Source organism: Lissotriton vulgaris, unplaced genomic scaffold (assembly GCF_964263255.1).
Source record: "Lissotriton vulgaris unplaced genomic scaffold, aLisVul1.2 SCAFFOLD_2085, whole genome shotgun sequence".
Lineage (NCBI taxonomy): Eukaryota > Metazoa > Chordata > Amphibia > Caudata > Salamandridae > Lissotriton > Lissotriton vulgaris.
This window is the reverse complement of record NW_028254639.1, coordinates 1-453928: the sequence shown is the minus strand read 5'-3', so window position 1 is coordinate 453928 and position 453928 is coordinate 1. Positions and strand designations below refer to the sequence as shown.

The window sequence follows — 453928 nt, the reverse complement described above, 5'->3', positions numbered from 1 at the left end:
AACCAGCAAGATAGTTCCTGTTTTAAGAGATAGTTCCTGTTCTTGACTCTAAGCTGAGAGATAAACCCCCCGGATGAGGAAGGGCCTTCAACTGAAATGAGCACATTTCGACACATTGCATGCACTCTCACGAGACACAAGACACGCCCATACCGTGACACATCTTGTTGGAAATTACTGCTTGTCACTTCCTTGTTTTTGCCTACTGACTGAATCTGTATAAATATTCTGCTGTGTGAATAAAGCATCAGACCACTCCTGAACCCGCTTGGTGAAGGAGCTCTCCCTTAACTCGAGTTATTGAATAAATCCCCCTTTACTCGAATACCACGGACTCCTCTCTTTACTTAATTTAAAGTATTTACTAATATAGAAATTCTAAGATAAGGTAATATTAATTATTTACCACAATCTGTCTGCCTGATTTATAGGCTCGAATGGCAGCTTAGATTGGGATTTTTCCGTCTTTCTCATGATGATGTCCTTTAAGCTCCCAATACTGTGCAGAGCGCACCACCAGCCTCAGAGAGCGGCAATCTCCTCACCAAGGGGAGATACCAACTATTACAAGGGCCTTCGAGCCACCCCAGCGCAATGAGTGTTCCAATATGGGGCTTAGTGTGCCTGGTTAGCGCACAGCACTGTCCCGGCCACGCAGGATCAACATCAATATGCGTAGAAGGCCCAGAGAGGGCCGGGGGCAGCAAAGAAATGGCTGCATCCGAGGAGAGGCGTCCACAGCCAGGCCAGTACCTCTCGAGCTCACTGGGGGTGGGACAAGCCCCCACAGATCCCACCGTAGGCCCAACGGGGCTTAAATCTCAAGCCAGCCAAGCCTCGTCAGTGCCTGGTAACCAGGGCCAGACTGGGAACCGAAACCGGCCTTAGAAAAGTGCTCAGCTGGCCCCTGGGGGGGCGTGGGGGGGGGAGGTTAGGGGTACAAATAAGCTCTTTGCCGGCCAATTTTGTTACAGGGCCGATTTTATGCTGCAAAAACGGCCGTGTAACAAAAACGGCCCCCACCCTTGCAGTGCATTGGGGGATTGCCCGGTGCCCGCAACGGCCAGTCCGGCCCTGCTGGTAACTGACCTTAGAGGTGAAGGCTGCAGGGAACTAGAGCAGGAGCGTCTGCTAAGCAAGTGTCCCACAGGAGCGCTCCAACAGGATGCAGTCTAAGAGCTCCAACAGGATGCAGGTCAGGGTTGGGCAGGCTCAACGGGGCCCAGGTCATGAGCCAAGCCAGGCGTGCCCATTAAGTCGTCTGTGCCCTTCAGCTAGCAACGGCAGGCCCCAAGTCTCCACCCAGCACTGTTTGGTCCCTCTTCGGCTCCGATCAGGGGACTGTCCAAGCAGCCAGCACAGCACCACAGGATCTTTGCAATCGCAGCCCTTATGCCTGCCAAGCACCCAGCGCCACAGGCCTCCTGGGTCCAATTCTCCGGGAACAACAGATGGGGGAGGGCACCGGGAGACAGCAGCCAGGCGAACACGGTATTTAAATGTCTGAAAACAGTAGAAATTTTGAGAATTATGTGCCGGGACGGCAGAGAGAGTTTAATATGCGGTCATCTTGCAGTCAGGCAAGCTCCGCCCCCAGAATGATTTACTTGGAGGACTCAATCCGGTTGGCCCCTCTCTAATTACGGTTTAAGATTTAGCAAACCTCAGAGGTCGGCCTCACAAACACAATCCTAAAAGATTGTATGACCTTGGAAAACATGGTAAATATCATCTTGTCTACGTCACATGGCTTCTGCAAGTTGGGTGGTACAAGAGTACTTCAACAACCCAGATACAACTGGGGATACAGCAAAAGCTTGGATTAGGCTCCTTTTTCTGAACAGCCTCAGCATGACCATCAGACAAAGGCTCTTCAACTGTATTCAATTGTCCCCTAAATATGAATTGAAATTGTATCTAACTTATCCAGAAAATTCTCAGTACAAACCGTATTTGACCGGTTTACGTCTTGAATTGTTACACTTTCTCTTAGCCTTTCCTCAACAGGGAGAGTGGTTCGCAAACCTCCCGAATTGCCCTTGTGATAATCGCTCACAACAAAGAACAATTCACTATGTTTTTTTGTTTTTAGATCAGTCTTGGCGTCTATGCTTTTCAGCCCCAGTTGTACGTACTTAATTTGTACAAGAAGGGTATGCCATATGTACAGCAAATAGCTTCCGCAGCAGTCTTTATTAGATGGTCATTAATTACGAGAAAAAGATATTCTCAAATAGACGATTGCTTAGCGTTTGTTGTATCACATATATTTGCATTACATAGAACAGATTGCTGATTAACTACGCAAAGTCATTTTTAATCGCGGTTTGTAACTGTTAAATGTATTGTGTACTTGAAGTATTTTGGGATGTACTTTTATTGCATTCTTGGCGAATAAAGTTATTTTGACTGACACTTTATTTTAAAATCGTGTCCATCAAATCATTCTTAAAAACCAAAAATGATACAATGGTCTAGTGAAATCTATATGCGCATTGTAGAAAATGTGCATGATAATATTTGTGCAAATTGTGGACAGCCAACCCTCCCTCTTCCACACTTCTACATAAAGTGCTCAGTGCCAGTCTGGGGGTTGAGTCTCAACAAATGAAGGAGAAATACATGGATTCTGTTCCCTAAAAATGTTGAATTTGAAATGCAGGATATAGCCAAAAAGAAGAAACGGAACAAAGGGAGGACCGCCATATTTATCAATGCCACTATTCTAACAAAGTGAGCGGTAACGGTTTCCATCTTGCTTGCAACCTTTTTACTTTAAGTAGCAGCGGTTTATAATTTAATTCATGTAGTTCTTCAACATATCTGTAAATATCACCCATATATATTGTTTCGGTGAGCAGAATGTGATTAACGAACTGGCAGGCGTCACAGAGTCAACCATTGTATCTCTTGTATCACATCAGTAGGGTCATCAAAAGGGCGCGGCTGGTGGACGCCAGGCTTCTGATTTGATGGTAAGTGGTACTAAAAACAAGGACGTACATTAAGATAGCTTATATTTCCCTTTGTCTAATGTAAAAAAGTTGTCTTGTCCCTCGATCCAGATTATTTGTCGGTGGAGTTTCGCTTTCCTTGTTATAGCCAAACCGTGTTACAGGAATCACTGCTCTCTGCAGCGCTGGGATGCCCCCCGGGTAGCCATGCGCTATATAAGAGCATATACAAACAATCTCCCTAACCATGGAATAAACTTCTGACTGCGCCAGCTAACAGTTACAGTTTAGCAGGAATCATGAGTTTCAGAGCTGCCAAGAAGCCCGGACACAGAGTCTAGAAAAAAAGCTAAACTCTGACCTAAGAAGTTTTAAATATGAAGGGGAGAATGTATTTATTTATTTATTTTAAAGGTTTTATATAGCGCTGGCTAGACCTGGAGGTATAAGAGCGCTTTACATGAGCATCCGATCATAGTTCCAGGTTACATCGTTACAAAGTTTACACAGTTATTAGAGCATGGCAACATGGTTACTTGTAGGGTCTAGATAAAGAATAAGCACAAATAGGTAGGGGGAAAAGCAGGCAACGGGAAAGATTCAGTGGAGGGGGGAAGGAGCTGGGGAAGTAGACAGGTAGTGAAGGCGGGAAAGAGGAGGGTAGGGTGAAGGACATTGCATGGAAAGAGGAGGGGAAGGGCGACGGGGACACAAACCGGTAGACGAGACAAAGCAATGTCCAAAGTCCAGTAAGCTGTGATCCCAGGGGAAGTGGTATCACTTCCCTATCTCTGTTGCGAGAGGCTCGCTATATGCAGTGGACTCTCTCAGAGGGGTCTCTGAGACTCCAAGGCCTACTTACTGGATCCTTCCCCAAATAGGGGAGAGGGAGTGCTTTTGCAAGGGGTGCCATACCATACCTCAGCTGTGAGTGGCTCCCTTGGCGCAGTGGACTCTCTCAGCGGGTTTGCTGAGACTCCAAAGTATAAATATGTTATCTTTCCCCAACAAGAGGAGAAGGAGTGCTTAGTCAAAGGGCACAAAGGACAGGGGGCTAGGCGGACTAGCAGGCAAGGTGAGAGATTCAGGGGAGAGTGGATAGGAGCTAGGAGCTAGGGAGGTAGACAAAGGGAGAAAGAGTACTAAATGGGAACAAATTTAATTAATGAGTTATTATATAGCGCTGGCTAGACCCGATGGAATTAGAGCGCTTTACATGACAATAATGTGAATGGAGCAGGAAAGGTAAGGGGATAGGGTAAAGGGGTAGGAAGAAGACAGGACATAGAGACGAGGGAAAATCTGCCCAAGGTCCGGCTGGGTAGGTGACGGCAGGGAGGGGGAGTCCACAACCCATCTTCTCTTTAGCTTTATGGTAGCTCCATCGGGCATCAGCCAAATAGCTAGGTCTCCACGGTCTGGGGTAAGTTCCGCAGGTTCCAAGTCCTGATGTGTAAGCAGGTTAGGGGATAGGTTCAAGGTCTGGTCAATGTCCAATTGTTGTCCCAGGGAAGTAAAACAATGTGTAGGGGACCACTATGGAAGCCATCTTGGGATCAGGCAGGGGACTGTACTGTACACTGGTACACTGGTGGCCCTCCTAAGGTTAGGCATCAGGAAGTTAAAGTCAATATCCAGGACAGCGGCCGCTAGAAAATAACAAATCCAGTATGCAGACACCATCACACGCACAGACATGCACAAGCACACACCAATGTGAGCACACACTCTCATACGCGCACTGACGCACACAGACAAGCACATAGCCAGAAACATCCAAGAACACAAGCACACATAAAATCCCATGCTCTAATACAAAAACACCCAAATACATGCAAATGCAAACACCATCACATGCACAGACATGCACAAGCACACACAAATGCGCTCATTCTGATATACATGCAGACACGCACAAACGCACATACATACATCGTCTGGCTCACATCACATCCCTGTCACGTGACTGGTATTGGAAGAGGATGCGGATTGGCCTCTGGCTTCAGAACTGCATTTCTGAGTCAAGGTGAGCAGAGAGGACCTGCCCTGCCAGTGAATGTGTTGGAATGGTGACAGCAATTATTGTATTGTGGAAAGGAAAAAAGGACTCATTGTGCAGATTGTGAACAATGACTTAAAAAGAAAGACTGTGCATCCTCGTGAGCACCCGCTCTTATCTTATCTTAGGGCATTCTTGTATAGCGCACTGACACCGAGAGGCAATAAGGGCTTGAGTATCCCCCCCGGAAGAGGTATCGGCTCTTTCCACCATAAATCTGTCAGACAATTCTTCTGGGCCAAACCAGCGGTGGAACGTGCCTTGCAGGTATCAATCACAATTGCTCTACTTCTCTCATTCTGGCGCTCCCGTCATCTTTCCATTACTTCACTGCCATTATTTCTCACAGCATTCTGCATCGTCATGTGCTATCTCTAGTATAGCCTTATAGCCACTCGCTGAGGGCTATAACAGTTGTTAAAGGCCTCGATCCTGATTTATAGGCATGAGTCACAGGCAAGGGCTTACAACAAGGGAGAGGGTCTTTAACAACCAGTGTAGCCTGAGGCAGAAGGGCTATAAAATTCCATCTGCTGGCAGTTTAAATTTAAACTGAGAAACAGAAAGGCACATATTGGAATGTTGGTGCAGAAGGCGTATACTAGCCACTGTTAGCCCTGAGCCCCTCTACTGTCTTCAGCGGAGCTGCCAACAATCCAATCTTCTAAATATATTTATTTATATATTCTTACTGCGCCTTTATTTTCCAGTTAGTAGCCAGCAGTCTAGAATCCATATTTTTGCAGGTTGATATTTGTAACTCAATATCTTGACATACACCCGCCTGTGTCTTCCCGGTTCTAATGCTGTTGTGTGCGCTAGGGATGGGCACTCATTTTAATCCACTATTGTCAATATTTGTTGCTTGTCAGGCTTCAGTAGCACAATATCCAACTTCTAGAGATTCTGTGGAGTCAGTTAATCCTTATATTGGTTCATACGGTGATATGTATGCTTCCATTTCAGACACTGAGCGTGCATACGCTGTCAGTGGGTATTTGTCTAGCACTGATCACAGGGCTATTTTCCCTTTAGGTTTGTCCATGTCCCATACTGCAGGTGCTGCAAGGCTCAGGATGTGTGATTCTCATGTCCTATTTGTGACTCGTGGGAGCCAGTCATTTGCATTGGAGTTTGGAAGATTCCTGCCATGTCCATTAGACAACTGGAGGAGACAAAGAGACAAACAGAACACACAATAACAAAATGGGTGCTGTGATTTACCCCTGGTCGAATAAACACAAACTTACTCAGTACTTGTAATCTTGGGTAAGCAACTGCTCCACTATTTCACAAAAAATGTCAGGACATTTATCATATCCGTATTTATTTAAATGAATCGGGAGTGATCTTACCACAATTACCAAGATGGAACAATCGATTATGAATTGATTACACAAACCCATAGAAAAAACGAATGCAACACATAATGCATGACAATTTAGAACACCATATCACAAGTACAGGGGGAAAAGCAGGTTTAAAAAGAAAACATGCAACTATCATAATATTGGAACTATTTTAATAGCAAAGGTAAACAAACGTGAAAAGATGGTCATCTAATTTCCATTGTCAGACACTAAAGTTGAGGCACAGAGAAAGCAAATCATAGGAGTAAAATCAGCAAAAAAGTAAAGAAAGCAAAGACTTTCCAGGCACCTGGCGAAGTTGGCAGCTGGGAGACAGCTGGTTAGTGCAGATCATGAACGTTCACGGGGACTCCACTCTGACATATAAGGAAAAGACATGATACAACAACAGGATATGGACAAAACAGCACATATGTTGGGGGTGTTGCCAACCCAGAGTACAAAGTCTCAGTTGTAAAACAGATTTTTTTATTTTTATTTAGCTTCTGTCAAAGAGCAACAATGTTGTTCTCAGCACCTGTACCTGAGGGGCATCAGCACGTTGCAGCTTCAACACCATACAGGACACAAATACAAAGCAGCAACTCTGCTGCTGAAGAAGAAACAAACAAAGCAGTCCCTGCCAAGGCAATGCAATCAATGGGTTTGTGCTCTTCGTACGAGAAGGATGTAGCAATCAATGGTGTCACCAGATGGCAGGGTAGTGGGAACTGCTTTGAGGACACTAAAGGACATCAAAGAGAGTAGGAAGCAGGAGTAAAATCTGACCTTCCTGCCTGCTGTTCATGGGACATGAGATCTTGCTTGTCCTAGGAGGACTGAACGATCAACAGTGATGCACCGGAAATAGACAGGAGAGGAAAGCAAGCTGGAGAGCAGTCAAAGCAGAATAGGTTCAGAGCTCTCCAGCTAGTCATACTTCAAGCATTCGGTACAGCTGTTCAGCATCCTCCATGGTTCCAACCTCTTATATATATCATCATTAATAACTTTAATTTCTCAGGAGTTAAGCTGCTGCCTCCCCTTTCTACAATCTACACGCTAATCAAACATGTATTTTATTATCAGCGACAGCACATTAGTAAACAACCGACAGTGCAGTGTCCACATTGAAAAATAAGGTTTAATTTGAACAACAAAGCAGGAAGAATATCTTTTTTTAATTACTTTTCCAAAAGCTAGGATGCATTCTTCTGTCCATGTATCACTTCATGAAAAAAAGGTATGTTGGAAACTAACCGTTTACTTAAAGGATGGCAGGAATACATGCACTCAAGGTACAATGAAAACACATTTAGTTGAAGAACCTGTCAGGGATATAGGAAATCGTATAGCAGATAATTAAGTCGCAGGCTCCTTGAATTAAGATTGAGGTTTTTTTGTTGGACGTCCTTATATCTTTGGTTTTGTTTTTGCAGCCTAAACGTACTTCTGCAGTGTTGTGCTACTGCTGCAGTGAATATCACAACTGTCGTGGCTCCCCATTTGCAATACACGTTTATGGCTATACGTCAATAGCTTGTGTTTAATAGCATTAGGTACAAGTCCAGATCTTCTTTTCTTGTTTCATTACAGTTCCTTCAGATAAAGCAGCTAAATGCAGTTTAAATGTATTTATTCACTGCAGGGCTGAGATCTTCTTTCCTATTTCCTCATGTGTGGTCTCTGTGGTTGCGATCGCCTGTGTTTCTATAGTGGATCGTTTTCATTGGTCATGCTAGCGAATGTTATTCTGCTATATGTAGTTGAATACTCGAAGGTATCCTTTCTTTTTGGACTATGTTGTAATCTCTATTTTCTCCTCAAGTGATTATGGTTGTTGGGTACATTCGCATAATAGTATATTTTGAGAACTGGTAAATCTAAGCTCCTTCTAGATTTACTGAGTTCGTTTTATGAGAAAATAAATATTTTTAGACAATATTAAAATACAACCAGAGAAAAGGGAGACAAAACAAACAGAAACTAGAATTTTTACAAAATCAGGACTTACGACTAATCTCTGAAATAAAATAAAATTGTGAAGTGGGTCACATAAACTAACCTAGACAAACACATTGGTGTGATCCAAAACAAACATTGCCTGGCCTTGGTTCTACATGACTTCATTGCAAGGTCATTCAAACCATATTTTTGTAAATTTCAATGTATGAAATTTCCTTTAAAAGTGCATTTAATATTGCCTGGTGAATTTCACAGTTGTCACATCCTTCTCATTCAAAATTATATAAAATCATCATCTACACTGTCCCTTTCTAGTTTGAATTTAAAATTATGCTCTTTGCCAAAAACTTGCTGGCTTTAAATATAATTATATGGAAAGTATATTATATCTGTTTAAGGCTTCTAATCATCTTCACAGTTACTTTTTATGTATTTTATCCATGTTTCCAAATCATGCCTTCCACTATCAATAACTCAAAAATCTCACAGTATGCCTCATAAAACATAAAACCATTTTCTACACATTCTTTTACCTGCTAATTTACATTTTTGTGCGTATTGAGACATTACCTGTGTAAACGATGATTTTATAATTTTTGTAAAGTTCATAAATGGTTTTGGTTTTGATAAGTTAAATTCAAAGAATATATTTAGATGACCTGTGTACTATGAATTCTCTATGAACAGTTGAACTTTTGTGAGGAATGTGAGTGTTCATCCATCTTGAGAGAGACGGCTCCTTGTTTCAGTTTGGGAAATGATAAATCAAAGAACATGCCTGAGACTGACAAGTATCTCTAACTGACAAGGGTGGGGTGCATTTTCATGTTATTATGCCATCTTTTAGACTGATTAGAACACAGGAGGAAAAGCGACTCATGAAATAAAGAAAATATTTAATGGGTCCCTCTGAACTATTGATTACCGCATCATAAAGACAGCTCAAAGCTACTCTTTTGTGCTTTACCGTTGTCAAAGCCACCATGATTATGTAACTTTGAAGGATCAAAGAAAGTGGTTGTTTTTATCTCAATTAAGCTGCAAGAAGAGGCAAATTATACTGCATTATGTGGCTCATCCTCTTGTGGTATTATTTTGACCTAGAAATATTTTGGGGATGAAATATGCAAATTATCTTCCAAATAATACGATAAGGCCAATAAATCCATCATTATGTGGTAAATGCTGTAACCACTAAATCACAGAATCCCACTGGTGTTGACTATTCGTCAACTGTCTTATCAAAAATCTATTCATGAAACATGAACATAACTTAAATAATCTACCTGTAAGCAGTGCCCGCTGTTAGCTGCACCTTGAATAAGACAGCTCCAACAAGCTCTCCCTGCCACAGACAAGATATGGTTTTGCACAGGGAAAAGGTAGCTTTCTTTTCTATATTCTTACATAGTTGAGTATTATTCTCTCAGGTTTCTGGTGATAGTTATGAGCCACTTGGTCTGTGGCCCAATGGTCTATGATGGCAGGAGATCGCATCAATGGTAATACTGGACCACATTACATGGATATCTGTTATGTCTCACCTCTACATTTATGTCACTAGTGTGGCATATTTATATATATATCTATACTACTATTATAAAGAGAGAACTTGCACCTTTTGGCCAGGTAAACTCGGGAACCACAGCGTCAATCTACACACCCGATACATCTATGAAAATGTCAGGGTGTGTAGATGGACATAGGCTAAATAAATTTAAAAAAAAAGTAAATTACAAAAATTAAGTTTGTAAACAAAGTAGTCCCCTGAAAGTAGCGCCGGCTGGGACCTAGCGCTGGCCGCGACGCGACGTGCATGATGACGATGAAGGAGGAGCGGCGGTGCAGTGACGAGCGGCTGTGCAGTGAGGAGCAGCGGCACAGGTAAGGAAAGGGAAAGTGAGACTGTGTGATGCAGGGGGAGGCAAGAAGGAGGCAGCAGTAAATGAAAAAGTTGGAGCGCGAGTGAGTCGGGGCAGGAGGGGGGCGCGAGTGAGTCGGGTCGGGAGAGGGGCGCGAGTGAGTCGGGGCGGGAGGGAGTCGGTGCGGGAGAGGGTCGGGGCGGGAGCGGGTGTACTGCCCCAGCCCCTTTCTGCCCCAGGCAACGCTGGGGCGGGCTGCTAGTATATATATATATTCACTGAAAATAAACATAGGTTTCACACCAGTTATAGTTAGGTGGAAATTTTACTCGCATAAAACCATTGAAAAATTCCCACGTTATAGTTAGTTGGACTCACTATAACTTGCGCGTGCAATGCACTGCTGATGATGTCACATATTACATCACTCATGACATGGTCAGTGACATCACTCATGACATCACTGATGACATGTGAGTAAAATTTCCACCTAACTATAACTGGTGTGAAACCTATGGTTTTTTCAGTGAATATATATATATATATATATATATATATATATATATATATATATATATATATATATATATATATAAAATTTCTATGGCAAAATGAAACCCCTCATTTTGTTCCTTTTCAAATTAAATGTTTTAAGTGTTACCACTTTATTCCAATCAAGATGACTTCAGGTGTGCCATACTTTTGTCATAAGTAAGACGGTTAGCTTTCTAGTTGTTCTTTAGAACACTCTGGGACATTCTGTCATTGGGCTATAGTTGGGCTACATCTGGCTGATATTTGGGCTACATTTGGGCTCTTTTGTCTCTGGTGGCCATCTTGGGAGACTGCATATCAGAATTTTTTTAATGAAATATAAGAGGATTTGAGAAGTCACTCAAAATGTGCCCTAATTTTTCTTTCTTCAGCACTAATCATAATTTCTATGGCAAAATGAACCCCCTCATTTTGTTCCTTTGCAAATTAAATGTTTTAAGTGTTAACACTTTATTCCAATCAAGATGACTTCAGGTGTGCCATACTTTTGTCATAAGTAAGACTGTTAGCGCTCTAGTTGTTCTTTAGAACACTCTGGGACATTCTGTCATTGGGCTATAGTTGGGCTACATCTGGCTGATATTTGGGCTACATTTGTTTTTTGTTGTCTCTGGTGGCCATCTTTGGGCTACATTGGGCTACATTGGGCTGCATTGGGCTACATTTGGGCTCTAACATATATATAGCCCAATGTAGCCCAATATATATTTTTTCAAAGTTAATTTTCGTAAAAACCACTGGAGCATATATCTTGAGACATAGCAAAGGCACATCGGGGTACCAGTCCCTACAATTTTGCCAAGTTTGGTGGAAATCCATTCAGCCGTTCGGGCTAAAAGTGAGGTCGACCGCCCTATGGAAATTAACATGGGGGAAACACGTTTTGGGACCCCCCTTTTATCTCGACCCCCGCTTGATAAATCCCCCCCAAACTTTCAGGGAAGGACCGTTGCGCCGCGAGGCAAATTTGAGGACATTTTCAGGCAGATTCCTCAACCGGCTCTAAAGTTATTCACAATAAAATGTTGAGATTTTGCATTGAAAATAATCCTAACCATAACTACCTACTGGCGACCGCCAGTGTAATGTAATGTAATGTAATGTATAGGCATTTATATAGCGCACTACTTACCCGTAGGGTCCCAAGGCGCTTCGACCGCTGCGAAACCCTTCCTGGCTTCCCTGAGAGATGGTCCCTTAATGGGTATCTCCAGGGTGAGACCAGGCATCCCCGGCGGTCTGGTGGGGCCGTTAGTGAGGATGAGGCAAGCTAATGCCCAGAGTTGCCGAGTGTGATCGCTGATCAGAGTGGGCACCGAGGCGAGAGAATTATCGAGTCCGCTGACCCTGGTCCAGAAACCTGCCGCGCCGGGAATCGAACCCTGGTCCCGGGCCGTCCTCTGCTCTCGGTCTGCCGCCTCTAACCAGTGAGCCACACTACCTCACCAGTAGGTAATACATATATATATATACGGTTTTCCGCGTCCCAATGCCAGCCTCTCGCCTTCTCGCAGCGCTGCAAGGATACCTCGGACACGGACTAGTATATATATATATATATATTTATATATATATATATTAAAGATTATACAATATTCACTTAGTAGTTACAATTGAACTGAATGTACCAGTAAAAATGCATTTTTAATTTGCTCACAAAACCTTATGAAAATCTGCAAACAAATTGGCACTTTACTAGCAAAACCTGGTAAGTTTTAGAATTCCAATCATCACAAAAATGTCAAGGTAGGGTGGGGTTGGGGGGTCAGAATGTTGTAGTTATAGGAGGGGAATGATTATCCTGCCCGGCTCTTGGCTTTTCATCTCACAGTTGTGGTATCTCCCCACATGCAACAATTGTAATATACACCAAATCGCACTCTCTTTTCACATTTATCAGATAAACAAATGTGGAAATATAGAAGATGCAACCTATTTGTTCACAAAACTATAAATAATAAAGCATAAATCTGAACAAGAGGGCTAAAACATAATTATTCACAAATACAGACGCAAATGTTAAAAAATAAATACTGGAAAATACTGGAAAACCAGGAACCCAATCATAACGTTTTTTTGGAGTCTCTAGAACTTTATATAACCGTTAACTTTGTTTTTTTCACTTGTTAAAATGATTTACTGCATTCTCCTGCCATGTACCCAGGGGGATAGGGCAGATGGCATCAGTCCTGATGGGAGCATCTAGTTTAAGTTTGGGTCAAAACGTCAACGACACATCCGGAGTTGTAATTTGATGAACTGAACGTGGATTTCCATGCATTATCAAATGATATTACAGCCTCAGCTGTATCAGGGATGAGAAGTTCACTTGTAAATACATGCACCAGTATGAGCACTAGGTTTGTAACACCGTGATCTGAGAATAGAATCATATTCATTACATTACGTGCCAATTCAACTATTTGTATGAAATGAATGAATAGAAACAAATTGATCCACATCAGCGTAAGATTTATGTGATTAGCAGTCATTTTGAATGAATCCCATGTGACCTTTCTCACATAGGAGCATAAAGATTATACATGTAGATTGACTGACTGCTTTCTAAACCGGAGTCAAATCTGTTTAGTGGAGCAGACTCTGCAAAAGGCAGCTGGTTAGATGTACATAGCTAAAAAATGAGAGCACTGCAGCATAAGCTTTAAAAACATAAGGAAAAGAAATATGATCAACAAACAGGGTAATAAACATGGAACCAGCTGCCATGTTAGAAGTTGCCGAAACATTAATATGGTCTATGATCAAAACTGACATGCAGAAAAAAGAACCACAGTGAAGCTGTCCAACCCAAGTGGCTCATGTTCCATAATCACCTATTCGGTACTGAGGAACTAGCCATCCATCACATAAAAAAAGCAATAGTTTCCAGTTATGCCATGATCCGGCACGGTACCCAGAAGAGAGAACATAAACAAGCATTGGCATAGCCAATAGGTCTCGCCTTTGGGACCTTATAGGTGTTTAGTTATCCAGCGCAATATCCTTGGTGCAACAACATCAACTGTTGCATGGCTAAACACTTATAAGGTCCCAAAGGCGCGACCTATTAGCTATGCCAATGCTTGTTATTATTCAGAGTTCATACATTACAACCCTTCTAGTATAGCACAGTGAGTTATCAATTATGAACCAGCATAATCTAAATGTAATCTGTAAGTCACAGGTTTACAACCTTATTGTTTTATTCTCAATCTGTTTGTTACTCTGTGGTTCAAAAAAGGGTTCCTGTGGGTGGTAATAAAGTCTTATTAGTACAGTCTGCCTGGCTACTGTGTAATGTTTTAAACTTGTCTTTGTGTTTCTCCAGACTATGTACTCTTTATATATAATGCCTACCAGTAAGAATGATATGTGAGTCCTGCACCCTGTAACCCTTACTGTCTTGTATGACAATTCCTGTGCCTTGATTTACACACTTGTATGATATATTGTCTCTGTATAATGTTTGTGATGAAAACACTCTAACACTATTCATTGAGACAGACAAGCGATTACACGTTGTGCGCCTTTATTTCCACTACTGCACTTGGGTCTACTAGGTGTTAGGCTCCAGATAGCTCCCAACCAGGAGGATACCCTAACAAAAGAATGGCTGATGGCCCTTTAAATCAGGCCTTTGTTTTGGGCCAGGTTGGAAGTGAAATAAGAAAGACCCTTCACCGTCTGCTGGTTGCTGCTTTGAACAGAAAGAAGATAGCATGCAATTGCAGCTCAATGTGTCCTGGTGCCTGCAGATTACACCGGGAAAAAAGTTGGACACCAGTTCGGCTCAATAATAGCTGATGGACAGGGATCAAAATGGATCCCCATCATTTCTCCATTTGTTAGGACTGCGGCCACCAATTTGGGTCAAAAAGAAAACAGAATAGCACTATTTATTTATTTATTTATGGGTTTATATCGCGCTTGAATCCACTCCCGAAGGAGTATCTCTGCGCCCCAAAAAAAACGCCAGTAACAGACAGAAAAGGGTGGGGGGGGGGGGGGTAGCCAATCATAAAAGAAAGAGGTTCCTAGTGGAAAAATTCAAAGCCGTGTCAAATTTGAAATAAGAAAGTTTTCAGCCTTTTTCTAAAGGTCTGATGGTCCGGACACTGCCTCAGCAAACGTGGAAGCTTGTTCCATAATACAGGCCCAACCACTGATAGGGCTTTGCCTCCTTGCCTTGCCTTTCTAATCCTAGGAACTCGCAGGAGCAGCTGATCGCTCGACCTAAGGGTACGGGCAGGAACATACGGGGTAAATTTCTCTGCTAGGTAACACTAACAAACTAACATTTCTGCAGCTGTCAAAGTCGCATTATTCTGAGCTACGTTTGTTACATGTGTCCTAGTTACTTCAAGCGTGAACCTAGAGGTACTCTAGTTGCATCCCATGGTTGGCACTCATCATTCGTTGTCATTCCTTGCAATAAGAAAACGACTTTCATTCAATGTTTCAAAATTAGTCATTTATTGTGTCTCTTAGTTCAAGAATTCCATATTTGAAAACTCAGTTCAATTTCATTGCAGATCATGGTAATCGTTTATACAAACTCAAACATTGTCATTTATGTGGGTCCAATGCATTTCGGGCATTGATGACAAGCCCTTCGTCAGGGAATTGACACTACAAATAACAGTAAAAGCATGGGTTAATCTGGGGCCAAAAAATGTGTGCAAAAAACAATACAAAACAAACTCGACATTAATTCATATGGGTTAATAATTGTCAGGATAGTACATGTAAAAAAAGTGCAGTAAATGATATCCGTGTGAATAGCAATTGGGATAAACAACGTGAGATTCAGGGTAAGTGGAAGAAAACGGGTTGTATTCATTAGCGTATATACCTATGGTTAACACGGGTATCGATTCGCTTAAGTAAATGACTGTAAGGTTTAAAGTTGAACTTACATGTCTGTAGGTTGATCAGAATCACGTGATCTAAGGGAAGACAAAGTGAACAAAAAGAGCCGTCAGCGCCTCTGGGCGTGCGGACCTCGGTAACGCTCGCGTCTGCTAGAAGTGGAGTTGTAACCACTCACCTGAACAAAATCTGAAACGGGATTAATCGACCGGTGATCGTCTGCTCGGAAAACGCCGGTGACAGCAAGGATTTACCGCGTCAATTTTATTCGAAAAGTCGCGATCACGTGGTAGGTCACGTGTAATCGATGTGGAAAACAGACTGGGGAAGTGCTAATGGAAAATGTAAACAATACGAAGGGAGTCTTTGGAAAAAAGACTCGGGTTTAGAATAGTGATGGTATGGCGAGCCATAAGAGTATAATAAGAAACCGGGGGTGAACAATTAGGTTAAATAAAAATGAGTCATGGTGAGAAGTGGTGTTGATGTTAGGAATATCACGGTGGTGATATATAGGGTCTGAAAATGTATTGGAGTTGGAGGGGGGTATAGGTGGGGGCGTGTTGAGTGTCCATGGTGTAATGAACATACACATTAACAATCAATTCGATAATCAGAGCAAAATACTTCACAGGTAGCATGCAAATTCAATTCTTTCATTCAATCCTGTTGGATTCTGGGTGGATAGTTTCTGGATCCAATAATTTTCCCTTCTTAATAGGAATTTGTTATTGTCTCTCCCTTCTTGTTTGGTTATGGTCTCAAGGACAATGAATTTGATTTGAGAAATGTTGTGGGATTTCTCAACAAAGTGGGCTGATAGTGCTGATTTGGAGTTTTTCAATCGAATGTTAGATTTATGTTCCGTAAGTCGGACTTTGATGCGTCTTTCGGTTTTCCCGATATACATTTTCCCACATGGGCACTTGATCCCATAGATTAGGTTAGCAGTATCACAGGTTGCATTCACTTTGAGTTTGATGGTGTAACCTTGGCTTGGGTGGTTGACGGTATTTCCTTTAATTATATTATTGCAATTGCCGCAATTTAGGCAAGGTTTAGTACCAGTGTAGGTGATGTTGTCTTCTGGTTTCTGTTGAAGGATTTCTCCCAAGTTTTTAGCCCTAGTGTATGCAAATATAGGTGGTTGGATAAATGCATTTTTAAAGTCTGGTTCCATATTGAGTATAGCCCAATGTTTCATTATGGTTTGCTTGTATTTTTTGCTGCTCGTAGAGTATTTTGAAACCACTACTATACGTGTTTGTTCTGTTTTCGTGGTTGGTGTTAAAAGTTTGGTTCTGTCCTGTTTGTCAATTCTCAATTTGGTTTCCTCAATTAGGGTCTTGGGGTACCCTCTCTTTGTGAATTTTTGTGACATTTCCGTTAGTCTCTGTTTAAGTGTTGTTGTATCTGAAGTGATCCTTTTCACTCTTGCCATTTGTGAATACAAGCAAACCATAATGAAACATTGGGCTATACTCAATATGGAACCAGACTTTAAAAATGCATTTATCCAACCACCTATATTTGCATACACTAGGGCTAAAAACTTGGGAGAAATCCTTCAACAGAAACCAGAAGACAACATCACCTACACTGGTACTAAACCTTGCCTAAATTGCGGCAATTGCAATAATATAATTAAAGGAAATACCGTCAACCACCCAAGCCAAGGTTACACCATCAAACTCAAAGTGAATGCAACCTGTGATACTGCTAACCTAATCTATGGGATCAAGTGCCCATGTGGGAAAATGTATATCGGGAAAACCGAAAGACGCATCAAAGTCCGACTTACGGAACATAAATCTAACATTCGATTGAAAAACTCCAAATCAGCACTATCAGCCCACTTTGTTGAGAAATCCCACAACATTTCTCAAATCAAATTCATTGTCCTTGAGACCATAACCAAACAAGAAGGGAGAGACAATAACAAATTCCTATTAAGAAGGGAAAATTATTGGATCCAGAAACTATCCACCCAGAATCCAACAGGATTGAATGAAAGAATTGAATTTGCATGCTACCTGTGAAGTATTTTGCTCTGATTATCGAATTGATTGTTAATGTGTATGTTCATTACACCATGGACACTCAACACGCCCCCACCTATACCCCCCTCCAACTCCAATACATTTTCAGACCCTATATATCACCACCGTGATATTCCTAACATCAACACCACTTCTCACCATGACTCATTTTTATTTAACCTAATTGTTCACCCCCGGTTTCTTATTATACTCTTATGGCTCGCCATACCATCACTATTCTAAACCCGAGTCTTTTTTCCAAAGACTCCCTTCGTATTGTTTACATTTTCCATTAGCACTTCCCCAGTCTGTTTTCCACATCGATTACACGTGACCTACCACGTGATCGCGACTTTTCGAATAAAATTGACGCGGTAAATCCTTGCTGTCACCGGCGTTTTCCGAGCAGACGATCACCGGTCGATTAATCCCGTTTCAGATTTTGTTCAGGTGAGTGGTTACAACTCCACTTGTAGCAGACGCGAGCGTTACCGAGGTCCGCACGCCCAGAGGCGCTGACGGCTCTTTTTGTTCACTTTGTCTTCCCTTAGATCACGTGATTCTGATCAACCTACAGACATGTAAGTTCAACTTTAAACCTTACAGTCATTTACTTAAGCGAATCGATACCCGTGTTAACCATAGGTATATACGCTAATGAATACAACCCGTTTTCTTCCACTTACCCTGAATCTCACGTTGTTTATCCCAATTGCTATTCACACGGATATCATTTACTGCACTTTTTTTACATGTACTATCCTGACAATTATTAACCCATATGAATTAATGTCGAGTTTGTTTTGTATTGTTTTTTGCACACATTTTTTGGCCCCAGATTAACCCATGCTTTTACTGTTATTTGTAGTGTCAATTCCCTGACGAAGGGCTTGTCATCAATGCCCGAAATGCATTGGACCCACATAAATGACAATGTTTGAGTTTGTATAAACGATTACCATGATCTGCAATGAAATTGAACTGAGTTTTCAAATATGGAATTCTTGAACTAAGAGACACAATAAATGACTAATTTTGAAACATTGAATGAAAGTCGTTTTCTTATTGCAAGGAATGACAACGAATGATGAGTGCCAACCATGGGATGCAACTAGAGTACCTCTAGGTTCCCGTTTGTAAACATTTCAACCGGCGCCGTTGGACCCTCGACGCCTCCAGGCTGAGCACCACTAAAAATCATCAACTGCCTAACTGTATGATCAACTTGACAAAAAAGTAGCAGTGCATCTACCACAGTATAATACTAGTTACTTCAAGGACAGAAAACCACATATTAAAGAGCAATGAAAAACTTGTATATAAAACAGTATTTTAAATGTCCGAAAAGAAAGTGCAGAAAACTGTGCATTACAAACACACAAAAAGCCAATATACAAACTATGCATTTATAACATACTAGCAGCCCGTCCCGACCTTGTCTGGGAGCATTCAGGCTTCCCCTACCCCCGCCTGCCCCGACATTGCCCAGCAGCCCGTGCCCCCGCCCGCCCCGTCTCCCGCCTACCCCGACCCCCGGTTGCCCCAGTGTAAGGTGCGTTCACCCAGTCGATCCCCGTCCCCCACCTGGCCCGACACCCGCCTGCTAAGACATTGTCCCCGGAAGCTTACCTGATCTGCCGCTCATTAGTTTACCGCTCCTCGCCTCTCTGCTCCTCACCGCGGCCCGACACCCGCCTTCCCCGACATTGTCCCCGGAGGCTTACCTGATCGGCCGCTCCTCAGTTTACCGCTCCTCGCCTCTCTGCTCCTCACCGCCTGTCCGCCGCCGCTCCTCCCCACGCCATGTCCGCCTCTCCACTGCTCCCACCGCCGCTGGCCTCACGTCACCGCTCCTCCCGCCCGTGCCATGTCCGCCGCTCCTCGGACGCCTCTCCTCCCGGTGGTGACGTGAGCACGCACGTCGTGGCCAGCGCTACTTTGGGGGGGGGACTACTTTTTTTTTAAATATAAATATTGTAAATAACGTTTTATTTTGACATTTATATAGCCTATAACCATCTACACACCCTGACGATTTCAACAATGTATCGGGTGTGTAGATTGGCGCAGTAGTTCCCGAGTTTACCCGCCTCAAAGCCTGAAAGTTCTTACTTTATTATAGTAGTATAGATGTGAAAGAGGATTTAATTTATATTTAAAAAATTGTATCAGGTGACTATAAATCTGCCTGTACCATAGCATGTACCCAAAGTGTCTCCAAAATCAACTGCAGAGATAGGTAAAGTGGAGCAGAGAAAAGCCCTAAAAGGAGATGTAGAAGCTTGTGATGCAGTGTATGGGCAACAATCTTTTCAAAAGGTAATTTTTACGTGGAGCCAGCAGTTCAACCACAGTTGCCGGCAGTGAAAGTGAGGGCGCATTTCATTGAATCACCACACATGGCCATGCATAATGAGCACTGGAGGAGAGACATTTCCACCCATACAGTCGGGTGAGAGATTAGGGCTCAGAGAATCCTTTTTACAAATGCTTAGTTGTAGAACTCAACCTGACATTTCTCTATTAAACTGTCAATTTTGTCTTGTGGAAATGATCGTCATCACCTGTAATTGCCACTGCACGCATCCTCCTACCTCGTGTTTATTTTTTCTTTTTTTCTTCTTTTTACATGAAACACTCCAGTTACTACACGCTCAAACACAGCCGTTTTGGATAAACAGCTTAAGGAAAATCAGAAGTAAATGCAATTTGTAAATAAAACACAAGGCCTGATAAAATGATGAAATAAACACTTCTTTAGAAATGAAAGCATTAAGCTAGAGGAAACGTATGAATATATATAGCTTTAATCTTGAGACATAAAAACACTTTTGGTACAGAACAAACGTGGCGCTCGGTAAAAATATAATACATTGTTTTCAGTGTAACACCTACCTACCTACCTCGCTTTGCACAGATAAACTTGAGGTGCCACCCAAACACAAAAGAGTTTACCCGGCTCTCACAACGAGACACACATGATACATCTCAGAAATACCCGCTGCTCTGCAGAGAATGCATTATCACGACAATCTGTCACAAGGAAAGGAGGTATCGACCCAGCGTGAAGCCAGCAAAGTGGAAGCTGATCAAACAGAAACATATCCCACATACCCCTCATCAAGCCCTAGTGCCAGGTGGCAAGAGCAGAAACGAACACACACAAACTTTCTCCATTGCAAAGCCTGTGCTGAAATCTGACAGTATGCTCAGAAAGCAAATTCAGCAGTGTGCAAAAAACTCACTGTACAAGTGACACGATACATGATAAAATATAGTGTTGGGCAAAAACGCAAGAAATATAAAAATGTGTACCAGCCAATAATGCATGAATCTCTTTGATCTTGAGCTGTAATGGCATGAGTCAATACATTAATCACTTGTGACAGCTTGTGAATTAAACAGTACATGGGCAACAATCTTTTAAACACAAGCTGCACACTTCTGCCAAAGTGGGGGAAGCACTTCACACGTTTGTGCCACAAGTGAAGTGCCTAACACATGCTGAATATAAAGGGACATTAAGCGCTAGCCAATAAAACAAGTCACTGCGAACACGCTGTGTAGCCAATGAATTAGATGTCGCCCACAAGGCTGTAGTCAGCAGCCTGTGACGATCCTGAGAGGAGACAAGCGCGGCTGCGAAAGCGCCGTTGAGCAAAGCCAGAAGGGGCGGGGGAGCAGATTCCTTTGAAGTGTTTGAAGTTTAATGCCGGCTGCAAGCAAACCAGAATGAGTGCAGAGAGAGGCTCACTGGCTGCCAAATGGTGTGCGATGTGCACAAGCCTGCACACATGCACTGTAGGAAATCCGCCTGGAAAATCCTTTGGGAGCATTTCTGAGAGCCCCTACTTAATATCTCGCCAAAGCATTCCTAGCGCAATGGCTTAGACGAGACCTAAAAAGCCAGGCTGCCATTAATTCATTTAGAATGTTTTAAGGATTACTTCAAAGGTTGTCATGATTTAGTTCTACTTTCTGACCTGTTTTCAAAGGATTGAAGTTGTTTTTTGTCTTATTTTTCTCAGGAGGGTTTGCTATTTGTATTGTTTTATTTGGATGAGCAAAATTGATTTCTGGGATATCTGTTGAATTTCAATTGCCAATTTTAAATGCCTCATTTAGCTTCGGAATTAGTCCTTGTTTTCTTCACAATTGAAGGTTTTGCAAATGGCTCCTTGACGGATCTCAACGTTCTTGCCCATTACAGTGTTCCTGCTACTCACTGCTCAAATGCCTGGTGTTGCATATAGGGGTCTACGTTTTATCAATTCTTTTTTACATGACATCATTGCTATTGCTGTATAAACTAGGAGGAGAGTCAGGAAGGGGTCCTTTGTTTTTCTATTTTATGGTGGCTTTGTTTGCCAATGGCCTAATCTGTTTGATATGCCACAATTTGCCTGCATTGTGTTCTGGACTATTAAATCATAAACACTGTCTCATCTTCATCATCCTACTTTCAATGCACAGTCAATAGCATTCTGGCTTTTGTATCTTTGGACTCTTATTTTGAGACACTGTCAATCAATATTTATGATTTTCCAATGCCAGCAGGACAATAATTCAATATGAAGATTCATCAATATCAGAACCAAGCATGTGGCCAGAATTGGTTTGGGGCTGTTACGGTGGATCTGGTGTGACAGGGTGTTGCAATGCTGAGCTCTGGTAAAGGTCTTCTACAACCACTCACCTCATGTGACAGTACCCAGCTCAGTCTTGCAAGTGGATGAAAAAGTAAGCATTTCTGTCCACACTTGTCCTCGGGTGTCTAGAAAGACCTGTTTTTAGAATGAAGGCTTTCCAACACTCTGAGCATTGATAAGGCTTCTCATCTGTGTGTACGATTTGGTGAATTGTAGGTCTTCCTCTAACTGCCCACAATCTGAGCAGTGATACGTTTTATCACATGTGTCTATTCTTTGGTGACAATTAACATTTCCTTTCTGAAAGAAACTTTTTCCACATTATGTGCACTGATGAAGAGTCTCTCCTCTATGAGTTCTAAGGTGTCTAGCTAGGATATGTGGGAGACTGAAGCCTGCCCCACATTCAGAGCACCGATAGGGTTTCTCACCCGTATGCATTCTCTTATGCTTAGTAAGGCTTCTTCTGTCACAGAAGCTAGTCCCACAATCAGTGCACCGAAAAGATTTCTCACCAGTATGTAATCTTTGCTGAATAGTAAGATCACCTTTTTTATTAAAACTTTTACCACATTGATTGCATTGATAAGGTTTCTCACCTGTATGTTTTCTCTTGTGCTTAGTAAGGCTTCTTTTGTCACAGAAGCTAGTTCCACAATCAGTGCACTTATAAAGTTTCTCATCTGTGTGTAATCTCTGGTGAACAGTAAGACTTGTTTTCCGACTGAACCTTTTCCCGCATTCAGTGCATTGATATGGTTTCACTCCTGTGTGCACCCTCTGGTGAGTTGTAAGATTTCCTTCATCACTGAACTTTTTACCACATTCTATGCACTCATAAGGAGTCTCTCTTGTATGAGTTCTAATGTGTCTAGCTAGGATATGTGGGTGACTGAAGTGTGTCCCACATTCACTGCACTGATAAGGTTTCTCAACTGTATGAGTTCTCTGGTGCTTAGTAAGGAATATGCTACCTACCAGTATGCATCTGTTCTTGGCATAGAGGGCTGCAGAGTGGTACATTATGAATAGATCGCCATCTGGTGTTGGGCTCGGATGATTGCACTTTGTTTTTCTCTTGGAGAGTCTTTTGTATCTTGGTGACTCCTCCTTTGGTTGGTAGTGCGCATGGGCATCGGCTCCATCCTTAGATTGTTTTGCCATAGTTGGGTTAGATGGAGTAGTATGATAGAATACAGATAGGAATGCCCATGTAAGTGTATCTAAATAAGATAATGTTGGAACAGACACAGGTTTCCGGGGAAGCTGGGAGGGCATGTACCACTCTGCAGCCCTCTATGCCAAGAACAGATGCATACTGGTAAGTAGCATATTCCGTTTGAGGCATATGGGCTGCAGATGGTAAATTATGAATAGACTATACAGCAGTTCTCTCCCTAGCGGTGGTCACCCGTGTCTGTTGCAACTGTTTGAAATAAAGTTTTTAATACAGCTTGTCCCACTCTAGCTTGTTGTGTTGTGTGCACATCTACACAATAGTGCTTTGTGAAGGTGTGCGGTGTAACCCAGGTAGCTGCTTTGCATAGGTCATCTAGTGGAATGTTTCCTAAGAATGCCATAGATGCTCCTAGTTTACGTGTAGAGTGAGCTCTAGGAGGAACAGTTAATGTTCTCTTTGCTTTTAAGTAGCATATTTGAATACATTTTACAATCCATCTGGCAATGCCCGCTTTAGAGATGGGATTGTGGTGCAATGAAAAGGTTTCTCACCAGTGTGTACTCTCTGGTGAGTCGTAAGATTTCCTTTTACAGTAAACCTTTTACCACATTCAGTGCACTGATAAGGTTTCTCACCTGTATGTATTCTCTGGTGATTAGTAAGGCTTCCTCTGTCGCTGAAGGCAGCCCCACATTCTGTGCACTGATAAGGTTTCTCACCTGTATGTCTTCTCTGGTGTTTATTAAGGTTCCCTCTGTCACCGAAGGTAGCCTCACATTCAGTGCACTGATAAGGTTTCTCACCTGTATGTATTCTCTGGTGAGTAGTAAGGTTTCCTCTGTCACTGAAGACAGCCCCACATTCTGTGCACCGATAGGGTTTCTCACCTGTATGTCTTCTTTGGTGCTTAGTAAGGCTTCCTTTGTCACAGAAGCTAGTCCCACATTCACTGCACTGATAAGGTTTCTCACCTGTATGTCTTCTCTGGTGCTTAGTAAGGCTTCCTTTGTCACAGAAGCTAGTCCCACATTCACTGCACTGATAAGGTTTCTCACCTGTATGTATTCTCTGGTGCTTAGTAAGGCTTCCTTTGTCACAGAAGCTAGTCCCACATTCACTGCACTGATAAGGTTTCTCACCTGTATGAGTTCTCTGGTGCTTAGTAAGGCTTCCTTTGTCACAGAAGCTAGTCCTACATTCAGTGCAATGAAAAGGTTTCTCACCAGTGTGTACTCTCTGGTGAGTCGTAAGATTTCCTTTTACAGTAAATCTTTTACCACATTCAGTGCACTGATAAGGTTTCTCACCTGTATGTATTCTCTGGTGATTAGTAAGGCTTCCTCTGTTGCTGAAGGCAGCCCCACATTCTGTGCACTGATAAGGTTTCTCACCTGTATGTCTTCTCTGGTGTTTATTAAGGTTCCCTCTGACACCGAAGGAAGCCTCACATTCAGTGCACTGATAAGGTTTCTCACCTGTATGTATTCTCTGGTGAGTAGTAAGGTTTCCTCTGTCACTGAAGACAGCCCCACATTCTGTGCACTGATAAGGTTTCTCACCTGTATGTCTTCTCTGGTGCTTAGTAAGGCTTCCTTTGTCACAGAAGCTAGTCCCAAATTTACTGCACTGATAAGGTTTCTCACCTGTATGTATTCTCTGGTGCTTAGTAAGGCCTCCTTTGTCACAGAAGCTAGCTCCACATTCAGTGCACTGATAAGGTTTCTCACCTGTATGTCTTCTCTGGTGTTTATTAAGGTCCCTTCTGTCACAGAAGGTAGCCTCACATTCAGTGCACTGATAAGGTTTCTCGCCAGTATGTACTCTCTGGTGAACAGTAAGATTACTTTTTCTAATAAAACTTTTGCCACATTCAGTGCACTGATAAGGGTTCTCACCTGTGTGTGTTCTCTGGTGACGAATAAGACTATCTTTATAACCAAAATGAACCCCACACTCAGTGCATTGATAAGGTTTCTCGCCTGTGTGTATTATCTGGTGAACAATAAGACTTGCTTTTGCCCTGAACTGTTTCCCACATTCTAAGCACTGACAAGGTTTACCCACTGTATGTGATCGATCGTGTGTAATAAGATATTCTTTCTTACTGAACTGTTTACCACATTCAATGCATTTAAAGGGGTTCTCGCCTGTGTGTGCTCTTTTGTGAATTGTAAGATTATCTTGTTTATTGAAAACTTTCTCACATTCTGAGCACTGATAACGTTTTATGTCCGAGTGCGATTTCTGGAGAAGAGTAAGACTTCTTTTCACTTTGAACCTTTTCCCACGTTCGGAATATAGATAAGGTTTCTCACCAGTTTGGACTGTCTGGTGGATAGGTTTCTTATCTGTATCAGTCCCTTGGTAGATGGTAAGAGATTGCATGCTGTCCCACATTCAGTACATTAATCAGGTTTCCCATCTGTATGTCTTCTATTATGCTTTGCAGGATTTTTTCCTCTTGCAAGGTACTGGTAACTGATGAGAGTTTTCTTTTGAGAGTGCTCTCTGGTGAATGGCACGGCTTTCAGATGAAACCCCTCACCTAATCTGTGCATTAAAAATGTTCATGCTCTGTTTCTAACTGAAGATCGGCAATGTTTCGCACCTGTACATTTTTCTGTTTGAAAGAAGTATTTTCCACATTCAGTGCACTGATAAAGTTTCTTGCCAGTTTGGAATGTGTTCTCAGGTATTTAGTATCAAGTCCTTCATTGATGAAGCTCTTCTTACAGTTGCAGCATTGGTAGGATAGTCAGTGTGAGTTCACAGATGCCTGTCACACTTTCACTTTCTTTGAAGCTATTTTCACATTAAGTGGATTGATAGCGTTTTTCAGGAATACGGCTTCTTTTGTTGACAAAAATTCATTCTCACTGAGTGAAGCTTTTCAATATTTTTTTTATTTAAACTCATCTTAGATTTGATATAACTTTGCGAGATATTTGTCAATAATCTTTTCTACTTGATCCATGCTTTTACAATTATCTCTGGTTTTCTTTTGTCTGTCTGGTATGCAAGATGCGGTACTTTATTGATCATGTGTCACAGAGAACTGATAATGTCCCATTTTCCATTAATTCATCGGTCGGCAGTACTATCCAATTAAACTCAACAGAATTTCAGTTGCTGTGTTTCACGCATTCATTACCTATTAAAATAAACAGAAAGTAACATTATTAGCTTTTGTCATGTTCCCACAGCAAAATATACAAGACAAAAGCTACTTCTCAGTAATTTTGCAGAAAGAATCGCCTTTCCCATGTTTTAGCTAGTATGCCTTTACATTCCTATAACGGTGGAATAACTGCATCCCTGGCGAAGGGAAGAGATGATAGTGTACTTCTACACCATCAGACAACTATCTTTGAAAAGTAATAAAGAACAAGCATTGGCAAATCCAATATGTCTTGCATATGCAGAAGCTATTGACTTTGGTAATGTGTTTTAGCCATGTTGAACCAAAACAAATGTTTTTCCTCTGGACTTGTTGTTAAACTCGAATATTTCACTAAGTGGATACTTAATAATCAACCTAAGAACAACAGATATAACTAGGATATCAAAAGCAACCAATTATGCTCCAAACACAGTATTTAGAATCTCATATTTTATAAAAAAATACACGTAAAATACTATTGACATTTGGAAATATAATTCATCATTCATTGGACTAGATACATAACATAATGTGTATTTGTAAAGCGCATGTTCACCCGTAGGTATCTTGGTGCTGATAACAGATGTTTATTACTACCCAATTCAATGGTACTTATGTTATCGACTTCAGATGGACGAATGGCTGAGAGGGCCCACCGGGATTTGAACTTGTAATTACGGGGTCAAACACAGGCCCCTGCAGCTGATGCATTTGTCCACAGAGCCACCAGACCCGGCTACAATATCTAAAACGTTTAGTCCAAATATTATATAATATACAATCAAAGTACTAAAAAAGACTATTGCATCAACGTAGCATTTCAGTGACTTCTTGAACTTTATCCCACTGTCTTCAGGACCAATAACTGAATTAAAACTAGGATAAACCATAAAATATCTATAAAAATAGTTGTTGAACAGACATCTAAACACATACGGCTTGGCACACAATGTTGTTCTTACTATGATCCTTTTATATATACCACATATTAAGACAAAAAAGGCATATTTACCAACAATTATAGCGCAAACTAGACCAGTGACATCAGGTATCTGAGCGCTTTACATGAGCACCAGTTTCGTTACAGATGGACACATTCATTTTTGTTAGGCACAGGGTATTAAGTGATTTGCCCAGAATCACAGGATGTTGAGCTTCGTTGCCGAGACTCGAACCCAGTTCCCCAGCTCAAGCATCAACAGACATGTTTCTATATTATTCATTGCCATGCTTAATTTAGTAAATATAGAAATAATATTCTCAGCGTATATTATCACCAAGAGTGTCTAAAAACTAATCATCAGGGGCTTCCTCAGTTGCCTTCCTTTACATTTCAACATATTATAAAATTATTCTTACCTATTAATATTTCCCATATCATATCATGTATATTGAAGGTGCTGTGCTTTTATTGTCCTTTACCCATAATTGTATGAACAGTCTGTTTCTTCCCGAATTATTTAAAAAACTGTAGCAATACAAGACTTTTCTCATGCTTTTATTATGACAATAATATGTTATTATTAATCTAGACATGTCACTCAAGGTCTTCCCTAGTATTTAAGACTTTGTTATTTTAAAACATGCAGCTCAAATTTCACATGGGTAAACACGTTTTAGCAAGTCTACTTTTGTATTTGTATTTTGTATTTGTATTTTTGATTTGTAGAGCGCCTTATCACCCAGGGGTCTCTAAGCACTTTTGCTTTCCTGCCCTGAGCAAGACTCCCACTATGATAATGCAGATCTCAGCAGTCAATTCATTGCTACTTAAAGTTTTGTTTTCAGTTACCTGCACAATATAAAAATCTATTTTATAACGTAACTTATATTTCATAAAAGCATTTTTTAACGTACCGTAAAAGCACCATAAATTTTCCTATTTATAGCTCATCACTAAAAATCTCAGCTGTCTATTCGACGCGATTCACAGAGCTTATTATATTTTCTGGTTTAAGAAACGACAAAATATCTTGCAGGTTGACAATACAACACTTCCCTATGTTTCTAAAGCACATGCAGGCATGTTTAGTTTAATACTAGATTACAAGCCATCTATTTGGATATCATTTTTGACTAATTAGAGTTCCCCCTCATTTAAGTCAGGGTCTAAAAGGAACATAAACCACCCTTCCCTTTTTTTAAAACAAAGACCTGGGACATATTACTATCATTGATTCATACAGAAAGATGGTTTCCCACTGCTTCCTTATCTATCCAATCCGTCCCCTTAGCTTATCTTTTTAGCATTCCTGTTCTTGTGACTGTGGTCTCCCATTGGTCCTTTATCTATCCTATCTATACCCTTATCTTTTAGTCTAAGAATAATGTTAACACAACTTAGATCTGCTCGGCAGTCATACAAAAAACAAATTTTTTCGTGAAAAGGCGTCTTTTTACCACAGCCAACTAGATCTGGCGAAAAACAGACCAAGAGAACTCTTCAATATTGTTAAAAGCCAAAAGTAACTGCACTCCCTCGCAAGAAATCGAAGCCACCTTCTTCACTAATAAAGTTTCTAAAATTGATCAATCCTTCATACAAGCAACCCTCCTTCACTATTAACATGCCCCCCTTCAACCACCCTTGACCACTCAGAAAGAGATCTTAACAAGGACAATCAGACCTGCGTCCGACTTTGAGCTAATGTCGGTAAACAAGGTCTTCAATATAATTTCTAATCTAAAACCTTCCTCCCACACTATGGACCCCCTCCCATCCACAATTATAAAAGAACTCAACCACACCATTTCCCCTTTCTGGAAAAAAGTCATCAACGCCTCTCTCACCTCAGGCTGTGTCCCAGACTCCCTTCAACAAGGACAAATCACACCTATTCTCAAGAAACCCGGGGCTGACCCTAATGATCTTAACAACCTCAGACCTATCTCCAACCTCCCATTCCTTGCAAAAACATTGGAGAAATGTGTTCTCCACTAACTCAATAAACACATTGATGAGTTCACCCTCCTCGACGCCTTTCAATCTGAATTCAGAAAAGGCTGCAGCACGGAAACAGCTATGCTCAACGTCTCCAATGACATTCACAAGGCCTTAGATAAACGTGATGCCTGCCTACTTATCCTTATTGACCTATCTGCCGCATTCGACACAGTAAACCACCCAGCTCTTCTGGAGACCCTGTCGAAGTGTTCCGGCATCAAGGGCACAGTACTCTCCCTGTCCCTCTTCAATCTCTTCATGCAGCCCCTCACAATCATCTTGAAAAAAGCCGGAGTGAATTGCCACCTTTACGCGGATGACACCCAAATCTATTTCAGAATCAAGTCTCCCAGCGCCATCCAACAATACCAATCAATACCACTCTAACGGAGATCCAAACTTGGTTCAACGTTAACCACTTAAAGCTCAACCCAGATAAAACTGAACTAATCCTATTCTCTCCAAAAAGCAACCATCGTCCAATCCAAGAGTGGCTCAAGAATCTGGTTGCCCTAAACTGTCCCCTCACCCTATCGGACTTAGTTAAATCTCTGGGCATCACCCTTGACAAGAACTTATCAATGGAGGCCCACATCATTAACTCTACAAAAAGTGCTCTTTTCTCTCTAAAACACCTCAAGAAATTGAAACCTTTTCTTCCCCATGATGACCTGAAGACTGTTGTCCAATTCCTAGTTCTCTCTACAATCGACTACGGCAACACCATCCTTACAGGGACTCCAAAATCTCACCTAGCCCCTCTAAGGGCAGTGCTGAACATGTCCGCTCGACTCGTATGTGGAGTAAAAAGATTTGAACACATCACTCCAGCTCTCAACTCCCTCAATTAGCTTCCCATGGAAGGGAGGTGTATCTACAAGATGGCCTGCATCACAAACAAAACCCTTCACTCTAATGCCCCCAACTACCTAAACAACAAACTGGTAAGAGCAGGTCAATCCAAAACGCTGAGAAGCTCCAACCCACTCCTTCTTATTCCTCCGAAACTGAAAAAGAAAACCACCCAATACCGATCGTTTTCTGGCAACGCTCCCAAGATGTGGAACGCTCTCCCAGGAGTCCTCAGATGCAACCCCTCCTTCTCCTGTTTCAAAAGGGACCTGAAACTCCATCTCCTAAATAAATACTTTCCTGACCAACGTCAACTAACCTCGACTTCATTATCCGAGTTGACTCCTCTCTCCCTTGACATTCAAGGATAGTTGGCGACCGGACTATGTTAATCACCTTTTTCTTTTTATTGTTCTCTCCCCCTCCGCTGCACTGCATATTTATTTCCCATGCTGTATTTTTTATCTTTGGTTTGCTTCCTTACTGCCGGCCTACTATGTAATGCAATGTCCTTCTGTTTTTCACAGTGTGTATGTAAAGCGCTCTGATACCTACGGGTCAAGCTAGCCCTATATAACACTTTAAAAATAAAATAAATAAATGAAATAAAATGCTCAATCAGATGCATAATAAAACTTTCTCTGGTGCCATACTTGGACAGGTAGACACCTGTTGTGAAAAGTGTTTCAGATTTACACATCCCAGTCAACACTCTTCGTTTGAGATTTCGCAGCAGCACCCGGCAGCAGAGGGAAAGCGGCTAAGCACCCGGGAGCGCCCAGCCCCAGAGGACAGAGCCGCCTGCAGGGGAAGGGCAGCACGGTCACTGCGCTAACGAGCCTGAATGGATGACAAATGTGAAAATAGGTGTTTTAGATGGAGCTCGAGAAGACTACATTGAAACAAAGTGGCAAAAGACACAATGGAAAAACGTTTGCAGTTTAGTGCCCCCTTGAAAATGACGGCAATATTGCCCTTCCTTTTAGGTAGCTGCCTTCAGTTAAGATAGAATGCCCCTCACAACGGAATAGCAAGATTCCAAAATGCATAATAGGGGAAGATTAGTTGTGTCAAGAAGACTGGCAACGTTGCTTTGAAGAGGTTTGGAAGAGCGGACATCGTTAAGCATGCATTTGAAATGTATTCATGGTAATACATGCATATCACCAGGGTTCAAGAGTGTGCTCCCCTTAATGTTTCAGCTCACAGCTGGTAAAATACTGGCCTGGCAGTGACCTAGTGTCTTGGCAGCCTGGCACTTATGTGCGCACACCTCCGCATGTGACACACACCCCTCTCTAGGGTTTTGGGCTACCAAAAAGTAGAGGTTATTGACACGAAGGTGTCAACAACATAATGCACTGGGGCAGATGTGAGGCATTATCACCACCCCGTTGTCAGAGCGGCGGGGTGGGGCACCATGGCCAAGAGATCCATGGGATACGGCACCGGCCATAAAAACCCCTGCAGTGCCGGACCACAGTGCCACGGGGTCTGTGCGAGCACAGGCGGCACAGGGGGCACAGGTAAGGAACAAAGGCCAGCTTGCTTAGCCCGTGTACCTGTGATACAAAAGAAATGGAAAATGAGAGAACAAATCTCCTCTACGATCTTGTACCACCAACGGTGGCACTGTGAGCTATCTGGTCTCAGGACCAACATATCCTGCAGGGTGCAAAGAATCAATCTGGCACCATCCCAAAGTTTATGTTGTCCACAAAAGGCACAGTTCCTACTTATTAGTGGAAACTAGACAACATGCCACCGCCAAAGTTGATTGGGTTTTTACTTTGTATGGATCTATTGAGTAGTTCAATCATGCCTTCTCGGTGACCCCTACATACCTCATAAACTGAGGATGTCGCGGTGGTAGGGAATGACCTTCTCAGCCGAGTAGGTACATCCTATGTATTGGCTGTTGGTAGTTCAAGCTTGAGAGGATCTAATGTCCACCGTGAAAGGAAAAGTCTGTACTTCATTTTTTTTATATACATGGCACAAAACATCACTGAGAACTGCAGTTATGCAGTTACTCCAAAACGACTACAAAATGTTCTCACACTAGATGTTGGAAATCTTACCTTAGTGGTAAAGGCACACAAAGCATATAGGGCAGATGTGTTTTATTCTTGGGTTACATTTCCGGTTGCAGATGCTGTAACATGAGTATTTCACACATACACAAATACCAGATGAATATTCTTCATATGAGACAATAGAAGTTCCTCGCACTTACCAAGAACATATAATTAGTTTAAAGGCGCCCTCCCCTACACCTTATAAAACGTGAGACTTGGCGCACTCAGCAATGAGGGGACGATATGGCCAGTCCTATCTGGATATATACTGCATCCTGGTATCAACAATATACCCGCTACTCAGATTCTGGGATTAAACAGTAATCTAGTGACAATAAACGGATGCCTTACACAGTTCATGGTGTGAACATTAACATTTACTCCTGCGCGAGCTGTTCAAGCTGCACCACAGCTATTCTTTATATCAGGCTTTAGTCCACAAACAGCGAATGCAGGTATGGGTAAGGATCCCATCAAGTGGGAAGAAATTCCATTTTGGATTGCACAGAAAATGAATCAGCTTGAAGCATTATTTACCCATTCAGGCCTGCAGGAGAAACAGAGAATATTAACAATTTGCTTGCTGATCGGTATGGCATCCCAAGTGGAGAACTGTGAAACTTGGGGTACAGTCTTTTTGAGAGTATATACCAGAACACATGGCATGCCATCTCTGGCTGTTCTGCCTGAAGTGCTGAAACAGATCCAGAATGAGTATGGGGCAGCATCTGCCCTAGACCTGGGGATGGAGCTGATGGGCAACTGTGCTGCAGTATCCGCCATAATGCTGAATAACATTAAAGGAGAAGCAGCAGCATCAGTTATACGCCAACGCCACAGCAAGAGCTCAAATTATCTAAAATTAACTAAGAAACCTATGCTACGCTGGGGAGAGATAATTTGGGAGCCGGACCTGGGAAATCACAGTTGAAGAGTAATTCTGAAAAGGATAACTCTAAGCACCAGATGCTTCGACAAAGAAGTAGGACAATAAGAAAAGCAAGGATAAAACAAAATCACGGGGTGGGTCTCCTACACAGGAATACACTGAAAAAAATTATAACTTGTGAACCGTGAATGTTAGACCACCTGACATGTACCGGGATACTGATACATGTTCATCTTGTTCGTTCCAGTATTCAACCGATAAAACATTTGGAGAGGAGGACAGGCAGAGTGCATATCGGAAGAGGACATGAAAGTAAAGAAGGACTTACAACCCTCGTCTGACTACATTATTAAGCAATAATAAAAACCTAAAACATCAAAACCTCATTTCAAAAAGAAGAAGGTAGCCAGACTTAATATCAGTCATGTCCAGGATATTGAGGACTATGCTTCTGAATGGGGAATGGGCATTGACAATGCTACCCAGCACGCCAGAACCCGATACGAAGAGAGAAAACATGGCGGGCGGCTAGTTGCAGGCTGCGGGTGCTGTTCGTGACGAGCGGCGTGTAAGAGGCTGTGTAAGAGTACCGTATGGCGTTTTGAGGCAGGCGAGAGGTTCGAATGCTGAATTCTCCTGCATATCCCTCGTATCCGGAACGAATGCGGTGCGATCTCCCTGGCAGTCAGTAACCAGCCAGCTGCCGCGGGCGGCGTATGGTGCATCGCAGGTGTACCTGTTCGAGGCTTGGCGTCGCGGGAGGAGGCGGACCTGGAGCTGGAGCCGGCAGCACAAGCCAAGCTAAGTTGGGACAGAGCGGCATTGGGGCTCGGTAAGAGCCGCCGGGCGGCAGCTAGAGTCCATTTTCGAGGAAGAGGCCTGGGAAGTGACAGGCAGGACGGAACAAACGATCAATCATCTCCATCAATAGCGCTAAAAGCACACCTTCCTTAAGGTTGCGGTAAGAAGCAATCCCAAAATATTTCTGCTTCTGGAGTTAGGGCGCATCAGCTCCGCAGTAAAGCAGTTGTGGGGGACTGTGCGAGGGGGTAACATGGGTTTGGAAATTGGGGCACCAAGAGAATCAAGAGGGATCTCTAGGTACGAGTTAAGGAGTGCAGGTAGAGACTCACAAAAGGCTTTATTTAATCAGATTGGTGCCCCCAAAAACAAAGAGGTGTCTGAGATTAAGGCTAAGGGTAGGCTCATTGTTAAGACAAGCAATAACAGCAATAATAGTAAAATCAGCAAGAATTTGGGAAAGAGGGCTCTACTAGAGCAAAGGAGTAAGGTAACCCCCTCACTCAAGTAATTTTTTAAGGTTTTACCAAAGACTTTGATTTTGAAGGGGGAAACTATTACCAACTCAGCGGGCCCATTGACATCTCCAAAAATTAGACAGGATAACCTAGACGGGGGATCCACTCTGTTTGTTGCTGGGGGAGGCACCCGATATAGTCCCAGTTGATTGGTCTATTCATCTAAGTCCAAACCCCTTTCACGTTTTATCATTGGAGATGGAGGATGTTGTTGAAGTTCCAAAGGGTCAGGATGAGGCGAACTTAACTGTATTGCAGCAGGTTTTGCCCCTGGAAGTAAGTGGTCTTGGGCCTAGTACTGTCCCTTTAGGGAGACCAAGCACACGGGATGCAGAGGGAATGGAGTCAGATCAGGCGATCCAGCTGATAGCTGGACTGAGGAGGTTTGAGACGTGCTGGCACGACCAAACCCACAGCAGTGCTGTGGGTTTGGTCGTGACAGCACGTCTCGTACCTCCTCAGTCCAGATTCAGTCTACGCAGGGACAGGCAGCCCTACGATACCCACAAGCACGCCATAGTAGAATAAACACCAATGACAAGATTACTTAGTAATTAAAAGAGGAAAACCTAGGTGTGCTAGTGATTAACCTAGACAATATAAGATCTAGCTGATAGCGACAGAAGTGGAGCAAGAGGGCAGTGATGGGTCTGTTATTTCTTTGCTCAAAAAATTCAATTCGGACATGCATAAAAGATTTGAGATCTCGGAGTTAAACCAGGAAAGTATTAGGGCAGCTTGTGGTTTGTTAGAGAAAAAGATGGATGAGTTAGTTAGCCGCACAGTCGCATTAGAGGTGGACATTAAGGATCTCAGACAGGAAGTGATGGACAATCAAAAAGGAATTAGAGACAGTCAAGATTAAAGAGAGGAAATATGAGGAAAGGGTAGAAAGGTTGGAAAACATGCAGAGAAGGAATAATTTGAAAATCTTGAAGCTTCCGGGGGGTAAAGAAGGAACAGATATAAAGAAATATGTGGTGCACCTATTAAAGACAGAGTTACAGTTGGAGGAGACAGAGGAGGAGATAGCTAGGGATATTCAGCGAGTGCATCGTGATCCCTTCAGGCTGAACCCGAATCGGGCCAAACCTAGGAGAATTTTGAATACTTTTATGTCATATATTCTAAAAGAAAAGATCCTAGCTAGTGCCCTTAAGAAAAAAACTATTGAAGTTGATGGTGTAAAGGTGGAGGTTAGGTCTGATCTATCGCCTCTGACAGCTAACAGACAATGGGAGCTTGGCAAAAGGATTGAGCCGTTGAGGAAGACGGGGGCTTCGGTTCAATTGAAATTCCCGGCGATGCTAAAAGTTATGTGGAATATTAAAATGCACTCTTTTCGTTTTGTTGGGGAGATTGATAATTTTTTGGAACAGTGTCAACCAGGGGATATATAATCAGGTAATGCTTTTGCTCCTATATTTTGGATAAAAGAATCCATACATGTACATCAATTATTTGTTTAAGGTGTAAGGTTCTCTAACAATTCCGCCCGTCTAGAAGCACCCATAGGGCTTATAGCCATGGGTAATTCGGATGGGTTTTCCAGGGAGGGGGGGGGGTGGAGTTTAGGTTGTTTTCTGGGTGGGGGTGGAGAGTGGGGCAGGGTTAGGAAAATGTGGAAAATTCCTCCAGAGCTTTTTTCTTGTCAGTGGAAGGATGGGTATGAGAAAGTCGATTTCTATGTCTGGAATGAGTGGGGGTAGGTCTCGAGAGTTGAGAATACTATCTTGGAACATAAATGGAATGCGTGTGAAAAGAAGAAGGGATTTGATTTTAAATTACCTGAAGGATTCTAAGGCCCAGATAATAATATTACAAGAGACTCATTCAACAGGGGAGGAGAGTAAGAAGGTGTTTTTGACCCAGAGGTGGCAGGCTCATGCCATTTATTCGCCCCAGACAAATGTGACGAAAGGGCTTGCGGTCTTGATTAAGCATGGTTTAAATATTTCGGTTGAAGGGAAAGTGGCCAGTGTAGGAGGTAGATGGCTGATTGTTGAGTTAAAGGTTTGTGGGCAGGTTCTTAATCTGGTGGGTTACTATGGTCCGAATCAGGACGACATAGAACCTCTAGATGATGTGGCTAGAGAATTATGAAACTGGATCATAGATTAGATCGTTCTGAAGGAAGTAGAACAGCGGTCAATCTTAAAATGTCTAATAGAGTTAGGTTACTGATCTCCCAGTTTGGTCTATGTGGTATCTGGAGACATAGGTTTAGTCAGCAGCTAGGATTTACTTTTCACAATAGAAAATATAATCACAAGTCCCGAATTGATTATTGTTTGCTTGATAGGGGGTTGGTTGACTCTGTAGTTCAGGTAGGTCATGTTGGAGCCCATTTGTCTGATCACTCAGCTATAATACCCCATTTGACAATAGATTTTGAAAAAACCAGCCTAATCCTATGCTAATAAACAATCAATTGTTAGCCAGAGATCGGAATAAATCCATCATTATTTATTTCTTTTTCAAGAAGATTTTTTGAGAAAAACAACAACCACAATACACAACTTTATGTATATATATGACAGACAGTGAAGGGAAAATAATTTTTTAGGGGCGTAAGGACAGATACTCTAAACAATAGACAATGAAAGTATATATATTTTCATCCTCACTCAGACATCATACGTGAACCAAACATTCTCACACTCCTTTCTACTCACAGTATACCAAACATAGCACAATAGACAACATAGAAGGGAAAAAGAGAGGTCAGTGAATTAATCCATACACTATTTACAAAAGCATAAAAGGGAAACTGTTTTCAAAGAATACTTAATATCAACCTGTTAAGAATTGCAAATATATACAATTTTTGACAACAAGCCAGACAGATAAGGTTGAATTGCAAATATATACAATTTTTGACAACATGGTAAATAGTATATGGATTAATTCACTGACCTCTCTTTTTCCCTTCTATGTTGTCTATTGTGCTATATGTTTGGTATACTGTGAGTAGAAAGGAGTGTGAGAATGTTTGGTTCACGTATGATGTCTGAGTGAGGATGAAAATATATATACTTTCATTGTCTATTGTTTAGAGTATCTGTCCTTACCCCCCCTAAAAAATTCTTTTCCCTTCACTGTCTGTCATATATATACATAAAGTTGTGTATTGTGGTTGTTGTTTTTCTCAAAAAATCTTCTTGAAAAACGAAATAAATAATGATGGATGTATTCCGATCTCTGGCTAATAATTGATTGTTTATTAGCATAGGATTAGGCTGGTTATTTCAAAATCAGACTCAGTATTGGCACCTCTTTGTTAATTTGAATATTAGACTCTGCCTTACTGTTGGTGAGTCAAAGCCCTTGTTCGTTGTCTTGACCATTTGACAATAGGGGATGGCACTTCGAGATCAGTTTGGAGTAGATAGCATAATACTCTCTGATCGTGATGCTGTGGAGATTCTGAAGGAATGAGACTAAATTATTTTTTTAAAGAACCAGGGATCAGCCAGGATAGAGATTGTTTGAGACACTTACAAAACGTTTTTACGGGGGAGATTGGGTGCTTTGGCAGCAAAAAAAAGGAGACTCTACTATGGAAGGATTACAGCCCTTGAGAAGAGGATATGTAACTTAGAGGCGGGTATGGCAAAAATTAGTAGTAGCAATTGCAATGAGAAGCCCCTTCGAGATATTGCGGAATTAAAGACAGAATTAGTGGGAATACTGAGGGAGAGAGTTAAGGAGAAGTGGGAGTCGAGCCAGCTGGCCCATTTTGTCATGCCTGCTTACGCTCCGCCATGTACCGCCGAGAAGAATTCAGAGAAACAGCCGCCGATCCAAAATACGGGGTTGGCAGTGGTTGGCAAACATAGGCGGACATCTGTGGGACGCATGCGCAAAGAATCGCGCAAGCGCAGTTCGTTTTTTTAGAACACTTAGGCCCGCCTCAAGCTCATGGAAACGCTTTGCAATTAGCTAGCGTTTGGGCATTCGTTCCGGGTCACAGTGTGGGTCGTCCGAGGAGCTAGTGGAGGGAGCCCGTGTTTCTATCGTATTCCGCGTTTCCTGTAGTGGCCGTTTTGTGAGTACTTGTATCGAAGTGTTTCGTGTATATTTCCTAGTGTTCTCTCATTTACTCGTATCCTTTATTCAGCAAGTGAGTTTCTTATCACCTGCTAAGGGTTCATTCCGCCTTACGCCTTATTGTTTCCTGTGGAGTTCTCATAGAGCTCGTGTTGCGTGTTTAGCTTATTTCATCCTTGTGAATTTGAACAAGGAATTAGTAACGGTTGGTTACTGGTGAAACTACGTTTTTTGTTTGAAGTTACATGCCCCACTGTTATAGGTGAGTCCTATACCGATGGACGTAAGACAGTTCCCCTTGAAGTGTTGTTAATACTTATGGTGTCTTTCAACTTACAGACAGTAGGCATACCTGGCTTTACTACGCCTTCCAGCCTCTACGTTTTCTACCCTTCCAGCCCTTATATTTTCTAGATACCTGCATATACTCCACATTCTGAAGGTATATCATTAGTTCACAGACCAGTCCTTTTGGGATTAGTGTGGGGAGGGGTTTGTATTCACTGCTTTCTGTTTTCTCTTACTGCAGTACCAGACGGAAGAAGATTGTCCTAACTCTGTCTTGGGTGAGTACTGTGGAGCGCTGTATCTTCCCCCTCTACCCTTGTTTTGTTCCCCTGTTTTCCCCCTGGTTACCTCTTGGGTGTTGGCGTTATATCCTGACTCCCGAGGATGATAGGGGTGAAGCAGGGTACTTAGCATCGAGATACCAGGACACTCCTGAGACAATAAGGTGCATGCATGACAGACTTGCAAAGCCTAATTGATTTGTCTCCCGAGTGCCATGGATCTCACCCTGCAGGACGTGGCCAGTATGGTGGGAAACCTCCAGAGAGAAACCCAAGCCCTTTCCGATAGAGTAGAGGCTTTACGTATACAGAGAGAAGAAGGACCTAGTTCTAGCACCAATGCACAAGTAGTGCAAGTAGTATCACCACATACCATTCCCTTGGCTCCCCCAGAACGTTTTTTTGGAGATCCCACTAAATGTGCCGCCTTCCTTACACAATGTCAGTTGCATTTTCTGTGCAAGGCCCCTTGTTTTCCAAATGACCAAGCTAAGGTAGCTTTTGTACTTTTATATCTAGGAGGTTCAGCTGCCAATTGGACCATTCCCTTGATAGAGAAAGATGATCCCCTTTTGTTGGATTATGACGCCTTTAGACGTGAATTGCGTAAGATTTTTGATAAACACTCGTTCACGCATGCTGCAGACACGGAATTACTAAACCTAAAACAGGGATCTAAAGACCTTACTACATACATCTCCACTTTTAACAGATTAGTGGTAGAAGCCGATTGGCCTACAGAAAAACGCAGTGCCCTTTTTTACAAAGGACTGCGTGACGAGTTAAAAGATGCTTTGGCTCACGTGGTGGATCCCCCTGCTACGTGTCCCAAACTAATAGACCTGGTGGTAAAACTGGATCATAGGTTGGGAGAGAGGCGAAAAGACAGAGTTCGATATGAGTACCCTAGAATAGGGTCCAGAGACAAGAAATCTGAACCTGAAGCGAAACTAGAGGACCCTGAACTAATGTAAATAGGCAGTATTAAGGGTCCCCTAAGTGAGCCCGAGAAGCAAAGGAGACGTGATAATCGATTGTGTCTATATTGCGGCAAAGCGGGGCATTTCTTACGGGAATGCCCGGTAAAACCAAGACAGTTCCGCAAGTCGGAAAACTAGCTGACCCGAGGATAACAGAGACCGCTCCATCGGGTCCTTCGAGTCATATGGTCTCTTCTTTAATGGCAGAAGAAGGGCACTTCTTTGTTCCTTCGAAATTGAGCTGGCTTGACAACTCCATAGTACAACCTATCATGATAGACTCTAAAGCCTCAGGGGAACTTTATGGATAGACAATGGGCTGCTGCCCATTTCATTCCTGAAGTACAAAAAAAGATTACCGAGGACGTGTATACCATCGATGGTAGTCCTTTGAAATCAGGCCCAATCACTCATTCCACCATCCTTTTAGAACTATATGTAGCCATCTCCCATTGGGAAACTCTCGCTTTTGATTTAATTGAGTCCCCTCAGTTCCACGTGGTGTTAGGACTCCCTTGGTTGTGGCTACATAATCCCTTAATTGATTGGCAACTAACTCACATTCAGTTTAGAGATGAGTGCAGGAATCATAAAAAAGAAACCTGTATCAAAAACCACATTACCTTGGTTTCTGCACATAAATCTCCTAGGCAGAAAGCCATCACACTAGTCTCCCCGTCTCCAGAAGAAGGATATACGGTGGAGCAGCCTGACACAGTCATACCCTCTGAGTATCGGGAGTTCAGTTCAGTCTTTAACAAAGAACAAGCTACCATCCTGCCTCCCCATAGAGTATACGATTGCCGTATAGATTTGCAGCCGGGAGCACGTATACCTACAAGCAGAGTGTACTCTCTAACAGAAAAGGAAAATCAGTATCTAAGAGAATATCTTGATACCATGTTGGAGTTAGGATACATTCGTCAATCCAGATCCCCTGCTTCTTCGGCTCTCTTTTTTATTCCTAAACGGGAGGGAGGCTTACGATGTTGTATAGATTATAGGTCTCTGAATACCATCACGATCAAGAATAGATACCCTTTGACACTCATCTCCTCTTTGTTAGATCAGATCAAAGACGCTGAATGGTTCACGAAATTAGATCTCCGTGGAGCATACCATCTTGTTCGCGTCAAAGATGGAGATGAGTGGAAAAAAGGCATTCTGTACCAAATTCGGGCTGTATGAATATTTAGTAATGCCCTTTGGGCTTTATAATGCTCATTCAGCCTTTCAGTATTTCATCAATGAGGTGCTTAAGGAGTATCTTGACAAAAGCGTCATTGCTTATATTGATGACGTACTTATCTACTCCAAGACCCTGAAAGACCACATTGTACATGTCTTATGTAAATTGCAGAAGAACCATTTATTTTGTAAATTGGATAAATGTTTTTTCCATAGGCATCAGGTTGCCTTCTTGGGGTATATTGTGTCAGCCCAAAGGCTACGGATGGACCCCCAAAAGATCAAGGCAATGTTACAGTGGCCATCCCCTAAAAACGTTAAAGAAGTACAACAGTTTATAGGGTTTTCAAACTTCTATAGGCGCTTCATCCATCGCTTTCAGAGGTTGTTGCTCCTATCACCCGTCTGTTACGCAAGGGTACCCTCTTTTTGTGGTCTGAGGAAGCCAATACTGCATTTAACACTCTAAAGGATGCTTTCACTCAAACCCCTATTATGAAACATCCCGATCCTGGTAGCCCTTATGTAGTAGAGGTCGATGCCTCGCAAGTGGCAGTGGGGGGGATTCTGTCTCAAGCTGATGTGGATACAGGGGAGCTGCATCCAGTTGCCTATTGCTCGCACAAACTCACGCCTGCTGAAGTCAATTATGCAGTAGGAGAAAAGGAACTTCTTGCTATAAAAAAAGTCTTGGAAGAATGGCGACAATATTTATTGGGCACACATCACACTGTCACTGTTCTGACTGACCATCGCAACCTACAATACTTAAAAACTGCCAGAGCGTTGTCCATGAGACAATTGAGATGGACGCAATTCTTTAACGAATACGACTTTGTTATTCATTTTCGGGCAGGTAAACAGAACGGGAAGGCGGATGCTCTATCTCGTTTGGGGTTCGAGCCACTCCCCCCAGAAGACACCCCTCCCTGTATTATTGGTCCCCAAAAGATCATAGGGATGCTCAATACTGAAGAGGACTTTTTGTTGCAAGTAAAGAACGCTCAGCATAACCCTTCCTTACGACCACTGTTAGAGCAACAGTCATCCTTTGTTAAGGCTGGTTTGCATTATGTTCAGGGCGGGTTGTTTATCCCCACATTGCCCCTTCAGAACCAGGTTTTGGAATGGTGTCATTCACATGGTATCGCAGGGCATCCTGGATATAAGAGGATGCTAGAATTGGTGAGGAGGTATTGTTGGTAGCCTCATCTAGCCAGTGATTTGCAGCAGTATGTAAAAACATGTCATACATGTGCTCAAGGAAATACATCTCATGAAGGGTTGGTAGGTTTATTGCATCTGTGATATTGCCCCACGGGTCGTAAGTCCCTTACTCACCCCGCCAGGACTGCCGCCCCTCTCTCTATTACAGGACCCAATCTGGAGAGACAACGGACCGGAAGTTCATCCCTGTGACCCCGGAAGTCCCGCCTCTTCGCCGACGTCAGGATACAGAAAAGACGGAAGTGGAGGTTCAGAAGCGGTCGGAGTATCGTGGCAGGAGATTTCGACTGGAGCGGCGGAAGTGGAGGACGGGAGCGGAGAAACAGAAGAGTGGTCCGAAGACTGGTGGTGTCCCCCGGAGGTGGCTGAAGAGCGGCCGTAACTCGAAGGAGAGTTACGGCGGAGCGCGTGAGTACCAGCTACCTTCTTTATAGCACGCTAGGTGCTCTGTGTAAATACTTCGGCCCCTGTATAATTACTCCCTCTATCCTAGGCACGTCATTAGCCCAGCACCGTATATATATTGTATAGCACCTCGCACTGTATAAAGGCTTCCCCTACACGAACCCCTTTTAGAACACCCTCTGTACTCTGCCTTTCCTCGTCCTCCCCACCCTTCCCTCACTGTCCTTTCTCTTCTCCACACCCTGGTGAAGGTTACGGTACATGACCTCAAGCCCCAGTGGGACTAACCGCTCCTTCTCCTTGTTTCTCATGTTGCCCTCCGAGGATTCACCCTGAACACCGAAGACGTCTGCACCCAAGACCGGACCCTATCGAACCCCAACAACACCCGGAGGCGGACGACGACTACACACCCTTTTTGGAGCCCTGTATTTGTTTTCCTTGTTTCTTTACGAACTACCTTGTGTGCAATAAAAGACCACTATTGCCCACTATATCCGGCCTCCTTGCCTGCTTTTCCAGTCCGCCGACCGCCCACGATCACATCTGGTGTCAGAAGTGGGATTGCCTGGAAGCATGGAGGCCGTGATGAAGAGGATGGCCGAATCCCAGGAACAGTTGGGGAAATTAATGGAGTGGTTCCTGAAGACCGCAGAAGACGACCGAGGCCAGCTCCACGATGTACTCAAAGGGCAGGGAGACACGCACGAACAAGTTATGGGGAAATTGACCGACGCCCTGGGACAACCGAGACCAATGGCCTCCCTACCCTCCGTAGTTCTCCAGAAATATGTGCCGGGGGAGGACCCAGACTACTTCTTTACGAATTTCGAGAGACTAGCACAGGCCGCTTCCTGGCCTGTCGACCGTTGGGGCCAATACCTGGGGCCCTTGTTGACCGGTGACTTGCAGGCTGCGTACCAACAGGCTAATATACAGGGCAACACCCCTTATGCGGACATCAAAAAGTGTATCCTTGAACGGCTGGGCATAGATGATGAGACTTACCGAGTAAAGTTACGCCAGGCCAAAGAAGGGCCACAAGAAACCCCCAGAGCCCTTTCCTTTAGGATCAAGGATTTAGCCAATCGATGGCTCAGACCCGATGCCTCCACCAAAGAAGACATCCTCGAGAAAGTGTACCTGGAGCAGTGCCTGGCTTCATTACATCCAGGTACTCAAAGGTGGGTTCGACAACACGCCCGTCTTACACTGGAAGCCGCAGTGGAAATAGCGAACGCCTACAGTCGAGCTCAAGAAGTACAGCGTGGCAAGGAGGAACACCCACAGAAAACACACCCTTCTACAGGCATCCGACCCCACCGACCACCTCTACCGAGAAGATCAGAACCAACCCCTCTCCTACCCATCCCCGTACTACATCGACCTACCAACCCTGGACCCCAATGTTATAGTTGTGGGGGTTTCGGACACATTGCTCGGGTATGTCCCCACAAAGAGGAGCCCATGGAGGTAGGCCTTGTCCGGAACTATCTCTGTTCTGTTCCAGGTACTGCACCACCACGGTTCCGTTGTCCGGTGAACATTGACGGACAAAAAGTCATGGCTCTAGCAGATACCGGGTGCCGCCAGAGCGTCCTCAGACCACAAGATATGACCTCCCCTGTCGGCCCCCCATCCGGCATGGTCGCCATTCAATGCGTCCAAGGAGACACGAAAAGATATCCAACCACTCAAGTACATGTTCAACACCCCAAGGACCGAGGAACCACCCTCACAGTGAGGCTTGTACCAGCTCTTCCAGAACAGGCCATTCTAGGGAGCGATTATTCCGGACTGCCTAGACTTCTACAGGATACAACCGATTCCCTGACCCGATGGTGGGAAGAAGCACCATTCCCTCAGGGTCTGTCTTCCCCAGCGATGGAGCCTAAACCCCACAAGTCCAAAACACAGAAAAAGAAAGAAAAGAGAGAGTACACCTGCGTCTTCCCTGTGATCCCGGAGGAGCACCCCTGGCAGACCGACAGAGAATTCAGGGCAGCACAACAAGAAGATCCTCTCCTGCAGGAGGCGTGGGGAGGAGCATTAGACAACGAGGATCCCCTTAAAGTAGATCCCTACTTTAAAAAAAAAAAATGGATTGTTATACCGTAAGGGAGGGGCACAACAAACACCCCAACTTCTGATCCCTTGCCCCTTCCGCGACAAAGTCCTGTTCCTTGCCCACAGTCACCTCCTGGGGGGTCATTTTGGCGACGAAAAAAACAGTCAAGCGATCCTAGAAAAGTTCTACTGGCCTGGTGTTTTCCAACACATCAAGACTTACTGCCAGGAGTGTCCCGTGTGCCAAAAGCATAGTAGATATCGACCCCCTAAAGTACCCCTTCAGCCTCTTCCTGACATAGATGTCCCATTCAGCAGAGTAGGGATGGACATTATCGGGCCCCTCTTACCGTCCCGAAGCGGCTGTCGTTATGCCCTAGTCATCGTGGACTATGCCACGCGCTTCCCTGAAGCCCTGCCATTGCGTCAACCCACTACCCAGAACATCACCAAAGCCCTCATCTCAGTGTTCTCCAGAGTGGGGTTTCCCCGGGAAATCCTGACAGATCAGGGCACCCCTTTTGTCTCAGCCCTCATGAAGCAGGTCTGCTCCCAACTAGGGATAAAACAGATTAGAACATCGGCGTACCATCCGCAAACCGATGGGTTGGTCGAGAGATACAAGGCCACATTGAAACAAACCCTCAAGAAACTGCTAGGATTAGAAGAAAGAAGGTGGGAAGATATGTTACCACTTGCCTTATTCGCCATTCGCTGTAAGACACAGAGCAGCACCGGTTATTCACCCTATAAACTACTGTATGGTCGACCCCCTCGTACCCTTTTAGACATAGCTCAAGAAGTATGGGAAGCAGAACCAGACCATACCCGTCCCCTTCCGGAATATATAGAGAACCTAAAAACCCACCTCTCTGTGATAAGGGACATCGTCCGACAAAACTTGGAGTGCACAAACCATTCAAAAAGGGCAATACGACAAAGGCACAAAAACATGGGCCTTTGCCGTGGGTGATCTGGTTCTTCTAATGATGTTGTCATCAGATCAAAAGCTCCTAGGACAGTGGCTGGGTCCCTATTCCATCCTTCGACAGGTGACCCCTGTCACATACGAATTAGACTTAGATCCCACACGAGGCACCAAACAGATATATCATGTGAATCACTTGAAAAAGTGGGAGGGCCCTCGTCCCGTCCTCTCCGGCTCTCAGGATCCTGTTTTCCTCTCCTTTGCCCCCTGTGTAGATACTGACTTACCTGTGCAGCTACGTCTAGAGCTCACGAAAGTCCTATATCCATTACGACAGGTGTTTTCATCTTTCCCCGGTCGTACCACCATCACAGAACACACCATACAAACGGAACCTGGGAAGGTGGTCCGACAAAGACCGTATCGGGTCCCTGAAGCCCGTAGGGCGGTTATTCAGAGAGAAACAGACCAAATGTTAAAAATGGGTATCATAGAACCCTCGGTGAGCGACTGGAACTCCCCGATAGTCCTTGTACCTAAACCTGACGGGTCTGTCAGGTTCTGCATTGACTTCTGCGAGGTCAACAAGATTTCCACTTTTGACACATATCCGTTGCCTCGCGTCGACGAAATGGTCGAACGAATAGGGAAGGCCCAGTTCATCTCTACGCTAGACCTCTGTAAGGGGTACTGGCAGATACCCCTCAGAGACGAGGACAGAAAGAAGACTGCATTTTCCACCCCAGAGAGTTTGTATCAGTTCATTGTTCTGCCTTTTGGCCTTCACGGCGCACCCGCTACATTCCAACGAGCAATGAACCACATCTTAAGACCCCACGCCCTGTATGCAGGTGCATATTTGGACGATATCATTATTTATAGTGATAGTTGGGCACAACACCTCGAACACCTCCACAAAGTCATCACCTCCCTAGGGTCTTATGGGTTCATGATAAATCCTGCGAAAACCACCCTAGCAGCCCAAACTGTAAAATATCTGGGATACTTTCTGGGGGAGGTGAGGTTCCGTGACGATTTGAACCCGTGTTTTCAACATTGTCGTAAACTCATAATTTTGGTACCAATGAACCGCAAATGGTCCATTTAGTATATCCTGGTGTTTTCGCTATGCCACGAGCAAGAGCACTCTTGTTATAGCCATATTACTGATTCACCCATGGCATCCATTTTAGATTATGGCATCCATCTTGTATTCTTGCCCTCACATAGTCAATGGACACACAGTGACCTCTGATCAATTAATTTCACTTAAGGACACGTAGGCTTTAGCCGGCGATTCACCTTGCTGGTGACACGTGCACCTTAGGACAGAAACGCTGTGGCCGCATGAATCGGCAGAAACTGCCTCCTCTGCCTGAGGCCAGTCCTGCTATACTGGTTCTCGTGTTCGTTGGCCTGATCATGATTAGGCGGCCGAAGTTGGTAGCCTTGCCCATTTACGACCCACAAACATCTCTTATCCTGTTTTTCTATCTTCTGCACCTGGCTCTACTCCTTTCCTTCTGGGCCTTTATTAGGGGGAGGTAATGAAATTTACGATGAGGCGGTCCGGCTCTTGAATGAAGAGATGACATGGGATTATGATGGAACAGTGAGAACCTCTCCTTCGTAATGTTTTGACATCAGATATTGTTGACGATTCCTGTGTAAACGCCAAATATTTATTGTTTAGGACATAAAGGTTAAGAAACGTACTAGTATGTGAAGAATGTTCCCCCCAGCTAAATAATTGTTGCCCCCAGCTAAATAATTTGTATTTAAGGAGCAACCCACTTAGTACAAATCGAACAGGCTCCTAGAATCTGCCCGTGTGTAGTTTCTGTGACTTCTGTGTCCCTGCAGTAATAAACCTTTGGTCTTTGACGCCACCATCGAGAAGCCCGTGTTTCTGTTTATTTGTGCACCAAGACAGGTAGAACTCAGGGGTCTTCGGGTGTTATCCCGGACACCTCTGGACCTTAAGAAAAGTCCAGAACTCCAATTGGCGCCCAACGTGGGGCGACGTCATTCGGTACCGGTCCAAAAGCCTGAAGAGTTCGAGAAGCTTCGTGTGAAGATTCCAGAGGGAGGCGCCCCACTTCATCGATCCCGGCATATCGCAAAAGTGGCCCGACGTTCTCTTCCACGAGGGTTCCCGTTCGGACGGCTGCAGTGGTCCGCTGCCTTGACTGTCGCCCTGTCTTGGACCCGAGGTGCAGACCTTAGTACGGCGAAACGTGACAGGTTTCTCCTTGGTGACGTATTCAGTGCCTCAGTTAAGTATTAAGTGGTTGCTAGTGGTTGCTAGTTATTTGGTTGCTTCGTAAAGGTTTGCTCCTGGTTTGGATAATCCTTTTAGTTCCTTGGTTTGGTTTGGTTCCGTAAGATTATCACTGGTTGTTCTGGTTACGATAATCTTTTGGTTTAGTTTGGGTATCGATACATTTGTTCGTTTTGGTAGGCCTAAGTTCTTAGTTCAAGTGTGCACCTTTGTTTGTGTTTGTTTTGTGTTCCGGTTTATAAAATGGTAAGTCGGAAAAGCTGTATGTTTTCATGTTTTGGTTGCAACAGGGATTCCCGGTTGGAGGACTCGTGTCTGGTTCCTCCGATTGGAAATCCCCTTTTGATCTGTACTGCAAGCACGGTGTAGGTCCTATATCTTATAATGAGGTATGGATCCGTTACACAGAGAAAGATGGTGTCCTTAGTTGGCCACTACATGGTAGTTTTGAACCCGAAGTTCTTGATAATTTAGAAATGAAGTTGTTTAAGAAAAAAGCCGGGCCGGCAATGTTTGATTCTTTCCGTTGTTGGCGAAAAGAATCCAAACAGAGAGAGACTAAAAAGTTGAAGAAAGAGCAAAAGGAGCAAGAGTTGACTCTAGAACAGTCTGCCAAGCAGCTTCAACTCAATGAATCTGACAAAGCGATAGAGGTAGCCAATAGAGAGCGTAACTTAGCGATAGACAAATGCTACCCTGCTTTGCCATCGAGTACAGCTAAGATAGTAGAGGACCCTGAAAAGGATCCCCTGTTGTCTTACTTGTTAAGGTCACCTCCACCGTATGCACAGGGTGCTACAGCTCCACCCTTGCCAAATGTTCAGTTACCGGTTGCTGGACAACCTGGTATACCTGCTCCTGCTCCCCTGAATCAAGCTCCTGTACTTCCGGTGGTTAACAATATTCCTCCGGCATCCCCCTCTTCCAGGGTTGCCAGCTCCTCTGCCTGTGCCTTTACCACTGATACCTGTTGTTTCACAAGCTACTTTGCCTGCTACATCTACTGTTGCTGTTTCTTCCGTTCCGACTACTACTCTACTCCAAACTTCTGCAAGCTACGTGACTCCGCTTTCTGTTCGTCGGAGAATCACTGACTCTGTCTCTAATATTCTATCTCCCTTTTACAAAACTTTGATTAGGAGTCCTGCCTCTGAATCTGTTCAGAGACGTAGTCAGCTTCCCAGTAGTGAAGAACGAGGAATACTAGATTCCACTGCTCTTAGGTGGATTTCGAAAGTGGGGAAGTATAATGTACAAGATGTATTAGATACATTCATGCAATGGAATGAACCGACACAGCGCTATGTGTTTGATGTTATGTGTTCCCTTTTGCGTGAAGAGTGGGGGGAGAACGATTCTGAACAAGTTCTGGACGAATTAATTCATGTCCAACAAAAATTTGCTGCAGGTATGATAGTTGGTCAGGAGATAAAAGAAGCAATGGAACTGCTTTTAGATTTTAGAGTTGATCCTTCCCTTCGTTCACCAAGGGAATTAGAGAAACGTAGCACGAAACAAGGTCGTCAATATCCTATGAGAGAAATTCCGCCAATATGGCGCAAAGCTTTGCAAGCTGATGCGGTCCGTGATATTGCAGCCGCTCCGGCCCAATTCCAGAGAGTGTGGATACACATTCCGTGGAAACGAGCTTTAGTGTTAGCAGTAAAACAGGCCTTGCCAGATCCGCGTAAGAATCCCGCTGGATATTACAAGGAATTGGCTCAGACGGTTGAAGCTTGCGTAATGAATTTAGCGGACATTGATATGTTATTTGGCAATGTAGTACCACAACCAATTTGGGCTAAAATTCGTAAAGAATATCATCCAGTTGCCTTAGGTGGTGATTGGGCAGCTATAATAGCGGCAGATGGTCAACAAATTGGTGGTTCTAAACCTGAACCTCTGATTGCTGATTTGCCCGGTAGAATAATCGATTTAATGAAAACTCTGATGCCAGCATTGCACGTTAACTGGGACAAGTTGTCCGCATGCAGGCAGAAGAAGGACGAAAGTGTCTCCGACTTTTTCACCAGATTCGAAGAAACTTTCGTAGATCACAGTGGTCAGAATATGAGCACGGAAGGAGGCCAGAGATTATTTATTGATACATTTGTGCACAATCTGTTACCAGAGCTCAGTAATAAATTAAAGGATTCTGAAAGTGCGTGGGCTGTCTACACGAATGCGCAAATACTTGCAACTGCTCAGTACTATGAAAATAGGGATAAAGAAGAGAAAGAAAAGTCAGAAAAGAAAACGAAAGATTTAAAAACTAAAGTTCTTTTGCAGCAAGCATATCCGCCTCGCACGAATCAGGCAAACATACAGCAAGGGCCATATCAGAGGACCGACTATGGTTCTCAGAGACCGCAATACCAATGCAATCAGTGTGCTTATTGCAAAAAGGAAGGTCATTACAAGAATGAATGTCCAGTACTTGCGCAAAATAATGCCTCTGCAGCTCAAAGAGGTCGTGGTAGTTCTACGCAAAATTCTAGAGGTCGAGGACGAGGTGCTATGCCTCCACAAACGAATGATCGCCCTTCTAATTATTTTGATCAACGAAATGGACAATCTGCACAACCAACTAGATCTCAACAGTACCACGTTGAGGATTACTGTGAAGTTAGTGAGGAATTTCAGCAAAATGAGTACTAGGACAGCCATGGACAAAGAGAGGGAGTAGTATCAGTTCCAGTAGATCAGAGTGGGCCTTATGTCGCAGTAGCCACATCAGGTGTAGTCGAACCGTTTCTGTTGGATACTGGTGCAGCAAAAAGTTCTATCATACATGCGAAACTCCCTGGCGCACCTTTGTCTGGCTTAACAAATGTTTCAGTAGGGTTTTCAGGCACCCCTGTTCACAATCCCGTATCTGGTCCTTTGTCTATTTCTGTTGGGACTCGTCAATTGAAAGCACCCCTGATTTTGACGACTGGTTGTAATGAAAATCTGCTTGGTTTAGACTTGTTAAAACGCCTATATGCAACTTTATACTGTTCTCCGTCAGGAGTACAGCTTACATTGGGTAAGAGAATCATCTCCCGATGTATTTATCAATGGATGCGCTCCCACTGGAGCTGCGTTCTCTCCCTGATACTCTTTGGGCGACTGGTCCTAACGATGTAGGTCTTTTGGAAATTCCACCATATGTAGTAACTTTGAAAGCAAATGTCAAATTTCCACGAATCCCACAATACAAGATCTCTAGTGAAGGTGAACGTGCGCTTTTATTGATAGTGCAAGATTTGATCAAGAAAGACGTAATAGAGGAAACTAGAGGAAATGTCTGTAATAGCCCTGTACTGCCAATTCTAAAACGCACTGATCCTTCAAAACCTCCAGTCTATAGATTTGTAATTGACCTTAGAGAGGTTAATAAAATTGTGATCCCACAGTTTCCTGTGGTTCCAGACATTACTGCATTGTTAACGTTGATTCCTGCTACAGCCACATGGTTCTCAGTGATCGACTTGAAAAATGCCTTTTTCAGCATTCCGATAGCCGAAGAAAGCAGAGATATTTTCGGCTTCTCCCTAGGAGGCCGAAGCTTCAGGTTTAAACGTGCTCGACAAGGCTATTGTGAAAGCCCATCCATTTACAGCCAAGCATTAAAAAGTCAGTTAGATTCTTTTGTACTTCCTTCTGGTTCTGCTTTAGTGCAATATGTCGATGATCTTCTCGTGGCTGCCGATGACAAGGAAACTTGCAAAGCAGCTACAATTTCACTATTGCATCATTTGTTTGATTTAAATCACAAGGTGTCACCTTCCAAAATGCAATATTGTTGTCAAGAAGTGACCTACCTAGGTCATCTCTTGTCAAAGGAGGGAAGAAGGTTGACCCCAGAGAGAATAAAAGCAATTACGCAGATGAATGTTCCTAGCACACAGAGAGAAGTGCGTGCGTTTTTAGGTATTACCTCATACTGCAGGCAATGGATCCCAAATTTTTCTCTTTTGGCAAAACCATTGGTGGCCTTGACTGGAAAAGGTGTTCCGAGTCCGGTGCCATGGTCTGCTGAATGTCAGCAAAGTTTCTCTGAGTTACGAAATGCACTGTGTTCAGCTCCTGTGTTGGGTACACCCGACTACAGTAAGCCATTTACACTCTATGTTCACGAGAGGGAAGGTTGCGCGTTGAGTGTCTTGACGCAACGTTTTGGTGATAAACAACGCCCTTGTGCGTATTTTTCATCAACATTAGATCCGGTAGCTAGAGCGTTGCCAAGTTGCTTGAGAGCTACAGCAGCAGCTGCAGCGTCCATTCGACAATCTGCTGGTTTGGTCATGAACAACATGCTAGTGGTCATGGTTCCACATGCCGTGGATACGCTCATGAACCGAACAAAGACGCAGCACCTTACCAGTGCTAGATTATCAGGCTATGAGCTGACACTGCTAGCAAGTCACATTCAGATCAAAAGATGCAATGTATTGAATCCAGCAACATTGTTGCCGACTAGTCAGGAGTCGAGTGATTCTGAACCGCATGACTGTTGTTTTAGAACCGAGGAGGAGACAAAATGACGAATTGATCTTAAAGACACTCCATTATCAGATCCAGATGGCACGTTGTATGTTGACGGGTCTTGTTTTAAATTGGAGAATGGTGATGTAACAGCTGCCTATGCAGTAACTATTTACAACAAGGGGTGGTGAGGGACAGAGTCTCTGAATTAAACAGAATACTCTCACCCAGTCAAGAGATCAGGGCTAGATCCAACACCGTTTTTTAGCTCACTGCACCATCCCAGTTTCAGAACCTGGCTGTATGCAAATTAGTCTGTTCCTGTCCCAGTGCATGATGGGAACAGGGCAAACCAAACTACAAAAGCCAATTCTTACACTGGGAAGGAAACAAGCTACCGGGGACCGGTTTCTGGCATTTCAGCCTCTTCGGCCCGGCTTGCTTGAATCCTGATGGTGCAATGAGCAAGGGACTCACATCTGAGCATACCCTTCCACGCTTAGGGTGGACAAAAATATTTACAACAAGGGGTGGTGAGGGACAGAGTCTCTGAATTAAACAGAATACTCTCACCCAGTCAAGAGATCAGGGCTAGATCCAACACCGTTTTTTAGCTCACTGCACCATCCCAGTTTCAGAACCTGGCTGTATGCAAATTAGTCTGTTCCTGTCCCAGTGCATGATGGGAACAGGGCAAACCAAACTACAAAAGCCAATTCTTACACTGGGAAGGAAACAAGCTACCGGGGACCGGTTTCTGGCATTTCAGCCTCTTCGGCTCGGCTTGCTTGAATCCTGATGGTGCAATGAGCAAGGGACTCACATCTGAGCATACCCTTCCACGCTTAGGGTGGACAAAAATATTTACAACAAGGGGTGGTGAGGGACAGAGTCTCTGAATTAAACAGAATACTCTCACCCAGTCAAGAGATCAGGGCTAGATCCAACACCGTTTTTTAGCTCACTGCACCATCCCAGTTTCAGAACCTGGCTGTATGCAAATTAGTCTGTTCCTGTCCCAGTGCATGATGGGAACAGGGCAAACCAAACTACAAAAGCCAATTCTTACACTGGGAAGGAAACAAGCTACCGGGGACCGGTTTCTGGCATTTCAGCCTCTTCGGCCCGGCTTGCTTGAATCCTGATGGTGCAATGAGCAAGGGACTCACATCTGAGCATACCCTTCCACGCTTAGGGTGGACAAAAATATTTACAACAAGGGGTGGTGAGGGACAGAGTCTCTGAATTAAACAGAATACTCTCACCCAGTCAAGAGATCAGGGCTAGATCCAACACCGTTTTTTAGCTCACTGCACCATCCCAGTTTCAGAACCTGGCTGTATGCAAATTAGTCTGTTCCTGTCCCAGTGCATGATGGGAACAGGGCAAACCAAACTACAAAAGCCAATTCTTACACTGGGAAGGAAACAAGCTACCGGGGACCGGTTTCTGGCATTTCAGCCTCTTCGGCCCGGCTTGCTTGAATCCTGATGGTGCAATGAGCAAGGGACTCACATCTGAGCATACCCTTCCACGCTTAGGGTGGACAAAAATATTTACAACAAGGGGTGGTGAGGGACAGAGTCTCTGAATTAAACAGAATACTCTCACCCAGTCAAGAGATCAGGGCTAGATCCAACACCGTTTTTTAGCTCACTGCACCATCCCAGTTTCAGAACCTGGCTGTATGCAAATTAGTCTGTTCCTGTCCCAGTGCATGATGGGAACAGGGCAAACCAAACTACAAAAGCCAATTCTTACACTGGGAAGGAAACAAGCTACCGGGGACCGGTTTCTGGCATTTCAGCCTCTTCGGCCCGGCTTGCTTGAATCCTGATGGTGCAATGAGCAAGGGACTCACATCTGAGCATACCCTTCCACGCTTAGGGTGGACAAAAATATTTACAACAAGGGGTGGTGAGGGACAGAGTCTCTGAATTAAACAGAATACTCTCACCCAGTCAAGAGATCAGGGCTAGATCCAACACCGTTTTTTAGCTCACTGCACCATCCCAGTTTCAGAACCTGGCTGTATGCAAATTAGTCTGTTCCTGTCCCAGTGCATGATGGGAACAGGGCAAACCAAACTACAAAAGCCAATTCTTACACTGGGAAGGAAACAAGCTACCGGGGACCGGTTTCTGGCATTTCAGCCTCTTCGGCCCGGCTTGCTTGAATCCTGAAGGTGCAATGAGCAAGGGACTCACATCTGAGCATACCCTTCCACGCTTAGGGTGGACAAAAATATTTACAACAAGGGGTGGTGAGGGACAGAGTCTCTGAATTAAACAGAATACTCTCACCCAGTCAAGAGATCAGGGCTAGATCCAACACCGTTTTTTAGCTCACTGCACCATCCCAGTTTCAGAACCTGGCTGTATGCAAATTAGTCTGTTCCTGTCCCAGTGCATGATGAGAACAGGGCAAACCAAACTACAAAAGCCAATTCTTACACTGGGAAGGAAACAAGCTACCGGGGACCGGTTTCTGGCATTTCAGCCTCTTCGGCCCGGCTTGCTTGAATCCTGATGGTGCAATGAGCAAGGGACTCACATCTGAGCATACCCTTCCACGCTTAGGGTGGACAAAAATATTTACAACAAGGGGTGGTGAGGGACAGAGTCTCTGAATTAAACAGAATACTCTCACCCAGTCAAGAGATCAGGGCTAGATCCAACACCGTTTTTTAGCTCACTGCACCATCCCAGTTTCAGAACCTGGCTGTATGCAAATTAGTCTGTTCCTGTCCCAGTGCATGATGGGAACAGGGCAAACCAAACTACAAAAGCCAATTCTTACACTGGGAAGGAAACAAGCTACCGGGGACCGGTTTCTGGCATTTCAGCCTCTTCGGCCCGGCTTGCTTGAATCCTGATGGTGCAATGAGCAAGGGACTCACATCTGAGCATACCCTTCCACGCTTAGGGTGGACAAAAATATTTACAACAAGGGGTGGTGAGGGACAGAGTCTCTGAATTAAACAGAATACTCTCACCCAGTCAAGAGATCAGGGCTAGATCCAACACCGTTTTTTAGCTCACTGCACCATCCCAGTTTCAGAACCTGGCTGTATGCAAATTAGTCTGTTCCTGTCCCAGTGCATGATGGGAACAGGGCAAACCAAACTACAAAAGCCAATTCTTACACTGGGAAGGAAACAAGCTACCGGGGACCGGTTTCTGGCATTTCAGCCTCTTCGGCCCGGCTTGCTTGAATCCTGATGGTGCAATGAGCAAGGGACTCACATCTGAGCATACCCTTCCACGCTTAGGGTGGACAAAAATATTTACAACAAGGGGTGGTGAGGGACAGAGTCTCTGAATTAAACAGAATACTCTCACCCAGTCAAGAGATCAGGGCTAGATCCAACACCGTTTTTTAGCTCACTGCACCATCCCAGTTTCAGAACCTGGCTGTATGCAAATTAGTCTGTTCCTGTCCCAGTGCATGATGGGAACAGGGCAAACCAAACTACAAAAGCCAATTCTTACACTGGGAAGGAAACAAGCTACCGGGGACCGGTTTCTGGCATTTCAGCCTCTTCGGCCCGGCTTGCTTGAATCCTGATGGTGCAATGAGCAAGGGACTCACATCTGAGCATACCCTTCCACGCTTAGGGTGGACAAAAATATTTACAACAAGGGGTGGTGAGGGACAGAGTCTCTGAATTAAACAGAATACTCTCACCCAGTCAAGAGATCAGGGCTAGATCCAACACCGTTTTTTAGCTCACTGCACCATCCCAGTTTCAGAACCTGGCTGTATGCAAATTAGTCTGTTCCTGTCCCAGTGCATGATGGGAACAGGGCAAACCAAACTACAAAAGCCAATTCTTACACTGGGAAGGAAACAAGCTACCGGGGACCGGTTTCTGGCATTTCAGCCTCTTCGGCCCGGCTTGCTTGAATCCTGATGGTGCAATGAGCAAGGGACTCACATCTGAGCATACCCTTCCACGCTTAGGGTGGACAAAAATATTTACAACAAGGGGTGGTGAGGGACAGAGTCTCTGAATTAAACAGAATACTCTCACCCAGTCAAGAGATCAGGGCTAGATCCAACACCGTTTTTTAGCTCACTGCACCATCCCAGTTTCAGAACCTGGCTGTATGCAAATTAGTCTGTTCCTGTCCCAGTGCATGATGGGAACAGGGCAAACCAAACTACAAAAGCCAATTCTTACACTGGGAAGGAAACAAGCTACCGGGGACCGGTTTCTGGCATTTCAGCCTCTTCGGCCCGGCTTGCTTGAATCCTGATGGTGCAATGAGCAAGGGACTCACATCTGAGCATACCCTTCCACGCTTAGGGTGGACAAAAATATTTACAACAAGGGGTGGTGAGGGACAGAGTCTCTGAATTAAACAGAATACTCTCACCCAGTCAAGAGATCAGGGCTAGATCCAACACCGTTTTTTAGCTCACTGCACCATCCCAGTTTCAGAACCTGGCTGTATGCAAATTAGTCTGTTCCTGTCCCAGTGCATGATGGGAACAGGGCAAACCAAACTACAAAAGCCAATTCTTACACTGGGAAGGAAACAAGCTACCGGGGACCGGTTTCTGGCATTTCAGCCTCTTCGGCCCGGCTTGCTTGAATCCTGATGGTGCAATGAGCAAGGGACTCACATCTGAGCATACCCTTCCACGCTTAGGGTGGACAAAAATATTTACAACAAGGGGTGGTGAGGGACAGAGTCTCTGAATTAAACAGAATACTCTCACCCAGTCAAGAGATCAGGGCTAGATCCAACACCGTTTTTTAGCTCACTGCACCATCCCAGTTTCAGAACCTGGCTGTATGCAAATTAGTCTGTTCCTGTCCCAGTGCATGATGGGAACAGGGCAAACCAAACTACAAAAGCCAATTCTTACACTGGGAAGGAAACAAGCTACCGGGGACCGGTTTCTGGCATTTCAGCCTCTTCGGCCCGGCTTGCTTGAATCCTGATGGTGCAATGAGCAAGGGACTCACATCTGAGCATACCCTTCCACGCTTAGGGTGGACAAAAATATTTACAACAAGGGGTGGTGAGGGACAGAGTCTCTGAATTAAACAGAATACTCTCACCCAGTCAAGAGATCAGGGCTAGATCCAACACCGTTTTTTAGCTCACTGCACCATCCCAGTTTCAGAACCTGGCTGTATGCAAATTAGTCTGTTCCTGTCCCAGTGCATGATGGGAACAGGGCAAACCAAACTACAAAAGCCAATTCTTACACTGGGAAGGAAACAAGCTACCGGGGACCGGTTTCTGGCATTTCAGCCTCTTCGGCTCGGCTTGCTTGAATCCTGATGGTGCAATGAGCAAGGGACTCACATCTGAGCATACCCTTCCACGCTTAGGGTGGACAAAAATATTTACAACAAGGGGTGGTGAGGGACAGAGTCTCTGAATTAAACAGAATACTCTCACCCAGTCAAGAGATCAGGGCTAGATCCAACACCGTTTTTTAGCTCACTGCACCATCCCAGTTTCAGAACCTGGCTGTATGCAAATTAGTCTGTTCCTGTCCCAGTGCATGATGGGAACAGGGCAAACCAAACTACAAAAGCCAATTCTTACACTGGGAAGGAAACAAGCTACCGGGGACCGGTTTCTGGCATTTCAGCCTCTTCGGCCCGGCTTGCTTGAATCCTGATGGTGCAATGAGCAAGGGACTCACATCTGAGCATACCCTTCCACGCTTAGGGTGGACAAAAATATTTACAACAAGGGGTGGTGAGGGACAGAGTCTCTGAATTAAACAGAATACTCTCACCCAGTCAAGAGATCAGGGCTAGATCCAACACCGTTTTTTAGCTCACTGCACCATCCCAGTTTCAGAACCTGGCTGTATGCAAATTAGTCTGTTCCTGTCCCAGTGCATGATGGGAACAGGGCAAACCAAACTACAAAAGCCAATTCTTACACTGGGAAGGAAACAAGCTACCGGGGACCGGTTTCTGGCATTTCAGCCTCTTCGGCCCGGCTTGCTTGAATCCTGATGGTGCAATGAGCAAGGGACTCACATCTGAGCATACCCTTCCACGCTTAGGGTGGACAAAAATATTTACAACAAGGGGTGGTGAGGGACAGAGTCTCTGAATTAAACAGAATACTCTCACCCAGTCAAGAGATCAGGGCTAGATCCAACACCGTTTTTTAGCTCACTGCACCATCCCAGTTTCAGAACCTGGCTGTATGCAAATTAGTCTGTTCCTGTCCCAGTGCATGATGGGAACAGGGCAAACCAAACTACAAAAGCCAATTCTTACACTGGGAAGGAAACAAGCTACCGGGGACCGGTTTCTGGCATTTCAGCCTCTTCGGCCCGGCTTGCTTGAATCCTGATGGTGCAATGAGCAAGGGACTCACATCTGAGCATACCCTTCCACGCTTAGGGTGGACAAAAATATTTACAACAAGGGGTGGTGAGGGACAGAGTATCTGAATTAAACAGAATACTCTCACCCAGTCAAGAGATCAGGGCTAGATCCAACACCGTTTTTTAGCTCACTGCACCATCCCAGTTTCAGAACCTGGCTGTATGCAAATTAGTCTGTTCCTGTCCCAGTGCATGATGGGAACAGGGCAAACCAAACTACAAAAGCCAATTCTTACACTGGGAAGGAAACAAGCTACCGGGGACCGGTTTCTGGCATTTCAGCCTCTTCGGCCCGGCTTGCTTGAATCCTGATGGTGCAATGAGCAAGGGACTCACATCTGAGCATACCCTTCCACGCTTAGGGTGGACAAAAATATTTACAACAAGGGGTGGTGAGGGACAGAGTCTCTGAATTAAACAGAATACTCTCACCCAGTCAAGAGATCAGGGCTAGATCCAACACCGTTTTTTAGCTCACTGCACCATCCCAGTTTCAGAACCTGGCTGTATGCAAATTAGTCTGTTCCTGTCCCAGTGCATGATGGGAACAGGGCAAACCAAACTACAAAAGCCAATTCTTACACTGGGAAGGAAACAAGCTACCGGGGACCGGTTTCTGGCATTTCAGCCTCTTCGGCCCGGCTTGCTTGAATCCTGATGGTGCAATGAGCAAGGGACTCACATCTGAGCATACCCTTCCACGCTTAGGGTGGACAAAAATATTTACAACAAGGGGTGGTGAGGGACAGAGTCTCTGAATTAAACAGAATACTCTCACCCAGTCAAGAGATCAGGGCTAGATCCAACACCGTTTTTTAGCTCACTGCACCATCCCAGTTTCAGAACCTGGCTGTATGCAAATTAGTCTGTTCCTGTCCCAGTGCATGATGGGAACAGGGCAAACCAAACTACAAAAGCCAATTCTTACACTGGGAAGGAAACAAGCTACCCCCTTTTGTAAATCGATTTTGGCCACTATAGGTGTGGCAGGGTATACTCAGACATGAGTCCCTTTCTCACTGCTCCATCAGGATTCAAGCAAGCCGGGCCGAAGACGGCTGAAATGCCAGAAACCGGTCCCCGGTAGCTTGTCTCCTTTCTGGTAAAGAATTGGCTTGGTAGTTTAGTCTGCCCTGTTCCCATGATGCACTGGGCCAGGGACAGACTGATTTGCATATAGCCAGGTTCTGAGCTGGGATGGGGCAGTGAGATAAAGAACGGTGATGGATCAAGCCCTGATCTTTGGACTGGGTAAGAGTGGTCTGCTCAATTCAGACACTCTGTTCATCACCACCCCCTTTTGTAAATCGATTTTGGCCACTATAGGTGTGGCAGGGTATACTCAGACATGAGTCCCTTTCTCACTGCTCCATCAGGATTCAAGCAAGCCGGGCCGAAGAGGCTGAAATGCCAGAAACCGGTCCCCGGTAGCTTGTCTCCTTTCTGGTAAAGAATTGGCTTGGTAGTTTAGTCTGCCCTGTTCCCATGATGCACTGGGCCAGGGACAGACTGATTTGCATATAGCCAGGTTCTGAGCTGGGATGGGGCAGTGAGATAAAGAACGGTGATGGATCAAGCCCTGATCTTTGGACTGGGTAAGAGTGGTCTGCTCAATTCAGACACTCTGTTCATCACCACCCCCTTTTGTAAATCGATTTTGGCCACTATAGGTGTGGCAGGGTATACTCAGACATGAGTCCCTTTCTCACTGCTCCATCAGGATTCAAGCAAGCCGGGCCGAAGAGGCTGAAATGCCAGAAACCGGTCCCCGGTAGCTTGTCTCCTTTCTGGTAAAGAATTGGCTTGGTAGTTTAGTCTGCCCTGTTCCCATGATGCACTGGGCCAGGGACAGACTGATTTGCATATAGCCAGGTTCTGAGCTGGGATGGGGCAGTGAGATAAAGAACAGTGATGGATCAAGCCCTGATCTTTGGACTGGGTAAGAGTGGTCTGCTCAATTCAGACACTCTGTTCATCACCACCCCCTTTTGTAAAGCCTATGCAGTAACGACCTTGAGTACGATTGTGGAGACTGCAAGAGTGAATCAGAATTCTGCCCAAGCTGCAGAATTAATTGCATTGACTAGAGCGTGTGTTTTAGCTAAGGGAAAGAGAGTGAATGTGTTCACAGATAGTCAGTACGCGTTCGGCGTAGCCCATAGTTTTGGCCGATTGTGGAAGGAAAGAGGTTTTATTACGTCCCATGGGACTAAGATCCAGCATGGTCAGCTAGTCAATAACTTGTTGGAATCTCTAACCTTACCAATGGAAGTTGCGATTGTAAAGTGCAGTGCCCATCGAGCAATCACGGATGATGTTGGTCGTGGAAATGCTTTTGCTGATGAGACAGCTAAACAGACAGCTAGGAATACGATGAGTGGGATGTATGTTGCAACGTCTGCAAGATGGATTACTGAATCAGGAATGTGTGAAGACACAGTGGAAAGTGTGAAAGCGATTCAGGAAGAAGCGAATGAAGAGGAAAAACTTGCATGGAAAGAGAAAACGGGTAAATTGGACTCGAGTGGATGTTGGATTGATTTGTCGGAACAGCAGCGTTGGATGTTGCCTGATGTGTATGTACTTGCGGTGGTAACGATGGCGCATGGAGCAGCGCACATCAGTTCTAAAGGGATTTGTAAGATGTTGGCTCCAGTCTGGAAAAATGATGGAATTGGTAAGTGTGCAGAAAGAGTGGTGAAAAATTGCATGATATGCCTGATGCATAATCCTGGCAAGGGAATCCCCACACCTGCTGGTCACTTCGCTCCTCCTTCTTGCCCCTTCGAAGTGATTCAGTTAGATTTCATTCACATGGACCGATGTAACAACCTTAAATACGTCCTAGTGGTAGTCTATGCTTTTTCTAGGTGGATCGAAGCATATCCACTCAAAGATAATACTGCCTTGTCCACTGCCAAAATCCTTCTAAAGGAATACTTCCCTAGGTATGGAATGCCACGGATTGTATGGTCAGATAACGGGAGTGAATTCGTAGGGAAAGTTATGCAGAGTGTGTGTGCGGGCTTAAGTATTAGGCAAAAGTTCCATAGTGCGAATCACCCCCAGTCAGCAGGTTTAGTTGAAGGCTACAATGGCACCCTCAAGCTGAAATTGGCCAAGATACAAGCCTCCACGGGCTTGTCCTGGTCAGACGCATTACCTTTGGCCTTGTTATCCACAAGAGCGACTGTGCATTCTCGAGTAGGGCTTAGCCCCTATGAGATTGTGTTCGGTCGACCGGCTAATGTTTGGGGGGTACCAAGACCTAGGGAATTTAAACAACTGGAATACCCAATGCTAATTGATTACCTTTTTGACTTCACTGCTAAATTGAGTCTCATTCACCAACAGGTTTTCGATGCATTACCAAAGCCTCCGGAAAGTCCAGGTCATCAGCTGAAACCCGGCGACTACGTCGTCATCAGGAATTTTGGACGGACCAGAAATCTTCAACCCAAGTTTGTTGGCCCGTTCCAAGTACTGTTGGCAACAAGGACTGCTGTACGTGTGGCTGGAAGAAAAAACTGGGTCCACGCGACACATACTAAGCGTGTACCCCTTCCACTCCCTTATGATAACTGGGTGAGGAAAGGAATTGGTGCCTCTGACACCGAACCGGTTCCTAAATATGTTCCTTTCAGTGATGCAGAACTGATAACTGATTCACCAAACTCTGACTCCCCTTCTGAAGCTGCTCCTTTGATCCCTGAACAGAACACTGCATCAAATGAACATTTGTCCTCTGCGAACTCGAACATTGTTACTCCTGCTGAAACCAGACTATTTCCGGATCAAACTACTCCAGGAAAACTGAGATACAATCTACGTTCTCATTCTAAGGACTAATAAAGCAGGAAACTGCCTATTTTTTTCTTCATATTTTGACCTAATACATTGCCTCCAGCCAGGAAGTTTGCTAATATTGTGTATTTCTCTATGTATATTTGGTTGTTTTAATTACCTTGCCGTCTGGGTAGCCGTAGGGTCGTGGCTTTGTGCCTAGTTGAATCTGCGGGGGCCAGACACAAGGTCGGTCTTTCTGTTAGTTCTGGGAACTCCCAGGGCTGATAGAGGCATTTTCAACTACGTACATATCATCAGTGGTCGCGAGCGGTTGTAGAAGATGGAGCTTCCTGGGCTGCACCGAGAGAATGTAATTTATGTTCGCAGAAATAGACTGTACAAGATTCTTCATAACAAATGCTTTCTGATGCAATGTGCAATTACGTTTTTGATTGTTTTAATAACGTTGGTGGGTGGAATCGTCTTTGGTATACATTTAATTTTTGCACCGATAACAACTACAGTACCTCCCCTAGATCTTGTTTCATCTACTGTTGCTTCTTTTCATTCCTTTCATCCATTCCCTGAACATGAGCAAGCTCGACGCTCAGAATTCATAAATAACACTTTTGTACAGCTCTTGCATCAACACCAATTGGTAGTTAACACAACAGACTGCTGGATATGTGGATTGATACCACACACTATGGATAAAGGCATTCCCTATCTGGTCTTGCCTTTTATCTATAATGGATCAGGTCGGGCCTTCCAAACTGTATTTGTCTATGCTCTGGAGACCTATCCCCCGCGTTCTCCACGTTCCGCTAAGCATAACTCCGTTAATAAAGCCTTGATAAAGGGAATAACTGACATGATTAAAGACGTCAATAACTCCCCATCTGTCCCTAGAGATGAACTACGAGTTTATCGGAGTTGGAATTCTACGGAGTATAACATTAGTTTGGGTGAAAGTAAGCGTAAGAGCTCCACTCCAGTCTGGGTCGTACCTCACCGAGGTCAATTCTGCTTGCAAGGTAATGGGAGAAATCCAAGAGCTCGGCTAGAGAAGAGTGACTGTGTTGAGACTTACGTGTATCCGTCTAACTCTTCCCCTGCCTTCTTAACTGCTAAGGGTACCTACTTCATTTGTCAGGATAGGGCATATACATGGCTGCCCGCTGACTTTTCAGGTACATGCTATATTGCTCGACTGCTGCCTCCGACATACACTGCTTCCCCAGATTATCACAAGACCAGAGTAGCAAGAGGTGTTTTCAGCAAAGATACCGCTGGTCAGGAAGCCGGAGACTTTTTCAAAGGTTTCCTTCCGTTTTGGGGGCCTATGGCCAATAGTAGAAATCTACAACAGCTAACACGGGTAGTTGAATCTACTATTACAGAAACTGCTGGTGCCCTTAGTAATTTAACAGCTGAGCTCCAGGCGGATCGACTCATGACGTTACAGAACCGTATGGTTCTTGACGTAATACTTGCAGATCGAAGTGGGGTATGCAGAATGATCCAATCGAGATGCTGTGTTTTTATCCCCAATAATGCTCCAACAGTATACGAAGCGATCTCCAAGCTACACAAGATTTCCGACTCTATTCACGTAGACAAGGGAAATTGGTCCTTAACGGAATGGCTTTGGACTCTACTATCAGCGTGGGGATGGAAGGTTCTGATGGTCGTTGGTATTATCTTAGTATTCCTATTCTCGTGCTGCCTTATTATCCAATGTGGTCCTGCTCTGTGTAGCCTCTGTGCTGCAACCTGTTTTTGAAAAACGCCTGTGTTTGGAGACAAGGTACGAGAAAGGATGATGATGCAACAACATATCACTGACCTAATGAACATCGAGATAGACTCTGACATAGACTGAGTAATTGCCTATGTAAGGGCAAAAGGAGGGTCTGAGGTTCCGTGACGATTTGAACCCGTGTTTTCAACATTGTCGTAAACTCATAATTTTGGTACCAATGAACCGCAAATGATCCATTTAGTATATCCTGGTGTTTTCGCTATGCCACGAGCAAGAGCACTCTTGTTATAGCCATATTACTGATTCACCCATGGCATCCATTTTAGATTATGGCATCCGTCTTGTATTCTTGCCCTCACATAGTCAATGGACACACAGTGACCTCTGATCAATTCATTTCACTTAAGGACACGTAGGCTTTAGCCGGCGATTCACCTTGCTGGTGACACGTGCACCGTAGGACAGAAACGCTGTGGCCGCATGAATCGGCAGAAACTGCCTCCTCTGCCTGAGGCCAGTCCTGCTATACTGGTTCTCGTGTTCGTTGGCCTGATCATGATTAGGCGGCCGAAGTTGGTAGCCTTGCCCATTTACGACCCACAAACATCTCTTATCCTGTTTTTCTATCTTCTGCACCTGGCTCTACTCCTTTCCTTCTGGGCCTTTATTAGGGGGAGGTAACGAAATTTACGATGAGGCGGTCTGGCTCTTGAATGAAGAGATGACATGGGATTATGATGGAACAGTGAGAACCTCTCCTTCGTAATGTTTTGACATCAGATATTGTTGACGATTCCTGTGTAAACGCCAAATATTTATTGTTTAGGACATAAAGGTTAAGAAACGTACTAGTATGTGGAGAATGTTCCCCCCAGCTAAATAATTGTTGCCCCCAGCTAAATAATTTGTATTTAAGGAGCAACCCACTTAGTACAAATCGAACAGGCTCCTAGAATCTGCCCGTGTGTAGTTTCTGTGACTTCTGTGTCCCTGCAGTAATAAACCTTTGGTCTTTGACGCCACCATCGAGAAGCCCGTGTTTCTGTTTATTTGTGCACCAAGACAGGTGGAACTCAGGGGTCTTCGGGTGTTATCCCTGACACCTCTGGACCTTAAGAAAAGTCCAGAACTCCAGAGGGCCTGATAAGACCCCAGAAATGCAAAACCGGAGCCATCCAGTCCCTCCCGTTCCCCCAGACCAGGAAAGACCTTTGTGCGTTTTTAGGCCTCTTAGGTTATTACCGGAGGTTCGTTCCCAACTTCTCACAGAGAGCAGCCCCCCTCACTGACCTTTTAAAAAAATCTACCAAAGCTGAAACAGCCTTACGAAACCCGACGCCATTGTTATGGCGTGCCTTCACCGACCTAAAAAGCGCCCTGACCTCCAGTCCCGTGTTGGTAAGTCCCGACTACTCAAGTCATTTCTGCTCCAGACGGACGCTTCGGAACATGGATTGGGGGCAGTGCTTTCACAAAAAGACCACTTAGGGAACGATAAACCCATCCTCTACCTCAGCAGGAAACTATTCCCACGAGAAAAAAACTATGCCGTGGTGGAAAAAGAGGCCCTTGCGATCAAATGGGCTGTTGAGAGCCTCCGATATTACCTGGAGGGACGGGACTTTACCATCTTTACCGACCACGCTCCTCTGGAGTGGATGGCCCGGAACAAAGGACACAATGACCGGGTCCTCCGCTGGTTTCTGTCACTACAACCCTACCATTTCAAGACAGTACATCGGAAAGGCGTAGACCAGGGTAATGCTGATTACCTTTCCCGCTACCCCATGGCCCCAACCCTTATTTATTTATTTATTTATTTGAAATTTTTATTGCGCATACGAATACCCTGGGGTGTCTCGGCGCATGAGGAGCTAATAGAGATCAGTCCTCAATTTGCTGGTTGTAAGACATGAGTTACTGGTTAAACAACCACGTTTTTAGGAGCCTGCGAAAAGTCATCAGGTTAGGGGCTGTTTTAATCGCCAGCGGCAAAAGATTCCAAAGTTTTGGAGTAGCCACCAGAAAGCGCCCGTCTCCCCAGGTGGCAGTTCTGGTGCGTGGTACTGAAAGGAGACAGGTATTAGCAGATCTAAGTTGCCTTTTGGGGGTATACAACTGAAACGCTTCTGTGAGGAACCTGGGTCCGACGCCATGCACTGCCTTATAGGCAATACAGAGGGCCTTAAATTTAATTCGGCTCTCTACTCTCAGCCAGTGGAGGTGACGTATGGCGGGAGTGGTAGGCTGGCGGCGGGGGATGTCAAGAAGAATCCTTGCAGCCGCATTCTGAATAGACTGTAGCTTCATTAAAACACACTTCTGGGTGTTCAAGAAGAGGGCATTCCCGTAGTCTATTTTTGAGAACACTAAAGTGGAAATCAAAGTCTTCCCAGCTGAAATAGGGAGATAAGGCAGTAACTTCTTGATCTTTTTTAAGATAAAAAATGCTGATGGCACGACCTTGTTGACGTGAAGGCCAAAAGATAGTTTACTGTCAAAAATGACTCCCAAATTTCTGGCCTTTTCTACCGGGACAGGAGGAGGGTCCAGCTGTGCAGGCCACCAGATAGTAGACCATTCAGGGGAAAGCCTGCCGAAGGTCATGATCTCGGTCTTGTCCGAGTTAAGCCTCAGACAATTAGAAGCCATCCAAGTACTGACCGCGAGCATGGCTTTTTGGAAGTTGGCTGCCACTGCTGGGCCGTCTCTATGGATTGCCAGAACCAGCTGGGTATCATCTGCGTAAGATGTTAACCGTACCCCATGGGCCTTTATTACCCTCGCTAAGTCCGCCACTTAGATGTTAAATAACGTGGGGCTTAGCGAGGAGCCCTGTGGCACTCCACAAGGGAGTGCAGAGATAGGAGAGTAGAAATCACCCAGCCTCACTGTCTGGGTACGGTTTTCCAGGAAAGATGAAATAAGGTCCCTGGCCATGCCGTTTATCCCCAGGGCTGTGACACGGTCGACCAGAATAACATGGTCGACCGTGACAAAGGCTGCAGACAAATCCAAAAGGATCAGGACGGCCGCACCTCCCTGGTCCATAATAGCTCTAATCTCGTCTGAGGCCTTTATTAAGGCGGTCTCCGTTCCATGCCCTTTCCTAAAACCAAACTGCGTTTCATCGAGAAGTTGGTGAGTATCGATGAACTCTGAGAGTTGCTTATTCATCAGAGATTCGCATATTTTGGCAGGAAATGGGAGACACGCGATGGGTCTATAGCTGGCCACAGCTGTAGGATCCAAGGAGGGTTTTTTCAGAAGTGGTTTAATCACCGCCTTCTTCCAAGACCTAGGATATTGACCGGTCTGGAATGCAGTATTGCAGATTTCCATAAGTGGCCGTGAGATCACTTCTGTAAGGTTTGCCATCACAGATGGAGGACAAGGGTCCAAGGGGGAACCAGACTTAATGGTAGAGATGAGTCTGCTAATATGGTCTTGCGTAGTGGAAGCAAAACAGGGAAGGCGATCAGGATCATGATCAGAGGTTACTTCTTCCTCAGTGCAAACTCTAAGTCTGGTTCTTGTGTCCCCTTCGAAGGATGAGTATATGTCTGCCACCTTGGTAGTAAAATAGGTGGATAGATGATTACAAAAAGTCTGAGAGGGTTCAACCCCGGGGCCCGTGGAAGGAATGGACGAAGTGGTGACAACAGAAAACAGCTCTCTAGAAGAGTTTTTGGCATTCTCTATTTGGGCCGAGAAAAAGACTGATTTTCGAGCGATGATCGCTTTTTTGTATATTATAAGGGCATCTTTATAGGTTTGCTTGGCTATGGGGCAGTAAAGTGTCCTCCAACGCCTTTCCAGGCTCCGGCAATATTGCCGATGGAGTCTGAGATCTTCGGTATACCAGGCCGCCGACGGAGACGTTCTATTGGGTCTCATGAACTTCTCCGGGGCTACTTGATCAGCGGCATTCCGAATCCAATCTTGGAAATCGGAAGCTAGTAATTCAGGATTGCTTCCTCCCTTGGGGCAAGAAGAAGCCAAGAGATCTAGCATCTGAGGGATATCCGCATTCTTCCAGGCACGAGTTCCAATCCTGGTTCGCGGCCTGGGGGGGAGGGGGTTTGTAGTCCGGATATGTATCCCAAAGAGAATAGCTCTATGATTTGACCACGTGATGGGGAAAGTATCCAATACCAAAATATCGGGATTATTGGTGAACAGACCATCTAGTGTATGTCCTGCCTGGTGAGTGATTCCCTTGACCAATTGATGAAGTCCCAAAGTTGAGAAGTCGGCAATAAGTTGACTGGTTTCATAATTATCCTGCTCTTCCAAGTGGAAGTTAAAATCTCCCAATATAGTATATTCAGCAGAACTTATAATATGGTCGGCGAAGTCCGAAAGAGTGGAGAGAAAAGGGGTTCGGGAGCCGGGAGGTCGATATAACAAAATTCCTTTAAGGGCTTGTTTCTGGTTAAGGTTGATAGCAAAAATAGCGGCTTCACAATTGACGGAGTTTATGGGCTCGAAGGTGGTACGATATTTGTTCTTATAAATAATGGCGAGTCCGCCACCTCTTCCTATAGGTCTATCATGTCTAGCTACACTATAGCCTTCTGGGGTGGCAATACAGAAATCCGGTCCTGATCCGGCATCTCCCCAGGTTTCAGTGGCAAAAAGTAAATCCAGGTCATGGGTGAGGATAAACTCGCAGATCTGGAGGCTGTGGCATGGAAGGGAGCGCGTGTTAATAAGCGCTGCTCGACAGCCATGGAAAGAAGTATTGTCGAAATCATGAGACAAGGTGTTATTGAGGGCTAAATGATCTGACAGATGAGGTTGTGGAAGTTGGTAGCTACAGCCAGGACAAGAAGGGGGGGTAACGCCCACAGCAGTGGTAAGAGGTACAATATAGCAACCTTGATGTACAATACCTGAATTCAACAGTTGTAAATGCTGGGAGGAATAGCACAGACGAGGACCAGGGGGGGTGGCCCTAAGCAGAGTCCGGTCGCGGACGGGCGCAGACGGGCTTTACTTTGGCGCGGCTTCGGCGCGCGCCCGCTGGGCCAGCCCGCTGCGCCGTCTGGACATAGTACTGAATTTATAGGGCGTGAGGAGGGTGGGAGGCCGGCGCGACTAGAGCGCAGCCCCAGCCCACACCAAAGATGGCGCCCGCCGCCGCCTACCGCGAAAACAAAGCGGCTAGGCGAGGCAGGGAGAAGAGGTTTGTAGCGTGAGGAGGGTGTTAGTGTGCCTGGTCTGAATTCCCCTTTAAAATAGTAGAGTTAAAAGCCCCCAAGAAAAGTCAAGCACATAATTTTAAAAATGCTTAAAAATAATAATCACGAACACAATAGTGCAGCAGTATTTCACGAGTGATCGCAGTTAGCTCGCAGCCCTAGTACTCCCAACTAGGGAGAGCTCTGAAAGGCCTTACAAGAAGGAAAGCTAGGGGAAGGGAATGTGATATTGCCCCACGGGTCGTAAGTCCCTTACTCACCCCGCCAGGACTGCCGCCCCTCTCTCTATTACAGGACCCAATCCGGAGAGACAACGGACCGGAAGTTCATCCCTGTGACCCCCTGAAGTCCCGCCTCTTCGCCGACGTCAGGATACAGAAAAGACGGAAGTGGAGGTTCAGAAGCGGTTGGAGTATTGTGGCAGGAGATTTCGACTGGAGCGGCGGAAGTGGAGGACGGGAGCGGAGAAAACGAAAAGAGTGGTCCGAAGACTGGTGGTGTCTCCCGGAGGTGGCTGAAGAGCGGCCGTAACTCGAAGGAGAGTTACGGCAGAGCGCGTGAGTACCAGCTACCTTCTTTATAGCACGCTAGGTGCTCTGTGTAAATACTTCGGCCCCTGTATAATTACTCCCTCTATCCTAGGCACGTCATTAGCACCTCGCACTGTATAAAGGCTTCCCCTACACGAACCCCTTTTAGAACACCCTCTGTACTCTGCCTTTCCTCGTCCTCCCCACCCTTCCCTCACTGTCCTTTCTCTTCTCCACACCCTGGTGAAGGTTACGGTACATGACCTCAAGCCCCAGTGGGACTAACGGCTCCTTCTCCTTGTTTCTCTTGTTGCCCTCTGAGGATTCACCCTGAATACCGAAGACGTCTGCACCCAAGACCGGACCCTATCGAACCCCTACAACACCCGGAGGCGGACGACGACTACACACCCTTTTTGGAGCCCTGTATTTGTTTTCCCTGTTTCTTTACGAACTACCTTGTGTGCAATAAAAGACCACTATTGCCCACTATATCCGGCCTCCTTGCCTGCTTTTCCAGTCCGCCGACCGCCCACGATCCCAGCATCCTATTCCCACTCCTCCGGCGCCGTGGCATACAGTATCCATGGACTTTATAGTGGAGTTACCTTGTACGAAGGGGGGGAATACTACGCTACTTGTTGTGGTGGATTTGTTTACCAAAACTGGTCATTTCATCCCTTTGAAGAGCCTTCCTACTTCTACCATGTTGGCAAAGGTCTTTTTACTCAACATAGTTCGACTACATGGACTGCCATCTGTTTTGATCACGGATAGAGGAACTCAATTTGTATCACGTTTCTGGAGACAATTATGTAAGACACTACAGGTTGAAGTCAGTCTCTTGTCCAGTCATCACCCTCAAACGGACAGACAAACCGAAAGGGTGAACCAGAGTTTTGAGCAGTTCCTTAGGTGCCAGTTCATAAAAGACCAAAGGGAATGGGATGAGTTGGTTTGGTTGGCAGAACTGTCCTACAATAACAGCCATCACTTTTCCACCTTGTTCACACCCTTTTATGGATCCTATGGTTACCATCCCAAAATCCTGCCTTTCTCGCCACTAAAACCCTGTGACACTCCTGCTGTACAAGACCTAGTCAACCACCTTCAAACAGTGCATTCTAGCATTCAAGACAATCTTGACTGAGCCAAATCTGACTATAAAAGTAAGGCAGACGCCCAGAGGCGTTCAGAACCTGCCTATCAGAAAGACGACAAAGTATGGCTGTCCACAAAATATTTGGCCTTAAAGGGATCTTGCAAGTTCAAGCCCAAATATGTTGGTCCTTTTCTTATTGCACAAGTTATCAATCCTGTGGCTATGAAGTTGACTTTAACACCATCCATGAAAATACATCCCGTATTTCATGTATCATTACTGAAACCTGTTGTGCCTGGTACTCGTCTTCCCACAGTCCCTATTCCCACATTGATAGATGATAGTGAGGAATACGAGGTTGGGGCTATCATTGATTCCAGACGTGTGCGACGTCGCCTTCAGTATCTCATACATTGGAAAGGGTATGGTATTGAAGAGCGCTCGCGGGAACCAGCTGGCCAGGTACATGCTCCTCGTTTAGTGAGAGCGTTCCATAGACGTTACCCTCACAAGCCCAAACCAGTGGAGGGTGTTGGGGGGGGGGGGGGTGTTCTGTCATGCCTGCTTATGCTCCGCCATGTACCACTGAGAAGAATTCAGAGAAACAGCCGCCGATCCAAAATACGGGGTTGGCAGTGGTTGGCAAACATAGGCGGACATCTGTGGGACGCATGCGCAAAGAATCGCGCAAGCGCAGTTCGTTTTCCTAGAACACTTAGGCCCGCCTCAAGCTCACAGAAAACGCTTCGCAATTAGCTAGCGTTTGGGCATTCGTTCCGGGTCACGGTGTGGGTCGTCCGTGGAGCTAGTGGAGGGAGCCTGTGTTTCTATCGTATTCCGCGTTTCCTGTAGTGGCCGTTTTGTGAGTACTTGTATCGAAGTGTTTCGTGTATATTTCCTAGTGTTCTCTCATTTACTCGTATACTTTATTGAGCAAGTGAGTTTCTTATAACCTGCTAAGGGTTCATTCCGCCTTACGCCTTGTTGTTTCCTGTGGAGTTCTCATAGAGCTCGTGTTGCGTGTTTAGCTTATTTCATCCTTGTGAATTTGAACAAGGAATTAGTAACGGTTGGTTACTGGTGAAACTACGTTTTTTGTTTGAAGTTACATGCCTCACTGTTATAGGTGAGTCCTATACCAATGGACGTAAGACAGTTCCCCTTGAAGTGTTGTTAATACTTATGGTGTCTTTCAACTTACAGACAGTAGGCATACCTGGCTTTACTACGCCTTCCAGCCTCTACGTTTTCTACCCTTCCAGCCCTTATATTTTCCAGATACCTGCATATACTCCACATTCTAAAGGTATATCATTAGTTCACAGACCAGTCCTTTTGGGATTAGTGTGGGGAGGGCTTTGTATTCACTGCTTTCTGTTTTCTCTTACTGCAGTACCAGACGGAAGAAGATTGTCCTAACTCGTTCTTGGGTGAGGACTGTGGAGCGCTGTATCTTCCCCCTCTACCCTTGTTTTGTTCCCCTGTTTTCCCCCTGGTTACCTCTTGGGTGTTGGCGTTATATCCTGACTCCCGAGGGTGATAGGGGTGAAGCAGGGTACTTAGTATCGAGAAACCAGGACACTCCTGAGACAATAAGGTGCGTGCATGACACATTTCGAATACGGGGAGGGATGCAGTAAGCTGTTAGCGTGGAAAACGAAGAGCGATCAGGTTAGAAATTTGATTAAAGAGGTTAAGTCTGAGGAGATGGGTCGGATGATCACAGATAATAAAGGGATAGCTGTTGCATTTTATGACTATTTTGGGAAAGTCTATAAGGAGGACCAAGTAGTCGAAGAAAAGGCTGTGCAAAGTTGGGTGACATTGTTAGACCCTATATCAGATGAGCTTAACGAGGTTTTGAATTAGGAGATTACGGAGCTCGAGGTTGAGAAGGAAGAGAGGTAAGGCTCCCGGGCCGGATGGTGTCCCTCCTGAAGTTTACAAAGTACTGGCCAGGATAATATCACCAATTATCTGTCAGCTATTTAATGGGATATTTTTGGGTGATGCGTCCCTGCCTCCTTGTTGGAATGAGGCTAACATCTTATTAATATTAAAGCCAGGAAAGTCCCCCAAGTCTGTGGAATCATACAGACCTATCTCATTGCTCAATACCGACTATACGTTTTTTGCTAAAATAATGGCAGATAGGCTGAATGCTGTTATCCCACAAATAGTTCATGAAGGTCAGAAAGGGGTTATTAGGGGAAGATATCTGAAAGAGTTAACCTTCTCCCTCATTGGTGCTATAGATATGGCGCCTGCTTACAATCTCCCTTTGGCGGTTATCGCGTTAGATGCCGCCAAGGCGTTTGACCGTGTAAATTGGGTCTATCTGCATGCATTAGTAAAACACCTTAATTTGGGAGTATATTTCAGTAAAGCTTTATCAGCAATATATCAAGCCTCTACCTCTAGGGTATTGGTTAATGGGACACTAACTCAGCCAGTGTTGATCATGCGAGGCACTAAACAAGGGTGTCCGCTGTCACCGCTTTTATTCGATATATATACAGAGCCTCTAGCGCGCAAGATAAGGTCCGATGAGGATATTACACCCTTTGAGTTTGAAGGCTAGTCCAGAAAGATTGGATTATATGCAGATGATATAATCATATATACTCCTAATTTACAAAAATCTATGACCTCTCTTCTAGACTTTACTAAAAAGTTCGGGTCTGTTTCAGGATATGACATCAATAAAGACAAAACAGAAATTATGGCCTGGAATATGAACACTGAGACCACTACATGTAAAAATGAGATGAGGTATCTCGGAGTAAGGATTACACAGAATATTGCAGACCTTACCAAGGTTAATTTTATTAATATCAAAAAGGAGATAAGTGCCAGCTTACGAGGGTGGTCGCATTTGCCACTCACAATATTTGGTCGGACAAACTTGGTTAAAATGATGCTGCTGCCCAAGCAAACCTTTTTATTTGAAACAAACCCCCTGATGTTTAAGAGGAATTGGTTGGTAAGAATACAAAGTGAGATTAGTACAGTTTTGTGGGCATCAAAAGTACCGCGCCTATCCTGGAAGAAGCTTAGGAGAAGACTTGTTAAAGGAGGCTTAGCGGTTCCAGACTTACAATACTATTCATGGGCTTTTTTATTGAAAAACAACAGGATGCTGTTGGATATTCTGACAAATACGGTGATTGGGAAAATGTTTGAAGCCATGCTGAGGAAACAAAATTGTGTTGAAAAAGGTTTTATGTAAGCCTGGGCGTAGTTCGCGTAGCCGCACTCCGCGAGCTACGCGAAGATGCACTTGCACTCCGCGAACTACGCATAGCTCCGCGAGCATGCGTAGTAGCTTGCTTGACCCGTTCGCAAGCCTTTTTTCATCTTCGGGAGCGCCGTGGAACTCTGGAACCTGCTCGACACCACATCTCCAGACGTCACCTTGCTCACGGAAACATGGATGAACGCCTCCTCAGCACCCGACATCGCCGTCGCCATCCCGGACGGATACAAGATCACCCGGAGAGACCGCGTCGACGAGCCAGGAGGAGGCATCGCCATCGTCCACAAGAACACCATCCGCATCACGACCAACTCAGACGACTCCCTCACAGCCGCTTAACATCTTCACTTCCAGATACACATCGACCCCAAGACCACACTCAGAGGCACCCTCATCTACAGACCCCCAGGACCTCGCACACAATTCAGCGAAGACATCGCAGACTTCATCAGCCCGCACGCCCTCGCCTCCGCTGACTACATCCTCCTAGGGGACCTCAACTTCCACCTGGAGAACAACAACGACAACACCACCACCACCCTGCTGGAGAAGTGTGGCTCAGGGGTTAGAGGCGGCAGACCCGGAAGCTGAGATCCGCTCTGGACCAGGGTTCAATTCCCCGCCTCGGCGGGTCTTGGGCTAAAAATTCCATGGTCTCGATAATTCTCGCTCCGGTGCCTTCTCGACTCACGGGTTCACGCTCTGCGACTCTGGGCAATAGCTTGCTTAATCTCCACAACGGCCCCTCGCGGCGGGATGCCTGGCTTTCACCTTGTGGATACCCTCCCGGGGCCTCTCACAGGGGAATACCAGGACGGGTTCCCTAGGCAAGCGCCAGGATGCCCTTTGTGGTGACAGGTCGCACTATATAAGTATACCTACATTTACATTTACATTACAACCTCGCCAACCTCGGACTCATGCAACTGGTGAACACCCCCACACACTACGCCGGACACACGCTTGACCCAGTCTTCTCCTCCAGCAAGTACATCTCCTTCAGCCACTCCACCGGGCTCCACTGGACAGACCACAGCTGCGTCCACTTCAGCTTCAGAAAGACCACGACTCACCACCACCCGCAACAGGTTCCCCGCAGGAACTGGAACAAGATCACCACCGACCAGCTCACCACTTCACTGAGCCAGAACCCGCCCGCCAGCTCAACGGACCCCAACCAAGCAGCCAACAACCTCACACAGTGGATCACCAATTGCGCTCGCCCAACCAGCCTCGACCACTCGCAGTCCGGCTTCCGCACCAACCACAGCACCGAGACCGCCCTCATCGCAGCCAATGACAACATCCGAGCCCTGCTCGACAACTGGGAAACAGCGGCCCTCATCCTCCTGGACCTCTCCGCAGCATTCAATACAGTCTGCCACCGCACCCTAGTGCAGCGCCTCAGCAACATCGGAATCCAAGAGAAGGCACTGGAGTGGATCATCTCGTTCCTCACCGGAAGAACCCAGAGAGTCCGCCTCCCCCCGTACAGATCCAAGGCCACCAAAGTCATATGCGGCGTTCCACAAGGATTCTACACTCCCACCCGCCAGCTACAATCGACCTGCCACGCCCTCGCCACCGTGCCACGCATCCGAAGATCCACCATGGGAGGAAGATCCTTCTCCTACCTGGCAGCCAAGACTTGGAACTCCCTCCCCATCCACCTCCGCCTGACCCAAGACCACCTCTGCTTCAGGAAGCAACTCAAGACATGGCTGTTCGAGCAGTAGCGGACCCCCCTCCCCCAAGTGCCTTGAGACCCTCTGGGTGAGTAGCGCGCTATACAAATATCCTGATTGATTGATTGATTGATTGCCTGCATGCTCGGGATGTGTAGCGCGCGAAGTTACCCATGAGGTTTGTCCCGCCCGCTCGTGTCCCCTTATTTCCGGTCACTACTAACGTGTTCGCGAGTTATTCTGTGCCAGATTGCAGTTCCTGCGTGTTCGGCAACTCGATCTTACCGACAAGCATCCTCGCGCACGCGAAAATGCTATTGAGCGCGCGAGAACTACGCTACGCAGCAGTTTGCGGAGTATTCAACAACTTCGCGTTCTCCGCGGAGCGCGGAGTTGCCGAAACTCCGCAAACTCCGCGAACGGAGCGTAGTTCTTCGCCCAGGGCTAGTTTTATGTATAAATTCGCTGGTCCGATTTTTTTTTAAAAAGGTCAGATTAAAGGTTTTAAGAGACATAGCAGAGACTTGGTTTAGAATTAGGAGACTTTTGAAGATTCCTTACTATAGCCAAATGGCTATTATTTGGGACTCGCCGGGATCTCTACTTTGGTCCAGGGATTTGTTGGTTCAACCATTAAAGGAGATGGGACCGCAGAGGTGGAAGGACTGATTTACTGATGGAAAGCTAATTTGCTGGGGTCATTGTGAGGAGGTATGGGGGCGTTGTTTCTCCAGATTTAAGTATTTACAGATTAGGGGGGCGGAGCTAGCCTGCAGAGAAGATGGCCACTTAAGCCGTCGGCGCCTCCGCCGGACTAACTATCCTGAAGAATATCCTGTATAGCCAGTGCCTGACCTGAGTCAAAACGCCGATAAGCTGTGTCGGAAAGTTAGGAGCACACCATTTGAGATCCTTGCCCGAGACTGACGAAGGGAAGAGCTGCTGAAAGCCGGAATGCGCTTCAGGCCGGGATCGACATCTACGCAGCTCCCCAGGCTCTACGTGAAGATACAGGCATACCCTGCAATATTCCACGGTTGAAGCTGCATGGGAATTCCCGTGTGCTGAAGCCGATGCTCCGAAGCTGAGAGGAGGGCGACCGGAACCTTTGGTGAGGAGTAGCGGGCAGGGAAGCCGAGCCGAGTGTGCTGCGCCGGCCCGGTGGTCTGAGACGGGCGCGACGCCTTAATTGAACCCCCTGCTTCAGCTGGGCCTGCAGGCCTCCCGTACGCGGAGGCACCGGCGGGAAGGGACCGCGGTGCCGTTGCGGCCTAACTGCCTTATCAGCAAGCGTGGGACCCTGCAGCTTGCCAGGCGCTCAGGACTGGGGGGGAAACATAGTGCCTGAATAAATCGGCAATGCGCTGGAGCAAAGTGAGAAGTGAACAAGCTCGACTTTGATGAAGGGCAGCTGCCATGGGCACTACGCAGGGAGAGTTGTGATGCCTCAAAGCATTGTTGAGACAACATCGCCCCACTAAAGCGCCAAGGCTTGATCTGGGCCAAGGCTTGATCTTACAACATGTGGAACGACACTGACCGGGTATTTGATTTGGGCAGTATCACGGCGACATACCACCTTGTTGAGGCCCTGGTGTCTCCCTTATGTGGTGCAGTAGAAGTAGCGCCATTTTACAGGACACCATACTGCAACATACTGTGCCATTTGGAAGACAGAACCATCAGCGAGCTGCGAGGGAGGCCACTGCGACGCACGAGTGACGCCACAAGGGCTTGTTTCTTTGTTCCTCCCCCCCTGCCGTGTTACACCTGCAGAACGGATTCGCTCTCCTGGAGGGTATCATATTAGTGTGCTGAGTAGATCCTGGAGATTGGAAACCACGAGCGGCACCGCAACGGAGGGGGGGCCTGGCTGGGGGGTGAGCAGATTGCTTGGACGGTGCTCCTCTCCCTTACTCTGGGAAGCGTCTACCTGGAGGGGCATACCGCACCAGTGTGCGGCCGAGAAAATTGAGACGGGCATGTGCCTTGTGGCCCTACACCCTCATTGATCAGGCAGAACAGGAGGTGAGCGCTATCTGGCTTGAGTAACTCACCCGTTGTAGGCCAGATACTGGCGTATGCCCTAACATCGGCGATCCATTGGGCCGGAAGGGCGTGCTACGGGATCTGCACGCATATTGACAATCCGCCGCCTTTAGACCAGAACTGAGGCCGGCGTTGGCCGCGCGCACACTGCCTCCCCTTATTTTGTGTTACTAAGATCATAAGTGTACTTGGTGTGCTGGTCTGACTGGCGCCGGAGTAATTGGCGTCGTCATGGGCCGCCCGGATCGTACTCAGCCTAAGCTGTTTGATAGTAACAAAAAATCCAAAACCGCGGAACCCCCGCCAGGTGAAACGACTGAAGGAGCTGGGAATTCGGGGGCAGATGCCGAAGCTGAACCAGATATTCGCTGCATTTTAATGGCCATGGAGAAGAACTTGCAGGGCGGAATCGCCTCCCTAGGAACTAAAATGGATGCCCTCACGTATCGCATGGATCGGATGGCGGAGCGGCTGGACAAGCATGCCTAGCGCCTCGACATGTCGGAACGCAGAATAGGAGAGGTAGAGGAGGCGCAGACGACTCTGGACTCGGAATATAAACAGCTGGGTATGGCGATCCAGCTTTTGCAACATAAAGCCAAAAATTTGGAGGCGCGTTTGCGCAGATGCAACATACGCATCACAGGCCTTCCGGAAAACACCCAAACGGGCAACATGGAACTGTTTGTGGAATCACTGCTTACAAAATTGTTTGGAGGCACCGCCTTTTCAGTAATGTTTGTTATAGAACGCGCACATCGCACACTTGGCCCGAGACCAAAACCCGGAGCTCTACCACGACCAATTGTGGCCAAGTTATTTAATTACAGAGATCGCGATACTGCATTGCGACTGGCCCGTGAGAAGCAACCGTTAAACTACGAGGGCAGCACGCTGTCCTTGTTCCCGGACTTCACTACTAAAGTACAGGAAGCGAGACGCCAGTTCGTTCCCATGAAACGACAACTACGGGACCTTGGGGTTGATTATGCGATGCTGTACCCTGCCAAATTGAGGGTTAATAGACAGGGCAGATCCACTATCTTTACAGACCCGAGGGCGCTTCAGAAGGCCATGAAGGATTGGCGCAGGGAAACCCTTAACGCAGCTAACGACGGAGGACTTGAAGGAGCTTGTGGGGGATCCATGGAAGAACAGGACTCAAAATGGGCTATACGACTATGTAATGTATTTGTACTCCAGCAATTTGCACAGGGGGGAGAGACTGTTCCTATCTGCAGATAGAGCTGAACAAACTATGAACGGTGGTCAGTGCAGGGATTGTTATTACATCATATTGCCATAAAAAACTGTTTGAATTTTCTTAGAGGGCACTGGCTATTACTCACTTTTTCAGGGAAAAAGCATCAATACTCAGCGGTGTGCACAGTAGTAAAAGGGCATATGCATGATGAAGAAGTCTGTCCTGAGAAAACCTATACACAGTCACTAGGTGACTGCACAGAGCATCCGGCAGAATTGAAGGCTCTAGTACTAGTACTATAGAATACGGATGCTGGATTCCCCGCACTTATAGTGTGTAACTCGTATTATTGTTTGCAGTCATATAATGAATACTTGCATTTTTGGAGCCAGAATGGATTCAGGGACTGCTTGCCTTGGGTTCGTGTCATTCACACACTGAGCCATAACCGTGTTGGTGTTCATGTTGCAGGGATTTCCATAGCTGGTGCAGCCGCTAAAGTGACAATTTGAACTGCCACGGTTGCTGCAATCACTCATTTTAATATGAGGATAGGAAGAGACATCATGGTGGCCGTCAATGCTGCTCCCAATGAAACACACCTGCTGAAAGGCTTTCCACTAGAGTACTTCTACAAGTTAGATGCACAAATTACACCTTATGCTCAGATTTTGGAGTGGGGTATAGAGTAATACCAAACATTGTTTGCAGAAAGGGGTAACTTCTAGCTGCACATTTGGGTCTGGCCTCTGCATATGCAGGAGTGGCTGCTACAATTTCATTATTGCAGCAACGCTATTGGAGGGCATGTCTTTACAAACAAACCAAGGACTTTGTCCTCAGATGTGACATCTGCCACCATATGAAGGGCCCCACAGTGGCGTGTCCACCACAGACGACACTATCATTAGATGGGTCTTACAGCTATATCTTGGTGGCAGTAGTTTCCTGCTTTTAATTCCTGTGGGTATGGCCACAACGATCAGCTGATGCCCTAACTGTTATAAAAGATCTGCGAGTCTTTATCAGGACATAAGCAGTTGGCACATTACATTCCGAGCAAGGTCCGGCGTTTAGTTCTCGGGCTTACAAAGAGGCCATGAGAAGTTTGGATGTGACCCTGCAGTTCTTGTCTCCATACCACACCGAGGCAAATGCGGTAGTGGAGACGAAAAACAGTGACTTAAAGCAGTCTTTTACAACAAAGGTCCTAGGCTCAGGTCCATCTCCTGTATGAGGCCCAGAGGGCTTTGAATAACAGGCCAAGTAAATCCCTGGGTGGTCGGACTCCATATCAAATCCTGTTTGGGGTTAAGATGTGGGTCCTAGACTTCGACAATGCCAGCAGAGTGGCAGCGGAAACAGCATTTGACATCAATGAAAATGTGGCTGTTTTACAGGAACTGAATGACTTCCAGGAATAACACAGTAATGTCCAGGTAAAACGCACCGCAACTGGAGAAGTGAAGGTAGTTCCAGCAAGGCCTGGATGGATCCCGGAGGTTGGGGATCTGGTCAGGGAAACTATTGTAGACAATAAAGAGTTTGGGCCTCCTACAGAGCACCTGTGCCTGTATGAGAACTGTACTTCTTCTGTCAAGACAAAAGGTTAGCCTCCATTGATCTGATTAAACCACACTATGTGGTTCCCAGGGTGGCTACCAGTCTTCTCTCGCTACTGTACAGGAGGTTCAGATGGAAGCTTTAATAATGAATGAAGCTTGTTCTCTCCAGCAAGAGATAACAATAAACACCAATGAAGTATGTCTTCTACTAGTTGCAAAAACGACGATAACTCTACAGTCAACAAGTACAGAAACACAGATTTCAATTCGGAATCCTGAAGAGAACAAGGTCCACGTCAACATACCACAGATCAAGTCTTCATCAAGTTCAACACAACTACTACTTCATCGACTTCAATGACTTCTCCTCTGACACCTCGGAGCAACCTCCACCTCCACCCCACCCACCATTTGAACTGAAAGCGCGTGTTTTCTATCTTTGGCTGGCCATAGTTACATCTTTGGATCACAATTGCATCACTTTTCCTGATTCTTTGGATTGGTTTTGTGACAATGTTCTTTCTCCTTCTTAAAGGACTCTTTGTCCCAGAACGCTCTGCAGATTAAATGCTAGACTTGATTCTGAAACCACACACATCACACCGTGAGAAAAGAGACCTTTCCTTCATGAATAAGGTATAATTTTATGTGTATAGACCCACTGAACTTTTGCAAATTACAAATTTTTTTAAAATGTCATTAAAGTACCCCAATCACTGTTTCTGAGAATTGGGGCATTGATACAGTGTATGAAATGCTAGAAGATATAGAGCATTCAACTGTGTTTTCTTGTGATTTATTTATTTATTTTTTGCAGAGTTTTATATAGCGCGAACTTGACCCGAACCGAATAGAGTATCAGAGCGCTTTACATAGCACCAGTTACGTTACATAAGGACACACATTCATTTTTGTTAGGCACGGGGAGATTAAGTGATTTGCCCAGAGTCACAGGATGTTTGGTGTCGTTTACGAGACTCGAACCCAGATCCCCAGGTCCGAGGACGAGCACCCTAGCCGCTAGGCCAACTCTGTGAGAAGTTGGCCCGATATGCAACGTTCGCTATTCTAGCGACCGCTATGTATCGTTCCAACGACCCTTATGGTGTTTGGTTGTAAGTCAACCTATAGACCAGCTATCCTAGTAGCGTGGATACGAGCAGTCTAAGGCTAAAGACTCGAGAGGGCGCGTTAAGCCAGCTGTTTACCACACATGTACCCCTCGAACACCAAGTGAAAGGACACCACACAAGTGTTATGAAAATAAACAGGATATTTATTAAGAATCACAACAGCCCTGTACTCTTTCTGAGGACAGGGTACTAAGCACAAACCAAATCTCTTAGGAAAATACTTCAAGTGCACAATTAAAACAAGTGTCCGAGGTCACGGAAAGTTTAAGGTCTCGGGCGGACCCGATAAGGCAAGTCGGAAGCGAGGGACTCGGGACCCTAGAGTAAGGAGGCTATGCAGGCACCGAAATGCCGAGTTACCTAGCCACGCGGGCTGCGGCTGCACAAGTCTTACAGGCGTCGGGGTCTTCGCTGACGAGCCAGGAGCCGGAAGAAAGGAGTTGCTGGCCGGCGACCAGTGCTGAATAGTTCGTAGAGATCCAAGCCTGGATCGGAGATTGATGAAACCTGAAAGCAGAGGGGACCAAGTTCGTACTACTAGCCAGTAGTCAGAGGGTACCAGGAAGGCACCGGTTGGCCGTCACCTCGACCAGGTGAGTGGGCGACGCTAGGCTCTGCAGTCTCACGGACCAGGAGGCGTTGTCGGCGACCACGGTGGAGGTGCGAGCTGTCCCACGAAGGATGATGCTGTCGGCGTCGCTGGGCCCAGGATGGGGCAACAAGCCTTGGCAAATCTCGGGGCCACGGGATGGGCCTAAGATGGCGTCTTGAGTGGACCAGGAGGGTCCGGGGTGCTTCTCCCAAGGATGGAAGCAAGGGCCAGTCTGGAGCAACCAGACTAGCAGTGATGATTCTCGGATGTCGTCACAGAAGGGCACAAGCCAGCGGCTAGTGACCAGACAACGCGCTGAGCAGCGAGCAGAAGGGCCCCACGCAGATCGTGGAGATGCTGGGAGACTGCACTTCGGTGCGGGAGCGGCTCAGGGTCGGGGCTTCTCGGACCCCAGAGCACTCACCAGGGAATTGCTTCGATGGTCGTGCTGGTTTAAGAGCGTGCAGGTTCTGATGATGGCCGGTCCCTCGAGGTCTCGTCGCACCCACAGATCACAGCTGAGCTGATGACGTGGGTAGAGGTCAGAGGTGCCAGGGAAGCCGGTTCTCGTCGAGCTGGGCCGTCGGATCCTTGAGGAAGGACTTGCAGCAAACCGCAGAGTTCTTAGTTGGTGCCCGCTGATGCAGGGTGACTACTCCTTAGTCACAAGGGAGAAATCTTGAGAAGAGTCTTGAAGTCCTTTCGTAGAAAGTATTCTTGATTCAAAGATGATCTAATTTGGAAGGGTCCCCGCTCCGGCCTTTATTCTAAAGAAAGGGGTGGGTACATGACTAGGTCCTGCCCTAAGGGTGGGACCAGGAAGGGGGGTAGTTACGCCCCTCTCCCCTGCCGGGCTTTCCCCAGGCCAGGGCTGTCGCCCCTGGAACTGGTTCTAACCGGCAGATGCGTAGTGAGCACCGGGGTGCCACTCCGCAGTCACCTTCTCGCCAAAGCCCTACCTACCCAGAATACACAAACCCTGTCTGGGACGGTGCGAACAGCGCCCTCGACAGGAAACCCTTTGTCCAAGTGCTCCTCGCTGGAAGGACTCCCAGCAGCAGGAGGTCAGACTTGTGTCTGTGGTGGCAGCATCCATTTTGTGGAGCTGAGGCTTCAGTTAACTTTAACCGGGGTTCACAGTTATGTACATGTCGTGTCCCTCTAGAAGGGCGGAATGCTAACCTCGTCGCCAGGGTTGGTGAGAGGGCAGCATCCCGATTCGTATGACACCTTACTCGACATGCCTTGATAACGCGATACCGGAGTTACCGATATGGTACGCGTTATCATGGAACAGCTATTGGGCCTAGATCCCGCAAGCTGCAGCCGGGCTCGGCTCGGGCCTGAACCTAACTCACATGAGCCCACGCACTCTGCCTTCAGGATTGATAAGGCCTGCCATAGGAGTGACTGATAGGGACTCGGGTGTCCAGTGTATGGTTAGATATAGGGCTACTATACCTAAAGCGAAGGGTGGTTACACGTCTTCGCCCCAGCTGTCGTGCAGCCAGTTGTGTCAAATTTGAGAGGCCAGCCAGGGGTGGCATAATACATGCTGCAGCTCCTGGCGGCCCTGGGTACACCTATGCCCTGCGTTACGGGGTCTGATAAGGTGGCCCAGTACCAATTGGTAAATGCACCTAGGGTACATATCGTAATTTAGAAAGAGAACAGCCAGGCTGTGGGTCTGATTAGCAGGCCCACAGCCAGAGAAAGTCGTAAACCAGTGAAACAAAAGCAAAAAATCTGGGTGATCATAGGATTGCAGACCCTACTCTCCTACATGACCCCCCCCCAAACGTCGGAACAATAAGCTAACCTTGACCAGGTGAGTCTTCTTGTTCTAAGTGGAAATATCTGGAGAGCCCATCGGCATTGCCATGATCAGTACCAGGTCTATGTTCCACTGTAAAGTCCATCCCCTGTAGGGAAATGGACCACCTTAGCAGTTTGGGGTTTTCACCCTTCATCTGATTTAGCCACAAGAGGGGCTTATGGTCGGTCTGAATCTTGAAGTGAGTGCCAAACAAGTATGGCCTCAGCTTCTTCAGGGCCCAAACCACAGCAAAGGCCTCCCTCTCAATAGCTGACCAATTCTTCTCTCTAGGGGTCAGCCTTCTACTTATAAAAGCAATGGGCTGGTCTTGACCATCAAAATTCAGTTGAGAAAGAACAGCTCCCACACCCAACTCAGAAGCATCTGTTTGGACAATGAATGGTTTGGAGTAGTCCGGACTCTTGAGGATAGGCGCCGTGCACATGGCCTGCTTTAGGTCATCGAATGCTTTTTGACAGCTCGCTGTCCACTGAACCTTTTTTGGCATTTTCTTGCTTGTCAGTTCGTTTAATGGTGTCACGATGGAACCATAGTTCCTGACAAACTTCCGGTAGTATCCAGTCAGGCCCAAGAAAGCTCGAACCTGAGTCTGGGTGGTTGGAGGAGCCCAGTCCCTGATTGACTGTATCTTGCTCTCCAGTGGCTGAACCTGGCCTCCACCTACAAGGTGGCCCAGGTATACAACCTGTGTCTGCCCTATCTGGCACTTGGTGGCCTTGATAGTGAGACCTGCGGCTTGCAGTGCCTCTAACGTCTTCCGCAGGTGGACCAGGTGATCCTCCCAGGTGGAGCTAAAGACAGCGATATCGTCAAGATACGCCGCGCAGAAGTCATCCAGCCCAGTAAGGACTTGATTCACCAACCGTTGGAAGGTGGCAGGTGCATTTTTCAGACCAAAGGGCATCACCACGAACTGATAATGCCCACCAGGGGTTGAAAATGCGTTTTTAGGCTTGGCGTCCTCAGCTAACCTGATTTGCCAATACCCAGCTGTCAGGTCAAACGTACTTAAGTAGTTGGCCGAAGCCAATCTATCGATAAGCTCGTCTGCCCTTGGTATTGGGTGGGCGTCAGTCTTGGTGACTGCATTGAGACCCCTGTAGTCTACGCAAAACCTCATCTCTCTCTTACCACCCTGGGTGTGAGGTTTCGGCACTAGAACTACGGGACTAGCCCAAGGGCTATCCGAGGGCTCAATGACTCCCAGCTCCAACATTTTCTGCACTTCACTCTTGATGCAGTCTCTAACGTGATCAGGCTGCCGGTAGATTTTACTCTTCACGGGCAAGCTGTCCCCAGTGTCAACCTCATGGGTACACCAATCGGTCTGACTGGGTGTTAGAGAAAACATATGTCTGAAAGACTGAAGAACCTGTTTACAGTCTCTCTGTTGATGTTCGGAGAGGCTGCCACAAAAGACAACACCATCTACCGATCCATCGTCAGGATTCTGAGTGAGCAGGTCGGGGAGAGGGTCACTCTCCTCCTCCTGTCCCTCATCTAGGGCCATGAGCAAACTCATGTCCTTCCTGTCGACATATGCCTTGAGCCTGTTGACATGAAGCACCCTGTGGGGGCTCCGGGGAGTTCCCAGGTCGACCAGGTAGGTGACCTCTCCCTTTTTCTCCAGGATGGTGTAGGGCCCGGACCATTTGTCCTTGAGTGCTGCTGGGGCCACTGGCTCCAACACCCACACCTTCTGTCCGGGCTGGTAAACAGTCAAGACAGCCTTTTGGTCATGCCAAGCTTTTTGGAGTTCTTGGCTGGCCTTAAGGTTTTCAGATGCCTTTTCCATGTACTCAGCCATCCGCGAGCGGAGGCCGAGCACATAGTCCACTATGTTGGTTGCAGGCTTTTTGAGAGGTCTCTCCCATCCTTCCTTCACCAAACACAGTACATGTCGTGTCCCTCTAGAAGGGCGGAATGCTAACCTCGTCGCCAGGGTTGGTGAGAGGGCAGCATCCCGATTCGTATGACACCTTACTCGACATGCCTTGATAACGCGATACCGGAGTTACCGATATGGTACGCGTTATCATGGAACAGCTATTGGGCCTAGATCCCGCAAGCTGCAGCCGGGCTCAGCTCGGGCCTGAACCTAACTCACACGAGCCCACGCACTCTGCCTTCAGGATTGATAAGGCCTGCCATAGGAGTGACTGATAGGGACTCGGGTGTCCAGTGTATGGTTAGATATAGGGCTACTATACCTAAAGCGAAGGGTGGTTACACGTCTTCGCCCCAGCTGTCGTGCAGCCAGTTGTGTCAAATTTGAGAGGCCAGCCAGGGGTGGCATAATACATGCTGCAGCTCCTGGCGGCCCTGGGTACACCTATGCCCTGCGTTACGGGGTCTGATAAGGTGGCTCAGTACCAATTGGTAAATGCACCTAGGGTACATATCGTAATTTAGAAAGAGAACAGCCAGGCTGTGGGTCTGATTAGCAGGCCCACAGCCAGAGAAAGTCGTAAACCAGTGAAACAAAAGCAAAAAATCTGGGTGATCATAGGATTGCAGACCCTACTCTCCTACATGACCCCCCCCCCAAACGTCGGAACAATAAGCTAACCTTGACCAGGTGAGTCTTCTTGTTCTAAGTGGAAATATCTGGAGAGCCCATCGGCATTGCCATGATCAGTACCAGGTCTATGTTCCACTGTAAAGTCCATCCCCTGTAGGGAAATGGACCACCTTAGCAGTTTGGGGTTTTCACCCTTCATCTGATTTAGCCACAAGAGGGGCTTATGGTCGGTCTGAATCTTGAAGTGAGTGCCAAACAAGTATGGCCTCAGCTTCTTCAGGGCCCAAACCACAGCAAAGGCCTCCCTCTCAATAGCTGACCAATTCTTCTCTCTAGGGGTCAGCCTTCTACTTATAAAAGCAATGGGCTGGTCTTGACCATCAAAATTCAGTTGAGAAAGAACAGCTCCCACACCCAACTCAGAAGCATCTGTTTGGACAATGAATGGTTTGGAGTAGTCCGGACTCTTGAGGATAGGCGCCGTGCACATGGCCTGCTTTAGGTCATCGAATGCTTTTTGACAGCTCGCTGTCCACTGAACCTTTTTTGGCATTTTCTTGCTTGTCAGTTCGTTTAATGGTGTCACGATGGAACCATAGTTCCTGACAAACTTCCGGTAGTATCCAGTCAGGCCCAAGAAAGCTCGAACCTGAGTCTGGGTGGTTGGAGGAGCCCAGTCCCTGATTGACTGTATCTTGCTCTCCAGTGGCTGAACCTGGCCTCCACCTACAAGGTGGCCCAGGTATACAACCTGTGTCTGCCCTATCTGGCACTTGGTGGCCTTGATAGTGAGACCTGCGGCTTGCAGTGCCTCTAACGTCTTCCGCAGGTGGACCAGGTGATCCTCCCAGGTGGAGCTAAAGACAGCGATATCGTCAAGATACGCCGCGCAGAAGTCATCCAGCCCAGTAAGGACTTGATTCACCAACCGTTGGAAGGTGGCAGGTGCATTTTTCAGACCAAAGGGCATCACCACGAACTGATAATGCCCACCAGGGGTTGAAAATGCGTTTTTAGGCTTGGCGTCCTCAGCTAACCTGATTTGCCAATACCCAGCTGTCAGGTCAAACGTACTTAAGTAGTTGGCCGAAGCCAATCTATCGATAAGCTCGTCTGCCCTTGGTATTGGGTGGGCGTCAGTCTTGGTGACTGCATTGAGACCCCTGTAGTCTACGCAAAACCTCATCTCTCTCTTACCACCCTGGGTGTGAGGTTTCGGCACTAGAACTACGGGACTAGCCCAAGGGCTATCCGAGGGCTCAATGACTCCCAGCTCCAACATTTTCTGCACTTCACTCTTGATGCAGTCTCTAACGTGATCAGGCTGCCGGTAGATTTTACTCTTCACGGGCAAGCTGTCCCCAGTGTCAACCTCATGGGTACACCAATCGGTCTGACTGGGTGTTAGAGAAAACATATGTCTGAAAGACTGAAGAACCTGTTTACAGTCTCTCTGTTGATGTTCGGAGAGGCTGCCACAAAAGACAACACCATCTACCGATCCATCGTCAGGATTCTGAGTGAGCAGGTCGGGGAGAGGGTCACTCTCCTCCTCCTGTCCCTCATCTAGGGCCATGAGCAAACTCATGTCCTTCCTGTCGACATATGCCTTGAGCCTGTTGACATGAAGCACCCTGTGGGGGCTCCGGGGAGTTCCCAGGTCGACCAGGTAGGTGACCTCTCCCTTTTTCTCCAGGATGGTGTAGGGCCCGGACCATTTGTCCTTGAGTGCTGCTGGGGCCACTGGCTCCAACACCCACACCTTCTGTCCGGGCTGGTAAACAGTCAAGACAGCCTTTTGGTCATGCCAAGCTTTTTGGAGTTCTTGGCTGGCCTTAAGGTTTTCAGATGCCTTTTCCATGTACTCAGCCATCCGCGAGCGGAGGCCGAGCACATAGTCCACTATGTTGGTTGCAGGCTTTTTGAGAGGTCTCTCCCATCCTTCCTTCACCAAACACAGGGGTCCTCTTACAGGATGCCCGTACAAAAGTTCAAAAGGGCTGTAGCCAACCCCCTTCTGTGGGACTTCTCTGTAGGCGAACAAGAGGCAGGGGATCAGGACGTCCCATCTACGCCGAAGCTTTTCAGGTAGTCCATGAATCATCCCTTTAAGGGTCCTGTTGAATCTCTCAACAAGCCCATTGCATTGTGGATGATAGGGTGTAGTGAACTTGTAGTTGACACCACATTCCTTCCACATAGCAGTTAAGTAGCTCGACATAAAGTTTGCACCTCTGTCGGAGACGACCTCCTTAGGGAAGCCCACTCTGGAGAATACTCCAACTAGGGCTCTTGCCACAACAGGTGCGGTAGTGGTCCTAAGGGGAATAGCTTCAGGATACCTGGTGGCATGATCCACTACCACCAGTATAAACTTGTGCCCTGATGCTGTAGGTGGTTCCATGGGACCGACGATGTCGATCCCCACCCGTTCAAAGGGTACCCCCACCACAGGCAGTGGTATAAGGGGGGCCTTCGTCGTGCCACCTGACTTACCACTGTCTTGGCAAGTGACACAGGAGCGGCAAAACTCCTTGGTATCTTCGTTCATGTGTGGCCAGTGAAAGTGCGAGACAAGCCTGTCCCACGTTTTCGTCTGGCCCAAGTGACCTGCTAAGGGAATCTCGTGGGCCAAGGTAAGTAGGAAACCACGCTGAGACAAGGGTACAACCAGCCTCCTGGTCATGCCAGGCTTGGGGTCTCTTGACTCAGTGTACAGGAGTCCATCTTCCCAGTATACCTTGTGGGTACCTGTGGCGTTCCCAGCAGCCTCAGCAGCAGCCTGCTGTCTGAGGGGTTCAAGAGAAGGGCAGTCTAACTGGTCCTTCCCCAGGTCTTCCCTTGAGGGTCCCCCTGAACCCAAGAATTCAACTTGATCAAGTTCGAATTCCCTAGGCTCAGTTTCCCGCAATTCCTGTAGGTCAGCCTCCTCTGAGACTTGATCCTCGACCTGGGGCAAGGGGGAAGGCGCAGCCTTAACCCTACCGCTCTTTTTCTTGGGAGGTGTCTGGTCCGCTGTTCCAGGATCCAGCACCTGTTCAGTGGGGCATTTCCTGACCTGTGACCTGGTCACAGCGAACACATGTGCTGGCAAACCTAACATTTCCATGTGAGTCCGGTGCTCCACTTCTGACCATTGTGACGACTCCAAATCATTGCCCAACAAACAATCCACTGGGAGGTCTGGACTAACTACAACCTTCTTTTGGCCAGTCACCCCTCCCCAGGAGAAAGCTACAATTGCCATACTGTGATTGGTAGTGACATTGCTTGCATTGGTCACCAGGAATTCTGTACCTGGCATGATCTGTCCAGGGTCCACAAAGTTAGGCGTCACCATGGTGACGCTGGCACAAGTGTCCCTATAGGCCTGAGCCATCTTTCCATTTATGAAAGGCGTCTGTCGGTATTTGCCCAAAGAATTGGGGCTTACGTCAGGGGATACGTCTGCGTCCCCTGTACTGACAAGGACAGCCTGAGTGAGTGTGCCAACTAGGTTGTCACGCCCCTCAGAACCCAGGGTTAACCCTACTAAACCCTTGGGAGGCGCACTACCACTGCTGACTGTACTAGGGGGCACAGGTGCCTTAGGGGCTGCAGTGGCAGGAGTCTGCCCTCCTCCTTTCTTGGTGCACTCACTAAACCAGTGAGATTTACTTTTACAGTACTGGCACCATCTTTTGGATTGGCCTTCTTTCTTCTTTTGGGGAGCCTGACCCCCACCCTCTTTGGGTTGTTGGGGACCTGTCGAAGACTTCTGGTCATTTTGTTCCCCCTTAGAATCTTTACCCTTCTGGTCTGCTTTCTTCTGACCACCTTGATTCTGGCCCTGGTTCTGTTTAACTCTCGTACGAACCCATCTGTCTGCCTTCTTTCCCAATTCTTGGGGAGAGGTCAGATCCGAGTCGACAAGATGCTGATGCAGCAACTGGTTCTGACAATTGTTTAAAATTTGTTCTCTCATCATCAAATTATACAATCCTTTGTAATCAGTAACCTTACTGCCCAGTAACCAGCCCTCAAAAGCCTTAGTGGCACAATCGACAAAATCAGACCAATCTTGAGACTGCGTTTTCTGGGTATCCCTGAACAGCACCCTGTACTGCTCAGTGGTTAGGCCGAACCCTTCAACGAGTGTATTTTTCAAGACTTGGTAATCGTTCGCATCCTCTACCCTTGTGGTGAGGAGCTTGTCTCTTCCTTTTCCTTCAAAGGAGAGCCACAAGATAGCTGCCCACTGACTCTGGGGAACGCCCTGCACAGTGCAGGCCCTCTCCAAAGCAGTAATCCATTTGTGGATGTCGTCCCCTTGTTTAAAGGGGGGCACTATCTTCCCAAGGTGTTTCGTATCGAAACTCTTTTCCCTATTGCTAGGTACATTGCTGCCACCAGTGGGGACTACCCCACTTAACTGTTGCTCTCTTGCAAAGGCAAGCCTCTCTTTGGCCAGGGCAAGTTCTTCCCTTTCGATCCTTAGATTAGCTGCCCTTTCCTTAGCTTCGTACACTCTCCTCTGAGGGGACGTCATCCCTCTCTGAGACGAGTTGTGAGAGCCATTGGTTTGAAGGGATCTGCCAGAGCCTCTCGACAGAGATCTGGCTCGTCCATTCCCAATGTTAAGCTGACCTGATAGTGGCCCCAGGGGTCCCCCAGTACCGCTATCATGTTTGCTTAAGTTGGACCTGCTTAGTCTGACGACTTCTACCTGTCCCTTATCTGCCTCATCCCCAGAGAGATCCTCATCCTCATCTTCCTCCCCATCTTCGTTCTCAGTTGCGAGGTGGATGAGGTCAGGATCGTCTCGGGTTCCCTCGAGGGGAGGCATGTCTCCTTCTGGATTAGAATGGCTAAGAAGCTTCTCAGCCTTTCTGGCATCATAAGTCTCGAGGAGACCAATCAGAAAGGAGGTGGTGGGGTTAGCCCCTTGCTTAATCTTCCTAGAGGTACATACTTGTCGTAACTCATGGAAGTTAAGCGCAGTATATCTTGAAGGGATGACCTGTGGAGGGTCAACTGACACAAGGGGAGACTCAGAGTTTCCTCCTTTGTCCGACATACTGCTTCTAGTGTGGCGTAAGTGATGCACCTACCTACACTATGTGTTTCCCTACTGTTCCCTTGCTAAGAGTTGCAGCCAAGGTGTGCTAAGCCTTGAGGAGCTACAACAGCTGGTTCAGTAGAACTCAGAGTATTCTAAGCTTTAGTTATATGTACTAACAGTACTTATGCGATCTTTCAACAAGATATTCTTAGGATACGTGTGGTAAAACAACAGCAAGCTCAAATCCCAACCGCTGCTCACCAATGTGAGAAGTTGGCCCGATATGCAACGTTCGCTATTCTAGCGACCGCTATGTATCGTTCCAACGACCCTTATGGTGTTTGGTTGTAAGTCAACCTATAGACCAGCTATCCTAGTAGCGTGGATACGAGCAGTCTAAGGCTAAAGACTCGAGAGGGCGTGTTAAGCCAGCTGTTTACCACACATGTACCCCTCGAACACCAAGTGAAAGGACACCACACAAGTGTTATGAAAATAAACAGGATATTTATTAAGAATCACAACAGCCCTGTACTCTTTATGAGGACAGGGTACTAAGCACAAACCAAATCTCTTAGGAAAATACTTCAAGTGCACAATTAAAACAAGTGTCCGAGGACACGGAAAGTTTAAGGTCTCGGGCGGACCCGATAAGGCAAGTCGGAAGCGAGGGACTCGGGACCCTAGAGTAAGGAGGCTATGCAGGCACCGAAATGCCGAGTTACCTAGCCACGCGGGCTGCGGCTGCACAAGTCTTACAGGCGTCGGGGTCTTCGCTGACGAGCCAGGAGCCGGAAGAAAGGAGTTGCTGGCCGGCGACCAGTGCTGAATAGTTCGTAGAGATCCAAGCCTGGATCGGAGATTGATGAAACCTGAAAGCAGAGGGGACCAAGTTCGTACTACTAGCCAGTAGTCAGAGGGTACCAGGAAGGCACCGGTTGGCCGTCACCTCGACCAGGTGAGTGGGCGACGCTAGGCTCTGCAGTCTCACGGACCAGGAGGCGTTGTCGGCGACCACGGTGGAGGTGCGAGCTGTCCCACGAAGGATGATGCTGTCGGCGTCGCTGGGCCCAGGATGGGGCAACAAGCCTTGGCAAATCTCGGGGCCACGGGATGGGCCTAAGATGGCGTCTTGAGTGGACCAGGAGGGTCCGGGGTGCTTCTCGCAAGGATGGAAGCAAGGGCCAGTCTGGAGCAACCAGACTAGCAGTGATGATTCTCGGATGTCGTCACAGAAGGGCACAAGCCAGCGGCTAGTGACCAGACAACGCGCTGAGCAGCGAGCAGAAGGGCCCCACGCAGATCGTGGAGATGCTGGGAGACTGCACTTCGGTGCGGGAGCGGCTCAGGGTCGGGGCTTCTCGGACCCCAGAGCACTCACCAGGGAATTGCTTCGATGGTCGTGCTGGTTTAAGAGCGTGCAGGTTCTGATGATGGCCGGTCCCTCGAGGTCTCGTCGCACCCACAGATCACAGCTGAGCTGATGACGTGGGTAGAGGTCAGAGGTGCCAGGGAAGCCGGTTCTCGTCGAGCTGGGCCGTCGGATCCTTGAGGAAGGACTTGCAGCAAACCGCAGAGTTCTTAGTTGGTGCCCGCTGATGCAGGGTGACTACTCCTTAGTCACAAGGGAGAAATCTTGAGAAGAGTCTTGAAGTCCTTTCGTAGAAAGTATTCTTGATTCAAAGATGATCTAATTTGGAAGGGTCCCCGCTCCGGCCTTTATTCTAAAGAAAGGGGTGGGTACATGACTAGGTCCTGCCCTAAGGGTGGGACCAGGAAGGGGGGTAGTTACGCCCCTCTCCCCTGCCGGGCTTTCCCCAGGCCAGGGCTGTCGCCCCTGGAACTGGTTCTAACCGGCAGATGCGTAGTGAGCACCGGGGTGCCACTCCGCAGTCACCTTCTCGCCAAAGCCCTACCTACCCAGAATACACAAACCCTGTCTGGGACGGTGCGAACAGCGCCCTCGACAGGAAACCCTTTGTCCAAGTGCTCCTCGCTGGAAGGACTCCCAGCAGCAGGAGGTCAGACTTGTGTCTGTGGTGGCAGCATCCATTTTGTGGAGCTGAGGCTTCAGTTAACTTTAACCGGGGTTCACAGTTATGTACATGTCGTGTCCCTCTAGAAGGGCGGAATGCTAACCTCGTCGCCAGGGTTGGTGAGAGGGCAGCATCCCGATTCGTATGACACCTTACTCGACATGCCTTGATAACGCGATACCGGAGTTACCGATATGGTACGCGTTATCATGGAACAGCTATTGGGCCTAGATCCCGCAAGCTGCAGCCGGGCTCGGCTCGGGCCTGAACCTAACTCACACGAGCCCACGCACTCTGCCTTCAGGATTGATAAGGCCTGCCATAGGAGTGACTGATAGGGACTCGGGTGTCCAGTGTATGGTTAGATATAGGGCTACTATACCTAAAGCGAAGGGTGGTTACACGTCTTCGCCCCAGCTGTCGTGCAGCCAGTTGTGTCAAATTTGAGAGGCCAGCCAGGGGTGGCATAATACATGCTGCAGCTCCTGGCGGCCCTGGGTACACCTATGCCCTGCGTTACGGGGTCTGATAAGGTGGCCCAGTACCAATTGGTAAATGCACCTAGGGTACATATCGTAATTTAGAAAGAGAACAGCCAGGCTGTGGGTCTGATTAGCAGGCCCACAGCCAGAGAAAGTCGTAAACCAGTGAAACAAAAGCAAAAAATCTGGGTGATCATAGGATTGCAGACCCTACTCTCCTACAAACTCCTCTCCTGATAACTGATGAGTTATATTATTTATTTATTTTGAAGTTTTGTTTAGCTCTAGCTGGACCCGAGGGGTTCCTTGTAGATATTGAAAAGTTGGGGGGAGAGTACTGACCCTTGTGTAACACCTCTGTTGACGGGAAGGGGGTCGGATTCAAAGTTTTTAATTTTAATTCTTTGCGAGCGGTTGTGTAGAAAGGAGGAGAACCAGTTTAGGACCGTCATTTTAATACCTGCTCTTTCCTGGAGGACTTTGAGGAGCAAGGTGTGATCAACTGTATCGAAAGCGGCCAATAAGTCTAGGAGAATGAGAAGGCAGCATTGGTCTGAGTCAAGTGACTTGTGTAGATCATCTATGACATTAAGGATTGCGCTTTCGGTGCTGCAACCCTTTCTGAATCCCGATTGGTGTGGGTCTAGTAGCTTGATGTTCTCAGAGTGTTGGGTTAGCTGTGGAAGAACACATCTTTCCAGAATTTTAGATAAAAGTGGTAGGTTCAATACGGGCGTTAAGTTGTTCATATCCCCAGTGTCTAGCCCTTGTTTTTAGGTCTCGACTATTCTATCCCACAGGGATAAATAGGCGAGTATATAGTAGGCAAAACAAACTCTTGACCAAGTGCGGATTTAGTACAGTTCATGTGAACACAATCACGCGCATTGTCACCAGCTGCCACAACCACGCGCATTTTTTTAGGAGTTTTCATTGGCTCCTACACACTTTGTGCGCGCGGCATTCAACTGCCCATGCATCCCACCCCCTCTCTCTCCAGCGCGCGCCATTCTCTCTCTGTTGCCACCCAACCCCTCCTCCCTATGTTCTTCGTTCGAGTTACAGGCAGCCCACCCCCTCCCTCTCCATATGTGCGCTCTAATCGTCTTTTTTGCGCGTTTTCACTGGCTCATTGCTGTCCACGCATTGAGAATTTCCAACTTACTATGAGGCATGCTTATTTACTGACAAATATACTTTAGTTTTACTTTGTGCGCGCGAGCCGCGCTCTCTCTCTCTTGCCACACGCATTCAACTGCCCATGCATCCCACCCCCTCCCTCTCCAGCGTGCGCCTCGCTCTCCGTTTGTTGACAAACGCAAACAGGCATCCCACCCCATCTCTCTCCAGCGCGCGCCATTCTCTCTCTGTTGCCACCCAACCCCTCCTCCCTATGCTCTTCGTTCGAGTTGCAGGAAGCCCACCCCCTTCCTCTCCATATGTTCGCTCTAGTCGTCTTTTATCTTTTTGGCGCGTTTTCACTGGCTCTTCGCTGTCCACGCAAGCCTTTATCATGCGTTTTGTTGTATTTATTTCATTTCAACTCTCAAGTTGCAGGCAGCCCACACCCTCCCTCTCTATATGGTCGCTTGGGCCCATTTTCTGCTGCTGGCTATTTTCTTCACACGCATTGTTTAGTTTCAACGTACTTTTATGCAGGGCGATTTAATCTATAATACATATTATTGTGCATTTAAGCGACACAATTCGTTTCTACTTCAGAGTCACCACCACGCAATTCAGGTACACCACCACATCAGTCAGGCATACCAACACATCACTCAGGGACACCACCACATCACTTAGGGACACACCCACGCCACTCAGGGACACAACCACGCCACTCAAGGACACAACAATGCCACTCAGGGAAACCACAGCGCCACGCAATTCAGGGACACCAGCACATCAGTCAGGGATACCAACACATCACTCAGGGAAACAACATCAGTCAGGGACACGACAACATCACTCAGTGACACACCATCACTCAGGGACACCAACACATCACTAAGGAATGCCACCACATCACTTAGGGACACACGCACGCCACTCAGGGGCACATCCACGCCACTCAAGGACACAACCACGCCACTCAGGGACACCACCAGGCCAGAAAATTCAGGGACACCAGCACATCAGTCAGGGATACCAACACATCACTCAGGGACACAACATCTCGCAGGGACACCACCATATCATTCAGGGATACCAACACATCACTCAGGGACACAAACCCATTCCTCTAGCCGCCATCACATCACTTACGGATACCACCATATCACTTAGGGACACAACCACGCCACTCAGGGGCACATCCACGCCACTCAAGGACACAACCACGCCACTCAGGGACACCACCAGGCCAGAAAATTCAGGGACACCAGCACATCAGTCAGGGATACCAACACATCACTCAGGGACACAACATCTCGCAGGGACACCACCATATCATTCAGGGATACCAACACATCACTCAGGGACACAAACCCATTCCTCTAGCCGCCATCACATCACTTACGGATACCACCATATCACTTAGGGACACAACCACGCCACTCAAGGACACAACCACACCACTCACGGACACCACCACGCCACTGAGGCACACCAGCACATCACTCAGGAACACCTCAACATCACGCAGGGACACAACATCACTCAAGGACACCACATCAGTCAGGGACACCACAACAACACTCACGGATACCAACACAACACTCAGGGACACAACAACATATTGTCTGCTACACACTTTGTGCGCGCACGCCGTGCTATCTGTCTATTGCCACACGCATTCCACTTCCCAGGCTTCACATCCCCTCCCTCTCCAGCATGCGCCTCGCTCTCCGTTTGTTGACGAATGCTAATAGGCAAACCACCCCCTCTCTCTCTCCAGCGCGTGCCATTCTCTCTCTGTTGCCACCCAACCCTTCCTACCTATGTTCTTCGTTCGAGTTGCAGGCAGCCCACCCCCTCCCTCTCCATATGTTCGCTCTAGTCGTCTTTTATGTTTTTGGCGCATTTTCACTGGATCTTCGCTGTCCACGCATTGAGAATTCCCAACTTAGTTCGATGCAGGCTTATTTACTGACAAATATACTTTAGTTTCTCTGTAGTTTAACGCTATGCAAGCATTCAGCATGCGTTATGATCAATTTAGTTAATTTCAACTCTCAACTTGCAGGCAGCCCACACCCTCCCTCTCCATATGGTCGCTCGAGTCCATTTTCACCTTCTTAACGCGCGCTCATTGGCTATTTCCTGCACACGCATTGTTTAGTTTCGAAGAACTTTTATGCAGGGATCTTTACTCTAAAATACATATGTTTGTGCATTTAAACGCCAGAATTCATTTCAACTTCAGGGTCACCAACACGGAATTCAGGTACACTAACACATCAGTCATGGATACCAACACATCACTCCGGGACACAACATCACTCCGGGACAACACCATATCATTCAGGGATACTAACACATCACTCAGGGACACAACCACATCCCTCAGGGGCAACATCGCATCACTCAGGGGAACCACCACGCCAATGAGTCACACCGTCACATCACTCAGGGACACCACCACATCACTCACGGATACCACCACATCAATCAGGGACACAACCACAACACTCATGGACACCACCACATCACTTAGGGACACAACCACGCCACTCAGGGACACAACCATGCCACTCAAGGACGCCTTCACTCTATCTATCACCCTCACTCTATCTATCTATTTATCTATCTGCTTTACTGCCCTCACTCTATCTATCGCCCTCACTCTATCTATCGCCCTCACTCTATCTATTGCCCTCACTCTATCGCCCTCACTCTATCGCCATCTATCTATCGCCCTCTATCTATCCTCACTCTATCGCCCTCACTCTATCACCCTCACTCTAGCTATCGCCCTCTATCTATCTATCTATCTATCTATCTATCTATCTATCTATCTATCTATCGGACTCACTCTATCTATCGCCCTCAATCTATCTATCGCCCTCCCTCTATCTATCGCCCTCACTCTATCTATCTGTCTATCTAGTGAAGTAGTGTGGCTCACTGGTTAGAGGCGGCAGACCCGAGAGCAGAGGACGGCCCGGGACCAGGGTTCGATTCCCGGCGCGGCAGGTTTCTGGACCAGGGTCAGCGGACTCGATAATTCTCTCGCCTCGGTGCCCACTCTGATCAGCGATCACACTCGGCAACTCTGGGCATTAGCTTGCCTCATCTTCACTAACGGCCCCACCAGACCGCCGGGGATGCCTGGTCTCACCCTGGAGATACCCATTAAGGGACCATCTCTCAGGGAAGCCAGGAAGGGTTTCGCAGCGGTCGAAGCGCCTTGGGACCCTACGGGTAAGTAGTGCGCTATATAAATGCCTATACATTTACATTTACATTACATACATACATATCTATCTCCCTCCCTCTATCTATCGCCCTCACTCTATCTATCTATCTATCTATCTATCTATCTATCTATCTATCTATCTATCGCTGTCCCCGAGTGATGTGGTGTCCCTGCGTGATGTTGTGGTGTTCCTGAGTGATGTGTTGGTGTGCCTCAGTGACGTGGTGGTGTCCACTCTATCTTTCGCCCTCTATCTATCTATCGCACCACCACAGCATCAATCAGGGGCACCACAGCATCACTCGGGGGCACCACAACATCACTATGTGCTACCACAGCATCACTTGTCGCCACCACAACATCTCTCCGCGCAACTACAGCATCAATCAGTGCAACCATTCAACAACAACTAGTTCAAATATGTTCTCTCAATGTGTCAAGCTTTATTACAAATGTCACAAAAAGACGTTAATATTTCACTTCTATTCTTGGATTTTCGTCACTATAAAATACACTGAACATAATCTTCACAAAAGGTATTTACAACAGTTTAAGCTATTGCCATTATAAATTACAATAACTTTTATTTAAGTATTAATTATTTAAGAAAATTAAAAACCATTGTTATTTGTAATATCAATACATCTAAGTCATGTAAATACAAAACATGTTGCATTACAAATGCTATGAGTATCACATTTGCAAAAGTTAAAAGTATTGGCATTGTAAATGACAAAACTATTAATTTCGCTACTTTCAAAACCAACACATAAATATAAAATGTGTCATTTACAAGACCAATAGCTCAAACTTTCCTACTGCGAGACCTATTGCATTGCAAATGCTTGTTTTAGTAGCGGCGTGACTTGGCCTACTTTGAGGCAGTCTGAAATGATTCCCGAGCCCAGTGAGCTATTAATGATCTTGCACCAAATTGGGGCTAAGATGAGCTTCAGGTCTTTAGCCAGGCTCGTGGGAAGCTGATCTAGGGAGTGGGATGAAGGTTTAGCGTTGGCGATAAGGTTGACTATCCCTGCTTCCTGGATGGGGATGAAGGAGGACGAATGATTAGGTGGATTCACGGGGGCGCTGGCCTTAATTGCCGGCGTCTTGATCTCCGTGGGAGGGGAGGGATTAGTGCTGAGAGAGAGATCGATCTTGGCGATTTTTCGTTGAAAAAGATGGCAAATTTGTTGCATTGTTCTTTGGATGCCACTATGTCGGATGCCGTTAGATTGGATGTTTGGCTCCTAATGATATTAAAGAGTTCTTGGGGGTGGGGGGGGGGGTTTGCGTTGTCTAATGCGGAGCAGAAGAAAGTTGACTTTTTATCCTTGATGTGCTTATTGTAGTTTTAAGATGGTATAGGATGGTACAGCTAACTATGATGAGATTTTTTGTTTTCAACATCAGTCATCATTTTCTACACAAATGTAGTATTCCTCGTGAGTTTTTTAACTTTACCCAATGGCAATATTATCCTAAACCACCACGGGTTCGTTCAAAAGCATTTTCACAGAAGTTTGATTATTTTCTGGGTATGACATCTCTGACCCTGCCTCTTTCTATTGTAGGCTTGCACCGTCCCCTACCAAGAAAAATATGTTAACAGACACTAAACTGGTTAACTATGCTTCTTTCCTTTCCTAGCTCTCTGTACAAGGGTTTGACTTTTGGAGGGACACAATAGATATGAAGTCTATCTGGGGGACTAAAGATTGGCAGGTTCAGGAAACGGAGGCTTTATTTAGAGCCTGCCTAATACCACAACAAATGATTTTCCTGCACAAAACTGTGCAACAAACGTGTCTTGGCCCGCCAAAATAAAAGATCTGAACACACCACCGGTTCTTACTCTTGCATGGTTTGAGAATTGGCAACAATTAACATCATACAATGAGGACACCATAGATACCATGATGCGTAAGAGTAAGCATAACTCATCAGACCCCAATCGGAAGGGATAGTTAGTCTGACCATTAGACAAAAACAGATGTCAGGCTCGATTCCTGGCTAACAGCAAGAAATTTACAACAAAATATGTATGGCATATGATGTATGCAGGCTGAACATTCGGGCTGATGACAGCTTACAGTGTTGGGAAAGGGAAACATCCACAAATACGTGGCCAAAGCCACGAGTTCCGGAATACCGCAAGCTGAACCACGCTTGCCCGAACAACGCATTTGCCTAAGCCACGCATATGCGTGGTTAAGGCAAATGCGCTCTAGTGTTCGGGATGGGGACTAGAAACAGGAGCTGTGGAACGGGAAGCGGAAATGGACAGTGTGTCTCCTGGAGCATTGCAACATCGACACAATGCCTCTTCAGATATGCAACAACTTTACAGATCTTTATGTCGTCATTTAGCTCCCTTACATATTACAAATCAGACCTTCTTGTCCCCTCTAGGGTCCGTCGTCGGGCTTGTCATATTGTTCCTGAACCATAACTAAGGTGTGCATGCATATTAAAATAAATCTAGCTGTCAGCACTGGGTCCCTGACAATGTGTATGCCTGTCCTACAGTTCAAATAACCCCATTCGCCTTCCCCCGCTATGCACTCCACAACTGTGCATAGGCAAATTTTTAACACCCCACCCCCTGCATGACACACTCTTACCAAGAATAAGAGATCGTGATCCCAAGACGAAACAAAACCCAACAACAACAACAACATTTCTTAACACACCCCTTGTGGAACATACTACGGGCTGATGTCGCCTGGCTAATGGTGCTCCCTCTCCCGGCATAGTAGGCAATGGGAACAACAACATTTCTACCGTGATGAATACAAATACTTGCGACATGCTGAGAGACAGTGGAGAAAGGACTGGCTCCATAGTAATAAAGACAGTTACCACAGCTCGGTAAGACGCTACAAATCGGCCCTAAATCTAGCCAAGGCCGCATTCTATGATAATAGAATAAACAAGCATTTGCAATGCAATAGGTCTCGCAGTAATTAAGTTTGAGCTTTTGGCATTGCTAAATATTGCAACACTAATTGCAACAAAAGTCAATAAATAGTAGGCAAAAAAAATGTGTATTTAGTTTTGTAGCAATGGTGGCATGCTGCACTTTAGATGAATATGTTTAAAAGTAAAGTGTTTGGGAAAGGAAAACAAACGTCCGGGTTCGTTGGACAGTTTGGATGATGTCTTGTTTTAGTATAGGACTAACGGGTATCACCTTAAACACCCTGGGGTCATTTATCAATGCTAGAGGGGCATGTTTTCCATGAAGAAGGCAAAAGTTACACACTTGTTGTGAGACGAAGAACATACATACATATATTTCCTAATGGTAGGAAGATTGTGTCTATGTTATATAGTAGAGTGAGGAGTCCTTTTTTTTAAATTTGGACTTTTGGTGCTTTGCTAATTCCAATTCCGAAAAACGCCGTGCGGTGATCACAAAGACGGGCTGCCAGGAAGGAAGGAGCAGGGAGGCCGACTGCATTGATATTGATATCAGCCAAACGGAAGAAGATAATTCACGCAACAGTTATCGTGTGTGATACATACCGTTACCCAATTGAGAGAGGGCTCTGGCTTTGCAATCAACACCCCGACTCCCACGGGAGAACAGAGCTAGAAGGTTCATTACATAGAACGGTGGCTCCTCCTGGCAGCTAAAGATACGGCAAACATAGAGCCTTATTAAGGCATAAAAGGAGAGTATTAAACCTCTTACTATATATATCTTGATAAACTGATCTGGAAGTAGAGGAAATTTAATGAACCCATGACTTCGGAGACAGAGCAACTTTGCGAATATTCAATTAGCAAAGCACCAAAAGTCCAAATTTCAAAAAAGGACTCCTCATAGAACCAAGAAGTTCCATCCAGGTGGATAATAAATTCATTTGGATCAACAAGAATCAGTCCTGATGAAGGCATACTAGAAAAAGCCGAAACGCTGCATCGACCTTTTGATTCTGTGACCTTTTTATTGTATTTTAATAACATTGTGATGATCATGTTCATTGTGTAATGGTTTTAATGTATTCTTTTATATATTGTATTGTGTAATAAAACCTGTATTTTGTTACCAAACCAAAGTAGTGATATGTTCTGAATCAGAAAAAAACGTTTATTTTAATTAATTTGTTTAATAATTTGTTTAATAAATTTTCCATTTTGTTGCAAGTAAATGCATAAGATTGACCACAGATAACTGAATCAACTCTTTTGGGTCCTGTCATTTCCCCGTGATCACTCTACTATATAACATAGGCACAATCTTCCTACCATTAGGAAATATATGTATGTATGTTCTTCGTCTCACAACAAGTGTGTAACTTTTGCCTTCTTCATGGAAAACATGCCCCTCTAGCATTGATAAATGACCCCAGGGTGTTTAAGGTGATACCCGTTAGTCCTATACTAAAACAAGACATCATCCAAACTGTCCAACGAACCCGGACGTTTGTTTTCCTTTCCCAAATACTTTCCCCACCGTCCTCTACAAAGTTAGAGTGGGGTCCTCCTATTTGTTTATACATAAAAGTAAAGTGTGCCATACTGCGATTGCTGCAATAGTTAATTGTGGATGCGTTAACAATTGATGTGTGCACTGATGGCTAGTGGTGTGTGTGCCTGTAGAAATTGTGCACTGATGGCTGGTGGCGTGTGCCTGGTGGAAGTGTGCACTGCTGGCTAGTGGTGTGTCTGCCTGGTGCAAGCGTGCACTGACAGCTGGTGGTGTGTGTGACTGGTGAAAGTGTGCACTGACAGCTGGTGGTGTGTGTGCGCCTGGTGAAAGCATGCACTGATGGCTGGTGGTGTATGTGTGCCTGGTGAAAGCGTGCACTGACGGCTGGTGGTGTGTGGATGACTGGTGAAAGTGTGCACTGACGTCTGGTGGTGTGTGCCTGGTGGAAGCATGCACTGATGGCTGGTGGTGTTTGTGCCTGGTGAAAGCGTGCACTGACGGCTGGTGGTGTTTGTGCCCGGTGAAAGCGTACACTGATGACTGATGGTGTTTGTGTCTGGTGAAAGTGTGCACTGATGGTGTGTGTGTGTTTGTGTGTGTTTGTGTGTGGGAGTGTGTGTGTGTGGTTGTGTGTGTGTGGGTGTGGTTGTGTGTGTGGGTGTGTGTGTGTGGTTGTGTGTGTGTGGGTGTGGTTGTGTAGGTGTGGTTGTGTGTGTGTGTGTGTTTATGTGTGTGTGTGTGGGTGTGGTTGTGCATGTGGTTGTGTGTGTGTGGTTGTGTATGTGTGGGTGTGTATGTGTGGTTGTGTATGTGTGGTTGTGTGTGTGTGGTTGTGCGTGTGGTTGTGTGTGTGTGGTTGTGTGTGTGTGGTTGTGTGTGTGTGGTTGTGTGTGTGTGGTGTGTGTGTGTGGTGTGTGTGGTGTTGTGTGTGGTGTTGTGTGTGTGGTTGTATGTATGGTTGTGTGTGTGGTTGTGTTTGTGACGTGTGCTGTCAAAATACAGAACAAAAAACGTCCAAGACGGCCAGGATTTCAGAAGGGAAGTTAGTACCTGGCTCCGCCCTAACAAAGGATGCGTCAGCTCACCTACTAAAAAAGCTAATTATTTTGCTAACTAGGAAAGCATGGACATATTACTGAGGACCGTTCTTACATAAGAAACCGAACCTTTCCTGCTTGAGAATGGTAGCCCTAATAACAGGCACAGTTACTTCCCACCCTACTTCATCCTCTCCAGGCATAAACGAGCTCCACAATCCCAGCGGCATGAGAAGTACATTACACTATTATTTGTATTTTAATGTATTTATATCGAAGCTGCCTAGTCTAGTCAATTGGTATATAAATATTCATGCATGGTATACATAGTTAAAAAAGAAGCGAATAACTAAATCCAATACGCTTAGCATGTCACGTATGTACTTTATACTACATATCACACACATCAAAACACTGCATTCATACACTGCTCTCCTAGACCCCACTCTTGCAACTAGGCGCAGAAGTTAATATAAATATCATGCGTTTTACCCCGCATTATTCTTTGTGCTTTTAGTCGCTGAAGAGCAGTGACGGATGTCCCACTCTGGCCGTCACCTACCACTACACCAAAACTCTTACCTCTTTGGCTAAAACGCAACTCGGCACTGTTCGAACCAACGACTTCCCGCGAGATTGCATACTATACCTTCTTTATGCACTGTCGCTATCACACTTACCCACAGCTTCCAGTATTCGCTCAAGATAATATCCATTCTACACAGCACAGCTATTGCCTGTAGTGGTCTATAACATTGCTACAAACACCGCTTGTACCATGACAAAGTACACATAAACTACCAAACGGCGAGAAATACTAGGACAAGACTAACTATGCTCGCCGGGCAAAGGGCATGTTACATGTTCAAAACAAGGACAAGCATCTTGATAATGCTCCCTAAATACCACTCAGACACTAAAAGCACATTACACAACACCAACAATCAGACATGTAACAGTACACAAATCCTGGAACATTTTCATCCCGAGATGAGTAAGACTCGGTGTTAATGGAATTCCCAAAAACAGAAACTACAGTCGCCTACACCACATCGAAAGCCAAGTGAGCTACGAGGCAGTTTACGCACCAACCATGTGCTATACAAATGTCAACAGCATACTACAACAGTGCATGACATGGTGACATGGCTCAAGTCCAAACCCAGCAACACCAAAGGTAGCACCATGGAGATAGAGCACTCACAGAATCCCCCTAAAACCAACAGCTTAATTGACATTACAAGACTTTAGTGAGTTAGTGCAACAGAAACTGATGCATAAGACAGTTAACCTTTATAAATATACATTACGGCCTCAGTTTGATCAACAGACAAAGAAAACATTTCACCTCAGTAATAGGTAGGCAGTTCCTATTGATTTCTATTCACAAAGATTTATGCTACAGCAGCATAAATGTTAGGATGAAAGCACAGTAACATGCTTAGCGATGGGTGATATTTATTGCCAGCTCTAGGAATCTGGTTGTTCTAGACATCAGGACTGCGACAGGTCAGAGCATAAAAGTTATTTTGTAAGTCACTAAACTCTACAATTGCTCATAGTTCCCAAAATAAAAAGCAGATGTCTAAATTAAAATTGCGAAGACGAATAAAGAAGCCCGGCAGAGGAATGGAAACATCAGTGCACATGGCAACATCTGAATGTAAAGGAAATGAATAAAATACCAGCTCAGTAGAAAACTGGTCGAGAGCCTGAACGCATTAAAAGATGGTATATATGCAATGAATGTGACACTATCCAAATATACCATGTTTCATCTTAAATAATATACATTCATTTGCTGTCAGTAACTCTAGATAGACTTTAAAATACTATTGAGGTCTCGAGGCTGGTACCCAAGAGAGAGAAATGCTTGCCATAGTGAACACCTATTTCATGACCTGCAGCACTACACTATCACACCCTCGAACTTTGATCCTCTGCAACATGCACAAACTTCCTTATAAGAAGTGCAACAGAATCCACAGGTCTACATTTTAAGAGCTTAACCCCTCGTCATGAGGCACGGTTGAGCTGTGCTGATGACGAGCTCAGCTCGTCATGAAACGATGGGAATAAAGGATCTGCAGCACAGGAGGGGAATTGCTGCAGCAGCGATGTAGTTAAATATGGAGAGTTCGGCTGTAAACATTCATGGACAGAATCCGGCTCCACTCAGTAAGGAAAGGTCATACTTTACAAAACGTGTTGTGGAAAATATGTCTAACACACCAAATTCCCTGCTGCTGATGGGGTAGAGTCCACATGTGCGCGAGGCTGAGACTATTCTTGGAGAAAAAAAAGGTGGCAGGCCTGCAGCCCATTTTTTGTGACTTCTATTAGCTACATTAAAATACAAGTTCCGCTTTTGTTATCTGATTTCACGTGGGCTACGCTGGCAAAATGCAATTGAAAGGGGCGAGAGCCCGAGCAGCCAGAGCGCAGCCAACACAGTTTACATTTTAAAGATGTTAAAGCAGAAAGAACTCTGAACAATCCTGCATCATCGTAGAGGGAAATCAAAATATAAACAATGCTGGAGCGGCTCGGACTTTCTTCTGGAGACCGAGTAGTATGCTTCATGAGACAGAAATATTAAGTTATGGTAGAGCCAAAGCACACTCCGACCTTTCTACATGTTGTAGATGGCTTTGTTTTCTCAATGGCGCAACTGTGCCACTGGGACACAATCCGCTTCTAGCAGGAATTAAAAGGAGAGGAAAAAGACGTGCCCTTAGGAAGTAAATAATACCTTCTCTATGAGAAAGTCTGTTTCCATTAAACACCGACACACAAATAACCAAGAAATATCTTAAAAGGTTGGCTTCAAAAACAGATTACCAATGCAGCGTTTCAACTTCGCCCTTACTCTGCTAGTAAAAACTTCTCGGCGACTGTTCAGCTGGATTTTCAAAAAGCACCAACAGTGAATATTCCAATTAGAATGTAGAACCATTGAGAGAAGCTGAACGATGCTGTGATCGGGTAGGGTTGCTACTTCCGTTCAGTCCATCAGCATGCCCAGATTACGAACTGTAAATTTGGAGGTTTTTCTGTGGAATCTGGCAATTCTGCCCGTAGTGAACGTCCCCTGCCTGACGTACATGCCCTGTTATACTTCCGCAGTCCCTTCTTTAGCTCATGCCGGCCTGCGGGAGCCGTCAGTGTGCGGAGGCGCGGTGAGCCCGAGTCGGAGCTTGCAACCCTCTCGTTCCTTTCACCCGTGTCCGGGTGAAGCAGCCTAGGGTCCGCCGAGGGCACAGAGGTGAGTGTGGGGGCCGGGACGGCAGTGGGGACAATCGGCCAGGTCCTGGAGCTGGGCTCGGGGGGGCATGGGGCTGCACAAGTCCGGAGTGCCGGGGAGGGGTTGGTGCCTGTGTCTGTGCGTGTGTCTGTGTGTGGGAGGGGGAGGGGGGGATGTCTCTCCGTGCATGTGTGTGTGCTTGTGTATGTGTGTGCGCATGCGTGCGGGGGGGGGGGTGTGCCTGTGTATGTATGCGCTTCCCAGGAGACAGACACGGCGAGCGCGTGGCCTGCGCCGATCGCATTTTGAGAGAAGCGCGCGGCCGGCACTGTCTCCTGGGAAGCAGTGTCAGTAACAATAGATCTCGGCGAGTACAGTGCTTACGCACTGTATCGCTACGAGACCTAAAAATGCCACTAATTCTGCAAAAGAATCTTACCTGATAGTCAAAGAACTACTTAATATTCCTATGGCATCCGCTGCTTACCCCCCTCCCCCGGATAGAAGTAAGGACCTAGCCACCTATTTCGACTCAAAAATTTCGCGGATACGGGACTCCCTCCCTACTATCAGCCCTCATAATCACGCTGATATAGAGGCCTGCACTAACAGCCCGCGGCTGCCCTCCTTCAGAGCAGTCTCCCTCACTGAGGTCACCTCCACGCTGGCCAAAATGAAAAGCGGATCTCCCCTTGACCCGGCCCCGGCTAGACTTTTAAAAACTGTGTCTCCCAGCATAGCCCCCATCATCAGGGATCTCATTAACACCTCTCTCTCCCAAGGCACAGTGCCTCCCAACTGGAAGAACGCTGTTGTCAAGGCCCTGTTGAAAAAGCCCCAACTGAACCCGGACGACATGGCCAACTACAGACCCATATCGCTCCTTCCTTGTATCAGCAAGATGGCTGAGAAATTAGTTAATGTGCAACTTTCCCAATTCCTTGAGACTAACAAAATCCTGCGTCAATCTCAAACAGGATTCCGGCCCGGCCAGGGCACGGACACTGCCCTCCTCTCCGTCATCGAGGAGGCAAGGTGCATCCTGGATTCAGGAGGATCAGTGGCAGTGATCCTCCTGGATCTCAGTGCCGCCTTTGATACGGTGGATCACCGTGTCCTTCTCCATCGCCTGGCCAGGGCAGGAATTGTGGGAACTGCTCATGCATGGATTGACTCCTTCTTATCTGGTCGCTCATTTCAGGTGTGGGACGGCAACTCACGCTCAGACCCACTCCCACTCACATGTGGAGTTCCTCAGGGGTCGTCGCTTAGTCCCACCCTGTTTAATGTTTACATGGCCCCCCTTGAAGATGTTGTTACCCCTTATGGGATAAAAATAGTAAACTATGCAGACGACACCCAACTTGTCGTCTCTCTTTCTCACCTGGATAAACACCCAGACAGCCTGCTCAACTGTCTCCAGGATATTCACACCTGGATGTGCGAATCCTCCCTGAAGCAAAAACCGAAATCATGCTTCTGGGCAACAAATGGTCCTCCATCCCTCCATCAGTTTGGCCGGACGCCTTTGGTGATATCCCCATACCAAAAAAAGAAATCAAAACACTAGGAGTCTGGCTGGAACCTGACCTCTCCATGAAGACCCAGGCAGCCAAAACCGCTGGAACATGCTTTGGCCTCCTGCGGTCAATTCGCAAAATTCTCCCTCTCCTTCCCCCCCTATCCAGGAAACTACTGGTTCAAGGGCTCATCTTAGCCCGGCTTGACTATAGCAACGCCGTCTACCTCGGCGCACCGGAATTCACCCTGGCCAAACTCCAACGGACACAAAACGCTGCGGCGAGGCTCATTTTGAACCTCCCTCCCAGAGCCTCTGCCAAACCGGCCCTCAAGGCTCTGCACTGGCTTCCGGTTCGCCAGCGAGTAGAGTTTAAAGCCTTGTGCACCACCCATAAACTCATCAACGGTGTTGGCCCAGCCGCCTTGAAAGACATGGTCATCCCCTACAAAGCCGCCAGAATCCTTCGCTCTGACGGCGAACATCTGGCCATAGTTCCAAAATTTAAGAAGGCCCGCACCGGTGGCCGTCGCTTCTCGGTCAAAGCCTCCGCAGGATGGAACGCACTTCCTCGCAATTTGCGTCTGGAACCCTGTCACGCCCTCTTCCGAAAAAAACTAAAAACCTTCCTGTTTCCCAAATAGTTCCCCCGGTCTTCCTCTCCTGGATCTCACAAGTCTACAGCGCAGGGATGCCTACGGGTCACCAGGCGCTCTATAAATCATAAAATAAATAAATAAATAAAACATGCATCTCCCCACAGGGCGGACCCCACCACAACTGTACACCACTCTTCGCATGTCGCCCACGCAGAACGAAGTCAGATCCAGGGATATCGACTGATTGAACAATGAGTTGTAACATAGGTTACTTAATCATAATCAGACCGTAGTGGTGAAGAATGCAGTACAAGCTGTTACAAACCATCCCCATGCCAGATAGTCTAAACAGTGCAAAGGAAATTTAAGACCAGATGAGTCGATCCCGCTCAGTAAGTCTGGCCTGGTACACCCCCCAGGAAATACCAAGGAGACCCAAGTCCTCCCGAGTCGCCACATCCTCCCCTGTATCCGCATGTGGACCTGCAAGACTCTTCCTTGATTTTGCAACATATCTACGCTTAAGGAAATGCAGGACTTGCGCAGAGTCTGTGAATACACAAGTCTTTGCGTCAGCATGAACTCTCAACTTAGCAGGCTAATCATCATATTGTACTCGAACTGCAAATTTCAGTATCCACATTGTGCATATTTACTGCTGTTAAAGCCTCTTTACTAAGATTTCTTTCTTTTTTCACCTCCTTGTCTATAAATCCACGCATCTATTGGCCTAGCAGTTATGGCAGATAGTATTTAGAATTACTCAAAGCAACTGATTTTCTGTTTTTATCCACATTAAAAAAATTTATGTTTTCTGTCTGTATTTATCTGTAAAAATCAGTAAAAGCGGAAAACAGGGAGCCTTATCTATAGTTAAAGAGCCTCGCTATAATTGGGCGTGGTGGCGCTCCAGGCACCGGTTGAGGAGCCAGCAAACGGTGCACCCTCTCTACTACAAATATATTGGAAAAACAGTCTCTTTCCAGTAGTGGTGTTAACAACTGTTCCACAGAGAGCTCCTTATTGGGGATGTTGATGGACTCCGCGATTTCAACAATACGTATATTGTTCAGCCTTGAGCGAGCTTTCAGGTCCTCAGCTTAAGCCTGCAGGGACCTAAGTTGCTTCTCCACAGTGTGGGAGAGTGATGCCGAGTTCAAGGTGTCTTTGGCGTCAGAGACCCTTCTTTCAACCATATCTAAGAGCTCAGTATGCCTATATAGGTGCTCATTTATCCAGTCCATGCAAAAGAAAGGGAATACATTTTCCCATCTATTTTGTTCAAAGCAGTGCCCACTGTTAGCTGCACCTTGAAGAAAACAGCTCCAACAAGCTCTCCCTGCCACAGACAAGATATGGTTTTGTACTGGGAAAATGTAGCTTTCTTTTCTATATTCTTACATAGTTGAGTATTAGTCTCTCAGGTTTCTGGTGATATTTATGAGCCACTTGGTCTGTGGCCCCATGGTCTATGATGGCAGGAGAACGCATCAATGGTAATTGTGGAGAAGTGTGGCTCAATGGTTAGAGCAGGCAGACCTCGATGCAGAGCTCTGCCCAGGGACCAGGGTTCGATTCCTGCCCCAGCGGGTCTCGGGCTCATTAATTCCCCTGACCAGATATTCTTGCCTCAGTGCCTATTGTGATCATGGGTCCCACGCTGCAACTCTGGGCAATAGCTTGCTTAGTCTCCACAACGGCCCCCACAACGCGAGGGATGCCTGGTCTGCACCATGGGGGTGCCCAGGAGTGGACACTTCACAGGGAAAGCCAGGAAGGGTTCCCTTGCGGTATTCGTACAAGCGCCCGGAAACCCACTGCGGGTAGCTGTGCGCTAAACAAGTACAAAAACATTTACATTTACATTACATGGATATCTGTTATGTCTCATCTCTACATTTATTTTACTACTGTGGCATATATATATATATATATATGTATATATATATATATATATATATATATATATATATATATATATATATATATATATATATATATATACACAGGGCTCGACAAATCCACTCGCCCGCTCGCATTTGCGAGGGAGAATGGATCAGGACGAGCTATTTTTAGGTCCTACTCGCCCTTTCTGGCGAGTAGGAAGTCAAACTAGCTTTTGTCCTCTGTCTTTGAAAACAGAGCAAAAGTGACAAGATAACATGATTTAAAGGCACTTTTATTGCTCCTAAAGGGAATGCGCAATAAAGATGCCTTTAAATCTTGTTATCTTGTCACTTTTGCTCCGTTTTCAGAGACGGAGGTCAAGTGGGTTGAAGTCAGGTCGAGGGGATTTTCCATGGTACTAGACCTGCAGGACTAGTACCATTTTTCGGATTTGTCGAGCCCTGATATATATATATATATATATATATATATGCGTGTGTGTGTGTGTCGCAAAAACACCTCGGACACGGACAATCCAGTTAATGCAATTTTAGTTAATTGTTGCAGATATATGCCGCATGACGTTTCGGCTCCGTGGAGCCTTGCTCACATGACATGATATATATTAAAGATTATAAAATATTGACTTAGTAGTTACAATTGAACTGAATGTACCAGTAAAACGGCATTTTTAATTTGCTTACAAAAGCGGTCACCTTTTCAAACATCTGCAAACAAATTGGCACTTTACTAGCAAAACCTGGTAAGTTTTAGAATTCCAATCACCACACAGGTAAAAATGTCAAGGTAAGGGGAGGGGGTCGGAATGTTGTAGTCCACATTATAGGAGGGGATGATCATCCTGCCCGGCTCTGGGCTTCTCCTCTCACAGTTGTGGTATCTCCCCACATGCAACAATTGTAATATACACCAAATCACACTTTTTATTTGCAAAAAGCACCGCATAACCTCTTTTGTGTGGCAGTCTATGCTATAATTCATGTCTTCCAGCCCAATAGCTATGCAGAATTACAGCGGCCCGAGTCTAAAAACAGGATGAGCTTTCCCTCAACGACTCCATACCTCAACATTTGTTTGAGTTATGATGCTAACCTTTTCATTTGGGTTCAATGTCTTATTATATTTGGCTTTGTAATGTGGAAAAATCAAGAAAATATCAGAGGGTCTAAATTCACATTTATCAGTAAAGCAAATGTGGAAATATAGAAGATGTGACCTATTCACAAAACTATAAATAATTACGCATAAATCTGAACAAGATGGCTAAAACATAAATATTCATTAATACAGACGCAAATATTAAAAAAGAAATACTGGAAAACCAGGAACCCAATCATAACTTTTTTTGGAGTCTCTAGAACTTTATATAACCGTTAACTTTGTTTTTTTCACTTGTTAAAATGATTTACTGCATTCTCCTGCCATGTGCCCAGGGAGATAGGGCAGATGACATCAGTCCTGATGAGAGCATCTAGTTTAAGTTGGGTTCAAAACGTCAACAACACATCCTGAGCTGTAATTTGATGAACTGAACGTGGATTTCCATGCATTATCAAATGATATTACAGCCTCAGCTGTATCAGGGATGAGAAGTTCACTTGTAAATACATGCACCAGTATGAGCACTAGGTTTGTAACACCGTGATCTGAGAATAGAATCATATTCATTACATTACGTGCCAATTCAACTATTTGTATGAAATGAATAGAAACAAATTGATCCACATCAGCGTAAGATTTATGTGATTAGCAGTCATTTTGAATGAATCCCATGTGACCTTTCTCACATAGGAGCATAAAGATTATACATGTACATTGGCTGACTGCTCTCTAAACCGGAGTCAAATCTGTTTAGTGGAGCAGAATCTGCAAAAGGCAGCTGGTTAGATGTACATAGCTAAAAAATCAGAGCACTGCAGCATAAGCTTTAAAAACATAAGGAAAAGAAATATGATCAACAAACAGGGTAATAAAAATGGAACCAGCTGCCATGTTAGAAGTTGTCGAAATGTTAAAAAGTGGTCTGTGATGAAAACTGACATGCAGAACAAAGAACCACAGTGAAGCTGTCCAACCCAAGTGGCTTATGTTTCATAATCACCTATTTGGTACTGAGGGACTAGCCATCCATCACATAAAAAAGCAATCGTTTCCAGTTCTGCCAAAATGTGGGGCGGTACCCAGAAGAGAGAACATAAAAAAGCCAGGTTGCCATTAATTCATGGAGAATGTTTTAAGGATTACTTCAAAGGTGGTCATGATTTAGTTCTACTTTGTGACCTATTTTCAAAGGATTGAAGTTGTTTTTTGTCTTATTTTTCTCAGGAGGGTTTGCTATTTGTATTGTTTTATTTGGATGAGCAATGTCAAAAAATCGTGATTCCCTTGGAGTTAAATTAATCCACAGTCACACTCACTTATTCATGCTTCACACTATATCCATACTCAGTGCTACGATAAAGGGAATCCCATAGTTATCAATACAAGCACAGTACAATCTTGAAAAGACCCAAATATTACCAAGGATATAAATGTATTATCAATTAAAAACATAAAAATGTCATCAGTACATTTTATACATCTGAACAATTAATAAAAAGCCTAACACTAAAGTCTTTGGATTAAAAAACATATACAGTATACACGACAAGAGACTAAAACCAGTGAAATTATACTAAATCATCAAAAACGTTAATTCGTTGGAATCTGTTATAACTCTGTCAGAGTCACAATGATAAATACTGACAAAGTCGTTCCTCGAATCTAACTCAAATAATTATTTGGATGAGCAACACTGATTTCTGGGATATCTGTTGAATTTCAATTGCCAATTTTAAATGCCTCATTTAGCTTCAGAATTACAGTCCTTGCTTTCTTCACAATTGAAGGTTTTGCAAATGGCCCCTTGACGGATCTCAAAGTTCTTGCCCATTACAGTGTTCCAGATGCTCACTGTTCAAATCCCTGGTGTTGCATATAGGGGTCTACGTTTTATCAATTCTTTTTTACATGACATCATTGCTATTGCTGTATAAACTAGGAGGAGAGTCAGGAAGGGGTCTATTTTATGGTGGCTTTGTTTGCCAATGGCCTATTCTGTTTGATATGCCACAATTTGCCTGCATTGTGTTCTGGACTATTAAATCATAAACACTGTCTCATCTTCATCATCCTACTTTCAACGCACAGTCAATAGCTTTCTGGCTTTTGTATCTTTGGACTCTTATTTTGAGACACTGTCAATCAATATTTATGATTTTCCAATGCCAGCAGGACAATAATTCAATATGAAGATTCATCAATATCAGAACCAAGCATGTGGCCAGATTTGGTTTTGGGGCTGTTACGGTGGATCTGGTGTGACAGGGTGTTGCAATTCTGAGCTCTAGTAAAGGTCTTCTACAGCCACTCACCTCATGTGACAGTACCCAGCTCAGTCTTGCAGGTGGATGAATAAGTAAGCATTTCTGTCCACACTTGTCCTCGGGTGTCTAGATAGACCTGTTTTTAGAATGAAGGCTTTCCAACACTCTGAGCATTGATAAGGCTTCTCATCTGTGTGTACGATTTGGTGAATTGTAGGTCTTCCTTTAACTGCCCACAATCTGAGCAGTGATACGTTTCATCACATGTATGTATTCTTTGGTGACAATTAATATTTCCTTTCTGAAAGAAACTTTTTCCACATTATGTGCACTGATAAAGAGTCTCTCCTCTATGAGTTCTAAGGTGTCTAGCTAGGATATGTGGGCGACTGAAGCCTACCCCACATTCAGAGCACTGATAGGGTTTCTCACCTGTATGTGTTCTCTTGTGCTTAGTAAGGCTTCTTCTGTCACAGAAGCTAGTCCCACAATCAGTGCACTTATAAGGTTTCTCACCAGTATGTAATCTTTGGTGAATAGTAAGAGCGCTTTTCATAGTAAACCTTTTACCACAGTCAGTGCACTGATAAGGTTTCTCACCCGTATGTACTCTTTGGTGAATAGTAAGAGCGTCTTTTTTATTAAAACTTTTACCACATTCAGTGCACTGATAAGGTTTCTCATTTGTGTGTATTCTCTGGTGAACAGTAAGACTTGCTTTGAAACTGAACCTTTTTCCACATTCAGTGCACTGATAAGGTTTCTCACCTGTGTGTAATCTCTGGTGAACAGTAAGACTTCCTTTCAAACTGAACCTTTTCCCGCATTCAGTGCATTGATATGGTTTCACTCCTGTGTGCACCCTCTGGTGAGTTGTAAGATTTCCTTCATCACTGAACTTTTTCCCACATTCTATGCACTCATAAGGAGTCTCTCTTGTATGAGTTCTAATGTGTCTAGCTAGGATATGTGGGCGACTAAAGTGTGTCCCACATTCACTGCACTGATAAGGTTTCTCACCTGTATGAGTTCTCTGGTGCTTAGTAAGGCTTCCTTTGTCACAGAAGCTAGTCCCACATTCAGTGCAATGAAAAGGTTTCTCACCAGTGTGTATTCTCTGGTGAGTCGTAAGATTTCCTTTTACAATAAACCTTTTACCACATTCAGTGCACTGATAAGGTTTCTCACCTGTATGTATTCTCTGGTGATTAGTAAGGCTTCCTCTGTCGCTGAAGGCAGCCCCACATTCTGTGCACTGATAAGGTTTCTCACCTGTATGTCTTCTCTGGTGTTTATTAAGGTTCCCTCTGTCACAGAAGGTAGCCTCACATTCAGTGCACTGATAAGGTTTCTCGCCAGTGTGTACTCTCTGGTGAATAGCAAGAGTTCCTTTCCAATTAAACCTTTTACCGCATTCAGTGCATTTATAAGGTTTCTCGCATGTGTGTACTCTCTGATGAATAGTAAGTTTTCTTTTCACAGAGAACCTTTTTCCACATTCAATGCACTGAAAAGGTTTCTCTTCTGTATGACTTATTTGGTGCCGAATGAAACATCCTTTATCACTAAAACTAATCCCACATTCAGTGCACTGATGCGGTTTCACGCCTGTGTGCACTCTCTGATGAGTTGTAAAATTTGCTTCACTATTGAATCTTTTTCCACATTCACTGCATTGGTAAGGTTTCTCACCTGTATGGGTTCTATGGTGGACAGTAAGAGTTTGTATGCAGATGAAGCTTGCCCCACATTCAACACATTCATGGGGCTTTTCACCTGTATGTCTTTTCTGATGAGTATCAAGACTGCTTTTCTTGATAAAGGCAGCATCACACTCAGTGCACTGATATGGTTTCACTCCTGTGTGCACTCGCTGATGAATCATAAGACTTGTTTTATGAATGAACATTTTGTTACATTCTGAGCACTGATATGGTTTGTCACCTGAGTGTGTTTTCTGATGAATATTAAGGCTATCTTTTCGACAGAACCTTTTCCCACATTCAGTGCACTGATGAGGTTTAACCCCTGTATGTGTCCGATGGTGCATAATAAGAGCGACTTTCTGACAGAACCTTTTACCACATTCAAAGCACTGAAAGGGTTTTTCGCCAGTGTGTGCTCTCTCGTGATTAGTAAGATGGGCTCTCCTACTGAACCGTTTGCCACATTGTGGGCATTGAAAACATGTTTCATCTGAATGTAATCTTCGGTGAATACTAAGACTTCTTTTCCCTTTGTACCTTTTCCCACATTCTGAACATAGATAAGGTTTCTCAACAGTGTGTGCTATCTGGTGGAGAGACATATGTGATTTCTTACTGAATCTTTCCCCACTTTTGCTGAATTGATAAGGTTTCTAACCTGTATGTTTTCTAAGACAATTTGTAAAATGTCCTTACTCTAATGGTGCTCACACTCTGATGAGGTTTTTCACCTGAGAGCCCTCTCCTGTGATTGGTACAACTTTCAGATGAACCTTCTTCCATGTTCTGACCATCGTTAATGTTCTCGTCTATACATATTCTTCTCTCTCTCTCACTGAAATTCATTCAGATCTTTCACCTGTATGGTTTCTTGTTTGACTGAGTCATTTCCAATGTTCAGCGCACTGATAAAGATTGCCACCAACTCGTAATGTATGTACTCTGGTCTATAGTATCAAGTCCTTCCTTGCTGAAGCTTTTCTTACACTTGGAGCATTGATATGGTTGCCAGTGTGAGTTTGCAGATGCTGGTTACACCTTCACTTTCCTTGAAACTATTTTCATATTCAATACATTGATACGTTTTCTCTGGAGTACAGCATCTTCGATTGACAGAAAGTCTTTTTGTGTGACTGAAGCTTTCCAACAAAGTTTATTTAAATTAACCTTGTTTTAGATTTGAAATATGTTTGTGATATTGGGAATAACAATCTTTTCTTTTTGAACCATGGTTTAATAGTTTTCTTTTATTTTCCTCCGAGTGTCTGATGTGTTAAAAGTATTGACTATGTGACACAGAGAATTGATTATGTCCCATTTGTCAATACTATATCGCTCTGGAGTGCAAGACACACAATGACTAACTGAATTTCAGTTTTCAAGTTCCAGGGATTATCACCTATTGAAATAAGCAGAGAGTACCATTATTAGCTTTCGTCGTGTTCCCACAACAAAATATACAAGATTGAGAGAGTGAGAAAGAGAGAGAGAGAGAGAGTTGAAGGGGAGAGATGATGACGTACGTGTGCACCACCAGAGAACCATCATTTAAAAGTAATAAAGCAAAAGTGATGCCCTGCTATTAGTTTCTGTCAGGTATATTTCTGATAATGATAACATGTGAGTGTAGATACCAGGAGCATTAGTGGATAATACATATATAACACATAAAAAATAGGCAAATGACTGTGTGACATCAAAAGACACTGACCATAAGCGATGTTGAGGTTGAGGCAGAAAGTAATTGCTGGGAGATTCCGACGGCCAAAATTTCTTCATCAACAAAGATAAATAGGGTCTGAAAATACACTATTTACAGCAGAAGAACTTAGGGCCAGATGTACAACCTGCAAAATAACGCATCGCAAATTGCGAGTCATTTGCGACTCGCAATTTGCGAGGCACTCTTTAGCATGTACAACCGTGTGTTTAACGCTGTTTGCAATTCACAATGGGATTGCAAATTGCGAGGCTTATGAATATGAATGAGCCTCACGCAATTTGCAAGCCCATTGGGAATGAAAGGCCCTCCCAGGGATGGTGGCCTCCTGGGCTCAGCAGACCACCATGTCTGTGACAGTTTTTTTAATAAAGCAGTTTTTTATTATTAAATGCAGCCCGTTTTCCTTAAAGGAAACCGGGATGCATTTAAAAAAGAAAAATGAAACTTTTCAGTTTCATTTTTTTAAGGGCACGCAGTGGTCTCTGGGACCACTTCCTGCTCTTAAAAAATATTTTCCAACATACTCACAAAGGGGAAGGGGTCCACCGGGGACCTTTTTCCTTTTGCGAGTGGTTTAACACCTACTTGAAGTGTGTTGTGGCCTGGTGCAGGAAGGAAGCTGTCAACTCACTACAAGGTTAGCAGTGTAGTCGTTCACTTCCTGTACCATGCCTGTACTCGGCAGGTTGGGGTGAACATCTTGGTCAAATAGTATTTATACCTTGCTCAAGCAACCAATGCTGCTTTGTCTCTGCCAAAGACCCGAGAAGTCATATTTTGTCTTCAGAGCATCCACACTATTTAGTGGACCCCTGCTTGTCGGCTGCAATATCGAGTCACAGTCATGCCAGTCGGGCGCTCGTCTCCTCGCCCCAGGCTCTCTTGTGAGGCTCCTGCTCTGTGAGTACACGGGCTAGAGATAAGTTTCTGCATTTGCTATTTCTTTGATTTTATTGGTACGCACTGGAGTATGTGCTTAACGGTGCGTGATACATGTTTGAGGAGCGTGTTGTGTGTAACAAAAAATTTTTTCCTGGTAGGCACACAGTGGAGTGTGTCAAGAACTCTTAGCAGTAACACCGCACCCTTGGAGTGCTCTTTTGTTGCAGCCTTGGTTTCCTTTTTATCAACACGCAGTGGAAGTGTGTTGATTATGCAAAGCAGCTGCTGTCTCGCACTTGGAGTGCATTTCTTTTGACAGCATGCGCGTGAAAAGCAATCTTGGAATCCATCACGCATTAAGGAGCGTGCTTGAGGTTAATTTTGGTTTTCTTTTTAGGAGCATCAATCTGGGATTATGTTATAATGTGCGTGTTGTGCTCACCTTTCTTTATTTATCAATGCTGGATAAACAAATGAATTTTCCAAGGCAATTTTTATGATTGAATCAATATCACACTATTGGTGAGCAACAGACAACGCAAGGCGCTCAGAGAAAATCTTGTTGAATCCTGGACCAAGTGTTTACCTATCCAGACAAGGTTATTATCCTTACTTTACCCATCTCCTTTTCTGCTATGCTAGGATGAGTGTGATTGTGTATGATGTATTATAGAACCACTATCCCACTTTAAGCATTTCAGGGCCCTTTTCCTGGATAGTTTGAAAACCTTTTGGAACAGCTCTTTCACCCTACAGCCAACACTTCATTCATGCACTTCTCTCTTCATTTTTAGGTAGTTATTCTGTACCAAGGGTAGGTCGGGCACACAGGATATCACATGCTTCCCTGCTTTACTGATTCTGTTCTTTTACGTTTCAAGGTATAACCACGTATTCCTAAGAAGAGTAAATACATACCAAACCACCAGGATCTCCTTCCCCATATCCCAGCCTTCTTTCTTGTCTTGTTACAACACATATGCAAGTGGGAGGAAAGGAACAGTGAAGCCAGGTTTATATCTTCTATGCAAGGCCACACTGCGGGCAGAAGGTAAGGACCGCGGTGGTCTGACAGAAGACGAAGCAATGAAAAATCCAGATATCACACTGCAGGACACTGCTGCCATGTTGACATGTATCAAGGCAGAAAACCAAAGCCTAACACAAGATGTAACTGCACTGCAATCTCAATTAAAATCTAGACCCACAGGAGCTTGAGGCCCAGATTCAGCAGTTAGGGCCAAAGAAAAAGACATATTTAAATGATGATATGATGATATTAAGGCACCTCTGTTCAATCCTAGTGGTACGGCTTTCCTGTTTAGCAGAACCAGCTCCCAGAGCCAAAGTACTCCAACTCAAACACAGGTTATTATCCCTCATCCTATTACCCTGGCTGCGCCCGAATGTTTCTACGGCGATAGCAGTAAAATCTGTATTTTTTTAACCAATGACTCATACACTTTATGGCACGAGCAAAGGCTTTTCCAGACAACGCATCCAAGTTAGGATTTATCCTTTCATACCCGGGGGGAGGGGTCGATAACCCTAGTGGAACATGATCATCCCATCTTGTATGATTTCATAGCAATTAAGGACACTATGCAACCGATGTTTGCCTGTTATACCTTTGTACAGGCCGCAGATAAAGAGCTCTTAAACCTTAAACAGGGTTCCTCATACATGTTTCCTTACGTTACCACATTAAATCGGTTAGTGATCGTAGCTAAATGGCCACAGACCAAGAAAATCTCGGTGCTCTATTGTAATTTATGTGAAGAACTGAAAGACCTGATAGCAGAGTTGGTGGACCCATCCGAAGACATAGGAACAGACATAGGCCTAGTACTCAAATTGAATTTCTGACTGAAGGAACGGAAATCTGAGAAAGGCACAAACTTCTTAGGATACATAACAAACCAGGAAGTGACACGTATTAAGAGTCCAGACACTCTCGAACCTATGCAGATAGGGGGATAGAGGGCCCTTATCTAAAAATGAAAAAGATAAAAGATGAAAACAGACCCTATGTTTGTCCTGTAGTAGGAACGGGCACTTCATTGAAGGGTGTCCAGTGACACCTATAGTTAATGTGTAAGCACCGTGAAACAACCAAGCTCAATAGGTGTTGAGGTTGGCCTTCTGGGTTTGTCATCCAAACAAACCTCCAGAACACTATTCTGCATTTTTCACCTCTAAGTCGGTAGGGCAGTCATGTTAGTCACTGTGTCAGGTCAGATCTGGCAAGTCAACACACTCATTGATTCAGGAGTAACAGGGAATTTCCTTAAAACTTATTAACTGTAAGCATTGAATGAATGAATGAATTTAGATTTCTAGAGCGCACATAGCTGCCCTGAGGCGTCCAAGCGCTAAGCATACCAACTGAGGTTCAAGTTAGGAAAAGGAAGTGTCAGCTCCACTATTTATGTAGTGAACAAGAGCGTTTTCAGCTGTTTACGGAAGGAGAGGATGTCGGGATTAGATCTTAGATGCTGAGGAAGGGCGTTCCACCTCTTGGCTACATTGTAAGAGAAGGAGCGGCCTCCGGACCTTGATTTCTTTATTTGCGGCACAATGGCTAGATTTGCAGTGGTGGAGCGCAGCTGTCTGGTGGGGAGATAGGGTGTGATGAGAGGGAGATTAATTGCTGGGCCTAGAGACCAGAAGGTCTGGTGTGCAATGCAGAGTGATTTGAAGTTTACTCTTTCCTTTACGGGAAGCCATTGCAGTTTCCTCAGTCCGGACTTTACTGAGGATCTGCGGGGAATTTGTAAAAGCGTTCTGGCTGCGCAGTTCTGTATTAGTTGCAGTTTGCGTAAGGTGAAGTCAGGAGCTCCGAGATACAATGCATTTCCATAGTCCAGCCGTGATTGGATCAGGCCCAGAACCACGTTTTTTCTTGCTTCAAAGGGGAGTAGAGGTAAGATCTTCCTGATGACTCTCAGGATGCCGAAACAGATGGCAGAAAGTTTTATTGCCTGTTGATCGAAAAACAGGGACCTGTCGAGCCAGACACCGGGGCTCTTAATGGCGTCTTTGGGAACAGGGGCAGGACCTAAACTGGAAGGCCAGAGAGTGTCTATGGCAGATGGTGCAGTGTGACCCAGGAGCATGAGCTCGGTCTTGTCTCCATTAAGTTTGAGACAAGACTTGGTCATCCAGCTCTTGACCCTCTCCATGCAACCAGCAAGATCTACACTCGCCGAAAGTCCCCCTGCCTGTGCCAAGGAGACCACCAGCTGAGTATCGTCCGCGTAGGTAACGATCTTAATACCATACGGACGGACGATCTCAGCCAGTGGCCTCATGTAGACGTTAAATAGCGTTGGGCTTAATGATGATCCCTGCGGGACTCCGCATCCCCAGAGGCTTGTTAGAGGAGGTGACATTGCCCTCATGCACCTGGAAAGATCTGTCACTCAGGTAGGACCTGAACCACTCCAGAGCTCTGTCAGATATTCCGGTGTCCAGGAGACGCTGCAGGAGGATACCGTGGTTAACGGTATCGAATGCCGCGCTCAGATCGAGGAGGATGATTGCCACCGATCCTCCCCGATTTAAGATTCTCCTGGAGTCCTCTGTGACTGCCAGCAGTGCCGTCTCGGTCCCATGCTTGGGGCGGAAGCCAGTCTGGGAGGGATCGAGCAGTTGGTTTTGCTCGAGAAAAGTTGTTAGTAAGCTGTTTATATATTTCTCCAAGATTTTGGCTGCCCAAGGCAACAAGGAGATCGGGCAGAAGTTGTTGAGGTTCTTGGTGTCCAGGTTAGGTTTTTTGACAAGAGCCCTCACCATAGCCTGCTTCCACGCTACTGGTACTGTGCTGGTAGAGATCGAGGTGTTGAGTACTCCGAGCAGTGTGGGAAGAATGGTTTGAATAGCAGAGACTAGAACATATGGGGGTGCTGGGTCTCTAGGGGAGCCTGACTTCACTTGGTGCATGAGGGAGGTAAGGTGATCCACCTCCAACTGGGGAAATTCCGACAACACCGGAGGGCGGTTGGATGTATTTTCTTGAGGGGGGTATGAAGATGCTTTAGTCAAAGCAGTCTGTTCTGTGGATGGAAAGGAAGAGTAAATGAGATTAATTTTCTGGGAAAAGAAGTTGGCCCGATCTTCACAACGGAGCTGAGGGTTCTCAATTATAAGAGGGGGTGTGGGGAGGGTGGTAAGGCTTTTTACTATTTTGTAGATCTCTTTCGAGCTGGAGCTGGCCTCTGCGATCTGGTTTGAAGAGTATAGGGATTGCGCACTTTTTATGTCTTTTTTGTATGTCCTGATGGCCTCTCTATAGATAGTTTTGTCTGCTTCCGCATATGCCAGTCGCCATTTACGTTCCAGTCTCTTACAAAAACGCTTTTTCTCCCGTAGTTCATTGGAGTACCAGGGAGCTGAGATTCTGGATCTTTTAAAAACCGTTTTCTTCAGGGGGAGCGTGGCGTTTAGAGAGTTCTGTATCCATTCATTAAATGTTTCATTGGCCTGTGAAGGAGTCTGACCGACTAGGGGAGTTGATTTTTGTAATTCCTGGGTCCACTGGGCCAGCGGGATTTTGGACCAATTTCGGGTTTCTTGGACTATAGGTGTGAGGGGTGTAGATTTCTCAGTTGTCCAAAGCAGCGGGACTAAAGCATGGTCTGTCCAAGGAAGGGCTATAGGGGAACAAGCCTTCAAATGTGGACAGTTGCTGAAAACTGGATCCAGCAAGTGACCTTTCGTGTGCGTAGGAGATGAGACCAGCTGAAGCAGCTGCAAAGCGGATAAGTCCCCGATTAGTTTATTGGCGATGGAGTTATTGGGGTCATCAAAGTGTATATTGAGATCACCCAATAGCGTGAAGTTAGAGGGCGATAGGGCCAAATCAGCGACTAGGGGGGGGCGGAGATTCATAGAACTGTTTGGGTGTGCCTGGTGGGCGATATATAAGTGTTCCGGAGAAACTTATATTGGGGGAAAATTCCAGGGTAAAAGACATGCTTTCACATTCCGGGAAGGGATTGGGGGTACAGCGACAGGTGAAACAGTCTCTGAAGATGATGGCTAAGCCACCCCCTCTTTCACTTTCCCGGTCCTGTCTTACAATTTGGTATTCCTGCCCCAGGATTTGAACCAACTCAGGATCGGAGTGAGGGGTATAACTACAGTAGCACAAAAAAAGCCAGAAACAGGAAAGGCAGTGGATAGGAAGGATCTTACTTCAAAGGTGATATGCTAACAAACAGAACCTGTGGTTATGTTTTGTACGAATGGTCATCGAGGACACACCATGTTTGATGTGATCGATGATCCATGATTCAGGCTCACCCTAGGCCCCCGGTGGCCAGCTACCCACAACCCACGTATCGATTGGGTAACTAGGTTGACCACTCCAAACTCCAGTTACTGCATATTGTCGTGTGCCCACACCCAGAATAAAACCCATGACTGGTCTATTCAGGCCCATGCATTTCCTCTGACTGCATGTGGTACTCAAAGAATATGCAGACATGAAGGAAGTCTTCAACAAAAAGGGCGCCTACACCCTGCCACCTCATTGCAGTTACGACTGTTAGATAGACCTGGTTCCTAGTGCCAACCTACACTGTAGCAGGATCTACTCCCTAACTGGAAAGGAGAATAACCATCTACGCACTTATTTGGATGAATACCTGGAAAATGGGGTTATCCGCATTTCCAAATCCCCAGTCTCTTTTTCGTATCCAAAAAGGAGGGCAATCTACACATGTGTATTAATTAACTACAGTGCAGTGAATGACTTATGGCAAAAAATCATTATCCATTGCCCTTGATTACCAGCCTTTTTCATCAAGTTAAACATGCTCCCATATACATAAAACTGGATTTAAGTGGGGCTTACCAACTTGTCAGAGAGGGTAACAAATGGAAGGCAGAATTCTGAACCAAATATGGCCTTCATGCCTTTCAGACTCTGTAATGCCCCCACTGACTTTCAGTGTTTCATAGACGATGTATTAAGGGAAAACATCTGCTGTATCATTTATATCTATGACATTTTGATCTTTTCTAAAAACATGCCAGAACACATACTATAGGTTTGGGCCATCCTACACCACCTACAAAACTATAACCTACATGTTAAACTAGAAAAAAGTGTTTTTCATACAACAGAGGTGGAATTTCTGGGCTACATCTTAAGTCCCAAAGGGATTAGAATGGACACTAAAAAGGTTGGGGCCATACTGCAATGGCCATTCCCAACCTCTGTCAAGCAAGTCCAAAGCTTTTTGGGGTTTGCCAATTTCTACAGTCACTTCATAGCCAGCTTTTCGAAAACGATAACCGCCATCACTCATTTACTGCGCAAAAACACAAAGTTCATCTAGAGGGCAGAGGTCGAACACTCATTCCTGACCAGTACAAATTCACCTCAGCCCCCATACTGGCACACCCAACCCTGAACCATCTTTCTTTGTAGAAGCTGATGCTTTACAAAACGTCCTGGGGGTGTATTATAGCAACAAAATACTGATACAGGTCAGCTACACCCGTTGCTTACTTTTCACACAAGTTACCCCCAGCAGAATGTAACAACACCCTAGCCTATTGAGAATTGCTACATTTAAGGCTGCCTTTAATGAATGGCAGCATTATTTAATGGATGCCAAACATACGTTACAATCTATAAACCACAGGAACATATCAATTTGCTCAGTGAGCGTGACCCCTAGATAATCGAATACATGAACTCTCTCCAAAGGGGTCCCGTTAAGCGTAGGGTTAGTTCTGGTGGATGTACAGGGATTAAAAACTATATACTTGGTTTTACCCATGTTAATCTCATAGCGCCTCTGTTTCCAGAAGAACGTGAACTGATCCAGAAGCTTCTGTAGCCCCTTGGGTGTATTTGAGATCAGGACTGTGTGGTTTCAAACAGACAGTCGCAATCCTGTCATGAGGTAATCTTAGGCGCATTGGTCTTGCACCTCTCTGTATAGGTTACCAAGTCATTCATGAATAGTGTTGGGTGAGCACGCAGCTTTGTCGAACTCCCCGACGGATTAGAACGGGGTCTGTCAACTTGCTGTGGGACCCACATCAAACCTGAGCAAAATTGGTGATATGCAGCCTAATAATGACATCCAAAAGGCACTTTAGAACCCAAATATCCACCAACACCTTCCACAGGGACTCCCTTATTACTAAATCCTCTCTGATGTTTTGTTCAGAGACCAACCCACCCAACCCTCCTCACAAACAAGAAATCATTATATTCTTTGATCTTGAAATTTGGGTCTACCAATGGCAGCCTTTGTTTTAAGCTGCAGAGTGGGTTCCTTTCAAATATGGTACACCAGTCATAATGGCTACATAAGGACAGCATCTGGAGAGGGGGGGGGGGGGTTAAAACTAGACTGATTGGGGAAGGTCTGAGCCTGAGATTCAATTCCTTGTCCATGTAATCCATCCCAGTACCTGTTCTTCCTGATATACCTCCACCTCCTTCCCGCGATATCAAAATACCCACAACTGGTATTGTCCAAATGAGGCTTAGTAGTTATAGTGAAGGACAAGATGGAACCCAATAGGTTTGTGGATGGCCATTATCAGTGTAGTATATACTATTATTCCAAGTTGAATTAGACATACCTCGATAAATGCTGTAAGTATCAGGTATATTGCTCTTGTTCATAAGTACAGGCACAGAAGCCAATAACTTTGACTTACCCTCGATATAGAGGGTATAGTTCGACTGCGAGGTCAGAGAACACTTGAACTTCGCAACGCAATTGTACTGATGAACAAGAGCAATATACCGGATACAGCATTTATTGAGGTATGTCTATAATTCAATTTAATTTTCTCTTCTCTTTCTCCTTTCCCACCTCCATGCTTCTTCTCTCTTCTCTATTTATATTTCCATGCTCTTCTGCACTTTTACATGAATTGATATTTTGTCATATAGTTTAGACATATTTTTGTCACTTGGTCTGCTGTGACTGCTTTCAAATTAGGTTATCAGAACAGTTAGTCAGGTGCCAAAACACTTTTGGGCGTTCATTAAAATAAAAATCGTCCGTTTGTGCCTGTTTTATATGGTATGTTTTATATTGTAAATTTAAACGCGAGTCTTGTCACGTGGATTTTTTAATGTATATTTTCTGTGTATTTATTTATTTTATTTATTTAAACTTGTAAGGCGCACAGCTACCCGCAATGGGTTTCCCGGCGCCAAGGGAAAGACTGAAGAAGAAAAACTACAAGACATAGAGGGACGGCTGTTCAAAGAAAACAGTGCTTACTTGAAAAAAAAAACTATTGCTGAAAAAGCCAAGTTTTTAGTCCCTTACGGAACTTAACAAAGTTAGTTTCCAACTTCAGACTCACAGGCAAGGTGTTCCACGTTTTAGTGGCCAGTGTATGTTATATATGTCATTCTATGTTGGAAATTTTGTTGAACAAATATAACAAAATTCCTATGTATAAATATTATGTCCTTTTTTTAAATTCTGGTTGAGTTTTTCCAGTGTTTTCAAGTGATTTCAATACCTTAAAAAAACAGTTGTTATCAGCGGTTACATATTTTCGCGCCACTAAAAACAGAAAAGGTGTTTTTCCGGTATTTATAGAACGTTTTTGCTTTTATTATTGCTTTCTTTCTGCACTGATGGAACATGGTATATAGACAGTATATACATATAGTGTATATGAGGTCCAAATAGATTTTTGCAAATTAAACTTATTGTAGTACACCATACAATACTTCAGTGATTCTTTGGTCATGTGCGCTCGCTCTTTCCTTCCCATGTAAGCTTCTGTGAAAAGGCCCTCTCAACAATGGCACTTGAGACGGGAAACGCCAAAACAGCCAGTACACAATTTGTTAACTCTGGCCACTAACAAAGCTTTCCATTCCAATGCTGGCGCACTTTGAGACTGCAATTGTCAGGGCAGGTTCTGCAACATTTGCATTGAGCTGGGTGCTTATGCCCTCAGAGTAATTGAAGCGGTCAAAAATGAAGCAGCACTTCTGAAACTACGGAGGAAATTCCCCTTTACTGAAGGGATCTAGAAGTTGTACAGAGTAGCACAGTGACGTTTCATGGACTTCAAATGCCATTGGTGAAGGGACATTTCTATGCATCATTGCAAGCCATTTCTAATACACTGTAAAATAAACGTTCCTGAATTGCTCTTCAACATTGCTTTGCTTACCAAGTGGCAAGCACTCTAACATGGAACATGTTGCAGTGCCAAAGTCACTAAAGTTGTCGCACAGCCTACTCTCAAGTAGTACAAGGAGTACACCAATCATGCTGAACAGTTGGTAAACAAAGGTGTTTTCAGACTCTAGTTTTTGTATTATGCCCACTACAGCAGTTATGTTTTCCTGTAAAAATATAATAATGCAGTAAAGTGCACTTTTTTCACATCACCATCTTTATGCGTCCAAAGATCCTCACATGTCTTGCCTTTGGCATCATCACTCAGCAGAAATTCTGTAAACGGTTGCCACATGGACACTATAGCATTCATAGCCCTTTGGACTGAGAACCATCAGATAAGGGACACAGTTGGGATGACTTTCTTTGACACCACACAAAGCACAAAATGAGAAATATTTGCATTATAGTTCCTGTGCATAAGAAAACAGTGCACCAGAATGGACTAAAACGTCAATAGCATCCCTCATTAACTCTGAAGATTGTAAAGATGCTTTCAGCGTACCATCTAAAAAGCGACAAGGATCTCCTACATTGAATCACTTCAGCTTGGGAATCAATTTTGACAGGTCATCACACAACATTTTCATATACGTAGCTTAATCACTGTAAATACAAACTTTCTTGAGCATGTAAAGAACCTTTTTTGCTGGGCATTCAATGCGACACTGCGTTCCATGTTTTCCAAAAGTCTGGTGTCATGTTTTCACCACTATCCCAGATGCTTTGTGATAGCACTCTTTATACATATACTTGTCATGATACCTTGCATTGAATGTTTAAAGCCTCAGGTGATGGCAATTCACCTACTATCAATACTGACCCACTAGAAACTGTGGGCTGATGTATTAAGGGTTTTTACCCATTCTCTGTGGGTAAATGCGATGACATATTAACCCGTTCCGTGCTTATGATGGAACCACGCAGTCATGAGCCACGACCGGCGTGTGCTCATGACGGCTTGCTTCCGTCATGCGGCTGCCCCTCCGCCCACGTGACATTCATTCCCCGCCTGTGCGAGTGAATAAATGAGCAGGTGGGGCCGTGACGGAACCACGCCATCATGAGCACAGGCCGCCCGTGACTCATGACGGCGTGGTTCCGTCACGAGCACAGCGGCGCCGCGCTCACCCAACACCCCCGGCAAAATTTGCGCCATGGCAAAATTTGAGTCGCGGCAAAGGGGTTAAGAAAGATTCTTAGGAAACCAGCCATTTTAGCTATCAGTGAAAAGATAAAACACAGCCAAAATATCAAATATTATTTTGATTTTTCCTAAAAATAATTAAACGATTAAATAATTAAACGAGACCGAAAAAAACCCCTGCATCTTTAGACCAAAGACCACAAAACTGAAAAAAAGCAAAAGGAAGAAACAATATTTTTGTGGCATCCCTAAACAAAACTCAAGCAGAATAATGTTAGCCATTCTTTCTTACTGATAGATTGTATAACAAAGTTACATTGTAGTGGCCCCTTCAGGAAGAAAAAGAATGACTCTTTCACTCTCTTTTTCCTTTCTTCGAATGGCATTTAGTTTGTGGTTGTCCAGGTGTTTTTTCAGTGTTTATATTTTTTCACTGTTGAGGGCTATTTCTCTTTCAGTGGTGTTTTATTAGTTATTATAGGTTTAAACCTAAAACCCCACAGCCTATGTATTATACACCATATATTGTATATGCTTTTACAGCTCTGATTATGTCCTATAAAAGTAGGACGAAACGTGTTGGCTGCATCAATCAATCAATCAATTAATCATTTGTAGAGCGCGATACTCACCCGTGGGGGTCTCAAGGCGCAGGGGGGAGCAGCTTCTGATCGAACAGCCAGTTCTTGAGGAGTCTCCTGAAGGAAAGCAGGTCCTGGGTCTGTCGTAGGTGGATGGGGAGGGTGTTTCATGTCTTGGTGGCGAGGTGGGAGAAGGATCTGCCACTGGTGGTTGTTCTGTGCATGTGCGGAACGGTGGCGAGGGCGAGGTCAGCGGAGCAGAGATGGCAGTTGTGGGTGTAGAAGGTGAGGGGCTTGTTGAGGTATGCTGGTCCAGCGTCTTGGAGTGCTTTGGGAGCGTGGTTGAGGAGCTTGAAGGTGATCCTCTTGTTGACATGGAGCCAATGCTGGTCCCTCCTGTGGGCAGTGATGCGGCTGTGGCGGGAATGTTGAGTATGAGGTGTGCAGAGGCGTTCTGTATGCATTGGAGTCTCGTCTGTAGTTTGGCCGTGGTTCCCGCATAGAGGGCGTTGCCGTATTCTAGCCTGCTGGTGACGAGTGCCTGGGTGACCTTTCTTCTGGTTCCGGTGGCGATCTATCGGTAGATCTTTTGAAGCATGCGGAGGGTGTTAAAGCAGGAGGAAGAGGCGGCATGGACTTGTTAGGTCATTGACCGAGACGAGTCCAGGATGAACCCCGGGTTCGTGCGTGGTCGGTGGGTGTCAGCGCCGTTCCCAGCGAGGCCGGCCACCAGGAGTCGTCCCAGGCAGAGTGGGTGGAGCTGAGGAGGAGGACCTCTGTCTTGTCCGAGTTTAGTTTTAATCCATTCGGCGATGGCCGTCATCCCATCGTTTAAAGTTGGTTTTGGCGCCAGCGGGATTCTTGGTGAGGGAGAGGATCAGCTGAGTGTCGTCGGCGTATAAGACTATGTTGAGGTCGTGCGATCGGACGATGCTGGCGAGCGGTGTTATGTAGAGGTTAAAGATGGTCGGGCTGAGAGATGATGCTTGGGGTACGCTGCAGGTGATCTTGGTGGCTTTGGATAGGAATGTAGGGAGGCGTACTCTCTGGGTTCTGTCAGTGAGGAAGAAGGTGATCCATGGCACTTTTTTACCAAAATAAGAAGAATAAAGAAACGTAATAATAATAACATTGGATGGACCAAATTATTCTTTGGATCTTGAGTTTGGGGGTGCCATCCACAGTTGTGATAAAATGTACCTTGGTCATGAAGACTGCTCTTTAGAAACAGCAGGAGCACACCCTTCGAGTATAATATGTCAAACGTTGGACTTTTCTGGGGGTATCAGTGTGGGGAATTCTTGTTTCTCTCCTAGGGGATGTGTGTCACACACACACACTTTGTGTGCATTCCATGCAATAGGTTTCCGCACTATGCACAGTAATGTTAGTGTATCATATCAGAGTTCAGGAACTTGACTTTTGACTGTATTAAAATTCGGACTTTTGTACACTTCAAGGATGTGGCTTATAGGCTGTAACTAGAAGGAAGTAATTGCACATATGTCTGTAAAAATGTACGTTTGTAGTAATGTATGTCTTAGTCTATGTAATTGTTATTGATGAATTTAGGCTCATTTTTTAAAACTATATGTGTGTGTATTTTTCCAATAGCCCTGAAGAAGTGTCTATGGAGACGAAACGCATTGGCTATGAGGCTATGATACATGGAATGTTAAAGAGAAAATCTGCTTGTGAAAAATAAAGAGAAAAACCTCATCAAGAAACATACATTTTGGATCTGGACGTTTCTTTATGCGTTACTATTCTTGAACTCTGATATGATACGCTAACATTACTGTGCATAGTGCTGAAACTTATTGCATTGGATATTGTTGTAGGATTTGTTCCTATTTTTTGGGGAGTATAGAGGGGAGTACTCCCTGGTTTCGTGCACTATCTAATACTTAGACACATCATTAATTTGTTGTGTGCAGATTTAATCAGCCTCTACCCTCAGGTCTTTGGTCTTTATTGTATACTAGCAGCCAGTCCCAACGTTGTCCAGGTATGAAATAGAATGTGTGTAATGTGTGCATTTGGAAAGGGCAATTTATTTTAAAATCTCACGGTAGACAACATTTTTTATTACATTAGAATAGGGCCCTGGTTGATGTTAGCAGGCGCGTGTAATTGGTGTAGTGATCCGCCGCCTGAGCCCTGCTACAGCCCTGGTTGATGTTTGCAGGCGCATGTAATGTCGTTGAATGAGAGAGTTATCAGCCGCGGGTAAATCCGTTTAATGAGAGAGTTGAGTGACAGCGAGTAGGAGAGGCTGCAGTAATTGTCCCCGCAGACACGCTCATTTGCGTGTTCTCCCGCTTGAGGACCAGATGCAGGCCTGTTGATGTTAGCAGGCGCGTGTTCCCCCGCTTGAGGCCTAGCTGCAGCCCTGGTTGATGTTATCAGGCGCGTGTAATAGTGTACTGATCCGCCGCCTGAGCCCGGCTAGATCCCTGCTTGATGGTAGCAGGCGCGTGTAATTTCGTTGAATGAGAGAGTTTAGTAACAGCGCGTAGGAGAGGCTGCAGTAACGTTACTTACCAGGCCTCCAGGTGAACGCATTTGTCACGCCCCCAGCACACAGCCACAGCAGACAATCTTCTGATTAATGTAAGACCCACATGGCATGAAGGGCGGATTATAGCACACGCCCCCAGCGTTTCTCATGCCGCCAGCGTGCCCCTTGATGCGGCGCAATTGCGTTCACATGGCATGAAGCCGGACACACGCCCCCAGTGTTTCTCACGCCCCCAGCGTGCCCCTTGATGCTGCGCAGCAACGTAATTGGCGCTTGTATGTACGACTCACATGGCATGAAGGGCGGACACACGACCCCAGCATTTGTCACGCCCCCAGCACACGCCCACAGCCCACGTAGTGATGGCCGTACCACACGCCCCCAGCGTTAGTCATGCCCCCAGCCCACGCCCACAGCACAACCCAGACACACCCACAAGGGACTACTTTGCTTGCACGGTTCTTTTTCCTTTTAAATGTATAGAGGAGTTGGCCTAAGGGCTGAGACGCTCGACCTCGGACCTGGGGATCTGGGTTCGAGTCTTGGTAACAACGCCAAACATCCTGTGATTCTGGGCAAATCACTCAATCTCCCCGTGCCTAACAAAAATGAATGTGTGTCCTCATGTAACGTAACTGGTGCTATGTAAAGCGCTCTGATACCTAATTCAGTTCGGGTCAAGTTATCGCTATATAAAACTCTGCAAAAAAATAAAATGGTGGCCGTCTGCATAGCCTATGTCCTTCTGCTGCAACTGCCCTTTCCAACGCTGTATTGGGTGTTGTGATTGGTGCTGTGGTTACTGAGATTACCCGCCTCAACGGTTTGGGCTCTCTCTTTGTAATATTAGTATGGATATGAATGGGCTGCTAGCACTGACATTTGAGGTCAAAATATTTTAATTATGGATTATGATGGCAAATGTGAGGAGTCATTAGATTATTTGTTTAATGATAAACCGTCATAACAAAAAAAAAGCTGAATTAGGTAAATGGTGGGATGGGGCCACCCTCAAGAAAAATATTGAGAACAGACGTATCCCGAGAGGATTGAGGATCCTTATCTTTCAGAATTTTGAGGATCTAATCCAGATCTTCTAAAATATTGAGAAGAAGGACTATATGAGGCGTCATATAAAATGATGGGGACACTAATTTCCAATGCAGAGAGAAACGTCTCCAAGATTAAGGAGGAATTTAGGATCTTAGAAAAAGAGATCAATGAAAGTAACCTCAAAGAAGTAATACAAAAAAAATCGAAATCCTGAAGAAGGAGCTGAATAGTTTTCAACTGTATCTCAAAGAGAAAAAGCAAAGAAAAATACAGAGAGATGAAGAAGATTACAGAAGGGGACGTATTTTCACATAGGCGAGAAAATACGATGACCTGGTTCTGCAACCCCAACTTACTGAAGAAAAAAAGAATGAGAAACCTATTAGCACTTCATCAAGCAGCACCTCACTCTCTTCTTTGGAGAGTGATCCAGATGAAGGGACTAGCAATACACCTGCCCTGGACCCTCCCTCGTTCTTTTTACAGGAGGTACGAAGGTACCAACTGAGGAATCATATGAAAATATCAAACGCAGGCGGAGGGGTGGAAAGAAAGACCAGGTCAGGCACAAAGGCCAGGGAGCAGAATGAGGGCAACAAGAAGTAGATGACGGTATAATAGGAGAAACTGTTTGTTGTGAACCATCAACTGATTGTAATGTATTGTCAATTGTTAATTTGTCCTCAAGAGAGTTATCACCTCAAGAAGACCTTGTTCTGAGTAATGGGCTCAATCACTGCCCTCCAAGTAAATGTGGTTTTGTAAATTTGCACACAGATTTATTCAAATGTATTCGCAAGGTGAAAATAAAGAAATTTTTCGAAGATCATCCTGCTGTTCAATGTGCTCCCTCATCTGTCACTAATAGTAATTATGTGCCATCTATAGCGGACATACACAATACACATCTGCTCTCCTCATTATATGATGAGGAGAAAATAGGGGATATCATGCAGGTAGCTAGCCATTTGGGTATTTCACAAGATTACACAACTGACAGTGGAGTACGCTGTAGATCTAAATTTATGCAGCCTCAAATGAAAGATTCAGCCATAGGTGACTTTTATAAGAAGGTGACAAATGATCTCTTTGACTTAGAGGACTTGCATCACAAGAGGAGGGGTTGTATACACAATAACCTTAGTAAAGCTGAGTGTAAGATGTTACAATCTCTAAAAGATGATGAAAATCTGGTCATCAAAGAGGCCGATAAAGGCGGGAATATCGTTCTCATGAATCGAAGTGACTATCTGCATGAGACCGATAGGCAATTAAAAGATGCTCAATGTTATGACAAACTTATGGCAAATCCTACGTCTCAGATAGAGGAAAACATTAACTCTAAATTATGGGACTGGCATGAACCAAACTTATTGTCGGATCAGGAATATAAATTACTACGGGCCCACCACTCCCGGTTACCGCGTATTTACAGCTTAACGACAATGAGAAAGGGAGCCCTTTTCCACCTAGGCGCCCCATTATTTCTGGGAATGGTGTACCGACTGAACATATGGCTCAATGCATTGGTAATTTTCTTCAACCTATTGTGCAGAATCGGCAGTCATATCTTAGAGACAGTTCTGATATTTTGTGTAAAGTTGAGGATTTTAAATGGGACCATGATAATTTACTTTTTGTAACCATGGGTGTGGAAACCCTTTATACCTGTATTCACATTTAACAAGGGATGAGGGCTTTGAAACATTTTCTTTTCAAACAGGGGGTGCAACATTTGGAACATACGGACATATTATTAACCATGGCAGAAATGATTTTAACACACCATGCATTTCTGCATAACACCGAATGGTTTTTACAACAACGGGGTACTGCCATGGGCTCCGGATTTGCTCCATCATATGCTAACCTCTTTATGGGGTTGTGCCGGAATGAGGAGGTGATAGGGATTTGATTCTCAGGCAACGGGAAGCATCATGGATATGCCGTCTCAGGTCCGTTAAATTCGGGCTCAATACTAATGACGAGATGCATCATTTCTTGTGACATATCTAAGGATTATGTACATATGCATGTGCTCAATGATAAAATGATTCTTTTTAGGATTAGTAATTCTATTGGGATTCATGGGAAACTCACACAGCTTAAGAGATCTGTGCTGGAATGTGAAACTGGCAGAAGAGTGGTCTGTGCCTCCTGAGCTTTTGTAATTAATTAATTGATAAATCGAAAAGTGTTTGATTTTTAACTGCACCAACTCTTTATTAGTGTGGATTTTAATGTGCAATGCTGACTTTGACTGTAGAAAAACAATTTTTCCAACATATTTTGTAAATATAAAACACAGTCCTCATGAGATTATGAATGTCACAACATGACCGCTATGTTCAAATGCAAGTATATTTTGTGGCTCTGATCATATGTAAGTAGGAGTCACAATGCAGTTTACTCATGGTAAGAATCTTTAGAACTGTCCTAGCTCGGATGCTTAGGTCAAGGAAAATGTCTTTGCACTGTGAATAGTACTGATTGGGTTGTTTATCCGTGTTAGTAATATCGTAAATGGTCATAATGAGACCATTTACTTTAAAACAGAAAAACATCGGGAGCGCTTTCACTAAATGCTGTATTTTAATTTTAGGCAATGTTGTTGACACATATAGTTGAATAGACCATTAAATAAGGACTGGTCGCGGTGCACAGTGGCAAAAGGACCACACTTTGCACACTCCGTAGAGGGGTGGGAAACAGACAAAGTGACAAAAAGGCACAATTTGGTGCACACAATGAACTTGATCGAGTTAGGCAGTAGTGGGGAACCTAACCCAACTTTTAAGGGCAGAGGCTGCCACTCATACATAGATTTCATCATGGTTTCTCCCACACTTAGAAACTGGATCAGCAGTATGGCAATTGAAATTAGTATTTTTAGTGATCATAACCCTTTGGTTATGGAACTAAAATGTCTAAACTGCAAGAAACCATCGAGCAGAGTAGATGCAACAGAAAAGGTGGTAGATCAGGGGAGGAGGCTTAGGTGGGCCAAGATAGACAGAGATAAATTCTATAGGAGTCTCGTAACAGCAGGGCTAAATGCTATACACGTATGCCTTGATCAAAACAACAAGGGAGTGATGGTGGTCAGCGCATTTGAAGAAGTAGCACGTCTTGTTGACGGCCTATTAAAGACCTCTAAAAGAAGCAAAACAGTCACCACATCTCGTTGGTTTGACCAAGATTGTATCAAGGCACATAAAGATCTTAAATATAGTCTAAAACAGTGCCCTGGGGACAATTCCAGAATAGCCCATTGCAGATCGAAATATAAAAAGGCCCTGAAATCCCGTAAAGAAAGCCTTCAAATACAAGCCTGGGAGGACTTAAGGGAGGCGGCAGAAAGAGGAGATATGTCTGGGTTCTGGAAAGTCATAAATAAACCGTGCTTCCAGGACCCAAGCGCACCACAAATACTGAATACCATCTTACCAGAACAATGGCATACCTACTTCCAGAATTTGTATAACCTCACAGGGAAAATAACTCATGATGAAGGGCAGAGGTCAAAATTGACTGCACGGCTAGATTTCTCTATGGCAGAAGTGGAATTGGCTATCTTAGGGTTAACTAAAATTAAGCACCCGGACATGACGGTATACCCCCTGATCTTTATCCGAGTAATATGGAGCTGTGGGCTCCCATTCTCACGAGGGTCTTGAACGAGACAGTTGTGGCAGGGCTGCCCCGCTCTTGGTCCTCGGCGTCCATTGTACCAATCTATAAAAAAGGGAATCGGGATGACCCCCAATGTAATCGCCCCATATCTTTAATTGACGTGACGGCGAAGGTGTTGGGCCGTGCCATTTTAAATCGTCTACAAGATTGGGCAGAGGATAACCAAATACTTACAGATATCTAATACGGGTTCAGGGAAGGAAGATCAACCACCGATCAGTGTCTGAACTTATACCTCTTGACGGCTAAGTACACTATTGCCAGTAAGGGGGCTATCCACCTGGGGTTTATGGACCTTTCCACGGCCTTTGACCGCGTAAATAGAGAAAAATTATGGGCATTGATGATAAGCCTGGGGGTGGAACAAGAGCTAGTTGACACCCTGAAGGCCCTACATTGGAATACATCAGCAACGGTCCGCTATAACCAAGACGGAAGGAAGACAGAACCATTCCTATGTACGAGCGGAGTGCGGCAGGGCTACATCTTAGCGCCATTCTTATTTTCCCTATATATCAATAATCTGGACAAGGAACTATCCAAACTGAGCGTGGATTCCCCTCAAATAGGCCATCGTCCAGTGCCCGTCCTGCTTTACGCGGACGATGCGGTGTTGTTAGCTCGAACACCGCTGGGGCTCCAGAAGCTGATCGATGGATTTGTCAACTTCATGCCACACTTGACCTGTCAGCTAACCTGGAAAAATCCTATGTTATGCCAGTTGGGGCAAGACCAAAAAGGAAATTTGTATATAGGATAGGCTCCCACAAAATAGATCAGGTCCAGTCTTTTTCCTACTGAGGCGTTTTATTTGATGAGCAATTAGACTTTAAATCCCTGTTTGAAAAACATGCAGCAAAATTGGTGGCGTCATCAGGGGCCATAATGGGTTACGGGAGAAGACTGGGCAGATGGTCGCCGGAGCAAGTATTTAACTTGTACAGGTCAATATGCTGCGCTAAAGCAGCCTATGAGGCAGAAGTGTGGGGTTTCACAAATAAGCATATGCACCAGATTCAGGTGGAGGAAAATACGTTTTTTAAAAGGATACTGAAAGTGCCACAGAGTACTCCATCTTATATTTTACATGAAGAAATGGGAGAGCCCTACATTGAAGACCGAATAAAGATCAGGCCGCTCCTGGCTTGGTTCAAAATCTGGACCAACCCAGAGGCTGGCCTCAGCAGGCAAATCATTAAAGACTGTCTGAATCGTGACAGAAGGGGCCATATCCCCTGGATAAAGTATGTAAAGGATTCCTTGGAGGCAATCAGCTGCAAAATCTTTTTCACAGCACCCGAAACCCTAAATGCCCAGATCAAGACGTTGGTCAAAAAACTGTTTGGTGAATGGACATCTACGAGTAGGGCTGTCACTGAAAAGCGTAAACCTACAGTTCTGTCCTACAGCTTATTGAAAAAGGAACATGGAATGGAACCATATCTAGCTGTGATGTACAATGCACAGGACAGATTTTATATGACCCGTTTTAGACTTAATATGCTACATCACCTACTCTCTGTCCCCTCTGGATTTACTCTATCACTGGAGTTGAAGGGTACCTGCGGCTGCGACAGTAGGTCTCCGCAGGATACTCTTCAGTTTGTACTGTTATGCTCATTTTACTCAGCCCCCAGACGTCAGTTTTTAGTGGGGATTCTTAAAAAATCTAAATTTAGACAGTCAAAAGCAGCTCTACTGTTTTTGCAGGAAGCCTCAGATGCTCACACATTGTTTTGTATAATAAGTTTTATCAAGGTGGCTATGAGGTTAAGGAACACAAGAGAAGTAAATGATTGTAATGTCCTGTAACTAGAGACTGATATCAGAACATTTTTTTACATGAATTTAATGCCCCTCATCTTCTCTTATTCATTTTAATGTGGTTTTTAAATGTTTTTTAAATGTATTTTTTATGTATGTACTTTTATGGTATCTTTTTAAGTGCCGAATAAAGATATTTGATTTGATTTTAATAGTGATGTTTATCATGTGCAGGAGGTATAACATGGCTCCCAAAGGAACAGTAAACAGTTCCAATATGACCGCCATGTTTACTTGTGGACTAAGACCATGTGCACAGACTGATACGAGTCACATGGCAATCCATTTCCGGCTCGGTTTCGCAGAAAACTTAATGGTAACTACATAAGCGGGCGGTTATTATGCCGCTGCCGGTAAGCTGTAATGAGATATATTAATATGTCACATGTGTCTATTGGTTTAGGATTATTGAATTTGGCTCGACCAAAGTTTGAAATGTTATTTTAGCTAGAACTTCATAAATAAGTGATGTGGCTGATGTAGCTACATATTATGGTTTTCTATATATATATAGATAATGAAGTGGCGTAATTCACGATATATGGACATGTATTTACAGATAATATGGAGGGAACGTGTTTTTAAAGATAGCCGCTACGGTTACCAAACTTCGTGTTTTTCAGGCACTTGGTAAACAAACACACTTATGGTTGTTCGTTCTCAATTACAAATCACACTGCGAATAAAATCGCGCTACGAATGGGACAGAGTGTTTAAATTCATTTGGTTAGGCACTTATTTTAATTATACAGAGGCAGAGTTATATGGCTTCTTGCAAACTTATGGGCCACAGTGCATTACCGTTTTAAAATGAACTGTGTTAGCCAGTTTATCCACAATGGTTTACATCTTTACCAAGATGCCAACTGTTGTAGTATAAACATTTGTATGAAATTGGTGTATCAAGACCAAATTTCTATCAACCTGTACAGTAGTATCGTTGTACTGCTTTACTGAATGATTTCCAGATTCATGGATAGTAGGCACGTATGCATGTACAGTCACTAGTGATACTGAGACTGCTGCAATCAACAGTCGGATGACATCTGTGCATTCTGCCTGGTTTTTATTCTGAAGTTTTCTGCAGTATTCAAGCATGACTATACTGAACAAAACTAGATTTATGGACAATAAATATCATTGCACACACAGCTATTAACTGAGTTTGCAATTAAAAGTCTGCTGAGTTTAAAAGTTGTTTAACTGTTGATGTTTTAACTACTGGAAAGCATAGCGCACCGCATCTAGTATTGACTTCCCTGGGTTTCTGCTTTTCACTATGGAAGTCATTTTTCAAGATCATGATGGGGAATAGAGTGTCATATACATATGACTTCTTTGCATTAGAGATAGGATCTAAACTCTAAATAGAGTTAGACATGGTATAGGCAGATTAAATAGTTCTGTGAATGTACTTCTTTATATATAAAAAATGAAAATGACAAAAGAAAAACTGAAGATGTATGTTATATATACATACATTTCATCAAACATAAAAGGATGGGTTATTTCTTTTATATCTTTTATGTCTACTATTTCAGAGCATTTGACACCTATAGATATCCCATGACCAGTGGTCTGAAACCTCACGATCACTTAAGGAATACATTGTATGCCATACGTTGAAGGTATGGGTTGTTTATTATTGTCAAAAGAACAATTGTATGGAGCCTCCTTTTTATTGTTATGATATACTTCATTCCTGTTATTGTTTTTAACAAATATCGTTAGTTATCCAATTCGCTGATCATGATTATATGAATATGCTCATGGATAAATATGGACTTTTGACTGTATTCAAATTCAGATTTTTGTACACTTAATGGATGTGTCTTATAGGCTGTAGCTAGAAGGAAGTTATTGCACATATGTCTGTAAAAATGTAAGTTTGTAGTAATGTATGTCTTAGTCTAGGTAATGGATATTGATGAGTTAAGGCAAATTTTTTAAAACTATATTTATGTGTATTTTTCCAATAGCCCTGAAGAAGTGTCTATGGAGACGAAACGTGTTTGCTATGAGGCTATGATATATGGAACGTTATAGAGAAAATCTGCTTGTGAAAAATAAAGAGAAAAACCTCATCAAGAAACATACATTTTGGATCTGGATGTTTCTTTATGCGTTACTGTTCTTGAACTCTGATATGATACGCTAATATTAATATGCATAGTGCTGAAACTTATTGCATTGGATATTGTTGTAGGATTTGTTTAGGCCCGTTCATAAACCCATGTTTAAGCACGGGTCGAAATTACAAGTTGAGTGTTATTTATGAATCCTATAATTATTGGATGTGTTAAAGGCCTCAGCCTTTGTTCGTTTTCGGCAGGTCAAACCTGCTAAATGTATCAGGAGGAAACCATACAGTAATTACCGTAACATGCAGATTTTGGTGCATTAAATAACAAAATCCAATTGTTATTCCCAAGAAATTCTTAGTAGACGCTAATAATGTACCACTTAATGCGGCCTTAAATTGCATACGTGCTCAAGATGGCCACCAGTTCTCGTGAGATTTCAAACAAGTTAACAATGTCTTCCCTCATTTCCTGCTGGTTTCAATGTGTGAGCTGAAGGCACTTTAAGGGACCTTTTAAAAACTGAATGTTGTCATGAAACCGGGGTGCTTCGGGGGTCATTTTAGTTTTATAGAAGGGTGATCCACTATGAGAGCATCAATGTCATAGTTTGTAGCCTCTGGTGAAGTGGTGGGCTTGGAGGCCAGACACTGAGCTGTAAGTGAATGACAAGCCCTAATCAGGGTGAAACCGGTCTTAGGTTGCTTCTGTTTCAGTTCAGGTTGGACACGGCCTGGCAGTTTGGGCATGACTGTGCCTACTGGAGCAGGGTTAAACGTGATTTGCATATACTGGGTCCAAATTAAGGGGACGTAGGGGGATCAAAACGATGAACTTGGATGTGGCCCGAGCGGTCGTCAGTATGAGAATAACTCAGGGATTCCATCCATCACCTTGTCGTTGTTGCAGTTGATGCTCTGGTGTGTGACGGTATGGCCAGATGAGAGTCAAATGCTCTTTGTGCTATTGGAACCAAGCTTTACCTGACTTATGAGCCTTAATTAGGGCGAAACCAGCCTTGGGTTGTTTGTGTTCCAGTTCAGGGAGAGCCCAGCATGGCAGGTTGGGCTAGACTATTCCTACTGGAGCAGGGTCACGAATGATGTGCATATGGCTAGGTGCAAAACTGACGAAGGTGGAAAATGATGGACAGGAATGCGGTCCAGAATGATTGCCAATCGCTGAGATTAATTCAAGCGTTCCACCCCTCACCTTGTTGTTGTTTCAAGAAATTTTTGAGTGGACAGGAACCAGGAAAACAACCAAACCTTATCTCCCAGTTTAAAGTTCGGATCTGGTCTTCTTAATTTATAGATATTCATAGTGGTCTTTGAATCTTGCAAATTTTGGGCAGTCACTTGTCTCAGAATCCAGCTTCTCTCTGCATAGTCAGCAGCAGCAGGCACAAGAGGAACAAGGATGGTAACCTCGGATACAGTAAAAAGGAGAAACCTTGGTATCAGAGTAAATCGTTATTATAAGAGACCTCTGTTAAAGGTAAGTACGTATACCATCAATTTGTTTTTAGAGCATTACAATAACACCTCAGATACTGTCCAACATTCTGGCTGACTCTCTCGGTCTCTCCATTGGATTGTGGATCGCAACCTGAGGACAGAGCTTGATGGATTCCTCTGGAAGAGGAAAGTGAACACCAAACTTTTGAAATGCATTGAGAGCGTTTGTCTGAAGTTACGGTATGAAGGAGCCTGTGAAGGCGTAACATGTAAGCCAAAGATCTCCTTGCCATCAAGCTGGCAGACAGAAGTTTCCAAAACTAGGAAAAATGAGCCATCACAAAAAACAGGCATACAGTAACCATATTTGAAAACAATTAGAGAGAGAGGGCAAGAGACACTCTCAGTCCCCCGGGTTAAATGTATCAAACAAAAAGAGAGCGTCATGCGCAAAAATATCTATGTATGAACACTGAGGCAAAGACTGTAAAAAAAATTCCCTTCTAAGAACACACTGGAAATCTTTTAGGGATTTTTTGGAAGCCCTCACTCACCAACCTGGTTGGTAACATGCTTCATCATCGGGCCCACCAGGAGAAGCCGAATGCCTGATTTAAAAATGTCTGAAACTGTACCAAACAAAAAATGTATTCACTGGTCAGTTAGACATGGTTAAAAGATATGTGTGGGAGAACTACCATAAATTATGATGAAGTTTCCACTTATAGTGGGGTCGACATGTTTCTGCCCGTTTAAGTGTATGACTTACTGGGCATTCTTCAGGACCGTGTTGCGTGTACCTCGGCAGTATGGGCGCGCTAAGGCCCACCCTGACCAGAGGACGTGAAAGTTAAAATAGAGATATTAGTGTAAAAATAAGTGCAAAAAACAAACCACAAGTTGTGGGAATTACCTCAGTTATGAGGAACCTGTGTAGTTTGTAGTTTAAAAGATCCACGCCCCATAGGTCTCGGGAGGGGGTGGAGGCGACAATGGCACACCGCCCGCAACGCCTGGCACCCAGCTTCTCCTTAACGAGGTCTGGTTGCAGGAGAAGCTAGGTGCCGAGCGGGTGCCAGGCGTTGCGGGCGGTGTGCCAGCAGTACAGAGCCTTGGCACCGCACACCATGGTACACATTATTGTAAAGAAAAAGGAATAAACTAAGTGTGGGAACTTGTATGTTTACATAGTGGTGACCGTACAGAGCGTTGCAGGCACCACCCTAACTCCCCGATAGAATCACTGCCAAGGTCATTTAGCAGAGTTTACACTCTCCATGGGTAAAGCCCAGCTGGTTCTGTGCATAAACTCCAAGAACCACCAGTAGTTACTGAAAACGAGCAACACCTACAGCCCCAGATATGCGTGGTTCATGAGGGTCGTCACTCTGTGACATAAGCAGACAAGGACACAGAATGAAGATGTTGTAAAAAAGTAAACATCCTTTTGAGCAGCTTTTTGCAGAATGGAGTGCACACTGGATAGAGTACTGCCCACTGAAGGTCCAGCTGCCCGCATGTGTCTGTAGCCTCATTAAAACAACGACGTGGGAGCTCTATCGTCTCAACTGGGATAAAAAGTGGAGAAGATGTAGGGGGTGTTTCATGACGTCTGTTTCACCCCTCAAATTGCCTAAAAAAACAACTTATTACGCTATAAATGGTCTGCAATGGAGAGTCTTTCCTCCCTGTTGATTTAGTGAACACATTGGGCACCAGGGATAAAGGAGTTAAAGGATTACCATCACAAAAGGCTGATGAATTTTTAAGGTGTTTCATAAGAAGCGTAAAATGTGGAATTTCTATATGACACTTAGGAAGATGACAGGTGAACTAGGTGGCAATCAGAAGAGAGCACCAAGCAGTGACTGAGGGGCAGAGAGTGGGAGAAGGTGAAGGTGAACCTAAGGTCTCTTGTGGCTCCCTCTGAGCCACAAAGATGAAACACCTATCCATAGATGAGCCAAGAGTAATCTGCGACACCAGAACCACTCATTCCAACCTTGTTTACTATTGATCCTATACGTTTTATTGTGAGCTCTTTAAGAGCAGTGCAGGGCCTGCGTCTTCAAAAGCCCCAGACAGCTATTTCTTCTACTTCTACTCTCCACTCTCTGGTAGTTGACACAGCACAGGAACCATCTTGAGCAATCTTGTCATTGAAGCTCTAAGGGGCTCTTATGATGGCGAAGGGACGGCCACCGCCGGCCCGGCGGCGGCTGTAAATGTAAATGTACATGTATTTATATAGCGCAAATCACCGACCCGGTATCTAAGCGCTTGCTTAGGGAACCCATCCTGGTATTCCCCTGTGAGATAACCCCGGCAGGGTATCCACAAGGTGAAAGCCAGGCATCCCACCGCGAGGGGCCGTTGTGGAGATTAAGCAAGCTAATGCCCAGAGTCGCAGAGTGTGAACCCGTGAATCGAGTAGGCACCGGAGCGAGAATTGTTGAGTCTGTGGACATTTTAGGACTCAAGACCCTGCTGAGCCGGGAATTGAACCCTGATCCCGGGGTGACCTCTGCTTCCAGGTCTGCCTCCTCTAACCAGTGAGCTGTCCCTCTCCCATCTGGCTCCCATTTCCCCCCACCATATTAGGATGGCGGGGGGGAATTGTGCCACAAGCGGTGTGGGCGCCCACCATGCTTCCACTACAGGCAATCGTTGCGATTGCCTGGCAGAGCGGATCTGACCGGGGATATGTTGGTAGCAGGCACCGCCCGTCCGATCACAATTCTGGCGTCAGCCAGCCTTTTCATGGCGGATGAACTGTCATGGAAAGGCTGGCGGAGTCTGGATTTGGAGGGCCCCTCGGGGGGGGGCAGTTGTGTACTGGAGGGTACCCATGGTTGCCCCCTACATTTCCCTGCACAAGGTGGCTGTCACATTGTGCAGGGAAATGCACAACATGGCCATTTAACATTGCTGGGGGGTGCTGCAGCCAGTAGCACCCCCGCAATGTTAAAATGCCAGAAGAGACTGCTGCGGTGGCGGTTGCATCATAATTAGGGGTGCAGGACCGACGCATGACAGGCAGGCGGTCCCGATCCCGCTACGATGGCGGGCGGACTTCATAATCAGAGGAAGCTGGAAGGGAGACAATGACCGCAGAAAGGATGTTGATCACTTTTTTGGGGGATGATCATGATACCTTCATCTCTTGCAAGTACTTAAAACTTTTAATTCCATTCCAGATAAAAGGTTGCAGCGGCAGAGAAGCGGTTCAAGGAAAAGAAAGAAGCTTAGGTGGCATTTGATCAAGAGAGCGCACAGAAAAGAATCCAGGCCTTTTGCAAGGTCTTGCTACCTAAGCAAGTTCAAGGCTAGCAAAATAGGCACCAATCGTAGGGGTTTAGGAATTGGCCTAGAGGAAGGGGTCCTAGTTAATCAGGATAACAGCTTTGTGCACCTGTAATTCTTTTAAATGTATTAAATTCCCATGAACTTCAATCCCTGTTTTGTCATTGTTGTTCATAATTGTATAGTTGGGCTTCCCTCACAAAATAATTGTGAAACAATCCAATTTAGTGGATCAGATATGTCCCACTCTCTCACTGGACACTGAGCACCTGTTGCTAGTGTCTTAATGTAATAATGCAGTTACTGAAGGGGTTTGAAAAGTTTCCAAGCTCTACAACAGATTTGTCAAGCTCCCCAAATGTTGTAGTGTAGTTCCTATTTTCCCTATAGGCCCTGCGCATTGGAATAACACAAACAGCAGTGTAGACGTAGGACTGCGGTCTTCTAGGTCTCTACTGACTATGTTAGACTTAATTTAGGTTTGCGCCAGCTAGCTCAGAGGTCACTGGAAACTTTCTTGACTGAATAGGAAGTGATCAGCTTTCCTGGCTCAGACAAGAAGGGATTCAGCTTCCGACAACCGCATAAACATGACAACTTTGCTCCTCAGAATAAGTGTCAATCTCTAGAGTCGTGTGAAACAATAGACAGCTATTTCACTCAGTCAGTTGTGCAGATTTACTTTCACCAGAGTGCAGAGAATGGAGAGACGGGCGTTTTTCAATAAAATATATTATTTATTGAGCAGTCTTCCTTCTCATGCAAGAGAAATGAATTGCCACAATTGCAAGACTTGTTATTATGAAAAGTGCGTACAGTAAAAGGAGTATAACGAAATAATACTGTAAAAGCATTGATATGGTTTCTTAGCCATAACATAGTTAACAGGAGTAAAATATATACATTCATATATACATTGGCTAACGACCTCAACTGGTGCTTTTACCTACGCCTACCCCGGTGTACCTGACCTAAGCCTAATACATGGGAGGGAGTAAGTAGGTAGCAATTTAAGTTAAGTTGGTTTTGCCAAGAGTTTGTTTCAAGAATTCTCTCTAAGGGTTTAGTCAGCACCGTACCTCTGGAATAGAATGCAGGAGGTCTGGTATCTCCCTCTTAGGGCCCGATCCCAGACACCCGCAAGGGTAGGCTGGTAACGCCGGAGCTGGATTTTCTCAGCAGGAGAAAAGACAGCGTCTTTCTCAGCGCGTCAAGGAGGAGGGGCTGCGTCCGTGGGCTTCTCGCATCTACTGGGCTCTCTGCAAGGGGACAGCTGTTCTGCTCCAGTATTCACCACCGTGCGTTTGCTTAAGGCAACGTTGGTATATTTATACCTGAAAGGTGCCGAGTTTGACGTAAGTTTTTGGACATAAGACGTCAATAAAGATGTCACTAAGAACTGGTCGTTCTTACAGTGCTCGCAGGAGTTCTATTACTAATCAAAACAAAGCAAGCGGGGCTTTCCCAGATTGCTGGGGGTTTGGTATGTCGAAAGAACTCGGTGTGCTATCTAGGAATCTAAGGAAGTGGCTTCTGCTGTGTCATGGACTGTCATGGACTGCAGAGGCGAGTTACTGAAATATGGCTCTGATTGTTATGCCATTATAGGGATATGTATTGATTATAGCCGTATAGGGGTATGAGGTCACAATATTGATCGGGGTCCTAGATAAAACACCTCAATGTACAAAGACATCGGATACACATCGTGCCAGAGAGGCTCTGTAGAGAATGCCCTTGATAGCCCAGAACAAGAACTCTCTCGTGCCTGAATACAAAAAGGCTTAGAAACCAGATGGTACCGAAGGAACTCGCGTTCAACGTGGAATGACCTGACAGAATGACGCCCCATCCCACGACACCTACATTACCTTACCCCTAGAACAAGCTTGCCATGGCAGAGGGCTGTGAAGTGCTCCATCTCTCGCTTTCATAAAAGCTCACTCTTATACTCAACCTCTCTGGGTCTGTTCTTTAGTTTACATATGCACAAAATTTCTAATATACTATTTCATTTCCTTCTTTGTACGTAAAGAGGCTGAATGTCTAATGAGCTTGAGAACAGCATTGTCACAGCTTCCTGGTCTAGCTTTAGGGCTCAACTGACTCTATTGAGGTCCACATTATCAAATGAACCAGCCCTTAACATGACTAGGACAGTGTACAGCGGGCCAGGACTGCAGCAGTTACCAAGCACTGTCCATAGATGTCAAATGAGCCATGTTAATCCCATCTTGAAGGCATATTGTTTAAAACACAAACAACTTTGCCTCTGCACCTCATAAAAAATGTATCTTGAAAAAGGCATTAGTATGGAAAATTAAGACTTGACTCACGTTTCAATAAGAATAAACTCTCAATGCTTGGAACATTTGGCATCCAGGGCAGCCTCCAATATAAGCCAGGAAGTTCAGTTTCAATATTTATGTCTGAAAAACACATTATTTCCAAAAAGCGCAGATTTTAAAAATGAGTTATAACAGTTAAGTCATAAAATGTTTAATAAAAACACAAATAGGTTAAAAAAATTACATCAATGTAAAGCATTAAATACATAAAGTCCACTAACATAATATACATTTCTTATTGAAAATGGCCTCATCAAAGGAAAGAAGACTCATTTTATCTAACGTCAAGTGTCCCTATAGGGCTATTACGCTATCTGCCCACAGACACGTTCTACACATATTCTCCTTGCTCTCCATATGAAGTGTGCTCCACAAAATGACATTCTAATATTTTCTGCCCTTCTGCAAATCTGAAGTCTTTTCTCATGGAATCTATTTCATACTCCTTAACATTGTCGCAAGTCAACAATTTCTTTTTACGCATGTGAAAAGAAAAACACATTTAACTTCAATACCATGGAAATCGAGTTTGAGCTTGTCAGCCCCAACTACTTGTAAAATTTGCTAGAAGGCTAGCTGTATCCTAGCTATACGTACCTGGAATATTAAAAGATACTCCCCAGAATAGAAACAGCACTTACGATCTAATCAGACTTAAAGCTACATATGAGGGACCGGGTATTTACTAGAAGATTGTAATCAGAGCAGCACGATTTATTGTAAATTGAATCAATGTTCGACCCTAGGATGCAATATGATTTATCGCAATCAATCAATTCCCTTAAGGCTCCTTGTTAAACGCGTGCGGCTTAATTGGTTCACATTCTTAACTAAGAAACAGCAGAGGAGAACATGGGGCGATCACTCGATCCACGCAGTCTAAAACCAACACTTCCCATAAAAGTTCCACACGGGTGGATTTTGGTGAGCTGGAGATCTTATGCAAAGAAAAGAAAATAAGTGGGACAATCACAGCTCTTACGGTTCAGCGGCAGGTCAGCTCCACAGAGTTGGCAAGCGCAGGATTTTGTTCTAAATGTCTACGGAGGGAATCAGAGGGATGCCATGGGCATGACACCTATTTCATATTACAAGCTGAGAAGGCCAAAGATGGGCCTTTTTCCGTCATTGCCATACAGAGTTGTCTGCTTGTAAAACACATGAGGAGTTTGGGGACTAGTATTGCAGAGACAATCCACATTCATTTTTATATCAATACATGTTTTTATTTTTAGATAGTACATTTTGCAATGGTGCTCAAAATGCACCTACGCGTATAGTGTCACAAGGACAAATCTAATGGTGCTCAACATGCACCTACGCGTATAGTGTCACAAGGACAAATCTCTATGCCCACAGGGACCATGGTCAGGATACGATATACAAACATTGTGTACTGTGGAACTCTTTGAAACCTCTTGGAATCCTCTTTGTATAAATCAGAAGAAACGCACATCAGATGTATTATTGAAGCGTCCCAATGAAAGGTTCTCCTTTGGGTTGCAAAAGCAGCCAATGACACTGGAAAGGTTCCTGTTGTGATGGTGTCTTCTCCTCCAATACAGATGCAAAGAACTGTGAGCCTTTAGAAAAAGTGCAGACGACGCGGGGCTTAAGTGTGTGTATAAACATTAAAATATATACAAAAAGGCAACATAAATCTTCCCCATAAAGTCTGTTGGAGAATGCATCTCTTTCCTAGGGGGCACTATCTCAATAGCCATATAAAATCACATGATCCAATCTGGAATCCTGGTATCTGACTCAATGCACATAGACACTACCGTCAATCTATCCTATAGTAGTACATCTATGTAGACCCAACGAGGAGCAAGGTAAAACCCCCCATGTGAGCGAGGGACGGCTGAGATATAACTGCATGCGATGAGTGAGCATGTGTCGTGAGCATATAATGTATGATGAGGTAACCAGTCGAAAGCATTGATGGGGCAAGCAGTGGTGCCTATGTATTCAGCCATTGTTATATTGGGAGTACCATTGTACTCACTGTTGCGAAGGACGCAGGGAATGCCCAAATGTGCGTGAAGTGCAATCATGCAACCCACACCCAATTATATTGCTTGTTGCAGTTTACACACAACTAAGGCCCATCTGGAATGGAATTCCACGCTAGGCCTTTTTCTTTTCTTGCCCTACAGTGTTGTCTTCATGCAAAACACACAAGGAGTTTGGGGACTGGTATTGCAGAGACAATCCACAATACTTTCTTTCTCTTCAATACAAGTTTTTATTTTTAGGTAATACATCTCGCAATGGTGCCCAACGTGCACCCATAACATTACAAAATCAGAGGGAATGTACCACAGAGTCAGTACAATAGTTTACAGGGCATACAGCATCCAATCCATGAACACTAAATTTCTAAACATGATTATCGACTCTGCTGTGGTGTGCAATATCAGGTGGCATCCCCCGTCAATGGGAATCTAGCTTCCCTACCCGGCATCCCCAGTGCATAATCACTCAACCAGCTGCCCCATACCTTATAGAATTTACAGAGACAGCCTCTGCTTTTAAAGGTAACGTTCTTTGCAGCCACATATATGTCCATTCTTTGCCTCCATTCCAGTAGGGTAGGGGACTCCTGTGTGCCCCACAGCCTGGCCACATCCGCTTTAGCCAGTACCAAACCCAGGTTACTGAATATAAGTTTGGCCTGTGGGGCATCAACATCATTGTGGACACCCAGAGAAAATATCTTGTGTCAAGGAGACAGTAATGCCCATCATGGGGAGTCCCCACTTTATCTTGGTCCAGAAGGTTTGAATTACTGGACAACTCAGCATCATGTGCAGAATCGACCCGCTTTCCCTATTTCACCGCATACAGACCGGGAAAGCCGCCCTCTCCATCATAAACAGCATCTGATCTATAATCAGCCCTATGAAAGATCAAAAACTGTATTAACTAAATCTGGATGATTTTATCGCCACATCAGTGGGGCGCATCAACACCCAATCACAATCTATGTTGTCCATTTCTCCCACGTCTCTTTCCCAGTTATCGCGTAACCTACCCAGGTCTTGTATGGGAGTGCAATCGCCCAGTTCCTCTATAAGCAATCGTCCAACTAGGGAAGCATACTCCGGGATCACCATCTCTCCCAGTCACTCTGCTTGCCAGGTGTCATAGTTGCCATTTTTCATGAGCTTTGTAGGATTTAATTGGAAATCCCTCTGTAGGGAGGAGAAGGGCATAAGATCTCGATTCTCCAGTAGGTCTATCACTTTGGAAATCCCAATAGTGTCCTCAAACCCCTACAGCCTTCCCACTTTGCAGGCCACCCTCCCACCCAAAGGGATGTCTCTTTAGTAATTTTACAAGTCCAGCCTATAGTCTTTCCCCATGACACTAGCACTACCTGAGTCGTCAGCAGCATCTGGTGGGCCCCTTTCTCACCATACAGATAGTGCAGATGTATACAGGCCTGTAGCTGCTACCTTTCCAGCCTAAATGTGGAGTGGTTTGGGGGCAAAAATCCATTTGTTAAGGGTTATCAAGTGTGCCCCCCAATAGTATGCCTCAATATCTGGGAGGGCTATCCCTCCATTCTCTGGGTTGCGTTGCATTGCCTTCAGAACTATTCTGGGATTCTCTTTGCTCCAGAGCAGGGACCTCGCCATCTATTTTAGTAAACATGTCTTTTGGAATATGATAACATGTTCTGGAGGACATAGAGCAACTTAAGAAGCGTAATCATTTTTTTAAATGTCTGCCCGTCCCAAGAGAGTGAAAGGCAGCCCACGCCACCTCTCAGTGTCCTCTTGGAAAGTATGCACCACCTTCTCCAGGTTCGTGCTTAGACAGCTTCCTACTAGGCGCCATTCAGAGTCTCAAGTATCAAAACCCCTTCTTTGCTACAGTCTATCACTGCAGGAGCAATGTCGGGCTCACTATTCCACTTGGCTGATAGAGCAGAAACTTGTCCCAGTTTTTCCGGTAGCCGGAGTGGTCACTGTACTCCTCAATGATGCAGCAAACGGTGGGGGTGTCCTCTTGGGGTGGATGATATATAGAAGGATGTCATCCGTAGAGTGAGAGGTTTCTTTTCATTGGTGGCTGTAAGCCTGAAACCTCTCACCCCATTGTGGACTCGCACCATACATGCCAGGGACTCTACTGTGAGGGCAAACAGGGGGGGGGGCAGAGGGAACCCCTGTTGTGTCCTCGGCTTCATGGGAAACTTCACTGACAGTGACCTTCACTGCCGCGATCGGGACAGATACTGTATACAAACGTGGAAACCCAATATACCCTTGTAGGCTTGGGCGGTCGGTGATCAGGATAAAGAGTAGCTACAAGGGATTTTGTTTTGAATCTTACTCGACTATTTTTTAAATTCTTGGTTCTTTCAATAGAACCAAATGTATCCTCAGGATAACTGGACAAATTTGTTAAACACTTTCATGAAAAGATAGTACATTCATTATTGACAAGTTTAAAAAGTAAAAAGGCACACAGCAAGGAAGGGTATTATGTTAAAAAGAAATGTTTATATAGATGTAATGTAATGATGATACTTGTAAAGCGCACTGTTACCCCATCTCGGGGTGTCCTGGCGCTGAAGACCGCTGGGGAACCCGTCCTGGCTTTCCCTGTGAGATGGTCCTTTCTGGATATCTCCAAGGTGAAACCAGGCATCCCCGGCGTCTGTGGGGGGCCGTTGTAGAGATGAGGCAAGCTTAATGCCCAGAGTTGCCGAGTGTGATCTCTGGTTAGAGTAGGCACCGAGGTGAGAATTATCGAGTCCGTTGACCCTGGTTCACAACCCTGCCGCGTCCGGAATTGAAACCTGGTCCCGGGCCGTTCTCTGCTTCCGGGTCTGCCGCCTCTAATCAGTGAGCCACACCACTCCACAATGTAAATCACAGAAGAAAATTAAATGGGGATACAGGTTGAACAAAACTATACAGAAACCATTATGAATAGCAACAAATACACATTGAATTGACAATTCATAACAGTAAAATCAACTCCAATAAATAGATAAGGAAACCAAATTCACAAATATATCTTGGTGTCCTATGGCAAAAATGCCTGGGGAGATGATATTTATGTCGACGTTTCGGTCTTTTGGGCTGTCGTCAACAAGACCATCATCAGGACTAGTTTTTTTGAAAAAAAACCCTGTGCAAAGAATAACATACAATTCAATGCAATTCATTGATGTGGTAACAAAAGACAAGTACATCCACAAAAGCCAAAGCATTAACCAGTATTAATCATGGTAAATGTTGTATGCTAAACTTCCTTAAACATACCACATTTACCATGATTAATAATTCAGATGCGACTGGCTTAAAACAATAATAAACATAAATACAATTGTAAATAATAATATGCGATAGTTTGAGTATCTTACATCAATCTTTTTGAGAATGTATTATTTTAGTTTAGTTATCCATCAATAGGATGTGACGCACACAGCATTTTAGTTAGGGTATAAAATGTATCTTTTGTGGATGTACTTGTCTTTTGTTACCACATCAATGAATTGCATTCAATTGTATGTTATTCTATGCACAGGGTTTTTTTTTCAAAAAAACTAGTCCTGATGATGGTCTTGTTGACGACAGCCCAAAAGACCGAAACATCGACATAAATATCATCTCCCCAGGCATTTTTGCCATAGAAAACACCAAGATATATTTGTGAATTTGGTCTCCTTATCTATTTATTGGAGTTGATTTTACTGTTATGAATTGTCAATTCAATGTGTATTTGTTGCTATTCATAATGGTTTCTGTATAGTTTTTTTCAACCTGTATCCCCATTTAATTTTCTTCTGTGATTTACATCTATATAAACATTTCTTTTTAACATAATACCCTTCCTTGCTGTGTGCCTTTTTACTTTTTAAACTTGTCAATAATGAATGTACTATCTTTTCATAAAAGTGTTTAACAAATTTGTCCAGTTATCCTGAGGATACATTTGGTTCTATTGAAAGAACCAAGAATTTAAAAAATAGTCAAGTAAGATTCAAAACAAAATCCCTTGTAGCTACTCTTTATCGGGGACAGATACAGCAATGACACCCTTTCCTATAGCGAGGACCAAACCCAAACCTCTGCAAAGTTAGTTCAAGGAAAAGCCAGTGGACCGCGTCAAACGTCTTTTCCACATCAAGTGCAAGAAAGGCATGAGGGCTGATCAGCCTTCACCTCCGCAAGCCAATGTGGATCTACCCAGCATAAAGCTAAACTGGTCTCTGTGGGTCAGGGGAGTAATGATGGGAAGAAGCCTGGTACCAAGTATGATCATGAACATTTTAACTTGTGTTGAGTATACAGGTCGGACGTCAAGATTTGCACCAGTCCCTGGGTTTACCTTGTTTGGGCATCACAGTGACAGTGACATGCCGAAAACCTGGCAGCAGTGCCCCTCCATCTCCAGTGTGGCAGTGCCCCAGCACATCACTTATAGAATTCCACCGGGACATCGTTGGGCCCCCGGGACTTACCCACTCTCTGCTTTGGTATGGCTGCCTGGACCTCCTGCAACATGAGATCCCCCGCCAGTGCCTCACGGGCCTCCGCATTTAATACTGAGGTAACTTCGGCATCTAAGTAATGTGTGATGTGAGTTTTGTCGCGTAATGGTCGACGCACTGCTGAGGTCTCTCGAGCTTCAATTTTAGGACCGGACATGTCCCGTAGCGGTGACAGGACCTGTAGGCGGTCATTGTGGGGAAACGCGACCAATTGACGTGTGGCTCACCCCGGCTGATGGTTGCAGTAATGCAGTATGGACGCAACCAGATGGTTTGATGTGAACCTCCCATGAAGGATTGATTTGGAACCCCAGTAGCCATGACGAAGTTGCCCGAATTGTCTTTTGGCGACGAAACAAGTTGGCTCTTAAGAATTGATCATGGTTTGAAGGGAACCATTTTTAATTTGGGAAGCTAGCAGCACTAAATAAAATTATCCCAAGCTAGTTAGTTTTACCAGTTTTTAGATGTGAGGATTATCTGTCCAAATCCTCACGGGGTCCAAAGGGCATGCATGGCAATATCATGTATAGATATTGCATTCACATTTAGGTTTCTATAGTGATTTTGATTTCATGGGTTTGAGATTTCGTTAATAACACAAACACACATTACTTTTCTTTCCCCTCAGAGAGAAAGTAACTGATGATGATAAGTGGACCTACTGACGAGTACCAGCCGGCGGTCCCCTTGGTGGTGTTACTGTGAGGTGCTTTCTCTCTGCTCCACACAGTTTCATTTATATTTGGGTGGCTCTATGAGGGTATAGTGTTTTAATTAGGATACACCACAGCACAGCGACTTAGATAAGTCTGGGAGGTAGTTGTAAAAGATTTAGGTGACCCCTCTAGTGTTGGGCACATAGATTTTGGTGTAACTATTGATGATCAGGCCTTTATTGGTTTATAATGCGTAATGGTCGAGCCCTGTAAAACCCCTCATAGTACCGAGCAAATTCCTCTGCAACATGTTCATCTGTAGTGTGCAGGGGTGGGGAATTTTTATCGCCCGACACCCTGGACATGAGGATTCCTGTTGTGGACAAGAAGTTTTATCGTCTAGTTAGTCCTCCGGACAAGTAGACATTCTCTTCAACCCATGTGCATCTAATATAATCACAAACCAGTTATTATCCGATAGGAATCTGAAATCTTAGTGAATGCGCCTTTTTTTAGGTAATTATGGTTACCAAGCTAAGCATGGCTGCAGCCGTGAGAAAGTTTGTGCTCACTGTCAATCCGAGAGGCAGAGACCTAACACTACAAGGATGCCAGTTAGCGATGCCGGCTGTTCCGTCGTTTTAATCTCCTCATCGGAATGATCTCCCCTTCGTATCTGCGCATGTGCATTTGCAAAAAATAAACATTTGACATGTTTTTATGAGCTCCCCAGCAAATCCAAAAAATACCGTCATTGCTCACTGTATTTGTGAGGCCCGTGTTAGAACACCGGCTCCCATATTAGTTATGCTTCTGGGTGCTAAAAGTTGCTGCATGTGCGCTCTTAGTTAAACAATAAAGATATGCCACTAGTGGTGCTGGGCGGATTCCCCTGCAGTGGTAGATGCCTTTGTGATCGGGGTCAGGGACGGTGCATGTCGTACATTACAATTCCTTGAGAGTGTACAGGAATGCTGTGTATGCAAATTCTCGGAAAGAGAAAGAAGTCAGAGGAGCCCTGCGAGCTGAAGTTGAAGCGAAGGAAGCTGAACAAGGAGGATGTGGTGCCACTGGACGCCCTTACATAAAGGGTTACGGATAGAAGATGTACTTGTTTGATAAACATATACACAGATTTCTCACTCCTTAAAAGCCCCTGAAGTCAGCTGTGTGTGAAATAACACCAGAGAGCCTTAAAACCAGTAATGCAGGAAGTATTTGATGCACGTGTAGAGTTCTGAAGTCCCCGATTCAAGGAACTGCTGGGACATTCCTATATTCACTGTGCAGAAAGAAACATGCTGCCATTTGAAGGCATTTGTGATACCATGTTCCACAGGAAAGCCGTTCCTGTCCAGGGGAATAGATCGTCTCACATGCGTAGGCTCTGATGACCAAAAATAACGGGCTAGTTGGAAATATATGGCGGAGATAAGAGAGATGGGAGAACTGCTGCCGTACAAAGTCTAGGCCAAAAAACAGGAGAATAGAATAAGGAGCACAAGAGGCCCCTCATTCTTCACCTGCCCACCGCAGGCACCACGATGAGCCGAGAGTAAGCACCGCACATGTAACTTTTAATTATTCGAAATCCTCACCGTGGCGTCGACCATACATGCTAACAATCTGAAATTACAAAGAGGGTGATTTAAAATCAATGAAAAAAGATCGTGCAACTGTATTTTATTCATAGACCTTCATTGAAGCAGATGTATTATTTTCAGGTGGCAGACCGCCAAATCCTGTCTGAATAGGGTCTGTTGGCATCTATGGCTCCAACAGTTTTCAGGAGTATCCAGCTTGGCTTATACGGAGCAGCAGGTGATGTGTGGGAGGATGAGGGCCTCCAACTCAGGCAGCTAGAGATTAACAGTGTCAAGGTTGATAAATATGAAATGCTGGAGCTCCCAGGAGGCACTTACCGAAAGCGCAAAAAACTAAACTAGTGGGAACAAAATCCCAACCAAGAGGCAGGCAGCAAGCAACGGAGTGCAACACTGGGTGTGTTTCAAAATGCTCAATGCTTCTTTTACTACATTGTCTTAAAGGCATATGTTTCCCAATGGAGGTGGTACTTGTAGGAAGGTACATCCTGACTATGGTTGCCCCCAACTTTTTGCCCTGTGTTTTAGCTGGTTTTGGACATAGTCGACCTGGGACCCTGCCAATCAGGACCCCAGGCCTACTGCTCTCTCTTTAAAATGGATTCCATGTACCCTAGGTACATTTCCAATTGGTACTGGGCCACCTTATCAGACCCTGTAACTCAGGGCATAGGTGTACCCAGGGCTGCCAGGGGCTGCAGCATGTATTATGCCACCCCTGGCTGGCCTCCTAAATTTGACACAACTGGCTGCATGACAGCTGGGGCAAAGTCGTGTAATCACCCTTTGCTGTAGGTGTAGTATACCTATACCTAACCCTAAAATGGACACACAGATTCCTATCAGTCACTCCTATGGCAGGCCTTGACAATCCTGAAGGCAGAGTGCTTGGAATCGTGTGAGATGGTGCTCTGGCATGAGCTGAGCCTGTCTGCAGCTTGCGGAACCAAGTCCTAATAGCTGTTCCATGATATCGCATACCATATACTCTTAAGTGCATTATAATCCTCGCGGTTAAATGCTATCTTTGGTATTGCTTTATCAAAACATGTCGAGTAAGGTGTCATACGAATTGGAATACTAACCCCTCGCCAATTCTGGCGACGGGGTTAGCATTCCACCCTTCTAGAGGGACACGACATGTATGTAACTGTGAACCCCGGTTAAAGTTAACTGAAGCCTCAGCTCCACAAAATGGATGCTGCCACCACAGACACGAGTCTGACCCCCTGCAGCTGGGAGTCCTCCCAGTGAGGGGAGCCTGGACAAAGGGTTTCCTGTCAGGGGCGGTGCTAGCACCGTCCCAGACATGGTTTTGTGTATCCTGGGTAGGCAGGGCTTTTCAGGAAGGTGACTGCTGAGTGGCACCCCGGTGCTCACTACGCATAGGCCAGTCAGAACCAGTTCCAGGGGCACACCAGCCCCTGGCCTGGGGAAGTCCGGCAGGGGAGAGGGGTGTAACCACCCCTCTCCTGGTCCCACCCATAGGCAGGACCTAGTCACCGGGTCAGCCCCCTTTTTTAGTATAAAGATAGGAGCGGGCCCCCTGTTCAAATTAGATCATCTTTGGAATCAAGATACCACTTTCTTCGAAAGGACTTCACGATTTCTTCTTCAAGATTCTCCCTTGTGGCTAAGGAGTAGTCACCCTGCATCAAGCGGGCACCATCCTAAAGAACACTGCGGTCTGCTGCAAGTCCTTCATCACGAATCCGACGACCCAGCTCGACGAGACCCGGCTTCCCTGGCACCTCTGACCTCTACTCACCTCTACAGCCAAGCTGAGAACCGTGAGTGCGACGAGACCTCGAGGGACCGACGATCGCCAAGACTGCACGACATCTTTACTGCAAGCCCACCGTGTCCTCCACTGGTGAGTGCTTTGGGGTCCGAGAAGCCCCGACCCTGCGCAGCTCCAGCACCCAAGGTCAGCCTCCCTGCATCTCCACGATCTGCGTGGGGCCCTTCTGCTGTTTGCTGTGCACCGTGTTGTTTGGCTACTAGCCGGCTGGCTTGTGGCCTTCTGAACGACGCCCGACGACATCTCTGCTGCTGGTCTGGTTGCTCCAGGCTGGCCCTTGCTTCCTTCTTCGAGAGAGGCACCCCGGACCCTCCTGGTCCACTCCAGACGCCATTTTAGGTCCACCGCGTGGGCTTGAATTTGCCAAGGCTTTGTTGCCCAATCCTGGGTCCAGCGACGCCGACAGCTTCTATCTTCGTGGGACAGCTCGATCCTCCATCCTGGTCGCCGACAACGCCTCCTGGTCCGTGAGATCTTCGAGCTCCAGCGTCACCCACTCACCTTGTCGAGGTGGCTACCATCCGGTGCCCTCCTGGTGCCCACTGACTACTGGCTAGTAGTCTCGAACTTGGTCCCCTCTGCTTTCAGGTGTCATCTATCTTCAAGATCCAGGCTTGGATCCAACTGAACTTTCTTCACTGGTCACCGGCCAGCATCTTTTCTTCCGGCTCCTGGTCCGTCTACGAGGATTCCCGACGTCTTTTCAGACCTATGCAGCTGCAGCCCCTGGGCTAGGTAACTTCGGCATTTCGGTGCCCCAGCATAGCCTCACTATCCAAGGGTCAGAATCTACTTTCGTTTTCTCCCTACCAGGTCGGGTTCGCCCGAGAACACTAACTTTCTACTTCCTAGCTACCATAGACTTTTGTCCGCATCTCGCGTGAGAGTGCACACACTGCACCCGAGTCCCCTAGGCCTCCTAGAAGTAATCTAACGATTCCCTAGTCAAGTCCTAGCGATTCCAAAAGCTATTAGTACTGTACTTACCTGCTAGGAATTTCGCATTCCACTTTCAGAGTATATGGTTTTCCGTGCCCCTCGGGCATTTGTATATACTGTGCTAACTTAAGTATTTTTGTAAGAGTTTTGGTTTGTGCTTAGTACCCTGTCCTCATAAAGAGTACAGGGCTGTTGTGATACTTAATAAATAACTGTTTATTTTCATAACACTTGTGTGGTGTCCTTTCACTTGGTGTTCAAGGGGTATATGTGTGGTAAACAGCTGGCTTAACACGCCCTCTCGAGTCTTTAGCCTTAGACTGCTCGTATCCACGCTACTAGGATAGCTGGTCTATAAGGTTGACTTACAACCAATCATCAATAAGGGTTGCTGGACTGATACATAGTGTTCACTAGAATAGTGAGCACTGCATATCAGGCCACCTTCTCACAGTACTGACCTTTCTTCACTGGGAGCTCGCTGTTGGTGGCAAGTGCACCCTCTGTGTCCCCTAAGGTGCCAATTCCTCCTCCTCCCTGTCTTCCCCAGTTTCCTAACTTCACTGTATTCTGCTCCTGTTCAAGTAACTTAACTGATCAGCTGCTACAATTTGTGTTTCACCATGCGTGGCTCGCTTACCCTGAGCTCGAGCCTAGACTCATGGGGATTATCAGGCTCCCCGGGCGACACACTAGTAGTCTGACCCGCTCTGCGCGCTCTCCCCCACTTTCCTGGTATTTGAATCCTTTTCTCTAAATACCTCCTCCGTTTAATGCCACAACATAATCATAAATGCCGCCTCAAGCTGTTCTCTAGTGCCCACATATCTGCTTTGAATCTTTCCGTTGCTTGTGCCCAGCCTGTCTCTTCCTCCCACCACACTCCCTGAACTTTCAGCACTACATTCTACAGTGCTATATCCCAGTCGTTCACAAGTTCTCCCCTATTAGCCAGTACTTGTTGTTGATATTATAGTGCTTCACACTTCACTCGTGTTCTTTTCAAGCACTATAAAAACAGACCGTACCACTACTTAATCGGATGCTAATCAGCGACCTTAGAAGGCTGAATGACGGAGGCTGGCCTGCCAGGGTTTTAGTAATATTCTCTTCCAGCTTGAACCCAAAACTAAGAGAACATTTAAAGTGCCATCATCCCTCTTTCTGTTCGAGTATAATCCTGGGTGGAAGCTACCTAGATCCAAACACCTAAATACCACAGTAATGGGGAAACAAAGGCACACAGCTTCTTATCACTTATGTAAAAAAATGCTAAGATTTGGAGGCTGGTTTTTGATTTTCTGTAGCTCCTACATGTAACACATATGCATGCACTGTAAAAATGTCAGCTGTATAAGTACGTATGGGTATTTATTGGAATACCAAATTAAATAGCATCTCCTAACTTTTTTAATTTAATACTTTCATAGCGCTACATATCCCAATGTAAGGTGTCCGAGCGCACACCCATTATACACTGACTATTAATCATACAAGTGTGTAGTGTCATAAACAGTCTTTACTGGTAGGGATTATATGTCACGATTGTATGGCTGGTAGAAATTGAAAGTTGGGGTTTAAAATATAACAGTGCCTGGGATGGTCTATTAATAATGTTCAAAAAAACTTTTTAGTAGCCTTATATTAACAGATTGAGAACAAATAACGTTCTAAACCCATGTCTTGCAGTTTACAGGCAGGTGCTTGATGCCAGTTTATAGCTCACTGAATATTTCAATAATTTGCAGCTTGGGGGTCTGTTCTGTCCACCTCAATCCAGCTTTGTCCCCTTGAGGTCTGCCTCAGAGCCATCTGTGAGTCTCATAACATTCCCTTCATTGATTCGGGTATTATGCTATTGAAATATCCACTCTCAGAGCTGTATTGTCCAGGCTTCTCAATTTTGACTCTTCCTCTGTTTCTGTGGAGGCAGTTGGCAGGGCTGATGGAAGGCAGGAAGCAAAGTGAGCTGGTTAAGGTAAAAGGGTTGCTCAGAGCACTTAGATGAGATCGCTGAGGGGGGTAAAGAAGGCTGAGCAGCCTGTGATATGGGGAAGCAAGGTGGCAACAGTAGACAAGAGAGGGATTTGGAAGGGATGAACCCTATGGTGAAACTGGAGAGGGAATAAAACCTCTTCTGAGAGGGGAGGAGAACCTGTAGTGAAATATGCAAGGGGTACAGAGCCTGTGATGAGGGAGTGGAGAGAAGGTCATGGGATGGGTAGTGAGAGGGATATCCATTTATTTATTTATTTATTTATAGGTTTGTACCGCGCTAGGAATCGACTCCCAGAGGAGTATCTCTGCGCCTGTGACCTAGAGAGCGCTTTCTGCAAGTCCAGAGGAGATGTTTTATGATTGAAACAAGAAGGTCTTAAGTTGTTTCCTAAAACTCAGGTGTTCTGTACATTTCCTAAGTGCCAGAGGTAATCCATTCCACAAGGTCGGCCCAGCTACGGATAGAGCCCTGCCACCCTGCCTTACTTTTTTAACAGCTGACACTGTTAGAAGCAGCTGGTTACTGGATCTGAGAGATCGCATCGGAATGTACGGTACAAATTTATCTGCCCAATGTGATGGCCCTAATTCATTTAAACTCTTGTGGATAAGGCAACAGATTTTAAATATCACCCTTTTCCGAATGGGGAGCCAGTGTAATTTAGTCAGGAGTGGTTTAGAAGGCGTTCTTGGAGGGGCATTTAGAACCAGCCTTGCTACTGTGTTCTCCACAACCTGCACAACCTGGAGTTTAGCTTTGACTCCCTCGTTGGCTGACAGCAGGAGCCCATTACAATAGTCTAGTAGAGTAAGTATCAGGGCCTGCACTAAAGTTTTTCTTGTGACATCCGGTAGTAAGGGAAAAACTTTACGTAGGAGGCCGATCACATGAAAACAAGTGCCCACCACTGAGTTGGCATATTGTTTCATGGAGAGATCTCGATCCAGGCGCACCCCCAAGTTTTTCACGACCAGTTTGGGTTCAGGTACGGGCCCAAGATCCTGCGGCCACCAATCTGGGGTCCATAAGATCTTGGCTTCTCCAAGCAACAGGACCTCAGTCTTCCCCACATTGCATTGAAGGCAGTTTGATGACATCCATTTGGCTACTGCCTTCATGCCATTGGAGAAAGAGGCCTTCATTTCGTTCGTGAGATGCTTGAAAGGATATAGTAGCTGGGTATCATCCGCGTAAGATACGGGGATGAAACCAAACTCTCGCAGGATGTTTGCCAGGGGGGCCACATAGATGTTAAAAAGAGTCGGGCTCAAACATGAGCCCTGTGGCACCCCCTTGGTAATTTCCATTTCAGCTGAATGAAATGTACCCATGCTGACCGTCTGGGTCCGGTTGGATAGAAAGCTTTTTAGCCGTGCTAAAGCCGTGTTCTTCAGCCTAATGTCAGCAGATCGTTCGAGTAGGATACTGTGAGAAACAGTATCGAACGCTGCTGACAGATCTAGTAGCACTAGAACAACAGAAAAGCCTCTATCTTGATATCTATGAAGATCATCTGTTACTGATAGTAACGCAGTCTCCGTGCCATGTTTGGGCCTGAAGCCAAACTGGAAGTTGGCAAGCAGTTGGCCTGCTCCAGAAAATTAGATAGGTGCCTATTTACGTGCTTTTTAGCTAATTTTCCCATGAAAGGGAGTAGAGATATCGGTCTTAGATTACACAGATCTGTCCATGGGATGGTAGAATTTTTCCTGATCGGTCTAAATCGATGCTCTCTTCCATTCTCTAGGCACCTGACCATTTGTCAGTGAGAGGTTCACAATTCTCTGGATGCCTGGGCCCAGTGTATTCCCAACAATTGGCATTATTCTTGCTGGAATTATGTCCAATGGGCTTCCACTTTTAATTTGATTAATGTAGCCATCTACCTCATCTATTATTTCATTTATTTATTTAAAGATTTGTAGAGCGCCTGGTGACCCGGAGGCATCCCCGCGCTATAAACTTGTAAGGTTTGCTGAGAGGGGAGAGGGGGAAGAGATTGGAGGGAAAGTGCTAAGGAAGCTTGAGGGGGAGTTAGTTGGGATGTGTGGCATTTCCACTGTGGTCGATAGATTAGCATTGGTAATATTATTATAGATCTTGTCGATCTTGCTAGTGAAAAACTGTGCTACTTCGTCACATAATTGCTGTGACGTCAGTTCAGGACTTTCACAGGCTGCTGGCTTAATAAAAGACTGTAGGACTTGGTACAGCACTCTAGGGGCATTTCCTGCAGATGATAGGAGGGACGCAATGTGAGTCTTGCGTGCCAATCGAATAGCTTTATGGTAAATGGAAAGGGCCGACCAATAAAGATGCCTGTCATCTTCTTTGTGAGATGTTCTCCATACTTTTTCCAATTTCCTTGCTGCCCGTTTTAAAGAATGTAAATGCTCCGAAAACCACACTTCCTGCTTCTGAGCTGGGCGAGTTTTAATTGGTCCATTCCAATGTATAGAGTGTGAAGGTATATTTGTAGTAAGGGAAAGGTGTAATTTAACAGTAAGTGTGTGAAGCCCTTGTTGTGAGCAAAGAGAACAGGCGGATTATGAACCCTACGATGAAGATGTGGAATTGGTATGGGCCCTATGGCTAGTTAGTGGAAAGGCAAATGATTACTGCTGATAGCAAGAAAACAGTGTGGTAGGGAATACTTTATATAAGAGAGTTTGCAAGGGTAAAGAGGCAGAGATGGTCAAGTATTATTTGGGTTTTATAGTTGACTAGTAATAAGTCCTTGCTAGTATGTATAGCTTTTAGTTTTATAGAGTATGTGGGACTAGTGGATTTCTTTACAGGGCTAGATTATTCTATCCCTTTGTCCCTTGGACAAGTACAGTTTATCAAAAATTCCACACCCCTGAGTGTGGGATGCCCCTGTCTGGTCTATAATACAGCATACGCACCTGACCTCCATTTCCCTCCTGCTCACCAATGCTAAATGCTAACCAGCTTTGTCCCCAGTTTCATAGCGGTGTTACAATGCAGCTTCTTCGTCCCTTCTTGCGCCAGGTCTTGATAATCTGTTTTCAGGATTAAGACTTGTCTGAGGGTTTGGGTATCTGCTCCCGCCCCGGTGCATTCTCTAACTGCAGGAGCCTTGTCTCTAGGCTGTCAAGTTCCACCACCCCCCCCCCCACCTCTTTTTCTGCATGATTGCGTTCTGGTCCCTGTCTCATAGGACCACTTTATAGGCTTCCCACAGAACTATCTTAAAAAGTACAGACCCTATGTTCACCTTGAAGTAGAGTCTGTGGCACTTGAAAGTACCATTGCCACCTTGAAGTAGAGTCTGTGGCACTTTAAAGTACCATTGCCACCTCAAGCTCTCGCAGGTCTCAGGCACTCAGTTTCCACCTAGCCCCCCTCTTCCGTCTCCTATGGCTGATCGCTTCCAACAGGGGAGAGTGGTCAGATAACCCTCTCACCATACATTCCACCCACTCAACAGCGTCGACCTCCCCTCCCGGTCAAATATATAGTTTAGCCTCGAGAAGACTCTACAGACCCTGGAGAAGTACGAGTAGGGTCTCACCTCCGGATGTGTACATCGCAACAAATTTGACAGACCAATCGGGCAGCAAATCTAGCCAGAGGTGTGACCTGGTATGTGGTAGCAGGGGTGTCCTCGTGATCTAGGCCTGCATCCATTACAACATTAAAATCCCCACCCACCAAGTGTAGAGAGGAGTCCGCTTCCAGGAGTATTTCCTATCTAGGTTAGTGCGTGCATGCGGTGCATATACACTCAGTATGGTCATTACTGTCTGTCCCCACTATCCCTGTACCCCCACATATCTGCGATTGGGGTCTATTCATGTTTTTGCCGCATGGAATGGTTTTTTTTTCTTCTTTATAAGGATAACTACCCTGGATGCTGTCATGCAGCCGGCGTGATGTATGCTACCCAGGAAACAGCAGTGTGTCTCCCGGAGGAGGACTACATCTGGTCGCAGTCTTTATATGTATTGAGCAACCAGGCCCAGTTTGACCTCGTTACCCAGGTCGTAGATGTTATACATCAAAACAATGAGTCCTGAATCACCTAAAAGTCTTGGATGTGCCAAATATCCTGTGTTGAACTATTTACATGGATGCCTCTTGTTTACAGTGTGTAGGAACATGTGTATTGGTCTCCCTCATCTATAACTGGTATGAACATACCCCCCCACCTTCAACTCCACCACAATCCCCCTGGCCCCATGAGCAATAAACTACACAAAACTGAATCACTTCTGCGAGGAGAATGAGCGATCTGTAGTCTGTGGCCCACAACAACCCACCCCAATAAACTTAAACGTAACCCCCTAAAACAACTTGCGTCAATCTAAACAACAACCTGTCTCAGGACGGTGGTCTTGAAGTGGGAAAGGAAAGTTTGCACTCAGATCCACTCCTAAAGGGCTGGGGTGGATCTGGAAAAAAGTCCCTGGAACCTTCTCACCAGCTCCGGCTTACAGTACCTTCTTGAAAGTATATTTCCCTGAATGTCAGGGCTTACTCTGCCAGGTTGGTGGGAGGAGAGTCTGGCTCCTGCTTCAGGATGTTGATCGCTAATGCCATAGGATTCAGCTCATCCAAGCCTGTCGACTCCTTCTCCCCAAGGTGTGTGGAGAAGTGCCACCCTGGTGTGTATCTCTCTGTGTACTTTTTGGTGTTCCAATGTGTCCCTCATCAGTATCGGTGCGTGCTCCTGGTCACTCAGCCCATTCAGTGGATTATCCCACAACACCAAGTGTCTCAGAGCGGTCTTATCTGTGGATGTCCGCTGCTCCTTTGGTTAGGCTCCCTCCCGTTAGCTGGAGAGCAGGCCTGATCATCCACCTCTGTGCCTGACAGCTGGTGGCCTTCCTCTAGCCAAGCCTAGACCTCCTCCGGGGAGTGAAAAAAACTGGGATTTTACTTGATAGAGGACATTGAGTTTTGCTGGGAATTAAAGCATATATTGCTGCTGGAACGCTCGTAGCTTGTGTTTAACTGAGTCCAAGGTGCAGCACTGTTTCCGGACATCACATGTGTAGTCCAGGAATACAGGGGTTTTCGAGTTTTCATGGCGGGCCTCCCTACGCAGCTGGACCTCTCGTAGGATCATGTTGTGGTCTTCGAAATTCAACAACCTGGCAATAACGGGCCGGGAAATCTGTACCTTCCACCTAGTGCTCAGTGTGCACGCTCTATGATTAAGCAGGGTGAGAACTTTTCCGGTGGAAGGGTCACCTTCAGCCAGTTGCTCAGGAAGTCTCCCATGTCTGTGCCCTTGATCCCATTCGAAAACCCCACAAAACGAAGGTTGTTGCACCATGGGAGATTCTTTGCATCCTCCAGTCGCCAGATCACATCCCTGGCAGCAGAACAGATCCCAGCCATATCTTTCTGAAGCCCCTGGAAAGCGTCCTCTACCCCAGAGGTCCTAGACACCGTCGCCGACACCCTCTCTGCTAATTTTCATAGGTCCTGCCACAGAGGTCACACCTCCAAGTGCACCTCACTGAGCCTTCCCTCTAGGGTCTCTCGGGAGGACTGGACAGCTGCAAGCAGGGCAGCATTGTCTGGCATAGCCGACCTTTTAGTGTCAGTCTCGGTCCACCTCAGTGTATTGGTTAATTTTACCCTGTTGGGGTGGCCAGGGATCCTGGTCTACGGCCAATGCCAGGCTCCCGCACCAGGATAAGAGGAAAACAGTAGACCCTGTCCAGGCTAGGAGGGGAGGAGGGAAACGTCTGGCAATAACCTGAGCTCAGGGCTCCCAAACCATGCGGGCTTCTCCAACACTGGGCTACTATTTGGTCTCCCTCTGCTGCACCAGCACTGCTCACTCGGGTGGCACGAGTATTCCCTGGCATGGGAAGGCAGCACCACCCTGCCAACCTCCAGCCTAGATGGGCAATGTACTCTCTGGCGCCATCTCAGTGTCCACCTGCCCATCTGGATACCCGGCCCCCAGGTCTCTCAGCTGGCCCCTACGAGTTCTAGGACGCCTGCACTCATTCTACAGATGTTATGTTATGTTAAATATTCTTTTATAGCGCTCGAATCACCCGGGGGCATATCGGCGCTTGACGAGAAATATTCCTGAGATTGAAAGAGGACCGAAGGAATTAGAAAAGAAAGGCTTTTAGCTGTTTTCTAAATGTACTATAATTCTCAATTTTGCGAAGGGGATCTGGTAGCTCATTCCAGGATCTTGGCGCTCGAAACAAGAATGCTTTCCCTCCAGAGCAACATATCCTTATACGTGGTACTTGTAGGAGACCGCGGGTCCCAGACCTCAAGTTCCTGTTAGGTACGTGTTTGATAACTCTCTTTTGGAGGTATTTAGGACCTCTTCCATTGAGTGCTGTGTAGGTAAGGCAACCAACAAAGAAAAATGCCAATACTGAAAATTGATTTCAATCATTCGTTATAAGTATGCAAAGATTGTCCAACAGTGCAACTTTAGGCTTATCAATTGCCTTTATTACTGTATCAAAAAACAATTTTAAATTGATATGTACAAATCAGATCAGGGAAAAACAATTTTTTGAAAAACACAATGACAAACAAATCACATCACATTATATTCCTATAAACAATCCCTCAATTTCACTGAACTTTTTCATACATTCTACACTCACACAACTTTCATACAAACATAAAAAGTCCTATAGGCCACCGAGACTTTATCCTATACAGTGGCTCTAACTCACACCAAAAAAACAAAATCAGCCACACGGCCTTGGCCTCTTGCCCCTGGAAACGGGCTACCCCTCTGCTCATCTCCTGGCTCCACTGGAAACATGCCATTCTCACTGGTGCTGTCTGAAACCGGGTGGCACTAGTCTCGCCCTGGAAGGGGGTGGGAAATAGAGGCAAGTCGGACTGATCAAATCTCCACACCAGCTCCTCGCAGCCAGTCAGCCATGGATGGGACACTTGCTCAATAGGCCACCATATTAAAGGAGGTTGCATGCACCTCCCAGACTACCATGGATTTCAATACCTCTCATCTGGTATCGCAAGGCATGCACTGTTCTTTCACCCAACAGCAGGGGCATCGATGGTGCTGAGGAAGGCAGGGTAACAACAGTATTTCAATTGGGTCGTCGGAGCCCACAGAAGTTGCTGTTACTCAGCCATCTTCCTGGTCACTACCTAGGGTGATCCACATTACTTGGTCTCAAATATGGTAACGTTATCATCTTGTCATTAACAAAATAATGAAGACAACTGGGGAAAAAGACAATTCCTATCATTACTTTTACTTCACATCTTCTAGGTGACTACTGCTCTGTTATCCGTCTAGAGGTTTAAAATACATGCGGTAAGGTCCTACTACCTAGGCGCCCAGCTGCCCTTAACCACATGCGTGCGGCGGCTTTTTTCGCGCTGTGCGGCTTTTTTCAAAAAGCCACGTTACATGACGAGCTGAGCTCGTCATGAGCATGCGAGCGGCACAACTCATGACGAGCTCAGCTCGTCATGAGCACGGAAGGGGTTAAGTACCTCTCCTGTTTTGCAGCCTTACGGAAACATTTTAAAAGTATTGCTTGGTTGCATTGATACACGTATACCAAACTTTAAAAATCTATATACACGAGGTACCTGTCTATATTTTGAGAGCTGTTAATCTGATGTTTGGTTGAACTTCCAAAATATACTTAAAGCTATAAATTGATTTACTGCATCTATGTCTCCTATGTATTGTCACGTAGAGACACTCCACATAGTCAACAGTTTTTAGGTTGAGCCTGAGTCCGCGTGCATGCACTGCTCTGCAAGACTTGTTGTAGTGGAGTATGAGAGAGAAGCCCCGCCCACACCCCCGCCCAGATTTGTTATTGGCTTGTATCATTGTCCTTCGTAAATGCTGGCTTCTGATTCCTTAGTAGGCTTGTTAGTACCTCCTTAGCACAGCCTTGTCTTCAAATGTAATCGCTCATGGCGACTGGCCCTTTTACTACAGTTGTCTCCGGGAATGTGTTCTTAAGTTTGTGAGCACTCTTTTTTTAAATTGGTTTTTCTTCATGCAGGCACAACGTGCACTGCTTCAGCTGGTCTTGTTTTGTTCGTGAGATCCAGGAAACGAGTCAAAAATAACATAACTGCTTTTCCGCCCCTGCCCCGCCTCGTCAGTTCAGCAGCTGGGAACCGGATGTTGTTCGCTCGTCTCTTGGGAGTGCCCCGGCCTTGTAATGCAGTCCAAAATACCCCGAGCACGGTTTACCATTGTGCTTTAGTCTCCATTCCTTTCCACGTAGACCAAGCTGCAATCACGCATTTTCTCCTTCCACACACTAGCGATTTCAAAGTCTTTACATCCTCGCTCTCGCCTGTTTAGCTTCACTTCATGTGTGTGTGAGGGCCCTGCATGTGTGTGTGAGGGCCTTGCATGTGTGTGTGAGGGCCCTGCATGTGTGTGTGAGGGCCCTGCATGTGTGTGTGAGGGCCCTGCATGTGTGTGTGAGGGCCCTGCATGTGTGTGTGAGGGCCCTGCATGTGTGTATGAGGGCCCTGCATGTGTGTATGAGGGCCCTGCATGTGTGTGTGAGGGCCCTGCTTGTGTGTGTGAGGGCCCTGCTTGTGTGTGTGAGGGCCCTGCTTGTGTGTATGAGGGCCCTGCATGTGTGTATGAGGGCCCTGCACGTGTGTATGAGGGCCCTGCACATGTGTATGAGGGCCCTGCATGTGTGTGGCCCTGCATGTGTGTGTGAGGGCCCTGCATGTGTGTATGAGGGCCCTGCACATGTGTATGAGGGCCCTGCATGTGTGTGGCCCTGCATGTGTGTGTGAGGGCCCTGCACATGTGTATGAGGGCCCTGCATGTGTGTGGCCCTGCATGTGTGTATGAGGGCCCTGCAGGTGTGTGGGGGGTCTGGATTCGAATGCAGGAGTGGGACATGGCTTCCAAGGCCCAGGACACTCTCTATACCCCCGCCGGACTCACCGCCCCCTCCTGGGACACCTGTCTCCGGGCAGCGACGTTGGATCTCTCCGGGATCCGACAGGAGGAGGGTCACCGCCGGGGATCCACTGGAGGCCTCAGGAAAGTATCAAGGCGCCTCAGACAGCTAGTGCGCATGCGCAAGAACAAGACATTCTCTGAGCGCCCCCATGTAATATGGAACGTAGTGCGCACCCGCACACGTAAAACACTACTCACTAGAGGCAGGAGAGAGAGGCCACCAGTTTTACAAACGTACTGCGCATGAGCACAGGATGAGGTCCGATTGGATTCTAGCGGAGGGCAGAGGCCATGACCCGGGCCAGAGAGCAGTATTTCTTCAAGGCGCATGCATAATTAATGCGTTGTACAGCGAAAGGGCGCAGTGCGGCCGCGTCCCTCCTCGCTGCGCATGCGCTGTCGCGGGGCGCGTCTCCTCGCTGCGCATGCGCCTTGGCGGGGGCGCGTGTGTCCCCGGATCCTCGCTGCGCATGCGCGGTCGCTGACAGACCTCTGCTGCGGATCCCGGATGGCGCTGTCCCTGCGAGGGCTCTCCTGCGGGCTCTACACCTGCGTCCGGCCCGAGGCCCGCAGGTACGGAGCCGGGGGCGGCCTGCGCTGGCAAGGCCGCGAGGGGCCGGCGGCGGGTGTCCCGGATACCCAGTGGGCACCGGTGAAGGAGCGCCCCTCCCCCCGCGGCACCTGCTGAGGCCTGCTCCTCACCTGTCACAGGGGGGGGGCGGGAGGAACCCACCATTCACCATCCACCCCCACCCCCTCAAAGGCACCGAGGGGAGTCTCTCCAGGGAGCTCTGGGGCCTTAACCTGCCGGAGCCGTTGATGGGACTGTGGCCCCCAGGGGCACCTCTGAGGGGGCTGCCTGCCTCACCCCTGGCGGTGCTGTCGCACACCGGTGCGAGGGCGCCTTGACAGTAAATAAAAAATTTAGGAGCATATGTATGAACGAGTCCTTGTGCGACTCCTTAATAGTGATTTTTAGCGAATTTCTATGAACCCCTTGGCTGCGGCAGTAATTCTGCCGCGGGGCTAAGGGGGGGGGGGCAGCGCGGCGCCGCAATGCTCGTGACGGAACCATTTCATCACGAGCCTCAGTGGTGCTGTGCTTGTGACAAAATGGTTCTGTCCCAGCCCCGCCCGCTCTATAGAACGCGCTGCGCAGGCGCAAAATCAGCACCACGCAGGCGCCAAATCAGCGCCGCACAGGCGCGGCGGCCGGGTCGTGACAGAACCATTCCGTCACCAGCACAGCCCCACCGTGGCTCGTGATGGAATGGTTCCGTCACGAGCATGCAAGGGGTTAAGGAATCGCATAATGCTATGTATGTAGGAATCACAATAATAATTACAATTCCTTAATATTCCCTAATTGGGAATCGCAATAAAGGACTACCTCCCCATTCATTCCTAGGCCCATAGGAATGAATGGGAAGACGGTCTCAATTAATTAGCAATTAGAGAATCGCAAATTGAGAATGCAATTTCAACGGTGCCAGGGTGTCAAAAGGACATGCTGTTGCACCCCTGAAATGTGCATGTGTGCACATTTGGCACACATATATGCCCTGTGTGCCACATGGCACTTTAAAAAATGCTAAAAAGTGCTTTTTTCTTAGAAATCGCAAATTACCACCAACTTGCAGTTGGTGATAATTTGCGATTTCTTAAGGCCAAATAGCACTTTTTCTGTGCTTCATACATTGCATTTAAGGAATCGCAATTTGTGATTCCTTAAATGCAATGGCTAAAAAGAGAATCGCAAATTTTGCAATTCTCTAATTTGCAATGGCCTTTTGGGATGATACATCCCAAAAGGCCTTTTCCCATTTGCAAACGGGCCGATTTGCAAAATCAACCCGTTTGCGACCAGGAAAAGGGCTTGATACATATGCCCCAATATCATTTGGACAATGTTATTATTTTCAATCAATCAATCAATCAATCAGTGACACTTATAAAGCGCGCTACATACCCGTAGGGTCTCAAGGCGCTGGGGAGGGGGGGTGCCGCTACTGCTCGAACAGCCAGGTCTTCAGCTTCTTCCTGAAGGAGAGGTGGTCTTGGGTCAGGCGCAGGTCGGACGGGAGGGAGTTCCAGGTCTTGGCGGCCAGGTAGGAGAAGGACCTTCCTCCTGTAGTCGCTCTTCGGATGCGGGGGACGGCGGCGAGGGCGTGGTTGGCTGATCGGAGGTGGCGTTTGGGCGCGTAGAAGTTGACTCGGCTGTTGAGGTAGCTCGGGCCTTGGTCGTGTAGGGCTTTGTGTGCGTGGGTGAGGAGGCGGAAGGTTATTCTCTTGTTGATGGGGAGCCAGTGAAGGTCTCTCAGATGTCCGGAGATGTGGCTGGATCGTGGGATGTCGAGGATGAGTCTGGCTGAGGCGTTTTGGATCCGCTGGAGTCTCTTCTGGAGCTTGGCGGTGGTCCCGGCGTAGAGGGCGTTGCCGTAGTCCAGTCGGCTGGTGACGAGGGCCTGGGTGACGGTCTTCCTGGTCTCTGAGGGGATCCACCAGAAGATCTTCCGTAGCATGCGTAGGATGTTGAAGCACGCCGAGGAGACGCTGTTGACTTGCCTGGTCATGGAGAGGGAGGAGTCCAGGATGAAGCCCAGGTTTCGTGCATGGTCTGTCGGTTTGGGTGCGGTGCCCAGGGCGGGAGGCCACCAGGAGTCGTCCCAGGCGGAGGGTGAAGAGCCCAGGATGAGGACCTCCGTCTTGTCCGAGTTTAGTTTCAGGCGGCTGGTCGTCATCCACTCGGCTACCTCTTTCATCCCTTCGTGCAGGTTGGCTCTGGCGGCGGCGGGGTTGTTGGTCAGGGAGAGGATCAGCTGGGTGTCGTCGGCGTAGGAGATGATGCTGAGGTGGTGTTTGCGTACGATGGCCGCGAGGGGGCTCATGTAGACGTTGAAGAGGGTGGGGCTCAGTGATGATCCTTGGGGGACGCCGCAGATGACTTCAGAGGCCTCTGACTTGTACGGTGGTAGGCGGACTCGCTGTGTTCTTCCGTCGAGGAAGGAGATGATCCATTCCAGCGCCTTGTCCTGGATACCGATGTTGCTGAGGCGCCGTGTTAGGGTGCGGTGGCAGACCGTGTCGAATGCCGCGGAGAGGTCTAGGAGGATGAGGGCCGCTGTTTCTCCATTGTCCATCAGGGCTCGGATGTCATCGGTGGCGGCGATGAGGGCGGTCTCGGTGCTGTGTTTGGCTCGGAAGCCGGACTGTGAGGGGTCGAGGGATCCGTTCGTCTCGAGGAAGGCGGCCATCTGCTTGTTGACGGTCTTCTCGATGACTTTGGCTGGAAACGGGAGGAGCGAGATGGGGCGGTAATTCTTGAGGTCGGTGGGGTCTGCTGTTGGTTTCTTGAGTAGAGCGCTGAGTTCGGCGTGTTTCCAGCTTTCGGGGAAGATGGCGGTGTCGAAGGATGTGTTGATGATGTCTCGCAGGTGGGGTGCGATGACAGCGTCGGCCTTGTTGAAGACGTGGTGAGGGCAGGGGTCGGTTGGTGATCCGGAGTGGATGGAGTTCATCGTGCGGATGGTGTCTTCTGTGCTGATCGGGGTCCAGGCGTGGAGGGTGGTGGTGGGGGGGGGTGGCAGGTCGGTCGTGGTGTGCGTTGGTTGGTTGTTGAAACTGCTGTGTATGTCCGTGATCTTGTTGTGGAAGTATGAGGCGAGGGAGTTGCAGAGGTCTTGCGATGGGGTGATGTCGTTGTTTCCTGCGCTGGGGTTGGAAAGCTCTTTCACGATGTTGAAGAGTTCCTTGCTGTTGTGTGCGTTGTTGTCCAACCGGTCCTTGAATGCTGTTCTCTTGGCGGCGCGGATCAGCTGGTGGTGTTTCCGGGTGGCCAGTTTGTAGGAGGTCCTGTTGTCCGGTGTCGGGTTCCTTTTCCAGACTTTCTCGAGGGCTCGGCAGTTCTTCTTGGAGCTCTTGAGTTCGTCGGTGAACCATGGGGCCTTCTTGCTGCCGGGTCTGCTGGGCGGGGTCCTCAGCGGGGCGAGTTCGTCTGCGCAGTTGCTGATCCACTTCGTGATGTTATCGGCGGCCTGGCTGGGGTTCGCTGAGCTGGCAGGAGGGTGTTGGCTCAGGGAGGTGGCGAGCTGGTCTGCTGTGATCTTGTTCCAGCTTCTGCGGGCGGTGTGTTGCTGGTGTTGGTGGGTCGTTGTTCTCTTGAAGGTGAAGTGGACGCAGCTGTGGTCCGTCCATTGAAGCTCTGTGGCGTGGCTGAAGTTGATGTCTGTGCTGGATGAGAAGACGGCGTCGAGTGTGTGTCCGGCGAGGTGGGTGGGGGTGGACACCAGTTGCTTGAGTCCCAGGTTGGCGAGGTTGTCGAGCAGGGTGCTGGTGTTGTGGTCGTTGTTGTTCTCCAGGTGGAAGTTCAGGTCCCCCAGGAGGATGTAGTCAGCGGAGGGGAGGGCATGCGGGCTGACGAAGTCGGCGATGTCCTCGCTGAATTGCGTGCGTGGTCCAGGGGGTCGGTAGATCAGGGTGCCTCTGAGGGTGGTGTTCGGGTTGGTGTGGATCTGGAAATGCAGGTGTTCGGCGCTGGTCAGGGTGTTGTCGGTGCTGGTCGTGACACGGATGGTGTTCCTGTGGATGATGGCGATGCCTCCTCCCATCTGGTTGGCGTTGCGGTCCCTCCGGACGATCTTGTAGCCCTCTGGGATAGCGATGGCGATGTCGGGAGCTGAAGAGGCGTTCATCCAGGTCTCCGTGAGGAAGGCAACGTCAGGGGCTGTGGCGTCTAGGAGGTTCCAGAGTTCGATGGCGTGTCTGTGGACGGAGCGGGTGTTGAGCAGGATGCACTTGAGGTGGGTACTGCTGGCGTTCGACTTGGCGGGTGCTGGTGCGGGGCTGGTCCGGATGCAGGAGAACTTGCAGGCGTGGCAGCTGAAAGGTCCGTGGGTGCGTCTTGGAGTGGCTTGGTGGCATTCTGGGAGTCGGCCGGTGTTGAGTGCGGTGAGGGTGGCGGCGGAGTACGTCAGGCGGGTAGGTCGAGGTCTTCGAGGTCCAGGGGTCCTGGCGCTGGGCGCGGTCCGGTCGCGGACGGGCGCAGACAGGCTTACCTTTGGCGCGCCTTCGGCGCACAATCGGCGCGCCCGCTGCGCGTGACCGCTGCGCGTTCGCACGGTCGCCATTTAAGGCCAAGTGCGCGGGTGGGCGGGGCAGCTGGGAGGCGGGAGCGGGGAGGGTTACAGAAGAAAAAGGGGCGGGGACAAGCGGCGGTGGCGGGAAGGGAGGGCGGGGGGCGGCGCGGTAGGCGGACAACAAGGAAGGAGAGCGCACACGTTACAATACAAACAGGCAAAAATTAGCGACAAAAACGGGCAAAAACAGAGTAAAACACAGATCGGCAATACAAGCACAAATGCTTGACAAAACCAGGGAAAAAGCGGAAAAAGCACTCGCAGCGGCGGCAGCCGGCAAACGAGGCACAAACGAGGCAGCAGTGAGGCAGAGGGCAGGCAAGGGGCACACGCAGCAGCTGGTGGCCGTGCGGCGCGGGGGTGTCCCACAAGTGGGTCACACTCACCTGCGTCGCACGGTCGCCATTTAAGGCCAAGTGCGCGGGTGGGCGGGGCAGCTGGGAGGCGGGAGCGGGGAGGGTTACAGAAGAAAAAGGGGCGGGGACAAGCGGCGGTGGCGGGAAGGGAGGGCGGGGGGCGGCGCGGTAGGCGGACAACAAGGAAGGAGAGCGCACACGTTACAATACAAACAGGCAAAAATTAGCGACAAAAACGGGCAAAAACAGAGTAAAACACAGATCGGCAATACAAGCACAAATGCTTGACAAAACCAGGGAAAAAGCGGAAAAAGCACTCGCAGCGGCGGCAGCCGGCAAACGAGGCACAAACGAGGCAGCAGTGAGGCAGAGGGCAGGCAAGGGGCACACGCAGCAGCTGGTGGCCGTGCGGCGCGGGGGTGTCCCACAAGTGGGTCACACTCACCTGCGTCGCACGGTCGCCATTTAAGGCCAAGTGCGCGGGTGGGCGGGGCAGCTGGGAGGCGGGAGCGGGGAGGGTTACAGAAGAAAAAGGGGCGGGGACAAGCGGCGGTGGCGGGAAGGGAGGGCGGGGGGCGGCGCGGTAGGCGGACAACAAGGAAGGAGAGCGCACACGTTACAATACAAACAGGCAAAAATTAGCGACAAAAACGGGCAAAAACAGAGTAAAACACAGATCGGCAATACAAGCACAAATGCTTGACAAAACCAGGGAATAAGCGGAAAAAGCACTCGCAGCGGCGGCAGCCGGCAAACGAGGCACAAACGAGGCAGCAGTGAGGCAGAGGGCAGGCAAGGGGCACACGCAGCAGCTGGTGGCCGTGCGGCGCGGGGGTGTCCCACAAGTGGGTCACACTCACCTGCGTCGCACGGTCGCCATTTAAGGCCAAGTGTTAGTATGTTAGTGTATTGTGTAAAGGATTGCTGTTAATGAACATTGTAACAGATCATATCAATCCATTTTTACTAGCTCTTTTGCATTTTGAATCTGCTGACTATATGTGGCTTAATCTTCCTTCACTTGGACAAGTGAGTGTGAATAGTGAGGAATTAGACTTGAATGTAATATATGGATTGATTGAGGTCTGGATTGATAGCCTTGTCCAAAGGATGTTGTCTTTTATTTAATGTACATTGCCCTACTCCTTTGGTCTAAAGGGGCCCCTCTTTTCCTCCTAGCAGAGGGGACTGTGCCATAAACCTTGTTTTCAGTGTTACAGGAATGAAATCTGTATTTGTTTTATATTCTTCTACTTCCTTGACACAGTTATGTTTCTAAATTCTAGATCCAAAGATGTTATGATGAAAAGTAGCAACAATATGCCTAACCAGGACTCCCATAATGTAAGTAATGAAATAAATGTTCTTTTTCTATATTTATTTATATCAGGAGTGCGATTTTGGAGCATGGTGGCAGTGTTGCCATCTTTCCCAATTTTAAAAGCATAGTCCTGCTGTTTTTCAGTGAGTGACGTTTTGTTCTCCTTGTCCTCACATTCCTTGAACTCCACTCATTCAGTTCAACTTAAATTGTCCTGGTTCCTTATCTCCTCCCCAAACTGGCCTTAAATAGCGTTTGAAAGACAGCACTCGTATGCTGCCTGCTGCTTCTGGTGGTTTCTCCCTGGGTGTTCGAGATGACTTAACAGGTGCGAGGTGGGCCGAGGTTTGTGGACACCAGTGTGTGTGGCCAGGAGACAGAGGTAGGGCAGTGCAGTCACTAAAGAAATGTTGAGCAGATAAGCAGGCCTTACTAATAAGGATTCCCAGGGATGTTTTAGAAACCTTCATAGCAGAGAGGGCTTTGATTCTGCTCAGAGTTGTATGATCAGGAGTTGATTCCCTCACTCTTCCACACCTGAGGTCTATCCGAGATAATCCAAAACCAATCCAGAGATATAGCAAGATAAGACAGAAGGGGAAAGCATGCGCAGGAAAGTGTACAAGTATCCGCAAGTTAAAGTTACAAAAAGCGTAGGTGCCCAAGGTCAACATACAACGAATGCCCTACGTTGTAAAATGAAGAACAAGTCCACATATAATACACTTTAATAATTGTTAACCTGAGCAAAACACACATAAAGTAGAAGCACATATGAGAATACAGGTTTCCGTGATTTCTTCTTGTTTATTCCAGATTCAACATATCTTTAGTATTCAGTCTTCATAGTGTCTATTTGTCCAAGTCACAAGATTGCCAACACGTGTTTCGTCTGTTTGGCGGTCAGCCACAGACTTCATCAGGGCATTAGCAACGATATCCTAAAATCAGTACACTGCAACAGGATGTAACATGCGTCTCCTCGGAATTGTTAAACCGAAACCAATACAGTTTATTGTGTCTAATTAGGCAGCGATGGGACCCTGTTTAGATATTCGCAAGTTACTTTATTAGTAATTAGGTTGTAGAGTAGATTGTAGTGCATAGCGTGCCGCTTCAATAAATTTTTTCTAGCCAACGTGTCAAGAATGTTCAATTCTTTCAAAGACAAGGAGGCGAGAATTATACTTCTCTTTCTTTACTGAAGAAAACATCAGCCAATAAAACATTGAACCATATAACCCATCAGGCATAGCTTGCCTTCTCTCCACCAATCAACATGCACCCTACTGGGTATATAACGTTATTTCACCAAAGTCCATACTCTTTCTTTGCCAAACAGTCCAATACCATGAACGTCAGTCTCCATAACTTTTGGTCTTCCAACTGGTCTCCTTCACCAGGTCCACCAACCGAATCTTCTCATCTTTTCCAAAACCAGGTTTCTTGTTCTTCAAGACCCTCCAGGTCGTCTTGCTCTGTGTACCTGAAAAAACCTGAAACCATAATATCTCATGTCTACCACACCATAATCAACATTGGGAGGGAATCTAAAACATTTCATAATAACCTGTAGATATATACAGTTGACATTCAACACATCACCCATAATTCAATAGTCCAACATATCCATTTCCAGGGTGGTATAATCCTTGCACCCGGGGCCTTAATAGAATTGAAAATTTTTGACATGTTAGCTAGAATTTTTTTTATTCTATGTCAGGAAACTGAGGCTTCTGATTGTGCTAGTTTAAAGTTTTGCAATTACATTAGATGCTACATCCACAAGTGGTATGATAAAATGTCTTACATTTTGAATCAGAAGACCAATCTGCCGTAGTTTAAATGTCCTCCAAATGAGAACCAGTTATGAAGGCCTTAGAAGCCATAGCTTCTCTCACAGAAGGAGCCCCAAATATGGAGACGTCAATACCAGCTTCATTCAATAACTATTTGACCCATCTGGCCAAAGTAGCAGAAGAGACTGGGTGGAAAGGTTTCCGTAAGGAAATCAACAATTGGCCTGCCACATAATTTCTAAATTCCCAGCGCTTACGGATTTTATCGTGGCGCTTTTCCCATTTTTAAAACACACTTTGCTGTGTCACGGACTTCGCAGAATTTTCACTCTGCTCCGCTGATAATTATTTTACACCCTTTCTCACGCACCCTGGGCGGTTCTCGGCCGATTTAAGGGCTGAGGCTCCCGGGCGGCGCAAATCGGCAGCGGCCATATTTGGTTGGGCACTCTTGGTTCGGCGCTCTAGTCGCCAGTATTGAAACAACTGGTCATCACTCCACGCAGCGGACGAGATCAGCGGTCGCGCCGCATTCGCGCCGGAGTCCAGCCCGTCTGCGCCCATCAGCGACAAGGAGGCGCCAGGGGCCAGGCATGCTGCCTCAGGTGAACCCTTATATTCTTCATCTGCCCCGCGAGCTCTTAAACCCCCTAAGCTGCCCTGTCAGCACTCTTTCACTCCTGAAACTCTTGTAAACGCCCTTGTATGCGGTTATAATGATACAGCTATCATGCATAAATCCCCGGATACGGCTAATTGTTACCCTCCTTCCACGAGGGTACCTCCGTCGCCTACCGCTGCCTAAGCAGGTCTCCTTTTGAATTCCCGCTCATTGGTCAAAAGTAACATCTCCTTTAGGGATCTCACAGAGAAAGCCCACATGGGCTTTCATCACTGAAACATGGGCCACGGATTCGTCCGAACCGGACCTGTTCAATGCTATTCCCGAGGGGTACTCGCTGGCCAGGATGGATAGAGTGGGTCGTGTGGGAGGAGGCTTGGGGATATTGTACCACAGCTCTATAAAATGCCAGACTGTCCCTCTGTCCTCCCCGTCCGAACGCCTTCAGGCAATGCATTTTACTCTCAATCCCTCCCCCACGATCTCCTTTACTAGAATACTGGTCTACAGACCCCCTGGTCCTAGGTCTGCATTCAGTTTAGAACTCCTTAAGATCTTAGAGCCCTATATTGATGGGCCCAGTTCAACCATCTTAAGGGATTTTAATTTCCATCTGGAAAATCACAATTCCCCTGACACTGCCCATCTGTTGGACTCCTTATCTTCCTACGGCCTGCCGTTGCTAGTGACTGGGCCTACCCATTCAGCTGGGCATACCCTGGATGGAATATTCAGCAACGATTCCCGCCTCCTAACGGGTACCCCCTTCCCCCTGTCGTGGTCGGACCACCTTGTTGTTCCCTTTTGATTTTTCCTTCTCTTCTCCTACCGGCCTTCCGCCTGATCACACCAAGTGGGTTTTGAGAAGGAACTTTGGGGAGATCACCAACTACTCCCTCACTCCTTATTTGGCCACACTCAAACCCCGATCTACCGGGGATGTTCACACCGCGGCTCTTGACCTCTTCAATACCTTGACGGAGGCTGTCCACTCGCTTGCCCCAGCCCGGCAACACTATTCTGCCAGGAAACGGCCTTCAGCCCCCTGGTATTCTGAATCCCTTAGGACTCTCAGACAAGGATGTAGGAGGCAGGAAAGGCGCTGGAGGACACATCTGGACCCCATAGAGAAGGATAAACATAAAACCCTTCTCAAAGGCTATAAAGCTGCTGTACTCATAGAAAAACAGGCCCACTACTCCAAACTTACGTCCTCGCTCAAATCTCCTAGTGATCTGTTTAAGATAGTGGATAACCTTTCCCTTATTCAGACACCTGACCCCATAACAGCCTCCCAGGCTCTGTGTGACCAGATCTCCACATTCTTCCATGAGAAGATCTCGGACATCTACACAGACCTGGAAATCCTTAATTCCAGTTCCCTACTTGCCGCCTCTCCGACTTTTATTTCGGAAGCCCAAGTTCCTGCCCCTTCCCATTCCCTTTCCCAGTTCCCTCCCATCACCTCAACACACCTCAGCACGCTGCTGGATAAGCTTAAGTCCGGGTCACCGTTAGACCCATGTCCCTTAAAGGTCCTTAAAGATTGCAGACAGACTATTTTGCCCCCTTTGATGGAGGTTATGAATCTGGCCATTTCAGAGGGGATTTATCCCCTCCACTGGAAACTGGCCACTGTCAAGCCTCTATTGAAAAAACCTACCCTGGACCCTGGGATATTAAATAACTTTCGTCCCATTTCCCTTCTCCCTGCCCCTGCTAAACTCCTGGAGGCCCATCTTAACCTCCATCTGAGTGCTTTCCTTGACAGCACCAACTCCCTCGACCCTTCACAGCACGGTTTCCGTATGACTCACAGCACTGAGTCGGCACTTACAGTGGTTGTCGATAGCATCCGTTCCAAGGTCGACACCGGTCAGACCACCTTACTGGTGCTACTTGACCTTACGACGGCTTTCGACACCCTGTCCCCTACCCTTCTAGTTAGCCGACTCAGTGAGCTGGGAGTCAAGGGTTCTGCACTCAGCCTCCTTACATCCCTCCTCGACCAACGGAAGCAAAGGGTTAAGCTAGGCGAGTATATGTCACCCACTAAGGCTGTGAAGTGTGGGGTCGCTCAGGGCTCCTCACTGAGCCCGACGCTTTTTAACGTCTATGTCGCTCCACTCGCCAGGCTTATAGGATCCTTTGGGCTAGAAGTTCTTTCCTACGCCGACGACACGCATATTATGGCCTCCATTTCTCAATCTGTGAGCATAACTGAACTTAGATTGCAAAGGAAGAGGTGCAAGAAACTTGAGCGTATCTGGAGGAAGGACTGGGCTGACCACAGTAAAGTGGCCTATCGTGCTGCGATTAGAGCCTATACAGGCTCTCTCAAAGACACCAAGACCACATTTTTTGAAAAGAGAATTAGAATGTCCTCCAATTCCTCCAGAGAAACTTTCCAGATTGTTAAAGAGCTATTGAAGGTTCCTGACCCCCCCCTTACCCCGGACATCTCAGGGACCAAATGCAATCAGCTTGCGGACTTTTTCGATTCTAAGATTCAAAACATCCTAAAAACTCTGCCGCCACCTGAGGGCATCGTTGATTTCGGTGGCAGGCTCCACGTGCCTAGCTCGCAGCTGGATGCCTTTGCCCCAGTCTCTGGAGAAGAGTTCCAAAAAACCCTGGCAGCTATGAAAAGCGGCTCTCCCTGTGATCCCACACCTTTGTACATCCTTAAACAGGTTACTTCCACCATCTCCTCCCTTGCCACCGACCTAATTAATGCCTCTCTTTGCCAAGGCATTGTTCCTTCAAGCTGGAAGGGGGCAATTGTAAAAGCCCTACTAAAAAAGCCTCAGCTCGACCCTTCGGATTTGGCCAACGTTAGGCCTATATTACTGCTACCGTCACTGCAACTGTCCTTTTTTCTGGAATCTAATGAGTTATTACAGAGTTCGTAGACAGGCTTTTGACCAGGTCAGGGAACAGAGACTGCTCTTATATCAGTCATCGAAGAGGCAAGGCGCATCTTGGATTCGGGAGGATCAGCGGTAGTGATCCTCCTGGATCTAAGTGCAGCCTTTGATAGGTTAACCACCGTATCCTAATTCAGCGCCTATTTAACATCGGAGTTTCAGCCTCTGCCCTGGCTTGGTTAACATCCTTCCTTAACAATCGGACTTTCCAAGTTTGGGAAGGCGGTCCAACTTGATCCCTCTCCAGTGTAGTGTGCCGCAGGGCTCCTCATTGAGCCCTACGCTGTTTAACGTGTACATGTCCCCACTGGAGGAGGTGGTAGCCCCATTCGGGATAAAAATAGTTAGCTATGCAGACGACACACAACTTGTCGTCTCACTTACTCAACAGGTCCAGTGTTTCGAAAACCTTCATTCCTGTTTGGCTGAAATACATGCCTGGATGAGCAAGTCCTCTCTCAAATTAAATGGATCTAAATCCGAGCTTATGTTTCTCGGGCACAAACTGACATCACCACCTGATGCCATCTGGCCTGCCTGTATGGGAGCTCTCCCTCCTCCAAAAAATGAAATCAAAAGCTTACGGGTATGGATTGATCAGGACCTCTCTTTTAGATTTCAAGACAAGAAAACTGCTGGCATCTGTTTCGGCTTACTCTGTTCCGCTCAGAAGATTCTTCCCCTTCTTCCTGCCCTCTCAAAAAAACTCCTAATTCAAGGGTTGATCCTGTCAAGGTTGGACTACAGTAACGCCCTGTATTTGGGCACCCCGGAAGCGACAATCAACAAATTACAATATATTCAGAACTCCGCAGCCAGGCTGCTCACAGGTACTCTGGCAAGGTCCTCAGCGAAACCGGCCCTCAGAATTCTTCACTGGCTGCCTATTCGTGAGAGATAAAGTTTAAGTCCCTGTGCATTGCTCATAAATCTTTACAAGGCAAGGGGCCTCCCATCCTGAAGAACCTAGTGTCCCCTTACAAAGCCAACAGGCCCCTTCGCTCTGACCACGAGTGTCTGGCCATAATCCACTGAGTGAAGAGGGCGCGCACAGGAGGTCGGCGATTTTTCGTCAACGCAGCGACTCTGTGGAATTCTTTACCGCTGAAGATTCGAGCTGAACGCATTTGCGGTTTCGGAAACTCCTGAAGACCTTCCTTTTTCCCCAGGGTCCCTAACTCAGCCTTTGTCCTTAGTAATCTTGGCTCAACAGCGCTGGGACGCCCCCAGGTAACCATGCGCTTTATAAATCTGCATCATATCATATCATTTTACCTTCTAAATGTGTATGGTGGGCGTCTGCATAGCCTATGTCATTCTGCTGCAACTGCCCTTTCCAACGCTGTATTGGGTGTTGTGATTGGTGCTGTGGTTCCTGAGATTACCCGCCTCAAAGGTTTGGGCTCTCTCTTTATTATATTAGTATAGATTATATTAGTATAGATTTGGTAACAAAAGATAACACAACACACATTTCAGCATCATCATTAGCCGCGAGGAGACCGGAAGATAGGAGGACCCAGCCCCACCACTTCCCTGGATTACTCATGTTTGGTGAACAGTAGAACTCCAACAGTGCTCCAATTAATATAAATGAGAAACATTCCACAATAAAGTAGGGTTGATCTGTGTTGAGGAAAAGCTCGAAGGCTGGGCGGATTAGGGTGTTTTTTTGTGGTTTTTTTTTAAACCCAGGCTAGAGGAGACTCATATTTTGCTCAGACATGTGTGGTGATTGGGTTGGTGGGCAGTGAGAAGGTGGCTGTTTGGAGATGAGTCAGCAGGAATGAATCTAGACCACCAGCTTTTAGCGTTTTGGGAAAACTAAAAGGCTAAGTAGGAGATATCTGCTCCACAAAACCTTCCTAGAACTAATACAACAGGCTTGTTTGTTTCATCATTTTGAAAATCTAGAAACTATAAATAAACAAGTAAGATCCAGCTATGGCGCAGGTGTGACCTAAACCTGGCTTTCAATGCATTATTTTGGGTGTTTTGTGCTATTGCCTTTTTTTGGAATGAAGTGCGTGGTTTTATAACTTTATTTCAATTCCAGGACAGGGAACTGCTGGCAAAAGGAATTTAAACGAAAATCACTTTTATGTAATTTCTTAATATACTAAACTAATGGCTCTTTGATTTGCAAGCAGGATACTAAGTGCTTGTGGGAATGGTACTTCTGTAAACACCTCGAGGAAGGCAGAGGGTCTGCCCAAAGCAGGGTGGGCTGGAGGGCATAAGGATGCTATGAGTTTGTGTGCGACTATCCCGGAATTGGATCAGCAAAACTGTATCTGAATAAGCAACTGGCTGAGCAGCGGTGCAATGAGCCGGGAGACTGAGGAAGTGGAGGAGATATGGATAGTTGTCTATTTAATATTAACATAATACTTCATTGTATTTTATCAGTATGTTATAAATGGCAATGTTTGTAGTAAGTATATACAATTCATTGTTTTTTAAAAACTTGAAATAAAACGGCTACAAGAAAAATAAGGAGCCTATGCTTGCAGGAGTCAGTGGTTTCTCCTACACTTTATACTTTGTGGCTATTTTAAAGTTTGTAATTTCATGAGTGAGTTAGTCTTGGGCTGGGTCCTTTGGTTTGTGGCCGGTGATCACCATTAGGCGCCACATAATGGATGCACTCAGGTGCAGGAATCTGTCCAACCACAAGGCAAGAGCACCCACCACACGTGTAATGTGTAGAACTTCCCTTCTCTTTGGGAATATTCTCATATCGTCAGATTCTACCATTCGTTACACAACATTGTCTCCATTTTGGAGTACTAGAATGAAGTTTAAGGGTAAGACATTAACAGGTATTGTTACAATCTCTCCTCCAAGGTACCAGCGACATTCCAGGATGTCACTGCCTGTTTCACCGACGAGGAGAGGAGGCTCTTGCAGCGCTGGCAGAAGGAGCTGTACCATAATGTGATGACGGAAATCCAGCAAGCCTTGCACTCGCTGGGTAATGGCACGTAGAGTTTAATATCAAAACTTTATTGATCGCACGTTTGTTTTTCCCCGGATACGATTCTAAATACTGTGTTTTAAATTAGATCATTCTCTTTGTATTTTTCTATCATGTAAACCCTTTGTCTACAAGTGCACAATATGTAAGTAAATCCGAAAAGAAATTGAATTCTAGATTACACTTTGTGGTGGTGCAACCCTTTCTGAGGTGCAAGAACATACACTGTACCTAGAGTGAAGAATAGTTATCAACTCTGGTGCCTACAAATTATGGAGGCGAGCGATGTGTGAGAAGCTTCGACTATAGGTCCATCACATGATTGAGGCAAGCGATGTGTGTGAAGCATCGACTATAGGTCTGTGTGAGAAGTTGGCCTGATATGTAGTGTTTCCAATTCTGGAACCACTGGGTATCAGTCCAAACAAACCCCAAAGATGTCAGGTTGTAAGTCAACCTTGTTAGACAAGCTATCCTAGTGGTAGCATGGACTAAGCAGCCTTAAAGGCTTAACTTAAGAGGTCGTGTTAAGCGAGCTGTTTTACCACATACAATCCTGTAATCAAATGAAAGGACACCACACAAGTATATATTATAAAAATATATGTATTTATTTCTAAATTACTCCCCAGTACTCTTTATGAGGAAAGGGGCACAAGCGTTAAATCAAAAGCACAGTATAACATACAAAGTTGCACAATTTTGGATAAGGGCCGGTGGCCACTTAAACCATATACTAAAAAAGTGGTATAAGAGATACCAATCGAACAGTGGTTAGGCCTAGGGCCTAGAGATTCGCTGGGAGCAGTCAGGACTAGCAATGCTGAAGTCGGGAGTAGCCCACAGGAGACGGGTGCAGCACGGAAAGTGCGGCTCGCACCAATGCAATGTCAATGGTGCGTAAAAGTTACATAAAGTGAGTTAAATGGTACTTCCGCTGAACCTAGAGGAACAAAACTCAAGACACAGACCCTAGAGGTGTGTACCAGTGTGGGAACACCGGCGTTGCAATGTTACCTCACCCACAGGCCGTGGGTGCACAGGGTCGAAGTGGCGTCGGGTTTTGACACGCAGGCTCTTGGTGCTTGGAGCTGTTGCAGCTGCAGGCGAGGTGAAGCAGAAGTGTCCGGTGCGATCCAAGGGTGGATCGAAGTAGAAAAGTACCTGAAAGCAGAGGGGACAGAGTCTGGGTCACTCAGCAGTGACCAGGGTGGAACCAGGACGGAACCAGGCAATGTCGGGCGCAATCAGGTGGTTGTCGATAGGCTTCTCTCCGCTGTCACGTGGGCTCTGGGGCATCTGCGACGTCCAGGAGCGGGTCACGATCTGTCCCACGAAGGCTCTCGCCGTCAGCACCGTCGGCTTCAAGATTGCAGCAAACAGCACTTGGCAAAAGCAATCCACGCGGAACCGGGAGATTGCTTATCACTCGAACCAGGAGGGTCAGAGTGGGGGCTCCTTTTTACAGGAGCTGGTGCAGATCTGGAGCAACCAGAAAAGCAAGTCGTATTTCAGTTTTCGTCGGCACAGGGGCCACAAGCCAGCTGGCAAGTGACCGGGCCAACGCGTCGAGCCGCCACAAGCAGAAGGGCCCCACGCAGCACTCGTCGAGTGTGGAGGGGGTAGCTTTGGTGCAAGTGTAGCTCGGGGTGGGGGCTTCTCAAACCCCGGTGCACAGCTTCGAGGATCACTCGTGGGCTGCACGGTCAGCGTCTCGTGGCCTTTTCAAGATGGCGTGCCCCACGCTTCCGGTCGCCTCCACTGGTCTCAGCTCTGCAGGGACTGTGGATCGGGCAGGGAGAAGGCAGGCAAGCTTGATCTCGTCGATCTCTGTCGCTCGAGTTCCGGCGGGAACTGCAACAAAGCAAGGGTCGAGGGCTGGATGTTGCCTGTTTGCACAGGGTGGTCACTCCTTGACCACAAGGGAGATTCTTCAGTCTTCTGCGTTGAGTAGAAAGTCGAAGGGTCCAGAATTCGTTTCTTATGTTTCTTCAGGATGATCTGCGTTGCATTGGCACTGCTCCCACTCTTATTCGAATCTGGTGGGCTGGACATCCTGCTAGGTCCCCTCCTATGGGTGGGACCCAGGAACGGGGTGGTTACACCCCTATCCTTTGATCCAGGCCGCGCTGGGACTGGGGCTGGGATGCCCCAGAACCGGTTTGGCCGGATTATGCAAGGGGCAGCCTTGTGCTCCCCAGGCAGTGTCTGGTTTCTTTGAAACCTCCCTACTCCAATCCACTATCTCCTGTCTGGGGTGGTTTATCACCGCCCTGCGACAGGAAACCCTTTGTCCAGGCCACCATATGCTGAGTTTCGGTCAGCAGCAGGAGGCCAGACCCGTGTCTGTGGCAGGGGCATCCATTTTGTGGATCTGAGGCTCATTTTAAATCAACCGCGTTTCAGTAAAGTAACATGTCTTATCCCTCTAGAAGGGTGGAATGCTACCCCCGTCGCCAGAACTGGCGAGGGGGTAGTATTCCAATTCGTATGACACCTTACACGACATGTTTTGATAAAGCCAAACCAAAGTTGCTATATAACCGCGAGGATTATAAGGCGCTTAAGAGTATATGGTATGGCATTATCCCGGATCAGCTTAGGGAGTTGTTCCAGACAGCTGCAGACAGGCTCAGCTCATGCCAGAGCTCCATCTCACATAAAACCACGCACTCTGCCTCCAGGATTGATGAGGCCTTCCATAGGAGTGGCTTACAGGCTATATATGTGTCCAGATATAGGTTTAGATATAGGTATACTATATCTAAGCAAGGGGTGATTACACCCACTTGCCCCAGCTGAGTGATCAGCCAGTTGTGTCAATTTAAGAGCCAGCCAGGGGTGGCAAAAGCTATGCTTCAGCCCCTGGTAGGCCTTGGTGGCACCTATGCCCTGAGCACCTATAGTGCATAGTACAGGGGCTGACAAGGAGTCCATTTCCAATTGTGGTATGTACCTATAGCACATGTATTATAAATTTAGAGAGAGAACAGCAGGCTGGGGGTCTGATTAGCAGGCCCACAGCCTCAGTAAGTCGAAAACCAGTGAAGCAAAAAGCAAAAATTGGGGTGACCATAGGATAGCAGACCCTACTCTCCTACATAACCCCCCCCCCACCAAACGCAGGGACATTAAACTTAACCTTGACCAGATAAGTCTTCATGTTCTAAGTGGAAGTACCTGGAGAGACCATCTGCATTACCATGGTCAGTCCCTGGGCGGTGCTCCACTGTTAAGTCCATCCCCTGTAGGGAAATTGACCACCTGAGCAGTTTGGGATTTTCACCCTTCATCTGATTTAGCCACAAGAGGGGCTTATGGTCTGTCTGAATTAGGAAGTGAGTACCAAACAAGTATGGCCTCAACTTCTTCAGGGCCCAAACCACAGCAAAGGCCTCCCTCTCAATAGCTGACCAACGTTTCTCCCTGGGGGTCAGCCTTCTGCTAATAAAAGCAATGGGCTGGTCTTGACCATCTTGATTAAGTTGTGAAAGCACAGCTCCCACCCCCAACTCAGAAGCATCTGTCTGTACAATGAACTGTTTGGAGTAGTCAGGACTCTTCAGGATAGGTGCAGAGCACATGGCCTTCTTCAGGTCATCAAATGCCTTTTGACAGCTAACTGTCCACTGAACCTTTTTGGGCATCTTCTTGGATGTCAAGTCATTCAATGGTGTCACAATGGACCCATAGTTCTTTACAAATTTTCTGTAATACCCAGTCAGGCCCAAGAAGGCTCTGACTTGTGTCTGGGTAGTTGGAGGAGCCCAGTCCTGTATGGTCTGGATCTTGCTCTCCAGTGGTTGAACTTGACCCCCACCTACTAGGTGGCCCAAGTACACAACCTTGCTCTGCCCTATCTGGCACTTAGTAGCCTTGATAGTCAGGCCTGCCTTTTGCAGGGCCTCCAGAACCTTCTTCAGGTGGATCAGGTGATCCTCCCAGGTGGAGCTAAAGACAGCAATATCATCTAGATATGCTGCACAAAAGTCATCCAACCCAGCAAGGACTTGATTCACCAACCTTTGGAAGGTGGCAGGTGCATTCTTCAAACCAAAGGGCATTACCACAAATTGATAATGTCCACTAGGGGTAGAGAATGCTGTTTTGGCTTTTGACTCTTCAGCTAGTCTGATTTGCCAGTAGCCAGCTGTCAAATCAAATGTGCTCAGAAACTTGGCAGAAGCCAATTTATCAATGAGCTCATCTGCTCTTGGAATGGGATGAGCATCTGTCCTAGTGACAGCATTGAGACCTCTGTAGTCCACACAAAACCTCATTTCTCTCTTCCCATCTTTGGTATGAGGTTTTGGCACAAGGACCACTGGGCTAGCCCATGGGCTCTCTGATGGCTCAATCACTCCAAGCTCCAACATCTTTTGCACCTGAGCCTTTATACAATCCCTGACATGGTCAGGTTGCCTGTAGATCTTATTCTTCACAGGCAGACTGTCACCAGTGTCCACCTCATGGGTGCACCAATTAGTCTGGCTGGGTGTGAGAGAAAACATATGTCTGTGGGCTTGCAACACCTGTCTGCAGTCCACCTGTTGCTGCTCAGTGAGGCTGCCTGCCAAGGCTACTCCATCAACTGAACCATCATCAGGGTTCTGGGAAAGCAGGTCTGGGAGAGGGTCACTCTCTTCCTCCTGTTCCCCATCTGTGGCCATGAGGAGACTCATGTCCTCCCTGTCAACAAATGCTTTCAATCTGTTTACATGGAGCACCCTGTGGGGGCTCCTAGGGGTACCAAAGTCAACCAAGTAGGTGACTTCTCCCTTCTTTTCAATGATAGGGTAGGGTCCAGTCCATTGGTCCTGGAGCGCTGCTGGCCCCACTGGGTCCAACACCCACACCTTCTGCCCTGGCTGGTACTCAACCAGAACAGCCTTTTGGTCATGCCAAGCTTTCTGTAATTCTTGACTTGCCTCCAGGTTTTTGGATGCTCTCTCCATGTATTCAGCCATCCTGGAGCGGAGACCAAGTACATAGTCCACAATGTCTAGTTTAGGCTTTTTGAGAGGTAACTCCCATCCTTCCTTCACCAAACTCAATGGACCCCTTACAGGGTGGCCAAACAAAAGTTCAAAAGGGCTGTAGCCAACCCCCTTCTGTGGGACCTCTCTGTAAGCAAAGAGCAAGCAGGGTAAAAGGATGTCCCATTTCCGCCTAAGCTTTTCTGGTAAACCTTTTATCATTCCCTTTAGGGTCTTGTTGAACCTTTCCACAAGCCCATTGCACTGTGGATGGTAGGGTGTGGTAAACTTATAGTTCACTCCACACTCTTTCCACATTGCTTTTAAGTATCCAGACATAAAGTTGGTACCTCTGTCTGAAAGAACCTCCTTTGGAAAGCCCACTCTTGAGAAAACTGCAATGAGGGCTTTTGCCACCACAGGAGCTGTGGTGGTCCTCAGGGGAATTGCCTCTGGGTACCTGGTGGCATGATCCACTACCACCAGTATAAATCTGTGCCCAGATGCTGTTGGAGGATCCATGGGACCCACAATGTCTATTCCAACTCTTTCAAAGGGTACCCCCACCACAGGTAGTGGTATCAGGGGGGCCTTTGTTGTGCCACCTGACTTACCACTGGCTTGGCAAGTGACACAGGAGCGACAAAACTCCTTGACATTTTCTGACATATGAGGCCAGTGAAAGTGTGGAACAAGCCTGTCCCAAGTCTTATTCTGGCCTAGGTGTCCTGCAAGGGGAATATCATGGGCCAAGGTAAGAAGGAAACACCTAAACTTCAAAGGTATGACCAACCTCCTGGTTGTGCCAGGCTTGGGGTCTCTAGCCTCTGAATAAAGGAGTCCTTCATCCCAATACACTTTATGGGTACCTTGAGCATTCCCTGCAGCCTCAGCAGCAGCTTGCTGTCTGAGGGGTTCAAGGGAAGGGCAATCTAATTGAGCCTGCCCCAGGTCTGCCCTTGAGGGTCCCCCTGTCCCCAGAAACTCAACCTGTTCAGGTTCAAGCTCATCTGAGACAGTCTCCTCTTGGACTGCAGAATCAGTTTCCTGTGAAACTTGATCCTCAACCTGGGGCAAGTGGGAAGGCACAGCCTTAACCCTCTTGCTCCTTCTCTTGGGTTGTGGTTGGTCTATTGTTTCAAGATCCACCACTGGTTCAGGAAGGCACTTCTTAGCCTGAGACCTTGTCACTGCAAGGACATGAGCTGAAATCCCTAGCATTTCTGCATGAGTCCTGTACTCCACTTCTGACCAAACTGAGCTTTCAAGATCATTGCCTAACAGACCGTCTACTGGGAGGTCTGCACTCACAACAACTTTCTTTAGGCCATCTACCCCTCCCCAGGAGAAGTTCACAACAGCCACACTATGGGAAGTAGTGGAGTTGCTTGCATTGGTCACTAGGTAACTTTCACCTAGTACAATCTGACCAGGGTCCACAAAGTCAGGTGTCACCATAGTGACACTGGCACAAGTGTCCCTGTAGGCCTGAGCCAGTTTCTCATTGATTAAGGGAGTCTGCCTATATTTGCCCAGGTTACTGGGGCTTACTGCAGTGGGCAAAGGTAAGTCCACATCATATAGGAGAACTGCCTGTGTGGGGATTCTGACTAGGCCAGATTCCACCTCAGTACCCAGGGTCAACCCGACTAAACCCTTGGGCTGTGTACCACCACTGCTAACTGTACTAGGGGGTGCAGGTGCTTTAGGAGCTGCAGTGGTGGGGACTGGATTTTTCTTAGTGCATTCACTGCCCCAGTGTGAAACTGATTTGCAGGTATTACACCAAGGTTTCTTTGGGCCATCATTCTTCTTTTTCTTGTTTCCATTTTGGGAACCCCCCTCCTTATTGCTAGTTTGGGGGCCTGAAGACTTCTGGTCCTTTTCTTTATCTTTCTGATTCCCACCCTTCTGGTCTGTTTTCTTCTGGTCACCTTGGTTCTGGTTTTTCTGCTTAATCCTTGTTCTGACCCATTTGTCTGCCTTCTTTCCCAGTTCTTGGGGAGAGGTCAAATCAGAGTCGACAAGGTATTGATGCAACAGCTGGTTCTGACAGTTATTAAGGATCTGCTCTCTCATCATAAGATTGTACAATCCTGTATAGTCTGAAACTTTACTTCCCTGCAGCCAACCCTCCAGAGCCTTAGTGGCACAATCTACAAAATCAGTCCAGTCCTGAGTCTGTGCTTTTTGGGTGTCTCTGAACAACAACCTGTATTGCTCAGTGGTTAGGCCAAACCCTTCAATAAGAGCACTCTTCAGAACAGAGTAGTTTTTGGCATCCTCAGGTCTAACAGTGAGGAGCCTGTCCCTCCCTTTCTCAGAAAAGGAGTACCATAAAATTGCTGCCCACTGATCCTCAGGGACCTGCTGTACCATGCAGGCCCTCTCAAGAGCAGTCATCCATTTGTGGATATCATCCCCTTCCTTGTAGGGGGGCACAATTTTTGTCAGGTTTCTATTGTCATAGGCCCTGTCTTTTTCTTTAGGAACTTTGCTGCCACCAGTGGCCTCTAAGCCACACAATTTTCTTTCTCTTGCTAAAGCAAGTTTAGCTTGAGCCAAGGCTACCTCTTCCATCTCTATCTGGATTTGGACAGCCCTCATTCTGGCCCTATGCTCTTTCCTCTGGGAGGGAGTCATCCCTCTTTGAGATTCTCTTGAGGCACTAGAAAGATGAGAATCCCCTGATTGAGATCTCACCCTCCTGTTACCTGGGAGAATTTGGTTATGAGACCTGGGGAGGTGCTGGCCCTCTCCATTCCCATGTAGGTCTAGGTTGGCCTGGTTAAGCCTGGCAACCTGTACCTGGTTTCTCCTCTGATCCTGATCTTCAGGCTCTTCTAAATCTGAGCCTTCCTCTTCCTCTTCCTCTTCCTCCTCCTCTTCTTCTGGAAGATTCTCATTCTCAGGGGAGTGTATCCCTTCACCTGATTCTAAGGGAGCCTGACTCACCTTATCTAGGTCATCCTTTTCTAGGAGAGCTATTAGGGAAGGAATGGTAGGGCCTCTGCCCTTTTTTAGCCCCCTGGCTGTGCACAAGGCACTCAGGTCTTTGTGGCTAAGGTTGTCATATCTGGATGTTGTCCCTATAGGATCAACTATTACAGGAGCAGAGCCTGAGGCTCTATCTGTATCAGACATGACTGCTAGTGAGGTGTAAGTGATGCACTTACCTACACTGAGTGTTTTCCTACTGTACCTTGCTAGTGAGTTGTAGTCAGGGTGTGCTAATCCCTTTAATCTACAACTACTAAGTTCAGTAGAACTTAATATGCTAAGCTTTTGATTTATATGTACCTAGAGGTACTTGATGTGATCTTTCAATTTGATGTAAAGATTGCAATGGCAAAACAAACAGCAAGCTCAAATCCGCACCGCTGCACACCAATGTGAGAAGTTGGCCTGGCATGTGGTGTTTCCAATTCTGGAACCACTGGGTATCAGTCCAAACAAACCCCAAAGATGTCAGGTTGTAAGTCAACCTTGTTAGACAAGCTATCCTAGTGGTAGCATGGACTAAGCAGCCTTAAAGGCTTAACTTAAGAGGTCGTGTTAAGCGAGCTGTTTTACCACATACAATCCTGTAATCAAATGAAAGGACACCACACAAGTATATATTATAAAAATATATGTATTTATTTCTAAATTACTCCCCAGTACTCTTTATGAGGAAAGGGGCACAAGCGTTAAATCAAAAGCACAGTATAACATACAAAGTTGCACAATTTTGGATAAGGGCCGGTGGCCACTTAAACCATATACTAAAAAAGTGGTATAAGAGATACCAATCGAACAGTGGTTAGGCCTAGGGCCTAGAGATTCGCTGGGAGCAGTCAGGACTAACAATGCTGAAGTCGGGAGTAGCCCACAGGAGACGGGTGCAGCACGGAAAGTGCGGCTCGCACCAATGCAATGTCAATGGTGCGTAAAAGTTACATAAAGTGAGTTAAATGATACTTCCGCTGAACCTAGAGGAACAAAACTCAAGACACAGACCCTAGAGGTGTGTACCAGTGTGGAAACACCGGCGTTGCAATGTTACCTCACCCACAGGCCGTGGGTGCACAGGGTCGAAGTGGCGTCGGGTTTTGACACGCAGGCTCTTGGTGCTTGGAGCTGTTGCAGCTGCGGGCGAGGTGAAGCAGAAGTGTCCGGTGCGATCCAAGGGTGGATCGAAGTAGAAAAGTACCTGAAAGCAGAGGGGACAGAGTCTGGGTCACTCAGCAGTGACCAGGGTGGAACCAGGACGGAACCAGGCAATGTCGGGCGCAATCAGGTGGTTGTCGATAGGCTTCTCTCCGCTGTCACGTGGGCTCTGGGGCATCTGCGACGTCCAGGAGCGGGTCACGATCTGTCCCACGAAGGCTCTCGCCGTCAGCACCGTCGGCTTCAAGATTGCAGCAAACAGCACTTGGCAAAAGCAATCCACGCGGAACCGGGAGATTGCTTATCACTCGAACCAGGAGGGTCAGAGTGGGGGCTCCTTTTTACAGGAGCTGGTGCAGATCTGGAGCAACCAGAAAAGCAAGTCGTATTTCAGTTTTCGTCGGCACAGGGGCCACAAGCCAGCTGGCAAGTGACCGGGCCAACGCGTCGAGCCGCCACAAGCAGAAGGGCCCCACGCAGCACTCGTCGAGTGTGGAGGGGGTAGCTTTGGTGCAAGTGTAGCTCGGGGTGGGGGCTTCTCAAACCCCGGTGCACAGCTTCGAGGATCACTCATGGGCTGCACGGTCAGCGTCTCGTGGCCTTTTCAAGATGGCGTGCCCCACGCTTCCGGTCGCCTCCACTGGTCTCAGCTCTGCAGGGACTGTGGATCGGGCAGGGAGAAGGCAGGCAAGCTTGATCTCGTCGATCTCTGTCGCTCGAGTTCCGGCGGGAACTGCAACAAAGCAAGGGTCGAGGGCTGGATGTTGCCTGTTTGCACAGGGTGGTCACTCCTTGACCACAAGGGAGATTCTTCAGTCTTCTGCGTTGAGTAGAAAGTCGAAGGGTCCAGAATTCGTTTCTTATGTTTCTTCAGGATGATCTGCGTTGCATTGGCACTGCTCCCACTCTTATTCGAATCTGGTGGGCTGGACATCCTGCTAGGTCCCCTCCTATGGGTGGGACCCAGGAACGGGGTGGTTACACCCCTATCCTTTGATCCAGGCCGCGCTGGGACTGGGGCTGGGAGGCCCCAGAACCGGTTTGGCCGGATTATGCAAGGGGCAGCCTTGTGCTCCCCAGGCAGTGTCTGGTTTCTTTGAAACCTCCCTACTCCAATCCACTATCTCCTGTCTGGGGTGGTTTATCACCGCCCTGCGACAGGAAACCCTTTGTCCAGGCCACCATATGCTGAGTTTCGGTCAGCAGCAGGAGGCCAGACCCGTGTCTGTGGCAGGGGCATCCATTTTGTGGATCTGAGGCTCATTTTAAATCAACCGCGTTTCAGTAAAGTAACATGTCTTATCCCTCTAGAAGGGTGGAATGCTACCCCCGTCGCCAGAACTGGCGAGGGGGTGGTATTCCAATTCGTATGACACCTTACACGACATGTTTTGATAAAGCCAAACCAAAGTTGCTATATAACCGCGAGGATTATAAGGCGCTTAAGAGTATATGGTATGGCATTATCCCGGATCAGCTTAGGGAGTTGTTCCCGACAGCTGCAGACAGGCTCAGCTCATGCCAGAGCTCCATCTCACATAAAACCACGCACTCTGCCTCCAGGATTGATGAGGCCTTCCATAGGAGTGGCTTACAGGCTATATATGTGTCCAGATATAGGTTTAGATATAGGTATACTATATCTAAGCAAGGGGTGATTACACCCACTTGCCCCAGCTGAGTGATCAGCCAGTTGTGTCAATTTAAGAGCCAGCCAGGGGTGGCAAAAGCTATGCTTCAGCCCCTGGTAGGCCTTGGTGGCACCTATGCCCTGAGCACCTATAGTGCATAGTACAGGGGCTGACAAGGAGTCCATTTCCAATTGTGGTATGTACCTATAGCACATGTATTATAAATTTAGAGAGAGAACAGCAGGCTGGGGGTCTGATTAGCAGGCCCACAGCCTCAGTAAGTCGAAAACCAGTGAAGCAAAAAGCAAAAATTGGGGTGACCATAGGATAGCAGACCCTACTCTCCTACAGTCTGTCACATGATGGAGGTGAGCAATGCATGTGAAGCATTAACTATAGGTCCCTCACATGATGGAGGTGAGCAATGCGTGTGAAGCATTAACTATAGGTCCATCACATGATGGAGGTGAGGATATGTGTGAAGCATCGACTATAGGTCCATCACATGAGGGAGGTGACCGATGTGTGTCTGTCTGTGTGAAGCATCGACTATGGGTCCATCACATGATGGAGGGGATTGATGTGTGTGAAGCATCGACTAGAGGTCCGTCACACAATGGAGGCAAGCAATGTGTGTGAAGCATCGACTAGAGGTCCATCACATGATGGAGGCGAGCGATGTGTGTGAAGCATCGACTATAGGTCCATCACATGAGGGAGGTGATTGATGTGTGTGAAGCGTCGACTATAGGTCCATCACACGATGGAGGTGAGCGATGTGTGTGAAGCATTGACTATAGGTCCATCACATGATGGAGGCGAGCGATGTGTGTGAAGCATCGACTATAGGTCCATCACATGATGGAGGCGAGCGATGTGTGTGAAGCGTCGACTATAGGTCCATCACATGAGGGAGGCGAGCGATGTGTGTGAAGCGTCGACTATAGGTCCATCACATGATGGAGGCGAGCGATGTGTGTGAAGCGTCGACTATAGGTCCATCACATGAGGGAGGCGAGCGATGTGTGTGAAGCGTCGACTATAGGTACATCACATGATGGAGGGGATTGATGTGTGTGAAGCATCGACTATAGGTCCATCACATGATGGAGTTTATTGTTGTGCTTGAAGCATCGATTATAGGTCCATGGAGGTGATTGATGTGTGTAAAGCATTGACTAGAGGTCCGTCACACGATGGAGGCAAGCAATGTGTGTGAAGCATCGACTATATGTGGTCCGGTGATGGAGGTGAGCGATGCGTGTGAAGCATCGACTATAGGTCCATCACATGATGGAGGTGAGCTATGCGTGTGAAGTATCGACAATAGGTCCATCACATGATGGAGGTGAGCTATGCGTGTGAAGCATTAACTATAGGTCCATCACATGATGGAGGTGAGGATGTGTGTGAAGCATCAACTATATGTCGTCACATGATGGAGGTGATCGATGTGTGTGAAGCATCGACAATAGGTCCATCACATGATGGAGGTGAGCTATGCGTGTGAAGTATCGACAATAGGTCCCTCACATGATGGAGGTGAGCGATGCGTGTGAAGCATTAACTATAGGTCCATCACATGATGGAGGTGAGGATGTGTGTGAAGCATCAACTATATGTCGTCACATGATGGAGGTGAGCGATGTGTGTGAAGCATCGACTATAGGTCCCTCACATGATGGAGGTGAGCAATGCGTGTGAAGCATTAACTATAGGTCCATCACATGATAGAGATGAGGATATGTGTGAAGCATCAACTATAGGTCCATCACATGATGGAGGTGATTGATGTGTGTGAAGCATCAACTATAGGTCCATCACATGAGGGAGGTGAGCGATGTGTGTGAAGCATCGACATTAGGTCCATCACATGAGGGAGGTGATCGATGTGTGTGAAGCATCGACTATGGGTCCATCACATGATGGAGGGGATTCATGTGTGTGAAGCATCGACTAGAGGCCCGTCACACGAAGGAGGCAAGCAATGTGTGTGAACCATCGACTATATATGGTCTTGTGATGGAGGTGAGCGATGCGTGTGAAGCATCAACAATTGGTCCATCACATGAGGGAGATGAGCAATGTGTCTGAAGCATCGACTATAGGTCCATCACATGATGGAGGCGAGCGATGTGTGTGAAGCGTCGACTATAGGTCCATCACATGATGGAGGGGATTGATGTGTGTGAAGCATCGACTATAGGTCCATCACATGAGGGAGGTGACCGATGTGTGTGTGTGTCTGTGTAAAGCATCGACTATAAGTAATTCACATGATGGAGGTGAGTGTTAGTGATGTGTGTGAAGCTTCGACTATAGGTCCATCACATGAGGGAGGCGAGCGATGTGTGTGAAGCGTCGACTATAGGTACATCACATGATGGAGGGGATTGATGTGTGTGAAGCTTCGACTATAGGTCCATCACATGAGGGAGGCGAGCGATGTGTGTGAAGCGTCGACTATAGGTACATCACATGAGGGAGGTGACCGATGTGTGTGTGCCTGTGTGAAGCATCGACTATAGGTCCATCACATGATGGAGTTTATTGTTGTGCTTGAAGCATCGATTATAGGTCCATCATATGATGGAGGTGATTGATGTGTTAAAGCATTGACTAGAGGTCTGTCACACGATGGAGGCAAGCAATGTGTGTGAAGCATCAACTATATGCGGTCCGGTGATGGAGGTGAGCGATGCGTGTGAAGCATCGACTATAGGTCCATCACATGATGGAGGTGAGCTATGCGTGTGAAGTATCGACAATAGGTCCATCACATGATGGAGGTGAGCTATGCGTGTGAAGCATCGACTATAGGTCCATCACATGATGGAGGTGAGGATGTGTGTGAAGCATCAACTATAGGTCCATCACATGATGGAGGTGAGGATGTGTGTGAAGCATCGTCAATAGGTCCATCACATGATGGAGTTTATTGTTGTGCTTGAAGCATCGATTATAGGTCCATGGAGGTGATTGATGTGTGTAAAGCATTGACTAGAGGTCCGTCACACGATGGAGGCAAGCAATGTGTGTGAAGCATCGACAATAGGTCCATCACATGATGGAGGTGAGGATGTGTGTGAAGCATCAACTATATGTCGTCACATGATGGAGGTGATCGATGTGTGTGAAACATCGACAATAGGTCCATCACATGATGGAGGTGAGCTATGCGTGTGAAGTATCGACAATAGGTCCCTCACATGATGGAGGTGAGCGATGCGTGTGAAGCATTAACTATAGGTCCATCACATGATGGAGGTGAGGATGTGTGTGAAGCATCAACTATATATCGTCACATGATGGAGGTGAGCGATGTGTGTGAAGCATCGACTATAGGTCCCTCACATGATGGAGGTGAGGGATGCGTGTGAAGCATTAACTATAGGTCCATCACATGATGGAGATGAGGATATGTGTGAAGCATCAACTATAGGCCCATCACATGATGGAGGTGATTGATGTGTGTAAAGCATCGACTATAGGTCCATCACATGAGGGAGGTGAGCGATGTGTGTGAAGCATCGACATTAGGTCCATCACATGAGGGAGGTGACCGATGTGTTTGTGTGTCTGTGTGAAGCATCGACTATAGGTCCATCACATAATGGAGGTGATCGATGTGTGTGAAGCATCGACTATGGGTCCATCACATGATGGAGGGGATTCATGTGTGTGAAGCATCGACTAGAGGTCCGTCACACGAAGGAGGCAAGCAATGTGTGTGAACCATCGACTATATATGGTCTTGTGATGGAGGTGAGCGATGCGTGTGAAGCATCAACAATTGGTCCATCACATGAGGGAGATGAGCAATGTGTCTGAAGCATCGACTATAGGTCCATCACATGATGGAGGCGAGCGATGTGTGTGAAGCGTCGACTATAGGTCCATCACATGATGGAGGGGATTGATGTGTGTGAAGCATCGACTATAGGTCCATCACATGAGGGAGGTGACCGATGTGTGTGTGTCTGTGTAAAGCATCGACTATAAGTAATTCACATGATGGAGGTGAGTGATAGTGATGTGTGTGAAGCTTCGACTATAGCTCAGTCACATGATGGAGGTGAGCGATGCATGTGAAGCATTAACTATAGGTCCATCACATGATGGAGGTGAGGATGTGTGAAGCATCAACTATATGTCGTCACATGATGGAGGTGAGCGATGTGTGTGTGAAGCATCGACTATAGGTCCCTCACATGATGGAGGTGAGTGATGTGTGTGAAGCTTCGACTATAGCTCAGTCACATGATGAAGGTGACCAGTGTGTGTGTGTGTGTGTGTGTATGTGTGTGAAGCATTGATTATAGGTCAGTCACATGATGGAGGTGAGCGATGCGTGTGAAGCATTAACTATTAGTCCATCACATGATGGAGGTGAGCGATGCGTGTGAAGCATTAACTATAGGTCCATCACATGACGGAGGTGAGGATGTGTGTGAAGCATCAACTATATGTCGTCACATGATGGAGGTGAGCGATGTGTGTGAAGCATCGACTATAGGTCCATCACATGAGGGAGATAAGCAATATGTTACACGCGCACTCCTGAGGCGGAAGCCGGGAGGTTTTTAAATTGTTTATTTTGTAAAATTGTTTCTGTTAAATTGCTGATCTTAACTACTCACCACGCGCTAGCAAAGCGCCAGGGCACTCACATAGAGCACAGCGAGTAGCGGATCTTTCGCTCGCTCGCAGACCACCTATTTCCTCTGAAAACGCCAAAGCCGGCGAGAACTGAGGCCACGCCCCCTGTAGGCCACACCCCCCTTTCCCCTATATTATGTGCTGCCAACGGAAGCGCAGCGGACGAGCTCAGCGGGAGCGCCGTTTGCGCGCCGAAGGCGCGCCTGGGGCAAGCCCGTCTGCGCCCGTCCGCGGCAGTCCGGGGCCTGGGGCCAGAACCCCTGGTCAAACTTATTCCTATTCCTCCTTTGACGTGCTGCAACTTAGACCTCCTGATAGCCCGGGACCAGCCCTACCTGCGTACGTACTTAAGCGCGCTGCCACATATGGCATTCTGAACCCTAAATACGCGGCTAATAAACCCACGTACCCCAATCCCTTATCTTCTCCTCCCTCACCCGACCCTGAGATTACTCTCAAATGTTACTATTTAAATACTAGATCCATGGTCAAACATCACACGGACATATTTCTCCTGCTTCAGGCCGAGCAACCCGACCTCTTACTCCTCACAGAGACTTGGCTCAATGCAGACTCCTTACCGTATATTTTGGCAGCAGTTCCTTCTGACTATTATATTCTTAATGTTAACAGACCTGCCGACAAAAGGGGTGGGGGTGTTGCAGCAATTATTCACAATACACATAAATGTTCTCTTTTACCGTCTTTTGATCTCATAGGATCTGAGAATATGACCTTTAAAATGGACACCAACAGCGGATCACTACTTATGATCCTCATTTACCGTCCCCCTCAAAATATGCCCACCTTTGCGGCATCCTTAGCAGAACATCTTGCTCCTTTAATAATTAATCACAAAGAAATTGTGCTGCTGGGCGATTTCAATCTCTGGCTGAACTCTACTGAGTTGGATACTCAGGCCGCTGCGTTGAAAGAGTCCCTATTAGATATGAATCTGACCCAACAAATACATCTACCCACCCATGAAAAAGGGCATAGCCTTGACCAAATTTGGTCACAGAACATTCCTCTGGCTATTAATTCCATCACCCCTTGCATCTGGTCGGATCACTTCCTGATTCACTTTACTATCACCACTGCAAAAAATCAAAAACAGCCTTTTCAGAAAGGAGGGAAAGTCAGAATATGGAAAAACGTTGACATCTCCGCCTTTATTGACACTCTTACTTTATCCCTCCCCTCATTAGATCAGAATATTGATGGGAATGAAGAAGCCTTTTCCAACTGGCTACTTCAGGCCGCCGATGTGCATGCTCCTTGCTCTAACTTTCCCCGCTCCCGCCCCAATGACGCTCACAGGTGGTTTACACCCCACCTCGAAGCCTTAAAACTTGAAGTTCGTCAAAAGGAGCGGAAGTGGCGAACAGCATACTCTGAGTTAGACAAAGCCAATTACTGTAGGGCCCGAAAGGATTATCAGAAAATCATCCAAAAACATAAAACTGATTATTTCTCGGCAAAAATCCTTAATTCCCGCAATAAATCAAAAGAACTGTTTAACATCGTGGAAAGTCGCAGTGACAGGACTTCTCAACCTGTGGCCCCTACCCAGGATCTCTGCAACTCCTTGAATTCTTTTTTCTTTAACAAAATTTGTACTATAAAACAAAGTATCCTTATCACTCCGTCCCCCTCCCTTCTGGCTGACACTTATTACAACCCCTCTATCATGGAATCTTTTCCCCTTATTGATGGTGCCATCTTATCTAAACTCTTTGCCAGGGTTAAATCAGGCTCACCTGATGATATCTGCCCCCCACACATTTTGAGAGAGGTGGGATCTACCATTCCTGAGGGCATTCTTTCCATGCTGAACGGATCCCTCTCACAGGGTAAAGTCCCTGACAACCTTAAAAAAGCTCTCCTCATTCCCTTGCTAAAAAAAGTCGGAGCTGACCCGCTGGACCCTCTCAACTATAGGCCTATATCACTGCTGCCTTACTGTGCCAAACTTTTGGAGGCTCACGTCTGTGACAGTATCTCCAAATTTGTTGAAGAATCAGAGTATCTTGCACCCAATCAGGCGGGTTTCCGCCCTTGTCACTCTACTGAGGCGGTCATCCTCGCGGTGCAGAATACCCTGAGGCGGAACGCTGATAGGGGGATCCACCAGGCTCTGGTACTATTGGACCTTTCGGCGGCGTTCGACGCGGTTGACTATGCCATCTTGGTCAACCGTGTCGAGCAAGCAGGTCTTAGGGGCCCTGCACTGAGCTGGATTCGCTCTTTTATCACTGGCCGCACTCAATCTGTCAGATTGGGTTCTTTCACAGCTCCCACTATACCTACCACCTGTGGAGTACCTCAGGGCTCGTCATTATCACCTTTGCTTTTTAATTTATACCTACGCCCTCTTCTGTATTCTCTCAGGGAAGCAAATGTTACCATCTTCAATTATGCAGATGATTTGCAGCTCATCTTCCCTTTAAACACCAAGGACTCAGTGGAAGATTTTCAAAACACCATGTCTCACATCCTGAGTTGGATGAGCTGCAATCATTTGAAACTTAACCCTGGCAAGACTGAACTTGGCTTGCCTGGACAGAGTGTACTTAGCTGGAACCCTAGCTTCTGGCCATCTAGCATGGGAGTCCCTCCGTCCAAGTCATCTTCAGTTAAGAGCTTGGGGATTTTTATCAGTGAGGATCTCTCCCTGAAAAGACAGGTAGGCGCAGTTGTGTCATCCTGTTTCTTTCAACTGAAGAAAATTAAGAAAATTGCCTGCTTTTTCTCCTCGGCTGCCCTTACCCAGATTGTCATTTCTCTGGTCCTGTCCAGACTAGACTTTTCCAATAGCCTCTACCTCGGGCTTCCAGCTGGAGAGTTAAAACGCCTCCAGCTGGTTCAAAACCAGGCTGCGAGACTTATTCTGAATCTATCCAAAAGGCAGTCTGTCAGATCAGGGCTGAAACAGCTACACTGGCTGCCCGTTGAGCAGCGAGTAGCCTTCAAAACTGGGTGCATTCTATTTAAATCCTTGCATGACTCTGGCCCTCAGTTTATCAGAGATCTATTTAATAGATATAACCCTTCCCGTAATCTTCGATCCGCTCATAAATCCCTTCTGAGCATTCCCTCTTATAAGAGGAAGCGTCTCGGAGGCTGCTGCTTTGACCACCTTGCAGCCACCTTCTGGAACTCCCTTCCTCCTCAATTAAAACTGAGCGACAACATCCTGAGTTTCAGACGCTCCCTTAAAACCTGGCTCTTTTCCCAGGCGTATTGTTGAGCTGTCCCATTTCTGCCTCTAACCGGTGTGCTGTGTCTCCTCTATAGCGCCATGAAGCCCCTGGGCGTGCGTGCGCTTAATAAATTTATATTAACATTAACAATATGTGTGAAGCATCGACTATAGGTCCCTCACATGATGGAGGTGAGGATATGTGTGAAGCATCAACTGTATGTGGTCACATGATCGAGGTGATCGATGTGTGTGAAGTATCGACTATAGGTCCATCACATGATGGAGGCAAGTGATGTGTGTGAAGCATCAACAATCGGTCCATCACATGATGAAGGTGATCGATGTGTGTGAAGCATCGACTATATGTGGTCACATGATGGAGGTGAGCGATGTGTGTGAAGCATCGACTAGAGGTCCGTCACATGATGGGGGTGAGCGATGTGTGTGAAGCATCGACATTAGGTCCATCACATGATGGAGGTGAGGATACGTGTGAAGCATCGACTATAGGTCCATCACATGATGGGGGGGATTGATGTGTGTGAAGCATCGACTATAGGTCCATCACATGATGGAGGGGATTGATGTGTTTGAAGCATCGACTATGGGTCCATCACATGATGGAGGGAATTGATGTGTGTGAAGCATCGACTATAGGTCCATCACATGATGGAGGCGAGCGATGTTTGTGATGCATCGACAATAGGTCAATCACATGATTAAGGTGATCGATGTGTGTGAAGCATCGACTATATGTGGTCTCATGATGGGGATGAGTGATGGGTGTGAAGCATCGACTAGAGGTCCGTCACATGATGGGGGTTATCGATGTGTGTGAAGCAACGACTATAGGTTCATCACATGATGGAGGAGAGCGATGTGTGTGAAGCATCGACAATAGGTCCATCACATGATGGAGGTGATCGATGTGTGTGAAGCAACAACTATAGGTCCCTCACATGATGGAGGTGAGCGATGCGTGTGAAGCATTAACTATAGGTCCATCACATGATGAAGGTGAGGATATGTGTGAAGCATCTACTATAGGTCCATCACATGATGGAGGTGAGGATGTGTGTGAAGCATCAACTATATGGCGTCACATGATGCAGGTGAGCGATGTGTGTGAAGCATCGACTATAGGTCCATCACATGAGGGAGATGAGCAATATGTGCGAAGCATCGGCTATAGGTCCCTCACATGATGGAGGTGAGCGATGCGTGTGAAGCATTAACTATAGGTCCATCACATGATGGAGGTGAGGATGTGTGTGAAGCAGAAACTATATGTGGTCACATGATGGAGGTGATCCATGTGTGTGAAGTATCGACTATAGTGTAGGAAGGTGGATACCTGACTATGGTTGCCCCCAACTTTTTGCCTGGTGTTTTGCTGGTTTTCCGACTTAGTTGACCTGGGGCCCTGCCAATCAGGACCCCAGGCCTACTGCTCTCTCACTAAAATGGATTCCATGTACCTTAGGTACATTTCCAATTGGTACTGGGCCACCTTGTCAGACCCTGTAACTCAGGGCATAGGTGTACCCAGGGCCTACCAGGGGCTGAAGCATGTATTATGCCACCCCTGGATGGCCATCTAAATCTGACACAACTGGCTGCACGACAGCTGGGGCAAGGTGGTGTAATCACCCTTTGCTTTAGATATAGTATACCTATATCTAACCCTAAAAATGGACACACAGATTCCTATCAGCCACTCCTATGGCAGGCCTTGACAATCCTGAAGGCAGAGTGCTTGGAATCGTTTGAGATGGTGCTCTGGCATGAGCTGAGCCCGTTTGCAGCTTGCGGAACCAAGTCCTAATAGCTGTTCCATGATAACGCATACCATATACTCTTCAGTGCATTATAATCCTCGCGGTTAAATGCTATCTTTGGTATCGCTTTATCAAAACATGTCGAGTAAGGTGTCATACGAATTGGAATACTAACCCCTCGCCAATTCTGGCGACGGGGTTAGCATTCCACCCTTCTAGAGGGACACGACATGTATGTAACTGTGAACCCCGGTTAAAGTTAACTGAAGCCTCAGCTCCACAAAATGGATGCTGCCACCACAGACACGAGTCTGACCTCCTGCTGCTGGGAGTCCTTCCAGCGAGGAGAGCTTGGACAAAGGGTTTCCTGTCAGGGGCGGTGCTAGAACCATCCCAGACAGGGTTTTGTGTATCCTGGGTAGGCAGGGCTTTACAGGAAGGTGACTGCAAGTGGCACCCCGGTGCTCACTACGCATCTGCCGGCTAGAACCAGTTCCAGGGGCACACCAGCCCCTGGCCTGGGGAAAGTCCGGCATGGGAGAGGGGTGTAACCACCCCCTTCCTGGTCCCACCCCTAGGGCAGGACCTAGTCGCGTACCCAGCCCTTTCTTTAGGATAAAGGCAGGAGCGGGGACCCTTCCAGATTAGATCATCTTTGAATCAAGAAACTACTTTCTACGAAAGGAACTCTCGACTTCTTCTCAAGATTTCTCCCTTGTGGCTAAGGAGTAGTCACCCTGCATCCGCAGGCACCATCTAAGAACTCTGCGGTTTGCTGCACGTCCTTCCTCAGGAATCCGACCGACCAGCCCGACGAGACCCGGCTTCCCTGGCACCTCTGACCTATACAGCTAAGCTGAGAACCGTAGGTGCGACGAGACCTCGAGGGACCGGCCATCATCAGAACTGCACGACTTCTATCCAGCACGACCGCCGAGGGATCCTCTGGTGAGTGCTTTGGGGTCCGAGAAGCCCCGACCCTGAGCAGCTCCAGCACCGAAGTCCAGCCTCCCAGCATCCACGAGATCTGCGTGGGGCCCTTCTGCTTTTTGCTGCTCACTGCGTTTTTTGGCTACTAGCCCGCTGGCTTGTGGCCTTCCTAACGACGCCCGACGACATCACCGCTGCTGGTCTGGTTGCTCCAGACTGGCCCTTGCTCCCTTCCAAAAGAGGAGCACCCCGGACCCTCCTGGTCCACTCCAGACGCCATTTTGAGTCCACCGCGTGGGCTTGAATTTGCCAAGACTTGTTGCCCCAATCCTGGGTCCAGCGACGTCGACAGCATCAACCATCGTGGGACAGCTCGCACCTCCATCCGGGTCGCCGACAACGCCTCCTGGTCCGTGAGACTGCAGAGCACAGCGTCGCCCACTCACCTGGTCGAGGTGACTACCATCCGGTGCCCTCCTGGTGCCCTCTGATCACTGGCTAGTGGTCACGAACTTGGTCCCCTCTGCTTTCAGGTGTCATCCATCTTCGATCCAGGCTTGGATCACTTCGAACTATCTTCACTGGTCGCCTGCCAGCAACTTCTTTCTTCAGGCTCCTGGTTCGACAACGAGGATTCCCGACGTCTTTTCAGACCTATGCAGCTGCAGCCCCAGGGCTAGGTAACTTCGGCATTTCGGTGCCCCAGCATAGCCTCACTATCCAAGGGTCCAGATCCACTGTTGTTTTCAACCTACCTTATCGGGTTCGCCCGAGAACACTAACTTTGCTTTTACTAGCTCCCATAGACTTTGTCCCGCATCCCGCGTGAGAGTACACACTCTGCACCCGAGTCCCCTAGGCCTCCTACTAGTAATCTGAATGTTCAGTAACGTAGTCCTAGCGATTCCAAAGCCTATTAGTACAGTACTTACCTGCTAGTAATTTCACATTCCACTTTTAGAGTATATGGTTTTTCGTGCCCCTCGGGCATTTGTGTAAATTGTGCAACTTAAAGTATTTTCGTAAGAGTTTTGTTGTGTGCTTAGTACCCTGTCCTCATAAAGAGTACAGGGCTGTTGTGATCTAAATAAATACACTGTTTATTTTCATAACACTTGTGTGGTGTCCTTTCACTTGGTGTTCAAGGGGTATATGTGATGGTATAACAGCTGGCTTAACACGCCCTCTAGAGTTTAGCCCGAAGACTGCTCGTATCCACGCTACTAGGATAGCTGGTCTATAAGGTTGACTTACAACCAATCACCATAAGGGTTGTTTGGACTGATACAAAGTGCTCACTAGAATAGTGAACATTATATATCAGGCCAACTTCTCACATATAGGTCCATCACATGATGGAGGCGAGAGATGTGTGAAGCATCGACTATAGGTCCATCACATGATGGAGGCGAGCGATGTGTGTGAAGCATCGACAATAGGTCCATCACATGATGAAGGTGATCGATGTGTGTGAAGCATCGACTAGAGGTCCATCACATGATGGAGGTGAGGATGTGTGTGAAGCAGAAACTATATGTGGCCACATGATGTGGATGAGTGATGGGTGTGAAGCATCGACTAGAGGTCCGTCACATGATGGGGGTGAGCGATGCGTGTGAAGCATTAACTATAGGTACATCACATGATGGAGGTGATTGATATGTGTGAAGCATCGACTATAGGTCCATCACATGATGGAGGTGATTGATGTGTGTGAAGCATCGACTATAGGTCCATCACATGAGGGAGGTGACCGATGTGTGTCTGTCTGTGTGAAGCATCGACTATAGGTCCATCACATGATGGAGGTGATTGATGTGTGTGAAGCATCGACTATGGGTCCATCACATGATGGAGGGGATTGATGTGTGTGAAGCATCGACTATAGGTCCATCACATGATGGAGGCGAGCGATGTTTGTGTAGCATCGACAATAGGTCCATCACATGATGAAGGTGATCGATGTGTGTGAAGCATCGACTATATGTGGTCACATGATGTGGATGAGTGATGGGTGTGAAGCATCGACTAGAGGTCCGTCACATGATGGGGGTGAGCGATGTGTGTGAAGCATCGACTATAGTTCCATCACATAATGGAGGTGATTGATGTGTGTGAAGCATCGACTATAGGTCCATCACATGATGGAGGAGAGCGATGTGTGTGAAGCATCGACAATAGGTCCATCACATGATGTAGTGAGCAATGTGTGTGAAGCATCGACTATATGTGGTCACATGATGTAGATGAGTGATGTGTGTAAAGCATCGACAATAGGTCCATCACAAGATGGAGGGGAGCTATGCGTGTGAAGCATTAACTATAGGTCCATCACATGATGGAGGTGGGGATGTGTGTGAAGCATCGACTGTAGGCCCTTCACATGATGGAGGTGATTGATGTGTGTGAAGCATCGACTATAGGTCCATCACATGTGGGAGGTGACCGATGTGTGTCTGTCTGTGTGAAGCATCGACTATAGGTCCATCACATGATGGAGGTGATTGATGTGTGTGAAGCATCGACTATGGGTCCATCACATGATGGAGGGGATTGATGTGTGTGAAGCATCGACTATAGGTCCATCACATGATGGAGGCGAGCGATGTTTGTGTAGCATCGACAATAGGTCCATCACATGATGAAGGTGATCGATGTGTGTGAAGCATCGACTATATGTGGTCACATGATGTGGATGAGTGATGGGTGTGAAGCATCGACTAGAGGTCCGTCACATGATGGGGGTGAGCGATGTGTGTGAAGCATCGACTATAGTTCCATCACATAATGGAGGTGATTGATGTGTGTGAAGCATCGACTATAGGTCCATCACATGATGGAGGAGAGCGATGTGTGTGAAGCATCGACAATAGGTCCATCACATGATGTAGTGAGCATTGTGTGTGAAGCATCGACTATATGTGGTCACATGATGTAGATGAGTGATGTGTGTAAAGAATCGACAATAGGTCCATCACAAGATGGAGGGGAGCTATGCGTGTGAAGCATTAACTATAGGTCCATCACATGATGGAGGTGGGGATGTGTGTGAAGCATCGACTGTAGGCCCTTCACATGATGGGGGTGAGGATGTGTGTGAAGCATCAACTGTAGGTCCTTCACATGATGGAGGTGAGGATGTGTGTGAAGCATCAACAATTGGTCCATCACATGAGGGAGATATCGACTATAGATCCATCACATGAGGGAGGCGAGTGATGTGTGTGAAGTATCGACTATAGATCCATCACATGAGGGAGGTGATCGATGTGTGTCTGTCTGTGTGGAGCATTGACTATAAGTAATTCACATGATGGAGGAGAGCAATGTGTGTGAAGTATCGACAATAGGTCCATCACTTGAGGGAGGTGATCGGTGTGTGTTGGTCTGTGTGAAGCATCGACTAGAAGTAATTCACATGATGGAGGCGAGCGATGTTTGTGAAGCATCAACTATATGTGGTCACATGATGGAGGTGCGTGATGTGTGTAAAGCATCGACTCTAGGTCCATCACATGAGGGAGATGAGCAATGTGTGTGACGCATCGACTATACGTTCATCACATGATGGAGGTGAGGATATGTGTGAAGAATTGACTATAGGTCCATCACATGAGGGAGGTGAGGATGTGTGTGAAGCATCAACTATAGGTGGTCACATGATGGGGATGAGTGATGGGTGTGAAGCATCGACTAGAGGTCCATCACATGATGGAGGTGATCGATGTGTGTGAAGCAACGACTATAGGTCTATTGCATGATGGAGGAGAGAGATGTGTGTGAAGCATCAACTATATATGGTCACGTGATGTAGATGAGTGATGTGTGTGAAGCATCGACTTTAGGTCCTTCACATCATGGGGGTGAGGATGTGTGTGAAGCATCAACTGTAGGTCCTTCACATGTTGGAGGTGAGGATGTGTATGAAGCATAAACAATTGGTCCATCACATGAGGGAGGTGAGCAATGTGTGTGAAGCATCGACTAGATCCATCACATGAGGGAGGCGAGTGATGTGTGTGAAGCATTGACTATAGGTCCATCACATGAGGGAGATGAGCAATGTGTGTGAAGCATCGACTATAGGTCCATCACATGAGGGAGGCGAGTGATGTGTGTGTGTCTGTGTGAAGCATCGACTATAAGTAATTCACATGATGGAGGTGAGTGATGTGTGTGAAGCTTTGACTATAGCTCAGTCACTTGATGAAGGCGACCAATGTGTGTGTGTGTGTGTGAAGCATCGACTGTCGGTCCGTCACATGATGGAGGTGATCAATGTGTGTGAAGCATCAACTATATGTGGTCACATGATGGAGGTGATCGATGTGTGTGAAGCATCGACTATAGGTCCATCACATGAGGGAGAAGAGCAATGTGTGTGAAGCATCGACTATAGGTCCATCACATGAGGGAGGCGAGTGATGTGTGTGAAGCTTCGACTATAGCTCAGTCACTTGATGAAGGTGACCAATGTGTGTGTGTGTGTGTGTGAGGCATTGATTATAGGTCTGTCACACGATGGAGGCAAGCAATGTGTGTGAAGCATCGACTATAGGGCCGTCTCACGATGGAGGCAAGCAATGTGTGTGAAGCATCGACTATATGTGGTCACATATTGGAGGTGAGCGATGCGTGTGAAGTATTAACTATAGGTCCCTCACATGACATGATGGAGGTGAGCAATACGTGTGAAGCATTAACTATAGGTCTATCACATGATGGAGGTGAGGATGTGTGTGAAGCATCGACTATAAGTCCATCACATGATGGAGGCGAGAGATGTGTGTGAAGCATCGACTATAGGTCCATCATATGATGGAGGCGAGAGATGTGTGTGAAGCATCGACAATAGGTCCATCACATGATGGAGGCAAGTGACGTGTGTGAAGCATCGACTATAGGTCCTTCACATGATGAAGGTGATCGATGTGTGTGAAGCATCGTCTATATGTGGTCACATGATGGAGGTGAGCGATGCGTGTGAATCATTAACTATAGGCCCATCACATGATGGAGGTGAGGATGTGTGTGAAGCATCAACTATATGTGGTCACATGATGGAGGTGATCGATGTGTGTGAAGCATCGACTATAGGTCCGTCACATGATGGGGGTGAGTGATGTGTGTGAAGCATCGACAATAGGTCCATCACGTGATGGAGGTGATCGATGTGTGTGAAGCATCGATTATAGGTCCATCACATGATGGTGGTGAGCGATGTGTGTGAAGCATTAACTAGAGGTCCGTCACACGATGGAGGTTTCAGGACCTCACAAGTCTTACCTGGTACACTTGTGGAGTAATCTCGCAGAGACGACGTGAACAACCTCACCGTCACCTGCATTTGCCTAGTAAGAGAATGTATACTGAACAGGACAAGGATGGGATCAGGGAAGGAATCCTAAAAATGGAGATATCTACGTGAAGACATGGTGGGTGCTCCTATCGATTTTAGGGAACTGTCCCTGGATCACCAGCTAAATAATGGACCATATGATTAGTGTGTTAGCCCTTCCTATCCCCAGGATCACACATGCAGCATACACACAAAGGGAGTCATCATGAATATATAGTCACCTGGAAGATGTGAGAGTCAGCAGGATAGAGAGGGCTTCAGTGCGCTCCTGCCCGAAAGGAAAAGTACATGCGACAACGTACTCCTGTGCATGTCGCAAAGACAATAAATAAAAGCACTCCTGCGCTAATGTGTGGGGAAAGAAATGAAAAGCGCTTCTGCAATTATAGGGCATAAGTGGCACCGTGCTTCAGCAGGTGTTGCCACAAAGGGGAAGGCAAAGCAAGACCGCTCTCCAGCGCGTGTTGCTGCAAAAGAAGGTAAGGCACACCAGCGGCAATAAAGATATGCAGCAAGTAAGTCACACCAGCGGCAATGAAACATGTGGCACTGCACTCCAGTGCGTGTCACAGCAAGGAAAATAAGGCGCACCAGTACCAACAATAAGGAGCGGCACCGCAATCCAGCAGCAGCAATGTCCTACAACGAACACAGTAGAGTCTGACGCAGAGTCACCATGGCGGGCTTCAAGCCAAGGAACTTCTCCCTACATCCTGCCATGCCCTGACATTGCCTATGTTTGTTGGTGCCATGAGAGGCTGCAGCGTAACATACATTTCTTTTCCCTTTAAACACAGGCCCTGTGATCGCCACACATGTGTTTTCGTTAAGAACGAAGGAGAAGGAAGGTCTTAACCCCTTCGGAGACGGCGATGACTCCGAGACAAGATATGGCGACGACCAATCCCCAGGTGTGTAGAGCGCGTTGGGTGTACTTACTTACCTATTAATATATTTACTAGCAGCCCGAACCGACGTTGTCGGGGTATGAATTGCTGCTGGCCAGTAGTATATTGTTTTGTAGGATTTCGTTTTGATATCATTTCTTATCTGTGACAGGCCTGTGAAACGCTCCGATTCACAGTGCACTGCTGATTCAGTTAAGAGTGCGCGTTCAGTAGTGTGTGAACTCGAGTTTCCCTACTTTATTTTTCCTTGCAATATTATATAGCACGAACTCGACAACATGGCATGAGCACAATTTACATTACAGAAGAACACATTCATTTGTGGTAGGCACGGGGAGACAAAGCGATTTGCCTGGAATCACAGGATGTTGAGCTGATGCCGAGATTCCCAGCTCCCCAGCTCTAAAGTTCGCAATTCTAGAACTTGTGGCGGGAGGTGTGTCTAAAAGTGTATGTCGGTGCTGACCACCAATGAGAGAGACCTGTGCATTTTTCAAATGGGTGGTGAAAAAATATGAGTATGTTGCTGGAGATGTGGGCCGTTGTGCCACCAATGTCCTTACCGGGGGAGGGTAAACACCCATTATTCTGCAACTTTCTTTTGGCATACCATCACTCCACATATTTTCATTACAAAAGTACCATGACTCCGCAATGCCATTATAACGCATGTCATTACATTTCATAGGCTTTTACCACGCATACATTTACAACGAAATTCGTTGTAAATGCATGAATGGTAAAAGCATGTTTTTAAAAAAATGTTTGGATAAGGTAAGTATGGGTATAGGCCTATAGGGGTATATATTTTGGGGTACTGAGGTATATGTTTTGGGGTGTTTGGTTATTTTAAGGGTTCAGATATAGTTTTGGATTATGGGGTACAGGGGTAGTTTTAGGGTTTAGGGATAGGTATGGGTTTTGGGGTACAGGGCTATTTTTATGTTTCAGGGGTAGGTTTGGGTTTTGGAGTACAGGGGTATTTTAAGGTTTCAGGGCTAGGTTTGGGTTTTGGGCTACAGGAGTATTTTTAGGGTTCAGGGCTAGGTTTGGGTTTTGGGGTACAGGGGTATTTTAGGATTCAGGGGTAGGTTTTGGTTTCGGGTTCAGGGTTATTTTTAGGGTTCAAGGCTAGGTTTGGGTTTTGAGGTACAGGGGTATTTTTAGGGTTCAGGGGTAGGTTTGGGTTTGGGGGTACAGGGGTATTTTTAGGGTTTAGGGCTAGGTTTGGGTATACCCTGTACCCCAACACCCAAACCTATCCCTAAACCCTAAAAATACCCTTGTACCCCAAAACCCAAACCGACCCCTGAACCCTATAAATACCCCTGTACCCCAAAACCCAAACCTAGCCCTGAATATGTTAAGGGGGGGAGCGACCAGCCGAAGGACCAGGCCCACAGAGGGATGCTTTCTTGATCCAAGTGTGAATCACTAGAAATGTAGACTGACTTTACAAGAGTAACTCACAAATATTTGTAGCTTGAATTTGAAAAGGTCACCATGGTTTACAGGTTCTCTTCCTGGATTGCTTACTCCTGGCACCGGCCTGAAGTCAAACGATAGAGTTACTGATTACCTTCCTTATAGGAGAAATAGGCTCCCTGTGTGGTCACTTGTTTGTTTATATTTAGGCCTGAATGCCAGTACCTATTGCAGGTTCTAGTTTTGAATTCAAGCCTTGTGAGAAGTTGTCTGTGCAAGCCAGTGCAAGGGATTGAAGCGCTATGCGTGAGAGTCTGCATTCAACTGATTAAAGTGGTGTGGGAGAGCCTATGCATTCAGCTGACTGAAGCGCTTTTGTGTGAGAACTTGTGCATTCAACCGACTGAAGCGTTGTGCATGAGAGTGTGCATTAAACTGATTGAGCAAAGTGCGAGAGCCTGTGTATTCAAGTGATTGAAGAGCTGTGTGAGAACCTGTGTATTCAACCGATTGAAGCGCTGTGCGAGAGCCTGTGTATTCAACTGAACGAAGCACTGAGTGAGAGCCTGTACATTCAACCGACTGAAGCGCTGTGTGAGAGCCTGTGTATTCAACCGACTAAAGAGCTGTGTGAGAGCCTGTACATTCAACCGACTGAAGAGCTGTGTGAGAGCCTCTGCATTCAACCGATTGATGCGCTGTGTGTGAGAGCCTGTACATTCAACCGACTGAAGAGCTGTGTGAGAGCCTGTACATTCAACCGATTGAAGCGCTGTGTGAGAGCCCGTACATTCAACTGATTGAAGAGCCGTGTGAGAGCCTGTACATTCAACCGATTGAAGAGCTGTGTGAGAGCCTACACATTCAACCGACTGAAGAGCTGTGTGAGAGCCTGTGCATTCAACCGATTGAAGAGCTGTGTGAGAGCCTGTTCATTCAACCGATTGAAGAGCTGTGTGAGAGCCTGTGCATTCAACCGATTGAAGAGCCGTGTGAGAGCCTACACATTCAACCGACTGAAGAGCTGTGTGAGAGCCTGTGCATTCAACCGATTGAAGAGCCGTGTGAGAGCCTGTACATTCAACCGATTGAAGAGCTGTGTGAGAGCCTACACATTCAACCGACTGAAGAGCTGTGTGTGAGAGCCTGTACATTCAACTGACTGAAGAGCTGTGTGAGAGCCTACACATTAAACCGACTGAAGCGCTGTGTGAGAGCCCGTACATTCAACTGATTGAAGAGCCGTGTGAGAGCCTGTACATTCAACCGACTGAAGAGCTGTGTGAGAGCCTACACATTAAACCGACTGAAGCGCTGTGTGAGAGCCCGTACATTCAACTGATTGAAGAGCCGTGTGAGAGCCTGTACATTCAACCGATTGAAGAGCTGTGTGAGAGCCTGTACATTCAACCGACTGAAGAGCTGTGTGAGAGCCTACACATTAAACCGACTGAAGCGCTGTGTGAGAGCCCGTACATTCAACCGACTGAAGCGCTGTGTGAGAGCCTGTACATTCAACCGATTGAAGAGCTGTGTGAGAGCCTACACATTCAACCGACTGAAGAGCTGTGTGAGAGCCTGTGCATTCAACCGATTGAAGAGCTGTGCGTTGAGCCTGTACATTCAAGTGACTGAAGCGCTGTGTGAGAGCCTGTACATTCAACTGATTGAAGAGCTGTGTGATAGCCTGTACATTCAACTGATTGAAGAGCTGTGTGAGAGCCAATACATTCAACCGACTGAAGAGCTGTGTGCGAGAGCCAATACATTCAACCGACTGAAGAGCTGTGTGCGAGAGCCTGTCCATTCAACTGATTGAAGAGCAGTGTGAGAGCCTACACATTCAACCGACTGAAGAGCAGTGTGAGAGCCTACACATTCAACCGATTGAAGAGCTGTGTGAGAGCCTGTACATTCAAGTGATTGAAGCGCTGTGTGTGATAGCCTGTCCATTCAACTGATTGAAGCGCTGTGTGAGAGCCCGTACATTCAACCAATTGAAGCGCTGTGTGAGAGCCTACACATTCAACCGACTGAAGAGCTGTGTGAGAGCCTGTACATTCAAGTGACTGAAGCGCTGTGTGTGAGAGCCTGTACATTCAACCGATTGAAGCGCTGTGTGAGAGCCTGTACATTCAAGTGACTGAAGCGCTGTGTGTGAGAGCCTGTACATTCAACCGATTGAAGCGCTGTGTGAGAGCCTGTACATTCAACTGATTGACGAGCTGTATGAGAGCCTGTACATTCAAGTGACTGAAGCGCTGTGTGTGAGAGCCTGTACATTCAACCGATTGAAGCGCTGTGTGTGAGAGCCTGTCCATTCAACCGACTGAAGAGCTGTGTGTGAGAGCCTGTCCATTCAACCGACTGAAGAGCTGTGTGTGAGAGCCTGTACATTCAACCAATTGAAGCGCTGTGTGAGAGCCTACACATTCAACCGACTGAAGAGCTGTGTGAGAGCCTGTACATTCAACCGACTGAAGAGCTGTGTGTGAGAGCCTGTACATTCAAGTGACTGAAGCGCTGTGTGAGAGCCTGTACATTCAACCGACTGAAGAGCTGTGTGAGAGCCTGTACATTCAAGTGACTGAAGCGCTGTGTGTGAGAGCCTGTCCATTCAACCGACTGAAGAGCTGTGTGTGAGAGCCTGTACATTCAACCGACTGAAGAGCTGTGTGAGAGCCTGTACATTCAAGTGACTGAAGCGCTGTGTGTGAGAGCCTGTACATTCAACCGATTGAAGCGCTGTGTGTGAGAGCCTGTCCATTCAACCGACTGAAGAGCTGTGTGTGAGAGCCTGTACATTCAACCGACTGAAGAGCTGTGTGAGAGCCTGTACATTCAAGTGACTGAAGCGCTGTGTGAGAACCTGTCCATTCAACCGACTGAAGAGCTGTGTGAGAGCCTCTGCATTCAAGTGACTGAAGCGCTGTGTGAGAGCCTATCCATTCAACCGACTGAAGAGCTGTGTGTGAGAGCCTGTACATTCAAGTGACTGAAGCGCTGTGTGTGAGAGCCTGTACATTCAAGTGACTGAAGCGCTGTGTGTGAGAGCCTGTACATTCAACCGATTGAAGCGCTGTGTGTGAGAGCCTGTCCATTCAACCGACTGAAGAGCTGTGTGTGAGAGCCTGTACATTCAACCGACTGAAGAGCTGTGTGTGAGAGCCTGTCCATTCAACCGACTGAAGAGCTGTGTGTGAGAGCCTGTACATTCAACCGACTGAAGAGCTGTGTGTGAGAGCCTGTACATTCAACCGACTGAAGAGCTGTGTGTGAGAGCCTGTACATTCAACCGACTGAAGAGCTGTGTGTGAGAGCCTGTGTATTCAACCGACTAAAGAGCTGTGTGAGAGCCTCTGCATTCAACCGATTGATGCGCTGTGTGTGAGAGCCTGTACATTCAACCGACTGAAGAGCTGTGTGTGAGAGCCTGTGTATTCAACTGACTGAAGAGCTGTGTGAGAGCCTGTGCATTCAACCGATTGAAGAGCTGTGTGAGAGCCTGTACATTCAACCGACTGAAGAGCTGTGTGAGAGCCTACACATTAAACCGACTGAAGCGCTGTGTGAGAGCCCGTACATTCAACTGATTGAAGAGCCGTGTGAGAGCCTGTACATTCAACCGATTGAAGAGCTGTGTGAGAGCCTACACATTCAACCGACTGAAGAGCTGTGTGAGAGCCTGTGCATTCAACCGATTGAAGAGCTGTGCGTTGAGCCTGTACATTCAAGTGACTGAAGAGCTGTGTGAGAGCCTGTACATTCAACCAATTGAAGCGCTGTGTGAGAGCCTACACATTCAACCGACTGAAGAGCTGTGTGAGAGCCTGTACATTCAAGTGACTGAAGCGCTGTGTGTGAGAGCCTGTACATTCAACCGATTGAAGCGCTGTGTGTGAGAGCCTGTCCATTCAACCGACTAAAGAGCTGTGTGTGAGAGCCTGTCCATTCAACCGACTGAAGAGCTGTGTGTGAGAGCCTGTCCATTCAACCGACTGAAGAGCTGTGTGTGAGAGCCTGTACATTCAACCGACTGAAGAGCTGTGTGTGAGAGCCTGTACATTCAACCGACTGAAGAGCTGTGTGAGAGCCTGTACATTCAAGTGACTGAAGAGCTGTGTGTGAGAGCCTGTACATTCAAGTGACTGAAGAGCCGTGTGAGAGCCTGTACATTTACCCGATTGAAGAGCTGTGTGAGAGCCTGTACATTCAACCGACTGAAGCGCTGTGTGAGAGCCTGTACATTTAACTGACTGAAGAGCTGTGTGAGAGCCTGTACATTTAACCGACTGAAGAGCTGTGTGAGAGCCTACACATTCAACCGACTGAAGAGCTGTGTGAGAGCCTGTGCATTCAACCGATTGAAGAGCTGTGCGTTGAGCCTGTACATTCAAGTGACTGAAGAGCTGTGTGAGAGCCTGTACATTCAACCAATTGAAGCGCTGTGTGAGACCCTACACATTCAACCGACTGAAGAGCTGTGTGAGAGCCTGTACATTCAAGTGATTGAAGCGCTGTGTGAGAGCCTGTACATTCAACTGATTGACGAGCTGTGTGAGAGCCTGTACATTCAAGTGACTGAAGCGCTGTGTGTGAGAGCCTGTACATTCAACCGATTGAAGCGCTGTGTGTGAGAGCCTGTCCATTCAACCGATTGAAGCGCTGTGTGTGAGAGCCTGTCCATTCAACCGACTGAAGAGCTGTGTGTGAGAGCCTGTACATTCAACCGACTGAAGAGCTGTGTGTGAGAGCCTGTACATTCAACCGACTGAAGAGCTGTGTGAGAGCCTGTACATTCAACCGACTGAAGAGCTGTGTGAGAGCCTGTACATTCAAGTGACTGAAGCGCTGTGTGTGAGAGCCTGTACATTCAACCGATTGAAGCGCTGTGTGTGAGAGCCTGTCCATTCAACCGACTGAAGAGCTGTGTGTGAGAGCCTGTACATTCAACCGACTGAAGAGCTGTGTGTGAGAGCCTGTACATTCAACCGACTGAAGAGCTGTGTGAGAGCCTGTACATTCAACCGATTGAAGCGCTGTGTGAGAGCCTGTACATTCAAGTGATTGAAGCGCTGTGTGTGAGAGCCTGTACATTCAACCAATTGAAGCGCTGTGTGAGAGCCTGTGCATTCAACCGATTGAAGAGCTGTGCGTTGAGCCTGTACATTCAACTGACTGAAGAGCCGTGTGAGGGCCTGTACATTCAACCGATTGAAGAGCTGTGTGAGAGCCTGTACATTCAAGTGATTGAAGCGCTGTGTGTGAGAGCCTGTACATTCAACTGACTGAAGAGCCGTGTGAGGGCCTGTACATTCAACCGATTGAAGCGCTGTGTGAGAGCCTGTACATTCAAGTGATTGAAGCGCTGTGTGTGAGAGCCTGTACATTCAACCAATTGAAGCGCTGTGTGAGAGCCTGTGCATTCAACCGATTGAAGAGCTGTGCGTTGAGCCTGTACATTCAACTGACTGAAGAGCCGTGTGAGGGCCTGTACATTCAAGTGACTGAAGCGCTGTGTGTGAGAGCCTGTACATTCAACCGATTGAAGAGCTGTGTGAGAGCCTGTCCATTCAACTGATTGACGAGCTGTGTGAGAGCCTGTACATTCAACCGATTGAAGCGCTGTGTGTGAGAGCCTGTCCATTCAACCGACTGAAGAGCTGTGTGTGAGAGCCTGTACATTCAACCGACTGAAGAGCTGTGTGTGAGAGCCTGTACATTCAACCGACTGAAGAGCTGTGTGAGAGCCTGTACATTCAACCGATTGAAGCGCTGTGTGAGAGCCTGTACATTCAACCGATTGAAGCGCTGTGTGTGAGAGCCTGTACATTCAACCGATTGAAGAGCTGTGTGAGAGCCTGTCCATTCAACTGATTGACGAGCTGTGTGAGAGCCTGTACATTCAACCGATTGAAGCGCTGTGTGTGAGAGCCTGTCCATTCAACCGACTGAAGAGCTGTGTGTGAGAGCCTGTACATTCAACCGACTGAAGAGCTGTGTGTGAGAGCCTGTACATTCAACCGACTGAAGAGCTGTGTGAGAGCCTGTCCATTCAACTGATTGACGAGCTGTGTGAGAGCCTGTACATTCAACCGATTGAAGCGCTGTGTGAGAGCCTGTACATTCAAGTGATTGAAGCGCTGTGTGTGAGAGCCTGTGCATTCAACCGATTGAAGAGCTGTGTGTGAGAGCCTGTACATTCAAGTGACTGAAGCGCTGTGTGTGAGAGCCTGTACATTCAACCGATTGAAGAGCTGTGTGAGAGCCTGTCCATTCAACTGATTGAAGCGCTGTGTGTGAGAGCCTGTGCATTCAACCGATTGAAGAGCTGTGTGTGAGAGCCTGTACATTCAAGTGACTGAAGCGCTGTGTGTGAGAGCCTGTACATTCAACCGATTGAAGCGCTGTGTGAGAGCCTGTACATTCAAGTGATTGAAGCGCTGTGTGTGAGAGCCTGTGCATTCAACCGATTGAAGAGCTGTGTGTGAGAGCCTGTACATTCAAGTGACTGAAGCGCTGTGTGTGAGAGCCTGTACATTCAACCGATTGAAGAGCTGTGTGAGAGCCTGTCCATTCAACTGATTGACAAGCTGTGTGAGAGCCTGTACATTCAACCGATTGAAGCGCTGTGTGTGAGAGCCTGTCCATTCAACCGACTGAAGAGCTGTGTGTGAGAGCCTGTACATTCAACCGACTGAAGAGCTGTGTGAGAGCCTGTACATTCAAGTGATTGAAGCGCTGTGTGTGAGAGCCTGTACATTCAACTGATTAAAGAGCTGTGTGAGAGCCTGTACATTCAACCAATTGAAGCGCTGTGTGAGAGCCTGTGCATTTAACCGATTGAAGAGCTGTGTGAGAGCCTGTGCATTCAACCGATTGAAGAGCTGTGCGTTGAGCCTGTACATTCAACTGACTGAAGAGCTGTGTGAGAGCCTGTACATTTACCCGATTGAAGTGCTGTGTGTGAGAGCCTGTACATTTAACTGACTGAAGAGCTGTGTGAGAGCCTGTGCATTCAACCGATTGAAGAGCTGTGTGAGAGCCTGTACATTCAAGTGACTGAAGAGCTGTGTGAGAGCCTGTACATTCAAGTGACTGAAGCGCTGTGTGAGAGCCCGTACATTCAACCGATTGAAGAGATGTGGGAGAGCCTACACATTAAACCGACTGAAGAGCTGTGTGAAAGCCTGTCCATTCAACTGATTGAAGAGCAGTGTGCGAGCCTGTACATTCAACCAATTGAAGCGCTGTGTGAGAGCCTACACATTCAACCGACTGAAGAGCTGTGTGAGAGCCTGTACATTCAACCGATTGAAGCGCTGTATGAGAGCCTGTACATTCAACTGATTGACGAGCTGTGTGAGAGCCTGTACATTCAAGTGACTGAAGCGCTGTGTGTGAGAGCCTGTACATTCAACCGATTGAAGCGCTGTGTGTGAGAGCCTGTCCATTCAACCGACTGAAGAGCTGTGTGTGAGAGCCTGTACATTCAACCGACTGAAGAGCTGTGTGTGAGAGCCTGTACATTCAACCGACTGAAGAGCTGTGCGTTGAGCCTGTACATTCAACTGACTGAAGAGCTGTGTGAGAGCCTGTACATTCAACCGACTTAAGAGCTGTGTGTGAGAGCCTGTACATTCAACCGATTGAAGAGCCGTGTGAGAGCCTGTACATTCAACCGATTGAAGAGCCGTGTGAGAGCCTGTACATTTAACTGACTGAAGAGCTGTGTGAGAGCCTGTGTATTCAACCGATTGAAGAGCTGTGTGAGAGCCTGTACATTCAACCGACTGAAGAGCTGTGTGAGAGCCTACACATTCAACCGATTGAAGAGCTGTGCGTTGAGCCTGTACATTCAAGTGACTGAAGAGCTGTGTGAGAGCCTGTACATTCAAGTGACTGAAGAGCTGTGTGAGAGCCTGTCCATTCAACTGATTAAAGAGCTGTGTGAGAGCCTGTACATTCAACCAATTGAAGCGCTGTGTGAGAGCCTGTGCATTTAACCGATTGAAGAGCTGTGTGAGAGCCTGTACATTCAACCGACTGAAGAGCTGTGTGAGAGCCTGTACATTCAACCGACTGAAGAGCTGTGCGTTGAGCCTGTACATTCAACTGACTGAAGAGCTGTGTGAGAGCCTGTGCATTCAACTGACTGAAGAGCCGTGTGAGAGCCTTTACATTCAACTGACTGAAGAGCCGTGTGAGAGCCTGTACATTCAACTGATTGAAGAGTTGTGTGAGAGCCTGTGCATTCAACCGATTGAAGAGCTGTGCGAGAGCCTGTACATTCAACTGACTGAAGAGCCGTGTGAGAGCCTGTACATTCAACTGATTAAAGAGTTGTGTGAGGGCCGACACATTCAACTGATTGAAGAGTTGTGTGAGAGCCTGTGCATTCAACCGATTGAAGAGCTGTGCGAGAGCCTGTACATTCAACTGACTGAAGAGCCGTGTGAGAGCCTGTACATTCAACTGATTGAAGAGTTGTGTGAGAGCCTGTGCATTCAACCGATTGAAGAGCTGTGCGAGAGCCTGTACATTCAACTGACTGAAGAGCCGTGTGAGAGCCTGTACATTAAACCGATTGAAGCGCTGTGTGAGAGCCTCTGCATTCAACCGATTGAAGAGCTGTGTGAGAGCCTGTCCATTCAACCGATTGAAGAGCTGTGTAAGAGCCTGTACATTCAACCGATTGAAGCTCTGTGTGTGAGAGTCTGTGTATACCGATTGAAGAGCAGCGTGAGGGCCTGTACATTAAACCGATTGAAGCGCTGTGTGAGAGCCTCTGCATTCAACCGATTGAAGAGCTGTGTGAGAGCCTGTCCATTCAACCGATTGAAGAGCTGTGTAAGAGCCTGTACATTCAACCGATTGAAGCTCTGTGTGTGAGAGTCTGTGTATACCGATTGAAGAGCAGCGTGAGGGCCTGTACATTAAACCGATTGAAGCGCTGTGTGAGAGCCTCTGCATTCAACCGATTGAAGAGCTGTGTGAGAGCCTGTCCATTCAACCGATTGAAGAGCTGTGTAAGAGCCTGTACATTCAACCGATTGAAGCTCTGTGTGTGAGAGTCTGTGTATACCGATTGAAGAGCAGCGTGAGGGCCTGTACATTAAACCGATTGAAGCGCTGTGTGAGAGCCTCTGCATTCAACCGATTGAAAAGCTGTGTGAGAGCCTGTACATTCAACCGATTGAAGAGCTGTGTAAGAGCCTGTACATTCAACCGATTGAAGCTCTGTGTGTGAGAGTCTGTGTATACCGATTGAAAAGCTGTGTGAGAGCCTGTACATTCAACTGATTGAAGAGTTGTGTGAGGGCCTGTACATTCAACCGACTGAAGCGCTGTGTGAGAGCCCGTACATTCAACTGATTGAAGAGCCGTGTGAGAGCCTGTACATTCAAGTGATTGAAGCGCTGTGTGTGAGAGCCTGTACATTCAAGTGATTGAAGAGCCGTGTGAGAGCCTGTACATTCAACCGACTGAAGAGCTGTGTGAAAGCCCGTACATTCAACTGATTGAAGAGCAGTGTGAGAGCCTGTACATTCAACCGATTGAAGAGCTGTGTGAGAGCCTACACATTAAACCGACTGAAGAGCTGTGTGAGAGCCTGTGCATTCAACCGATTGAAGAGCTGTGCGAGAGCCTGTACATTCAACTGACTGAAGAGCCGTGTGAGAGCCTGTGCATTCAACCGATTGAAGAGCTGTGCGAGAGCCTGTACATTCAACTGACTGAAGAGCCGTGTGAGAGCCTGTACATTCAACCGATTGAAGAGCTGTGTGAGAGCCTACACATTAAACCGACTGAAGCGCTGTGTGAGAGCCCGTACATTCAACTGATTGAAGAGCCGTGTGAGAGCCTGTACATTCAACCGATTGAAGAGCTGTGTGAGAGCCTACACATTAAACCGACTGAAGAGCTGTGTGAGAGCCTGTACATTCAACTGATTGAAGAGCCGTGTGAGAGCCTGTACATTCAACCGATTGAAGAGCTGTGTGAGAGCCTGTACATTCAACTGATTGAAGAGCTGTGTGAGAGCCTGTACATTCAAGTGACTGAAGCGCTGTGTGTGAGAGCCTGTACATTCAACCGATTGAAGCGCTGTGTGTGAGGGCCTGTACATTCAACCAATTGAAGCGCTGTGTGAGAGCCTGTGCATTCAACCGACTGAAGAGCTGTGTGAGAGCCTGTACATTCAAGTGACTGAAGCGCTGTGTGTGAGAGCCTGTACATTCAACCGATTGAAGCGCTGTGTGTGAGAGCCTGTCCATTCAACCGACTGAAGAGCTGTGTGTGAGAGCCTGTACATTCAACCGATTGACGCGCTGTGTGAGAGCCTGTCCATTCAAGTGACTGAAGCGCTATGTGAGAGCCTGTACATTCAACCGACTGAAGAGCTGTGTGAGAGCCTGTACATTCAAGTGACTGAAGCGCTGTGTGTGAGAGCCTGTACATTCAACCGAATGAAGCGCTGTGTGTGAGAGCCTGTCCATTCAACCGACTGAAGAGCTGTGTGTGAGAGCCTGTACATTCAACCGACTGCAGAGCTGTGTGTGAGAGCCTGTCCATTCAACCGACTGAAGAGCTGTGTGTGAGAGCCTGTACATTCAACCGACTGAAGAGCTGTGTGTGAGAGCCTGTACATTCAACCGACTGAAGAGCTGTGTGAGAGCCTGTACATTCAACCGATTGAAGAGCCGTGTGAGAGCCTGTACATTCAACCGATTGAAGAGCCGTGTGAGAGCCTGTACATTTAACTGACTGAAGAGCTGTGTGAGAGCCTGTGCATTCAACCGATTGAAGAGCTTTGTGAGAGCCTGTACATTCAACCGACTGAAGAGCCATGTGAGGGCCTGTACATTCAAGTGACTGAAGCGCTGTGTGTGAGAGCCTGTACATTCAACCGATTGAAGCGCTGTGTGAGAGCCTTTCCATTCAACCGACTGAAGAGCTGTGTGTGAGAGCCTGTACATTCAACCGACTGAAGAGCTGTGTGTGAGAGCCTGTACATTCAACCGACTGAAGAGCTGTGTGTGAGAGCCTGTACATTCAACCGATTGAAGAGCTGTGTGAGAGCCTGTACATTCAAGTGACTGAAGCGCTGTGTGAGAGCCTGTCCATTCAACTGACTGAAGAGCCGTGTGAGAGCCTGTACATTCAAGTGACTGAAGCGCTGTGTGTGAGAGCCTGTACATTCAACTGATTAAAGAGCTGTGTGAGAGCCTGCACATTCAACCAATTGAAGAGCTGTGTGAGAGCCTGTACATTCAACTGATTGACGAGGTGTGTGAGAGCCTGTGCATTTAACCGATTGAAGAGCTGTGTGAGAGCCTGTACATTCAACCGACTGAAGAGCTGTGTGAGAGCCTGTGCATTCAACTGACTGAAGAGCTGTGTGAGAGCCTGTACATTCAACTGACTGAAGAGCCGTGTGAGAGCCTGTACATTCAACTGATTGAAGAGTTGTGTGAGAGCCTGTGCATTCAACCGATTGAAGAGCTGTGCGAGAGCCTGTACATTCAACTGACTGAAGAGCCGTGTGAGAGCCTGTACATTCAACTGATTAAAGAGTTGTGTGAGGGCCTGTACATTAAACGGATTGAAGCGCTGTGTGAGAGCCTCTGCATTCAACCGATTGAAGAGCTGTGTGAGAGCCTGTCCATTCAACCGATTGAAGAGCTGTGTAAGAGCCTGTACATTCAACCGATTGAAGAGCTGTGTGAGAGCCTGTGCATTCAACTGACTGAAGAGCCGTGTGAGAGCCTGTACATTCAACTGACTGAAGAGCCGTGTGAGAGCCTGTACATTCAACTGATTGAAGAGTTGTGTGAGAGCCTGTGCATTCAACCGATTGAAGAGCTGTGCGAGAGCCTGTACATTCAACTGACTGAAGAGCCGTGTGAGAGCCTGTACATTCAACTGATTAAAGAGTTGTGTGAGGGCCTGTACATTAAACCGATTGAAGCGCTGTGTGAGAGCCTCTGCATTCAACCGATTGAAGAGCTGTGTGAGAGCCTGTCCATTCAACCGATTGAAGAGCTGTGTAAGAGCCTGTACATTCAACCGATTGAAGCTCTGTGTGTGAGAGTCTGTGTATACCGATTGAAGAGCAGCGTGAGGGCCTGTACATTAAACCGATTGAAGAGCTGTGTGAGAGCCTGTCCATTCAACCGATTGAAGAGCTGTGTAAGAGCCTGTACATTCAACTGATTGAAGAGCCGTGTGAGAGCCTGTACATTCAACCGATTGAAGAGCTGTGTGAGAGCCCGTACATTCAACTGATTGAAGAGCCGTGTGAGAGCCTGTACATTCAACCGATTGAAGAGCTGTGTGAGAGCCTACACATTAAACCGACTGAAGAGCTGTGTGAGAGCCTGTACATTCAACTGATTGAAGAGCCGTGTGAGAGCCTGTACATTCAACCGATTGAAGAGCTGTGTGAGAGCCTGTACATTCAACTGATTGAAGAGCTGTGTGAGAGCCTGTACATTCAACCGATTGAAGAGCTGTGTGAGAGCCTCTGCATTCAACTGACTGAAGCTCTGTGTGTGAGAGTCTGTGTATACCGATTGAAGAGCAGCGTGAGAGCCTGTGTGGTCAACTGATTGAAGCACTTTGTGTGAGAGCAGTGTATTTAACTGACTCAAGCACTATATATACTGATTGAAGAGCTGTGTGTGAGAGCCTGTACCGTCAGTTGTTTGAAGCACTGACGGTACAGGGGAGTGATGTTGTCTGTCTGAGGTGGAGTGGGAAGGAGTTCCAGGCTCTGGCTGCGAGGAAGGAGAAGGAGTGGCGTCCTGATCTGGTCTGTCTGGTGTGGGGAAAACAGCGTAGGAAAGCTGGGCTGACGTAGGGTCCTTTGGGGTGTGTGGAATTTGAGTTGGCTGCTCAGGTGTGCTGGTCCGGTGCCTTGTGTGCGTGGGTGAGAATCTTGCCTCTGTACATGAATTGTGGTAGTCACGGATCTGCGTTTGGTCCCCTTCGTGGTGCGAAGTTTTCTTACGGAGGCCACAGACTATGATGCTCTCTTGGATGTGTCTTGTCTACATCTTGGTAATGAGACTGTGGAGAAAAAAAGCTGCCACCTTTGTTGGGTCTCAGTATAGAAGAGGTGGAGAACGAGTACCATTGTCGGTATATTGAGTCCGCAGACTCAAGAAATAGCCCATGGACTATTGACACACTGAAGTGTTAAAGTACATGTTGTCTTCATTAGAAATGTCCACTTAGGTATGGTCTGCGACCTCAATTTTGGGGGAGGCAGGTTTTTTGAATGAGTTGATTCCATGTCTCCAGTGTGAGACACAATCCCAGCATGCCTGGTGACAGGACAGGACTTCCTCTGCAGGACACAGGCTTCTGCCTGGGGCTCTAGACTCACCTGCTCTATGAATGGGTGGCATTTTGCCCTTCCAATTGGCTGACATCTAAGGATCTTTCCTCGATGGTAAACATTGTCTTTTCCTTGGCAAGAGGCAGCACAGACCCCATGTCATGCAGAGCAGGACATCTAAGCATGGGAAACCATTCCACACTTCTCCTTGTAAGATCTGTGGTGCGATGGGGTGAAGGCTAGATCTGAGGACCCTCCTCTGCGACTCCAAAGAAGGTGGAGCAAGAGGTGGAGAAGCATTTGGATGTGTCTCCCACATGCAGCTGCTGGAGAGAGGGCGCAGGATGCACAGAGTGACCCCAAACTCACCGGGGCAAAAGGGACACGACTCCTTCAGGATGTCGTTTGTGGGGAGGTACCTGAAGTCCAACCACCAAAGATGGAGCTTCAGGTTCCAGCAGGAGAGAGTCTGCGCTGAAGAAGGGAAGGACATACGCCTCTGAAGAGGTGGAGCACAGCAGTAAAATGAGCCACAGTGCAGATATTGGCTCTATAAAGCTTGGAGAGCAAGACAAACCTACTCATTCATGTACGGAGTGAGGAGAGAGACTGGTCACAAATATAGAGGCATTATTAAAACAAATCCATACTAAACATTGTTGATAAGTTGCCATGTCCACTACAGTTAGATGAAAAAAGCAGTAAGCAATCCAGAAAAAGAGTTCCGCCCTCACCCGGCCTACAAAAACTATTTTTGTTTTTGTTTTTCAGAAATGCAAACAGAAATCAGACAAGGAGTTTGACTGCATTGCTCCGTAGGCCCTGCACAGCTTCCTCTGGAAGTTTAATGCTGGTCATGGCCCCCAGGGCCAAAATGTAAATAAAAGTGTTGGGAGTTTGCTACAATCCCACAGGACTGTCACAGGAGCCAGGGTGACCCCGCCTCCCTTTTTAATCCCACAGAAGTCCAGCGGGACTGAACAACCAGTAGGTAAAATTCAAGTCGGGTGAGTGTTCCTTGGGGCAGGCGAGGCTCTGCAGCCAACCACTTGACGTGCATGGTGGAGGGTAGGGTACCCATGAGGGGTGGGAGACCCTGCAGCCAACCACACACCGTGCACAGTTGCCCGGTGCGGGACAGGGATTTGGATGCACGCCCTGCAGCCAACCACATCATGTGCGCGGTGCATGGCAGGGTGCCCATGAGGGTCAGTAGACCGCGCAACTAACCCTACACCATGCACAGCTGCCCAGTGGGAGGCGGGAGGTCTTTACGCAGGCTCTGCAGCCAACCACATGACATGCACAGTGGAGGGCACGGTGTCCATGAGGGTCGGGGGATCCTGCACCCAACCCCATACCATCCACAGCTGCCCGTTCGGGGACGAGGGGCTTGGATGCACGCCCTGCAGCCAACCACATGACATGCAAGGTAGAGGGTAGGGTGCCAATGAGGGGCACTAGACCGTGCAGCCAACCCCACACCATGCACAGTTGCCCTTGACAGGGGCCTTGGATGCACGTCCGGCAGCCAACCACATCACGTGCACGGTGCCCATGAGGGGCACTAGACCATGAGCTAACCCCACACAGTGCACAGCGGCCCGTTGGGGGACGGGGGAGCTTGGACGCAGGACCTGCAGCCAACCACATCACATGCATGGTGGAGGATGGGGTGCCCATGAGGGGCGAGGACCCTGCAGCCAACCACACACCGTGCACAGCTGCCTGTTGGGGGCTTGGACCCAGTCCTGCAGCCAACCGCACGCGGTGCAAGGCCTTTATTTTTATGTAAACATTTGCTTGCTTTAGAGGGACCTGTGAAGAGGTCCCCTTTAGGTGAACATGCCCCCAAAACCCCATTCTCATGTTCCTGCACCTCTGTCTCCCATTCAGTTTGAGGTTAGTAAGTACAAGTAAAGTTAAAAATGATGTGTCCTGCTTGTGCAGAGTACTACAAGGTGTTTTACAGTAAGTGTAAATCTGCAGATGCCAGCAAAAACTATAACAAGACTGATATGTTTTCACTGATTCAGGAGATGGGGCGGCACCTTGGATATCGGCCATTATTAAAGTAGAGGACGAGGCCCCCCCGGAAGCCTCTCAGGACCCCAAAGGCAAATGCAGCATTCAACATCCAACAGGTGAGGCCATGTGTTCTTCTTTCAGTGGGACTGTGCCAGGAACAGAATAGGGCCTAGATAGCTGCAGAGGAGGAACAGTGCCCCGGTACATTATGAATATGCTGTGTCCAAACTCTAAAGTCCCAGCCTGTGCCTTTCTCCTCACTGTACCTGATCCTATCTATAGTCCCACTGTCTTTGCCAGTCTTCTTTCTTGCCTAGAGGTCTGTGTCTCCTCGCTGTGTCTGGGACCAGTGCTAGTTCCCCTGTCTTTGCCTGTCTTCTTTCGAGGTCTGTGTCTTCTCACTGTACCTGATCCTAACTCTAGCCCCCCTGTCTTTGCCGGTCTACTTTCTTGCCTTGAAGTCTGTGTGTCATCGCTGCGTCTGGGTCCAGCGCTAGTCCCCCTGTCTTTGCCTGTCTTCTTTCTTGCCTAGAGGTCTGTGTCTCCTCGCTGTGCCCGGTCTTACCACTATTGTTCCTGTGTGTTTTTTTCACTGTGCCTTTCTCCAAACCATAGTTTCCTGCTCTTTGTCTTTCTCCTCAGTGTGCCTGGTCCAACCCCATAGTTTCCGGTATCTTTCTCATCACTGTTCTGGTTTAATCCGTAGTATTTCTGTGTCTTTCTCTTCATTGTGCCTATACTAGCCACTTGTGTTCCTCTGCCTCTGTTTTTTTCTCCTCACTATACCAGGTCCATATCTAATCTTCCTGTCTTTGTCTCGTCACTGTGCCTAGTCCCCCTGTTTTCATCTGTCTTCTCACATGTCTCCTCACTGTGCCTGGCCCAACCAACAGTGTCCCTGTCTGTGTCTTTCTCCTCACTGTGCCTGGTCCAACCCCTGTTGTTCCCCTGTCTTTCTCTCACTGTGCCTTGTCCAAACACTGATGTTTCCCTGTCTTTCTCTCATTGTACCTTGTCCAACCTCTGTTGTTTCTCTGTTTTTTTCTCATTGTGCCTGGTCCAAGCACATAGTGTGCCTTGTCCAACCCTCCTGTTCATGTGTCTTTCACCTCCCACTGCCTGGTCCAATCCCTCCTGTTCGTGTGTCTTTCATCTCCCTCTGCCTGGTCCAATGCCTCCTGTTCCTGTGTCTTTCACCTCCCTGTTCCTGGTACAACCCTCCTGTTCCTAGTTCATGCTGATAACGAGGAAGGGTAAGCCTTTCAAATCTTGTAGAGTGTAGGGCAACTTGTCACATTGGTGGTCTTCTTGAGTCATATCTAAAGATAGAAGTGTTATTTTAATTCACATTTAGTGACAAACCCTGTGCTCACCCCCACCCCCAGAAACCAACTAGAAAGTATTTCCTTACTCATACAATGATGTATTATTTTGTGTCCTAACAGAAATTACTTGATTTAGCTACTGACAGGGAATCATGGCGGGTGAGAGATGAAGTTAAATTAGCATAGCACTGTTTCTTTTTGGAATTAAACATTTTGTCACCTTAACAGGTTTTCCTGCTGTCATTTCTGAGCCAACAAGTTCTTGGGACCATGCTGATGGAGACGAAAGAGAGCCCAGCCCCTGTGCCAGCTCAGGTAAAAGTATTCCTGTATTGTGGCATGAAAGCAGCAGCAGTTCTAGAGTTGGCCGTGGAAAGGTATTCCTGCAGAGACTGCAGCGAATCTACATTATTGCTGTTTGTTACCCACGCTTCTTGGGGTCATTTGTTTGTTTGCTCGCAGCTACATCACTCACAGCTACAGTATTTTTAACTTCTGCTCACAGCTACAGTGTTTTTAACTTTTGTCTTTTTATGACGCTTTGTCTTTTAATATTTAGTGTGCTCTTACCGCTTGGGGGCTGACTTCTGTATTTCTTGTGGGAGCTTCCCCGGTCCGTCACGGTTAGTACCATTTGTGCGGAGGGTAGTACCTCTTTAGTTTCACTGTTAGGCTCCCTTCCCGTGCAACTACTTCCGGTGGTGCGCGATCTAATGGCTGATTATTTCCCTATTTAAGGCCACGCTGGATCGACTGCGCAGCGGGCGTGCCGACGGCGCGTCAAAAGCAAGCCCGCCTGCGCCCGTCCGCGCCAAAACGACGCCAGCCACTCTGCCAGTTTTGTGGAAATTGCCTATTCTTACTCTCGTGACAACCTCCTGGCGATTAGATCTTCAATGGGTACGGTTTGTCCTCTCTTTCCTGTTACCCCTATGGGTCTTTTTTGTTGTAGGACTTGTGGCTATAATTTTGAAGCTATCTTGCGATGACTGCCCACACAAGTGCAGGGCTCAGGACAAAGTATTAAAATGCTTAGCCTTAACTGTCGATCTCTGGTCAAACACTACTTAGATGTGTTTGACCTACTTCAAGATTATTCCCCGGAAGTCCTTTTCTTGACAGAAACCTGGATGTCAGCCGACACGCTGGCTGAACCGGGTCTGGTGCTTCCCTCAGACTACAGCATTTGCACCATAAATCGAGAGTCAAGGGGGGAGGGGTGGCAGTTGTTTATAAAACTCATCTCTCTTATTCACTGATCAAGGAAGATGTGGCGGGCTGTGAATGTGGCTGTTTTGGGATTACTTTTAACCCTAATTTCACTTTGTCGGGGCTAATAGTCTATCGTCCCCCGGGTCCCTCCAAGGAGGGAAGGACTGCGTTGGCAGATTTAGTAGGTACCTTGGTTGTGAGATATGCCAACTTTCTGGTCATTGGTGATTTACATCTTCACCTTGACAATCCACACGATCCTAAGCCGGCTAACTTCACCACGGACCTTGCAGCCTGCCAACTGCTTCAACTGGTCTCTGGTCCTGCTCACTCTGCAGGCCATTTGTTGGACCCTGTTTTCTCTAACCTCCCGGGTCTTTCTGTTTCAACCCCCACTCCTTTAGATTGGACAGATCATTACCTGATCACCATGGAGCTTTTAGGGGTGTCATCCTGTAGGCCATCAGTATTGTACTCTTTGCCGTCCATGGCATAAACTGAATTTTGACCAGCTCTGCACCTGCCTTTCATCAAGCTTGCCTTGCTGACCAGACGAGCCTGATCCGGCCAGTGACACCTTTACCAAATGACTCAAACTCCCGTTGGATGGTATGGTTCCGGCCAAGTGGTCGAAGGGGCGAAGTACCAAGTCTAATCCTTGGTACAATGGCACCCTTTCTTCCATGCGTAAAGCATGTCAACGACTGGAACGGGAGTGGAGGCGTGATTTTGATATTATCTTGAAAGGCAATTATCACTCTGCTATAAAGAAATATCACAGGGCTGTTCAGACAGCACGGGCCTCTTACTTCTCGGAGGAGATTAGAAACAGTCAGAACTCCACCAAGTAGGTCTTTTCCATCATTACCACAAAATCCAGGGGCACCCAAGACACCTATAGTTAAAGTCTAGTGAGCAATGCGAGGACCTAGCCACTTTTTTAATAAATAAAGTGGAGAACATCTATAAAACCTTCCCTTCGGCGGTCTTAGCTAGCGACTGTGAGGATCTATCTCCTTCTGCTGAGGCATTAGTCACTTTCCCTCCTATTACTGAAGAAGGACTTGCCATACTGTGCAGGAAGATTAAATCGAGCTCTCCCACCGATCCCATAAAGCCGGAACATCTGAGGAGAATACTGCCTGTTCTTCTTCCACCGCTGGGCCAGGTCATCAACCTGTCTCTGGCCAGGGCCATTGTCCCCAGGACTTGGAAGCAGGCCATTGTCAGACCGCTCCTAAAGAAGCCCACGCTTGACCCGACCAAGTTGGAGAATTTTCGTCCCATCTCTCTGTTACCTTGGATGTCTAAAATCACAGAGGCACATGTTAATACGATTATCTCTAACTATCTGGAGGAAAATCAGATCTTGGATTCCTCTCGTGTGGCTTCCGTCGCAACCTCAGCACTGAATTAGCCCTCTTAGCCGTATCTGAGAGCTGCTCTGGATGAGGGGCAGTCCTCGGCACTGATTCTATTGGATCTCAGTGCTGCTTTCGATACGGTCTCGCATCAGATCCTGATTCAAAGGCTGAAGGAGGCTGGCATTGCGGGCGCTGCTCTGACCTGGCTTTCCTCTTTTCTCTCAGACAGGTTTTTCCAAGTTTCGTCTCCCCCTTTTTCTTCTAGGATGTATCCCATCAAACAGGGGGTCCCCCAGGGATCTGCCCTAAGCCCTACACTTTTCAACTTGTATGTTCTGCTGCTGGCCTTGCTAGCCTAAAAGAGAGGGCTGCGATCCTGTCATATGCTGATGACACCTAGCTTGTAGTCGCCCTCTCCAATCACTGTCAGGACGATGCAGCCAAGTTCCAAAGTGGCTTAGCAGCTGTAGCAGAGTGGCTGACTGCCAGCTGTCTACAGCTTAATGCCAGCAAGATCGAGGCCTTGCTGGTTGGAAAGGATCATGAGCTATGGAGCTGGCACTGATGGCCCTCCTCCCTGGGACCCGCTCCTATCCCAAAACAAGCATTTACAATGCAATAGGTCTCGCAGCATTCAAGTTCGAGTTATTGGCATTGTGTATGACAATGCGTTGCATAACATTTTTAGCAAACTTTGAATTGGTGAGCAGTGAGAGTGTGTGCAAGAGTTTGCTGTTCGTGAAAGCAATGTGGTAGAGAGTGCAGGAATTTGGGTGACCTGAGCAATGTGGTGATGCACCTCAGGCACGGGGCTGACGCAGTTATTATTCACACAGCTCTGATGATGCACCTCACGCACGGGCTCACAGCTGTTATTATTAACACAGCTCTGATGATGCATCTCAGGCACGGGCTCACTGCTGTTATTATACACACAGCTCTGATGATGCACCTCACGCACGGGGCTGACGCAGTTATTATTCACACAGCTCTGATGATGCACCTCAGGCACGGGCTCACAGCTGTTACTATTCACAGAGCTCTGATGATGCACCTCACGCACGGGCTCACAGTTGTTATTCCCACAGCTCTGATGATGCACCTCACGCACGGGGCTGACGCAGTTATTATTCACACAGCTCTGATGATTCACCTCAGGCACGGGCTCACAGCTGTTATTATTCACACAGCTCTGATGATGCGCCTCAGGCACGGGGCTGACAGTTATTATTCACAAAGCTCTGATGATGCACCTCATGCACGGGGCTGACGCAGTTATGAGTCCCACAGCTCTGATGATGCACCTCAGACACAGGCTCACAGCTGTTATTATTCACACAGCTCTGATGATGCATCTCAGGCACGGGCTCACTGCTGTTATTATACACACAGCTCTGATGATGCACCTCACGCACGGGGCTGACGCAGTTATTATTCACACAGCTCTGATGATGCACCTCAGGCATGGGCTCACAGCTGTTACTATTCACAGAGCTCTGATGATGCACCTCACGCACGGGCTCACAGTTGTTATTCCCACAGCTCTGATGATGCACCTCACGCACGGGGCTGACGCAGTTATTATTCACACAGCTCTGATGATTCACCTCAGGCACGGGCTCACAGCTGTTATTATTCACAGAGCTCTGATGATGCACCTGAGGCTCACAGCTGTTATTATTCACACAGCTCTGATGATGCGCCTCAGGCACGGGGCTGACAGTTATTATTCACAAAGCTCTGATGATGCACCTCATGCACGGGGCTGACGCAGTTATGAGTCCCACAGCTCTGATGATGCACCTCAGACACGGGCTCACAGCTGTTATTATTCACACAGCTCTGATGATGCGCCTCAGGCACGGGGCTGACAGTTATTATTCACAAAGCTCTGATGATGCACCTCATGCACGGGGCTGACGCAGTTATGAGTCCCACAGCTCTGATGATGCACCTCAGACACGGGTTCACAGCTATTATTATTCACACAGCTCTGATGATGCACCTCAGGCACGGGGCTGACACAGTTATTATTCACACAGCTCTGATGATGCACCTCAGGCACAGGCTCACAGCTGTTATTATTCACACAGCTCTGATGATGCACCTAAGGCACGGGGCTGACGCAGTTATTATTCACACAACTCTGATGATGCACCTCAGGCACGGGGCTGACGCATTTAAAAGATAGAGTAAAAATAGCTCTCTAAGTGCAGTCGTTTTCACAGTATGACTGATGCATTAGTCATAGCAGCTTTGTATTACAAATCGCATTAAAACTGCCTTTTTTTGCACCTGGAGGACACAGACCCTTTAAATAGTTACTGCATGCCATCACTACGGAGGTCAGGTTTACCACGAGAGGCTTGCTTTTCCAGAGAGCCGTTATCCTCCATACCTAATTATAGGAAGGTAAACACAGCTATGTACCGTGTACACGACTGCTGGCTATGAACATGTATGCGCTGCGCAAGAGAGACATTATCCTAAAGCAATTAAAGTAGGTCCCACGAACGTGCTTGTTGAATTGAATTGAATTGGAAATTTATAAAGCGCGGTGGCTACCCAGGGGCGTCCCAGCGCTATAAAAAGAGCGAGTTGGGCTGGAGAGGCTGAAGTAAGAGAAGCTAAGTGAAAAGTTAGATTGGAATTTTGCTGAAGAGCCAAGTTTTTAACAGCTTACGGAAGGTGAGAAGGTTAGGTTCTGATCTGATAGGGAGGGGAAGGGAGTTCCAAATCTTAGCCAGGTTGTAAGAAAGCAAGCGGCCTCCACACCTGGCCTTCCTAATGCATAGAACTGAGGCGAGGTGGGAGGTCGCAGATCTGAGTGGGCGAGAGGGTAGATAGGCTTTCACCAAGGAGGAGTTAATGGGGTGCCTGTACCCCAGTAGGATCGGTGTGCGATGCACATGCTCTTAAATTCAATTCTGGATCTCACCGGGAGCCAGTGAAGGTCCCTCAGTCTGGCTCTGACTGAAGTTCGGCGGGGGATATCCAGAAGGATTCTTGCCGCGCAGTTTTGAATGACCTGGAGTATATTAAGTGTAGATTGTGGGACCCCCAGATATAGGACATTTCCACAGTCGAGACAGGGAAGGATCAAGCCTTGAACCATAATCCGTCTTGAATGGAACGGAAGGAGGGGGAGAATTTTGCGGAGAAGTCTCATCAGCCCGAAGCAGGTGGCAGCAAGCATGGTGGCTTGATAGTTGAAGGTTAGAGTGTGGTCGAGCCAGATGCCTAAGCTCTTGATTTGCTCCTTGGGTTGCGGGGGGCTTCCTAAGCAGGGAGGCCAGATGGAATTGATGGATTTCGAGATGTTATTTCCAAGGAGCATTATCTCTGTTTTGTCCCCGTTAAGTTTGAGACAAGAGCTAGACATCCAAGCAGAGACGGCTTCAAGGCAAGTGTGTAATCTGTGATGAGAGTTCAGGGGGGGGTCCAGTGCTACCACTAGCTGCATGTCGTCCGCGTAGGTGACAATTTTCACCCCGAATGGGTGGACGACATCAGCTAGGGGGCGTAGGTAGACATTAAAAAGGGTAGGGCTCAGGGAAGAGCCCTGAGGCCCTCCACAAATGAGGGGTTTGCTGGCTGATGCGAAGTCCCTTTCAAAGACTTGGAAGGATCTATTTGTAAGGAAAGATCTCAACCAATTGAGTGCTGTACCTGACACTCCTATTTTGTTAAGCTGGTGAAGTAGGATGTTATGATTGCCAGTGTCGAAGGCGGCACTTAGGTCGAGTAGGACGATGGCTGTGGACCCGCCATCGTCCAAGATCCTCCGTGCCTCCTCCGTCACTGCAATAAGTGCAGTCTCCGTACCGTGACGGGCCTGAAGCCGGTCTGAGAGAGGTCTAGTATGTTGTTGACTTCTAGGAAGTCAGTGAGAATGGTGTTTACATGCTTCTCAAGAAGTTTTCTGAGCCATGGCAGAAGGGAGATAGGTCTGTAGTTAGCGGGGTTGGATTGATCCAGATTGGGCTTTTTTAATAAAGCTTTAACCATTGCCCTTTTCCATGGAGGTGGAACAGTACCAGTCTGGAGGGAAGAGTTGAGCAGATCTTGTATGGTGGGCGAGATCAGATGAGTTATCTGGGTGAGAGTACTGGGAGGAGCTGGGTCGGTGGGTGATCCAGATTTAACCTGGCTCATGAGTTTTTCCAGTTTGGTAAGTTCTAGTGGGGGAAAGCTATTGAGAACGTAGGAGGGAGTCATCGTGTGGTCTATGTTGACGGAGTCTGTAGTCAGGGTGACTGTGGGGGGAAAAGAAGAGTTGAGGGTTTCCATCTTTTGGTGGAAAAACTCAGCTATTTCCTCGCAGTGGGTCTGGGTGTTATTGTGATGCTTTGGGGCTTCAGGAAGTTGCAAAAGGGATTTTGCTATCTGATAGATCTACCTAGGTTTGGAAGCTGCCTTTTCAATCTTAAGTTCAAAGTATTTAGCCTGAGCTAGATGGATATTTGCTTTGTAGGTTTTGATTGCCGTTCAATAGCTTGTTTTGTCTGCTGGGAGGTAACTGAGGCGCCATTTCCTCTCAAGTCGTTTACAGACGCGTTTGGCCTCACGTAGATCACTCGTATACCACGGGGCGTAGGATTGCCCCTTTTAGGATGGACAGTTTTTAGTGGGAGTACTGTGTCTAGGGAACTGCTAATCCAGTTGTTATAATTCTCATTCTCTAGAGTGGGAGCGGAGGTGTTAATAGGTTTGGTGCCTTGAAAGAGATCCTGCCACTCAGTTAAAGGGAGTTTAGACCATTTACGGGAACGCTGAGTTGTCGGGGGTTTGGGGGGGAGGTGAAGGGGCAGGGTCCAGGTGAGTGGGATGAGGAAATGGTCAGACCAAGGAAGGGGGGAGGGATTTCCAACATGAAGGTTTTTGCAGTTGCTGAAAACCGGGTCTAAAAGGTGTCCTCTTTGGTGGGTGGGACCAGTAACGCGTTGGTGTAATTTGAGGGCCGTTAGGCTAGAGGAAAGTTCTCTGGCTATAGAGTCATTTGGGTCATCTAGGTGGATATTGAGATCGCCTAGGATGGTAAAGTTGGCCGAGCTGACTGCAAGATTTGCCGCTATTGAGGCGAGGTCTGAAAGAAACTGTCCTTGTGGTCCTGGTGGACGATATATAAGTATACCCGAAAATGTATATGTGGGGCTGAATTCTATAAAAAACGGAAGGCATTCACAGTCCGGAAAGTTTATAGGGGTGCTAGTGACAACGTAATCTGATTTGTGGATTACTGCCAGGCCACCGCCAATACCTTTTTTACGGTCTAGGCGAAGTAGTTGATAGCCGGGTGGAAGCGCTTGTACCAAATCAGGGTCAGAGTGTTCTTGAAGCCACGTTTCTGTGGCGAAAAGAACATCTGGGCTCCTTTCCTCCAACAATAAGGCGATTTCCGTGGAGTGTTTGGGGAGTGAGCGACAGTTGAGCAGTAACATCAAAATTGATGTGGTTTTCTTTGTACTGTGGGTGAAATGAAATCCACATTGATTACAAGCAGGGTGCTGGATAGAGGGGTCCCACGTGTGTAGACAGGGTGAACTAACTGTCTGGTTTAATTGGTGTAGGAGCTGTGGGTGGTAGGTGATGGGCTGGCCTGTTGGATAAGCAGGGGGGGGTGGCCCCTGGCCCCAGTCGGTCGCGGACGGGCGCAGACGGGCTTGCCTTAGGCGCGCCTTTGGCGCGCAAACGTCGCGCCCGCTGCGCTCGCCCGCTGCGCTCGCCCGCTGCGCGACCGGAATATGCACATGATTTATACTACACCGGGCTTTGGGCAGAGGGGGCGTGGCCTAAAAAGGGGGCGTGGCCTCTGCTCGTGGCGAGAGGGCGCAAAGGGGTGTTGTTGATTAGCGTGCTGCGTTAGCGCTGGCTCCGCTGCGCCTGACAGCTAGTTTCCCCAAGTAAGTGATTTAAAACACAAGTATTCTGTGACAGTCCTATTCTTAAAAACACAAGTAATCTGTGACAATAATTTTTAAAATAAGTGCCTCGCTCCCGGCTTCCGCCTCAGGAGCACAACTCTCAGCTTTTGCTCTGCGCCCTAATTCGGCGTCTATAAGGAGGAGTCGGCGGGGACGTGGCCTCTGCTCGTGGCGAGAGGGCGCGAAGGGGTGTTGTTGATTAGCGTGCTGCGTTAGCGCTGGCTCCGCTACGGCTGACAGCTAGTTTCCCCAAGTAAGTGATTTAAAACACAAGTATTCTGTGACAGTCCAATTCTTAAAAACACAAGTAATCTGTGCCAATAATTAGAATTTACAGATTAAACTCCAGTTCTAGTTAATCATGCAGTCCAGGATCCTGAGCTGGGCCATGCCTGCCGATAGCGCAGTGAGCTTCCCTGTGACTCAGCTACCCTGTACCCGCGCGCAGCCCAGGAGCCTTGGAACATCTACGCAGTGACGAGTGCGAGAATAGGAGACAGGAGATGGCCACAGCGAGCGCGTTCGCGTGCACGTGGCCCGCTCCGATTCGGTTCTTGGATATGCGCGCGGCCAGGTCTTGTCTCCTAGAAAGCTGAGTCGCTCTGAATAGGTCTCTGGCGAGACCGCGCTTTCGCGCGGTTAACGCCACGAGACCTAAAAAGGTGGCGAAAAACTTGGGTGTTTAGGTTGACTCAGCATTGAGCTTTCAAACCCAAACTAAGAGGGTGGCAGCGACCTGTCTTGGCATTCTACGTTGCCTTAGACCCATGCTGTTTTTTTTAATCCCTCTATTCGGCAGACCATCGTGCAAGCATCTGTCCTTTCTAGACTGGATTATGCCAATGTGCTCTACCTTAGGGTCAATAAGACCGAGTTCTCAAGACTTCAGAGGGTCCAGAATGTTGCCGTAAGAACGCTTCTTGCCATACCTAGTCGTTGCTCCACGTCTAGTACTATTCGGCGGCTACATTGGCTACCAGTGGAGAGACGGGTGGAGTTTAAATCTCTTTGCTTTGCATTTAAGATCTTGAAATCTCCCTCCTCTGGCATAATATCTGGCCTGCTTTAGTTCTACACTCCTCAGTGTCATCTGCGCCCTGCTGGTAAACACCTGGTTTCTATACCAAGCGTGCAGAGGGCCCGTGCAGGTGGTCGCTCGTTTCGCGCACCGGCTTCCAAAGCTCTGGAATGACCTTCTGACTCGTATCAGGAGCATGGATAATTATTTGACCTTCCGGAAGGCGATAAAAACCCATTTTTTCTCGCAGTAAGCTTTCCTTTTCTACTCTTTTGTCGTCCCTGCCCCCTTGTTTCTCTTATCTGTGTGGGATTATCTTGCAGTATTTGTGTTATTGTTGCTCTGCGCCAGGACGCCCCGTTGCTGTGGCAGCTGTGCGCTTCACAAACTGTCTTAACATAACATAACTGCAACCCCCACTTCAGACCAGGTAAAGGTATCCATGGAAGGGCCGGCTGCCAGGGTCTCAGGGAGCCAAAGGCATTTCTTCATTGTTTAATCGAATACACAGCAGGCCCCAGCGTCAGAGCAGCACACAGAGTGTCAGAAGTGTAACTGGGATGAGACGGCAGCATCAGTATCGGATTAGGAAAAGGTGTCCCAGTATTGACATGGAAGAAAGAAGAGCCGAGCTCTCAGCTCATGGAAAGGTATTCTGGTATTTTTGACTTGGAGGAGAGGGAGAAGGCAATCTCACGAGATACCAGATAAGGATCTTGTGTTATTGTCAAATGCTTGAAGCTTCAGACCCTGTTAAGTTGACATAAAAATCTCTGCACAAAATGGTTGTACATTTACATTTTGTCTTAAGTAAAACTTCTATTATGACGCAAGGCTTGCACACGAAGGATCCGAAAATAGAAAAGCCTAGCTACACAGATTTCAGCATATTGTATTGTGAAATGCTTTTGATACATGTTAAGTAAAAGTACCAACATAATACATTGCATTACAGTGGAAAGTCCCCAAAGCTGCCTACTAAGACACATGGTCAGCAAATGTTTATTTCGGACCATAGATGGTAAGGCGTAGCTTAGGGAGTTGCGAATTGGTCAAAAGACCCGTGCTTACCCATGCTTATTTGTGTTGTGTATATTAAAACTATTACTAGAGGAAGCAAGCAAAAAAGGATGGATTAACAACAAGGTGAGAGAAAATTCTTGACCACCTAGGACCCCAGCGATTTCACACGGTCCCAAACTTACACAAAGGACAGGCCGCAGCTCCACGGAAACCCATTGTCTGGGGGATCGGCTCGGTCCTGGAACCACTGTCACAATTTGTTGACCGGGGGAAAGAGCCTGAGAGGAGCCTGAGAGGGTCCAACAGGATCTCCAAGAATGCTGGCCTATTAATCTCAATATCACTCTGGAAGAGGTAACAAGGGCCATAAATGCCAGCAAGAGTGGTAAGGCACCAGCCCCCGATGGAGTGCCAATTGACCTATTTAAATCCTCCCTGCAGTTCTGGTCCCCGATATTAACGCGGGTCCTATAAGCATGTTGTGCAAACGGGTTTATAGTTGCATGGTCTGAATCCATAATTGTTCCGATCTTCAAAAAGGGTGATCGGGAAAATCTTGCTTGCAACCGCCCAATATCTTTATTAGATTCCCTTATGAAGGTGGCGGAAAGGATTGTTTTAGACAGAATGCAAACATGGGCAGAGGAAAATAATGTCCTAAGCGATGTACAGTATGGTTTTAGATCTGGATTAGGCGTTACCGAGCAGGCTCTTAACCTTAGTTTTTTAATCGGAAAGTACCCACAGGCTAAACCATAGAAATTTTATGTGGCATTCGTTGATTTAGCAGCTGCTTTCGACTGTGTCATACACAGTAAATTGTGGGATATTTTAAGTGACCTTAATGTTGACCCTATAATAATCCAGTTTTTGAGACCATTATATTCTGGCGCCACATCCAAAGTCCGATTTGGGACAAATGGAGAATGCACAGCATCATTCAGTGTGGAGAGGGAAGTGAGGCAAGGGTGCGTTTTGGCACCATTCCTGTTCACCCTTTACACCAATGCGCTGGAACAAGAATTGGTGTCCAACGCTAGGGACCCGCCATACGTACATAAGCGCCCAATAGTCTCCCTTCTCTATGCTGATGATGCTGTGCTTATGTAACGTACCCAGATTGGTCTACAGCGGGCTCTTACTTTCTATACTGGTTTTATGGAGTCCCTGGGGCTAAAAATGAATACAAAGAAACGTTGTATAATGACCTGTGGGAGAGGTAAACAAAAATGTAGAAGTTTCCAAGCTGGGGGCAGTAGGGTAGAACTGATAAAATAATTTACATACCTGGGTGTTTTATTCAATTCTACTGGGACCTGAACACAATCAATCAAAACCAGTCTCCTGTCCATGAAGTCCACTCTAGCATTGACACATAAAAAAAAAACTGGGAAAAGGCCGCCAGAAATCCTCTTAAAGATTTACAATGCCAAATGTGTGAGTACTGCTATTTTTGGGGCAGGTATATGCGGACCCCATGATTGTACACCAATTCATCAAGTTGAAAATGGTTTATTTAAAATTCATATTGGCAGCTCCAGCGAGTGTATCAGTTTTTAATTGCCATAGCGAGTTGGGTGTCCCATACATTTGAGATATAATTAAGGCACAACCTGTGCTGTTTTGGCACAGAATCTGGACCGCTATGAGCACAGGGCTAAATAAGGAAATTTTAACTGATGGTATGAGTTCAGACCATGCAAATAAGATTACGTGGTTAAGATTTGTGAAACATTTCATGCAAGATATAGGGCATCCTGAGTATTTCTCACGACCAGAAACGATGAACACAATAAACCGGAGGGAGTTTAAAAAAGTTTGCATGAATGTTTTGGAGGAAAACAGGCTTGTCCTGGAAATGAATAAACCTACAGTGGTCCAGCACCTAATGATCACAATAGCCTATAACCCATATTCAACCATATCTATTGTGCTGCATTGGGGGTATGATGGATATGTATTAACCCGTTCCAGACTTGGGTCGTTTCACCGTTTGGTAAGCTACCCTGACATGAACAACTGGTCAAGGGATTTAGGCCTGTGTCCATGTGACAATGTCTCTTCACAAACTATGATCCATGTAATCCTATTTTGTACATTTTATACAAATGAAAGATGTTGATGGATTAAACTCTTACTAAAAGAGGGGGGCTGGAGACAATGTTGTCCGGCTACTGTATCTTCAGATGTTGGATAGTTATCATTGTATTGCAACAATGACGGGTTTCCCGAAAAGTGTATTAAGAGCGAGGAAAACTATAAATGCCTAGAAGCTATGGGGACACACACAAATAGTTCATATACTGTGATGAACTGTATTGGCGTTGATGCCATTTGTTAAAACTATTTCATAAATTGGGAACATTTGTAGTAAATTGAATGCTTTTATGAATTTGTAAATATGAATATGCTTTCAGAATTGTAATGAGATGATTGTATTGCCTGCTTTTATGATTTTATACGCCTAAAATCGAATAAAGCTTGCTTTGACTTTGATTGGTACCTGAGGCCTCTAGTCACCAGGGCCAAATCCTATCTCAAGGATACCACACATCTCTTAACGATCCTCAGAGACATGACGTTTGACCCACAGAATGAGATACTAATATGCCTGGATGTGAAAGCACTCTACCCCAGCATCTCTCAGGAAGACATTCCAAAAGCAATTCAAGTGCTTTTGAAAACCCAAGAATGGGACTGGAAGGCCCCAATAGATTCACGGAACTGGCCAGACTAGCTCTCACTGAGAACTGCTGCATTTATTAAGACAAACACCAACTGCAACGCCAATGAGTTGGTTTGAGGACCACAACATCTGGGCGAACCACCCTTATGCAAACCGGATACGTCTGTGGATCAGATACGTCGACGACATCTTAGTGATTTGGCAACTGAATAACACCACTATTTACTCCTTCAATGAATGGATTAACAACAGAAATCCCTTCCTGAAGTTCACAATGACACACAACAACAGGCAGGTGTCTTTTTTAATGTGAATATCACTGCTGAGGAGGGAAGACTTTGCACTTCACTATACACAAGATCCACTGACTGCAACAGTCTTCTTCACTTTGAGAGTGACACCCCAGAGCTCTCAGAGAAATCTACTAGGAGGACAATGTATGTGCATTAAACGCAACTGCTCAAAAATAGAAGACTATAAAAAAGAGGCAGAAAACTTGACAAAAAAACTTCAAGACCGGACGTATCCTACACAAATAGTGAACAAACCTAAGAAAGGAGTATGCAACATTCCCATAGAGAGTCTCCTCGACAAAACCAGCAAATCTGAAACCCAGAAGTTAATGTGTCACAACATGCAACTCTGGGTCAAACCTAATTAAGAAAACAATCAACAAGCATTGGTGGTTACTCACATCCAACCAACTAGAGTTTGAAAAACCCTTTATTTTTTTTAAACCGCAGGATTCGAGAGAGACTGGTACACAGCAATACCACCAGCACAACAACGGACAGACAAGCTTCCCCAATGGGACCTTCCCTGGTAATCGGTCATTTCCCGTGTGGAGACCGCACAGTGTGCCCCCTTACAACACACACAACAAGCATCGATCTGGGACTCGGACCCCCGGGGGAACAAAGAACCCACAGAAATTGCAACAGCATGACTGTTGTGTTCATAATCACCTGCCCATGTGACCTCAAGTACATCGGCATGACCACCAGAAAAATCAAAAAACCAGGATCAGGGAACACAGAAGTACTATCCACTGTAAGATAACTATGACCAAACTCACGACCCATTTCTTCACTTACATCACAATGTGTCAGGTTCGGGTTCATTTGTTCATAGTTAGTCAAGTACTTTCATTTAATTCTAGGGTCAGTAGTTTGCACCGAGCACAAGGCTAGATCTACTCTTGGTTAGCTTAGGTATCACTCATTCGTTACAGGCGGAATTCAACATGGCCGCCAGGTCAGGTCGATTAGCGTTCTAGTTGTTGCAGGCAGCGCGCTCTTCCTCAGCTGTGTTCGTGGCTCTAATCGAGTTGAGCTACGCACTTCAACTGACAAATTTGTTGGAAACGGTCGCATTCCTTGCCCGTGTTCCAAATCTCGAGCGCTTTTCGAGTTTGTACTTCCGAATTTTGGTTGTGAGTATAACGAAGTCAGGGCATTCCTCTGCCGCTTAGCGGTAAGTTTATTTAGAGACTTTTGTGGAGAAGATTTGAGTTCCTGTAAAAGTTATCGGAAAAAAGATATCGAATTTGGCTGAACCTTCTTTCAAATTCAGTGAAGACATTTAGAACTGAAGAAAGGATTGAAAGAGACATTTGAGTTAGAGGTATAGCAATTGATATGAAGCAATATTGAACTGTACATTAAGCTCAAAGATACGAAACTACCAAGATATATCAGAAGTTTTCCTGAGGAGTCTGTCCATTCTTCATGTATGTGTGATTATATATATATATATAATATACTTACCATCTTTAGTGAAGACGTCCTCGTATCAACTTCAGCAGTTCCATTGGTTTTCCCAGAGGAAATGAGGAAAAGATAAGAAGGTACCTAGAATTCCATTAGGGCTGGCTAAAGACACAAGCTCACTCAGCAAAGGTTCCTTTTTGAACATACAGTAATTGTTTGTATATCTCTTTGTAGAAGTACCAAACCTTGGTGATAGCGTCAATACAAGACTATCCATACTAGAGAAACAGTTAGCCACTCTGCACACACAGGTATATATAAATATTTTAGAATAAGGTTTTGGAAAAGTTTAGACTGTGGAATTGTTTTCTTGAGCATAATTGTTTCCCTTCCAGAAATAGCTCAGTGAAGAAAGAAAAAGACGTAGCCAAGAGAAAAAAGAAGCAGACGTGGTGTGTTTCTCTCTCTTTCCAAATCCCCTTTCTCCCCTCTTGGATGCACGAGTCCTTGTGGCTTAGGTATCTTGGTAGGGGGTTAGAGGAATAGCATCGGTTCCAGCGGAAATACAGAATTCTGATATCAGGTACTCGACAGATTGAAGTGCCCACAATATCAAGAATTCCGCTCGAACAAGATGGCTGAGGGATTAGAATTAACGACCCTTGCAGTGGTGTTAGATGGGATTCAATCGCAGTTATGTGAAGCTTTGTCCGATAATAAGACACTCAGAGAAGAAGTAAGGAGGTCAAGTCAGGAGACTCAGTTTCTTAGGAAGAGGTTAGATGAATTATCAGTGGCTAGTTCAGTGGGTAATAAGGAAGCTAAGTCTCAATCCTTTTCACCTGCTCCTTCCACTTCAGAGATGACCACTCAGGTTATTCATGCAATGTCCCCAACTATTCCATTAGCAGCCCCGTAGAGGTTCAGCGGAGATCCACAAAAGACTCAGACTTTCCTCACACAATGTTCCTTACATTTCCTTTTTAAGCCTGTAATTTTTAAAGAGGATCAAGCCAAGGTGGCCTTTTTGTTGTCCTACCTGAGTGGAGATGCGGCCGCCTAGTCGTTACCAGTTGTAAATAATAATGAACCGATACTATATGATTTTAGAGAGTTTAAGAAGGAATTTTTAAGAATTTTTGATCGAAGAACTATATCTCAGATTACAGACAATGAATTGTTGGATCTACGAAAGGGCAACCGGGATTTGGTGGCATACCTTGCTCAATTCAACAAGCTTGTCGTGAAGACCAACTGGCCAGAAGCAAAAAGAGCGGCAATTTGTTATTGAGGCCTTAAGGATGAACTTAAGGATGGCCTGGCTCAAGTTCCAAAGCGACCCACTGAGTTATCTGAATTAATTGATTTGGTCTTACAAATTGATCAGCGGTTGAATGAGAGAAGATGTGAACGAAGAAAGGACTTTAAGTCCTACCCTCCACGGTATGATCGATTCAAGTCGGAAGGTTCTATAACCAAAGAGACGCCACCTGATGAAGAACCTATGCAGATCAGCTCGGTGAGAGGTCCGTTAACCAAGGAAGAGCGCGAGCGAAGGCGAAATGGCAAACTGTGTATGTATTGTGGAGATTCGGGTCATTTTTTGAAGGACTGTTCCAAGAAGTCAAGACAACAGATGCAGGTAAAAGATCGGCTCCACCAGTAAAGGGAGTTGCCCTGGTGGGAGCAGAAGAAGAGCCAACTCCAAATCTACAGTCTGTGACTAACACATTACAATCTGCGGCACCGCATTTGATAGTTAACGGAGTTATCGAATTTGGTTCCACTCATTTTGACGGGATTTCCATAATGATTGATTCAGGAGCCACTGGCAATTTTTGTGACATTGGTTTTTCAAGGTCTCTGGGAATCAAGTTCATCAGGAAGGAAAAGCCTGAAACAGTGAGAGCAGTTGATGGAACCAACTTGTCTTCTGGTCCAATAGTTCATGATACCGAAACAATAAGACTGACTGGTCCTGGAGAACATGTTAGCAATTTGATATTCAGCCTCATCGACGCTCCTCAATTTCAATTCATTTTAGGGCTACCCTGCCTCACGGAACATAATCCACTCATCGATTGGTCCAAAAGAACAATAAGGATGAATTCGGATTATTGCAAGAATCATTGTCACCATGTTCAGACAGAGTTAGAACCTGTTTCTTCTTCTTTATTTTTAGCCAGTCAAGCGAAGTCAATTTGTGTTTTGGCGATACAAGAAGTTCCTGAAGAATATGCAGATTTGGCTGCGGTGTTTGATGAGAAGGAAGCAAACAAACTTCCTCCACATCATGACTACGATTGCAAGATTGAACTGGAGCCAGGGGCCTCGCTTCCTTGTAGTCGTATTTATGCTCTTTTGAAAAAGGAAAATGAACAGGTGGAACGATATGTGGCCTCTTGTGAACAATGTTTCAAGGGGAAGTCCAACCACAAGCGTTCCTACTACAGTTAATCCTTTTTTAGAACAGGGCCAAGCCCAAAAGGGAGACCCAGGAGAGGAAAGAGTAAAAGAAAAAGAGAAGGAGCATCCGAACACGAGAAGCACGACGATACCAAAGAAAGACAAAGAAAAAAAGAAAATTCAAACATAGACCAACTAGTCATTAACATCAGCAACTATAAACTGAGCACCTACGAAACGAATCTGTTACAAAGAGGAACATCATTTGTACCAACGACCAACACGGATTCCTTAGAATTGGAAGTTCGTTTTTTCAAACTCATGCGAAAACTAAGACTTCGTCACTTTTTCGACAATGTACTTCCTCAACAAGAAAAAGAACCAACAGACCAACTACTAGGATTGAGAACCACCAGTACTTTTCAAGCACCAGTTAGCCACAAAGCTTTAGATATATTTGAAAAGATGGTAAAACAGGATCTTTCTCGTTTAAAGTTTGGGACCTACACCAAAAAAAACATCACCCAAAAAGACCTTGATACTCTCAAAAAATTACCATCCAAACCGGAAATTTTGTGCACTAAAGCAGACAAGGGAGGTGCTTTAGTAATTATGAATAGCTTCATGTATGAGGAAAAAGTTTGGAAACACATCAGAGATACCAATACATATATGAAGGTAAAGGAGAATCCCACCATGGAATATTCAAAAGTTTTGAGAACCATCATTGAAAAAGCCTATGAAAGGGGAACTATCAACACAAAAACAAGAATTTTTTTGACTAAGCCTAATCCAAAAAGTCCGGTATTGTATATGATACCCAAAATCCACAAAAACCTAATGGATCCACCATTGCGACCAATTGTCGCCACGCGTGGAAGTCTCCACGAACCCATCGGCCAACTACTTGACAAGTACCTTCAACCCACAGTTAAGGCTATGAAAACATACATAAAAGAAGGTACCGATTTTCTTTGAAACTTGAGAAACTAACCATTGAACCTGAAGAAACACTAATCATGTGCACAGCAGATGTTTGCTCCCTGTACACATCTATACCTCACACTCTTGGAACAGAAGCAGTAAAAAAAGCATTACTGAACACTGATTTAGAACATGACCTGCAGATATTCCTGATGGAATTAATGACATTTACCTTATATCACAGTTACTTTCGATACAAAGACTCTTGGTATCAACAATTGACAGGAACTGCTATGGGCAATTCGGCGGCGGCGGTATACGCTAATATATTCATGCGGGACTATGAGGAGACTAACATACTTTCGAAAACTGAATGGAGAGATAATACCAAACTCATAGTACGATACATAGATGACATATTCATCGTTTGGAAATCATCGGAAGAGCGTCTACAGTCTGCTCTATGTAAATTTAACGACGTAGACAGTCGGATCCAACTAACTTGGGACATTTCAAATACAAGTGTTACCTTGCTAGATGTAAAGATAACAATCACAGAAAAGGGATTTGAAACGAACATCTATAGGAAAAATACTGACAAAAACAATATGTTACACTTCACTAGTTTTCATCAGCCCAGCTTAAAGAAACATCTTCCATACTCGCAGATGGCGAGAGTCAAAAGAATTACTTCGGACAAATCCAAAGTCAGCGCAAGTTTGGATGAAATGGCAATCAAATTTTTAAATGGAGGATATCCCAAAAACATCGTTGAGAACTCAAGAAAAGAAGTGGAAAAAATTGAACGAAGCGAATTGCTAAAATCAACCACTAAGAAAGAGGAAACAAGGATTGTATCTGTATCAACATTTTCTACATTGAGTCAAAAGTGTTGAAAAATCATCACAAAACACTGGAATATACTCCAGCTAGAACCAGATTTTCATAAATCCTTTGAAAATATACCTCTATTTGCCTACACTAGAGCTCGCAATCTGGGAGAAATATTGAAACATAAAACATTAGATCAAAAAACATACAAAGGCACAAAAGCATGTTTAAAGTGTGGAAATTGCAACAGTATCATCAAAGGTAACAAAATAAATCACCCCATGAAAGGATATGAGATAAAAATCAGGGTCAACGCAACATGTGACACGGCAAACGTGATCTATGCCTTGAAATGCCCATGTGGTAAACTATATATAGGAAAAACTGAGAGACGCATAAAAACAAGACTAACAGAGCACAAATCTAACATCCGCATGAAGAACACCAAATCAACGGTAGCTACCCATTTCATGGAAGAACAACATAACATTTCCCAATTGAAGTACATGATATTGGAAACAGTTGAGAAAATAGAAGGGAGAGACAATACAAAATATATGCTACAACGAGAGAACTTTTGGATACATAAATTATCAACCCAGAGTCCCAATGGTCTCAATGAACGCATGGAACTATCATGTTATCTGTAAATTTGAAATGTTTTCCTTGACCTGCCGGAAGGAGGTTCTTGCTCTTTATTTAAATCTGTTTGTTTTAATTTTCGTTTGACACCATAAGCAAATGTTTGATAACATTTTCCCACTTAGTTACACCATCACAGTACCAGTCATCACATGACATTAGGATAGCACTCCGCTAACGTCACGGTTTAATATGTTATTTTGATTTCTACAGCCGGGGTTCGAACCCGAGCTTTTCTTTTAGACTCGTTTTTTATTATCCGTTTATTTAATAACGCGCACTAATTTAAACAATATAATGGGACGACCTACAACAGTTTCTGTGGTAAAACACAAAACACATTATAATTGGAATTTTTGATACATAGTAACTTTTCTAGCTCTACGTAACACGTGACCAGAATTATGGAAACGCCTGGTGAGTTTAAGCTCTCATATAAATAATCATGGCTAACGTTTGAACGCCATAGACACGGCGGACTGCCCCGTAAAGTGAAGATATCAGTATCGGAACTCACTTCATACAGGTTGGTGCCAAGCCGATTCTCTTTGAGATAGTATACTAAGCAGAAGTTAGCACCGGCAATTGAAATTAAGAGCACTCTGGTTATCTCATTTTCTCTGTTAACAGTGTTGGAACTAAAGTCAAACTAGGCAAAACGCGACACGTAAGTGAATCTCGCATGGGTGTAAGAAAACATTCTTTCACGGGTTTATAAGGTGACACAGATGAGGCTTGAAAATGTTAAATAAACTACACCGTTCACTCGTTTTTTGTGAAATTTAAACTTTTCACTTAGGCACTAAGCTCATTATAATATCACACAACCCACATCCTCATGACATTTGCTCATTATTTTGTATCCATTTTTTTAGTAGTGTTTATTCCCTGATGAAGGGCGTTTTTGCCTGATGAAGGGCGTTTTTGAGTTACGCCCGAAATACATTGGAATTGAAAATAACATTGTCGCTTGTATGAACTGATAATCAATCATGAAATAATACAAAGAAATGTGAAAAAGCAACATTGAAAAAATACACATGAAATAAAGAAAGAAATAATTTTCAAAAGAAAAGTGTGTTTGGAATCCTCATTTCCAATTGAGGAAAACAGTGTGCCCATAGGGATGCCTTTAATGCTCCATTAAAGACACATGTTTGCTTGTTCAAGTTTAGCGCCCTGGGACGTTGGTCGCTACCTATGTAGCACCTTTAATTTGTAAAAATCGTTTGGAAAATATTACGCTGTGCACTGGCCTCGAATATTCAAGGGGAAGTCTGTCAGAATGGCACCCCAAGGCTTACTTCATCCTTTACCACCAGCTCCTTATCCTTGGCATACTGTGTCAATGGATTTCATTGTTGAGTTACCCTCCAGCCAAGGTTATTCTGTAATTTGGGTGGTCGTGGATCATTTTACCAAGATGAGTCATTTTGTTCCGCTAAAATCTCTTCTTAATGCTACACAATTAGCTTCATTATTCACACAACATATAGTACGCATGCATGGAGTTCCAAAGGTGGTCATCTCTGATCGGGGTCCCCAATTTGTTTCTCGTTTTTGGAGGCCCTTTTTAAAAAGATTGGATATTGACTCTCGTTTGTCCTCCAGTTTTCACCCCGAGACTGACGGCCAAACGGAAAGAGTGAATCAGGAATTAGAACAGTTTCTGCGGCTCTTCTTGATGGATAATGAAGGAGAGTGGCCAGACATAATTTGGGCAGCGGAGTTTGCCTACAATAATGCCTTGCATTCAAGTACTGGTTACACACCTTTTTATTTGAATGCCGGTTGACATCCAAATACCTATGTAGGCAGACCGGAGAGGGATGGGCCTAAGCATTAACAATTCTAAGTCCTACGTTATGAAAATAGGACAGGGTTCACGGAAAACTAATTCTTTCTGCATAAATGGGGAAAAAATCCCTACCACCAATACCTTTTCATACCTTGGAGTCCTTTTAGACCACAAATTATCCTGGGGTCCCGCAGTCATCAAAAAGAAGGGTGAGGCAACACGTGTTAATGCGGCCATTCTTGGCTTTGCGAAAAAAATTGGAAATTGCCCAACGGCCGCCCTGCTCAAACTATACCAGGCAAAAAGTGTTGCAGTCGCCTGCTATGGAAGTGAGCTCTGGGGCTACTGTAAGATAAGGGACCTAGAGGTCGCAGAAAATAATGTTTTAAAAAAGATACTGAGGCTACCAAGGGGTACTGGGAATTTTTCGGTACATGAGGAGCTGGGTGTCCCCTATTTAAGTGACAGAATAGCAGTGAACCCGGTACTGTGCTGGTTGAACTGCTGGCTTAACAAAGATATACCCCTCACCCAAGCTTTATTAAAAGAAGCCTTAACACTTGATGGTAGGTTTAAAGTTCCGTGGTTGAAGTATATAAAGGACTGTCTGTCGGCAATTGGCCGGTCTGATTTGTTTTTTGCTCCCAACTTGATCACAAAACTCGATGTTATCTTTGCAAAAAATGCTATGTTAACACTAAGATGCTCAGACAGAGAAGAGGTTGAGCTACAGAAGGACAGTGTTAGGAAACACCTACTTCTCAAAACCTGTCCACAAATGGAACCTTATTTGTCATGGCACATGACTGGCTATGAACGCTTTCTGTTAACAAGGTTCCGCTTTGACCTATCCCATCTTTTATTGGCGGTTCCAAGTGGGGCTCATTGGGGCGAGGTGTTGCCAGCTTGCGGCTGCGACGGGAAGTCTCCGCAAGATCTGGCACACTTTTTATTTATTTGCCCTTATTACACTTTACCACGGAAACTATATCTTAAACCGTGCCTCAAAAAACTGAATTTCGCACAAATCAAACCTGCACTTTATTATCTCCAATTGCTGAATTGTGATTGCACTTTATTTGTCTGTAACTTTTTAAAATCAGCCATCACCTTCAGGAAAAGTATGGATGGATAACTATGCTGATAATGCCTTGGGCACTTTTTAACTTTTATAATGAAATTATTTATGTATTTATTGTATTTTTAATAATGCTCATGCTCACGTTGCCCGCTGCTTTTTCTTTTTTTCCTTATACTGTTTATTGGATCCCTTACTTGTCAAATGAATTATCCGGATTGTTTTTAATTGTTTGTTGATGAGATGTACTTTTATGATTGTAATGTCTACAATCGAATAAAGTTATTTGAACTTGAACTTGGAGAGGGATGTACCAGCAGTAGAGGAAGTTTTTCAAAATCTCAAGAAGGTTTATAAACTGGCCACAGATAATGTGATCAAGGCTAAGGCATCTTTTAAGAAACAGGCAGATAAGAGGAGGCGTCCCAGTCCCGTTTATGATTCAGGAGAAAAGGTTTGGTTGTCCACACAAAATTTAAGAATGAAAGGAAATCGGACATTTTTACCAAAATACATTGGCCCCTTTTTGGTGGAAAAGATGGTAAATCCATTTAGTGTTCAACTTCAACTCTCTAAGACTTGGAAGGTGCATCCAGTGTTTCATGTTTCCTTGGTTCGGAGAAACCCCCCAAATTTGCGAAAGATAGGGGTTCCTAAGCCAGTGGTTATTCAGTCAGAAGAGGAATTTGAACTGAAGAGAATAATTGATTCTAAGTTCAGGAATGGGAAGCTTTACTATCTAATAGATTGGAAAGGTTTTGGTCCCGAAGATAGAACTTGGGAACCAAAGACAAATGTAACAGCCCCCAGATTAAAGAGGGAATTTCATAAGAGACATCCAGACAAGCCAAGTGAGATGTAAGGAGGAGTTTTGGAGGGGGGTACTGTCAGGTCCGGGTTCATTTGTTCATAGTTAGTCAAGTACTTTCATTTAATTCTAGGGTCAGTAGTTTGCACCAAGCACAAGGCTAGATCTACTCTTGGTTAGCTTAGGTATCACTCATTCGTTACAGGCGGAATTCAACATGGCCGCCAGGTCAGGTCGATTAGCGTTCTAGTTGTTGCAGGCAGCGCGCTCTTCCTCAGCGGTGTTCGTGGCTCTAATCGAGTTGAGCTACGCACTTCAACTGACGAATTTGTTGGAAACGGTCGCATTCCTTGCCCGTGTTCCAAATCTCGAGTGCTTTTCGAGTTTGTACTTCAGAATTTAGGTTGTGAGTATAACGAAGTCAGCGCATTCCTCTGCCGCTCAGCGGTAAGTTTATTTAGAGCAGGGGTCTCCAACCTTTTCTGTAGTGAGAGCTAATTCTGCTCAAGGAAAGTCCTGCCGAGCTGCTAGCATTGTAATTGTAATTGTAGTCACACTTATTGAGCGCAGCTGTCACCCAAAGGGTATCCTGGCGCTTCGACCAAAACATTACCTACAGATGTTTAACACTACACTGCTCTCGGGAAGAAGTGACTTTTGAGATCCTTTTTAAAAGACATAAGGTCCTGTTTGCACCTTAGGGACATTGGTAAGGAGTTCCATAGTTTGGCGGCCGCAAAACTGAAAGAGCGACCGCCCATCTTCACCCTTTTTATCCACGGAATTGTCACCAGAAACGCTGAGGAAGATCTCAAAGGCCTAGCGGTAGAGTACCAGGAAAATATATCTTGCAACATCACTGGCCCCAGCCCATGCAGAGCTCTGAAGACCAAACAGGAAGATTTATAACAGATCCGAAAGCGCAAGAGAAGAAGAGGCAGACCGCGGTCGTGAAAGGGCCAACTTGGCTGCCATATTCTGCACCCGTTGCAGCTTTGAGACCAGAGTGTTAGGGGCCCCCAGAAGCAGTGCGTTGCAGTAGTCTAATCTACTGAGGATGACACTACGCACTGCTTCCGTCCTTGCCGCGCGGGGAAATAACGGAAGAATTTTCCGTAGCATGCGAAGTAATAGCATGCAAGTCGCCGTGGTTTTATTGACGAAGGCATCCAGCTGGAGGTTTGGCCCTAACAGGACGCCTAGGTTGCGAGCGAATTCTGCCGCCGCTACCGCGCCTAGAATAGAAGAAGGCCAAAACCCCTCGGGTAAAGGACGGGGCAGTCGGTCCAGTGAGCAATGGAGAAATTCGGTCTTTGCTCCATTGAACTGGAGCGAATTCTGACGCAACCAGTCCGCCGTTGCAGTCATGCAACGATGAAAGGATTCCATGGAAACCGCTTCCCTGCCCTCAAAAGAAAAAATAAGTTGAGTGTCATCAGCATAATTGATAACAGAAATGCCAAATTACTTAATCAAACTTATTAGAGGGCGAAGATATAAATTAAAAAGAATCGAACTGATTGCGGAACCCTGCGGCACGCCCTGATTTACATCTTTTATGGCTGATCGAAAAGGCGGCAGGGCCACAGATTGCTGCCTGTTGCAGAGGTATGAGGCCAGCCAGTCCAGGGCCAGGCCGGTCACCCCGGTTTCCCGGAGCCTGCCCAATAACACTGCATGGTCAACCGTGTCGAACGTGGCCGACATGTCGAGCAGCTCCAAAAATGCTGCTCCTCCCATGTCGACACGCGATCGCAGGCCGTCCAGAACGGCCACCAAGGCAGACTCCGTTCCGTGGGCCGGCCTGAAACCAAACTGGTCCACGTCCAAAAGATTGTTAATTTCAAGAAAGCTGGACAGGGCCCTAGTGACCAATTTCTCGATGATTTTTATCGAGAAACGCAAGAGTGAAATGGGCCTATAGTTGGCCGGACATAACGGGTCCAAGGTAGCCTTCTTTAGCAGAGGAGTGACCACTGCCAGTTTCCAGCTATCAGGGACCGTGGCCGTGGCAAGAGACTGGCAGCAGATGGAATGGAGCGGCAGGAAAAGCTCCCCCTTGAACAGCTTCCAAAACTTGTGTGGCAAAGGGTCTAAAGGGGAACCAGATGAGACGCTGTTAGCCAGTACGCAAAAGCATATTTTATCACTGTAAAATGCTGATGATATGTATTAACATTTATTTATTTTATTTATTCAAAGTTTTATATAGCGCGAACAGGATCCTTACAGATATCAGAGCGCTTCACAAAGACAGGGAAGGGGCAATAGGAGTAAACAGAGATAATGGGAACAGCATAATAGTCAGTGTCATGGTAATAACATGGATGATAAAAACAAACATAAAACCAATCCATAAATGATCAGGTAAATAACATGGTAACATGGTAATAACATGGTAATAACATGGTAATAACAAGGTAAGTAACATGGTAATAACAAGGATGATAAAAACAAACATAAAACCAATCCATATATGATAAGGTAAGGGAGTAGTATAGAGCAGCACAGGTCATTGATCCGACTACAATGGCGTACAGGTGGATCAGTAAACCAACGTGTATCATATCTTGGTCGGTAGTAAGAGAGTAGCGTAATAGTGCCCCCAACAAGTCGAGTATAGTGCCAGGGGATAGGCAGAGCAGCGGTACAAGCAATGCAGAGTCTCTGACCCAACATCTGTAGCGATCAGGAGATCTTGGCCAGAAGCATTGTTTTCACCTCTTTCTTGAAGAGTGCAGTGGAGGTGATTAGCCTTGTTTCAGGAGGGAGCGCATTCCAGATCCTGGGTGCCATTCCTGAGAAGGAGCGTTTGTAAGTTTTCGCTTTCCGAAATCTACGAGGTTTCAGGAGTAGATTTTTAGTACTCCTATTGGATCTCGAACCTCCTGATATAGACAGCTTTTGAGCGAGGTAGTTGGGTGCCTTGTGGTGCACGGCCGCGTGTGTCATAGTTGCAATTTTTAGCTGTATTCTGGCTTCAAAAGGCAGCCATTTTAGAGACTTTAGGTCTGGGGATATGTGCGAGTGCTTTCTAGAGCCAGTAATGAGTCTCGCGGCAGCGTTCAGGGAGGCTCTTAAGGGTGCTGTTGTGGATTGTGGGAGACCGCTGAGGGTCGCAATTCCGTAGTCAATTCGAGGGATGACTAGAGCTTGTACAGCAGTTTGGAAGTCTTTGGCCGGGAGGAAGGGTTTAATTTTCCTCAGCGTGTTAATTTGGAAATTAGCTGCTTTTGTGGCTTTGCTGACGTGCTGCTGCATGTCGAGCTTGGCGTCGAGTGTGATGCCTAGGGATTTCGCCGAGTCCACGATGGTAGGTTGGACATTGAGTGCTGTTAGGTTGTTGAGCCAGGTTTGGGTGGTGGAGATTTTCGCCGGAGGTGAGATGAGTAGGAACTCAGTTTTTAGAGCATTCAGTTTGAGGTGATTATCGGCCAGCCAGGATTGGGTGTTAATAAGCGTGGAATTCAGCTGTTTGATATCTTCCGGGGACTGTAACTTTAGGTAGAGTTGTGTGTCATCAGCGTACATATGGAATTGAACATTGGATGCTTGAAGCAAGGTGGCGAGGGGTTCCATAACGAGGTTGAACAGTGTAGGAGAGAGGGTGGATCCTTGTGGAACCCCTAGATCTGCAGGCACAGGTGTAGATAGTACATTGTCGATCTTGAACCTCTGAGACCGGTTGTGAAGGAAAGACGAAAACCATTTGAGAACAGTTCCCGATAGCCCCATCCTAGTACTTAGCAGCTCCAACAAGTTCTCATGTTTGACCGTGTCAAATGCTGACGAGAGATCAAGAAGGATGAGGAGGCAGGACTCATTCCGATCCAGAATTTGGAGGGCGTCATCAATTATGTGTGTCATAGCTGTTTCCGTGCTATGTTTCGCACTGAAACCTGATTGATGAGGGTTGAGGAGGTCAAATTGATCAATGTGTTTTGTTAGTTGGAGTTGGACACATTTCTCCAACAGTTTGGCCAGGGTGGGGATATTGGTGATGGGCCGATAATTGTTTAGGTCAGACGGATCAGCTGTAGGTTTCTTGAGTATAGGCGTGACTTGCCCCACCTTAAGGGAGTCTGGAATGTGTCCTTGTTGCAAAGAGCTGTTAATGATCTTGGTCCAGAGAGGGAGGAGCAAGGGGATAAAGTCTTTTACAGCATTAGCAGGTAGAGGGCCTGTGAGGTGATTAGAGGGCTTCAAAGTGCAGAGCAGTTTGTGTATAGCTTCTTCCGAATAGGTGTCGAAGTACTGCCAGGATGCCTTGTTTTTAGGTTGAGTGTCAAGCATTCTGGTGTAGTTGGAGTATCGATTTACATCCATGATGAGGTCATTTCTTATGTTGTCAGTCTTATGTTTAAAGAAAGCAGAGAAGGCTTCACAATGTGGAGTGTCCTTTGTTGTGCTATTTGATTGTGTGGGTTGTGCCTTTGTTTGGGTCTTGATTAGCTCGAACAGTTTTCTTGGCCTATTCTTCGCTTGGTCCAACTGGCGGCTGAAGAAGTCCGACTTTGTGCGCTTTATTTTCCTAAAGTAGGCATTTCTCTTGTTCTTGAGCTTTTTGAGATGCAGAGCTGAAGGGTCCGATCTCCAGGTGCGCTCTGCCATTCGCATATTACGCCTTTCGTCATTGAGACTGTCATCATACCAGGGGTTAGAAATTTTGGTGGAGACTCTCTTCAGTTGCAGAGGGGCGACTTCATTGACTATTGTATTCATAGAGTCAAGGTAGTGGTCAGTCAGTGATTGAACATCTGAGGCACCTGAAGGGGGAAGGAGGAGGTTGCCGATGTGGGGAGGTAGGGTGGAGGGGTTAAGATTCTTCAAATCCCTTTTCCATGTTTTGGATTTGATTGGTTGAGTAGGGTTAGGTTTAACTTTTTCGTTGATAAAGAAGGTGATAATGTGGTGATCTGACCAATCGCAGGGTAGAATTGCTTCCAGTTGAATAGCGTTCTCTTTGGCAATGATGAGATCGAGTATCGCGCCTTTGACGTGTGTTGGTTTATCGCATAATTGGGTGAGGTCAAGCGCATTGAGGAAAGTTTTTAGACTATTCACTGAAGTGTCTTTCTGATCGTTCCAGTGGAGATTGAAGTCACCCAGGTAGACTTGAGTGGTCTGCCGACCGGCGTTGGAAGTGATCAGGTCCATGACTTGTTGGGTGAATATGAGATTGTCACCAGGCGGGTGATAAATGAGATGTAGAGTACATACTTGTTTGCCCTCACTGATGATGTCTAGGCAGAGGAGTTCACAGGAGGAGAGGGAGGGTGAGGTGACTTGAGTAACGGAGAGGTTGCTCTTAACAATGCATGCAATTCCCCCGCCCGTCTTGCCAGGAGACCTGTCCAACCTAATGATGTGATAATTGGGGGGGACTAGTATGTCCATAATCGGGGTAGAGGCTTCAGTGAGCCACGTTTCCGTTAGAAAGGCTAGGTCTAGCTCCCTATTTGAGACAAGATCCGCGATGTCGGAGGAATGTCTCTGGGCCGATCTGCAGTTTAGTAGGATGCATTTGAGTTTGGGAGAGAGAAGGGTGGTCGAGCTTTCTAGTGTGAGGGGAACTTTCCTGAGGTTGTTAGGGACGGAGCCTCTGTTGTTGAGTGTTGGGAGCCTCAGAGCGTTTGTGGGAATTGTGGGTATGGGGATGTGCGAATTGGAAAAACCTTTTACCGGACCTGGGCCATAAGATTACATAACATTACACTATGAACACCCTAAGAACGATTTATCAGTAGTAACCACCCAAACATTCCAGATGAAGTTATCAGCAGAGTGCTAGGAAAACGTTTATCAATATTAAATACTTGTAATCAAGTAAAATTCAAGCTGTGTGTCACAAAGGGTACAACCACAGCAGTAAGTCTCCCCAACTCAAATTGAATTATCATTCAGCTAACAACTTTAAATGTCTTTTAGAATTGTAATATTTTGTCTTCATTAGCATATTAGTTTTTAAAAAACATATATTTTTCTATCAAAATGTCAAGACTTCAGGCACGATAGCTAGCATTAGGGCAGTTCAAGCGAAAACCCAGCGATCTCTAAAGAAAGCCTCTAAATACCCGCATTGGAGGAGACAGCACAGAGTGACAACCCTATTCATGCAGCACTGCTTTCAGAACCTCGGAGAGCGTGTACTTCAACATGGCCGCAGAGGAAGCCCGCAAACTATGCAGAGTGACAGTTCTAGTCTTCTTGGGCTCCCGAGCAGCTGTGGTAATGAAGCGCACGCTCGTTCAGGAAACTGCGCACTTCAACTGACTTCTTCACCGGAGACACAGCGCGGCTCTCGAGTGAAGTCCTTTTCCTGAAATTTCCTGTCAGCGCTTCTTGATTCTTGGCAGAGCAACATTCGCATGCGCAACGTGGGATTCTGGCAAGTGACTTTTGTGAGAGACTTTGTTGAATTAAGCATCATTTTCGTGTCTCTTCATTTGAGTTCGAGTTTGTGACTCGGAAGATATAGGTTAGGGTTAGTTTACACATTAGAGTATAGCGTAGCATTTAGGGTTAGAATTTAGCTTACCAATAGTGAGGGTTAGGTTCATTCAAGTACAGTACTCAAGACTTCCAGAAGAATTTATAACGAGGGACTAATTAAAACCCAGGTAATTCCCTCAAATTATCCAAAGGTTTATCAATTGAAATACAGGAAAGAACAGCGCACTAATTGTGTTATATGTGCAGGAGCTGTGACGAACATACAACAGCTACCTACAAGAGAGAAGCATAGTCCAGGTTTCCTTGGGGTAAGAGACTTCGTATAATTAAAACTGTCAATACATATAATATGTGTTAGAGAGCTTGTGAATGCATTAAGTTGTTCTTTCCAGGGGTTGGCGTATCCAGTTAGAAGTCATACCGGAGAAGCACAACCCACCAACCTGCGACTGTTTTCTGTCTTTCTCTTCCACTTCCCCTTTCCCTGCTGTTTTAGGGGTTACCAATAGTTTCCTACTGGTGACTCCTGAGGTGGTGGGGCATTGGGACCAACGTCGACTCCAGTGGATTCCTGAGCCTTCTGACACAAAACCACTTTCCAATTTGAGCAATCAAACTCAATTTTCCCACAAAAAACCTTTTCAGAAATAGGATTATTTTTTCTTTAAAAATCAAATCAGTTTTCATTGTTAGAAAATACACAGTCCCTAAACATCCGCTCCGTTTTCGTTGAGTACCGCCATGTAAAAATGCCTCTGATGGACAAATTCTGCTTCAAATACCCAGGAATTGGAATCATAGGCCATGCTTGCTCACCATAACACTATTAATGCATCTGTTCTGCTAATAATGCCCACCATTGGGCTACCACTGTGCCACAGCTGGCTGCCCAACATATATCAGTTATGGACATTATTATGGGAGAAGCGGTTGCCACTGTCAGGAATGGCTAAAAGCAGGCCAGTCATGCTCTTAATATGTCTGTGATGGCAGCAAGTGTGTAAATACTAGACTTGTATGCCCAAAATAGACAAGGATGAAAATATTATGGCAATGGCACAATTATAACATGAACGGGCACAACTGCGTCAGAGATAATACTTTTATGATGTGGGCCAGCATACATATTTGGCCGCCCTTGACACTAGGAGTAGCTTTAAGGAACCATCACTGTTTATTAGGGAAGGACACAATGTCACACACCCACACACAAATGAATTTGTGAGGCTTCTAATTTTCTCCTTCCCTCAGCTCTTTGGTTGATCATGCTCCCAACTAACACATTTTCACTCTAGTTCTTGCAGTCACACGCTTTGGTGGGTTGGCCCTGGTTACTGCTGCCACTATTCTTTGATGTCACACACGGTGTGAATGATAGAGCAGGACATATAACATAGCCAATCTCCTTCTTCGGTAGATTTAAAGGGGATAAAGATGGTTCATGTGGCAGACCCATAGGCCAACACCATAGCCTCCACATGCTTCAACACCCTTGTATACTTTACAAGACCTTTAAATGATTCCCCTCCGAATCCAGGAAGACCGTCACCCATGTACTCATCACCAGCAGGTTGGACTACCAGAATGCCCTCCATGCCGGAATTAACAAATCTCTGCTCCACAAACTCCAGACCGTCCAGAACACAGCAGCCAGACTCGTCCTCAGTATCCCACGACAAGACCACATCACCCTGCACCTACGAGACGTCCACTGGCCCCCCTTCGAAAAAAGAGTGACCTTCAAGCTGCTCACACACACCTACAAAGCCCTCCACAACACCGGACCCCAATACTCAATGAAAGAATCTCCTTCTATGCCTCCAAGAGAAACCTCCGCTCTACTGACCAGGCCTTGGCCGAAATCGCCGCATCCACAGACCCAGAACAGGAGGCAAATCCTTCTCCTACATCACGGCCAAGACCTGGAACAAACTCCCCCTCAGCATCAGACGAAGCCCCACACTGAAAGCATTCAGGAAGAGCCTCAGGACCTGGCTTTTCGAATGACCGGAGTTGCCCAAATGTCCCCCCCAGTGCTTTGAGACCCTCACTGGTGAGTAGTGCACTCTATAAATCCCTGATTGATTGATAGGCCAACAGAGTGTGTGTTTGAGTGTCATCAAGACGTCCTGCCATTGGTTTGGCTGTCCGTAACTCTTACTGGTAATGACACAAGCAGTGCTGCCTTCTTTAATATACACAGAATCCCTGAGATCGGATTGGTTTGGCTTCTCCTCTGAGAGCTACTTTAAGGGTGCTGGTGAGCTACCAGTAGCTCCCGAGCTACTAGTTGGAGACGCCTGATTTAGAGGCTTTTGTGGAGAAGATTTGAGTTCCTGTAAAAGTTATCGGGAAAAAGATATCGAATTTGGCTGAACCTTCTTTCAAATTCAGTGAAGACATTTAGAACTCTAGAAAGGATTGAAAGAGACATTTGAGTTAGAGGTATAGTGTTGGACCTGGGGTCTCCAGACCACACAGGGTAGCTTGGCACAGAGTAGATAAGGTCTAATCCAAAGGCAAAATTGTTAAGCTTGCGTCACACCCTGCAGCAACTCAGCGTCCTTCCATTCAAAAACAACGCTACACCAGTTTTAGGAAAATACGGTTCACTTTTATAAAAGAATTCTGTATACTCTCCCTTATTTCATCTGTCAAGTTTGTCACTTATTCATATCAAATATTCCAGCATCAGTCTCTTTGCATCAATAAAAAGAAATCTTAACATTACATTGCATTTGATGTTACACTTTCTCCTTCAGAATGAATGATCCCGGCAATTCTCACTTAGTACTAGAGTTCCCTGGAAGTCACCTTGTAATGATTACCATACCCTCTAGCCTCCCCCTTTTCAGTGGAACAAGTGGATGCCTCTTCTCATCAATGCAATATTCTCACACGTTGCTTTCAATAGGATTGGTACAGGCAATTATACACTTGAAATCAGATTCAGTTACCCCCTTGTGGGACAAAATAAGTATCATACACGGCTAGTACTCTGGAACTTGAGCAGATAACCCACGATGCCCTGACTTCTGTTCCGTGGGTTCCAAGGTTAAACAGTCGATATAAATTTAGCCAGTCTCTTGCCTCTGAAGTATGGTTCCTGTGATTACTTATGAAACCCCTGGCTCCCGTTCGTAACCTCACCACGTTAGTGTCCCGCCAGAGCCCCAATTCACAGCTTACTTGTAGCCTGAAGTATTGTTCCTCGTTCTCTTACTGCCACGGGGAGTCTCTGTTCTCACCGACAGACTCCCAGCGGGAATACAAGCCCTCACACTGGCTCCTCACAGAAGCGAGCCACCCCTGTTGTCAACTTGGCGCGTCAGCTGAGGCTGGGGTTCTCCCTCGGATCGCCAGTCGATGTTTCGTTGTTGAATGGCGTCGCCTCGACGAAGTCAAGCCCCTCCCTCACTGGTCCTGCGCAGAAGGGAAGTCACTTTCAGATCGGAGCTGCCTCCACTGAGAGTGCGCAGGAAAGGGGTCACTGCGGTGCGTCACCGCCTACTCCGGGAGAGAGGCCTTCCCTCCACTTGACTTGCGCAGTTTTAGGAGCGCTTCCCTCGGCAACACCCCCACCACAAGATTCTCCTCAGCCAGGCATCTGCTGGGTGGCCAATCTCCCCTTACGCTAGGCGGAAGCTACAGATCCTCAAAGGAGAATGCCCCGGCCCGCTGTCACAGGCGACATTTACTCCACAGCGAGGCCCCTACGGAGGTGTTCCCAGGGCTCAGCGACAGGAGGACCTCCCAGAGCTCCCCGGCACCAGTAATCCTGGGTAAGTGAACGGGGTTCCCACTTAATAGAAACCCTATCAGTCAAGTTCTTGCTGGATAGAGAGGGCGGGGAATCATCTCAGCCCCTACTACTCAGATGCAACCAGACAGTGTTCCCAGGCCACACTCACCACTACAGCTCCCCCTTTGGGTAGTGACACCTGAGCCAGTCTCTGGAGAAGCTTATCTAAGCGGGGCCAGATCTATAGGTAGGGGAGGGGAAAACAGCCGCCGGACAGCAACTCCTAAGAGAAGTCAATTCCCCCCCTCAGCCACTATCTCAGCTGGGTCAGTTCAGCAGGTAGGGAGGCAGATTCACCGCACTGGCAGCGGTCCTTTTAGAACCATCAACCCAGACAGGATCACCCTTCCCTATTCACAGCAGACTGCACTCCAGTCAGCTCTCTGAGAATGCTTCTCTAAAATGGCCGCCCTGGTTCTGAACCTTTTATAGGCTGACCTCAGGCTACCAGAACCAGCTAGAAGGTTCTAGAGCCTCCCTATGCTATCCTATGGGCCCCTCTCCTTCAGTGTCCGTTATGGCAGTTACTGGCCACCATTTTGTGGGTCTTGTAAATTCAGTCAGAAAGGCACCTAGGCCTCAGGAAAAAGACTATGAGGGCAAAGAGCACCTAACCCCTAGGTCAACACCTGAAAAATCCAGTGGACATCAAAAATAAAGAGATTGAGGGGCAAAAAAGAGGACAAAAATAAATAAATAAATAGGAGGGACCCCCCAAAGGGCTGACAGGTCTAACATATAGCAATTGATATGAAGCGATATTGAACTGTACATTAAGCTCAAAGATACGAAACTACCAAGATATATCAGAAGTTTTCCTGAGGAGTCTGTCCATTCTTCATGTATGTGTTAATATATATATATATATATATATATAATATACTTACCATCTTTAGAGAAGACGTCCTTGTATTAACTTCAGCAGTTCCATTGGTTTTCCCAGAGGAAATGAGGAAAAGATAAGAAGGTACATAGAATTCCATTAGGGCTGGCTAAAGACACAAGCTCACTCAGCAAAGGTTCCTTTTTGAACATGCAGTAATTGTTTGTATATCTCTTTGTAGAAGTACCAAACCTTGGTGATAGCGTCAATACAAGACTATCCATACTAGAGAAACAGTTAGCCACTCTGCACACAGGTATATATAAATATTTTAGAATAAGGTTTTGGAAAAGTTTAGACTGTGGAATTGTTTTCTTGAGCCTAATTGTTTCCCTTCCAGAAATAGCTAAGTGAAGAAAGAAAAAGACGTAGCCAAGTGAAAAAAGAAGCAGACGTGGTGTGTTTCTCTCTCATTCCAAATCCCCTTTCCCCCCTCTTGGATGCACGAGTCCTTGTGACTTGGGTATCTTGGTAGGGGGTTAGAGGAATAGCATCGGTTCCAACGGAAATACAGAATTCTGATATCAGGTACTCTACACAATGAGTGTGTCCTGAAATGGACGATCATAGAAAAAGCAACTGCACACACCGAGTCCAAGAAACGCTCCTTCTTAAGGAACAATGATGGGTGTTCTGATTACAGACACACAAAATGGGACGGAACAGTGACATTACATGGAACCAGTTAAACAATCTAAACAGATAACCGTCCGGCTCTGTCTTTTGCCTACACCTATAATCTTCGGTATATATCATTCCTATGGTTTTTTTGCTATCTGCAAAAGATATATTTATTTATATTTACGTATACATACCTACGATGGGAATTTATTTTTACATTCACACTCGTTCTCCAGCACTAGCACTGTGTATATTTAGCAGACGTCTGTACCGGCGATGTGCACACAATATCTATTTTCTGGAATTGAACTCCTGAGCAGTCAGCTCATTTTATATTGTGTATCCTTGAAGCGTCTAACCTTTATTGATCTCTGTAGACGGCCAATTATACCACATGTCACCTCCATGGTTTAAATAGCTGCCCGCAGTCAGTTCGCCCGGTGGCACTAAGCCCTCCTCACGCGGGGACCAAGCTATGTCATGTGACACCAAATGAGAAATCAAAGCAAGTTCACCTGCATCCGCCCCGGACCAGCACCCGCCAATCCTACTACCAGCAAGAATCACCTGAAGTGCATCCTGCTCAACACCCACTCTGTCCACAGGCAGGCAGTCGAACTCTGGAACCTCCTAGACACAACAGCACCGGACGTCGCCTTCCTCACGGAAACCTGGATGAACGCCTCCTCAGCCCCCGACATCGCCATAGCCATCCCGGACGGTTACAAAATCACCCGGAAGGACCGCACCAACCAAACCGGAGGAGGCATCGCCATCGTCCACAGACACACCATCCGCATCACGACCAGCACAGAAGACACCCTCACAGCCGCCGAACACCTGCACTTCCAGATACACACCAACCCCAGGACTACCCTCAGAGGCACCCTAATCTACAGACCCCCGGGACCACGCACCCAATTCAGCAAAACCATCGCAGACTTCGTAAGCCTGCATGCCCTCGCCTCCCCAGACTACATCCTCCTAGGAGACCTCAACTTCCACCTGAAGAACAACAATGACAGCAACACCACCACCCTGCTGGACAACCTCGCCAACCTCGGACTCAAGCAACTAGTGAACACCCCCACCCACTACGCCGGCCACACGCTTGACCCCGTCTTCTCCTCCAGCAAGCACATCTCCTTCAGCCACTCCAACGGACTCCACTGGACAGACCACAGCTGCGTCCCATTCACCTTCAAGAAAACCACGACCCACCACCACCCGCAACAGGCCCCCCGCAGAAGCTGGAGCAAGATCACCGCCGACCAGCTCACCACCGCCCTCAGCTAGAACTCTCCCACCATCACGACGGACCCCAACGAAGCAGCCCGCAACCTCGCACAATGGATCACCGGCTGCGCCGACTAACTCGCACCACTGAAGAAACCACCCAGCAGACCCCACAGCAAGAAAGCCTTGTGGTTCACGGACGACCTCATAAACTCAAGGAAAACCTGCCGCTCCCTGGAGAATAACTGGCGCCAGAACCAGACAACAGAGAACATGACAGCCCTCAAGAACGCCACCCTCAAGCACCACCAACTGATCCGCACCACCAATAGAACTACCTACAAACAGCGCCTGGACAACAACTCCCACAACAGCAAGGAACTCTTCAGCATCGTTAAAGAGCTCTCCAACCCCAGCGCCTGCAACGACGACATCACACCCTCGCAAGACCTCTGTGACTCCCTCGCCTCGTTCTTTCACCGCAAGATCGCGGACATACACGACAGCTTTGGCGCACAGACCAACCACCCAACCACCGAACCAGCGCACCCAACCGCCACCCTCTGCACCTGGAACCCGGTCAGCACCGAAGACACCGCCCGCACTATGAACACCATCCACTCTGGCTCCCCCACCGACCCATGCCCACACCACATCTTTAACAAAGCCTACTCCATCATCCCACCCCAACTCCGCAACGTCATCAACAGCTCCTTCGCATCAGCCACCTTCCCAGAGAGCTGGAAGCATGCCGAACTCAGCATCCTCCTGAAGAAACCCACCGCGGACCCCACGGACCTCAAGAACTTTCGACCCATCTCGCTCCTTCCGTTTCCTGCCAAAGTCATCGAGAAGACGGTCAACAAACAACTCTCCGCCTTCCTCGAGACAAACGGATCCCTCGACCCGTCACAGTCCGGCTTCCGAGCTAACCACAGCACTGAGACCGCCCTCATTGCAGCCACCGACGACATCAGGTCTATGCTCGTCAACGGGGAAACCACCTCACTCATCCTCCTGGATCTCTCAGCAGCCTTCGACACGGTATGCCACCGCACCCTGATACACCGCCTCAGCGACACCGGAATCCAAGGCGCGGCCTTAGAATGGATCATCTCGTTCCTCACCGGTAGAATCCAGAGAGTTCGCCTCCCCCCGTTCCGGTCCGCGGCTACCGAATTCATCTGTGGCGTCCCACAAGGATCCTTGCTCAGCACCACCCTCTTCAATGTCTACATGAGCCCCCTCGTTGCCATCGCACGCAAACCATGTGACGGGCTCGCACCCCTGAGTCAGGTACTTCTACCACAGCGCCTCATTCTCATTGCGGGCAAGCAGGGGAGCAGAGCACAGTAGGTCTCTTTTGGGGATAGACCTTTGACAAAGTAAGTGATACTCTAGTTAGAACGAGACACCTGGCAAACTATTACGTCCTAAGGGGACTACCCCCCGCTGCCTCCTAAATTGATTACATGAACAACCGATGCCAGTTTGTTTTTCTGTTTTTTCCTTTAATACTCAGAGTGTGAATACAAGGCCTCCCCCGCAAACCTCCCGTTGGAGCTGATGCCCTGTTGTATCTGGGTTGAGTGCCTAACTACACCTCCTTTAATATTTTAGACCTCTACAGAACAGGTACCACTCTGCATGTATGTGTGACACTGTGTAGCAACACTAGTTGCGAATGCACAAATGAAATAAGAATTGCTTGCATGTCCTACCCATAAAATATATGGTTGATCGACACACCGTGGATTTACTGGTATTAGACTTGTTTTGAGAACACCAGATCCGAACAAATCTCTGGTGCTCGCCACATTGTACCTGGCACTCTCACGACATGAGGTCAAGGGGGACAACAACAGCGAAGCTTCATTGCAGCAATCAGCCTCTGGCTTTACTGCACTTATGTCACTAAAGGTTTATTCTTGTGTTTGTTCATTTCTCTTCTCGTTTTCTTTTTCAGGCAATTCCTCTAAGAAAACCGTGTCAGGTATTAGACTTGTCCCTTCATAGATTTTCTAGTGTGATATATGTTAATTGATTACTTCGCATTCACGTCTTTGGGGGAAGTGACCTCTTCGCATAAAAGCCCAGGAGTTCAAGTTCAAGTTCGGGCATTTGTATAGCGCACTACTCACCCAGAGGGTCTCAAGGCGCTAGGGGAAGGGGTTCATTATTTGTCGAAAAGCCAGGTTTTAAGTTCTTTTCTGAAGGAAATCTGGTTCTGAGTAAGGCGGAGGTGGGTGGGGAGTGAGTTCCAGGTCTTGGCAGCCAGGAAGGAGAAGGATCTGCCACCCATGGTGGAATTTCGGATGCACGGGACTGCGGCGAGGGCTTGATTGGACGATCTTAGTTGGCGGGTGGGTTTGTAGAAGGACAGTCGAGTGTTGAGGCATTCGGGTCCTAGATTGTAGAGGGCTTTGTGTGCATGGGTGAGAAGGCGGAAAGTAATTCTTTTGTTGACGGGAAGCCAGTGGAGGTCTTTTAGATGTCCGGTGATGTGATCTTGGCGAGGGATGCCTAATATGAGTCTCACTGACGCGTTTTGGATGCGCTGGAGTTTTTTCTGTAATTTTGCTGCGATTCCGGCGTATAGTGTGTTACCATAATCCAGTCGACTCGTGACCAGTGCGTGGGTGACAGTCTTTTTTTGTCTCGAGGGGGATCCAGCGGAAGATCTTTTTGAGAATACGAAGTACGTTGAAGCAGGAGGACGAGACTGCGTTGACTTGTCTGGACATCGAGAGAGAGGAGTCTAGGATGAAGCCAAGGTTACGTGCATGGTCTGTGGGTGTGGGTGCTGTGCCCAGAGCGGAAGGCCACCAAGAGTCGTCCCAAGCTGAGGGGGAAGATCCTAGGATGAGCAACTCCGTTTTGTCTGAGTTGAGTTTTAGGCGGCTATGTTTCATCCATTCGGCTACTTCTTTCATGCCTTCGTGAAGATTGGTTTTGGCGGTGTTGGGGTCTTTGGTGAGGGAAAGGATTAACTGGGTGTCGTCGGCGTAAGAGATGATGTTGAGGTTGTGTTGACGCGCGATGGGGGCGAGAGGACTCATGTAGACGTTGAAGAGGGTGGGACTGAGTGAGGATCCTTGAGGTACGCATGCAGATGACTTCGGTGGCCTCTGAGTAGAATGGGGGAAGTCGGACTCTTTGAGTTCTCCCAGCGAGGAATGAGATGATCCAGTCCAAGGCTTTTCCTTGTATGCCGATGTTGCTGAGGCGATGTATAAGGGTGCTGTGGCAGACTGTGTCGAAAGCGGCGGATAGGTCGAGTAGGATGAGGGCCACTGTTTCTCCGTTGTCCAGGAGTGTTCGGATGTCGTCGGTTGCTGCAATGAGGGCGGTTTCGGTGGTTTAGTTTAAGGTCATACATAGGACCATCATATCCTCACACCCCACTATAGTCAGTGTTTAACTTTCCCTCCCTCTCCATTAATAAAGGATACAGTAGGAGCGGGAGAGGAATTTTTTCATAACATTACGCCCCCATACACAATAACTTTGAGTACTCCCAGAAACACGCTCAAGCCCACCCTGACCTTTAGGAATCAGGGTGAGCCCGGTGATGAATCATGCCACTATTAGACTGAGTGAGGGCTATAATAACAAAAGGGTCTTCCTCCCTTCCCACCCTTTAGGCAAAGGGGGGGGGGGAGGTACCAAATGTTGGGTGTATAGACTTTGTCAAGTCTTTTTCTTCACTTAGAACACCCCCTCCTTTATTTGTTTCCAAGCCTTTCCATATTTCTTTTTGCATCAGCGATTCAAAGTTGTTCAATAAAGTAATCCTTTGAATATTAGGCGGCACGTTTTTAAAGTTTCAGAACATCCAAGGCATTTGAGATAATGTGATGGAAATACTGTTAAGGATCATAGAGCAAGTATTGTTGGAACATATTTCAAATTAGACTGCAGAAAAATGGGGACAAGTATTGGTAATGTTGACAAACTGCAAAAATGAATGCACAGACAGATGTCTGTTGCCCTTCTCTGCGCTCACAGCAGTTTAGATGGTTTTGCAAAAGGTTTCCTCCCATATTAATGAGGCAGGCTTTCTGAGGACTCTTGTTAATGAGCCCCGGCACTGTTCAGAGTAAATGTATCAATGAAGGTAGACGCAGTGGCCAGTCGGACAGTCTTGTTACATTCACAATTTTCTGTTAATTCAGGGCATGGTGCAGCGACAGAAGTAATACCAGCCTGCATCAATGAAGAGGAAGCGACCCCTCCTGCAGCTGAGGAAACACAGACCATTCTGCATCTCACAGGTAAGATATAAGAACCTGATGTGGAGTTTGGCAGACGTGGGACATCCGCCAATCTGCCACTACTATTCTGACCACTCTTTTTGTAGAGCGGTGATGTCTGTGCGCCCTAAATAGGGCAGACAGGTTCCACCGGTTTTTGTGGTTGTCCTGCATCCACCAAACTGTAATTCAGGCCCAGAGTTTTTTTCCTCTTTGTGATTGATTGACCCTGTGCTTAAACTACTCTTTTTTTTTTTTTTTTTTTGAAAACCTTTATTGTGCATCAAATCAGAACAAATACGGGCCTACAACCTGCCGGCCGGCCACGAAAACAGTGAAGCACCAATGCAGCGTTACGGCGACACAGTAATATCTCTCATTGAAGCAAGCAGTAAAAAGGTTACACTGTAATTACCGTATTACCATGTCCCAGAATCAGTGAAGGTTAATTTTAAAAGTTTTCATCGCAACCATTAAAAGCAGGTCATATTTCTCCGTACTTATACAATTAAGAGAAAAGAAACTAGGTCCGTGTAGGTGGGACTCACAATAGACACCCTTACCAATCAGCACAGTTCGCAACATGCAGGTTCCAGCCAGAGGATGGCCACAAATTATGCACACCCCTAAAGAGGACGCAACATCCCAACTAATACCGCGCTATCACCCATCCCCCAATATGCCTAACACGGGCCAAGAGAAAAAGAAGAAAGCATATAATAGCAAAAAAGGCACCATAGAAAGAAATTCGAACTAAAATTTACCCCCCCCCCCCACCCTACACACATGCAGAGGCTACGGCCTACCCCCCCCCTAGCAGAGTGTTTGTCTCCCCATAACCCGAAATATAGCGAGAGAAGAGAAAATTGAGAAGGAGAAAAAGAAAGGGAAAAAAGGAGAAAGAAGAAAGAGTACAGTTCACATAGAGAAAGAGTTCCGTTAGGAAAGAAAAAGGAAGGAGTATAAATCACATAAGACCGGGGGAGGGCCGTAAGAACATGTCCAAAACCGCCAAAGTACGTTATTCCGGCCACCCTTACCCCGACCCCACCACCAATACAGTACCAACATATGAAATCCACCGGCAGTCCATCAGTGTCCCAGCAGTACAAGGAAGACAGTTCCGAAGGGAAAGGGGACACCCTCAACCTTGCCCCTTACGATAAGATGCAGCGACGCAGTCCAACTGGATCGAAAACGACGCAGATGAAATAAGGGGATGAGGAGACCTCGTCAGGATAGGAGAATGGTCACAAACGTTCATCCAGTCCGTTGCCGAGAAAACGTTAATGATACAGGAAGCATCGCAAGGTAATGGACCACCCAGTGCAGCCAGTCCCAACATTCGCCACCGCTCCAAGAAGGGGAAGTGCATTCCGCTAGCCGCCATTGAGGGATCTTCAAAAAATGGCGCCCGATGCCGTCTCTCCAGCCGTAAAACAGTCCCAGACATTCCGGTTCTACCCAGGGGTGTTCCCGCCAGTTCACTTGCAGGATTGGAGTCCCGCGCCGTCTCCACTTCAGCGGCGACCGGGGCAGAGGGGCCACGAGGATGCATCACCGGGTGTGGCGTAGCGGCCAGATGCTGCGGACTTTCACGAACAGATAGGGGGGCCGCGGACAGTATCGCGTCCATCCGACCCCCCAATTCCCCAGCGACTGTACGCAGGTCAGCCCTCAAGGCAGACAGGGCGCTCAGGATGTCACATAGCCGCAATGGCTCCGAGGGGAGAGAGGGCGCAGCATTGTCCTCCAGTTGGAGCAGATGTGCACAGTGTCGCTCCGCCGGTCGATAGCCTTCCTTGCCAGCATTCCCCAATAACTCCCGCTGGTTCATAATGAAGCGAGCCCGGACGGGGGGCGCAGGGGCAATAGTCTCTATCACCCACGCAGCAATGCTTTCCCAGACCCAGTCCCGGGTGTTCACCTTCGGAGGACGAAGGCAGGCGATAAGATGGCGCCCGTCCCTGCCCTGCAGTGAAACAAAGTAGCGGCGGAGCCGATTCGGGTCCGAGGGAGTGCTACAGTGTTGCTTCTGGAGCTTCGGCGCACAGGTCAGAGGGAGCGGCAGGCAGGGCTCCAGGATCGAGATGCTGCTTCGGTGACACGGCAACCAGCCCCGTCCAGCAGTCCCAGGCGATCGTCGTTGCACACGGGGCCGGGCTCACACTGAGAACAAAGACCCCGAGCCAGCCTCGCCGAGTCCGGAGGAGGTGAGGGCGTCGCGGCGCTTCCACTGCCGGGAGCAGGCTTCAAAGCACAGCGGCAGGATCAGGCTCCCCTCCCGGTTCCGCCAGCGCCATGTAATCCGAGGAGTGCGTGCAGGATGTCGCGGAAACCGGGAAAGCAGTTTGGAGGTGAGCGGAGCCGAGGAGTCAGGCGGCCATCATGGTTGCTGGCCAGGCTCCTTCCCGCTTAAACTACTCTTGAGAGCATGTCTCAAGACTGAGGTCCTCTCCTAACTTATTATCCAATTGAGCTCTTTAGTGCCCCAGCCCGGCTCTATTGTCCCTGCATTTCCCCTTACTCTGCCCCTCGAGTTTCTACCTATAGATCTGTGCCCTCTTAATTAATTTTGTATTCATTTGTAGATTATGTGTAAGGTCCATGTATTAAGCAGAATTAGTGGATAAACCTGAATGATATGCTCTGGCAGCATTCCCCAGTCTCATACACTGTGTAACTCTTTCAGTCTCTTGATCCTGTGCATTATATGTCATCTTGGTTAATGACTTTAAGTCCTGGTGATTTCTTGATGAGTTGGCAACCAGCTTTTCTCAGGCATAAGGAAAGTCTGGATGCACAGAGGGAAGTAAAGTGGTAATACTGCTTGTCCACATTTGTCAACACGAAAGGGACGCCTCGTATTTCAACTTTTACTACTCCAAACCCACAGAGTAAACAATGCTTAACATAGACACAGGACACCCGCTGAAGCATGTCAAGCACATATTGAGAAGCTCTGGAATCCTTTTGTGCCTCTAGTATGAATTCTTGACCACATCAAATGCTGACATTATTTTGTACTGCAGGGGCCTTTTTCAAGGCACAAAACAATTATATACCTTCACTCGAGCCTCAGTTTTTAACTACACATTGTAGTTTATCTACCTACTTCACGGTGTTGAATATGTGTAAATATCAGTTTAATAAAGAAACACTGCGTAAACATAGCTTTCTAAAATAGATTAACGAAAAACCATAATTATTGTATAATGGGTCTAAAGAACAACTGGTTAATTGTATGGTTTCACTGATGGTTCTGATTGTGGAACCAGGTTACGAAGTAAAAAAAAAAGCTATGTACATATGTAAAGATTTAACATAGTTAATGAAAGATTCCATTAGATGAAGAAGAAGCAAGACCCAAACTCGTTCATATTTTTCATTTGTTGTTTCCATCTGTCTATTAATTACCTTTATTAAAAGGATGAATCAAGGGTGTTAGTCTGAGGCATAGTGGAGCCAATCACCATCCTTCTTTAGGGCTCCTGCATCATCCCATGCACTTAGAAATAAACCTGAGTGTACCTCAGACTGGGATCTGTGACCGTGAAAGTCAAGAAGAGGATCACATGGTACTGCCTTTCAGACAAAGTATTCATACATGGATGTTGTTATTAATTCAGGTCCGAGGACTACCACAGCAATTGTATCCGCAACCATCAAAGAAGAAGGAGAGACCTGGCCCGCCACGTATCAGGAACAAGAGGAAATGCAACACACAAATGGCCTTCAAGGTAAGAAACAGTCTTGCTGTGATCAGCACCCGATGAATGCTGTGTCACCCGTTGTGAATATGTGAATGCTCATCCACTGGCACTATACACCACAGCCCAGCAGCCTCTCTCCACCTGAATGTCCACTCCCTGGGCCCAATGGGTCAGAACCGTGTGCATGCAACCACTGCTCCCGATGCAGGGAGTTATTACATGTCCTGCATTTACCCAGACTTGGGCAACATATATGGGAATTTAAACCGATCTTGTCATAGGATCGTATACATTCATCCGGGTCACTTTTGTATCTCTATAATAAGTCATTTTATGTACATGCGTGTGTTTGTGAGAGAGAGACTATATATAGTGTATAGGCCACCCTCCTCTCACAAATCATCAATACAATAAAGGCCTGGCTACCAGAGATTTTAGTCAATGTCACTCTTAGGACCTGCTTCTAACATGGGAATATCTATTTCTACCCACTTTCTGGCACCTCGTCTAATTTCTCGCTGTCCCAGAACACTCAAATGAATATTTTTATATAAAAATAACCGCTGTTAATCAAGCCACGCACCTATACATATCCTCCCCACAACATGTGAGTGAAGAGTGAGAGTGCACCTCACATATGCAACACCAGGGAGGGACCAGGAGGTTCTCGCTAGTATGTCCATGTATATCATCATCGGTTGCCCACTCACAGAAACAAAGAAAATAGTGTCCAATAGAGAGACAAGAAGAGCAGAAAAAAGAGAAATAACTGCCCCAAAACATAAACCCCGTGATTTGCAGAGACCAATGTGTCCAGTGCAATTAAAAACAAGTTAAGACTCGCTATTAAATCACCCTCTTTATTTGCAAATGTGAGCTTACTCGGTTTAAAAGCACTGCATGTTGCTAACCTTTTCCAAGAAGGCCAATATGTTTCATTGCTGTTTACATATGTTGTGGCAAATTCGTCAGGGCGTGGAGTTCAATCAAGCGCCTCTCTGGACAATGCTTTTTGTGATGTGGATGGGCCCGTGTCGGCTGAGGGCTTTCATACCAGCCTACACCAGTCCAAAAGGGGGTGTGTTCATCACTATTACCCCTGGTTTAGGAAGCGCTAGCGTTGCTTATCGTTACACCGCACCCGTGTCTCTACCGAGCGGCATCATTTAACGTATCTGTAAGTCCCTAGTATATGGTAAAAGAGGTACCCAGGGCTAGTAAGTTAAATGTCACTTATTGTGCCACCTCTACCGTGACAAGGTGAAACATGACTCTAGGCCTGACAGTGCAGCTTAGTTGGTCAACTCTTAGCCTGTGAAATCCGCATGGCAAAATAAACCCTTTTGACTGGTCGACACCTTCCTTCCTAATATTTGTAAGCCACCCCTAGGAAAGCCTGGTTGGTCAATCGGGTAGTCTGCAACATATTAAAAAGAAGGGCTGTTCCTTTATATTTACCAAACCCTGACAGTGAAACACAAACCTGCTATTTTCACTGTAGCTAGGTCGGTGGTCCTATTGGCTTACATGGGGTTTAACTAGCTACCTTGCTTATTGCTAACTTCCATTAGGAACCACCAAAGATATTACTTCAAGGTATTAAATAATTATTACGTTAAACCAGACTGATTGCTGAGATTGAATATAAGATAATTCAACTAGTACCCACTAAGTACCCACTAAGTCTCTTTAGAGAAATAGGAGTACCCCGACTGCCCAATGGTACACAAAAGAGCTAAAAACTCAAAAACAACTGACAAGGAACAGGGAAAGACACTGGCGACGAGCTTATGACAACGAAAGTAAGGACAAATATAAAGATGCTCTAGCCACTTACAAAACCATGATAACGGCAGCAAAAAAGGACTTTTTCTCTAAACACATAGAACAAGCCAAAAATTCTAGCAAACAGCTATACAATATTGCTAAAACATTATCGGGTAACACACCTGATTTAACCCCCCCCCCCTCGCAATCATTATGCAATGCCTTGTCAGAGTTTTTCTTTGCGAAGGTAAACAACATATATCAAGCTTTCACCTCAGAACCATCTCCCACCCCCACCCCCATCCTCTGCCTGTCCTGAGCAATTCCCTGACAAGTTTTAATCCTTTAACTATTGATCAAACCAAGATCTTACTGAAATCAGTTAAATCAGGATCAGCCTTGGACCCATGCCCTACGTCAGTGTTGACCACGGTCTCAGACACTATCATTCCTACTCTCACTCTAGTCTGCAACACCATCTTGTGCTCCGGATCCTACCCGGATTCCTTGAAAAACACTCTAATCAAACCTTTATTAAAAAAAGCCAATCTCGACAGACAAGAGCTGAAAAACTATCGACCTATAGCAAGTCTCCCATTTTTAGCGAAAATTACGGAGAAAGCTATGAACCAACAGCTCTCAGATTATATAGAGACATATAATCTGCTCGATGACACCCAGTTTGGGTTCCGTAAATATCACGGGACGGAAACCGCTCTTATTAAAGCAGCGGATGATATAAGAGCCATCCGGGACCAAGGAGGGACAGCCCTGCTGGTACTCTTAGATCTTTCCGCAGCATTCGACACGGTTGACCACAAGACCTTAGTCAACCGTGTCGAAAAAATGGGTATCCAGTCCACTGCGAGAAATCTGCTGGCCTCCTTCCTGGCTAACAGAACCCAGGCTGTCACACTAGGCCCATTTCAATCTGCCAGTCGGTCGTTACCTTGTGGGGTTCCTCAAGGCTCATCCCTAAGTCCGACACTTTTCAACATCTATGTGTCGGACCTTGCCAGTGTCATCAAAGCACATGGGATGAGCCTAACCTCCTACGCTGACGACACGCAGCTGGTGCTGACCATTAAGGGCGACGGTCAGGAGGTAGCCGAACGGTTCCAATCTGGCATGTCTGCCATAGGTGAGTGGATGGCAGGTAACTGCCTGAAGCTAAACTCTGACAAAACGGAGGTAGTCATCTTTGGCAATCTCTCACCATCCTGGCCGACATTTTGGTGGCCATCTACTTTTGGCACTCCACCTTGTCCTAGCTCCAAGGTCAGAAATTTGGGAGTTGTATTTGATGACCAGCTCAACTTTATGGCCCATGCCAATAAGGTAGCTTCCACGGCCCATTTTAAACTCCGGATGATTAGGAAAATCCTGCCTTTTCTACCTGACACAGCCGCTAAGACCCTGGTCACATCATTGGTCCTTACCTCCCTAGACTATTGCAACGGCCTCTTTCTGAACGCTCAAAAAAGAGTCACAAAAAAGCTTCAGAAGGTACAAAACGCGGCCGCACGCCTGCTATCCAAAACGCCCAAATTCGCTCCCATCTCAGACACTCTGAGAACTTATCACTGGCTCTCTATCCAAAATAGGATAAAGTTTAAAGCCATGTGTATAGTTTACAAGGTAATGCAGGATCAGGGGCCTCGTTTCCTGAAAGAGCAATTAAAACCTTACAAACCAGTCAGAGCACTTCGCTACTCTGTACGGAATCAACTAATCACTCCACGTAGTAGGACAGTTACATGGGGCGACCGTCGCTTCCTTGTCGCAGCCTCCAAGATCTGGAACACCCTACCTCACCATGTTAAATCCAGCCCCTCACTCCTACAGTTCAGGAAAAAATTTAAAACGTGGTTATTCGACCAGTAACACACTCACTCAGCCCACTGTTCCTACTTCTAAGGAGAGACATTACTGCAGTCTAGCGCCGAGACACCCAAGGGTATTTGGTTGCGCTCTATAAATGCCAGTAATAAATAATAAATAAATAAATAAATAAATAACTTTTAATACAAAGCTAACTTTAGAAAGTCACCACTTTGTTGTCCAAATCTTTGATCCCTTTCCTGTTTATCTCCGCCAGTTGTCACCCAAGATAACAGACTGCCCCTGCTTGGCAGTGTAAAAAACTCCCAGGAAAAGGGAACAAAAGGAACTGCTAAAGGGAGGGGGTGTGACCTTCTTGAGCAGGACGACGGCCTGGGGCAGGCCACAGAAGTCCATGCTTCAAACAGCCTACCACTTCAGTGAAGCAAATGGCGATCACACTTTCACCTTCCCACACCTTTGTGTAGCCAAACAGGCAGGTAACTCTTCCACGGGGGGAAAACCTGCTGCAGAACCAGTTTCCCAGTAGGAGTTGCTCATTATGTCTGGTACACACTAGGGATGCAAAAAGAACAGATGATGGATGAAATGCTGAACCAATCAAACATTCATCCTCAGTCACAGATCTGGGTTGAATCTATCTTTTTTGCTCCCTGTGCCATTCCGGTTTGGACCCAGCCATTTGCAAATTAGTCTTAACACTGCGCCCCATGGGAACAGTCCAGCCCGAACTGCCAAGCCAGGTCCTCCCTGGACCAGAAACAAGCATCCAGGCATGTATCCAGGGCACCTCAGAGGGTGAAGGCTTGTGCCATCTTGGTTTAGGGTAGAGTGGTATCTTGAAATAGTTTCAGGGCCAAAACCCCAGGTAGTGACGTAAAGTAAGATGGGTAGCCTTGTAGTAACTATTAAACCACCGGCTACCGAGTCCTCCCCTCTCATAAAGGAGAAGATGGCATAAAAGTGGCACCTCAGACCCACAGTCCTCAGATTACTACAGGACTGGACTGAAGCCCTGCTGCTCCCTGAAACAAGAAAAGAGATGCTGCACCAAAGACTGAACTGCACCTGCTGAACCAGAGGACCATGCATAGAGGACTGAGACTGCAATACCCACTCTTGGAGATGTTGTCCACGTGTGCCAAAACCGAACCAGTGACTCCAAAAGTAAGTTGGTTGACTCCCTTTTGCAGCCAGAGGGCCACAAAAGGTGAAGAAAACCTGGACTGTGAGTGCCCAACTGCCCAGGATCATCTGCCTGCTTCTGGACGCCAAAGTGCCTGCTGGGAGACTGAGTCCTGACCTGCACGAGATGTCCCCAAGTCCATAGGTCCTGTGGCCATCATGAAACTGGACCCTGGTCCTCGTGCAAGAAAGAGACACCAACCTGTAGACAACTGCTAAAGACCGCTGTAACCGGAGACCACTCAACCAGTGGCAACTAGACCTTTTCTGGACGTCACTGGTGCATTGTGGCAGTTTGAGTCCTAAAGACAAAGGCTATTGAGCACTTGTTCCTCCTATGAGCCCATAATCAAGTTTGCATAGTTGGGGGCATAATAGTTATCCATAGCAGTTCCTCCCTGTTGCTCAAATAATTCCTCATTGAACAGAAAAATATTTCTGGCCAGACACCAACATATCATTTTCAGTAACATTGAATTGTGTGTTGTAGAATGCACAAGCACATAATGCTCATTAGGCAGACACTTTTGTGTTTAGCTTTCTCTTGATATACTGAGGTTCATGCAAATCTATTAAGAAGGGGGGGGGGAGTTAAATGGGATGGGTCCAAAAATATTCATTTGTTAATAACTTTGCCACTGGTTAGTGAATCAACGCGATATCTCACCAGCTTATTGCAAGTTAACCCCATCACAAGAATCTATGGTTACATGCAGATCAGACAATGGGTGAAACTTTAAGGGGGCCAAAAGGTTTGATTTTGCTAGTTGTTTTCTTGCCCAATCATGTACATAGCCATTAAAGCAATGGGGTGACCCTGAAGGTACTGGACCTGGGTAATAACTAATATAAACAAACAATGGTCCGTGACCAATCTATTTCATGAAAGCAATAGGTCAAAACTTATTCAATTAGAGGCGTATGTTATCTAACCAGCCTTACTCAATTAATGAAGAACAAAAAGAGGGAAAATAGGCAACAGCAACAAGCTCCAAATATATGCAATATTTTTAATCTATTGTCATAATGAAAAGCGAATTCACAGTATTATGTACATTTTATATACAATGCCCCGTATCAAGAGCGTGCAGTAGAGTGAAAAAGAAGTGTCAAAAGGGCGTGATCGTGATAAGATGAAAGGAAAAGAAATCACACAGAGTATATAAAGTTATTCTCAATGATTCAAAAACACCAGCCAATGAAGACCGGAACAATATATCCTGGCCACTTCAATAAGTCAGTATGCAATCCTTAATGCTATTCATAAGACATGAGATGTATAAATGTCTGCACTATATCATAGAGGGGGATAACATTAGTGGTCCAGGTTTTTTTGGTGGGTGTCGACGTTTCGACTCGTCTTGCGGCCTTGCGGTTGGTTATGCCTGGGCCATGCGAGTCTTCTTCAGGACAGATAGGACGGGGCAAGGGATCTCATTGATGACCCTACAGAAAATACAAACAACCATGAGGGTTGGGGCTGTTGCCTATTACATTTAAAAACTAAGGGCAGAATTCCAAGAATGCTTACCCTTCACGGGATGAAATGGACGTAATTTCCACTCCAAGGTAACTCAGTCCTTACGTATCCAATAAGGGTATTGTCCAGATGTTCTGGAAAATCAATAAGGAACCTGTATGTAACAGCAATGTATATTCCACAGAGTTCACACCAAGTACAGAGAGTATAAAATAATTACCTCTTTAATGTGTATGGGGTTCCTATCCTACGCATAAGCACATGTACCACTACATGTCTTTAAGTGAATTCTAATGTGAAATATCAGCCAGGTAACTCTTCACCAATAAATAACCCTGAGGAGTGAAGGACCAAACAATAATGAAACCTCAGTATTATGGCACTTCCAAAAAGGGTAAATGAATAACCAAAACAAAAGATGCCATTACCTGAATTGGCTAATTTCAGTAGCTTCGTTGAAAGGCTACTTGTAGATCACTTGCCGGTTCTGAATAGGACAAACCGGCAGCTGAAATATAAACCCAGGATAAGTGTCTTATCCTAAGTATAACAGAGTAATTTGGGCGGTTGGACAAGAGTCTAATGTCATGCTTACCGGCAAGATAGGGAGCGTGGTTTTTAATCAGACACGCATCATGGTAGGAACCCAGGGCAACTGCTCACGAAGGAACCGCGGCGTTGTCTGACACCCTGTGTTGGTGTCGAGTTAATCCGCTTCCTGGTAGTGGAGAACAAGAAAGGACTACACCATTCTCTGCCGGGAGCACGAGCTCCGATCACTCCGCTTCCGGGTAGCGGAGAACGAAGAAGGACTGATCCAGTCTCTTCGTGGGCTCCGTTATTCAAGCTCCATTAACTTACATAAAACCATAACTCTGAGGTGACTAACTATAATCCTGATGCGTAAAGGCACTCAGGGTTATCTCACGCATGGGACCAACATTAATTAATAGTTGGCGAGGTGCACAATTTAGACCTTGGTAATTTGGGTGTTATGAATCTTCAACCCTAACACCGTAAATGTAAACAATTATATGTACGTATGCCGGTTTTTGTCCACTAATCAAAGGCATATTCGACGATAATGGAAAACATGTCGGCCATCTTGGTTTGAGAAGGCAAATGTCGATCCACAATTGCCATTATTCTACACATATTAAAAACATATTTACAAGGACATACCATGAAACAAATTACAATATTTACAAATTCCCACAAACAATATATACAATATTGACAGTTTACTTAACATGGAAAACAAACAAACAATATCTGCATATCATATAGTCATTGACTTCATCCACTCAGAAACGGAGTTAGAGGATCGCCACTTGTCTATTGATCTCCTCCAACTCGTTTAAACCTTTATGTGCCGTGTCTAGAAGGTATAGCCAACGACATTCTCTCCTGCTCAAAATGCTCTGGAGATCACCTCCTCTTGGATTTCCTTGTACTTTCTCCACGACCCACCATCTGATACTCTCTGGTGCATGCCCCTTGTCTGTGGAATGCACCACCTTCACACACAACGATCAAACACATACGTTGAAAGTACATAGTAACTGTAACACCACAGGGGTGATTTATGCCATCCTTTGCCCCTGTGGCTTTATGTACGTGGGTCAAACCATTCAGAGAGTAAAGTGCAGGATTCTCCAACATGCCAGCCGGATACGGTGCAAAACAATAGGTGCTCCACTCGTGCAGCATTTTACGACATTTGCACATCCACCAGAGAGTATCAGATGGTGGGTCGTGGAGAAAGTACAAGGAAATCCAAGAGGAGGTGATCTCCAGAGCATTTTGAGCAGGAGAGAATGTCGTTGGCTATACCTTCTAGACACGGCACATAAAGGTTTAAACGAGTTGGAGGAGATCAATAGACAAGTGGCGATCCTCTAACTCCGTTTCTGAGTGGATGAAGTCAATGACTATATGATATGCAGATATTGTTTGTTTGTTTTCCATGTTAAGTAAACTGTCAATATTGTATATATTGTTTGTGGGAATTTGTAAATATTGTAATTTGTTTCATGGTATGTCCTTGTAAATATGTTTTTAATATGTGTACAATAATGGCAATTGTGGATCGACATTTGCCTTCCCAAACCAAGATGGCCGACATGTTTTCCATTATCGTCGAATATGCCTTTGATTAGTGGACAAAAACCGGCATACGTACATATAATTGTTTACATTTACCGTGTTAGGGTTGAAGATTCATAACACCCAAATTACCAAGGTCTAAATTGTGCACCTCGCCAACTATTAATTAATGTTGGTCCCATGCGTGAGATAACCCTGAGTGCCTTTACGCATCAGGATTATAGTTAGTCCCCTCAGAGTTATGGTTTTATGTAAGTTAATGGAGCTTGAATAACGGAGCCCACGAAGAGACTGGATCAGTCCTTCTTCGTTCTCCGCTACCCGGAAGCGGAGTGATCGGATCTCGTGCTCCCGGCAGAGAATGGTGTAGTCCTTTCTTGTTCTCCACTACCAGGAAGCGGATTAACTCAACACCAACACAGGGTGTCAGACAACGCCGCGGTTCCTTCGTGAGCAGTTGCCCTGGGTTCCTACCATGACGCGTGTCTGATTAAAAACCACGCTCCCTATCTTGCCGGTAAGCATGACATTAGACTCTTGTCCAACCGCCCAAATTACTCTGTTATACTTAGGATAAGACACTTATCCTGGGTTTATATTTCAGCTGCCGGTTTGTCCTATTCAGAACCGGCAAGTGATCTACAAGTAGCCTTTCAACGAAGCTACTGAAATTAACCAATTCAGGTAATGGCATCTTTTGTTTTGGTTATTCATTTACCCTTTTTGGAAGTGCCATAATACTGAGGTTTCATTATTGTTTGGTCCTTCACTCCTCAGGGTTATTTATTGGTGAAGAGTTACCTGGCTGATATTTCACATTGGAATTCACTTAAAGACATGTAGTGGTACATGTGCTTATGCGTAGGATAGGAACCCCATACACATTAAAGAGGTAATTATTTTATACTCTCTGTCCTTGGTGTGAACTCTGTGGAATATACATTGCTGTTACATACAGGTTCCTTATTGATTTTCCAGAACATCTGGACAATACCCTTATTGGATACGTAAGGACTGAGTTACCTTGGAGTGGAAATTACGTCCATTTCATCCTGTGAAGGGTAAGCATTCTTGGAATTCTGCCCTTAGTTTTAAATGTAATAGGCAACAGCCCCAACCCTCATGGTTGTTTGTATTTTCTGTAGGGTCATCAATGAGATCCCTTGCCCCGTCCTATCTGTCCTGAAGAAGACTCGCATGGCCCAGGCATAACCAACCGCAAGACGAGTCGAAACGTCGACACCCACCAAAAAAACCTGGACCACTAATGTTATCCCCCTCTATGATATAGTGCAGACATTTATACATCTCATGTCTTATGAATAGCATTAAGGATTGCATACTGACTTATTGAAGTGGCCAGGATATATTGTTCCGGTCTTCATTGGCTGGTGTTTTTGAATCATTGAGAATAACTTTATATACTCTGTGTGATTTCTTTTCCTTTCATCTTATCACGATCACGCCCTTTTGACACTTCTTTTTCACTCTACTGCACGCTCTTGATACGGGGCATTGTATATAAAATGTACATAATACTGTGAATTCGCTTTTCATTATGACAATAGATTAAAAATATTGCATATATTTGGAGCTTGTTGCTGTTGCCTATTTTCCCTCTTTTTGTTCTTCATTAATTGAGTAAGGCTGGTTAGATAACATACGCCTCTAATTGAATAAGTTTTGACCTATTGCTTTCATGAAATAGATTGGTCTATGTAGGAAGGGGGAGTCTCTAGTTGGCGCAGTGCAACACTAGCGACAAGCAGGGACTCTCCTCTTCCTCGTCAGGGCTGAGGGTTACCTTCCAGACAACCTCTGCTTACCCTCTAGGTAGTGTGGCTTAAGCAGTCGCAGGCTAATCTTTGGGGCATATAGGTTAAACACTTGCAATAGTACACCTTTACAACCAACCCACCACACAACGAGACCAAACTGTATTCTGTAAAAATATATATCTTTATATAGATTTTAAGCAGGCTTGTGAATACAGTCAACGTACTTTATGATAACGGTTGCAAGTTACTCAGTTCAGGTTACCACAGTTCTTATAGCAGTTCTTTCAGGGCCCTTAGGCCGGTGTTAACCAAAGTTCTTGTGGAGCCGGCGGCTTCCAGGGGATCTGTCCCACGTCGCGTTGCCTTCCCGGGGTCGCTGTTCGTTGCGGCTCTCAGCCGAGCAGGTCACGGGTCATCCGGGGCAGCGGTGTTCTGTGGCGGCAGGGTCCTCTCCTCGTCGTCCGCTCCGACCCTGGAGGCGGCGGCTGTGCGGTGGTGGCAAGTGGCAGTACGGTCCCCAAGTGCAGGACGTACCCAGCCAAGTGCCGGTGCAGCTGTGCGCTCACAGCTGGGCTGTCGGGCAGGCTACCGACCTTGTGGATTCTCGCAGGGCAACTGTCCGTCTTCGCAGGTGAGTGGCTGCTCGTTGTGCAGTCACCTCGAGAGCTCGGACCGGACGGGTCCTCCTTCGCTTTGCTCTCGGGCTCCCGGTGCAGTTGCGGTCACGGTGTTCGGGCCAGCAGCGGCTGGTCCTCACTTTGCTTTCGCTGTTGCTTTGGGCCCCGGTCACGGTGGTCAGGTGGATGTCGTTGCCTTGGAGGAGATTCCTCCGTGGTGCTGCGGCGATGGTCAGCACCCGCAGTCGCTTTCTTTCAGGGGGTAGCGTCCACTGGTCCTGGGACGCTGGTCAGGGGGCAAGTTCAGTTGCAAGCCCTTGGAGATCTCTTTAGCAGAGTTTGGCACAAAGTAAAGCAAAAGTCTTCTCGTAGTCTTTTCTCCTTCCTCTCCTTCGGCAGCAAGGCACCAGACACAGGCAAGAGTCAGCACCCTTCCTTGTCTCTCACGGTCCTTCTCGTCGGGCAGAGTCCTTCTGTGGCCCAAACCGGATTTAATTTTCAAGGAGCAGGGCTCCTTCTTTTATAGGCCAATTCTTTTGTTCTTGCAGGCCAGGGGGGCCTTTGCATAGCCACTCTCAGTCCTTGAGTACCCCGGCGGGTGTACTCCGGCTTCTGCTTTCAGTGTGAGGGGCAGGCGCATCAGACGCCCCACAGGGGGTGGAGCCAGCATTGTGTGGACAGGGGCGGCCAGAGTACCTTGTTGATGGGGGCTTCGCCCTTCCTGGGCCAGGGGCCGGCTGAGTCATCCGCCGCTCCCCAGGAGGGTGGAGCCAGCATTGTGGTGGCCGAGCACAGCTACAGTTAGTCAAGAGGCACTCCTACCTCCCACTAAGGTGTAATCTGCGCATTCACCACCTGTCATCCCTCCAGCCCTGTCACTCACACATCCCAGACAGTCAGATACACATACCAGCAGAGGCGGGCTGAAATGGTTAAGCGAGCAAATGCTAACTTTCTAAAAGTAGCATTTGCAAACCCAGGATACTAAAATAAACTTGACTACAAGAAATATTTTATCATCCTGAGTTCAGGCATACTAAACATGACTCGCTACCATGCTCCTTGAGCCTGCGGGGATTATAGGGTGTAATAATTCCAGCAGCTCAGTCTGGCCTAATGGAGCAGGTAGCCTTCAATAGTGAAATACGGTCTCGGTTGTAAGTCACTACTAGGACATGCCACACACATCAGGGCTTGTCCTACCTTACACCTACAACGCACCCTGCCCGCAGGCCTACCATAGGGGTGACTGATATGTAGTCAAGGGAAGGGTCGAGGCTGGCAAGTGGGTGCACTTGCCCAGCTAGCGTGACAGTACGGGACTGCACGCGGGTTCTGCGGTCGCAGTTCCCAGACACATCTTTACGGCTGCTTCGGTGGGCGGCGCAACCAGCGCTGCAGGCCCACCAGCAGTATTGGCATCTACAAGCCCCGGCACTCTCTAGTGCGCTTTACTAGGGACTGACAGTAAATCCAATGCACCAATCATGGATACCAATCGTATGTACAGTTTTACAGTAGGGAGCACTTGCACTGCGGCACGGATCAGCCGTGGCGCAGTGCCCTGAGTATCGGAAAACCAGCAAAACATCGGAGGCACATCAGCAAAAAGTGGAAGGGAGACTCACGCCAAGGTGCCAGGTCAAACATGTGTCCCCTCCAGCTGAAATGTGGGGGGAACTACCCTTCCCCAGGGAGTTCCACATCACTAAGGCGGAAAAATCTGGACAGACCGTCAGCGTTGGCATGATCGGTGCCAGGGCGGTGTTCCACCGTAAAGTCCATACTCTGTAGAGAACTGGACCACCTCAACAGTTTCGGGTTCTCACCCCTCATCTGCATCAACCATCTGAGGGGCCTGTGGTCCGTCTGAACTCGGAAGTGAGACCCAAACAAGTAGGGTCTTAGCTTCTTCAGCGCCCAGACCACAGCAAATGCTTCACGCTCTATTGCACTCCACCTACTTTCCCGTGGAAGTAACCTCCTACTTATGAAGGCTATGGGTTGGTCAAAGCCCTCCTCAGTCATCTGTGAAAGAACAGCTCCTACACCATGCTCTGAAGCGTCTGTTTGCACTATGAATTCTTTGGAGAAATCCGGAGCCAGGAGCACGGGCGCCGTGCACATGGCAGTCTTCAGGGTGTCAAAAGCCTTCTGACAGGTGTCAGTCCAAATCACATTCCTGGGCTGCTTCTTCGAAGTCAGCTCTGTCAAGGGGGTCACGATCGTGCCATAACCCTTGACAAACCTCCTGTAGTACCCAGTGATCCCCAGGAAGGCTCTCACTGCAGTCTGGGTCTTGGGGGGTTCCCAAGCCAGGATGGTCTCAATTTTGGGCTGCAAGGGGGCTACCTTGCCACTCCCAACTTGGTGTCCCAAGTACACCACGGAACCCTGCCCAATCTGGCACTTGCTTGCCCTGATTGTGAGGCCTGCTCTGCGCAGGGCCATCAACACTTCCCAGAGGTGTCGCAGGTGTTCGGGCCAGGTGCCACTGAACACCGCGATGTCATCCAGGTAGGCGGCACTGAACTCGTCCAGTCCAGCCAACACCTGGTTGACCAATCTCTGAAAGGTGGCAGGGGCATTCTTCATTCCAAATGGCATAACCCGGAACTGGAAATGCCCATCTGGTGTAGAGAATGCCGACCACTCCTTTGCCCCATCGGTCAAGGCGATCTGCCAGTACCCAGACGTTAAATCAAACGTGCTGAGGAACCGGGCAGCCCCTAGCCGATCAATGAGCTCGTCAGCTCTGGGGATGGGGTGCGCGTCAGTCTTCGTGACTGAATTGAGTCCTCTGTAGTCCACACAGAACCGGAGTTCGGGTGTGGCTCCCGGCGCAGCAGCCTTCGGAACCAAGACCACGGGGCTGGACCAAGGACTGCTGGAAGACTCAACCACCCCCAGGGCAAGCATCTTGGAGACCTCCTCCTTGATGCATGCCCGGACCCTGTCAGTTACCCTGTAAGCCTTATGCTTCACAGGTAAGCTGTCTCCAGTGTCCACATCATGGACGCACCAATCTGTGACACTCGGAACCAGGGAGAACAGGTCTGGAAACTGCCCCAGCAACTGGCGGCAGTCCTCCTGTTGTTCGGCGGTCAGGGTGGGTGAGAGGTTAACTCCATCCACTGACCCATCTTCCTCACAGGCCACCAAGAGGTCAGGAAGAGGCTCTGACTCCTCCTCCATTCCGTCATCGGTTGCCAACGGGGCTTGAGGCGGTTGACATGTAGGACCCGCAAAGGGTTCCTGGGCGTCTTCATGTCCACCAAGTATGTCACGGGGCTCTTGCGCTCCACAACCTCAAATGGTCCTGTCCACTTATCCTGAAGGGCACAGGGCTCCACTGGGGCCAGGACATACACCTCTTGTCCAGGCTGAAGCTCGACCAGAGTGGCATTCTGGTCGTACCACCGCTTCATTTCCTCCTGGCTCGCTTCCAGATTTGCCTCTGCAAGTTGTCTGAAGCGTCTGGTCTGGTTTCTGAAGGCCAGCATGTAGCTATATACATTCTGGGGAGGTTTCCTGGGAGATTGCTCCCAGCCTTCCTTTACCAAACTCAGCGGTCCTCTCACGGGGTGACCGTACAGTAGTTCAAAGGGGCTGAACCCTAGGGACTTCTGTGGCACCTCGCGATATGCAAAGAGCAGGCATGGTAAGAGGACGTCCCACTTACGCCTCATCGGACCTTCTAGGCCCATGATCATGCCTTTCAGGGTTCGGTTGAATCTCTCAACCAACCCGTTACCTTGGGGATGGTAAGGCGTGGTGAACTTATACGTTACGCCACACTCTTGCCAAAGGGACTTCGTATACTTCGATATGAAATTGGTCCCCCTGTCGCTCACCACCTCTAGAGGGAATCCTACTCGTGAGAAAATTCCCATCAGTGCACGTCCCACCACGGGAGCCGTCACTGTCCTCAGAGGGATGGCTTCAGGGTACCGGGTGGCATGGTCCACCAAGACCAGGATGAACCTGGTACCCATGGCTGTCTTGGGGTCCAGAGGCCCAACGATGTCAATACCCACTCGCTGGAATGGCGTACCGACCACAGGGAAGGGTTGGAGGGGAGCCTTGTTCTTCCCTCCCGTCTTCCCACTTGCCTGGCAAGTCGGACAGGTTCTGCAATGAGCGTCTGAACTCTTATGCATTTGGGGCCAGTAAAAGTGGGTGACAAGCCTGTCATAGGTCTTGTCCATCCCCAAATGTCCTGCTAAAGGCACATCGTGAGCCAGACCCAGTAGGAAGGCTCTGAACTTCTGGGGTACCACCAGCACACGGGCTGACCCAGGTTCAGCAGCCTTAGGCTCTGAGTACAGGAGGTCGTTCTCCCAGTACACGTAATGTGTTTTGGCCTGAACACCATTGGCCTGGTCTGCAGCCTGCTGCCGCATACCCACGAGAGAAGGGCATTCTTTCTGCTCCTTGCAGAATTCCTCCCTGGAGGGTCCTCCTTCTTGCTGCCAATGGGTCAGCTCAGGCAGGTCCCCCAGTTCGGCGATCTGTTCCCCTGTAGGCTCCAGGGCATCCCCCTCAAGGTCTGCTTCCTCCTGGACCGTGGGAACTTCAGGAGCCGGTTTCCCGCGCCCCCTGCGCCTTCTCCCTAAGGCCGGTTCCTGGGCCTCTCCTTCAGGCCCCAGGACCTCTCGATCACCCCTACTGGCTGCCATCGACCGGGTGGTCACGCACGCCCAGTCAGGCAGACCCACCATCCGCAGGTGAGTCGTCTTCTCCACCTTTTCCCAAGGGGAGTGCTCCAAGTCGTTCCCTAGCAAACAGTCAACAGGCATGGTTTTTCTCACACAGACCTGCAGAGTACCAGAGACCCCCCCCCACTCGAAGGGAACTTGAGCCATCGGACACTGACTCTCTGAATTATCAGCGTTGATAACCCTACAGTAGGCATGGGGTACAACCTGCTCTTGAGACACCAGGTGCTGCCTCACTGCAGTCACACTGGCTCCTGTGTCTCGAAGAGCCTCAGCTTCCTTACCATTGATGATCACCACCTGCCCATATTTCTTAGTGTTAGAGGGCAGGTAGTTCGTAGGGATCATCTCGCTGTCTCCTAACGAGACCAGGGTCATGTGAACGGGATCTCCACCCCCCGGGACCATCATTTCTTCTCCCAGGTGAACGCTAGTCACTTGTCGGGGCGGAGCACCAGTGGGTGCGGGTTTTCCAAACAGGCGACACTTGGGGTCACTGGATATGTGCCCAGGCTCGCCACATTTGAAACAATTGAAGGGCCCCTTTGGAACAGGTTTACCTGTCGGGCCCCATTCTGCTTCGGAGGTGGGGGAGGCTGAGAACCCTGCTGCGGGCTCCCCTGGGAACTACTTTGGGGGCCTTTTTGGAACCCTTTCTGTTTTCCCCCCTTGTCCCCCCCCCACTCTTCTGCTGGGGACCCTGCCCACTCTTGGCGGAGTCTCCCACGGGACCCTTGTGGACCCTGGTGCTGAGCCAGCGGTCCGCCTCCTCAGCAAGCTTCCTCGGGTTGGACAGCTTGCTATCGATCAGGTGTTGGCGTAACTCAGGAAAACAGTGATCAGACAAGTGCTCCCATGCAATTAAATCAAAGAGACCTTGAAAATCATTAACTTTGTTACCTTTCACCCAACCATCCAGTGCTCTGCAAAAGTAAGTCACATACTCCACATACGTATTCCCAGGCCGCTTAGTACATCCCCTAAACTTCTGTATATACATTTCAGGGGTAAGCCCGTACCTGTTCATTAAAGCTTCTTTCATGTGGGCATAGGATCTCTGATTTTCAACGGGCAAATCTAGCAAGGTATCTCTCCCTTCGCTAAGGAACCTTCCCCACAACCCCGCTCCCCAATCCTTGTCAGGGACCCGGTGGGAGGACATGGCTACCTCGTATGCCCTAAACCACTGTCCTATGTCATCCCCCTTAAAGAACTCCTTAACTACGTCCTTCGGGATGTGCACTCTTGACTCTACCTGCACTGGCGATGCGCTGCCACCAGAGGGAGGACGATCCAAGTCTCTTTCCTTGAGACTTATCTCCCTCATTTTCACTTCATAATCCATTTGGTGCTTTCGCTCTTCCAGCGCCATTCTTTTGGTTTCAAGCTCCAGTTGGATTTTCAATTCTGCCAGCTTTCTCTCGTGATTCCTTGTTTCCTTCCTGTCCGCCAGCTCCTCTGGCGACAGGCCTTTGCCAAAGCTGTGCACGCTGTCTTGCCTCTCGAGGTCGAATCGATCCCCAAGTGCATTCTGCTCCTCCGTTGCATTCTGCTCGACGGGGGCGTCTTGATCCTCCGGGGTCTTCCTGGACTCTACCCAGGCTTTCAGGGCCTTGTAGAGCTCTGGCTTGTTCTTGCAACCAGCGTGCGGAACTTTGAGTTTCCTACAGAAAAACTTCAGTTCAGTTTTGGAGTACTTATCCAGCTTTGCGGCGTCCCACTCCACCTCCAACACCTCGGAGGTCGTGGACTCCGCTCCATCCAGGCTCTTCGTGCCCGGCATGGCTTCTGAGCTCGGAATCTTCTTTTCGGCAAAATTCAAAAGCAAAGTCTGTGGCTAAGTAACTGGACCGTAATCCTTGTGTAGTGGTCAGAAGCTCAGGTATAGATATCGCAAGTGTAAATTCGAAAATCCTCACTGCTGCGTCCAATGTAGGAAGGGGGAGTCTCTAGTTGGCGCAGTGCAACACTAGCGACAAGCAGGGACTCTCCTCTTCCTCGTCAGGGCTGAGGGTTACCTTCCAGACAACCTCTGCTTACCCTCTAGGTAGTGTGGCTTAAGCAGTCGCAGGCTAATCTTTGGGGCATATAGGTTAAACCCTTGCAATAGTACACCTTTACAACCAACCCACCACACAACGAGACCAAACTGTATTCTGTAAAAATATATATCTTTATATAGATTTTAAGCAGGCTTGTGAATACAGTCAACGTACTTTATGATAACGGTTGCAAGTTACTCAGTTCAGGTTACCACAGTTCTCATAGCAGTTCTTTCAGGGCCCTTAGGCCGGTGTTAACCAAAGTTCTTGTGGAGCCGGCGGCTTCCAGGGGATCTGTCCCACGTCGCGTTGCCTTCCCGGGGTCGCTGTTCGTTGCGGCTCTCAGCCGAGCAGGTCACGGGTCATCCGGGGCAGCGGTGTTCTGTGGCGGCAGGGTCCTCTCCTCGTCGTCCGCTCCGACCCTGGAGGCAGCGGCTGTGCGGTGGTGGCAAGTGACAGTGCAGGACGTACCCAGCCAAGTGCCGGTGCAGCTGTGCGCTCACAGCTGGGCTGTCGGGCAGGCTACCGACCTTGTGGATTCTCGCAGGGCAACTGTCCGTCTTCGCAGGTGAGTGGCTGCTCGTTGTGCAGTCACCTCGAGAGCTCGGACCGGACGGGTCCTCCTTCGCTTTGCTCTCGGGCTCCCGGTGCAGTTGCGGTCACGGTGTTCGGGCCAGCAGCGGCTGGTCCTCACTTTGCTTTCGCTGTTGCTTTGGGCCCCGGTCACGGTGGTCAGGTGGATGTCGTTGCCTTGGAGGAGATTCCTCCGTCGGTGCTGCGGCGATGGTCAGCACCCGCAGTCGCTTTCTTTCAGAGGGTAGCGTCCACTGGTCCTGGGACGCTGGTCAGGGGGCAAGTTCAGTTGCAAGCCCTTGGAGATCTCTTTAGCAGAGTTTGGCACAAAGTAAAGCAAAAGTCTTCTCGTAGTCTTTTCTCCTTCCTCTCCTTCGGCAGCAAGGCACCAGACACAGGCAAGAGTCAGCACCCTTCCTTGTCTCTCACGGTCCTTCTCGTCGGGCAGAGTCCTTCTGTGGCCCAAACCGGATCTAATTTTCTTTTATAGGCCAATTCTTTTGTTCTTGCAGGCCAGGGGGGCCTTTGCATAGCCACTCTCAGTCCTTGAGTACCCCGGCGGGTGTACTCCGGCTTCTGCTTTCAGTGTGAGGGGCAGGCGCATCAGACGCCCCACAGGGGGTGGAGCCAGCATTGTGCGGACAGGGGCGGCCAGAGTACCTTGTTGATAGGGGCTTCGCCCTTCCTGGGCCAGGGGCCGGCTGAGTCATCCGCCGCTCCCCAGGAGGGTGGAGCCAGCATAGTGGTGGCCGAGCACAGCTACAGTTCGAATCAAGAGGCACTCCTACCTCCCACTAAGGTGTAATCTGCGCATTCACCACCTGTCATCCCTCCAGCCCTGTCACTCACACATCCCAGACAGTCAGATACACATACCAGCAGAGGCGGGCTGAAATGGTTAAGCGAGCAAATGCTAACTTTCTAAAAGTAGCATTTGCAAACCCAGGATACTAAAATAAACTTGACTACAAGAAATATTTTATCATCCTGAGTTCAGGCATACTAAACATGACTCGCTACCATGCTCCTTGAGCCTGCGGGGATTATAGGGTGTAATAATTCCAGCAGCTCAGTCTGGCCTAATGGAGCAGGTAGCCTTTAATAGTGAAATACGGTCTCGGTTGTAAGTCACTACTAGGACATGCCACACACATCAGGGCTTGTCCTACCTTACACCTACAACGCACCCTGCCCGCAGGCCTACCATAGGGGTGACTGATATGTAGTCAAGGGAAGGGTCGAGGCTGGCAAGTGGGTGCACTTGCCCAGCTAGCGTGACAGTACGGGACTGCACGCGGGTTCTGCGGTCGCAGTTCCCAGACACATCTTTACGGCTGCTTCGGTGGGCGGCGCAACCAGCGCTGCAGGCCCACCAGCAGTATTGGCATCTACAAGCCCCGGCACTCTCTAGTGCGCTTTACTAGGGACTGACAGTAAATCCAATGCACCAATCATGGATACCAATCGTATGTACAGTTTTACAGTAGGGAGCACTTGCACTGCGGCACGGATCAGCCGTGGCGCAGTGCCCTGAGTATCGGAAAACCAGCAAAACATCGGAGGCACATCAGCAAAAAGTGGAAGGGAGACTCACGCCAAGGTGCCAGGTCTAACAGTCTCGGACCATTGTTTGTTTATATCAATCATGTACATATGCTAACTTCGGCAGATCCTCGCTATGTTTTGTTTACTCTCAGTATATTGAGTTGATTATAAATGAGTAAAGTTACAAGGGGGACTAATAAAGTTTTAATTTGCGTGTAAGTTTGGCGCTGGCGAGTAAATCTGCGTGGTGCTTGAAAGTCTGTGAGCGCGCGGATCCCAGTGCAGGGATCGGGTAAGCGCTTCAGTCACAGCTCCTTTGCACATTCAATAATGACAATAAACAGCATAATCAGGAATATACTATATGTACTATTTATCCATGCCCGTGAAAATAATTGTGGTGAAGAAATACATTTTTGTAATAAGTCTACTAATAAACAAACTGTCACTCATTTATTACTGCGATGCAAAGGTTAAATTCCTCATTCCTACTGCAGTGTAGGGGACCTCAGAAAACGGTGCTTCTTGTCTCAGGCTCCCTTCAGTAGGACCAGACACAAGGCGTGGTTATTGTGATGCTTTCACTGCAGGAGTTTCTGCTATGCCAGTCGGCATTCAGTCAGCAGAGCTTACCCCTCTGCTGCCTGTGGACTCCGTCATGCTCTCAGGAATGACCTTTCCTTACCCGTAGTTGATGGCATTTGCATTTGCACATGGTGTGTCTCTGGTGACATAAGTCTCTCCCTGACCAGGCTCTATCATTCTTGCTATTTGCACAAGACATGTGCGAGGATTGTTGCTGATGAGAAGGACTCGAGCAGAACCCAAACCAGCGTCCTTGAGACAAGTATCCGAGGCCACTTCATTGCCCTGCAAGTCCTTCTGTCTGAGCAGTGATACAATCCTGGCCTCTTGTGGCTTTTCACTCACATTTGTGTACAGAAATCCAGGAAGAAACAAAATAAAGATAATCGCAAATCCGGATTCAGATACTCTAGACCTGGGCACGATGGGGCACATGCAGCAAGGTAGGATTTTGCTAGTCCTGAATTGCGATTATTAAGGAATTGCAATTAAGAACTCGCAAAAGCCTATGCATGTAGGAATCACTATAAAAATAGCGATTCCTAAACAATCCTTAATTGCGACTCGCAATTTGAGAGTCTCAATTAAGAAATGGGTTCCCATTCATCCCTAGGGGCCTACAGGCCCATAAGAATTAATGGGAGATTGCATGTGCAATTTGCGAGTACCAATAGGTATTCGCAAATTGTGCTTGCAATTTGAAGGGTGTCCCCCTGTTGCACCCCTGAAATTGTGATGTGCACCCATGTTGTGCACACACATGCCCCAAGAGCATGTGTGTGCACAGCAATAAACTTTGAAAAATGCACTTTAGTGCATTTTTCAAAGTTTTTGCAAATTACCGACCAGTTTAATTGCTCTGTAATTTGCGGCCCCAGATAGTGAAATCGCTATTTTAAAGTGGTTCTTGCATTGCATTTAAGGAATTGCAAATTGCGATTCCTTAAATGCAATTGCAATTTGATAAATCGCAGTTAATTGCGAAATCTTTAATTGTGAGTGCCTTGAACTGTGATGCATCGCAAATATCCTTTTTGTGGGCGCAAATGACCGATTTTTGCGAATTGCACCGTTTGTGCTCGCAAAAATGGTTGATGCATGTGCCTGTGAGTGTTTTGTCTAGTTTGATGGCAGACAGTAATGCAGGTTTTATATATTTCTCGAATGTAACTTTTCTGACCAGACTTTTCTGTTTTTTTTCTTTTAGGTGATTTTTTTCTGACATCAGAGTTCTCGCTTTTAGAAACCATCTCAGACAACAACAGATTGCTTTTACAGCTGAAGGAGGAAGTTGAAGTGGGAAATACTGGTGAGCATTCTTTATTGATTGTTGTCCAAGGACTCAAGTGCAAGAAGACATTTGTTTGTAATTTGCTGACTGTAGTGCAGAATGCAGTAACACGTTTGTGATGAGTTGGCTGAGGGGAGGGAGGGCGCAGAGTGACGTGTTTGCAAGTGGTTGGCTCAGGAGTACAAGTGGAGAGAACATGTGCTTGTATTTGATTTGCTAAAGAAGGTTCTTTCAGCTTCACTGGCGGCCTCTGTAGCAGTCTTCCATCAGGGTGTATTCCAGATGTTCGGTGGAGGCACTTTAAGGATGCTCCCTGATAGGACATTCCTTCAATCTCGTTTGGATTATCTCACAGTGAAGCCGCTGAGCTTGTGCCAACTAAATGATAGCAACAACCTATGTTTTACACATTTCTAAAGAACAATAAGATTCCCTTTTCACCTAAAGTATTAGCTCATATTGGAAAATATCTGTACAAAACGGTAGTACACAGGACCAACTCATTTCAATAGTGCCACTAAGATATATGTCCCCTAAAGATCAAGAGACCATTTTTTTCCGTTATGAAAAAAAACAATAAAAACAAGTGAACATCGAATTAAAATCTTTCTCAACAATAACACTGAAAAGCCATTATTCACAGTAAAATGATTAAATATGTGGATATATATATATATATATATATATATATATATATATATATATATATATATATATATAAGTATTTGTACACAACGGACACTTGGCAACCAAACTACACAGGAAAAGCACTGCTGGCAACAGTATCCTTCACGCCAGCAGTGCACACCCCAGGCATGTAGTAGATAACATCCCACTGGGCGAGCTGCTTAGGATCAAGAGAATCTGTAGTACAGAGATTGACCTTGATATCTGCACCACGGAGGCCCTTGATCGCTTTAGACAAAGGGGTTACCGCGAATCTATCTTAAAGACAGCTGTGCAGAAATCTAAAAATAGAACTCGTGAGTCCTTGCTCGATCAGACACATAATAGCGTGTCAGACAATGTCCCTGATGATAATACCGGGGCACCCAGGTTAATTACCTCCTATAGTAGACAAGCGAGACAAATAAAATCCATTGTGACCAAAAGGTGGCCGGTCTTACAAACTGACCAGGTTTTGAAACCTAGATTGCCTGATGGTCCCATCGTGACCTTTCGGAAGGGCCCTTCCCTTAGGTCACATATTTGCCACGAATTTCCAGAACTTAGGAAAAAACAGGATTGGATGAAATCCCTATTTGGGTTCAAGCGCTGCACTTCTTGCAGGGCGTGCAAATTTGGCAAGTCAACTACTCAGTACAATACACCTTTTAGTCCTGACCCTATTAACATCAAGGGTCAATTCACTTGCAAGACTGAGTTTGCCATTTACGTCCTGACATGCACATGTGGACTCAGATATGTCGGTAGTACGCGACAACCTGTGCATGTCAGGATTCTCCAGCACTTACGTGCCATCGTCAACAATGATCCATCTTACCCGGTGGCCAGGCATTTTAAGAGCATTCATAAAAATGACTTACAATGCCTGACTTACTTTGTCATCGCTTCAGCGGACAAACCTACCAGGGGCGGCGACAGGGACAAGTTGCTTCGGAGACTTGAGTCCCAATTCATTTTGGAACTAGACAGTCGATTTCCAAATGGGCTTAACACTACAGATGATTTGCATGTCTTTCTATGAACATTTTTGGATTATTTTTAGGTTAGTTAGTTTTTTCGGCAGCCGCCTCATACCTCCAGGTTCTTTATTTTCCCCGATATATTAGTTTGTTTTCTTAAAATGATTGTGTTACTTTCACTACTTTTCCCTTAATAAGTGGCTTCATAGCTGTTGCCATACAAGTCTCTCTCACTTTTCAGTTTTCTGGTGATAGTAAAGTTTTTTCATTCACTTGTTTTGGACACAGCCACGTGGTACTATTTGTGAATGTCTGTTTTCTGCCCAACTATATTGATAATATGAATTAATATTGCTTCTTCCCTATAGAATTCATTTCTTTTGGAGTATACAAATTTGGCCATTTACATTTTAATACCTATGCTCTTCAGTGCCGTATTATATTGAATACATCCATGACCTTGCCATTTTGGATTTTATCCTACTGTTTACATTCTTTGCGTAATTTGCACTGATGGCACTTGTCACTTTATATGTCCATATTGCATTTGCACTTTATGGAAACATTTATGCACTTTATTGCATATTTTGCACATTGACCAGGTTGGTTTACACAAATTGTATTGTATTCAATTGAACCTTTAATATGGCTTTATAAATTGTATTTTTTTGCATTTTATGCATCTATTTACTGTATAAAAATTACTGCATGAATGTTCTATTTTAAATTGGCCTTACATCATATTTCCATAGAAGCAATAGATTTATTACCCGATTTGTTCACTAAAATCTATTTTAGCCACTTCCAATATAGTTAAAAATAACTTTTTAAATATAACCTTTGGAATTGTTTGGAAAACAGACTTCCCAGTACTTAATTTGGAGTATGTCCTTTATCTCTATGAACACATGGTGCTATGTATGAAAAAAACAGAAAATAGAGAAACAAACGCTATTGAAAAAAGCTGTGAAGCACTGGCTATTTAACTGTGAAAGTTTTACTTACTGACTGTCTGTGAGCAAGGGCGGATGCCCTAAACGCGTCAGATTTTGTTGGACTCAGCTTGTTAATAAACGTTGTGCCTTCAATCACGTTGGATTCGTGTGGTTTTCCTGGGTCGTTTTGACGGAGCTTTGGAAACTGCTGTTGATATATATATATATATATATATATATATATATATATATATATATATATATATATATTCACATTCCTTGGTTGCTCCAAAAGGTTGCGGTCGGCCCCGCGGGAAGTGGCGTGGGCGCCGGTGGAGCCAGCCGGTAAATTCAATTGTCAAACACTTCGTAACAACTTGTACCACGCTCTCAGGCACTCAATAAACGCCAGACATCGGCAGGTTCCAAGGGTGTTTAATGACCCCTTACAACATGTTTCGGCTTACGGGAAGCCTTGTTCACGTAAGTTTGTGCAACGCGTTTGTGCAGTGTAAATACTGAAACAATAACAACATAGACAAAGGACACAGGTCGCAGGTCGCAGGTCACAAGCCCAAAAGTTTGGTTCGGCCATGTTGGAATGGTTAAGTTACGTTGTTAATACATCTTAACAAACACAATTCAAAGAATCAAGATTTTGACCCATAACTAACATCTCACATGGTGACATGACACGAGCGGTAAAAGAGAGCGCTCACGTGTTATGGCCAAGCAAAGTCATGTAAAATTAACACGCATGCAAATTGAAAGACATAATCCATTGATGATGGCAGAGAACAGTCACTAGGTAAAATACCAGGAGTTAAACTACGTTGTTAATACATCTTAACAATCACAGTAACTACACAAATGAATAAACTTGTTTCAAAGGCTCAAGATTATAACCCATTGTCTACACTTCATGACAAGAAACGAGCGGTTAGAGTGAGCGCTCAAGTGTTATGGCCAGGCAAATTCATGAAAAAATCAACATGCATGATGTTTAAGAGATATGGTCAATGATAATGGCGAGGACAGTCACTAGGTGAAATACCAAGAGTCATAGAGTGCCTACAGTGTGGGATAGTAGGCACCGCTTGCCATAGAACAGTCAGGCGACCTAATCAAAGTCTATGTTAAAAGTGAAGCCAGTGACGGCGTGCTCTTATCTTATATCAGGAACGTGTTGTGAAGATAACCGGTGCAGGTGCAGTGAAGGGTCTCATTCTCAGTGAAGTTCCTGTGAATTAAAAAGACAGATGTTAAAATCTAACATGAACAAGCATTTGCAATGCAATAGGTCTCGCATTAGGAAAGTTTGAGCTATTGGTATTGTAAATTACAAATTTTTTATTTATTTTTTGTTTTTGAAAATATCGAGCTTTGTCATTTCCAATGTTAATAGTTATAACTTTCGCAAATGTGACACCTATAGCACTTGTAATGCAATTTTTGTTGCATTTACGTGACTTACATGTATTGATATTACAAATAATGGCTTTTAATTTTTTTAAATAATTTATACTTAAATAAAAGTCATTGTAATTTATACAATAGCTTAAACTTTTGTAAATAACTTTTGTGAAAATTATGTTCAGTGTATTTTATTGTGTCGAAAATCCAAGAACAGAAGTGAATTATTAACATCTATTTGTTAAATTTGTAATAAATCTTGAAATATTGAGAGAACATATTTGAACCAGTTGTTTAATGGTTGCACAGATTGATGCTGTGGTGGCGCTGAGTGATGTTGTAATGACGAACGAGTGATGCTGTGGCGTTCAGTGATGCTGTAGTAGCGCATAGTGATGTTGTGGTACCGTGAGGGGGGTGAGGGGTGTGAGGGTGAGTTTGATGGGGTGAGGATGGGTGAGGGGGTATGAAGGTGTGTGTGAGGGTGAGCGTGTGTGGGGGTGAGGGTGACGGGGTGTGAGGGCGACGGGGTGTGAGGGCGACGGGGTGTGAGGGTGACGGGGGTGAGGGTGACGGGGGTGAGGGTGACGGGGTGTGAGGGCGACGGGGTGTGAGGGCGACGGGGTGTGAGGGCGACGGGGTGTGAGGGCGACGGGGTGTGTGGGTAAGGGTGAGAGGGGGTGAGAGGGGGTGTGAGGTGAGGGATGTGAGGGGGAGGGTGTGAGGAGGGTGGGGGAGGGTGTGAGGGTGTGTGAGGGTGAGGGGGTGTGGGGGTGTGAGGGTGAGGGGGGGTTAGGGTGAGGGGTGGGTGAGGGTAAGGGGGTGGGGATGTGAGGGTGTGGTGTTGTGAGGGTGAAAGGGTGAGGGGGTGAGGGGGGGTGAGGGTGATGGGAGTGAGGGTGGGTGAGGGGCCTTGAGGGTGTGTGTGAGGGTGAGGGTGTGTGGGGGTGAGGGTGTTCAGGGGCTGTGAGGGTGACGGGGGTGAGGGTGACGGGGGGTGAGGGTGACGGGGGGTGAGGGTGACGGGGGTGACGGGGGGTGAGGGTGACGGGGGTGTGAGGGTGACGGGGGTGTGAGGGTGACGGGGGTGTGAGGGTGACGGGGTGTGAGGGGTGTGAGGGTGAGGGGTGTGAGGGTGAGGGGTGTGAGGGTGAGGGGTGTGAGGGTGAGGGGTGTGAGGGGGGGTGAGGGGGTGGGTAAGGGGGGATGAGGCGGAGGGGATGGGGTTGTGAGGGTGTGAGTTTGTGAGGGTGAGGGGGTGTGAGGGTGAGGGGGGGTGAGGGGGGGTGAGGGTGATGGGGGTGAGGGGGTGTGAGGGTGAGGGTGTGTGGGGGTGTGAGGCTGAAGGTGTGTGAGGGTGTTGGGTGTGAGGGGGTGAGGGTGACGGGGGTGTGAGGGTGACGGGGTGACGGAGTGTGAGGGTGACAGGGGTGTGAGGGTGACAAGGTGTGCGGATGAAGGGGGTATGGGGTTGACAGGGGTGTGAGGGTGACGGGGGTGTGAGGGTGACGGGGGTGTGAGGGTGAGGGTGACAGGGGTGTGAGGGTGAGGGGGTGAGTGTGTGAAGGGGTGAGTGTGTGAGGGGGTGAGTGTGTGTGAGGTGGGGGTGTGAGGGTGAGGGGGGTGAGATTGAGGGGGTGTGAGGGTGAGGGGGTGTGAGGGTGAGGGGGTGTGAGGGGGTGCGAGGGTGAGTAAGTGGGGTGAGAGCGTTGTGAGGGTGAGGGCACGAGGGTGAGTGAGGGTGTGGGGGTTGAGTGAGGGTGGGGGAGAGTGAGGGTGAGGGGGTGTGAGGGCAGAGGGGGTGTGAGGGCGAGGGGGTGTGAGGGCAAGGGGGTGTGAGGGTGTGTGTGGGAGGGGGGCGAGGGTGTGTGTGGGTGGGGGTGTGTGAGGGTGTGTGAGGGTGGGGGTGTGTGAGGGTGTGTGAGGGTGGGGGTGTGAGGGTGAGTGAGGGGGTGTGAGGGTGAGTGAGGGGGAGTGAGGGTGAGTGAGTGAGAGGGTGAGTGAGGGTGAGAGGGTGAGAGGGTGTGTGAGGGGGTGAGGGTATGTGAGGGTGAGGGTATGTGAGGGTGAGGGTATGTGAGGGTGAGGGGATGTGAGGGTGAGGGGATGTGAGGGTGAGGGGATGTGAGGGGGTGTGAGGGTGAGTGGGAGTGAGGGGGTGGGGTGTGTGATGGTTGGTGAGAGGGTGGGGGTGTGTGATGGTGGGGGTGTGTGAGGGTTTGTGAGGGTGAGAGGGTTGTGAGGGTGGGTGAGGGGGTGTGAGGGGATGTGAGGGGATGTGAGGGTGGGTGAGGGTGAGGGGATGTGAGGGTGAGGGGGTGTGGGGATATGGGGGTGAGAGGGTGGGGGAGTGAGAGGGTGGGGGAGTGTGAGGGTGTGTGTGTGTGTGTGTGAGCGTGGGTGCTCACCTGCCCCACCCAGCTCGCGCTGCGACGTCTTGGCTCAGGAGACTCATCTCAAGAATTGAGATGAGTATGCGAGCGAGGGGGCACAGCAAATGTAAAATGTAAGCATCGGAAAGCCTGCTGCCAAGGTGGACAGCAATGCAACAACGTCAGGTGCCCGATGAAGAGAGAAAATCGTGGTGGCTCCTCAGAAAAGAGGGGAACGAGATGCAAGACCAAAATGGTGGTCCATCAAAACCGAAACCCAAGAGAAACACAGCTGTGAACCAAGAGCTGCGCCAGACAAAAGCGCACGCTGAAAACTGCGTTTGATTACTGGAAGGTACGCTACAGGTTCGCTCCCGCAGGAGGGCTTGAAAAGCTTTGAAAGCTCAAGTGGGCGGTGTGATCTAAACTCTGCTACGGCTACCGAGAGCAAGGCAGCCTGATCTCTCTCACCAAAGGGAGGGTCACCTGGCGGTCTATATCTCGGAAATAACCCGGAGCGAATATGTCACACAAAATGGTGACTTAGATCGACTGAGCCCAGCACCAGCTCCGATACACAGTTAGAAAGCGCTGTTAGAAGATGATGTAAGCTTCTGGGGGCTGTTGGGAAGCGGAGGGCGCATAGGGCAACAAAACAGTCCTGCATGATCAGGGGTCAGAGATATCTTAGGACCGCCGGTGCGGGCAGCCGAGTAAGCAGGTCACGGGCATCACTTGAGAACAAGGCCTGGTTACTGGTTCTATCGCCGACGGGAAGCTGGACTGTTCGACGGGCTGAACTGGAATCACTGTCTCCCAAAGGTGCCTAGAAGAGTTCCATACAGCGCTTCACGTAAGGAGCGGTGCCCCCCACCTCACTGTCTGCAGCCGCTGTGTGGCTGGGGTCCCGCATGAAGTTTCTGGAGGTACGCGCTACTTAAACACTATTCCCGGAGTGTGGGCGCTATATTGCTGTGGTGACCCCTGCACTTTTATCGGGAAGGAATCTACGTGAGCGCTATACTGCAGGAAGGCGCTGTACACGAGCTCCAGCCACAGTGCCGCTTTGTTGCCGTGGGAAGGAGCTATGTGTGGCTGGGGTCCCGCATGAAGTTTCTGGAGGTACGTGCTACTGAAACAGTTTTCCCGGAGTGTGGGTGCTATATTGCTGTGGTGACCCCTGCACTTTTATCGGGAAGGAATGTACATGGGCGCTATACTGCAGGAAGGCGCTGTACACGAGCTCCAGCCACAGTGCCACTTTGTTGCCGTGGGAAGGAGCTATGTGCGCGTTACATTCGACGTGTGGGCGCTATACTGCAGTGCCGGGCTCCAATTACTCGTCGATCTCCGCAAAACGACCGAATTCTGCCGTGATACAAGCGGAAGCAAAGCGGACGAAGACAGGAAAGGGGACAAAAACGGTAACACAAGGAAAACGAACCCGCCAATGCAAAGGGGGGAAACAGGCAGTGAAAGTGAAACCACAAACAAAGGGTGTACGGTGTCTAACAGCGACGCTGGGCAGAGCTGAACAATTTACGTACTTACACGTCTTTATAGAGCGCGGACTTTCCCCGAAGGCGTCAGAGCACTTCACAATAGGAACAGAAATGTACAAGCGAGCAGTTAACAACAAGTAATTTTCCCGCAATCACAAGTTGCCGGTCTAGGTTGCTGCACGCTTTCATGAAGCAGAGTTGCTGGCAGGAAGTCAGGCATCCTTGCCCGTGACATGGGCGGGGCCCGTGACGTGGCCGGAAGAGGCTGGTGTTGCTCGTTGCGCCGGAGAAAAGGAGCTCAGCGAGGGGACGGGACATAAGAGCACGGTGAGTGGAGGGGGGGGATATGTGTGTCTGTGCGCGTGAGCCCCGTGAGTGGTGAGGGAGGAGGGTGCGTGTGTGTGGGGGGGGGGGGAGAATGTGTGTGCACAAGCTGACTTTGCCTGTATGTGTACGCGCGCGATGGCCAGAAGCTGACTTGCGGTGAATGTTGAGAACAGGGGATGTGCACTGCGCCGGCTGGGCGTGCGCGCCCACGAGATGAAATCGCCGATGGGAAACTCGTGCACATCCCCTGTCTTCACATTCATCGGAACACGCCAACAAAAGATGTCTCGCAGACAGCAGGCTTACGCCTGCTTTTTACGTCTGCGAGACCTAAAAACAGCGTTTGCAGTAAGTCAAAAAAACTTGATGGTAGGCGCTAGGAAGAGGGTATGAGAGTGAACACAGCAGATACAAACAGTTTATACATAGTCATCTTTGAGATGAATTGCAAGCTCTTCATCATGGTTAAGCCCCCCCGGGGTCTTGGTTTGGAAATTGATTATATGTCTAGATTCCCTCTGTCTCATTTTTAGGACCCGATTTCCACCCCTGGGATTTCTCTCTATTTGTTCTAGAATGAAAAATCTCAGACGGGTGGGGTCAGAAAAATGAAATTCGCTGAAATGGCGTGCCACCGGGTATTTCGCATCCTTGTGGATGATGGCACGATAGTGCTCTAGGATGCGTTTCTTGGCATGGGCGGTGGTACTGCCAATGTACCAGAGTTCACATGGACAGACAATAACATAAATGACAAACATGGTGGTACAGGTCAAGAATTGGGTTATCTCTTTCTTAATGCCGTTGTATTCTACTCTTTTGACCAAGGTACTGTTTTTGCAGGCTTTGCAGTGGCCACATGGGAAAAATCCCTTGAGGTCAATGCCTTGATTTTTGGAGTAGTCGGTGATGTCACTGCGGACACAGATGTCTTTGAGATTTTGACTTTTTCTATAAGTGATGCTGGGTCTATCCGGGATCAGATTACCAATTACGCTATCACTTTGCAGAATATGCCAGTTTTTATTGATTATTTTTTGGATCTGCTTGGATTCCTTATTGTAGGTGAGAATGAGGCGTGTGACACTGTCAGTAGATGTGCTATCATCTTTGACGGCGTTGTTGAGAGTATCACAGTGTTTAATGCTGTCAGCTTTTTGTTTGGCTTTTTTGAGTACCCAGGCCGGATAGTCGCGCTGCTTGAATCTGTCTAGCATGTCCTTAGCCACTTGTTGGTAGCTGGCATCAGTGTTGCAATTTCTCCTTGCCCTCAACAGTTCCCCATAGGGAATACTCCATTTCAGAGGTTCAGGGTGGTTGCTCAGTGCATGGAGAATGCTGTTGCCTGCAGTTTCTTTTCTAAAAAGTGTTGTTTGGATCTGATTGCTGACAATGTCAATTCTGACATCCAGATATTCTGCCTTCTCCTTACTTATATTGCTCGTCAATCTGATGTTTTTATCATTGAGATTGAGACGGTCAATAAAGCCAGAGGCTTGTTCCTTGGTGCCATGCCAAACCAGGAAGAGATCGTCTATGTATCTCCACCAGGTAATGACATGGCTGATTTCTTCACTGAACGATGGGTCCGCAAATATCTCTTGTTCCCATTGGCCCATAAAGAGATTCGCAAAGCTCGGCGCAAAGCTAGAACCCATCGCCGTCCCCGTCTCCTGTCTGTAGATCTTACCATCGAACAGGAAATAATTGTTAGCAAGACAAAATGTCAACATTTCAAGGAGCATTTTGTTATGCTCCTTGAAGCGCATGGGACGGTTCTTAAGGAAATGATCACAGGCCTCTGTACCTTGTTGGTGGTTAATAATGGTATAGAGGGCCTGGACATCCATGGTAATGAGCAAAAAGTCTTCATTCCATGTAAGAGTGTTAAGTTTAGTCAAAAAATCTTTGGTGTCTTTGACATGGCTCTTGAGACTGCATACCCATTCTTGCAGATAATGGTCTATGTATTTAGACACATGTTCTGTTACACTGCCTCTAGAAGAGACGATGGGTCTCCCGGGAGGGTTTTCTCTACATTTGTGTACCTTTGGAAGAAGATACAGGACAGGTAAGGTGGGGTTGTTGTTTCTCAGAAATCTATATTCTTCCCACTCGATTATTCCCTTGTCCTTCCAGCGTTCCAACAATTCCCACATTGCAGTTACACTCATATTGTATGCTTCATAATTACTGGAAGCATAGTAATTTACATCAGAGAGTTGTCTGTGGGCTTCCATCGTGTATTGATCTCTGTCTAAGATCACAATGTTGCCCCCCTTGTCAGCGGGGCGTATAACGATGGACTGATCATCTATCAGAGAGCTGAGGGCTTTTCTTTGATCTTTGGATAAATTGTCTTGTCTCCAGAATTGTTTTTTATTCTTGGATCTGTGAGTGCTGAGCTGCTTGCTGACACACTCATGAAATGTGTCGATGGCATCATGTGCCATAATAGGGATAAAGGTCGACTTGGGTTTGAATGTCGAGGCAGAGCAGCTGTCAATCGTGAAACCTGCCTCACAAAGGAGCTGTGTGTTGGTCATCACAGGTCTAGATAGTTCCTCTGGGCTGGAATCAATGATATTGGACGCAGGATTATGATCTAATTCAGCTATGTTGACAATGGCATCAATATCGCTTATGAGGAAGGTATCCATGTCCCTTCTATCATTCACATTGTCACTGTTTTGAGGACGTTGTCTCAATTTGTGCCATTTTTTTAATTTTAACTTACGAATGTATCTGAATAGATCTATTCTCGTTTCACAGAAATTGAAAGAGTTAGAGGGGCAAAAAGATAAGCCAAGACCTAGCACAGTTTTTTCATTGTCAGTTATGGCTCTCTTAGAAAGATTAATGATAGTTTTGTTTACCATCGAGGCTTCCATCATTGTCCTCTTCCAGAGCGGGTTTTCATGTGTCCCACGTTGCCCTTTGTGTTGCCTCTTCTTCCACCTCTGGAAGAGCCTCTTCCCCCGGTTCCTGCGCCTCCCCGTCCTCGTGGGCGACCTCTTCCCCTGGTTGGGCTCATTGGTGTTGCCGGAGTCTCCTGGTTCGTCCGCCCGCTCCGGCGCAGGTGGCGGTATTCCTCTAAAAAATTCGTTTTGCGTGTTGGTTTTTTCGCCTTGTTGGTTTCTTCAATGGAGATGTTGGACACATCTGATTCAGGTTCACTCAGTGTTAGAGAATTTTCCTCTCCTCCTTGTGCTGTGGGTTGTGCGGCGCTTTCTTCTGTCTCATAAAGGTGGTCATACTTTCGGCTGAAAGTAAGGATGCGGCCTGTATCGTAGTCTTTATAGTCGCGGTCTAGCTTCCTCTCTTTGCGGGCCTTGATGTCCTCCTCATATTTCTTGAGGCGATCTTTCATTTCATCAACCAGTTTGGCTATAGTATTGTCATCTGCGTGTTTCTTGATGTCCTCCATCAATTCAGTTATTTGTTTTAATAACACATCCCTGTCTATCCAGGCGTATTTGATCAGTATTTCTAGCATACGCCTGGAGCTGCTTGCCGAGTTCTCCGACCATTCGGCAAGCATCTCAGGGTTGGGGGCTTCATAGGTGGGGGTTGTGAAGATTCTTAATCCTCTGGGGACCATCTCTTGGTCGACGTAGTTTTGCAGCGAGATCGCCTCCCACCATTTGGATATCTCCCCCCTCTTTAATTTTTCAAGCTTGCCAATTTTCTCTTTGATTGTCTGGGGAGGATCAGCTTTAGTTGTGGTTGACGCGCTCGTGACAGCCTTCTTCCTTTTGAATAGAAGTTGAGCAGCCGCTCTTCTCTCATCTTCCTCTTCCATAGTGTTACGCCCCCTTGGAATTCGAATGCGCCTGCTGCTTAGCGAGAATTGAGTGTCCCTTCTCTGAAATGAGAAGTTCTTCCTGCCGTTGGACGCTGGAGCGCCGAGTCCGTAGCTCGAACTGGGGAGAGACAGCCGCGGTGCCGCCTAGCACACAATGCGGGTAACAGTACGTTGGGGGCAAGCGATCAGCAGTCCGAAATGCGCGTGCAGGTGGCGCTATGCCGTTAACCCCCTAGGGCTGGCAAAATCGCGTAAGCGGAGCCACCCGACTAGCCTGCCCCACAAGGACGGACACAGGACGCCGCTGCAGCGCACTTACCCCATCCAATGATCCAAGAAATTCTCGATCCCCTCTCCAAGGTTTTCTTAACGAAAATCCGTGTTGCGTCGCTGGCCGGGCCGTGTGCAACCTGGTAACTGTTCACATTCCTTGGTTGCTCCAAAAGGTTGCGGTCGGCCCCGCGGGAAGTGGCGTGGGCGCCGGTGGAGCCAGCCGGTAAATTCAATTGTCAAACACTTCGTAACAACTTGTACCACGCTCTCAGGCACTCAATAAACGCCAGACATCGGCAGGTTCCAAGGGTGTTTAATGACCCCTTACAACATGTTTCGGCTTACGGGAAGCCTTGTTCACGTAAGTTTGTGCAACGCGTTTGTGCAGTGTAAATACTGAAACAATAACAACATAGACAAAGGACACAGGTCGCAGGTCACAAGCCCAAAAGTTTGGTTCGGCCATGTTGGAATGGTTAAGTTACGTTGTTAATACATCTTAACAAACACAATTCAAAGAATCAAGATTTTGACCCATAACTAACATCTCACATGGTGACATGACACGAGCGGTAAAAGAGAGCGCTCACGTGTTATGGCCAAGCAAAGTCATGTAAAATTAACACGCATGCAAATTGAAAGACATAATCCATTGATGATGGCAGAGAACAGTCACTAGGTAAAATACCAGGAGTTAAACTACGTTGTTAATACATCTTAACAATCACAGTAACTACACAAATGAATAAACTTGTTTCAAAGGCTCAAGATTATAACCCATTGTCTACACTTCATGACAAGAAACCCTTTGTCTATGTTGTTATTGTTTCAGTATTTACACTGCACAAACGCGTTGCACAAACTTACGTGAACAAGGCTTCCCGTAAGCCGAAACATGTTGTAAGGGGTCATTAAACACCCTTGGAACCTGCCGATGTCTGGCGTTTATTGAGTGCCTGAGAGCGTGGTACAAGTTGTTACGAAGTGTTTGACATATATATATATATATATATATATATATATTCACTAAAAAAAACATAGGTTTCACATCAGTTATAGTTAGCTGGAAATTTTACTGACATAAAACCATTGAAATTCCACGTTATAGTTAGTTGGACTCACTATAACTTGCGCGTGTAATGCACTGCTGATGACGTCACATATTACATCACTCATGACATGGTCAGTGACATCACTCATGACATCACTCATGACACCATCCAGTGAATGTGTGCCTTCCTGAAAAATAAATATTTTTTATATATGTATTTGTAAAGGTAGATGGAAAAATAAATGTTTAAATAAGTGTGTAAATGGATGTTTTTTTTAAAAAAAAAAAGATTGGTTAACTGGCTTATTAAGTGTATTTTAGTGAATACATATATTAACGAGTAATGTTTAAATATTTAAATATATGTATCAGTGTTTCACTTTGTGTATAAGTTGCTGCATGGGTTGGCGAGTAGCTACATGTGTGTGTATATAGATTATTAGATTTTTTTTAGTATCAGCATGAGTGTCTGTATGGTTTGGTGGGAGTGTTACTTAGCACATAGATGCATCAATGACTGACTCACTGTTTGTATGTGTTTTGAAGACGGCAAATGTGCAGGACTGTATGGGTGGATGAGTGTGTATATGCGTGTGTTAGTGAGTGAATGACTGTCTCATTAGTGTCTTTATCAGTAACTACATATGTTTTAATCTAGTATATGTGAGTATTGATGTATATGAGTGAGTATATGTGAGAGTGAGAGATTGAAAGAGTTCTTGTTTAAATAAGTATGTGTTTCTATAAGTGATTGTTTAAGAGAGTAAGTATGTGTAAGTTTCCTTAGAAGTAAGGTGGTAGTGTGTGTATAGCTGTATATGCAAATAAATGGATGTTCAATAGTTTATTTGCATGTGTGAGTATGTGTGTGAGTAACTTTTGGATGACTGTCGGTGTGTAATAGGATGTATAGGTGTATCACTACATATGATGAGTGCATATATATATATATGAGTGACTATATAGAACTGTTGGTGAATGAGTGAATGTGTATATAGATGGTGGAATTATTGAATTGGTTGTTGTAACTGGTATGGGTATCTCCATTTTTTAAAAAAATTTAATTTATATTTTTCAATATGTGTTTCATGGGTTACATTACAGTGAAAGGAGGTCTGTCACTCTGTCACAAGGATGATGTCATAAGTGATGTCATGAGTGATATCACTGACCATGTCATGAGTGATGTAATATGTGACGTCATCAGCAGTGCATTACACGCGCAAGTTATAGTGAGTCCAACTAACTATAACGTGGAATTTCAATGGTTTTATGTCAGTAAAATTTCCAGCTAACTATAACTGATGTGAAACCTATGTTTTTTTTAGTGAATTTAATAGGTTTTTTAAATGCTAATTCCTAACTATAACTGGTGTGAAACCTATGGTTTTTTTCAGTGAATTTGATAGGTTTTTTAAATGCTAATTCCTAACTATAACTGGTCTGAAACCTATGGTTTTTTCAGTGAATTTCATAGGTTTTTTTAAATGCTAATTCCTAACTATAAGTCTCACTTTATAAGTAAGACTGTTAGCGCTCTAGTTGTTTAGAACACTCTGGTACATTCTGCCATTGGGCTATATTTTGTTTTTTGTCTCTGGTGGCCATCTTTGGGCTACATTGGGGCTACATTTTGGCTCTAACATATATATAGCCCAATGTAGCACAATACATATTTTTTCAAAGTTAATTTTCGTAAAAACCACTTAAGAATAGGGCTACCAGTCCCTACAATTTTTCCCATTTTTTTTTTTGGAGCGCTCCCGGTGCGCGCCCCGGGGAGCGCCCCGAAGAGCGTACTTCTATAAAGCGCCCCGGGGCGCGCTCCGGGAAGCGTCCTGTAAGCACCAATATCGCGAACGAAAACATGATCGTGACGTATCGCGTAGCCGCGTCCGCGTGATACGCACGGCGTAAGCGCACCCGGAAGTACTCGAGCGAATACGATCGCGCAACGTAAACATCCGACGCGCTTACGCGACGCGACCCGGAGCGCGACCCGGGGCGCGTAGCGTAAGCGCGTCGGGTCATGTGACCTGAAAATAACACTTTTCATTGGTTCATAACAGTTTTGGTTTCATAATGATGAAGCCCCTAGTCTTGTGACCTGAAAATAACACTTCTCATTGGTTCAGGACAGGTTTTTTTTCCAAATGATGAAAGACCCCACCTTTTTTCCTTATTCTGACTTTGTCCTTTGACTGAGGAAGACCTGTTTGTACCTCTCTGTACCTTTTTGATCTTTATAATGGCTTCAGTAGCAGCAGCAGCTGGTGCATCTGCCCCACCACCACCACCACAACAACCAAGAGGACCAGCTCAAGATTAAATTGGTGGTCAACAAGAGGAGGAGGAGGAGGAGGAAGAGGAAGAGGAGGATGATGAAAGATGGCTGCCTGAACAAAATACCCCATACAAGCCCAAGTCACACATTGTATGGGAGTTTTTTTCACTCCCAGAGGGCAAGAAAAAAGTTAATGCGGCCAAGGTAACTTGCCTAATCTGTAAGGAAGAACTCTCAAGGGGCAACCCAAACAAAAAATATTCCTTTGGTAACTATACCATGATTCGACATATGACCCGTAAGCCCCCTAACAACTATTCTCGTGCAGAGCTCAGGGAACTGGCCAGTAACCTCCCCCAGTCTTCAAGGACCACCTCCCAAAGAAACGAACCCACTTCATCGGGACCAGAAACATCAGAGATGCTGCCTTGTATTCAGCCACGATTTGCTGATTTTAAAATCACTTGTTCTGCATGTGGCAAGCTTATCGCCTATGGTGAAAAAAGCGTAAAGCTCATCGTCCTTGCAGGTGATAATCACAAGTGCCCCAAAAAGAAGTAATTTTTGGGGTATTTTTTTTTTTTTTGCTCCAGTTGAGCCAGTTTCAATTCCCTTTTTTTTGTTTCTCCCCCTAAAAAAATACTAAAAAAATATAAAACTGTTTTGAAAAGCCAAAAAAAGTACAAAATGTTCAAAAAACACAAAAAAATAAAACAACAAAAAGAAGGAAAAAAAAAGTTCTTTTTAGTACTATTTTTTAAAAACTCTGTCATCTTTTTTCCTCATAGTACGCTCCCCGGTCCGCTCCCCGGTGCGCGTACCGGGCGCTCCCCCCGCGCAAAACGAAAAAAAATATATATATTTTAAATGCCCCGCGGGGCCCTTTTATAGCCCCCACATCAAACCTAGGGGGTCAAATGGGGTCTATCCCTGACGCCTTATGGTCATTTCCCCCTTTGTTTTAGCAACCTCTTGTGTCTCGATTTTACCGAGACACAAGATGGCGGCCGCTCCGGACTGTTTCGAATGTTTACAGACACCCGAGAGCCAATCAGCTTTCCGTGCGCACCTCGCGTGGCGCGCCCGGAGCGCTCCCCGGGGCGCGTACCGGGGCGCTGCTATAGATATATATATTTTTTGGAACCTAAATTACTCAAAATCCACTGGAGCACATATCTTGAGACATAGCAAAGGCACATCGGGCTACCAGTCCCTACAATTTTGCCAAATTTGGTGGAAATCCATTCAGCCGTTCGGGCTAAAAGTGAAATCGACCGCCCTATGGAAATTAACATGGGGAAAACGCGTTTTGGGACCCCCTTTTATCTCGGCCCCCGCTTGACGAATCCCCCCCAAACCTTCAGGGAAGGACCGGAACGCCGCGAGGCCATTTTGAGGAAATTTTCAGTCAGATTCGTCAAGCGGCGCCAAAGTTATTCCAAATAGAATTTTGAGATTTAACATTGAAAAAAATCCTAACTATAACTACCTACTGGCGCCCGCCAGTAGGTGATATATATATATATTCACAGAAAAAACCATAGGTTATAGACCATATATAGTTAGGAATTTGCATTTACAAAACCTTGAAAATTCACTGAAAAAACCATAGGTTATAGACCATATATAGTTAGGGATTAGCATTTAAAAAACCTTTTTATTTGCACAAAACCATTGAAATTCCATATATAGTTAGTTGCACTAACTATATATCGCGGACCCGCAATCCACTGCTAATGATGTCACATATTACATCATTCATGACATGGTCAGTGACATCACTGATGACATCACTGATGACATCTCAAATGACATCACTGATGACATCTCAAATGACATCACTGATGACATCACTGATGACAACACCCAGTGACTGTATGTTTCTGTAAAGTTAAAATATGTCTTACATATTGAAGAATGAGTGGATGTATAAGTGTCTGGATGAAGGATTTAGTAGGTGCATGACTGACTGTATGAGAGAATGATTAAATGTGTCTCACTGAGTGCATGGGTTAGTGATTAAAGTGTCTTAATTTGGCAATCATTATTTATGTTCTTCTGTAAACTGCTGCATGTTTAAATCAGTAGCTATATCAGTAACTATATGGGTTATTGAATGGTTGCCCAAGTATTTGTATGGGAGACTGAGTATGTGTGTGGGTGGCTGGGAGGTGTATAACTCTGTGCATAGATGTGTGAGCAGTTGATTCCCTAGGTGTATGGGTTCAAAAGTGCATGTAGAAACAGCTGTATGGACAGTTGACTGTGTGCATGAGTATATTGGTGAGTGAATGGATATCTCAGTGCTACATGTCAAAGTAAGTACATATGTAAAACACACTCCATGTGAGAGTTGACATATATAAATAACTGAACATAAGAGCCAGTGAATGTGAGAGTGGCTGTATGAATCATTGTGAACTTGTATCAAGGATTGTATAAGAGAGTAAATATGTGTTAGTATATGTTTGAATAAGTAAGGTGTGTATAACTGTATAGTTGAGGAAATGGAGGTGTGATTGATTCTTTGCATGACTGACTAGGTGTGTGAGTAACTCCATGGATGTGTGACAGTCTGTGAGTGCCTGTTTACACTGAGTGTATCTAAGGTTATATTAGAGTCTGAAGATGTATTATCACATAAATGATATCATCAGTGATGTAATCAGTAATGTCAAATGAGATGTCAGTGATGTCATCAGTGATGTCATTTGAGATGTCATCAGTGATGTCATCAGTGATGTCACTGACCATGTCATGAATGATGTAATATGTGACATCATTAGCAGTGGATTGCGGGTCCGCGATATATAGTTAGTGCAACTAACTATATATGGAATTTCAATGGTTTTGTGCAAATAAAATAAGGTTTTTTAAATGCTAATCCCTAACTATATATGGTCTATAACCAATGGTTTTTTCAGTGAATTTTCAAGGTTTTGTAAATGCAAATTCCTAACTATATATGGTCTATAACCTATGGTTTTTTCTGTGAATTTCATTGGTTTTTTAAAAGCTAATATCTATAGCTGTAAAACATATTCTTTATTAAGTGACGTATCACGTAGCCCGTGAGACGCCTCATGATGCATCGCATAACCGTGACGTATCGTCTCTGCAGCGCAAACCAAACCCAAAACGTAAGCGCGCCAGAACACGCTTAAAGATATATATATATATTTTTAACCTTAATTAGACAAAATCCACACGTGCACATATCACAAACGTTCAAAAAACACAATATGTCGGACTCCCGTTACGCTGCCGGTTAGCTGCCCGGTTAACGTACCAGGAAGCACCTTTACCGCGAAAAATCGCAATTTTTTTTTTCACCCCCCCAGGGAACTTTAATAGCCCCCTCATCAATCCTAGGGGTTCAGGAGGGGTCTGCCTTACCCCTTTCATTCATTTACACCTTTTTTTTTCCACCTCTTGTCTCTCGATCCCACAGAGAGACAAGATGGCGGCCGCTCCAGACTGTTTACAATGATAACAGCCAATCAGCTTCTCCTCAGACTCCCGTTACACTGCCGGTTAGCTTCCCGGTTAGCTGCCCGGTTAGCTGCCCGGTTCGCGTACCAAGACGCGTCTCTACGGCGAAAAAATCGGATTTTTTTTTTTTTTTTGGGACCCGGCGTGGCTCTATAATATCCCCCTCATCAATCCTAGGGGGTCAGAAGGGGTCTACCTTGCCCCCTTTCCTTCATTTCCCCCTTTGTTTTGGCCTCCTCTTGTCTCTCGATCCTACCGAGAGACAAGATGGCAGCCGCTCCGGACTGTTTGGAATGTTGACAGACACCGGAGAGCCAATCAGCTTCGCTTCGCAAAGTTCCGATACGCGAAAAGTTCGCGAACCGGAGCGCTGCCCGGAGCGCTGTTACAGATATATATCTTGTTTTAAACGTTAATTTCTCAAAATTCACTGAAGCACATATATTGAGACCTAGCAAAGGCACATCAGGCTAACAGTCCCTACAATTTTGCCAAGTTTCGTGGAAATCCATTCAGCCGTTCGGGCTAAAAGTGAGGCCAACCGCCCTATGGAAATTAACATGGGAAAAACGCGTTTTGGGACCCCCCTTTTTTCTCGGCCCCCCCTTGACGAACCCCCCCAAATTTCCAGGAGCTGCTCAGAAACAAAATGTGCCATTTTCCTGAAAATTTCAGCCGATTCCGTCCACAAACGCCAAAGTTATTAGGCATAGAATTTTCAAAAGTTCCATAGAGAAAAAATCCTAACTATATATACCTACTGGCTATCGCCAGTAGGTAATATATATATATATACGAGGTCTGCGCTCGCCTGAACTGCGTCCAAAGCAGTTGTGAGTTTGCTGTTTCATATATATATATATATATATATATATATATATATATATATATATATATATATATATATATATATATATATATATATATATATATATATATATATATATATATATATATATATATATATATATATATATATATATATATATATATATATATATATATATATGTGTGTAAATATTTTATTTTTTCAGCACAGTGGAAATTGATTGTTACACTAAAACAATGAATACGCCTCACAGTTGATCTAGCTTGCTCCATATCAGTCCCTTGCAATAAAAGGTCCCTCCTCTCAATGGTTACTCAAAGCCTGGCACTGGATTTTGATGTGCAGTGAATTCCAGTGACAAGTGGATTTGGTGTCGAATGGAAGGAAGTTAGCACGGAGGTTGCAAACTCACATACTAACTTAAACACAAGTACACCTCGTCACTTGTGCCTAGTACAAGCACGTGCTTTTGCATGTGCACACACACATCAAGCAAACTCTTAATTTTACTAACTTTGCACATTTGCACCAGTCTTGCTCGAAACAATGTCCACCTGGCTAATGCAGAGGACAGTACTGCTAGCAATTCTATGAAACCTCAGTTAATGCCTTAGTGCATTGTCTAGAAATCTATTCTTTATCCAAGAAGATAGTGTGGATGCTTAATTTGCAACAGAGACCTGGTTATCAGACCATTCAAACCCCTTACTGGATGAATTAGTCCCTCCTCAAATTATAATATTTTGTAAGCCAATAGAACCATTAAACACGGGTGTGAAGCAGCTGTGATTTTCATGATAATCGCCCTTTTTGCAAATTGGAGAGTTCAAACTTTACCCCCTCAGCAATTTAGGTCCCGATTGAATTCTTGACAGTAAGGTTCTCCATTGCAATGGCGATTGAGTATCCTCACCACCAAGAATGTGGTCCGGCTGCCAGATGTAATTGTGGGCGGACCTTAGGGTGAATGACAGCAGAGACTGCTCTGTCTCCACTATGATTAATCCCCGCCGAGGCCCTGTGGAGTAAGGGCCGTCGGAGGCTGAGCTGTCCTTCCACCCACCTACTTTAGATAGCAGTAACGGGCACTGAAAATTGTTAACTGCTCTCCTCACCGTGGGAAAGGGCTTTCATGCTGAGGGGAGCATTATCATTTTTACTTTAAAAAAGAAAGTACTGTTTCGGCGTTTTCTTTTTGAAAATAACAAAAAAGAACCAATTTGGTACAGGCCTCGGTTCCACTGATGCAACCCTGCACCAAACAGAAAAGCGCATTGACAGGAACCGCAGATCCAGCCCATGCTTTACAAATGACCACCCGCTTGGCTGGACTATCCCTCCACCAGGTCAACAGGGTAATTAACTCTGTTGCCAAGGCGGAACAGTGGGCTGTCTACCCACAATCAAATCAGCCCCTTAGCAGGGCCGGCTCTAGGCTCATGGTGGCCCTGAGCAGGGAGCGTAGGAGGGGGCCCCGGAAGAGGGGGTCCGGACGGGGCGGAGCCAAGTCTAAATATGGTTATGATTTCTATGCCTATATGTCACCCCCTCACGACTTACCGCATGGACCAAGGATACCAGTAAAAACCCTGGGGCTTATTTTATTTACAAGCCCCTTGCGCTGCCGGTGCGCCACTTTTTCCCATATTAAAAGTGACGCACTGGTCGCGCAAGGGGCTTGTAAATAAGCCCCCCTATTCCACTCACTGGTCATAGCTGCCACCAGCTAGCAGCTGCCTGTCTCCCTTAGACTGGTGAGAGGGCACTGTACCAATACCCCAGCGGGCTTCAAAAACAACAAGGAGCACGTCCAGTGAGATCCAAGATAGGAAGCCTTTCGTCCTTACAAAAAATCTGCTCTGCCTTCCCCCCCCCCCCCCCCCCCCCCCCCCCAAAAAGACCTAATCCAGTTGGCTCTGAAATGTTATGTGTTTTGGCGAAGGAACTATGCCAGCAGCGGTGTTCTAACAAGGCGCCATTTTCTTGTTGTTTTTAAGCAATCTATGGTTTGTGAACTCATATAATTCACACACATTGTTATACTTGCCATAAGCCCTAGCTTTCCGCTCAAATCATTCTTTTAATTGTTGTTGGCCCTTGAAAAAAAGCCTTCCTGTTCGGAAAAAAATTCGAAAATGATGGCACGTGCGCTGCTAGGAACAGTAGTGAAACTTGAGGAGAAAATTACAAGTGAACAAATTACAAAAGCAAACGTTAAGTTACAATTGGCAAAAGTGACAATTGTGAACAAACACAATACTTGAGGTTGCACATGGAGCTTTACAGGAGGAAAAAGTGACATGTGTGCAGGTAACACAAGTCCTTAAAAGATGACTGAAGGCAGGTTTTGAATTTTCCAATCCCTGAATGTAAGAGCTTCACATCCACTGTCTGAATGCGAGATGCATTATCTACACGAGTAATTAAACTAATAACAGTGTTCTTTTGTGACTGCTGCTTGTAAACTGTATACCTCGATTTAAATAGATCTTTCTGTGAGGCTGTGAGAGGGATAGCTATTTTATGAAAGTACATCTGAGAAGTGTTTGTCTCGGTGCTGATGAGGCCGGCAAGTGAAACTGAGTCAGAGAAAACAACAATGCTCACACATTGCCCGGGGGCCGCCAAATCCTGCCAGGGGGCCGCCTGTGATCCTTCTGATCCGATCCTCGTCGTGGCGGCCCCTGGGGTTTGGCGGCCCTGTGCAGGTGCACAGTTTGCACATGCCTTGGGCCGGACCTGCCCTTAGTTCTATCCTATCAAAACAAACACATAGGAACTGCATTCTTACTATTGTACCGGCCACTCCCTCCTCTCCCCCCCGAGTTATAATTAGATAAGCGTAACCAATTCTATTAATTTATACTGAATCAAGAACAAGATCTTAATCTGTAGCTAGATGCCACTCCATAATTCGCATTTGATTTTAAGAAGGATCTACTGGGTTTTTTAAAACTAATGTTACGATCATCAGAACTCGCTGATTTAGCAGGTCGTTCTTGACCCATTTTTAGTTCTCGCACCTAACATTGCAGTGTGAGACATTTAGGAGCTGAAAAACTGAGTTTCAGCACTGACCTAGGAATCGCACACGCTCGTGCTTGTGCGATTCCTTTTTTGCCACTCTATTGGCCTTTGCGTGCATCTTGTAATGAAAGACAGCACGCAATAGGCTAAAGGCGGGCGCATCTGTTCTTTTCGAGACAAAAAATATTTTTGCTTTTTGTCAATGTTTATTTGTAGGTTGATGAGGGCTCGGCAGCTTCCCCAACAGTAAAGTTTTTAAAAACCACAACGACACAAACCAATCAAAAAGACTGACAGATGGTGCCAGACTGGCTATGCCAACCCTTTTACAGGTCATGATGGCTGATGTCTGGTGGAGGTGTTAAACAGCTAATGAGGAGATTGTCCCTGGTTTACCCCTTGATCCTTCACCTACCCAGCTGGACATTGGGCACAATTCCTCCTCGTCTCCCCTTTATTACTCCTTCCTACTACCTTACTATGCTCTTGTATCTGATGTAATTTCTAATACAACGATCCTAAATGTATGCGCTCTGATACCCTCTTGGGTCAAGTTCACGCTATTTAAAACTTTGTAAATAAATAAATTGCTCCACCCATAGCCTATTGGTGTCTGTTATGTGCACCAAAGGCCATGTGGTTTCAATTATCGTGCCCAGTTATGGGCGCGATATTTGAAACCACTCTGTGGCGCGCGCATGCACCACTCGCGGGTGTGTTTAAAAAATTTATTTTACAATAGCAAACGCTTGAGCGATTGCTTTCACTGAGACATGCTGCCAGGGTGAAATGAAAGGAACGTAATGAACTGTTCCCTGTCTCGTGTTTTGGGCTCGGACTCAGAGCAGCGCAGTACGAGTTCGAGAACTGAGAAGGTTATTTTATATGGCAGAATGTAAATGGAGCTTATTATCACATTAGCACTCTTTATCGATGCTCCAAAAAAATAAGTCTGCAGATCGCCGCGCTTAGCACCTTTCAAGCGCCGTCTATCTCTCCGACTCTTTCGATCCAGTTCCCAGGAAAATAAAGAGCAGACGCTTTATTTTCTTCTACTTGTTTCAAGAGACAGCATTTACCCTCTCTTGCCTCTCCTTTCCTGCCATTCTTGTTCTATTTCTACAACACACCAGCGAACATCACTGAGCCCGCCGTCACAAGAAGCTCTAAGTGCCCCAGCACCTTAACTAGTGTACTGCGCTGCCTGATGAGCTACTTACCATATCATTTCCCAGGAATCCTTATTTATTTAATAAGCTGCAGGCAGGACGGAATGTGCATGAAGCAATTAATTACTAAAGAACATGGCAGCATTCATCTCTGGTTAAACATTTGGTGTTCTACTTTACTGTTGTCACAGCTTTACCACTTTGGCATTCTCTCAGACCTCGTAATCTATGTGATGGTAATGGTATCACAACTCATTCGATTCTGCCTCCCAGCCTGCCCTCTCCACTTTATATTTGCATCTGCTCACCACACTGGTCCTGTTCTCTGCCTTCACCAAACAAAGCCTTAATTATTATACTAGGATGGCATTAGGAGTACTAGAATCTGCTCATTTCCCGTTCCCGTTGTTAGATTTCAGTCTACTGGCTTTTCTGGTCCTGCTAGCTACCTTCACTAACAAGCATTTGCAATGCAATAGGTCTCACATTTGTTAAAGTTAGAGCTGTTGGCCTTAAAAATTACAATGCTTTTACTTCCACTATTTTATACCAATGGCAATAAAGCTAGGCATATGTAAATACTCCACTGCAAATAAAAAAACACAGGTAATGTGAGAAAGTGCCATCTTTCTAGCATTGGTATGCCCCCACTTTTTGCTGAACTGCTCATGCGCTTTGACTGAGTGTGCCCTGGGCTCCGGCCAACCAGGTACCCAGGGCCTGTGTTCCTTCCCTAAAACTGTTTTGAAACTAAAACCCAATTGGCATCTCTGGCCACCTGTCAGCCCCTAGTAAATGGTACCCAGGGCATGGTGACCAGAGAAGACCCCTAGGAGCTGCAGCACTTATTGTGCCACCCTTATGGGCCCTGTACCCTGGCACCCACACACTGCCTTTTGCAGGCTGAGTGTCTAAGTACAGAACTAAACAAAGAGTGTGCCATGCTCGTGTTCGACCCCTGAGGCGTGAGCCGGGGGCTGTTAATTTTAACTGTGTGCATTTTGAAAAATAACTTGCTTTCTATCTTTGTTATAATTTAATTTTAAAACCCACCAGACTTGGGATTCTCTTGTGCTTGTCCCCACTCCCAGTGCAGCAGAGTCAGCGCTGACGTTGTGTGAGGCAGGGCTTAGGAGGCCATATTGGGGGGAATCAGGGTTGGCGCTCAAGTTGTTGGTCGCCTCCCGCCCAGGTATAAATTCGGAAGTGTGGCGCGAGCGTGCTGATTGCTAGCGCGTGTTCGACCCCTGAGGTGTGAGCCGGGGGCTGTTAATTTTAACTGTGTGCATTTTGAAAAAAAACTTGCTTTCTATCTTCGTTATAATTTAATTTTAAAATTAAAACCCACCAGACTTGGGATTCTCTCGTGCTTGTCCCCACTGCCAGCGCAGCAGAGTCAGCGCTGACGCTGTGTGAGGCAGGGCTTAGGAGGCCATATTGGGGGGAATCAGGGTTGGCGCTCGAGTTGTTGGTCGCCTCCCACCCGCCTCTAACTTGTATAAAGGGATGTCGTCATCCCGTCCGCGCAGCGGGCGGGTGCAGCGGGCGCGCCAAAGGCAAGCCCGTCTGCACCCGTCCGCGACCGGACGGGGCCAGGGGCCAGGGGCCACGACCCCTGTCCATTCACTTGGCCCTCACATAAGATATAACTTCAATGAGCTGCTCAGTCTGAGACCCCTGGTAAAAAAGGAATGTGACCATTTACATCACCCTTTAAATTTGCCCTTTCATTGCCGACACTGCCATCTTTACCCAAGAGGTATTATGAAAACTGAACATCAGAAATCTTTTAAAATGTTTCTTCTAAATTGTAGATCACTGCCCAAGCATCAAACTGAAATATCCCTACTGCTCGAAGAGCACAATCCGGATGCAGTCTTTTTCACGGAGACATGGTTAACTGCGTCGTCTGTGCCTGACCTTGTCCAAGCATTACCACATGGCTATCAAATAGCCAGGACAGACCGTATTTCAGGAAAGGGAGGAGGTTTAGCTATAGTGTTTAAAGATAGTTACACCTGCCGATGCAATCCCACCTCTGTTCTGGATTGTGAAAGTGTGTCGTTTAGCCTGGAACTATCACCAAACTTAAATTTTTCTGGAGTTCTGGCTTACCGCCCCCCTGGCTCGGTCAGACAGTTTCTAGACTCTGCGCCTTCAGCAATTGCAGATTTGGCTATTACATCGGCCAATTTCACGCTGTTGGGCGATTTAAACATGCATTTCGAAGATACTGCTGATCACGCTGCCCAAGAACTACTTTCCGGCCTATCTGCATTACAGCTAATCCAACTTGTCTCCTCACCCACACATGTGAAAGGACATTTACTGGACCCAGTATTTAGCAACTGCCCGGGTCTAGTGATAGAGCCCCCTATTGTTCTCCCGTGGACAGACCATCAACTTATCCCGCTAATGTGGTGCATCCCCAAACCGCCTGCTCTTTTGACAGGATTACGGGAGGCTCGTGATTGGCCCAAATTGTTAACTGATGAGTGGGCTTGTGAACTTCAATCCACAATCCCCCTTATCAATACAGATAGTTCAAGTTCAAGAATTTATATAGCGCACTACTCACCCAGAGGGTCTCAAGGCGCTTGGGGAGGGGGTACATTATTTATCGAATAACCAGGTATTAAGTTCTTTTCTGAAGGAGAAGTGGTTCTGTTTAAGGCGGAGGTGAGTGGGGAGTGAGTTCCAGGTCTTAGCCGCCAAGTAGGAGAAGGATCTACCTCCCATGGTGGATCTTTGGATACGCGGAACTGAGGCGAGGCCTTGATTGGATGATCTTAGTTGGCGGGTGGGTGTGTAGAAGGATAGTCGAGTGTTGAGGCATTCGGGTCCTAGTTTGTAGAGGGCCTTGTGTGCGTGGGTGAGGAGACGGAACGTTATTCTCTTGTTGACGGGGAGCCAGTGGAGGTCTTTCAGGTGGCCGGTGATGTGATCTTGGCGAGGGATGTCCAAAATGAGTCTGGCTGATGCGTTTTGGATGCGTTGGAGTTTTTTCTGTGATTTGGCTGGAATTCCGGCGTAGAGGGTGTTTCCGTAGTCTAGTCGACTCGTAACCAGTGCGTGGGTGACAGTCTTTCTTGTCTCGGCGGGGATCCAGCGGAAGATTTTTTTGAGTATACGAAGTACGTTGAACCAGGAGGATGAGACGGCGTTGACTTGTCTGGTCATCGAGAGTGAGGAGTCTAGGATGAAGCCAAGGTTACGTGCGTGGTCCGTGGGTATTGGTGCTGGGCCTAGATCAGAAGGCCACCATGAGTCGTCCCAGGTAGAGGGGGTTGATCCTAGGATGAGCACTTCCGTTTTGTCTGAGTTAAGTTTAAGGCGGCTGTCTTTCATCCATACGGCTACTTCTTTCATGCCTTCGTGAAGATTGGTTTTGGCGGTGTTGGGGTCTTTGGTGAGGGAAAGGATCAGCTGGGTGTCGTCAGTGTAGGAGATGATGTTTAGGTTGTGTTGACGCGCGATGAAAGCGAGTGGGCTCATGTAAACGTTGAAGAGGGTGGGACTGAGTGATGATCCTTGTGGTACACCGCAGATGACTTCGGTGGCCTCTGATTTGAAGGGGGGAAGTCGGACTCTGAGTTCTCCCAGCTAGGAACGAGATGATCCAGTCCAAGGCTTTTCCTTTTATGCCGATGTTGCTGAGGCGTTGAATGAGTGTGCTGTGACAAACAGTGTCGAAGGCGGCGGAGAGGTCGAGTAGAATAAGGGCCACTGTTTCTCCGTTGTCCAGTAGTTTTCGGATGTCGTCTGTTGCAGCGATGAGGGCATTTTCAGTGCTGTGTTTGGCTCGAAAGCCGGACTGTGAGGGATCCGAGGGAGTTGTTGGATTCAAGGAAGGCGGCAAGTTGGCTATTGACGGCTTTCTCAATGACTTTGGCCGGGAATGGGAGGAGGGATATGGGGCGGTAGTTTTTAAGTTCAGAGGGGTCTGCTGTGGGTTTCTTCAGGAGGGCGCTGACTTCGGCATGTTTCCAGCTTTCTGGGAAGGTGGCAGAGATGAAGGAGCAGTTGATGACATCACGGAGATGGGGTGCGATGATGGAGTCTGCTTTGTTGAAGATGTGGTGGGGACATGGGTCGGTTGGCGAGCCAGAGTGGATGGAATTCATGAGGCGGATGGTGTCTTCAGTGGTGATTGGGTTCGAGGCGCTGAGGTTGTTAGAAGGCGGTTTAGGTTCTGAGGGGGGTGGAGAGGATTGTTTGTTGGAGCTGTTTTGGAAGCTGTTATGTATGTCGGCAATTTTGTTGTAGAAGAAGGAGGATAAAGATTCGCAGAGGTCTTGGGATGGAGTGATGTCGTTTGAGGCTGCGGTGGGGTTGGTGAATTCTTTGACGATGTTGAATAATTCCTTGCTGTTATGGGCGTTGTTGTCGAGTCGATTCTTGAGAGCTGATTTCTTGGTGGCTCGGATCAGCTGGTGGTGTTTGCGGATGGCTGCCTTGAAGGTGGTCATGTTGTCGGTGGTTGGGTTTTTTCTCCATGTTTTCTCGAGAGTGTGGCATAGCTTTTTGGATTTCTTAAGGTCATCGTTGAACCAGGGGACCTTTTTGTTGTCTTGTTTTGTGTGATGGTTTTTCAAGGGTGCTAATTCGTCAGCGCTGTGAGTGATCCATTGAATTTGATGGCAGCTTGGTTTGGGTCCGATGAGAGGGCGGGTGGGTTTTGGTTGAGCGATGTGAGGAGTTGGTCGGTGGTGATTTTGTTCCATTTTCTTCGGGGGATAAGTTGTGGGGGGTTGTGGGTCGAGGTGGTTTTGTAGCTGAAGTGAACACAACTGTGGTCCGTCCAGTGGAGAGCTGTGGTGTGATCGAAGGAGATGTGTTTGCTGGAGGTGAAGATTGGGTCGAGCGTATGTCCGGCTACATGGGTGGGGGTGTCAACAAGTTGTTTGAGGCCGAGATTGGCCAGGTTGTCAAGAAGGGTGGTGGTGTTGCTGTTGTTTTTCTTGTCCAGGTGGAAGTTGAGGTCTCCTAATAGAATGTAGTTCTCGGAGGCGAGGGCATGTGGACTGATGAAGTCTGTGATGTCTTCGCTGAATAATATGCGGGTTCCTGGAGGCCTGTAGATGAGGGTGCCTCTGAGTGTGGTTCTAGGATCGGTGTGGACCTGGAAGTGGAGGTGTTCGGCGGTTGTAAGGTTCTCGTCGGAGCTGGTTGGGATTTTGATGGTGTTCTTATGGACGATGGCGATACCTCCACCTGTTTGGTTGGGGCGGTCTTTTCGGATAATCTAGTAGTTGTCCGGGAGGGCTATGGCAATATCGGGTGATGATGAGGCATTCATCCACGATTCAGTTAGGAAGGCGACGTCCGGTGATATAGTGTCGAGTAGATCCCAGAGTTCGGTGGCGTGACTGTAGACCGAGCGGGTGTTCAGCAGGATGCACTTCAGGTGGTTAGAGTCGGAGCTGGGTTTGGTGTTAGTGGATGTTGTATGGGTCTTGATGCTGGTAAATTTGCAGGAGTGGCAGGCGAGGTCCATGGGTGAGTCCTGGGGCAGCTACGCAGCATAGAGGTGTACGTCCGGGGTTAAGGGCTAGGAGGGTGGCGGCGTCATACCTTAAGCAGGAGGGGTGCGGTTTGCGGGGGCCAGGGGGTCTGGCGCTGGGCGCGGACGGGCATAGACGGGCTTACCTTTGGCTTACCTTTGGCGCGCCTGGGGCGCGACCGCTGCGCACGAAGCCATCTGTCATAAGTAGAAAATGGGGGGGAGGGGCGAGGGAGGGTCAGCTGGGAGGCAGGATTGGGCGGAGAGGACGGGCTCCGAGGCACAAACAACAAACAAAATGGCAGCAATGTGAAACTGGCAACAGGATGGGGCACACCGAGTGAATGGCGACTTTAAACACTCAATATGTATTAAAAAACACTCGATAATGCGTCTAGCAGTCAAGCGCTATGCTAAGCAGCAGCTAGCAGACACAACAACTGGGCTTGCGCATGTGAAACCAGGACAGTGCTAAAATCGGCAAAGCGCTATTAATAAATAATATACACTCGATTGAGGCTTCTAGCACTCCAGCGCTATGACAAGCAGCAATTATTGAAAACGAGTAACACAGAGCTAAGCAGCGCGTTCAGCAACAATACCACTGGAGCACCCATAGTAGCCAATGATACTTTCAATAGCTGGATAACTCAGTCACTGGACACCATTCTTCCAGTAGTAAAATCACGGACTAAAAGATCCAGGATGTCAGCCCCTTGGTACACCATAGAGCTTAGGGAGATTAAACGTAAGTGTAAAAGGCTGGAGAGAAAATGGCGTCTGGGCTATACAGATCTCGACAAAACTGCATATAGAAATTCCATTAGGGACTATAAGCTAGAGCTCAAGCAAGCTCAATCCCAGCACTATACGCAAAAGATCAATGATGCTAGTTCCAATTCGAAGGAAATATATAGGATAGTAAAAAGTCTCACTGGCATTGGCAGACTATTTTTTTAATAAAATAGACTGTATATACTCTGCTTTTCCAACTACCCAACCAAAGAATCTAGTAGCCACTTCTGGCCACTCCAAACATAGTGTGATAGATAATATATCACCAGTGCTGGAGAATTTCCCTTTGCTGCAGTCAGACCTATTAGCCATTCTAATGACCCAGGTAAAATCGGGCTCCCCCAGCGATTCGGCCCCTCCTAGTTTTTTAAGGACCATCAGTCAGACCATCCTCCCGGTTATGCTGAAGGTACTCAACGCCTCAATCTCCACCAACATAGTTCCTTCTAAGTGGAAAGAAGCCAGGGTGAAGGCACTTGCTAAGAAGCCTAATATGAACATCAACAATTTCAGCAATTATCCTCCAATCTCCCTGCTCCCCTGGGCCAGTAAACTACTGGAAAAATATATCAACAGCCTCCTGACCAATTTTCTGGAGGAAAACAGTCTCCTTGATCCCTCGCAGACCGGCTTCCGCCCCAAGCATGGGACGGAATCAGCTCTATTGGCGGTCCTGGAGGAAACAAGGGGCATCTTGGATCGGGGAGGATCGGTGGCAGTCATCCTCCTCGATCTGAGTGCCGCTTTTGATACTGTAAATCACACAATCTTGTTGCAGCGCCTCCGGTAAATTGGGATTCAAGGAGGAGCGCTGGAGTGGATCTGTTCATTCCTATCCAGTAGAAAATTTTAGGTCTTTGAGGGAGCGACCATCTCTACCAGCAGGCCCTTGGACTGTGGAGTCCCGCAGGGTTCTTCATTAAGCCCGACGTTGTTTAACGTCTACATGAGACCACTGGCTGGGGTCGTCCGTCCGTATGGTATTAAGATCGTGAACTACGCGGACGATACCCAGCTGGTGGTCTCTCTCACGCGGGCTGGAGACCCTGTGGGTACAGTGGACCTGGTGGGATGCCTGAGCGAGGTCAGTAGATGGATGACCCTGTCTTGTCTCAAACTTAATGGGGACAAGACAGAGGTCATGATGTTGGGACACCTAGCCCCATCTACGATCGACCAGATCTGGCCAGCGAGCCTGGGCACTCCCCCAGTCCCCAGGGATGCCATCAAGAGCCTGGGTGTCTGGTTGGACAAGTCCCTGACGTTTGACCATCAGGCCGTTGTACTATCTGCCACCTGTTTTGGCCTCATTCGAATGTTGAAGAAGATTCTTCCGTTGTTACCTTTTGAGGCAAGACAAATTGTGGTCCAAGGACTGATTCTCTCGAGGTTGGACTTCGGAAATGCGCTTTACCTTGGGGCCCCAGATTTTACACTAAAAAAGCTACAAGTAATTCAAAACTGTGCGGCTCGGACTCTGCTCCAAATCCCCCGTAGGACCTCTGTGAAAGCTGGACTGACAAGATTACACTGGCTCCCGGTGAAGGATAGGATTAGTTTTAAATCTCTTTGTGTTGCCCACCAATCCTTTTGGGAAACCGGTCCATTGATTAGTCGCCCTTTAATTACTCCTTATCTTCCCAGCAGACAGCTTCGATCTACTAACGCTTTACTTGCTGTTGTGCCAAAGGTCAAACGGTCTAGATCAGGTGGTCGTTCCTTCTCCCTGAATGCGGCCAAATTGTGGAACAGTTTACCTTTTCATCTTAGGTCCAACTCGGACCTTACCTCCTTTAGGAAACATCTAAAAACGTTTCTTTTCAATAAATAGTTTGTTCTTTTTTTTGCATTTCAGCCCTACTGAGAACACTTGTTAGCATTCAGCGCTGGGACGCCCCCGGGCAGCTATCTGCGCTTTATAAAATCCATTTTCATTTCATTTCTTTCACAAGACCCACTGCCCTGACAGACCTCAGTCAACCCTCTAGCTGGGTGCCCTATGCCAGTGGTGTGGGCACAGGTGCCTCTGCCCTGTGCCCCTACAGAGCCCAGGGCCATTCCTGGGCACTGTAAGTGCAGTGATGCTATTAAGAGTATATGGTGCTGGGAAGTTGTCATTACGAACTCCACAGCACCATAATGGCTACACTGAAGACTGACAAGTTTAATACAAAATGTCTCAGAACATTAAACACGCACTGATGCCAGTGTGGGATTTAGTGTAAAATGCACCACAGAGGGAATCTTAGAGATGCCCCCTGAAACCTAACCTATAATCCACGTCTGGAATGAGTGGCTGCCGAGGCTGCCACACAGCAGACATGTTGCTGGACCCCTGGGTGGAGAGCCCCTCGCTCTCTTGGGCCTGCAACAATGCACATCCTGGGCGAGGTGCTAGGTCTCCTCCTCCAGGATGGGCAGGGGGAAGCTTCAAAGGCATGCCGCCTTTGTGAGCTTCCCCAGGCCACTTGCTGTACTCGGCAACTGACCCCCACCAGTTATAACCCCCTCTCTGGCGGGAAGACTGGTGGGAAACCCTACGTCAGGAAGGGGGTGTGCCAACCCCACCCCTCCGGTGGGAGAGGCGAGGTAAAGCACGACCCCGGGCTCCGGCTGTCTTGAAGATGGGGAGCCCTGTCCAATCACAGCTAGGCTCCTGCCCCCCTCCCACAGGAGAGGAGCAGGCTAGGGGGTGTACCCAACCCAGGGCAGGGACCTATTGGTCCCTGCCCTTGCCCTGCCTGTAACGTCCCTAAACTTAGTATTTAGGGGCACCCTGAACCTTCCTTCCTCAAATCCCAATAAGAAAAGAAGAAAGAAGATCAAGAAGAAGAAGACCCGCCGTGCAGCTCCTAACAACAGGACAACACCAACTGACTTGGCCCTAGCCCTACCAACCTATCGATCCTGGAACCTGCCCCTGCTTAATGCCGGCGACTCCTGCGGACAGCAAACTTAGGACACCCGGAGGACCTGCCTGCCTTGACCCTCTTAAAGACGGGGACTCCCATAAGCAGAGGGTCTGCTTCAACAACCATACCCCTGGAGCCAGTCAGGATGCTCCAGACCAACCCACTCTGCACCCGCTGAGCCCGGCCCGTGCCCAAGTGATCCAAGATCACGAGGACGTCCCCCGGCGACTGGGACCCGAAGTCCAGTGCCCAAAGACCCTCCTCGATGAACCAGACGACACCTGCAGCCTCAGAACCAGGGACCTCTCCAACCGCTTCCAGGTGAGGATAAGATTTCCCGATGCCCAAAGACACCCCTGCACCGGGCACCCTGTGCCTCCCTGTGCCTCCCTTTGGGGTACCTACCTCTTCTCCAAGATCCCAACTTACCTCGCGAAGTGGTGGTCGCACCTAAAGAATCACGTCCCCGAGTCTGCAGCCTTTGTTCCCTTTTTACCTTTCCCATTAAATAACATTGAGCGCCTGACTGCTCAAAAGCACCCTGCACCCAGCCGCCGGAGTGCCTCTGGCCGTGCACCCTTTGTCCTATCCTACTTCCCCATTTGCCCTGAGTGAGTGACCAGGAGCCCAGCTCCCACAGCCGCGTGGCCTGCTAGCCAGCAGCCACCAACCAAAGGCCCCCTGCCTGTCATTGGATAACATTGGGCCTAACTACCTCAGCAGCCGGCTGCCCCTGTGCCGCTGAGGGTGTACCGTCTGTACCTACCTGACCCTGGGGGACCCCTGAGTCTATGCCCAGAACCTTAGCTTCACCAGCCGAGTACTCACCAGGAAACCGGTAACTCACTTTCCTACCATAGGATAACATTGACTGGTTTGACTCGAAAAAGCAGTGTGAAGTTTTGAAACTCTAAAATATTCCTATAAAATCAGCCGAATACCGAATTCCGGAGTACTCACATGTGATCAGGAGAGAAGCCAGTACTGTACTTGTAGCCCAGCGCTGAAACGCAAAAGTAATCCTAACCGGGTTCACTAGTCCCCTGTATTTTCTCCGTAGGAATCCATTGTCTGCTTTTCTGTGAAATTTCTTCTGTCTACTTTTGAAAACTTGAAATATTCCTTAAAAATCGTACCAACTACTGAAACGTAATTACTTACCTGTCTTAAGTAGAGATCCCAGTGCTGGACCTAGGAGCCCAGTACTGGATTACAAAAGTAACGAGAACCTACTTTACCTGTGACCTGAATTTTCTCCCATTGGATAACATTGCTAGATTTTCACTGAAAAAAAGAGTGAACTTTTAAAATACCTTCATATTCCTTAAAAATCATTGCAATAACCAAAACGTTTTTACTAAACTGTTTTCAGCTTAGACCCCAGAACTGAATCTAGGATCCAGTCCTGGAATTACAATAGTTCTCTTCCAGGGGATACACATTAATATTCATAAGCACTGAATAATCTCCGCCCGTGAGCGGGAACCCAGAACATATAACAATATACATATATATGTGTAGATATACAATAATTAGTGCATAGTACTAGACCAAAAAATACACATATACATGTATAAACCCATAATATGCAGCCTAACATAACATATAGGCTAATAATACCTTTTTACACACTTTCTGCAGTATGAAAATACTCCATACCTCAATGCAATAAACAGGCTAGAGCCTAGAAATGCATTTCGTAACATAAATACCCTTTATTTTCATAAAATAATCTGTTGTAAAAGGCAATTAGCCTAACAAGGCTGCATATGAATAAATGTCTGTGTACAGAAAATCAGACTGGCACCTTGCCTTTAAGGCCCCAGAGAATCTGAGCACTTTGCCTTTAAGGCCTCCACGAGCAACCCTGCTCCCATCATGCACCACAGGTGACAGTTAGGCCAGTTCTTTTTTCCGGCTTGTTCTGTGAGGAACCTGGAACTTGAGCTGGGCTGAATTTGTCTTCTTTCAGTCAAAATTTGGTTTTTTCCTGCCTTTTTTGACAAGATTTAGTTCTAGTGGTGGTTTGCTTTCTTTTTCCGACTAAACTGTTGGAGTTTTTTAGTCAGTTATGCCACCTTTGTTTTATAAATGTCCTTCCTGTGGGAAGAAAATGTCAAAGTCTGATCCACACTCTGTTTGTGTGGTTTGTCTTGCTTCTTCTCATAAGGTTGAAGATTGCTATCACTGCCTTAACCTTTCCAGCAGGACTTTGAGGGAAAGGGAGAAGATGCGGCTTCTAGGTCGTCTGGAGAGGAAAGGGGCCTAAAAGCTTGATTTCATTTGGAGGGCCTTCTTCTTGTGAAAATCGTCAAAGATCTGCGTCTGAAGTTTCAGCCAAGAAAAAGCGTCTTCAGGAAGCGTCAACGTCGAAAGAGGTTCATTCAGCGTCGAGATCTCCTAAAGCTCCATCGGCGTCGAGGACATCACCGGTGAGGCAGAAGTCGACGCCGATACAGTCGCCGTCGAAGAGTCTCGACGTCAAGACATCTGGTGTCTGTTGCGGTGAGAACGACGTCGGGGGTACGGATTTCGACGTCGAAGCAGCAGTCGACGTCGAAGGAAAACAGCACTCGACATCGAAGGAGAAGCAACACTCGACGTCGAAGGAAGGTCGACGGTCGGCGTCGAAGGAAGGGCCACGGTCGACGTCGAGGGAAAAACGACGGTCGAGGTCGAAGGAGAGACGACGGTCGAAGGAGAGACGACTGTGGACGTCGAAGGAGAGACGACGGTTGACGTCGAAGGAGAGACGAAAGATGTTAAAGAGAAAGTTGACGTCGACAAAGAAAGTGAGATCGACGTCGAAGGATGTTGCGACGTCCAGACATGAAAAGAAGAGTAGGTTGGAGTCTCCATCGAGACGTAGTTCGAAGTCTACTCATGCTTCAGGCTTGAGGCATGAAGAGAGAGTATCAGTGGCTAAGTCTCCCCCACCTGCTGAAAGGTCGGCATCGAGACACTCAAGATCAGCCTCTCGGGCCTCCCATAGGTCTTTGTCGAGGTCTGAAGTGATTCCACTGCCTTTGGTGGCCTCTACACCTCAAGACCAGCAGGAAAAAGTTGCGCACCAGGATTCTTCGGTAGTGGCTCACTCTGGTTCGACCTCAAGGCAGTCGGTGTCAGAGGAAAGGCAGCTACTTCCCAGAGAACAAATTCCATCTGGCTCACCACGGTCTGAGCGGAGTAGATCTTCAAGGTCTTCCAAATCTTCACTGGGATTTCAGATTGTGCAAATTTCGCCGGAGGGCTCCCCTGAGCGTGCAGCACAGCCGATTAACATGTCACCGAGATGGTTGGAAAGCCTACGACACTGGAAGATGCAACCGACTGCTAATCTAACTAGTATGAGAGTTGCTGATCCTCAGAAGGTTGTGGTTCCTAGGAGATCACGTTCTAGGTCTCGGGTAAGAGGCAGATCTCGCTCTAGAGAACGCAGACGGCAGAAGTCTGTTACTCCTGAAAGGCGAAATAGGTCTCCTACATCATCTTCTTCATCGTCATCTCCGAGTAGAAGTTTGTATAAAGACTATTCTCCTACGATATCGTCAAGTCCCCCTTCGAGGGTATCCCCAGTGGATGACTTAGGCACCTTTAACAATGTGTTATGTCGTGGAGCAAACAAGTTCAACATTGTGATGGCAGTTCCCCAAGTGACATCTTCGGTCATTTTTGAGACTTTGCATCACAAGACTTCTGCTAGACCTCTTCTGCCTTTGGTTCCTGGTTTGTTGGAGCCTGCTATGAAAACTTTCTTGACTCCAGCCACGGTGGGTTCAGGCCCTTCTAGAAGAAATAGATCCTTTATTCTTACGTTCTGATCCTCCTCCAGACTCCCTTATAGTGGCGGCAGCCAGGAAGGCGCATTCTGCAACTTCTGTTTCCTCTGCCCCACCTGAGAAGGACAGTAAGAGCATGGATTCCTTAGGTCTGAGGATGTGCAACACTGCTGGTTCGGTGATGAGAGTGGCCAGTGCAGCAGCCTTACTGGGCCGTTATGATCGTCTTTTGTGGGACTCTGTGGTGCGGTTTGCAGACAAGCTTCCAAAAGAAGATCAAAAGGACTTCATGGAAATTGTAGGCGAAGGAGGGTTGGTTGCTAATCAAAGTATTAGTGCAGCTGCCGACTCTGCGGATCTTGCAGCGCATGGCTATGCGCATGGGATTTGTTCTAGGCGTTCAGCTTGGCTGCGTCTTACTGGGCTAAAACCTGAAGCCCAGAGGAAAATGGTCAACTTGCCGTTCAATGGGTCTACATTGTTTGGGTCTCATGCAGACGACGAAATGGCAAAAATGAAGGTGGAGTTGGATACTCTAAAGGCTGTAGGCCTAGAGAAGAAAAGAGAGTTTAAACGTCGAGGGACTTTTCGTCCCTACGACAAGAGGCTTTTTCAACAAAAGAATCAACAAACAAGTTGGTCCTCGCAGAACCAGGGTCAGAACCAACAGAGATCGCAGTTCCAACAGCGTCGCCCTGGACGAGGTAGAGGAGGAAATAGACAGCAGTTCGCTGCTGCCAAACAACCTCAAAAACAATGAAGGGAGTCTTCCTCCTCAGCCGTGGACCACTCCGGTAGGAGGAAGCATTGTGTCATTCTTAAACGAGTGGAAGCAACTGACGAAGGACAAATGGGTGATTGGTATCATTCAGAACGGTTACCATCTCCGTTTCAAAAGGCCACCTCCTCTCATTTCTCCAAAGAAAATGTTACATTGGAATTTGAAGCTTTTACAAAAAGAAGCAAGTATACTCCTAGGAAAGAAAGCCATAGAGAAGGTTCCTCCTCAGCAGAGAAATCAAGGCTTGTATTCACGGTTTTTCCTAGTGAGGAAGAAGGGTCCAAACGCAGATTTCAGGCCTATTCTGGACCTTTAAACAAGTACATTCGGAAAGAGAAATTTCAGATGCTAGCGCTTCAGCAGATCTTCCCCCAGTTACATCAGGGGGACTGGATGTGCTCCATCGACATGAAAGATGCCTATTTTCATGTTCCCATTTCCAAGAAACATCGCAAATTTCTCAGGTTTCAAGTGTCTGCTCATCACTACCAGTATGCAGTGCTTCCATTCGGCCTGAAGTCAGCACCCAGAACATTTTCCAAATGTATGGCGGTAGTTGCGGCCTTTCTTCGAAGGAAAAGGATTTTCATATATCCTTACTTAGACCACTGGCTTCTGAAGAGTTCGTCCCCATCTCTCTTGGAGGAGCATCTGTCGATATGCCTCCACCTCATGCGAAGGCTGGGTCTTCAAGTCAACTTCCAGAAATCTATCATGAATCCGACACAGCGGATCCATTATCTGGGGGCCCTGCTGGACACAGAAAGAGAAAACGTGTGTCCTTCGGAGGAGAGGTGGTTATCGATCAATTCCAAATGTCATCTTCTTCTTCAGACCAATTACCCGACAGTTCGGCAAGTGTCCTCTCTCCTGGGGTCCATGGCCTCTTGCATTTTCATTGTTCCAAACGCAAGATTGCACATGCGTCCTCTGCAGCAGTGCCTAGAAGATCAGTGGAAGCAGAGGACGGGATGCTGGGAGGATCGGATTTGTCTCCACCAGTCTGCAAAAGATTCCATCAGGTGGTGGATGAAGAGAACACACTTGATGAGAGGAGTGCCTTTTCATCAGGACCCTCCGACGCAGACTCTGCTCACGGACGCCTCACTTCAAGGCTGGGGTGCTCATATGGGCCCTCTGCAGGTACAAGGGCTATGGTCAGATTTCGAGAGAGGATATCACATCAACCTGCTCGAACTCAGGGCTGTCCATCTTGCTCTAATGTCTCTGGCTCCATCTCTACAAACTCGGTCCCTCCTGGTGCAGACAGACAATACAACAACAATGTATTATCTAAACAAGCAGGGGGGTACCAGATCCAGGACTCTGTCCTTAGAAGCCCAGACCATCTGGAATTGGTTGCTGGCAAGAGACTTGTCAATAACAGCTGTCCACCTACCAGGGTCTCTCAATTCGCAGGCGGACGATCTCAGCAGAGACTTCGTCGAAGCTCACGATTGGGTGCTCAACGAAGAAGTCGTACACAGTATTTTCCAGTCATGGGGAACACCAGATATCGATCTGTTCGCAGTCACGGCAAACACAAAATGCCCCGGCTTCGCGTCCAGATTTCCCCAAAAAAGGTTGCAAGGGAATGCCCTTTTGATAGACTGGTATCAGAACTTCCTGTACGCTTTTCCACCAACACCGTTGATACCGACAGTAATCAACCGAATGTACAAGACCAACTCCAGGATGATTCTGATTGCTCCCGAGTGGCCTCACCAGTGGTGGTTCCCAGATCTCCTTCAGTTGTCGAAAGTGCCACACAGGAGGTTGCCATGTCGCCCGGATCTTCTGTCCAAGCAGAAGGGGCGAGTGTTTCATCCCCATCTGTCATCTTTACGCCTGGCAGCATGGCTCCTGAAGTCATCCAATATGGACACTTGCAGCTGAATCCGGATTGTATGCACATTCTAAAGGAGGCAAATAGACCTTCTACAAGGAAATCCTATGGATTCAAGTGGAAACGTTTTTTCCTGTGATGTCAAAATAATGATCTTGACCCGATTCATGGTCAAGAACAGGTGATTTTACCTTATCTGTTATATCTCGCAAGATCTGGCCTGCAGTTTAATTCCATTAAAGTCCATATTGCTGCAATCACAGCCTACAGAAAATCGCCCACTCAGATATCCTTTTTTAGGATGCCTGTGGTGAAGGATTTTCTGGAGGGTTTAAGGAAGGTGTATCCACCAGTCAGGTCTCCTTCTCCACCTTGGGAGCTTAATGTGGTGTTAACCAAGTTAATGGGTGCTCCTTTTGAACCTATACATAAAGCTTTTTTGCAACACTTGACTTGGAAGGTAGTGTTCCTTGTAGCTATTACTTCTGCTCATAGAGTTAGCGAGATTCAGGCTCTGTGTTGTAAAGAACCGTTCCCTGTCTTCCATGCAAATAGGGTGGTACTCAGGACGCATCCTGCTTTCCTGCCCAAGATAGTGTCGAATTTTCATATTAACCAAACCATAACATTGCCTACTTTTTTCCCAAAGCCTTCTAGTTCTGCTGAAAGAGCTCTGCATTCTTTGGATCTGAAGAGAGTCTTAAAGCTTTACTTAGACAGGACAAAAGCTTTAAGAAAGAAAGACCGTTTATTTATCAATTATGGTCCTACTAACACTGGTTTGGCAGCATCCAAGAGATCCATCTCTAGATGGATTGTGTCATGTATTCTTCTGGCTTATCAGCTAGCACATAGGTCTTTATCAGGAAGACCTAAAGCCAATTCTACGAGAGGAAAAGCTTCTACCACAGCTCTTCTTAAGAATGTGTCTATGTCTGAGATATGTAAAGCAGCGACGTGGCTTGCAGTGCACACGTTTACACGCCATTATTGTCTTGATTCAGACACACAGGCTGATGCGCAAGTTGGTCAAGCATCGCTCAGAAATTTATTTGCTAGTTCTAGCTGAACACTGTGTTAAATTTGTTGCTATGCTCTTTTCTGTTCGCCCGCGTCTTGTAGGTATGAGCTTGCTACTCTATTCAGTGCCTATGACTATTAATGAGTATCCCCTGGAAGAGAAGGATTAGTTACTTACCTGTAATCCTAGTTCTCTTTCAGGGGTATACTCATTAAAGTCGAACAGTAGCATTGAGGTTTTTTCAGTATGTATTATGAAGTGTTTTAAGTGCAGATTCCTGCTAAAGTTTACTGTACCGTACAAAAGAACTGACCTAACTGTCACCTGTGATGCATGACGGGAGCAGGGTTGCTCCTGGAGGCCTTAAAGGCAAAGTGCTCAGATTCTCTGGGGCCTTAAAGGCAAGGTGCCAGTCTGATTTTCTGTACACAGACATTTATTCATATGCAGCCTTGTTAGGCTAATTGCCTTTTACAACAGATTATTTGATGAAAATAAAGGGTATTTATGTTACGAAATGCATTTCTAGGCTCTAGCCTGTTTATTGCATCGAGGTATGGAGTATTTTCATACTGCAGAAAGTGTGTAAAAAGGTCTTATTAGCCTATACGTTATGTTAGGCTGCATATTATGGGTTTATACATGTATATGTGTATTTTTTGGTTTAGTACTATGTACTAATTATTGTATATCTACACATATATATGTATATTGTTATATGTTCCGGGTTCCCGCTCACGGGCGGAGATTATTTAGTGCTTATGACTTTAATGAGTGTACTCCCGAAAGAGAACTAGGATTACAGGTAAGTAACTAATCCTAATCTACAAATTAATCAACTGTATTTATGTAGAAAAGTCCATTGAGCTCAATGCTAAATTGTGTTTAGAACTGTGTTGCCTACTGCAACCCTTGTACCTATTGTGTTTACAAAGACAGTAACTTTCTGCAAAGTAATTACCTGACATCACTCATTATTGAGAAAAGTAAATTTTTATACCTGTTGGTTCTAAAAATAAAACAACTATATCATTTGATATAAAAACAATTGGCCTGGAGTTCAGTCCTTGAGTGTGTGAAACCTTTTGCTGACTGAGTGTGTACAACACATGCTTTACACTGTCCTCTGAACTGCCTTACTGCTCGACCAAGATACCACTTTTGAGAGTAAGGTCAGCCCTGACTTTAACCTCTGTTATACCTCTGGGGTTTGTGGTCTCTATACACACTGTACCTTACTTTGGTCCAGTATATATAGAGCCACTTTCTCACAGGTAAATAACATTTTCATTTTCAATGCCAACAGCTCTAACTTTAACAAATGCAAGACCTATTGAACTGCAAATGCTTGCTCTAGTTTTGACGGGATCATGCTAGATAAACCTGTGTGCTTAATCTGGTCCGATCATAAGGCTGTAGCTTTCTCCTCTCAATACTGCTAATTTAAAAGTTTTGTTAAAATAATTGTAAAGGAACATTCACTAATGAGTCATGTGTTTGCAGTATTTAAGGAATTCAATGTCATGCGTTCCTGATACCATTTGAAGCACTGATGAAGGATGTTTTCCAAAACGCGTTTGCATAAATATAATGTATCCATTCACCCCCTGAGTGCCGAGTGGAGCCTGTGTTATTGTCCGTGATACCTACCGTCACGTAGAGCGGCGTCCGCCTTGAAGAGTTCGGCAGCAGTGGGTGGGAACTGGAGCTGTGATTTAATCGCTGCCTGAAATGCCGCTGCAAGGAAGGTACGCCGACTGTTGTTGAGGGCTATCCAAGCCCTTGGTTAAGTGGGAAGTAGACCGCCACCAGTGTTTCTATCCAGCAACAGCGGTAAAGCGAGAGGTGAATGGCGCATGACAAGCCGCGTACGGCATTGGGAGAAGCATGGCAATGAGGACAATGATTCGTGGAACATTACTGTTTCATATAAACTGAGTATCACAGAGAAAATTGCCCGGCCAATATGGCGGCCAAAATTGGAGATCGCATTCCCCCTTTTGCTTTCCATGACCTGCAGTACACTAACGAGTCACGTGTTTGCAGTATTTAAGGAAGTCAATGTCATGCGTTCCTGATACCATTTGAAGCACTGATGAAGGATGTTTTCCGAAACGTGTTAGCATAAATAAAATTTATCCATTCAACCTGTGAGTGCCGAGTGAAGCCTGTGTTATTGTCCTTGATACCTACCGTCACGTTGAGCGGCACCCGCCTTGAAGAGTTCGGCAGCAGTGGGTGGGAACTGGAGCTGTGAGACAGACACACACACACACTCACTCACTCACTCACTCACTCACACTCCCTTGGAAGTTGCCACTGGATGGTAATAGTTAGGTCAGCTGTTCCGTAGGAAAAGTGTTTTTTTTGTTGCTCATAACTTTTGTCCCGTTCGACGAAACTCTCTGAAAAGGAGCTACTTTTTGGCTACATTGTGCATGGATGGTTTTCCTGGTTATCCATGGATGGTTTTCCTGGTTATCCAACAAGCAGGGCCCGAGAAAAAAGGGGGCTCACAAAACTCAACATCCCCATGCATGTTCCATGGACTTCTTTAAGAAGCTCTACCACAAAAACTGCTGACACCAAATTTGGCAGGAAGCTAGATCTTTGTTCGCAGATTGTGCATTTTGTGATTTGGTGTAAATCCATTCATTAGTGTTTGAGAAATTAAGGTAAAGCAGTATGCTGCTGAAAATGCTGGTGAGCACTGGAGCAGGGGGGGTGCGTCTCGCCATGCTCAGAGGAGCTAACCTACCTGAGGAGGGTTATCTCTTTAAATTTGGGGACCCAAAGTTTTTTAAAATGTTAAGTTGAAGGTCCTTCAGGGTTTTGCTAAAACGTGGGCCAGACTTAAAAATATAGTTGGGCTTAATTATTTTTCAAGCTTGGCCCTGCTCTGGTACTCTCCTGGTGCCCCGGAGTGTCTGAGAGACAGACTGGCACTACCTCTTAGAGAAGCTGGGCTGATGGTCTGGGGGGACCTGGCCTTTGACAGCACTCTTATGTCATGGGAACAACTTAAAGATAAAATTGGAGATGGTCTGTCAAGGTTCAAATATCTACAGCTGAGAAGCTGAGCCCAATCACAGTTTACCCTAAAGAATCCTATTGGTAATAGCAACTTTCTGGAACACCAGCTTGTGGCCAGGCCACCTGGAAGTACTAACCTATGTATATGTGCTTGTTTTGCTATAGAAGATGGGCTAGCTGTAAAGTTTCCACTACAGTATGAAGGCTTCAGGTGGTTTAATCTTTAGTACCCTCAGACTTTGGTTATTTTATGCAAATAATGTAATTTTTGACAAGTGTTGCATAGAGGGTACACTATTCTTACTAGATACTTTTTACTATTCTGGGGTGAATTTCTCATGAGTTTCACTGTCTACGAACAGTGTGGCACAGAGTAAACTCTCACTATATAGTGAACACTGTTTATAGCACCTATTTTCTACTCAATTCCACTTAATTTCTCAATGTAGGTTTGGTGACTATGAGGGGTTTGATACAGATAAAAATCGTCCGTAGTAGGGCAATGATTTTGAAGCAGACGCTGAATATCTTGAGGAACTTGACTTTCTCTGAATAGATGTATATATATATATATTGAACACTGTGTTTAACATGCGCCATGAGACTCTTTAGTAGTGATATGTGCGCAACACAAATATCCTGACTTGACTTGACTAATGATGATTTCGCCTATATCTGTTGTTGCTTGTTAATGGAGTAGGCGTCTCGTGAAGTGTATAGTAGAGGGTCAGAGTTTCACATAACACATGGTTGCAACACCTAAGGGAGTTGTATCTGTGATTGCATTTAATAATGCTACATATTATTCTAATCTATTTTGTACTTACATTGAGGCCTAGAAAGCCAAGTTAGTTTAGAAAGGGATATGTTAAAAAATGCAGCTTGGATGATGTCATCAGTGATGTCATCAATGATGTAATTTGAGATGCCTTCAGTGATATTATAAATGATGTCATGAGTGTTGAAATTTGTGAGGTCATAAGCGGGGCATGGCGGGGTTATAGTTAGCTCTGCTACCTTTAACTGATTCATTTCTGTGGATCTGTAGTAGGGGATCTCTCTGTATAGTGATAATCTAGTGAATAGTCCCACCCATGTGCGTGGACCCCATAGCAATCAAAAATAATCTCTTAAGTCGTCAAAAAATGCAGACCTGCACATACACTTAAGAGAGAATTTAATGACAGATAATGCAGCCTATATCCACAGGCTACACTGTCCAGTACTTCAACTAGAAATTCCATCAAAAACCCACAAATAGCACAGCCAGTCCAGTGTTCTCCACAGAGAAAACCCTTCCCCTACCAGCAAAAGCCTCTGGAACGATAGAGAAAGTAGTGGACAGACAAGCCCCATAGGCTGCCAATATGTGGCTCAGAACAGGATACTGTGCCTTTAAGAGAACCTTCCAGAACTCTCTCAGTATCCCAGAATGCACAGCAGGTCCCTTTTACTTTCAGTTCTTTTTTCCGGCTCCTGCAAGCAGGACCCTGGAGCATTGAGCTCTCCCTTTCTAGGGTTTCTTTACAGATTTTCTCACTTTCAAGTGTTTGAGTGCTTTCATTTGAAGTACTTTGGTGCTTTCTTCCTTGTGTGTGTCTTTGAGCACTCTTTTATTTGTCCCAATGCCTGCTTTGTTTGACAAATGCCCAGAGTGTTCGAGGAAGAAGGCCAAGTCGGACCCACACGAGGTGTACATCATCTGCCTTCCCTCATCTCATGTCCCGGAGGAGTGTGACATTTGCCAGTGCTTCTCCAGCAGGATCCTGAGAGAGAGGATGAAGATCAGGCTCCAAGGCCTGGAAGATAGAAGACTGAAGGCACAAGGTGGGTCTGGGCATACTTAATCTGCCCATGTTGAGGCCTCTGGGGGGCTCCCCAGGGGCAGGAAGACCAGCAAACGTCCCTGTTCGCCGGCGTCGATTGCACCGACGACGGCGTCGAGAGGGATGACAGCAGTCTGTTCCCCGTCGCTCCAGGGCTCTGGGTCGAGGCGGCGTCTACGTTCAGCGTCGAGGGAACTGACTAGGCCGCCATCTAGGTCGCCGTTGACGGTATCATCATCGTCGTCGTCGAGTCATCGACGTCGAGAGGCGGTGCGTCGGCGCTCCCACCGCCGTTCGCCATCGGCGAAGAAGAGGAGGTCGGCGTCGAGGGGATCCTTGACGTCGAGGAGGACTTTGAGGTCTCGCAGGCGTTCGGCGTCGAGGAGACGTTCGTCGTCCAGGAGGTGTTCGCCGCCGAGAAGGCGTTCGCCGTCGAGAAGGAGGCGTTCGCCGTCGAGAGAACGAGGGTCGCCGTCGAGGCGACGTTCTTCGACGCCAAAGAAGCGCAGAAGGATTTCTGGCGCCAGGAGTCATTTTGGAGGTTCTGTCTCTCCATCGCCTCCGCCCAAGAAGGAGTCACAGGGCTCTGTGTACTCTGAGGTATATACACCTCCTAAGCCGAGTAAGACTCCCCTCCACCCCCCCTCCTTGCTTGCCCAAGAATCCTCCGCCGCAGACTCCCACTCCGCCTCCGCTTCCACCACGCCTCCTCCTCATTCTCATCCTCTGCTTCCGCCTTCTGAACCGCCTGCAGTTCCGCCGAAGTCGGTTTCACTTCCACGGTACCCGACGCCGCCTAAGGGGACTCCTCAGCCGAGGCTCATGGTCAGGCCGCCGTCACCTACTCCTTTGAGACCTGTGGAGCGTCCGAAGCCGAGGAGATCGCGCTCTCGCTCCGGCCGGAGAGAGAGATCGCGGAGTCGTCACTGGTGGTCGACGAGATCAAGGCGACGCCACAGGAGGCACAGATCAAGATCCCGCACAAACTCTTCTGGGATCAGGGACTACTCGCCAACTTTGTCGGAATCCCCTGGGACGAGGGTGTCGCCGGTAGACGACATTGTCTCATTCCAAGATGATCTGCTGAGGGGGGCGGCTAAGTTGGGCATCAAGGTCTCATTTCAAGATGTTCTGCTGAGGGGGGCGGCTAAGTTGGGCATCAAGGTGACTGTGCCCACGATGTCCGTGATTTTCGAGACGCTACATAAAAAGCACCTATCTCGACCGCTGCTACCTCTAGTACCAGGATTGGTGGAGCCCGCCAAGGAGTTGTTTCTCACTCCGGCGGTGACGAAGGCGGCCCCCTCCAGGCTCCTCAAGAAGTACCAGGCGCCAGATTCTGACCCGGCTTTTCTCAGGATGGATCCGACACCGGACTCGGTCATAGTGACGGCGGCTAGGAAGCAGCGTGCCACCACCCCGTCGTCGACAGTACCTCCTGATAAGGAGAGCCGCTGGTTAGACGCGGCAGGCAGGAAGGTCTGTGGGATGGCGTCTACTGCAATGAAGGCTGCAAGTGCCGCGGCTTTGCTAGGACAATAGGATCGAGCCCTATGGGAGTCCCTCCAGCAATTCGCTGAGCTCCTTCCTCGAGAGAAGAAAGAGGACTTTCAGGAGATTCTGAATGAGGGGATGTTGGTGTCTAACCAACTCATCAGTGCGGCTGCTGATGTGTCTCTGCTGGCGGCGCATGGGTACTGCCATGGTATTAACCAATGGCGCCACGCTTGGCTTCGCCTTACATCTCTCAAGCCAGAGGCTCAACAGCAGGTGGCCAACCTACCTTTCTTGGGGGAAACCCTGTTTGGCAAGCATGCGGACGACGAGATGGCCCGCATGAAAGCGGAGGCCGAGACCCTGACGGCTGTCGGGTTGGAGAAGCCCAAGGAGAAGAAGACCTACCGCCCGTTACAGAGACGGTTCGAGGCGCAATGCAGAAGGCGAGGGCAGGCTTCGGGACAGCAGCAACAGCAGCAGCAGCAGTTCCGGTGGCCCTTCCAGAAGCGCCAGAAGGGCAGAGGTGGTCAGCAGTCCGCAGCGGCGAACAAAGGCCCGGCTGGGTCTTGTCCCTGAGCGGTTACTTCCCCTGCAGCCGTTTCCCACTCCGGTGGGGGGAAGCGTTCAAATTTTTTCTGGCAGAGTGGACAAAATTTACTCAGGACAAGTGGGTGCTGAATATTGTTTGCAATGGATACAGTCTTCGGTTCACCAGCCCGCCTCCATCAATTCCACCGATCAGCTCGCAGATTCAGCTGCGCAAGCTCCAGGCGGAGGCCGATAACCTGTTAAGGAAAAGGGCGATAGAAGACGTACCTCTGTCTCAAAGGGGAAGAGGTCTGTACTCACGGTTCTTTCTGGTTCGCAAGAACGAGTTCAGGCCCATTCTGGATTTGCGACAAGCAAAGAAGTGGAGTCTCAGAGAAATATTTTGCATGCTGTTGTTGCATTAGATTTATCCTAAGACTGGCTATGTGCTATAGACCTACAGGATTCTTACTTCCATGTGCCCATTGCACACAAACACAGGAAGTTCCTGCGATTCCAAGTCTGCGCCAATCATTATCAGTACACCGTACTGCCATTCGGGCTGAAGTCTGCGCCCAGAACATTCTCGAAGTGCATGGCAGTGGTAGCTGCACACCTGAGGAGGAACAAGGTGTTTGTCTACCCGTACCTGGACGATTGGTTGATCAAGGCCTCCTCCTTCTCGGAAGCTCAAGTGCACTTCCAGAAGGCGTGCGTTCTCTTGAACAAGCTGGGGTTGCACATCAACATGTCCAAGTCTGTCCCGACGCCGGTCCAGTGCATACAGTACTTGGGAGCCTCCATCAATACGCTGTCAGCAAGCGTGTCTCCTTCGGAGGAGAGACGGTTATCACTCCTTCGGAAGGCTCAGGCTCTTATGACTGCTCCATCTACAACAGTGAGGACGGTGTCTTCTCTACTGGGGTCGATGGCCTCAAGTATCTTCCTCACGCCTCACGCTCAGCTGCACATGAGACCATTGCAGGAGTGCTTGGAGGATCAGTGGGATCAGAGGAAAGGGTCTTGGGACGACAAGATACGACTGTCTCTGCATGCTCTTCAGTCTCTGAAGTGGTGGTGTTCAGCGGAGAATCTCCTCAGAGGGGTTCCCTTCCACAAGGACATTCCCACACAGACTATCGTGACGGATGCGTCTCTCCACGGCTGGGGGGCACACTCCGGAGACTTACAGATACAAGGAACGTGGTCCCCGACAGAGTCCACGTATCACATCAATTTCCTGGAACTCAGAGCTGTTCACTTGGCACTGAAGGCCTTTCATCCGTCCTTCCAGACCAACTCTCTGCTTGTACATACGGACAATACGACCACGATGTATTACCTCAACAAGCAGGGGGGCTCGAGATCATGCGCTCTGTCGCAGGAGGTGCAGGTGATCTGGCGCTGGCTACTAGCCAGAGGACTGACGATAACGGCTGCCCATCTACCAGGTTTGCAGAATGTTCAGGCGGACGCACTGAGCAGACTGATTCAGGAAAACCATGAATGGGTCATAAACGACCAAGTACTAGGAGAAGTCTTCGCAAGGTGGGGGACTCCAGACGTAGATCTGTTCGCCACCGCCGAAAACAGCAAATGCCAAAACTTCGCCTCCAGGTACTACGAGCAGGGGACGCTGGGAAATGCGCTATGGATCAACTGGTCGAACAGCTTTCTGTACGCTTTTCCACCCGTTCCCCTGATTCCGGCGGTGCTCATCAAGCTGTCCCAGTCCAGGGCGCGAATGATCCTGATTGCCCCAGAATTGCCCAGGCAGTGGTGGTTCACGGACCTGCTTCACCGGTCGCTCCTTCCTTACATACGGCTGCCGTGCCGGCCGGACCTTCTCACGAAGTTCGGGGGGCAGATGGTGCACCCCAACCTCTTGTCTTTGAGTTTGGCGGCATGGCTCCTGAGATAGTGCAATATGGCCATTTGAATCTACCAGAAGATTGTATGGACATATTGAAGGAGGCTAAGCGACCTTCCACTGGACTTCCTATGCTTACAAGTAGAAGATTCTAGTCCAAGAAATATGATCCAACGACATGTAAGGAAGATGTCATCCTTCCGTATCTTCTACATTTGGCGCAGTCTGGCCTTAATTTCCATTCCATTAAGGTTCATCTCGCTGCGCTGACTGCCTAGAGGAAATGCCCTTCACAGACTTCCTTTTTCCAGATCCCTGTGATCAAGGACTTTTTGGAAGGCTTGAAGAAAGTGTTCCTTCCTTCGCCTTCATGGGAATTGAATGTGGTGCTGTCCAGATTGATGAAGGAGCCTTTTGAACCTATTCATAAGGCTTTGTTGCAGCACCTGTCCTGGAAGGTGGCGTTCCTCGTGGCCATCACATCGGCCCCCAGGGTGAGTGAAATTCAGGCATTGTGTTGCCAAGAACCTTATACTGTATTTCATGCTGCTAAGGTTGTTATGCGTACTCACCCTAACTTTCTTCCAAAGGTTATCTCTGATTTCCATGTTAACCAGACCATAACTTTACCTACATTTTTTCAGAATCCTTCGTCTCCAGCGGAAAGGTCTCTGCATTCCCTGGATGTTAGGAGGGTGTTGAAATGTTATCTGGATGAAACCAAAGCTATTCGTAGATCAGACCAATTGTTTATCAACTATGGATCAGTCCGGAACGGTCTTGCTACCTCAAAACAGTCCATCTCGAGGGGGATTGTGTCCTGTATACAATTGTGTTACCAGAAGGCTAATAAGACCTTAGGGGGTAAACCTAAGGCTCATTCCACGAGGGGCAAAGCTGCCACGACTGCTTTGCTATGTAATGTTCTAATTGCAGAAATCTGCAAGGCGGCCACTTGGAAGTCGGTCCATACCTTTGCTAAGAATTACTGTCTGGACACTGATGCCAGGACAGACGCTCAGGTTGGGCAGGATTCGCTGCGAAATCTGTTCGCACAGTAGTGGTGTTATTTCTCTTCTCTCCACTGCCGCTTTGGTGTGGGGATGGGCTTGCCATTCTATTCACTAGATTAGGACTACACACTGAGATCGCCTACTACAGAAGGAGTAGTTTCTGTCCTGTAACTCCAGTTCTGTAGTAGGGGTATCTCTGTTATAGTCATAAGCGCCCGCCCTCCTCCCCGGTGGAGAAAGATATTCATGTAAGGAATGCTGCAGGTCTGGCATGTTACGCCTTCAAAAAGAACTGAAAGTAAAAGGGACCTGCTGTGCATTCTGGGATACTGAGAGAGTTCTGGAAGGTTCTCTTAAAGGCACAGTATCCTGTTCTGAGCCACTTATTGGCAGCCTATGGGGCTTGTCTGTCCACTACTTTCTCTATCATTCCAGAGGCTTTTACTGGTAGGGGAAGGTTTTTCTCTGTGGAGAACACTGGACAGGCTGTGCTGTTTGTGGGATTTTGGTGGAATTTCTAGTTGAAGTATTGGACATGTAGCCTGTGGATATAGGCTGCATTATCTGTCTTTAAATTCTCTCTTAAGTGTCTGTGCAGGTCTGCATTATTTGACGACTTAAGAGATTATTTTTGATTGCTCCGGGGTCCACGCACATGGGCAGGACTATTCACTAGATTATGACTATAACAGAGATACCCCTACTACAGAATTACAGAACTGGAGTTACAGGACAGAAAGATATATATATATATATACATATATATATATATATATATATATATATATATATATATATATATATATATATATATATATATACGCTCCACCAACCGGTTATCGTGCCATAGAACGCCTCAAGCACTTTCCCCAGTGCGCAGACACACAAATCACAGTCGAAGCCAGTCTTCACGTTATTTTTAGTTTATTCCATCAGTTTCATGTGCAGGGGGTAAAGAAAAAGGAACGTCGAACAGACGTGTTTCGGGCGTGAACGCCCTTGCTCACTGTTAGCGGTTACATGGATTGACTGGCTTTTAATTGTTACAACTAAGGTTTGAATGGAAACGCGCCCAAATGCGGTACGTAAACATAAAAGTAGGACTTGACTCACAATGCAATGTTTCAATACAAATATCTCTGACCGCCATCTTAGCCTAGTCAGGGTACTATCAAGCATTATATTACCACATGTTGTGATCCACAGATAAATACAGCTGCTTGGCAATGAACAAGTATACATAAGAATTGTTATTCGTAATCCTTAGTAATATAAAGTGCAAATGCATATTATGAACGTATAGGTCTTGCTCAATTGCAATAAAGTGACTCAGTGCGTTGTATGCATCTTGTGCAAATTCGCCCGTTACATTTTCTCTGTGCAAATACGCTATTACGATATTTTCCGTGCAAATATGCAATTAAAACAGATATATAATTTGTGCAAATATGCCATTCACATACTCTTAGTGCAAATACGATATTTTGCTATTTCCTGTGCAAATACGCAATTGAGACAGACTAGAATACTCTAGTCTCCTACCACATTATATTTCTTGTGCAAATACGCAATAAGAACATCTTTTTAGCATTTTAGTCTATTCACCAAGCAAAAGTGGAAACTTAATGGGCTTAATTATGTTCTTCAAAAGATTTATCTAAAACCTGATTTGGGTATCAATAGTTGATTAAGATTCCAATACGCACAAATGCTAGTTTGTTCTAGTACATGTTTACAGGGTACATCCATATGAAAATGTCAATTAATTCCAGTCACAGTCCATTGTTATTAATGAAAAAATAATAACTAAAACCAATAATAACCTAATGGTGAGGGAGTGACTAAGTGTTTATGACCAGTGCTGTTTGGGCCACTTAGATAGTGAAGGGATGAACAAAAAATAAAAAGATAATAAATAAAATATCATATTAGAAATTAATCTTTCTTTAACAAATGTGTAGTGTCTTAAATCAGATTTCTAGAATGTTAAAGCACATCCTATTTGCTTTTCAGTATAGCAAAGTGTTTGTAACATTACCACATTGGTTAAATGACGTTTTTTTCCTTTCTGGAGTTGCTAAGAATTTCAAATTGGACATCTTCTTGTCGACATCTTCTACTCACAGTATAGACATTATCAGTATACGGTGCATTTAAAGAAAATTACTAAGATCTTCCCCCATGTTCAGACCTCCAGGGGTTTTACTATTAAGTCTGACAATGTACATAGACTCCATCTGCCTCAGTTTTCTCTCATAGTCGCCACCTTTCTTCGATGTTTTCACAGCATCTATCACAAAGTAATTTAAATGAGCTAAATTTCTATTGTGATATTGATCAAAGTGTCGTGCTACCGGGTAGCTTTGGTCGCAATTTACTATGGCCCTGAGATGTTGGAGAATACGTTGGTACACTGGTAACTTTGTGCTACCAGCGTATCTCAACTTGCATGTACAAGTTAAAACATATACTGCTAGTGCTGTTCTGCAAGTATAATGGGCTTTGATGGTGACAGGTTTTGGGTCAAAGGGGATGACATAGGATCTAGTATTGATGCCGAAATGGCATGCACGGCATGAAATGCAGCGAAAAAAACCCTTACGGGGTGATAACCAGTCGTCATTTTTCACTATTTCTGGAGAACTGGAAACCAGCTTGTTGCCATTGCCAAATGCCCTTTTGTATGTTACTGTGGGTTTGCTAGGTAAGATGTCTTTCAGTATCGGGTCAGTTAAAATTACAGGCCACTGATTTCTTACCAAATTCGAGATTTGGCGTGCCTGTCGACTATAACTGGTAATTAATCTAATGTCATTGCCACTCTTAGTTGATATAGTCATTTGGGAATCTGTAGTAGAGACTGCCAATAAGGAGTGCCGGTCTTTGCTGTTGGCTTTGATTCTTGCTTTGTCTAAGGCACTTTTCTTGTACCCCCTGGCTTCTAACCGTCTCTTGGCTTCTTCCTGGTATTGATCTCTCAGTCCCACCGTGCTACACATCCTATGTATTCTAAGGAATTCCCCATAGGGGATTGCCCTAATCTTATGCTGTGGGTGGGAACTTTGTGCGTGCAGAATAGTATTTCCTGCCGTACTTTTTCTGAAAAGACACGTGGTAAGATGTTATTCGCTATTTCAACTAACACATCCAAGAAGCTGATTTTAGTTCTACTTATTTCAGCAGTAAACTCTAGGTTACAATTGTTGACATTTATGTTTTCAACAAAGAGCTTTGCATCTTCTATGCTGCCTCTCCAAATGATGAATATATCGTCGATATATCTTAGGTATTTCACAATGTTGTTATCCCAAAAATGTGAGTGTTCGACCATGAGGACATGCTCCTCCCACCAGCCCACGCGGAGTCCCGCGTAGCTGGGGGAGAAACATGCCCCCATGGCCACACCCCTAAGTTGTCTATAGATCTTGTTATCAAAAAGGAAAACATTGTTGTTAAGACAGCGTTCTATCATAGTCATTAACATTGAATTGTGTTTGTATAATTCAACAGGTCTTTTATCCAGATAGAATTTAACGGCTCTTAAGCCGTCAGAATGTGAAATACTAGTATAAAGACTAGCAATGTCCATAGTCATTAGCACATATTCAGCTGACCAAACACATTGGTTGATATGCCTGAGAAAGTCCGTAGAGTCTTTGGTGTAGGCAGGGAGATTGGTGACGAAGTTCTGTAAATAATGGTCTATATATTTCGAAGTATTTTCGAACAGGCTATCAATGGCAGAGACTATCGGTCTCCCCGGAACTGGTGTTGTCCCTTTGTGTACTTTTGGGATGAAATAGATGTTAGGCAATACAGGATGGTGTTTGTGTAAATACCTCATTTCATCCCTGGATAATAGGCCCTCTCGCTTCCACCCATTAAGTTCTTTATGGTATGCTAACTGGATAGATTTGGTGGTTTTCACATCGATTTGGGCATAACATACTGTGTTGTTTAAATGTCTATATGCCTCCTCCATATATTGTTGTTTCTCCCAAAGCACGATGTTGCCACCCTTGTCGGATTGTTTGATGATTACTGCCTGGTTGTTTTTCAGTTTCTTCATCAATTCATTGTATGGTCTCATGCTCACATTAGTTGCACCTTGTTGTTTTTTAGTTTGTATGTTTAACTTTTTTAAGCCTTCAATTAATAGTTCCGCATATGTATCTATACAGTCTTTGGGCATTATTGGGATGAACGTCGAAGGCAATTTGAATGCGCTGTCCACAGTTTGTCCTAGGTCAAAATTTTCCTCTTCGGCAACTTCTTGGGTGCTGATGGTGGAGGTTTCCTCTCTGCGCAACGAGTGCACACTTTTCATTAGAGGGATGTCTTTTACCTGCAAACCACTTCTTTCAGCGACAGGGACCACTGATGTGGATTTCTTTTTCGTCCCAGATCCCTCTTTGATTGCATAATATTTACGCAATTTGATTTTTCTGATGAATTTGAATACGTCCACCCTGGTGTTACCGTAATTAAAATTACTTTCCGGGCAGTAGGAAAGTCCCAAAGTTAGGAGTTGTTTTTCTGCCTGATCAAGTTCGACATTTGTCAGATTGATAATAGTATTATCATTTATTGGTTCTTGGTTTCCCAATTCTTTTTCTTCTGCTGTCGTCCTCTTCCTCTTTGCACATTTCCTACGTTGTTTCCGCCTTGCGTTCCTGCGTTGCCTGTTTGCACGTTTCTGGAGCGTAGAGTATTCTTCCGTTGTAGCCTCACATATTCCAGTTCCTCTCTTAACGTTAGTTGGCCCAAATCCCCTTCCTCTGTACCTGGGGCTCCATCATCAGAATCTTCACTGGTTGGTACCAAACTTTCATTAGAACTTGCAACAGTGGAATCGCCTAAGTTCATTGTTGACGATTGTGCTTGTGGCAGAATTTGTGCTTGTTTAGGCATACTCTTTCCGGTTGCTCGTTGCTTTCATAAGTAATCATACTTTTGCGCAAATGTGTATATTTGACCAAGTCTATAGTCTTGCTCGTCACGGGCAAACTTATATGCTTTTCTAGTTTTAATTGTTCCCTCATGTTTACTCAAGCGCTCTTTGATTTCTTTGCGTGTCTGTTCGATTAGTGCTTTGTCTTTAGTAAATTGTTCTTTAATTAATAAGTTCCTCATTGATACGTGTTATTTCTGTTAGGTCTTTGTCACGATCAAGTTTTGCATATTTTACCAATAGGCATAGCAATCTCAGGGAAGCCTCCAGGTTGCTTTCTGCCCAATCCTTGAGAAGCATGGGGTTCGGATTTTCGAAGCTGGGGACTAGCATAATTCTCAAGCCCCTTGGAACCCTGCCCACCTCATGGTATTTTTCTAAAGAGCGGATCTCCCACCACTTTGTTAGCTCACTCCTCATATGTTTTTCTAGCTCCTTTAGCAGTTTTTTCACATCATTATCCTTGTCTTTTTCAATGTCCTTGTTTAGGTCTCCCATACGTAAAAAGCAGGCGTAAGCCTGCTGTCTGCGAGACATCTTTTGTTGGCGTGTTAGAAGGAATCTGAGACAGAGCTCAAGCACGAGCGTCGCTGTCTCAGATTCCTCCTCGGGGGCGCGCACGGCACCACACACGCATGCGCATACACAGAGACACACAAGCGCCCATGCACGCACCCATACATACAGAGAACCCACCCCCGCCGTCGCATACACACACGCGCGCACACACACACTGCATACACACACTGCATACACACACGCTCCCCCCCCCCTCCCTTCACGGCGCTGTGCCCATCTCCTGCCTCGCAAGCACTACACACGCATGCGCATTCACAGAGACACACAAGCGCCCATGCACGCACCCATACATACAGAGAACACATCCCCGGCGTCGCACACACGCATACACAGAGACACACACAAGCACGCACGCACCCATACATACAGAGAACACACCCCCGCCGTCGCATACACACAAGCGCACCAAGACCCCCGCCGCCCCACTCACCAGGTTCTTTGTTCGTGTCCCTCGGCAGCCATCCGGTCATTCTGGGCAACAGGCGGGTACCGCGCTGAGACGCGGTCACGCAAATCTTCCGGCGGGCACTGGAGTGCGGGGTAGACTCCCGTCTGCTTCCTGTATTTCTCTGGCCCCGCCCCCGTCCCAACAAAGATTGCCTGGCTTCCTGTTGAAGCCGGGCTGCGGCGTTTCATTATTTTTCTTCTCAACGGCAAAAATATTAATCTGAAAGCATGTTTTTGTATGTAGGTGTGCTAATGTAAGTGTACAAACAAAATATACGTGCTAGGCAGGTTATGTGGTGACCCTTGGTGGTAGGGGGTCAGGCGAGGGGAGGAGGGAGAGGGAGGAGTTTCAATTTTTTTGCCAGTACCACGGTTTTCCTCATGAAGCCTGGTTAGTGTTGAGTATTGTATTGTCTCTAGCGCAACACTGCAAAGCGAATCCCCAGTGTGTGCTCCCGGACTGACCAATACGGTCAATCTGTAGTAGTTCTGTTCAGCCTTTCCAAACTTGCTCCACCCAAATTGTAGCACAGATGGAAACACAGACATTTGGAGCGTGAACGCACGTGAGAAAGGGAATATGTGAAAAAACGCAATTTGTCCAAAGTACACGCTTTCGCTTCTACGTGGAAGCAGGCATCAGAGACTACAACTTTAATTCCAAAATCCGGCAATTTATCCACAAGGCTGCAGTATTTTCTTGAAAGTCGTTCTAAACGACGGGCAGTGAATGCTTCCTATAGGCGGCCATTCTAAGGGCTGTCCCTCTGTCAGTGTCCAAGGGCTGTCCCTCTGTCTTGTCCAAGGGCTGTCCCTCTCTCGGTGTGAAGCTCCTCGGCGGCCCCCATAGGAAGGGAGGAGCGCTCGAGGGCAGGAGGTGCCGGCTGCTTCCGATGGCTGGGCTCCGGGCTGACCTGTCCCGAAGGAAGAGGCCGGGAGCTACCTGCACAATGGAGGGTCGAGGAGGGCGCACTCACAGGGTGCGGCCCGAAGCAGCGCCGCTCGCTGCATGGAAGGAAACGGAGGCGCTCGGTAAAGCTTTATTTTGGGCAGTGGCCGCTACTGGGAAGAACACCTGCAGTCCGTGCAGTTCCTCCTAAAGTCGGAGGCCTCATACAAATAGACGGCCTGTGTCAGCGAACGCCCACCCCTCCGAGACACGATTTCAACAGGACCGAGGGGTGGGAAGCGGGGTCGGGGGCTCGGCCACCCCGAAATGTTTGCCCTTTAAGTTCTGAATTCCACCCTGCCCTGAAATTCACTTTTTTATGGAAAAAGCCACCAGTTTTGTTAATTTGGGGACAGAGTCACAACCACTGAGTGAGATTTGCAGACCCTGGTCGCCCACCAGGAAATGATCACTCTCAGCCCTTTACTACAAAGTTATATTATTATCCCACTCAGCGGCACTCTTTCTGGCGAGCCTAGATGGATGAAATGCCGAGTCAACTCTACACTTATGATTCGAAGCTGCAGGTTATACACCGCAGGCGCTTCGCCCGCTGCGCTGCCCGGTGGCTGTCTGTCTGTCAAGGTGATCCGTCGCTGCTGTCTCGGAGGGGTTCGGTGTCTGTGCTGCAGGTAGGCGGGAAATCGATAGATACAGAAGGTATCACCCCGGGCTGCGGCTGCAGTGATGTAGACGCTGCGGCAGGCTTCGGAACTTCGTCTGCATTGCTTGAATTAGAAATAGTGACTGCTCCTGTCATCACCGTTTGACGGTATCCACTCTGTCATAACAGAGTCTGATTTATGGCTGTCTGGCAAATATTCAATGTGGTGTGTTTATGGTGAAAACTGCTTTCACTGCCACCAGTGGCCTAACGCATAATGGTGTGAGCTCCTTAATGAAGTTCTCTGGCACCTTATGTTAAAATTCGAGTTGTCTTTGCTTTGCACGTACACTGCTTGTGTGTTCACTGCACTATAGAGGTGACGTACTCCGCCTGACCCTTCACATGCACACTCACCGGATCCAGTGCCAGGGCGCTCAGTGCGCGTGCCTTAAGATGCTTCGGGCCGGTCCGGTGTTTTAACTCAGCTGTGGAAACCGCGGTCTACCTTGAGAGTGTATGTGTGAATAGTGCAGCAGGTGCAGTGACACCAGGGTCAGGGTTCTGAGTAGATCACTACACCCCACTTATAGCTTCTTTCCCTAGCAAACAAGAGGATGTTTCCCTTGAATTAGGAACCCACACCGCCCTTGCTACAACCCCGTGTCCAGCCAATGCGCTGCTGCATGTTTTCATTGGATTTTAGGTTTTGTACCAAACGGAGATTTTTCAAGACATGCGCTGCTGCATGTTTTCATTGGATTTTAGGTTTTGTACCAAACAGAGATTTTTCAAGACATTTCCAGAAGCTTGTACCTTTCATCTGTGAACATTCACCTTCTCTGAAGAACAAAAATAGGTCTCGCATTTACGCAAGTTTGACCTATTGGCATTGCAAATGACAATGGCTTTTATTTATGTTTCATAAATACAAGGCAATGTCAATTACAATAAAAATAGCTCAAACTCTCGCAAATGCGAGACCTATTGCATTGCAAATGCTTGTTTTATTGATGTTACCACTTTGTCCGACTGTTGGCAAATTCGAGAACAGCTGGTCGAACGCCTCCTCCCGTTCCCGCTCTTCCGACATCCTCCTTCCACCCCAATTGCTATGCACACGATGGAAAACAGTTTAAGGGAATGGCACGTTGGCATATGCCTCTCCTTACCGCTGGCTTCTTGAGACACCTCTCCAACCTGTGCAGGGATACACGACGTCTGATTCCGACGATTTCGGGTTCCTCGCTGGATTCCTCCGTCCTCCGACGGACTCTTCCGCAGAAACTCACTCGGTCGCCGGAAGCTCTTTCCGTGTAGATCCTCTTGTACAGGGGGCTGACGTAACTTGCTTGTTCCAAACAATATCTCCTTATTGGTCCGTTTCACTGATCAGCCGAACTCAGATGGAGAGGGGTCTGCGCAAACAGGAACCGACCATGTCCTGTAAATATGCTCCTCCAACCGGTTATTGTGCCATAGAACGCCTCAAGCACTTTCCCCAGTGCGCAGACACACAAATCACAGTCGAAGCCAGTCTTCACGTTATTTTTAGTTTATTCCATCAATTTCATGTGCAGGGGGTAAAGAAAAAGGAACGTCGAACAGACGCGTTTCGGGCGTGAACGCCCTTGCTCACTGTTAGCGGTTACATGGATTGACTGGCTTTTAATTATTACAACTAAGGTTTGGATGGAAACGCGCCCAAATGCGGTACGTAAACATAAAAGTAGGACTTGACTTACAATGCAATGTTTCAATACAAATATCTCTGACCGCCATCTTAGCCTAGTCAGGGTACTATCAAGCATTATATTACCACATGTTGTGATCCACAGATAAATACAGCTGCTTGGCAATGAACAAGTATACATAAGAATTGTTATTCGTAATCCTTAGTAATATAAAGTGCAAATGCATATTATGAATGTATAGGTCTTGCTCAATTGCAATAAAGTGACTCAGTGCGTTGTATGCATCTTGTGCAAATTCGACCGTTACAATTTCTCTGTGCAAATACGCTATTACGATATTTTCTGTGCAAATATGCAATTAAAACAGATATGTTCGAGGCATGTGGGCTGCTAAATTCATATCTTAGCATTAGATCGCCGCCTAGTGTTGGGTCCGGATGATCGCACATTGTTGTCCTGGAAGAGTCTTCGAAGTATCCTGAGATAGGTGGCTCCTCCCCTGGACTACAGTGCGCATGGGCATCGGCTCCATCCCCAGATTGTTTTTTTCCGCCATTGGGTTCGGATGCGGTCTCGACGTCTCTCTGTCGGAACCGAGAAAACATAACTTTAAACGGCCAAAAGGCCTTGTATTCTTTACGTCGGTATTGTTTGCGTGCGGTCTCGAGTTCTTCCGTCTCTCGGAGCCGGAATCAGCGGAGTTTTTGCACTCTTCGGACATCGAGGCCTTCTCATCGCGACTCGACAGCGACTTTCCAACATGGAGCGGAGTCCGTTTAAACTCTGTCCGCTCTGTGGGTCCAAATACCCACATATAGACGTACACCCGGTCTGTAACAAATGCCTTTCACCAGACCATAACGAACACAACTGCATGGCCTGTGCGAGTTTCAGGTCAAAGAAGACACTCAAGATTAGGCGCGCGGTGCGCCTTGAGGCCAAACAAGCGGCCCCGGATCCAGAAAACATCTTCGACGACCAAGAAGAGGAGGACCAGAGCCATCATCTTCAAATCTCCCCGCCCGAGACGGAGGTCGAGGCAGATCCGGAAGACGATGACGGAGTCGTGGGTCAAGGCCTTGAATACGTCGACGAGGTAGGGGACGTCGAAGAGGTTTATGGGGCCGCGGAAGATAGCTCAGGGGACGAGCTATGCCCCGAAGTTTACGAACATAAAGAGCGGGTCACGGGATCGCCTGTCGGCCTTACCCAAGACCCCGTAGCGCAAGCCACGGCCCCGCCTTCAGGCCCGGCCACGGACATACTTGCTGCGCAGAGGGTATCGAAACCGAAACTGAAACCTACGGTATCGACTACACCTAAAATGGCCGACCCAAAACCGAAAACGAAACTTAAAGACTCGAGCGTCCCTAAGATGGCGGCCGTACCAGCGAAAACGACTAAACCCGCTGCTTCATCGACTCCGTCGACCTCCGGTCCACAGAAGTCGAAGAAATCTGTCGATTCCACAGTGTCGAAATCGGCGCCAGAGGAGGGATCCTCTAAGAAGGGTGGCACGCACAGGTCAAGCGCTGCGACGCCGGCTAAGCCCGCCAAAGCCAGCGACACGGCTCCAGCTCCGACTGGGACTTCGGTTGTCGGACGCGTGGTAGAAGCAGTGCCGTCAAAGTCACACGGATCGAAGGCTGGCACATCTGCGCATCGGTCCAAGGACTCTGGGTCGGCGGACGCGGCATCATCGTCCAAGACTCAGAAGGGCCAACACGACGTCGGATCCGAAGGCAAGGCCTCCTCGTCGGTGCCAAAGGCCACGGTCAATGATGCGTCCCCCATCGCTTCTTCACTACAAAGAATTAGGGAGATGGCCTCTGCTTCGTCGGCGCCGGCGCCATCGCCGCAGAAGGCGATAGACATTCCGGTCAAGCCTGCGAGTAAACTCCTCTTCCTTCTGCCGCCAAAAGAGGCGCCGAAGGCCTTTTCAACAAAATCGACGCCAAAGAAGTCGGATTCTTCGACGGCAGGGGCATCTTCAGGTCGAGTACTCGACTCAGAAGAGGATTCTGAGTGTTTTATCGACGCAGACACGGGCAAATTGACCCTTTACAAGAGGAGGATCACTTCACAGCCGGTGGACTCCTATGTCATCCCCCTGAAGAAGAAAAAGTTTCCCCAGGACGCCTCGGGCCTCATGGAACCTATCCAGCCTCCTCCAAGAAGAAGCCCAACTCCGTCTCCAGACCACTCTGAAAGTGAGGGTTATGATGAAGATGCCCAATATACTTTCCCAGTCAATGAACCAGATTCACAGCCGGATTCATATGATGACATTGGGGACCAAGACACCCAAAATGTGGGACAGGACCCACAGCCTTTCAGTACACGTGCATCCCCAACAGAGGATTCTGCAGGTTTCCATGCACTCATTGAGAGGGCAGCTGCTAATCATGATGTGGACATGCATGCTGACCCAGTTGAAGAAGACTTTCTATTCGACACTTTTTCAGTTTCAGAAAGAACTGTAAAGACACTGCCTATGCTCAAAGGGGTCCTCAAGCATGCTGCGGACATCTTTAAAGAGCCTACCAGGGCGAGGGTGGTCAATCCACGTATTGAAAAGAAGTACAGACCAGCACCTGCAGATCCTGCATACATTCGGGGACAGTTGCCGCTTGACTCCCTGGTGGTCGCAAATGCCCGAAAAAGGGCCAACTCCCAAACAACGGGTGAAGCTCCTCCCCCGGATAAGGAGTCCAAAGTGCTAGAGGCAGGAGGCAAACGAGTAGCTGCGCAGGCTGCCAATTTCTGGCGTATTGCAAATACACAGGCACTATTGGCATGTTATGATAGGTCGCATTACGACACCCTAGAGCAAATTGTGCAACACCTGCCTCCGCAGTTTCAAGAGGGCACCAAAATGATTATACAGGAAGGGCAACTGATCTCCAACGCGGCCATAAAGTGTGCACTTGATGCCGCGGACACAGCCGCTAGGACCATTAACACTAGCGTCATGCTGAGACGACAGGCATGGCTCCGCATATCGGGGTTTAAACCTGACATTCAAACAACCATACTTGATCAACCAGTCAATCCTGATAGACTGTTTGGTCCAGATGTTGACACCACCCTAGAAAAAATTAAAAAAGACACCGAAACTGCTAAGTCTATGGGGGCCCTACAATCACAACAGTTTTGTGGCAATAATTTTCGTCGCTCAGGTGCCCGTGGAGTCACCAGAGGACAGATGGGTCAGCAGTCACAATTCTCTAGAGGTGGAGCACAATCCTCGTACCCCAAACAGAACAAGGGGGGCTACAGGGGAAACAGCACCAGAGGACGCGGCAGAGGAAACAACAACTCACGCTCCTCTACCCCAAGCAAACAGTGACTCTCGGTCACTGCCCCCCGACCACTTAACACCTGTCGGGGGGAGACTACAGCAGTTCCTGCCCGTCTGGATCAACATCACCACAGACAGGTGGGTGCGACAACTTATCCAGTACGGTTATTGTCTAGAGTTAAAATCCACTCCACCCAACATTCCACCAAGGCAAAGACCTATGTCCGCAGAGCACTTGCACTTATTGCAGCAGGAAGTGGTGGTGATGCTGCAAAAAGGAGCAATCGAGCTCGTGCCAGTGGGGGAGGAAGGCACGGGGGTATATTCCCTGTACTTCCTCATTCCAAAGAAGGACGGATCTCTCAGACCAATTCTGGATCTCCGTCCCCTCAATCTGTATATACTGTCAGAACATTTTCATATGCTTACACTGCAACAGATTCTTCCCTTGTTAAACCAAGGAGACTTCTTAGCAACCTTAGACCTCAAGGATGCTTATTTCCACATTCCACTACACCCGTCCCACAGAAAATACCTCAGGTTCACTATCCAAGGCAAGCATTATCAGTTCAAGGTCCTACCCTTCGGAGTCACCACAGCCCCAAGGGTGTTTACCAAGTGCCTGGCGACAGTAGCAGCGCACCTCAGGAGGCAGAACATCCATGTCTACCCCTACCTGGACGACTGGCTCGTTCAAGCCAAGTCGGAACAACAGTGCGCCGCGGACATGTCAATTACCATTCACCTCCTTCACGACCTGGGTTTCTCGTTGAATTACCCAAAGTCGCATCTTCAGCCGGCACATGTCCGGCAGTTTCTGGGTGCGACAATCAACACCCTGACGGCCAAAGCTCAACCCAACCAAGTCAGGATAGGCAGCATGCAGTCTCTAATCCAAAAGTTCAGACCAAAACACTCACTTCCAGCGAGAGTGTTCATGCAGTTGATAGGCATGATGGCCTCCTGCATCTTCATAGTCCCTCACGCACGGCTGCATATGCGCCCGCTCCAGGAGTGCTTAGCAAATCAGTGGACACAGGCTCAGGGACAATTAACAGACCTAGTGTTGGTTACCAGTCGGGCATACGACTCTCTGCATTGGTGGACTCCACACAACCTTTGCAAGGGCCGACTGTTCCAGGAGCCAGTGCCACAGGTTATCCTGACAACGGACGCATCTCTCCAGGGATGGGGAGCTCATCTGCTCACTTACACGGTGCAGGGACTATGGACGACGCAGCAACAGAAGATGCACATCAACTATCTAGAACTGATGGCGATCTTCATGGCGCTCAAGTCCTTCATTGTACATCTGTGCAACAAAGTTGTGTTAGTCCGGACGGACAACATGACCGCGATGTACTACATCCAAAAGCAGGGGGGCACCCACTCACCGCAGCTGTCTCATCTGGCTCAGAGCATGTGGAAGTGGGCCATTCAGAGGAACATCTTCCTCATGGCAGAACACCTCCCGGGGAAGGACAATCAGATGGCGGATCTGCTCAGCAGATACAGCCATCAAATGCACGAGTGGGAGATACACCCATCAGTACTCCAGCCGTACTTCCAAAAGTGGGGTCGTCCAGAGATGGACCTGTTCGCCACAAGGGAGAACGCAAAATGCCAAAGCTTCGCCGCCAGGTTCCCACACCCGCAATCACAGGGCAATGCGATATGGATGAACTGGTCAGGCAAATTTGCGTACGCTTTTCCGCCGACACCTCTGATACCACTGGTGGCGAGAAAACTAAGGCAACACTCGATGACACTCATCCTAGTTGCTCCAACGTGGGCGCGCCAGGCCTGGTACACCACGTTCCTCGAATTCTCTGTGGTACTCCATCAAAGACTGCGCCTCACGCCCAGGTTTTTGACGCAGAACCATGGAGAAATTCAGCATCCAGATCCGCAACAGCTCAACCTAGCGATCTGGCTCCTGAAGTCTTAGAGTTTGGATACCTCAACCTACCTCCTGAATGCATGAACATCATCAAGGAGGCGAGGAAACCAACAACCAGAGCATGCTATGCCGCAAAATGGAAGCGTTTTGTCATTTACTGTGCAGCCAATGACATAAACCCGCTAGATGCATCTATCCCTAACATCATTTGCTATCTGTTACATCTTTACAAGTGCAACCTAGCGTTCACTTCTATTCGGATACATCTATCCGCCATCGCAGCTTACCTTCAAAACAGGCAGCATCTCTCTGTCTTCAGGGTGCCTGCCATTAAAGCTTTCCTTGAAGGTCTGAAACGAGTCATTCCCCCAAGAACACCGCCAGCTCCGGTGTGGAACCTCAATGTGGTCCTCACCAGACTGATGGGACCACCATTTGAGCCAATGCACTCGTGTGAACTACAATTCCTAACGTGGAAAGTAGCTTTCCTAATTGCTATTACGTCACTGAGGCGTGTTAGTGAGCTACAGGCGCTCACAATCCAAGAGCCATTCATTCAGATTCATCCAAATAGGGTAGTGCTACGTACTAACCCCAAATTTCTTCCAAAGGTGGTGTCACAATTTCATCTCAACCAAACTATCGACTTGCCGGCATTCTTCCAAAACCCACAAACAGTGGCGGAAAGAATGCTCCATACGTTAGACGTACGGAGGGCGTTGATGTACTACATAGACAGGACACAACACTTTAGGAAAACAAAACAACTTTTTGTTGCCTTCTCACCACAACACAAAGGCAACCCGATTTCCAAAGCAGGAATAGCCAGATGGATTGTTAAGTGCATTCAAATCTGTTATCAAAAGGCCAAGCGCACTTTAACAGTACCCCCAAGGGCGCACTCCACACGCAAATTGGGGGCATCCATGGCTTTCCTAGGGAAGATTCCTTTAGAGGACATTTGCAGAGCAGCCACGTGGGTTACACCACATACCTTTACAAAACACTACTGTGTTGATGTGCATTCCAAGCAGCAAGCGGCTGTAGGACAGGCTGTTCTCAAGACACTTTTTCAGGTTTCTGCAGCTGGCACGGGCAACCGCCGCTGATGGAGGGACTGCTATGTATTCTATGCTAAGATATGAATTTAGCAGCCCACATGCCTCGAACTGAATATGCTACTTACCAGTATGCATCTGTTCTTGGCATGTAGGGCTGCTAACATTCATATCGCCCACCCTCCTCCCCGGTGCCTGTCGCAGCTGCAGATATACTATTGTATTCAATCATTAGCATGGACATCCTTTACACTTGTCACTCCATCCTCTGCCACAATGGCGAAAAACAATCTGGGGATGGAGCCGATGCCCATGCGCACTGTAGTCCAGGGGAGGAGCCACCTATCTCAGGATACTTCGAAGACTCTTCCAGGACAACAATGTGCGATCATCCGGACCCAACACTAGGCGGCGATCTAATGCTAAGATATGAATGTTAGCAGCCCTACATGCCAAGAACAGATGCATACTGGTAAGTAGCATATTCAATAATTTGTGCAAATATGCCATTCACATACTCTTAGTGCAAATACGATATTTTGATATTTTATATATATATATATATGTGTGTATATATATATATATATATATGTGTGTGTATATATATATATATATGTGTGTGTATATATATATATATATATATATGTGTGTGTGTGTGTGTGTATGTATATATATATATATATATATACACCCACACACACACTAAAGTGCTAGTGCAAACTAAATTACATTCAGCTGTGCTGTGCCGTAATAGATACGGAAGACTGACTGTACGTACATAATATCGGCTTAAATGCCCGATTATATGACATTTCTGTTCCTGTTAATAATCAGTATCAGAAAGCAGAGAAATACCTGCTTAAAATGCATAATGTCTGGCATAAACGTGGTATACAGATATTAAAATAATATATAAATATATATACATTGGTGTAATTAAATATCCATGTATATCCACTTCTCAAATATACAAGCGATAAATCCAAGCAATGTCCAATTTGTAATTTCTCAATCATGCACCCATGCTATCGTGAGAAATACCAAAAAATGGATGCCTCAATATAGAAGCACCCAACCGACATACCGCCAGGTACTCCCATCAACCACGTTATCAAAATATGCTAATCATTCATTTGCAATAAAGTCTGTCAACGTTTGGCAATAACCATCAGTTTCAAAATCTCTCAATAGAGCCCAAGTGGGCGAGCACTGCTTCCCAGGTCTAGCTTTTCAAAACACTGGCCGAACCTACAAAGACCCCCTTGGCCAATGGCAAAGAGAGAATTTGTTAAATACTTAAAGTGAAAACCAAGTGATACAATTTTTTTAAAAAAAGACAATATTTCAACAAAATGTCATAAATACATATCACACAGTTGTTACATGATTTCACGTTTAAAGAGATTCGATCTGCAATGCAGTCAAAATGACATCAGAGCTGAAACAAAAACTGATTAATGGCATACACAAGATCATAAACATGTATGCAAATCCTCAGTTACATTTAACCCTAAAGGGGATTTAGTATTAAGCTCCAATATGTACTTGGTCTCAAGTAGACGGAGTGCACTTTCCCGATCGCCCCCTGCGGGACAAAGGTATGCAATCTATGGCAAAGTAACTTAGATGAATTGGATCACTGCAATGAATTGCCTCAAAGTGCCTCGCTACAGGGTACGTCTGATCTCTGTTGACGATCACCCGTATATGCTGAGGAACCCTTTTGTGCACAGGCAGCTTAGTGCTGCCTACATAACGTAACGCACTTGGGCATTCTAAAACAACGTATTCTGTTTTACAGGTGATTCTTCTTTTGATTTTTACTGACCGTGGCAAAAACGGAGTATTGTACTCCTTTACATTTTTCGCATGTTTACACGCTTTACAAATAAGGCATTTGAAGAAGCCCTTTTGTTTTGCTAACCAATTAGAGGGTGACTTGATCTCGGGGCTACTCCTAACAAGACAATTTTCCATAGACCTCGCTTCTCTAAAGGTCAACTGGGGCATACGATTGTACTTAGTTAGGTCCTCACCAATTACTGGATCCCTCAGGAGCAAATCCCAAAGCCGTTTCAGAATTTTCCTGACGGCCCCATGCTGCTTATTGAAGGTCAGGATAACTCTGACTTTAGATGACTCTGTATCAGTATTACCTGGGTTTGCTTCCTTTGTAATTAATACCTGTTCTCTAGTGAGAGACCTAGTCTTGTTAATGACCTTATCAATGATCAATGCTTTATATCCTCTCAATAGGAATCTTTTTTTGCAACTTTCCTGGGCTAGTTTGCATTCCCCATCGCTACTGCAAATGCGCTTAACCCGGAGCATCTCCCCATAGGGGATACTCTGGATCAAGTGCTGTGGATGGTGACTAAGTGCATGCAGTAGCGAGGTGCCAGCAGTAGGCTTAAGATAAAGTCTTGTGGATAGGGTGCCATTTGATATAAAGACCTCTGTATCCAAAAAGACAACTGATTCCTTACTCATATGAGCGGTGAATTCCAGGTTTAAATGGTTAATATTCAGTTGCTCGATAAATTGTTTGACTAGATGTTCCGACCCCCTCCAAATAATGAAGAGGTCATCTATATACCTTAGCCACAGGGGTACATGCCTGTTCAAAATATCCTCATGTTGCCTTTTGAGGACCTGCTCTTCCCACAGCCTCATATGCAAACATGCATAACTGGGGGAAAAGCAGGCCCCCATTGCAACTCCCCTTATCTGTTGATAAATAGTATTATCAAAGCAAAAATAATTATGTTCTAGACACATTTTAACCATGTTAATAAGCATCTTATTGTGCAGTGAAAAACATCCAGGCCTACGGTTTAAATAATGCTCAACTGCTTTAACACCATCAAGATGCCCAATAGAGGTGTATAAAGAGGTAACATCCATAGAAATGAGAATCAAATCACTCCCCCAAGGTATATCCTGGATTTTACGCAAAAAATCTTAGGTATCCCTTAAATAGGACGGCAGAGATGTAACACACTCCTGCAAAAAGTAATCTACATATTTGATGTGTTTTCCATAATACTACCTATTGCAAAAATGATCGGCCGTCTCGGTGGTCTCTGATCGTTCTTATGTACTTTCGGTAGAAAGTATAGGGACGGAATTATCGGATGGTCATTCCTTAAAAAAAGATATTCATCATCACTGATTAGACCACCACTTTTCCATGCAACCAATCTACCATAATAATCCAACCAAGAGGCCTTTACAATTTGTAAATTGCTTTGTTTATAGCACGAGACATTGTTCAACTGTAAATACGCCTCCTGCATATATAGTGGCCACAGGACTATATTACCCCCCTTATTTGAGTGTTTTATAATGAGGTTTTCATTGTCCTGTAGTTTTTTCATCAGCTCGATGTAACAGCTCTGATGATGACTTGACTGGGCACCTGCATGGTTGGTTGACTTGTATAGTTCTTTCAGATCAGAGGTCACTTGCTCATGGAAGAGATCGAGGTTGTCGTGAAGCATTATGGGTTGAAACACGGATTTAGGTTTGAAAGGCGTCCTGATTGTCCTACCTATATCCACACCTTCCAGCCCCAAATCACTTGTACTCGCACTCTGCTCACCCTGTAGGTGTTGCAAGTCCTTAAAATAGTTTAACATTCCCAGCTGAAAATACGGGAGGACTTGTTGCAAGGTAGGGGACATTCACTGAATCCGTTTTGGCCTTGAGCTTATGGAACTTCTGTAGCTTAAGTTTTCGGATGAACCTGAAAACATCCATTCGAGTCTCGGAATAGTTAAAGCTACTCTCAAGGCTAAAGGATAGGCCAAGTGCAAGCATTTGTGTCTCTGCTTGATTCAAGATTACATCAGACAGATTGATTACCGTATTGGCTACTGTTACCGGGTCTATTTGTGGTTCCACCTCCCTCTCGTTGCTTTTTTGGGAGGCCTGTTCACGTTTGCGCCAGTTGCTGCGCCTCCTCCTTGCGCTGCGTTTTGTGTTTGCCCGCTTACTTTTTGTGGCAATTGTTGGTTTCGGGGTCTCAAAGTGTCTCTCCTGTCCTGGCACCGGCAGTCCACCTCCTGTGCCAGGGATAATTTAAAAAACCCTGCTTTTGCCACACGTGGTACCCGACCACCTTCCCCATCCGTTTCACTTTCAGTAGCGGTGCTTAGGTCTGATGCCGATGTAGAGGCAATAGTGTTGTCGCTCAGAGTACTTGCATTCATACGCTGTTTTGCCACACCAACCTTAGCCCTTACACTCTCGTATCTTCGTGCAAAAGTGAAAACATTACCATTTTGATAATCAAATTTGTCTCTATTAAACTTGTACGCCTTGCGTTTCTTGATGACCTCTTCATCTTTTTGCAGTTTAACCCCTTCCATGCTCATGATGAGTGGAGCTGTGCTTATGACGAGCTGAGCTCGTCATGAACAATGGGGTTCGGTCAGGATCAGCACAGGAGGGGAAAACCATTAGCAGCCAAGGTGTTAAGTAGCACGTCCTTTCTCATTTTTATAATACTCTCTGTCTCTTCCATTTTTGCGATTTCTAAATTCAGTTCATCCACCTTGACTTGGAGTTTAAGCCTGTCACTTTTGGCATACTTGACCAAAATGCAAAGCAGTCTGGCGGAGGAATCCAAATTGCATTCCGCCCATTCTGCCAGCATTTCCGGGTCAGGGCTTTCGTAACTGGGGGCTAAAGTTATCCGCAAGCACCTTGGGACCCTGCCCACTTCCAGGTACCGAGCAAGTGACCTCTGCTCCCACCATTTCGCTTACTCGGACCGCATAAGCTTCTCAAATCTCTTAAACAAATCTTGTGCGCTAGAGCACACCTGGGGAGCAGCATTCTGCTGATCCACCATTAAGGACTCCCCGGCCGGGGAATCATCAAACAGTTTGACCGCAGCCGCCCCGCGGCTCCGTAACGCCTCCACGGCCATAATGCACTTCATAATGGGTTTAAATAATAAACTTAACAGTGAAAGTAGCCGAACAGTTCCGACACCCACACCGGGCACACTCTGGGCACACTCCGTCATTTACATAAAATAAAGCCTTGAAAACTAATTTTAAAAATCAATAAGAAAACATGTATTCATGTCGACAATAAAGGAAATATAAAAATCTAAAACACATTTTCTAAAAATACTGTAAACATTAAAACAAATAACATAATTAAAAAAAATCAATGCTGTAAAAATTATTTTTGCAATATTATGAAAACTAGTGGATTCTAAGAATATCAAATATACTATTGCCTCTCTTGTTTATGCAACAGTAGGGAAAGTGTTGGACTTTGTAGGGTTTAAATTTACTATTCCTACTCGAGTCACTACAGTGGTAGAGAAAGTATTGGACTTCAGGGAAATTAGAGTCCTACTCCAGTCAATGCAACAATAAGGACAAAACCGAGGTGTTGTTCTTTAATAAAATTAAAAAAAACCTCTGCCACTACTGTGGTGGCTATCTGAGTTGTATCCCCCTCCGGAACCTGGGGACTCAGCTAGGAATCTTGGATTCCGGTTTGACAATGAGTTATCCTGCAAATCTCAAATAAACCAGGTTTCCTCGGCTTGGTTTGGTAAATTGCACATGCTTCGTAAAATTCTCCCTTTTCTCCCTCTGGAGTCTCGCCGGATCATTATTCATGCCCTGATCACCTCACATCTAGACTATGCTAATAATCTGTACACAGGGGCTCCAGCCTACCTAATCAAACGCTTGCAGATTGTTCAGAATGTGGCTGCAAGACTGATTTGTAACATCCCATATCGCCAGTCGATCATACCCCACCTGAAGAAACTCCACTGGCTTCCAGTGATGAAACGTATCCAGTTCAAGTCGTTGGTTTTGGCTTTTAGAGCAGTTCAGCGTCGGGGTCCAACAAACCTTGGAGTTCGACTTAAGCATTCTCAGTCCAACCGCTCACTTACATCGAACCATCTCCGCCTCTTGATGACTCCCCGTTTATGCCATCCCAGAATGGGTGGCAGAGCTTTCGCAGTGATTACTGCCAAAACCTGGAATAGCCTGCCACTGTCCCTGCGTATGGCTGAATCTGAAACCATTTTCCGACGTGTCCTGAAGACCTGGCTTTTTTCCAACCCGTAGCCCTTTATTGGTACCTGCAACTGCTGTCTGTCTTAGCGCCGGGACACCCCCGTCAGGGGTAGCTGAGTGCTTTATAAGTTTCAAAATAATAATAATAAGGAAATCGTTGGTTTTCGAAGGCTTCAAATTTACTATTCCCACTCCAGTCTAAACAACAATAGGAAAGTGTTGGATTTTGGAGGGATTAAATTTACTATTCCCACTTCAATCTATGCAACAGTAGAGAAAAGCATTGAACTTCAAAGGTGTAAAATATATTATTCCCACTCCAGTCTGTGCAACAGGAGGGAAAGTTTTGGACTTCGGAGGACTATTTCCATTTCCAACAGTGGAACAGTAGGGAAAGTGTTGAACTTTAGAGGGGTAAAATTTACTATTCCCACCAATGGTGTTGTGTATCCCCCTTCTGCTCCACCAACGTGAGCAGGGGTGGTGGAGGATGTGCGAGTATTACCAAGCCCCAGAGCATTGGGCGAGCAACTAACTGTAGCTTATCAGAGTGCAAATCTGCACCACCTCTGTTTGCTTGTTGCAGTGACTGACCTTCATGGGTGTTGTAGTTTAAAAGCCTATTTCCCTTGCTGATGGCCTGCCTATATACAACTACAACCCCTAGAAGGCCTCCACCAGCTGTTTCAGCTCCTGCGAGATACAGTGACAGGGAGTTGTAGTCCTTCCTCCAAGCCCAGTTCGTAGCTTCCATGGCTGGTAAGATGTCTGCCCTTAACTCCCTTTCTCTTCCCAATCTTCTTTAATAAGATGCTTCTGTTGGAGCGTTTCATCTGTGTTGGAGGGCTGCTAAACTTGCTTTTTCTACATGTTGGTAAAATCTATATTCCATGTTAAAGGTATTTTGCCCTAAATGAAAAGGAAGTACTGAAAATAAAATCCGAAAACTGCTTGCCCTATCAAACTTTGAAGACTGCAGAAAATAATCTTTTTTTAAACCAGAATGCATTTCGCTCAAAGTAGAAAGCATTGTACAGCATTTCGAGCTGCCAAATCTAATTTTTAAATCACATTATTTTATATATTAATCTTGTCCTTTATGAAAGAAAAACGCATAAGGTGCCTGGAGAATGAAGATGCACCACTTTTCAGTTGTGGTGACGTTTTTGTCTAACTGATAGCTTTATTAAATGTTTTAATGAATGACCCCATCTGTAATAATAGGGACACACATGATTTATTGTGTTTGTTGTGCTGTGTCTACTATCCAGGATCGCGAAAGGAGGTGTCACAGGGGGTGAAACAGGAAGAGATAAAGAGAAGGAGAGGAGTGAGAGAAGAACAAACACAACAAGAGAAGTCTGATTGAGAGAAAGAGGCATGGGCAGAGGAGATAGAGGAGAGAAAAGAGAAAGAGACAAATTAAATATGGAGAGGAATGAGAAATTCAGAGACAGGCATGGAGAGAACAGGGAGATTGGAGAAGGGACAGTTGGACAATGAGTTGAGGGCACAAGTGAGGAGGGGAATGTAGGAAGAGAAAATGGAAGGAAGGAGATAAAAAAGGGAAACAAGAGGAAAGGCAAAAACAGGAACAACTCAATGGGAGCGGAGAGACAAGAGGAGAAGGGAGCCACAGGAAGTGAGGGAAGAGAGGAAATGGGAGATGAGAGAGAAGGAGAGATAGAAGATGGGAGAGAAACCAGGAAAGATAGAGGGGGATGACGATTAGCTGAAGGGCCATGTGGGGGTACTTATTTTTTCTGGCTACTCCCCTGATTCGCACTCCAATCTATGCAACAGTAGGGAAATAGTTGGACTTGAGAGGGGTTAACTTTGCTATTCCCACACCAGTGAGTGCAACAGTTGGGAAAGTGTTGGATTTCGGAGCAATTTACTATTCCATCTCTAAACAACACAGTAGGGAAAATGTTGAACTGCAAAGAGGTGAATTTTACTATTCCTACTGCAGTGTAAACAAGAGTTCACTGCTAACATGTTTCATATATAAGTAACACCACGAATGCAGAAAAAAATAAGCATTCAATATATGAATTAACATGGAATATATATATATATATATATATATATATATTTTATAACTGAAAAAACCATAGGTTTCACAAACGTTATAGTTAGGAATTAGCATTTAAAAATCCTTTGAAATTCACTGAAAAAACCATAGGTTTCACACCAGTTATAGTTAGCTGAACATTTTACTCATACAAAACCATTGAAATTCCCACGTTATAGTTAGTTGGACTCACTATAACTTGCGCACCCGGAATCCACTGCTGATGATGTCACATATTACATCATTCATGGCATGGTCAGTAACATCACTGATGCCATCTCAAATGACATCACTGATGACATCTCAAATCCAGTGACTGTATGTTTCTGTAAAGTTAAAATATTTTTTACATATTGAAGAATGAGTGTATGTATGAGTGTCTGGATGAAGGATTTTGTAGGTGCATGACTGACTGTATGAGTGAGTAAGTAAATGTGTCTTACTGAATGCATGGGTTGCCCAAGTATTTGTATGTGAGACTGAGTGTGTGTGGAGGTGGCTGGGAGGTGTGTGACTGTGCATAGATGTGTGAGCAGTTGATTCACTTGGTGTATGGGTTCAAGAGTGCATGTGGAAACAGCTGTATAGGCGGTTGACTGTGTGCATGGGTGTGTTGCTGAGTGAATGGATATCTCAGTGCTACATGTCCAGGTAAGTACATATGTAAAACACAGTGCATGTGAGAGTTGGGATATATAAATGCCTATACATGACAGCCTGTGATTGCATAAGTGACAGTTTCTATCAATGTGTGCTTGTATCAGTGATTGTAAAAGAGAGTAAGTATGTGTTAGTCTATGTTTAAATAAGTAAGGTTTTGTGTGTATAACTGTATAGATGACGAAATGGGAGTGTGATTGATTCTTTGCATGACAGACTAGGTGTGTGAGTAACTCCATGGATGAGTGGCAGTGTGTGAGTGTCTTTATAGGTGTATTAGTGCATATGATAGTGTTGTATTGATGAGTGACAGTATGTATGAGTGATTGTATGGGGGAATGAGTGGATATGTGTGGACACCTAGGAATCCGTGAGTGCGTATGTAGTAACTGGTATTGGTGTGTCAATAAATTCAGGAACGGTAGTTTGTATTTAACACTGGGTGTATCAAAGATTAGAGTATGAGGAGGTGCATCGTATTATCACATGGATGATGTCATCAGTGATGTCAGTGATGTCATTTGAGATGTCATCAGTGATGTCATTGGTGATGTTACTGACCATGTCATGAATGATTTAACATGTGACATCATCAGCAGTGGATTTCGGGCGTGCGAGTTATAGTGAGTCCAACTAATTATAACATGGGAATTTCAATTGTTTTGTACGAGTAAAATGTTCAGCTAACTATAACTGGTGTGAAACCTATGGTTTTTTCAGTATGTATGTATGTATGTATGTATAGGCATTTATATAGCGCACTACTTACCCGTAGGGTCCCAAGGCGCTTCGACCACTGCGAAACCCTTCCTGGCTTCCCTGAGAGATGGTCCCTTAATGGGTATCTCCAGGGTGAGACCAGGCATCCCCGGCGGTCTGGTGGGGCCGTTAGTGAAGATGAGGCCAGCTAATGCCCAGAGTTGCCGAGTGTGATCTCTGATCAGAGTGGGCACCGAGGCGAGAGAATTATCGAGTCCGCTGACCCTGGTCCAGAAACCTGCCGCGCCGGGAATCGAACCCTGGTCCCGGGCCATCCTCTGCTCTCGGGTCTGCCGCCTCTAACCGGTGAGCCACACTACTTCACTTCAGTGAATTTCAAAGGTTTTTTAAATACTAATTCCTAACTATAACGTTTGTGAAACCTATGGTTTTTTCAGTGAATTTCTAAGGTTTTTTAAGAGTTAATTCCTTGCAATTTCGAGTTTGTAACCTACGATTTTTAAAGTGAATTGTTAAGTTTTTTTTTGTTGTTTTTTTTTATAACTATTAATTATTATATTTTTTATATATTTATTTATTTTTTCTAAAATTAATTTTCCAAAGTATTTTTCATGTTATTTTTATTTTTTTATCATTTTACCCCGGAGCGCTCAAGGTGCGCGCACCGGTAAGCGCACCCGGTAGCGTAGCGAGAGCGCTATTCCCGCGTGTGGAAAAAATAAAGTATGTATTTAAAGTAAATAATAATGCAAGACATTCAGTGGCATACTTATAAAAGTAGTATTTTTGATTTTAAATAACCATATTTTAACTTTAAACGCATTTCCTAAAACCTAACAAAACGTCATTTAGGCGCGCCGCGTAAGCGCCCTCGGAAGCGCCTACGTATGTGCCGCGTAAGCGTTTCCGGTAGCGCCTACGTACGTGCCGCGTAAGCACCCCCGGAAGCGCTTCGGTGCGCGCAGCGTAAGCGCGTCAAGTCATGTGACCTTAAAATAACACTTTTCATTGGATGTTAACAGTTTTTTTTACAACTAATGAAAACCCCACCCATTTCCTTCACTACCTCTTTCACTTTGGAGAGAGCAAGACCTATTCTCTTCTTGTCTTCAATTGTTTGCAAAGAATGGCTGCAAGACCACCAAGCAGCAGTGATGACTCTGATGAGTTTCTTGAGAACCCACCTCAGCCAAAAGTAAAGGAGCACTTCATATGGAAATTTTTTACAATTCCAGAAGAGGAGAAAAAGGTAAATGCACCTAAAGTGGAGTGCAAGATTTGCCACACTGTTCTTTCTCGTGGTGACCGTACCAAAAAATATAGTTTTGGGAACTCCACAATGATTCGGCATGTTCAAAGGAGGCACCCCCAGAACTATGCCCGGGAGAGTGTCCGGGACCTGGCACGGAATGACCCGAGTATGGCGCCTCAACTTCCACCGGAGGAGCAACATGATCGGGGAGAGGAAGATCAGTGGAGCTGATACCCAACATTCAGCCTGTTTTCAGTGACATTAGGTGTAAGCAGTGTAACGAACTGCTTTGTGTTGGAGAGCAGAGTATCCTCCTGATTGTTCGCAAAAGGGAAGAACACCGCTGCCCTCCCCAGCTCAAATTTTTCCCCTTTTTTCTGATCCTGTTGATCAGTTTGGCATTCCCTATTTTTGTTTTTGTTCTGATAAAAATATCCCCAAAAATTAAAAACGTTCTGAAAAAGAAAAACAATAACTAAAAAAACTGTTCTTTTTAGAACTACCTCCAATCCTTCAAAAAGAGCTATATTCTTTACAAATTCAAAAGAAGTGAGTGAAGTGGAGTGCAGTGAGAGAGGAAAGGAAAATGAGTGAGGGAGCAAAGAAAGGGACGAGAGGGGAAGGGAAGTGAAGTAGGGGGATTGAAAGAAGGTGAGTGTGGGAGGTGAGTTAGGGGAAGGGGAGTGAACATGGGAAATGAGGATAAGTGAGGAAAGCGGAGTAAGGGAACGGGGGTGAGGAAGGGTAAGAGAAGAGCAGTGAGGTTGAGGAAAGAGTGGTGACAGAGTGGATAAAGGCAACTGAGAGTGAGACAAGGAGAGTGTGGGAGTGAGGAGACAGAGAAAATGAAGGAAAGACTGAGAGACGAGGACTGAGTGAGGGAACAAAGAAAGATATGTGAGGGAGTGTAGGTGAGTTATATGGAGTGAGAGAGTGAGGGGACGGAGGTAGTGAAGCTTAGACAGAGGGAGTGAGTGAAAGAGAATGAGGATATGACAGGACAGAGGTAGTGAGAGAAAGAGTGAGTGAAGTGGAGTAAGGAGAGTAATGGAAGGGGAATGAGTGAGTGAGCGAAGGAAGGAAAGAGAGGGGAAGAGGACTGAAGCATAGCTACTGAGAGAAAGTGAGTTGGGGAAGAAAGTAAAGGGAAAAGAAGAGAAAGATATAGAATGAGGTGTAGTGAGGGAACCAGACTAAGAGAACGGGAGTGAAAGAACGGCAGAGAGCATGAGTAAAGAGGGATGAAAGAGGGTGGATAAAAGTGAGTGAGGGTAAGACAAAGGTACCCAGGAAGTGAGGGGATAGAGGTACTGAAGGAAAGAGTGACAGAAAGGGACTGAGTGAGGGAGCAAAGAAAGATAAGTGAGGGAGTGTGGCTGAGTTATACGGAGTGAGCGTAAGAGAAGAGGAAAGAGAGACTAAGAGGACGGAGAGAATGAGGCTAACAGAGAGAGAATTACTCATATTTACTTCCCTTCTCTCACTGTATTTTTTCAAATGTATATTTGACATCTCTTCTTCATCTCCTGCCTCCTTTCTCTCACTGTCTGTCTCTGATGCACCCTATCGCCGCTATTTTGTGTAGTTACAGAAGAGAGTGAAATATAATACTTCAAAACGTGAAAAGGGAGCAGGGTAGAGTGCCCCTCACCCCCTAGACCTTCTAAGGGGGTCCCAAAAGGATCTGTTTCTGCTTTCCTGAGCGACTATGGAATGAGTTCAATATACCACAATAACTTGCATTACAACATGCAAGATATCTACAGATGAGACGATGTACATTTCTCAGATGAGGAGAACAGAGTCTTTCTCTTGAATTTTAGACTCTGCATCAGTACCTACTTGTAGGTACTTAACTCACCCACATAACACAACAGCTCTTTTTCGAGCTACCCTACCTCTAAGCAATCCAAATTCTTATTTAAAGCTATTTTCTTTCACTGTTTTACCCTGTGGTGCGCTCAGGGTGCGCGTACCGGTGAGCGTACATGGAAACGCACCCAGCGCTTACCCCGCGAAAATTGTCAAAAAAAAGAAAAGTTTTTTTGTCCTTCAGGATTCTTCTAGGCCCCCCTCAGAAAACCTAGGGGGTCAGGGGGTGTGTACCCTGCCCCCTTTTAAACATTTCCCCCTTTTTATTTTCACCTCTTGTGTCTCGATTCTACAGAGACACAAGATGGCAGACTCTCCGGACTGTTTAGAATGTTGACTGACATCCGACAGCCAATCAGCTTTCCGCTCACGTAGCGCGCCGGGTGCGCTCCCCGGTACGCGTACCGGTGAGCGCTTGGAGCGCGCCTATAGGTATATATGTGTTTTTGAAGTTAATTTTAAAAAAAAACACCAGAGCAAATTTCACCAAATATAGCAAAGGCACATCTGCGTACCAGTCCCTACAATTTTGCAAAGTTTGGCGTAATTCCGTTCAGCGGTTCGGGCTGTAGCCGTATCAGAACGTCCTATGGAAAATTGCATGGGAAAAACACGTTTTGGGACCCCCCTTTTTTCTCAGCCCCCACTTCACGAATCCCCCCGAAACTTTCAGGGAAGGAGCGGAGCGGAGCTGGCCAAAATTTTGGAAAATTACACGCAAATTCCTCAACCGGCCCTCAGGGCTCCATTCTTAGCCCGTTGCTTTTTAATGTTTATATGAGTCCCCTGTCCAAGATTGTGGAAGACACTGGGCTTTTAATGTTTTCTTACGCTGATGACTCTCAGCTGCTTTTTTCGCTATCAGCAGCAGACGCTGACAATTCATCCTCCCTACAACTCGGACTTAGTAAAATCGCCGGTTGGATGCAGAAAAACTTTCTAAAACTTAACGGCGAGAAAACCGAGTTAATCGTGTTGGGTAAAAACAAAGATCTTTGGGGACCCCAACACTGGCCATCTGAAATGGGTACCCCCCCAACCCCTGTCGCGCATGCCCGCAACCTGGGAGTCATTATTGACGACTCACTCAGTCTACACCAGCAAGCAGTAAAAACTTCATCCACCTGCTTCGCCATATTGAAATGGCTTAAAAAGATCTGCTGGATGTTACCTGAAAACACCAAGAAAACAGTTGTCAACGCCCTGATCACATCCAGATTAGATTATGGCAATGCTCTGTACCTGGGGGCAAATAAAGCTACTGTCTGCAGGTTACAGTCAGTACAGAATGCAGCAGCCAGACTACTCTGGGAAATTCCCATCACTACTCCAACTACCAAATACATTAGGAAACTACACTGGTTAAAAATTGAAAATCGGGTCAAATTCAAATCCCTATGTTTCATGCACAGGATTTCCACCAATACCGCCCCAAAATACCTACAAAGCCTGATGCGCCCCTACCGTCCCTCTAGATCTCTTCGGTCCTCTACGGCAAATAATTTTGAAATCCCAAAGATCAAGTTGTCACGCATGGGTCGCAAGTCCTTTTCTTTTCTAGGACCCACACTTTGGAATTCAATGCCACACACATTGCGGTCTGAACCAAGCTACATCAAATTCAGGAAAGCCCTAAAAACATGGCTATTCAACATCTAATTCCTGTAACCGCATTGACACTGGGATCTGTCGCGCCGGGAAACCCTTTGTTGGGTAGCTGTGCGCCATATAAATGCAAACAAATAAATAAATAAATAAATAACCGGCGCCAAAGTTATTCCCAATAGAATGTTACGGATTTCCTATGGTAGCTAGGTCCTAACTATAACTACCTACTGGCGACCGCCAGTAGGTTATATATATATATAACCTACTGGCGGTCGTTGTAGTTAGGATTTTTATAATGCAAAATCTCAAAATTCTATTTGGAATAACTTTGGCGCCGGTTGACGAATCTGCCTGACAATTTCCTCAAATTTGCCTCGCGGAGCTCCGGTCCTTCCTTGAAAGTTTGGGGGGGATTCGTCAAGCGGGGGCCGAGATAAAAGGGGGGTCCCAAAACATGTTTTCCCCATGTTAATTTCCATAGGGCGGTCAAACTCACTTTTAGCCCGAACGGCTGAATGGATTTCCACCAAACTTGGCAAAATTGTAGGGACTGGTAGCTCGATGTGCCTTTGCTATGTCTCAAGATATGTGCTCCAATGGATTTTGAGTAATTTAGGTTAAAAAAAATATATATCTATGGCCTCGCCCCGGTACGCGCACCGGGGAGCGCAGCGGGCGCGACACGCGAGGTGCGCACGGAAAGCTGATTGGCTCTCGGGTGTCTGTAAACATTCGAAACAGTCCGGACCGGCCGCCATCTTGTGTCTCGGTAGGATAGAGACACAAAAAGTGGAAAAAAAGGGGGAAATGACCATAAGGGGGCAGGGTAGACCCCCCCTGACCCCTAGGTTTGATGCGGGGGTTATTAAAGGGCCCTGCGGTGCAAAATATATATATATTTTTTTGATTTGCGCGGGGGGAGCGCCCAGTACGCGCACCGGGGAGCGGCCCATGGGGAAAGAAGAATGACAGAGTTATTAAAAAATGTTGCCTTTTTTTTTATAAATTGGAGGTAGTTCTAAAAAGAACTGGTATTTTTCTTCTTTTTGTTGTTTTATATTTTTTTTGTGTTTTTGGAACATTTTGTACTTTTTTGGGCTTTTATGAACTATTTTATATTTTTTTGGTATTTTTATGGGGATAAACGAAAAAAAGGGAATTGAAAATGGCTCAACTGGAGCAGAAAAAAAAATAAGAAAAAATTAGGGTTTTTTGGGGCATTTGTGGTTGTCCCCAGCAAGGACGATGAGCTTTATGCTCAGTTCACCATAGGAGATGGTCTTACCACAATGTATACATGTTATACGGAAATCTGCAAACCGTGGCTGAATGCAAGGGATCGTCTCGCTTGCCTCTGGTCCCGTTGGAGTGGGTTGATTTCTTTGGGAGGTGGAGCTTGAAGATTGGGGAAGGTTACTGGCCAGTTCCCTCATCTCTGCAGCAGAATAGTTGATTGGATGCCTGCGCTGCATGTGGCGAATCATGGTGTTGTTTCTGAAAGAGTATTTCTTATTAGGGTTTCCCCTGGAAAGTTTCACGCCACAGATTAGGCAAGTCACCTTGGCCGCATTTACTTTTTTCTTTCCCTCTGGGATCGAAAAAAACTCCCATACAATGTGTGGTTTTGGCTGGTATGGGGTATTGTGTTCTTGCAGCCATCTTCTCCTCCCCTCCTCCTCCTCCTCCTCCTACTCCTCCTCCTGTTGACCACCAATGTAATCTTGTGGTGGTCCTCTTGGTGGTTGTGGTGGTGGTGGTGGTGCAGATGCTCCAGCTGCTGCTGCTATTGTGAAGGGGAAAGTCTTGACCCCTTCGGTCAGTGGTCACCACCTTTAGGTGTGGCTAACATTCGCACATCACCAACACAGCACTTCACTGAGTAAAAGAAGGAATACAAATGTAAGATACCAGACGTTCAAATTGGAGTGGCACTTTATTTTTCAACTAACAAACAGAGCTAAATGCCATTTCAAAGTACAAAATATACCTGAAAGATTGCAAAACAGGTCTTCCTAAGTCAAAGGACAAAGTCAGAATAAGGAAACAAGCATTTACAATGCAATGGTCTCGGCATTATTAAAGGTAGAGCTATTGGCATTGCTCATGACATTTTTATTCATTTTTTTTTAAACATAAATAAATGGTATTGTCATTCGCAAGGGCAATAGGTGAGCATTAGAGAGTAGTAGAGAGTAGTCGCGGACACAGAGCCACACACACAGAAAGCCACAGAGACTTGGATATTAATAAGGAATGCAACACCTTAAAAACAAAGGTCTAAAGCACATGCCATCAGTTCTGCTTAAAGTTACCTGGTTTTCATGGATAGTTGCACCTTTCTCCTGGAAGATTCTGCTTCCTTGCACCCTGTGCTTTGTCGTTTCTTTGTTGTATTATTGTTTTATTCCACCTCTCTTTGTGGTTTCTATTCCCTCCTTCTTGTATAGTCCCTCTCTCATTCTCACACTCCCTCCTTGCTCCAGCATCTCACTAAAGACACACTGTATAGAGATGAAACCAATAGTGTCCATTTTCTTACGTCTTTCCTCCCACCTCACTCCTAATTTGTGTCTCACAAAGGCACCAACTGTTGGCACGAAATACAAAGCACCAAAACAGAGAGAGTCAAAGGAAATTAATTCTACGTTTATTAGAAAAGCTTATGGGGAAGTGGGCTTTTCTGAACGGTTATGTACTGTTTACATGAGTGATTAGCATATTCCTTTAGCATCAACGCCAGCAATTCTATATAGCTTTCCCTGACTAAGTCATAGACATCAATAAAAAAATCAGGCCTTTAGCAGCTAGGTCCCAGCTGCATTAGCCTCTGGCTGTGAAGTGTAATTCCCTGTGTTTATGCCATGCTAAAACCACATGAGGAACCCAAGGATAACAAAGGTTGGGAGCGAGGAACAGGAACTCTCAGGATGACAGGCGTCAGATCCAAACCCTAGCCCGAAGCCAGCTCTAAACCCCAACTGCCTTTAGGTAATTAAAATCCAAACACCCCCAGACTCTACTTCAATCCAATCCCAAGTTTTAAAAATACACAATTTGTTAGTTCTTTCTTAACAATTAACAATGCCATATGCTGTCTTTTTTTAACTTAAGGTTTCCTGTGACAACGCATAGTTTTTTTTCAGGATGTAGTGGTGAGAGGCACTAATGAAGGGAGAAACGATGTACATATCCAAGCAGGATCAGTGAACTTACTTCCACTTTGCAATGTCAGAAATTCACAGTATTGCATATTACAGGAGACTTTAAATGTAATTTCACTATTGAAAAAAAAATAGAGGAATTTATAATGAAAATGACTGTCAAAATAGGGACGGTTTGTTAATAGTTTCACTTTTAAAGTGTTCCGAATTGGTTTAAGCTGTAATAATGAGTATAATAATAATTTGTATTTAAATATCTGTTACTGTTACTAAATTTAATAGTACTCGGTTGCCCAAATCCGAGGGATGGAAGCAGCGTCTGCCTTGCCAGGATTGGCCCTTGCGGCATAAATAGCACAGCATATCCCAGTGGCCAGAATTTTACTCGCTAAGTCATCTCATTTATTTTATACGGCACTTAAAACTGACGTTTTTTCCCAATTCGAATTGCTATAAATAACAGGCATTAATTTTGATCATTTAATTGTTAGTCACTGTATCCCCATCCAAAGGATGAAATGCGGAGTCGTCCCTGCCAGGATCCGTACCTCACGTTCAGGTAATACTAGTTGAAGGATCTTTAAACAATTAAAATATGCATTACTCTAGACACAGCGGCGTCCTCGCCCCTTTCTTCCATATGGAAAAAAAAAACAAGTACTATGACGTGAATGGAAGACGATATTTGATGCTTTGCAAAATAAATAAATCTCCTGCGAGCTCGGCTTTCGAATTGGTGGAGGGTTGCGGATGCGTGGGTGGAGCACAGGGTGGTAAAAGGGGGAGGAGAGCAGGGGGGGGTCCTGTGAGTCAGAGTGACAAACAGGGTGGCAGAAGCAAGACAAGCAGCGCAAATTATTTGGCAATTGAATCGAAATTTGCCTAGCTTACGTAACGGTAAGTTTCAATTCTATTAAGGACACGGAGGTGAGGATTATGCTATATCTTCCTTCGCTTTATTAACATAAAGACTCCACAGCAGCTTAGGAAAAGATATAATAAGAACAAAAAATGCTTTCAACATAAAGCATTGACGTAATGTTCAACAAAAATTAAACAACAACTCCCAAGAGTCTCTTTGCGTAACAGTAGTCCATAGTCCTTTCACACTGTCCATTATCACTATATAACCGGACTTCTCATCATCTTCCTCCTCTTTCTTCACGCAGATCACGCTTGAGCCTCATTGGTCCTGTTTAGCACCGTCGTTGCCTGTCAAAAAAGGAACAGCATCAGCGAGGTGGCCCAGGAATGCGACAACAAGGCGAGGAGCATTCAGTGATTAACACAGTACTGACAATGTAAAGGAAAACGCTTTACTTACTGCCATACGGGTGGGTAGAGACACCACTGTGGCCTGGGTGGGATAATCCTCGCCTCCGTGTCCTTAATAGAATTGAAACTTACCGTTACGTAAGCTAGGCAAATTTCGATTCTATGTTAGGACCGGAGGCTTCAGATTATGCTAGTTTAAAGCTTACTTACCACCAACTGAGCCAAATCCACCACCGGCTTAAAATAAAACCTCTTGAAGGTGGAATCCGAGGACCAATCCGCTGCTCGCATTAGGTCCTCCAGACGAGCACCCACCGAGAATGCCTTAGAGGCCATGGCCCCCCTGGCGGAGTGTGCTCCAAAGAGAGAAGTATTGATGCCCGCTTCTTGCATGACCCATCGCACCCACCGAGCAATAGTGGGGGAGGAGACAGCTTTGTGTGGCTTCCGCAGGGCAATCAACAACTGACGCTCGCCCGGAGGGCGCAGATCCAAGGTCAGGTCCTCATATGCTTTGAGGCATTGCACGACACACAACTTAGGAGTGTCAGTAAAGGCTGGATAAGAAATGGAACGCGACGACGTCTTAGTACGTCGGCCCACGGTAAAAGTAACCCCATCAGGGGAAAAAATGCGTGCAGAGACATCCAGCGCGCGCACGTCCGAGACGCGCCTACAAGAAACCAGACATAACAACATGGCTAACTTCGCCGTCAGCTCCTTAAGAGACAGATAAGAATTGGCTGGCCACGACAGGAACAAATTCAGAACCAAATTGACGTCCCAAAGGACGGAGTACCTGGGTTCTGGCGGCAGTGCGAGGCGAACAGCTCGCAGAAGCCGGCACACAAAAGGATGTTCCCCTACCGGATGGCCATCGATGTTATCATGGCCCGCAGAAATCGTCGACCGGATAGCATTGATCGTCCTATACGCTAGACCCTTGTCGGCCAAATGAGCCAGGAAATTCAGCACGGGAACAAGGCCTGCGACCATGGGATCCAGATCCCTTCGTAAACACCAACGCATCCACTTAAGCCAAGCGGATCTGTAACGCTTCGTCGTACTATCGGCCCATGCTTTGGAGAGCAAGTGCTCAGCCGACCCCGAAAGGCCCGGGAGCGCCCAGCGTCTCCTGAGAGCCTCCACGCCACGAGGCGGAGAGTGTTCTGCATGACGAGAGGGTGAGGTTCCTGATCCGGGTTCGTCAGGAGCAGAGGAAACGGGGGGAGTAGGATTGGAAAATCCCAAGAAAGTTCCAGAAGAACCGGAAACCATACTTGAGACCTCCACAGCGGTGTAACCAACACCAGCTCCGCACCCTGGCGGCGTATTTGGGCCGCCGTTCGCATGATCATGGAGAACGGGGGAAACGCAAACGGCTGTTCCCGACTCCAATCCTGCAAGAACGCGTCCGTGGCCTCCGCTAGAGGGTCCGGCCTCCAGCTGTAAAACCGCGGCAGCTGGTGGTCGAGACGGGACGCAAAGAGGTCCACCGAGAAGGGGCCCCAGAGGGAGTGTAGCCACCGGAAGACTTCCGGATCCAGTTTCCACTGGCTGGCGTCCCTGAGATGTCGAGAGTGCCAATCCGCTACCTGATTGCACTGGCCTGGCAGATACTCTGCCGTCACCGCAATGTGACGAGACAGGCAATAATCCCAGAAGTCCTTCGCTAAGTCCGCCAAGGCGCGGGAACGAGGGCCTCCTAGGTGGTTCACATACCGAACCGCCGAAATATTGTCCATCCGTAACAGGACACAAGCCTTGACCGAATCTTTGGTCCAACAGCGAACTGCGAAGGAGCCCGCAAGGAGCTCCAAACAATTGATATGCAATTGTTGTTCTTCTGACGACCAGGCGCCGCCGGTGGAAAAATCCCCGCACCGGGCGCCCCAGCCCGACCTGCTGGCGTCGGACTCTATGATCAGGTCCGGAGCCGATCCGAAGATCGCTCGACCATTCCATGCCTCCATGTGAGACAGCCACCACGACATTTCCTCCTTCACCTCGTCCGTGAGGGGAACCCACTGATCGTAACTCATCGCACGGCGCAGATGTTGCGCCTTCAAGCGTTGAAGAGCCCTGTAGTGCAGCGGGCCTGGGAAAATCGCCTGGATGGAGGACGAGAGAAGGCCCACCACCTTGGCGATATGACGCAGTGACGTACGATCCCTTGCGATCGTCTGCCGAAGCAGGTGTCGAATCTTCGCGACCTTCCGACCCGGCAGGCTCAAGACCGCCTATACCGAGTCCACCACGAAACCCAAAAAGGTGATCTGCTGAGTGGGAACCAAAACCGACTTGGAGCCGTTGATGACGAACCCTAGTCTCTGAAGCAGGCCGACAGCTTGACGCAGCTGGCCCGCCAGCACCTCCGGGCACTGCCCCATGAGGAGGATGTCGTCTAAGTATACTAGCATCCGGACCCCCTGACTTCTGAGAAACTCCACCACCGGGTGGAGGACCTTCGTGAAGCACCACGGGGCCGAAGTCAAGTCAAGTCAAGTCATAAAATTTGTATAGCGCACTACATACCCAGAGGGTTTCAAGGCGCTTAGGAAGGGGAGGAGGATTATTTGTCAAATATCCACGTTTTAAGCTGCTTTCTGAACGCTAGGTGGTTCTGGGTGAGGCGAAGGTAAGCGGGGAGTGAGTTCCATGTTTTAGCAGCCAGGTATGAAAAGGATCTGCCTCCCATGGTGGTCTTGTTGATGCGAGGTACAGTGGCGAAGGCTTGGCTGGAAGAACGTAGTTGGCGGGAGGGGGTGTAGAAGGACAGTCGAGAGTTGAGGCAATCTGGTCCGATGTCGTAGAGTGATTTGTGTGCGTGGGTAAGCAGTCGGAAAGTGATCCTCTTATTGACGGGTAGCCAGTGGAGGTCTTTAAGGTGACCAGAGATGTGTTCGTTGCGTGGGATGTCTAATATGAGCCTGGCTGAGGCGTTTTGGATTCGTTGGAGTTTCTTCTGGAGTTTAGCGGTGGTACCTGCGTAGAGGGTGTTTCCGTAGTCCAGTCGGCTCGTGACCAGAGCGTGGGTGACTGTTTTCCTTGTTTCGGAGGGGATCCAGCGAAATGTTTTTCTGAGCATGCGAAGAATGTTGAAGCAGGAAGAGGATACGGCGCTGACTTGTCTGTTCATTGAGAGTGAAGAATCCAGGATGACGCCAAGGTTCCGTGCGTGGTCTGTCGGGATGGGTGCTTTTCCGAGGGCTTCCGGCCACCAGGAGTCGTCCCAAGCAGAGGGGGATGTACCTAAGATGAGTGTGAGAAGTTGGCCCGATATGCAACGTTCGCTATTCTAGCGACCGCTATGTATCGTTCCAACGACCCTTATGGTGTTTGGTTGTAAGTCAACCTATAGACCAGCTATCCTAGTAGCGTGGATACGAGCAGTCTAAGGCTAAAGACTCGAGAGGGCGTGTTAAGCCAGCTGTTTACCACACATGTACCCCTTGAACACCCAGTGAAAGGACACCACACAAGTGTTATGAAAATAAACAGTATATTTATTAAGAATCACAACAGCCCTGTACTCTTTATGAGGACAGGGTACTAAGCACAAACCAAATCTCTTTAGCAAATACTTCAAGTGCACAGTTTAAAACAAGTGTCCGAGGACACGGAAAGGTTAAGGTCTCGGGCGGACCCGATAAGGCAAGTCGGAAGCGAGGGACTCGGGACCCTAGAGTAAGGAGGCTATGCAGGCACCGAAATGCCGAGTTACCTAGCCACGAGGGCTGCGGCTGCACAAGTCTTACAGGCGTCGGGGTCTTCGCTGACGAGCCAGGAGCCGGAAGAAAGGAGTTGCTGGCCGGCGACCAGTGCTGAATAGTTCGTAGAGATCCAAGCCTGGATCGGGGATTGATGAAAACCTGAAAGCAGAGGGGACCAAGTTCGTACTACTAGCCAGTAGTTAGAGGGTACCAGGAAGGCACCGGTTGGCCGTCACCTCGACTAGGTGAGTGGGCGGCGCTAGGCTCTGCAGTCTCACGGACCAGGAGGCGTTGTCGGCGACCACGGTGGAGGTGCGAGCTGTCCCACGAAGGATGATGCTGTCGGCGTCGCTGGGCCCAGGATGGGGCAACAAGCCTTGGCAGGTCTCAGGGCCACGTGGTGGGCCTAAGATGGCGTCTTGAGTGGACCAGGAGGGTCCGGGGTGCTTCTCGGAAAGATGGAAGCAAGGGCCAGTCTGGAGCAACCAGACCAGCAGTGATGATTCTCGGATGTCGTCACAGAAGGGCACAAGCCAGCGGCGAGTGACCAGACAACGTGCTGAGCAGCGAGCAGAAGGGCCCCACGCAGATCGTGGAGATGCTGGGAGACTGCACTTGAGTGCTAGAGCGGCTCAGGGTCGGGGCTTCTCGGACCCCAGAGCACTCACCAGAGAGTTACCTCGATGGTCGTGCTGGCTTTTAAGAGCGTGCAGGTTCTGATGATGGCCGGTCCCTCGAGGTCTCGTCGCACCCACAGATCACAGCTGAGCTGATGACGTGGGTAGAGGTCAGAGGTGCCAGGGAAGCCGGTTCTCGTCGAGCTGGGCCGTCGGATTCCTTGAGGAAGGACTTACAGCAAACCGCAGAGTTCTTAGATGGTGCCCGCTGATGCAGGGTGACTACTCCTTAGTCACAAGGGAGAAATCTTGAGAAGAGTCTTGAAGTCCTTTCGTAGAAAGTATTCTTGATTCAAAGATGATCTAATTTGGAAGGGTCCCCGCTCCTGCCTTTATCCTAAAGAAGGGGGTGGGAACATGACTAGGTCCTGCCCTAAGGGTGGAACCAGGAAGGGGGGTAGTTACGCCCCTCTCCCCTGCCGGACTTTCCCCAGGCCAGGGCTGTCGCCCCTGGAACTGGTTCTAACCGGCAGATGCGTAGTGAGCACCGGGGTGCCACTCCGCAGTCACCTTCTCGCAAAAGCCCTACCTACCCAGAATACACAAACCCTGTCTGGGACGGTGCGAACACCGCCCTCGACAGGAAACCCTTGGCCCAAGCGCTCCTCGCTGGAAGGACTCCCAGCAGCAGGAGGTCAGACTCGTGTCTGTGGTGGCAGCATCCATTTTGTGGAGCTGAGGCTTTCGTTAACTTTAACCGGGGTTCACAGTTACATACATGTCGTGTCCCTCTAGAAGGGCGGAATGCTAACCTCGTCGCCAGAGTTGGTGAGAGGGCAGCATCCCGATTCGTATGACACCTTACTCGACATGTCTTGATAACGCGACACCGTAGTTATCGATGTGGCACGCGTTATCATGGAACAGCCATTGGGTCTTGGCCCCGCAAGCTGCAACCGGCTCGGCTCGGGCCAGAGCACAGTTCACACGAGCCCACGCACTCTGCCTTCAGGATTGTCAAGGCCTGCCATAGGAGTGACTGATAGGAACTCGGGTGTCCAGTGTGTGGTTAGATATAGGGCTACTATATCTAAAGCAAAGGGTGATTACACGACTTCGCCCCAGCTGTCATGCAGCCAGTTGTGTCAAATTTAGGAGGCCCGCCAGGGGTGGCATAATACCTGCTGCAGCCCCTGGTGGCCCTGGGTACACCTATGCCCCGAGTTACAGGGTCTGATAAGGTGGCCCAGTACCAATTGGTAAATGCACCTAGGGTACATGTCGTAATTTAGAAAGAGAACAGCCAGGCTGTGGGTCTGATTGGCAGGCCCACAGCCAGAGAAAGTCGTAAACCAGTGAAACAAAAGCAAAAAATCTGGGTGATCATAGGATTGCAGACCCTACTCTCCTACAATGAGGACTTCTGTTTTGTCTGAGTTCAGTTTCAGACGGCTTTGTTTCATCCATTCGGCGACTTCTTTCATTCCTTCGTGTAGGTTAGTTTTGGCGGTGCTGGGGTCATTGGTGAGAGAAAGGATCAGTTGAGTGTCGTCCGCGTAAGAGATGATGTTGAGGTTGTGTTGGCGTGCGATGGCCGCGAGGGGGCTCATGTATACGTTGAAGAGGGTGGGACTGAGTGAGGATCCTTGAGGTACGCCGCAGATGACTTCAGAGGCCTCGGACTTGAATGGAGGAAGGCGGACTCTCTGGGTTCTTCCGGTGAGGAACGAGGTGATCCATTCAAGTGCTTTTCCTTGGATTCCGATGTTATTGAGGCGTTGTAGAAGGGTGCTGTGGCAGACTGTATCGAATGCTGCAGAGAGGTCGAGGAGGATGAGGGCGACTGTGTCTCCATTGTCCAGTAGAGTTCGAATGTCGTCTGTTGCTGCGATGAGGGCGGTCTCAGTGCTGTGTTTTGCTCGGAAGCCAGATTGTGAGGGGTCGAGGGATTTGTTGGCTTCGAGGAAGGCGGCGAGCTGGTTGTTGACGGCTTTCTCAATGACTTTGGCCGGGAATGGAAGAAGCGAGATGGGGCGGTAATTTTTGAGTTCGGTGGGGTCCGCTGTTGGTTTTTTCAGAAGGGCGGTGAGTTCAGCGTGTTTCCAGTCTTCTGGGAAGGTAGCGGAGTTGAAGGAGCAGTTGATGACGTCTCGGAGGTGTGGTGCTATGACGGAGTCTGCTTTGTTGAAGATGTGGTGAGGGCATGGGTCTGTGGGGGATCCAGAGTGGATGGAATTCATCAGGCGGATGGTGTCCTCAGTGGAGATTGGGTTCCAGGCGTTAAGGGTGTTTACGGGGGGAAGATGGTCAGCAGATGGTAGGGTGGGTTGGTTTCCGGGTTGGTTGTCAAAGCTGTTGTGGATGTCTGCAATCTTGTTGTGGAAAAAAGAGGCTAGGGAGTCGCAGAGGGTTTGAGAGGGGGTGATGTCGTTGGAGTTGGCCGAGGGGTTGGAAAATTCCTTGACGATGTTGAAAAGTTCCTTGCTGTTGTGGGCGTTGTTGTCAAGTCGATCCTTGAATGCTGTTTTCTTGGCTTTTCGGATCAGTTGGTGGTGAGTGTGGGTGGCGCTTTTGAAGGCGTCCTTGGTGCTGGTGGTTGGGTCTTTTTTCCAGGCCTTTTCAAGGGAGCGGCAGAGTTTCTTGGATTTCTTAAGATCATCGTTGAACCATGAGGCCTTCTTGCTGCCAGGTTTGCTTTGACGTTTTTTCAGTGGTGCTAAGGTGTCAGCGGTGTTGGATAACCATAGGGTGAGGTTGGCGGCGGCTTCGTTGGCGTTAGAAGAGAGGGCTGGGGAGTTTCGAAGGAGCGATGCGGAGATTTGGTCCGTGGTGATTTTGTTCCAGTTTCTTTGCAGGGTAGGTTGGGAGTGGTTGATGGGTTTCGGCTTGTTGTAGGTGAAGTGAACGCAGCTGTGGTCGGTCCATAGGAGATCCGTAGTGTGGCTGAAGGAGACATGATTGCTGGATGTGAAGATGGGGTCGAGTGTGTGACCTGCAATGTGGGTGGGGGAAGTGACTAGTTGTTTAAGTCCGAGGTTGTCCACGAGGGTGGCGGTGTTGTGGTCGTTTATCTTTTCAAGGTGAAAGTTGAGGTCTCCCAGAAGAATATAGTCTTTGGAGGGGAGCGCGTGTGGAGAGATGAAGTCTGTGATGTCTTCACTGAATTTTGCGCGGGGTCCTGGTGGTCTGTAGAGGAGAGTACCTCTGAGTGTGGTTTTGGGGTCGATGTGGATCTGGAAGTGAAGGTGTTCGGAGTTGGCGAGGTTGGTGTCAGAGCTGGTTGAGATGCGGATAGATTTCTTATGGACGATAGCGATTCCTCCTCCTGTGTGGCTGGTACGGTCTTTGCAAGTGATCTTATAGTCTTCAGGGATGGCAATGGTGATGTCTGGTGCGGAGGAAGCATTCATCCATGTTTCCGTAAGGAAGGCGACGTCTGGAGAGAAGGTGTCTAGTAGGTTCCATAGGTCAATGGCGTGCCTGTGCACCGATCGGGTGTTGAGAAGGATGCATTGTAGGTGGTTGGGGTCGGGAATCTGTGGTGTAGTCGTAGCGGAGATGTTGTCGGTGCCGCTGAATTTGCAGGAGTAGCAGGAGAAAGGTCCATGGGTGTGTCCAGGAGCGGCTTGGACGCAGTTGGGGGCGCGACCGGGGTTAAGGGCTAGGAGGGTGGCGGCATCGTAGGTAATGCGGGAGGGCAGGGCAGCGCGAGGGGCAGGGGGTCTGGCGCTGGGCGCGGTCCAGGCGCGGACGGGTGTAGACGGGCTTACCTTTGGCGCACCTTCGGCGTGGCCGGAGCGCGTGGACGCTGCGCGTGGGACCATTGGCCATAAATGGATGGTGGAGGGGGCGGAGCGTGGGAGGGTCAGCAGCTGGGAGGCGGTGGCGGGAGGAGGGGCGGCAACAACAACAACAACAACACAAAATGGAGGGTCAAAGGCGAGAGCCTTACACGCACTAGCAGCTGAATATAATTTAAATGCAAAGTAACTGCCTCAGCGACGTCGCGTTAATAATTAAATAAGAGCGACAGTGCGGCGCTGATTAAATAAGTCAAATACACAGAGCAGCACAATTAATTAAATAATTAAGTAAATCCCAACAGTGCAGCGCTATGAAGCGATCGTGCAGCGCTATAAAATGAAAGGTTATCTGAGTCAATGCAGCGCTAGTATCTCGAAGGCAGGAGGTCAAACGATACCAGGCTGGAGCGTGGGGGAGCAACCGGGCTGAAGGAGGGTCCAGGCGGTCACAGTGATCTCGGGAGCAAGGAAGGATTCTAATCGTGGGTGGGAGGGGCAGCAGCTGGGAGGCGGTGGCGGGAGGAGGGGCGGCAACAACTACAACAACACAAAATGGAGGGTCAAAGGCGAGAGCCTTACACGCACTAGCAGCTGAATATAATTTAAATGCAAAGTAACTGCCTCAGCGACGTCGCGTTAATAATTAAATAAGAAAGAAAGACCGAACGGCAAGGTGGTGAATTCGAACACCTTGTCGTCCCACAGGAATTGTAGGAAGCGACGATGAGGGGGGTGGATGGGAACGACCAAGTAGGCATCCTTGAGATCCAGTCGCACCATCCAATCCCGAGGGAGGAGCACGTCTCGAAGGAGGTGGATCCCCTCCATCTTGAAGTGACGGTAGACCAACCACCCATTGAACTCCTTGAGATTGATCACAGGCCTCTTGCCCCCATCCGTCTTGTCTACTAAGAAGACGTTGCTGAGGAACCCATGTGGGTGGCGCGTTGATAGACGGATGGCTCCCTTGCGCAGCAAGTCCGAGACCTCTCCGTCTATCAATCGCGCGTCGGATTCTGAAAAAACCATCGGGCGCGGGGGCTTCGCCTGAGTTGGCTGGTCGTAAAACTCGATATGGAAACCTCTTACAGTTTGCAAAACCCAAGCGTCGGCAGTGAGCAATTCCCACTCCCCGTAAAAGCTTGCCAGCCGCCCCCCAATCGGAACCTGATCCAAGCAAAGTACACTTACCGGGGGCATTTCCTTGTCCGGAGTTCTTCTTGAACCCTCTGCCACCATAGCGCTGTCCCCTCGTGGGGTAGAAGTTGGTGTAGTTGGCTGAGGTCTGGTATTGACCTCTTCCGGAGCCTTGTCCTCTGTTGTTGGTCTGCTGACCCCGGCCGATCGCGCGGCCCCTGCCGCGACCGGCCACTCCAGAAAAACGCTGGTGGAACACTTTCTTGATGCTGGACTGAGCCTTGTCCAGCGACGTGAACGTATTCACGAACTTTCCCAGTTCGCGGATGAAAGGCTCGCCGAAGAGGCCACCCTGAGCCACAGCACCTGCCTCCGACGAGGCCAGGTCCCCCAGCTTCGGATCCAGCTTGATCAGGAGCGAACGCCGCCTCTCCGTGGACAGGGCACAGTTGGCGTTGCCCAAGAATACGATCACCCTCTCGGCCCAGTTGGAGAGCACCTCCGGTGAAATGGCGGTGCCATTCGCTCGAGCCTCCTCCGCCATATCGAGGATCTTCGTGGCGGGCCCGACCGCATCCAACAACTTGTCCTGGCAAGCCCGCCAGGACCGGTCGATCCCTTTCCTGGGGTCCTTCATAAATTTCGCCAGGAAGGTGGCCATCTTGGGGTCCAATTCTGGTGTCATGGCCACTTTCCCTTCCAGAGTAGGCCGAGGGCATTCCCCACGCAGGCACCCCCTCGCCTCCTTTTCCAGGGGCTTGCGCAGCCTGCCCGCGACAAACTTCGCCACCGTCTCCCCCGGGGCCCAGGCCGCGGATCGGGGGTGGACGATTTCGTCCGGGTCCAGCATGCCCGACTCGTCCCGGGGCATCTCCTTCGCCGAAGGTGTCGGAAGCCAAGAACGGGTCGACTCCCCGTCGTCATCCGTGTCCGGAAAGTCGTAGATCGGGGAGGCGGGCGCCGTAGACACGTCGCCCGAAGTGCCAGGGTCCACCAAGGGTGCAGGGGGCACCGCCGTCGCCTTGGCCAGGAAGGCGTCACGAAGACGCTCGAAAGCGCCCCTGTCCACCCCTTGGGCCTCCGATGAAGGTCCCTCCTCACGAGGTCTCTTCGGAGCGGGTGGCAACCCGCCGGACGTCCCCGGGAGTTCGGGGGACGGAGGCACATGCGCCGCTGCCAGCTTCGCGCACTCTTCCACGATGCGGGCGGAAAGGCGGTCCTCCATGGGCCCTACCACCTCCGTCACGCAACGATAGATGGAATTGTCCACCGCCTGATAAAACTAGTCATCCTGCAGATAGGGGCAGGCTTCTTCATCGTATTCCCCTTCCATCTCGGAACCAAGGGCAAATGCGGGGCACCCAAGAGGGCGGCAACCGAGAAAGTTCTCGAATGTGGGCAGGCCAAGCGGCTGCGATCACGTTTTGGGCCAGCTGACGTGGCAGGTGGGCTGCACCAACCCCCAAGCGCGCAGACCCTCCACACGGGGACCGGGTCTACGTACCCCTCAAGCGCGCTAGGCCACACACGGGTAAAGAGGTGCACAGATCTCGCCCGAAGGCGATTCACGCGGTCAGAACCGCTATACAGACCCCAGTGGGCGTCAAAAGTGGGCAAAAGTACAGACCCGGATCACCAGGTGTCAGAGGGGTACGCGAGGGTCGGCCCCTGCGCAAGCAGACTCCACGGCGCGGCTCCTTGTACTGCGGAGGCGCGCCGGAGGGTCGGCGAGACGACAGGCCGCCCCCTTGCGGTCTATGTACACACCGCACACAAGTGGGAATAAAGTCGCGTAGGAACGAAGAACGTTCCCGCAACTGGGGACTCTGTAAGGGAATAAACCATGCAAGGAGTCCCCCAAATGATCGTACACAAGACAATCAATCACAATGAAAAGAAAACATATAGAAAAGCACTTATCTGGCTGCGGGAGCAGCGAAGAAAGAGGAGGAAGATGATGAGAAGTCCGGTTATATAGTGATAATGGACAGTGTGAAAGGACTATGGACTATTGTTACGCAAAGAGACTCTTGGGAGTTGTTGTTTAATTTTTGTTGAACATTACGTCAATGCTTTATGTTTAAAGCATTTTTTGTTCTTATTATATCTTTTCCTAAGCTGCTGTGGAGTCTTTATGTTAATAAAGCGAAGGAAGATATAGCATAATCTGAAGCCTCCGGTCCTGACATAGAATTAAAACGAGAACGATCCAAGCTGTATTTCCACATCTGCCGAAAGCGCAGAGATCCGCCCATGGGTCTGTGCGTGTTCAAGGTTTATTAGATTTCAGGCCGAGTCATGACTTTCATCTGAGTGTGCAGTTCTGTTGCCAAGTGCAGGCATGGGACCTGGCGCTCGCGTCCTCGTGCGCAGTCACTGTGCCACAGGAGATTCATTATGTAATAGGAGACCTCAAACGTCTTAATAAAGTTCTGCATTCCGCGCACTGTTGTAATTTCGTTTGAAATGAAACATCTGATCGATGCGGCAGAGAAAATGTTGCACAACAAAGGCCCCAGGACGAACCCCTAGTTTTCTAACTTTATGGAGCATCGGGGCACATAGATACAAGCGTACATGTTATTTTCACAATAATTTTATTGTAATAAGATTAACATTCTAGTAACGAAATAGAGTAATTCAGTTACCAGCTGGGTGAAAAAGCTGGCATCCTCTAGTGGACTTTGCAACAAGCGCTCAACCCACTGTGCTCAATAGCTGAGAAGCCGTTAACACTACTATTTTTCACACGTGCATTGCCCTGGAAATGTAGGAGGCCAGCACCCTCATACTGTTCCTGGTGAAAAGCACCCCCTCCCCTCCCACACACAACCCCGACGGGCCGCAGACGCCGCGATCTTCTGGCATCCCCCACACTCTTCCACTCAGGACCGATGTCCTGCTCGCCGTCCCCTTTTCCTGGCACCCCGCCCTGTGGCTGTTGGATGCTGGGTGCAGGCTGACAGTGAGAGGTGGGGCACAGGCACACCCGTGAGCCCGGCGCCCTGGGGGGCTTCACACTAGCAGTGGACACGGGCTCCGCAGGGGGTCTCGGCCACCCTTTGATCCACCCGATGGCATCGGGGACGTGAACTGGGGGCACGTGCTTGGTGCTCAAACCGGACAGAGGCCGCTGCCCCTGTGGGGTCGGTGCTTACATATGTGTTCATTCACGCACAGGCCCACGCCCGGTGTGTTTCACGAGCACGAGCGTGTGCAAGAATGGTGGCGTCCCCTGCACGGGGGGGGGGTCACGGAATCATTATAATGCTATAAGAACTTTTAGTAACACAAATCTTTACCAACAGGAGCGGGGGCGGGGAGGGGGGGGCGCCGGGACACCGGGTCCGAGTGTGCAGGTCCGCAGCGGTGGATTCAAATTCTCCCCTCGCCTGCTCTCATTTTCTCCTTCCTTTTTTCCCCGCACGGTTTCTTCTTCTCCCTTCAATTCTTCTCCCCGCCCCTCCCCCTCAGGCCTCACACCTCCATTCCCCCCTTCCATGTCTATCTTTCCTCCCCTCGCCTTGTCTCTGTTGCTGCTCCAGGTGTGACCTGCACTCTTCTTCCCCCTTCATTTATTTTCGTCACTCTCCCCCCCCCTCCCCCCCCCCGCCTCGCCTCTGTTCCTCTCCTCACCTTGTCCCTTGTGCGCCGCGGGCTGTTCCTACTGTGGGTCCCTGGTCGGCCCTTGTTCTTGCCCTGTCCCCCCACCCCAGGTGCCCTCGTTGCAGGTGCAGCCAGGGGCCACGCCACGGCCCGGAACTCATATTATTTTTTATTAAAAAAAATACAATAAAGACACTTGCTTCCATGATGTTTTCAGAGGTGTCCTGCTCCAGCTGCGGGCCTCCGCTCCCATGCGCGGACTGGGGGGTCTGCCATGGACCGAGGGGGGGCTCAGCTCTCCATCCCGACGCCGAGGCCTGGCGTGCGGGGCACACCGCCTCGAGCGTTCACACCCCCGGTGCTGCATTAACTGAAGGCACCCCGGCCAGAAACACACTGACGTCACCAGAACTGACCCCCTGTACCAGATACAGCCCCCCCCCCCCCACCTCCCCGCTTTGCACCTTCTCGTCGGGAGGTCTCCTGTCCTTCCCACAGGTGTGCATTGACGCGCCGGGCCAGCATTAAACATGCTTCCAAGGGAGATTAGCGAAAAACACAAGAATTGTTATTTTTTTTAATTATTTTGTTGGGATTCTTTTCTGACGCCCGCGGAAATGTAGGAGGCCAGCACCCTCATACTGTTACTGGTGAAAAGCACCCCCTCCCTTCCCACACACAACTCCGACGGACCGTAGATGCCGCGATCTCAGCGCGAGCACCATGAAAGCCTCACCCCAGCGCGAGGTCAGGGGCCTCCATGAAAGATTTGTGTTCACTCCCTGCGGTATTTTTGGAATATCCCGATACCTTGTAGTGCTTTGTTTGGTGCCAAAGCAGGAGATCACTGGGTGAAAAAGAGGGGCTTGCTTTCTTGTGGGGCCGTGGCTGCTTTCCTCTCACTTTGAAACCCCCCCCTCAGTTGTGCCCACCAGCAGGCGCACCACAGACGCCCCCACCCTTCCTCTCAGCCTTTGAATTTTAAGCACCCCTCCCCAGCCCTGCTCCTCTTTCACGGGTGTCTGTCTGCTGTGAGTGATTTACACATGAGTACAGTGACGTTTGTCGGGCGGGAGCAGGCTTCTTGTGATTGTCTCAGCATTGTGAAAACAAGACAGGGTAGAAACAAAAAAATGTGGATTACCTAAGGAGAGCTGCGGGGGGGGGGATTGGGGGTGGGGGGGGGGAGCGGGACTAAGGAGAGCTGCGGAGGGAGGGGGGACGAGCAGAGCAGCTGTGGAAATCACCACCGTCTTTCTCCGAGGCAAAGCAGAAATGCCTCGGAGAAAGCATGGGGATTTTTCGCATTCGGGGGCGTGTTTTTTGCGCCCTGAGTGACAGACGACGTCACAGGGCTAAAGAATGCAAAAAATCACGCCCCCAAATCCGAAAAAGACTGGGCTTGTTTTGAGTGACTCCCTTCTCTTCCAATGGCTGGCCTCTGTTTAGGAAGCCAGCCAATGGAAGCGAATGGAGCTGAGAGGCGGGTCTAAACTGCCCTACTATACAACATAAGATCTCTGTACATCCGGTTTTGCCTTCGGCAAACCGGATATACCTCGACCTAAAAAGGTGGGGTCTTTCATCATTTGAAAAAAAAGGCCTGAACCAACGAGAAGTGTTATTTTCAGGTCACAAGACCAGGGATTTCATCATTATGAAACCAAAACTGTTCTGCACCAATAAAAAGTGTTATTTTCAGGTCACATGACCAACGCGCTTACGCGGCGCACCCCCGGGCGCGGCGCGTAAGCGCGTCACATGTTTACGTTGCGCGATCGTATTCGCTCGAGTGCTTCCGGGTGCGCTTACGCCGTGCGTATCACGTGGACGCGGCTATGCGATACGTCACGATGATGTTTTCGTTCGTGGCAATAGCGCTAACGGGACGCTCTCCGGAGCGTGCCCTGGGGCGCTTAAAAAGACTACGCTTTCCGGGGCGCTCACTGGGGCGCGCCCCGGGAGCGCTCCAGGGTAAAAAAAAACAAATATATATATACGTTAAAAAAATTGTTTTAAATACAAATAAAATATAGGATTTATTCTTTTTCAAAAATATTACATTTTATAGCTATAGACATTTGCTATTAACAAAATTTTGAAATTCAAAGAAAAAATATAGGTTTGGGGCCTTATATATAGTTAGGAATTAGCATTTAAAAAACCTATAAAATTCACTGAAAAAACCATAGGTTTCACATCCGTAATAGTTAGGAATTAGCATTTAAAAAAACCCATGAAATTCACTGAAAAAACCATAGGTTTCACACCAGTTAACGTTAGGAATTAGCATTTAAAAAACCTATTAAATTCACTGAAAAAACCATAGGTTTCACACCAGTTATAGTTAGCTGGAAATTTTACTGACATAAAACCATTGAAATTCCACGTTATAGTTAGTTGGACTCACTATAACTTGCGCGTGTAATGCACTGCTGATGACGTCACATATTACATCACTCATGACATGGTCAGTGACATCACTCATGACATCACTGATGACACCATCCTTGTGACAGAGTGACAGACCTCCTTTCACTGTAACCCTTGAAACACATATTCAAAAATAGAAACTAAAATTTTCAAAAAAAAGGAGATACCCATACCAGTTACAACAACCAATTCAGTAATTCCACCATTTATATACACATCCACTAATTCACCAACAGTTCTGTGTAGTCACTCATACATATACTCACTCATCATATGTAGTGATACACCTATACATCCTGTAACACATCGACAGTCTTCCAAAAGTTGCTCATGCACATACTCACACATGCAAATAAACAATTGAACATCCATTTCTTTGTATATACAGCTATACACACACTACCACCTTACTTCTAAGGAAACTTACACATACTTACTCTCTTAAACAATCACTTATTGAAACACATACTTATTTAAACAGGAACTCTTACAATCTCTCACTCTCACATATACTCACTTATATACATCAATACACACATATACTAGATTAAAACATATGTAGTTACTGATAAAGACACTAGTGAGACAGTCATTCACTCACTAACACACACATATACACACTCATCCATCCATACAGTCCTGCACATATGCCGTCTTCCAAACACGTACAAACAGTGAGTCAGTCATTGATGCATCTATGTGCTAAGTAATACCCCCCACCAAACCATACAGACACTCATACTGATACTAAAAAAAACATCTAATAACCCATATACACACACATGTAGCTACTCACCAACCCATGCAGCCACTTATACACAAAGTGAAACACTGATACAAACATTTAAATATTTAAACAATATTCGCTAATATATGTATTCACTAAAATACACTTAATAAGCCAGTTAACCAATCAATTTTTTTTTGTTTAAACATCCATTAAGACACTTATTTAAACATTTATTCTTCCATTGACCTTTACATATACATATATAAAACATATTTATTTTTCAGAAAGGCACACATTCACTGGATGGTGTCATCAGTGATGTCATGAGTGATGTCACTGACCATGTCATTAGTGATGTAATATGTGACGTCATCAGCACGCGCAAGTTATAGTGAGTCCAACTAACTATAACGTGGAATTTCAATGGTTTTATGTCAGTAACATTTCCAGCTAACTATAACTGGTGTGAAACCTATGTTTTTTTCAGTGAATATATATATATATATATATATATCTATTACCTACTGGCGGTCGCCAGTAGGTAGTTATAGTTAGGACCTAGTTTCCATAGAAAATCCGCAACATTCTATTGAGAATAACTTTGGCGCCGGTGGACGAATCTTTGCGAATTTATCAAAGAAGATGGCCTGCTCCGCTCCGCTCATTCCCTGAAAGTTTGGGGGGGATTCGTCAAGTGGGGGCTGAGATAAAAGGGGGTCCCAAAACGTGTTTTCCCCATGTTATTTTCCATAGGATGTTTAGACACGGCTACAGCTCGAACGGCTGAATGGATTTATAAGAAATTTGGTAGAAAGGTAGAGTCCGGCTCGCAGATTATGCTTTTCTTTGAATGGTGTAAATCTGTTCAGTAGTTGCTGAGAAAATTTACTTTGAAAAAATATATATTGGGCTACATTGGGCTATATATATGTTAGAGCCCAAATGTAGCCCAAAGATGGCCACCAGAGACAAAAAAAACCAAATGTAGCCCAAATATCAGCCAGATGTAGCCCAACTATAGCCCAATGACAGAATGTCCCAGAGTGTTCTAAAGAACAACTAGAGTGCTAACAGTCTTACTTATGACAAAAGTATGGCACACCTGAAGTCATCTTGATTGGAATAAAGTGTTAACACTTAAAACATTTAATGTGCAAAGGAACAAAAGGAGGGGGTTCATTTTGCCATAGAAATTATGATTAGTGCTGAAGAAAGAAAAATTAGGGCACATTTTGAGTGACTCTCAAATCCTCTTATATTTCATTAAAAAAATTCTGATATGCAGTCTCCCGAGATGGCCACCAGAGACAAAAGAGCCCAAATGTAGCCCAAATATCAGCCAGATGTAGCCCAACTATAGCCCAAAGACAGTAGTTAGGACCTAGTTTCCATAGGAAATCTGCAACATTCTATTGAGAATAACTTTGGCGCCGGTGGACGAATCTTTGCGAATTTCTCAACGAAGATGGCCTGCTCCGCTCCGCTCCTTCCCTGAAAGTTTGGGGGGATTCGTCAAGTGGGGGCTGAGATAAAAGGGGGGTCCCAAAACGTGTTTTCCCCATGTTATTTTCCATAGGACGTTTAGACACGGCTACAGCTCGAACGGCTGAATGGATTTATAAGAAATTTGGTAGAAAGGTAGAGTCCGGCTCGCAGATTACACTTTTCTTTGAATGGTGTAAATCTGTTCAGTAGTTGCTGAGAAAATTAACTTTGAAAAAATATATATTGGGCTACATTGGGCTATATATATGTTAGAGCCCAAATGTAGCCCAATGTAGCCCAAAGATGGCCACCAGAGACAAAAAAAAACAAATGTAGCCCAAATATCAGCCAGATGTAGTCCAACTATAGCCCAATGACAGAATGTCCCAGAGTGTTCTAAAGAACAACTAGAGCGCTAACAGTCTTACTTATGACAAAAGTATGGCACACCTGAAGTCATCTTGATTGGAATAAAGTGTTAACACTTAAAACATTTAATTTGCAAAGGAACAAAATGAGGGGGTTCATTTTGCCATAGAAATTATGATTAGTGCTGAAGAAAGAAAAATTAGGGCACATTTTGAGTGACTTCCCAAATCCTCTTATATTTCATTAAAAAAATTCTGATTTGCAGTCTCCCAAGATGGCCACCAGAGACAAAAGAGCCCAAATGTAGCCCAAGTATCAGCCAGATGTAGCCCAACTATAGCCCAATGACAGAATGTCCCAGAGTGTTCTAAAGAACAACTAGAACGCTAACAGTCTTACTGATGACAAAAGTATGGCACACCTGAAGTCATCTTGATTGGAATAAAGTGGTAACACTTAATACATTTAATTTGAAAAGGAACAAAATGAGGGGTTTCATTTTACCATAGAAATTTTATATATATATATATATATATATATATATATATATATATATATATATATATATATATATATATATATATATATATATATATATATATATATATATATATATATATATATATATATATATATTCACTGAAAAAACCATAGGTTTTAAACACGTTATAGTTAGGAAGTAGCATTTAAAAAACCTATGCAATTCACTGAAAAAACCAAAGGTTTTACACACGTTATAGTTAGGAAGTAGCATTTACAAAACCTATGAAATTCACTGAAAAAACCATAGGTTTGACACGTTATAGTTAACTGGACATTTTACTCATATAAAACCAATGAAATTCCCCCCTTTATAGTTACTTCAGCTAACTATAACTCGTGCGCCCGCAATGCACTGCTGATGACGTCACATATTATATCACTCATGACATGGTTAGTGACATCACTCATGGCATCACTGATGATATCTGAAATAACATCACTGATGAAATCACTGATGACATCATCCTTGTAAAAGAGTGGTAGATCTCCTCTCAGCGTAATATAACATTTGATACACACATTTAAAAATAGAAGCTAAAATGTTCAAAGCATGAGTGATGTAATATGTGACGTCATCAGCAGTGCATTGCGGGCGCACGAGTTATAGTTAGCTGAAGTAACTATAAAGGGCGGAATTTCATTGGTTTTATATGAGTAAAATGTCCAGTTAACTATAACATGTGCCAAACCTATGGTTTTTTCAGTGAATTTCATAGGTTTTGTAAATGATACTTCCCAACTATAACGTGTGTAAAACCTTTGGTTTTTTCAGTGAATATATATATATATATATACACTAGCAGCCCGTCCCAGCGTTGCCTGGGGTTGAAGGGGGCTGTGGCTGCATTTCAGGTTTGCGTGCTCTCCTGCCCAGGCCCCCGCCTGCCACAACAAAGTCTGTGTCCCGGACAATGTTGTGGCGGGCCGGGGCGGGAGAGCACGCAAACCTGAAATGCTGGCTTCCCCTACCCCCACCTGCCCTGACATTCCCCAGCAGCCCGTGCCCCGCCCGCCCGCCCCGACCCTGGCTGCCCCGGATTCTTACCTTGCCTCTGCTGCTCACACCGCCGGTCCATATTTCTCCGATCCGCTGTGGTTCCCGAGTTTACCTTGCCTAAAGGTGCAAGTTCTCTCTTTATAATAGTAGTATAGATATATTGTGGAGAAGTGTGGCTCACTGGTTAGAGCAGGCAGACCCTGAAGCAGAGGTCAGACCCGGGACCAGGGTTCAATTCCCGACGCGGCAGGGTCTTGAGCTCAAATGTCCACGGACTCGATAATTCTCGCTTCGGTGCCTGACCTAATCATGGGTTCACACTCTGCAACTCTGGGCATTAAGCTTGCTTAATCTCCACAACGGCCCCCCGCGGCGGGATGCCTGGCTTTCACCTTGGGGATGCCCGTTAGGGGCTATCTCACAGGGAAAAGCCAGGACGGGTTCCCAAGGCAAGCGCCGAGATGCCTCCGGGTAGTCGAGCGCTATATAAGAACATACAAAAAAAAAAAAAAGATATATATATATATGATAAAACTCAATCAATTAGTCAATTTACGTAATTGGTATTCGACAACATAATCATCAATTAATACATATTTGTTATTCAATTAGTGATTAACTTCCCACCCTATACCCCTACAAACCAAGTAGTCTCCAGCTAAAATATAACCGAAAAAAAGTATACCATCATTTACATATGTAAAGTCATACAAATAATTAAATAACATTTAGTACTTAATTGTTAATTATTACAAATTAACTTCCCAGCCTATACCCGTATACACCCAGCAGCCTGCAAGTAAAATATAAATAAAATAAATAAATATTCCATAATTTACATATTTAAAATAAAATAAAATAATAAATGTACAAATAGTAAATAATTCATTGCTTAATTTACTTCCATCCTAAACCCCTACAAACCTAACAGCCTGCCATTACCATATAATGAAAATAGACCAGTATTACATTATTTACATAATAAATATCAATCATAAAATTAAATAAATTGTATTAACTTCCCACCGTATCCCCTAAAAACCTAACACACCGCTACAACACTATAACTTACTATTAAACATTGAATACAAGATTCTAAATCACGTTATATTATAAACTATTGAACACTAAATTAATTTCTCAAATAAAACACATTCAAATATTTAAAATAGGATATTTTAGCCACTATATTATTGAAAACGATATTAATGGCACCAGTATTATTGAAAACGATATTACTTTCCTCAAAAACAATATTCTTGCCAATGATATTTGTGCAACACGATATGCACTTACCACAATATTTAATTTCCAATATTTCTGATTACCAATATTTTTAAAAAGATATTTTGTCCAAACACCAACATAGCCGTTCAAATAGCTTCCGTTTAAGGCAGGTTTATTCCTCGGCACATCTTTAGTCACGTTTAGTGCCATAGCACCTTCTTGTTGGCAAATGAGCACCCTATAAAGGCTCTAAACATAAAAACAAGGGGGTCTTTCACGACACTTCTTGGATTTCCCAGGAATAGCCAGTATGTAAAAAGACATAACACGCTACGAAAATCTACTGCCATGAACTATTAATATTGTCATGGGATGGTTACGGGGATTGCGGACTCCTACATTCAAAAGCGTCTCGCACTTGGCTTGTGAGCAACACACAATAATCATGTAGAGCAACGGTTGGGAAACTTGTGACAATGGTCTCCTGCCCCTGCAATGGGTTTCTGCTCCAAAAAACTTACTGGTATTGCCAAAATGATAAAATGAGGAGCAGTTTGTCATGGGGACACTGCACCACATGCCTCTTGCACTTGTGCCAAGATGATTAAAAAGAAGCATAGTAAAAATAATGGAATGAATCTGTTGTGCATCAGTTTAAGACCTACACCCAAATAATTTTTGCTTAATTTACTGAAAAATGACACTGGAGGGTTTATACAGTTCTTGGGTGGCGTTTTGTAGTTATTTCATTGGATTGTTTTCTGAATCTTTTTTCAGGTGACCCTGTACTTTCGCTTCCACAAAGTTTCGCAGACAATTCAGCTTTTTTCCGACTGGACGTGGAGGATAATGGAGAAAATACAAGTGAGTAACGTTTATCAGTTGGCGGCTGAGAATTGAAAGAGGAATGTTTGTTTCTGGTTGCCCGAAGGGAAGTGTGCAAAACGACATTTGTTGGCATCTTGGGAGTTCGTTTGAGTCAAATAATAAAAGAAGTTTGACGAGGGGTCAGGAAAACACAATGCGTGCTCGACGCACTTATCTGCCTACAATGGATTCACTGCTTTGACGGCTGCACTGTGGGCAGTGAGATCTGTTTCAGGAAGGCAGGCTTCTCAAAATTAAGCAGGTTTTACTCTACCATGGGCGCTGCATGTCCGCCGACCTAACAGGGTAACCCCGGGGTCAAATTAAAGTGAAAGAGGCACCCACATTTCTACATATTTCAACACATACAGCTTTGGGCCGAACAATGAGGATTCTGCAAAAGTTGTGAAAAATGTCTCTGGTTTAGAGCATGTAAGAAAATGACTCTTTTCAACACAATCACTCCCATATTTTTGAACTGATGCTGCTGTGTTTTTTTAAATAATTGCACTGGGACTCTGTGCTAAGCAAATACCCCAGCGCATGTGCTCTGACTCCTAAAAGCATATTGAATTTTGCTATACTCCTAATTGATATATTAATCTTACCTATACGTCCCTAGTGGATGTTACAAGTTGCACCCAGAGCCTGTAAGTTAAATATCACTAGTAGATAAAGCACATATTGTGCCACCATTACAGTGGCAATGCAAAGCATGACTGAGGCCTGCCAGCATCAACATGGCTGTGCCGGTTTATACTGCAAATTCAAGCTGTCAAACACCCCCTTTTGACATGCTTAAATTTGCCTTTTAAATATGAATAAGTCAACCCTAAGTTAGCCATAATTGCTCATAAGGCAGAGTGCATGATATTTAAGAGCAGGACATGTTAATGTTTAATGTCCTTACAATGAGCGTATCCAACATGGCGCCCATGTAGCAGCACCTCCTTGGAGCTCTGCCATACATTTACCAGGTTGGGGTGGATGTAGCGCTCCCCTGAGCCCCTCATAGACGGATTCCAGACATGGAATGGCTCTCAAACATCTTTCGTCTGAGCGAGATTGCCGGTCATTGGAGTAAACCTGCGAAAGCTGGATTCTAGATTGAGTGATCGGCCATGCGGCTAAGATGGTGCCCTCCGTAAGGCCTGCCGACCTATCTACAGCAGCTCTCCTCTCTCTACTGGGCCAGACAAGCGAGATCCTCTGTATCATTAAGGTCTCTTCCCGGGGGCATCAGCAGCTAGGTGTGACCTGTTACACGTGGCTGCACACCGCCTTGAAGGGCTGGTCCGTAAGACAGCTAGGAGCAGACTGATGTGGATCCCTACAGCAGTGCCCTGCACTACGCTCTCCCCCTCTGAAGAGCGACCACCGTTTGAGCCTGCTGTCTACTTCATTTGAGCCTGTGGACAGAGAGATACGTGCCTGGCTGATTGCTGCCTAGTACTCCTTCCTACGCTACAGGCTGCTTGAACTGGAACAGGGCTCCCCTTTCTCCTGTTGTGCTCCCCCCCCTAGTACTACCGCTTACCCCATTTCGTGCTCCACATGAGATTGGGCCTCCTATCCTTACACTGTGGCCTTGGTGCTTGGAGGAGACTGTATGGGTTCTGACTTTATAAATCCATATATTGGAGACTCTGCCTTAGAGCTTGGGTACCTTCCGCTCGGCCCCCCTTTTTGCCTGCCTGTGGGGGAGGACTACATTTGATCAGGGAAGAGCCCTGTTTTATTGCCACTGTCATCCCTATTTTCCGCCCACCAGAAAGTGAATGGATTCTCAGTGTATCGCCTCTGCACCATTACAACTGACTACACCCAGCTGTGTAACCAAGCCTCTTGCAGCTGTACTGCTGGGACCCCTGGCTGGCTTGTTCTACACCTGAGGTCCACACCGCTGTTGCTGCAACGCCCTCTCAGACCCTCCGCCGCCAGCCCTGGAACCCTACTCTCTAATTTATTGGCAGGGAGGCAAATGATTGAACAAACTGACTGTCGTCAGGGGGGCTGGAGGCTGCGGTCTTTGGTGCACACTCCTTTCACTTTATACTGCTCCTCCTACCATCCTATTTCTTTACTTAACGTGGACACCAAGATTTTCACGGACATCTTGGCACATCATCTTGCTTCCTATATGCAAGACCTGGTGGATCCTGACCAGACTAGCTTCTTGCCAAATAGGGGGTGTAGCGACAACACGAAGTGCATGTGCCATCTGCTGGACAAGACGCAGTGCTCCCGTATCCCAGACCCCACCCTCCTCTGTATTGCTACATAAAAGGCCTTTGATCAAGTCCACTGGCCATACCTTCCTTCAACGCTAACTCATATTGGCCTTGGCCCATGGTTCCGTCAGTGGATCCAGTGTAGTTGTGCTTTACCCAAGGCAATGGGCAGGGTTATTGGGCAGACATCTCAGTCCTTCATTGTCACTAGGGGCACACAACAGGAGCCTTTTGCCGAAAGAATACGTTACAACCGAGACACCTCAGGACAATATAAGGTGGCCTTATAAACTGACAATGTTCTGCTGGTTCTGTTGAACTCAGAGACCTCCCTGTCCGCTATGATGGGAGAACTGAAGGCTTTTGGGCTAGCTTCTGAGTTTAAAACTAACCTGATAATCTTCATCACTGATCCTGACTGTTCCGAACAGCGAGCTAGCACAACTTGAACACCTATTCCCTTTCATCTGGTCCTCACAGGGGGTGGAGTACCTGGGCTTACGACTTCATACCACACCTAGGTGCACGGCCTACCACAACTATGCCGCAGTCTTAGAGACCACGCACTCTGACCTCTCTGAATGGAAGTGATAGGGTCTTTCTCGGCTAGGGCGCTTAGCGGCCGCCAAAATAACATTTCTACCTAAAAATCTTTTCATCGTGCAAACCCAACCACTACAACCCCCCACACAGGTAGTCGATAAGCTATAGTGCCTTATTGATGATTTCATATGGGACGAGAAGATGGCACGCATGGTCCAGCAGCAGACCTACTTGTCACAATCAGATGGTGGGTTGGGAATCCCTAACTTATTATGCTACTATCAATCAGCACTACTGCGTTACATGGTAGATTAGTCTCAGCCGATCACCAGAAAGCACTGGTGCTTTATAGCCCAAGCAGTCGCATGTATTCATATTTGGAAAGTCCCCTGGCTCCTGAAGCAACACTGACCGGCCAGAGTCTACTTCTCACCGGTGCTCCAGGCTATGATAGGAGTCTGGGACAGAGTGCAGGCACCCCAGAAATTATCCACTTGAATTTCACCCCAGACGCCAATTAGTTTCTATCAAAAAGGGGATTCTCAGTTGCCTTTATATTTGACGCCATTTGATGAGTCATCATGAACTTTACCAAACAAATTTGCCTGTTATTTCGGGTGCCTTCTGGAAAGTTTTAGGGTGTTTCGTGTAGCAGGGCAGAGAAAAAGGGGAGGTCACAAAACGCATTTACCCATGTTAATTCCCAGTTTTCCCCATGTTAATTTCCACTGATGACATCATCCAGGGAGTGCGTTTTTAAGAGTTTATGGGTGTTAAACTTGTATACTAACCTACTACAAAAATTGGATTAGTATTCTAGTTGTACTCTATAACGTGTGATTTGAGTGGATGTGTGACTTTTGGTGTGTGTGTGTGTGTGTGTGTGTGTGTGTGTGAGTGGGTGTGTATGCATGCATGAGTGACTGTATGGGTGAGTGAGTAGATTTCTGACGTTCTGTAGGTGAATGAGTTGTTGTGCCAGTGGTTGTAAGGGTGTGTGAGTGGGTATCTGAGTGCTTGTATGAGTATGTAAGTGGTTTGTGGGTGTGTGAGTGGCTTTATGGGTATATAAGTAGGCATGTGAGTAGCTGTGTGGGTTAGTGAGTGGGTGAGTAAATGACTGGGTGAGCGAGTGGCTGTATGTGTTACTGTATGGTGTATGAGTGGCTGTCTGAATGACTGTATGATTGTATGAGTGACTGACTGGGTGGTGTGTACGTGGCTGTTTCAGTGAGTGTTTAGTTAAGTGAGTTGGTGTGTGAATGGCTGTATTGGAGAGTGTACTTCTGTGTGAATGACTATATATGAGTAAGCAGATATGGGAGTGCCTGTATGGATGTGTGAGGGTATGTTAGTAGTTATATGTGTGTGCGAGGGAGGGGCTGTGTTGAGAGGCTTTATTGGTGTGGGAGTGGGTGAGTGAGTGGCTGTATAGGCGAATGTCTGTGTATGAGTAGCTGTTAGGGTAAATGTATGGCTATGTGAGTGGGTGTACGTGTGGCTCTATGGAGGAGTGAGTGCTGTTTGAGTACTGGTATGGATCTGTGAATGGAAATGTGAGTAGTTGTGTAGGTGTGTGAATGAGTGTACAAGAGTTTGTATGGGGGTGTGAGTAGTTCTGCAGATGATGTCATCAGTGATGTAATTTGAGATGTCATCATGTTGTGAGTGATATAATACATGAGGTCATAAGCAGTGCATTGCATGGGCGTAAGTTATAGTTAGCTCAGGTAACTATAACTGCTGAATTTCTCTGGTTTTGTATGAGTGAAATCTGAGCCTAACTATAACATTCCTGTAACCTTTGGTTTCTTCGGTGAATTATATATACATATATATATATATATATATATCTCCTACTGGCGGTCTCCAGTAGGTAGTTATAGTTAGGACCTAGTTTCCATAGGAAATCCGCAACATTCTATTGGGAATAACTTTGGCGCCGGTTGATTAATCTTCGCGCATTTCTCAAAGAAGATGGCCCGCTCCGCTCCTTCCCTGAAAGCTTTGCGGGGATTCGTCAAGTGGGGGCTGAGAAAAAAGGGAGGTCCCAAAAGGTGTTTTCCCCATGTTATTTTCCATAGGACGATTAGACACGGCTACAGCCCGAACAACTGAACGGAATTACAAGAAATTTGGCAAAATGGTAGAGTCTGATTCGCAGATCACGCTTTTGCTTAAATGGTGTAAATCCCTCCAGTAGTTCCTGAGAAAATCGAAAGAAAACATATATAAATATCTATAGGCGCATACTGTACGCGTACCGTACACGTATGGTACGCGCATGGTACGGGTACCTTCCCGTGCACGAGCTGCATGCTGATTGGCTGCCACTGTTTGTCAACACTCCAAACCAGAAATTGTTGGCAGCCATCTTGTGCCTCGGTAGACTGCGGCACAAGAAAGCAGAAAAACAAACGTGTAGAACTCAAAAAGGGGGCAGGGTAGACGCTCCCTGACCCCCTAGGCCTGCTCAGGGGGTCCCACAATGACCCCCAAGGGCCCCCACAAGGACCCCCAAGGGCCCAAAAAAACTTTTTCCCAAATAATCGCGGGATGCGCGTACCGTACGTGCACTGTTCACGTACCTTCCCGAGAAAGCTGCATGCTGATTGGCTGCCACTGTTTGTCAACACTTCAAACCAGGAATTGTTGGCAGCCATCTTGTGCTCGGTAGACCGAGGCACTAGAAAGCAGAAAAACAAACGTGTAGAACAAAAAAAGGGGGCAGGGTAGAAACACCCTGACCCCCTAGGCCTGCCCAGGTGGTCCCACAAGGCCCCACATTTCTTTTTAAAACCTGGTCTGTTTTTTCCCAAATTACCCCCTGGGGGTACCAAATTGTGGGGGCATAGTGATAAGAAAGTGTGGGGGGGCCCAATCCCCCCCCCCCACACTGCCCCGGGGCCCCCGCCCCCCAGGGCAAAGCAACGCAGCCCCCTGGCGCATACTGGAGGCTCCCGGTGGGCTAGTTGGCCCCCAGGGACCCCCAGTATGCAAGGGGAATTAGTTCCCCCTCTGCAAATGCGTCAGGGGGCTGCGTTGCAGAGAGGTGTAAAAAAGGGCATAGCCTCATTACACCTCTCTGCAATGCAGCCCCCTGGTGCATACTGGAGTTTCCAGGTGGGATAGTTGGCCCACAGTATGCAAGGGGAATTATTTCCCCCTCTGCAAACGCGCCCGGGGGCTGCGTTGCAGAGAAGTGTAAAAAGGGTGTGGAATCATTACACCTCTCTGCAATGCAGCCTCCTGGCGCATACTGGAGATTCCAGGTGGGCTAGTTGGCCCCCAGGGACCCCCAGTATGCAAGAGGAATTAGTTCCCCCTCTGTAAACGCGCCAGGGGGCTGCGTTGCAGAGAGGTGTAAAAACATGTTTTATTCTATTTAGATTAAAAATATGTAATGTAATTAAAAAAATTTAATATCTAAAAATAAGTAATTTAAAATAATGTATTAAATCTGTATAAAAAATATAACAATTAATACATTTAAAAATTATCATTTACAAAACCATTGAAATTCACTGAAATACCCATAGGTTTCAGCCACGTTGTAGTTAGGAATTAGCATTTAAAAAACCTTGCAAATTCACTGAAAAAACCATAGGTTTCACACACGTTATAGTTAGGAATTAGCATTTTAAAAACCTTTGAAATTCACTGAAAAAACCATAGGTTTCACAACAGTTATAGTTAGCTGGTCATTTTACTCATACAAAACCTTTGAAATTCCCCCGTTATAGTTAGTTCAGCTAACTATAACTCGCGCGCCCACAATGCACTGCTGATGACGTCACATATTACATCACTCATGATATGGTCAGTGACATCACTCATGACATCACTGATGACTGATGACATCTCAAATGACATCAGCCGCTTTTAGTTTCATCAGCCAGAGAACCTCCCTTCGTCTCAATTTCAGTTGTCTGTTACCACCCCTTGGATCCTGGCTGAAATGGTCGATACCATGGAAGCTAAATGTATGTCCGTCTGCATTGTCATGATTCTGTACTGCATGCGCAGCAATAGGATAGCGTGTATCACCATTCTTCCATGCCCTAAAGTGCTCAATCATTCTATCCCTTAGTCTCCTAATTGTGCTACCCACATATATCTTCCCGCATGTACAAGTAATTACATAAATGACATAACTGGTATCACAGTTAATAAACATGTTAATAGTATATGTTCCAGTATCATTGTAATTGAAAGTTGTCACTTTATTTTTAGCCCATCTGCAGGAGCTACAACGTCCACATCTATAGAAACCTTTGAATCTATTTTCCAGCCATGTAACCTGCTCCCGTCTCCCCGGGTAGCTAAGACTTACAACATTCGCCAATGTCATGCCTCTCCTAAATGTCTAACTTGGTCTCTCACTCACAAAGGCCAATAACTCTTTGTCAGCCTTTAGTAAATGCCAATGTTTAAAGTTTATGGCTCTCTGTGCTACAGTGCGTAATCAGTCGAACCTTGTCTCCCACCTTGTTTCTAGTACTAGTTTCACTTGGATTCAATGTCTGTACCCATTTAAGATCTCTGGCTCTTCTCACTGCCTTGTTAATCACATTTCGTTCATAACTTCTTGCCTCAAATGTCCGTGACATATGTTCCAGATTCCACCTGAAATCTTCCTCATTAGTACAGTTTCTCCTGGCCTTAACCATTTCACCATATGGTATCGCATTTATTTGGCTCATGAGGTGACAGCTCTTAGCATGTAACACTGCATTATAACTTGTTGTTTTCCTATATAACTTACTGCATAAACTGTTATTAGCAACAAATACCTCAACATCAAAAAAATAATCCGTTCCTGATCATAGTGTGTTGTAAAGCGAAAGTTTACGTCATTGTCATTCAAATACATTAAGAAAGCCAATAGTTCATTCTCCGACCCGGTCCAGATCAAAAGGCAGTCATCAATAAAACGTCCCCAATAATAAATGTGTTCTATCTACCTGTGTCCTCTATGGCCCCAGATCCACTCCGCCTCGAACCACCCCATAAAGAGGTTAGCAAAAGACTGAGAGAATCTGGATCCCATCGCCGTACCAAGGCGTTGTCGGTACCACTTATTAATAAACAAAAAGACATTGTTTTTAAGTGCCATCTCTGTTATCTGTAAGATCATCATTGTATGGTCGAAGTACTCTGCTAGTCTTTTGGTCAAAAAAGTTTCCACTGCCTGTATACCCAAATGATGGTGAATATTGGTATATAGTGATACCACATCAAGGGTTACCAAAAACATCCCCGGCTCCCACACTATATCACTCATGATGTTCAATACATCTTGTATAAACGAGTGAAGATTGTGTACATATGGTCTAAAAAAAGTGTCAATATACTGTGATAATTTCTCAGTCGGTCCTCCTATCCCTGAGATAATCGGTCTGCCCGGTGGTTTCTCTCTATTTTTGTGTACTTTAGGTAAAGTGTACATGCATGGCGACCTAGGGGAATTCACCAGTAAGTAGTTATATTTGTCAAAATCCAACAGTGTCTGATTGTACCAAATTTTCAGTTGCTTATTAATTCTATCTGTTAAATCCCCAAGAGGGTTACTAGTTAGTTGCTCATAATACACCTAATTTTTGAGTTGTGACAAGACCTCATCATTATAATCCTTGGTATTCATTAGAACAATGTCCCCCCCCCCTTTGTACGCCATTCGAATAGTCAACTCCTTATTGGTACTCAATTGTCTCAATGCCAACTTTTCTCCCACCTTCAAGTTATTCTTTCCTATCCTGTGTCTACCTGCATTAGATTTATCTATAATTGTGTCCAGATCATAATTAACAGATCTATAAAAGGCATTAATGGTATTGCTCGTAGCCAGCTGTGGTGTCCACTTTGATTTCATTTTGAGACCACTACTTTCACTTAAATAGCGATTAACTTCAAGTTCCCCAAGTAATTTTGAAACGGTAACAGGATCTTCCTCATTTTCAGTCAATGACAATAGCAAACGTGTATCATTAGTCTCTTGAATAGTTAGGTTACTCACATCCTTTATGGATTCCAAATGATTAACACTTTTCGGTGCATTAACAAAAAACTTCTTCAATTTCAAAAGTCTGACAAACTTATAAAATTCTATTTTTGTCATGTACCAGTCTGCTTTTGTAGTCGGACAAAAACCTAGTCCTTTCTTCAGTAACAAAATCATATCATGAGACGTTCTATTGACGACAGATTTATGATCTCTGTTAGACCTGTCAGCTCTTTGGATGGTCTCCCCTTATTTTTTTCATTTTCTGCCTCCCAATATTTTTTTTCCCACCAACCCTTTTTGTGTGGACTTAGGTCTCTGGGTGCCCCACCACTGATAACCAGTGCTTAGGTACAGGTGCGCCTTCCTAAAATGGTGGATAGGGAGAGGGCTCCTAAAATGGACGCCTGTCAGGAATTACCTCAGAGTCTGGCTCATAGGATTACAATAGGGGGTTCCAGAACCTTCCGGTTCACTCTAGTGACCAGGGCACAAGCTATATAAGGGTGGACAATGGGCGGCCATTTCGTCACTACTGGGTTGGCTGGAGTGTGGACAACTGTGACAGGGGGGATGGTGCCTTAAGCTCTCCTGACTGCTCCTAGGGGCTGCATGTTGGTTTTAGGTGCTGCCCACCCTGCTTTTGATCTGACCCTGCCTAAGAGGGATACACTTCAAGCATTGTGACTCAGGTGGCCATTCCTCAAGAACTCTTAATTCGGCTGACTGTTAGTGAGTGGGACTCTGCCCTTAATTTTTAAGACCTTTGTGGGAATCGCAGAGAGCTTCAGGACATCGTGAGGCAGAGGACCTCCGCCCTGACCCTTGAGGAGAAGTGGGGCCTGGACTGTTAACCTTGTTCACGTCCGGCCAAGCAGGAGGGGTATAAGTCCTGCCTGCACTGGGGCTTACCCTTTATCTGTCAGCGCTCTGGCCTCTTTCCCCTTCCCCTGCATCTCACTGTTCTCTTTACGCTCAGAAGGCTGTGAGGTTATGGCTGGCAGCATTGTTGTGCCGCTGGCGCAGGAGCTGCTGAGGACGGAAAGTTCTTGCCGGCAAGCGTTTGAGGAAAGGAACAGCGCAAGTCTACTCAGGACGACGCCGAGCGGGGTCGCCAGGCAACCAACCTTTTGCCTAGAGCGACGCCGAGCCCACGGAAGTCGAAGCCTCCATCGGGGCGGAAGCCAGTGCAGACACCCGAACAGGTTCACCTGCTGACGGCCGCTCCGGTGTTGGAGAGCGGGCGGCTGAAGTCCAGTTCATGCAGGGGCCTGCAGAATCGACGAAGCCCCATTAGGCTGAGGTCCCGCCCCGCCCCAGGTAACGCAACGGAGGATCTGAGCGGGGAGGCGGGGAAGTGCAGCCTCCTCAGCTTGCCTCCGGAAAAGAGTACACTGGCACACTGGTACCTGGGGGTAGCACCAAGGAGGGAGGGCTATAGTAAGAAAGAGAGACAAGCGACTGGGGATTGCAGGAGCCACAATCTAGCCCAAGTAGGCCACCCTACTCAGTACATTGTGACTGGCTCATTTTTCTTAAGGAAGAGAGCCATAGCCTACAAACTACTCTCTTCAAGTAAGCCTCCCTAAAGCAATTCCATTTGTACCAGAGGGGTAAGGAGTTGGCCCCTGTTTCAGAGGTTGGGGTGAAGCAGTTTAGACGCCTGCACCAGCCTAATTCAAATTGATGATAAAAATTATCTCCTGAAATATAATGTTACGTATTTACAAGTTTGATCCGGATAAGTGCTCAGATTTGTAAGTGTAGTAGATAAGGTACTTACCTAACCAGAGAGACGACCACCAGTAATAATTGGACAAAAGGAAGTAAAATTATCGGCTGTAAGGCGATTTGTTTGTATCTAAAATTCTGGTGCTCAAACAACTGAAAGAAATATGGTGTACTAAGCAGTTAATGTATTTAAACTTTGAAAGGAATGTCCAAGACTTAGTTTATGGTATATTGGAATCTTCACTCATTCTTTTACAAAATCTAAGATAAAGCTTTTCCATTTTCTATGTAACAGACGGTGTGGTGACATTTTTGGTGGGTTTGCATTGGGGTGTTGTAATGTGTGTAATGCAAGCACGATACAAATGCCTTCTGGATTTAGCCTTTCAGCTAGTGTCATGCTACCTTAAGTGGGCCGGCAGCCCCGGTTCCAACAATCTCAATCTCACTATTTGATAAAAAGTGTACATCAGTCAATTTTTCCATGATCGGGTCCTCATCCCTTGTCTGTTTTTTTGCTGTTCCCCTTCCTCTTGTCCCTCTCTTTGTCTTTTTGGACCTATTTCTTGATTCCTTGCACTCGTATCCCGATTCCCTATTCTCAGTCTCCTCACTTCTGTAAAAAATGATTCTCAATATTAGTGGTAACCTGTGTATCTCCTAATTCTTCACCCTCACTCCCAGACTAATTACTCGATGATGCATCAACATCACTAGTAGAAGGGGCATCCTCTCTACGCTTCGAACCTTGATCCTTTTTTACTAAATAGTCAAAGCGCTAAGCAAACGTGAAAATGCGTCCCGATCTATAATCATTTTCATTGCGCGTAAGTTTCCTAGCCTTTCTTTTCTTGATATCCGCCTGTAAATCATTCAGAATCTCATCTAAGATAGTATAATTTTTAACCGTTGCATTTGGAAGATTCAGTGTTTTAATCTCTTCCTCCACTTTCTGAATTTCAATTAAAAGTTTGGCAATCTTCCTCTCGGCATTTTCTATTAAGATATTCATCAGATTTCGTGAACTATTGCTCAGTTCCTTCTCCCATGAATGCAAAAGGTCAGGTTCCAAATCCTTGTATGTGGGCATTATCTGTGATATAAGCCCACAAGGTATCTTATTTAAGGTGAGATATTGTCTAAGCGTTGCTGCATCCCACCACTTATTAAGTTCAGTTCTTTTCAGTGATTCAAGCTTAACAAACTTGGCTCTCAGACCTTCCTTTCTCACACTTTTAGTAGTACCCACAGCTGCACCAATTGAGCCACCTGCTACTAAATTACTGAACAGTTCCTGGGCTTCTTTATCCCTATTCATAGTCACCCCTGCGGCTGCCCCTAATTCTGAATAAACAATCCTTACTGAGTGGTAACCAGTTACATACAGGGCGCTCAGCCGTATCGGGGAAAGTATAATTCGAAAATCTCCAGTGGTGATCCAAGGGAAAAGAGTTGGTTACCAATCAACTCTACCTAAATCTACAAAAGTAGATAGCACACTTTAAAAAGTTTACCCTGAGCACACTGATATCAGTTCTAGCCAACAAAGTATTCCTCAGTTGGCACAGTCAATCATGTTACTCCTTATTTTGTGTCCATATGAATTCAGTTCACAAAATCCATGTACTCCAAAAGATATTTATTGTTCCAAGTTCATATCCACAGAAAAAGCAACAGGAGTGTACAAAGCGCTGTGGTGAAAGCGAGTCATTAGTAATTGTAAAGACCTCAAAGAATGCAAGGATGATGCAGTACAAGGGGGGAGTAGTGTTGTGGCTCGTGAGCATGTAGCAAAAAAGACACTGATAGCTGACTTACTAGCCAGGAGTACAGAGACAGATGATTTTTGCAATGAGTTCAGAGTGGAAATATGTGGGATCTGAGTTAGAGGTGGGGAGCTACAGTGATGAAGTAGTATTTAAAAATTTTACCCTGAGCACACTGATATCAGATAACTATATACATATAGTTCTATCCAATAAAGTATTCCTCAGTTGGCACAGTCAATCATGTTACTCATTATGTTGTGTCCATATGAATTCAGTTCACAAAATCCATGTACTCCAAATGATACTTATTGTTCCGTGTTCATATCCACAGAAAAAGCAGCCAACACGTGTTTCGTCGTGCTATTATTCTGCACTAAGACTTCTTCAGGGCTGCAACCCAAAATAACAGTATGTAAACAAACCAATAATATATCACATTCCTCTAAATATCATTACCATAAGGTTTCAAATTTAGGTACAGTAAGAATAGTTCCAACACACCCACCACCAGTGCTCTTCATCGAAGAAAAGAAGAGAGAAAAACCAAATTCCAACAAAGATTTCTCCCACAGTAAGTGCCAAATGTTAGTAGTTCATATCCCTACACATCACTAAAAATAACATCAAACTCAAACTTATATAATCACCTGGCATATAATCCTGTTCCACCTTCAACTGTTAGTTTATCCACAATGTTCCGCAAGAACCTAGAATCATATATGTCACAATCATTCAATATATAGTATATCCAGTACCCCTTCAATGGTTCAGTTAAACATCATTAGTCCTATCAAACTATATATCAATATATCTCATAATTGAAACTTACTATCAAGGTCCCTTATATCTCTCCCATTATAGGTTCTTAGACAACTTCAAAATCAATATAGTACCAAAAGTTGTGTAATACCGTTAAGAAGTATCCAACGCCGTTTTCTGATAGTCCCAATCACTCAATCTTTAAAATTCAGTCAGTATTATTCCTGTAATCGAAATGATATCCATTGTTCAATTCCACGTATCAAACTAACTTAACCGAATTTCTGTTGTTATAGTTAATCCTCATATTATCTCAATTTGACTCACCCCATTAATTTCGGTATCAATTCCACTTATTCCATATCCTTTACTGAAATCCAGAGTAAATAAGCCACTCACAAGTACGTGATCCTTGGCTACAAGGCAAAAACAAAATAAAAGTTGAAGGACACGTCCGTTATAAACAGGTTAACTACTCCCCCATACTCCTGATAATATGTACTTCCAATGCCACTGAACACCACGAAATCGGTCTCATAAACTCACCTCATATCTTAAGAACACCTCGTACTTCGAGAACTGTATCCTGTTCTCGACATTTAAGCCGGCGTTCTACCCGAGCGCCATTTTAGTATTCCTTTATATCTGATACATGTGTAGGCGCCATCTTGTGGTGTCTAAAAACCTAGTTTCCGCGTATTGGTTTCTAAAATATCTCGAATAGTCGTAGTTCAAAATGACTTGCTCCTAACCAAGTCGTGAATAAATATCCTATAACCTTCAAATAGAAAAAATGTACGATCTTTCAATGACATGTTATAACACTCCTAATTACGTGTCACCATGGATTTAAAGTTCACCATAATTTAAGTCATTCGCCACAATTCTAAATATATTATAACAGATCCTACTTCTGATCCTAAAAGAACGCTCAACCTATCTCACGATCTTATTCATAACAACCCCTAGGAAACATGTCCTACTTCCATTGCGATTGCCGGCAACTAATCAGACATATCATCTATCGACCACCCTGTTTAGTCCCACGTTCCCAGGGCGGCATCATGTATAGAGATCGCATTGTGTATAAACACCAATTCACTCAATCACAGGAAAAATTACCATCATTTGATATTGGAAAACCATGAGGTGGATCATACCGTCACAATACCCTCATAATAAGTCTCTAATTCAAGTCACTACAAGACTACAAAGTACATTAGTTATTTCAAGTGTATAAAGATTAATATTAATCAGATTAAAGAGATAAACAAAATGTTAGTAATAGATCGGAGGGAAAAGCGAGTAGAGAGATACACAGTTATCCTAAGTAAACCATTTCTCCAACATTACATTTGTATGAATATGTTGCCATATATATGGGCAATACATCCTGATAAATCCACTACAAAATAGGTTATTGTAAATACAATACAGGCAGAATATTCAAAAAGATTTTCTAGGTAAAGTAAAATAAAAATAAATATAAAAACAATAATGAAGGTAAAATCACTGTTTGTGGCATGGTGATTTCTATCCTACTCAATGATTAACTACCATAATCATTCAACTAATATAACATAGAACTCATCACATAACATCCATTTACATTGAGTTCAATAGATATATGATATATCCACCAGAGATACATTGTCAATATTTAGATCCGAAATACTTTCAATTACATATAGGCAAACATCAATGCATGGCTGCAGGATAAAATAAAGAGAACAGCACATTACAACGTGAAACACATTGCTTCAACCACCGATTATTCCTGCCCTAAAAAATACTGAAACTCATTGTCAATATGAATATTCCCTGTTCAGCCGCTTTTCGTTTCATCAGCCAGAGAACCTCTCTTCGTCTCAATTTCAGTTGTCTGTTACCACCCCTTGGATCCTGGCTAACATGGTCGATACCATGGAAGCTAAATGTATTTCTGTCTGCATTGTCATGATTCTGTACTGCATGCGCAGCAATAGGATAGCGTGTATCACCATTCTTCCATGCTCTAAAGTGCTCAATCATTCTATCCCTTAGTCTCCTAATTGTGCTACCCACATATATCTTCCCGCATGTACAAGTAATTACATAAATGACATAACTGATATCACAGTTAATAAACATGTTAATAGTATATGTTCCAGTATCATTGTAATTGAAAGTTGTCACTTTATTTTTAGCCCATCTGCAGGAGCTACAACGTCCACATCTATAGAAACCTTTGAATCTATTTTCCAGCCATGTAACCTGCTCCCGTCTCCCCGGGTAGCTAGGACTTACAACATTCGGCAATGTCATGCCTCTCCTAAATGTCTAACTTGGTCTCTCACTCACAAAGGCCAATAAGTCTTTGTCAACCTTTAGTAAATGCCAATGTTTATTAAGAATTGAGTAAAGTTTATGGCTCTCTGTGCTATAGTGCGTAATCAGTCGAACCTTGTCTCCCACCTTGTTTCTAGTACTAGTTTCACTTGGCTTTAATGTCTGTACCCGTGTAAGATCTCTGGCTCTTCTCACTGCCTTGTTAATCACATTTCGTTCATAAACCCCTCGCCACAAATCTCCATGACATACCTTCCAGATTCCACCTGAAATCTTCCTCATTAGTACAGTTTCTCCTGGCCTTAACCATTTCACCATATGGTATCACATTTATTTGGCTCATGAGGTGACCGCTCTTAGCATGTAACACTGCATTACAACTCGTTGTTTTCCTATACAACTTACTGCATAAACTGTTATTAGCAACAAATAACTCAACATCAAGAAAAATAATATGTTCCTGATCATAGTGTGTTGTAAAGCGTAAGTTTAAGTCATTGTCATTCAAATACATTAAGAAAGCCAATAGTTCATTCTCAGACCCGGTCCAGATCAAAAGGCAGTCGTCAATAAAACATCCCCAATAATAAATGTGTTATATCCACCTGCGTCCTCTATATCCCCAGATCCACTCCGCCTCGAACCACCCCATAAAGAGGTTAGCAGAAGACGGAGCGAATATGGATCCCATCGCCGTACCAAGCCGTTGTCGGTACCACTTATTATTAAACAAAAAGACATAATTTTTAAGTACCATATCTGTCATCTGTAAGATCATCATTGTATGGTCGAAGTACCCTGCTGGTCTTTTGTTCAAAAAAGTTTCAACTGCCTGTTTACCCAAATGATGGTGAATATTGGTATATAGTGAAACCACATCAAGGGTCACCAAAAACATCCCCGGCTCCCACACCATATCACTCAGTATCTTGTATAAACGAGGGAAGATTGTGTACCTATGGTCTCAAAAAAGTGTCAATATACTGTGATAATTTCTCGGCAAACAACCTTTACAACGAAACTTTTACAACGCACTACCATTACGACGCAACTATTACAACGCAAACCATTACAACGCATTGCGCTGGGGGGCACTCTAGGATAGGGAATAGGTTTAATGTACTATCCAACACCTTCCCTACTATCCACGGGGACTGGGGTTGGAATAGTAAATTAAACTATTCACTATCCAGCGCCCCAAAGCACTATGCGTTGTAAAGGCATGCGTTGTAAAAACCGCGTTGTAAAGGCATGCGTTGTAAAAGCATGCGTTGTAACGTCATACATCCAATTTCTCAGTAGGTCCTCCTATTCTCAAGATAATAGGTCTGCCCGGTGTTTTCTCTCTATTTTTGTTTACTTTAGGTAAAGTGTACATGCATGGCGACCTAGGGAAAGTCACCAGTAAGTAGTTATATTCGTCAAAATCCAACAGTGTCTGATCGTATCGTATTTTGGAGTTGATTTATCAGGATGTATTGCCCATATATATGGCAACATATTCATACATATGTAATGTTGGAGAAATGGTTTACTAAGGATAACTGTATCTCTTTACTCGCTTGTCCCTCCGATCTATTACTAACATTTTGTTTATCTCTGTAATCTTATTAATATTAATCTTTATACACTTGAAATGACTAATGTACTTTGTAGTCTCGTAGTGACTTGAAGTAGAGACTTACTATGAGGGTGTTGTGACGGTATGACCCACCTCATGGTTTCCGAATATCAAATGATAGTAATTTTTCCTGTGATTGAGTGAATTGGTGTTTATACACAAATCGATCTCTATACATGATGCCGCCCTGGGAATATGGGACTAAACAGGGTGGTCGATAGATGATATGTCTGATTAGTTGCAGGCAATCGCAATGGAAGTAGGACATGTTTCCTATGGGTTGTTATGAATGAAATCGTAAGATAGGTTGCGCGTTCTCTTAGGATTTGACACACTGTATCAGAAGTAGGATCCGATATCATATATTTAGAATTGTGGCGAATGACTTAAGTTATGGTGAACTTTAAATCCATGGTGACGCGTAATTAGGAGTGTTATAACATGTTATTGAAAGATCGTACATGTTTTTTATTTGAGGGTTACAGGATATTTATTCACGATATGGTTAGGAGCAAGTGATTTTGAACTACGACTATTAATTTGAGATATTTTAGAAACCAATATGCGGAAACAAGGTTTTTAGACACTACAAGATGGCGCCTACACATGTATCAGATATAAAGGAATACTAAGATGGCGCTCGGGTAGAACGCCGGCTTAAATGTCGAACGGGATACAGTTCTTGAAGTACGAGGTGTTCTTAAGATATGAGGTGAGTTTATGAGACCGATTTCGTGGCGTTCGGTGGTATTGGAAGTACATATTATCAGGAGTATGGGGGTGCAGGTAACCTGTTTATAACGGATGTGTCCTTCAACTTTTTATTTTGTTTTTGCCTTGTAGCCAAAGATCATGTACTTGTGAGTGGCTTATTTACTCTGGATTTCAGTAAAGGATATGGAATAAGTGGAATTGATACCGAAATTAATGGGGTGAGTCGTTTTGAGATAATATGAGGAATAACTATAACAATAGAAAGTCGGTTAAGTTAGTTTGATACGTGGAATTGAACATTGGATGTCATTTCGATTACAGGAATAATACTGACTGAATTTTATGGATTGAGTGATTGGGACTATCAGAAAACGGCGTTAGAAACTTCTTAACGGTATTACTCAACTTTTGGTACTATATTGATTTTTAAGTTGTCTAAGAACCTATAATGGGAGAGATATAAGGGACCTTGATAGTAAGTTTCAATTATGAGATATATTGATATATAGTTTGATAGGACTAATGATGTTTAACTGAACCATTGAACAGTACTGGATATACTATATATTGAATGATTGTGACATATATGATTCTAGGTTCTTGCGGAACATTGTGGATAAACTACCAGTTGAAGGTGGAACAGGATTATATGCCAGGTGATTATATAAGTTGGAGTTTGATGTTATTTTTAGTGATGTGTAGGGATATGAACTACTAACATTTGGCACTCACTGTGGGGGAAATCTTTGTTGGAATTTGGTTTTTCTCTCTTCTTTTCTTCGATGAAGAGCACTGGTGGTGGGTGTGTTGGAACTATTCTTACTGTACCTAAATTTGAAACCTTATGGTAATGATATTTAGAGGAATGTGATATATTATTGGTTTGTTTACATACTGTTATTTTGGGTTGCAGCCCTGAAGAAGTCTTAGTGCAGAATAATAGCACGACGAAACACGTGTTGGCTGCTTTTTCTGTGGATATGAACACGGAACAATCAATATGATTTGGAGTACATGGATTTTGTGAACTGAATTCATATGGACACAAAATAATGAGTAACATGATTGACTGTGCCAACTGAGGAATACTTTATTGGATAGAACTATATGTATATAGTTATCTGATATCAGTGTGCTCAGGGTAAACTTTTTAAAATCCTTGCATTCCTGCACACTATTTCATCACTGTAGTTCCCCACCTCTAACTCAGATCCCACATATTTCCACTCTGAACTCATTGCAACAATCATCTGTCTCTGTACTCCGGGCTAGTAAGTCAGCTATCAGTGACTTTTTTTGCTACATGCTCACGAGCCACAACACTACTCCCCCCTTGTACTGCATCATCCTTGCATTCTTTGAGGTCTTTACAATTACTAATGACTCGCTTTCACCACAGCGCTTTGTACACTCCAGTTTTTAATGGCACTCCGCTTATTGATCTCTGAGTATGGCAGGCAATCTGTCATACTTCAAATCATGGCACGCTGATCACACCAGTTGTCAGTGCAGAGCCCAAATACACTGACTCACCTAGCCGGTTCACATATTCTTCTTTTTAACTGTGCATGCTGCCTTTGTGAGGAACAGGCAAGGACTTCGGCCTCTCCCTTTGTGCCCTAGGCTAGTCACCTGCTCTCTCTGTTCTAATAATATCTGACAGATTTCTTCATTTCATGTCTTTCTTTCTGAAGGGAGTCTGGTTTTGTCCATGTTCTTCGGTATTGCTTTCCAGTTTTTCTTTCCCAACACTTCACATCCCTTTACATTGAGATCCCCATTCATTTTCGGTGGCCTTTCCCTCAATCCAAACCTCTCAATGTTTTTAATATAGCCATTCGTACCACAAATCTGCCTGTTTTAAGAGCTATAATTAACAGATGTTATTAAGGCTCAGTTTTCATGATACTCCCTTAACTGAACTTGAACAATGGAATGTGGATCCTTGTCAGGATTTGAACTGCCGCCTGCATATCACACTAGTTGTCAGGTGAGCCCCAACCTACTGAGCCATCTTGCTGGTTTGCAGATTTTACCTAGCAATGGTGCTAGTCTCTCCCACTGTGGCATGATTTAGTCTCCTGCTCTTCCATTGCCCCAGGATTCTCTGACTTCCTGCATTTTCACACCCTGTACTTGACCTGTATAACTTTCTCTTTTAATTCGCCGTTTATTTCTACCCCTGCTATCAACCCTGCATTTTCCCATTCACTGAGTCACCCCTATCTCTGTGTCCTAGACCTATTGCCAACATTGTATCCCTCAAGTCAACCCTCAATGTAGCCACAGGATCTCCTCTTAAGTCCCTATCCTGTCTGCCCTCATACACTCTTTCATCTGGTTTGCTGGTCCTCACTTTCATCAGTGCCTAGCTACTGCTTCCTTTCTCCCCTTATCTAGCTCAACACTTTCAAGTATGCTTAATGGTCAGATATTGGTCTCATGGCCATGCCCTCACTGATGCAGCGGTTGCTGAAATAGCCACTCATCAACTGCATGCCCAGTGTGGTTCAGTATTTACTTATTCTTGATTCCCCATTCCATGTTCTGCTTTTTGCAATTGCTGCTTTCTTTCACCCAGAAGACAGTAATACTGCTTTTCCACCTTCCTTTCACCTAGTTGTTTTGTCGGGGAAGTATGCCTCCAGCCATATGCTTGGCTTGTTCCTGCTGATGGCTAACGTTCTGCATCAGCAGGAAATTACTTGCTCTGTTTCAATGAAGAATGCAGACTTCTACATAATAGTTTGTTGATGCCAATGTTACTGGACATACATATATATTGTATCATTATACATTTTGTCACCTCTGCACTTGTCACATTAAGCCTATCTGGGTTTGTGTCTCAATCGACACTTGTTATTTACAGCATGCCTGTGGGACTGTGGTTGCTATAGGGCAGAGTGCAGGGCTCATGATGTATAGGGAGGAGTGGTTTGGTGAAGAGGTATCGACTGCTGGCAGCCTTTCTGTTGACCAAAACCAACTCGTAAACAGTCCTAAGAAATGCAGGAAGCTTGTTCGGAAAGAGTGGACACAAGGGTTTTAAAGCAGTTAACAAAACTACAATAGGCTGATTAGATGTTGAGATAAGATATTGGAGTTGAAGAGGTACGGAACCGGTGGAGAAAGGGACATAGAACATGCCGTGTGCTGGAAGCAAAGGGACAAAGCATGAAACCTTTATTGTGTGTAGTGGAGGAAGGGGCATGGAACATGTGGCCTGCAATGAGAGAGTGAAGGGAAAACCCTATTCAGTCTGTATTGAGGAAATGGATAAGGAGATAAAGCTTATAGTGTGAAAGATCAGAAGCAATGGGTGATGAGCCTATGATGAGCCTATGATGAGCCTGTGGAAGGGTACGGACTGTAATTAAGAGGCAATGGGACCAGTTTAGCATATGTGGCGAAAGGAAAGTGGAAGTTTATAGGTTTCTATAAGGGAATTTGTGTGGTTGCTTACAACTGATGGGCAGAAGCAGAGGGCAAGTTTACTTAGGAGGCTGTTAATGATTAATAAAGCAAGTGCGCTGCCTCATCTAAATGATGTAGGTAGTAAAGGAGACAAGTGATTTCATTACAGGACAAGAAGATTTATGTAGCACTTTGGACAAGTACATTTTTTCAAAAATGCCACACCCCTGCAATATGGGATTAACAAATCCTCCTATGGAACACCTTTCAGTGACCAGGAGAAACCCATTTACAGGAATTTGACATGCAAGCCCGAATATGTAATTTATGTGCTGGAGTGTCCTTGTGGCCTACGATATGTTGGAAGTACTATTCTCCAGGGCCACAAGAGGATACTCCAGCATATAAGAGCCATCAAACCAATGCTCTTACAGCTCTTATATGCTCCAGTATTCTCTTTTTCAACATGCATGTCGTGCTTCCAATGTATTGCACTTTGCATTCGATGATGTATACCACATGTGTGGATGTGCAGTTTATTTTCTCTTCTATTGTTGTAATTTTGCCGTTTGGTTCTTCCAAACTATTTTTGTTTTGTCCAATTTTACAAGCTTTGCATACGTTACATTTTCTGAAGCCTTTTTGTTGATTAATTAGCCAATTCGTTTTTTCTTCCGTTTTTTTGGTTTCAAAATGGCTTTTGACCAATTGGTCCCGTAATGATTCTGTTTTCCTGTAGCTGATCATTGGGCCTTCTCCTAGCAAATTTCCAATATCTGGGTCCCCAGATATAAGGTGCCAGTATTTTCAGATTTTTGTGGCAATTATTCCACTCTCTTTATTGTATGTGGTTATAAATCGTAGTGAACTTTGTGTTTCTTTCTGAGTCTTTGCTTTTGGATTCAGAATCTCCAATCTTGATTTATTTGCAACTTGTTTTTTGCTTTTCTCAAGACATCTTTCGTTATACCCTCTTGTCTTTAATCTGGTTACTGTTTCTTTTATTTTTTTCTTTCGAATCTGTTTCATTTGAGCAATTTTGCTTCATGCGAATGAATTCGCCATAGGGTATACTTGCAATTAGTGGTTGTGGGTGGAAGCTGGTACCATGTAGTATACTGTTAGTGGATGTTTTCTTGAGAAATAGGGTAGAATGGATCTTTTCATTTTCAATAAAGATTTTCAAATCCAAGAAATCTATTTCTCTTTTGCTTGTTGAGCATGTAAATTCCAAACCCACTTCATTTTGGCAAAGTTTGAGAAAATAGTCCTTGAAATCCTGTAGTGTTCCATTCCAGATTAAAAACAAATCATCTATGTAGGAGAGTAGGGTCTGCAATCCTATGATCACCCAGATTTTTTGCTTTTGCTTCACTGGTTTACGACTTTCTCTGGCTGTGGGCCTGCCAATCAGACCCACAGCCTGGCTGTTCTCTTTCTAAATTACGATATGTACCCTAGGTGCATTTACCAATTGGTACTGGGCCACCTTATCAGACCCCGTAACGCAGGGCATAGGTGTACCCAGGGCCGCCAGGGGATGCAGCATGTATTATGCCACCCCTGGCTGGCCTCCTAAATTTGACACAACTGGCTGCACGACAGCTGGGGCGAAGTCGTGTAATCACCCTTCGCTTTAGGTATAGTAGCTCTATATCTAACCATACAATGGACACCCGAGTCCCTATCAGTCACTCCTATGGCAGGCCTAAACAATCCTGAAGGCAGAGTGCGTGGGCTCGTGTGAGCTAGGTTCAGGCCCGAGCCGAGCCCGGTTGCAGCTTGCGGAATCAAGACCCAATGGCTGTTCCATGATAACGCGTACCACATCGGTAACTTCGGTGTCGCGTTATCAAGACATGTCGAGTAAGGTGTCATACGAATCGGGATGCGGCCCCCTCACCAATTCTGGCGGCGAGGTTAGCATTCCGCCCTTCTAGAGGGACACGACATGTACGTAACTGTGAACCCCGGTTAAAGTTAACTAAAGCCTCAGCTCCACAAAATGGATGCTGCCACCACAGACACGAGTCTGACCTCCTGCTGCTGGGAGTCCTTCCAGCGAGGAGAGCTTGGACAAAGGGTTTCCTGTCGAGGGCGGTGTTCGCACCGTCCCAGACAGGGTTTGTGTATTCTGGGTAGGTAGGGCTTTTGCGAGAAGGTGACTGCGGAGTGGCACCCCGGTGCTCACTACGCATCTGCCGGCCAGAACCAGTTCCAGGGGCGCCAGCCCTGGCCTGGGGAAAGTCCGGCAGGGGAGAGGGGTGTAACTACCCCCCTTCCTGGTCCCACCCTTAGGGCAGGACCTAGTCATGTACCCACCCCTTTCTTTACAATAAAGGCCGGAGCGGGGACCCTTCCAAATTAGATCATCTTTGAATCAAGAACTACTTTCTACGAAAGGACACTCAAGACTCTTCTCAAGATTTCTCCCTTGTGACTAAGGAGTAGTCACCCTGCATCAGCGGGCACCATCTAAGAACTCTGCGGTTTGCTGTAAGTCCTTCCTCAAGGAATCCGACGGCCCAGCTCGACGAGAACCGGCTTCCCTGGCACCTCTGACCTCTACCCACGTCATCAGCTCAGCTGTGATCTGTGGGTGCGACGAGACCTCGAGGGACCGGCCATCATCAGAACCTGCACGCTCTTAACCCAGCACGACCATCGAGGTAACTCTCTGGTGAGTGCTCTGGGGTCCGAGAAACCCCGACCCTGAGCCGCTCCAGCACCGAAGTGCAGTCTCCCAGCATCTCCACGATCTGCGTGGGGCCCTTCTGCTCGCTGCTCAGCCCGTTGTCTGGTCACTAGCCGCTGGCTTGTGCCCTTCCTTGACGACGACCGACAAACAACTCTGCTGGTCTGGTTGCTCCAGACTGGCCCTTGCTTCCATCTTTGCGAGAAGCACCCCGGACCCTCCTGGTCCACTCAAGACGCCATCTTAGGCCCACCACGTGGCCCTGAGATTTGCCAAGGCTTGTTGCCCCATCCTGGGCCCAGCGACGCCGACAGCATCATCCTTCGTGGGACAGCTCGCACCTCCACCGTGGTCGCCGACAACGCCTCCTGGTCCGTGAGACTGCAGAGCCTAGCGTCGCCCACTCACCTAGTCGAGGTGACGGCCAACCGGTGCCCTCCTGGTACCCTCTGACTACTGGCTAGTAGTACGAACTTGGTCCCCTCTGCTTTCAGGTGTCATCGATCTCTGATCCAGGCTTGGATCTCTACGAACTATTCATCACTGGTCGCCGGCCAGCAACTCCTTTTCTTCCGGCTCCTGGCTCGTCAGCGAAGACCCCGACGCCTGTAAGACTTGTGCAGCCGCAGCCCTCGTGGCTAGGTAACTCGGCATTTCGGTGCCTGCATAGCCTCTTTACTCTAGGGTCCTGAGTCCCTCGCTTCCGACTTGCCTTATCGGGTCCGCCCGAGACCTTAAACTTTCCGTGTCCTCGGACACTTGTTTTAATTGTGCACTTGAAGTATTTTCCTAAGAGATTTGGTTTGTGCTTAGTACCCTGTCCTCATAAAGAGTACAGGGCTGTTGTGATTCTTAATAAATATCCTGTTTATTTTCATAACACTTGTGTGGTGTCCTTTCACTTGGTGTTCAAGGGGTACATGTGTGGTAAACAGCTGGCTTAACACGCCCTCTCGAGTCTTTAGCCTTAGACTGCTCGTATCCACGCTACTAGGATAGCTGGTCTATAGGTTGACTTACAACCAAACACCATAAGGGTCGTTGGAACGATACATAGCGGTCGCTAGAATAGCGAACGTTGCACATCGGGCCAACTTCTCACATTGGTGAGCAGCGGTTGGGATTTGAGCTTGCTGTTGTTTTACCACACGTATCCTAAGAATATCTTGTTGAAAGATCACATGAGTACTATTAGTACATATAACTAAAGCTTAAAATACTCTGAGTTCTACTGAACCAGCTGTTGCAGCTCCCCAAGGCTTAGCACACCTTGGCTGCAACTCTTAGCAAGGGACCAGTAGGTAAACCCGTAGTGTAGGTAGGTGCATCACTTACACCACACTAGAAACAGTATGTCGGACAAAGGAGGAAACTCTGAGTCTCCCCTTGTGTCAGTTGACCCTCCACAGGTCATTCCTTCAAGATATACTGCGCTTAACTTCCATGAGTTACGACAAGTATGTACCTCTAGGAAGATTAAGCAAGGGGCTAACCCCACCACCTCCTTTCTGATTGGTCTCCTAGAGACTTATGATGCCAGAAAGGCTGAGAAGCTTCTTAGCCCTTCTAATCCAGAAGGAGACATGCCTCCCCTCGAGGGAACCAGAGACGATCCTGACCTCATCCACCTCGCAACTGAGAACGAAGATGTGGAGGAGGATGAGGATGAGGATCCCTCTGGGGATGAGGCAGATAAGGGACAGGTAGAAGTCGTTAGACTAAGCAGGTCCAACTTAAGCAAACATGACAGTGGTACTGGGGGACTCCTGGGGCCACTATCAGGTCAGCTTAACATTGGGAATGGACGAGCCAGATCTCTGTCAAGAGGCTCCGGCAGATCCCTTCAAACCAATGGCTCTCACAACTCTTCGCAAAGAGGGATGACGTCCCCTCAGCGGAGAGTGTACGAAGCTAAGGAAAGGGCAGCTAATCTGAGGATCGAAAGGGAAGAACTTGCCCTGGCCAAAGAGAGGCTTGCCTTTGCTAGAGAGCAACAGTTAAGTGGGGCGGTCCCCACTGGTGGCAGCATTATACCTAGCAATAGGGAAAGGAGTTTTGATACAAAACACCTTGGTAAGATAGTGCCCCCCTTTAAACAAGGGGACGACATCCACAAATGGATTACTGCTTTGGAGAGGGCCTGCACTGTGCAAGGTGTACCCCAGATTCAGTGGGCAGCTATCTTGTGGCTCTCCTTTGAAGGAAAAGGAAGAGACAAGCTACTCACCACAAGGGTGGAGGATGCGAACAATTACCAAGTCTTGAAAAATACACTCGTTGAAGGGTTCGGCCTAACCACTGAGCAGTACAGGGTGCTGTTCAGGGATACCCAGAAAACGCAGTCTCAAGATTGGTCTGATTTTGTCGATTGTGCCACTAAGGCTTTTGAGGGCTGGTTGCTGGGCAGTAAGGTTACTGATTACGAAGGATTGTATAATTTGATGATGAGAGAACAAATTTTAAACAATTGTCAGAACCAGTTGTTGCATCTTGTCGACTCGGATCTGACCTCTCCCCAAGAATTGGGAAAGAAGGCAGACAGATGGGTTCGTACGAGAGTTAAACAGAACCAGGGCCAGAATCAAGGTGGTCAGAAGAAAGCAGACCAGAAGGGTAAAGATTCTAAGGGGGAACAAAATGACCAGAAGTCTTTGACAGGTCCCCAACAACCCAAAGAGGGTGGGGGTCAGGCTCCCCAAAAGAAGAAAGAAGGCCAATCCAAAAGATGGTGCCAGTACTGTAAAAGTAAATCTCACTGGTTTAGTGAGTGCACCAAGAAAGGAGGAGGGCAGACTCCTGCCACTGCAGCCCCTAAGGCACCTGTGCCCCCTAGTACAGTCAGCAGTGGTAGTGCGCCTCCCAAGGGTTTAGTAGGGTTAACCCTGGGTTCTGAGGGGCGTGACAACTTAGTTGGTACACTCACTCAGGCTGTCCTTGTCAGTACGGGGGACGCGGACGTGTCCCCTGACATAAGTCCCAATACTTTGGGCAAATACCGACAGACGCCTTTCATAAATGGAAAGATGGCTCAGGCCTATAGGGACACTTGTGCCAGCGTCACCATGGTGACGCCTAACTTTGTGGACCCTGGACAGATCATGCCAGGTACAGAATTCCTGGTGACCAATGCAAGCAATGTCACTACCAATCACAGTATGGCAATTGTAGCTTTCTCCTGGGGAGGGGTAACTGGCCAAAAGAAGGTTGTAGTTAGTCCAGACCTCCCAGTGGATTGTTTGTTGGGCAATGATTTGGAGTCATCACAATGGTCAGAAGTGGAGCACCGGACTCACATGGAAATGTTAGGTTTGCCAGCACATGTGTTCGCTGTGACTAGGTCACAGGTCAGGAAATGCCCCACTGAACAGGTGCTGGATCCTGGAACAACGGACCAGACACCTCCCAAGAAAAGGAGCGGTAGGGTTAAGGCTGCGCCTTCCCCCTTGCCCCAGGTCGTGGATCAAGTCTCAGAGGAGGCTGACCTACAGGAATTGAGGGAAACTGAGCCTAGGGAGTTCGAACTTGATCAAGTTGAATTCTTGGGTTCAGGGGGACCCTCAAGGGAGGACCTGGGGAAGGACCAGTTAGACTGCCCTTCTCTTGAACCCCTCAGACAGCAGGCTGCTGCTGAGGCTGCTGGGAACGCCACAGGTACCCACAAGGTATACTGGGAAGATGGACTCCTGTACACTGAGTCAAGAGACCCCAAGCCTGGCATGACCAGGAGGCTGGTTGTACCCTTGTCTCAGCGTGGTTTCCTACTTACCTTGGCCCACGAGATTCCCTTAGCAGGTCACTTAGGCCAGACGAAAACGTGGGACAGGCTTGTCTCACACTTTCACTGGCCTCATATGAACGAAGATACCAAGGAGTTTTGCCGCTCCTGTGTCACTTGCCAAGCCAGTGGTAAGTCAGGTGGCACGACAAAGGCCCCTTTATACCAATGCCTGTGGTGGGGGTGCCCTTTGAACGGGTGGGGATCGACATCGTCGGTCCCATGGAACCACCGACAGCATTAGGGCACAAGTTTATACTGGTGGTAGTGGATCATGCCACCAGGTATCCTGAAGCTATTCCCCTTAGGACCACTACAGCACCTGTTGTGGCAAGAGCCCTAGTTGGAGTATTCTCCAGAGTGGGCTTCCCTAAGGAGGTCGTCTCCGACAGAGGTGCAAACTTTATGTCGAGTTACTTAACTGCTATGTGGAAGGAATGTGGTGTCAACTACAAGTTCACTACACCCTATCATCCACAATGCAATGGGCTTGTTGAGAGATTTAACAGGACCCTTAAAGGGATGATTCATGGACTACCTGAAAAGCTTCGGCGTAGATGGGACGTCCTGATCCCCTGCCTCTTGTTCGCCTACAGAGAAGTCCCACAGAAGGGGGTTGGCTACAGCCCTTTTGAACTTTTGTACGGGCACCCTGTAAGAGGACCCCTGTGTTTGGTGAAGGAAGGATGGGAGAGACCTCTCAAAAAGCCTGCAGCCAACATAGTGGACTATGTGCTTGGCCTCCGCTCGCGGATGGCTGAGTACATGGAGAAGGCATCTGAAAACCTTAAGGCCAGCCAAGAACTCCAAAAAGCGTGGCATGACCAAAAGGCTGTCTTGACTGTTTACCAGCCCGGACAGAAGGTGTGGGTGTTGGAGCCGGTGGCCCCAGCAGCACTCAAGGACAAATGGTCCGGGCCCTACACCATCCTGGAGAAAAAGGGAGAGGTCACCTACCTGGTCGACCTGGGAACTCCCCGGAGCCCCCACAGGGTGCTTCATGTCAACAGGCTCAAGGCATATGTCGACAGGAAGGACATGAGTTTGCTCATGGCCCTAGATGAGGGACAGGAAGAAGAGAACGACCCTCTCCCCGACCTGCTCACTCAGAATCCTGACGATGGATCGGTAGATGGTGTTGTCTTTTGTGGCAGCCTCTCCGAACATCAACAGAGCGACTGTAAACAGGTTCTTCAGTCGTTCAGACATATGTTTTCTCTAACACCCAGTCAGACCGATTGGTGCACCCATGAGGTAGACACTGGTGACAGCTTGCCCGTTAAGAGTAAAATCTACCGGCAGCCTGATCACGTTAGAGACTGCATCAAGAGTGAAGTGCAGAAAATGTTGGAGCTGGGAGTCATTGAACCCTCGGATAGCCCTTGGGCTAGTCCCGTAGTTCTAGTGCCGAAACCTCACACCCAGGGTGTCAAGAGAGAGATGAGGTTTTGCGTAGACTACAGGGGTCTCAATGCAGTCACTAAGACTGACGCCCACCCAATACCAAGGGCAGACGAGCTTATCGATAGATTGGCTTCGGCCAACTACTTAAGTACGTTTGACCTGACCGCTGGGTATTGGCAAATCAGGTTAGCTGAGGACGCCAAGCCTAAAACCGCATTTTCAACCCCTGGTGGGCATTATCAGTTCGTGGTGATGCCCTTTGGTCTGAAAAATGCACCTGCCACCTTCCAAAGGTTGGTGAATCAAGTCCTTACTGGGCTGGATGACTTCTGTGCGGCGTATCTTGACGATATCGCTGTCTTTAGCTCCACCTGGGAGGATCACCTGGTCCACCTGCGGAAAGCGTTAGAGGCTCTGCAAGCAGCCGGCCTCACTATCAAGGCCACCAAGTGCCAGATAGGGCAGACACAGGTTGTATACCTGGGCCACCTTGTAGGTGGAGGCCAGGTTCAGCCACTGGAGAGCAAGATACAGTCAATCAGGGACTGGGCTCCTCCAACCACCCAGACTCAGGTTTGAGCTTTCTTGGGCCTGACTGGTTACTATAGGAAGTTTGTCAGGAACTATGGTTCCATCGTGACACCATTAAACGAACTGACAAGTAAGAAAATGCCAAAGAAGGTTCAGTGGACAGCGAGCTGTCAAAAAGCATTCGATGACCTAAAGCAGGCCATGTGCACGGCGCCTATCCTCAAGAGTCCGGACTACTCCAAACCATTCATTGTCCAAACAGATGCTTCTGAGTTGGGTGTGGGAGCTGTTCTTTCTCAACTGAATTTCGATGGTCAAGACCAGCCCATTGCTTTTATAAGCAGAAGGCTGACCCCTAGAGAGAAGAATTGGTCAGCTATTGAGAGGGAGGCCTTTGCTGTGGTTTGGGCCCTGAAGAAGCTGAGGCCATACTTGTTTGGCACTCACTTCAAGATTCAGACCGACCATAAGCCCCTCTTGTGGCTAAATCAGATGAAGGGTGAAAACCCCAAACTGCTTAGGTGGTCCATTTCCCTACAGGGGATGGACTTTACAGTGGAACATAGACCTGGTACTGATCATGGCAATGCCGATGGGCTCTCCAGATATTTCCACTTAGAACAAGAAGACTCACCTGGTCACGGTTAGCTTATTGTTCCGACGTTTGGGGGGGGGTCATGTAGGAGAGTAGGGTCTGCAATCCTATGATCACCCAGATTTTTTGCTTTTGCTTCACTGGTTTACGACTTTCTCTGGCTGTGGGCCTGCCAATCAGACCCACAGCCTGGCTGTTCTCTTTCTAAATTACGATATGTACCCTAGGTGCATTTACCAATTGGTACTGGGCCACCTTATCAGACCCCGTAACGCAGGGCATAGGTGTACCCAGGGCCGCCAGGGGATGCAGCATGTATTATGCCACCCCTGGCTGGCCTCCTAAATTTGACACAACTGGCTGCACGACAGCTGGGGCGAAGTCGTGTAATCACCCTTCGCTTTAGGTATAGTAGCTCTATATCTAACCATACAATGGACACCCGAGTCCCTATCAGTCACTCCTATGGCAGGCCTAAACAATCCTGAAGGCAGAGTGCGTGGGCTCGTGTGAGCTAGGTTCAGGCCCGAGCCGAGCCCGGTTGCAGCTTGCGGAATCAAGACCCAATGGCTGTTCCATGATAACGCGTACCACATCGGTAACTTCGGTGTCGCGTTATCAAGACATGTCGAGTAAGGTGTCATACGAATCGGGATGCGGCCCCCTCACCAATTCTGGCGACGAGGTTAGCATTCCGCCCTTCTAGAGGGACACGACATGTACGTAACTGTGAACCCCGGTTAAAGTTAACTAAAGCCTCAGCTCCACAAAATGGATGCTGCCACCACAGACACGAGTCTGACCTCCTGCTGCTGGGAGTCCTTCCAGCGAGGAGAGCTTGGACAAAGGGTTTCCTGTCGAGGGCGGTGTTCGCACCGTCCCAGACAGGGTTTGTGTATTCTGGGTAGGTAGGGCTTTTGCGAGAAGGTGACTGCGGAGTGGCACCCCGGTGCTCACTACGCATCTGCCGGCCAGAACCAGTTCCAGGGGCGCCAGCCCTGGCCTGGGGAAAGTCCGGCAGGGGAGAGGGGTGTAACTACCCCCCTTCCTGGTCCCACCCTTAGGGCAGGACCTAGTCATGTACCCACCCCTTTCTTTACAATAAAGGCCGGAGCGGGGACCCTTCCAAATTAGATCATCTTTGAATCAAGAACTACTTTCTACGAAAGGACACTCAAGACTCTTCTCAAGATTTCTCCCTTGTGACTAAGGAGTAGTCACCCTGCATCAGCGGGCACCATCTAAGAACTCTGCGGTTTGCTGTAAGTCCTTCCTCAAGGAATCCGACGGCCCAGCTCGACGAGAACCGGCTTCCCTGGCACCTCTGACCTCTACCCACGTCATCAGCTCAGCTGTGATCTGTGGGTGCGACGAGACCTCGAGGGACCGGCCATCATCAGAACCTGCACGCTCTTAACCCAGCACGACCATCGAGGTAACTCTCTGGTGAGTGCTCTGGGGTCCGAGAAACCCCGACCCTGAGCCGCTCCAGCACCGAAGTGCAGTCTCCCAGCATCTCCACGATCTGCGTGGGGCCCTTCTGCTCGCTGCTCAGCCCGTTGTCTGGTCACTAGCCGCTGGCTTGTGCCCTTCCTTGACGACGACCGACAAACAACTCTGCTGGTCTGGTTGCTCCAGACTGGCCCTTGCTTCCATCTTTGCGAGAAGCACCCCGGACCCTCCTGGTCCACTCAAGACGCCATCTTAGGCCCACCACGTGGCCCTGAGATTTGCCAAGGCTTGTTGCCCCATCCTGGGCCCAGCGACGCCGACAGCATCATCCTTCGTGGGACAGCTCGTACCTCCACCGTGGTCGCCGACAACGCCTCCTGGTCCGTGAGACTGCAGAGCCTAGCGTCGCCCACTCACCTAGTCGAGGTGACGGCCAACCGGTGCCCTCCTGGTACCCTCTGACTACTGGCTAGTAGTACGAACTTGGTCCCCTCTGCTTTCAGGTGTCATCGATCTCTGATCCAGGCTTGGATCTCTACGAACTATTCATCACTGGTCGCCGGCCAGCAACTCCTTTTCTTCCGGCTCCTGGCTCGTCAGCGAAGACCCCGACGCCTGTAAGACTTGTGCAGCCGCAGCCCTCGTGGCTAGGTAACTCGGCATTTCGGTGCCTGCATAGCCTCTTTACTCTAGGGTCCTGAGTCCCTCGCTTCCGACTTGCCTTATCGGGTCCGCCCGAGACCTTAAACTTTCCGTGTCCTCGGACACTTGTTTTAATTGTGCACTTGAAGTATTTTCCTAAGAGATTTGGTTTGTGCTTAGTACCCTGTCCTCATAAAGAGTACAGGGCTTTTGTGATTCTTAATAAATATCCTGTTTATTTTCATAACACTTGTGTGGTGTCCTTTCACTTGGTGTTCAAGGGGTACATGTGTGGTAAACAGCTGGCTTAACACGCCCTCTCGAGTCTTTAGCCTTAGACTGCTCGTATCCACGCTACTAGGATAGCTGGTCTATAGGTTGACTTACAACCAAACACCATAAGGGTCGTTGGAACGATACATAGCGGTCGCTAGAATAGCGAACGTTGCACATCGGGCCAACTTCTCACAATCTATATAACGGACCCATAGAATGATTTTATCTAGGTCCGTTTGGTTGATTGGGTTCCACGCAATTGTCTTTTCCCACCAGCCCATAGCAATATATGCGTAGTTCGGCGAAAAAGAAATGCTCATTGCTGTTTGTACAGCTGGTGATTGAATAAAAAGACATTATTGGTAAGGCAAAGCTCGATCATGTCCATGAGCATACATGTATGTTGAAGTTCCTTTATATTCCGTTGTTTGAGGAAATAGCCGCAGGCATTCAGGCCTATTTCATGTCTAATTGATGTATATAAAGACACTACGTCAATTGTGAAGTAGTGTGGCTCACTGGTTAGAGGCGGCAGACCCGAGAGCAGAGGACGGCCCAGGACCAGGGTTCGATTCCCGGCGCGGCAGGTTTCTGGACCAGGGTCAGCGGACTCGATAATTCTCTCGCCTCGGTGCCCACTCTGATCAACGATCACACTCTGCAACTCTGGGCATTAGCTTGCCTCATCTTCACTAACGGCCCCACCAGACCGCCGGGGATGCCTGGTCTCACCCTGGAGATACCCATTAAGGGACTATCTCTCAGGGAAGCCAGGAAGGGTTTCGCAGCGGTCGAAGCGCCTTGGGACCCTACGGGTAAGTAGTGCGCTATATAAATGCCAATACATTTAAAATTGTTGCCAGCAAATATTCTGTTCGAGGCATGTGGGCTGCTAAATTCATATCTTAGCATTAGATCGCCGCCTAGTGTTGGGTCCGGATGATCGCACATTGTTGTCCTGGAAGAGTCTTCGAAGTATCCTGAGATAGGTGGCTCCTCCCCTGGACTACAGTGCGCATGGGCATCGGCTCCATCCCCAGATTGTTTTTTTCCGCCATTGGGTTCGGATGCGGTCTCGACGTCTCTCTGTCGGAACCGAGAAAACATAACTTTAAACGGCCAAAAGGCCTTGTGTTCTTTACGTCGGTATTGTTTGCGTGCGGTCTCGAGTTCTTCCGTCTCTCGGAGCCGGAATCAGCGGAGTATTTGCACTCTTCGGACATCGAGGCCTTCTCATCGCGACTCGACAGCGAGTTTCCAGCATGGAGCGGAGTCCGTTTAAACTCTGTCCGCTCTGTGGGTCCAAATACCCACATATAGACGTGCACCCGGTCTGTAACAAATGCCTTTCGCCAGACCATAACGAAGGAAACTGCAGGGCCTGTGCGAGTTTCAGGTCCAAGAAGACACTCAAGATTCGGCGCGCGGTGCGCATTGAGGCCCAACAAACGGCCCCGGATCCAGATAACATCTTCGACGACCAAGAAGAGGAGGACCAGAGCCATCATCTTCAAATCTCCCCGCCTGAGACGGAGGTCGAGGCAGATCCGGAAGACGACGACGGAGTCGTGGGTCAAGGCCTTGAATACGTCGACGAGGTAGGGGACGTCGAAGAGGTTTATGGGGCCGCGGAAGATAGCTCAGGGGACGAGCTATGCCCCGAAGTTTACGGACATAAAGAGCGGGTCACGGGATCGCCTGTCGGCCTTACCCAAGACCCCGTAGCGCAAGCCACGGCCCCGCCTTTGGGCCCGGCCACGGACATACTTGCTGCGCAGAGGGTATCGAAACCGAAACTGAAAGCTACGGTATCGACTACACCTAAAATGGCCGACCCGAAACCGAAACTTAAGGACTCGGGCGTCCCTAAGATGGCGACCGTACCACCAAAAACGACTAAGCCTGCTGCTTCATCGACTCCGTCGACCTCCGGTCCACAGAAGTCGAAGAAATCTGTCGATTCCACAGTGTCGAAATCGGCGCCAGAGGAGGGATCCTCTAAGAAGGGTGGCACGCACAGGACAAGCGCTGCGACGCCGGCAAAGCCCGCCAAAGCCTGCGACACGGCCCCAGCTCCGACTGGGACTTCGTTTGTCGGACGCGTGGTAGAGGCAGAGCCGTCAAAGTCACACGGATCGAAGGCTGGCACATCTGCGCATCGGTCCAAGGACTCTGGGTCGGCGGACGCGGCATCATCGTCCAAAACTCAGAAGGGCCAACAGGACGTCGGATCCGAAGGCAAGGCCTCCTCGAAGGTGCCAAAGGCCACTGTCAGCGACGCGTCTCTCATCGCTTCTTCACTACAAAGAATTAGGGAGAAGGCCTCTGCTTCGTCGGCGCCGGCGCCATCGCCGCAGAAGGCGATAGACGTTCCGGTCAAGCCTGCAAGTAAACTCCTCTTCCTTCTGCTGCCAAAAGAGGCGCCGAAGGCCTTTTCATCAAAATCGACGCCAAAGAAGTCGGATTCTTCTACGGCAGGGGCACTTTCAGGTCGAGTACTCGACTCAGAAGAGGATTCGGAGTGCTTTATCGACGCAGAAACGGGCAAATTGACCCTTTACAAAAGGAAGATCACTTCACAGCCGGTGGAATCCTATGTCATCCCCCTGAAGAAGAGAAAGTTTCCACAGGACGCCTCAGGCCTCATGGAACCTATCCAGCCCCCTCCAAGAAGGAGCCCAACTCCGTCTCCAGACCACTCTGAAAGTGAGGGCTATGATGAAGATGACCAATACACTTTCCCAGTCAATGAACCAGGTGCACAGCCGGATTCATATGATGACATTGGGGACCAAGGCACCCAAAATGTGGGACAGGACCCACAGGCTTTCAGTACACGTGCATCCCCAACAGAGGATTCTGCAGGTTTCCATGCACTCATTGAGAGGGCAGCTGCTAATCATGATGTGGACATGCATGCTGACCCAGTAGAAGAAGACTTTCTATTCGACACTTTTTCAGTTTCGGAAAGAACTGTAAAGACACTGCCTATGATCAAAGGGGTCCTCAAGCATGCAGCGGACATCTTTAAAGAGCCTACCAGGGCGAGGGTGGTCAATCCACGTATTGAAAAAAAGTACAAACCAGCGCCTGCAGACCCTGCATACATTCGGGGACAGTTGCCGCTTGACTCCCTGGTGGTCGCAAATGCCCGAAAAAGGGCCAACTCCCAAACAACGGGTGAAGCTCCTCCCCCGGATAAGGAGTCCAAAGTGCTAGAGGCAGGAGGCAAGAGAGTGGCTGCCCAGGCTGCCAATTTCTGGCGTATTGCAAATACACAGGCACTACTGGCACGTTATGATAGGTCGCATTACGACACACTAGAGCAAATTGTGCAACACCTGCCTCCACAGTTTCAAGAGGGCACCAAAATGATTATACAGGAAGGACAAATGATCTCCAACGCGGCCATAAAGTGTGCACTTGATGCCGCGGACACAGCCGCTAGGACCATTAACACTAGTGTCATGCTGAGACGACAGGCGTGGCTCCGCATATCGGGGTTTAAACCTGACATTCAAACAACCATACTTAATCAACCAGTCAATCCTGATAGACTGTTTGGTCCAGATGTTGACACCACCCTAGAAAAAATTAAAAAAGACACCGAAACTGCTAAATCTATGGGGGCCCTACAATCACAGCAGTTTCGTGGCAATAATTTTCGTCGCTCAGGTGCCCGTGGAGTCACCAGAGGACAGATGGGTCAGCAGTCACAATTCCCTAGAGGTGGAGCACAATCCTCGTACCCCAAACAGAACAAGGGGGGCTACAGGGGAAACAGCACCAGAGGACGCGGCAGAGGGAACAACAACTCACGCTCCTCTACCCCAAGCAAACAGTGACTCTCGGTCACTGCCCCCCGACCACTTAACACCTGTCGGGGGGAGACTACAGCAGTTCCTGCCCGTCTGGATCAACATCACCACAGACAGGTGGGTGCGACAACTTATCCAGTACGGTTATTGTCTAGAGTTAAAATCCACTCCACCCAACATTCCACCAAGGCAAAGACCTATGTCCGCAGAGCACTTGCACTTATTGCAGCAGGAAGTGGTGGTGATGCTGCAAAAAGGAGCAATCGAGCTCGTGCCAGTGGGGGAGGAAGGCACGGGGGTATATTCCCTGTACTTCCTCATTCCAAAGAAGGACGGATCTCTCAGACCAATTCTGGATCTCCGTCCCCTCAATCTGTATATACTGTCAGAGCATTTCCATATGCTTACACTGCAACAGATTCTTCCCATGTTAAACAAAGGAGACTTCTTAGCAACCTTAGACCTCAAGGATGCTTATTTCCACATTCCACTACACCCGTCCCACAGAAAATACCTCAGGTTCACTATCCAAGGCAGGCATTATCAGTTCAAGGTCCTACCCTTCGGAGTCACCACAGCCCCAAGGGTGTTTACCAAGTGCCTGGCGACAGTAGCAGCGCACCTCAGGAGGCAGAACATCCATGTCTACCCCTACCTCGACGACTGGCTCGTTCAAGCCAGGTCGGAACAACAGTGCGCCGCGGACATGTCAACTACCATTCACCTCCTTCACGACCTAGGTTTCTCGTTGAATTACCCAAAGTCGCATCTTCAGCCGGCACATGTCCGGCAGTTTCTGGGTGCGACAATCAATACCCTGACGGCCAAAGCGCAACCAAACCAAGTCAGGATAGACAGCATGCAGTCTCTAATCCAAAAGTTCAGACCAAGACACTCACTTCCAGCGAGAGTGTTCATGCAGTTGATAGGCATGATGGCCTCCTGCATCTTCATAGTCCCTCACGCACGGTTGCATATGCGCCCGCTCCAGGAGTGCTTAGCAAATCAGTGGACACAGGCTCAGGGACAATTAACAGACCTAGTGTTGGTTACCAGTCGGGCATACGACTCTCTGCATTGGTGGACTCCACACAACCTTTGCAAGGGCCGACTGTTCCAGGAGCCAGTGCCACAGGTTATCCTGACAACGGACGCATCTCTCCAGGGATGGGGAGCTCATCTGCTCACTTACACGGTGCAGGGACTATGGACGACGCAGCAACAGAAGATGCACATCAACTATCTAGAACTGATGGCGATCTTCATGGCGTTCAAGTCCTTCATTGTACATCTGTGCAACAAAGTGGTGTTAGTCCGGACGGACAACATGACCGCAATGTACTACATCCAAAAGCAGGGGGGCACCCACTCACCGCAGCTGTCTCATCTGGCTCAGAGCATGTGGAAGTGGGCCATTCAGAGGAACATCTTCCTCATGGCAGAACACCTCCCAGGGAAGGACAATCAGATGGCGGATCTGCTCAGCAGATACAGCCATCAAATGCACGAGTGGGAGATACATCCATCAGTACTCCAGCCGTACTTCCAAAGGTGGGGTCGTCCAGAGATAGACCTGTTCGCCACAAGGGAGAACGCAAAATGCCAAAGCTTCGCCGCCAGGTTCCCACACCCGCAATCGCAGGGCAATGCGATATGGATGAACTGGTCAGGCAAATTTGCGTACGCTTTTCCGCCGACACCTCTGATACCACTGGTGGCGAGAAAAATAAGGCAACACTCGATGACACTCATCCTAGTTGCTCCAACGTGGGCGCGCCAGGCCTGGTACACCACGTTCCTCGAACTCTCAGTGGTACCGCATCAAAGACTGCGCCTCACGCCCAGGCTTTTGACGCAGAACCATGGAGAAATTCAGCATCCAGATCCGCAACAGCTCAACCTAGCGATCTGGCTCCTGAAGTCTTAGAGTTTGGATACCTCAACCTACCTCCTGAATGCATGAACATCATCAAGGAGGCGAGGAAGCCGACAACCAGAGCATGCTATGCCGCAAAATGGAAGCGTTTTGTCATTTACTGTGCAGACAATGACATAAACCCGCTAGATGCATCTATCCCTAACATCATTTGCTATCTGTTACACCTTTATAAGTGCAAGCTAGCGTTCACTTCTATTCGGATACATCTATCCGCCATCGCAGCTTACCTTCAAAACAGGCAGCATCTCTCTGTCTTCAGGGTGCCTGCCATTAAAGGATTCCTTGAAGGTCTGAAACGAGTCATTCCCCCAAGAACACCGCCAGCTCCGGTGTGGAACCTCAATGTGGTCCTCACCAGACTGATGGGACCACCATTTGAGCCACTGCACTCGTGTGAACTACAATTCCTAACGTGGAAAGTAGCTTTCCTAATTGCTATTACGTCACTGAGGCGTGTTAGTGAGCTACAAGCGCTCACAATCCAAGAGCCATTCATTCAGATTCATCCAAATAGGGTAGTGCTACGTACTAACCCCAAATTCCTTCCAAAGGTGGTGTCACATTTTCATCTCAACCAAACTATCGACTTGCCGGCATTCTTCCAGAACCCACAAAGTGGCGGAAAGAATGCTCCATACGTTAGACGTACGGAGGGCGTTGATGTACTACATAGACAGGACACAACACTTTAGGAAAACAAAACAACTTTTTGTTGCCTTCTCACCACAACACAAAGGCAACCCGATTTCCAAAGCAGGAATAGCCAGATGGATTGTTAAGTGCATTCAAATCTGTTATCAAAAAGCCAAGCGCACTTTAACAATACCCCCAAGGGCGCACTCCACACGCAAATTGGGGGCATCCATGGCTTTCCTAGGGAACATTCCTTTAGAGGACATTTGCAGAGCAGCCACGTGGGTTACACCACATACCTTTACAAAACACTACTGTGTTGATGTGCATTCCAAACAGCAAGCGGCTTTAGGACAGGCTGTTCTCAAGACACTTTTTCAGGTTTCTGCAGCTGGCACGGGCAACCGCCGCTGATGGAGGGACTGCTATGTATTCTATGCTAAGATATGAATTTAGCAGCCCACATGCCTCGAACTGAATATGCTACTTACCAGTATGCATCTGTTCTTGGCATGTAGGGCTGCTAACATTCATATCGCCCACCCTCCTCCCCGGTGCCTGTCGCAGCTGCAGATATACTATTGTATTCAATCATTAGCATGGACATCCTTTACACTTTTCACTCCATCTTCTGCCACAATGGCGAAAAACAATCTGGGGATGGAGCTGATGCCCATGCGCACTGTAGTCCAGGGGAGGAGCCACCTATCTCAGGATACTTCGAAGACTCTTCCAGGACAACAATGTGCGATCATCCGGACCCAACACTAGGCGGCGATCTAATGCTAAGATATGAATGTTAGCAGCCCTACATGCCAAGAACAGATGCATACTGGTAAGTAGCATATTCATTATCCCATGTGATTACATTCAAAATCCTTAGAAAATCACCTGTGTCTTTGATATAAGAGCTCATGTTTTTTGCAATTGGCGCCAGATAGATGTCAGTGTATTGGGAAACATTTTCGTAAAGGCTATCACATGATGACACGATTGGCCTTCCCGGGGGATCGATTTGGGTTTTATGAACTTTGGATAGGAAGTAGATGGTTGGAATAAAAATAAAATATATATATATATATACATATCCACACAATCGTTTGAACAGCTTTGAAAAAGCCAAGAACGAAGTCTGAGCCACAAATCCTTTTCAGCGCGTCTTTAATTACGGCCTGGTCACTCTAAGCGCTTCGGAGGTGAACCTCCTTGATCACGAGTAAAAGTGCATGTGCATCTTCCATGTTTATACATAATCATGTGACACCTCAGTGAGTACAACAAGTGAAAACCGTCTCCCCACATAATATATCGGAGCTAGAATGCACAGATTAACTAAATGTAAACATTTGGAAAAATTTAACAAAGTATTGTTAAACATTTGAGCAACAAAATTAAAGAAGACAACATGTGACTAAATGCATTTTCGTAAAATTATGCGTTAGCTGTCTATTGTTGTCTATGTGACTCAACTTCATTCTGGAGTCATGAACGGGGGTAATGGCAAGCAAAAGTACATATTGGGCTGAGTTGCAAGTCAGAAAATCAACGGTGTCCAACAAAATACCGCCCATGTGGGCCAAAAACAAGATAAAGTAATTTCATGCGCTGCTATAAGAACAGGTTGTGGTCTGGACCTGTTATCGGCCATGAGCGCAGACCAGGGTTTCTCAAAAAATAAAAAATAAAAATAAATTTGTTACATTTTTCCAAATGTTTACATTTTGTTAATCTGTGCATTCTAGCTCCGATCTATTATGTGGGGAGTCTGTTTTCACTTGTTGTACTCACTGAGGCTCCAAGAGGCTTGATCACATGACATGTCATCGACACAAAGGAGGGTATATAAAGTGCAAAAGTGTGCGAAAAGCTGCTCAATTTATTCAGAGCCTTCAATGGAAACTGAAGAAGTATTTCTGCATTTTAAAACATTCAATTGGAATAAAAGACTTGGTGTCTAAAACCAATTATTATTTGTAATACAAAAATATCATCTGTAAAAACATTATATATATGTGAATGTGAATGTGAATGGGCTTTTATAGAGCGCTCTTACACTCCAGGGAGCATCTTGGCGCTAGACATCACTGTCCCGAGAGAGAAAGAAATAGGGATGTATGTATAAAGTGTATAAGAGATTATTTACATAATAAATAAATATATAAATATATACATAAAAAGAATCATTCAAAAAAACTTTGTGCGATGTTAAAACATATTTATATTCAGATTCGTAAATTTTATCAGCTAATTCTACCACTGGTCAAGAAATCTTTCATGTATCCATGAGAATATATATATATACTGGCGGTCGCCAGTAGGTAGTTATGCTTATAACTTTGGCATCGTTTGATGAATCTTCATGAAATTTTCCAAACTAATTCTTTGTTCATATCTGCTCCTATGTTAAAAGTTTGGGGGTGATCCGTCAAGGGGGCCTGAGAAAAAAGGGGGGTCCCAAAACGTGTTTTCTCCATGTTAATTTCTATAGGAAACTTTAGACAAGGCTACAGGTCGAACGAATGAACGGAATTACCCCAAATGTGGCAGGGAAAATGGTCTTGGTCTAGAAAGCACGCTTTTGTTTATTTGGTGTAAATCTGTTCAGTAGTTTTGGAGAAATATCATAATTTACAGATATCGATATTTGGGAATTCTGCTATCTGATTGGCTGGGGCGTTACGAGCACAAGCTTGCTGCTTATTAGTTGCGGGGGCTGCGAGCATTTGCAACTAGGAAGTGTTTGCCACCATTTTGTGATTTCGTTGAAACGAGTAAGGGGAAAAAAGGGTGAAAAGAGTAGGAAAGGGGAGGATAGGAGCACTGTAACCTCTGTGGGGGATTGTAAAGCAAAGTAGTCACTCCTACCGGTCTGAAAGTGCGGTGTTGCTGAGAGTGAAATGGTGCTAAGATGAGATGATGCTACACTCTGGTATGAAACCGAAAGCCTAAACTGTGAGCTCAATGCTGTAAAGTGATGTGCTCTGGTCTTTGTAGCATATGTGTGCAAGTAGTGTTAGTAGGCGTTTATACCATACAGGGAGTGGGGAAGCGAACTACTGACCGCTACCGTGCGTTTATGCTATACCGGATGTGGGAAGCAAAGTACTCATGCCTACCAGTGTGAAGACTCGGGGATTAAACCGAGCTGATTGCTGTAAAGTGATGGGTTCTGGGCGCTGTAGCATACTGGCCACTGTAGTATAACTGTGTAAGTAGTGTTAGTATGCGTTTATACTATACAGGAAGTGGGAAGCGAACTACTCACCCCTACTGGTCTGAAGACTCGGGGATTAAACCGTGAGCCTAAATCGTGAGCCCATTGCTGTAAAGTAATGTGCTTTAGGCGGTGTAGCATACCTGTGGAAGTAGTGTTAGTTTGCGTTTATACAATACAGGGAGTGGGAAGCGAACTACTCACCCCTACCGGTCTCACGACTCGTGGATGAAACCATGAGCTCATTGCTGTAAAGTAATGTGCTCTGTGTAGTATTCTCATGAGGGGAATCTTGGGGAGTTTGTACACGGTGATGGAAAAGATGGTTGCCTTGCTGTCTGCTCCTGTTGGTGGCTGGTTAAGCTGTCTTGTTTTCCTGCAATAAATCTACTTATCGGATCCTATGCTGTCTGCCTCTTCACTACATAAATTTGGCGATGAGCGGGAGAAGATAAAAAGAAGGCAGCACTCACCAATATTTCGAGGTTGCTTGCGTTGTGCTGAGACCCTTTTTCTTCGTGAAGCTGTTTCTACTCATCCCAGGGTCGTCGGTTCATTGAACTATGTCATCCAACCTCTGGGAGGATTTATATGTTCGAGGCATAAGAGCTGCAGATCGTACACTATGCATTAGATCGCCACCTGGTGTTGGGCTCGGATGATTGCAGGTTGTTGTCTTCTTGCAGAAGTCTTTGTAGTCACGATATAGGTGACTCCTCCCTTGGACAATACTGCGCATGGGCATCGGCTCCATCCTTAGATTGTTTTTTTCCGCCACTGGGTTCGGATGAAAGTTTCTCCGCTCTGGCTAGAAAAACTTTTCCAGCAACTTCGAAGCACAAAAACTTCCTACAAACAATATCGACGTCGACTATACAACTTTCGACGCCATCACCTCGATTCCAGTTCATCGACGCGGGCCTCTGGGCCTATCTACGCCGTGCGGCCTACACCACATGGAAGGAACTCCGTTCAAGAAATGCCCGAAATGCCAGGCAAGATTCCCGCATAGCGATCATCACGAGGTTTGCAACCTCTGTCTATCGCCGGATAACAACAAGGCGACCTGCACAGCTTGTGCGTCCTTCCGATCAAAGAAGACCATCCGGGATCCGAGGGCCCGTCGACACGAGATGAGGAGATCAGCCCCAGCACCGGAGAATATCTTCGATGACGAGGTTCCGCTCATTCCAGAAAAAGATTCGCCGGATCTCCAGATCATTTCGGAGACAGAGGACTTGGACGACTCGATCCCATCACGTCAACCCGTGAGTACCTCAGCCCCTGCACCGCATACACTGCCCAAGCCAAAGGCGAAGGTCAGCACTCCGCCCAAGGGGCCCAGTCGAGACCAAGTGCTCCCTCCTAAAGCCCAGACTACGAGCTCGGCTCCGAGGAACACAACTACGCCTTCAGGTGCTTCGGCACCGAGCAAACCACACGTGCCGATTCCACCACCTCCATCGGCACCGAAGTCCAAAGATCCTTCGGCACCGAAGCCAAAAGACTCTTTGGCACCGAAACCGAAAAATTCTTCGACGCCAAAAGTGAAAGATCCTTCGGGGCCGAAAGCGAAAGACCCTTCGGTACCGAAATCAAAAGATTCTTCGGCACTGCAGCCTAAAGTGGTACTGAAAGAAGCTCCGGCTCCGAAGCCGACGACTTCCAAAGCTAAAGATGGAAAGTCAGCAGCCGACGCCTCAAAGCCGGCGAGGCCTTCTTCCACTCCGAAGACTCCCGCTCCGGTGACAACACCCGCAAAGCCTGATTCTGAGGTTCCTAAGCCCTCGGACACGCCTGCCAAACCGAAAGCAACACATTCGGCACCAAGAACTTTGCCACAGGACGCTGTAACACCTCCGAAGGGAAAACGACAAAAACAACCTCTGTCGGAACCGAAAAAATTGACACATAAGAAGGTTGTAGAGGAAGAATTGTTCAGACCAGATCCTAAACAAAAGAGGATCTACATAAACCCAAAGACTGGACATGTGGGTGCTATACCTCATAAGAAGAGACCAGCAGAAACACCACCTACACCTGTGGTTCTTGCCAAGAAGAAGGACTGTGTCCCCTATGCACCCTCCCTCTCCTGTATCTCCTTCCTCTCCTATCCCTCCTTACATTTCACCTCAAATCTCTCCTGTACCGTCTCCTACATCCTCACATTCACCACAAACTGATGAGGAGTATGACTTAGGTGGTGAGGAGGATCCACATGCAGACCCAAACACATTTCCTTTAGAGGCGGATATCTATACTTTTCCACCACATAATATCCTGATGTCCCTGATCCACAGCTACACCCATCAAAGCCCTCTCCTCCAGAGGACAGCATTGGCTTTAATCACCTTTTACACAGAGCTGCTCTCTACCACAAAGTTACAATGCACTCTGATGACATTGAGGAGGATTTTCTGTTGGATACTTTTGAGCCATCACACAGATCTACTCAAATTCTTCCCATGATCAAAGGAGTCATTAAGCACGCTCCAGAAAAATTCAAAGATCCTGTACGCGCTAGGGTACTGAATCCAAGAATAGAAAAGAAATATAGGCCTGCACCCTCTGACCCAACCTATATTAAGGGACATCCTCCTCTAGACTCTTTAGTAGTGTCCAATGCAAGAAAAAGAACAAATTTACAGACTACTGGTGAAACGCCCCCACCTGACAAGGAATCCAAAGATATTGATGCGTCAGGTAAAAGGATAGCTGCACAAGCTACAAATATATGGCGCATTGCGAATACACAAGCCCTTCTCTCACGTTATGACAGGGCTCATTACAACCAATTAGCGACAATACTACAGCACCTTCCAGATCAATATAAAGATCAGCCAACTGAGCTCATTCAGGAAGTCAAATTAATTTCAAATGCCTCAATCAAATGTGCACTAGATGTCGCAGACACAGCTGCTAGGGCTGTAAATACTAGCGTAATACTCAGAAGACATGCATGGCTGCAAACAACAATTTTGAACCAGCCTTTTAACCAAAACCAGTTATTTGGTCCAGAAGTGGACACTACACTGAAAAAAATCAAAGTCAATGGGAGCTCTGCAGTCCACACAGACTAGAGGTTCTTTTCGTCGCTCCTTTTATAGAGGAGGCTCCAAGCAAACTGGAGCAGACACAACAACCTCTTTCAAGACGCAAACACAAACATCCTCTAACGAAGGCTATTTTAGAGGAGGATACAGAGCCAATAATAACAAGGGAAGAGGTTGCGGTAACAACAACAATCGCTCCTCCTCCTCAACTAAACAGTGACTTCCCTCTGCTCCCCCAACAGCATTCCACTCCTATGGGGGGCAGATCAGGGCAGTTTCTACCATTAGGCAGGACTAGGTGGCCGCCTAGTGCGGCACAAGGGGGAGGGCGGCAAAAACCATGAGTTTGGGAAATTCCTCTTGAAAGGCTCGAAAGGCATTGGGTAGCGCCTTCACGTTCACGTCACGTGTGGTGCCACGGGCTGGGGTCGTGCGCGCCATATGCGACTTCCGATCAAAGTTGGAGTGAGGTAAGAGTGCCTCAAACTTCCGCCCGGGACTACTCCCCCCAACCTCCCAAATCTCTTCTAGTCAGAGGAGCTGCCAGTCCGGCTCTGGGGCGCAGCTCTCCATGAAGGATGCAGGCCTGGAAAGATGACGAGGTTAATGAGGCGCCGCTGCAGTAGCTGAGCTCACAGGTACTTCTCGGCTTAGAGGCCATCATTTTCCATCTCCTCCTGTTGAGTTTTGGGGTTCATGATCGAGAAACTGACTTTTTCGAAGACTAGAAGTAGATTACCTAGAGTTCTGTGCAGGGTCAGTTTGGGGTCACAATTAGGCCCGGGCACTCTAAAAAAAAAAAAAAAAAAAAGCGGCCCATATTTCCTGATCATAGCCTCAGGGCATTTACCTGGGCAGGGAGGTGTCAAAAAGCACACTGCAGATGCTCAAGCGGGAGGGGGAGGAGGGTAGGTGAGAATGGCCCAATAAAACTTGCCCCCCTGCGAGGCCCCTGCATACAACTGACCCTCCCTGCATCTGCAATGGCCTAAAAGTGATGACCTGGTGGGGGATAACACTGCTACTGGAAGGGCGGGCGAGGCAGGGCGCCATGGTGAGAATGCCACAAAGGCTAAAGCAACACCCCCCAGCCCCCCGCCTCAAATTACAGTGCGGCAGGGGAGTGAGCAAGATACCAGTGCCACATTAAAGTGGCCTGGCGAGAACGGGTGAAGAAAGTCAGTCTCTTGGGCCGGTTTACAGAGGCCCCAAAAAAACGGCCCGAAGGTGACCCTTAGGCACCGGTTCATCGGCCAATGCCCGATTGCCCACCTTACCAATCCGAGCCTGGTTCTGTGTGAAATAATGCCTCAGCTCTCGTCAGGCACGAGCTGCCAGGATACAGGAATACATGTGCCCGGGCACGGGGAATGGGCTGAATACAGGCAGGTAGCCAAGCTCTTTCAGAAAGGTGGGAGAACCCTTTCCCTCCTTCAGCTCCACAACCAGTAACATGTCACTCGGTGCCAGAGGCAGGGCCTGACTGGACTTGTTTCATTCTACAACATTTCCAAATGGTCTCCATAGACAGGAGGAGGCACGTGCCTTCCACTCCTTCCTCCCTCTCCAAAAATGATTCCTCTCCCTTGAGTTCAGTGGTATCATCCACCACTTTCATGACTTTCTAGGACTGTCACCTAATGCCATATTGGTAGGCCGCCAGTCCTGGATTTTATTTTATTATGTTATTTAGAGGGTATGGGAAATACCGGGCAACTCGTAATCATGTCCCAAGTGGACGTGTGTTGAAAATTCCAAGCATATTTCGCCAGGTTGACTGAGAGTGGCAGACAGGATATGGGGCACTTACCAGTCAGGCAGTATTGCTAGAGCAGTTGGTTTGATGTAAAGATACAAATACTCTATATTGAAGAATGTAATAATAAGGTTGCAATCTATGTTTCTAAATGGTGCTAATGTTGATATACGGCTGTGAAGCGCTCTGATACCCTTCGCAGGGTCATGTTTGCGCTATAGAAAACACTAAATAAATAAAATGTGCTTGTCCTGCAAATATGAAGTGGGGATGTAACGATGTGTGTTATGTTTTTTGCCTCAACCATTTTAGTGTGTTATATCACATTCCGTAGCTTGGCGCTGTTTCCTGCCGGTATTGGAATGCCACTGAACTTGACAAACCATTGTTTGAAACTGTATGCCTTTTGCTAGTGTTAAAGAAAGATGAATTCAGCCTTGGATGTTCTGTGTGGTGTTTTTCTGTAAATGGGTGGGTGTGCTGAAGGACTTATTTGCAGTGGTCCAAGTTCATTAAAAAAGTATGGGAACTGTGATGCTGCGCAATGGAGGCAGGGGTAAGTGAGAGTAGTAAAAGGTAGGGGGTGGCATTTTTCAATTCTCGCCTAGGGCGGCAAAACACCTAGAAACGGCCCTTGGGCAGATTAACACAGTTCCTGCCTGTCTGGAACTCCATCACAACGTACAGGTGGGTGAGACAGATTATCCAACATGGCTACTGCCTAGAACTTACAGCAACCCCCCAAACATACCACCCAGGCAGCGTCCTATGTCTACAGACCACCTGACTCTGCTTCAACAATAAGTCCTAGCACTTCTACAAAAAGATGCTATTCAACTAGTCCCATTAGAGGAACAGGGGACAGTGGTTTACTCGCTGTATTTTCTAATTCCCAAAAAGGACAGGACACTAAGACCAATTCTCGACCTCGGGCCCCTCAACCATTACATACAATCAGATCATTTTCATATGATCACTCTGCAACAAGTGCTCCCACTACTGCAACAAGGCAATTTCCTTTCAACGCTAGACCTGAAGGACGCCTATTTTCACATCTCAATACATCCTGCTCAACACCAACAGTCTCTCCAAGCAAGAGTGTTCATGAGATTGATAGGCATGATGGCATCTTGCATCTTCATAGTGCCACATGCAAGACTGCAAATGCGTCCATTACAAAAATGTCTGGCACAACAGTGGAATCAGGCTCAAGGTCAGCTAACAGACCTGGTGTTGGTAGACAGCCATACGCATCGCTCTCTGCAATGGTGGAACACCAAAAACTTGACAAGAGGACTGCTGTTACTCGAGCCTGTTCCACAAATACTGCTCACAACAGACACATCCCTCACAGGATGGGGAGCCCATCTCTTACACCACACTACTCAAGGTCGATGGAACAACCAACAAAAGCTGCTACATACCATCCATCTAGAGTTGCTAGCGATATTCTTAGCACTCAAAACTTTTTAACACCCACACATAGACCTGTTTGCCACCCACGAAAATGTAAAATGCCCAACCTTCGCCGCCAGGTTCCCACTTCCACGGTCAGAGGGCAATGCAATATGGATAAACTGGTCAGGCAGATTTGCGTACGCTTTTCCGCCTCTCCCCCTCATTCCACTAGTGGTGCGCAAGTTCAAACAACAGTCTCTCAAGCTCATTCTAGTAGCTCCCACATGGGCACGCCAGCCGTGTTTCACCACACTACTAGATCTCTCTCTGGTTCCACATCGAAAGTTACAGCTCACACCCTCGCTGTTAACACAGAACGATGGAGAAATCAGACACCCAGACCAGAACCAACTGAATTTGGCGATCTGGCTCCTGAAGTCTTAGAGTTTGGTTATCTTAACCTACCACCAGTTTGCATGAATATCAATAAAGAGACTAGGAAACCCACTACCAGAGCGTGTTATGCCGCCAAATGGAAAAGATTCGCAATATATTGCAAATATAATCACATTGATCCACTGGATGCTTCCATCCAAAATATTATTTGTTACCTTTTACATATACAAAGGTCTAATTTGCATACTCTTCCATACGCCTACATCTTGCAGCAATTGCAACCTATTTACAAAACAGAAAACACCTGTCTCTTTTTAGAGTACCTGCAATCAAAGCATTTATGGAAGGATTAAAAAGAATAATCCCTCCCAGGCTGCCACCTTCCCCAGTATAGAACCTAAATCTTGTCCTTACGAGACTCATGGGCCCCCATTTTGAGCCTCTGCATAAATGTGAACAGCAATTTCTCACATGGAAAACTGCTTTCCTTGGTGCCATCACCTCTCTCAGAAGAGTAAGTGAAATACACTTGTTCACTATACAAGAACCATTTTTTCAAATACACACTAATAAAGTGGTTCTCAGGTCTAATCCAAAATTTCTTCCAACGGTTATCACACCTTTTCACCTAAACCAATCTGTAGAGTTACCTGTGTTTTTCCAAAACCCAGACTCTGTAGCAGAGAGAGCCTTACACACGTTATATGTTAAGAGAGCTCTGCTATACTACATAGATAGAACTAAACCCTTTAGAAAGACAAAACAATTGTTTGTATCTTTCTCTCCTATCT

At 46.6% G+C, this 453928-nt stretch overlaps 3 protein-coding genes and 1 pseudogene across 4 annotated transcripts; 2 read left to right on the top strand and 2 right to left on the bottom strand.

Moving 5' to 3' along the window:
* Positions 1-20443: 20443 nt before the first annotated feature.
* On the bottom strand, positions 20444-149095 carry LOC147659486 (uncharacterized). Its single transcript, XM_086951719.1, has 3 exons — positions 149002-149095; positions 23972-26632; positions 20444-23271 (listed from the first exon to the last, which is right to left on the bottom strand). Exons 2-3 carry the CDS (start codon positions 25876-25878, stop codon positions 22623-22625), a joined length of 2556 nt encoding a protein of 851 aa, XP_086807845.1. The 5' UTR covers positions 25879-26632; positions 149002-149095; the 3' UTR covers positions 20444-22622.
* On the bottom strand, positions 114664-171597 carry LOC147659485 (uncharacterized). The gene is made up of 3 exons (XM_086951718.1): positions 171453-171597; positions 149002-149094; positions 114664-118617 (listed from the first exon to the last, which is right to left on the bottom strand). Exon 3 carries the CDS (start codon positions 117818-117820, stop codon positions 115835-115837), a length of 1986 nt encoding a protein of 661 aa, XP_086807844.1. The 5' UTR covers positions 117821-118617; positions 149002-149094; positions 171453-171597; the 3' UTR covers positions 114664-115834.
* Positions 171598-171921: 324 nt separating this feature from the next.
* On the top strand, positions 171922-426756 carry LOC147659483 (uncharacterized). 2 transcript variants are annotated; one of them, XR_015307229.1, is made up of 12 exons: positions 171949-172043; positions 178248-178305; positions 186478-186604; positions 214092-214205; positions 231006-231113; positions 232551-232637; positions 272916-273014; positions 276623-276733; positions 298152-298253; positions 404360-404446; positions 411457-412578; positions 413917-415247. XR_015307229.1 is itself a non-coding variant. In XM_086951720.1 (11 exons), exons 1-11 carry the CDS (start codon positions 171979-171981, stop codon positions 423074-423076), a joined length of 975 nt encoding a protein of 324 aa, XP_086807846.1. In that variant the 5' UTR covers positions 171922-171978; the 3' UTR covers positions 423077-426756. The 2 variants fall into 2 exon arrangements, 1 of the variants encoding a protein (XP_086807846.1); XM_086951720.1 differs by lacking the exons at positions 411457-412578; positions 413917-415247 and adding an exon at positions 423060-426756 and having other exon boundaries at positions 171922-172043.
* Positions 358749-403017, top strand: LOC147659484 (uncharacterized; annotated as a pseudogene).
* Positions 426757-453928: the final 27172 nt, after the last annotated feature.

Bases quoted from the DNA above. Each gene is read 5' to 3' on its own strand.
- LOC147659486 (XM_086951719.1), bottom strand. From the start codon at position 25,878: ATGTGGGACAGCATGCAATCTCTTACCATCTACCAAGGGACTGATACA. The intron at 23,272-23,971 runs GTAAAATGTATT...ACTGGTAGGTAG, and splicing joins CGGGCATTGCCAGATGGATT to CATATTCCTTACTAAGCACC.
- LOC147659485 (XM_086951718.1), bottom strand. From the start codon at position 117,820: ATGTCTCTCCACCAGATAGCACACACTGTTGAGAAACCTTATCTATGT.
- LOC147659483 (XM_086951720.1), top strand. From the start codon at position 171,979: ATGGCGCTGTCCCTGCGAGGGCTCTCCTGCGGGCTCTACACCTGCGTC. The intron at 178,306-186,477 runs GTAAGTAATGAA...CTCTCCTCCAAG, and splicing joins CTAACCAGGACTCCCATAAT to GTACCAGCGACATTCCAGGA. The intron at 231,114-232,550 runs GTGAGGCCATGT...TCACCTTAACAG, and splicing joins CAGCATTCAACATCCAACAG to GTTTTCCTGCTGTCATTTCT.